Source organism: Podarcis vaucheri, assembly GCF_965113315.1.
Source record: "Podarcis vaucheri genome assembly, chromosome: 13".
In the NCBI taxonomy this organism is placed as follows: Eukaryota; Metazoa; Chordata; class Lepidosauria; order Squamata; family Lacertidae; genus Podarcis; species Podarcis vaucheri.
Window position 1 is genome coordinate 33444919 of NC_138751.1, and position 497687 is coordinate 33942605.

Sequence of the window (497687 nt, forward strand, 5' to 3'; positions counted from 1 at the left end):
TATAAATGACTATCATGGTGTTAGTCAAGCTGATGAATGGAAAAGGGGGGGGACACACGAATAAAGGCGGGGAGGGGAGAGAAAGGGAGGGGTGAGGTGGGAAGACAAATTTCCCGTTGCCATGGCACTCCATGCAGGATTTGGTTGCTTGCATCACTGTCAGACCTATATCCCCTAATGGAACTAAAGTGAGACGAGAGAGAGAGAGAGAGAGAGAGAGAGAGAGAGAGAGAGAGAGAGAGCCAGACACTGTTCCCTTTCCATCTCCCTCCCTCCCTCCTCTCTCTCTCTCTCTCTCTCTCTGGCCTTACCCAGGATTTCTCCATTCCAAGCATTAGCAAGTGAGGCTGTTGCTAGAACCGTGCATGTGTGCGTGTAGATCTGCAGAGATTTAAAAGCCCAGGCATATAATAGTAGCTGAGGAGGGGAAAGGAGAAGGGGGGAGCCAGTGCCAGCAGCTGCTCATATTGTAGTGACGTCTGCTCCATCACCAGCCAGGGAGGACAGAAGCAAAAGAGAGAGCGAGGCACCGAGAGTGGCCAAGAGAGGCGGAAAGAGAGCGGTCAAAGTCCTGCAAATTCTAAGCAGGAGGCAGAGAACTCTCTGGCAGGTGTGCCAATGCCCTTTAGGGATGTCCCTCACTTGGAGATGGGCAGGCTTCCTTCGCTGCTTCTCGTGGTTTTCCTCCCTCCACTTCCTGAGGATCTCTAGAACCCTGCCGGATGCATTGGGACTTCCCAAGAGGGCTTCCCCGTGGCTGAAATGATCCCCGCCGGATGACTGGTGTTTCCCGAGCCCTTTTGCCGAACCATGGAGATCTGCTTGTTGGGGTTTTTGGTTGGGTGTTTCCACCTGGAGCTCCTAGGGGCCGCTGGGATCTTCCAGTATCAACGGGCAGCTCCACCCAAGGCCAGGACTCCAAAAGCAAAGGAATGGATGCCTTCCTCCTCCTCCCCCTCCCCGCTTTCACCTTCTTCTTCAGCTTTGACTTTCACTTGGGTGCCTACCCCCAACTTGGATAAAACAGATCCTGACGGGTCGGAGGCGGCGGCGGCCTTCCTGTACTCTGGAAAGGCGTTGCACCTCTTGCAAGCCAACTGTACCCGGAGATTTGAGGTGAGGGACACAGGGAAGGCCTCTGGCCCTCCCCCAGCTTTGCGTTCCTACTTGCGTGGTGCGACCGAGACCCTGGCCCATGCCACCAATTTCCTCAACATGGTCTTCCAGACCAACGACATCCGGGAGTCCAGCGTGAAGGAAGACATTGAGTGGTACCACGCCTTGGTCCGAAGTGTTATGGATGGAGACCCCCAAGTTTACAGAGCTGTGTTGACCTTCGATGCTCACCCGGTGTCTTCCAAGCCCCAGCTGATGCTCCAGGCCACCAAGGAAAACAATGAGATCTTGCTCCAAGACCTCTCGGCCTCTGCAGAAAGCTTGAGGAATTTGACTTGGGAAAACGAGTGGTACAACTTCTTCCGTTTCCAGAGGGCTCCGTCGCTCTACAAGAGGATTCTCACCAATGACCTCAAGACCCTCGACACTCCCAAATGGAGCCAGGGAGATAGTTATGTGATGGATACCAGCCATATCAAGTGGTCGCCACCTTTCCTGGAATGTGAAGATGGGAAATTCCTGCCCAACTGGATGGTCACTCTCTCCTCTTCCTTCTACGGCCTCAAGCCTGATCTAAATCCAGAATTCAAGTGAGTCGGGGAAGGATGGTGGTGATGAGGGGTGAGGCTGTAGACCAAACTACTTGTGTGACACAGGAGATCCCTGATTTGGTCCCCTAACTTTATAAACAAAGCCAAACTTCAATGCAGCTGTTGGGTGGGGGAAGCAGGGATTGGGTAGACAGCAAGCCTTGGAAGAGTTAACGTGGGGAGAAGTTGTTCGATATCCTTGTTTGGCCAGGCAGGATTGGGGGCTTGCCATTCCCTTTACTAGAAAAGCATGATATTTATTAAGAAAAATCATAACCTATCAGTGGCTTGCAATAATATTGCAAAGGTTTTAAAAAGAAAACACACACGATTTAAGTCTGCCCCAGAAGCTGATCTCAAGTGTAAGGAAACAACAAAAGCAAGGATGAATAAAGACTACTCAAAAGCATGTGTAAAGAGAAGGGACATGCCTTCTCTTTCTTCACAACTGTGTAACCAGTGCTCACCTCTGTATAACTGGGAATATCGGACAGACCAAGGTTTGATGGGTTGTTTTGAAATAAAAGGAGTCCTCTGATCCAGGGGCGCTGAGGCCCAGGCTTTGGTGGGTGGCTCTCAAGGACAAAGAGAAAGCATTTCAATGCTCATTTAGTCTATGATTTCCCACGTCCCAGGACCAAGCCTTGGAGATGCCAGACTCAAATTAAGCTCTCGGATCTCCAGGCTATTATTTTATCCACCTGCCCATTTGTTCAGACACAGCAGAAGCTGGGCCTGAAGTGAGGAGAGAAAGTCCCTCACATATATGCTTGCCACCAGGGATGGGCAAATCCGTCCATTTCTGTTCTTCTCGGTTTCTAATTTCCCCCTCCACATTTCACATCAGTTTTGCTATTTAATTATTGTTTAAGTCTCGTGAAAATTCACCAGCTTTTTTAGTGCAAGCTCCTAATATTCCCATTTTCTGCAAAGCGATTTCCCCTAACATATAATACTCTCTTTTTTTGCTGTTTTCACTAGGATTTGAACTTATCTGCACACTCTACCCTAGCATATGCATTTTGGTAGACATTGCTTGTCTGGAGAACTGCACTGCAAAATTAGTAGAACTGCAAATTCTGTTCTGTTTATTGTTTTGGGAAGTACAAATTAAGCAGGTCAGTCTTGAGATGTGAATGGAATCGAATTTCTCCCCCTCCCCCCTCCCCGACCTGCCGACTATTCCTTCTATCGAGAAACAGTTCCTTATTTAGCAATACTAAATTTAAAGATAGAACAAGGAAGCGTCCCTTGAAACAAGGACACTGGAGGCAAGCCGACCCCTATATTTTCTCCAGGCACTGCTGCATCAGTACAGTCCTTTACAACAGTGCTGTGGTGGGTAAACACCGGGGTCCTTAACATGTAATAGTGCTGGGGGCTCCAGCCTGGATGGAAAGTCCCTTGAGCCAAGGTACAGGGATGCCGTTGCTCAGCAAGGGGCATTGTTCAGAGGCTGCTGCCACCTTCTCTTCCCACATACCCAGAGAAAGACCCAAAAGTTAATAGTCCACAGAAGTTGTTATTAGCCTGGCTTGTCTATGATTTCTGGTTTGGGAGATTGGGATACTCCAGTACATCTAAAGCATCCTTATCCAGTTGCCTAAAAGGGATTCTTGCTCAGAGCAAGTTTTATGATTGTATTATTGCAATATTGTTTTACAAGTCTGATTTGTTCATTCATGTTCAACAACCATGTACTCTGTCCTGGACAGTCCTCACTAATCCTAAAAGAGTGTGTGTGTGTGTGTGTGTGTGTGAGAGAGAGAGAGAGAGAGAGAGAGAGAGAGAGAGAGAGAGAGATGGTGAGAAATGAGCTTAGGTGAGGGAAAGGAACTCTGCACAAGGGTTCAAAATAACCATTTAAAAATATTAGCTCACATGTTATAGGGTTGAACTTAAGATTTCAAAGAGGTTCTGGGGCTGAGAGCCAATACTCTGTTGTTGTTGTTGTTGTTGTTGTTGTTGTTGTTTAGTCGTTTAGTCGTGTCCGACTCTTCGTGACCCCATGGACCAGAGCACGCCAGACACTCCTGTCTTCCAATACTCAGTAGCCCCCCAAAAAAAAATCCCAGGAAAAAAGATGACCAAAGACAAAGAATTTGTTTTCCTCCAGACCAGGAATCAATGTGGTGCTTCCAGGTGTTGCTAGACTACAACTCCCATCATCCCTTACCATTGGCCATGCTGGGCAGAGGTTGATGGGAGTTAAAACAATGTACAAAGGATAACAATTTCACCACTGCTGGGTTATAGGAATATATTTCTCTTTATCTTTAAATGGGGAGGCTGGAGACCTTAAATCTTACATGTCCACAATGACATGGCTAATATCTCAGCATCCGCCTGGTATAAAATCCTGAAAATCCAAGCTATTGCATGTAAAAGGGCCAATTATGAGTCTCTGGCAGAGATGTGGGAGGTTAGATACCTGTCCGTTTCCCACTGTGGGACTGATGGAAGCTCTATGATTAGCCACCTTTTTCGTCCCCGGAAAGACGTAATAAACTTCCTGCTTTTGCTACCTGCTGAGGACGGCAAAAACTGCAGTGGCCAAGCCTACGGTAGGCCAAAACCCATGTCAGCTTGGTGAGAACGCAAATTGTGCCTATAGAAAAGAAGGCAGGGGGTCTAGTGCCCGGTTTTTAAAGGATTTGAGAATTAAGAGGGAGAACAATCTGATGAGAATGGGTTTTGCAAAACCATGGCATCCTACTACAAGGAGTAAAGAGTTAGGTTAAACCTCAGGACGAAATGTGGTCCTTGAGGAAAGCCCCTAGTGAAGTGGTGGGTAGAGGAAGAACCTCCATCCCTCCCACCTCCAGCTAAAAGATTGGAGTTGGTAGCAAAAGATGAGTTTCAGTGGCCATTCTGTGTCCAGTCTTAGCATGCCCCGGATCTCCAGTCCCATAGCAATAACCAGAGCCCCTCTCATCAGTTTGGGATGAAGGGAAGCAGGGCCATCTATAGCATATGCGCCACCGGGATGCAAAGATCCACCCAGCGCCCCCAAATTTTGACACGACGGATCTCGTGACTAACTACTTCCCGCATTCCCGCCTGGGGAAAGGCAAGCACCAGGCAACCTCCACGCATGCCCTGGGCGAAAACTACGTTGCTTGCGGGATGGAGCTGTCGAAAAGCCACATGGAGCGCAGCTCTGTGCATCAGGCTCTGCAGCCTGGACCAGCCCAGCCCGGGGTCGCATGGCAAGGCTCCTTACATTTCTCCTTCCTCTCTGGCTGCCTGTTCAGAGCAGGGGGTTGAGGTTGGTCATTCTGGGGGCGGCGCGGGGCCTTCTCCTCTGGCGTGCCCAGTGCACATGGACAGTGGCAGCAGCACCTCAGTACCTGCTTGGCTGTGTCTGGCAGGTGGGGCATTGCGTGGCGAGTTCCCGCCCCCCACCAGGATAAATAAAGACACGAGACACCATAATTTAAGGTTAATTGGGCGAATTAGGCCACAACTTTATTGAATTCAGGAATGAGAGGCATTGGCTTAGGCATTGGTCCTAACGACTATCCGGCTCCAGCCCATTTGCTGGAGACACGGGGAAGGGTTAACACTATATCGGGGGAGTCTCCCGCCGAGGCACGTCGACTAGGAGCTCCCCCGGGTCACCGCTCTGGGGCGTGCCTTTGGCCCTCACCTCCATAGGCTTCAGACAGGGCCATGTCCCCCGGAGTCCTTTAACGGACCACCCTTCGCTCACTGGGGGGAGGTGATGGCGTTCCTCCCCCCCCCCCCACATCCTCTTAACCCCTTCTTACCAATGCCTACCGCCAATGCCGAGAAGTTGTGACGAGTTGCTACGGGGTAGGCGAAAAACCAAAAGGCTAGAAATTGCCAATTGGGAAAAATTCCTACCATGCCCCTTGCGGCGACAGACCAAAGTCCATAGCAAAGTCAAAGACCTACCTAAAGCCCACTTAAAAAGGAGGGAGGGTGGGAAAAACGTGAGGGCTAGCCAGCGAAAAGAGGGCGAGCCCCCTCTGAGCCGGCCCTAAATAGGACAGGCCCGGCCAGGATTCCCCTGCTCTCGCGGGGGCTGCGACCAGCCCCCGCTCACGTGGGGTGGGCGTGAAGCCCGCGACCCCACCTCCTGGGCAAGCCGGAAGTGGCTTTGCAAAGGTGAAGCGAGGCGAATTGCCGCCGGGCCCCACAGCTGAGCAGCCCAGGGAAGGCGCTGGGGCAGGGAGTGGCCCTATACCGCCTTTTCTGCCAGATCTGGCCAATGCAGATTTGGAGCGATGTCGGAGTCCAGCCGCACAGTCACCAGGGCGCAGTCGGCGGCAGCCTGGCGCCCCCCAGAATTCGGTGCCCGGGTGCCCCACACCCCTTACACTCCCGGGTAAAGATGGCCCTGAAGGGAAGAGTGTAACCTAACCTTCCTCAATGCCCCTGCACAGTAGGGTTTTTGGTAAGAATTCAGTTCCATACACTCAGCGAACCTCTAGCAAATAACACATTCAGGCGACTCCTTCCCCCCCCCCCAGCAAGTACCACTCTGTCTCTTGGAGTACAGGAGAAGGGGCAACAGAGGGGCAAAAGGAGCAGAGAGCTGCCCTCCCACAATGTGGTCCCTTTTCCAAGCAGCGTAGCTAAAGAGAATACCAGGAAATGCATCTCCAAAAAAAAAAAGAATGCATCGATCTGCATAACATTTGCACATGCTGCTTCAAATGTATAGGTGCAAACTTCAAAATAATGACTATAATTTATTGAATTAGAAATATAATTCAATTCATGATAGTGGGGAAGATTGTGGCCAGGTGATCTGAGTGTCTGCTCAGTCCGCTGCCTAGGTGTTGCTCAAAATTGCTAGGTTGGCAGACCATCCTTTTTACCTTTGCTCAAAATTGACGGGCAACGTCAAAGCCCTTCCTGCTTTCCTTTTTCAGATTTCTTAATATTTAAACTGGACTTGGGTGAGACAGCCCTTCAAAAAGAAGAAGACAATTTTCTGCAAAACAGGACACAGCCCCCTCTCTGCAGGCTTACAGTCTAAAATATATTGACACAAAAAAGGGGCAAAGGGGTGAACAGGAAAAGGCGCTGCTCCAATCCCACTGAAGTTGTGAAATTTGGAAACGCTTGAGTCAAATTTGACATGCTGCTGGTTTTCGAAGGTGTGTGAAACTTCCAGAGCTGAACCAATATTTCTTGACCGCACTTGTGCAAGCGTGATGTTTGGAGTGAAGCTTGCAGAGGCATTATCAATAAAACGTGTGCAAAAAGCACGGCATTCATTGTTGTTTTCTCAAGCCCATCCCTCACACATGGAGACAGTTTCTTCAAATCAGGCTGCTTAGTTTTGGGGTGTGTCAAGGGCCTTCTGGCGGTTCCCTCACTGCAAGAAGCAAAGTTACAGAGAACCAGGCAGAGGGCCTTCTTGTTAGTGGCACCCACCCTGTGGAACGCCCTCCCATCAGATGTCAAGGAAATAAAAAACTATCTGACTTATAGAAGATATCTGAAGGCAACTCTCTTTAGGGAAGTTTTTAATGTTTGATCTTTTATCGTGTTTTTAATATTTTGTTGGAAGCCACCCAGAGTGGCTGGGAAACCCTATCAGATGGGCGGGGTATAAATATATTATTATTGTTATTGTTATTGACAATTAGTGGAAATACTTGTTGTTTGGGCCGCTTGAAAGCTATATATATATATGCAAATGTTTCCCATCTGACTGGGTTACCCCAGCCACTCCGGGCGGCTTCCAACAAATGGCAACAACGTTACGATAATGAGCTTCCACAGCAGCACTGACTACAGATGTATAACAGGCTAGTTTTAGGATTTTCCATGGCAAGGGAAAATCCAGATCATGTATAGATCTCCACCCTGTCTCCATCCTTGCTCATTTTACCATCTAGTCCAATGGAAGAGTTCTGGAGGACTCAAATAATGTGCCTGCGATTCTGTGACATTTTAGTTGGCCTAATGAAGGTATTGCCTGAATATTGTCTTCTTATGGACCAATATAATCCTGTGGTAGCAACAACAACAACAACATTTATACCCCACCCATCTGGCTGGGTTTCCCCAGCCACTCTGGGCAGCTCCCAACAGAATATTAAAAACATGATAAAACATCAAATATTAAAAACTTCCCTAAACAGGGCTGCCTTCAGATATCTTCTAAAAGTTGTTAATTTCCTTGACATCTGATGGAAGGGTGTTCCACAGGGCAGTCACCACAACTGAGAAGACCCTCTGCCTGGTTCCCTGTAACCATCACTTCTCGGGCTGAACGATGGGGGTGGAGACGCTTCTTCAGGTACACTGGGCCGAGGCCATTTAGGGCTTTAAAGGTCAGCACCAACACTTTGAATTGTGCTTGGAAACATACCGGGAGTCAATGTAGGACCAGTGTTATATGGCCTTGGCAGCTACTCCCAGTCACCAGTCTAGCTGCCGCATTCTGGATTAGTTGTAGTTTCCGGGTGAAAGGTGGTATACAAATTTAGTAAGTAAATAAGTATGTTTACCTTTACTTTTTTAAAAACGATTTCCCCCTTTCCACCTTGGACTTCTTTTTAAAAAAGTTCTAACCTAAAAGAAACCTCTTCCTGATTTACAATCTTAATTTGTTTGTGGCCGAACGCTGATGAACCATCGGTCCCTCTGTCTCGACCACAGACCTGCTTATGTGTCTGCCTGTCTACTCTTGCCCTTTGAATGAGCAAGCTCTTTCTGCACCATATATAAGTCCTTTTAGGCTCTCCTCCCCCCCACCCCCGTTACACTGTTGAGAAATTGTGTGTGTGTTTCATAGTGTCCTATATCTGATAAGTCCATCCTCCCCCTGTGCGTTGACCAACAGCTGCTAGCCAGTGTAGTAGTACATAAATAATCAACAAACAGGTTGTTCCCCATGCGGTGACCCTGTTTGGCTGCTTCAGATCTGTCTGTTCCAGAGTTCAGGCAAGCGCAAAAGCCTGCGTCCATCTGGAAAAGGGCACACTCTCCAGGCCGTTTGTGAACATGTATGTTGTTCATGCGTCTTAGTTACGTATCCATTTCAGCTCCCAGGAAATTGCATCCCTGACAGTGACTCTTGAGTTTCTGACTTGCAGAATTTAGATGTAGTTAAGGGCATGGAGGGTAGTTAAGGTTAAGGAGGGGCAGGTTTTTCCTTGAAAGTTCCGTTTAAAGGCGAACCAACCTCATTTGCGCTTCCTAAAACAAGATGTGAACTGAATCAGAGTCACCCTTCCAATTTGCACTTCTCTGGTGTCAAGGAGATAAGTATGGTAACTATACAACCTGTAGAAGACACCTGAAGCCAGCCCTGTGTAGGGAAGTTTTTCAATGCTTCATGTTTTATTATGTTTTTGTATATGCTGGAAGCCACCCAGAGTGGCTGGGGCAACTCAGTCAGATGGCAGGGTACAAATAATAAAATTATTCTTCTTCTTCTTTTGCAAAAACAGTTCTCCAGCCAAGTTACCTGTGCAAAAATATTTATTTTAGGCTAAAGTATGCATTAAAAATTGAAGTCGGGGGGGGATTTCTGAAATGTGGCACTTTGTCCTGGATCTTAGGCAACTTTGGATCTTGGGGGGGGGCAACTTTGGGGTCTTCCTAAAGAAAGCTCAACAACTTTTGGGGTGCCCTGGTTTTTACTTTTTGAAATATGGCAACCCTATAGTAGGGAAAACATAACTATTACAGGAAATACCAAAACCTGCATTCCTGTACCCGTGAAAATCTACGAAAGCATATATATATATATATATATATATATATATATATATATATATATATGCAGGTTTTGGTGTCTTCGGGTGTCTTCCCGTGTAAGAGTCGGGGTGTCTGTGCGACGTTTCGACGAGGTCTCACTCGTCATCTTCAGGCTGGTGCTTTCGGCTTCTTGTTACTGGAACAGAGCAGAGTCTGGTGTTTGAGTTCCTATAAATACTGTTGAGGGGTGTGGTGTATAGCCTCCAACGTTCTGGGCAGAGAGGAAGTTCATATATATATATATATATATATATATATATATATATATATATATATATATATATATATATATATATATATATATATATATATATATATATATATATATATATATATGCTTTCGTAGATTTTCACGGGTACAGGAATGCAGGTTTTGGTGTCTTCGGGTGTCTTCCCGTGTAAGAGTCGGGGTGTCTGGGCGACGTTTCGACGAGGTCTCACTCGTCATCTTCAGGCTGGTGCTTTCGGCTTCTTGTTACTGGAACAGAGCAGAATCTGGTGTTTGAGTTCCTATAAATACTGTTGAGGGGTGTGGTGTATAGCCTCCAACGTTCTGGGCAGAGAGGAAGTTCCTAGATTAGTGTGCCTTTTCTTCTTTTGTTCCTTAATTACTTGAGGGATATCTTGAGTGATTTCATGAGTGATATTCTGAATACCACTGGGTGGGTCATTAAGTGTAGATTAGTTGCTAAAGCTTTCGTGTCTTGACCTCTTGAGCTTGTGAAGAGTTTTTCTGAGAAGATGGCTGTGCTGCATTTAGTTGTGCTCTGGCTTGGCTTCGTGTATAGGGGCGAGCTGTGATTTTGTGCCTTGTGCTGGCCAGATCTGTGTAGGGATTGCAGGGGGGTGCAGCATCCGGAGGTGCCACTATAGTTTGGCTACTGGATGGAGTCTGTAATATGTCTGTGGAGAGGGTCTGGGTTTGGGTCTGGTGTGGTTGATTGGTGACGGCGTTCTGTGTGCCTCTGGTTCTGGTGTCGGTTTTTGTGGGGAGGGCTAATTTCCAGATGTCTGGCAGGCGGGACGTGTCGTCACGCTTGTTCATGTTGTGAGGGTGTTTCTCTATCTCGATGGCTTCCATGATTATTCTCTTGTGGTGATGTTCCATGTTAAAGAGCAATTTGGAATCTGCAAAATTAATTTCGTGTCCTGTTTCTTTCATGTGTTGGAAAAGAGAGGAAGTTTTTTCTTCTTTTTTGACGGCATTCTTGTGTTCTGCGATACGTGCATTTATTCGTCTGTTTGTTTGTCCAATGTACGTGGCTGGGCAGACTTTGCAGGGTATTTCATAGACCCCTTGGTTTTCCAGCTGGATTTTGTCTTTTGGGTTTCTGAGGATATTGGCTATTTTTTGGTTGGTGCAGAAGGCTGTTTTGATATTGTGTTTATGGAGGATTTTGCTAATTTTGTCTGTAGTGCCCTTGATATAAGGAAGGAGGGCCATGCCATTGTTTTCTTCTGTGTCTTGGTTTTTGGGGGGTGTTTCTTTTTGGATTAGCTTCGTAACCTTGTTTTTCTGGTATCCATTGGCGATTAACACATTTTAGAGATTCTGTAACTCAGTTGTCAAGTGGTCTTTGTCAGCCAGGCGTTTGGTTCTGGAGATGAGAGTCTTGGCTACGGAGTTTATTTGTGCAGGGTGGTGGTGTGATTGTGCATGTAAGTAGCGGTTGGTGTGTGTTTTTTTCCGGTAGATAGTGTGTCCTAGGGAGCCATCAGGTTTTTTGTAGATTAGGACGTCAAGAAAGGGGAGTTGGTTGTTGTCTTCTATTTCCATAGTGAATTGTATTTTGGGGTGTAGGCTGTTGAGATGTGTGAGGAAGCTGTCTAGTTTTTCTTTCCCGTGTGGCCAAATTACGAAGGTGTCGTCAACATATCTGAGCCAAAGTTTGGGTTTGTGTTCTGACTTGTCTAAAGCATTGGTTTCAAAGTGTTCCATGTATAAATTTGCGATGACCGGTGAGAGGGGTGATCCCATAGGTGCTCCTTCTATCTGTTTGTATCTTTGTCCATTGTGGATGAAGTACGTGTTGGTTAGGCAGTGGTTGGTCAGGTCCAGGATGTATTTGGGGGGATTGTATTTGTTTTGAATGGCTGTCAAGGCTTCATTAATGGGCACTTGAGTGAAGAGAGATACAACATCGAAGCTCACAAGTAGGTCATCGGGATGTAGGTATTGCTTCTTTATTGTTTCTATGAACTGAAATTTAGCGAGATTTTGTAGAGGTGAGCCTATGGAGCTGACTATTGGTCTGAGTGGTGTTCCTTCTTTGTGACTATTCCTATTCCTATTTCTTTGTGACTATTCCTTCTTTGTGACTATTCCTTCTTTGTGACTATTGGTCTGAGTGGTGAAGTGATTGTCAGGGTTGAAGTTTGTTTGTAGTGTCCTCTACCTGGAGAGACGTTATCCCTAGATATATGGGGAGGAAACATAGACTATACTCGATAGGAAAGAAATGATGCTTTGTCCATACTTAGAACAACATCTACAGGGCTGACAGAACACATTTCACTTCCTGAGGGAAAGGTCAAGTTGACACATAGCCCTTCATCACAGAGAAACCATTCAAACTGACCATTGAATCTTACTCCAATAGTGTGGATGGAACAGCAACCTCCACAGCTGGGATTGCCAATATGGCCCCCATGGGCACTATTGCAGACCCTCCAAGTGTCCCTATTTTCCAGGGGCGTCGCTGATTTAGAGAAGCCGTCCCAGTTTCTGATTTGATCCCAGAATGTGCTGCTTTCCCTTAAGATGTCCCTATTTTCGTTGGAGGGTATGGAGTTATTCGACCCCCCAAGCTGTCTGAAAGCAATCCTGTATAGAGAAGTTTTTGTTTTTTTAGATGTTTCATGATGTTTTTTATATATGTTGGAAGCTGCCCTGAGTGCCTGAGGCAACTCATTAAGATGTGTGGGGTATAAATAGTTCATCATCAATCAATTTCTTTATTCGACCGATAGTCAGAGTGGTATAAATAGCAAAATTATCATTTTGGAATGGGATGTCCCTATTATCATTGGAGAAATGTTGGAGGGTATGGTATTGTGCCCCTGAGGTCTTTCTCTGTAGTGTATGAAGCCTCTGAGGCCCACATTCGCTGACCCTTGGCTATGAGTGGGCTTACCACATAGAGCGGAAGCAGGAAGTTGGAATAATGACACTCTTTCCACTTCCTCTCTCAGCTCTATGTGCTTCTCAAGGCTCAAATTAATTCTACTAGAGCCAACGATTACATGGAAAAAATAAAGTGTGTGTACATGTGCACACACACACACTGATCTGACTAAGGGCCCTGAGAAGTGATCAGATGATGTAGTGCCCTTGGCACTTGCTTAAAAATAAAAATATACCCATGGACCTAAAATGGTTTGCAACCCCTGCTCCTCAGCACTTGGGGCGGCAGGCTATGCTGGCTTCAGGCTGTGAAGGGTCTGTATATTTGAATCATCATCATCTTCTTCATCCTCATGTTGTACATAGTTTGGATTAAATCCTTGCTCCCCAATGAAGAATAGCCTTAATCATCTCTTTACTCTCCCACGTTTTATGGCGTGATCAAACATCATTTCCCTGCTGATAGGCACAGGTTGCTCATGAGAGCAGTTATTTGCTCATATCAGCCAGCTGTGGCAGTGTCTGTAGCAACCCAGTGACTCTGCAGAAGACCCAGGTGTTGGGTGGCGCGGTAGTCTAAACCACTGAGCCTCTTGGGCTTGCTGATTGGAAGGTTGGTGGTTTGAATCCCAGCAACGGGGTGAGCTCCTGTTGCTCTGTCCCAGCTCCTGCCAACCAACCTAGCAGTTCGAAAGCACACCAGTGCAAATAGATAAATAGGTACCGCTGCGGCGGGAAGGTAAACGGCATTTCTATGCACTCTGGCTTCAATCACAGTGTCCCGTTGCGCCAGAAGCGGTTTAGTCCTGCTGGCCACATGACCCAGAAAGCTGTCTGTGGACAAATGCCAGCTCCCTCGGCCTGAAAGCGAGATGAGCGCCGTACCCCATAGCCACCTTTGACTGACTTAACCGTCCAGGGGTCCTTTACCTTACCTTTACCTCCTGTCTTCTACATTGCAAGCCTAACCTCTTGTGTTATCTGTTCCAGGGGAGTTCTGAGGATGGATGTTAGAATCCAGAAGATTGACATAAACCAGTGTGCCAGTGGACAGGGATGGTTTGCAAACACCCACCAGTGTGACCTCAACAGCACACAGGTAAGGAAGATCCTTACAGCTCTGCTGCCAATTAATCTCATGTATAACAATATTAGCTAGCATCCTTTTCTTCTGAAGTACCCATCCTCTAGAACTCCCTCCCTAGAAATACCCATAACTCCTGAAACCACCTTCTACGTAACACATACCAGTAAGTGCCTGTGTCGTTGCTGTACGTCACACAGCAGTGCCACAGTCAAGACTCAGACTGTGATTTACAATCTCTGGGATCAGTGGGGTCTGGTGCCCCTTGTGACTGGTGGGGCAGGTGGCAGGGAGCCCCACAGCAGGCGGAACCAGAGCCAAGGACAGGAAGAGCCAGCTAATACCTGCTGCAGGTCAGGAATCACTCAGTTCAAAGGTGGAGTTAAGTCTTTACAGTGGTACCTTAGGTTAAGAACTTAATTCGTTCCGGAGGTCCGTTCTTAACCTGAAACTGTTCTTAACCTGAAGCACCACTTTACCTAATGGGGCCTCCCGCTGCTGCTGTGCCACTGCCACGCGATTTCTGTTCTCATCCTGAAGCAAAGTTCTTAACCCGAGGTACTATTTCTGGGTTAGCGGAGTCTGTAACCTGAAGAGTCTGTAACCTGAAGCGTCTGTAACCCGAGGTACCACTGTATTAACAAAAACACGACCTCCACAGACTTAGCTGAGTGTCAGGCCCAATGAGCAGAGCAACTCATTCCCAGTGGTCTTCTTCAATGAAAATCAGTTGCCGAGATGCCTTCAAGCAATCGGAGACTGTGCCTGTGTGCAGCTAAACTCTCCTCCTCCCTTGTCGTGCCTCTTCTGATTTTGGGAGACAAGTAGGGAGGAAAGCTTGTTGCAGAAGGAGGGGGAGACACCCGTGATTCTGCACCAGCCGGACTCCTCTCTGCCTCTTGGCGTCACACATCCCACTTTCCTGCTTCAGCTTCTGTCTCTGATTCTGAACTTCTCTCTGCCACAAATCCTCCCTGCTCACTAAGCCCTGTTACCTCTTCATCTTCCAATACCCCCTCTTCCCAGCCTGCTCCCTCTTCTCCCTCTGACCACTAATCATTGTCCCACCACCACTCCCTGGACTCTGAACCTTCCCCAGATGGTTCCTCCCACCATTCCTCTGCATCCAACCAGTCCAACCAAACCACCAGCTGGCTGAAGTTCATGGGGCACGGCCCCATTCACCATATTTTTTGCTCCATAAGACGCACCTGACCATAAGACGCGCCTAGTTTTTGGAGGAGGATCTGATGGTGAATTTGGGGTGACCCAATGCAAAAATCCTGAGGAACCATGTGGATCCGTGCTTTGTAACCACATTTTTGCACCATTGCAGCCCCAGGAAACAGTGGGTGCATTATTTTTTTGGTGCAGGCTGTAGCCATGGACATGCTATGTGATCTGATGGTGAATTTGGGGTGACCCAATGTAAAAATCCAGAGGATCCATTAACTTTTACCTCCCCCCTCCCAGGCAGCCTCTGTTAGCTTCCCTTATCTCTCTTTAGATCCCACTGATCAGCTGTTTCCTTTCAACACTCCCTTCCCTCTTGTTTGCCTTAGTGTAGTGTCTTTTCCGTAGCTGGAGCAGTTTTTTGCTCCTCCTTTTCCTCTAATTTCTCTCTTTTGGTTTAGTCTTCCTGTTTCCCCCCTTTGTAAGTTTGCTGTCTTTGCCTCCCCCCTCCCAGGCAGCCTCCTTTATCTCTAGCATCCCTTATCTCCCTCCCCGATCGCTTGCCCATTAGTGGCTTTGTTTCAACACCCACTTCCCTCTTTAAAAAAGGACAATCTGCTTTTCGCCCCTGGGCAATTCGGCTCCAGGGACCACACATTTGCTCCATAAGACGCACAGACATTTCCCCTTACTTTTTAGGAAGAAAAATGTGTGTCTTATGGAGCAAAAAATACGGTATATAAATGGACCAGCCTCCGTTGTCAGAGTTTAGGTATCTGTGTCCCTCCAAATGTTATTGGACTTCAGCTGCTGCCTGGTGTTTTGCTGCCAGAGCTGGAGCACCAAATCTTTACTAGCAAGGAGAACAAAAGCTAGAGGACCTCTCAAAGTTTTGCCGAAGGAGGAATTCTCAAAGGTTTCTTCTTTGGCTAGGACAAAAATCTATCATACGGTACGATATATTGACAGCTAAGTCACCATATGCGACAAACACTCCGCACATTACATCACTTCGTACAAAATGTGTAAACATCAACAACACATAAATCTTTAAAAACCAAAGAAAGGTGAAATAACATTACTTGGGGGCTATATGTGAATTTCTGAAACATAATTTCTTGTCGGCGCTTTCAAACTTTTGTGCAAATGAATAAATTGATGTTAATGTAATATGCTAAATGGTTATTGTTGCTTACCCTTGATTAATTGCGGTACATTTCTTGCCGATTTGTAAAACGTCTTTCAAACATCTTGTCTCGCACACACTTGTTTAATCCTCCTTCCTTTTCAATGCAGCTCCTGCCATTAAAAGTTCATACAAGTGCCTTACAATAATAAAAAAAAACTTACTGATGTTCTAGGCACCATTCAATTGACCATTAAGTATATCATTTCATAGATTTTTGCTGCTGTCAAAATCTCTGCTCAAAGCACATAGGTTGTTTTCTCTTTGAAGAAACCTGCAGATTTCTTCTTCTGTGATATTCCTTGCTGCCACAGGGATAGCCTGGCTGAGTTTTCCCCCGCCCTGCCCCCTTCAATCTGCTATGTTGCCTAGTACCGTTCTCAGCCAGCATCACTCTTCTCCCTCTCTGCCACTGCCTTCCTCCTGCTTCTTTCCAGCATCCCTCCTGTGTCTCATTTCCCCTTTGCTTCCTGCTTCCCTGCATTATCCCCCCTTCTCTCTGCCGACCCATCTGCCTCCTTCAGCTGCTCTGTACCTTCACTGCACAGCAGGGGTTTAATGTGCAAATCTGCATTTAAGCACCTTTTGCCCGAGGAGTGTGTGTTGGTGCCTGCCTGCTGCGATGAACACTGGGCACGAAGCCTACAATGAGCAGGGACAGGATGGTTTGTTGTTCTCGTGGTGGTGGTGGTGGTCTGTGTGTGCTACAAATCGGGAGCCGTGTGACAGGAACCAGCTTGGGAGGTCTCCCAGGCGTGCGGACCAGTTGGTGCAAGGAAGCAGGGGTACCGGGAAAGCTTTGAGGGGGACCAGAGTGGAATCAGCTGCCTGGCAATGTTTGCAGCAGGGTGTAAAATAAGCGCTGCAACCCCAGAGTCATCTGGGACTGGATCTGTCAGGGGTTCTTTACCTTTACCTTTTTATTTCAATATGAATAGGAAAATGAGAGTACCCCTAAACATTTTTTTAGGGGGGGGGGAGCACTGTGTAAGCCCATCACACAAAGGATCACCTGGGCAGCTTACAGCCTTCAGTTCAGCATGGGAGAAATTATTCTTTATTGCCACTAAATTTATCTATCAACACCTCTGTCTCTTGTCTTTGGGCAGTAAAATCACAGAGAGAGAGAGAGAGAGAAAGAGAGAGAGAGAAAGAAAGAGAGAGAGAGAGAGAGAGAGAGAGGCCGAAGTGTCGTATAACTTTGTTCATTTTACCTGTGATTCCTGGCATGATAAATACTGGCATGATTTTTATTATGTCATTAGCAGGGCATGAGGGCAGAGGTCCTCCCCAGTTGTTTGTCCCTGGCACCCCTGGTATTCGGAGGTTCTACTCTGTGAACATGGCTAATTGGGACCTGCAGCAAAATGTTGCAGTGTGAAATGCTCCTGTTCAGGATACTCCATTCCGTCCCTTCACCTGCCAGTATTGTTTTCTTCCCGCCCCCAGCAGTCAGTTTGCATTCTGTGGCCGCCAAACATGCTCAGTCCTCCTAGGACTGTTGTTGTTTTTAGTTTCCTCTCCCTTTCTGGTATTTTTATTTTTTCCAATGGATATATTTTGTACTTCTACAACCCTCAGTATTCCCCTGACTCTACCTATAGCTCCCCTACTGCGTGAGGATAGGACAATTTTATCTGGAGTCCCCTAGAAAAGGAGAGAAGGATTCTAGACTAGGTGTAGGGATCCTATCACATTCCAGAGGTTGAAGAACTAACTCCCATCATCTCTAGTCATAGGCCACGCTTGTTTAGAGCTGATGGGAGTTGTAATTCAGCGACAACTGGGGGACCAAATGTTCCCCAGTGCTGCTTCATGGATTTGTCCATCCCTTTTTCTAAACCACCTGAGCAAGGGACCATCAACAGATCTGGTGGCTATGAATCCCACATCCACACCGCTTCTCAAGTGTGTTGGGCCCCTGGCTTAGATCAGCCTGGCTCTCTTGACAGCACCCCAAAAGCGCCACTTAAGGCAGCCGTTGCGCCTCGTCCAACGGTAGGGCCGGCTTCACCCACAGCACCTGGAATGTACAAAACCCAGACCCTTCTCTTTTGCATCCTTCCACTTCTGATTTAGCAAGGCCTTTTCATTCTTCCTTTCTTAAGAGAGAGAGAGAGAGGAAACACGGTCCAACATTGTTAATTAACAGCTCGCATCTATCTTTGGCTGATTTCCGTTCCATCCTCCTTTTCTCATGCTGGGTAAATACCAGCGACACACGCTGATCATTATGTGTGTGTAATTAAATCATTTCTTTTGAACCATGGGAGCCCTTTAAATATCTTCTTCCTTGGGCGCTTCTGACTCCGCAATCTGTGAGAGCCCAGGCGTTCCTCCCATCTAGCCACTCCGTCCCCGAACGCAGGCTCCCCACCTCTCGTTTCCTCCCCCACCCCACATTTTTCATCTGCTCCCTGGCCTCTTTTGCCCCTTCCCCCATTTCCTTGCGCCTTATGCTTGCTAGCACTACCCTGAATTCCTAGAAGAACAGGCTCCCACAATCTGTTCCTCAGACAAATTAGGACAACATTTTTGGTCAGGGAGCTGAGTGGATGAAATTTCACCCCATCACAGATTCCAAAATGGATCGTGAAGCCTAAGGGGCCCTGACCTGTTTATTGAACGTTCATCCTGATTTTCTGGCACAAAGTTTGCCCAGAGGTTCGATTGTGTCGTCTTTATTTATTCATTAAATTTATATGCTACCCTTCCTCCTGAAGGAGCCCAGGGCAGCAAACATGTCAAGAAACAATTCTTGATTTTTTTAAGAAAGACTAATAAAAACAGTTAAAATGTTGGCTTGTGAGTTGTGCATTTGAAACCATTGATTTTATTGTATTGTTTATTCATCGTTTTAGACTGTACGCCCTTCAGAGTAGATTAAAAAAATATATATGCACAGAGCCATGTATATTTATAGTGCTATGGTGCTATGGACATAAATGTTAATCATAATATTCCAAAGCCAGTTAACATTATAAAAACATTAGAAAGCAGTTGATAGTATCGTCTCAACCAGGGATCCCTGGGTTGCCAAGAACTGTTTCTTTGAGCCATCAAATGCCTCTGTAAAGAGTGTGTGTGCATGTGTATATACAGTGTGTGTACACAGTGTGCGCACTGTGTGTATGTATATACTGTATGTATATACAGTATACATACAGTCATACACATATGTATATATGCACATATATGTACACACACACACTTTGTTTTGAGCATTCACTGTTATTTGCTTGTGCTTTCTATACCCTGAAATGGGCCTGCAACCTGTCAGAATAAGGCAGGTCCTGAGGCCATAACAGAAATATTTCCACCCTGAGCTGAATCTCAGTGTAGAAGCAGGATTGCAGTTGAAGTGGAACTCTGCCCCATTCCTACTTCAAATCCCACCTCAATCCCATCCTCATCATAGGCGCCAACTCCTAGCGGTCAAGGGGTCTTCGGACCCCCCAGTAAAATATTTGAGGGGGCCAGGACCCCCCCCAAGTTAATGGGCATTGCCATTCAAATGCACCATGCCATGTGATTGATTATGCAGGGCTTACTTGCCACCCAATATTTTATCCAAGCTGGCACCCCTGATGCTCATCGGAGCCTTGCATTAGCCGCTCTAACTCTTTGCATCTCTGCTTGAATTGTGCCTTGAAAGGCTACTGAACTTCAGCTTAAGAGGCAACATGAGTCCTCTGAGCATGTGCAGGGTGCCTTCACCATTGAGAAGCCACAGCCCTTTCTTCTTCATCATCAAACCTTTTATTGGCATCACATACAAACATCCAAAACAAATCAATACAGAATTACCACTTCCCCAGTGGCACAAAACATTTGCTAAAAGAGGCAGAGCAATCTATGGTCACATCTCTACGTCTCCAGGGAGATCAGACGTCTGCAGTGTATTTCAACGACAAAAAACCAAATAGAGATAACTTGGTGAGCTCCTGATCATTCCCCAGTAATAGAAAATGTATGACCTCCAACTCTGGTTTCCATTTGGGGATACAGAGTTGATCTAGAAATTGCTGGCGGAGATCAGCATATAGTTTACAATTAAGAACCATATGTGTAAGGGTTTCCACCAGGTGGTCTTCACATGGGCAAGTTCTTTCTCCTTCCATCCTGCCTGAGAACCTTCCCCAAAGGATGTGAGGGCGATCTGGCTGCGACATCTGTCACCCCATTGATCGCCAGGGTTGATTCAGCTGATCTGGCTGGCTAGGCAGGTGTCCCCTCCCTCCCTCACCGCTCCATGTGCGTCCCTCCCGAAGCTGCGCGCTCAACCATCCCAGATAGAAGGAGTGTACCATTCTTTGGTCAAGGGTATACGATAGCTGCACTCCCCTGCTAGAACCTCCAAACAAGCAGCCCTTTCTTGCAAATCTGGAACAGGAGAAGCAGCTCCTGGGTCAAGAGGTGCAATGGTGGCGTGCAGGGAAATTTTTCATAGGGAAACAGTTAGGGCCAGAGGTGCCGGCTTGCGAGTGGGGGTGATGTCATTTGTGTGACATTGTGACGTCCTGACGCCTCACACTGAGCATTGAGGCTCCATCCCTAAGCCGGTCAGAAGCTTCCCAGGCTTTGCGTACTTCCTGCCTACTTCTGAAAACCGGGTGGGCTTTGGGAAGATGGCAGAATGGATCTTGGACCCATCGGAGCTTTGCACCTCCCTCCCTAAGTTGGGCAGAAGTTTCCCGTGCTTTGGGAAGGAGGTACCAAGGGAACAATTAGGGGACCAGCCTAGTCCCCTTAGTCCAATGACTGCTTGCCACAGAGGTGCGACTTTCACTTGGGTTTATGTGCCATGGTGACACATCTTGTTTTAGGCAATCAATAAATGTAAAGGTAAAGGGACCCTTGACCATTCGGTCCAGTCGTGGCCGACTTTGGGGTTGCGGCGCTCATCTCGCTTTATTGGCCGAGGGAGCCGGTGTACAGCTTCCGGGTCATGTGGCCAGCATGACTAAGCCGCTTCTGGCGAACCAGAGCAGCGCACGGAAACACCGTTTACCTTCCCTCCGGAGAGGTACCTATTTATCTACATGCACTTTGATGTGCTTTTGAACTGCTAGGTGGGCAGGAGCTGGGACCGAGCAACGGGAGCTCACCCCGTCGCGGGGATTTGAACCGCCAATGTTCTGATCAGCAAATCCTAGGCTCCATGGTTTAACCCACAGCACCACCCGCATCCCGATTTAGGCAATCAATACGATATGCTTTTCTTTACAGGGTCCACACTTCCAGTACCATTTTGCTTGTTTATTTGGTCTGGGCCTCTTCCGCCCTCCAGCTATATGCAAAACCTGCCTTCTATCACTATAGACGTTCCCATTGCTGCTTGGGTCTTGCGAAAGTGGATTTGTGATTTCCACCATACAGACCAGAAATTCGTGTTGCTTAAACCGACTGCCAGGACACTTTGCTGGAAATGGGAAATATATAGTTTTCAGAGCAGAAAATCATGGATATTTGCAGCATTCCTTCTCCCTTGCCATTGCTGCCTGCCTCAAGTGATGCTGTCTCTCTGCATCACTCAGTGAATTCAACAAGATGTATGCATTGACCAAGTAATTGATCCCTCCCTGCCCCCCGCTGTACATTGCCACACAAGGAAATCAGCACTCAATAGTTCTATAATGCCTTTACTAAATTCATCTTACACTCCTCTTACTGTGATCGCTTTTCTCCTGTGCTGGTCCCGGGGGGTTACCGTGAGGCATGGTCCGAGTCCAGTCCATGGTTGAGGGTGTGGTATGGAGGTTAAGAACTTTGCTTCAGGATGAGAACAGAAATTGCGCAGTGGCGGCGCAGTGGCAGCGGGAGGCCCCATTAGCTAAAGTGGTGCTTCAGGTTAAGAACAGTTTCAGGTTAAGAACGGACCTCCGGAACGAATTAAGTTCTTAACCCGAGGCACCACTGTACAAAACTTCCCAATACGTGCGAAGCTCTGTTTCAACATCAGCCTGTCTCCTTCTTTCCCATGGCTTTATCACGCTCCAATGTCCGAAACTTGATTTAGAAACTAGTGACAGGAAAAGGTCCGTTTGCAAATGCAGGAATTTCACAGAGTCCACGAACACAGAGATGGTTCTGTCTCTCTCTACCTCTCTCTGCACCTTCCTTCTTTCCGCCACGCTGCCCCACTTCCTGAATTAGCATATCTTCTCCTGCTGTGTGGGGTTTAAGGGGTTTCTGGGTCCTTTTGGCGTCAAAAGCCCTAGGAGGCTTGCCCCTGTGGGCGCTCGTTTGTTGGTCACATTTGCCGTGTCCTTTTGGCTGCGTTCTGATTCCCAAGGGATTAGTGTGCGCTTTGCGGCATTAGTGATCCATTTAGGTTTTAGGAAAAGGGGATTTGGCCATTCAGCATTTGGCTATTATTATGCTTAAATGTTTAACCACTGGTGTCCAGAAGAGGTGGGGTGGCATGTCAACACCAGCAGAGTAGCCAAAAGGAGTTGTGGGTGGCGGAAAAAAGGAGTGCCTTGGATGAGGCTCAATTCACTTATCTCTAACTTAATCTGACGAGAGGTTAAGAGGAGGTCTCCTGGATTATAAAGGAGGACAAATCTGGGGCTTTGGGGAAGAGATGTAGTTCAGCGGTAGAAGATCTGCTTTTCAAGACCTTCTACCACAGCTGGTTCAATCCCCAACATCTCCAGGTAGACAAAATTGAGCTAGTCTGTGTTTCCCAAACTTGGGTCTCCAGCTGATTTTGGACTACAACTCCCATCATCCCTAGCTAGCAGGGCCAGGGATGATGGGAAATGTAGTCGGAAAACAGATGGAGACCCAAGTTTGGGAAACACTGAGCTAGATTGAGCAATGGTTTGACTCAGTTTAAAGTAGCTTACCTATGTTCCTCTGTCTTAATATTTTAAGGCTACCCTCGGATAGAGGTATTGCAATGATCACTAGAGAGGAGGGAGAAATTAAATTCCGTTCATATTTGAAGGCAAACCTACCTACTTCACTGATATAATGCACAAACCACAAGCATAGCCTTCTTCCAAATTCACTCTTATGAAATGCAGTTGTCCAGTCAAGTAATGTGTATAAAAATACATATACTATGGTAAAGTGTGCATATGTTAGTGACAGTAACATGTAAAAGTGCATTATATTAGGGGACATTGCTTTGCAAAAAGAAGAAGAAGAAGAAGAAGAAGTCTATATCAGGCAAAAATGCATAGAGATATGTGTACATTGGGATAAATTTGTCGGAAAAGGCTGAAGAATTTTCATGACTTTCCCCCTCTGAAAACTGATGTGGGGAGAGAGAGAGAGAGAGATTAACTCACAATTCTGCATTCCATCTTTCAGTGCATCCCGCAGGAAAACAAGGGTTTCGTTCTTGGAAAATACCTTTGTCAGTGCAAACCAGGTTTCTACAGGGCAAGTAGAACTTTCTCATCCTCTAACAATGGTAGGTAGCAGCACTTATATGGCTTTTCGTGAACGCTTCTTCTTGCAAAACTCTGAATTGTGTTTGGAAATGTACTAGGAGCCAATGTATGTCTGTCAGGACCGCTGTTATATGGTCTTGGCGGCCACTCCTAGTCACCAGTCTGGCTGCCGCATTCCTCTCTCCTCCCAGTGTCTTACGCTGAGAGATCTCCCTTTCCCTGTTTCTCACACAGGCTTCATCAAACTGTACATCCCCTTCATCTGCACTCAATTCTTACCCAAATACAGTAAGATAAAATAATAATAGACATGATAACAGAATGCAGAGAGAGAGAGAAAGATAAGAATAAGAACAGAGTAGGAAGAGAAAGATAGATAGATACAGGTGACTGCCAACTATCTATTTGTCAGTTGTGCCAGCAAGTATTCCTCACAATAGTCCAATCCAGGGCGATATCCATTTATTCCTCACCCTGCTGATGTTTTCTCAATGTTCAGTCCAGGCATCAGATACTCATTACTTTTCCTTCCCGTCCAGGAAGGACGAGAGATTCTCTGCCTCTGTTTTCCGTCCTTATCTCCTAGTTAGACTTTTTTTTCATTTTCTAGATTTCCAATCGCTCTCCCCCCACACCCAAGTATTATAGGAGTCATGGTTGCTTTTCCTCTTGGGAGCCTTCCAAACCACTATTTTTTAACACGCTTCCTTTTGTAATTCATTCTCCCTGCCCGCAGGAAAAAGTGCTTCCCGGTATGGAGCGACGGATTCCGAGAGCTTGCTGGAGTGCCTCCCGTGCCGCGAAGGATGTACGACCTGCACGGATGGCACGCCTTGTCTGATCCAGGAAGATTGGTCCTTGCGGGCTGCCGTCTTGGTATTCCAGGCCTTCTGCATGCTGGCTGTTTTCTTCAGCATGCTGGTCTCCTACCACTTCCGGAAGAGCAAGGTAAGGGTAGGAATGGCCAGTGGGAAGAACTAGCTGGATTTGCACTTAAAGAGGCCCCAGACAGGAATAGGAGAGGGGCCAAAGCATTAGCTGTCGCTGGCTTACTTTGCCATAATATAAAATAATAATAATAATAATAATAATAATAATAATAATAATAATAATAATAATAATAATTATTATTATTATTATTACAGTGGTACCTCTGGTTACGAACTTAATTCATTCAAGAGGTCCGTTCTTAACCTGAAATCATTCTTAAGCTGAGGTACCACTTTAGCTAATGGGGCCTCCCGCTGCTGCCGCACGATTTCTGTTCTCATCATGAAGTAAAGTTCTCAACCCAAAGTACCATATTTTTCGCCCTATAGGACGCACTTTTCCCCCTCCAAAAATGAAGGGGAAATCTGTGTGTGTCCTATAGGGCGAATGCAGGCTTTCCCTGAAGCCTGGAGAGCGAGAGGGGTTGGTGCGCACCGACCCCTCTCGCTCTCCAGGCTTCAGGAGAGCCGCACCGCCAGCCCCACAAGCTCGGGGGACAGCGGGGAGGCGGAGCGCCGTCACCCCGCTATTCCCCGACCTGATCTGGAGGCTGGGGGGGGGAGAGAAGCAAGCTTGCTCCTCCCCATCACCAGCCCCACAAGCTCAGGGGATAGTGGGGAGGCGCAAACCTGGGGGGGAAATAAAATTTTTTTCCTTGATTTCCCCCCCAAAAAGCTAGGTGCGTCCTATGGGCCGGTGCGTCCTATAGGGCGAAAAATACTGCACTACTTCCGGGTTAGCAGTCTGTAACCCGAAGTGTTTGTAACCCGAGGTGTTTGTAGCCCAAGGTACCACTGTAATAATAATAATAATAATAATAATAATAATAATAATAATAATAATAATAATAATAATTTATTTATTTTTTATTTATTTATTAGTTCAGAAAGCAACAGCTGGGCAGAGCTGAATGAGGAACAGCTTGGAGAAGCAGAACAGGGAGAGAGAGAGATAACTGACTCCCCTTTGCTGGAAAATATCCAGCCTCTCTCTCCAAGGGCAAGCAGAGCTGATAAGGTTGCTACGCAGAAGGCTAAGTGGTCGTGAGAGCAGGTTGCAAGAAGTGGGAAGTGATGGAGACAACTTGGGGGGGGGAGTAGGAGGGAAGCTTAAATAGGAGCACCTTCACTCTGAGAATGGATGCATTGTTCTTTTGCTGTGATCAGCAAAAGGGGCTCTTTTTGCTTTGTCCTGCTTATCAACAGTTGGGGGGGGGGAGCCAAGCCCCTGGAGCCTGACACCCAGCCACTTTGGGTGGCTTTCCAACAAACTAAACACAGTAAGACATCAAAAGCAATAAAAACTTCCCTATAAAGGGCTGCCTTCAGATGTCTTCTAAAAGTCAGATAGTTGCTTATTTCTTTGATATCTGATGGGAGGGCGCTCCACAGGGCAGGTGCCACCACCAAAAAGGCCCTCTGCTTTTCCTCACCATCGTCATCCTGCTCAGCATCGTCTTCTAACTTGAACATTTGTGCTGTCTCCAAAGCCACCATCCTTGGTTGCCTTGGGTTGCTCCTCTTATGTTCATCTCTCTTCCCCTAGAGGATTCGAGCTTCGGGAGTCATTCTTCTGGAGATGATACTCTTCGGCTCGCTCCTGCTCTACTTTCCTGTGAGTGTCTGGGTTCAGATACTTAATGGGTTGAGTCTAGGGTGGCTAGGGTGGTGCAGTTGTTATGAGTGCTGGGCTAGGCGATAGGGGAAACCAGGGTTTAAATCCCAACTCGCCCATAAAGCTGATGGGGAGACCTTGGGCCGTTCACTCTGTCCCAGCCTCATATTCGTATAAACGAAATACATAAATAAATTGCCCTCCACAAAAGGAAATGCATCATTGGAAACAGAGGACACATCTTTGCATAACATTTGCACATACTTGTGTATGTTGCATGGTCCTACCCTGTGGACATGCTTCTGGGACGGGCCCTGCATGCAGTTTGACTTCAGAGTCCTCCACCTCGTCCGCTGAAGAAGGGGAATCTGACGAGGCAGGTGAAGAGCTCTGCAGGGCCCTGAAACCCTACCCACTGACCCTTGGAAATTCTCCCACCTCTTGAGATTTCCCTGGGTATCGCCTGCATGTGTTCAAACTGGGTTTTCTCAGTCTTGAGGACCAGAAAGTTGCTGGGGTTTTCTCAACAAACCTGGGTTTCTCAAGCCATGGAGTTCTATGTCCCCCAAGCTGATTTCTGCACTTCATGGAATATATGCATCCCCCGTCCCTTGGTGGCTATTTAGCCATGAAAAGCACAGCCTGCAGGTTGAGAAGTTTTATATTAACGCACAGAAATGGATTCTGGGAGCTAACAGCAAAGGATGGAGACTGTGAAAGCCCTCGGGGTATGTAACTAGCCAATACCAAAGAGAGCAAGCTGAGTCTGAGAGAGACTGAGCATGCCACCCTTATTTTCTTAGCCGGGGAGTGTATTCTTTGTCACTCTTGACCTGGTCCTCCTAACAGGTGAGGCCAGGGAACAATTTCCTCCACTGTTGCCCCTCTCTCCCCGAAGGGCCTCTTCCTGACCCAGTGGGGCCAGTTGTCATGTTCTTAATATTGGGTTTCTGATTTGTTTTTTAACATGATTTTTATTAAGTTTTTCATGTTTCATTACATTTCCATATCAAAAATCCATAACTTAAGACATTGCTTAAATAAAGCATCGACCTCCTTCCCTCCCTCTAACTGACTTCCACACAACTTTACCAATTTCTTCACATTTCTGTATCCACTTTTTTACCTTATGTTCATCTTTTAGCACTCACCTTCTTATATGTAAATCAGCTTCCTGCATTGGAAGATTGGCAGATAAAGATGGTTGAATACATGGAGTTGGCAAAGCTGACAGGGAAGATCTGGAATCGGCGTGATGGACTGTTTCAAAAGGACTGGAGCAAATTTATACTCTATATGAAAGAAAATTGCAAACAGTTGAAAACGTTTGTAGGTTTGAGTTGAAATGTTGGGTAATGGGAAAATAAGAGTTTCTGATTTTTCTAGAGACAGACATGCTGGGAGAGATCTCCCAGGTAAATTTTGGCCCACCAGGAGAGCAGACCAAATGATCCAGTTCAATTCTTGCAACTCTTGCGAGAGAGACAGAACGTGAGACTCTTAACCTCAGGGTGACAGGTTCGATTCCCACATTGGGCAAAAAGATTCCTGCATTGCAGAAGGGGTTGGACTAGATGACGCTTGTGGTCCCTTCCAACTCTACAATTCTATGTTTCCACGAATTTCTGCCTAGAGGAGCCCTATGCAAAAAGCCAGTGTCCTTTCCAATGTATGCATGTAGACCAGTGTTGCTTTGTTAAAAGGGTCCTCCTGATGTATATGCCATCCCTGGAATCTCCTTTCATACAGGTGTTTATCCTCTACTTCAAACCGAGCATCTTCCGCTGCATTGTTCTGCGCTGGGTGCGCATGCTGGGTTTCGCCATTGTCTATGGAACCATCACCCTCAAACTGTACAGGTAGGATTACCTTGAGGGCCACGGGCCACGACTGGTGTTGTGCCTTGATTTTCCAAAAGAGGGGGTTGCTTTGCAATATTCACTCTGATCCCCAGGGGCTTAAGAAAACAAAGAACCATAAAAAATTAGCATTTGGGGCCCAGACCCTTTTAGCCCAGCATATTGACTCTAGTCAGAGAGGTCTGAGTAATTCATATAGCTACACAGTGTGTCTTTCTTGGCCTTTATACCACCTCGGCTTCCCCCAAAAGAATTCTGGGAACTGTGATTTGGCAAGAGTGCTGCAAATTCTGGTATGGCCCTGGCCTCCACATAGAACAGCAATTTCCAAAGTTCCCTGGGAATTACTATTAAACTAGGGTAAGGGTGCATATAGGGACGCGGGTGGCGCTGTGGGTAAAAGCCTCAGCGCCTAGGGCTTGCCGATCGAAAGGTCGGCGGTTCGAATCCCCGCGGTGGGGTGCGCTCCCGCTGCTCGGTCCCAGCGCCTGCCAACCTAGCAGTTCGAAAGCACCCCCGGGTGCAAGTAGATAAATAGGTACCGCTTACCAGCGGGAAGGTAAACGGCGTTCCGTGTGCTGCGCTGGCTCGCCAGATGCAGCTTTGTCACGCTGGCCACGTGACACGGAAGTGTCTCCGGACAGCGCTGGCCCCCGGCCTATAGATGTGAGATGGGCGCACAAACCCCAGAGTCTGTCAAGACTGGCCCCTTCGGGCAGGGGTACCTTTACCTTTACCTTTAAGGGTGCATATAGGTATAAAAGTGGATCAGGGCAAATTGCATTATCTGCTCCTCGTGGCCTGAGTCTGACTTTCTCCTGCCTTTGCAACCCATTTGATGGATATTATATATGGGCCAACAAATTGATTGTAGATTTGGTGGTCTACTTTGCCCTCTCTCCTCATATGGGTTAGCCATCTTTATTTTTATGCCCAAAATGTACATTTACTCAGGTACTCATCTCCACCTTTAAAAAGTGGGTTTTTCTTTTTTTTAAAAAAGGGAAACTTTTTAAAAAGCAGCCTCAGAAAGGAGAGAGGAAATCAATCAATTCCCAGCCTATCAGTGCTGTATTTAACTAGCTTTTGCAACAAACAGGAAGGGTAAGCTCAGCCCAGAAGAAGATTGCATGTCTGACCAAAAGCTGGCAAGTGTGCTGCCGAAGCAAACTCACCGTTAAAAAGTATGTACATCTGGATGCAATCTATGGGTTGTATGTGGTGGCAGCCATACTTAGAGTAGATCCACTGAAAGCATTAGATGGGGAGGAAATGCCCTGGAAAGTGTGGGATGACATCTGCTTTGATGCAGCAGCGTCTAACCCCCCTGCAAACAAACTGGAACAAATGCCCATCAAATAACCAATGTTGTCTGATTTCCCTGTAAATCAGGATGATTCACGCAATAAACAGGTTTGCCTGGAAGCACCCAGTGATCAATGTCGAAGGTGGTTTGGTTCCAACATCGGTCGGCTACGACCACTTCTCCCTTGAGCAACACCCTTTGTGTATATATATATATATCATCGTCACCTTCCTCTTCCTCAGACCACCTCTCCCTTTCTACCCAACAGGGTCTTGAAGGTCTTTCTCTCCCGTACGGCCCAGCGAGTTCCTTACATGTCCAGCGGCCGGGTGCTGAAGATGCTGGCCTTGATTCTGCTTTTGGTGCTTTGGTTCTTAGCAGCCTGGACTGTCGGGATGCTGGAGAACATAGAAAAGAACATCCCGCTGGTGGTCCGCTCCCAGACCACCAGGGGCCTCCAGTTTTACATCTGTGACCACGACCGCTGGGACTACATGATGGTTGTGGGTGAGGAACCCTAATCCGATGGCCTGAATTCATTAGCCTCTGGCTTCTCTGCCACATGCAGGCTCCCCTTGGTCCGGGCCTGCTCTCTTTGGGGAGTCCCATAAGGTCTGCCAAGGTTCACTTCCTCCTGTGACAGTAGACAAAAACCAGGAAGCAAGCTGCCGCGATCATGAATGTTTGGCTTGCTTCTGCCAAGTCCCCTTCAGCATCAACAGCCTGGAATTATACATAACCTGTAGACCGAGCAGCGTTCCAGCCATTATGGGGGTGGGGGTGGTTTCATCTTAGGAGTCTCTTTTCTTTACCTGGTAGAGGTATGCTGTCTCTCTCTAATGGGACGTGGGTGGTGCTGTGGTCTAAACCACCAAGCCTCTTGGGCTTGCCGATCAGAAGGTCGGCGGTTTGAATCCCCACAACGGGGTGAGGCTCCTGTTGCTCTGTCCCAGCTCCTGCCAACCTAGCAGTTCGAAAGCACGCAAGTGCAAGTAGATAAATAGGTACTGCTGTGGTGGGAAGGTAAACGGCATTATCGTGCGCTCTGGTTTCCGTCATGGTATTCCATTGCACCAGAAGCGGTTTAGTCATGCTGGCCAAATGACCCAGATAGCTGTCTGTGGACAAACGCCAGCTCCCTCAGCCTGAAAGTGAGATGAGAGCTGCAACCCCCTAGTCACCTTTGACTGGACTTAACCGTCCAGGGGTCCTTTGCCTTTATTTATTTTTTTGCTGTCTCTCTAACTAGGTTGGCATCCGTCCCTCAATGGATTTTAACATCAGTAATCAATTGCTCATGTATGTGACGGGTGTTTGTGGATCGATTGTGAAAGACAGAGCTGACATCACTTTAAAAATATCTCTCTTCCTCACCCCACCCTCAGTGCTGTCTCTATTGCCCCATATTTAGTTTCTCCTCTCCGTGATCCTAACCCCACTCTTTCCCTGCCCCAGATCCCATTTCCATCTCATTCTAACCCAGTCCCTGCCCACTCCATGCCATCAGCTTCCCCCCAAAAAAACTGGCACCCCCACGACTTCCCAAGAAATCACACATGCACAATAGATGGAATCAATTTCACGTTCGGTTGTCCAGCTGAGCGGATGTGCAGCAGGGCTAGGGAATGCAATGCGCTCCAGATACAGTTGTACTACAACTTCCATCAGCCCCTGTCAGCATGGTCTGTGCCCAGGGATGATGGGAGTTGTAGTCCAACAGCAACTGGAGAGCCACAGGTTCCCCACCTCCGATGCGCAGGCATGTGTGGGGTCACGGACGGTGAGGAAACAACAGAACCGACCCATCCTTAATTTGAGCGGGGCTTGCCCAGGCTGCATTTTAAGAGGCCCCTGAAAGGCTCTGGTGCCTGAATCGCTTATACGCCACATGGTGCACCTTGGGAGTCAGGCACCTCTGGGCATGCACAAAGTGCTCACTGCAGATCAATGAGTCACCGCTGTCTGCAGAGGGGGAAAATAACCATGGGAGGCAGGGGGGGGGCGAGAGGGACAGAAGAGGCAAGCGGCAAAAACCTTACCGCATGGAGAATGGTTCATTTTGCCTCCTCTTCCCTATCTCTCGCTGTGCAGCCGAGATGCTGTTCCTGTTCTGGGGAAGTTTTCTCTGCTATGCCACTCGGGCTGTCCCTTCTGCTTTCCACGAGCCTCGCTACATGGGCATCGCCCTCCACAACGAGCTGATAACTTCTGCTGCCTTTCACGTTGTCAGGTGAGAATCACAGAACTGGAAGGGATGCTGAGCAGATCCACATCATAAATTTAAAGCACATGGGCTTGCCTTCCAAATAATTGTGGGAACTGTAGTTCTCCCCCCCCCCCGAGAGCTACAATTCCCTTAGCAAACTAGAGTTCACAGGATTCTTTGCAGCAGAGGGTTTGCATGTACTTTGAATGAGCACTGAACATGCTTTAAATGCATGGTGTAGAAAACCATCTGCTGCAACCCCCACTGCCTTGCTCAGGCCGGATCTGCAATGCAGGGTGCAAACCCAGATAAAGTGGGCTGTTTAGACCCTGCTGCAGCACCTCCAGTGACAGAGACCCTACCAGTTCCTGAAGCACCTGATTTCTACAGTCAAACTGTTAGGAACTTTCTCAAGTTTCCCCCAAATCTGCTCCCCTGCAGTATCTGGCCTCACTGGTTGTACAAATTGCCATAATAGTGGGACCCAGAGGAGTTCTGTTTTGGGCTTGGCATAGTGTAGGTGCTTTGAGCATGAGCTGAGAGCCGGGAAGTCCCAGGTTCAAAGCTTGCCTCTGCCAGGAGATCGGAAGATGGCCAATGGGCAAGGCAATCTCCTCTTAGCCCCAGCACACGACACCTGCAATTAGATTGATAGTAACCCCAATGCCTCAAGGATGGCCTCTTCCCATGTGAACCAACCCAGACCCAGCGGTCGTCATCAGGAGACGTTCTCCCTGTGCACCTTCTGTGGCACGGCTGGAGGAGGAACAGGGCCTTTTCCCTGGTGGCTCCCCACTCAGGGAATGCTTTCCCCTAGGGTACTTCCTATGGTGCCATCTTTATTTTTCTTTTGGCGCTAGGCAAAAACTTTCCCTTTTATCTGGGCTTTTAGCGCTTAATTTGAAAGGTTTCAAGTACTGTACTCATTGCCTTTTAGTGGGGCAGGATCTAGAAGACCTGCCTGATTTGCAGAGAGAGGTGTGTGTGTGTGTGTGTGTTGTGTGTGTTTAAAAAAAGGTTTCTCTTGGTTGTGTTTGTTGTAACTGGCTAAAGTGTCTGTATTGTGCTTGAGTCACTTTTGTGATGAAAGCAGCTTAACGACGACAGCCTACCTTTCAGGATTGTGGTAAGTACTATGGAAGATACAGTCGTACTTTGGAAGTGGAACGGAATCCATTCCGGAAGTCTGTTCAACTTCCAAAACATTTGGAAACCAAAGCATGGCTTCTGATTGGCTACAGGAAGCTCCTGCAGCCAATCAGAAGCCACGGAAGTCACGTCAGACGTTCAGGTTCCAAAGAACGTTCGCAAACTGGAACACTCACTTCTGGGTTTGCAGTGTTCAGGAGCCAAAACGTTCGACTTGCAAGGCGTTCGGGATCCAGGGTACGACTGCAATACATGCAAAGTGCTGAGCGAAAGTAGAAAGTGCTAAAAGTTTGTCAAGGCTGCCACTAATTTCGGCAGGAGAGGATTCCAAAATTCAACTGAACACTGCTCTGTGTGTGCGTGTGTGTTATAAATGAGCCTGCCATCGTTCTAACAAAGAATGTATCACAGTTTAATTTTCCTATCCACCTTTTCCCTCTAATGCACTGCCACCCCATTTATTTCTGGCTTCAGGTTTTTCATGGTTCCTTCCTTGCACCCTGACTGGACACTTCTGCTGTTTTTTATTCATACGCATGTCACCACCACCATGACGCTTGCACTTCTTTTCATCCCAAAGGTATGAAAACTCCAGAATTCATTACAAAAACTGTGCAGAGGCAGGATACCTCTGAATACTAGCTGTTGGGGACAGACAAGGATGAGTAAGAACATGAGAAGAGCCCTGCAGGATCAGGCCCATGCTCCATCTAAGTCCAGCACCCGCTTCTCACAATGGCCACCAAACAGCCATGAACTTCCTGCCCCGCATGTGAACCTATGTAGCTGGCTGATTAAGGCAACAGAACACTACATTAGAAGGGGCACGATAAAAGTTTATTGTACTGAAAACATACACTTCACTTGGCATTACAAAATAAAACTCTGAACTGGTGATCTCTATGGTCCCAGGCAGAGCCACCTTTTTACTCACCCAGGGCTTTTGGGGACGGACCGACTTGTGTTCCCACTGCCTGGGTCTCTCAGCTTTAATTTTCAAACTGTGCTTTCCTTTCGTTCCAGGGTTTTCAGAAAATAAATTTGTTGCCCTTTTTATTGTTTCACCGAACCATAGAATTGTAGTGTCGGAAGGGACCCTTAGGATCATCTAGCCCAGGCATAGGCAAACTCAGCCATCCAGATGTTTGGGACTACAACTCCCATCATCCCTAGCTAACAGGACCAGTAGTCAGGGATGATGGGATTTGTAGTCCCAAAACATCTGGAGGGCCGAGTTTGCCTATGCCTGATCTAGCCCTAATGCAGGAATATGCAGTTGTCCCAAACAGGGACTGAACCTGCAACCTTGGTATGCCCTGCGGAGGACCTTAAGGTCCACAAATGACAACATTTTGGAGGTCCCCAAGGCGCAAGGTGGTGAGATTGGTCTCAACTAGGGCCATGGTCATTTCAGTACTGGCCCCAACTTGGTGGAACGCTATGTCACAAGAGACTATTGCCCTGCGGGACTTGACATCTTTCCGCAGGGCCTGCAAGACAGAGCTGTTCCGTTTGGCCTTTGGTTTGGACTCAGTCTGACCCTTCCCTTACGTTTTTGATTTATGGGCTACTTTTAAAATGAGGCTGCTTTTTAAATTGCATTTTAACCTGTATTATAAATTGAGGGGGTTTTTTGTCCCCCCCTATTATGTTTCCATTGTAATTTTACTGGTGTTAGCCACCCTGAGCCTGGCTTTGGCAGGGTATAAATAAAATTATTTATTATTATTATTATTGACACCACACTCTTAAGACGACTGAGCTATCCAAGCATACCATGCTGTTTTGACTTGTTTTTTAGGGCACCCAGAGAACACCTGTTATGAGGCAGCTCTGTAAACACAGTGAGTAAATGAGCTGGGGGAGAGCATAGTGCAAATGCAGTCTTAAGATGCAGATGGCCCTAAGTCTAGAAAGAGAGGCATTTTTTCTGTAATCAGTCTCTGAGCTTTTTGGGAAGCGGCAAGCTTGAAATGGGAAGACTGGCAATGTACTGCTGAAGGAGATTCAGCAACCCATGTCTTTCCCCCCACAGTTCCTGCATGCAGGGTCGCCCTTGCGGGAGGAAATTGCTGCCGAGGTGTACGAGGACGAGCTGGACTTGAGGCGATCGGGTTCCTACCTGAACAGCAGCATCACGTCAGCCTGGAGCGAGCACAGCCTCGACCCCGATGACATTCGGGTGGGTGGAACACTCAGGACCTTCTTTTGACGCTAGCTATGCCAGAAACTGTGCAGAGTAAGAGTTGCCTTTTGCAGTCTTTCTCCTGAAGCAAACCAAATCCATACCACACAACCCGAAAGTCCAGGAAAGCTGGGGTGGAGGTCAATATTTCCAGGCGATCTAGCTGCCTTTCTTCTCAACCTAGGGTTTTGGCTGTAGGGAACCAATTGGGAGTGGTGGGGGTGGTGATAAAGCACGGACTTGGTGCATGTGTACAGCAGACAGACTTTTTTGTGCATGTGCACATTTCTGAGCACAATTCAAAGTGTTGGTGCTGACCTTTAAAGCCCTAAACGGCCTCGGCCCAGCATACCTTAAGGAGCCTCTCCACCCCCATAATTCAGGCCGGACACCGAGGTCTGGCGCCGAGGGCCTTTTGGCGGTTCCCTCCCTGCGAGAAGTGAGGTTACATGGAACAAGGCAGAGGGCCTTCTCGGTAGTGGCACCCGCCCTGTGGAACACCCTCCCATCAGATGTCAAGGAAATAATCAACTCTCTGATTTTTAGAAGATATCTGAAGGCAGCCCTGTTTAGGGAAGTTTTTTATGACTGATGTCTTAATGTATTTTTAATATTTTGTTGGAAGCCGCCCAGAATGGCTGGGGAAACCCAGCCAGATGGGAGTGGTATAAATAAATAAATAATTTTAACACCGATAACATCCCATCCGTGCCATCCATCCCTTACCACTCCATTCATGTTCACGTATGAATGGATGTGCATTCATACAAACATTCAGTGCCTGGGAATGGAGCAGGCAAGCCTGAGATGCTTACCTTCCATTCCTTGCTATGGGTCAACCGTACGTGTCGAGGCCACATGAACTGAAAACCTCAGTGTGGTCAGCCCCACCCAGCTAAAGGCTTCTGCCAACCGTGCTTCCTTGCCTCCCTTCCCATGCCACAACTGGCCCCCGGTGGAACGAAATGCCAGCATGGAACGGGGGGGACGGGGGACGGACGAGCCATGACCCTTAATAGTAGCTACTTCCGGTCAGTGCTTTTGGTTTCAAGGTTTCAAGGGGGTACTCAAGAGTACACAGTACTGGGACCTCTTTTGTTGTTGTTAAAAAGTGTGTCGCTTACTGTAGTGACTTCATGGTGAGTCCCGGCACCTATTTTTCTAGAAAAAAAGCACTGCTTCCGGTGATCCTAAGTATAGGGGGCCTGGGACCCTCCAGATGGCATTGGACTCCCAATGCCCATCAGCCACCGCCAGGGATGATGGGAGTCGTAATCCATCAAAACCCAGAGGGCTCGCAGGTTCTGATCAAGGAAAGAAGGCCTTGCATTTATAAAACCCCACGGTGTTGTCGTTGAGCCCCTACGATGACACAACTGTTGCCATTAGGCTTTTGACTGAATAAGGGTTTTCTTTTTGTCTTCCCTCTTCCCCCCCTTTTGTGTCTGTGTCCCCCCGCTTCACCGCAACCGCCACCCCCCTCCCCGCTACACATAACATGTAGGATGAACTGAAAAAGCTTTACACGCAACTTGAGGTTCACAAGACCAAGAAGATGACGGCCAACAACCCTCATCTTCAGAAGAAGAGAAGTTCCAAGCGGGGCCTGGGCCGTTCCCTCATGAGGCGCATCACCGAGATCCCCGAGTCGATGTCCCGGCAGCACAGCAAAGAGGAGAAAGACGGGTCTGTGGGGGGAGAGAGCCGCTCCGGGTCCTACAAGCGCAGGCCCTTGGATTCCGGCAGCTCGAGCATGAAACTGAAAGAGGACTCCTCTTCCAGACACAAGGCAGCCTCCTCGCTGAAGAAGTCCTACAGCACTTACGAGCACGTGAGGGATGCCAAGGAGAACAGCTTACCAGCCAGGCACGACAGTTGCAAAGAAGCTCCTTTGCTAGACTCGCTGATGAGGAAAAAGCTAGCCAAGAAAGCCTCGGAGAGGTCCAACAGCGACTCTCTCGACGACTCGGCCCCTCTGGTCTACAAGTCGGCCAGCGCTCACAACCTGACGGCGGATAAGAAGCCTCTGCATCCCAGGCCTTCCCCTTTGCAGAAATCCCTCAGCGTCGTCACCAGCGCCAAAGAGAAAGCCTTGCTCCTCACCAGCAGGGCCTACTTGGAAGACGGCAGTAAGCTAGCCCAAGACAAAGGGAGCAGAGCAGCTGTGGAAAGTGACTCTGCAATGGAAAGTGACGTCTCCGGGCACACAGAGGTTACTGACGTGGCCTCGGAGGTGGCAGCGAAACAGCTCCAGAGGGACGATACCTCAGAGGGAACTGTGAGCTCCCTCCTGGAAGACGGCAGCTCCAGCAGAGAAGCTGCGACGGCCCCCTCGACGCCCTCGGAAAGCAGATCCCAGAAGCATGTCACATACGCGTCCATCAGGAGCATCAGCGTCAACACCTCCGATTTGCTTGGGAAGAGGCACCCGATCAGCAAGAAGATACCCCCCGAACCACCTGTCAGGCAGCAAAGTTTGGCTCACAGCCTCAAAAGGAAAGACTCTGCTCCTCAGGATGGCCTGGACCAAATGCAACCTTCTTCTGAGCCCTGCCCAGGTGATCTCAAAGATATGTCCATGGGAAACATATGTCCATGGGAAACGGAGGAGCCTCTGGCAAAGGCTGAGACAGAAAGGACCAGGCAGGCCGAAGGAGCCGTGCCACTTTCTTCCCCGGTGGCGCTAAACAGGCTGGCCTCCATGGCTGCAGAAGTCTGCCCTTGGGAAGTCATGGAAGTGCCTGTCCCGAGCAAAAAGGACTCTGAGACAAGCGAGTCAGACAGCCAGAAGAGTTCTCCTGAGAAACAGCCCCAAGCATCCATTTCCAAAAGCTCCATGAAAGGCTTAGGCATGGCCATCAAAGCATTCAACCGGTCGAGGATAAAGACAAGCATAAGGGCAAGGAAGGATGCCGAAGAAAGCCAGAAGAAAAATGAGAAGGATGCCAACGGAAAGAGTGAGAAGCCCAAGTTGGCAGCGACAGCCTCAGTGTCTGCCGGAGGAGGGTCACCAAGGAAACAGGTGATTGCAGAGACCAGGGCAAAGGTAGTCAGCAAGCAAGCAACCATTTGTCCTTGGGATGAGAAAGAGGAGGAGGAAGAGGCCCTTCCGAGCACTAAGAATAGTCCAAGCAAAGCGCTGGAGGTCTGTCCTTGGGAGGTCAGCACAGAAGCAATAGGTTCCCAAGGTGCTGGAGAGATGCACCCTAGCAGGCTGGAAAGAAGCAAGAGCCAACGGGAATCTGTGTGCCCCTGGGAGAGTGTGGAGGAGGATCAAAAGCGAGAGGGCAAAACTGCTACCACTCCCCCTCTAGTGGTTTCCAAGGCAGACAGCAAAAAGGCAGAGGCGTGTCCTTGGGAAGTGGCTGAGATCCCAGCCAGCACAAAAACTGACCAACCGTCCTGGGGAACCAGCAGTGCCTTGACAGAGGACAAGGCAGTAACAGAGGGCAGAGGGAAGCCTTCTGATGGGCCCAAGAAAGGAACATCTTTGAGAGAGGCTCTTCCAAGTGAATCCCAAGAGAAGGCTGATTCCAGAGATATCAAGGAGCCCTCTCTGGGAACAGAGATTGAGAAGAGCCCGGGCCTGTCCAAGGGAGACCGAAAGAAACCTGGGAGCGTTGAGAGGAGGAGGGCACAGGTTAGTCCTTGGGAATCTGAAGAGGTTGACATCAGTGTTAAAACACAGATCTGCCCTTGGGAAATGGAAGAACTTCCCTCAAAGATAAAGACATCTCAGGAGGAAAACGAAGGATCCTCCAAAGAGACAAAGAGCACCACCCTGCTAAGACCAGCAGGAGGGAAAGAAGCCAGCCACCAAGAAGACTCTGTTTGCCCCTGGGAGTCCATGGAATTGCCAGGGGGAAAAGATGCTCAACATGGAGCAACTCTGAGGAAATCTGACAGCGGAGCAGACATCAAAGCGGCAATATGCCCTTGGGAGATGAGCGATGCAGCATCGGAGAAAGTGTGTGGAGTTTCAGGGGAAGGCTCCAAAGGGACTGAAGGCAAAAAGATCAAAGGTCCGTTGTCCAAAAACAGGAAACTGGAGAGAGACAGCAGCTATCAAGGCACTGTTTGCCCTTGGGAGGATGCAGGTGCTGAAGGCTCTTCTACAAAACCTGCCACCCAAACACAAGAACCGCCCAAAGCAGCTTTGAAGGCATCAAGCAGTGGGGAAGGTAAAAAACTGGAGGTCTGCCCTTGGGAAACGGAGGCCGCCGCAGTGTGTCCCTGGGAAGCAGCTGCACCTTCATTAGAAAAAGGACCGAACTGGCCTGAAGGAGAACCTTCCAAGGGCATTATATTGCAAGCACCACATCCCCTTAAAACACCAGAGGACAACGTACAGCGCGGCTCTGTCTGTCCCTGGGAGGACGTGGAATTGGAGGGTACTTTGCTAAAGCCCTGTGCAAAAGCTTTAGACCCAAGTAACATCAGCTCAAAGAAGCCTGACAGCTTCCAGAGCAAAACGGCAGAGGTTGCTCCCTGGGAAGCACAAGAGGCAGAAGCAGGTATTAGAATAGCAAGCACAGTCTCCAAAGAGGAGAAAACAGGACCTAGGGATGCAGCACCAGAGAAGGGAAGCAGCGGGACTAGAGAGCCAGTCTGCCCATGGGAGAGCACAGGTAGGGAAGATTCACTTATCCAACCTAAGCTCAAGAGTCCGGATCTGTCCAAAGGCAGCTTGAAATTGGACCGTGTGGAAAGCCAAAAGGCAGAAATTTGCCCGTGGGAAACTGCAAGCGCCGACGTTGGTGCTAAAGCAGAAATCTGCCCCTGGGAAGTGCCTCCAGCTCAGTCAGAAAGAAGGTCCTCAAAGCAAGATGCCAATGGGGCAGCAAAGGTGGTTGGAGACGCCACGTCTAAACCTCTGGAGAAGGCAAGCAGTCCACGAGAATCTATCTGCCCTTGGGAGACCGTGGACACCGATGACCCGTCAACCAGGCCCAGTGCTAAGAGTCCAGGCCCATCTAAAGCCGTCTCTAAAAAATCCATTAGCGTTGAAAGCCTTAAGGTGGAGGTGTGTCCCTGGGAAAGTCAGGAGGCAGAACCCAGCCATAAGGCAGATGTGTGCCCATGGGAGATGCCTTCAAGTCCGGTAGGCAAGAGGCCATCGCCAGAGGGTGCTGGGGCTCGTGAGAGCCAGAGGGCTGCCCCACTGAACCAAGTAGGTGCTTCTAAAACAACAGAGAAGGTGAGAAGCGCTCGAGAGTCTGCCTGCCCCTGGGACAACGCAGAAGAACCCGGTGAACTCTCTGCTCAACCTGAAGGGTCCAAAATCCCTACCAAGAAATCAGACAGTGTTGAGAGCTTAAAGGCAGAGGTCTGTCCTTGGGAAGTAACTGAAGGAAGTGCAGTGGGGAAGGAGGAGGAGGGTGGGGTCGCCAAAGGGAAAGACGGCAGCAGGAGCCCCTCCCCACGGGTTTTATGGAAGCCAATGGAGGAGCTAAGTAGCTCGCGAGAGGACATCTGTCCATGGGAGAGCATGGAACTTGATGAACCTTCAGGAAGGTCCGGAGGCCAAAGCCCAGCCCTTTCCAAAGCTGGATCAAGGAAATCAGACAGCGCTGAAAGTTTACGGGCCGAGGTTTGTCCATGGGAGACGGAGGAAGAAGAAGCAAGCAGCACGATGGACATCTGCCCATGGTCTGTAGCCACAGCCCCATTTGAAAAAGGGAAGGGAAGGGGGAGTCCACTTGAGATTTCCCAGGGGAAGAAAGGCAAGGCACAAAGAAGTCCAGACTCAAAGAAAGCTGGAGGAGAAACATTTAAGAAGATAGAGAAGTCAAAAAGCCACCAGGAGTATGGTGCCACCCGGGAGAGTATGGACTTTGAGAAGCCACCTGCCAAAAGCACCCGAAGTCTAGATCTGTTGCAGGTCAGGACAGAAGTAACCAGCCCTCAAGAATCCATCTGCCCTTGGGAGAGCGTGGAACTGTCCAGCAGCAGAAGTCCAGACCTGTCCCGAGCTAGCTCAAAGAAATCAAGCAGCGCCGAAAGCTTGAGGGCAGAGGTGTGTCCTTGGGAAGTTGAGGATGAGGAGTCTAGTGGCAAGACTGATATGTTCCCCGTGAAAACGCCGCCAGCGCCAGTCGCCAGAGGGGCATCAATGCAAGATGCAAAGGGAGCCTCAACGGCCAAAGCGCTGACCGCTCCAGGTTTGAAGACAGCTGAGGGAGAAGTTGCCTCTAAGAAGATAGAGAAGACTCAAAGCCATCAAGGGTTTTCTCACCCCCAGAAAACTGGCGACGAATTCTCAGTAAAAGGGAGTAAAAGCCTAGATCTGTCCAAGGTTGGCTCCATGAAATCAGAGAGTGTTGAAAGTCTAAAAGCTGAGGTTTGCCCATGGGAGACCCAGGAATTCGGATCTCCTGCCCAGGTTGAAGTGTGCCCATGGGACCTGGCTGGGGCGCTGTTTGAGAAAGGGACATTGAGTAAGGATGTGGGTGCCGTTTCAAAGGAGGGTATAACAGCAGGTTCAAAAGGCCCCGAAAAACCACCAAAACCTCTGCAGAAAGGGACAAGCGTTCGAGAAAACATCTGTCCATGGGAGAGCACGGACACTGCGGAAGCCTCGATCGCAAGTGCTCCTGCCACCGCCGCCTCCAAGAAGCCCGGCAGCACCGAAAGCAGGAAGACAGAGGTCTGCCCTTGGGAAACAGATCAGCCGGAAGCATCCACTAAAGAGGACGTTTGTCCGTGGGAAGCAGGAACGCTGTTGCCTACTAAGAATGAAAGACATCCGACACACACCGGTGGGACAGAGAAGGCAACGGCCAGCATGAAGAGGTCCCAGAGCAAAGAGGCTGGTCTGGCTGGACACAAGCCTTTGTGTCGCAGTCTTCCGCCCCAAGGTCTAAGCAAAGGTAGCAGCCTACTTGTGGATACACCAGCGAGACGCCAAAGTGACCGCCCTGTGGCTGACGTCTGCCCTTGGGAAGCAGAGGGGGACTCTGTATTGACTGGGGGAGAGACTGCTGAAATCAGCAAAAGCTTCTCTGAGGTGTGTCCCTGGGATGAGCCCAGCCCTGCTGCTGCCACCGCCACTTCAATGAAAAGCAAAGAAGCGAAGGAGTCTGGGGCGGGCGAGGCAGAGGGTCCCCCCAGCAAAGCCAAATCAGACATCTGTCCCTGGGACTGTGACTGAACCCGACGCAGCCGAGGACTCGCTTAGAGAGAAAAATCTTCTTGAGAAAGGACTGCCCGTGCAGCCACAAAATGGCTCAAGTCAGCCGGCTGCCCGGATTTGAAAACAAAAGACTTCTGCCAGCTCTGGTGATGCTGCTGACCACATTTGATAAGGGAAATGAACTATGCTTGGGCATTACCAGGCTGGCAGACTGCTGTTTGTTAGAGAAAAGTTGTACCTTCCTGCCTTCATTTGCAGAAAACCCAAGCTAGCTGCTCAAGTCTGCACGTTCCGTTCTGTGTGTGTAGCGTGTAGAACCCAGCCTTGCCTTGACGTCCCCCCAGGTGTTTCCACACCACCCACTCCTGATGTCTGCAAACAACACCACCTGGATAACATGCTCACATTAAACAAGTAAATTAATAAGAGGGGCTTTGAGCAAGCTTGAACATCAAATCACAAGGGAACTGGGAACTATTCGACAGAGAGACTTGCATAAATTACATAGGTTTCTTTCCTGGGTTTTCTTTTACAACTTTGATCTGAACTAGGTGGCTTAACGGGTTGGGAACAAGAACAAATGTAGTTCATTGTGGCTAATGAACGACTGGGTAATGAATCCCGAAGTGTTACTTATTGTTTCAAGTAATGAGCAGAATTGTTTCTGTCTTCCCTTTGCAAGGGAAAGGGGATAATTCTGCTCAGGATAATCTTCCCGTTTAATTCCAAACCTCATACCTGCTCTTCTCTATTTATCGCAGCAGTGGAGAACCTTTGGCCCTTCAGGTTGCTGTTGGACTACAACTCCCATCATCCCTGATCATTAGCCATGCTGGTTGGGGCTGATGGGAGTTGTAGCCCAGCGACACCTGGAGGGCCATTGGTTCCCAACTGCTGATTTATCAGAATTGGGGCCAGCCCTATCATTGGATAAAATAAGGCAGCTGCCTCACGTTGGGCATCATGAAAGCGCAACAAAAAAGTTTATTCTTTGCTATTATTGCATTTGCCGCAGAAAGAGAAGAGGCATTCATGGTATTTTCTGTCTCAGGTGCCAAAATAACTTGGCTGATCTTGGGTACTATACTATGCACCTTGATTTGGGGTGGGGTCCAACATTTGCTGCTCCAGCTCAGGCAGCAAAGCTTCTGAAGTTGGACCTGCTCCCAGACCCACATAAGGTTAACGGTTTGTTTTTTAATGCCTCCAAAGGTATCTGAATGTTAACTTTTGGTTATCAGTCGCTCTGCAAGTCATCCCCCACGCCCAGATGTTTTCACATATCTTTTGGGAGGACATGTCATGAGCAGTTTTAATAATTGGCTGACACAAAGGAAGCCTTAATGTTTGCCTAAAGTGGGGAATCTCAGAATTTCCCCAGGGATTAAGCCTGGGACTTTCCAGCCCTGCTGGATTGGACAAAAAGCCCATCTACCAGCTCAGCATCCTATTCTCACAGTGACCAACCAGGTGCCTATCTACTGGAAGCCTGGAAACATGCTGCCTTTTCCTGCTCTGGGCCAGGCGAGTCTTTCTGTTTGCCAGCATGAACCGAGTGTGCACAGTGAAGCACACACAAGTCTTCCCTGCAACTGCCTATTGCAGAGGAGTGGCAGCTAAGCTGTAACTTCTACAAAGTTTGTTCATTGTTACTTGGCTACCGAAGGGAGGGGGCTAACCCTTCCATCCTGCCTCTGCTGACCCTTAGTCTTTTGCCCTTTCTTCTTAAATTGTGTGCCAGACTTTCACCTGCTTATCTCCCCCCCCCCCCAATGAAACTCAGGAAGTAGCTTTAGGTTCAGTACTAGGACGAGCTAATCAGCACTATGGCAGTCAGTAGGCTTTCACCTTGTCTTTTGGGGCATGCATGGTGGCATGGACAGAAATGACCCAATCCAAGAGTCACTGCAGGAGAGAAAAAATATCTCGGTGTGGCAACACATACCGCATAAAGCAGCCTCCATATGGTGGTTGTAGCTTGGCAATTGAGCCCTCGATTGATGGACAAAGTATCTCTAGGTTGGACAGGGAAGGAAACCCTGCTAAAAGAGAGACACAGCCAGTCACTGGCCAGTTTTGTTGGAGGCACACTTTTAGAATAAAATAATAATTGCTCAGCCTCAAAGAATATCCTCCATATTTCTTATTGAGTCTCTGGTCTGACTGCCTTAGTTAGAGGCAAGCAAACCCAAAACAGTGACTGACACCGAGATGGAACATGCAACGTCCCTCCAAAAGTGGGTAACTCTGCTGTGTCTCTGCAACTGTGAGTGACGGGATCACTCAACCACACCTGAGAGGCAGCAGAATTACAACAAGGAGACCAAGTGGGAAAGAGGCATGGCCAGAGTAGTGAATCATAGAAACACAATGGGCAGGCGGCCTCCTCTGAGGACGGACACCTTGGGCTCAAAGGAGCCTTTTGTTTATTTCTCATGGCACACTGCTGCCATGCCCTGGGGTCATCCTTTTTGGAACGGCCAACCTGGAGAGCTTGCAGTGGGATTTTCTTTGGAGGTCCCTCTCTATTCCCAGTTCCTTTGCCCTGCAAGGCAAGGCTGCTCTTATCCCCACTCTACAAAGCTTCACTGGGCCTAAGTCCCTCCTTTCTGGTCCAGAGCCAACAGTACATGGAAGCGCACAGCAGGAATGGAGGCATCTCAGCACAACATGGCGGCACTATGGGGATAGCCTATTCAAACTCAGCATCCCAGGAAGCACTGCCTACAGGAGATTCCATCCTAGCTGCCATTGTGCATAAGAAAACATGTCGCCGGGACTGGATTTCTGGTAGAAAAGCCCCCTTATAGTGTAGAAAAGTACAGTGGTACCTTGGGTGACAGATGCTTCAGGTTACAGATGCTTCAGGTTACAGACTCTGCTAACCCGGAAGTTGTTCCTCGGGTTAAGAACTTTGCTTCAGGATGAGAACAGAAATCACGTACCAGCTGCGTGGCAGCAGTGGGAGGCCCCATTAGCTAAAGTGGTACCTCAGGTTAAGCACAGTTTCAGGTTAAGAATGGAACTCGAGAACAAATTAAGTTCTTAACCCGAGGTACCACTGTACAGGAAGTGAATAGGTTATAGGTTCAACTGGCCTGGCTTGACCCATTGGCAACCTAGGGAGGATCAAGGGGTTGAAAGATGGATTCCTGCACACATCTAAAGACAAACCCATTGAACGTGAACGTTCCATTCAGATCTCCTCCTCGCCATAGCTGCTTAAATTAAGAATGGGGAACCTCAGGCCCAGGGACCAGATGTCCTCCAGGCTGCCCCCAGGCCACACCATTAACCCATGCTGCTCCGTGCCCCTCTCAAGTGCTTTTGCCTGGCTGCAGTGTGACCTTGAATTGTGACCATGCTTCTTGCTTGCTTGGATGTAGGATAGACAGACGCGCGTGAGTGTGCAGAAACCTGACTCGTGTGTGGCTGGAATGCAGCCTACTATACAATGGTAAGAGTCACATCCCTTACTCTACCTCCTTTTGCATCCAGCCTCACCTACTTTCACACCACTTGCATGCATGCAACCGCCTCCCCACCCACCCCACCCCCAGCTGCCCATGAAGGGTTTGTGACCCTCCAGCGAAAAAAAGGTTCTCCACTCCTGGCTTCACTTACTGAGAATCAGGAGAAGAATTCAGGGGGAAAGGATCACTTCTCTTTATTCCCCTCTCCTCCCCATGCAAAGAAACTGCAAGCAGCACACACACACACATTTTCTGCTTTACAATAAAGCAGGGATCCGATATTTACTTTATGGGTCCCACTTCCCCCCTGTGAGCTGTGTCTCGTTGCACTTTTAGGAAGTACCGCTAATGTAGTGTGTGAGGTCGCCCCTGTCTGTCTCAGCACTGAATATCAAACGAGGTCATCTAATTCTGTAATAAATGTAAATACATAAATAAAAGACTTATCTCTATATTGATAGGATGTGTGTGGCTGATTCTTTGGATTTATATCGGGGTGGATCTTCTTTTTCTTTTTTGTAACACTGACCTTGTTTTCACAATGCTCTGTGCAGAAGGAATCAGGTGCTTATCGTTACCCCAGCCAATTGTGGCTGTAGTATTTTTTAAGGCACATTTTTTTTAAAACAACAACTTATTTTAGCACTGACTACATGTATAGCCTTGCTTATAAACCCCAATTTAAGAAAACAAGTCTGATATCAAGTCCACATATAAGAGGAAGATCCAGAATGATGCCGTGGGCCCACTCTTTGTGTGTATGTGTCAGGGAAGGGGTTAGCCTTGCCAACACCTCCACTTTGGTAAGGACTGATGATCATTCCAGCTGAAACTGACCAAGCAGCAATCAGGAGAAACTCCCTGCATGTTTCTTGTAGGTAGAACATTCAGAGATAGCGAGAACAGGGGAGTTCTATTCAAGCCATTATAAGAATGCAGCACTGTGTGTTTGGAAAATGCAATGTTCCCAAAACAACAGGGTTTCTTTGTTTGGAACAGGGCTGGATTCCATGCAGCTACTGCACTGTTGGGTAAATGGATAGAGAGGCCCTCAGTTTAAAACCAGCTAACTCTAGGCTTATTCTAAAAACCCAGAGATCAGTTCTGCATGCCTCTGAACATGTGCAGAAGGCTTTCAGCCAGCTTCAACCCATCTAGCATTAGGGAGCACAGCCTTCTAGAACAGAACTGCTGGTTCCAGAAAGCCTTGAGGAATAGTAAATGGGCTGTTTTTCTTTTTAAGAATGAAAACACTCCTTTCAAATCTATTAATTTACTGAACAAGTAATAGGCCATTGCAGGCCAGTTTATGAAGACAAACAGCAGCCGGTCTGATGCGGAAAACAGGAAAGATATACAGCAGCTTCCCGAATGCTCCTACTGCATCTTTGAGCAGCTTGTTGCAAGTTCTCAAGAACAAACCTCTGCCCATAATGCATGTGAAAAGGACTGCAACAGAGGCATGAAACGGAAGAGGCCTCTAAAGGCTGGCAGGGCTCAATTCAGCAGTGAACTCCTTGCCTGGCAATATCGAATTCTGCTCCCTGCAGATCTTCTTTTCGGTATTATTTGTACCACTGAGTCCGTGGAGCTGGTGGCTGTTGGGGAATATCCATTTCCTCATATTCTTGTGAGGGATCCAGTGTTGGTCCTGGAATCATAACAGTCTGTAAAGTGGGGGGGGGGGAGAGGGAGAGAGAGAGAGAGAGAAGGGAGGAAGGACACAAAGGAGCCCATCAATTTTCAAAGGAAGCCGCTCTCCAATAATTACTATACTAGCTATGTGTCCATCAAATTTGATTGGGGGCAGGGAGAGTTCAGGTTTTCCCCCAGCCTCCTTCTACACATCATGGAGGAAGTTGCCTTAAGGCCAAGCTTGGTTTTCCTTGTCTGGTCCTGCTCCTTTTCTTTACACCAGAAGTGGCTTTCAGACACTGAAAGGGAGATAAGAGATGCTTCCCCCTGCCAATCCCAAAGCTGCATTCAGGATGAGCGTGAGAAAAGCAGCAATGTTTAAATCTGCCTCCTCTCCAGGTATGTGCGTGAGAGAGAAATAAATGGGGAGTGCTGATCTACACTGATTGATTCCACATCGCAGACGCTGATTTCAATGGGGAAGGGACTTTGTTTCTCTCCACAGGGTCCCTGCCAGTGATCCCCAGGTCACCCAGTGGCAGGAGCAGGAAGCTGGTCCCCTTCCTTCCCCCCCACCACCAATGTTTATTTCATAAAATTTATATACCGCCTGATTGTAAGGAAAAACAAAACTTCAAAGTGCCCCTATATGCAGCACTTTGTTTTATCCCTTAGAACTGAGCAGCAGAAGAGGCACGTGCTCAGAACCACCCAATGACTAGGGCCTAAACTTGCACATGGTAAATGGAATGAAAGACAGGTTTTGCACCCCTCTCAGCCATGTCCCAAAATGATGCTCAGGACTGTGCAAGCCTCTGTTTGTGTAGGCTCACCGAGTCATCTACACATCTTCCCTGAGTTTTCCTTCTTTGCATGATGCTACATTGAGATGGGGAATCTGGTCTTTTAAGAACATGGCAGAGAGACTATGGGGAGCTTCCTTCTGTAGGTATTGCAGAGTTGCTTACACTTGCCTTCTTTTCCCACGCCTAACCACGATTATTTAAATGGGGAAGCCATGGTTGAAATATACCCAAAGGCTTCCAGAGACAGGATGTAAAACCAAGTCTCACACAAACAACTTCCTCTGTACACTGTGTGTCTCACTCCAATGTATATTCTCAGTACCTCTGCACGCTCTTAGCTAAGAAAAGGGAGGGCACCTCTCTACAACTAAATTGACATTAATTTTACACTTGTGGATTTCATTGCCTGCAAGGTGCCTCAAATGGGGTGAGCGCCGTTGATGGTCTTGTATTTAGGCATTTAAAAGGCCCTGTTTCAAATCTCTGTGTAGCCATAAAGCTCAGCAGGAGGTTTTGGGGAGGTCACTGGCTCATTCAGCCAGAGATAAAAAGCAAAAGTATCTTGCACATAAGGTAACGTGAAGAACGCCAACAACACTGGATGGCTCCCATCACATTTGCATCCATATCCTGGAGATGCCTTTATAAATAGCGTGAAGGGATTAGCAAAATGCTGGGCTTCCTGCTAGTAACACAGTACCTTAATAATCGGGTCCCTTGGAGGAGCCCAAGCTGGAACAATCTTGCCGTGTAATCTCCATGGACTGTAGGGATTGGCCAAATGCCTCTCAAACACAACGTATTCCAGGACGTCCTTTGGTACCTGCTCTCCGCCGTGCATCAGCCTCCCAAACCGGTCATAGATAGCTAGACTCTGGAAGAAGCAAGGTTTCATTAGGAAGCAGTGGCAGACAGAACATGTTTCATTGCATCCAGGGCAAGGGAGATTGGATATACGCACCTGCCGAGTGTGCATTCGAACCGTCACTTGTCCATACAGGTTGGTTTTGCTCACCATATCGGGACATCGCACCTGAACCACCCTAGGAGGCTCCAGAGACTCCAGAAAACTCCACCGGATAGTCTTGTATCTGTTTCCTCGGACCATTTCCTAGCAATTCAACATTTTGCGTTTTTAGCATCAAGGGCGAGCATAGGGTTTCTAGCCTCTCAAACTACGTGATCCAAGTCAACCCCACTTTCAGCAGGCAATGAGCTACAGTCTGGGGCTTCTGAAAGAAACTGGTGTACAGCCCAGTGGAAGGGATCGGCTCCTATGGGGAGCTCCCAAGTGGGGCTTATTGGACACCAAGTTTAACAGGTGCCAAATGCAAACCCTGCTTGCCAAGGATCAACAGGGAGCACATTGTAAGGCTCCCGATTGCTCCTTTTCAGCCATGTCTTCACATGTGCCTATATGAAGTCGGTTGTAAGGCAGGTGGACATGGCTTGGAGGAAACAGCCTCTTGGGCTAAATTAGGACCACGGGCTGGAGTTCCTTCTGCAGTGCTATTGTTTTATTTACAGGGTGTGTTATTTTGTTCTTTTACGTGCAAATCTATGAGCACAGATGCTTCAAAAGCATTTTAAACAAATGCAATAAAATAATAAAAGAGGCACTAACATATCAACATTTCTTCCTAACATTTTTAGGGACTTTTAACCCTTTAGCCAGACATTTGTTTATCTTCTCAGATATTTACCGGGTAACAGCGTTCAGTCACTAAGGAGTGAAGCTTCTCTTTGTTAAAGCTGTAATGGATTAAAAAAAAAAAAAGCATTACCTAAATGCTTATGCAGACCAACTTAATTGAGATACTGTTCTTCCTAAAAATGTTTGGTGTTCTACTACTGTCAGCAACAAAAATAATCCTGAAGCACATTTGTGCATAACCAGGGGTAAATTCTAAACTCTTGAGAACCTCCCAAAACAGTGGCACTCTCAAGAAACTAAACTTCCTGATTTGCCCCGTCTTTAAGCATCATTAACAAATCATACACAGTATCCCATTATTTGGTCACAACTAGTTAAGATGGGACAACTATTTTCCGTTAACCAGACTGTGTTTGCATGAACTACATTAGTCAATGTGGGGCTTCTCCATTGGGATTTAACAGGTTACAGCAAGGGTGAGTGTCGGAGCCAGCCGTTATACAAATGGTGCTTTTTAAGCATAAAATAAAGACACAGAGGCTAGCAATATTTCCATGGACGGGCAGCTCTTGTTCAGACTTCTTCCCCTTCCTCCAGTCCATTTATTACTCTTTGTTCCTCTCCAGCCGCATGGCTGCATTCCAATGTCTCACGTTACCTACATCCGGTCAAGGCTTTAACCCACCCACAAATGATATAGGGTTACACTGCCCAGAGGGGGGGGGACATAACTCCATATGAGGTCATGCATTCCAATACATTGTAAAGCTCAGAGTGCTGGTCAGCCGAGGTCAGGGGGCACCCTGCAATATTACAAGCCTTTACCATGGCTATGACTCCCACAGGTGAGCAGAAAGCAGATAAGAAAAACACCATGAATTGCAGACGCATGAGTGCCTGGTAATTTTAGTATTAAAAAATCTGGTGTGTGGCAAGCTTCTGAGGTTCACTGGACTCTCAATTTTGCTCAATTAAAAGCTTGGAGAAAACTCCTATACCAACCTACATTATTCAATAAACAATATTTAACCTATTTTATATCAACAGTCCTCTGGATCCGAAAAAGGCTGTGAGATATTGTGAAATTGTTGCAAGTCAGGAGTAGAAGGCAGAACCAAGAACCCACAGATATATCCTAAAGCATCTTACTTTGTCAAGTTATTGTGAGCTTCAATAAAGATGTTCTGGGCTTTTTCTGGAAAGGTTTTTGTGCTGAAGTCAGGATCAAAATCTTTGATCTTTCGGATCCTGCCAAGGAAACGACAAGAGAAGTCTGATGGGGAGAAAGCAGCCATAGTTCAAGGAAAACAGTCCTCATAAAGGTTAGCACTGTGCCTTTTCGTGTCTATAGAAACTATGCATACACCACAGAAGTGAGATTAAATCCCAAGACAGCTTCCACATCTAACACACTTTGCCCTCAAGCAACTGTGGAAGGTTGAGAGGTGTTCAGAGAAGCCCCCCTCATGACTTGCCATGATAGTCTATATTTCCGCCCCCCCCCTTAAATTATGCATTTTCAGCAATGTTCTAGAATGGTGGACTGATGCTGCTGGAAAGAAGGGTTTTGTTCACCGCAGCCCTGCCTACTGGAAGGAGTCCAACTGGAACAATCCAAATCAAAGGCATGCTACTACCCTAAGGGAGAACCGCCTTTGCAAATTTTATAAATTGGCGCATTACAAATCGTGGCAAAACACAGAAAAGAGATGCAGAGGGGCTCTTGCACACGAAGCTGATATAGATTCACAGCCAATTCTGTATAAACAAATGGAAAATGAACCTACCCTGATCCTGAGCTCATCATCTGAGGCCCTTCTTCAGATGCCTCCCCCATGAGAGGTCTGGAGGGAACGGGGCCTTTTCTGCAGTGGCTCCCCGTTTGTGGAATGCTCTCTCTAGGGAGGTTCGATTGCCGCCTACATTATACAGCTTTAGGCGCTGGGCAAAAACGTTCCTCTTCAACCAGGTCTTGGGCTGATTAACATCTTATATTTATGAGGGGGAGGGGGGTTGTTAGTTTGTGGTTTTTTCTTCGTTTTTATTTTGTGTTTTATTTTGTATTTTTATGTTGTGAACTGCCCTGAGATCTACCGATGAAGGGCAGTATATAAATTTTAATAATAATAATAATTCCATTTGGTTTTATACATGTTTGTTCAACTCTTTATTCGCTGTTCACCACCTTGTGATAAATTTCTGAAGAGGTGGTATATGAATTTATCAAATAATACAGGTCACTTTGCATCGATTGTAGTACACAGGTGTTTCACGGAATTTCTTGTCACAAGACGTAGTGGTTGCCACTATCTTAAAATACTCTTTAAAGGGTTAGATCAATTTGAGGAGGAAAAGACTGGGGGAAAACCTAACCACTGCAACTACGAATTGAGCCTCCATGTTAAGAGGCAATATATCGCAGATTTCCAGGAACCAAGGAAAAACTACAAAGGACAGCCCTCTCTAGCATACCGTGTTTGTTAACTCACTCAGGCTGCCCGAGTGACCAGCACTGGAGGAGATGAGACTTTCCATCTACTCTGCTAATACTTAGATTCTTTAGTGGATGTTTGTATGCTCACATACCTTAATCATACATTCTGAAGGTTATTTAGGTGTCTGTGCATTCCTAAGAGCCAAAATATGCAGCCCATCATACTTCCTAAGACTGCACCGCTGTAGGAGGGGGCCGCAGCTCATTGGCACAACATTTGCTTTGCATGCAGAAGGTATCAGGTCCAGTTCCTGGCATCTCTATGCAGAGCTGGAAATGTCCATCTGACACTTTGGAGAGTCACTGCCAATCAGTGTGAGCAACACTTAGGTAGATGAACCAAAGTTCTGACTCAAGGATAAGGTAGCTTCCTACGTTACTGCTGCCCCTTGTAAAAATAAAAACCCTTCCCTACAGGCAGCCCGGACACTAAAGGGAAGTGTTTGAACCTAGCCTTCGCACCAGCATTTTCTAAGAAGGCTTAACATTCATAATATGAGATTGCTACCACTGCATTCTCAAGTACTACTGTCTCATGAGGGCTACACAACATGCTTTTTTGGGAGGGGGAATGTACATAAAGTTATTGTTTTGAGCCTTTAGGGTTGGAGTACATTTAAGACACACAAATAAGAAAAAAAATAAGGGTTGCTTTATGGAGATCTGTGACATAAACCACAGGTACTGAAAGAAAAAGGAATACAGAGTCATAGAATGGTGGCCAGAGGTCTTAGACTGACTGGCTGCCAGAGTGAGAGAGAGAGAGAGAGAGAAAGAAAGAGAATGAGAATGGACGTACGCTAGCTGTGAAACTGCAGTCTGCTTGACCTGCTCTGTCCTTTGCTTCAGCCCTTCCTTTGACAAAGACGACACACGGGCATCTCCTTCTGGAGGAATATAAGGATCAAAGATCCCAGCTGTGTAACCAAACAGAAAACAATCAAATATAGCAACAGGTTATTTTTTTAAAAAAACAAACCACCAGCTAACCCCCTGACAAAATGTAAGATTATCTCTTGGGAGAGGCGATTAAGGTACACATTATTGCTAATTATTCTACTGAAATATTGTTGTTCAACCACACGTGCACAATGTTTGACATAGCAATCATAAAATGTTTCCCACGCATGCACAGATATACCCCCCCAATGCTATGGGGTGCTTTAAAAAAAGAAAAGAAAATGATGTTTAAAAAACGTTACATAAATTAAACAAACACATAATGCTGCTAGACAAAAGTATGTCTCTAGGCAGCCTACCAACTCCCACTCAAGGAAAAGTCACACCCTGGACCCTAAAGCCACAATGAAAGCACCTTGCTCATTTTTAAAAGCCGCATACCCACTTTGTGAATGGCTCCTCTACACTGTCAGGGAACTGCCATCGGAGGGACAGGTGGTGGAAGGGCTCACGGAGGTTGGGAGAGACCCAGCAGCTGAAGCAGGAACCAGCAGGGGGAGAGGTGGGTCTCTGAGGGAAAGCGAGCAAGAGGGAGGGCTCAGGGAAACGTCCAGCGAGAACAGTGGGGAGGTTTCTGGACCTCCCATAGGGAGACCCACTCCTCGCCGGAAACTGTCACGCCGCGAGTCCAGAAGACGTGTTTCCGTTAAGGAGCTTTTATGTTGGAAGCGATTCCGAAAGCAACCACTGTCGGAATCTACCAGTGACTAGAGGAGCCATGTCTGAGGGGCTCTGTCACAGACAGGGGTTTGTGGACTTGAACAAACTCTGAGGGACTACGATTTTACGCACAAGCAGCTCATCATCCCTTCACACTAAGGAAGACTCAGACACCATTGAAGGAACATGTGAAAAGAATGAGTGAGATATTTGTTTTGCTTTTGGGCTCAAGATTTCAAAAAGTCCGGAACACAGGTTGAGCGCTATTTTACCACCTTCCCCATAATGAATAATCACAACCACCTACCTGTGCAGGCAATATTCATGGGGCGTATCAACCGCTCATGAGGTACCACCAACCCTGCAGCCCTGGCATGCTTCATCTGCTCTTCCGGAGTTGTGTACTTTGCATTGACAGCAGGGGGAATGAAATGCCGCCTCTTTGTTCTCACTGGGACCACAAGGGAGGATGGAGCCAAGCGGGCAGCATTCAGTAAACATTCAACACCCTGTTGAACGGAAGAACAAGCAAGTCAAATCAACAACCTTGAACCGCACTGCAGATAACCCACCGTTTATCTGCTTCCCAAATCAAGTTGATTTCATCCCAGATATGTACACGTTGGCCGGTATGGTCTCCTATTAGATAAGCATTCGGCACATATCAGCTTGTACATGAATGCACAGAAGGAGGAAGCAGCATGCCCAAGAGATGTGTGACCAGGACGGCGAGGGGTCTGGAAACGATGCTGTATGGGGAAAGATTGAAAGGGCAGGGCATGTTTAGCCTGGAATAGATTAAAGGGAAGACAACATAGTGGTCCTCAAACAGCCAAAGGATTATCAGGTAGAAAGTGGGCAGATTAGAATAATGGGTTGAAGTTGAATGGAAGCAAGTTTTAGCTAGATATTAGAAGACTCCTAATGGTGAAGAGTTGTTGAACAGTGAAACAGACTGCCTCAGGGCTTCTTTTCACTGGAAGCATTTAAACCAAGACTGGACAGGAATGGGCCATAGCTCAGTGGTAGAACATCTGCTCTACAAACACAATGTCCCTGGTTCAATCTCTGGCATTTCCAGGAAAGGTTGGGAACATCCCCTGTCTGAAACCCTGTAGAGCCACCGCCAATAAGTATAGTGGTACCTCGGGTTAAGTACTTAATTCCTTCCGGAGGTCCGTTCTTAACCTGAAACTGTTCTTAATCTGAAGCACCACTTTAGCTAATGGGGCCTCCTGCTGCTGCCGCACCGTCGGAGCACAATTTCTGTTCTCATCCTGAAGCAAAATTCTTAACCCGAGGTAGTATTTCTGGGTTAGCGGAGTCTGTAACCTGAAGCGTATGTAAACTGAAGCGTATGTAACCCGAGGTACCACTGTATAGATAATACTGGGCTATACAGATCAATGGTCTGAATCAGTATAATGCAATTTTCTATGTTCTAAGGTGCTGTATATGTCCTGCATTGAGCAGAAGGTTGAACTAGATAATCTCCAAGGTACATTCCAATTGTATTTCTCTTCTTACCAAAAAAAAAAACCAGGTAGTCTGCCTTCTGGGACTGCACTTTCCATATTCCCAGAATGTTTATACTTCTGTCTCAGGAAAGTTTTTGCTGGCTTGATCATGTACATAGAATGGAAGATGGATCCCCAAGGATGTGCTTTACAAAGAGCTGGCCCCAGGCCTGTTGGCAGATCAACTCTGTTATAAAGATGTCTGCAAATGTAGCATGAAGGCTGGCAACATTAACCCTACTGTGTGGGAATCCCTTCCAGATGACCATGGTGCCTGCAGACAGGCGGTCAGGTTGTGCATCCATAGCAATAGCCAGAGAAGAAATTACCACTGGGAGGAGTGCAGCAAAACTGGATGCCTTCATCTGCCCCAGCTGCAATAAAACATGTCTCTGTCACATCGTTCTCTACAGCCACAGCAGACGCTGTAACTCTCCAATGGTTTGATTTTACCCCTGATGGCATACTTTTCCATTGCCTCGAGACAGAAGGATGTCAACAACATACGTCTGCCTGCCTTCACAAGATCTTCTCCTGCAAAAACACTTCACTTTCCAAAACAATTTAAAGAGGAAAGTACAAACCTACACAACTTCCCACAAAAAGTAGTAGTCGGCATATCACTGGATAAATTATCAATAAATAATTTTTAAAAGAAAAAGAAAAAGGAAGCTGTCTGCAGAGACTAAAAGCAGAATCAGAAGCAAGCACACAAGTCCTCCCCCCTTGTTTCCTGAAATGGTGTCTGTGAGGGATGCCAATAAAAAACTCCCCCCCTAAAAAAACCTCGGAGACATGCACACATTCAAACATAAACAAGTTTGCCTTTCCCACAGGATACAGCACACATATGCAGTAATGCACACCTAAGTAAAAGAACAAAAGCAAAATAGGGGGTGCCTTTTGATGCACCCTCTAACGTTCTTTATTTAACTTTTTTGCAGTTTATTTATCTTCTTTATTTCCTCTCCGTTTTACGTTGTGGGGGTTTAGGGAGGAGAGATCTCTTGCTTCTTATATGTTGGCAAGCCGTAACTACTCGTACGGCTAGGCAAGGCGAGGCACATGCATGCACGAGGAGATACTGAGGCTGACACGCTCCCCCCCCCCGCCCACTCCGTCCATTCCCATCGACCCGCCTCCCCCGTGAAAATACAGTACCTGCCACCCCACGCGCAAAGGAAGCCTCGCCATCCTCCCCGGCACGGAGGCAGCCATCTTGAGACGCGCCCGTTGCATGCCGGGAGGAGGGCGGGGAGGAGGAGAACGAGGGAGCGAAGGGCAGAGGAAGTGGAACGCGGGGAAGTTCCAGCGACGACGTCACGGTCTCGCTCCGCTCCGCCAAAGGCTCTGGTATTCTTTCTTCTATTCGGCGTCAGTCGTCCAAAGGAAGATATTTCGCACGCGGGCGCATGATGAAAGTCCCAGAGACAGGAGACCAGGCGTCGTCATAGCTCAGGGAGGACAACGAGTGAAAAACCAATCGTCAGGCAGGGCTAGATCCGGACTTATTTGGGGTTGCCATGCGTCCGGAATTTCCCGGTCATAGAGGGACACCCCGTTCGGCAGCAGTGTCCGCGGGGGGGGGGGTGGTGTCCGGGAGAATCCGGATGTGTGGCCGTCCTTGTCTGCAGTGCCGTTTTTCCATAAAAATAGTGCAAAACCGGCATTTTGAAGGGGGAAACAACTTGGGGAGGGGGGGAAAGCTCAACAACTTTGGCAAAAAAAAAGTCAACAACTTTGCCAAAGAAAGCAACTTTTCTGTCCGGATATGTTTGAAATATGGCAACACATACCAGCCTCACCTACCTGGGAGTAAGCCCCAGTTAAGTACTGTAAGTCTGGTTTACTCGCATAGACAAGGCTGTTAAGTCACATTTAGAGAAGTCCCATTGCAATCAGCAGGACTGAACGGGATTATTTAAATTGCATCAGTGTAAAACAATGTGACTTAAATAATCAGCATAGCTCCGTTGATTTCAGTGGGACTAAATACAGCTGCAAATAAATCGTTTCAAGTGTGTTGTAAAGTGCATTATACAAATGTGACACTAGATGGCGATGGTGAGCTACGGCAAATTCAATGTGTTTTTCAATATTTTTTTTTAAAAAGCATTTTCAAAACTTTTTTATGTGTGTTTAGATTCCACCTAAGTGTGGCTAGGTCGGGGCTCAACCCAGAAATGTGGATCTTTACCGAACAGGGAAAAGCAAACAAGCACATCTGTTGACCTTGGGAACCTATTTCCTCCGTGCTTCATTTAGGGGGCGCAAGAAAGTAACTGTGTGGGGATGTAAAGTCTCAAAGCATCTGCTTCTTTACATGCGAAGATTAGAAGTAAAGAATATGAGGGGATGTGAGCAGCAGTAGGCCGCCTTCCTGTGTAAGCACTCATAATGGGGAAGCCTATGGTGTTCAAAGAGCAGTTTATAAAATTGACAGAAGGGGGTGTATTATCAGGCAAAGCAGCACTTCACACTAGTCGCTTGATCTGAATTTTTAGTCAATACCCCCTTGAAACTGGTAAAAACAGGATAGTGTAGTTTATGCAATTTAAGAATTTAGCACCATGAACCTCTCAGTTATCATTTGAAAAGAAGTCTATATTCTAAGTCTGAATTGACTTGAAAAGTGTGTGTCCTCTCTGCCTGTTTCAATACTAGAAACTGGGGGAGGACAGGTTTCAGTGTCCTCTGTAGTTCATTGTTGTCCCCCACCTCAGGATTAGCAGAAATAAACTGCAAAACAATACAGGTAATGCAAATTCATTTCATTTGCGTAAGTACATAGGTTAGTGTTGCAGTTACTTTATTTTTCGCTCCATAAGACGCACCAGACCACAAGACGCACCTAGTTTTTGGAGGAGGAAAACAAGAAAAAAATATTCTGAATCTCAGAAGCCAGAACAGCAAGAGGGATCGCTGCGCAGCGAAAGCAACGATCCCTCTTGCTGTTCTGGTTTCTGGGATAGCTGCGCAGCCTGCATTTGATCCATAAGATGCACACACATTTCCCCTTACTTTTTATGAGGGAAAAAGTGAGTATTATAGAGCACAAAATACGGTACTTGGAACACTGGCAAAATCCACATTGCCTTGATATAGATTCATTTTCCTTGCCCAGTGTATTCGCGGTCCTTTCACTTTCTTCAGTTACGGTAATTTCATTAGAAAAGGAAAACCACTAGACCAACACATAGCTTGCACCACACGTTTCTTAGGATATCTGTGGATTTCATCATTAGGTAAATAGGGGAAGTGGAAGTGACACAGCTGCTTGCCCCTGGCCCTGTCTTGAGTTTGCCCTCTGGCAAATCTAGTTGCCAACACCTGAACATTATTTTAATATTTTAAAACTATATGTAGTTACCGTATTTTTCGCCCTATAAGACGCACTTTTTCCCCTCCAAAAATGAAGGGGAAATCTGGGTGCGTCTTATGGGGCGAATGCAGGCTTTCACTGAAGCCTGGAGAGCGAGAGGGGTCCGTGTGCACGGACCCCTCTCGCTCTCCAGGCTTCAGGAAGCTATCCCAAGTCTTGCAAGCCCGGCGGGATGTCCCGCGGGCTCGCAAGGCTTGCGGGCAGCAGCCTGCACCCAAAAGCTGGGGACAGCGGGGAGGCGCAGCGCCACCACCCCGCTATTCCCCGACCTGATCTGGAGGCTGGGGGTGGGAGAAGCAAGCCTGCTTCTCCCCCCCGCCAGCCCCACAAGCTCGGGGGATAGGGGGATGGCGAAGCGCCGCCATCCCGCTATTCCCCGACCCGATCTGGAGGCTGGGGGGGGGAAGCAAGCCTGCTTCTCTCCCCCCCCCCCGCCAGCCCCACAAGCTCGGGGGATATGGGGATGGCGAAGCGTCGCCATCCCGCTATTCCCTGACCTGATCTGGAGGCTGGCGGGGGGAGATGCAAGCCTGCTTCTCCCCCCGCCAGCCCCACAAGCTCGCGGGATAGCGGGCCAAGCTGTCCCTGAAGGCAGAAGAGGGAGACGGAGCACTCCGTCTCCCTCTTCTAGCTTGGGATGGTTGCGCAAAGCCTCTGCAGGGCAGCGCAGTGCGCTGCCCCACAGAGGCTTGGGAGGCTGTCCCTGAAGGCAGAAGAGGGAGACGAAGTGCTCCGTCTCCCTCTTCTAGCTTGGGGATGGCTGTGCAAACCTGGGGGGAAATCAAATTTTTTCCTTTGATTCCCCCCCCCCCAAAAAAAAATAGGTGCATCCTATGGGCCGGTGCGTCCTATAGGGCGAAAAATACGGTACCTGCCCAGCACTACTAGGATAGGCCAGGATATAGGTTTGGACATCGATCCGAATCTTATATGATCTATGGATTCTTTGAATGGTCTTGACCAAAGCTCTCGGTTTCTGTATCTGCAAAATGGGAACAGTATTCGCCTAGCTCAGGGCTTTCCAAAGTGTGTGTCGTGACATGTTAGTGTGTCAGCTGCATTGTGTAGGTTTGTTGCGCAAATACTCCCTGCGCTTCTTCCTTGGGCTGGAAAGGGTTAGTTTAGCCTCCGGTTTGCTAGTAAAACTGAGTTACTATATCGTGAAATGAAAAAAGTGTGTCACCAACATGAAAAGTTTGGAAAGCTGTGACCTAGCTGATTCATCTTTAAACTGTGCTATGGGGAAAACTGACATTTCTCAATGAAATGTCACAGAAATGCTGCTGATTTTCCCAATGCACAGTCATAGAGTGGTGCTGGATGTGTCTTAGGGCACATTCTGTTCTAATGTTGGGTAACCATGAGACCCAAGAGACAAGGGTGTGTGCACCCTAATATACTCCCCAGTCTCTTCTGAAATGCACGGGGTTCCCCAGCCATCAAAGACATAATACATTGGCAGAACACACACCTGATTTTCAAAAATCCCAAGTCCATTCCTTAAAACTAGCACCTCTAGTTAGAACTGGGCAAGATTCCTGTTTGAAACCGCAGAAAGCTACTGCCCACCAGCATAGAAAACAATACTGAGCTGGCGGGACCAATAAGGTAGTTTCCTATAAAATGATTTCCTGAAAGTAAATAACTTTGAAAACCACAGTCTTGCTTCATACACTTGTGAAGTCCTGAAGCATGCTTGCTTGAAAATAAATCCTACTGAAATCAATTGGACTTCCCAGTCATTAGGATTAGGGGTTAGGGATGGGGGAGAAATCCGATTCCGTTTGCATTTAAAGGCAAGCTTTCTGAATCTGCACTTTTTCAAAATACAAGCTTGCTTCAAAATTTGACCACCTCCGAATTTTGCAATGCAATTCTCCAGCCAAGTGACACATGTAAAATGTGCATACCAGAGCAAGGTGTGCATGTAAATGAGTGATAATACAAAATGCATTTTGCTTGGGGGTGGGGGAATAATGTGTGTGTTAGGCAAAACTGTGCATGTTGCACTAACAGGCTTGTGAAATTTGATGAAGATGCTTCCCCCCAAAAAATAATAATAATCACAAACTGATGTGGAAATGTGTGGGACTGAATTTAAGACTGGGGGGAAAAATAGAAACAGAGAGAAACCAAATTTTGCCTATCCCTGTTAGGAGGAAAAGGAGGATGTTGATATGACCAGCTCTGGATGATTGGTAGGTGTAGGCTTGATTTTACACTTGAATGTTGTTGCTGTTAATAAAGGGCTTTGGACGCCCACAGGTCTTGCCACAGTCGGGTTCCAAAGTCCACATTCTCCTGTCATCACATCCTCAGCCATCACGCCCCAGCCCCTCCCCTTTATTGATTAAGTGAGGAATGACAAGGCACGTGAACAGAGAGCGCCTCACATTTCACATGCCTCTCCTCCCAGCTTTTAATAAAACCATTGAGTGTTCCCTGCTCAGCCTGGCCTCCTCCTGAATTGAAGTTTTTGTGTTCGAGGTTTGCTGGCAGTTTTCTGGAGTCAGGGGTATAGCGCGCGAAGAGCGATAGCAGCGCAAACCCGGGATCCTGGGACGTGCAGAACTGATCTTCTGCCTTTGCAAAGCAAGCTTTCTGTTCCAGCAATCTGGCTACGTGTTTGATCCTTGCATGCGGCTCTGCGAATTACAAGGCTGGCCTTAAACTTGGCAGCGACGTTTTATTTATATGCATCCCAAAGGTACCAGACAAATTGCAGTTCATTCATTCATTCCCTCCTATCATGATTAATTCATCTAGCAAGGAAGGACTAGGAGTGAAAAAGAGGCAATAGTAGCCACACCAATAAGGAAGAAAGTGCTCGCTTTCCAAGTGAACATCTCCACCTGCCCTGGGACTTTGGAGCTCAGTCAGCCGTGGGTGCATTTTCTGAGGCATGACTGGTGATGTAGTTCATCACTTTTTCAACTGGGGGTGTAATAACAATAATAATAATAATGATGATGATGATGTAGAGTTTTTAAGGCTTCTGATGAAGTGCAGAACCTCCGAGTGTCCCTATTTTCCAGGGACATCCCTGATTTAGAGAAGCCATCCATTTCTGATTCGATCCCAGAATGTCCTGCTTTCCCTTCTTCTTCTTCTTCTTGTTTAGTCGTTTAGTCGTGTCCGACTCTTTGTGACCCCATGGACCACAGCACGCCAGGCACTCCTGTCTTCCACTGCCTCCCGCAGTTTGGTCAAACTCATGCTGGTAGCTTCAAGAACACTGTCCAACCATCTCGTCCTCTGTCGTCCCCTTCTCCTTGTGCCCTCCATTTTTCCCAACATCAGGGTCTTTTCCAGGGAGTCTTCTCCTCTCATGAGGTGGCCAAAGTATTGGAGCCTCAGCTTCAGGATCTGTCCTTCCAGTGAGCACTCAGGGCTGATTTCCTTAAGAATGGATAGGTTTGATCTTCTTGCAGTCCATGGGACTCTCAAGAGTCTCCTCCAGCACCATAATTCAAAAGTGTAAATTCTTCGGCAATCAGTCTTCTTTATGGTCCAGCTCTCACTTCCATACATCACTACTTTTCCTTCGGACGTCCCTATTTTCATTGGAGAAATGTCAGAAGGTGTGGAGTTATCTGACCCCCGAGCCATCTGAAGTCAATCCTTTGTAGGAAGTCTTTTTAATGTTTTATGTTTTATGATGTTTTCCCTGGTGGAGGATAGTCTGACTTCCTTAAGGCTTGGGACCTCTAAACTATGGTTGTTCATGGACCTTAAGGTCCTCTGCGGGGCATACCAGGAGAGGTGGTCCCGTAGATACGAGGGCCCTAGTTGAAGTAAGGAACTCACTCCTACAAGGGACAGTGATGGCTACCATCTTGGATGTCTTTAAAAGAGGACTGGGTAGATTCATGGAGAATAAGACTATGCATAGCTACTAGTCCTGAGGACTATGCTCTGCCTTTCATGGTTGGAGGCAGTATCCTTCTGAATACCAGTTGCTGGGAATTGCAGGAGGGGAAATTGCTCTTATGCTTGGATCCTGCTTTTTGGGTTTCCCTCACAGGTTGGCCACTGTGAGAACAGGATACCGGCCAAGACAGGCCATCATCCTGCTCTGGTTGGCTCTTCTTACATTCTCAAAGCAATCCAGCAGCTGCTCAGAACCAGAAGCAATTTCCCCCTCAGTTTCATCTGACTCAACAAGGAAGTATGTTGTTTGGAAGCAGAGGTCAGCACAGGGATGGATGGGGGATGTTACACAGGGATTCTTCAGATGCCTCTCCAAGGCCCACTTCTTACTCAGGTGGTAAATCTGTGTCTGGGCTGTGCCACGTCAGACTACAAATGTGAGCTGACATAAAAATAGAATGTGAGCTGACATAATAGCTCCTTCAGTTAACTCCTCCCTCCAATACTGTCATTTTTGCTTAAGCCTCCCACACCTATTGCAATAGTCCAGTGTGGAGGTTACCAAAACATAGATCACCATTGCCAAGTCCTCTCTTTCCAGGAAGGGGTACACAACTGCTGTAGCTGGAATGAGATGCTTCAGCAATCCAGGCCACCTAGGCTTCAAATGATAATGCTGGAGCCAGGAGCACCCTCAAACTATGTGGTTATGCTTTTGTTGCGGCACTCCCCATTCAAGAAGAACTCTTTGGCAACTCTCTTTGCTCTTTTCACTGGCAAGTAAGGACCAGGCTGTTTGGGCAGGCTTGGAACGTTTATCAAGGACTGAGAAGGAAGCTCTGTGAAACCATAATTCTGAATTAACTTGCTACAGGCTATTTAAAACATTTAAACTTGCGGTTCCATTATTGTTTTATGACTTTTAAAATTGGCTATTATCATGGTGAGTATTTGCAGTAGGAAATTGTTCTGCAAAAAGAAAAAAGAAAAGAAAAAAGCAGCAGCAGCAGTAATAATAAAATAGTAATAATAATAATAATAATAATAATAATAATAATAATAGCATCTTCTCTAGAAGACCGTTTCTTCAGTGTCATTAATATATTAACCAGCAGGCCTGTGTGTGGCTTTCTTTAAAATGTACTGGGATTAACTGGACACTACTGAAGAATACAGTGGTGCCTCAGGTTACATACGCTTCAGGTTACAGACTCCGCTAACCCAGAAATATTACCTCGGGTTAAGAACTTTGCTTCAGGATGAGAACAGAAATTGTGCAGTGGCGGTGCAGCGGCAGCAGGAGGCCCCATTAGCTAAAGTGGTGCTTCAGGTTAAGAACAGTTTCAGGTTAAGAACGGACCTCTGGAACGAATTAAGTACTTAACCCGAGGTACCACTGCATTTTGTGGCAATTCCCTGAACAGTCAACAGGTGGATCTATTATTTAATTTCACTGTGGGTTTGTGGTGCTGAATTAGGTAATTGCCCAGGAATAGCAATCATTAAATTAAATTGATTCTGCTCTTGTATTTACCCTACCCCATTCCCCAGCTAAGAATGTTTGGAAACTAGAACCAAAAATAACTGAGGACTAGAAGATTGAGACTGAGGCAAGGACAGGCGTGGTGTGACTCAAGTGTTATCTGCGTCATGTCCTACAAAAGCATACCATCCCGGGCACCTCTTGTTTAGTGGGCATGCCACCTGGCACCTGCTTTTGCTGACTCCAGCAAAAGAGATCCTGTTTCTTTGGCTCCAAGTTGCCGAGCACCCAGCGGTTTCACACTTTGACTCTCTCAATTGCCGAGGACAGAGCTGGAGACCTTCCAGTAGGTTTTTGTAGCTGTTGGAACAGAACTGCTTTTCTGCTGCTACCGAGGGCAGGGTTGACTTGCCCGCTGGACTTCAAATCCCAGCTGGGGATTTATGGCGTTCACAAGTCTTGCGACAGAGACATTTTTCACAGCTGATGAACAGTGGGGGGTGGGAGGAGGAAGTATGAGAGAAGGCGGCTTGGAGCAGGATTCTACATATGATGCGACTAACTTCAGTACTATCCCCCGCAGATTTGTGGTATTGCTGGGCAGGAACAAAGACAAACTACACTTCTGTGCAAGCATTTTGAAGAGGGAGGCCGAGCTCCAAGTTTTATTTAGGGCACAGGCAACAGAGCATCTCAGCATCACTCATTCATGCAAATGTTCACCTAAAACGAAGGAAGTAAAGCATGCCAACTTGGAACCTAGGTGTGCCATATCTGGCTGCCAATTCGGCAAAAACTTGATTTGAGCTTTGCCACTGAATAAACCACAGTTACCATGAGCAAAACATTTTTGCTGCAGACAACAATATGTATATTTCTGGCCTTCAAGCACAAGAGGGAGTACAGGTTGCTTGAACTGGCCAAGAACTAGGCACTGAAACCAGTGAAATGTGTATTGCTAGATGTGTAAGATCACCCTGGAGCAAGATGTGGGTGACCTACAATACTACAACTCCCATCTTTCCCTGATCATTGCCAGGCTAGCCAGGGATGATGGGGATCGGAGACTTACAACATCTGGAAGGCCACAGGTTCTCGCTACGGCAATATGTCAAGCAAAACAAACAATAATATGATGCAAGAGATACAAACAAATCCATTAAACATAAAGTGAAACTTTATAACATGTTAAAAATCAATAAAATGCCTATACAGTGGTACCTCGGGTTAATAACTTAATTCGTTCTGGAGGTCCATTCTTAACCTGAAACTGTTTTTAACCTGAGGTACCACTTTAGCTAATGGGGTCTCCTGCTGCGCTGCGCCACCGCCGCCGCCCAATTTCTGTTCTCATCCTGAAGCAAAGTTCTTAATCCGAGATACTATTTCTGGGTTAGCGGAGTCTGTAACCTGAAGTGTCTGTAACCTGAAGTGTCTGTAACCCGAGGTACCACTGTATGAGATAAGGAGGAGAAGGAGAAACTAACACTGAAAAAGAGCCCATATTGAAACAAAACTTATCACGCAGCAGATAAATTTAAAGCTTGCTTATATTTTTTTAAAATGTATTTTTACAATACTGTTATGAATTGGTGGGGGCAGACTCCCCATAATTCTTGGATTCAGTAAAAGCTTGAAATAATCAAGTTTTGATTAAACTTTGCCAAACACGGCAAAGTCCCTTGCATTTAGTTATGCTAAAGAGCCATTTAGTTATGCTAAAGAGCTCTTCAGAGCCATCTGGATGGGCCATTAGCAGCAACAAAGGTCAGTGTTGGCCCATCAAAGACACCATCAGAGGGCAAGACTGCTGGGCAAGAAGGCATGGGGCCCCTTCTTTGCTGGGTGCTAGTGGGCAGAGGCAAAGACCAAGTTGAGGGTTTCAAGTTTGAATGACAGGCTGGGAGAGGGCCTTGGAGTCTGTTAGCAGCGAGAAGGAAAGGGAGGGGCAAAACTGGGGATAGCAGCCTGGAAGTAAGAGACACAGAAGGTGGCTTTTTGCTGTCCTTAGAATCCAGTGCTGCCCTTAAGAGGTAAGTCAGACCCTTATAGGAAGTGAATGCTCTGCAATCCCTGCATCTAGGTACAGGTTGTATATATGTGTAAATAAAGCCATATCTCATAAAGACACTGCAGTCTCTGTTGTGTCTTCTTGTCCAGAAAAGGGAACACAGACCAAGTAAACACACTTGCAACCCTTGGAATCTCGTACCACCCATTGAGATTGGGATGGCGTGTATCAATGCATTGCTCTCTTTTCCCCCGTTGTATCTTCACAGTGTTAAGGTTTATTAACTTGCTCTTTAAAAATTAAATAAATTAAATAAAAGTTGAGGTTCTGAAGATTAGAGTTCTGTGTCAGGTAGCTGCTGTTTGAAACCAACCTTGGCATCTATCGGGAAGTTAAGGACTACCCACCATCTCTCTCTCTTTAACCTGTGTTTCCTCAATAGTGGCTTGCGAAAGATAGGAAAAATGGAAATATGCAGAGAGGCACAAAGCCAAAAGAACAGTCCTTTGGCAGCGCGGAGCAAAGTGTAGGCTTCAGAATCAAAGAAACAAACATGGTTTCTTCAAGTCTCAACAAACACTGGCCGCATGCAGCTCTGAAATTTTGTGCGTCTCTCTTTGTGTGTGTTTTGGAGTGGATACCTTTTGCCTGGGCATGTTCTGCAGTTCTTACTTTAGGACCTTGTTTCCGTTTGCAGCAAATATACGTTTCCCAGGCTGCTCAATGAGCTGCTCCCCAACTCGAGTGCTCACAAGACTTTTCCTGCTCCCAAACGTATTTCAGCCACACCTTCCTCTGGGGCCTCAGTTTATGCAACTACTGGCAGGATATTGAGCATGGGAAGTTGCACGCACCAAACGACATTTCCTTGGGATGATTCAGTGCACAGCCATTGCCCAACTCTGGCCTGACCCCGATTACATTCGATTTCTCAGGGTGCATGGCATATGAATTTTGCACCATATGGATGTCATTCCAAGGTGCAAACCATCAGAAAAACAACAACACTTCCATTGTGGTCTAGGTGATGGGAACGAAGGCAAAGGCTTGCAAAACTGAAATTAATTAGGAGACAGATCAAAACAAGCTGGTGCGAGGCAGCACCTTGAATTTAGAATCAGGAAGGTTATGTAAACACCAGACATTTGAACCACACAGCTTCCCCCTCCCTCAATAATCATGGGAACTGTAGTTTAACCCACACAGAGCTGCATTTCCTAGCACCCTTAACAAACTACAGTTTCCAGGATTCTTGGGGAGGAGTGATTTGTTTTAAATGTGCTTGCGCTTTCTGAATCTCTCCTCTGCCACTCTCTCCCTCCTCATCTGCAAGATGGTTGAATAATAATGACACACCTTACAGGGTTGTTGGAAAAATTACTACTAGATAATGCACATGAAGTGCTTTGAATACTTGAACGTGCTATAGAATTTATTTATTTCCTTCCAACCTGAATTCTACCCCTGCTGCAGAGCTCCCTCTGCCCTCCCCATAATTTGCTATTATGAATACTATGAGATTTGGAGAATGCAGTAAAGGATGATGTAACCAAAGTATTAAAACACTGACCAAGTTCACATGTCACACTAAGTTAAACTATAAGCCAAACCGCATCTCTTTAAGCTGATTAATTTTGAAGTACTGTATTCGCCTCACAGTGAATTCAACACATGTCTTCTCACAAGCCATTCCAATTTGGTTCAATGGAACAAACTCTCAGGTAACAATGTACAATATAGAATAGCAGCCAGGCAATGCAATCCTATCTATGTTTACTTGGGAAAAAGTGCTTCTGTGTTCAGTGGGCCAAATTCCCATGTGAGTGTGCTTTATGAGTGCTGCCAAATGTCTGAAAGTGACACTTTTAAAGATTCAAAATATGAATTCTGAACTGCTGTCAGATTTTGCATTTTGTGCAAAATTTTGGGTGGTATTTAACTTACCTATTGAAATGAATGGACCTACCTTAGCCATGTTTAATGAGTTTACTGTAAATAAAACTTCATTGACTACCACCCTTCCTTCCCAGTTCTATTCTGGTCCTGAATTTTATATTTATAAATCTGAAATTTATTTTTCCACCGCTAACATTCCCAATGTGACAGATGCAAGTGACTTGGCAGAACATGGCAGGAACAGCCTCATTCTTAGAGTTTTTGCAGTTCACAACAACTCAGTTTTCTGCAGTGCAATGCAAAGCTCAGGCAGCACGACGGATCCCTTGCTCTTCTCAGGCTACGGTCTTTAAACGGACAGACACTTGAGATCTGAATAAGCCATTTGAAACAAACAAACATCCCTTGATTGAGGCAGAACAAGAAGCCAACCTATTCCAGGAATAGATCCATCTATTCCAAATGTGCTTGCACTGTGCCAAACCAAAGCTTACGCCTTCCAACACAGGAGGCCTATAACTTGCTCACAGACTGCGGCCAGAATATGCACGGAGGCTATTTTTTAATGGAAGGTGAAAATATGCCTCTCTAAGCAAATTTGACCTATGCAGTAACATGCAATTGACTCCCCTCCCCCAAGGTGCTAACAACTCTCTTCAGGAACTTCAACTATCAGCCCTTTTCAGCTCCACCCCCCCCCAAGAATGCAGAACATTTCAACAGAATGTTGTATTATGTATGTATTAACAACACACTCTACAACATTTATCTGATAAAAATAGGCTTATCCTATTCCTTAATAATAAAAATGTTTTTATTATTTATCCCCCGCCCATCTTGACTAGGTTGCCCCCCCCCCCCGCTCTCGGCAGCTTCCAACAAATATAAAACCATAATTAAGCATTAAAAAACTTCCCTATACCTATGCCTTCAGATGTCTTCTAAAGGTTGGCTCGGGGGTGGCACAACTCCATACCCCCCAACATTTCTCCGATGAAAATAGGGACGTCCTACCATACCCTTCAACAGTTCTGCGATGAAAATAGTGACGTCCTAAGGAAAAGCGGGACATTCCGGGATCAAATCAGAAACTGGGACTGCTTCTGTAAATCTGCATCTGCCCCTGGAAAATAGGGACACTTGAGGGGTCTGTAAAGACATTTTTATTTATTCCTTCTCATAGAAATAATACAATGACGTAATTAATCTATTTTACAAAGACAAAACAAAACAGAGAAGTGAGGTTACAGGGAACGACAGAGGGCCTTCTCGGTAGTGGCGCCCACCCTGTGGAACACCCTCCCTTCAGATGTGAAGGAAATAAGCAGCTATCCTATCTTTAAAAGACATCTGAAGGCAGCCCTGTTCAGGGAAGTTTTTAATATTTAATGCTATACTGTTTTTAACACTTGAAACCCTTCCCTTTCTTCTGTATGTAGTGTAAAGTGCATTTCAGGGAACCAAGCAAGCAATAGTGGTGAATTTATGGTTACCAGATTTTTTTCAATGAATCCGGGGACCCCCCCCTTTTTTTTTTTTGAAACTGAGTAGCAACAGGGAGTCAGTAGTGGGGATGATGAGGTAAAAGACCCTGGGCCCAAGCACACATGCATATTGTATAAAGGTGCAAAGCCCTTCTTTCGCACCCTGTGAAACATAAACCCGCAGAGTTTTTTAAAAAACTGGGCAACGGCCGCCCACCCACGACTCCCGAGCCTCCCCCGATTAGTCAAAACAAAGGAGGAAGGGGGCAGGAGATCTGTACCACCGGATGTCCCCAGTTCCCCTTTGGCAGTGGCAGCCTCAGCAGCTCGGATCCAGTCTGGTAGTGCAGCTGGCTCTGGCTGGCTTCAGGAGCTGCTTGCTGCCCGCTGCTGTGGTGCCTGACATTTTTCCTCTCCGAAAGTCCCCATATGATGTGTTGCGCACAAGACACATCATATGGGGACTTCCAGAGAGGAAAAATGGTGGGCGCCACAGCAGCGGGCAGCGAGCCGCTTCTGAAGCCAGCCAGAGCCAGCTGCACTACCAGGCTGGCCCCGGGCTGCTGAGGATGCCACTGCCACGTTTCCCAGGAACAGATTTGCACATCTGGGGACATTCCGGGGATGGAATTTGTCCGGGGACAGATTCGCAAATTACCCTAGTAATTTCCACTGGACCTGATGTGGTTGCTAGGTCACAGGGGTGTGGCCAAATTGTTCTTGTTTTAGGCCCTTTCACCTTTGCAAAGATACTGCAGATACTTAAGCATTGCAGTTTTACAAACAGCACCTTACTAAACTGAAAAGTGCCATACTTTATTTCAGAAGGGGTCCTTGCTGTCACATTTGCTTCTCCACTGGGAGAGGAAGTTGTGTGGCCTCCATCTGTTCTGGCTCTCTCCCTATCTTCTTCCTTTGCAAAGAAACAAGCATTTCAGTTTTATCAACGCCTAGTACCGAAGTGTCTTACCTTGGTTTAGAAAGGGGCCACTGCTGTCACTGGATCATTGCTATTCTAGACCATACGCTACTAGATTATTATTTCCTTTCTGCTGTAAGCCATGGCTAGTTGGCACCCTTAGCCATGGCTAGTCGGCATCTGCCAACATGGAAGCTCTGCTTGTATTTAATAAGGTGTCTCTGCAGCTGTAATGTCAACCTAAAATAGAAACTTTTCATCACCAGTCAGCCACATGATAAATGGAATCATGGCTATTCTACCAAAATGGCAAGGAAAAACAACCAACCAGAAGCAACTGGCTCTAGCGTAAACAGATAGTAATCATTGTAACGTTAAGGAAATCCAGTCAAGAGACTAGAATGGTTCCAGGCCCGATTTCACACTGACAAAAATAGAAGCCGATGTTACACTCAGACAAGGAACAAATTAACTATTTTCTGGGGGAACTATTACTGAATTATAATAGAAGCCTAAGATAGGCCTCAAAAGTTACAAAACGTCTTCTGAACTGCCTGAGAGGTTCACAATTCCCTTTCAGATTATTCACACCTAGCCCCTGAGGTACTTGAAGAGATTTATGGTGGGCTCCTGAGTCTACCAAATTAGTAGACCAGTTACAGATCCTCCAGGTGCCCCTATTTTCCAGGGACGTGCCTGATTTAGAGAAGCCATCCGGGTTTCTAAATTGTCCCACTATTCCTTAGGATGTCCCTATTCCCATTACAGAAATGTTGGAGGGTATGGAGCTATCCAACCCCTGAGCAACCTGAAGTCATTCCTCGCTCGCAGGCCAGTGTTTCCCAGTTGTCGGTGTTTATACTACATTTTTTTAGATTTGCCTTGAGACAGTCTTTAAACATCTTTTGTTGACCACCAGCATTACACTTTCCATTTTTAAGTTTGGAATAGAGTAGTTGCTTTGGAAGATGATCATCAGGCATCCGCACATGACCAGTCCAACGAAGCTGATGTTGAAGAATCATTGCTTCAACACTGGTGACCTTTGCTTCTTTCAGTACACTGATATTCGTTTGCCTGTTTTCCCAAGTCATGTGTAAAATTTTTCGGAGACACTGTTGATGGAATATTTGGAGGTTGGGAGTACAATAGTTTTGTAAACAAGCATTTTGGTTTCCCTGTGAATGTCCCAGTCCTCAAACACTCTGCACTTCAATCAGGAGAAAGCCACACTGGCAGAGCTCAGGTGATGCTGGATTTCGGCATCAATGTTAGCCCTTGTGGAAAGATAACTGCTACCGGCACACGGAGGACCGTGACGAGTGCCAGAGCACACGGAAGCACAGTTTACTTTCCCACCACAGCAGTACCCATTTATCTACTTGCACTGGCATGCTTTCAAACTGTTAGGCTGGCAGGAGCTGGGACAGAGCAATGGGAGCTCATCCCGTCACGGGGATTCGAACTGCTGACCTTCTGATCGGCAAGCCCAAGAGGCTCATTGGTTTAGACCACAGTGCCACCCGCATCCCTGTATAATGGGCCCCAGAATTAATGAGACGCAAGGGCAAACCTGTTTACTTCAACTAACATTTCTTAATATATTTTGGACTTATCTTCATTGCTCAGATTTCCAAACGCGCTTTGAGATGCAGCTAGGTAATTGGAGATGAAGTGGAGTTGTTGCTTCTTTGAGGGATGCTGCAGAAAATTTGTTTTACATATTGGGTATCATACGAGCATCCACAGAAGTGATTTCCAATGTCAAACTCTCTGCAGTTGTAGCTGTTGTACTACAAGGCAATAAGCATCAATATTTGCTTCTCATAATTCTACTTTCAAGAAGCAAAATATTTCCTTACTGGCAGTCATTATGGCAGAACACAACTGGAGATGAAGTAGTTTCAAGCAAGGTACGTAGATTTTTCATTTATTGAGGCAAGCTGAAACTGAGGATCTTGTTCAGTTTTCTAACACATGACTCCCTGGTAAACTTGATTCTCTTCACTTGGTTTAAGCACTTCTCCTGATGACCATAGGAGGGGGGAAACTGCACAGCTAGGTAAATTATAGAAAAATATTCTATTTGCAGAAGTATTATAAGTTGTATGAAACATAAGACGTCGTATGATTGGGAACGTTAGCCCCAGCAATGAAATTTAAATATCTATGAAACTGACAATATTCATGAAAGAATCAAAGTTTAAACGGGTAAAAAGGATATTATGTTACATTTTTAGAGTAATTGGAGAATAAGAGATTTAAACTTAAATTGCAACTGAAAATGTAAAGAAACATATGAAATAAGGGTATAATTTGCTGGCAAATTTTATTATCAAGAATGCACTCATATGGGAGATGTGGGGAAGTCCAATGGAAATTTGAAATAAGTTGTCGAAATGGTTCAGATTTTCTGTTTTTTCTTTCTTTTTTTCTTTAGCTCTGTCTTTCTTTTTGTTTTCTCTGTAATTTGGAAAAAATGTAATAAAAATTATTATAAAAAATAAAAAAAAAAATAGAAAAATATTCTGCATGGAGGCAGAGGGGTGGTAGCTACTGGCAACAAAAGCAAGCCTTTCGGATTGAGATTGGCTGAGTTGTACAGAAAGCTAATTGATAGAAAAGTATCCAGGACACCGTCTCTACACTGAAGTTGAGTACGGAAGGATGTGTAGAACAGAAAAGAGTGTGGCTTTGAGATTTTGGGGGAAACTTAAAAATAAATTACTGGGCACTTTACTTGGTACGGCAAAGTCCAGTTGCCCTCATGGACCTGGGTCCACTGGAATCAATAGCGGATCTTCTAAATCTTTGTCTTTCTCAGATCTAGGACATATCTTTAATCCCAAATGCAACCCAGATCCACTGGATTATCATATTTGTAAGTTTGTTTTTCTCTCTTTAGGATGATAGATGGCAGGGGCTCTCTGCAGAGGGCTACTATAACGAACAATGAACCATCACTTAGCATTGCCCCAAAGAGGAAATAAATCACCAGAAAATGAGGACACAGTTTTGTATAAAATGCAAATCAAGAAATAAATGCAAATTGAGAAATAATTACTGTAATTCAAATAGAAATACAGTACATCTCGCCATCATAGGGAAGACTGAGACAAAGTGACTGAGTAGGTACAAGTCTGCTTGCCTGGTGCTGTTCACTGTTGATAGGCAACTCTTCCCTAACTTTCAGCTGGACTTGGGCTAGGCAGAGACTTCAAACAGAGAACGGTCCTCTGTAAAGTAAGACACATGGCCACCCTAAACTTACAACTCCCATCATCCCTGGCTATTGGCAATGCTGACTGGGGCTGATAGGAGCTGTCAATTGAAAAATCATGTTTTTGTGGGGGGAAAGCTCAGGATGTCCTGGTCTTTACTTTTTGAAATATGGCAGTCCTAGACTACGAGCCAATCAGAGTTGAGCTGCGGGCCTGCCGAGCAGGATTCAGTAGTTTGAATCTGTGGAAAGGCTGAGGCCTACTGAATACTCATATATATGAGCTGCAGATAATCTACTGCATTTCCCTAGAAAAGAGAAACACCCATTTATCTCATGAGGAGCTGGTTCATATTACTACACCCATTTTTATCAGCTGTCTTTGAATTACACTTCAGAATCTTTGTTCTCACCCGCCTGCCCCAAATTCTTGTTGCGTTGCCTCAGGACTTGTGCTAAATTAGTATTCTTTTTCTGTCTTTCATGCTCTGTGCTAACTTATATTTAAAACAGCGAGATAGCACTTTGAACTGAAATTAAACCTTCTGAAAAACACAGTTTTCAGAGATAACAGGAACTTAAACCACCCAATTCCCTTCCTGTTCCCTAGATAAAAACCCCTTGCCTTTCCCCAACCCCGATAAAGGAGATAGTATGATATCCCAGAGAGGACATGATCGCTACTTTTTATTTTGCTGGCATTTGAGATTTTAATTAGATTACTGGTTATAACCAGAAGGGAGATATGCAAGTGTTTCTGGTTCAATTACAGGTTTCCAGATTATTCTGTTCATTCAGAGGGAAATGGTAAACATTTAAAAGTGGAATGGAAATGGAATTGACTTCTGCAGGTTTCAAGAAAAGGCAGGGGAGAGGCTCTTTGGGTAACCTAGATTCATATTAAGCCAGGTTTAATGTTCAACGAATTAATACTTAAGGCTGCAATATGATATCTCCATTTACTCAGTAGAGTAAGCCCCATTGAGCTCAGGGCTTCCTTTATTGGCTGCATGCAATCCATACATTTAAAGCCCATTTTGTTGTTGTTTAGTCGTGTCCAACTCTTTGTGACCCCCATGGACCAGAGCACACCAGGCACTTCTGTCTTCCACTGCCTCCAGCAGCTTGGTCAAACTCATGTTCGTAGCTTCAAGAACACTGTCCAACTATAAATATTTATATATATATAAAAAGAACACTGTCCAACCATCTTGTCCTCTGTGATCGCCTTCTCCTTGTGCCCTCAATCTTTCCCAACATCAGGGTCTTTTCCAGGGAGTCTTCTCTTCTCATGAGGTGGCCAAAGTATTGGAGCCTCAACTTCAGGATCTGTCCTTCCAGTGAGCACTCAGGGCTGATTTCCTTAAGAATGGATAGGTTTGATCCTCTTGCAGTCCATGGGACTCCAGCACCATAATTCAAAAGCATCAATTCTTCGGCGATCACCCTTCTTTATGGTCATGGTCCAGCTCTCACTTTCATACATCACTACTGGGAAAACCCATAGCTTTCCCTACAGAATCATGAGAACTGTATTTTACATCTCACAGAGCTACAATAACCAGCATCTACACTTCCAAGAATTCTTTGGGGGAATTCATGCGATTTAAATATATGCCTTAGTAGCAGCATTCTGGCTGCATGATTGTGTGTATAATTCTGTACAGAGCCCATGCACAAGAAAAATCCCATTTCATACTCTGGATTACTTCCATATGTCCCAGTTCAGATACCCGAGGAAGAAAGTCACATGTATTTGGTTTCAGTCACAGAATAACTGATGCCTGTTCTGCATGGGCTACATACGATAAAGAGGATGGAGCAACTCCCCTATGAGGAAAGGTTGAATCACTGGGGACTTTTAATTTAGAGAATAGGTAAGAGGTGACATGACAAAAAAATTCTGCCTACAGAAAAGCTTTTATCCTTTACTCATTACTCTAGAACTTGTGAACATCCTCTGAAACTGAATGTGGAAAGATTCAGGACAGATAACAGAAAGTACTTCTTCATTCAGCACATAGTTAAAACTATGGAACTCACTCCTACACAGGACAATGATAACCACCACTTGGATGGCTGTAAAAGAGGACTTGACAAATTCATAGATAATATTTTCCATAGCTATTAGCCATGATGGCTATGTTCTGCCTCCATAGCTGAAGGCAGTAATGCATTTGAATCTCAGGCGCTAGAAACCACAGAAGGGAAGCGTGCTATTGTACTCCAGTCCTGCTATAAGGTTTACCACAGGCATCTGGTTGGCCGCTGTGAGAACAAGGTGCTGGCTCAATGGGCCTTGGGCCTGATCCAGCATGTGTTTTCTTATGCTCTTACACTCTTGTGCACACACACAGGATGTACACAAGAGTGATGACTTATGGGGATGCAAATTGTCCCTCCCTGCTCATCTGGGTGGTGGGCTGGGTTGAGAGGTTCAAACTTTCCAGATCCCATTCCCAGCACTGTGTCTGCTGTAATCCTCCCTTGTTTTGTTGCTGACAAAATCATTTGGGTTTTTTTTTGGGGGGGGGGCAGAATTTTTTACTTGGGTTAGCCACGCCAGACAAAATAGGACTATGCTGCGAGTCTCCCATTGAAATCAGTAAGGTGTTGACGCTGCAATCCAACGCAGAGACAGGTTTCAATAGTTCACCTAACTCAGCATAAAATACTCATCCGGCTCTTCCAAACATAAAACTGCGCCCACGCAAAATACGTATGAGAGATCTGGGATAAAAAAACCAAAGTCTGCTTTAATACCTAATTATGCTGTCATAACTAAAAAAAACTATAAACCCAACAAGCCAAAGGTTTTCCTTAATTATCATTTTTCCTGATGCTTATTTGTACAGGCGCGTGTAGGCTTTTTTTTTTTTTTTGCAAAACGTTGTTTGTGGGGTGTCTTTTTTCGTTGCCGTTCTTCATTTCTGCAGAGAATTGACGGCTGGAGGGGCGGCGGCCGCCGCGCTAAGCTCTCGGGAGACAGCTGGGAGGAGACGAGCGGAGGCACCACGTGACCCGCGCGTGCCGCATTTCTTCCTCTAGCCTCGGCGGCGGAAGGCGAGGATGCACTCGCGACAAACCGCCGCTCCCTCCCTCCCTCCGAAAAGGAGCATCTTCTCTATCGCAATGCGCGTGCGCGAGCAGCGGCCATGCCCTCCCCGCCCCCTCTCTCTCCCGCTCCCCACCTTTGCTTCGGTTTACTAGTTGACGTATCTACCACGAGACTTGTCCGTCACGCGAGTCCCCTCCCCCTCATCCGCCGTAGAAAGAAAGAAAAAAAGCCAAGTTCTGGTAACAACAGGGAGGAAAAGGCGCGGGCGGATCCCAATGGCCCGTGGTGGACGTCTCCTAGCTCTCTTCATTTCAGGCGCCTCGCGGTTGCCGCCGCCCTTCACTACTACCAGCGCGCAGGCGCTCCGGCGCGTGCGTCACGTCGCGAGCGCCCTCCGCCTCCCCGCTCCCCTCCTCGGCCGGGAGGGGGCACAGGCGCGCGAGGCCAAGGGGAGGAGAGAAAGTTGGAGCGCGCACGCGCAGTGGAGGCAGTCCTATCCACGGCCGTCTAAGGAGGGAGGAGGAGGGTGGCGGCGGAGGCAGCAGCAGCAGCGACAGCAGCACGACGACCCACAGCAGGTCAACTTGGCTCGCTCGCTGGAGGCCCTCGCCCCTTCTCTCTCTCGGTTGGGCCAGGTGCGGCCTGCTCCTCCCCATCCTCCTCCGCCTCCTGGCTTCGGTCTCCGCCTTCTGTCACTGGGGGGTCGCCGCCTCCCCCTCAGTGCGCGCGCGCGCTGGGCCTCCCCCTTCGCCTCAGTAGCAGCAGCAGCAGCAGCAACCTCCGCTGCCGCCGCCTCGTCGTTCTCCTCAGCCACCTTCTCTTGCCGTCTCGCTGCCGCCGCCGCCGCCGCGATGCCGGAGAAGCGGCCCTTCGAGCGGCTCCCGGGCGAGGTGCGCCCCATCAATTACGGGCTCTGCCTCAAGCCTGACCTTATCGACTTCACCTTCGAAGGGAAACTCGAGGCCGCCGTGGAGGTAAACGCGGGGCTGGAAGTGGGCGAGGCGAGGGGAGGGCGCGCGCGCGTGTATGTGTGTAAAGATCTGAGGGTGAACGTGTGGGCTTGGGGTGGGGAAAGGAGTGCGTGTAGGGTTCGGGGCGGGCGATGGTGACTGTGGCTTGGAAGGCCCCGGTGTGTGGGGTAGGGTAGGTGCGCCCGGGGAAGAAGGTGGGGAGTTGGCCCCAAGAGGAGGAATGCGGGCGAATAGCTCCGTGATGGATAGAATTGGGGTAAGCGTCGGGTTTGGGGCTTGGGCAGCAGGGATGGGAAGAAGATGCACGAGTAAAAAGGGGAGAAGGGTTTCTATGAAGTGTAGGGGTGGGGTGGAGTATTTGGGGGGACAGTGGTACCTGTTTGGCTGATTCTGGATCATGTTTCTGGGGGGGGGGCAGCCTCCCGAGGAGGTTAGTGGTTACTGCTCTTCTGAGATTTTGTATTGTGTGCGCGTTGTGTTGTTGTTGTTTTAGGGAGGGGGGAGTTAAGACTTACCTGAGCGAGAAGGTATGCCTGCCTTTGGTGAAAGAGGGAGATCTGTTCTTTGAGTGTGCTGCTGGGAAGTACACTTCCAAATTGGGTGAAACTTGCCTAAAATAAGTGTGTTTCCTGGAATGAAGGGCATGTTCTCTAGGATGGGAGGTGGCCTCTTGGCTTCTTCAAGAAGTTGAGAAGATTTTCTGGTTTTAATGAGGAAGTCTAATTCATAAGGGGTGGATACATTCTTGTAAGATTGAATAGGTTGGGGAATCCTGATGTTAGCAGTTTTTTATCTCTGGTCCTGTAGGTTTGGAGAAGGTTTCTTAGTTAGGATGGGAACAATTACTTGAGGAATTTGTGATTGAGGTTCTTCTTGGATTCATGACATATAGTGTATCTTTGACTATGCAAGGCGATTCAAGTAAGCGGTGTAAAATTTGTAGCAAAATGATCTCAGACGGGCAATATTCAATTATTTTGGATCAGAATTATAAAGGAGCAAACCATGAGTTTGGCATGTCTTCTCTTAGAATTAAGGGCAGGAACTTTCTTTGGAAAGGTGTTTTTTTTAAAGAGTGTTGAGCTTGGGAGACTTTTGCCAATGAATGTCATGTTGAGAATTATATGTGCAGGACATTCCTCTTGGACTCAGGGTAAGAGATGGGGGACTGTTGGTTCATGCTTTTCATGGCTTCCTTAATAGGGAATAATATGAGCAGATGAAGGAGTGCCTTGCTCAGCAGTAGGGCTTTTGTGTGATGTGAAAGGTAGTGGAATGGAGTATGTATCTTTTAGTAGATTGTTTGTATTTGCAGTCTCAAGTTATGTGATAGTCCGCCTATTAGGTGTGGAAGTGAGTAGAGCTTAGGAAAGAGATGCAAGTGGAATTGTTTCCTTATGTCTTGGTACACATTCTTGTGATGCTCTTTCTTTCCCTGTGTCTCTCCTAAGGAATCCTAACAAAACAAAACAAAATCCTTCCAGTAGCACCTTAGAGACCAACTAAGTTTGTTCTTGATATGAGCTTTTGTGTGCATGCACACTTCTTCAGATACACTGAAACAGTTGGTCTCTAAGGTGCTACTGGAAGGATTTTTTTTTTCAACTATGGCAGACCAACACGGCTACCTACCTGTAACTAGAACTAAGGAATCATATTAGTGATCTTTATCCATTGCCTTACATTCCCATAGGGCAAGACTCCTAACAAAGCCTAAAGAAATGTGTGTTTTGTGTTGCTGATATTGTTTTTGTAGTCAGTATTTTTTACTTTTTCCTCAGTATTGTAGTAACACTGCTGTTTTTTCTTAGATTTGGGATTGTTGATTTCAGTCAGCAGAACAGTGGGATGATTCTTGGGTAAAGTTTCTGCACAATGTTAAAATGCAGACGGGATGGAGATTGATAGGCCTGCTTATTTCAGCTACCTATCTGAGAAAATGTCTGTGCAATACACAATCATGACATCAGGTTTCTTTTAACACAGAGGACAGATTTCCTTGAAAACAGGTGTGTGAGAAATGCAGTTTGCTAGATTTCTCTGGGCTCTTTCCTAATCTGGGATCATTCAAATGAATAAGGTACAGTTTAAGATACCAGGAAGAGCCTCAGTTCTTTGTAACACAGCTCTTTGTCATAGAGTTCTAAAACCCTGTCATTAATAATGAATCCTTCATGAGTAAGGCTGGTTAAGTCTCCTGGGGCATAATTCGGTCAAGAGGAGTACTGTATGCTAAACTAGTTCTATTTCTGGCATATTTTAGATTTGGGGAGGATGGCATGATATAAACTGGAGAGAATTTCTGGGACTGGTGAGAACATGAAGAATACTGTTGGTGAATAAAAGTTATTAAGACTGCAATCCTATCCTTACTTATCTGGGACCAGGCCCAATTGAGTTGAATAGGCCTGACTTCTGAGTAGACATGATTAAGATTGCACTACAGATAGGAAGGAAATGTAGATTTTTTTAATTGCTTCTATTTCCTTTAGCTAATACGGCAGTCTCCAAAACTTTGCTAAAATACAAACCTATGTCCTGTAATATTTATTTGCACTTAGTTTCTACTAGCTGGTCTTTAGACTGACATTTAAAATTGGAAAGTTTCAAACATGCTATAATCAATACTGAGAAAATGTATATTTCATATGACTCAGCAATTCCTTAGATTTCAGCATTAATTCAGGCAGATGGATCACCAGGAGCCTGGGACTTTTCCTGGTTCAGGCTAGTACTAAAATACCCCACAATATTTAGTTTTGTTCAGAGTGCTTCAATTCTAAGTCCCGACCAGATAGTTCAGCCATGACATTGAAGCCATGTCTAGAAATCATAGGTGGTGTTGTTCTTGGTGTTTTAAAAAAGGTTTGATGGTTTCCTTTCATTCAGCAAGAGCATATCTGCAAGAGCATTCAAGTGAGCTAGTTTGCAATACAAACTAGTTGTTTCAGCCTTTAAGGGTACATGCAAACCAACTGAATTATTTATAAGGGGAAGTATTTTCAAGACACTATAGATATTAAAAGACAAGTTAAACTCCATTATTCAGAAGGCAGCAGTGTCCAGAAAGAGCCCCAACTGACTGGGATGGAGAAAATTTGTTTTGTCCATAACTGGCTTTGTGTCTCAGCAGGAGCAAATTTCACTTTGAAGTGTTGAGCGAGCGTATTTGGCTACATAAGCAGAGCAGGAAACACTGAAAGGTGACCAGTTGTGTAAATACCATGGAGACAACATGCAGGGAAATGGAATGCAAGTTGTTAAAATGATTCTGATTTTGAAAACAACTCCAGCAGAGAATGGTGTGCATGTTTCCAAGTTAACTGTGGACTGTGGTATGTCTGTTGATGGGGGTTGGGTGGGAGGAAGGGAAGAGAATGAGGCTATAAACGAACCACCAGTTCAGTTAAATAAAAACATGATTTCTCAAGCAAATGTGTTCAATAAGTGTGGTGACACTTGCAAATGTTGGGTGTTAAATTAGGATGGAAAGTAGCCAAGATTGAACAAGGCGTATTAATTATTTCCCCTCCACCTTGCTGCAAAGGTTCCTTGGTCAATTATGCTAGCACCCTGTGACTGGCTTTTGACACTTGTAAAAATCATTTCAAAATGTGCTGTAGTTTGTGGCTGATGATAACACACTTAAAATAAGAGACAATAACATTTCCCCTGTTTCAGCCCTAGCATAGAATTGAGCATGTTTCCAGTAGTTATAAAAGCTAATGTTTCTGAAATGGGCAGTTTGTGGAGAACTAATGTACATGATTTAGCTTAAACTTAGCAAGTTCCATTTCATAGTTTGGGGAAATTCTGGGGAATTTCTGAAATTGCTGTTTTAAAGTATCTTGAGATAATGTTCAGGAATCTGAATGTGTGTGCTTAAGACACTTAAGTTACTTTCTGAAGCATTCCTGACAGTTGTCTTAAGTTAAAATTTATCTTGAAAGCCTTCAGTTGTATAAGAAGGGTCAGAATATGTGCTTAGGTATATGCTAGCAGCTTATAAGGTGGCCCAGTGCCTACAGTATGTCTTGGGGCCTTGATTCAAGTTACAGATTGACCCTGCACTTGCTTGGTGATTTTGAACAAATCCCCAGGAGGAAAATGGGAGTAATATATTTCTGTTGTGGTCAGTGTGTCTAATTTGAATCAACCTCCTATTAGAAGGGAGGTCAGAATGATCTGAAAATAACTTAGAATATCTCTCGATTTTGTATTTTTCAGTGTGTGTAGAAATGAAAAACAAACCTAACTTAATAATGTTGAGTGTCTTGTGAATGATGATTGTGATATGTCCAAATCTACAGGACCTGAAACCAGAAGTAATTTGGGAGAAAGCCAGTATTGCTTTGTGACTGCACAGGTTCATGCTAAGTCCTGGGACAAAATACTTTCTCACTTGAAGGTTAAAGGGAGCCAGTGTGGTATAGTGAACAGTGGGGGTAGTGGACTTTGACTAGAGAGACCTGGCTTCAAATCCTCCACTGAGCCATGAAGCACATTGCATGACCTTAGGCCAGTCACTATCTCACAAGGCTGTCAGGATAAATCCCTGTGCATGTTGCTCTAAACTCCTTGCATAGAGCATGGGATACAAAGGTTAATAATAAAAAAGTAATAAAATGTTGCCACCTGAGTAACTTGGAGTTAGCCAAACGTTGAAGGAAACATTTTCAGCTGTGTCTTGAAAGTGTAATTTCCTCTACTATTTCACAAGGTCAGTGAACAATCATAGAACAACTGAAAACCATAATGTTAACCCACCAATTTAAGCACCAGATTAGCAGAAGGTCAACACACTTATCAGTGAAAGAGACTTGTAATAGGAGTTCAGCTGTTGCAGAGAGTTTCCATTGGTGACAACTTAATGCACTTCAGTTTCCAATGAGATATCCTAAACGGTGCTTGTAACCTCATTTTAGGACACTAAGTGGCCAAGCATATAAGCTTTTTAATTGAACCCTTTGCTTTGGCAGCTCTCTTGTTCATACCAGCTCTAGAGAACAGGAAACTTTGATCATCTGATATTTGATTATTATTGATGCTGTAGCAAGTCACATTATTTCAAAGGCTGGTAAATGAGTTACACTTTATTTTCAGCCTTTCATTTTGGCACTGCTTTGTTTTTCTACTTGGTAAAAAACTTGGCATATTGGGAAGAAAAATCCAATGCTATGATGTGTTTAAGTGTAATAAACTGGCACATAGTATGTTAACACAATCACTAAGTTTATTGGTAGCCACAAAAATACTTCCCTGTCTAGTGACCCATTACAATTGTTGTGTAACATTTTCATTTTTTGTTGAAGAACCATGAAAGCACAATTCTTTGTTGATAAGGCAATTTATTATGGCTACGGTACTGGATATACTTACCTGGAGGGACGTGGGTGGCACTGTGGTCTAAACCACTGAGCCTCTTGGGCTTGCCAGTTGGAAGGTCGGTGGTTTGAATCCCTGTGATGGAGTGAGCACCTGCTGCTCTGTCCCAGCTCCTGCCAACCTAGCAGTTCGAAAGCATGCCAGTTCAAGTAGATAAATAGGTACTGCTGTGATGGGAAGGTAAACAGCATTTCCGTGCACTCTGGCTTCCATCATGGTGTTCTATTGCACCAGAAGCAGTTTAGTCATGCTGGCCACATGACCTGGAAAGCTGTCAGTGGACAAATGCTGGCTCCCTCAGCCTGAAAGCGAGTTGAGCACTGCAACCCCATAGTCACCTTTGACTGGACTTAACCATCCAGGGGTCCTTTACCTTAAAAAAAAAAAAAAACAACCTTTCCTGGAAATAAGTTCAGTGAGATAAATGGAAGCTCTGAATAGATATGTATATTTAATAAATTTGTCCATAAAAATACAGTATTTTCTCATTGCAGCTTAACAACATTTAAACACTGTAAAATTATCTAAAATATAAGCAACATAAAAGGAATCACAACAGCAAAAACATAGGATTGTAATGCAAACAGCAGTATTTATGCTAAGTTTAAAAAGTCTCTGGCTCCATTCTTTCATAAGGCGTCTCTTCTTTTTATCCTGGAAACTAAAATACTCTTATCTTTGAAATTAAAAAAACAACAACTCTTGAGGCACAGTACAGAGGCTGGGTTCCATAAACTCTTACACTGGCTTTCCCCATTGGTGAGCACTCCTGTACTTTCTGTGAAAGCACTGTTTCTGCCAATGACCACCTCTACTTTCATGCACAAAAAAACCTTGGTGGCAGAAAGGAGAAATGATTTCTTTCCCACTGGGCATTTGGGAGATGCAGCAGAAAGGAGATGCTGCTGGCTTTTCCTGCAACATCAGATGGGAAGAAAAAATGTCCCTTTGGAGGGACTTGAGGGAATGATGCATCAATGGTAAGCGCTGGTTTACCACTGTTAAGCAATGATTCAGATAGTAAACTAAGCCATAAACTTAAAACCCCAAAGTGTTTATAACCTCATATCCTTCTCAGTGCTCAGTTGAGAACACCTTGCTGTGCTACCTGCTCTGTATGGGGTTTAGACATCAAAGGATCATGGATACTTTTTTATTAATTTGCAGAATTCCTCCCACAGGGAGTTTGTGGAGGTCCTTGCCTTGAACAGATTTTTGAAGCAGTGTGAAATCTCTTTGTATGGATAAACATTTAGTAGTTTTAAATAAATGTGGGGGTGATTCAGGGAGGGAAGCAGGAGATATGTAACTTCATGGCTAGTTCTGAATGTCCAGTTCAAAACATAGGCAGAGGTCTTTCCCAGCCTTACTGAGTCTTTGGAGAGCTGTTCCCCACAATACTGGGCCAGAAAACTAATTTCGCCTTTGACCTTGAAACTGTATTGCAAGCCTGTATTAGAGCCAAAGCATTTTTATGGTGTGACATATTCTATGAGAATAAGGGTACCAGGTATTAAGGGTGCCTTCCCTTACGTTGGAAGCTGACTTTAACTTTGTGAGCCACTGTAAAATAATGCCCTCCATACTATAATAGGGTAGGTTTCTGCTATGCATATAAGCTGTCAGGAGAATGTCAGATTGTGAATGGCATCTTCTACCTTAAAGGTCAGACAAAGGAAGGGACCTTTTAAATCTCTTCATTTGTAGTGTCTCATTGGTCTTCTGATTTAGCTGAAGGACATGCTGATGTACTTAGTAAACTTTAACCTGCCTGCTGCTTTTTATAGCTTGCTTGTTCAGTATCTGCCAGGTTTGTAGATCATGCTGATTAGGTGTTAATTTTGTGTTTCAGTTCAGTCTGTTTAAGATGCTGAATATCTTCGACTGTGTGCGCGCAATATATTTGTACACTGGTTGGGCAATAGTTGAAGGTCAAAAATTTTAACACAGTAATACGTTTTCACCAGAGGTTCTGAAAATTACAGTAACTAGGGCAATGGCTGGGATCCAAAGATCCACACAACTAGTTCCACACACTTAAAAAGGATGTTTGACGGTTTTCTTGAGCTGTAGCTTCTTATGCCACATAACAAATGATTTTGATAATCTGGGGATTTTTAGAAGTTGTTTGTGTTATAGTATAGGGTGCTTTGCTATTCAAAGAGAAAAAAATATTACTAGATATGCAAAGGTACTTGGGCATACCTAAAGTAGATCTTTGAATACTCACGAATTGCCTTTTGTAGGTAGCAATATTTCAGGCAGGATATCTTGGAATTCCTGGCATTCGTGTCTAGCCTGTTGGTCCATTATTTCTAGATCTAGGCAGATTTGGCCCTCCAACCTCTGAAATTCCTGATGTCAGCAACGCTGTAATTAGTTAAACTCAGCCAAGTGGTTATACAAGTTTAAGAACAACTTTTGCATAGGAATTGACTTTGACAAAGATTGTCAAACTGTCATCTGAATGCTGAATTGCATTCTTTTCCTGCATAGAACAGGAGTCTTGAGCAGAGGAAGCTGTTGCTTTGTTTTCTATTAGCAGATTTACTGCTTGGATACTATAATCCACATTGGATGCAAATCAGTGGGAAAATGTGGTTGCCTAGATAAGGCCTTATAATTACTGTAGCTGCTTTCCTTTGTTCACAGATGTGATCTTACAAAGCTCTTTCTGTTGTTGGGTGGAAATTGGTTTGATTTCATGTATTTTGGAGAATAAATAACTTGGTCACAGTCCAAGATATTGGGAGGGCTAGCTGTCTGGCATGGACTATAAAGTTGTAAGCAGTGGTGAATTCTGATTGAGGGATTAGCTGCTCATCTCACTGCTCACTCTCCTGGCCTCTACATGCTACTTCTTCTCTTAGAACTTTGTCCTCATCCATACTTTAATGAATAAGGGAACAGATCCTCTTTTGAAGAGCATAGTGCATAAGAGAGAATATAAAGAAGGATATATCCTAGGCTAAAGTTATTGTGTGTTTTAAAGTTCAACACACCAATTATCCACACATAGATTGCTGGTATATAAAAGTCTGTCTATCTCTAAAATATACCTAAAATGTTAATAGAACATATTATAATAAAAGATGGTGTAATATAAAATATAATGAAAGGCTAACTATTAAAAGCAAGGATGCAGAACTTGTGGCCCTCCAAAAATAGCTGGATTATAGCTGCCATCATCTTTGACCATTGGCCAAGCTGGGTGGGGCCCCAACAACATTTGGAGGGCCGCAGGTTCCCCATTGCTCTGCTAAAGTTATTCAGATTATAGGAGCAGTACATGGGAAGTGCAACCTTTCTTCTGCTTCACAATCTCTGTGAATTATGATACCATCAACTGTGGTATCCTCTTGGACTAGTGCCATGGGATAGGAATTTGGGGTGCTCTGTTATAGTTGCTCTAGTCCTATCTACATGGCTAAATTCAGGAAGTGACATTGGGAGAGTATTTTTTATCACTGTGGCAGTTGTGCTATGTGTCGTGCCCTCCAGATGTTCATCAACCCCAGTCAGGACGGTCAATTGCAAGGAAGACAGGAGTTGTAAAGAATCTCTGGAGGGCACCACATTGACTACTTTCTATTGAATAACATACAGACTCCACATTCAATCCACTTGACCACAGCTGGCTACTGCTGCTGAAAATATCAACATGAGGTTCTATAATAAGGAACACAGACTTCCCATTTTATGAAAAAATGTTTTCACCTGTGCATGGGGATTCTGTATTGTGCATGCACTGTATTAATGGGAAAACTTTGTTTTGATCTCATTTATCAGCATTTTTTCTAAAACTTGCATTTCTTTTTGTAGAAAACTGATATTCCCTACAGTTGTTCAAGCTATCACATTTTTCCTTAATAGTCATGGCTGTCCTGTCTATGAGGCAGGCACCTCAGGCAGTAGAATCCAAGGGGCACATCCATGGGTGCACCTTTCCCGCTGGAGAAGCAAGAAGTGGTTGCAGTGGGTTCTGATGAGATCTCATGAGAGCCTGCAACATTTCACAGATGCCTCTGGATGCATTGGGCAATCTCGCCAGAACCTTGTAAGCTGCAGCTGCACAACCCTGGTCAGCAAGGCTTCGGTGGAGGTGGCAAGGGGGGAGGCAGGCAGTGCATGGGCAGGGCAGCACCTTCCTATTACACCTCAGCTGGTGAAATTGGACAGGCTGCCCCTGTTAATAGATGTAATAAAGAATGCCATTAGTAGTTCCAGTAATTATTCACTGTATGAGGTGTTGTTGCAGGAAAACTGGAAGTGAATGTTTTTGATGAACATACAGGGTTGTACCCAACATTGGTTATATTCTGAGTATAACTGAAATGAATGGGCATGGCTAACCCAGATCCATAAATTTCAGTGGGTCTGGTCTGAGTAAAACTTAGTTGGATACAATCCATAGTTTCTGTTCTAATTACTTGATTTTTTTTTTTTGAAAAAAATAGTTCACATGTCAGTATTCATGTTTGTACTAGCTGCTTTCCAGAAAACAAATTTTCCAGTTCTGTAAGAGGCTTTCAAATATTAATCACCATTGCATAGCTCTTTCCTTAATGTATCTGCTTCCCTGCAAAGCATTTAATGTCTGCATTTTCTATTTGCCTGCAATATAAAATGTCGCATGTTGAACTGCATTTGGATACTTGCTTTTGTTGCTCTCAAACAAGATTTAATCCTGAGCGTATCATGTAAGTGAAGCCTTATTGAAATCAATTTGACTCCTGCTAGCATGAGTCCATTTTCACAAGCTCGCATTTTCTATAAACTGCTGCCTGTGTGCATAATTTGTTGATGCCTTGTTTCTGGATCTTCATGGGGCTGAACATTTAATTATATGTAACCATTAACTTGGTTTCTGTAAATGTTTTCTGGTGCTTCACACACTCTTGAAAGGCACTGTTCTGTGTGTGCAAGAATATTAACATATCACATTTAAATGACAATGAAGGTACATTCAAAAACAGCCTCTCATGTTGTTCAGGGCCACATATTGGTTGTTCATGTATTATATGTTCTGGAGTGTGTAGGACAGGGGTGGCTAACATTTGGCACTCAAGATGTTGGATTCCCAACTCCCATCGCTCTGACCATTGCCCATGCTGGCTGGATCTGATGGGAAGCCACCTCTGGTGTAGGGTGTTAAAGGTATATCTTTAAAGTTAAATGTGGCACCATTCCCTTTGGGTCAAATAGGGATTAGCTGTTTCTCTTTATTGACATGCTACATAGTTGCCTTGGCTTGATATTTGAGTGGACCTAGTTTGCTAAAGGAGTCTTGTTGGATAGACTGAAAATTTAACTTGCCTGACAAGCATTGGTTGTTGGGGCCTTCATGTGTTGGATCTGTCAGTTAATTCCAGTTGGTTCTCAATGCATAGTAACTATGGAACAGTATGGGGGGGAGCATGAGTGTTGATGGGAATGCTAGTCTTCTGAATTCACTATTGAGATTTGAACAAATTTGTATCATTTGGGCATTCGTGGCTTTTTAATAACAATACTGTGGTGGTATTGTTCTTGTTTGTTACTTTGGTATGCATTTTTGTATTTTTATATTGTAAACCACCCTATAATTCTTGGATGAAGGGTCGTATAGAAATTTAATAAATAATAACAATAACTGTGGTGCATGCAAAACTTGAATAGGGTTAAAATAAACAACCAGTTTCCTGAAAATCAGCTTTTTCTGTAGAGGCACCAGCATGTAGAGAGCTGAAAAATTATTTTGGATTTCTGAGTATCAGTTTAAAACTTCTAGGAACTTATATGACCACAATTTTGGACTTTTCCCAACCCTAGCTGATACAGTGTTGTGGGGTAGCTTAGGCTGCAGATTCCAGTTGACTTTCCAGCCACTGTGCAATCCTTGCTCTCCTTTAGGTATGGTAAACTACTTATCCAGAGGGGATATTCTGTATTGAGCAAGTTGCTCACTGTGAGATTGTAATACTCACTATAAAGTTATAAATATAATGATTGTTCACTATGTTGTAAACAATCACTCCTGTGAAAATGCTGTAGGTGTGAATGGAAGAATAGTGGTTTTGGGTTTTATTTGCATTGAAGCAGCTTTAAAAGTTCACTTCAACAGCTTGCCAAACCTTTTTTTTTTAATGTTACCGTACTCAATGTTAAATGAAACATTAAGTTATAAAGTTGAATGTGTATTTTACAGGTGAAGCAGGCGACTAATCAGATTGTGATGAATTGTGCTGACATCGACATCATTACAGCTTCTTATGCACCGGAGGGAGATGAAGGTAAGAGGGAATTTGCATGTAGCTTCTGTATGTTCAGTCTCCAGATGCAATATTGATCAAATAATGAGTTGTTACAAATAATTAGTTGTACAGCAAGTGTTTCCAGATTGTTTTGACATAGTGACTTTAAAGTAATCTCTCCCTTCTACATTTTGGATGATGTCTAAAATCTGCAGCATGTTAGAAAGGAAAATGTATTCAAGTAAAAAAGAGATAATGACTTGGTTTGTGCATAATACTGAGCTAAAAAATGGCTAAGTATGAATATCCAAATGTGTTGGGTACACTGAATGAAAATTTCACAGCTGCTTTGCTCCTCCCCTGGTTTTGCTGCTGTCACATTACCCAAAGCAAAGCCATGGTTTGACTTAGTGTTATATGTGAACATGGGCTCATAGTTTATCTCACTCTAAACAAACCGCAAGCTGTGTAGTAGCCAAGGTTTGTTCTTGCCTTACCGCTCATGGTTTCTTTGGGGAGATATGTGCAAACCTGGGCTTGTTCAGCAGCAGCTGGGCCTGGGGAAGAGTAAAATGCCTTTAGTTTTCATTTTGTGTACTCATGCATATGGAACCATCATTTGGCTTGGTCTTATGTGTAACCAGGCCATTATAACTTTTTTGCTTTAAAACATCTTCCTCTATCATATTATGCAGCTTGTTAATTCATGCTTAGCCATGGTTTGGCTTAGTGCTACGTGAGAACTGGGGCATTGTGATAAAAATCTTGGGTTTAATAAGATTATGGCTTGTCCCAGTTCTTCAAGAAAGGGAAGACGCTTTATTAAGGAGGCATTGTTGTGGCTGCCAGCACCATCACCTCAGTATTTTCAGCTGCTGCATACTTTGTACCAAGTCTACAAAAATGTGATCTTGAAAAATGGGCATAGTTTACCAGCCATGTATGGTGTTGCACTAGTGATGCAAAACTGGTTTTGGTTGCTGCAGGGGAATTGTTGAGTATCTGACTGTCAAGCACAGACGGTTGGTAGGCTACATTTGTTTGGGATGGTTGTAAGTTTGTAGGCCAGCCTTCGATAAAATGCCTATTTAACATGCCCTAGAGATGACTTTTTGATCAGGATTTAACTTGGGCAATGATCCACCCTCCTCTGGAATGTGTGACTTGGATTACGTGAATGAGTAATCTGAAACTGGTTTGTTTTGTGGATAGCTTTTTGTGGTGCAACTTCTCTTTGTGACACACTGGATTGAACTGCAGTGGTTGTGTGTGGTAGTGACAGCATAAGAACAGAAGAGCCCTGCTGGGTCAGGCCCAAGGCCCATCTAATCCAGCACTGTTTTCACAGTGACTAACCAGAGCCTATGGGTAGCTCATACGCACAGCAGCTCTCCTACTTGTAATGCCCAGAAAGTGGTGGTCAGAGAAGCATTGCCTCTTAACACTGAAAGTACTACATAGCCATCATGACAAAGTGATGAGCTTATCATGCATGGTTATGTCCTCTTTTAAGTCATCCAGGTTGGTTGCTACATTTTACTGCAGTGGATTCCATAACTGTGGTCTGCCTCACAGTAAGGGATTGGAGTAGACAATCAATTCGTCTCCCTCAGTCAGCCAGTCCTATGCCATTTATATATAACTTCAACATACAAAAGGTGATATGGGGGGTAGAAGAGGATTCCTGGTGACCTTTCCACCTGCTGAAACCTCCTTTTCTCTCCCCATTGAGAATTTTATCAAAATTGAATAGGGGCGGGTGGGCAGATTCCTGCCTGTTTAAATCTATGTTAGTACAATTGAGCTGACAGGAACACATCTGGATTTTTTGATTCTCTGCAAAGCTCAAAGCACATGATATCTGGTGAGAGCACATGGATGGGGACTAGAAAGCTCAGTTCAGCAGGGATTTTGCATGTGCGCCAAAAGTATGTTCCTTATGCAGCCGATGGGGAGTGGGGATTTTGACCACCTTTCATCCCTTGCGGATGAGAGAAGAATCTGGCCCACCAGCTGAATTCAGTTCTCCATCACTTGTACACAGAAGCAGGTATATTAACCATGAGGGACAGGGTTGACTGTTGGATGGACTGCATCAGACAGATATTTTTTTAAAAATATATCATTTATTGCTACTATTACTTGTGAATGTATACGCCACTTTTTTGCAAGACTTACACAAAAGTAGCATAGTTTTAAAAACAGTAATGGCACTTTAAAATAGTGGGAGTCATGGGATTGCATGCTCCTTCTCTCCTCAAGTATGATTTCTCTTCCCAGCCTTAAATTAGGGTTACCTTTTAACCAAGAGCTGAGACCAGGATTTGAGGTTTTTCCCATGGTTGAGAGAACCTCATTAGCATCATCTGTGATTACTATTAGTGCTGATGTAACATGGAACCACAATTAAGACTGGCAGTGCAGGGGAATTTTTGTGGGAGGCAAGGGGCCAGAAAGATCTAGTAAGCTATCCTGCAATCCCCTCATAATCTCATAATGGTGGTTAAATTATTGGGATTGTTACATCTGTACTGGAATTATGTGCCTTATCTTTCCACAGTTAGCTGACCAGAAACTTTGCCATTGTAGAACTTCCTGTTCTGGCTTTCTCAGTGTTGTCATGCTCCGGTTCTGAAGGCCCTGCCTTTCAAAGTTTTGAATGGCATGCCAAGCCATATCTGTATTAAAAGCTTTTGCGAAATTCAAAGCATAATTTATCTTTCTTGTGGTTGTGCTGTAAAATAGAGGGTGACTGAAATGTTTAATTTCTAATATTTATATATTTCTGAAGGATTAAGGCAATTTATAAAGATTGCTAAGAAAGATATTCTAAAAACTGCTGATATGTAGTAGAAGTCTTTGCTACTTGTCTAAAAGTGAGCAGTGATTAGGTCAAGTATAACTCAGGGAGTTATTCCACACCTGGTGCCACAATCAAAAAAGGCCTCCTCTCTCACACGCTTCTTCTGCACAAGTGAAGGTGGAGAGGTTTCTGAGAAGATCGGCGGAAGTTCTTGGAGAGTCAGTTCTTAAAATATTTTGGACCCAAGATGTTCAGAACTTGAGCCTCAAAACAAATTTGTAAATAGTGCAGCTAGCTAAGAAGTAGTTTAATATGATCTGATCTTCCATACTGTATTTGGTCAGTACCCTGTAAGTCTCATTCTAAACTAGTCTTATCTTCAAGGGCATTTCCATGTAAAGCATGCTATAGTAGTTAACAAGGAGGTGACCAGAGTGTGAATAGCTGAGGAGAGGTTTGGTTTCTCAAGGAAATGGATGAAGCTCCTCTTTCCTGCCTCCACATGGAAATGCAAGGGTGCATTTGGGCCTAGGAATATTCCCAGCATGCAAGCCTGCAGCTTCAGAAGGGAGTGCAACCCTATGAAGAGCGGGTTGTATGCATACTTGCACTATCATCAGAATTGTTCAGCCTCTGACTTGGGCTTTTGTGAGACCCAGATCAGTCATAAGGAAGCCTGTCTCAGTGGCTAGTTGGATCCAGTCAGTAAAATTGATGTCTGTGGCTTCTTAGGGTGTGGTGATCATGGTATCCTTCATAAGTCAAATCCTTTCAGGTAATGGAGTTCCCTCCTGTGTGGCCCTTTGCTTTACTCCCAGAATTAACATCGCACATCACAGCTTAGTGGAAAACATTTGGTATTGAAACAGTGTAGGCAGTAGGTGATCTATCAGGCATTGGCAATGAGAACAGACATTTCTTACATTTCCTTATCAATTTGATTAATTGATTAGATCTGCTTTTTGCTATTCTATATGCCATAAAGTTTTCATTTTGATCCACAAAAGCAGGTTTCCCCAATGACGCACCAGAAGAAAAGATCCACACAGTTGGATTTTGGATTGCCTATGCGGCAAAATGTTTTGCTTTTCTATTAATACTCTTTTTTGTCTTTGTGATGAGAGCTCACTTGGAGCTCTGAGAGTATCATTTTTTTAAAAAATGCATTTGCTTCTCTGTTGTGGCTTGAGGAGAATACAGTTGATTGGTAAGGGCACGCAGGGTGAAATGGATTATTCTTCTTTGGAGATCTTGAATTAGATTATCTTTCCAGCTCTGTGATGGTATGTGCCAGTGAATAGAATACTGGACCTGAGAGATGAGGTTTCAAACCCTTGCTCTGTAATGGACTTACTGGGTGAGCTTGGGCAGGACTTAAAAAATATCAGATGTCTAAAATGTTGTTCCTAACCTGCGGAAACATTTCATGCTCCTTGTTCTCTATCGGGCTAGTTTTCAGTCTATAGAATGGTGAGAATAACTCCCTTCAGAATGGCTCTAAGGATAAAGCAATTGAGTTTTAACACACAGGAATCATTAAATCTGTAGCTTCAGCCTTTATTACTTCAATTTAATCTAGGTTGTATCTAGTGGGAATCATAAGAGGGATTTACCAGCACTACCATAAAAAATGTGTTTTTGTGTTTGGGTAGATCCGTGGAAGACCTAAAGGAACATGATACATTGCCTTAAAAAAAAACTAGGTTGATTTTTATCTGGTGAATGGAAGCCTTTCAGTCTTGCATGGGCAGCATTATGAAGCACACCAGCAAGTATGTACCTTTATTCTAAGGAAGCTGTGTTTAAAGGGACAAGAAGGTTCAGTGCTGCTTCTCCTTTTCCTCTCACTCAGTTCCTCCTTTCTATTTGTTTTCTTCCTATCCTTGCATTCAGCCAGCCACATCTTCCCTTCCTTTTCCTTTTCTCCAATTTTGCATGTGTCAGCCTCCATTCTAGCCAACTCCTGCTCCCACATGTGCCTGTGTATTTTTGTATGTTGTGAGCTGCTAGCATCCATCAAACCGTAAGGTGTCATCAGACATTTAGTGGTCCCTGGACAATAGTTTGAGAAGTGCTTCCTTACTTGGAGCAACATGTCTTAAGTCAAGTCTAGCACAGTTAAAGGGAATGGAGGCACCTTGCTCAAAGGTGCATTGTGGTCAGCACCTCTGAAGTGCTCTTTGTTTTGCTGAGCCTGGAGTATCTGCTGCACCAACCTACACCTCTGCTTAAGCCAGGAGGCCCAACTGGTTGAGAGTTCCCACCTCTGTTCTGCCAGTTTTGAGGTAGCATGCATGCAGTTTTGGTTCCTTCTGTTTGGGAGGCAGTGTTGATGTTTTCATGAACTACAACTTTCTTATATACGTAATTTGGGGTTCCAGGGATGTGGAAGCATTGATACTGTATCCTGCTTCTGCACATTCTGGGGGTATCTGGCTGTCAGCTGTCAGAAATAAGGTGATGAGGTAGACCGTTGGTTTGACACAATGCATAGGTATGTAGTTTTTAATGCGGATTTGGAGCTGGTAATTATGGAATTTAATATAAAGAGCTAATTAATATATTTTTGTTATAAACCAAAAACCAAGATTCTGTGATATATTAAATATCCTTTATATAAATCCTTAGCCTAAGCTTGAATGTGCCTTGTATAACTTTATGGAATGCCCAGTAAATTCCTTAAAAAAAAACAAACCAACAACAACTGTTCTACAAAATTCCGGCCAATATACTCAATCCTGTAAAGTCACCCCAGGACCCTCTTTGGTGTTAAGATCAGCAGAGGGTGCCCTCTTGGTAGCTCTGCTGCATTCAGCAGCTTGGTGCCCGGGGAGAGAGTATTCTTTGTGGCAACCCCTAAGTTGTGGGACTCCCTCCCCATAGAGGTGTGTCTGGGAACTTTATTACACAGTTTTTGGTGAATGCTGAAGACGGACTTCTTTACTCTGGCATTTGACACCTGAGATACATATTTTCAGCCCACCCTATATTTTGTGATTGCAGTTTTTTGTAAATAAGTTTTTAAAAGTATTTTTAATATTGTACTTTAAATTGCTGTAACCTGCCTACGGACCTTAGTATGGAGGGCAGGTAATAAATTGAATAATAAAAATAATAACTGCATGGCTTGATTGCACTGGAAATGTATTTGTAATATGTTTATTCACATACCTTGACTTTTTTTTTGATAGGATTAAGAAATTTGATTCCATTTGGGATACTGCCAGAGCATAATGGCTTTGAAAGTGGAAGAGAATGAATCTGGCAGAGGACTTGCTGGATAAATGCTCTGTGGCACCTGTTGGAATGAGTCAGAAGCCAATGCCTTTATTTAACTTTACTATGACTAGCTTTTAAATGCCTGGCTGCTCTGCAAAATGAAATATTGTGTATGTTTGCCCCTGATGCAAATGTCGGGCCAAAGGATGACTTTAAAAGCAAAAGTTAGTGCAACTTTTGAGATACACTTCGTTTTGGTAGGTTTGGTTTTGAAAGTAAGTCTGTCATGTCCTAGGTATGATGTCTTAGGCAAGTCATTCATACTCGTGTACACTAAGCTAACATTTTAATATAAGGATAGTAGGGTTCTGCCTCTCAAGGTGATGAACCACCTTGTAAATAAAAAGTGCTGTGTAAATGCTGAATGCAAAGAAAGTGAATCAAATAATGAGCAGATCGCTCTTTTCAGAGATCAGACAGCACACACTGTTAGTAATTAGAGAACAGTATTTTGTTTGCAGTGGGTGTTGGGTGTTCAAACAGTGCTTCTATGTTTTCCTGGCTTGAGACAAGCTGCTTCTGCACAATATGCAGTAGTTCTCAGCTTGTGGTAAGCTAATGCTGCCTGGTGGTGGGTGGAAGGGGGTATTCCATCCAGCACTAAGTTGCTAGAATATTAAACATGAAGAAAACTGCTTTTTCAGGGCAAAGTTTTGAAAAAGGCTAGAACAATCACATATTGAGGATGAGAATTAGTTACAAAAATAGATCTAAGGATGTGGAGGCCATTTCAGCCCTTTAGGACAGGGCTGACGGTTGGTATAAATTAAAAAGAATAAAATGGAACAATCTATATACAGTGGTACCTCGAGGTGCGAATGGGAACAGTTCCGGGGCCCTGTTCGCATCCTGAATAGAACGTAAGATGTGACTGCACGGGTCGCGTTTTGCCGCTTCAGACACGCGTGATGTCATTTTGAACGTCTGCACATGCGCGAGCAGCAAAAACTGGAAGTAGCACACTCCGTTACTTCCAGGTCGCTGTGGAGTGTAACCCGAAAATACTTCTCCTGAAGCATATTTATCCCGAGGTATGAATGACTGTAGTTCAGTTTGCTTATTAGTGGCTGACTTAGCATCTTTAACTTCGCTTTCTGAAGTCTTGGGACCCTTTGCTACATTCTCTTTTAAGATACTGGGACTTCATACATCTTAGCATGCATTCTAGAGCTGTTGTGCTCCAAAATGGCAACTAGACATTCCAACTGTAACCTTGGTTTAAGGAGCCATTTGGTACCTAGTTTATATATATGAGTTTCTAACACTATTCTTATCACTAAGCTTGCATCAGACCCTTTCTGTTCCATGAATAACTATGTAGAAATAAATATGTTTAATGTGTCTGTATTTGCATGTTTTTGCTTCATTTATACAACATAATAGCCAGTTTCCTGAGAGTTTGTTCTGTGATCTTGCCCCATAGTTGCCAAACCAGAGATCAAAAGAGGGATGTGAAGCTAAAAGTGTCTGTGAAAGGGGGACACTGTAAGGGGAATCTAAAGGATTGAGAATTGGAGCTTCATCACTTTTGCAAAGTTTGCCTCTAGCAAAATTAGTTGATTAACGACTTGAGAGAAGTTTTGGTTTTTTCCTCAGAACCTGGAATTTTTGTTGAGGGGTAGTTAGGGATAATGTTATTACTCTCAGACATTAATTTTTTAAAAAAGCACAGTTCCTGTCTGAACTGGTGGGGATTTCAGGATTTCTTTCCCTGTTGCTGGGTAAAGAGGCCTCACAAACTTCTTTCAACCACCAGCACGATTTCTGGTGTTACAGAAGGCATTTAGATGATTGAGCTGTTCTTCCCAGCTTGGGGGAAGGGGAGGGTTAAGAGTTTTTGAAAATTTGTGGTGACATTCCAATGATTCTTAAATGGAGCCCATATAAAAAGTGTAATATTCACGCTTGCCCAGAGAGAATTAATTATAGCACTTAGCAGAAGCTTTTAGTAGTTGTGGACTTGCCAAATCCTAGGGTAATATCTTAGAACACATTGTAAAAGCAAATGGTGTCCTGCAAAAGATCAACTCATCCTCCCTTTCCCTTATTATTATTCTCTCCCCAGAACTGTGGTCTATTATTAACTTGTGTATAAATTACCATTCCCCTCCTCAGGGCAGGAAAAATCACTGGCAAATAAAATCTTGATGCTAGTGCCTTGAGAGTTTGAAGTAGGGTTGTAGTGCTACTGATAGGATAGTGGTCAGTCAGTTTGGGTCAAAGCTTTGTTGCAAAGAGCCAAGCCAGTGCACTTATTCACTGCATTGCTATTGCTTTCTATTACTCACATTCTTAATAGGTGACCAAGGTTTAATGATTCAGATCATTGTTGATGTCTTTGCTGAAGACTGGGGAGGAAGGGAGACAAGAGGAAATATGGGGATGAGGACAATTTTTTGCATTTATAGCAATTTTCTCCATTTTTTAAGACTACTATTAAAAATTTGTCCAAGCTAAAAGGCTCATTTAGCCAGCTGGGGGCACCAAGTAAGCAGTGGGCCAAGTGGAAGAAGATTTGTGGCCTTCATTTGTCTGTTTCCTTCTATTGCTGCTTTTAATGGGTCAGTGGTTGTTCATTGGATTTTAATTAGTTGTGCATATGGGGTTCCTTATCTGGATGCATGTGTGTTCTTGTTGCCAGGAGTGAGTAATTGTATCCTATGGATAGGAAAAGGTGATGTGTTTGTGAGGCAACTTTTCAAAACAGTAACCCAAAACCAAGTCAGACACATGGTTTGCTTTAAGATGGAGTTAGCTTGTTTTCTCCTTCTCTGAAGGGTAGGCCCTGAACCAATGGATTCAAGTTACTAGAAAAGAGATTCTGATGACACATCAGGAAGAACTTTCTGACATTAAGAGCTGATCAACAGTGGAACTGTCTGTCTCAGAAGTTGGTGATTCTCTTTCAGTGGAGGTTTTTAAGCAGAGGTTGCATGGCCATCCGTCACGGATGCTTTAGTTGAGAATCCTGCATTGAAGGAGGTTGGATGAGATGACTCTAAGGGTCTGCTTGTATGCTGCAGGCCCTCAGGACTACCTGATCAGATCGTGACTTATTGGTTTGTTAACCAACATTGCTAGAGTTCTCCAGTTGGGATGTAATGGAGAACTCCTGATTAAGGCAGGCCAGGATTTTTTCAGAGAAGCAGGCACACAGTGAAGGGAGGAATGCACAATTGTAGCCAAACCTCAAATACAGTGAATGTTTCAGTCCTATAAAAGGGAAGGAAGCATCCCAGTATAATCTATTTCCTTCCCAGTATGTGCAATTCTGGCTTGAACACTTGCCTTTGTCCTTCCTTTGGAACATAATTGTGAACAACCTTTGGCCAGGGTCCAAGCTTTTTTTATATTGCAGGACTATAATTTGGAATCATTAATTAATTGACATATCCATCTGGCCACTCTGTAATTTCAGAAATTGCTTTGTAGATGCAGTTATTTTAATCTGTACTACAAGCTCTTTGCAAACAAATTGTGAATATGCATAGTGCTCTGTTGGTTGAAGGCTTATAGTCTTTCATGGTTCGTCATAGCACTTTTATTTGGTTATATAGCCATAGATCATAATAAGTGAAATCTCAGAGCAGTATTCTAAAACAGAAAGGTGCCAAAAAATGACATGTGCAGTATATTTCATGTAATGACACTGCATTCAGAATCAACTAAGACTAAATATGCGAGTAATTGCTATGTTTCATCAGAAAACCACATTTGAATTGTGTTTTTATATTAAATAACTCTCAGTACGAAAAACTGCAGTTGATTTCTACTTCAGTTTTTGTGCCCTGCTCCCCTGCAAGGATGGGGGGGGGGGAGAAACCCCATATGTCTATTTGCCTGGATTCCTAAAATTTTTGTACTGGTATCTATGGATTCAGAATAGTTTTCAGTCCTAATCAGGGATAACTCTTGATGCTGGCTGCAAAGAATTTGGCACATTTCTAGAAGTCATTTGTTGAAGTGATAAGTTTAACTATGTGATAGGAATACTTTCCCATGTAATCTTTACTGCTGCCTTGGATGCTCAGGCTTGTTGTCAGGCTTTTGTGGCTTCGAAATAGTAAGTCAGTTGTCTTCAGTTCACTTGAATGAAGTAATTTCAAAGTGATACAGCCATATGTAATCTGAATGAAGTTAGTAGGAAATGTAAACTAGTGTTAATAGTGAATTGTTCCAGTCTTCATACTTTCTTGATTAAGTCTTCAGTCTTAAGCATATTTTTTGTTGAAGCTGAAAGGATTTACTTCCAGGTAAGCACAATTAGTATTGACCTAGCAAATTACATCTTGGAATATAAATTATTTTTTCTTTTTTGGTTCTAATTCAAAGGTTCTTCCCTTCACTTCACAGTCAAGTTATTTTTCTTTTGACTTCCAGGTGCTGTTTAGTTAATGTTTCATAAAATGCAGTGTCCTCCTTCATTGCCTGTAATAGCTTGCAATTCCTCTTTATAAAGATGAGTTTATATTTTCTTTCTTTTCTTTCTTCTGTTACCCTAATCCTCCCCCCTTTTCTCCTCCTCATTCCATTTCACTTCTTGAAAGTTTGATACTGCAATCTCAGTAAGATGAGAATACCAAGAGAGTGGGGAAATATTTGAAAACTCTAAGTGACAGCATCAATTTTTATACAAACTGCTGCCTGAAATTTTCCCAGCTCAGAGTATCAAAGTAGAGGCAAAAAAAAGAAAAAAAGACTGCTTTCCGTTGAAGGAAGGATGTTGCTTAGTCAGGACCCACTAGTGGGTCATAGCCTGATCCAAGTTGGGTCGCAACAGGAGCACAACCACCATGCAAAAGATTAAGATAATAAAAAATTAAGAAATGGGTCTCCAAATGCCTGTTTGGGTTAAAAGTGGTTCCATGGTCTGAAAAGGTTGAGGATAACATATAAGTGCCACATGTCTCAGAATAAAAGTCCTAGTTCAAGCAAGTGAACATATTACAGGCAACTCCCAATTTATGTGTGTTCTATTTGTGTGCAACTGTGCACATGCATGGTGCTGGGTACCTGGAAGTGGTACTCATAAATGGGGAGCACCTGGTCAACCAAGCCCCGCTGTTCCTCCAGCTCGTGTGAGTACTAAATCCCCTAGTCTGTTATGGGTGTGGCCCTTAACAGTTAGTTTCCCAGTATTTTGCAGCTTCAGTGAACATGGAAAACCCTTATCACAGTATGATAAACTGAAATATTTTTTGTTAGTTGAATACCTCTGGTTTCTGATTATATGACTGAATTGCTAAACAATTAAGGGATAGTACGATACCAAGTCAACACTATGAAGAGTGTTCAGCATTGTGAAACAACCACTACAGAAGCAACATAAGCTTTCAGCGAGTATTCCTTTGGGTTGCATGCTTCTCCATCCTGATCAAAGGCTGCCTGTCAGGAGGATTTAATGGCACTTCTGGTTGGGATAAGTGCACTTTCCAGACCCTGAAATATTCAAGGCAGATGTTCAGCCCCTCCCTTTAGTTCGCTGAGAGCACTGTTGCACCATCCTGTGGCAGCAGTCTTTCTTTCCATATGGAATCTAAAGATAGCAGGGATCAAATTTCACTGAGTTTTTGCCCAGTGATGATTCAAACTGTTTAAACTTCACATTTCCAGTTTGTAGTTTCGTCCTTCAGAATGCTAAATTCTTAACTGTTGCCACACTCCAATGCTGCTTAATTGCTCTTACTTAATTGCTGCTGCTTCCACTTCCTATAAAATGATGCCACCTCTGAAAACACCATGGTCTGATATACTGGTTTGTTCTGTAACCATAGGTTAAAGCAAACTATAGTTCCCTAGGTTCATTTATGTGTGTTTAGAATTTCTTAGTTATAAAGCTAAAATGGAAGTTTTTTTTATTTTCTCCCCAGTGCATGTGTGTGTGTGCGCATATGTGCATAAGTCTGAAAGTCGAACAGGCTCATTTCTGACATAATGCCAAACCATAGCTTAACGTTATGCTTTTAAAGTTTATCCTATTGAGTGTAAAGGGGCTAAATCCGTCTGTTTTTTGGGGGTGAAGTTTGCTGCCTCCTGCTCACAATTAGTTTCAGGCAATGGAAGAGAGAGGTTGGACTTACATGTTATTTTCAATGGAAGGATTGACATTTGTTTACTTTGCTTTCACCCTATTCTGAGGCAACTCTTGTCAGCCATGGGTTAAGCACATGCTTCTCAGTGAGGAGAGATACAGGCATAAGGCCCATCAAGCCTTTCTGACTATCCTCACAGATCTACTTCATTTGAACCTAGGTTTCCTACAGCCAAGCCTGATGTTCCAATCAATCCACAGTCAACACTACTTTCCTTTTTGGCATCTGTTCCCAGCTATTCTGCTTTCCTTTAGAAAATGTTCTCTGCTGTATCACAAACAAGCATGACATCTGAGATTGGTGGGTTGGAGCCATTGAGAATGACATGCTCTCAAGGAAATTGAATACAGTGGTACCTCGGGTTAAGAACTTAAATTGTTCTGGAGGTCCGTTCTTAACCTGAAACTGTGCTTAACCTGAGATACCACTTTTGCTAATGGGGCCTCCTGCTGCTGCCGTGCCGCCACCGCACGGTTTCTGTTCTTATCCTGAAGCAAAGTTCTTAACCCGAGGTACTATTTCTGGGTTAGCGGAGTCTGTAACCTGAAGCGTCTGTAACCTGAGGTACCACTGTACATTGAAGAAAGATGTTAGGTGGTGCCGCATGAACTGAGTGTCAGTCTAGAACACACACCAAAATATTGTCATGTGCAGAAATGGCTCATCTGATGAGTCTTTAAGTAAGAAGTGTACTCTGAAGGTAGAGCTTTATATTGTATTTATTTTTACTTCATTTTAGTAGTTGTGAAAGTTGAAGAAAACACCCATGTTTCAAAATGAAAACTCAAAATGCATAGTTCTATTAAGGCTTTATTTCCATATTGGCGTTCTGTGTGCACATTAATTTCACACTCATTTTAAGACTTGACTTTTTAATGACAAGGATAGCTTTTGTTATCACCTTGCCATGGCAATCTCTGTTTATTGAATTGTAGTACATTGTAGAAGCCAACAGTTGTGATAAATGCTTTTATGCAGCTTATTCCTTTGTCTGTTTTTAGAGATTATATTTACTTGTGAAGTCTCACAGGCAGAGTGAATGCACCTGTATAGCTTCAACACTGCTTGTAGGCCCTTGTCTAGTGGTGGTTTACCTGGAAAAGAGATAGGATGAGCTCTTTTCTTAAATGAGCTTTGTGTATTGAGTATTCATGCATGTTGCAAGAGTTCTTTGGGGAGAATGGAAAGGGAGCTACTTCTGTTTTTTTAAGAACACACACACACAAAAACCACAAAGCAGACTTTGCTCTGGGTAAGCATAGGAAGCTACAAAGTCCAGGTTTTAGAGTATTTTGGCTTTTTAGTTCAATATTGTTTGCTTGTGATTGGCACAGATCGCAGGCAGAGGTCTTTCACGTCACGTGATTCTTTTAACTAAAGATGCTACGGTTTTGACCTGGTACCACCTGGATGTTCAGCCAATGTGCTATTACACTTTTTTCTAGACACTTTTGGCAAAGAACAGTATTATATCTAACAGGTTTCTTTTTTTAGCACAGAAAACTCTGATCAGCAGGGTTTGCAGACGGTTGTAAAAGCTTTTTTTAATATAATGATTTAGGATTATTCATGTTCCATGTATTACCTTGCAAGTCAAGATATGTTAACTTTTCACCATGGGAACACAGTTTCCTTGATTGCAACTGTCTATATCCAATCAAATCCAATGCAATTGCTAGCATACACCCCTATAGCAAAGTCCAAATTGATTTGACTATCCACTTGTACCATAGATAATGCATGTGAAAAATCTGTGTAAATGTTTTTTTAAAAGGCAACTATGGGGTGCGGCGCTCATCTCGCTTCAGGCCAAGTGAGCTGGCGTTTGTCCACAGATAGCTTTCTGGGTCATGTGGCCAGCATGACTAAACCACTTCTGGTGCAACAGAACACCGTGAAGTGCTGTTTAGCTTCCTAACACAACGTTACCTATTTATCTACTTGCACTGGTATGCTTTCGAACTGCTAAGTTGGCAGAAGCTGGGACAGAGCAACGGGAGCTCACCCCATTGTGTGGATTTGAACCCCCAACCTTCCGATCCACAAGCCCAAAAGGCTCAGTGGTTTAGACCACAGCACCACCCACTCCCTAAAAATCTGTGTAGGTGCTTTGCAAGGAGGGGTGTAAGCGATGTCAGACATGGGCAGCTTTCCTTTCCTAATCCAGTGTTAGCCATTTCTGATGACTCAGTTGACCTCAAAAACATTTGAGACACACAGATTACATTTCTAGGTTACCAGAGAGGAGAGATCCATACCAAGATAGCACAAAGGCAGCTATTTAGCAAGATGGCATCTTCCTGGGTTCTGTACAACAATGGGGATGTGTATGTAAAAGACTTTAATTCCTTCATATGCATTTCTGTGGTCCAAGTGGTTAATTAAATCTGTTTTGCCATTGCTACAGGGCTATATGTTACGGATAGGTGCAAGATACGACTATACAATGCTGCTGATGAATAGTGTCTCATTGTGGTTTGCCCATGTGTTACTAAATAGCCGGATGCAAGCAACAGGTTTTTCACATCCAGTCAGAAGCAAGTTTCTACTGCTAATCTGTTTTTGTTTTAACTCCTTTACAATTCTGTTAATAAAGTAATTCCCACATGCTCTTTAAAAAATGCTGTACACATTTTCCCATTTGGATATTAGATAGAAAAAGGGAAGGTGGAATGAGTACATTTTGATGCTAAGTGTTTCCAAAATTGCCTCTAATGTATATGGGACCAAATTATTTCTAGGTCTGTTAAGAAAGGAACAAGAAATGCTTCTTCTTATATCTACCTAGAAATCATGCCCAACTTAAGGGATATTTCTGTATGGATCCTCAATGCTGAAGGGGCAGAGTAGAATTCTTCATAGTAAAACAAATAAATCCGATATGCATGTAGGGATGTTCAGTGAAGAGGAAAAGGCTCTATCCACGCATCCTCAAAGACCCTCTTCAATATTCCTTTACTTGTTCCAGAACTCAGCCTGATCCTTCAGCTAAGCTTTGTGGAACCCCTGTTACTTGTTCATGCTAATAAATAGCTGATTGCATTTTGCAGAAAAGAAAAAAGTCTGCAGTTGGTCCTGATTGTGCAGCTGTTGAAGGCACAAGAACCCCATTTCCCCTAATGCCAACCCTGAACTAAAATTCAGACTGCTGTCCTGGGAATATTTTTTATTAAACAGAAAGAGGCTACTGAGTATACCATGGTACTGTAGGTGAATGCAGTGAATTGTTAACGAGAACCTGAGCCACTTCTAAGCCTCGTTACAAAATTTTCACATTTTGTGTTTGCCATTCAGAAATAGCGTTCTTTAACTCACACTTACTGTGTAGTACAGAGGTCTCAAACTGAACTTCATTTAGGTTGTCTATGAAATAAATTTCTGCTAGGGTGCAATAAAAATTCATATCCCATCTAGCACAGTGTGTTACATTTGATACAACAGGCAGAAAAAGTTATCGGTCTGCCAAGACTCTCAACAGTTTTCAAGTGGTTTTTGAGTGGGGAAAAGTTGGGTAACCACTGGTGCAGTATTTTGTTTACTGGAGACAATATGCTTCAGATTGCCAGTTGCTGAAAACTGCAAGTTGGGAGAGTGCTGTAACGCTCCTGCTTTTAGACTATGTTAGACTTCCTATAGGCATCTGGTTTGCTACTGTGAGAACAGGATGCTGAACTTAGATGGAACTTTGATCTTCAGCAGGGGTGTGAGTGGGGCTGTGTGTGTGTGTGTGACACTATCCTAAAACCAGCACTTGAGGCTTGGATCTTAAGCCTTTCCAAGTGTCCTCACATCACATGAATGGTCATTGCTATTCAGAACTTTTAAGAACACTTTCCTTTCCTTTTTTCAGAAATCCATGCAACAGGATTCAACTACCAAAACGAAGATGAGAAAGTGACTCTCTCTTTTCCCAGCACACTTCAAAAAGGTAAAAGGTTTCTCTACAAATGTTGGTTTAGAAGCTAGATGGCTCAGTAGAGGTCCAAAACATTTTGCACCTCATCCCCAGGGTAGGATTTTCTTCTGTTGGAATATGCTTTTGAAAACTCATCCTTCCCTGTATTTCTCAATATGTTGGTAACTGAACCAAATAGAATCCAGTTTCTTAAAGCTCAAGAAACTTTCCAAAAACCTTTAAAGCACTAGTAACTGGAAACTGCCTCATATTTAGTTGACGACTTTTCATATGAATTTGAATGGGATTGAAGTACAGTTAATCTAGTCTGGATCCAATTTAGTAACTGTCCCTCTGTAGGAGTTTATGTGCACTATTCGTCATGCTGTGCCAATTCATTACAAAGTACAAGTAGATTAAATTCATGTTGAGTGACTCTTCTGACCAGGTTTGGGCTTTGTATAGTAATGTGATATGCTAGTCTTCATGCATATCATGCCTGTCTTTGTAATGTTGGCTTCACGCCACCCACACTTTTGATTGTAGCCACATATATACATCTGTATGTCAGCTGAAGGATAACACTTTGTACAACTGGCAAAGTGGGCTCTGGTCCACAGATGCTGTGTCACAATACATTTTAAACCGTGTGTGCTACCAGATTCCGGCGTGTTTCCTGCTGTTTGCTAACACTCCAGTCCCTCTGGGAATGCTAATACTAGTCCAGCCATCATAGATGCTGCTACACAGAAGCTACTACACAGAATAAGAAAGGAACTGAAATTAAAATAAAGTATGTCAACAAGCACAGAATATGTCAACAAGCACCAAAATTCAATACTGAGCCGAATGAAGAGGGATTTTGTCACAACTTTTGCAAACATTTGCTCATGGTGGCAGAAGTGGAGTGTTGAGAAACTGAGAGCAAATAAAAACTCTCACCTAAAACAAAGAATAAACATTGTTTTCAGTTACCCATAAAGAAACTTTGCTTATGAAAACCAATGAAATACTATGCAGGGCATCAGTTGAAGAAGGAGCAAAAAGGGTTTTCTTGTGTGTGTGTGTGTGTGTTTCTTTGTGGCTCATTAGCTGTTTTCCCTGTGTAAAGGTCAGAGGGGGCAGGGTTTCTGTTGAGGCAGGGGATTAGCTGTGGGAGGAGCTTATCAGAGTTTGCAGGGCAGCGGCGCGCAGATCCATCTTTTAGATTTAGGGGAGCTAGTCTCAAACGTTTGTGGGGGGAGATCTAGGTGTTTTTTTGTGTGGGGGAAGTTATTTGTCCTGTCTTCAAGCTTTTTATGATGGAGGACCTCTGTAGCCAACCCCAACGACACGATCTCAAGATGGAAGGGGAGGGAACAGCTGCAGTCGCCTGCGATTCCTGCGCAATGTTTGCCATCTTGCCAAAGGTTGCAGGCAGCTTTACCTGCAGCAATTGCATGTTGATTGCTCTCTTAAAAGACAAAGTCCAGCAACTGGAGGAACGTGTAGCTACGCTCCAAAGAATTAGAGAGCTGGAGCTCTTCTTGGAAGCAACACCGTCTCCACCAAGGAGGAGACAGGGGACTCCCCTGAGAAGGAGTCTAGTTCACCAACACAGGAGCCAGATATATGGAGAAACGTGACTCAAAGAAGTAGGAGGCCCAGGGTTCACTCTGATTGCTTAGAAATACACAATCGCTTTGAGGTCCTCTCCCCTAGCATGGAAGACGAAGAGCAGACTCCATTTGAGGATCTCTCCCTCATTACAGTTGATCAGGTATATGAAGACGAGCAGCAAAGTCAGTCCTCAGGGAATGTGCAGGGACCTTGGAACGGACAGCTCACGGAAGAACCCCGACCAAACCCAAGAGGAGGCGTGTAGTGGTGATAGGGGATTCCCTACTGAGGGGAACAGAAGCAGTGATCTGTGGGCCTGACAAGATGTCTTGGGAAGTGTGCTGTCTCCCCGGGGCTAAGATCCAAGATGTAACTGAACGACTGCAAGGAATCATAAAACCCACTGACAAATACCCCTTCCTCTTGGTTCATGTGGGAACCAATGACACTGCAAGCAATAGCCTCCAGAAGATCAAAAGAGACTACGAGGCTCTCGGCAGGAAATTGAAGCAACTAAATGCACAAATTGTCATCTCATCTGTCCTCCCAGTTGAACGACGTGGCCCAGGGAGAGAGGGGAAAATAGTGGAAGTGAACAGCTGGCTTCGCAAATGGTGTAAACAGGAACGGTTTGGATTCTTAGATCACGGACTGCAGTTTCTTGAAGATGGACTTCTGGCAAGTGATGGGCTGCACCTCACAACAGTTGGGAGAAATGTTTTTGCCAAAAATCTCAGAAACCTCATCAGGAGGGCTTTAAACTGACTAATGTGGGGGAGGGAGACAGTGCTCCTGAAGGTAGGAGCCTATCAATTAATGAAGATGATCATCCAAATGTCATAGACCAAATGGAGAAAACAGCACGCGGACCTAGTGGTGGGAGGAAAAAATCCTTAAATAAGAGACACGGGGGAATGATTAATGGACTTCAATGTCTGTACACTAATGCGCAAAGCATGGGAAATAAACAAGATGAGCTTGAGCTCTTGGTACAGCAAACTAAATATGACATAATAGGCATCACTGAAACCTGGTGGGATAAGTCCCACGATTGGAATGTAATAATGGGGGGGATACAATCTATTTCAGAGAAACAGACCAGACAAGAAAGGAGGAGGAGTGGCGTTATATGTCAGGGATGTGTATACCTGTGAAGAGATCCAAGATTTAGATCCTCAAAGCCAAAGTGAGAGCATTTGGGTCAAAATTAAGGGAGAGAAGAATAACAGAGACCTCATTGTGGGAGTTTACTATAGATCCCCAAGCCAAACGGAGGACATAGATGATGCCTTCCTGGAACAGATGGCCAAGCATGCAAAAGGAAGGGAGATAGTAGTAATGGGGGACTTCAATTACCCGGATATTTGTTGGACGTCAAACTCAGCCAAGAGCATAAGGTCAAACAGATTCCTCACTGGCCTTGCAGACAACTTCATTGTCCAGAAAGTGGGAGAAGCAACAAGAGGAACAGCCATTTTAGATCTGGTCCTAACCAATGTTGATGACCTGGTTAGTGGGGTAGAAGTGGAAGGATCATTAGGCGCGAGTGATCATGCTCTTCTGAAGTTTACTATACAGCGGAAAGGAGCAGCCAAGCATACTAGGACTCAATTTCTTGACTTTAAGAAAGCCGACTTCATAAAACTTAGGGAAGTGCTGGGTGAGATCCCATGGACAACAATACTAAAAGGAAAGGGAGTTCATGATGGCTGGGAGTTTGTTAAGAGGGAGATACTAAAAGCACAACGTCAGGCAATACCAATGAGACGGAAACATGGAAGGTGCCTAAAGAAGCCAGGGTGGCTATCTAAAGAACTTTTAACTGAATTAAGATTAAAAAAGGATGTGTACAAAAAATGGAAAAGGGGGGAAACCACCAAAGAGGAATTCAAACAAATAGCCAGCACATGTAGACACAAAGTCAGAAAAGCTAAAGCACAGAATGAACTCAGGCTTGCTAGAGAGGTTAAAAGCAACAAAAAAGGCTTTTATGGGTATGTTCGTAGCAAAAGGAAGAACAAAGAAACTGTGGGGTCACAGAAGAGTGACTAGTGGGGTGCCACAGGGTTCTGTCTTGGGCCCGGTCTTATTCAACATCTTTATCAACGACTTGGATGATGGACTCAAGGGCATCCTGATCAAATTTGCAGATGACACCAAACTGGGAGGGGTGGCTAACACCCCAGAGGACAGGATCACACTTCAAAACGACCTTGACAGATTAGAGAACTGGGCAAAAATAAACAAGATGAATTTTAACAGGGAGAAATGTAAAGTATTGCATTTGGGCAAAAAAAATGAGAGGCACAAATACAAGATGGGTGACACCTGGCTTGAGAGCAGTACATGTGAAAAGGATCTAGGAGTCTTGGTTGACCACAAACTTGACATGAGCCAACAGTGTGACGCGGCAGCTAAAAAAGCCAATGCAATTCTGGGCTGCATCAATAGGAGTATAGCATCTAGATCAAGGGAAGTAATAGTGCCACTGTATTCTGCTCTGGTCAGACCTCACCTGGAGTACTGTGTCCAGTTCTGGGCACCACAATTCAAGAAGGACACTGACAAACTGGAACGTGTCCAGAGGAGGGCAACCAAAATGGTCAAAGGCCTGGAAACGATGCCTTATGAGGAACGGCTAAGGGAGCTGGGCATGTTTAGCCTGGAGAAGAGGAGGTTAAGGGGTGATATGATAGCCATGTTCAAATATATAAAAGGATGTCACATAGAGGAGGGAGAAAGGTTGTTTTCTGCTGCTCCGGAGAAGCGGACCCGGAGCAATGGATCCAAACTACAAGAAAGAAGATTCCACCTAAACATTAGGAAGAACTTCCTGACAGTAAGAGCTGTTCGACAGTGGAATTTGCTGCCAAGGAGTGTGGTGGAGTCTCCTACTTTGGAGGTCTTTAAGCAGAGGCTTGACAACCATATGTCAGGAGTGCTCTGATGGTGTTTCCTGCTTGGCAGGGGGTTGGACTCGATGGCCCTTGTGGTCTCTTCCAACTCTATGATTCTATGATTCTATGATTCTATGATATATTGCTAACCCCCAAAACTATGATGACTGCAAGCCTGGTTAGAGATCTTGCAGTGTTGTGTAGCAACAGGTTACAGGTGATCAAGATTCCCCCTTGGAAACTCCCCTTTAATATGTACTGTTACCTACCCTGTTTTGTCACCATTTCATATATTCCCTTCCCCCTCTCCTACTTCATACCATTGCCTTGTGCTTATGTGAGATGATCATGGAAAAAACCTAATGTTTTCTTTGCCTCACCAAGACAGTCTGTTCTGTGGGGCAAGCTAATGTCCATTGTGGTGACTATGACACAGGTTAAGCAATAGTACACATTCTGGAGGGGATAAATCAACATGAGGATACTGTCTTGAGCAGCAGCCTTACTGCAGTCTTTTTCCTTCCCCCCCCCCAGTCTTAACATATAGTTGGTTTCCAAAAAAGCTGTCATTATCACCTTGGTTTATGAAGCTGGCTTGCTTTCACTAAAGCATAATTCTTATTAACCACAGTTTAGTGCTTGGATGATATGCCAAACTGCAGTTTATGTAAAGTGGAAGAAGAGGCTTACAATATCTTCCTTATGGTTGCACTGAGGGAATTGGGGGGGGGGGGCATGGAAGCTCTGGAAAAGCTGGTTTAGCAGAAAGACCGAATGCAGCCACTGGACTCTGGTGAGCACTTCAGCACACTGTTCTGTGCCTTGGGGTTGGGCATGATGAGGTAGAAGTTGATGCTTCTTGAACTATTCAGTTTTATTCATGATATTCTAGAATAATTAAATTTCACTTTGATGGGTACTTTTAATGGGTAGTTGTTGAGCTTCACCTTTCAAAAGTAGGTGATGGTATGAGTTGTGATGAGTGGCAGAATGAATTTGACTGACAGAATTGTTTGGTGTTCATCATCAGCAAAACGTGCTGTGGGAACATTTGCCATGTGCTTCTCTGTTTGGAGCTGGAGGCAGATGAGCTATTTATGCTAGACAGATCAGTTTGTTGATACCCATAAAGTGTTCAGCTGAACTTTGGTTGGTGCTGCTTCGGGCATTTAATGCACAACTGCTGGTCAAGTTAGGCTACAGTCAGCACTGAAACTTTACACACTGCTTTGAAAAATAGTTTAAAAAACAAAGCTCCTAAATGCTCTGCTCTATAAACAAATAATTTTAGGTTGTTCCAGACATTATTTTGCTGTATTCGGCAACTTACAAAGATGGCATTGTCAGTTTTATTCCTACTCTTCCCCCCCCCCCATCCAGAATGCTGGTCAAATTTTACTCATGATATTTAATCAGCAGATATCTAATGGTCTGGTCTGGAATAGCTTCTAAAACTTGAAGCTTCACTTAGGCCTGGAAAAACAACCCCAAATTCTTGTGCTGTTATCAAACATTTTAGGTGCCAGGATAAATGTGCATCTCAGAGTTCTGTGCTCTGTTTTCCTTCTCTGCTTTTAAGTGATACATCATACTCTTTCCTCTGAGTTCAGCTCATCTGTGTGACTTCAGCTTCTTCCCTGCCATCTTATGCCGTGGAATAGCTTAACATGGAACAACAGAGTTCTCCTCTTTATTCACCATGTTGTGTTCTTCCTCTAGGTGTGCTTCTGCAGCAAAACATTTTTTTGAGTTGCCCAGGACTTCTACGACAAACTCTTTTTACTGCTGCTTGGCTATAGTTCCATCCCTGCCTCCTATCTCCAAGTCCAAATTTCTACTTTGCTTAACTAATCTAAGTTAGAAGTCTTCAGGGCTTGGACTCCACATACACTTTGGTTTTGCTGTATTCATATGTAATCATGGTGTTAAGGTTGTGAATCCCTAACCTCCCAGTCCTAGCATCCTTACCACAGCACCCTTGCATTAATCCACGTAATCCTGATCTGAAACAAGAGAGGAGATGCCATTTACACTAGATAAATGGCATCTTAATTGGAATATACTTGAAACATACTGCATCTCAAGGCATTTGGAGAGGGAACAGGTTATTCCAAAGGGACAACAAATAGTCCAAACACCTTTGCCCATTTGAATATTCTGGATGGAGCACATCCACACAGCAAGTATTCATAAACTGTCTTCCTCTTTTTAATCACAGGAATGGGGACGTTAAAAATAGATTTTGTTGGAGAGCTGAATGATAAAATGAAAGGCTTCTATCGAAGTAAATACACCACCCCTTCTGGAGATACTCGCTACGCTGCTGTTACCCAGTTTGAGGTATGGACTCCTATGATTTGTGGTCTACCATTTCCATTAATACTTTCATTGGAAGTAGCATGTCTTGTACGTGTACCTTAGAGTCTTTAACAAGACAATTGTGTACTTTCTTAGCTGTAGCTAATTTGCTGTTGCCTCTTTAGAAAACCACCTGTTTCCATTTCTTGTCAATGAAGCAGAAGGCACACAGTATAAATATCACTTAAGCTGTGATCTAGTAGCTGGTAGAGCCTTAGGTAAGAAACGGTATTTTGGAAAGGGCTAAAATTTACTGATAGTCCTTGTTGTAAACTATGTATCTCTCCCCCCACTCCCCAATATTTAATTTTTTTAACAGAAGCCTTGGAGATGGAAAGAGTTGTCCAAGAGTTAACATTTGGCTATGTGTAAGGGTGAGGGTAAGGGTAAGGGACGTGGGTGGCGCTGTGGGTAAAACCTCAGTGCCTAGGACTTGCTGATCGTAAGGTCGGCAGTTCGAACCCCCACGGCGGGGTGAGCTTCCGTCGTTCGGTCCCAGCTCCTGCCCACCTAGCAGTTCGAAAGCACCCCTAAGTGCAAGTAGATAAATAGGTACCACTTTATAGCGGGAAGGTAAACGGCATTTCTGTGTGCGACGCTGGTGCTGGCTCGCCAGAGCAGCTTCGTCACGCTGGCCACGTGACCCGGAAGTGTCTTCGGATGGCGCCAGCTCCCGGCCTCTTGAGCGAGATGAGCGCGCAACCCTAGAGTCGGACACGCCTGGCCCGAACGGGCAGGGGTACCTTTACCTTTACCTAAGGGTGAGGTAGGAAGTCTACTGGAAAAGCCCCACCTGAAACCTTGCCGGGTTTCTGACCATTTACCAGAAACTGTACAGGTTTTTTTGTAATTGATCCACATCTACTATCCATGTGGAATAAGTGGATAATGCCAAGTAGAATTATTATGCCTCTCCAAATTTTATGCTTCCGGTCTTCTTCAAATTTAATGGCTGTCAGTGTAGTTTTGTGCATGCTTCTTGAATACCTGTATTTCCCCCCTCATTTCCTTGGATCTTTCTTTTCATTTGCCTTCATGTTCCCCGTTGTTGGTCTGCAGTGCATTTCTGTGTTCTGTGTCCAGGTTATCTAAAGACTGTATTCTACTTGGGAAAACGTAGCTTTTTGGATTTAAGGTCTGTTCTTGCATGGTTCTGTCAGAAATTCACCCTCACTTGCTTTGGCTAGTTAATGTTCTTATTTCTTTCAGGCTACAGATGCTCGTAGGGCCTTTCCTTGCTGGGATGAGCCGGCCATCAAGGCAACTTTTGATATCTCATTGGTGGTTCCTAAAGAAAGGGTAGCTTTGTCAAATATGGTAAGTGTTACTTATAATCTTGGTTTACCTGTGTATGGGAAATAGCATTATCTGAATGTTTGACCCAGCAGGGTAATAAATGGGCATTGTAAGGAGGATAAATTTCTAAGTATGTGGTCACTATTAATTGATTATATAAATAAATCAGCACTGTTGCTACAACTGCATGTGACACAAGCTTCACTATGGAGAGACCTACTTTAGTAATGAATTACCATTATGTGTACTTCAACTATACCAAATGTCATTATCCAACTGTACTCCAGGTTTTGTTTTGTTTTGTTCTGTTTAGTTTGTGTTTAATAAAATACATTTTTTGTTTTGTTAAAAAGTCAAGTGTTTAATGAATAAAATGTAGATTGATACTGTAGTTGTGGCAATGCCAGCTAAAAGATCTAAGACAGTGGGTTGTATCGAACACCATTCGGAGTAGACTGTTTGAAATTAATGGACATGGTTAACTTACATACATTAATTTCAGCGGGTCTAATATGAGTATGATAAATTCTTTTTACAACCAGTTAGGGATTCTATTTACAATAAAGCAGTATGAATATGATTTCAAAACAAACAAAATAAACCCAATACTTATAAATAAATAATATAGAAGACATACATTTAGATGTGTGTTAGACTCAGTAGGATACAATGTGAATGTTCAGACTTTAACACCCCAAAATGGTTTATTTTCTTACTAGTTAGCTTATATGGGTGAACTGTTAAGCTATAATTTTCAGAGAATGAGGAAGTAGATAGGAATGACTGTGCATGAAAGACTAGTGGCTAGAAAGACTGCATGAGAGACTGAGGCCTTTTGTGGCTTGTTCATGTAAAGCGAAACCATGGTTGGTCATTGTATATAAATAGGCATGATGGCTACCTCTGGTATTATATCATGGTTTGTTGACTTAACCCTAGTTAAAAACTTGAATGCGTCTTGAAACAAATCTTCAAGCATGCTCCTGAGGAAGAACTTGTTTGGGCTAAATAAACTTTTTTTTTCTTGTGCACCTAGCGGTTCTTTTCTTTTTCCAAGCTAAGCCTGAAAAGCTTGTATGTCCATTTGTTGTCTTGCAGGCAGAGGAGCAGGAAATACTGTCTGTTTCAAACCATTAGCTCACTTCACACGCCATAAATCATGTTTTGCAAGCCTGTTTAATGTGGTTCTGAGCAAACCTAGAATTCTTGGTTTACAGCAACTCTCTAACCAAGGTTGATGTAGAAATAATAGTGAACTATGGTTAACAGCAACCTAGGGGGAAATGGGTGGGGAGGCAAGAGCATGCAGGATAGTAGTAAATAGTACGAGGATCAAGAAATTAAGATGTTGGTGGTTACGGAGGCTGGAAATTGTCTTGATGACCTTTCCTACATCCCAGCTGCATTGGTAATGGGTAAAACAAGAACTGGAGATGTGGACCCTGTGTCCCCCCCCCTTTTTTTTGTAATGAAGAGCAGCTTGGCAGAAAGCAAGGAAATGGATATGATAGAACAAGATTAGGGAAACTGCACAGAAAGGAAAAGAGCAGGTTAATGAGACTCGTTTCACACATCTGTTTGATACTGCAAAATAGCACAGGAAATACCGCCCTGATCTCTCCTGCAATCTCGTGAAATCTGGTGTCGCTTCAAAGCCAATCTAACAAGTCTCTTCCAAACATCTTTCCTTGGAAAGAATGTCACTGATCGGAGGCCCTACCCTGATGATGAAAACCTGGTGGAAGTGAAATTTGCCCGAACTCCTGTGATGTCAACATATCTCGTTGCTTTTGTGGTTGGAGAATATGACTTCGTTGAGACCAGGTCCACTGATGGCGTGTTAGTCCGTGTTTACACTCCAGTTGGCAAAGCAGAACAAGGAAAGTTTGCATTAGAGGTAATGCATGCTTCTATATCTTTCAGTAACTTTGACAGTTGCTTAAGAATAAACATACACCAGTGCCCCCGTTTTTGACTTTGGAAATATTTTAATATTTTATTTATTTTATAATTTTTTATTTGTATTTATATTTAATATTTTAATAACTTTCTTGCTTCAATTGCTTAGCTGCCATTCCTGTGCTAAAATGGAGAAAATCTTTTAAAAAAAGAAACCAACTTAGGTGCATTTGCTTAATGCAGGGAGCTTATTGATAGTGCACATGGTTGTTTGAGTGTAAAAGGTCCCAGGTTTAATCCCTGGCATCTTCAGCTAAGCCTGGAGAGGACCCATGTCTGAAACACTGGAGAGCTGCTGGTGGTCAGTGTAGACAATATACAGTCAAACCTTGGTTTTTGAACGTCTCAGCTGCCGAATGTTTCGGAAGCCGAACTCTGAAAACCCGGAAGTGAATGCTTCCGTTTTTTAACGTGCCTCAGAAGTCGAACGGCTTCTGAGGCATGTTTCTCAATTTTCCTCATTGAACTTGCTGACAGCCCTTTGATCCTCAGTTTCCGAATGTTTTGGAAGTCGAACGGACTCCCAGAACGGATTATGTTCGAAAACCGAGGTTCCACTGTATTAGCCTAGATCAGGCATAGGCAAACTCGGCCCTCCAGATGTTTTGGGACTACAACTCCCATGATGCCTAGCTAACAGGACCAGTGGTCAGGGATGATGGGAATTGTAGTCCCAAAACATCTGGAGGGCCGAGTTTGAGGAAGCCTGGCCTAGATGAATTTCGCATAAGGCCTGACTTGAGCAACTTCTGATGTTCATGCTGTGGCAGGGGGAACTTTGTTTTCCAGGCACTGGTTGGAAGTAGGGCATATATTGTCACCTAAGCTGAACAACTTATAAATGGTTAGCTCCATAATCTTTTAGCGTCACCTAATTATTCAGGCTTCAGAGATTTACAGCTTGTGTGATTGGGTGGAGCTGGGGAAGAGATGAAGTGATAAATTGTGAACTTTCTGTTAAACTTTTTTTCCTTATGGGTTAAACTGTGGATACACATACTACTACAAATTTGATTAGGTATGTCCCTGGGGGCAGATAAAATGGCTTTAAAACCCTTACCCCATCCCCTGGGCAACGATTAAGTCCTCTTTGGTGCAGGGTTTAGATAGTTTTGGAATTTGTTCAGGCCTCTCTTTTTTGCAGATATTCATCAGAACACGCATGTTCCTTGATGTAAACATGTCATGTGTGTAGATTTGGCAAAGGCCAGAGTTGACATAGTTTTAACAACAACTGCAGTTGGCTTAGGAGTAAAAGCTAAAGCACAGTGTCTTAAAGTCAGTTAACAGGTCTTCTTTATTTTGACTTAACACACCATGCTCTCTATCATTTTTCTCCTTTCCCCCCTTAGGTTGCTGCTAAAACGCTGCCTTTTTATAAGGATTACTTCAATGTTCCTTACCCTCTCCCTAAAATTGATCTCATAGCTATTGCAGACTTTGCAGCTGGTAAAGTATTTTGTGTTACCTCTGAGTTTTATTTGAATTGTAAAACATTTTAGGAGATGGTTGTGTGTATCAATATCAATAAACCTTTGTATTTATTTTATAAAGGTGCCATGGAGAACTGGGGCCTTGTTACTTATAGGTATGCTGTTAAATACTGTCTTTCCTCCCTTCCGTGTCCTTTGTTGACTAATTTTTCCACGTTTTATCAGATATAGTGTAGAAAGCTGTAATGATTTGGGCTTGTTTGGTAATTTCCTCAAAATTATTTTCCATTTTGCGCAGTTGAAGTTTCCACAAAAATAGGTATTTGAGCATATCCCTCAGAAAAGTAGAGCTTTATAAAGCCACAATATTCAAGAATATTACATTATTTTAAAAATGCAGCACTTTTCATTTAGATCCTTTGTTTGTATCTTCTTCCACCCTTCTGTGGCCCAATGCAGACACAAGTTACAATCACACATAATGCCAACACAAAGTTTAGCATTCCATACTTACGGGTCATAGGCTCTCCTCTTCTGCACTATCATGGCCACAATGACATTGTAGGCTTTTGCTTCCATTTTCAAGTAGCCAATTTCTATTTCTCTCTGAACACAAACAAACTAAAGTTTACTGAAACAAGCCAACTTCAGGCTGTTGTTGGTGATATGTGTATGCCACAGTAAACCATAGCTAGCACCAACCACAGTTGTCAGTTTAGACACAAGAAAATGCATGTATCTGAAAGCAGAAGCAAAGGCTTCCAATCTTCCGTGATTAAAGAGGGTAGACAGGGAGCACACAAGACCGCGTACTCAAACTGTGGTTTTGTGTTGTGTGTGAGCACTACCAGTCTCATAACCGTGGTTAAGATATCACAAACAAATTGTGAGTTGCATGTTTTCTCCTATACCTCTTCTCGGAAATGAACTTACCCTTCTCCTCAACCACAGTTAACTTCCATTGACATTGATGCTCACTATGTTTGAGGCTAAGCAGGGTTAGCTGATCAGGAGTTGAATTCAGAGTTCTAAGTTGGTTTCAAATGCTGCTTAACCACAATCACCGTCAGTATCAGAACTTCCATATTTAACTTAATTGTGGTCAAGAGCACACCAGTATTTCACCCTGCACCCATTTAGAGAATGGGAGGTTCACTTTATTTTCAAGTTGAGCAGGTAAACTTTTGTAGCTGCAAAGTGGGGGAAAAAATCTGTATTGTTTTTGTCCTTTTGGAGATTCCCATTTTTTAAAGTTATAAGCTCCTTATGCAAAAGTGTCAAACAGCAGGCGTTCAGTGTGCATTTTGTAAGATATACACTATTTTTCTGTGTATAAGACTAGGTTTTCCCCCTAAAAAATAATGTCAAAAATTAGGGTCAAAAATACATGGATACCCCCCCCCCCCATTTTCTTAAATCTGAGTCCCCAGAAATAGGGTCTTATACATGGGGGCATCTTATAGATGGAAAAATACGGTAATTCTCAAATAATTTTGGGGCTGTCTATGCCTTTAACAAATTTTCCAGCAATAAATCTCCAGAACCACATTAGCCCATGCTAGGGCAGCTGACAAAAATTCATTTGAAAGATAAAGCATGGCATGGGGGCATTTCCTTTGTTAGGAATTCTCTAACCAAACTCTCTCTGTCATCCTTAGCTTGTAGGTGCATTGAGCAGGGGAAGGAGGGTTGCAGTTGAAGAAAAACTGTATGGGGGGATGAGTCTCTGCATTATACCCTTAGAAAAGATATTTGTGCAACTTTTAGTTCAACTTGTAGTTCTATAGTAATATACCAAGTTTTCCTTGCTGCCTAGTGCGCTCTCTCCCTCCCTCTCTCTCTCTCTCTCTCTCTCTCTCTCTCACACACACACACACACTCCATCTGATCTATCTTTGTTGCATTCCTAACGCCTTCGCCCTAGATTTATGGCAGTCTTTGGGCCTGTGCATTCTTTTTCTCAACCCATCCTGCTGTTTCCAAATTGTTTCAAGCTGCCAGGCAAACTCCTCGGGTTCGTGGGTGGGCCTTATCTTACAGTGAGAACAGAGGGAGGTTCCTTTATATCAGAACACTAGTGCCATATGTTTCTATGGACTGAACCCCATTCTTCCAGTTTGCCAATTATTTTTGAAATTTTGATCTCCTTCCCTCTTGCATGCAAATCATTGTGACCTTTGGTGGTCTCCAACATCTTTCCACCATTGCTGGAAAGTTTGGGCAAAACCAGTTTGGGCAAAATGGTTAGTGGTAACTGAGCTCACTCTACCGCCACCTTTCTGATCTGGTACAGCTATGGCAAGTGTGCCCTTTAAAATATTTTGATTTAAAATAACTCTAGCCCAGGTCATCAGAAGGCATTTGGTAGGCTATAATAACACAAAGTCTCTGACTTCCTCTCTAGTTGCCATTGTTCCTATATCTCTGACCATTGAATCACAGCAGTTTCCCCCCTATGTAGATACTGTATTTTTTCTTGACCAGCCATCCCTCTAAAAGGCTTTCAGGACAAAAGAAAAAAGAATCATTTGTTCCTTTCCCACCATTTCCCAAACTTTCATTCATAAAAAGCATTTCCCATCTGCCGTTTTTTGAAGTATTTGTAAAAAACAATAAATTTATAAAAAATCTGCTGAGTGACTAAAAATCTACCCCCGTTTAATCAGTCAGTGTTAACTGATTATTTAATTGTAGCAGCCCTAGTTATGATGGCTCTGTGCTAACCAAATGAATGTTCAAATGGAGCAGATGGAACATAGTTTGGCCATTTGCCCAGCCTGTCACTGCTCCCACTGGAAAAAAAGAGGTGTAGACCAGAGACAACTTTGCAAAATTTTGCAAGGAGCATAAGAGAGCTTTTACTTTTTTTGTACACAATCATGTGATCATTGGGTTTGATTTCCTTTCTCTGCCAGTCTCTTCTTGAAAAAGCCCTTTAAAAAATTATTCCCTGGTAGCTAGATTGAAGTGTGACTAGGAGACTTGGAAACATATTGGTGTGGAGTGGTAGTGCCCTTGAGCACAACTCACCTTGTATCCTTTTTCTGTGTGTCAGTTCTAGAGTAAGCTTTTCTATTCACTCTGTGTGCCTCATTTTAAAGAAGTCATGCCTTGTTGATCTGTGGCTTCCTCTTTTGCATCCCTGCGTGCACTGAGCTAAAGAACACAGCAATAATAATAATAATAATAATAATAATAATAATAATAATAATAATAATTAATAAAGCCCACCCTTTTAGTTCAGTCCCTGTTACACAGAGTATCGGAATACTGGCACCTATATCTCTGGCGTTCAACATAGCAACTGCAATCTCATTAATGTGGGGCAAATTTCAAGGCATCAGGAGGTTACTGTGGAGCAGCCATGTTAACGCTTTAGCTAAGAGTGGATAATGGGGTCCTAATAAATAGGTCTGGAGAGTTGCAGAGTTTTAGGAGTTGTAATGACCTGGAAGCCTCTTTCCATGCTTTGGTTATGCCAATTAGTAAAACATCCCAAATCCAAAAATTCATTATATAATAGGTCCTTTTGTAGAGAGTTTTTGTTGGTGAACTCTTGCGGGGTTGAACAAATAGTTGGAAGCTTTGTGATAATTTATGAAATGAACACAACAAACTGACGTGTAACTGAGGAAAGTTATTTGCTGAGCTGCCTTTTTTCAGACCAGTTATTTTTAAATGAGATGCATTTTTGAGGGGTAGGTGGTGCTGGTGCTGTCTTCCCTCCTTTCCCTCTGAGGAAAAGTACTCTTTGCTGCATCCTAGCAGATATGAAATGTTAACCTTGCTGTTTTCACCTATAAGCATGAAGCACTCTTGTTTAGATGAGTTTGATAGCTTGATTGATTTCAAAAAATGTGCTTTTCTCTCTAAGTCACCTTGTTTCAGTCTCTGTTCTTTCTCATACACAGGGAAACTGCACTGCTGATAGATCCCAAAAACTCCTGTTCCTCCTCCCGCCAATGGGTGGCTCTCGTCGTGGGCCACGAGCTTGCTCACCAGTGGTTTGGGAACCTTGTGACTATGGTACAAAAATTGTATTTGACTTTCCCTTGCTCTGGGCTTAGATCAAGGTTACTCAGTTTCCCGCCTATTAACTTGTCCTGAGTGTATCTGCTCATGGTCACAGCAGATGCCTCATGTTTTTGTATGGTACTGCAAGTGTGCATGCCTGCCTATGCAGAGTATTATTAGGAAAAACAGCAGTATTGGGGCATCAGCAGCACCTGGAGATTTTCAGTGGGTTAGATGTGGCCCACAGGTTGCCTCATGAGACACTATAGGGCAGGGGTCTGCAACCTTTAAGACAAAAAGAGCCACTTGGACCTGTTTCCGAAAAAACAACAACAACTGGGAGCCGCAAAAACATTGCAACATTTAAAACAAATATAACACTGCATATATTGTTTCTGGCCTTAATGCTATATATACAGGATCGTGCAGTCAGCTGTCAATCTCAAGAAAAAAGGACAAATTAATAGCTAATTAAAATATTTCATTTACAACCAGGTAACCAGGTTAATGGGACTTTTGCTCCTGAACCTCAGTGCTCAGTGTCTGCACATCAGGGCTGTAAGACGTCACCTTCATTTTCACACAGGCTTGCAAGCTGTCATCTGTGAGGCGTGATCGGTGTTTGTTTTTAATATAGTTCATGTTGGAGAAGACCTGCTCACATACATATGTGGAAGAGACCACAAGGGCCATCGAGTCCAACCCCCTGCCAAGCAGGAAACACCATCAGAGCACTCCTGACATATGGTTGTCAAGCCTCTGCTTAAAGACCTCCAAAAAAGGAGACTCCACCACACTCCTTGGCAGCAATTCACCAAACTTTCACCTGCTTAAGTTTAAAAAGGGGCTTCAAGCAACTAAAAAGGGGCTTCAGGCAACTAATTCCATGTGGAATTCCACGCGACCGCGACTGCATAATCAATGCCACAAAATGCCAAAGAAAATTAACCAGGGCCCCAGTGAACCATAAATCATAATCAGTGCCTGATGTAAATAATAATTAATAATGAGGGCCCAATGTCATCCTCGTCATTATAAAAATAATCCCTCTCTTCGTGCCGCCCAGCCTCCCAAGAAAAAACCCCCACTTTAAACGGTCACAAAGCACAAATTCCCCACGACCGCGACTTGCTATGCCCAATAATCAATGCCTCAAAATGCCATAGAAAATTAATCAGGGCCCCAGTGTACCATAAATCATAATCAGTGCCTGATGTAAATAATAATTAATAATGAGGCATTCGCCATTATGAAAATACCGTATTTTTCACCCCATAGGACGCTCCGTCCCATAGGACGCACCTAGTTTTTTTGGGGGGAAATAAAGGGGAAAAAATTTCCCTTTATTTCCCCCCCAAAAGCAGGTCGGGGAAACCGAACCAGGTCGAGGAACAGCGGGATGGCGGCGCTGCGCCTCCCTGCTGTCCCCCGAGCTTGTGGGGCTGGCCGATGTCTGCCCCGCGCGAGGGGCGCTCTGCATCAAGGCCCCCCCCCCGCGGGGCGGCAGGCTGCTATCCGCAGCGTGGGGAGCCTTGCCGGGAAGTCCGGCAAGGCTCCCCACGCTGCGGATGTCTGCCTGGCGAGGGGGGCGCTCTGCTTTAGGGCGCCCTGTCCGCCGGGCGGCAAGCTGCTCACCTCCGCCCCTCGCCTCCTCCCCTCGCCTCCACCCCTCGCCTCCGCTCCTCGCCTCCTCCCCTCGCCACCGCCCCGGAGCCGCAGCAAAGGCTTTAAAGAGCTGCATGCGGCTCTGGAGCCGCAGGTTGCCGACCCCCGCTATAGGGAGAAACGTTGTGCACTACCATTGAAGATTTTGTCTGCTCTCCTCTAGGATTCACAATGCCCAGCAATGCGAAAGAATGTGCCATAATGCATAATAAAGCATTGAATTAAATAAATAAATAATTAATAATACAGTTAAAACCTCTCACTTGCGTTAACTGCTTAACCCAAATACCATTATGATCCCCCTCACCCATTGCAAGTCTAGGCAGGTCAGAAACTTCTGATTTGTGCAAGTCTGCAAATTCACCAGACTTGGAGATATTTTTCATAATTCTGAAATTAGTATCCATGGGGAGAGGATCTATGAAGGGAACTGATGCTTCTTCTGGCATATGGGGTGATCCACACATTTACAAGCTTATCTTTGCAGCTATAAAGTCTTTTAAACGTGTGGGGAACTGAAATTCTTAGGATGCTGAGTTAGACGACAATTAGGTGTACCTCAGTGGTATTAGTGTAAAATCACTAAATACAGACCTATTTATAAACTTGACATTCAAATCCAATAAGTACTATCCACTTGTGGAAAAGGATTTCTCTCTGTGACGTTTCAGGGTGCTTTTTGAATTTCCATATGTTACAGCAGGAATGGTGAACCTGTGGCCTTCCAGTTTGATTATTATTTATTTCATCTGTTTATATACCACTTAATACTAAATCTCTAAGTGGTTTACAAATATTTATTTATATTGTTTGGACTCCTAACTCCATCAGCGTCATTCACCATGGCCAGGTTGATGAGATTTGTAGTTCAGTATTTGGAGGGATAAAGGTTCTCCATCCCTGCCTTAAGAGCTAGGGGAATAGCTTTCTTTTCCTCCCATCGTCTCCATAATCGGCGCCCACAAGATAACTTTACCTGCAAATGAGAGGGAAGTTTAACCTCTTTTCTTTTCAGTTTAATTTTTTGTATGTCATTCCCCCCACCCCTTCATTACTGGCAGGCCACCTTTCCTCCTTTGTCACATGACCTCTCCGTTGCTACAGTAGAACTTGTTGAAATGGAAAAACATTATTCACAAAACCAGTGGCATATTTTTAGCAGTTGACATGCCACCAGGGCAGTTGGAAACATGGCAGAGGCAGCTTTGTGTGACTAACCAGCTCTTCTATGAAATGAAGGAGGGACTCTGGAGAGAGGGTGACCTTTTCTATAAACCCAGCCAAAACAAAGCATGCAGCAGTATTTACCTGACTCTATGGGCTTTTCAAATCCATTTATCAAATCAAAGTAGCTCTCCTGCCCTTTTTTTTTTAAAAAAAAAGCCCAGCAACTTGTGTGCCAACTTTTCTTTCTCTTTGCATGAGTTCAATACACTATTTTTGCTTGCATGTCTGGCATGGCTTGCTGGTGTTAAGCACAGACACTTTCCACAGAAAGAAATGGTTCCATCACACTTGGTGTGCTAGTGTTAGACTTCAGCCGGCACCACAGTCCTGAGCTAATGAGATTATTTTCACTGAAAAGGGATGAAAAGGCATGAGATGTTGGCCAATAATTCTATTGGTTCTCAATCCCTAAATAAAATTCCTGCATTCTTCTTCCCCATTACGGTGGGGAAGATTCTCAGTTGTACTTGAGAGTGTGGCTGCACTGGTAGATTTTCATGCACCGTGCGCCTAACAATAGTGCACATGGCTCATGCAGTTCATACTTTATCCTGTCTCTGTTTGGAATAGTGTGTGCACCACTTTTGAGATTCAATGTTTGTACCACATTAATCAAGCAGGTATTATTGTAATGTCTATTTTTGATTTTGCAGACAAATGTCTTGCATTGTCTTCTTTTCCATTCTTTCAATTATGCCTCTTAAAAAATAAGTAAATTTATTTTTCTCCACCCCCTAACTGACTCTGTATCCCCAGTTAGCAATAATCATGCATCAGATTAACCTCACGGGCTACAGTGCTGCCACTGTGCAAAGCACGGAAATTTGTCTGGGTTCTATAAACCAGCATTCTGAATTATACATGCATAAAGTTCATCTAGAGACTGGTTTAAGACCATAAGATGGGACAGGGTTTTTTTTAAGATAAGTAGGTATTGCCCTGGTCTGCATGGGAGGCTGCCTGTAAGTCACTTAGAAGCTTCTCTGAGTTTCCTTGAAAGAACAGCAGAATATGTTCAAATATTCTGAGAATTTCAGCTTTAAAAAAAAGAGAAAAAGAAAAAAGCCCATTTCTGGTATCTGTGAACATAGGTTTGAAAGACAACACATTGAACATTGAAGTTGGAGGGTGCTAAAAGGGGTGGTAAGGCAGGATTTTTTAACAGCTGCAAATCACGTGACCAGCAATTATTGCTATGTGGCTCAGTTTGCCTTGCAGGCCTGCATTTGGCTGACTGACTGCCTAGATGAAACTTTCAAAGACCACAAACACGTGTAAAAGGAGAATATTTTCTAGGTGGTGGGAGGGGGGAATTGAAAAGTGTGGTTAGCGTGGATTTCATCATTGTCCTCACTTGCATTAATCCTGGTAATGCTTCTGAGCATTGAAGCCCTAGAACTTTACCTTGAAACCTGATCTACTTGAAGCTGCTGTAGAGTTGGGAATTTCTGTCCGTCCTCCCCACCCCAACATCAAATTCAGATTGAGTTTATGTAGAATTCCGTTAGTTATTTCTTATCCACTGGTGGGGTTCATTCTTACTTGATACATTTCATTCTGCACAGAGAACAGTTACTGTGTTGCAGCTTTCACTTGTATTGTGTTTCCCATTTCTGTTAAAAATCTTAGCCTACTAAACAAAGGCATTCCTTCAGTGGCTGTTGGAGAATGCTCCCAATTGATTTATTCCCCACAATACTGCAGCCATCTCACTCCCCCCCCCCCCCGGGATACTTCTGAGATTTCATCAAGTGTTGTCTTCTTAGTTTTTCAGGTGTGGGGACTAGAAACTTGCTTTTTGCAAATTTGCAACTTGCATTATTTTATAGAATGCCGAATTCTGTGTTTTTTTCTTCTCATACACAGAATTGCACAATATTTGCACCTGTTAGTAAGGAGTTCCACATCTCTAAGAGAATCAGAGGTTTCAGTGATGGAGACCTGAGATCTCAGAGACCAATGGCAACTCCTTGTCCTTTTATCTTGATGCTCTGCTTTTAGTATCAGCAATTTTCTCAATTCTTCGTAGGAATGGTGGACCCATCTATGGCTCAATGAGGGCTTTGCATCCTGGATTGAGTACCTCTGTGTGGACCATTGTTTTCCAGAATACGATATCTGGACACAATTTGTTTCTGCCGATTACACACGAGCTCAGGAGCTGGATGCCTTAGACAACAGTCACCCTATTGAAGTGAGTCCCAACTGCTGCAATCAGTGGAGTTTGCATATGCTTTGCCGCATGCTCTCTCATTGTTAGAAATTCTTCCTCTGATAACGGGCTGGGGGTCTGGAGGAAAGCAACCAAGAATGCTTTATCTTAGAGACTTAATGATTTAGTTGCCTTAACACTGCTTCGTAAATCTGTAACTGGAGATGCAAGTCAAATGTGGTCTCTTCTGATGACTTGTTGCCTTTCTCACCCCAGGTCAATGTGGGCCATCCATCTGAAGTAGATGAAATATTTGATGCAATCTCTTACAGCAAGGGTGCGTCAGTAATTCGAATGCTACATGACTACGTTGGGGACGAGGTAAATCTATAACTTTACTGCCACTGACATCTAGGGTAACTGTGGATGTTCTGTGTTCTTTTATGTAGAAAGGGTTGTGTGGTGAGGAGCTTGGCGGATCAAGCAAAGGTCCATTTAGTCCAGCCTTCTGTTTCCAGCAGCTGCACAACCAGATACCTCTGGGAGTTGAGCAGCAAAACATGAAAGTGGTGGCCTTCTCCTTAGCTTTGTCTTTAGCATCTGACATTCAGATCCTATCTCTGTATATCTCTCTCCTTCCTTGGAGCTTTTTAAGCAGAGGTTGGATGGCCATCTGTCATAGATGCTGTAGCTGAGATTCCTGCATTACAGGGGGTTGGACTAGATGACCCTTGAGGTCCCTTCCAACTCTACAATTCTATGATTCGATGTTGGTTCCATTACTCTATAGTGGCTAATTGTGACCCTTATTTATATTAAATATGGTCCATACACCTGGACGCAACCCAGGATCTTTATTTGCCTTAGCTGAAATTCTTACTCTCAATCACTTTTGGGAAGATTTGGTTGGTTCCCAGAATTGGATTTGGGTCGGTTCCCAAAATTCTCTGGTGTGTAGAATCAACACGTGGGGCACAAGAGCAAGTCACAATTTTACATGTTATGTAAATAGGCACCCTGCATTCACCTGCTGTCCACGCCTCTTGTTTTTTATGGTGTAGTATGTATGATTTGAATTCTAAGTCAATACCAGACTTCATGCTTTTCAAGTTTGTCATTTTTAATCATTAAAATTATATTGAAGCTGCCTAGTTATCACTGTTTTAATCTTCCTTAATTCAGTATTCCAAAAAGCTGCTCACATATGGCTGTTCTAAAATTAACCACTTTAAAATACGTTTGTAAATGCATTTTGCAGTGAAAGAATAATTATTATAGTATAAAATGAAAAGCAGATAAAGTTTTTCAATACTGATTTTAATCAGACTATGCATTTAAGTGCCCAAGTGGACTTTGCAATTTCAAGGTTCCTTATTTTTCAACTAATGTTTAATACGTTTTGAAACGTTTTTTGAATGCTTTTCAACTGGCTTTCAACCATTAATGCATCAGAATGGTTGCAAATAGCACAAAATATCTGTGAGCAGCAGAAAGGTTAAGTTAAAGTGGTTAGGAGTTGCCACAGGATTGGAAGGATCTAAAAATTGGTATTGGGGCTTAATAGCGTAGAGGCTCAAAGCCTATCTAAAAGTCACATTATTTGGTTTCACATGTTCCAGCACTCTTAAATTAAGTAGTGAATTCCTGTTGCAGAAGCTTGTGACTCTGTTCCTCAGCAATATGGCAGTTTTAAGGGACTGCCTGCTACTAGAAGAGTGCAAGGATGGTGCACAAATTTAATCTGGGTTTGCCAAAAAAACCCTGTTAGCTCATGAAAAGGATAAATAGTTTGGTGGAAAACAACACATTACATTCCAGTCCCATCCAGTGATAAGCTAATTTTGAAGTTGTTTATATTAACAAAATAAAAATATTACATTCACAGGACTTCCGGAAAGGAATGCACCTCTACCTTACCAAGTTTCAACATAAGAATGCAGCTACAGGTAATTGGGTGTTGTGTTTGTACTCTTCTCTTTCGTTGTCCCCAGAACATTACATTACACAGAGAAGTTGCACCCCCCAGTGATAATTTTTTTCTGCCTGAAATGCAGGGAAGTTCACCAGCAAAGTGTTTCCTATCAAACTATATCTGTATGAGTGTGTGATCCTTCTCACAATACTTTACTCTGACCATCTGGAAATTTGCAGTAGTACTAGGCTAAATTTACTTTGGGGAAAACCCAGGTCAGATTCTGAATTGGAAACGTGGCTTGTTTATTTCCTGACCCAGATGCAAGCCGATCTTCTATTAATTCCTCTGCTAACTCCCCGCCCCCCAAGATCATACATGAATTAAATGTCTGAAAATCAATAATAAGGCGATGGAATGGGAAGAAGCTCATTTTGCTTTTACTGCTCTTAATATATGTAATACAGTCATATGGTTGGTGCTGTACGGAACAGAGAGCTGAAACTATACCTCTCTGCCAAGGGAGGGATTGCACCCTGTTGATGCTTTTTTGGGTTGCTGTTCCAAGTATTCAGTAGTGTTTCTGGCCATCAATCTGAAGAGCTGCTTTTGACTTGCTCAAGGACTTGACATTATTTAAAGGGAGCTTTGCCTGAACTGCAGAACCTCAAGCCATATCACAAATTGTTGTTTCAAAGTCCCCTCCCATTTCAAAAGGAGATTCCCCTGAAGGACGGAGTCTTCTCCTTCTAACAAGGCAAACCCAAAACTCAATTGGGTGTTGCAAACAAGTTGTGTGGCTCTTTGCATTCCAGCTTCTCTTCAAGCAAAAGGATTTGTGGGGGGAGAGGAGGAAGTTCTGTCAGCAGTTATTTTCCATCAGAATGTAACTGGCAGGTGTATGGCAACTCAAAGCCAGTTCAGATGTTAGCTTTTTTTCCTTTCTTTTTTTGCAAGATTTCAGTAATTTCCCACTTCCTTGGGAAATATATTGGCTACAGCACAGAGAACTGAGGCACATAGCTACATTCTCTTGAAATAAGTGGAATTTAAGTACTTAACTAAACGTTTAAATGTTGTCAGCTTGAACTTGCGCTTTCCCTAACAGATCTGAGTTGTTCCTTTTGTGCATTGACAAGTCATACCCGTACATTGCAGACAGTTTCCGATTTCTCAGGAACTTGCTAGAACACAAGCAGCCTAGCTGCTTGGACAGAATTGGGATTAGGGAAGCCAGCGTGGAACGATGGGAGCAGGCAGGGAAACAGAAATGAAGTCTGGGCACACAAACCGCCTCAGAATGTAAGCTCACAGAAGGGACAAAGAGAAACAAATGAGAAGCCCAAGTGAGATCAGGAAGAAGCATAATCAAAGAATTCCTGGCACAAGCTGTGAAGCAGCCTGGCAGCAGCCTATTTTCTTGCTGACAGACCAGCATCAATTAACACTGAACAGCCAAATAATTCCAGAATGTCACTGGCAGTCAGAAAGACAGGACTGCGAAGAGATTTCTGATGCACTTCAGAACCCATACGAGATGTTCTGGATTTTGTGGGACTCCTGGCAGTTTTTAAGACCCATGTTAACATAATGCATTGATCAGTGCAGGCTTAACTGGTCATAACTCTGCTGTCTGCAGATGCAGAAGTATGCAAATGTATTCCAGTTTCAGTTGGCCTATGGGAATTAACTGCTGCTATGCTGTTTTATTTTCAGTTTACATTTGCTTTTTAATTTAGATTTTATATTGTTTTAATTGTTGTGAAGCTCTTTATGTGACTTCAGTGCGTAGTGATATAGATACATTTTAAATAAAAAAACCCCAAAGCATTAGCCAGATCCATCGTAGTACAGGTGTGTATTCATTTCTAAAAGAAATTTAAAACAAAACCATTAGTTCCTAATTAAGCTCTTGAGAGAAATGAATGATAAGTACAAAACTGAATGGGAGAAGCAAAATCCTTTAATTCCCCAGAGGCTCCTGGAGGACAGTCTTTATTCTGGGATGCTCTTCCTCTGATTGATCAGGCAGGGTCATGTGTCAATGCTATCTTGCGGGGAGGAGTTATCCCATAGTTTCCATACCATCCCTGCCTTCAGCACTGAACAAATTCAGTGAATGGAACACATGTGGGTTGTTGGTTTTTTTTACCTACTTCCTTTTCCTTGCTCGGATGGAATTTTCTTGGTTTTTTCCTGCAATTTAACTGGTCCCCCCCCCATTACTACTTCCTTGGACTGTTTCAGGGTACGTTGATTACTTCCCTCTTTTCAACCCCTTCTTGGATTTCACCTCCCTCTCTCCCACCCCCCTTTAAAGGAAGGGAAACAGGGCAGTGCAATCCATTCCCCTTGGGCAGCTTCTAACTGGGAGAATTCAGAAGCCAGTGAATCTCCAGCCTGCAGGCAATTCTCCTAATAGTTGCTCAGCACGCTGCACAGACTGTGCACCTTTTTATAGGTCCAATCCAGAGCCTTTGTTTTCACTACATGCAAAGTGCTGGCTTCATCAGGACTACAAGAGAGAGCCACTGGATTTGAGCCAGCCTATTTTTCCTGGCTCTGGAGCAGCCAGAAACCATGTGGAGAAGACCCTGAGATCAGCATGCACATGGCATTACATTGCTTAGCAAAGGATATATCAAGGGAATATTCTGTAGGAAGCCAGGAGTGAGGTAATCCTGGAGTCTTCTAAAAGTGGCAAGACATGAAAACTGTCCAGTCTGAAACATAACGCATTGGGAAGCTTAGAGAATAGCACCCCATAGTAGCTTTTGGGAACCCTTTTTGCAATCTGTGTAAAGCACCTGCAGTTTTCATGATATTTGGGTTTCATTTAAGAAATGGAGGCACCAGAAAACAGGCTGGATCAGCACTGCAGTCACTGTAGAACCATAACAAAGGAGAAATGAATGAAACAAATGAAATAAGACAATCATTGTTAGCACCCGTCTGTCTCAGAAGACAATGGAGGAGCGAGCCTGTGGGGGTGAAGTCAAAGTGTTGAGACAATAATGAGTGGAAAGCAAAACATTTTTTCTAAGTGCACATCCCTAGAAAACATGGCCCTAGTAATTTGGGGTGCTGTCATAGCTTAAAACTGTGATACCAAAGACATTTCCATTGCTGTAATGATAACTTTTATTTCTGGGGTATTCTCACTGGCTCCAAGTAGGAGGTTTGAAAGTGGAAACAGCATTGAGTTGAGAGGGTCCTGATGCTGTAGCTGTATGTAGATTGGTGGTTAGGAAGAGTTGGATAAGGGAAGCAAATCCCTCTGTAGTGTTTCACTCCCTTTCCCCCCATTGGTTTCATGGGAGTAACGGCTGCTTGCCTTATCAAAATAACTTATTGGAGCTGTGAACAAATTGTTTGGAAATTACTCTTTGCATTAATTTTTTAAAAAATTATTAACAGCAGTAGAATTGTAGAGAATTGTGTGTTGGTATTAATGAAACTGCAGCTGCTTACTAGTTGGGGGAGCATTTTCATGTGAGGTTTTTTTCCTTCCACAGAGGATCTTTGGGAAAGCCTGGAACAATCGAGTGGTAAACCTATTGCTGCTGTGATGAATACATGGACCAAGCAAATGGGGTTTCCACTTGTTTATGTGGAGGCAGAACAGGTAGGTATATTACTTTCTTACTTTTATAGTGGCTCAGTTGAGACAACATGCAAAATGGTTGCGCTTTCAAACATAGACACAAATCCCAGTTTAGACCTAGTATCTCTGCATTTGTTTTCCATCTGCTCGTCGCTCCCATTTCTCTATTGGAAAGGGCCCTCTGGAACAGCAGCTGTAACTTCTGGCTGTCAGTTCAAATATTATACCAAACCTTAGTTAGCTTGAATAGTATTTTGTGTACACACTAGAAACTGTAGTTTTCTAACTTGATCACAAACTGTGGTGTGTTATTGCAGACATTATGTCATACCGCACTTACGCTTCCTGAACCATGGTTGAGCTTGATGCCTGAATTACGCATTTTCTGTCAAACACAACACATGCATGCATTCACACGTCACCAGCATCTAAGTTGAATAAATGAGTCAAAATTTCAAAAACATTGAATTTACATGTTCTTACTGTGATATTGAAGACTTCATAAAATTTGTGATATTTTAGAGAGGGCAAAGGCAGAAAATGTATTCATAATTAGAATGGTTGACTAAACTGGATAGATTATGCAAATAAAGCAGATTTGCAAGCACATTTTCCTAGCATCACCTGTGGGAGCAACTGAATTGATTAGTTAGTGTAGACATTGGTGGTAATACTGATGGTTATATACTCTGCACTTAAAAATCCAATGATGGGTAAATTGTGCAAATCAAGCTAATACTGTATATTTTTGTGTTCTATTTCTGGAACAAATGAGGAATGAAGATGCAGGGTACTGAAGCCTCACACCTGGATTCAGCTACTCCTTCTCTTGCTTAAGCATTGCTCACATGAACTTTCAGTAGTTAGCTTCATAGCCAGAAAGTCTTAAATTCCTAACACTGAATGCTACATCAGAACTACTGATACAGTTTGGTGCATCTGTTTACATGGATTCATGGATTACCAAAAACCTCAGCTCTAGAATCCCTTGCTGATAACAAAGTTGGCAAATTCCTTCTGAGATGTTCTTTATTTTTTATTTATTAAAATGCTTGCACGCCATAATTTCATTTAAAAATAGCAAAGCGATTTGCAACAATTTGCAAGAAAAACACATAAAAATTAAGCCATTTTCTTCTTTCTTAGATCTAATTTATTTGTAACTTAAAATGAATAAAAAGAAAGATTAAAATAGATCACCAGCTAATTTTTAAAGAAAATATTTTTTATTAAAGAATTTTTTTTTTAATTGTCCACATAAGCCTGGTGGCAAAGAAAAGTTTTCAGCAAACTTTTCAGCAAATAAAGAATACATCTGCTGATTGAGAACATTCCACAGGGCTGGGCCAACGTTACCAAAGGTCAGTTTTGTCCTGATATCAAATGAGCCTCACCAACTTATTAAACAACCAGTGATACTCCTACAGATTATTTTAGTCATTGAAACATTTCTATCCTGCTTGTCAGTCCTAGGATGTCTATAAATAAAACATAAAAACAATAATAATACAAAATCTAGAATGAGGTTGAGAGAGAGCCAGATAAGAAATATTTTTGCTGCTCTCTAGAAAGCAGTTATAATAAGGGAGCCCAGGCAGTACAGCTTTGAAATGGTTTGTTGCTTAATTTGGACTTGCCATTGAAGTCCATTTGGAAGCTGTACACAAATTCTGTTTCTCTGTTTGTGGACAATTCTCCAAATTCTGAAGTCCATTTGGAAGCATGCCCCTAATTCTGTTTCTCCTGTGCCCCACCCCACCCCTGCATCTGATTCCTCTGAGGAAGAATAGCAGATGCTAAAGGTGTGAGATGAATGAGTTGCTTTCCTAGAATGCCCTTGCTCCTCCAGTGCTTTGTGCAGCAGGCTGTTTTTAACAGTGCATTGCTGTGATAACTTTCAAAATCTTAGATAAGGAATTTTTTGTCTGTGTTTGGGTTTTCCCCACCAAAAATAACAAGCTTGTAAATGCAGGAAGGAAACTACCCTAAATTGTTACCTGGAGCTGCAACTAAAAACAAAATGGATGAAGCAGTAGAGTAGAGGGCAGGATTTATGGGAGAGGGTTGAGAAAACATGAGTCGGGTGTGGCAAAAGATGGGAAATGTAAATGGTATAGTAAGCCTCAATTTTCTAAACACTAGAAGAATATCCATATTCATTTTTAATTAATGTGACATTATACAACATTTTCCAAACTACAAGTACTTATGTATTCATTAGACGAAACTCTCTAAAGGGAGCCAGTTTAAGTCCCATGTTGCAAATGCTATTTTGGGGGCAGAAAAAGTGCCTCATAAGGCTCTCCAGTGATTTCATTGTTGGGCTGAGATTTGCAGCAGGAACTTCCTGTGTCATGACTCATGCTCTTAAGGACTGAGACCTAAGCACTATTCCAAGTTTTGGTATGACTTTCCTCTAAAATAATAGTAATTTAACATAAAGTCATAGAGTCATATATAGTACAACATATAGTACAAATTCTCAATTGTGGCAGATTTACTTCATTTGAAAAGAAGGGTGCTATAAGGCACTTAAGTTATTGGTTTGGGAGCACCGTCCCCTAATCCCAAATGAGAAGTGGTTTTGGTTTCTCAACAGGGTGCTCAGATGTGTTTTCTTCCATATCCATCTTTCAGGTGGTTGCCTTCATTTATAAGCCACAACGCTCACTCCTCAAATAATCATTGGGATGGTTTTGGTTAAGCATAGAAACTTCAGTTTTTGTGGTGAAAGTTATTCAGCCATAAAAGTCTACATTTTGGTCCTCTATATCCCTGAAGTCTTATTAGCAGCATTGCATGAGAGGCTTTGAATAGTTATTTAACTGGAGACCCTCATCCAAACGCATTTGATTATGTCCTCTTACATTCAAGGCCTGAGGCCTGATGTAGAATTTAAGTTTGTTAAACTGAAGCATGGATCAGCTTGAGCCAGGGCCACATTTTGCCAGGCAACCAGACTACCTAATCTGTCTTGCTAGAATCTCATTTGTCCTACTTAACCTGTAGCCACTGATAACCCAGTCCTGGTTATGCTATATTATATGTGATACAATACAGTGTCATAAGAAAACATGGCAGCTGTGACTGGGGCACCAGAGATCATTGGGACCAACAGAAAAAAGGTATGTGGGAATGCGAGGGCAACAACAGAGGGGGGTGAGAATTGGGAAAGAAGCAGCAGCTCAGCATGTTGGACATTTGACCAGCCTAATGTGGCCTGTGAATTCAAGGAATGAGGCCCTCATAGCTGGATGGGTTCTGGGCATATGATCTTATTTGAAACCTTTGAATACTATTCTTGCCTCTTGTTCTCTACTCCAGCGAGAAGATGAAAAAGTGTTGAAGCTAGTCCAGAAGAAATTCTGTGCCAGCGGACCATATAGTGGTAAGGCGATGGCTAATAGCAGGAGCCAAGCAGCGCACCATATTGTACGTGACACCAACCATTCTGGGAAACAGCACTTGCACTGTCAGTTTCTGCAGGCAGGTGTCCTTTTTAGGATTTAGATGTTTGAAATAACTTGATCTTTTTTATATATAAAAAAATGAACTACTAAGCCTGAAGTTCTAGTTTTTCATTATTTTCCTTCTTACAGTCTACATGTTTTAACTAGGAAGATTGTAATCTGCCTTTAAATTTTCTTTACAATGTGTACTCAGTGCCTATGTGTACCCAGAACATTTCTGGAAGGCAGTAGAAATGGATTTACATGGTGTTTCCCCCTCCCCCTGCATACGGAACTCTAGTGTAGAATGGATTCAATATTGCAGATACTGCACTCAGCTGCTCCGTTGCCACACATATTTGGCAAATCACATATTTAGCCCTTGTTAGGCATGTAGTTGGTAGGTATCTTAGTGCTTAATTATCACAGAGTTAGAAAGGACAAAAAAAAGCCTTTTGGCATTATCTGTGCCAGACGGCAGAGTCATCAGTGCACATAGCCAAGATTGCAGCTCCACTTCAGGAAGGAGCCTAACCAGTGGACTTCCATATTTTGCTGGACTAAAACTCTCATTATCCCTGACCATTGGCCATGTTGCTGGGACTGATTGGAACTGGAGTCCAGTATCTGGAGGGCCATGGGTTAGCCACCCCTGCTTCAAATAGCACTGGATTACTGATGCAAGCAAGTAAAACTATGTGTTCCAGGAGAAAGCACATAACGAAAAGGCAAACAAGCCACTGGCTCCTCCTAAGTGAGGATGGAGGGATTACTTCCCTGGTGGCAAATGTAACAGTCAGATGCTGGGTTTGAAAGAGACTCATTCAACCTGTCTTCCTGAAGGAACTTAGAGGATATTCTCTTGCTAATTGTGGTAGTCCCCTTCTAGAAGAGAAGTAAGAGAACCCACCTTATTTTACAGAAAAATCCAGTGAAGGAGGCACAACTATATACTCTTAAGCTAAGCTATCTTCACTGTTCCAGAACTTCATACCTCTCACTAGTTCAAAACATTCATTGACTTTCAATATTAGATTTGCTAACATGCAGCTTTTGTAGCCTTATATCTGCAGCTATCTATAACTGCTTCCATTTCTGCTTACCTTTTTATTGTGGAGTGTAATTATGTCCCTGTTCAACCTTTCTTTTTCTAAGCTGAGCAGATTAAGCTCTCATCTTTGTTTCTAGCGATGTACTTCCTTCCTATGACCATTCTATTTGCTGCTCTTGAAAATACAATATTTCTTTCATATTCATTGCCAGACTGAACGTAAGAGTTCATCTAAGCATTCATGAGCAGAATTGAATAGTTTTGTAGAATTTATGCAGGAGCATATATTTTCTAAGCTCTTTGTGCAGTTTTCATTGCTTGAAAACCATGGTGGTTGAATAGCTTTATGAATATTTTTCAAAGGAAAGTAATGAAGAATTGGAATGTTTCACACTTTTCCCAATCCCAGGAGTAGCTTGCTAAATGAACTCAGTGGGATAGCACTGAACTTTCCATGGTTCTGCTTAAGCAGCTGTTTGCTCAGGTTGACAGAGGCAAGAGCAGCCCTGAGAAATTTTCACACATTCTCACACAAACATATAACCATACTGTGTTTCCTCCTCACATTTGTCTCCCTTCTGCGTAGTTACTTTTAATAGCTAAACATTAGAACCATCTGGGATGTGTGAAAAGATAACCATTCAGTTGTAGCATTGATGCATTGGCACCAGCGCACCCTTGCTTTCCAAGTTGGCTCGCTTAAAAGGGTGCAGGCCTCACTTGAACTGGTACCAGACGGTTCTGACTTTTAGCACTGCCTAACCAAAGCCCAATATGGCTAAATGTGTGTGTTTAAAGGAGTAAATCTTCATATAAATAGTTCATGCCTAGCTTTTAATGACACCTCCACCTTCAAAGTGACTGGAAAAAGACAGTCCTTGCCAACAGGCTTATAATTCAAAAGACATAACACTATAAAGGAAAAGGATGAGGAGGGAAGAGGGAAATGAGTAAACTTTGACACCAGTTCCTAGTTTCATAATAGTACTTGTAATGACCCACCGGAATGGGAACAGTTCAGGGAGTGGAGGAGCCAAATGGAGTTAACAGAGTGGACTTTTCCCATCTCTCTCTGCTGCAGCCTGATGAAATGGCTGCTACCAAGTGACAGTTGAGGAAGGGAGCTGGCATGTCAGCAGAGCCCATGGAATGGTCCTCCTTCCTATCTCTCCCTCGGTTACAGTCTGCAGGAAGTCAATCGATCATTTCATTTGAACTGGAGTGCTGAACTTGAGAACTACTGTTCTGAAATATAAGTCGTAGATCTCCAAAGTGCTCTTCAGATTATTATTTTTATTTTTTAAAAAGGAACTTAGATATTTTCCCTTTGCAGAATCATTGCATTGATACTATACAACTGTGCTGACTTGGAGCAGCTGTGAGTTTAATGCTATAAAAGGGGTGTTTCCGTGGGGCTGGGCAGTTTGCCATACCATGCCTTGTTCTGTCAGGCATTCTTCTCTTTTTTCATATAGGGGATGGTAACCCTCTGTGGATGATACCCATCAGCATCTGTACAAGTGAAGACCCAACCCATGCCAAAATGCAAGTGTTGATGGACAAGCCCGAGTTGACGTTGGTTTTGAAAGACGTGAAGCCAGAGCAGTGGGTGAAGGTGAGCAGAAACGGGAGATAGTCTTCTGAATTAACCTGGCAGATTGTCCAAACGTGGTCAGCACTTTGACTGGCCAGCATAGTGGTCTAAGATGCGTATTCTTGCAGCATGTTATGGTCTTGTTACCTTAAAGTTGTGCTGCCTCACAACCCAAACACCAGGACTATGGAAATGTCCTGAGTCATAAATCAGAGATACTATATGAACTAATTTTTAATTGTGGATTTCAGAAGAGAAAAGGTGCTTGCTTATTTATTTATTTGAATGATTTTAAGGCCATTCTATCTAGGTCACTTAGAAAAATTTAACACATATCGCAATTCCATTAAAATATAAAGTGCAAAGTTACTATATTAGAATATAAAAAATGCCAGCTAGCAGTAACAGTTAAAACATCATTTAGCCCAACACAAGCAAAATCATTAAAAAAACCTAATAATTAGCTGTGAAACCAATATTCCAAAAAACTAGCAGGGATCATACCAAAATAATTTTAAAATCCAGTTTTACTTACTTCATAAAATGTATTATGTTGATTGAGAGGGAGTTTTTTGCAGTCAATTTTTTTTCTTTTACAAAGAGGATTACCAAAAAAAGTTGAAACAAGTATGTCTGCAAAACCTTTTTGGTGCCAGGCACGTTACTTGGATGGAGTTCCAGAAGTAGGAGTCCATAATCTTCACTTAAGTTAGATAATGCGAACTTAGGATATATCCATGAATGTCCAAGTTGCTTTGGTTTATAATTTTGGATTGTTAAGGTGTTCCTTCTCTAAGATGTCAGAGGCTGGGAAAGGATTGTTGAGACTCGGTGAATGTTGGCACAGTTAATATACATATGCAGATAGGACAAGGACAGTGGTAATGGAATTGCTGAATGAATGTCACTTGCTATCGAGGCTGATTATTTCTGGCTTTGAAGCTTGCCATTCCAGTCCCTTTGTTTCCAGGTGATTCTCCCCCATCCTGGAGGGCAGCAAACTAAGCATGTTTCAGCATCCTCCAACAGCACCAAGTATGATTATGTGTACATACTATTCAGCGTAGGCACAAGACACAGACTTTCTAATCCCCTCTTACCTCATAGCAATACTGAAATAATGATCTCTCACACCAGAGGTTTTCAAACTTTTTGAGTGCACGGCTCCCTTGACCAACTACATCCTTTCTGCGGCATCTCTGCGGGGCTCAGGAGCCCAGTTATGTCACCCCTTGCTTGCAGAGCTTGCAGCCTCTCACCCTTTTTCAAACACCTTCTCTTGTGGAGTGTTCCATCAGCCCTTTCTTGGGAGTCCTCCAGGCAGCCACTGCTGCTGTCCCTGGTCTCTGAGGCAGAGAGTGAGAGGCGGAGACGTGAGAGGTCATCAGAGGAGGGACGGAATGAAAAGGGACAGAGGCCAGTGTTGCTCGCAGCACCCTAACCATCCTTCAAGGCACCCCAGGGTGCCACAGCACACTGGTTGAAAACCACTGTCTCACACTGATCTGCCTTGTAGGCGTGTTGCAGTCAGAAGAGCCACAATATGCTTTCTACCGGGCAAAGCGCTACAGAAATTAAAATAGCACTATGTTTTGCACAGCAATAACAGCTACCTGCTGGTAGTAGACATAATAAAGGGTTTGCAAAAGGTGACCCGGATATCAATGTGGCTATTAAGTGCTTGTAATAATAATATCACTTTAAACAAGACAAAAATGTGGTCTGCATGAAGGTGTCGCATTGCATCTTGATCTAAGAGAGCCTTCCAACTACAAGCACTTTGTAAAAGGAATCCCCTGAGTGTTGTGGGAAGAGCATCCTCTGCCATTTCTTTCCAAGCCTAATTCAGAGTGCTGGTTTTGACCTATAAAGCCTTGCAGTGTTTGGGATGTCAGTATCTTGGGACAACCTTTTCCTGGACCAAGCAAGGTCGCACACCTTTTGGGGGCAATCCTGTTTTGCACAGTGTTTGAAAGGCTCTTGACAACCAGCTGGTTGGCGGGCAGTTTGAAGTGGCTCAAGCAGGCTTTGGCCAAGCCCCTGCTCTTACCTGCAGGACGGGAGGTTTAAGGTGGGTGGACGTGGCTTGCCCAATTTGGCCTCACAGCCGAAATGGGAAGCCTGGTGGGCCAGGATTATCCTTTGAGTTGGAGGTTCTTCACTCTGGCTATAAAACTTGAGGACTCTCTCTGATGAGAGAAGTGATGCGCAAATCTAATGAAACTAAACACGGTCCTTTCCAGTAAAGAAAAGTAGCCATCTTGCTGATTGTCAGTTTAATAGTACAAGAACTTTAATCTCTTCTCTTTTTGAAACTCTTCTCTGTTAAAGCTCACCTTCTGTTGATGGTAATTCTCATTTATCTTGCTGCACGAAGTACTACCAGTGATATAAAATAATTGCCTGGTTCTGTTCTCCCTGTTTGACTCAAATACAGTCAAGGGTAATTTGGGGACCGTGGATTTGTTTCTCGGTTGTCTTCTGTAAGCTGCTGACTGAATTTCCTCATTCTATATTTTCAGCTGAACCTGGGAACGGTAGGGTTTTACCGTACACAATACAGTTCTGACATGCTGGAGAGTTTGCTCCCAGCTATCCGTGACCTCTCCTTACCCCCTGTGGACAGGTTGGGGCTGCAGAATGATCTTTTTTCTTTGGTAAGTGATTGCCTTCTTCTGTCTTCATTAACCTGATTCCCTCCACACACACACACTTTTCCTGTGGCAGCAGATTGCTTCTGTTGCTGTAGAAATGTCTCCCCAAAGTTAGGTGCTATTTCTGGAGGTACAGCATCTTTGCAGTTAATGAATTTGGCATCTTGTTAGTGAGGTGTGTAAGTTTCACCTCAGCATGATCAAGCAAAGGCCCTGTAGCCCCAGCTGGTTATAATGCTGTTTTCCTGCAAGAGAATGTTTTACTTTAAGCTAATAGCCTGAGCAATATGTTTAAACTTAGATTACCAGTATTCCAAAACATGAATAAATTATGCAAATGAATTATCAAGTGGAAGGTCCTGATTTATGCTTAGTGGTATTCTGCAAGTCAAGTCTTTATTTTAATTTATTTTCTACTTTTTTGAATAGATGACTCCTTTGTAGTATCTTGAGCTGTTTTCGATATTCCCTTCAGTTTCAAAAGCAGTTAGCCAAGTGCTGAGACTGGTTTCATGTTTCTTTGAATCCTGAACGCTATGTTTGTTTTGGCTAATTTTGCATTATTTTTTCTGTCGCTTCTGCGTGTGGGGAGGTGCTATACAGAGCACAGAAGCTCCACTCTGTGATCTTTGGGTCTCTCAGGATCTCACCTGAGCAGTGCCTGGCATTTAGAAGCTGCTTGCTACAGCTACAAGTGCTAGAAATTTACTTTGTAGAAAGAGCTGGTGCTGAATTTTGTGCCTAGTACTAAACTGTGCCCTTATACAAGCAGTTGCAGATATGTGAAATAAGCACAGCCATGTCAGTGCTATAGGTTCCCCACACACCCTGACCTCCTGGTTTCAGAGGGGGGTTTATGTGAGAGGATGTGAAATGGAAGGATTTGCATAACAAATCTGTGGGTGACTTTCCTTGCTGTGTTTTCCCTTGAGAAACAAGGATAGATTGATTCTGGTTAATTTTAACAAAAGTTCCATTGGGTCCTGCATAGAGAATGTAGGTTCTTAAGTAACATGCCTTTTAAATTTGAGAATGGTAAAGAGAATGCAAGAGTGATTTACTTGGGTGGATGTAATGTCTCCCAGTTAAACCAGCGCTTTTTAAACTTATATGGTCATTAAGCCTTTTCCTGCACGTAAATTTATCTGCTGACAAATAGTTTTACAGAGGATTCTGGGGTGTTCACTTAACACAGAGCACTGCTCAGGCCTTTTGAACTTTGCAGTAATCCTAAATGATTTGTGAGTGTGAGCACACTTCTGTGGGCTGAGTTCACTAGCTGCAGACATACACAGATCACTGTGGGTGAGGACCTCTGGCAAGAAGGGTCTCCAGCCAAGCTCACTCACACTGAAGTTTGGAGATAGTAGAAATAGCAAGAACCACCTTCATACAACAGTCCTAATGAGAGAAATACCTTCTTCTTTTAGAAGCTTTTTACATGTCAGAGGACTTGAGAAAGTGGGTTTGGACAGCACAAATAGAGGCGGTTTAGTTAGGAAGCCAGTATTTGTACATGATAATAAATGCATCTTTTTCAGCCGCTAGAGACTTGAAAGCATCATGAAATCAGTAGAAGTGCAACTTTATCGCTAGACTTTAGTGTTAGGGGCACAGTGCACCAAGCTTACCTCTCTACCTTTTCCTATTGTTGCAGAGGATCATTGGCAATGGTGGGCAAGTTGTAGTTTAAAGATGGTTGTTTGCCATTACTGATGTCACTGGGAAATACTTAAGAAGCTTTAGAACCCTAGGCACTCTTGCCTCACAGAGTTAAGCCGTGCCTCTGACACGGGCCAAGCCAATTCCTGACAAATGAGTGAGTGTGTGTGTTACAGAACAGATTGCCCAGCAGCAGGTTATCTGTCACCAAGATCACATTGTGGGCCGGGAGCAGCTGGGGTTTCCATTCAAAAGACCATCCGGTAGGAAGACAAAATGGGCAAGGAAAGCCAGGAGCCAGGGTTGAGGAAGATAGCTCTGCCTAGTCCAGCATCTTATATTCAGTAGTGCTCAGCTAGATGCTGCTTCTTGGCAGGACCCCCTGTGGTATCTTAGGAATCCTATGAGGTAGGTTAGACTGACTGGCCCAAGGTCACCCAGCAAACTTCATGAATCCTGGTCTCCCAGATCTCTCATGAATCTATCTAATCTCTTTTTAATGCCATCTAAGCTAGTGACCAGAATACCATCCGCTGGAGGTAAATTCCATAAACTAATTGTGAGTTGTAAATTCCATAAACTAATTCTGAGTGCTACATTCTTGCATCTGTCCTGAACCTACTTCAGATCCATTTGATTAGGAGACACCAAAGTGCAAAATTATGAGACAGAAGAAAATTCTGTTTCCCTTTTCACATTTGTCTTATAATTTATTAAACCTCTTTCATAGCCCATTTTAGGGGCTTGATTTGATCCCTCTGAAATTATATTGGGCTGGGAACCAGTTATTTATAATTAGAGAATGAAATATCCTGCAAAAGAAAGAAGGCATGGTTAGTCTTCCAGGTTGGTCACATGGCTGGAAACCAACTCTGTATCCCGACTAAAACACACTGATTCCAGTCCCATGCGAAGTAGCGCTGTCCTTTCTCTGCCCCTGCCTCCTGCAAAAGGCGCAGTCAACATCCAGTCTCCAGATACGAGGAAGAAACACAAAAGAGCTTTCTTTGCGGTAAGCCTTAATTCATTTTGGTTTGGGAGATGAGTGTAACTTGTTTCTTTTCCTCTCTCAGGCCCGAGCTGGAATTATTAGCACTGTAGAGGTTCTAAAAGTCATGGAAGCATTTGTGAATGAGCCCAACTATACCGTATGGAGCGACCTGAGCTGTAACCTGGGGATTCTCTCGACTCTCTTGTCCCACACAGACTTCTATGAGGAGATCCAGGCGTTCGTCCGTGATATATTTTCACCCATAGGAGAGAAGCTGGGCTGGGACCCCAGACCTGGCGAGGGTATGGAAGTTTCTCTGCTGTGAGATTTCAGCACTATGAATCTTTGCCCTGCCAATTTTACTGTGTCCAAATAGACTTCCAGAGGCTTACATCAGTGGTGGGGGAACATTTCAGCCTTTCGGCTTATATATGTGCAGCAGGGGGTCCTGATTTGGCTCACAAGGATGTTTCCCCAAAGTCACACCCACCTGTACTACACCTGAAATTGTATATGAAAGCTCCATTGCTGGAGTTTAGGAAGAGGAAGACTAGCAAGCATTGTGTAAAAGCCAGGTCACAAACAAAGTCCTGACTCCAAGCCCTGACTTTTGATGAACTGATAATATCATGTCCTTTTCAGTTCAGATTTTGTGACGCCCCCCCAAAAAAAAACTCCAGTAAGAAATGCTGCTAATCCTTTAAAAATAAACATATTTTCTTGTTTTTTCATCAGGCCATCTAGATGCACTTCTGAGGGGTTTAGTTCTGGGCAAGCTAGGAAAAGCCGGCCATAAGGCAACCGTGGAAGAAGCTCGGCGCCGGTTTAAGGACCACGTGGAAGGGAAGCACATCCTCTCCGCTGATCTGAGAAGTCCTGTAGGTTGCATTAAGACACCCTTTTCTCCTTAAAGGATCTGTATTCTTTCCCCCCTACCCCCTGTCCTCTGCGTCCCTTGCCTGTATACAAATCCTGTCTTTTATACAGTGTTGAGTAACCATGTAAGTTTCCTGCATGGTTGGCCAGTAAGTTTCCTTGAGCAGCTGCTAAATATATCTATGTAGAAGTTTTTAATGGTGCAAGCAGAACATATACTGATTGCATGGGGGCGAGTTCACATGCTTCCAGTGGTTTCTGAAATTCATAGGCAGAGTTTGGAGGGGCAGCAGGGTGAAATCTAAAAGTGAGGATGCTTTAAAACTGAATGGTAGTAAATGTGCTCCTTGAGAAATTGATTTTTAATCCTTTTAAAATCATTCTTTCCAGGTATATGTAACTGTTTTGAAGCACGGTGACAGTACAACCTTAGACACTATGCTAAAGGTGAGTGTGTTCTTTGCATTTCTGTGCATGAAAAATAACAGGGAAGAATCCATCTATAAATGAATGTGATGAGCCCAGGTCGGTAATGCATTCATGATGAAGGGCACAGGTGGTTTGAATATTTGGCATTTTGATAATGTGTGCTTTTTTGTTCTGTCATGTGAACAGTAGTTGCCCTTAATAATGCTCACTTAAATTCAGCAAGAGAGATTTTTAAATGCTCTTGAACCTCTCCCATTGAAATGAATGGGATTTAAAAGCACCATTTAGTCCTATTAACATTAATCCTTCGAAATGGGTAAGATATCAGTACCATAAATTTAATTAAATATAAAGCCTAGAAGATTCACAAAATCCCTGGGAGTGCTGTAATCATGTCTACAAAGTTGACGGAAAGAGCTTGCAAGTCATAACCAAATGGTTATTTTTCTGTTGGCGGTTTTGATTTTCTTGAAAACCATAGAGCAGTGTAGCTTAGACTACCCTGGATTCTGGCCCAACCTATTCCATGGAAATTGTGCTTTCGGCTATAATGGCCTCTGATCACCTATTAATTCCAGTAGCCATCAAAACACTCCATAGCAACTGTTTCCACAGGTGGTTCATGTGCTGGGAGAGCAAATTGCTTTGCAGTGTTCAGAGGAGGATGCAAAAGTTTTTTTAAGAATGGGTTTTTCCTGATACTCTGGCACTGTATGGCACAGCTGTTGAAGTTTGCCATGTTCTGTGTTTCCCCCTATCTTTTCAAGCTTAAACTTCAGTTGCTTCAGCATTTTTTCACAGGAAGATTATTCATCCCTCAGATCATATTGAGTGGCTTTTCTTATACCTTGCAGCCAGCTGTATTTGCTCCTGCAGAAAAGCTCCGATCTAAGTAACATGTTATTCCTATATGAAGGGCCTGACCATGAACACACTTCGAAAAAAGACAAGTAGCTCAGTTAAATATAGGTAGCACTGCAGGTTATTTGGAAATGGCTCTCATTTCACCACCGCATGGAGCTAGGGTGCCTCCTAGTGGCTCTGTTGCCATATCAGATGTGCAGTTATTCGGAAGTGTGGCCTCTGTTTGACCCCCACTAAACTAAGTGGCAAATATTCCTGTGTGGATTACCCGTTGGCCATGCTCCCAGAGGCTGAGCAGGTTTGCCAGCGTACCACATGTCAGGTTTCTAATTTAGCTTCACTGACTTGAGCTTGAAGCAGAGAGGGTGATTGCTTGTGGCAGAGAAAGAGCCTTGTCACTTGCTCTGTTTGATTTCTTTCAGCTCCACAAGCAAGCTGATATGCAGGAAGAGAAGAACCGAATAGAACGTGTACTTGGCGCAATATCTCAGCCGGAGTTAATACAGAAAGTTCTCACTTTTGCACTTTCAGTGAGTAACCAACGAAATGCTCGGTTGTGTGTGTCCCATGCATCGGCAGTTGCTTAAACATGGAATTTACCGGGTGCCTGTTTTCGAGATCCTGAGAATCTTGATTTACATTTTTTTAATTTTATGGCTTCTATCATACACATCAAAATCAATGTACAGTGGTACCTTGGTTCTCAAACTTAATCCATTTCGGAAGTCAATTCCAAAACCAAAGCATTCCAAAACCAAGGCACGCTTTCCCATAGAAAGTAATGCAAAATGGATTAATTGGTTTCAGACTTTTAAAAACAAGCCCTAAAACAGCAATTTAACATTAATTTTACTATCTAACGAGACCATTGATCCATAAAATTAAAGCAATAAACAATGTACCTCAGTCGCACACTCAATCAATCAATCAGTAGCTGAACTGGGTTCCACACCATCCAAAAAAAAAACTACAGAAATGCAAAATAAATAGTAAAAACAGACAGACCTCAGTGTAACACTCAAAACGGAAATGTGGCACTCAAAACAGTGCATGCTTGGCTTCTGAAAAAAGTTTGCAAACCGGAACACTTACTTCTGGGTTTACAGTGTTTGGGTTCCAAGTTGTTTGACTACCAAGGCTTTTCAGAACCATGGTACCACTGTACCACAAATACATATTGTACATTCCTAAATGATTACTGGTATTCTCACAAGACTCAAAATCCTCACGCCACAGCACAAGACTTCATTTTTTAGAAAAGTTAGTTAACGTTGGCTTGGAACATATATGCACAGCTTGATGAGAAAGAAACCAAAGGGAAATTGATCAGCAATTGGTACATCACTTGCCCTGCATATCTTCCATAGCAAGGAGAAGACATAAAATTAATGCAAAATAAGCTGAAAAGGAAGAGACAGAGGGAGGAGCAATGACACAAAGCTGCGAGAGGTGTAAAGAGTTCAAAGCAGGTTCAGAGTGATTGGCCTCCCTGCCCATGTCTTTTTTTCAGAATTGGATCATACATTAGGCGTATGTTAATATCTTCCTCTGGATGTCTGAGAACTAGCAACTTGTTAAACTAAAGAAAATGTGTGTGGTAGTGGTAGGCTTGCACTAGTAGTTTACTGTGGTTTACTGCTGAGTGTTCCATTGTAGGCCGGTTCACGTGTGGCCAATGATACCTTGCAAGATTAATCAGTGGTTGCTGCTGTTTTCTTCTGGGTGCTTGAAAGAGACTTGATTGCCTAGGAGTAGAATCTTCAGTCTAATTGTAGAGAAGTGTGGGATACTTGCAGCTTCACAGGCCTAAATGACTGAGAAATAGCAATAATTGCATCTCCTCTGGAATGGCCATGTGACCATTACATAATTGAAATATTTACTGCGGAAACTGGCTGTGGGAATAGTCCGTTGCTGTTAGAATGCCCCCCTGCTCCACAGCATGGTTGATTAATACACATGGGGCTGCCACCAAAACCAACCATCCCATACCACTCCCCTTCCTTCTGCTTCTAAACATCTAGTTATAGCAGTGAACACAGTGCCACAGTGAGGCCCAAGAGGCCTGGCTAGCAATGCCATCAACGGAGGGTGTGTCCTGGAAGACTTCCCAGAATCCTTTGCAACACAGAGAAGCAGGCAAGTGAGTTAAATGAAGCAAGAATATCTGAATGCTGCTTCCCCAGACTAGTTAAGTAGGCAAGCTGGTGCTTCAGCTGCACCTGATGGCATCTCTTGGATGGTGTGTGGGGAACTTAAATGTGGATTCAAGGCTGCTAGAATTACCTGCAATTTCTTACTCCATTTTACAGGAAGAGGTACGTCCTCAGGACACAGTATCTGTCATTGGTGGAGTGGCCGGAGGCAGCAAGCAGGGCAGGAAAGCTGCCTGGAAGTTTGTCAGAGACAACTGGGAGGAACTCTATAATCGCTACCAAGGAGGGTTCTTAATATCCCGGCTAATAAAGGTGCGCGCACAAAAAGTTTTGACTACAGCAGTCATTGAAAATACGAGGCTTTAAAAAGTTCCCTCCCCTCCTGATTTATTGTGCATTCCTTGTTTTTCAGCTATCGGTGGATGGATTTGCAATTGACAAAATGGCTGCAGAGGTTAAGGTAAGACAGTCTGATCTGCTTCTTGGCTGATGGCATTGCCAGGGCCTGTGCATTTAGAGGCCAATGAAGGGGTGATATGCCTGACCTCATTCCTCTGTGCACACTGTTGGGGCATCCTCATTGTGAGAGGGAGTAGGGGCAAGGACAAATATATGTCAGAGCAAGGTATTCTAGAACTCTCTTTCCTGACTCGGCATTCTCCCGATAAATAAAATCAAGTGTGCAAAGAAGCCAATCGATGTGAATTGATTTTGTCTTATGTAAGGGTTGAATGACCAAACCCCAAAGCAGGTAGTTGAAGGAAATTGCCATGGTTACAGACTTTTGACTTTTTCTAAAAAATCATCAGTTTTAAGCATGTTACACCATAGGGAGAGTTCTTTTCCCCAGGGTTGTGCTGCAAAGGGATTAATTGGCTATCATATCACAATGGGGGTGCACAGAATAGTTGGGGCCTTAAACCACTGTCATTCAAAGTGTTGGGACATTTAAGTTGCCTGTTGCACTGTTCTACTGCCCATAGTGGTGGTCACTGAATTATAGCTGGGTAAAGGTAGGATTTAACTATAGCTGTCTCACAGAAATACATCATCATCATCAACATTTATTATTATTATTTTATTACTCCGCCCATCTGGCTGGGTTTCCCCAGCCACTCTGGGCAGCTCCCAATAGAATATTTAAAACATGATAAAACATCAGACATTAAAAACTTCCCTAAACAGGACAGGGCTGCCTTCAGATGTCTTCTAAAACTCAGATAGTTGTTTATTTCGTTGACATCTGATGGGAGGGCATTCAAATCAGAGAGAGATTTGGAGGCAATGGCATTTGGGGTTATTATACTGATCAAGACCTAGTAAACCTCACTTGGTCTGTGGAAGTGCATATTGAATGTGCTCTACATATTCTTCAGCAGTCTGCAAGGCCCTGATGAACACTGTTCTAACCTTAGCAAAGATTGATTTTGCTAATTAGTTCTCTGTGAAAACTAGCCCCATACCCACATTTCTATGTAGTTTAAATGTCCTGAGATGGATGAATATATGCCAGAATATATTTATTGTTTTGCTGTCGCCTATCCATCACCTTGGGTACTTGAAGGTGGCACTGTGGTCTAAACCACTGAGCCTCTTGGGCTTGCCGATCAGAAGGTTGGCGGTTCGAATCCCTGTGATGGGGTGAACTCCCAGTTCCTGCCAACCTAACAGTTCAAAACAGTTCAAAAGCATGCCAGTGCAAGTAGATAAACAGGCATTTCTGCGGTGGGAAGGTAAACGGCTTTTCCGTGCGCTCTGGTTTCCGTCACGGTGTTCCATTGTGTCAGAAGCGGTTTACTCATGCTGGCCACATGACCCGGAAAGCTGTCTGTGGACAAACGCTGGCTCCCTCGGCCTGAAAGCGAGATGAGTACCGCAACCCAATAGTCGCCTTTGACTGGACTTAACTGTCCAGGGGTCCTTTACTTTTTTACCTACTCGAATAAGCATAAGGACAATTTATTGTTACAAAAAAAAAAACCTATCCATGGCTGCAAACTTAACACCTGCCTTTCTCCCTGGGAGTATAGGATATCTTCTCATTGTGACAACATAGAAAAATCAAGACAATTTTAAGCAGAAACTTGCAAAAGCATTTACTGTTGCCTTAATGGTAAACATGCTCTGTTGGTTGTATCCAGATGCACATGCCCAACTTAGCAGTCCCTGTTCTTGTAGTTAGGTTCTGCCTTTTTTGCCCACCTTGTATTTAAAAAACACACACACACCCTAAACTTTTATTTCCTATGGAACTGAGACCTCTATCCTAAGATTCAAACTTATTAAAATGACATATGTGGAACTCCCAGTGGATGTTGTTTCGTTTTATATAGGCTTTCTTTGAGAGTCACCCAGCTCCATCAGCTGAGCGCACCATCCAGCAGTGCTGTGAAAACATTCTGTTGAACGCTGCATGGCTGAAGCGCGATGCCGAAAATCTCCACCAGTACCTCCTGCAGCGCAAGGCCTCACCGACTGCTGTGTGAGCCCACCCTCACCCACCTCTGACATCCCAACTGCTGTGGCCCAACTGCCTCGGTGCGAGGAGGAGGAGCTGCTACCCGACAGCTGAATCATACGCCAAGGAAATTGGAGTCTTTTCTCAAACCAAGGGGATTGGACAATGAATGTAGTTAACTGGTTCCTGCTCACACTCCAGAACTAAATTCTATTAAAAAAATTATCAACAATTCAGCAAAAACAGAAACACCCTGTAAATATAATGGTAATAAAATAGAGGATAACAAAACTGTGAAACTTCCTTAAGCCTTGTCAGTGGTCAAAATATTTAACACCCCTCCTTTCTTTACACTTACTGATGATTTTTTAACCATCCCTCTCCCATTTTCTAAAAAAAAAAGAAGCAGAAGCAGGGAAACCAGTGGTTTCTAGGCAAGTTGAATTCTGTGGCACGTCGAGGGCAGGAATAGGTTAATGCCTCTGAGCACGCCAGAGAGCACACTACAAGACAGCAAAAACATGTACGTGTTTTGTGGATTGGTTCAATAATGAAAGGCATCTTGGCACACAACCCAGTGGGTAGTGCCGAGTTGGGTGTTTCTGGAGATGTCCTGTAATCTCAGATTATATTTGAAGGTTTGTAAGAGTCCTGCCCTTCCCAATCTCTGGTCTCACTATCTTTTGAGGGAAGGAGAAATCAAATATTCTGTCTCTGCCTGCCCCTCTCTTCTTTTGATTTCATTTGCTGATGTCCTTCTTACAGATTTAAAAAAAAAATACAGAACCCTGTATGAAAACATCTTTTTCAGCCACATGAAAAAAACAAAAAAAAAAACAATTCATGCCACCTTTTTCTCATTCTTTAAATTATATCCTCCCACTGCATGCAAATAAAGATTTAGTACTGTGACTGGATCCTTCTGGGCCGCTGTTATGGCTGGCCCCCTTTATGCATAACACTGTAGTTTGTCTGAAAGACTCACCCTGTTTGAAAACCAAAACACCACCCCTAAATACCTTGTGACTGCAGCTTTCCAACCCCCCCTTTCTTTGGTGACGTTTGGTAATTTGATTCAGAAGCCTTAAAACTTGTACTAGCTGGCATGATGATGAAATTCTAAGTTGTGTGCCATCAGTTGCTTACCAGAGTAGCATGTTCCTGCTAACCAGATTTCAAACCCGACACCACTCCTCCCACAGACGTTTACAGTTCCCTTTTTTAAAAAGCATCTTTTTAAAAAGGAATTCATATTTGGTGTGGCTTTAACTGTTATTTCAGAAGGTCATCAGATACTAGCTGTCAAACTGCTTCCCTGGAAACACATTTTTTGTGCTATTGTTTTAAAAGAAAAACAAAAGGAAAAAATTCAGACAAGTTGGCGTTAATAAAAAGGAAAGTCAATGTGAAACTGAAGTCTTGGTTTTGGTATGTGTGTGGTGGTGGAAAAGCTGGAAACTTTTTTTTTTGTACGTACCTTGGGCTGTCTTGCCGTGACACTGAATCCGTTTTGATGGGCTGTAATATGCAAGGATGAGGGTCTTCCCTATTTATCTTTAATTCTGCTATCACTTCAAATGCTTCAGAGCCAGAGGTCACTCTGCAATGCCACAAAGTCAGGTGGCTGCTTCATATGAGAGATTTTGGGTGTCATTAATGGTAGCATAGGTGGAATAAAGTACATTTAACCTATGGGGCACAAAGTACTGGGACATTCTCTTGCACAAGTCCCATTGAAATAATTCAGCTCTTTGACAGCTCATATTGATGTCAGTAGGGCTGCTGTGGGGGAAATTTCCAATGGTTTGTGCTTCATGTTAATTAGCAAGCGTGTGCTTTTTTGCATTTCATTTTAATGGAGCTTGCACAGGAGAACTGCTTAGTGGAATGTGCTGTTTGCACTTTTTTCTGTTATAATATATGAAACTTAAATAATGACTTACCTCATGGATGTCAGTAAAATCTAAATTCAGCCAGCAAGCCTAGATCCAGCTACATGTATTGGATCATCTGCCTGACTACAAAAAGGCAGGCTTGGGGAAGGAATTGGGAGTGTGCTGGCTGGGTCCTAGAGTCCTCCGCCGCCTCCACAAAGCCTACTAAGTGCTTCTGCTCCTTTGAGAAGGAGGAGGGCAGACTCTAGGACCCTGCCAGAGTCCCCTCTCCTTCCCAAAGCCCTGCACCTCACTTACTGCTAGGGCTCTGGGATGCTTCCAGAGCCCTCTCACTGCCTTCCAAAGGGAGGTAAACCCATTATTGCAGCTGTGTGTGTGTGTGTGTGTGTGTGTGTGTGTGTGTGTGGAATAATTAAATTGAGAGAGGGTTTCTTCCTATCTCCATTTATTTATTTCTTAACACACACACTGCATAAAGCTGTGATTGCATAAATAAAATAAGCATAAGAAGCGGGTTACCTATATTCCATGTGACGATTCTGTTCTGGCTGCCGGTGTGGTTGTTTGTATGAAAGGTGTCTCACAGAAATGCAGGGATCACTAACCTTTGGTTCAGAGGCCTGATCTGGCCCCTCAAGCAAATGCTTTTGACATGCACTACCCGCCTTCCTGATTTTGGTGAAAATCTGCCCAGCCTAGCACCCTGGTTTGGATGTGTTTCTATCCTGTTTACCACCCTGAGATCTTTTGAAGGAGGGCGGTATATAAATCTAATAATTAATAAATTGCCTCCTCCCATCATCAACTCATTTATTTGATGAGTGGGTAGGGGGCATTCAGCCCTCACAAATGATCTGCATGTATCGCCTTTGGAAGGGTGTGGTGTGGGGGTGTGTAAGAGAGAGAGAGAGAGAGGGAGAGAGAATATGTGACTGACATGTGGCCTCAGAGGGTTGGCTAAAGAGAAATGCAGTTCTTGAACCAAGAAACATCACCCGCCCCTGAATTAGAGGTTAGACATATTTCAAAAGCCATAGACTGTTAGGAGTTGAGCATGCACATTCCACTCTAAGGAGGAGATGTCTTTAAATGGGTGTCTGCACTTTAATGTTGAGAGAGGGATGAGAACCACATACCTATTGTGCAACACACTGTCAAGGAACCTTTATTAACACAGTGCTATGTTACAAAAGTTGATGTCTACCTACCTGGCTCTTGTTGCCTTGCAGAACAAAGCAGCAAGGAATTAACCATTGGCATTGACTATTGACCCCACCCCCTAACCACTAAGCATTTGTGCCCGTGTTGCTTTTTACGGGCCTTTTGAAGAGGTTTGTGGGTGGGCTGCCCTAGTTAACACTCTCACACTTAATGCTGCAACTTGATACTGCGTTGTCAAGTCTTGAGGTTGGACACTGTGAGCCAGTTGATTACCTTCTAATCTGTCACCTGGTTCAGCTGCCACCTCCTAAATGGTGTTGAGCCATATACATCCTGTGCCAGCTTTCTTTGAACACACATTCTGAAGTGCTGTTTTGAAAAACATGACATTGTGCTGGATCAAACACTCTTAACCTTGCATGTAACCTTCACTGCCCTTCAGATGCCTGAGCTGGAATTTAGGGCCCAGGAACATACTTGGAACAAAATTAGCAGGTCCTTAATGGTGGGAGGACACCTCAGCCTTCTCCATAACCAGGCTGGATGTGGCACCTTCCAGCCTACTAGTTCAAACAAGCATTCCTACTTCTGTCCAGTCTGTGTTCTCCATAACTTCACATTCTGTGGCGGCCTATGGCTTAGTGATGGTGCTCCCACTATCTTTCTTTCTTCACTAGTGTTCAGCTATTGCCTTCAGCTCAAGCATCTGCCTAGAGCAAACAAAGGGAAGATGAAAGACAGCTGCTTCTTTACAGACTAGGTTAGCATTTGGTTTTTAAGTTTTATGGAACATGTGTCATGTATGATCTAGTTCAGATTCCTGCATTGCAGGGGGTTGGACGATGACCCTCGCAGTCCCTTCTGACTCTACAGGTCTATGATTCTATTAAATACCAGCATGCTCAGGAGCTGCACCTCTGATCAAGATAATTGTTTATGGACCATCAGGCTGGCTAAATTATTTTAGATGAAATTGAGTTCATTGGTTTTTCTTTAGCCCTGGATGTGGATTTCAGTTATTTCTAATGCTTGGGTCTTTAGTTATGGTATCTCAAATTTAAAGGATGCAGAAATCTCATATTGATGAACTCTGAAATGTACCTTGCATTACCCAGCCACCCCACCTGTTTCCAAAATTTCTACTCGCTTTCTCTAAAATTGGCAAGATGGCTTCCCTGAGCTTATGGAACAATGAAACACCGCTTGCTATCTCAGAAACCATCTTGCATGTGTCTACATTTGTGCAAAGTTCTCGCCCAAGGTTCCATTTGGGTAATAGTGTAAGGAAGTGTGGTGGTGCAGTTGAAGCACATGTAGTTTGCGCATAAAATGTTCCAGGCTCAATCCCTGGCATCTCCAGATAGTCTGGGAAATACCCTGCTTAAATAAAGTGTGGCAGTGGGGAAGGGAGAGAGAAATAACCTGGCGACTAAATTACAGTTGTACCTTGGATCTCAAAGCGCCTTGGCTCCCGAACAACCGAAACCCGGAAGTGAGTGTTCTGGTTTTCAAACGATTTTTGGAAGCCAAATGTCCGGAACAGCTTCCGCAGCTTCCGATTGGCTGCAGGACTCTCCTGCAGCCAATCGGAAGCCGCACCTTGGTTTTTTAATGGTTCTGGGAGTTGAGAACCAAGGTACGACTATACAGCCATTTCTCCCTTTGGGGGAAAACGGGGGTAACATAGCTTGCACAGTGGTTTCCAATCACCACTCACCTGGCCAGGGTATCTCGGCTTCAGATGGTGATCTTAACACCCAGGCTGGTGCACAGATGGTCCCTCATGTATCTAGTCCCAAGCAGCATTGGACTTTAAAGGAAGTCACTAGCACTTTGAATTTTGATTGGAATTGGACTTTGAATTTTGAATTTGAATTTTGACTGAAATACGGTTAAGCTCCTGGTGACCAGTCCTAGTTAGGAGCCTTCCACATATATTCTGAACTTGGAAGGGCTGTAGCTTAGTGGCAGAGCATTCCCATGCAGACGATCCCAAGTTGGATCCCGGACATCTGTAGGTAGGTGTGCCAGTATGTGCAGATTATACTGACTTGCATGGAGCAATGGTTTGTTTCGGCAAAAGGCAGCTTCCTATCTTCCTAATTAACCGAAGTTGTCAAGCCTTAAATGGCAGCCCTATAAACAACGGTCTTATCTTGGAAGCAGCCAGAGTGTGGATAATCATGGGTAGACTGTATCCAAGGAGATGTTGCAAGTAGTACACTAAAGACTTAGGCTGAGGTTAATTCAACAAAGAAATATTCCACCGAGCCTATCAGACACCAGCATGTTTTATATGACTGAGCATTTTGTCCAGAGATGGATACGGAAGGTGTTTGTGTGACCACCAGCAGAATTGACACACCTCTTCTGGGAATACCCTTCATTTCCTGGAGAAATGGGAGGCACAGCACACAACTGCTGGGACTTTTCTTCTCCACTCCTTACCTGATATACGCCTAACCACTGCATGACTTGATGAATGAATGACAGGCAAAAAGTGAAAATGCTGCTGTTAAGTGGTTGGGGCAGCATGGCAGGCAGGCAAAGAGAGACAGGTGGACTGTGTTAATGTAAAAGAGTGAAAACTTCAATAAACTATTAATTACCAAAGAAAGAAAAACAGTATTCTAGACACACCCACAACTGAAAAGCAAAAGTGTTGAAATCAAGATAGTTATGGGCCACTTTTTGCTGTCACGCTGGGCTTCTCTGATATCGTCCTGTGCACCAAGATATAGTAAACACCAAACCACTCAGAAATGCTACCCTAAAAACACAATTTGATGGAGTATAGCTGCTTGATGTCCATTGCTACCATAAAGCAGGCTTGATAAGTAATTGTTCCTTGCGTCTTGCCAAATTTGCTTCAAGTTTTATGTCCCTTGACTTCTGATAATCCCTACCATCCTGCTAAACTGCCTCTAGCTCACTCAAACTAAGGAGCAGATTGGGTTTAGGAAAGAACATGTCAACAACTCAGGTTATCTCTGTTTCCCAGAGAGTGACCAGATCTTCAACAGGAGGGCCAAACATCAACAAGAAACTTTCCAAGACCAGACATAAACCATTTGGCTTCCACAGAACTTCAGAGAAGACCATCCCAATTGGACTACTGCTCCTACAAAGCAAATTAGCTGCTGCAAGCCAACCCTCCATTTCTGTGGAAGTAGTCTGACCCACCAACATTACTGAAAGCCACTCCACATTCAGAGACTAATTTTGTCAACTTGGGTAAGGAGACGGTTAGGTAGTGGGGTGGTTTGTACCCACATTGGTGCCCAACACCAAGAAGTATGTGAAATTCATGCTTAACTGGATCTGGATTCTGCTGAGGGAGAAAGAAATATTGGACTCCATGTGGCCAGTGGACAAGGATGATGGGAGCTGTTATCCAATAACATCCCTACCCATTCTAAATCCTAAAGCTTATTTTGGTACTGCCCCAAGATCCCAGGTGAAATAACAGGAAGAAATCAACTCCCTGCCCCCATTCATCTACTCAGGTCTCAGTAACATGAGCCATGTTGACGCATTTATTTATGGTTATTAATAAACTGTAGCAGTTTCCTTATCCACTAATCTGGCACTGAGTGAAACTCCAAATGAGTCCGGGGCAAGTTGGGTTGCTAATGCTGTTGGAAGGATGAAGATGAGGATGAGAAGTGGGCCTTGTTCTGGAATTTCCAAACACACCTGCTAGTTTAACTTTCATCGCTAACTCCCCTTGCCTATGACTACTGTAACAGAAGCACCCTCGCTCCTTCCCAAGGAAGCCGCAGGGAAGTCCCAGAGCCATGCAAATAGATGTTATAAGGGAGTAAATTTTACTAAAGTGACACATCAGCAGCAACTAATAAGTATAGAGTGTGTTATAAAGTGTGTAATAATCATCATACTTGTGACATGAGATCTGGCCATGGTGATGCATGCCTTAGTTATATACTGGTTGGATTTACAGGCACGTCCAACTCTATAGAGATTGCGATCTACTCCCAGTATAATAAAACTGGCAATGATCTACCCAGTGTCATTACCCATATTGTCGAGAGAGACCAGAGTTGTTGAGCTTTTTTGGGGGGAGGGTTTCATTAAATCGCTCAAGCAACAGTCCACAACTTTCCCTTCTTCCCCCACTCTGGGGGAAGTGCAACAATGGGACATAGCGCCAGGGGTGGGGGGTGTCATGATCGCTCAGGAGCAATTGGGCAATCTCTTCTTTAGCTCCTGCGATCGACCTGGAGAACCCTGTCGATCAACCTGTCGATTGCGGTCGACCGGTTGGACATTGCTGGACTACTGTAATACACTCTACATGGGGCTGCCTTTGAAAAATGTTCAGAAGTTTCAGCTGCCCCAGAATGCTGTGATTGTGTAAGGCAGTTCATGTTCCTATATATGCGCTACTACTTTCATGCCGCTCATTTCAACTGGGCTTGTGGCAAATGAACTTTAACATGAAACCATCTGTTAGGATGTGCACACATGTTTCGATCAGTCAGTTTTTACCTATAAGTTGCGCTATGGACTATAACATGCTAAAGACCCAGAGCTAAAATGAATACAGTATCAAAAGTTGTTTTTCCAGATCTTGTACATACATCCCATGAGAAATGTCAAATCTTTCATGTTAGAAACTTATAATTAGCTGATGTATCTGACAATCATTGCATATAGTGTGGGGCAGAGTAACATAAGCAAGGGAAGAGGTTAGAAAACATAGCAATAAATTTATTAAATATATTAGTATACTCAGGCAAACATAAAGCATGTGAAACATCAGCAGCCTGCACTTATTTATGTTTACTCGGAAGGAAATTTCACCTCTCTTGATAGTTCTCACACACACACCCCGCCCAAGTAAGTGTGCACAGGATCACAGCCTTAATTAAGCCTACATCTTTCCCTCAAATCTTTCTTAAGGGAATTTTCGCTTTTTTTAAGCAAACTACTGCGCTCCATTAAACCTAACACCGTCATGACGTACGAGCCATAACTGGCCAATCGGCGCTTGAGGAAAAGCAAGGCGGGCGTCGGCCGGTTGAAAACGAGGGGAGGGGACAGCTTGCTCTTGTTCCTGCGTCTTGGCTGTTGCGTGAGCACGTTGGTTACGCACGAACGTTACGTGCCTGAAGGCGGGCTGGGGCCTGGGAGAGGCCTGACCAGTCCAAGTCAGTCAGTCGAGTCAAGTCAGTGAATAAGGGAGCGAAACAGCTTCCCCTCAGGGAGGCTGCGTGTGAGAGGAGCGTGAGGGCTTTTTTTTTTTTTTTTTGCACGCACGCTCCCACCCACGCACACCCTCGAGCTCTTTTGTTTTCCTCCTCCGGCTGAATTACTTCGCTTCACCTCGCCGCGCGCGCGCTTTTTTCGGTTTTTTATTTTTTTAAAACTCCCCTCTTCCTGTCCGTCCCCCGCCTCCTCCCCCTCGTCCTCTTCCGCCGCCACAAGGAGTTGTGTGTGGGGAGGGGGGGAGGGGAAGTAGTAGAGGAGAGTCGTTTCCGCCGGGGGTGGGGCCACCCCGCCGCAGCTGAGGGAGAGAAGTAAAGAGCGCGAAGGGAGAGAGCGGCCGGCCGAGTGAGCGGGGACAGCGGCAGCAACAGCAGGCGGCGGCGGCGGCGATCACCGACTCCGGTGCTCCCTTTCCCTCTCCCTCCCCCCCTCCGCCTCTCCTCCCCACCAGGCGCTCTCGCCTCACGCCGCCGCCAACATGGAGCTCATTACGATCTTGGAGAAGACGGTCTCGCCAGGTAAAAACGGGGAGAAGGAGGGCTGGGCGGAGGCAGGGGAGGCGGCATCCCGACAGGCCCCTCTCTCCATGGGGATGGGCGGGAGGCCAGGGGAGGAAAAACCAACTGCCTCCCCCCCCCGCCCGCACCACGATATAGAATAATATGTGTGGGGGGTGGGTGCTATTTAAAGGTGGGTGGTCGAGGGGGAGAAAGGGGTGTCAAAGGAATGAATGGTCTCGGAAGGGAAAGGGAAGGCCACGGGGGGAGGGGGAAGCCGAGGATGCCGGGCGGTTGGAAAAGGGGCTCCTGCCTTCTAGTGTGGGCAGCAAAGAGGTATGTTTTTTGGGGGTGGAAAGGACGAGGAAAGAGAATGGGTCGGGGGGAGGTCAGTTAGTTGGATGGGTATTTCCGCCAGCCCCACTGAAGCGGTGGGCCGAGAGTTGGTGGGTGCCCAGGCAGAAAGCTTCCTCTCCGCCCCTATGTTGGTTAGGGGGGGTCCGTTGGGTGGCCTGAGTGGGTGAGGGGAGGGCCGGGGGATACGAGCGGAACGGCCTCTGCGTCAAGGGGGCAGCGATGTGGGGCGGGGGGTCCTGTGCGAGGCGAGCATGGAGGCGCCTCTCGTGGCACGAGGGAGGGAGAAGGGAAGGGTGGGGTGGAAGCAGCCTCTGCGAAAGGCGCCTCGGCATATGGCTGTGGGGCAAGCCGCCTTTTCTGCTCCTTGTGTGCGATGGGCGACGGGTCTCTACCCCCCGGATATGCTCGTTTAGAGGGGGGGAGAGGGAATAAGTCTTATGTGAATTGCGGGGTGGGTCGTGAGAGCGGGTCCCAGGCGGGGTTAGTAGAGGTCTGGGTGTGAGATCAGGATCTCGCAGCCTTTGACACTCGGGCTGAGATGTAGCGCCCGGGGAACTTGCACGCTTACATAAGAAAGCGGTCCATGTGCAGGCCGGCATTGGCCGAGGGTGGTCTTGTCTCTAGCCTGGGGTGCAGGCCCAAAGCGGAGAGGTGGGGTGGCAGCAATAAGCGCCCCCGTGCTCAGAGCCGGCAGACTGGGGAAGTAGTCGCGGCCCAGCACATGTTGGGGGAAGTTGAATGCATCTCTCCTCTCTCTCCCACTCCCCAAATACGCTTAGATTTGGAGGGATGCGATCTCGGGTCTCGAGAAGCGGGGCTCTCGGGTGATGCACACCGGACCCACTCGCTGTGTCGGGGAGGCTATTTCCCCGCTATCCCGCCTTTGGGGAGAGAATGTATCAATTTCTCTGTCTCTCTCCGCCCCCCCCCGGCCCGCCGTGAATGGAACCAAGAAAGTGAATTTCCCAGTCGTTTTGGGGTGCTTCTTGCTGATAGAAACGAAGTTTGACTAGAAGGAGAGAGAGCTCTCGAGGCCCTCAGTATCGGGAGGGGTCTGTTGCTGGACGCCTGGTAGGAATGTGAACATGTGGGCGCTTCTAGATTGGTGTGGGGTGTCAGCGCCTTGATTCAAGCAGTAGAAAGAGGGGCGAGCGGATGGGGGAGATCCTGCTGGGCCGGAATTGGGGGCCGCCACTGACACCCCCTCGTGTATGTCCCCCTCCCCTTCTCCTAATCCCCTGCAGATTGCACCGAGCTTGAGGCAGCTCAGAAGTTCCTGGAACAGGCGGCCATCGAGAACCTGGTAAGAGAAAAACCGGGCTTGGGCTGCCCTTGGGTGGGGTTTGGAAAAGCGAAATCCCTTTCCTGTGTGTGTTTTATTATTATCATTATTATTTTTTTTAAAAAGCCATAGCAGGCCGAACCGCCATAGAGGGGCGCAGCCTAACTGAAGGTTTTTTTCCTCTTTTTTCCCTTTTTTTCTCTCGCTCTCTCTTTTTGGGGGGAGGGAGGGGGAAATGCAGGAGGCAGCCAATGGCAAGACTCCCGGGAGTCGCGCCACCCAATCGTGAGGGCGCGCCGGGCCCGCGGGAGGGAAAAGGAAGGGGAGGGCGATTTGGCTCTGCCGCGCTGCATGCATGGAGGGAAAGGCGGGGGGAGGAGGATGGATAGATGAGGCCTGCGGGGGCCGGCCATGTGGGGAAGCCGGCATGAGTAGCTAGCTAGATGCCGCCGGAGGAGAAGGAGGAGGCCGCCGCTGCATGAAACGGGCCAGTCCGCCTAAGTGCTCGTAGGCGGGCCTATCTTAGGTTTCGTTTTTCCCTACTGGCTCCCCTCCCTAATTTTAGGGCTTGCCATGCTGGGCCTCCGAACCTTCCTGCATTTTCCTTTCCGTTTCCATTCTTTTACAACTCCACCCCATAGCCCTATTCTTAAAACGTCTCCCTTGAATTTACATGCTTTATAAATAATATTTTTCTTCGAGACTCTTTTTTGAAATCTGTTGTTGGTCTGTCTCTTAATGCCATCAGCACATTTTTTTTCAGTTTCTAAAACTTTGTGAAATAGTAATTCGTTTCTGTATGCAAAAGCCTTGCTTTAGAAGGCAGGTAGGGATACATTGTAAAAGGGGACACAGCCAAGTGGGTGTCCTGAATGTAGAAGAGGTGGGGCAACTTAGGTTATGTACTTGAACTGACAGCACATAAAGCAGTGAAGAAAAATTCAGTTCACTGTATATTCTAGAAAGTAGGAGAGGAGAAATGGGTAACTGAAGCCTTTTATTGGATCAATTTAAGATGAGTGTATTGAGTTTAGTGGTTGATCTCCACGCTGAATGGAAATGTGATTGACATTGCCTAGATTATTTGTTTTAATAAAGGCAAATGAGCCTGTGTTTCAGATGATGGACTACTTAGGCATGCATACATATTTAGGAAAGATTGTTCAAAATACATTGAAATCACTAGTAGCATGTCCCAATTAGTTATTAGACAGGATTACTGAGGTGGCGTTGCACGTTAATTGAGAGAACCTTTAAATGGCTCTTCATAACTAACACGTCTTGGGCTCCTGCCTTTAAAATCTGTGGGAATACTCTTGAGGCTTTGGGTTGACTCCAGCAATCTTGGAGGCTTTTAGAGAAGTATTGTTTCTGAATTGCATATTATGTGTTGCATTGGCATTGTTGGGTGAGTGAATAACTTACTAGGCTTCAGATGACAAGGTGTATTCTAATTTCCATGTAGGTGCTTAGCTGAATCCTCCACCCCATCCACCCTGTTTCTATTTAATTTGCAGGGTCATGTTCTGTAGGGTGCTTTGCACTGAAATATTTGATGTTAACACATACTTGCTATTTTTAGAGGTCATGCTGTACTTCTACACTGTAACAGTGAAATAGAAATAAAAGGAGTAAAGACAAAGGGAACATTCGTATGTGTGTTACCTGAGCAGTGTCTTCCCGCCACCCGCGACCAGTAGTGTTTCTGTGAATAGCCTGACAGTTGCTTCTCTTGAAAGTTAAGCAACAGAGGGACTTTGAGATGTTCTTGTATGGTTTCATACACCACCTGTGGATAGACAGACAATGTTCTTCTTGGGGTTAAAGCTCATGAGTTATAAAGAAGCAAGAATGTTCATGTGTAAGGTAATCTGCACCAAAATGTTCCTTTAGTGCTATGCTAATCTACTTCTTGTGCTGCGTAACGAATGCTCTTGGCCCTGAAGATCTTGCATGTTTTAAATTAATGTTAAAGGTAACATTAACTATGTAAGACCCATCTTCCTGCCTCGCCACAATGTTTTGGTTAAGGTGCAGCCCCCTTCCAATCAAAGCATCATATTTAAAAAAATTATCATTCCAAAGTGTATACAAGGTATCCCGTTCTATTCTCACAGTATATTTGAGATACCTGGGGTTGAGGGACTGTGGTTGGCCCAAGACCAACTGGTGAGCTTTATGACTATGTGTAGATTTGAAACTGGGTTTCTCAATTCAGTGTCTAGTGTACTATTTGCTGCACCATACTTGTTCTTACTGTGAGTCCTGCAAAGAGCTGAAAAATATTTGCAGGTCATATGTGCAAAGTGCACAGATTTTAAGTGACCTAGGTCTAGGTGATTAGGAGCCAGCTTTGCCACAAATAGAAATAAGTTAATAATTGAGTGCTACCACAACTTTTAGACATCAGTGACATTCCCCAGGTGTCTCTGAATTGAGCATAGACTTAAAACTTTGTGTGTTAGGGATGGGAAGGACATCTTGTGAGATAAAACACAGGATTTCCAATCAAATAATGCTTTCAGAACTTGTTTTGTCAAGGTACTTTGTAGCTCTGCCCTTACTTGCACTCCCTGAGGTGAAGTCCTGTGTTACACTACTTTAGGATTGTTTTAAGTTTTCTTCCTGGACTGCCATTTACCAGTATAACATTCGCTGCCCCTTGAATTCAGAGTTCCACACTCTGCATAAAATGCAGTGTGATTTTATTTTTTTAGGACAGAATGATAACTGGGTAGAGGAGGATCAGGAGAGAGAGCAGGACTTAGTCAGATTCTACAATACATGGTTAAATGCATCCCAACCTTAATTTACCCCTCTATAGATCAGCTTCATTGCAGAATTGCAACCATCCCTCTTCACCTAAGCTTTCTAAAGTTATCCTTTTCAGCCATATAAACACTTACCCAAGTTGCTTTCTACCTACTCATAGAATCATAGAATCATAGAGTTGGAAGAGACCACAAGGGCCATCGAGTCCAACCCCCTGCCAAGCAGGAAACACCATCAGAGCACTCCTGACATATGGTTGTCAAGCCTCTGCTTAAAGACCTCCAAAGTAGGAGACTCCACCACACTCCTTGGCAGCAAATTCCACTGTCGAACAGCTCTTACTGTCAGGAAGTTCTTCCTAATGTTTAGGTGGAATCTTCTTTCTTGTAGTTTGGATCCATTGCTCCGTGTCCGCTTCTCCGGAGCAGCAGAAAACTCACTTGTCAACTGCTCAGAGTTTTCTCTCATATTGTATATGAGAGAGGTGAATCGCCATAAGCATTTCATAACCCTGTGTAGTCCAAATGGGAGGTGCATGTGTGATGTGTGGACCGCGTGTCTAGACTTGCTTCCTGTACCACCCGTTTTCAGGCTAAGGAAGTTCATACTGGGTGGATTGAAGGGCAGGGTATAAGGCAGAGTTTGGCAATATTTTGTGGCCTGTGGGCATATTTGGAAACAGGAGAAATTATCATAGGCAACAAACACATGCCACAGCTGAAAACACACAACATCATCTATTATATTGGCTACAACAGAATGCTGCTTTTGTGCCTAATTTCACCGGGGGGGGGGTGTTTACCCTGTGTGCACATGTGCAACTGCAGGAACCACATTAGTGACCCTTGATACGTGAAATCGTGTAAGAGCATCTTGAGCTGGTGCAGGATGAGGGAAATTGGTTGAAAGATGGAGAACAGGTTGGGATTCTACAGGAAAGCTTGAGAAAAATTCCAATGTTGCTGTATAGGGACCACCCGTGGATAGAGTATGGGGGTGGAGAGGCTGAGATATGAATAATACCCATGGGGATTTGGATTTGTTTTTCCTTTAAAGAGATACCCTCCAAGCTGCATAACAAGTCACTTTTTGAAAGTGAGGAAACTTCCAAAAGCAGTTAGTAATATGCCATGGGTTTGTATGTAATTTCCATACAAAGAAAGTAAAAAAATTATAATAGGCAGCCCCAACCCCTCAAGCACTCTGAAATACTGACAAGTCTGTGATTCCTAGACACCAGTACCAAGCTTTCAGGTGTCACTATACTAAGATTCCTGGATCTTTGTGACCTGGCTATGCTCCTCCATCAAACTGGCCTGAGGGTGTGCCTTAAGTAAGCATTGCAGTTCGTGCCATTAGATGTTCAACCACCCACCCTGTGCTGTCCCACCGTCTGCACATCCAAACTGGGTAAATAAAACTTGACCAATATCCAAACTCTACAACCTACCTTTTACCATTTGCTGTTTTTCTTTTCATGATTTCTCTTCAGCCATCCATTACTAGTCTGCCAGTGCACTCCAGTGTTGCTGAAAATAAAGGGGGATTTAAATCTGTCAAGTGCTTTTGAGCAAATTGCAGTTTAACACCCATCCTGGTTTGTTGCTAGAATTTTATAGAGCCATCCTAGTTGAATGTTGGCTAAATATTTCCCAGTTCGTTCATCATATTAACACATGAAGGCCTTTTGGTGACAGTTTCCTTATTAGGAGATCATGTTCGAACATGCAGAACAACTCCTGTGTCCTTCGCCAAATTGACTGCTTTAAAAACTACTGCTAGCTACTTCTAGGATTTAGTTTGAAGTCACATTTCTTTTACAGCAGGGCAGTCAGCACTGAGATGTCTGGAAAAGCCCATGAGTCAAAAAGGACACAATTGATAGTAACTTTGTGCACTTGCATAGGGTGGAAATGCTACTGATACTCAGTGTAGCTGCACTGAAGATAGTTAGCATGACTAATATTAGTTTCAGTAGGTCTATCTTGAATAGGACTTGGTTGGATACCACCCATTCATTTGCCTACCGTAAAGATCATGTGCGAAACAACAGTTGATGGATATGATGTACTTACCTTCTTCTTTTGTCGGTATTATTATTAATGCCTTAATTATACTGACTTGAGAGTATAAATTTTGACTCTGTATCATGAGTATTAAGAAGTAATTGTGGATTTGCTTAGTTGCTATCTACTATGCAGACCCAGGGGTGGGGAACTTCCTGCCTAGGTCTGTCAGGCCTCCCCATTTGGTCTGCAAGGCTGTTATGGCCAAGCCACACCCATTTCCTCTAAATCGGTGTGGGGCAGGTAAAGATGTAGCTGGACTGGAAGGTGGAGTGCAGGCACTGCCCATCTGCTGATTGGTAACACCTGCAATACCTGTACGCACAGCTTTGCAGGCTCATCGGAACTTGGAAAGCACAGTGCTTTTGCTTGCATGGTTTAAATTCACATTGCACGGGCAAAAAGAGGTCACCTGATTGCATTGTGACTTCAGGTGATTGGTAGCTTCAGTTCCCCATCCCTGATGTAAACGGCTTATGCCCAACTTCTCCTGCAACCCTGTTAAAATCCTGTTGTACAACCGTGTACGAAATTCTGCATATTTAGGTTGAGTTTTAGAAGTCTAGTCCTACAAGAATCTGCTTAGCAACTCAAGGAGAGGACTGGAATTGGGATGGTTCTGCCATATAGCAGAAGGTAGCAACTTGTTTCAGGTAGTATCATGAAGTGGGATAGACAGCAGTGTCTGAATGTTGCAACAAGCCTTCTTAAAATGTTGGCCCTACTAGGATGGAGTGAAATGAGGATTGTTCCATTTTGGGCTCTGATCGAGGCAGCAGAATATCTTGAGCTGCAATGGTCATATATACTATCTCAGCAATGGTGAAATCAGAAAATAAGTTTCCATGCAATAGAGTATCACACTTGAGAGATGTATTCAAATACTGTATGAGCTTGAGCATGAAATCATTGACTGACTTTCAGTAGGTTGCTGTGTGTCAGTTCTTAATCTGTAAGGTAGGAGTAACCAGAGGTTGCTTGCACTATTCATTTCACAGTTATATAAATCACTACTAAGAAGGACTAAACATGTATGATATTACATATTGAGGTGTGTATGTACTTTCAGCTTGGGAAAGGTAAGATTCTTCCATTATGGTTTTTGACCCTTAAATTCAACTGTAAATGCTGTCACATTCATGCAAAGGTTAGAGTTTAGGCGTAACTACTTCTTCACTCAAGGAAAGGATGCAAGCTAGCTTCAGTTACTGAACTGTATTTACCTCTCTTTTTTTGGCCAGCCCACTTTCCTTGTGGAACTGTCCAGAGTGCTGGCAAACCCAGGGAACAGCCAGGTTGCCAGAGTCGCAGCTGGTTTGCAGATCAAGAACTCTCTGACATCTAAAGACCCTGATGTTAAGGCCCAGCACCAGCAGAGATGGCTTGCAATCGATGCCAATGCTCGTCGAGAAGTCAAGAATTATGTACGTAAAAAATACAGCATTTTTGCTTTTCTTCCCAGTTGTGTTTGTTCAAGCACCCTGTTATTCTGTAGTGAATGCAGATCATGCATTTACATCTGTGTTTTGAGACCTTGCTTCTCAGTTTACTTTTCTCTTGTTTATTTCAAAGTCAAAGAATCTGTTCGGTCTCTGGCGTGTGAGATTGTTTTCTCAGCTTAAAGAGATTTCTTATGGTGACCTCTGGGATCCTATAATAAAATTGAAAGTCCCATGCCCAGAAGATCTGTGTGATCTTGTAATATAACTGAAAGTCCCCTCTGTCCTTGTACCAACAGTATTCCAAGTGTGGTGGCCTCATGTCTTGTTCCTTTCCCATCTCCTTATAGGTTTTGCAGACCTTGGGTACAGAAACCTACAGGCCCAGCTCAGCATCACAGTGCGTTGCTGGCATCGCCTGTGCAGAGATCCCCATGAATCAGTGGCCTGAACTTATTCCGCAGCTGGTAGCCAATGTTACAAATCAGCACAGCACAGAACATATGAAAGAGTCGACATTGGAGGCCATCGGCTACATTTGTCAAGATATTGTAAGTGCCTACTGAGTCTGCTGTGCTAAAAATTGCTGCTCCCCCCCCCTGCACCTGCTCTGCTCCTCTGCTCTCAGTGGCTTAATTTGAATCTGAACTGTGGGCTCATCCCCCAAATCAGTTATGTTGTGTGTCTGCCACTTCATCACACCAAGGTAAAAACTAATCCATAGAACGTGGTATCTGTGTTCTACAATTTCATGAAGGAAAGCTCTTACAGAAAGTGTGTGTAGATGTGAATGTGTGCCAACAGAGGGAAGACTGCTGGGGGGGTTCTCATTTCTTTTTTTTTCTGCTTCACTTCCATCTCCACCATGCCTACTGTTGCACTGGTCCTCTTGCCACAAATTTCTTCTTCTTCCTTTTCCTCTGCTGCGCCACTGCTCTTCAAGGAAAAAATGCTCTGTTCTGGGAACCTAAATGTTTGAGGACTTTCGCTTGTGTTCCCTACAAGATCAGGCATGCTGCTGACCCAGAGTAACTAGATACGTTTGTTATGGAGAAAGAGGCATGCATTTATTCTGTACTTGCATGGAATATCTGTCCCTGTAGGTTAGAACTCGTAAGTGAATTGGGTGCTTAGCTGTTCTGCGAGATACCTCCATGCTGGTTGTGATCCGGCAAAAAATCTCCTCTTGACATTTCTTTCTGTTTTGATTCCTGTTTTTAGGATCCAGAACAGCTTCAGGACAAGTCTAATGAGATATTGACAGCCATTATCCAGGGCATGAGGAAAGAAGAGCCAAGTAATAATGTGAAGCTAGCGGCTACCAATGCACTCCTTAACTCTTTGGAATTCACCAAAGCAAATTTTGACAAAGAGGTAAGTGGTCAGATGTTAGTGCAGTGGAGAGTGAGTGTGACCGAAGAGGGAAATTAATGGTTCATGAGAAATAAATCCATGGTCCGTGATGAGAAACCATGCACCACTCTGAGTTTTGATGCATTCCCATTTCTGCTGAGACTTGGATTTGTGTGTTAGCAGCCTGTTGTGAAAGCATAATCCTATTGCAGTGGTGAAGAGTGAATACTAAATCAACTAAAATTGTAACTCCCAAATAATCCTGTGAATTTTAACGGATATGCTACCGGAGGCACTCTAGGAACTCTGTAAAAGAGTTTGCAGCTTGCAAGCTAGCACCTCCTTCCATGCCCTTGATGGAGATCACCTCAGTACATAGGGAGCAAAGCAGTCTCTTGGGTATGCAGGGCCTGCAATTTGCTTCCTAAGCAGTCTGTGCTCTGAAGCCTAGTTTGTGTGTTCTTCTCCATCTTGGGGTGTGATACTTCCTGTGGATGAATTCCTTGGTCTGAATTTGCTGCGTAACTATTTCCCAGGCATTGCCACTGTATTTCAGGCAAGAGCTATGTTTTAGCATTTTTAGAAAAGTAGTGCTTTTATCAGTCAGTATAGGCAATGTCACCCTCCCTGAGCCTTTGTAAACCATTAAAGCCGTCTCTGGAATGGTGATTGCAGGGGCCAGGTTTTAGGGTTTTTTCTTCTTCTTTTAATTGGCTGAGGCATGGAAGGAAGCTCTCAGGTAGCCTAAATGCAGATCTGTAATCCTTGCCTCTTCAATGTAGAGGCTTTTGTAAAGAATGAGAGAACCTCTCCGAATGGGTGCAAATCATTTATTTCAGTTTTCTACACCCGAGGAATAATTGCTGAAGTAATCTCCCTTACCTTTTGGTATTAAATTTACCAGAAAATGTAAAGATTAAGAATTAAACTACTTAATTAGCCACTTAAAAAATAGAAATAACTGCAGTGTTCTTGGAAGACAATTGGGGTTTTTAAAATCTTGCGGAGTCAGTTGGTACTTAGTAGTCTAACCCTTTTCTATTTTGTGAAAATGAGAAGTCCTGTTTTTAACAAGTCTTAGTTAAAAGAACTTATTTCTAGCCTATTACATTAAAAAAACCCTCGAGTAATTACTGGGAAAAGAAACCAGAGCGACCAGATGTTGGAGCCTACCCTTTCACTTGGGAAGCAGAGTGATGAAACCCTGATTTGCTTTATATCCTGCAGTTTTTTAATCTGGTCCTTGATTTAAATGAACACAAGTCAAAATATATTTGATCACGATACCCTCAGCTTTCTTTTTGTAAAAGCAGATTGCTTATAGGTGACAATAGTGACTGACCTGTTTGTCAAAGCTGTCAGTAGGAGGAGGCACTAATTTATGCCCCAAACAAGAGTTTGAGCCTTTTCTGACCATGCTTCACTGGTGGGTTGCCTGTATATTGAGAACCACAGTTGGCAAGAAAAACTGAAATGGTCAGTGTTTTAGTACACTGTTTTATTTTGGAAACAAAATACTTTATTGCCAGGAAGCTTTGACACTTCAGTCCTAATCATCTGTGTTTCTCTCTTCTCTCCTCCTATTTCCAGTCTGAAAGGCACTTTATTATGCAAGTAGTCTGTGAAGCAACACAGTGTCCGGATACAAGGGTAAGTTAAGTCCTAAACTGTTGTCAATAGTAAGTGATAGTAGTTCTGGTCAGTGTTCAAAACTCCCATTGTTCTAGGTGCATTTTGTGACAGGGAATTTCATTAGCGTGCGCAGTTTCTGAGGTATGGGCGCAGTACCACGCCTAAGATTTCAGATTAAAATTGCGGAGTAGAAGGACAGGAGGACCTTTTTCTGCCTCCCCACTTCCATCTACTCTCTGAAGACTGGAGAAGAGACCCTCTTAAGAATATTAGGGGGAGCGGGCAGGGGTAGGACTAGATCATGTGAAATATGAACATAATATTTTAGCTGCCGTTCATTCTTTTTCAACTTTGTATTCTTGTTATAAAAAAAGCGTGCCTAGACACTCTGTTGTTGCGCCCATAACCTAGGTTTAAGGTGCCATTTAGCTTCTACCTTTCATATCTCAGTTTCTAGCACTGGTCCCGGTATATGGAACTAGTCAGAGCATACTTCTTTCTCCAAAATGAGCATGAGAAATGTCTTTAAATAATCCTGTTTTTAATTGTCCTTTATTCAAGATAATCAATATATGTGGTGCTTTAGAGTTGTGTACACAAAACAAAAGGCATGTATCTGTCCCCAAGGAACTTGCAATCTAAATTGACAGTGGCGCAGACAACCAAAGAATGGGGAAAGGACATCAGGGTAGGCAAAGTATTAATGTGAGCAAACCCTTAAGATAAGTTGCAGTTGGAGATGCGGGCTGAAAGGCTTGGAGAGATTGGAGGAGGGGCTTGATGTGGTCTGAGCAATGGGAGAAACGAATGATATCAGCAGTGGCGTTTTGGGTAGAGGTGGGAGGGTTGATGCAGGCAGGTCAGAGAAAAGGAATGTGCTGTATAGTAAAGGCAGGCGATGGCCAAAGCATGGACCACAGTTTTAGCTGAGGGGACTTCAAGAGGTGACATTTTTGCCATTCATCAGCAAGAAGCAATACGATTTAGCAACATAATTGAACATTGGGGAGAGGAACACAAATGAGTTAAGTATAATACTAGGGCTGCAGAGCCTTGTTTCAGTTGCAAGCAAACATGATCTACACCTGCAGAGGTGATGCTTGCCAGTTGCTATCAAAGGTCTGTCTAGCCCAGCATTCTGTTTCCAGCTGTGACAGCCAGATGCTGCTTAGAAGCTTGTAAGAGGTGGAATAGCAGTGCTCCTTTTTTGGCAATAGCAGGTAATCCAGATCATGCTTCCATTTTCAGCTCTGGCAGCTAATAAGTCATTGGTTCATACCTCTTGTGAATTGCGGTGTTGGGTTTTGCAGTTGGATCACTCCTGAGTATATGTGGCTGCCTCATTACCACGATTGGCTGTCTACTGGGAATGGGTCTGATTGTGAACCTTTGTCTATTCTCGTAACTTCAGTTATGGTGATTGTCCTAACAGACTGCGGATACTGAGGTCATGTGGCCCCATAATTATGCAGGCTGCAACCCTGCTGGTTCCAAGAGGCCACTGGAGGGGATGTGCTGCATTGAGCACTAGCCACAGACTCCTTGCCTTTGGTGAAAGCTTTTTGGTGCTTTGTCTGCAGCATTATTATGAAATATAAGGTGAATACAGCTGATAATTCACCATAGGAACAAAATAAGCTATACAGTGGTGCCTCGCAAGACGAAAATAATTCATTCCGCGAGTCTTTTCGTCTTGCGAAGCACGGTCCGTCGCAACTGCGCCTCTTCAAACGGCTTTTAAAAAAAAGCGCAAAACGTTTTCGTCTTGCGAAGCAAGCCCATAGGGAAATTCGTCTAGCGAAGCAACGCAAAAACGAAAAACCCTTTTGTCTAGCGAGTTTTTCGTCTTGCGAGGCATTCGTCTTGCGGGGCACCACTGTACTTGATCAAGTCATCTTTATACATATCTATAATATTAAGTTTTCAGTTTACAATATTTAAACATCTTCATTTTCACATTATTTTTGCTCATATGAGCTAGTCGACTTCTGCCCCTCCCGTCTCATGGATACTTTAATTTTTATTTTGTCATTTTATTTTATTTTGTACTTCTTCCTGATTACGTTTCATCATTTCTGATTACAATTTTTTAAAGAATATGTAAAAAGGTAGAATCATTACAAGTCTTATTAAGTCAATCCTGCTAGCATTGTTAATTGTTTACTTGATCAAGTCATCTTTAAGGCAGCTTCCAGCAGGTTGCACACATAGGTTATCAAGTGGTTGCTACATGGTAGCATCCTTCCTGCCAAATGGTGAATTCTGCAGCTGGTTGGAAGTCTGGAGGAGGAAATTGGGAGTCATCAATTTCTCCTTGCCACTTGGCAGAATCACTAGCTTACCAAGAGATTCAATGCATCAAATCCTCAACGCGTTAAATTGTTGCTTGGCAAATGATTGTACTTATTTGTCCATAACCAAGTATGATTCACACGGGCATTTTGAAGCGATGCCCTGCGGCAATGTTCTTCCCTGGTGTTGTGACAAAGCAGTCTTGTGGGAAATCGTCCTGGGTTGTGACAAAGTAATCGTGTCTTGAAAAATGATAGAAAACGAGCATTTAAAGAGCTTGGCTGTGTAGGCATTCCATAAGAATGGGTGCTTTAGAGTAAGGCAGGTTGCCTTTCTCCCAAGCCTTTTCAGAATGCTGTGAGAAGAACCCTGGCAAAATGGCAAAGCTTGTGGCATTGCTGCTTTTAATGCACTGCAGTGATGCTATGGTTGACTTCAATGGTTATTTTTCATAGCTAGGAAGGCTCACATCTTTCATTACTATGACACTTATTAAAAATACCATAGGAAGGCTATTTCTCTGGTACAATGTGCAAAATGCTTTACATTCCTCCTTTTGTTCCAGTCTCCTAGTAGTTCCCCCCCCCCCCCATTTAGAATTGGGAAGCAGACCATGAATTGCTGCTTGGTCAACCAATGCAGTATTAACGGCAGATTTTTTTGGGATCCATATTCCACTGCTTTAACTGGTGCAACAATAAGCTTTTTTTGCTTCCACAAAGCATCCATGGAGGTAATGGGTCCTGTCTTTTTATTTGCCTTTAGGTGCGAGTAGCTGCCTTACAGAACTTGGTGAAGATTATGTCCCTCTATTATCAGTACATGGAGACGTATATGGGTCCTGCACTTTTTGCTGTGAGTATTCAAGTCTGGGAATTGAGAACGGAAGTGTAGGTACTTACTGTAGGTGAGTTGCTTTAGTAAAGCACCAACAATGATCTCAAATGCCTTCTCTCTCTCTCCCTCTCCAAAGATCACAATTGAAGCTATGAAAAGTGACATTGATGAGGTAGCTCTACAAGGAATTGAGTTCTGGTCAAATGTCTGTGATGAAGAAATGGACCTTGCTATTGAGGCATCAGAGGTGAGTGATCAGGGGGTGACAGTTCTAACTTTCTGTAGCAGCCTTCGGTCCATGATGAGACACCATGCACCACTCTGACTAAAGTGATGCGACGACCTATAACGCTGAGACCGAACTTTCCTAAGAGCAGGAGGTGCTATTAGCTTTGAAGGAGACAGGGCTTATCTCCTGCTTAAGAGGATATTGCTGGACCCAAAAATAAAGATAACCATTTGTAGTGCAGTGTTATAACTTAAAGTACAAGCAATAAGTGATCTACAAGTGCCCAATTGACACGTGATGGCGCATTGCAGCAACCCGGAAGTGGCCAGCAAGGGGGGCTTATGTTCGCCCCGCCAAAGTGCCCAGGGGTCAAGAATGTTACCCCTGCACAGATTGGTTGCCGCCTGCAAATACAAACAGAACAATACTTGCAGGGGGAGGTTTGGGGGAAGAGGGAGGGGGTAGGCTTTGGTAGTGCCTACTAGGAATATACTGCATGCAAATATTTCAAGGTGCAGATCCAGATGTCTGGGTGTTTGGTATCTTTGTGTCACCTGCTGAAGACTGCTTTTTCGTATGCTGCAAGAATAAATAAGTCCTCTGACCCCTGAGCTTTTTGGAGATGGGGGGCACCTATTCCTTCCAATGTAGATCATACTTTTAGCCACCAAGAGGATACACAAAGTCCTATTACATTGCCCCACTGTCAAGGTCCGTAGCACTGGAATATAAATGAATGTAGTGTGAGCATCTTGAGATTTTTAGTGATTTTCCTGGGATCACGGTAACACGGACAATGACTTCTGGCCAGAATAGGCTCACTTATAGGACATGACCAGATCATACATTTCCTTCCAAACTACAAGCAGCAACCAAGATTTGGTTTTGACTTACCACCTGTTCAGCGAAAACGATAAGCCCATGTCCAGACAACATGACAACCCAGACTCTGGCTTGTTTTGTCTGTGAGGGGGATGTGTAGCAGGTTTTCTTAGTTTTAAACAATGGTTTAATATGATCTGTGAACTGGGCTTAGGTGATCTTCAGAGAGCCCAGGTGGTATTTAAAGTTTCAATTAAGCAAGCCAATTTCGAATGGATGAATGAAACTAAGGGAAATGTGGATTTTGTTTTTAGGCAGCAGAGCAAGGAAAACCACCGGAGCACACCAGCAAATTCTATGCCAAGGGTGCACTTCAGTACCTTGTCCCAATTCTCACGCAGACACTGACCAAACAGGTAAGTGATGGGTATGCCTGCGTCACTGTGCACTGTTAATGTGGTTAAGGGCCTGTGGCAGCAGTTCTTGTAAGTTTGAAGGAACAGTGTTGGAATATATCCTGCTCCCCTGAAAATAGTGTGGTCTTAACAAAATAATGTTCCCCATTCTACAGTGGACTGTCTTTCCCTATGACTTGCTATTGTACAAGGTCTCTGAAATACACATGGCAGTCTTTGGTCTGTGGTGAGATTGCATTCACTCTACTCATCAGCAATGTACCACCCCCTCTACTTGTTGCCATATAGAGGCTCAGAACTCTTGAGTGCTCTCCACTCCATCCAATAGGAGGCAGGCTCTTTGAATAAAGACTCTGCTCAGGGCTGGACCAGGAGGTGTCTTCCGCTTCTCAGAAAGTTTTATTTCTCGCAAACACATAAGCAATACTTCAGTTTTGTTGACCTGAAGCTGTCCCTTAGTATATGCTACTCTTTTATATTAAGCTGTTACATCTGAGTTTTTAATTAAAAACTACAAAATGGGAGATTCAGGAGGATTGTGTATAGGCAGTGGGTCTTTTCGGTTCAAATTAAGCTTCTTTGTAGTATTAAAAATATTACTTGTACTGTATAGAGCAGTTACCACAAGAGTGCTCTGTTTATAAAGTAGCTTTCCAGTTTCTACTGGGAAAGCAGTCAACATTGCTTCATGTGTGTGGTAACCAACATTTTTTTTGCTTTGTGAAATTGACTCAGTATACAGCCGTACCTTGGAAGTCGAACAGAATCTGTTCCAGATGTCTGCTCGACTTCCAAATGTTCGGAAACCCAAGCACGGCTTCTGATTGGATGCAGGAAGTTCCTGCATCCAATCAGGAGCCGCAGAAGCCCCATCAGACATTTGGGTTTCAAAGAACGTTTGGAAACCAGAACACTCACTTTAGGGTTTGTGGCGTTCAGGAGCCAAAACGTCCGAATACCAAGACGTTTGGGAGCCAAGGTACGACTGTAGTTTGCTTTGGCCTGGATTCTCAGTTCTACCAACTCGTTTCAAAAATGTTATGCCTTGCTTATGTAGTCCAACAGAGATTGATTTGGGTGTTGTCCCTTTCACCTTAGGATGAGAATGACGATGATGATGACTGGAACCCCTGCAAAGCTGCTGGGGTCTGCCTCATGCTCCTGGCCACTTGTTGTGAAGATGACATTGTTCCTCATGTTCTGCCCTTCATCAAAGAACACATAAAAAACCCAGACTGGCGATATAGAGATGCTGCAGTCATGGCATTTGGATGCATTTTGGAAGGACCAGAGCCCAACCAGCTCAAACCCCTTGTTATTCAGGTAAGATGTTGCAGTAGTGGGGGGGGGGGCTTGGACTTTGGAGCCACATAGTATTGGCATTGGCTTGTCCACTTGTCCAGTTGTTTAGATTTGACTAGAAAACATCTCACTGCACTCTGTGAAGTAGGATATACATAGGGGCCATATGTGGTCCTTGGTCACCTGTAAAAATGTGGTGTTTGTTTGTTTTTTAAATGAAACAATGATCATACAAATGCATTCTGAAATAACCCATAAAAGACCAAATAATAGCAATATAAACCAAACACATTTGTCACAGGTGGCATAATAAAAAAGAATCAGCATTGCAATTCAATAGACCTTGGCTCTTGTATATGAGACAAACAACAAACAAGACATCAACAAACAGCAAGACAATTTGCTTCAGATTCCCTTTAATTACCAGATGTGCCTTTTTCTACAAAAGTCAAAGGCCCTGAGGAACATGAATAAGCTAAACATTGTGTGCAGTTCTGTGTAGCTCATGAGTCATGTCTGACAGTAGGAAATACTGTATGGACCTCCTTTATTTTTGGTAGAAAAGGTGGTAAAATTTGTTGCTCTGAGACTGTAGAAATGAGGGAATAGTACACTGGTGTGTCACTAGCCAGAGGGACAAGAGCCACAGGGAAATTTTATATCCCTCCCCAAAAAGAATACCATGGCAAGATGAGCTATTGGCCAGAGAAGAACAGCTTGTTCCCCTACCCCTGCAAGATCAGAAAGAATGTCCCTTCGCCAACTATCTAAAAAGTGTTATATAAATATAAAATAAAGAGTATTGACTTCTTAATTATCAATTTCTCTTCCAGGCTATGCCTACCCTAATAGAATTAATGAAGGACCCCAGTGTAGTAGTAAGAGATACAACTGCATGGACTGTGGGTCGGATCTGCGAGCTGCTCCCGGAAGCAGCCATAAACGATATTTACCTCGCTCCACTGTTGCAGTGTCTAATTGAAGGCTTGGGTGCAGAGCCTAGAGTGGCCTCCAATGTATGCTGGGTAAGACAGATCCTTTTTCTGTGGTGAGGCTTCATCAGAAGAAAACGACTAGTATTTGGGAAACAGCAGCTGTGCGGAGTCAAAGTCGTGGGGTTGTGTTGCTTTTATTGGTGCAATATTGGGAAGTGACGTTGTGTTTAGGTTTTGTACAATGCACACCTGGTTCAGCCGGTGGGGCAGGAAACCACTTAGAACTTGTGCTGATTCTAAGTTGTGGTGACAGTACTGTTTTAATTTGATTTTATATAATGGGGATAAGGGAAGCAAAGGAGAGGTGCATGGAGTCAGATTCAAAAGAAAACGATTTTCTGCTAGCGGAACATGCTTTCCTGAAACAGTGTGCTCCTTCTAAGCTGTTGATATCTGCTGTCTTTCAGGCTTTCTCTAGTTTGGCAGAAGCTGCTTATGAAGCTGCTGACGTGGCTGATGATCAGGAGGAGCCTGCAACGTACTGCTTATCCTCATCATTTGAACTAATAGTTCAGAAACTATTAGAGACCACTGACAGGTAATGAAACCTGTAGGCTGTGAGCCGTTGCCCTTCTGTAAAAAGGTAAAGGGACCCCTGACCATTAGGTCCAGTCGTGGCCGACTCTGGGGTTGCGGCGCTCATCTCGCTTTATTGGCCGAGGGAGCCAGCGTACAGCTTCCGGGTCATGTGGCCAGCATGACTAAGCCGCTTCTGGCGAACCAGAGCAGCGCACGGAAATGCCGTTTACCTTCCTGCCAGAGCGGTACCTATTTATCTACTTGCACTTTGACGTGCTTTCAAACTGCTAGGTTGGCAGGAGCAGAGACTTAAGCAACGGGAGCTCACTTCATGGTGGGGATTTGAACCGCCGACCTTCTGATCAGCAAGTCCTAGGCGCTGCGGTTTAACCCACAGCTTCAAACTCCTTAGATATTTCTATTGAGAAGGTAGGCCTAGTAAAACCTGTTTAAGGCAAAATATCAGTAAACTTCAATAGAGGCTGAACCGTATGCATCCACATGAGTGCAGGAAAAGCACAGAATGCAGTTTCCTAAAAAGAAGTTGGCATTCATACACACACACACACACACACATAATAATAATAATAATAATTTATTATTTGTACCCCGCCCATCTGGCTGGGTTTCCCCAGCCACTCTGGGCGGCTTCCACAGAAACCAAAAAACACTAAAATATCATACATTAAAAGCTTCCCTGAATAGGGCCGCCTTAAGATGTCTTCTGAATGTCAGGTCAACATGCATATACATAAAATGCACATTGTTGCAAAGTTATGCACAAAGCCGTGTGCACAGTGTATTCAGAATTTCAGAAGTCAGGGTGACTGAATAAGTTTCTGCGGCTAGAGCAAAATTGGATTGCAAAATCATATAAACTAAAGCAAGTCAAAGCATTTGTTTAGCTGGCTGTGTGCTGTCTCAGACTTGGCAACCTTTCATTGTATGCCAACTTGAGATCTTGTGCATATCTGCCCCTTAATATGGTCTTATAAAATACCTTGTCTTGCCCATTTATGCAATGTACAGCAGCTTTTGCCAACTTTGTGCCCCTCATATGGTTTTGGACTGCCATTCTCAACACACCCTGCAACCTGAAAGTACTTTATGGGCTTTCAGCCTATTTCTGGATTGAGCTATGATCATGCTTTATACTTCAAAAAATAATTGGCTGAGTTGACTGCTTAAATGTTCCTGGCCATGCCCCGCCCCCAGCCACCGGATTGGCTGACTGGTGATGATGTGGCCAGGATCCCCTGGGCAACACGGAACTTTGTCTCCAGGAGGAGAGGGGGTGGCCACGCAGTCCACCGCAACTCCTCCCCACAGGTAAGTGGAGGAGACTTTCTGAAAGAGCTCTGTTGTCGTGGAATTGTAGAAGTGAGGATAAAAGCACTCTGGCCACCCCTGCCAGGCAGTGGTACCTGTGTCAACAGGAAAAGCCCCTTTTTCCTAAAAGACCCTTATGGCAAAGGAAAGATTGACCATGGCCAGACTGCCCAATTAACCACATCTGTTGCCTGCTTGGCTCTTCCCATTGCTTTCAGTTTGATCTGCCTTTAATGGTGTTCCTATCCACATTTCAGTTATGCCGGTAGAGAGGTGGACAAAAGTTAAATCATGCCATGATGGTTAGCATTTAACTTGAATTGTGTTCTCTAGGTGGTTAAAAGCAATATTTTTCTTTCTACTTCAGGCCTGATGGACACCAGAATAATCTAAGGAGTGCTGCTTATGAAGCTCTGATGGAAATAGTGAAAAACAGTGCCAAGGACTGTTACCCTGCTGTTCAGAAGACAACTTTAGTCATTATGGAACGGCTACAGCAAGTGCTCCAAATGGAGGTTAGCTGGATGGCAAAAAAGTGTTGATGTGTGCCCCAACAGATGAGTAGTGCCGAATGGAGTAGTAATATAACTTTGCAGTGATAGTGGAGGTAGTTTTTTGTGTCTTCTTACATGCTTTCTATCATTTCCTGCAAAGTTCACCTATCAATTTTGGGGGAGGGGGCTTAGTATGTACAAAGACTGGAATATAAGAACCACTTGCTCCCTGTATAAGAATCCCACTTGCTAGTGGGATTTCCAAGTGTGCATATTTTGTAAGCTGCCTTGAGAATGCTTTTAACTTTGGAAAGGCAGCATGCAAATAAAATGATCGATTGGTTGATTCAAGTTATTTTGCCCTGATTTAAATGTGTTTATCTTCCTCTAACCACAGTATAGCCATGTAAACATAGGCTTTCACCTAACATAATCATAAGAGACCAGAGTTTGTTCTGGTTATTGAATTATTGATGCACTGTGCTATTCCTAATTATGACATCTGTTTATATGTCTTCTTTTCAGTCCCATATCCAGAGCACGTCTGATAGAATCCAGTTCAATGATCTGCAGTCTTTGCTGTGTGCCACTTTACAGGTAAAAACTTGTTCTTAAATTTATATGCAGCGTGAGGACATACAAAAGTACTTAGCATGAGGGCTAGTGAGGAGAGATCAAGGGACAACAGATACAAGTTGGGATTTTTCACAAGTGTCTCCAGGAATACTTCTGTAACTCAAACGTGAGATATTTTCTTTTCTTTTGAAGTTGTGAATAAGAAGGCTGCCTAGAAATATCTTAACAGGGGGTATGGAACACAGTATGTTTCTTTTTTTTGGGGGGGTGCCCCTTGTCCAAATATCAGCTCATCGCTTAATTGAAAGGGTGTCTTAAGGAAAGGTGGTGAGGCAGTAGAAGATTAATACCGGAAGGCACTGAGGTAGCTGACATGGTGCCCTACAGATGTTTATGGACTACAACTTTCCATCATCCTCACCATTGGCCAGATTGCTGGGGTTGATGGGAATTGGAGTCCAGCAACATCTAGAGGGCACCACAATAGGGGCAGCCTATTAAAGCTAGCGGATTTCCCATCATTCTTTCTGCTGCAGAGTTGTATTTTAAGGTCAGATATAAGCCAGCCAGGACCTACTCCTGGACTAAAATGAATTGCCCAGAGAAACAGTAAAGTACCAGTTTGAAAACTCCGGATACTGGATCTTCTTCTTTACATGCTTTTTCTGTGGTGGCTCCCCATTTGTGGAATGCTCTCCCCAGAGGGCTTACCTGGTTCCATCATTGCATGTCTTTAGGTGCCAAGCAAAAACATCCCACTTAACCCAGGCCTTTATCCATTAAACAATCTACGGCCTTTTAAATGGGATGGGGGAGACTGTTGTTATGAATTTTTCTGCGATTGTTTTATTGTGTTTTATTGTTATGCTATGTAAAATATGTTTTTAATGCTGAACACTGCCTTGAAATCTTCAGATAGAGAGTGGTATATAAATTGAATTTAAGTTTTTTAATATATATTTTTACACATAGATAAACTCCATCTGCAGAGTTCATGGCTGTTCACCTCTGGGTGTGGCGGTGTATATAGAATTGGAGGGGGGGCTGACATCTGGGGAGAAAATCTGATCTGAGAGCCTCTGTCTTAAGGTCTCTTTTTCTCTCCAAAATCCCAGAACGTCCTTCGTAAAGTGCAGCACCAAGATGCTTTGCAGATCTCAGATGTGGTGATGGCATCTCTCTTGAGGATGTTCCAAAGCACAGCAGGGTCAGGAGGTGTCCAAGAAGATGCCCTCATGGCTGTCAGCACCTTGGTAGAAGGTCAGTGCTTTATTCTGTTCAGGGTTGTCTTTGGAGGGAATGATTCTTCAGTATATAAACCACGGTCTGCAGGTGCATGTTTGAGGGCCATGAAGCTCTCAGAATGATGTAATGATCCCAAAACCAATCTCACGTCTGGCATTTCTCGCTATATTTGGGGTAGGAAAGTGGAGGACGGGGGAGCCATGGCCATGGAGGTTGTACCAGGAATCAGTGGTACTTTAATTGGTTGGATAGCTGCCTGGACCATCAAGCTGTTGTAGTCAATAGCCTGGTGTTGTGGAACTTCTTTCCTGCCTATTCCTTTCTCTTTTATCAAGAGAAGGAAGTGTTTGCTTGGAAAAAGTAAACTTCTGGTGAGAATGAGGACAATATGAAAGGATGGATGTGGAGCATGGGATCTCTGTTAAGACAGAATAGGACTTGTAGGGAGGGGGTAAAATGCTTCTTTTCAGGAAGCCATTAAGCAAAACATTCACCTTTTAGTGACTCCTGGGGTGGCGTAGTCAAGTTTGCCTGCTGCTTTAGTATATAGTAATTGCAAAATAGGACTTAGTTTTAGGGCCTCACTTGGCAGCCAGCCAGAGTTTGTGGCTGCTGCCAGTGCTTCCCTTCTGCAGAGGTGGTGGCTGCAGGGTCTCATCTCTGACCATGCTAGACTTCAGAGCTGTTTGGAAGCAAAGTGAGTTTTTGCTACTTTGGAGGACCTCCACTCCACTTTCATCGCAGGTATGAGCCTTCCACCTTTCTTCTGTATCTGAGGAAGCCTGTGTAGCTCATTTGCAGCCATTCTGAGTTTTGGAGGTGCCTTGGAATTCTAGATACAAGGTCAAACACAAGTTTATCACCTTCCACATGCTGCTAAGTTTTCATCAGCCTTTTTTGTCCTCTGTTGGGGGCTACCTTTTATGGCTTCACATATTCCTTATGGAGAGAGGCAGACCTCTATCTTGACTTCTGTTTTGTTTTTCTATTCACATGGCTAACAACAAAATTGCACATAGCAGTTATGACTAAAGAAAAAACAAGACTCGCCATTTAATTTAGTACATAATGTGTATTTCTTAAAGCTCCTTGCCCTATACTAACAATGCTTATAAGGGATGCTCCTATGGAAAATGTAGCTAAAGCTGCAATGCTGTACACAGCCATCTGGGAGTAAGGTCAATTAAATACTGTGAGATTGGCTTCTGAGCAGACATGCATACAATTGCCCTATCACTGTTTGAGGTGTGGAGAGTTTTATTAGACAGTTACCTGTTCAGAAAGCTTTTTCTAGTGGTTATGCCACCCTGATAACCTGAAGAGCAGGATAGCATTTTGATGCACACTGTCAAAGTGAAGTAATGGCTTTAAACTAGTTTGACATTAATAAGGAATTTGTTTCAGAAGAGGTTGGTATCTGTAATGCCCAACTTTTATTCTATCATTGAGTAGCTTTCTGTTGCTTGATTTGTTGCATACTGAAGAGTAGATCCAGTTATGTTAGTTTTCTGGACTTTCCCCCCCTGATGCCTATATATCAAAAGTGAGAAACCTCTGACCTGTAGACAGGATGTGGCCCATGGCATCTTGGCATCCAGCCCCACAACCTGCCATTCTCCAACACCTGCATTAACTAGGTAGAAAAATTTCAATGGAAAAATAAAAGTATTGAGTGGAGCCCTCACCACCACTCCTCCTCTTCCTTCTGACACTTCTAATAACCACATAGTAGATGAGAAATGATTCATCCTAAAGTTTAGACTGCAACAGTTGATCGTCTTTTTGTGTGCCTTTCATAACAAATTTTTTTAAAAGAAAGAGCATTGTTGCTATGGCTGTTCGTTTGTCTTTTGGAGATGGCTGAAAAAGAACAAGAAATAGTGTACGCATAAATAAGAAACCTAGGTGGATTAGATGTGGGTTCTGGGTATAAAACACCAGGGTTTAAATCTCACTTAGCTTGGGGCACTAACACAGCCTTTGGACTAACAGGGATCCCTTTTTCCATGCCCTTATTTTTGTTTGGAAACTAGTTATGTCTTGAAGTCTCCATTGACACTTGTGTTCACACAGCTGGCACCAGAGCAGTTTCCAACTGTGTTTTGGATGTAATGCTCAGCACAGTTGTTTCTGAGATGCAAAGGGATGGTGGAATGACCATGTGCCTAGGCAGAGAAGCACACAAGCCTGTGACGCGCTGACTCCCAGTTTCCTCACCATCTTAGGATTGGGCAGTGTGCTTTCCATCTGCAGCAAGCCTTGGTGTGACCTTGAAATCATCCTTGGTTCTCTTGTCAGAAGAGAGGAGGAGGACTGGGTGGAGGGGAGGTCTTATGGGGCGCTTTTTAGACCTGCAGATTCTAGCTACTGTAGAAGTAGATATGCCATCTATATAAGTATAGATGCAATATCAAAGTAGCCTCAATTCTCTGTAACATTAACAACAATGTGTTATTGACATGTGGATTCAGTATAGCAGAGGTTGGGAGCCTGTGGCTCACAGATGCTGTTGGATTTGGTTCTCATCATTCCCAGCAAACATGGCCAATGGTCAGGGATGATGGGAGCTGTAGTCTAGCAACATGTAGAGGGCAAACATGGAGATTGTGGTCTTCAGGGCCTTCATTTTAGATGCCAAACTTTCTTGTCTCCCCCACCTTCTCTATAGTTTTGGGAGGAGAATTTCTCAAGTACATGGATGCCTTCAAACCTTTCCTGAGCATTGGGTTGAAGAACTACGCCGAATACCAGGTAAGGCTCTGTTCACTCACAGAACGTTTTGGTTTTCTTGGGTTTAGTTGGCCTGCGTGGTGTGAGATTTGGAACACATAAGCTGCCCTAGGAAAGGGGGTGGGGAGCGACCAGCCCAAAGGTCCGATGTTTTCTCATTTGGAAACTTATTTGCCTCTCAGTCTCCCCTGTACCCCATGTCACAATTAGGCTTCAGAAAACCTGCTTACTCCAATAAGAGTATGGTGGGGAGTTAGTTTCATAGAGCAAGAGGGAATGAAATGTGTGGAGCTGAGATGTTTTACTCAGTAGCATCTAGGTAGCATTGTTTGGATCAGCAAGATGTTCAGGCAGTAATTTCAGTTGCATGGAAGAGGTGAACAAACAGTTACTGATCAGAACAATAAACAGATGTTACCTGAACAGGTTGCTTGTTTTAACAATATAATCCTGAGGCTATAGAAACCTGAAAGGCACTTTGTCTCTTTCCCAATTGCTCTTCCTTGCTGATTCCAGTTTCCTTGAAATCCTACTGTCAATTATGTGCAGCTCCTCACCAATGCTCTAGAGGGCCCCAGGGTATAATCTGGTGAAAAGATTCTATGGGCTTCTGTGCGTTTTAAATAGTGCTAAAGCTCAGAAGAGGAATCAACCTCCATAGCAAGCAACAGCTTCTCATCAGGAGCACAGTCCTGCTACATGATATTCGCTTATTAGTCCAAGTCAAAAATTGCATGCCATAGTAGCACACTTACTTTGAAATCAAACCATGGGTTAGCAAAGGTGCAGAATTATTGGTAGTGTGGTGGGCAGGCAAAGACACTTGATTATAGTGCCACAGCAGGTGGATATCCTGTGGCCCTCCAGACAGGGCTAGATGACAAGGCCCTGTATTCCCTAGCCAGAATGGGTACTGGTGAGGGCTGATGGGAGCTGTAGTTCAACAACCTCTGTGTTACTAGGGAAGGCAAAAAGATCCCCCTATTTAGATCTGTAACAATAATATAAAGCCACACACATATCACCATAATCATCAGCTTGTCTGAATCCTACATTTCCATAATACTCTAAATTAAAACTAAAACGGAATATGCCAGGAATACTTTGGATAGTTTTCAGGGACCATATTTAAAGAATGAGCACAGGAAGGGAACCTGATATTGCAGATCACCCTACACCATCCACAGCTACTGGATAGGAGGTGCATTCCTGAGAGCCCCCATAGTGCTGCATGTCCAGATTGAAAGCTTAGACATAAATTGATACAAATATGGTTTAAAATTCAGCATAGGGTACTGCAAGCGGAGATACCTGCTTAGAAGTTGCTGGGCTAGGGAAAAGGGGTGGGATATGGTGAATTGGAAACTGATTTGATTAGAGGGTTTATTTGATAGATGGATGTAGCTCACTAGTAATTCAGTTTGGTGTTGAGAGTTCAGGGAAGGGCATTGCTCCTAGCAAGTATTTGGCACTACAAACTGATTCCCAAGTATTGCTTCTTTCCAGCCAGCAAACCAGCTTGCCTCCTTCCCGCTCCTTGTAACTCTGCATAAAACAGTTAGCAAAAGCTATGACTCTTCCAGGCGCGTCACACTTGAGCCGTTGTCTGCCTTGCTGGCTTTATTTAGCCTTTTTAACAGGGCACGGGTATAATGATCAGCACTAGAGGGGGGTGAAAGTGACTCACGGATTGGGTGGGTGTAATGCCTTTCTCTTCTCTCCACAGGTCTGTTTGGCTGCAGTGGGCCTTGTGGGTGACTTGTGCCGGGCTCTGCAGTCCAACATCCTGCCTTTTTGTGACGAAGTTATGCAGCTGCTTTTAGAAAACTTGGGGGTGAGTGCCTCCTCCTAGTTAGCTGTTTGAACAAGGAGGCTGGCAGAAACGATCTAGAAATGAGGGAAAAAGGCTTCTAAATAGACATCCCTAACATGCTGGAAGACGTAACAGGTGTAAACATTAAGTAGCTATGCTGGCTAGGTTTTGGGGCAAAAGAGACTCTTCTAGGCAAGAAAGCTTTTGTCTTGCACGAGTTTTCTTGGTTGATCTCAGTGTGCCATGGCGTTTTACTCTTCCTCTCTCTTCCCGATGCTTACATACTGTGAGGGTCAAAAGTCACAATTGCAAAAGAAGACTCTAATCCAGCGGTGGATATTTCTACAGTGACTGGGAATATTGTACCTACTTTGCCAAAACTGGAAAGGCCAAGGGCAAGATACATGAATAAAGCTTGTGTAACATCTGGGTCTTTTTATCTTTTCACAAAAGTTAATGCATCTTGATAAATTAAAAATAAATCTACCTCTCCTGCAGCTCAGGATCACAATCCTATGTACTCTTTCTGGGGGGCTTGGTCCCATTGAACCCCAACTTATTTCTGAGTAAACATACAAACAATCTTAACAAGGTTGCTTGGTTAAAACTGGAATAAGCTTTCAGTACTTTCAGGATAGAGTATAATAGAGACGCGAAATGTTTTCCTACTTAATATAATTGTTCAAGGTTTTCATCCATGCCTTGAATAAAATAGCTCCTTGTCCTTACAGAACGAAAATGTGCATCGATCTGTGAAGCCCCAGATTCTCTCGGTGTTTGGTGACATTGTTCTTGCAATTGGAGGGGAATTTAAGAAATACTTAGAAGTTGTACTGAATACCCTACAACAGGCTTCTCAAGCCCAAGTTGATAAGGTAAGGCCTGGAAACCTGGGCTGCTCTGCAGATGTGTTGCACTGTCATAACCACCCCAGACTGATTGCCGCTGTGCTTTTTTGCCTTAGTCTGACTATGACATGGTGGATTACCTGAATGAACTGCGAGAGGGCTGTCTTGAAGCCTACACAGGAATCATCCAAGGGCTGAAAGGAGATCAAGAGAATGTGCATCGTGAGTATTTAAAGTTGGGCGAACAATTTTAACATCTTTAATTTAACCAACTTGCACGTGGCTCCTGTGAAGTATAACGTGGGCGAGAAGACACTCTGTCCAAATCTCTAAATTGCCTTGTTCTTATTTCAAGGGCTCTCAGAGGAGTTGTAGTATATTGTGTTAATTGCCACATCTGTGAGTAGGCTGTTGAATATGTTTTATTGAATTGAAAATCTGGCCAGGAGATCTGAAAGTTGGGCAGAGTCAGCGGATGACCTTTGGGCTAGTTTCTCATCACCTTGTATCTTAAAAGGGCTACGTTCCATTGTTCTTACGAAGCCGTTAGTCTTAAATATTACACAATGAAGGGCTGCAGAAGAGGCAATCCCACCCTGAGATCTGTTGCCTTGGGTCACTCACCTGTGTCTCCTACTTGCTGTGCTCTGGGACCATTGACTGCTGCCTTCTGTGGCTGCAATACAATTACACCTGTGTCGGTTTTCAAGAAGAAAGGCTACTCCATGTTGACCGAAATAGCAGCAAACTTGGATGCTCACCATGTGTGTGCTGGCCACTTAACATGGTGTGTGTGTGTAGTCACTTAAAAGAAATATTGTTCTTGGAGCCAGCAGTCACGAGTGAGGTTGTGTGTGTGTGTGTGTGTGTGTGTGTGTGTGTTGGGGAGGGGAGAGTATTGTGGGTTTCATTTGGACCATAGGTTGTCTGTGGTGGATCTGGGTGCTTAAATAAAAGTTTAAATATCAGCAAGCAGAAAATAGCTGTGCAGCCAACCAATAAAACTAAATGCTGCTTTCTTTTCAGCGGATGTGATGCTGGTGCAGCCCAGAGTAGAATTCATCTTGTCATTCATTGACCATATTGCCACAGATGAAGATCACACTGATGGGGTTGTAGCCTGCGCAACTGGGCTCATAGGGTAAATGCCGACAACTTATTTGTGCTTTGGGAAGTGGGGAATTTGGAAGTACCACACTGAACCTTAGGTGCCCCCTGTGAATCACATTTACCATAAAGGCAAAATGAGGCATTTTAAGCATGGAGCCTCCACCACCAAAATAAACTTTCACAAGCCTTGGCTTACGTTTTACATAGTGCAGCGTTAAGGGACTTTACAGTAAGTATGGGTAGTTTGTAAGCACACCTTTAAATTTGCATTTGATGTGGAATAGGATGACCAGTTCACTGAAGGTGAACTCATTTTGCAAAGACAGTCTTTAGACATCAGCCATCTGAGCCAAACTGGTGGTTGTGGTACCTTGCTAGAGTGATGTTGTCCTTCAATGATATTCTGACTCGTAACTATACTTGAGTTGGCTTAACAATAGTAGAAGAACATAAATAAGCAAAGACTTCTTAAAAAACAACAACACTGAAACCCCAGCAGAAAAGCAGCAATATCTGCAGCAATATCCTTGGTCTCCAAAAGTATTTTCTGTTGAGCTTGGCCATGCTTAAATTGTCATACTTCTACAGGGAGGTTATTTTATAGTTCTGGGTAACTGTAGCAAGGGCCTGTCCATAGCAGTCCATATGTGTGCTCCCCTCCCCCTTTTCTCTGTGGAACAGAAAGTTATAAACTCAAAAATGGCAGCTAACTTGAGATCAAGGCTAGGAGGAGCCTCATTCAGCTTACACATTAATAAAGAGATCTCTATTTGTACCCTTGTTTGTTTCTCGTAGGGATTTGTGCACAGCATTTGGGAAAGATGTCCTCAAGTTGGTAGAAGCTAGGCCCATGATACACGAACTGCTAACTGAAGGAAGGAGATCAAAGACGAACAAAACAAAGACACTTGCTACCTGGGCCACTAAAGAGCTGAGAAAACTGAAGAATCAAGCTTGGTAAAGAAGCTATTTCTGTTCCTCAAAGCAGCTTCACCTACATAGTTTTTGTTAGAGATGCAGGGACTAATGTCGGCCTCAGGACTTTAAGCCTTCAGTAAAGATCAGTTTCTTTCATCTGGTGTTTTTCCACCACTTGCTGAAAAATTCTGTCAGGCTGGAAGCCCATCAGAATGAATTGTGGAAAGTAATCATAATCAATAATGGGACGTGGGTGGCACTGTGGTCTAAACCACTGAGCCTAGGACTTGCCGATCGGAAGGTCAGCGGTTTGAATCCCCATGACGGGGTGAGCTCCCGTTGCTCGGTCCCAGCTCCTGCCAACCTAGCAGTTCGAAAGCACGTCAGAGTGCAAGTAGATAAATAGGTACCACTCCGGCGAGAAGGTAAATGGCGTTTCCGTGCGCTGCTCTGGTTTCGCCAGAAGCGGCTTAGTCATGCTGGCCACATGACCCAGAAAAACTGTCTGCGAACAAACGTCTGCTCCCTCGGCCGGTAAAGTGAGATGAGTGCCGCAACCCCAGAGTCATTCGTGACTGGACTTAACTGTCAGGGGTCCTTTACCTTTACCTTTCTATGGAGTCTCTCAGTCCTGGGCATACAGTGCTGTAGATTGTATAGCTTATTGGAAGTGGAATTGGGTGTGCTATAGTGCAGCTTGTCTCATGCTGCACGTCCTTAGTTTAAACCTCGATATGTGTGAACTTGGGAGCTTTCAAACTGTGTTTTGAAAACCCTAGAAGTCATTAGAAACCTATCAGGGGTTTCTCAATGAGAAGATCAATGAAACTGGAAAGTTGAAAGAGAGCTTTTCTTCCACTACTTAATTTTTTATTAAATTTATGTCCTGCCCTTCTTCCCAAAGGATTCTCCTACTGACTCCCTCCCCACCCACTCCCAGTTTACATGAAGCAGTGGTGAAGACCCTCTTAGGCTGAGCGTGAAGCTTACAAAACATTCCAGAATTTGAGTGGCCTTTTCCCGCTGACAATATCCCTTCTCTTACAGATCTGTTACCATTGGGATGACACCTGAGACCCCCACTGGATAATCTCCAATCTATTGAGAAAACAAACCCAACCCGGAAGTGAGGAGTGTGCACGGATGCTGAGTGTTTGGGAATGAGAGGATGAGTGAGTGAGAGGCTTAAAACACACCACGGTGAAAATCCAGCCACGGCAAACGGCAGCAGCGCTGTTAATGGAGCTAATCACTGACTTGCGTAGCAACGAAACCTTGTCATCGCTTGCCTCCAGGAAGTGGAAAATGATTGGTTTCCATACTTCAATGCGGTCTCTTCTGACAAGAGACAAAGGACTAACTTCTGTGTCTTGTCGCCAGTGAAGAGGGAGATGAATTAGTCTAGAGAGAGAGAGAGGAAAGCTAGCTTCAGGGTCAATTCCGAGTGCTCATATAATAAGGTCTGGCTTTCGTTGCTGGAAAGAGGAGGCGGTGGGAACCCCAGCTCACCTTTCGGGAGGGGAGTTTTTGGCCACTTGTCAGTGCACGAGAGAGCACGAGAGAAACGGGACGGGTGAAGGATTTTCTTTCAAGAGTGAGTGTGTGTGAATGAGGCGATATCTACATTCTCAACTTTTAAGTCATTGCAGTTAATCTTTCCCAAAAAAAATAAGAGAAATACTGAAGAGGTTAGCAGTTGCATTTCATAAAACTAACAAAGTTCAGTCTACTTGAAGCGGCAGAAGAGTAAGAGTTTAAGGGGGGGAGGGGGGGAAGAGAAGTTGCTCCGTAATAGGGCTTCTTTAGAGAAACGCTGGTGGGATGTTCAAAGCTCCCGTCGTGACACTTTTTCACGATCTTGTTTCATTAAAAAGCGCCTTTCCTTCCTTAATTTTGTTCAACTGTGAATGTAGAAACCAAGGGGGCAGGGTGGGGGGAGGCGGGGAGGGTGTCCAGAAAAAAAACAACTCTCACGTATTAGTAGAGAGATTAGGATCCAATTCTCCAAATGGGATGCAAGGCTTTAAAACAAAACAACTATGCTAAAAAAAAAATTGGCAACGACAAAAACCCAAAGGGACACAGCCCCTCTCTTGGCGTGAACAAAGTAGCCCGAACCACACACAACTGTGCCAAAGAGTTTAAAAAAAAGGAAACAAAAGTCCAAATGAGAAAAAGAAACCTTCAGGAAATATTTTGGATTGCAAAAAATGAGGATGAAATTCAAATGTTCAAACAAAGCAAAAAGATAAAAGTACGATTTGGAAACCTCTTGGCCTATTGGTTCTCTTTATTTGATTCTGAATATGGTATTAGTCTTGCTGCACTTCAAAAAGGAAAAATTTATATAAATATATATATACTGACTTGAGCTTACACAGGATGGCACTTGTAAAAGGTTATATTTTTCCACTGCAGTTAAAGATTAATAAAATGGTGTCAAACATTCCCCCAGTACTACTTTTTTTCTATTGGTCTTTCCAGTAAACAGGAGATCCATGTTACTTCATTATTATTATTTTTTACAAAAGAGAGCAGTTCAGATATGGGCAGCTATGTTCTAGGTGTACCAGTTTAAATTCTATAGTTCTATAACATTTAAAACAATTTCTTAAAGGAAGGGGGAGAGGCAGCTGTTCTATAGCTGCTTAGGATTCCTAGACAAAGGTTGAAGGGGGGATAAGACGCACCTGCTTCTAACTATGCAGCTATTGATGCTTAGGGGCTTTTAAAAGATGGGTGCTTTTTAAGCTTGCCTTGTCGGGAAATCTAATGCCTTGCAAGAAGCATTTCTTTTTTAAAAAACAAAAAATACCCTTCCTCATCCACTCCCATCCCTTCTCCGGCTCCACACTTCCCCAGGCTCGTCCTGGGATCCTCTTCAGTTGCCCCTCCTCAATGGAAAGCAAGCATGCCAGTTTCTTGTACAGGGTATCTGACGCGTGCCTTCCAGTGCCAGGTTCAGAATTGCAGCCCCCACTGCTGACTTCTCGAACCAGTGTACAAAAAGAGACCAGGTGATGACTAAGCAGGAAGCTCCAGCATGAGTCTGAAAGATGGGCTTTTGACAAACCTGGGTCCACCTTATCTTAATGCCTTTTTTTCCTTTGGGGGACACCCACGAAACGAAAGCCATTCCTGAATTTGGGGAGATGGGTGTGTGAAGGGGAGATCTGATCATTCCTCAGTGCTACTGAACTCTGTCCAGTGTTGGCTGTTCAGCTGTAGGCTGCAGGTAAATAAAGTACACTGAGTTAGTAGTGGAAACCAAAAAAGCGTGTCTTACTTTTTTTTCTCATTTCCATTCTTTACTCTTCTACATATTCTGTGCAAGCTACTTAAAGCATGCATGCCCCTTTGATTCCTCCTCGCTTTGGGGGAGAGACTATAAAATATTTGGAGGCTTATGTGTGCCTTACAATTAATGGAATGCATCTGAGAGGCTGCGGATTTCAGCTGCTCACCAGCTCTGCCTTAAGTAAAATAGAAATTACTGTGTGACTTTGGGCGTGGAGAAGAGGAAATGCTGTGTAGCTGGAAATGCAGTCAGCGATACAAACTGGCATGTTCATCAAAGTGTTGTTTCCTGACTGCACAGCCAGCCTGGAGGCAACCGCTTCCTATAGATGCAGCTATTTTAGGGGAAATGTGTGTGTGGTTCTGGTTCATATTGGAACAGGTCTTCCTGCCTCATGACTTTCTGAGCTGAACACAGTCCATCAACTATGGATCGTAGCCTGGCAGGTGCTCTGAGGTTGAAGTGAGCTTGTGGACTGCGTCTGATTCATAGGTAGTACAAGTCAGTCTCGAGCTTCTGGGACATTCACGCATATGTTGTTTGCAACACACAACACTTTTTAAAGGGCCTTCAAGGCAAGTCTTGTTTCTGAGTGTCTGCAGAAGACTTCCTTGTGTACAGTATGTCTGCTGCATTAATGTTCAGTGTAGCAACTGGAAATGAAATCCAACCTCTTCTTTTATTCCAAGGATTTGTGTCCTAGTTGCCAGAGCGGTGAGCAATAACTTGTTGAATTCCTCGTAAAAATTAGCATGAAATAACTAACAAGTGTTCCTGGGATGAGTGCTTCGGACTTGCTCACTTAGCAGAATTTAGCTGCAGGTTTGCAGTCTTTTTTTTTTGTGGACTTAGGGATCTTCCTACATAAAAATAAAGAGTTTGTTGCAAGTGTGCTCTCCAATTATTGACAAATTTCCGTGGATTTCTAGTGTGGGAAGGGCCCGTGCAAATTATATTGGAAAAACCTGTGTAAGTTAGAGCAACTCTTCAAGTCTCACAGAACGCAGCCCCCTTTGTTTAAGGTCTTTGCGGTAGCACAGGATCCCTTAGTGATCAACAGGCTCATTCAGGAAGTTTATGCCACATTTTCCATGAATGTGTGTTCATTCTGAGAAAACCTGAGGGCATTGGACCCATCTTTTAACATCTCATTTTCTTGAGGGACAGCCATTTAGTCTGTTGCAGCGATTTTTCGGCACATTTAAAAGTTTCTTCTGGCCTAAGCTTTCCTAGATAAGAGCCAACTTCATCAGATACATGAAAGCGTATCGCCAGTTGGCAAGTAGAGAGATGCCTCAGTGTCTGAATCACTCCTGCCAAGAACACTTTTTTTACTGGCCAGAAGGCCATGAAATGGCCATTGGTAAAAAAATGTTCATACAGCTCTTACTGTTGGAACTCTTTCCCTTGTCTAAATGGAGTAGGCAGTTGCAGAACTTCCTCCCGCCTCTAGCATATTGGATGTCTATTTCTAAGCATGAATTTGTGCACTAGAGCAGGGCATGTGCTGCTTTGATTTGTTGCACCCAAGCTACCCCATGCTCCTGTTTCTAACAAGATGCCTGTGCTAAATGTCTTGTGTGCACTGATGTTCAGATGGTGGGAGTATGTGTGTGGTTACTCAATACATTCGTGCCTTGGCACCCCGACGTTTTGGCTCCCGAACGCCGCAGACCCAGAAGTGAGTGATGCAAACATTCTTTGGAATCCAAATGTCCAGCAAGGCTTCTGATTGGCTGCGCTTCGGTTTCTGAACATTCTGAAAGTCGAACCGACTTCCGGAACGGATTCTGTTCAACTTCCAAGCTACGACTATAGTGAGGGAAAGACACTTTGCATATGCTTGGGTGCTTTCATGTTGCTTATATATATTCTAGGTTTTAGGAATTGGATTTGAGCTGCTTCCACAATTGCAAACCAGAACCGTTGGCACCACTCCCTCTGTGTAACCAGTGTGCTCCAGGACTTGTTCTATTGGCTACAACATTCAAACCTAATTTCAGTAGAAGCAACCCTGTGGTTATCATATGAGCCACACCTGAGTTACGCTGTAGAAAAGAGTGGCCCACAGTCACCCACTGAGCTTGTTCTATTTGACATTTTATACCGTCCCCTCCAAAAGAAGATTTTTTTCCTTCCGACATTGCGTTAGGATAGGGCAAGGTGGTGGGTGACTGGCTGGACTGTAGCTCGGTGGTAGAGCACATGCTCTGCGTGCAAAAGATCCCAGGGTCAGTCTTGGGTAGAATTGTGAAAGATCCTGAAACCATGGAGGCTTACTGCCAGTAAGAGTAGACTGCAAAGGAACCAGGTGGGTCAGTAGCTTAACTTCAGGCACCAGGCCTGTTGGCAGACCAACTCACCACAACAAATCTGCAAGCATGACCCCAAAGCAGTATCAACTCCACAATGAGGGACTCAATTGGAGATGACTGCAGTACCTGGAGACAGGCCCGCGCATCCCAAGCAGGGACCAGTGGCAGGATGATCTACAACCCTGGATATTGTCATTTTAAGAGTTCTGGGAATTGCTAGGAGGCTCCTATTTACCTCAGAGGTACGATTCTCATTCCCTGGGAAGAGGGATTGAATGTGAATATGGGGTCTCCTAGCAACTCTCGGCACCCTTAGCTGACTGCAGTTCCCAGGGTGCTTTGGGGGAAGCCAGTGGCATAATAGGTAAAGGTAAAGGGACCCCTGACCATTAGGTCCAGTCATGACTGACTCTGGGGTTGCGGTGCTCATCTCGCTTTATTGGCCGAGGGAGCCGGCGTACAGCTTCCGGGTCACGTGGCCAGCATGACTAAGCCGCTTCTGGCAAACCAGAGCAGTGCACGGAAACACCGTTTACCTTTCCGCCAGAGTGGTACTTCTCTATCTACTTGCACTTTGATGTGCTTTCGAACTGCTAGGTTGGCAGGAGCTGGGACCGAGCAGCGGGAGCTCACCCCATCGCGGGGATTCGAACTGCCAATGTTCTGATTGGCAAATCCTAGGCTCCATGGTTTAACCCACAGCACCACCCGCGTCCCCAATGGCATAATACTGCTTCATTAAATGTATAGTGCAGACAGATGAGGCCGGAGTTGAGGGTTCGGCAATAGGATTGATACCATTACCTAGCTTGTTAACCAGGGGTCCTCTAGAAAGAGCTGCATTAGGACTTCCAAGTTCAAAACAAAACAAAACAAGGCAAAATAGCATATGACTCACCCAGTATTGTGTCTGTGGAGAGCTGGTGCTGAAAATGGCCACTATGGTTAACCCAGTTATGAGCTCCTGAGGTCTAGTCTACTCAGGCAGCAGAAAGAGACAGTAGCCAGAGTTGTGTACGGTGGTACCTCAGGTTAAGAACTTAATTCGTTCCAGAGGTCTGTTCTTAACCTGAAACTGTTCTTAACCTGAGGTACCACTTTAGCTAATGGGGCCTCCCACTGCCACCGTGCCGCCAGTGTGCGATTTCTGTTCTCATCCCGAGGTAAAGTTCTTAACCTGAGGTACTACTTCTGGGTTAGCGGAGTCTGCAACCTGAAGCGTCTGTAACCTGAGGTACCACTGTATTATCTAAGCTGGCGGGAGAGGATACTCATTTTGAATGCTTGCATTATAAAAAAAATAATCCCTGTAAACAAAAAGTCCCAGGGCATCAGGGAAAGTGGTAATAAACTACCTGTTTCATACTTGCTTATTTTATGTAAATAAGCCCCCCTCCCTCAGGAAAGAGGTAAAGTCTTTTCCACTATACCACATTAAGAACGCAAGATAGTAAAACGATAGGAAGAAGAGAACATTTTAAAATACAGTATTATTTTGACATGAGGTGGGGAAATAATTTTTACCTTGTCAGGCTGCCTCCATGAGCATCAAATGTATTTTTATTTCTAAAAGATGTTTGTACCCTGCCTTTTGGCTCCCAAAGTTCCTCACCTCATCAATTAAAAGCAACATAACCCTGAAGCATTTCCCCCCGAACTGATTTTCTGTCTAGGACTATTCGTTTTCCATTATACACCTTTAGGCGCCAAGCGAAAATGTTCCTCTTCGACCAGGCCTTGGGCTGATTAACATGCTGTGTTTTTTCACATGTGTTTGTGGGAGGCGGGTTTATTGGTTTGCTTTATTCTCGTTTTTAGTATGTATTTTGTTTTTTCATTTTGTATTTATAGGCCTTGAACTATCCAGAGCATTTCAGGCGAGAGGCAGTATACAAATTTTATTATTATTATTATTATTTATTATTATTATTATTATTAGATAATTAAAACTAACATATACAATGCCTTTTAAGCCACAAGGATTCTTCTAGGCACAGAGGGAAGAGCCTTTGACCTTCCTAATGTTGTTGAACTGCAAATCCCATCAGTCCTAGCAAACATGGCTAATAGCCAGGACTGATGGGAGTTGCAATTCAGCAACGTCTGGAGGACAAACTGCGCCATACAACTGACCTAGGCTGAGGAAGTGAGATTTCTGGCTTGCACTTAGGAAGACTATGTGCCAACACACTTGGTTGTTTTGATCCTGGTCCATCTGTCTGTGCCTTAGCCCCCACCCTTTCTTGGGGGCCAGTATTCCTAAAATCAGAAGTTCATAAGCTTATCTGTTAAGCTTCTCACCTGCTGCTGGAGGATAACAATGAATCTAAGGAGCATCTCCACCCCCATCGTTCAGCCCGGACACTGAGATCCAGCTCCGAGGGCCTTCTGGCGGTTCCCTCGCTGCGAGAAGCGAAGTTACAGGGAACCAGGCAGAGGGCCTTCTTGGTAGTGGCACCCACCCTGTGGAACGCCCTCCTATCAGATGTCAAGGAAATAAACAACCACAGTATCTGACTTTTAGAAGACATCTGAAGGCAGTCCTGTTTAGGGAAGTTTTTAATATTTGAAGTTATATTCTGTTTTTAGCCCTCTGTTGGGAGCCGCCCAGAGTGTCTAGTATAAATAAGTAGGATAACTAGTAAAGTAATTATTATTACTACTACTAAAAAAACCTGCAGAGCTAAGTTCCCTATTTTGGGCACCCCAGTAGTTGTGATTGGCCAAGGCTTACCTCTCTCACTGAAACAGTAAACTTGTGTCTGAGCTGTACCACTGCAGAGTGCAGAGGGTAGGGCTTGCGTGCTGGAATGTACCTCCATGCAAAATATTCATTGGATGTAGAAGGTTACCACATCAGGGAGAAGGGCAGGTTATAGCCTGCCTCCCTAATGCGCTAGTTTTTCATTTTCTATATGCAGGGACATTGAAACATGTGATTCTCCTACCTGCAGTCTGAAGTGGTACAACCCAGATACAGCTTTGCCACCGCAGTGAGAACTAGGATGTTCTCCTTATAGCTCCAGATGTCGTGTTTTCCCCGCTTCTGAATCACTTGTCTAGCCCCACACAATAAAACCAGGCAGGCTGGAGAAATGTGCTCTCTCTGTGTGTGTGTGTGTGTGGTTGCTTTGTTCGTTTCATTTCATTTCATTTCTATTTTTTTGCTTCCTTTCCATCAGCTTTAACATCAGAGAGGATCAAGAGCCCTCATTTGTACTTCAAAGTATTCCACAGCAAATTGGTAAAACCTAGAAAAGAAATCCTGAAAAATAATGCCTGTCTCTTCTTCCTTTCCGTTCTCACTTCTATAGAGCTATTTGTCAGCAATAAATTAATAATAATAATAATAATAATAATAATAATAATAATAATAAATTAAACCCTGGCCGCCAAAGGGATTTTCCCACCCCCTCCTTCTGCTTGTTTGTGTTAAAATTGCTAGTTTCCTTGAAAATACAACAGATGCAGAGGTCAATACAAGGTGCCTGACTTTCCTTACCAAAACGCAACGAAACGCTTAACAATCTGGAAAACTGAATTCTACAAATCCAAACTTAATCCTGGGTATACTATTTTTGCAATTGTTAATTCAAAAAGTTGTCTGCTCTAGCTATCCTTAAAATATCTGTCTCCTTTTACACCTCCTCCTCCTCATATTCTTTCTTTTATTTGATGCATCATTCTAGAACGTGGGATGTGAGGCTACACTTCAGAAGCAGGAACCTAAGTCATATGGAATTCTGGGTTGCGGACTATTCTGCTTGTCCTCTCGTTCCAATCGTTTGCCATTCTGGGCAGGCATGGTGAACCTGTTGCCCTTTTCCTGTTGCTGCACTACAACTCCCATCATCCCCGGCGATTGGCCATGCTGGGTGGGGCTGATGGGAGTCAGAGCCCATCAGCATCTGGTAGGGCTACAGGTTTCCCCATCCCTTGATTTGAGGGTTTCATGAGGATGTTTCAGGTTGGTTGCTGCTCCTGTTTCTGCTAGTCCCTATAGCACAAAGGCTTGACATGCTTGCATGAACCATCTCAGGTGATCTGCTGTGCCAGACCTTGGGTTAAGAGCTTGAATAAATATCCTTTTCCGTCAGTGGTATGGCTGGGGCTAGGCTTGAAGGCTCAGAGCCCCAGGCCTTACAACCCGCCCCACCCAGTGTGGTGGTGTGTGGTAGAGCGGCCAGTGTGGTGTAGTGGTTAAGAGCGGTGGACTTGTAATCTGGTGAACCGGGTTCGATTCCCTGCTCCTCCACATGCAGCTGCTGGGTGACCTTGGGCTAGTCACACTTCTCTGAAGTCTCTCAGCCCCACTTACCTCACAGAATGTTTGTTGTGGGGGAGGAAAAGAAAGGAGAATGTTAGCCGCTTTGAGACTCCTTAGGGTAGTGATAAAGCGGGATATCAAATCCAAACTCCTCTTCTTCTTCACCCCCATGACTACCAAGAGATTGGCTAACTATGGTGGCAATACCTGAATCAGCAACTGGGCTGGCATGGAGATATATATATATATATATATATATATATATATATATATATATATATATATATATATATATATATTCATTCTGGGAGTGACTAGCTGGGCATGCACTCAGATGCTCATTTTATTTATTTTACTCAGAAAGTATATTTCCCTTCTCTGCAACACAATGATGCTTATTCCCAAGCGAAGTGTATTTCTCAGCAGGGCAGCAGTAGCAAATTCCGTTTCATTGTCATAGCGCTGATGCTGCCAGGTTTTGAATGAATTTAAATTCCAAAACTGTACATGCTCAAGAGTATTACTCTTTTATTTATTTATTAATCAGGACAGCGAATTGTGGGGCTTTGCTCTTAACGTATGGGCTGTAAAAGCCATGGTATAAATGATGAATTAGTGGGGTGGAGCAGGGAGAAGAGGAATATTCATTTTTGTGCTTCGCAACCGAATTAATACACATGGCTGTCCAAAGGCCATTAAGTCCAGGGTCTAAAAATTATCTAGCTTTCAATACCAAACCCTTAAATAGGCGGTAGAGCATAAGACTCTTACTCTCAGGGTTGTGGTTTCAAGTCTCACATTGGACAAAAGTTTCGTGCATTGCAGGTATTGGAACTAGATGACTCTCAGGGTCTCTTTCAACTCAACCAGCTGCAATGGCTCTGCTCTGCCTCCACATTGTCAGAGGCAGCAATTCTTCTTAATACCAGGGGAGAACGCTCTGGTCTTGCTTGTGGATGTCTCACAGGCATCTTGTTGGCCATTGTGGGAACAAGATGGCGGACTAGATGGGCCATTCCTCTTGTGGTGTTATCTTTCAGAGCTAAAGCCTGACACGTTATCTGGTGCTAAGACATGGCAAGGCTAGCCAGCCAGGCTCTTCTATCAGGCAGACTATGGCACATGCTTCAGACAGCAGATGCTTGGGGTAGGGGGTGATATGAGCCTCTCTGACTATTTCCCTTGAGCAGTCTTGTCCCAGATTGGGTCTCCCTGTCCTGGGCTCCCTAATCTGGTCGTCTGCCTCAGGTGTTATCCCATCAGCAGTACTGAAGTAAGATAAACAAGTTATGAGACACTCAAGGTAAAGGTAAAGGACCCCTGGACAGTTAAGTCCAGTCAAAGGCGACTACGGGGTTGCGGCGCTCATCTCGCTTTCAGGCCGAGGGAGCCAGCACTTGTCCACAGACAGCTTTCCAGGCCGTGTGGCCAACATGACTAAACCGCTTCTGGCACAACAGGATACTGTGACGGAAACCAGAGGGCACGGAAACACCATTTACCTTCCCGCCGCAGCGGTACCTATTTATCTACTTGCACTGGCGTGCTTTTGAACTGCTAGGTTGGCAGGAGCTGGGACAGAGAAACGAGCTCACCCTGTTGCGGAGATTCGAACCGCCAAGCTTCTGATCAGCAAGGTCAAGAGGCTCAGTGGTTTAGACCAAAGCACCACCCACATCCCTTACGAGACACCCCCCCCAAGTAGTTGGCATCTGGACAACTGGGTGTTTTCCATGAGTGTCCATTTGTTAAAGAGTTTTAGCATTGTTTTACATGTGTGTTTTTGTGTTTTTTGCTGTTTTTAATTATTTTATGTGTAAATCGTCTTGGTGGTGGTTTCAAAGGCACATTTGGGTTTTGAGAATGCTGTGTGTGTCACCCACCAAGAGAGAACCATGCACTCACAGACACGCGTCACTTTTCCAGGGGAGCTGGCTAAGAATCAGATCCACTACAGTGGTACCTCAGGTTAAAAACTTAATTCGTTCTGCAGGTCCGTTCTTAACCTGAAACTGTTCTTAACCTGAGGTACTACTTTAGCTAATGGGGCCTCCCGCTGCCGCCGCACCACCGCCACACGATTTCTGTTCTCATCCTGAAGCAAAGTTCTTAACCCCAGGTACTATTTCTGGGTTAGTGGAGTCTGTAACCTGAAGCATCTTTAACCAGAGGTACCACTGTACAACGAATCCCATTGTTGGAAAGAACATAAGAGCTGAAAGAGGAAGCAGGAAAGAGAAAAAAGGGAACCACCCTCACAAAAAGCACTAAAATGGGTGAGTGGGTGGCCTAGACACAAAGTCATGTTGGCATTTCTTGGCCTAAATGAACCTTTGAACCCCATTCAGAGGCCTGGACAGATAACACCGCTTTCAAATTCTGCCTGACCGCAACCAGGACAGGGGAATGCCTGGTCTCATCACAGAAGGAGTTCTTAAGGTGAAATATTGCCGGCCTCATATTCATACCCTCCTTGCCATCCACAGCAGTGGTACCACAGCAGTGGTACTCTCCCTCTGATCATCACAGAAGTATGTGTAATGTCTCTTGTATTTTTCCCATGTAACATTTTTACAAATCAGTTTCATTTGTTGAGACATTAGGAAGAAAAGGGGTGGAGGGGGGAAGATGGGTGGGGTCGGGTGGCGAGGTTTCTATTTTGCTTAATGTATGTAGGGTTTGGTGTCAGCGTTACTCGTGCCGGTTCTCTGCTGTTCACTTGTGTTCTTTTGGTGGTGAGAGAGGTTGGGGCTGGCCTAGGGTGTGGTTGTTTGTGCTCCCTCTGATCATAAAACGCCATGTTGGGACACATTTATGGCTGCCTTGCACAGTTTCAGTTGTGGACTTACACATGTTTAGGTTTATTGTTCTTTGTATTTTGAGCCAAACAGAGGGACGGTCTGTTTTCCAGGGATAGTCCCGGATTTACAGAAGCCATCCCACTTTACGATTTGATCCTGCTTTTCCTCATGACGTCCCTACTTTCATCAGAGAAATGTTGAGGAGAATGTTGGAGGTTATGAAATGGCATTACTACTACTATTATTAATCGTCTGATTTCCTACCCATTGAATTCAGTAAACACCAGAGCACCTATGACAAACTAAAATAGATAGCAGGGTGGGGTTTGTTTTTTTACAAATATGTTTTGTTTCGAATTGTATTGCTTCATCATTTTGGTGTTTGCCACCCTGGGTTCCTTTGAGAAGGGAGGGCAGGATAGAAATTTTATAAACTGTAATAGCCCCAACAGCAGAGGAAAAGTCTAGCAATGTGGAAGTTGCTTGGAACTTTTATTGAAGCAAAGTGACCGTCAATGTGAAGACCTTGGCAGCTGGGCTGAATGATACAGAGGAGAAAAATAAACCTAATTAAGAGGTGCGGAAGTTCAACAGCACACAGGTGGGTGAAACCATGACAGACTTTGAATGTTTTGGCAAGATGCCAGTGTGAAATGAGTGGCACCTGAAGGTGACGGCAAATGACAAGGACACTGGTTACACACACACATATACACACCCTACCCCCTGAGAGATTTTGGATGCATGAAAGATTGAAGAGTTTTAATGTCCGCCACTGGGCCCAAGTTATAAAATGACAAAAGAGTCTTGTGTGCTTTCCACCTTCCAAGTAGTGTGGGAGGTAGATCAAGGGTCTAAAAGTTCCTATATACAGAAAATATTTCATTCTTTTTCCAGATTAAAAGTCACATTTTGTTGTTCAACAGTTCTGTTGCAATTCAACAAACCTAGTGACTTCCTGCTAACCCAACACCAATGTTTATAACCCAAATTACATACAATTGCGTTTTAAAGTTCTGTTGTTTTTCTGTTGCATTTATGTTCTGCTAGTTTCTTACACTTCAAACCCCGCTTTGGTCTTTGCATATGGAAAATAACTTTTTAAATAAGACTATAAAGTATTTCCAGTCCTCCTTAAAGGATTCTAAATTTGTGTCTCTAATCCAGTGTTTCCCAACCGGTGTTCCGCGGCACACTACTGTGCCGTGAGACGCTGGCTGGTGTGCCATGGGAGGGAGGCGGGTGAGTCGGTGAGAGGCGGCGGCGGCGAGGATCCGCGTCGAGCCGGGGGCGGCTCCGCGGTGGTGGTGCCGAGCGGCGGGGCAGCGCGTGCAAAAGGGAGGAGCGCGAGACAGCGGAGGAGGAGGAGGCCGGCATGTCCGGGCAGCAGCAGCAACAACAGCAGCAGCAACTCCCGGCGACGGCTCCTCAAGCCCCGTCGCCGCCCCCTCCTCCGCCCGCTATCGCCGCCACCACCACAACAGCCGCCGCCGCCTCAGTTGCCGCCGTCCCTCAGTCCCTCGCTCTGCTGCCTCCTCCCACCCCCAAAGCTTGGAGGTTCCCCGGCAAGGGGGAGGGAAAAAACTTTCACTTTCGTGCGTCCCTCCCGGCGTGACGCTGCGCGCTGACGTCACGGGGCGGGGCTTTAATGGTGGTGTGCTGCGAGATTTTTTTCATTAAACAGGTGTGCCGTTGCCCAAAAAAGGTTGGGAAACACTGCTCTAATCAGTGCCGTTGGTTTTGCCATCTCTGCATATTCCAAGATTTTCATCAACCATCCTTCAAGGGGGTTCTTTCATCCTTCCATTTCTGTGCATAGAGAATCCTTGCCGCTGTAGTTACATGCGTAAACACAGTTGAGGCTTTATTTGGAATTTCGCTGTCTAATATCCTCAGCAGGAAAGATTCTGGCCTTTAAAAAATTTCATTATACGTGTTTCATGTCCCAAAAGGCCTTGAGCCATTTCATGAGCATTTTACCCAGGATCACATTGACCAGAGTTATATCCTGGATGGTATTCAAACTTTCCACCTTTTTCTTTCAATTTCAATTTAATTTCCCCTTCTTTTCTTATCGTTAAGGGCACCCCAGAAGTACAGAACTGGAAAGTAAATTCGGCATCCTGCCAGTCTCATTGTGCCCCCCCCTTAAAGACAATTTCTAGTCCTTATGAGGGCAATATAAGCTTGTAAGCGTATGAGCTTGCGGTGGAGTGGGCAGAGGTGAGAGGTTGTGAATTGTGCAAGGCCCCTGTAGCCAGGTGTTAAGTTGTGGGTGAACATATCAGACGACACAGCGATTCTTCCAAAGCAGCTCTTTATTTCTAAGCTGGAACAGAACTGAACTGAAGGCCTCAGTCAGCCTGCTTATATAGAGCTCCAGTACCTTGTTACTGTAACAGCTTTCTAAAACTATTCAATCATTGAACATCACTTTCGATCCTTCATTTGCATACAAACTATCCAATCACTGAACGTCACTTTTGATCCTTCATTTGCATTACTATCTACAGTATCCCCCTGCTGGCCCAGGGTGAGAACTTCAGTACATAACACCAGGCATGGATTTGAACCAGGCTAGCTCCATGTCCCTGACACAAGGGGTTTCACAACTGCACAAACAGCGACAAATTTCAGGAGGAAGCCAGGAACAAAAGCTTCGAAGAGTCTTCTGTGAGCCAGACCCCACTTGCAAGTTCACATAAAAAATGAAACCTCCATGTTGTGACCCATAAGGAAAATCCAAACTCTGCAGCTGGGGAACACTTTTATTAAAATCAACAAAACTCGGTATCACAATTGTCCTTGTAAGCTTTTGAAAATTAATAAAATGCAATTCACAAAAAAAACAACAAAATGTTACAAAATAGGGGGCAAGCTTTTGGGTTCTTCAGTTCTCTTCATCAGGCTAGATGCTACACAAAGTGGGGTAGGAGGACGAGGAATCCTTAAAGGGCAAAAATTAGGTTGGATGTTGGAGCTGGGATGGAATCTACAGTCGAAAGGAATTTATTTTCTACCACCCGAACTACTAGTTAACAATACTATCCAATTTGGCTTTTTCTTACCTGATACGCCACATATGAGGAACCTTAGGCCCTGCAGAGGTTGCTGAACTACAACTGCTTTCACCCCGGGCCATTAGCCATGCTGGCTGGGGCTGACGGGAATTGTGGTTCAGCAACATCTGCAGGGCCAAAGGATCCCTGCAAAATGGACCTCTGACTTTGCTAATACGTAGGTAGAGTGCCTTGCTTCTTTTTACTGCTGTTGTCTGCCTAAGTAGGAACCTACACATTCTGCTTTAAGGCATGAGACAAGCCTGGGTAACAGCTGTGCTTTGTCCTTTTTCAAGGTTTGCCATACATCCGAATTTTCCGGACATATCCAGAATACTGTAGTTGGTAGCAGTAGCTGGGCGGAAATTGGGAAAATGTTCAGGAAAATCTGGATGTATGGCAACCCCGTGTCAGCAGTGTCGTTTTTGCTGATTTTCCATAAAAATAGCTCAACAACTTTTCTGTCTGGATTTTCACTGTTTGAAATACGGCAACCCTATTTAAACATGGGGACCAACCACTGTTTTGTTATTCTCAAATCCCAGCAATGACCTGACCTGCAATCTCCTTTTTGAGACTGCTATGACTAAAATAAATGCAGACCTCATAGCTGCAACATTCACACCATTATTATTATTATTATTATTATTATTATTATTATTCCTCTTCCTCCTGCCACCTGCTTTGTCTAACATCCAGCCTGACGAAGAGTGAAGTTGGAAGCTTGCTCACTATTTCATGAGATTTGGCTTGCTCCCAACTATGAATTTTGAAGCACACAATGCTTCCCACATTTCAATATGTTACAGGTTTGGTGTTTTAGCAGTTAAAGTTAGGATTTTGGTGGGAAAGGAATGTAGCAGGTGTTAGTGGTAATAAAAATATCCAAATGCTGTTTCTCTGCCCCGCCTTTCCAGGCATTTGATGTTAATTCATCATGATTGAACATAATGTATATTTTATACGTTGTATGTCACGAAGGCTTCTAGCTTTACAATAAATTACTCACATACTTTAGAAATTCTGTTTAATCTTTGTGGCATCAAATGCCGCATACAGATGATTTTGTGGAAGTCTTCTTTCAGATTTCAATGTGAAGTATATCTATTGCTTCCAAAATAACCTTCCACCTCTGAAATGGATACGACTTGCCCAATAATATTATGTCATGGAACTTTAAAGTGATGATCTTCACCCCTGAACCATATCTGATAATAGGCTATAATTTTTTAACAGCATCCATTAATATTTTCTCTGCCTTCAGTACGTTTTTATTGGACATTGTGTGTGTGTTTTAAAATTATAATGGGAACTGAAGACAAATGTAAATTGTTCATGCATCCAAAATGAGGCATTTTTTTCAGGATTTTAATTGGCTTTTTGGCATTGGGACATTCTTCCTTATCTTAAAGAAAATTTACACCTTCAAACGTTGTTTTTCAAATGTGACTTTGAAGGATGCTTTTACCTCTGCAACTGATGAATTGGAAGTACCGTAAATCCCTTGCTTTCGCCTTTGTTTTCCGCCCCAGCATCTAGAGTTGGGGATACTGGGAAAGGGCTGGGCTATTTGGGGGGGGGTGTTAAAGAGTGAGATGGAACAAAGCCCCTAAGTCACAGCAAGGTCCTCCCGGCAAGGCTGAGCTTCCTCGCCTCTCACTGCAAAAAGTAACCACTGGTTTGAAACCTGAAATTGAATGGTCACCATAGAAAAAAACGACCCCGGCCCCTTGCCTAAACTTGGCTTTGTTTGTTTCGTTTGTGCTGTGCGATCAGTTCGATTCGGAGGATGGGAGAGAAGGCGGAGGAGGATATTGTTATTGCAGGTTCTCTTTAAATTAAAAAAAAAGAGGTACCTCTTTTGCACTGTGACTGTTTCCTGCTTCTGGGGTGTGTGTGTGTGTGCTCGGGAGCAGGAAACAGGAGCTGCAAAACCAAGGGAAGCGAGTGCGAGGCAAGAGGCTATACCAGGCCAGCCAGGAATGAGATTTCAAAACATTTCCTCCTCCTTCCAGAAATGTGATCACCGTTTTCTTTGGGCAACGGGGAGGTGTGGCGGACCATCCTTAGGCCACAGAAGGTGAAGCCACCACGTGGGACGCGTGGCGGTTCTGCCAGCCTGATGATGATGGCACACTTCGTGGCGTGAGCCCTGGGGGAGGGGGAGAGAAAGAGAGAGAGAGAGATCGGCTGGATCTCGAGGAGGGGGAGAGAGAGAGAGCCACCAAAGAGAGGGGAGGAAGCCCCTGAAGAGAGCCTCCCCGCTCCCCCCAGCAAGCACCCACTTCTACAGCTGAGGATGGAGGATCTTTCCCCATCAAGCGGGGAGGTGATGTAAGTCCAACCCTCCCCACACCCTTAACCTCGCCGCCTCCCTGCAAGAATAACCGGGGGAGGGGGGTGTTGGGGGGGAGGGAGGAAGAGGGGGGAGGGCGGGGGGAGGTGGTTGCATAAGGGGCGGAGGGGAGAGCATCCGTGGGGGCAGCCAGGTGGTGGTGCCTCCCCACCAACGCGCTCTCCCACCGCTGCGTCCTCCTGGGGGGAGAGGATGATGATGATGACGAGGCTGTTCCCGGGAGAGAGGGGAGAAGGTCCCCCTCCCCTAACTCTGGGGTGGGGGCATCGCAGGACAGCCCGCTCAGCTGGGGGCTCCGGGGCCTCGGCCCAGCGCCTGGCCGGCGGAGGCGCTTCCTTCCTTAAACAGACGAGATCGCCTTCCTGGAGCCAAGGCTCGCTCCATCCCAGTTATTTGTGCGATGCTTGAACCCCCCCCCCCTCCCGCATCTAACTGTATGGCGAGCTCCCAGCACTCCGTGCCCTAGATCTGCCCCTTTTGATCTCCCCCCACCTCCCTATCTGCTTCGCTTGCATGCTGACCCCTTGCAGCTCTGCTCCCCCCACTCTTAGCTATTCCTCAGATCTGCTGACCAACCGCCCCATCGTCCCCTAGTGCCTGCTCTCCCCTTAACTTAGCATTCTACTTCCCGCCCCCCATCAAGCCCACCCTTTCCCCCTTCTCCTCGTCTAACTGCAGGCCAGGTGCTGCTCTCCCTCAACCCCCGTTTTCCACCGGGAATCATAGATTTGCAAGTTGGAAGGGACCCAGGGGAGGGTTGCATGCTGCCCCCTGGCCCAGTTCCACATTGTCCCCACTCTGGGTTTTCTTCCCAGCTGGTTTACCCCACCTGGCCAAGCCCTGTTCCGGTTGCTTAGTGTCCCCCTGATAAACTGCACCCGCTCCCTTTAATAGGAAGCTGCCTTATACTAAGTCAGTGTTGTCTACACTGACGGGCAGGATTGAACCTGGGACCTTCTGCGTGCAAGGCAGATAGATCCTCTTCCACTGAGCTACAGCCCTTTTCCCTGACACTCCTTACCTTCTATCCTGACTTCATTTGCATTTCCTGCTCCTGGGATCTGTGCTGCACCATATCCTAACTGCATCCTGGCCTCTGTGCCCCCCTTGGCTGCCCTAATCTTCTACCAAGAATTAGGAATTAGGCTCCCACATTCACATTGTATTTGCTGGACAGCTGTTTTCATTTCCTTCGCTGCTCAGCTGTGCATACCGCCCTGGGTCAGGGCCTCCTCCATTCACCTGCCCCTACTTTCCATCCCTGGGTATGTTTTTTCTTCCTCTCTCCCCACCATTCAAATCAAATTGCATTCCCTGTGACTCCCCGCACCCATGCTGTATGCTGGTTACTATCCCGCTGTGTCCCATAAACTGTATTTTGATTCCCTTACCCTAGACTTGCTCCTTTCTTATCTAATTGCTTGCTATTCTCCTTGTCCCAGAGATCTGTAGCACTATATCAGTCCCATTGGACTTCAGGGAGCCTGCTACTCTCCCCCCCCCCACAAAAAATCCATTCAATTGCATGGTGAATTTCCTGTTTGGTTGCTTCCATTTTTTCCCTATCCTGCTGATTCACCCCATTCCCAGGAACTTATTTCAGTTCTTCCATTTTTTAAAAAAATATTGACCCTAAGCATATTCTCTACCTCTGCCTAATCAAATTGTGCAAGGCTGAGTTTGGGGCTCACCCTTTGGAATTTGATTTATGAAGCAATAATAGCAGAGAAGAATGCCTCTGAGTACATGCAGAGTACATATGCCCCACCGGTGAGTAGCCACTGCTTGTCCCTAGGTATTGAGGATGATGGAACTTTGCCCCAGCCAACCATCCTGCTGGGTCTGCGATAAACAGGCCCCTCTGTTGTTTTCCTGTGGTTTTGCATCTGTTCCTTAATCATATGTATTGTTGAGCATTGGTAATATTGCCTTGTAACAGAAAAGGTGGGAGGACTGAGCTGGTGTGCTTGAGGAGTGAGTGTTCTGTCTCTGAATCCTTCATCCCTGTGTTCTCCCATTCCCCGCCACCCCGCTCCCTAAACATCAGACTTCTGCGATCCCTTTCACCCACACCATGGTGCCTTGCAAGGGTTTAATGCCAGTGCCCCAATCTCAAGATGTGACCTTAGTTATATCCTTCCCTGGGTGGGAAGGCAGGATGCAAATTTAACAAATAAAAGGGTGTAGCCTTTAATAAATAGTGGTGCTAAATTATGTTTCCTACTCTGTTGCTCTTAAGCGGTGATCTGACAGGGCACAATCTGCTGGGAATTTCTCCAATGCAGCCACCCCCCATTGAAATGAATGGGATCTACGCAATACAATCCTCTGGATTATCTTTTCAGTGCTGGGTCTGTGCAACATGTAAAGTAATAGATGAGAATGCCTTTGCACATGTGCAGAGGGCTCATGGTAGGCCCTCCATGCATGAGCAGTCAGAGGGAGGCATAAAAAGGTAAAGGGACCCCTGACCATTAGGTCCAGTCGTGACCGACTCTGGGGTTGCGGCGCTCATCTTGCTTTATTGGCCGAGGGAGCCGGCGTACAGCTTCCAGGTCATGTGGCCAGCATGACTAAGCCACTTCTGGCAAACCAGAGCAGCGCATGGAAATGCCATTTACCTTCCCGTCGGAGCGGTACCTATTTATCTACTTGTGCTTTGACGTGCTTTCGAACTGCTAGGTGGGCAGGAGCTGGGACCGAGCAATGGGAGCTCAACCTGTCGCGGGGATTCGAACCGCCGACCTTCTGATCAGCAAGTCCTAGGCTTTGTGGTTTAACCCACAGCGCCACACGCGTCCCTAGAGGGAGGCATAACTGCCTCCTAAACTTTCAACATTTTCATTTTTTCTGTCTTATATTTGAATGAATTCTTAAACATTCATTGCCTGCCCCAGCTGTGGTCTGAGGCAACTAGTGGGATCTCTGGAGCATTTTCACATTGTCCCCAATTATTATTATTTATTATTTATTATTATTATTATTTATTTTATTATTATTATTATTATTATTATTATTATTATTATTATTATTATTAATTATTTATTGAATTTATATACCACCCTATGCCCAGAGGTCTCAGGGCAGTTCACAAAATAAAATCAAAATAGAAAAACTCAAAATACATAATCAAAATAACAACAACCACAACCCAATAACACCCCCCCCCCAAAAAAAAACCCACACCCAACATTTTAAAAGGGCATAGGATGTCAATCAAATCAACCAAAGGCCTGGTTAAAAAGGAACATTTTTGCTTGGTGCCTAAAGGTGTATATAATGAATGCGTCAGGCAAAGTTCCCTGGGGAGAGAATTCCACAGATGAGGAGCCACTGCAGAGAAGGCCCGTTCTCATGTTGCCACCCTCCAGACCTCTCGAGGAGGAGGCACATGAAGAAGGGCCTCAGAAGATGGTCTCAGGGTCTGGGTCGTCTTCTTCAACAATCACTCATAGCTGAGTAGGTTCATATGGAAAGAGCCGGGTCTTGAGGTACTGCGGTCCTGAGCCATTTAAGCATTTATAGGTCAAAACCAGTACTTTGAATTGGGTCCAGAGACTAATTGGTAGCCAGTGCAGTCGGACCAGGATCAGTGTAATATGCTTGAGTTCATCTGGCACATTTTGAAGGGTGAAAAAGTGTTTGCTTTAGTGGTTCTTTCCCATGTTTAAGAGGCAACCTTCTACGGCAGTGCTGTGCTGGATTTTTTAAAAAAAAATTAAGTGCAGTGTTCTTTCCCCTGCACGCATTGTTTTCACCTCGTTGATCATGGTCACATAGGAGAAATGGAGCATTTATGGTTTTAACATGAAATCCTCTTGAACATCTTCCCACTTAGTGGCTACTAGTGGGATCTGCAACAAAAGCTTGTGTCTCTTGTCCTGGGCGCCAGCCAGCCCTGCCCTGCCCTCCTCTGTTCCAGCATGCGAAGCTGTAATAGACTCAAGCAGCCCAGTCCCCCTCTTTCCCTTCCCTTTTCAATGTTCTGTTTTTCCATTTCAAGTCGGCATTCATCATTCCATGGCTCTTCTTGGTTACACAGAGTATTCCCAGTCCTCATTAGGCTCTTTGTTGTGTAGCCTTCTTGAGGGCATTTTTCTTTGGGCTACGCTTGTGGTTCCCCCAAACGCCTTGATAACCTTCCTATTGTTTATCAATGGCCCCATTATGGATCCCTTGCAGTTGGCTGGCATGAGGGGTGGTGGTGAAAGGAATTTGCTATCAGAAAAAAGCGACAGGATGAAGCAGAGCAGAATAGCAGTCCTCTGTGTAGGAAAGTTTTAAGCATCTGAGCTGGTTCATGAAAAGAGGCAGCTGCCTTGCGTGCTTCCAGGCGGTCTCCTCTGGCCTGGCCTGATCTTCAAACCCGACCTTTGGGCTGTGCCATCTGTGCACCGAATCTACAATGGCATACGGAAGAGGAATTCTCGGCAGCTACCCCAACCGTTATAGAACTTCATACGTTATGCAGCAGCAAATGCATATTTGGGATGTCTGTTTGTGGACAGCTCTGGCCAATCCAAGACTCCCTTGGCATGTGTACTTGTGTGTAGTACAAGCACATTTCTTGCATATCTTTTATGTATAGCACCAAGTGCATTTTTTGTGTGCATAACACATGAAGAGAAAGCAAGCATGGACAGGTCTGTGTGGTTTCTTCCTTCACATCGTGCAGGATAAAAAGGTAAGGGGACCCCTGACCATTAGGTCCAGTCGTGACCGACTCTGGGGTTGCGGCGCTCATCTCGCTTTATTGGCCGAGGGAGCCGGCATACAGCTTCTGGGTCATGTGGCCAGCATGACTAAGCCGCTTCTGGCAAAACCAGAGCAGTGCACGGAAATGCCATTTACCTTCCTGCGGGAGCGGTACCTATTTATCTACTTGCACTTTGAGGTGCTTTCGAACTGCTAGGTTGGCAGGAGCAGGGACCGAGCAACGGGAGCTCACCCCATTGCAAGGATTCGAACCGCTGACCTTCTGATCGGCAAGTCCTAGGCTCTGTGGTTTAACCCACAGTGCCACCTGCGTCCATTATCGTGCAGGATACTGACTGCAAAATGTAGCATTCTGAGAAGGTTGTCGTCTTCTTCTTCTTCTTCTTCTTCTTCTTCTTCTTCTTCTTCTTCTTCATCTTTTTCTCTCATTGTGAAAATGTGAAGTTTCTAGATCTTGTGACTGTGTGACTGTCAATAGAAAGAATATGAAGAAAGCTTAGAGAACGTAGTACATAGATAGATATACTGTGCGTATACATACGAATCGGGTGTTGTTCAGTGACCATTACAGCTCTTTCAGTCTGGGAAAAGTAACTGCTCTTGAACCCTGGAAAGCCATGACCCGTCCGGGTAAATAGTACTGAGTTTACATAGTCCGCTGGTCTGACTCTGTATCATACAACTTCCTGGGTTCCTCTGCCCACCCTGATAAGTAGAAGCAGAATAAATTATGAGGAACTGTGCAAATGTAATGCAGACATTCTGTTTCGTGAACTTTTATTCAAGGCTTCAGAATCCAGCTTTCCTTGGTCCAGAATTTTACCCTGCCAGATTCTTGGGTACAGGACATCCTGTCTGGGCCAGGATTAGGGGCTGGTCTACGTGGCCCCATGGAATCCTTCCCAGCTCAGTGATTTTAGGTAACACTGTGTACCAGCTGCTCTTAGAAAACAGTGTCCCTTCTGGCTGTGTTCCTTTCTGATGGGACCAGAGCTTCTTCCTTCCTTCTGCCAGTTACTTGGCTGTGACGAGGAAGATTTTTGCCTAATTGCTTTCAATTCCCTGGCCATCGTTCTTTTTCCATTTCGCGGCTGAAACAGCATTGGGCAGAAGGAGCGGAGCTGATTCTAGGGAGAGAGAGAGAGAGAGAGAACAACGCCAAAAGGTTTCACAGCCTATAGGTGCCGATATGTCACATTCCCAAGGGACGCGGGTGGCGCTGTGGGTAAAACCTCAGCGCCTAGGACTTGCCAATCGTATGGTCGGCGGTTCGAATCCCCGCGGCGGGGTGAGCTCCCGTCGTTCAGTCCCAGCTCCTGCCCACCTAGCAGTTCGAAAGCACCCTTAAGTGCAAGTAGATAAATAGGTACCGCTTTATAGCGGGAAGGTAAACGGCGTTTCCGTGTGCTGTGCTGGTGCTGGCTCGCCAGAGCAGCTTCGTCACACTGGCCACGTGACCCGGAAGTGTCTCTGGACAGTGCTGGCCCCCGGCCTCTTAAGCGAGATGGGCGCACAACCCCAGAGTCGGTCACGACTGGCCCGTACGGGCAGGGGTACCTTTACCTTTACCTTTTTATGTCACATTCCCAGGTCCACTAGAGCACACAGAGCACACAAAGAAAGGTACCTTATAGCAGGTTAGATTATTTGTCTATCTAGCTCAGTTTGCCTACACTGACTGGCAGCAGCTTTCCAAGGTTTCAGGCCTCTGATCCCCCAACCTGCACTCTCCAGATGTTTTACACTACAACTCCCATCAGCCCCAGTTAGCATGGCTACCATGGCTGGGACGGATGGGAGTTGTAGTTGTAGCACCGGATTATGGAAGACTGGCCTACACTGGATGGCCCAGGAGGAAAACAGAAAGAGAGAGAAAGGGACCAAGATAAAATGAAATAAATTAAAATGTTGTGCTGCCACACATACCTATGAAAGTAGAACACGGCCTTATACCACGTCAGACTGCCTATCTATTTAGCCTGGTACAGTGGTACCTCAGGTTAAGTACTTAATTCGTTCCGGAGGTCCGTACTTAACCTGACACTGTTCTTAACCTGAAGCACCACTTTAGCTAATGGGGCCTCCTGCTGCTGCCACACCGTCGGAGCATGATTTCTGTTCTCATCCTGAAGCAAAGTTCTTAACCTGAAGCACTATTTCTGGGTTAGCGGAGTCTGTAACCTGAAGCGTATGTAACCTGAAGCGTATGTAACCTGAGGTATCACTGTGTTTGCCGACTGACAAACTCTGGCAGTGGCTTTCCAGGGTTTCCAGCAAAAGTCTTCTCTATCATCTGCTACCTGATCGTTTTCGCTGGAGGTGTTGGGGATTGAAGTTGGGGCCTTCTGCATGTAAGCAGGTGCTGTTATCCCTGGGAATGGACAGATTAGTCTGTTTCTGGCCCGTGCCTCTGCTGCATGTGTTCACTCATAAATTTGCTTTGTCCCTGATTCTACATTAATGCCTGATTTGTGTGGGTGGGGTGGGGTGGAATAATCCGCACACAAAAAAAATCACATTTTAATATGCGTTTTTAAAACACATTACCCCTTGAAACATGTTTAGAAATGCAGATTTTATCTCAAAATGAGTATTTTTTTTTAAACACTTTTTTTTTTTTAGCTGAGAACTGCATCAAAGCATTTGGAAAAGTGCACAGTGCAGCTCAGAACAGAGCTATTCATTAGTCCAATAGTTGTGGATCTGGTCAGTCTGTATCAGGATTTGCAAACATTAGATTCCTCAAGCACCCCTGAACTGTGGTTCCTTCCTTCCTAATTTAAGACTTTGGAACAGCATCTTGCCTTGCTTTGTTCCTTGTTCTTGTCCCTCCCCCTTTTAATGTTTGGTCTTCCAGGCATGGGTGGCGTTCCTCTTTTATGTTGTTAATGATGCATTTCTATTCTATATATGTGCGTGGGCTTTTATTTAATTGAATGCATTTAAATACTAATTCTTTTGGTAACCACAATTCCAACCCCCCCCTCCCCAAACAGAAAAAGGCACGTTAGAGAATAGGGAAAAAATGGAACGTAGAAGGGAAATAAATTATCTGCAACAAGAAATGGTATATAGGGGAAAACCCTTCAAAAAAACCACACCCCATTCCTCTTTGCTTATCTGAATTTCAGTTTTCTTTGCCTGGGATTAGCTGGGAAATATATCTCCTTATTATCAACTCAGCTTGTTAGGCAGGCGATTGGGCTGGCCGTTGATTTAATTTAGATATGTTTTGCTTAACACTTCTGACAGTTCCTTCACCCACCCATGGGATTTTTCCCATGCCAGCAAGGAGGCCATGTGACATGCAGGGCACTCAGGGAAGCCAATATATCTAAGTCCCATCTTTGCTAGGAAGTTGTTTGACAGCCTTGAGCAAGTCACTTGGACTTAGTTGTCTCTCTCCTCCCCCTGCCGTCACTTTGTAAAATGATCATAATAGCAAATCATCACAAGTTGAATGCACACACCATACATTCAACTTGCTTGGCTTCCCCCAAATAATCCTGGGTAGTGTAGCTTGTTAAGGGTGCTGGGAATTGTAGCTCAGGGGGGTAAACTCGTGTTCCCAGGATCCTTTGGGTGGGGGCTTTGTTCTTTAACTGTATGGTGTGTATGCAGTCATAATGAGCGCAGTGGGCTGATAAACCATCAGCCTTTTAATGGATTAATAACTTTGCTAGTAGGGACAGCTATATATAGGTGCTTTTAGAAATACTGAAAAGAGGTGCAAGAAGTTATTTGCACGCCCCCTTTCGCGATACAAACCCATCCAAGGCAGTTTTCAAGCAATGCAAAAATACATAAAATAAAATAAAAACCCACAGCAAACGAGAGAGAAAGAGATGAATCCTTCCTACAGGGAAGTTAGCGGTAGACTGAATTAATCAAACATAGCACTCATAGCCTTGATTTTTTATGTTGTTCATTCGGAACTCCAAGTAGTTTCCCACTTTTTTAAGCACATGGGTGACATTTCTCTCCATCCCCATGAGACAGAAAGAAGGTGGTCACAAAAACTGATTTTTCAAGAGACCTGGGTGAAGGTCAGATCCCTAGAATTACCATATCTAATGCTCACCTTTTTTTGGTCAAATGACGTTGCAAAAATTAAGGTGCACATTAGATTCAATGGCACATTTACATTCTCCAGCAAACGCTTTTTTTGGGGGGGGGCTTCGAGGTTCTGAAAATTGATGGCACATTAGATTCAAGTAAATACCTGTACAATAATACCTGTACAAGCCTCCAAAAAAACATAGAGCTGAAAGAGGAAGTGGGAAAGAGAGTCACTCTCCCAACTTCCTCCTTTGGCTCTATGTACTTTTCAAGGGAGACGGTTAAAAAAGCAATTGCCCTGATGCCGATTTAGGAAGGCTTAGAGGTTAGGCTTTAGGATAACAACATGGGAGCAAAACGCAGCCATCCTGTGGGTTTTGGAATTGACTTTGGATTTCTCTCTTTTTAAAAAATTCTCCTCCTCGCTCTGTTTCGGATTGCCACTTTTTACCAGCCTTCTGCCTCCACTGCCAGTCCGACATGGAGGAATTTAGCAGGAGAAGCTAAACTTCTAAAGTACAGTCATACCTTGGTTGTCGAACGCCTTGGTACTCGTACGTTTTGGCTCCCGAATGCCGCAAACCCAGGAGGGACTGTTCCTGTTTGCGAACTATTTTTGGAAGCCGACGTCTGAAGGGGCTTCTGCGGCTTCCGATTGGCTGCAGGAGCTTCCTGCAGCCAATCAAAAACCGTGCTTTGGTTTCCAAACGTTTTGGAAGTCAAATGGTCTTCCGGAACGGATTCCGTTCAAGAAGTGAGTGTGGCCACTCAGTAATAAATGGGAAGTTGGCAGCCCAGCCTTCAGTTGCCATGACAGAAGAAGAAGAGTTTGGATTTGATATACCACTTTATCACTACCCAAAGGAGTCTCAAAGCAGCTAACATTCTCCTTTCCCTTCCTTCCCCACAACAAACACTGTGAGGTGAGTGGGGCTGAGAGACTTCAAAGAAGTGTGACTGGCCCAAGGTCACCCAGCAGCTGCATGTGGAGGAGCGGAGACGTGAACCCAGTTCACCAGATTATGAGTCTACCGCTCTTAACCACTACACCACACTGGCTCTCAGGATGACAGGATACGTGACTCCTCCGCCATGTGATTCTGGAGCCGCTAGGCTTTGACCCTGTGCTGCATTTGAGGCCTTCGCTGCTGCCCCTTATTGAGCCCACAGCTCTTTCCTCCTCCTCAGCTTGCCCCACTGCTTCAGCAGTCGGAGCCCAAGAGGGGACACCCATCTGCCTGGCTTCTGGCTCAGAAAGGAGTTGGTTTCATTTATTGGCTGGTGACGGATGAGAACCCCTGCACATCCTCAGAGGCACTTGCTACAGCCAACATTTGTGGACTGAGCCCTGCCCAAGAAATCTGCGTTAAACTCCCTATTTAGCCAGCTCTGACCGCCCCCCACCCTGTGCTGGAGTCCTGAGCTGCTCCCGCTTTCAGTTGTTTCAACACCATACATGGTCCGTCTCACTCCCAAAGCTTCCAGGCAGCAAAAGCTTCCTTGTCAAAATGTCTCCGGAAAGGGAGAGTCTCTTTCAGCTATTTTATTTATTATTATTATTTTTGGACGGGCTGTAGCTCCAGAGTCAAGCACATGAGACAGGCTCCGGGTTCAGTCCCTGGTACCTCCAGGTAGAGACAGCTGGAGACCCCTTCCTGAACCCAGAGAGAGCCATTGCCAGGCAGTGTAGACAATGGCGAGTGTCCTTTCCTCCCTGTGGCCAACCAAGATGGGAAGCCTGCAAGGCGGGGAGCTGAGTGCAACAAGCACTCTTCTCACCTGTGATTCCCAGCCACTATCTTCCAAGAATTTCTCCATTTCTCTTTTTTAAAGCCTTCCAAGTTGATGGTCAACACTGCCTCTTGTGGGTGTGAATTTTGCTTAGCAGTGTGAAGAAGTACAATTTCACTTTCACGTCTTTCACTTTCTCCTTTGTTATCATCACCTTTCTCTCTCAATATTCTATTATTATTTCTCTTAATATTATTTCTTACTCCCACCAGATGTCAAGGAAATAAACAACTATCTGACTTTTAGAAGACATCTGAAGGCAACCCTGTTTAGGGAAGTTTTTTAATGTTTGCTGTTTTATTGTGGTTTTTAATATCCTGTTGGGAGCTGCCCAGTGTGGCTGGGGAGGCCTGGCCAGATGGGCAGGGTTTAAGTAATAAATGATGATGATGATGAACAGTTTGAAGGACACTGTGTGAGATACAGGGAAGGGAAGATCTGCCAGGGTGAGAGGCTGGGATGCTCCCAGGTGAGAGCTGGGAGGGTACATCTTTTTCTGTATGGGACAAAAGTTAAGGTACCCTTGTGAGATAGAATCTTGTATTCTTTTACGTATCTCTTGGCTTCTTTTTTCCTTTCTATTATTCCTCGTGTGGGTTAGCTTGTCTTGTACAGTGGTACCTCGGGTTAAGTACTTAATTCGTTCCGGAGGTCCGTTCTTAACCTGAAACTGTTCTTAACCTGAAGCACCACTTTAGCTAATGGGGCCTCCTGCTGCCACTGTGCCGCCAGAGCACGATTTCTGTTCTCATCCTGAAGCAAAGTTCTTAACCCGAGGTAATATTTCTGGGTTAGCGGAGTCTGTAACCTGAAGCTTATGTAACCTGAAGCGTATGTAACCTGAGGTACCACTGTATTGCATTGTGGAGAAAATTGTGGAGATTTTTTTTTTTAAGTACTCTTTCACAAAATGCATGTGGTGCGATAGCTCAGTTGGTAGAGCATGAGACTGTTAATCTCGGGGACACGGGTTCAAGCCCCATGTTGGGCAAAAAGATTCGTTCATTTCAGGGGGGGTTGGACTAGCACTAGATGATCCTTGTGGTCCCTTCCAAGTCGACATTTCTATGATTCTATGAATGTAGAGCTGCACACAAAGATGCTTCTATTTTGGCCTTTAGTGGTACAAGTCGTCCCAGGTTAAGCCCCCAGTATCTCTTGGTAGCGAAAGACCCCGTTTGAAATCCTTGAGAGCCAACTGTCAGTCATCGTAAATAAACAGTAGCACGGTTAGGTGACCTGTTTTCTATCTTCCTTATCTGCCTGATAGTAAGTACAGAGTCGGTAGCTGGTAACTACTCCAGATTTTGTTTCTCATCAGACGAGGGGGTGTTCTTGTAAACGTGGCGGAAGATTCATTCATTCGTTCATTGCAAAAATGCCCCAGCCTTTTCTGTTTTTTTCCTGCAGCCTCATTTTTCTAACAAATACACCCACACCATCCACCTTAAATGCGCTGTTACGCCGTCCAAGTTGCTGCAACACAATTTGGACTCCCACCTTTTTCCTGCGTTTGGTGCTTTTTCCAAATCTGATACCAGATTTCCCTTTCTTTGCTGTTGAGAGCTTTTTCCTCTTTTTTTAAAAAAAATCCTGTCTGCGTGGTGTTTTGTTTTCCCAGTTTGTGGCTATGACTGTTAAGTTCTGTGTTGTATGAGCTCGCCATCTGTGTGTTGGGTTGATTGATCCACCTTCTCCCTCAGCGTCTGATAGCTGAGAAGTCTCACTCAGTGGTTATGTCACAGATTTCCCTTTTCACTTTAGCAGGGAGGCATTCAAAACAGACGGTGAAGGCGTATGTGTGTGTCTTTCTATAAGGAAGTGTACAGAGGCAGCTGCGTCATGAAATGGGGCAAAATGGCTGCCTTGGGTATCAGGTGTTGGGGTGCTTCTAAAGGAAGGGCGGGGAATCCTTTCCAACCTGAGGGCCACAGTTTCACAGGGGCAAGCTTCTGGGGGCCACATCCCTAAGGTAGGTGGGGCCAGAGGCAAAAAGGGGTGGAGCCATGGGTGTGACCTACCTTTGTGTAGTAGGCTACATTCCAGCCATGAAAAATCCTGAGCTACACACACACACACACACACACACACACACACACACACACACATCTCCATCCAGGAAAGCAAAAACCATTCTTAAAACCCAAGGGCGCTTAGCTCTGTTTCCTCCTTGTTTTGTTTTATTTAATTTACTAGCAGCCATGCACCTGGTGTTGCTTGGGAAATCTAAGCCCCCTTCCACCAAATCAGTGCTGTTTTGAAATCTGTGGTTGAAATCAGTGCATTTTTGAAAGGTTCAGTCTGCCATCTTGATTCAAAATGGCTTCCAATTGTATCCAAAAGCCTGCTCCTTGTTCTGAGGAACCAACATGTGAAATTTGGTTGCGATATCTTGAAAGATGTACAGATGCATAGCAGACAACTGATCAAAATCTATATTATATTATATTATATTATATTATATTATATTATATTATATTATATTATATTATATTATATTATATTATATTATATTATATTATATTATATTATATTATATTATATTATATTATATTATATTATATTATATTATATACAAAGGGGAGGAAAAAGCTTAGAAGAAGGAGCCCTGCTGTGCTGTGTCTCACTCCTGTTTCTTGCCATCTCCCATAGCTGGAGTTTGCCAGGACCTGGCGTTTCCTGCTAGATGCCTGTCTGTCCCTGATTGTGCCATGGACTCCATGTTTGAAGATGACATCAGCATCCTTACCCAAGATGCTTTGGTCCAGGAGGATGACTGGCTGGACAGCCCCAACACCGACCTCTCCAGCGAGATGTGTTCTGCCTCCCACTTTGCTCTCATCACGGCCTACGATGACATCAAGAACCGCCTGACAGGGCTGGAGCGGGAGAATGCTAGCCTCAAGCGGAAACTGAAGATGTATGAGATTAAGGTGAGTGGCAGTTTGTAGATGCCTTTGCTCCTGTTTGGTTTCCTGGTGATCTGTTAATGCTTCGATGGGTCAAACCCAGTAGGTAGCACAAGTGGCTGATATTTTAAGTAAATAAATAAGATTACATTAGCCTTCTCTGCTCCCAGTCCTTTATAATTTTCCAGAGAAGTGCTGCTCTTGTTGCTCAAAATGGGAGAACTAAGGGGGAGCAGGGCCTTTCGGATAGCAGCCCTCAAACTCCAGAATACCCTGCCAAAGGAAGTCTGGTCTTTGCTCAAATTCATGTTTAAATATTTTTTAATGGGCATTTTCTTTGAAATTGATGATCAAGGACTTCGAAGCTGCAATGTACCTGGAAGCAAGTCCCACTGAAGTCTTCTGAGTAGGCATGCAAAGGTTTCCTACTGCTAAAAAAAAGGTGCAACACCTTTATGGCTGGTTTTGATAGTTATTGTACATCACCTACTTGTTTTTACCAGTCTTCTGTTCAAGGCGCCAGTGTGGCACAGTGGTTAGAGTGTTGGATTACAACCAGAGAGATCTGGGTTCAAATCCCCCCCTTGGTCATGAAAATTCCTGAGTTGACCTTGCATCAGTCATACCCTCAGCCAAATTTTATCTCACAGGGTAGTTGTGAAGATGCTTTTTAAAAAGGTGTTGTTGTTTTTAATTTGGTATATTGAGTCATTTATTTTAGTAGTGCTGTTGTTCCTTATGTTTTTACTGTTGATTTTAATGCTGTTGCTGTTTTTATTGTTTAGGTCTGTTGTACATTGTTGGGAGGCGGGGAGGTAATTGCAGAAAGGCAGCATAAAAATTTTAAAACAAATTTAACATTGGAGGGGGTGAAGGCCATTCATGCTGCTTCGAGTTCACTGGAGGAAAGGTGGGATAGGAATAGAATAAATAAATAAAATTAACAGCTCCTGTAATGAGAACCAGTGTGGTGTAGGGGTTAGTATGTCAGGCTTGAAGCTAGGAGACCAGGGTTCAAATCCCCACTCAGCCATGAAGCTGAGTGTGAGAATGAGATAATATTATGTGTGTTTATATATAGATATATATAGAATTAATTGCTGGTTTTATATTTTAAAATTTGCTATTGCGCTTGAGGTTTGGGCTGTGGCCCACGAAATGTTGTGCCACTACTCGTCACCTTGTCTTTAATACTAACCCATGTTATATAAAACTTATACAGTCATACCTTGATTTTCAAACAGCCTCGTTCTCAAACGTTTTTGCTCCCAAACAATCGAAATCCAGAAGTTTTTGAACGTTCTTTTGGAAGCCGAACGTCCGACGGGGCTTCCATGGCTTCCGATTGGCTGCAGGATCTTCCTGCAGCCAATCAGAAACTGCGCTTTGGGTTTCCAATGTTTTGGAAGTTGAATGGACTTCCAGAACAGATTCTGTTCCACTTCCAAAGTATGACTGTACATTACATTAAATGCTTCATATTGCCTTATTATTGTTCCCCACTTTGCCTGCTTTCCCCAGTATTTCTGCAAAGTGCATTTTCTTTTTTTAAGAGAGTAAATGCTTGGTGTTTTTTTCCCTTGTGCTCCTGGCCCGCAGTTCCCACTGATTAGCGAGTTTGGAGAGGAGCACATCTTCCCAGCCTATGACTCCAAGGAGGCTTCTCTTCTGAAAAGCGAGAAAGCCAACCTCCAGCAGCAGCTGAATCAATTCCAGCGCGAGGTGAGCAGGGCTTCCCGACATACTTGGAAAGCAGCTTTTAAAGAGCGAAAGCACTTGACTTGGCCATCTTGGCTCGTGGCTTTTTGTGTTATTGTCTGTAACAGTAAGGCATACGGGACGATCGCCTTGTGGATCGCGGCGCGTTGCTCAAGGACATGTGCCTGCAAATTTAGTTATTAAATTCCTTTTGCCAGCTTGGTACCCCAACGAAATCACAGGCAAGGGCACAGTACTATATTAAGAGCCACAGAAAATACTGAAAGGCATACAGCAGTGACAAAGATGTATTTATAAGACGAGGCAACTTTTTATTTCAAGTGTACGTTTCAGCAAGGTTTACAAAGATCCATAATAGCACAAGAATCATATTAAAGAATGCTCTAAGCAGCTGGCAAATATCATTACACTTGGAAAACGTACATCTCAGCAAGGCTTACAAAAAAAACTATTATTATTATTATTATTATTATTATTATTGATAATGCTCTAAGCAGCTGATGACAGGCTTCTGGATAGCATCCTGTTTGAGAAAATCTTCTCCAGATGATAACACCTGAAGTTCTCACAAATGGGAGGACTTCAGGAATGGCTGTCTCTCCAAAGAAATTACTCTATTCCAATGCAAGGATCCAAAATTTTGGGCAGGGTTTTTTCTTTTTCATTTTTTGTGTTTGCCAGCTTGCTACCCCACTCCTGTTGTGACCAGCTCCCCTCTCCCAAAACACGCAGAGAAGTGAAAAGAGCATAGCAGAGGTTGTGCTACTTGGGAAAGACCCCCGGAGAGGACGAGCCTTAGAGTGTGGTGGGAAGGCAGGGACCTTTCAGTCCTCACAACTGCCTTCTTGGAGCAAGACCTACTGGGAAGAGCTTCTGGGATCACTAGGCCTGTGCTGTTTTGGTTTCTGGAATAAAGAGTTTCCACTGACACCAGATTTTCCTTTGCTTGCTGAGCTACGCTTGATTTCAGCTCCTGACACTGGTGTGCGGAGGGACTGGCTGCCTCCCCACATCAGCGGCCCAGGAAGTCTTCCAACCCCAAAGGAAACATTATCTTAGTGGGGCAGCACTTGCCATGTGGAACTTCCTGCCTGTTGATGTCCCTACCTTCACTGTACTGTTTTGGATGCTTGCTAAAAACTCACTTCTTTTTCAGCAAGCCTGTTCCAACACAGGACTTGTTTTTATTGGGCTCATCTTTGCTTTCAGTGTGGAGAACTGAACTTAAGACTGGGGGAAATGGGGAACTGAAATTGGCAGTTCTCAGCAACCTTCAGGTCCCAGGTAGCTTGGCCACACAGCTCCTAAATGTGCTGCTATTTCTGCAGCTTCACGGAGAAAGAGTTTGCTGGAGTGTGTGTGAACCAGTGCTGAAGTGAGTCGTTCACACTACATATTTCCCTATTTAGGGGGAAGGAGTGGACAAACTTTGCCCAATGCACCTCTTTAATTCCACTGCAGTTTCGTGGCAAAGGGGGGAGAACACACTTTACTGTTCCAACTCCCAGAAGTTCCATAGCACAGAACAGGTCCTAGCAGCAAAGGACAGGCAGGAAGATAGGGTTTCACATGTCTCAAAGCACACCTTCAAACTAGGTGAGGCTGGCCTAGTTTGCACGATCAGGTCCCTGCTTAATAAGCCACAATATGCATGAGCTGCCTACATGGAGATTCTCTGCAGCAGCTTTCCTCCCTCCGCACTTTTGCATGAGAGACTGAGCAAACCAGGACCCAGCTGTTAGCCATAGTTTCCCATTATGTGCAAACTCAGAAACTATGGTTAATGGCTTGCAAACTACAAATTACCTGCCGTTTTGCAGGTGCACAGAATGGGTTAATTTTTGGATCCTGGCTTGTTCAGCCACTTACACGAAGGGCGGAGGAACGTGGCTGAAAAAGGATTGCTTGCAGTTGCACACCGCTCATTCATATTTGATGGACGCTCCTCAAATGACACATGTATCTGGCTCTAAATTCAGTGTGGCTTATTTCCCCTCTGACTCGTGCTTCAGGTGGGCTGCCGGCTTTGTTTTGTTTTCAACTACCTACACAGTTATCAGCTCAGCTGTTGGTTTGGCACCCACCCCCTCCCATCCATAGCCATATAAAAAACTTAAATCTACGCTGAGAAAGGCTGTGTGGCTTTATGATCGACACAAGGGCCAGCCTATCAGCTCTGTGCATTGTAGCCTTGCTCTCAGAAAGTTCGTTTCACGATTGATTCCCAGGGCTGGCAGGCCAGGTCTGTGCAGATCTGATCCGAGCCAGGTTACCCGTGAGCTTAATCTGGGGCAGGAGATGGTAATGAATATCTAAAAAGGCAATGAGCGTGCTGTCGCCTTGTCTCCAGCCTTAGTGATCAGGCAGTTCCAGGATCATATGTTGCTTGCTGCTGCTGCTGCTGAGCCATGATTTCCGCCTTTTTTCTTCCCCTCCACCCCCGCCCACCAGCTGCAGAAAAGCAAGGAGAGGGAAGAACAGCTGGGTGAGATGATCCAAGCCTATGAGAAGCTGTGTGTGGAGAAGACTGACCTTGAGTCGGAGCTGGGGCAGATGGTGGGTTTCATTTAGCATTCTGGCCGGATGCAAGGCATGCTGTAAGCCTCCTTTGCATGTACCTGTTAGCATGACGTGTCTGTAAAATGAGATGGGGCTCATGTTTTGTAGCTGTTCTGGCTTGCAGCACAGCTTTGCTGCTGCTGCTGCTGCTGCACACTTCTGTTTCGAAACAAAGATTTGGAGAATCTGCAAGATGTCCAACCCGGGGAGTTCAGTTTCTGATCAGAAGGAACTTTTTCTCATTTCAGCTGTTCTGGCATCAGGTGGCAGGTTTCTTGGGCAGTAAGAAAGGCTTTTGCTTTCCCTGATTTTATGATAAGTTTTTAATTTGTGTTTTCCCTCTCCCCATAAAACAATCCGCCATGATTCTTAAGAGTGGAGTGGTAGAAGACTGAAAAAATAAAAATGTTGACTTTGGGTCACATTAATCATCCATTTGGACACGCCTCTTATGCTCCACTTACAGTCAGCCAGAGTTTGCTGGGAAGTTCTAGGAGAGGCATGGTCTTTTGACAGGAATGATCATGGAATTTAGGAAGATAAGTTGCCTACCACTAAACCACGGAGCCTATTGGGCTTGCCGATCAGAAGGTCAGCAGTTTGAATCCCTGTGACAGAGTGAGTTCCCGTTGCTCTGTCCCAGCTCCTGCCAACCTAGCAGTTCAAAAGCACACCAGTTCAAGTAGATAAATAGGTACCGCTGTGGTGAGAAGGTAAATGGCGTTTCCATGTGCTTTGGTTTCCGTCACGGTGTCCCGTTGCACCAGAAGCGGTTTAGTCATGCTGGCCACATGACCCGGAAAGCTGTCTGTGGACAAATGCCAGCCCCTTCAACCTGAAAGTGAGAAGAGCGCTGCAACCCCATAGTCGCCTTTGACTGGACTTAACCATCCAGGGTTCCTTTACCTTTTACATACACTGGCAGTGGTGCTGCAGGGTACCAGATCAGGAGTCTCTTTCAGCTCTACTTGGAGAAGCTGGGGATTGAACCTGCGACCTTCTGCATGCAGTTCAGATGCTCTGCCACCGAGCTACAGGCTATGCAGTAGATTTGTCCTGAAAGAAGGCATATACCCTATTTTTCTGTGTATAAGACTAGGTTTTTTCCCTAAAAAATGATGTCTTATACACGGATAGTGCCGAGGGTGGACTGGCGATTGGTTGTTGCCCCCAAAATAGTGGGAGTCTTATACATGGGGGCGTCTTATAGACAGAAAAATACAGTAAGTTTTTGAAACAGATTTTCAGCTTCTGCAAGTAGGTCCTTATGCAGTACTTGAGCTTCTAGCTAGTGTTGCTTCCAAGCACAAAAAACAAACAAACAGCTAATTTCCTTAGCCTCACGGCAATTTGTTATTTGTGAAAGTACTCTAGCAAAGGACGTAACAGTTTCCCTTCCTGGGTCACAATCATCTAACTTCTGGAAGCTCATTAGTAGGTGAGGTAGCCATCCCGGCTTATTTGTCCTATCGTGTATTGATCAAGGCAAACTGCCTCTGGATAAGGAAGTCCAGTCAATGTTTGCCATTCTTGGCTAATACCCAGGAAGGTATTAAAAGAGTTTAAAAGGCTCTCTACAGTACTACAGGTTAAGAAGGCAAAAGGGCAGAATAGGGAGGGGAAATTGAAAATTGAAGCTTGCTTTTAAAAAGTGAGCAAGAAGAATAATAATAGGAAAATGAGGTTTGAGAACTAGAGTCAGGGTAAAACAAAAAGTGAATCTTGTTTAACAGCATAAATAGAGAAGAAAGAGACAGAGGAGGCAAGCAGGTAGAATAGCAAGATAAAAGAATTAGGGTCCCCCGCCCTTTGATCTGATCAGCTAAGCTGTGGGAGAGCCAGTTAGTTGGTTCAGGGTGCCAAAAGGAAGGAGAAGCTGATGGCGATCAAAGCAGAATTGGGTGTGAAGATTTCAGAGCCAGGAGGATGGGAAATTGGCCTCAAAACCGGGAGCTGTCTAATCTTTTTCATCAGTTGGCTTAGTGGCAGCTCATTGTCAAGACTTCTGTGCACCAAAGTTAAAGACACCGCCTTCTTCTTTGTCGTCTTTGTCTTCTTTTTCTCTTTCTCCATTCCGGCCTTGTTCCTCTACAGAGAGCTCTTGTTGAGACACATCTGAATCGTATCCGAAGCTTAGAGCAACAGCTGAGGCAGAGAGATGGCGGCTCGTTCCAGAATCTCAACTCTCAGCTGCAAAATCAAGAAGTCCAGTATCTGTCGCTTCATGGGAGCCACGGTGATTTTTAAAAAATAATAATTCTAGTCTGGCAATTCCCTATTCCTTGTAGTCACCTCTGTGCTCTTCCCAGTTCTGAAATTTGACAGGACATTTGTGTCTTATATTGCATGAATTGGGAGGGAGGGTTGTAAATTTAACTCTGAAGGAAGGCTGATGATGTGGTGTGTCTACTTACTAAAATCATGGACTTGGGATGTCTCGGATTCAGATTTCACCTCAGCCATGAATTGACCAGCATGCTTTAGGCTGAATATTGTTCCTCAGCCGCAACTGCTCATATGCAAAATGGGTAATAAACAGCCATAATTAAGGTTGCGGTGTTTTATTTCCAGGGTAGACTTTTAAATTTCATTTGTCAGAACTGAACCACTCAACTGCAGCTTGTCTCAGAGTTACTAAGGCCTGAGAGTCCTCCCATTGGCATCAGCCACCATAATCAGTGGTCAAGGATGATGGGAGTTGTAGTCCCAATGACATTGTGATGTTGGCTACCCCTGGTTTAATTGACCAGTCAATTTGATTCATCAGTTCAGTAACGTTTAAATTGAATAAACAGGTGCCCCCAAGAAATCAGGCAGCCAGTTAACAATTTGTCAAACATTCAGATAGGAAGCATCATCTTAAAACAGGGGTTCCTTTTCTCCCCTCAGTGTGAATGGAAATGTTCTTGCTATGATTTTGCTCATCTATGACTATCAGGCCGTAGACAAAAGGAGGCCGGCCGCAGTTCAGGGGTCTAGTTCAAGAGAACCAGAGGCAGTTGACATGAATGAAGCCAAGCTAGTGGTCAAGTTCTGGATGGAGGGTAGACCAGGTCCAATGCGTTGCTCACACTGAGGAGCTGACTTGGATGTGGCCTGGTAGGTCTCCATTGACCTCTGCTGATCACAGGGTGCCCTTAACTACAGAGGCCCAAATCTACCTCCAGAATGCTCTTGTTAATTGAGGTTTGCTAGGCCCTGTTGCTTTGATGTTTTTAGGAGGCTAGTAAAATCCTGGTTGTTTAAAAAGGTCTTTGGCTGAATTTATTTTTAAAGTTATTTTAATTTTTTGACTGCTGCCCCCAGGTATTGTGAATTATTATGATGTCTGTGTGGTGACCTTTTTATTTTTTGGTTTGTTAGCTGCCTTGGGTTCCTTTTGTAAGTAGGGCAGGATATAAAATTGTCCAAATAAATGATCAGTACGTTGGCCCCTTACACATTGCGTCATCTAAAAACGGCATAAGTGCACTTTTTTGTCTCATGGTGACTATTTTCACTCCTGTGCAAATTGACGCAGGTTTAATTGATTAATTTATATTCCTTGGCTTAGCTAAGAGTCTTAATAAGAATACAAGGATTCATACTGTAAATAATAGTCATGTACATGCCTACCTGGAAGTAAATCCCATTTAACTTGCTTTTGAGTAGTCATACACAGGATTTTGCTTTCAAAACAATATGCGTTAAGTGTTTTGAACTCTTAAAATGTGCTTTATAAATGAAAAGTGTCAATATTAATAAATATTCAAGAAAGGTAGACTACCATGAATGTGGAAGGGGAATTGTGTGAACCAATGATTGTTTTGCACGCAGTTCCCTTCCTGGATCAAAGTGCTAGGATTGTCCGTTTGTAGGCGTAAATACACACAAGAAAACTAGATTCCCACTGATTAACTATTTCTAATCAGGGATAAGTGGCTGGATGAATTGCAGACTGCACTAGCTAGTCCCAGAATGTCCTGCGGTACATTTCCAGGGGCCTGGAAAAACAGTCAATGCATTTACGCCCAGAGGCAAGAACCTAATTAATCAGGCTGGCATAATCTACTTTGTCGATTCTCTCTCTCTGTGTGTAAATGTGGGATTTATTTGTTTTGAGACACAGGCTTTGTTTCTGCCCAGTAGATGGCACTGTGATTCTTGTTTTCTTCGTACAGTACATGAAATAGCGTCCGTTTTCAAAAGGTTGCAGAATAAACTTTAGCCCCCCCCCCCAGTAGAGCTTTAAAATGAATTTCCCACGGTTGGCCAAGGTTGCAAGGTAGTGGTTTGTGTGTGTGTGTGAGAGAGAGAGAAAAATTAATTTAAAAATTAGCAAAGAAATAAAAACACAGGAAGGAGAAAGAAATGAAGGAGGAGGACGCATCTTCCAGCAGATGCAATAACAATCAGCACATCAACATTTAAGTTGATATAAGCCATTCCAATTCCCAGGAATATTATTATGTATCTATTATTATTATGTATTTTTTATTGCATTTATATTCCACCTTTTTCTCCAAGGAGTTCAAGGTCAAATAATAATAATAAATTTTATTTATACCCCGCCCTCCCCAGCCAAGACCAGGCTCAGGGCGGCTAACACCCGATATAAAAACAAATTGATTTAAATACAACTTAAAAACAAGGTTAAAATACAACATTAAAATACAGCTTCATTTCAATGGAAAACTCAAATCAAAAACTTTTTTGGGGATGAAAACGTCAAGTCTTCACCAAGGCTAACTATCCAGACTGGTCCTACATGGGCCAGAAAAAAGCCAGGGAAGTCCCCAAATAGGAATTCCATCACAGAAGGAGAAAGGGGGGGGGGGAAAGGACATGGTTCTTCACCTCCTCAGCTAATTCTCACAACAACCCTGTGAGGTACCGGTAGGTTAAGCTGAGAAGCAGGGACTAGCTACAGCATTACCCAGTGAGCTTCATGGCCAAGTGCCTGTTTTTAATGGAAGATGTTTTTCAAGAATATGGTGCCACAGAACATTTTAACACGTGTCAAAATTTTTTTTAAAAAATGTTGCTCAAGACTTCCTGCAACTCCAGCTGTGAGGAATTGTCAATGAAATGGCTGCTTGTGGCAGCTTCGTTTGACCACTTCGCAGTAATGTGAAAATATCACTCACCTAAGCTTAGACCTCTTGGCCTTAGAAGGGGAAAAAAAGATTTATAGCCATTGCAGAACAGTTTAAACACCAAATTTGTTTTTTTCCAGGGGACAGTCAAAGCCAGACTCATTTTTCCCAGCATGGCATAGCTTTATTTTTAAAAAAACACAAACAAAATAGTCTGTGCAAGACCACCCCAATCCCAGAATACGCATTTGGAGCAATTTCTTTAAAAGAATGAACAGGCCAGGCGTCCATTATTGAAACGAGCTCATTTTTCCTCATTGTAACAATATTGGGCAAAGATAACACAATGATTTTACCTGTATTTCTTGTTACTAAGATTAATTAGAGACTCTGCGGCTTTCATTAAGGTTTGTTTATTCATTTGCACTATTTGTATGCTGCCCTATAATGTCTCTGAGCGTCCTAAAATAAAGTAAAAAACGGGGGGGGGGGGACAAATTACCGGTAAATACAAAATAAAACATGAACCAGTCAAAAGCTATGTAAATATAACAAAGACAAACCTCACTGCACCCCCTAAAGTTAAAACGCAGATATAATAATAATAATAATAATAATAATAATAATAATTTATTTATACCTTGCCCATCTGGCTGGGTTTCCCCAGTCACTCTGGGCAGCTCCCAATAGAATAATAATACAGTGGTACTTTGGGTTACATACGCTTCAGGTTACATACGCTTCAGGTTACAGCCTCCACCAACCCAGAAATATTACCTTGAGTTAAGAACTTTGCTTCAGGATGAGAACAGAAATCGTACTGCGGTGGTAGCGCTAGGCCCCATTAGCTAAAGTGGTGCTTCAGGTTAAGAACAGTTTCAGGTTAAGAACAGATTTCCAGAACGAATTAAGTTCTTAACCCGAGGTACCATAACAACAACAACAACAACAACAACAACAACAAAGCAACCAAACATCAGACATTAAAAATGTCCCTAATACAGTGCTGCCTTCAGATGTCTTATAAAAGTCTAATAGTTGATTATTTCCTTGACATCTGATGGGAGGGCTTTCCACAGGGTGGGCGCTACTACCAAGAAGGCCCTCTGCCACCCCACAGGGAGGGAACTGCCAGAAGGCCCTCGGAGCTGGACCTCAGTGTCCAGGCTGAACGATGGGGGTGGAGATGCTCCTTTGGGTATTCTGGAGCAATACAGGTGACCTAAGTTCTTTAAAAGCCCCAGCTGAACAGAAAAGTCTCCCCTTGACCCTGGCAAGAGCACAAAGATGGCACTAGGAGGGCCTTCCAGGAACACAGCTCCATAACTGGGGTACCACTCCTAAAAAAAGCAGTCGCCCACTTCTGTTCATTTGATGGGGCCGCTCAGCTGGGCTTCTGAAGAGGCAGGTACGAGAGAGTAGCAGGGTACACACACTATAATAGGGTTTTTACTTATTACTTGCGTTGAGAACTTTCCAAACTGTGGTAGCTTCGCCCTAGAAGCCTGCTCACCCCTTTGCTACACTTTCCCCGTTAACTTATTTCCTCTCGCATCTCCCACCCAACCCTTGTCTGCCTCTCGTATTTCCTAGTGCTGGATTGCTCGATGAACTGGCAGAGCCCCAGGGGCCTCGAACAGGTGGAGGGGCTGGAGGTGCAGAGGCTGGAAGTGGAGCTGGAGGAGACAAGGCAGGAAGTCCAGAATTCGCAGCACCGGGAAGAGCAGCTGAAGGCCGAGTGCGAGAGGCTGCAGGCGGAGGTGAAGCAGCTGCAAGAGACACGGGCTCAGGTAAATTTAAAGCCGGTTGGGAGAATGCGATGCGGTGGAGATATAAAGGGTGCAAATTCTAGAATGGCCTCTGCCAGTGTGGTGTAGTGGTTAAGAGCGGTAGACTCATAATCTGGTGAACCGGGTTCGATTCCCTGCTCCTCCACATGCAGCTGCTGGGTGACCTTGGGCCAGTCAAACTTCTCTGAGGTCTCTCAGCCCCACTCACCTCACAGAGTGTTTGTTGTGGGGCAGGAAGGGAAAGGAGAATATTAGCTGCTTTGAGACTCCTTTGTGTAGCGATAAAGCGGGATATCAAATCCAAACTCCTCTTCTTCCGCGACTCTGGAACTGCTTATTTACATGGGAGACTGTGGCAAACTGAGGAACAAAAATGTATTTTGAAATACATGCAAGGTGTGACCGTAAAGTTCGGCGAACGGTCCCGGAAATCGGACAGCGAGAAATATTCGAACATATAATCGGCATTGGAAACCCACGAAACGGTCACAGTTGTGTACGGAGATGAAGCTGTAACTCGAAAGACAGTGTGCGAGTGGTTTAACCGTTTCCGTGAAGGACGGCAAACCATCGAGGATGACCCTCAGTCTGGCAGACCGTTGACGAGCAGAATGGCGGCAAATGTCGACAGGGTTCGTGAGTTATTGATGCGGAATCGGCGTTTGTCCGTCCAAATGATGGCAGAAGAATTGCATATTCTGCATGAAATCGTTACTGAGTTGTCCCACCCTCCATATTCTCCCGATCTGGCCCCACCGGATTTCTTTCTTTTTCCAAAACTGAAATCTGCACCGAAAGGGCACAGATTTTCCAACATTTCACACGTCCAAGCTGCTGTGACGAGGGAACTGAAAGCAGTACGAAAAGAGGACTTCTCCAGAAGTTTCCAACAGTTCTACGAACGTTGTCAATGGTGTGTTGTATCAGAGGGGGCCTACTTTGAAGGCCTGTGAGGCATGTATGTTCGAATATTTTTCGCTGTCTCATTTTTGTGACCATTCACCGAATTTTCCAGTCACACTTTGTAATTCCTAACAGACAATCTTCGGGAGCATGTATACTACAGGCCTAGGCTTGTGTACAGACCGTACGTTTAAAGCACATTTCCCTCCACTCCTCAGTGACTCCTGGGAACTGAAGTGCGTTAAGGATGCTGGCAATGGTCGCTCTGAGGGATCAACTACAGTTCCTGGGGTTCTTTAGGGAGAAATATGTTTTAAGTGTGTGATCTGTACACAGCTTCCAAACATATTTTGGATGTTTGGGGCTCCTGGAAAATCTCAGAGATGGTGGCTTTGTGAGGGGTGAAATCTCTGTGGGAACTTTTCAAGCCCTCATAGGACCAGAGATTCCATGGTGCTGTGGGAACGTCAAGACCAGATGACTCAGTCCATAGCACTGGTGTGGTTTTGTCGTGGGCTGCGAGACCTGTGACATCGGAAGCTTACCTTAACACCTTTCAGTTAATAGGCAGCTAGCTTGTGATAAAGATCGGTTCACAGCAACATAGTATATGGTGTATATTTTGTACATATTGCTGAGAATGCAGGGTTTGGGTTTCAAGAATGAAAACAGTTGCCCTGACTACAAAACAACAATAACAACAATGATCTATATAGGAATAGAGATAGACTTTCATTTTACAGAGTCCAGAAATACAGATCAGTGACAGTTTTATATTGCCACTCGCACAGATATGTGTGTCAACATGAAAGCAGGATGTTGTTAAATTTAATAAAAATTATTGCTGTTGCTAAAATAATATATGGTTTCTGGATTGATTGCACAGTACTCATTCGAGACAAGTGGACTGGTAAAAGTACAGCTGTTTCCGTTTAGTAGGCTTTGCAGTTTTCTCAAGGTAGCCACAAGCTTACCTTTCTGTGGTGTGCTGTGACAAGAACAAGGCAAATTGTTGAGAAAGGGAGATGAAACCAACACTGTATGTAATATGAGGGGAGTCAGACTGAGTATGGATTCAGAAAGCCCATAGCTTCACCCTGGCCAAGGACAAATTTAGATTTTAAAAATCTGAAGAAGATTACTGACAGTTAAATTATGCAGTAACCTAGGGTTTCCCAAACGGGGGTCTCCGGCCATTTTCGGACTACAATTCCCATCAGCCCTGATCACCAAGCTAAGGATGATAGGAGTTGTAGTCCAAAAACAGCTTTGTGAAACCCTGGGCTACTGAATGATTTAACTGGGCTACTGGCTTGTGTAGTCTGAAAACCCACACTCTGGCTCTGCTTGCTTTTATACACTTCCTATAGTGCAATTATTTAATCGCCATCTAAGTCAGTTTTGTCTTTGCATTATTATTGTGAGATGCTTTTTGGGGCCTTATGATGAACAGGCCAGATTAAGATGACTTTTAACAAATAAAGACACTTTGCTTAATATATTCCAGTTGCAGAACACATCTCCCAGTCAAGGGGCCCCTCTGTTTGGATTATTATTATGGAAGTGTGAGGTTGCGCTTGTTTCTTTCTGCTCTCCCACCCTATTATAACAGGGATTGTCTTAATGTTTCCTAGGACCTTGCAACAAGTCAGTCGGAGAGGGACATGGCATGGGTGAAGAAAGTTGGAGATGACCAGTAAGTGTCAATTCATATCAATGGGTGTTTTAAGTTTGGTGGGGTTGAATTCCTTGGGCCCCCTCCAGACACCTATTCTGTTGCAGCTGTATGCTGCAGCAACACACTCCAGTCACAATAGCAGTGCATTCAATAATACTGAATTTGTTTTGCTTTGCGAGTTGTTCTGTGACGCTTTCCCAATGGAAAGTCAGGTCAGCGAGGCCTTGGGACCTTGGGAGCCAATACCTGACCCGGCTAACCTGCCTTGAACTTGCTCATCAACAGTTAGCACCAGGAAAGCAAACTGAGCAGCCACAAAGCTGGCCATAGTCCTTCCCACTATGGAGAGATGTATTGAATTTCAATTGAAACGGCAGTAATGATTGCCAAATGCGCTTCTATGCGTATAAATTAGCTCATGCAATTTTTACACAAAACTGTGTCATCTTTTTGGCGGTATATTTTGTTTCAGGGATAGTAAGGATAAGTGACCGCCCTACTTGCACCTCGCCACAAGAGCTTTTCAATAAGGAGCCAGCTGTGTCTTAAATATATATATTTCTAATATTGTATATTAGAAATATTGTCTATTGGTCCTCACCCTGCACTTAGCTGTCCCTTGTGGCTTCTAGAGGCTGTCAGCATGTGACAGCAGCCACAGCCCAGGAAACGGCTTTGACTGACTGGCTAAACCAGGTGAGGGTAGCCAATGGGTCTCAAGCCCTTGTTGAGGTGGGGCTTCCACTGCATGCGAAGACAGGCTCCGGCGTATTGAGTGGATGAGATCAATAGTGGGTCCAATGGTCTGGAAGGTGATTTCTGCACTTGCTGTAATGGGAAGTGAGGGGTAGATGGGGCTCATCAAACTGGGAAGGTAGCCCATCTAGGAAGAAGGAAAACTCTAATCCTAAACCTCCCACTGCTTTGTGGGATATATTTGGGAGCAAAAAAGGCTAAGTAAGGCCTACAGAAATCCAGAGTGGAGTCCCTAAGTCGGTTGGATGGCGCCTTGTACGCCTCCTTCCAGCAACTCAGGCAGCCAAGCAGGTGCCAAACATATTGCTCTGCTTTCCTTTGGGGTAGATCAGTGAGGCCAAGAAGGGAGTCTTATTGTCTGGGCAGCCCAGGGGCAGTCACTTTGGTGCTGCTAATGCAGTGGGGTGACTTAACCCCCAGAGGTGCACTCCATTGTCTCTCAAGCCAGATGGATCCCAACAACAAGACGGTATATAAAATCATAAGGATGTCATCATGCTACAGTTCACTTGGCCACAGGCAGGTGGCACTGTGAACTATAGTTTGGCAAGCTGCTGGGCCATCCAGGGGAGGGGGAGAGATCCAAAGAATGGAGGTGTGGACAGGCAAGTGGCCCAGGTGGGACAAGGGATGTATAGCGAGATCCGAGGGTTGTTGTTGTTTTGGCGACGTATAAAGGGAGAGGAAGGGTGTTGGCAAGCAGTGGCGTAACCCCTAGCATGTATATATTTAGAAAGTTTTTATCCTATCTTTCTGCCTGACAGTAAGTCTCCAAGATGGCTGAGAATAAATTAATACATAATATTTTTTTTGTGTATGGCAGTGGTCACAGATGAAGGCTGGTTATTGGGGGGGAGGGCAGCAGGGAGGGAATGAGGATGTAAAATGATGGCTCCCCAGGCCATAGTCTCTGGATTTAATGGTCTAACGGGGGAGGCTCTCTTTATATGGTGATGTGCCTTACTTTTCTTGATGCAAAAGATGGGAAACCATTCCTCCTCTATTGGGGGCCTTCCCTCTGAGGGTCCGGCTCCGAGGGCCTTCTGGCAGTTCCCTCACTGTGAGAAGTGAGGCTACAGGGAACCAGGCAGAGGGCCTTCTCGGCAGTGGCACCCGCCCTGTGGAACTCCCTCCCATCAGATGTCAAGGGAATAAACAACTATCTGACTTTTAGAAGACATCTGAAGGCAACCTTGTTTAGGAAAGTTTTTAATGTTCGATGTTTTATTGTGTTTTTAATATTCTGTTGGGAGCCCCCCAGAGTGGCTGGGGAACCTCAGCCAGATGGGCGGGGTATAAATAATAAATTATTATTATTATTATTATCCCTCTCTCTCTGTTGAATGGGGCACTGGGCGTCACTGGTGAGATTGTGCTGGAGACAGAACACGTGGCAATGTGTGCACAGACTAACACAGGGCAATCCCTCTGGAAATCTGGACAAGTTGCAATATTGTTGGAAATAATGCCCCCCACCCCCTGGTATTAGATCCTCCCTTTTGTGGCTAGAGAACCAAGCAAAATGGAAACCCATATAGAGGGCAGAAGAGCCCGTGTTTTTTAAATTAAGTATACATTTTAGCAGCTCCTATGGCAAACGTTTGGTGGTGGAAGAGGTTTGGGGAGATGTGAGGGTTTTGGCTTTTGCTTTCTTGAAAAAAACAAAAAATCTGGCATTTCGATTTGCATGTTCTTTTTAATTAATTGAGGTTTGAGGGAGGAGGAGGGGGAGAGGGGTTGCAGAAAGGGGGTGTGAAGTGTGAATTAAAAATGTGTCAAAGGGAGCCGATGTGACACCTACCTCCGCTCTTTATTTGTGCTGAGTGAGAAAAGAGGCCTCTGAGCCATAGATCTGTTTGAACTCTGCAAGGAGGCACAGAAGGAGAGAGGGGACCATGGTTCTGAATAAACAGTAAGTGTATTGCTTCCACTGATCACCTCCTCTGTAAAACAAGAACTGCTTAGTCACCGTCCTGACTCAGCTGAAATCCAGCCAAGACTATTGTCTGGTGGCTAAGAATCATTTTTTATTCTCCGCTCTTCCGGTCATTTCCCTTTACTGGGTCTCGCAGCAGCAGGTTGCGGTTCATCTCCCTCCTAAGGTTCCCTTGGTGCCTTAGCATTTGTGACATCCAGCATATTAACAGGAGCATTAATGGGCTGGTAACACTGTTTTTGAGCTTGCTGTTTCAAATTTGTGACTCTGTCCCCCCTCAACATAGCAGCTCAAGAGCATATCCCAGTAGCTTTTACCTCGAACTCTACCCCCGGCAAATCACTAACAAGATGTGCCTTGAGAGAGGAGGTTGGGGGTCCATTTTTTCAGTGCACTTCTTCTCTCTTCCTCTCCTCAGAAAAAGAACCGAGTGTAAAGAGATGTGGCAAGAAAGCTAGAGTGGCAGTTTTGTTTGCTGCAGAGTGGTAATGAGGGTGGCCTTATTATAATGATGTGAGAGGGCAAGGACTCAGAGAGAGAGAGAGAGAGAGAGAGAGAGAGAGAGAGAGAGAGAGAGAGATGATGGGAAGGCCCAGGGCTGGATTTAGGTTTGATGAGGCCCTAACTCCTTGGGTAGGCAAACTAAGGCCCAGGGAATCCGGCCCATGGCCGGTCCGGGAATCAGCATGTTTTTACATGAGTAGAATGTGTCCTTTTATTTAAAATGCATCTCTGGGTTATTTGTGGGGCATAGGAATTTGTTCATTTCCCCCCCCCCATATAGTCCGCCCCCCACAAGGTCTGAGGGACAGTGGACCGGGCCCCTGCTGAAAAAGTTTGCTGACCCCTGCCCCAACCTACTGAAGGTAATGGGGCCCTTTATATGTCCAGCTGTCCTTTGTCAACAACAAATTGTTGCTGTTTTTTGTGTTGAATATATGCTATATGGTAATTTATGGAACTAATAGGTATCTAAAGCCATTTGCCACTGTTGCTGTATGTTTTTTATCTTATATTTTGGAAATGTACATCCAGGTTTTTTTTCCTTTAATTTTTTTTGGGGGGCCCCCAAGAGAGTGGGGCCCTAAGCTATAGCTTGTTTAGCTTATACGTAAATCCGGCACTGGGAAGGCCATAAGAACATAGTGAAAAAGGACCCGAGGGGCAAGGAGGAAGAAGAGGGAGCAAGGGAAAGGGATGGTGTTGGGAAGACACTGGTGCCCTCTGTTCATACTGGCCCTCTTACCTTGCCTGCGTCAAATTCCACATCTAATAAATGTAAGAAGAGTGCATATAATTAGCCGGTTGTTTTGGGTAAATGCTGAAAGTGCTTCACTTGCGCTCTTAGCTCGGTACAGTCGTCTGAGGCGAGGCAGAATTTGCACAGCTGCCTTGGTATCTATGGAATCCACTCCCACAAGAGGTAGTGATGCCCATCACCTTTAGAAGAGGATTAGACAAATTCCTGGGGAATAAGGCTGTGTCAGTGGCTACTTGTCACAATGGCCACGTTCCGCCTCCACATTCAAAGGTGGGATGCCTGTGAATGCCAGTCACCGGGGATTACAAGTGAGGAGAGTGCCGTTGTGCTGGGGTCCTGGCTTGCGGCCTTCCAATAGGTATCTGGTAGGCCACTGTAGGAATAGGATGCTGGACTAGACGGGTCTTTGGCCTGATCCTGCAGCAGCTATTCTTATGTTCTTAATTAGGTTTATTCTGTTTGCGGGGGAGGGCGCCAGGAACAAGGAGCAAAATGAAGCCGAGAGAACAATTTGTCACCCAGTTCGCTGTTGAAAAAAGATTTGTACGGGGGACTTCCAGCACATGGCATGCATGTTTAACAGCCTTGATAAGACCATTGGTGTCTGGCATAACCTCATCTCCCTTGCATTGATCTCTTTTCTCCCTCCCCATCCCCAATTATTTGTTGAACTTCTCCAGTGACTAAAGCATTAATATAACTGATGGGAAATCTTTATTTACAAGATGAAAAAAGTTTGGATCATCCAGCAGCCTCTTCATTCTGCAGTTTCTCCCTACTCTGCAGTATCTTAATTCGTTTTAACTGCTCCAGAATAGGCAGTGAATTCTCAGATGTTTTGGTGCTTTGCTAGAATAATTTTGAGGCAACTACCACAACCTTCTTCAAAAAAGGATGGGGCCTTCTAATTAAACCTGAGGCAGTCTAAAACAGCATAAGAAGTCTTCAACTTTGCCTCACTGCAAACTGCTGTTCTGGTTTTGCAGGATGTCATTTCTTCCATTACAGTGGTACCTCAGGTTACATACGCTTCAGGTTACATACGCTTCAGGTTACAGACTCCACTAACCCAAAATTAGTGCTTCAGGTTAAGAACTTTGCTTCAGGATGAGAACAGAAATCATGCTCCGGCAGTGCAGCAGCAGCAGGAGGCCCCATTAGCTAAAGTGGTGCTTCAGGTTAAGAACAGTTTCAGGTTATGTACAGACCTCCGGAACGAATTAAGTACCTAACCTGAGGTACCACTGTACAGATGCTGTTTCGAAACAGCCCAAATGCTGTTTTGTAAGGCACCTGAATGAAATCTCAGTTCTTTCCAAATTCTTGGTTTAGCTTGTGAAGGAAAACTGGGAGGACACGGCAGGCAGCAAGTGCATACCGATAAATTTGTATACGCCCCATTTCACCATGAACTGTGAAAGATTCTACTTTTCAGGGAAGAGGTGCTTTTGACTGACAAATATCTCAGAGACCTGGCAAGTGCACAGACCAAACAATGCTTGCCCACTTCCCCTTTCCCCTGTGTGTTTATAGAAGAAGCTGAGCAGAACATTTGTTCGAGGTCTTCATTATTTCCCCCTGTTCTTTTATTTGTGCCCCTGGTGAGCACCTGAAACCGCACAGCAGATCAGTTGCAATTAATTTTGTCACAGGAATTTATTGTTGTTGTCGCTTAACGCTTATAAAGCACCTCAAAATTCCCATGCATCATACATGAATGCAAAAGCTGAGCTGGTCCCTGCCTGCACGTTCGCAATCTGGATACAAGATACCAGAGGTGCCAACTTGAATAAAATATTGGGGGGGGGGCTAGGTAGGTCCCACCCCACATAATTGATCGCTTAATGTGCTGCACACACACTATTCAAATGGCAATGCCCATCAACTTTGGTGGGGTCTGGCCCCCTCAAATATTTTATCGAGGGGCCCAAAGGCCCCTCGGCCCCTAGGAGTTGCCTCCTGTGCAAGATACAAAAGGAAAAAGAATGAGGAGGGAAGAGGGAAGTAAGCGCTCGAGTGAGCAGCTGCTCCTTCACTGATTGGTGGAGAAATCCCCAGGGCAGTTTACAAAATTAAATTAAAATTTCAATAGAAAGCATTAAAAACTACAGAATCAAAGCAGCAGGATCTTAAAAGAGCAGTGTAAGAACATGGATCTGAAAACTTTGGGGGGGGGGGGCAAGCTTTATTGAAAAATGTAAAAACATTGACCAAACATAAAGTGTCATCTTCCAAGACATAAATACAAAACAAAACCAAAAACCCATAAAGATAAAAGCAGTTTAGATGGAAAGGCCTGATAAAATAACAGGTCTTTCCCTGCTTCTGAAATGACATGAGTGTAGGTGCTGGATGAGCCTTCCTAAGGAAGGCTTTCTACATTGGGGGCATCAAAAGTGTGAAAGTCCTTTCCCTGGAAACTGCCACATGCCACACGACGGGAGAATTCAGAGCTTCTGATCCCCTGGATCACTGAGAGAACCACAGGATCACTTTTAGCATTCTTAGGACAGCTTTCAGTTTGCGCAGTTTTAAGTTCAGCTCAGTAGCTGATTCCCTAACTTATACAGTGGTACCTCGGGTTAAGAACTTAATTTGTTCTGAAGGTCCGTTCTTAACCTGAAACTGTTCTTAACCTGAAGCACCACTTTAGCTAATGGGGCCTCCTGCTGCCGCCGCGCCACCAGAGCACGATTTCTGCTCTCATCCTGAAACAAAGTTCTTAACCTGAGGTACTATTTCTGGGTTAGCGGAGTCTGTAGCCTGAAGCACCTGTAACCCGAGGTACCACTGTACTGGGAGAATTTGACATCGTTATAGGTATTGTCTCTTCCTCCTTCCCCCCTTTGAACCTGAAAAACCCCCAACAGATCTTCCTGTCATCCTTGGCTTGAGCCTAGTTGCATTTCATGTTTTGTGTCTGGGTTTTCATTTTATTTGTTTGCTTTTATCGATTGCCGGCACATCAGGTTGGGCCTTGTCCAGATCGCTCGCAAGGTGCGAGAGGATCCTTGACAACTGTGTGTGCCGTGCAAACGGAGAGAAGACAATGGCTTCTCATAAAACCAGATCAAATGTGCCACATTGTGGGGGGGGGGCAGGGGGCAGGGCAGAACTCAAGTAGGCAAAGCTGAGCTGTGGACAGATAGAGAATGACACCGTGTGGAGGGGCTAATGTGGAAGTGTTGGAGTGCAGATGGCAGAGAGGAGCTAGAGGGCTCTGTTCCCCTTTGTTTCTGTTTTCACAATAAAGGAAAGAGCAATCCGTTTGGAGATCCATTGACTTAATGGAGATTTGCACAAAGAAGACAGCTGTGGGGTTGTGTGTGTGTGTATGTGTGTGTGTGTGTGTGTGTGTGTGTGCAACTTAGGGGAAATGAGGTCACTTGCTGAATTTTGTATTGCTGTAAGAACTGGATCCATCAATTTGGTACATATAAAAAATGGGAACCCAGTGGTCTATCTAGAGCTGCGTTTGACCGTACAACACTAGCAAGTCCAATAGGAAGAGGGTTGCTTTTGAGGCAGTGGATCAACAGAACATGGCCCCAGAATATGTTTTCCATGCCACGGGGAACAGCCAGGGAATTCCAGTTCTGCCCCTGAGTACCTGCCGCCTGACGAGGTAGACCCACTTTGCCAAATGGTAGGGCCGGGCCTGGGCAACGTCTGCTATCAGTCTCCCTGAAGTTGATGACGCCTTCAGTACTGGAGGGAGGCCGCTAGGGAGGTCCCAATATCGACAAGCCAAATATGCTGTTTTGACCTCTGTGTACTTTATTCTGGCTTCCTATTTATAACTCTGTGTTCCAAATGCCCATTTTCATGCAAACTTTGCTGTCTCTTCCACCTGCCTGCCTCTTGGTTCAGGCACTGCAGCTCCTGAAGCATGCAGCTGCTGCGGTTAACTTTTCTTCGGTTCATCCTATTACAAATGGCCTCCAGGGCACAGTTGTGGTCTTTCCTTTCATTTCCAAATGTGCAAGTCGGGCAGCTGCTTAGTACTTAGTTGCGTTCCTTCCAAAACTTGTCTTTCATCTCCATCCATCCATATAACCATGCCTCCATCCAATTTATACTTCTGACAATTGCATCGTTATTTCAGAGGTTCCCCCCTCTCAACCTGGCATTAACCACAACAACACAAGTAAAGAAAAAAGTAAGGACGGGGTATGTGAGGCTGGAGCGCTGGACTCTTGGTCACATAGATGAGCTCATATTTGCCCATAATTTGACGTGGGCAAATGCACAGGGCATGTCTCCACAGCGTCACGTTATTTAGTTCATGTAGGCATCGTAAGATTGGCAGCAGTGCCAGTCCTTGAGAGGAAGGAGCAACCAGCGCTTGCAGCTTTCTTGTAATTGCCTTTCTTGTAAATGCAGTTCCGTTTTTTGTAAACTCTGCTTTTCCATTGCTTGGCAATACGGAGCGCACAATTTAATTCTAAAAGGTTTTTTTTTTTTCCCCCTTTGGTCTTTTAAACTTCCTGAACTAGTCACTTCTCCCCAAAACCTTAGCCACAGAAAGGCGGAGGGAACTGTAGGTTTTTAATCACGTTCTCATTCGTTCGTTATCTCCCCCCCCCCTTCCTTTCCTTTCATTTCTCTCTGATTTGAAAATGAAAGCTCCAAGTGGAGAGGGACGGTGGGAGGGAGAGGCTTATCCCACATACCTGAAATTCACTCTTGGGTCATGCTAGCTGTGCCAGCTTTTGCCAAAGTGCCCACATAGCTTTTTCACGCACTAGAGTTGTAAGGGTGGGTGGGGGCAAACTGGCCTCCCACCCTGGCACGAGGCGGCTCAGGCTCACAGCAGGAACTCAGCAGGGGCATCTAAGCATAGTCAAAAAAGTGAGTGGCAGTTTGTTTATTCAATTTTTAATCTATAGCATCCCAAGGATTTGGGGTGAGTAGCAGTAGGTTTAAAAAGAGAAAGGGCCTTACAAAAATTTAAGCCAGAACTCTTGCATGATCATATCCAGAAAAGATAAGGGAAAAAAACAATATATCTTATGCCAGAAGATTCTTTGAGCAGCTTTGCCCTTTTCCAGGAAGCCTAAGTGAGTCACAATTCCTCTCTCTTTTGCATCTCTGGGGGGTGGAATCTGATTGTGTTTTTATCATGCGCTTGCTTTGCTTTTAACATTTTTATCGTCAGCTAGCTTGTGAGGACTTACCCTAAAAGGTGCAGCCAAACTAGGAGCAGAGGAAGCTGTCCTGTGCTGAGTCGCACCCATGGGCCCATTTAGCTTAGAAGAAGAAGAAGAAGAAGAAGAAGAAGAAGAAGAAGAAGAAGAAGAAGAAGAATCATAGAATCATAGAGTTGGAAGAGACCACAAGGGCCATCGAGTCCAACCCCCTGCCAAGCAGGAAACACCATCAGAGCACTCCTGACATATGGTTGTCAAGCCTCTGCTTAAAGACCTCCAAAGTAGGAGACTCCACCACACTCCTTGGCAGCAAATTCCACTGTCGAACAGCTCTTACTGTCAGGAAGTTCTTCCTAATGTTTAGGTGGAATCTTCTTTCTTGTAGTTTGGATCCATTGCTCCGTGTCCGCTTCTCCGGAGCAGCAGAAAACAACCTTTCTCCCTCCTCTATGTGACATCCTTTTATATATTTGAACATGGCTATCATATCACCCCTTAACCTCCTCTTCTCCAGGCTAAACATGCCCAGCTCCCTTAGCCGTTCCTCATAAGGCATCGTTTCCAGGCCTTTGACCATTTTGGTTGCCCTCCTCTGGACACGTTCCAGTTTGTCAGTGTCCTTCTTGAACTGTGGTGCCCAGAACTGGACACAGTACTCCAGGTGTGGTCTGACCAGAGCAGAATACAGTGGCACTATTACTTCCCTTGATCTAGATGCTATACTCCTATTGATGCAGCCCAGAATTGCATTGGCTTTTTTAGCTGCCGCGTCACACTGTTGGCTCATGTCAAGTTTGTGGTCAACCAAGACTCCTAGATCCTTTTCACATGTACTGCTCTCAAGCCAGGTGTCACCCATCTTGTATTTGTGCCTCTCATTTTTTTTGCCCAAGTGCAATACTTTACATTTCTCCCTGTTAAAATTCATCTTGTTTATTTTTGCCCAGTTCTCTAATCTGTCAAGGTCGTTTTGAAGTGTGATCCTGTCCTCTGGGGTGTTAGCCACCCCTCCCAGTTTGGTGTCATCTGCAAATTTGATCAGGATGCCCTTGAGTCCATCATCCAAGTCGTTGATAAAGATGTTGAATAAGACCGGGCCCAAGACAGAACCCTGTGGCACCCCACTAGTCACTCTTCTCCAGGATGAAGAGGAACCATTGATGAGCACCCTTTGGGTTCGGTCAGTCAGCCAGTTACAAATCCACTGAGTGGTAGCATAGTCAAGACCGCATTTTACCAGCTTATTTACAAGAATATCATGGGGCACCTTGTCAAATGCCTTGCTGAAATCAAGGTAGGCTACATCCACTGCGTTCCCTTCATGTACCAGGCTTGTAATTCTGTCAAAAAACGAGATCAGGTTAGTCTGACATGACTTATTTTTCAGAAATCCATGCTGACTATTGGTGATCACAGCATTCCTTTCTAGGTGCTCACAGACTGTTTGCTTAATGATCTGCTCCAGAATCTTCCCTGCTATTGATGTCAGACTGACTGGGCGGTAATTATTTGGGTCCTCTCTTTTCCCCTTTTTGAAAATAGGGACAACATTTGCCCTCCTCCAGTCTGCCGGGACTTCGCCTGTTCTCCAGGAATTCTCAAAGATGACTGCCAGTGGTTCTGAGATCACATCTGCCAGTTCTTTTAATACTCTTGGATGCAGTTCATCTGGCCCTGGAGACTTGAATACATCTAAACTAGCCAAATATTCTTGTACTATCTCCTTAGTTATTCTGGGCTGTGTTTCCTTTGCTGAATCATTTGCTCCAAATTCTTCAGGTCGGGCATTGTTTTCTTTATCGGAGAAGACTGAGGCAAAGAAGGCATTGAGGAGTTCAGCCCTTTCTGTGTCCCCTGTTTGCATTTCACCATCTTCTCCTCTGAGTGATCCCATTGTTTCTTTGTTCTTCCTTTTGCTACAAACATACCCATAAAAGCCTTTTTTGTTGCTTTTAACCTCTCTAGCAAGCCTGAGTTCATTTTGTGCTTTAGCTTTTCTGACTTTGTGTCTACACGTGCTGGCTATTTGTTTGAATTCCTCTTTGGTGGTTTCCCCCCTTTTCCATTTTTTGTACACATCCTTTTTTAATCTTAATTCAGTTAAAAGTTCTTTAGATAGCCACCCTGGCTTCTTTAGGCACCTTCCATGTTTCCGTCTCATTGGTATTGCCTGACGTTGTGCTTTTAGTATCTCCCTCTTAACAAACTCCCAGCCATCATGAACTCCCTTTCCTTTTAGTATTGTTGTCCATGGGATCTCACCCAGCACTTCCCTAAGTTTTATGAAGTCGGCTTTCTTAAAGTCAAGAAATTGAGTCCTAGTATGCTTGGCTGCTCCTTTCCGCTGTATAGTAAACTTCAGAAGAGCATGATCACTCGCGCCTAATGATCCTTCCACTTCTACCCCACTAACCAGGTCATCAACATTGGTTAGGACCAGATCTAAAATGGCTGTTCCTCTTGTTGCTTCTCCCACTTTCTGGACAATGAAGTTGTCTGCAAGGCCAGTGAGGAATCTGTTTGACCTTATGCTCTTGGCTGAGTTTGACGTCCAACAAATATCCGGGTAATTGAAGTCCCCCATTACTACTATCTCCCTTCCTTTTGCATGCTTGGCCATCTGTTCCAGGAAGGCATCATCTATGTCCTCCGTTTGGCTTGGGGATCTATAGTAAACTCCCACAATGAGGTCTCTGTTATTCTTCTCTCCCTTAATTTTGACCCAAATGCTCTCACTTTGGCTTTGAGGATCTAAATCTTGGATCTCTTCACAGGTATACACATCCCTGACATATAACGCCACTCCTCCTCCTTTCTTGTCTGGTCTGTTTCTCTGAAATAGATTGTATCCCCCCATTATTACATTCCAATCGTGGGACTTATCCCACCAGGTTTCAGTGATGCCTATTATGTCATATTTAGTTTGCTGTACCAAGAGCTCAAGCTCATCTTGTTTATTTCCCATGCTTTGCGCATTAGTGTACAGACATTGAAGTCCATTACTCATTCCCCCGTGTCTCTTATTTAAGGATTTTTTCCTCCCACCACTAGGTCCGTGTGCTGTTTTCTCCATTTGGTCTATGACATTTGGATGATCATCTTCATTAATTGATAGGCTCCTACCTTCAGGAGCACTGTCTCCCTCCCCCACATTAGTCAGTTTAAAGCCCTCCTGATGAGGTTTCTGAGATTTTTGGCAAAAACATTTCTCCCAACCGTTGTGAGGTGCAGCCCATCACTTGCCAGAAGTCCATCTTCAAGAAACTGCAGTCCGTGATCTAAGAATCCAAACCGTTCCTGTTTACACCATTTGCGAAGCCAGCTGTTCACTTCCACTATTTTCCCCTCTCTCCCTGGGCCACGTCGTTCAACTGGGAGGACAGATGAGATGACAATTTGTGCATTTAGTTGCTTCAATTTCCTGCCGAGAGCCTCGTAGTCTCTTTTGATCTTCTGGAGGCTATTGCTTGCAGTGTCATTGGTTCCCACATGAACCAAGAGGAAGGGGTATTTGTCAGTGGGTTTTATGATTCCTTGCAGTCGTTCAGTTACATCTTGGATCTTAGCCCCGGGGAGACAGCACACTTCCCGAGACATCTTGTCAGGCCCACAGATCACTGCTTCTGTTCCCCTCAGTAGGGAATCCCCTATCACCACTACACGCCTCCTCTTGGGTTTGGTCGGGGTTCTTCCATGAGCTGTCCGTTCCAAGGTCGCCTGCACATTCCCTGAGGACTGACTTTGCTGCTCGTCTTCATATACCTGATCGACTGTAATGAGGGAGAGATCCTCAAATGGAGTCTGCTCTTCGTCTTCCATGCTAGGGGAGAGGACCTCAAAGCGATTGTGTATTTCAAGAAGAAGAAGAGTAGTTTGGATTTGATATCCCGCTTTATCACTACCCTAAGGAGTCTCAAGGGACGCAGGCGGCGCTGTGGGTTAAAACAGAGCCTAAGACTTGCCGATCAGGAGGTCGGTGGTTCGAATCCCCGTGACGGGGTGAGCTCCCGTTGCTCGGTCCCTGCTCCTGCCAACCTAGCAGTTTGAAAGCACTGGCGGGAAGGTAAACAGCGTTTCCGTGCGCTGCTCTGGTTCGCCAGAAGCAGCTTAGTCATGCTGGCCACATGACCCGGAAGCTGTACGCCGGCTCCCTCAGCCAATAAAGCGAGATGAGCGCCGCAACCCTAGAGTCGGCCACGACTGGACCTAATGGTCAGGGGTCCCTTTACCTTTTTAAGGAGTCTCAAAGCAGCTAACAATCTCCTTAGTCTACACTGGCTGGCAGCAGTTCCTCAGGGTTCAGGCAGGGTCCTTTCCCCATCCTACCTGGACATGGCGGGGCCTGAACCATGAACCCTCCAGCATGCAAGGCCGATGTTCTGCCACCAAAAGCTACAGCCCTACCGCTACCGATTGCTAAAAAACAAAAGCAGCAGCGATAGTGATGATGTTGGAAGTGCGAAATAGTGCATTCCTGTGGCTGAAAGGCCAGACAACTTCTTCACCAGCCCCTTGAGCACCGTGGGGCATGATATGCTGGGAAATAGCCCCCACAGGTGCCTCACTGAAATGAATGGGGACTGTGCAAGAGCCACCTGTTAATTTCAGCGGGGCTTTCGCAGGTGAATTTTGCGGTGGTTTGAGACCCCAGGGGGCTAGATCTGCGAGGGCTTTCTCTGAAGGGCACGCAAATTCCCCCCTTCACACATTCCCCGGGAACTATCAGAAAAGGAAACATGACTCATATACGCTTCCTCTACGAGCTTTTGGGTTTCATAGTCCAAAGGGCACTAGGGACCACTGTTGAAGGGCAACCGCTAAAACCCATCATAGTCCTCCTACGTTGGCTATGCATGGGCAATAAACCGAAGGTGGGGAATCTGTGGCCCTCAATCGCACGCTGTTGGGCTAGACATGGATTCCAATAATATCTCGAGGGCCCCAGGTTCTCCATCCCTGCTTTTAAAAGGATGTGTGCTTGCTTTAGGTTGTGGCACCAACTGCAGCGCATCAACATTTTTTTTCCTTACAAAAATACCATATAGCGAGATCGGCACGTGCAAATTTTATGCAGAGCTGTATCCCCCTTTTGTCCTCTGTTTTGGCAATGCGTAAGGAGCCACTCTACCGGCATAGATTATAGATTGGTCTGATTTCAAGCTGAAAAGAGCCTCCTTTGTTTCATAGGAGGACAGAAGAAAATTGTCTTACGGCACCTTTAAAGCCTAGCAGATTTATTGTGGTGCAAACATTCACGACATGCATGAAGTTTTACCCTTCAGTGACTCCAGGATTTCTCAAACTTGGGCCTCCAGCTGTTTTCGGACTACACTCCCCATCATCCCTGACCACTGGTCCTGCTAGCTGAGGATAATGGGAGTTGTAGTCCAAGCAGCTGCTGGGAAACCCTGAGTTTGTATATAGACTATAGAGAGATGGTAAATTCTGGGGCCAAATGTGGACTATAATCCACAGAAGCCTGTAGTGCAATAAATGGATTAGTCTTCAAGGTGCCGGAGGACATTTTTGTGTGTTCTTGCTGTAGCAGACTAAAATGCCTACCCCCTCTGGCTTTCATCTCCTCCCTCCACCCCCCCCTCCATCCATAGAAACACGTTTGAATTTTGCAACCACATTTTGCTGACCTCGCCCTCTTGTGGAAAGCGAGACGCAACAAGGCCACATAAACTGCTGCTGGGCAGTATCTCATCTGCCCTCGCTTCCAGTTGGGGAGGTGGGTGGTGAAGCTTTGACTGAATTCCTGGAGCCCGGCTGCTGAGGTTGGAGGAAAGAATAGGTTCTCGCAAGCTTATTGTTACGATAGAGGCTTCACCGGAACTTCCTTCCAGAGCAGCAGCAGCTCAGCCCCTGGAAGATGTGAAAAATAGGAGTTTGCTCTTGAGAGTGCGTGGGGAGACTTTCCCGTAGCCGCTCACCCACTCTGAACGACCGCAGCCGCCTTCCTCATAATGCCAGCTTGGCAGATGGCAAGGTGCCCAAGACAGAAGGTGAGATGGCTTGTTTATTTAATTTTTCACACTTTACATCCCACCATTCCTTCAGGGAGATCAATGTGTTATACACAGGTCTCGTCCCTCTTTCATTTTATCCACACAACAACCCTGCGAGGGAGACTGCCCACGCCGTTCGCCTCATGGCTGAGTGGGGATTTCAACTCTAGTCTTCCCACCCCACCCCACTGGCACTGAGGCAGTCTGTGCTTGCTTAGGGTGGGGTGAGGGGGCTAAGGAAAGGCCCTCTGCCCATGCTCAGAGGCATTGTTTCATTTCTGCTCCACATGTCCCAGATTTGAGGTCTTGCTTTGGAAAGAAGTACTGAGGAGCCCCTCCCATAACGAGATTACCTGCTCATTTTGGCTACCTTAAATCACCAGTCCTAAATTTTGCCAAAATTCATAATCTGGGCTTTCTTGTGTTGTTGCTGCTCCTCATCTTCCAAATGCACATTAGTCTATTTTTTCGGGTCAAAAGCACCTTCCCTGTCCCCACTCCCGTTAGTTAATACAGTGGTACCTCAGGTTACATACGCTTCAGGTTACATACGCTTCAGGTTACAGACTCTGCTAACCCAGAAATAGTGCTTCAGGTTAAGAACTTTGCTTCAGGATGAGAACAGAAATCATGCTCCGGCGGTGCAGGGGAGGCAGGAGGCCCCATTAGCTAAAGTGGTGCTTCAGGTTAAGAACAGTTTCAGCTTAAGAAGGGACCTCCGGAACGAATTAAGTACTTAACCCAAGGTACCACTGTATGCAGTGTGTGAGCAAGCACCGACAATCTTTAAAATAAAACAAGAAGCAGTGGGAGTATCTGTAGCTGATAGCCTCGTGCATTTTCTTGCATAGTTTTAAATTTTATTTTAAGGGGTGGTATGTTAGTTCTGCCTGGCCATTTCCTCTCCCCACACAGCTCTGCTCTCCTGCCCACTGAGCCACGCCGAGATGGTAGATAATGCTGTGGTTTTGTGCTTTTTCTCATTTGGTTGTGTGGCGGGCCTGTTTACGAGGCTCGCTCTTCGCTCCTTCCACCCGCAGTGGCTATAGATTTAGGCTCTCCCCCCCCCCCCGCTAGCCACATAGAAACCACACACAGAACCCTGTGCTCCATTGTACTGCCGGTGGCTTGAGGAAGGAGCCAAGCAGTGGTGGGAGGGGAGACTATCTTGCTCAGCCTTCATTTGCAAAGAAGGGGGAACGCCTTGAAATATACAGTGCAACACGCTCACCATTTCTTACAGATATAATATATACACGCTCAGTATAAAAGTAGGGGTAAATTCAGTTCAGCTTGTATCTAGAAGGAAGCTTGCTTAATTTGCACTCTTCCATACAATACACAAACACACTGAAACACGTTTGAAATTTTTCACTTCTGTGCAGGGCTTTTTTTTATTCTTCCAGGGGGAATTCACCGCAATTTTGCAGTGTAGTCCTCCAGCCAAATTAATGTGTGCAAAAATGCATATACTGGGGTGAAGCGTGTGTGTGTGTTTGTGTGTGTATATATATATGATTTTCTAATACAGTGCTACCTCGCAAGACGAAAAACGCGCAAGACAAAAGAGTTTTCCGTTTTTTGAGTCGTTCCGCAAGACGAATTTCCCTATGGGCTTGCTTTGCAAGACTTGCGAGTTCTTGCGAGTTTGTTTCCTTTTTCTTAAAGCCCCTAAGCCGTTAATAGCCGCTAAGCCGTTAATAGCCGCTAATAGCCGCTAAGCCGCTAATAGCCGTGCTTCGCAAGAAGAAAAAACCGCAAGACGAAGAGACTCGTGGAACGGTTTAATTTCGTCTTGCGAGGCACCACTGTAGCACATTGTGAGACCTGCATGTATATAAATAATCCACAGCAAATCTACATTATCCATGTTTGCTTACTTAATTTGGCACAGTTATCCAACGTCTGCCAGCAATGAGAAGGGGCAAGGTATTTGGCAGATTAGGATAAACCTACCTAGACTCTTGGTGGAGCCGTATGGTCTATAAACTTGTTTCTGGAAAACAAAAACCCTGAAAAGTAAGATTCTCTCATGCTACTAGATTCTGAGGTTACGTGGTGCATGAGTACGTTGCTTTTGGTGGCTTGTTTTGGTCCTGTTGTTTACATATGTGCTACCTTCTCTTGAGAGTGTGGGCGATTGTTGAGATCAGGTTAATGGAAATAATGTGAAATGCACAAAATAGTGGTTTTTTTAAAAAAGCAAAAACCACTGAAAAAAACCTTCCTCAAAATTGAATGCTTTAACATTATTATTTTTTAAAAAATAAATAAATACTGATGTTTTTAAAGTTTAGAAGGTTTTGATTTACAAAACAAAACAAAACAAAACAAAAAAGGTCCCATCAAGCAGAAACTGGCGAATTTCTCACACTTTGGCACCATTTATTGTATAGATAGTAACCCTCAAAGAGGAATGCATAAACTGGAAATGTTTGTTTATTTATTTTATTTTATTTTATTTTATTTTTTATTTAATTTCTATACCGCCCTATACCCAAAGGTCTCAGGATTGTTCACATAAAATATCAAATACATAAAATGAAAACAAAACCACCAACCAATAACCCCCCCCCCAAAGAACCAGTATTTTTTTTAAAAGGGTATAGGATGTAGATCAAGTCAGGCAAAGGCCTGGTTGAAAAGGAACATTTTTGCCTGGCGCCTAAAGGCAGTGAAGGCAAAAGCGAAGTCACCAGGTGAACTTCCCTGGGGAGAGCATTCCACAGCCGGGAGCCACTGCAGAGAAGGCCCCGTCCTCGTGTTATTTCAAAGACATATATTTAAAATGATTGAAGCAACAATCCTATTCATTGCCTACCAGAAAAGCTGCATTGTGTGTGTGTGTGTGTGTGTGTGTGTGTGTGATTTAATTACTTCATTTAAAACTCCTTAGGATTGCTTTCCTCCCCCCACCCCTCGTTAATTTATCTGTCACTGAGTACAGAATATATCTTCACTGGCATGTTTAACTGTATAGATTTTAATATGGCTGTAAAGATTTAGGGCTCACGTGCCATTGGGTTTCTGCAGGTACTCTGGTGACTGCTGCTTCTACTCACAGAAGAGCCATTGAAATGAAATAACATGACTAACTTGGGTCCAATAATTTCGGTGCGTCTACTCTAAGTAGAACTTAGTTGGAGATTTGACCCTCTGGTGGTGGTTGTGTTTAAATACTTGCTGTTGAACATCACATTTGAATAATAACAATAATAATAACAAGGAGATTTTGAAATGTATCCGTCGGTTAACAAAGTAGCTGAGATTGGCAGAATTTAAAATGTGTGCCCAACTTCATTCACATTTGGAAGTAACCAATTCAACTGAAGAGACTTGGGGGTGCATATTTTTCATATGCATTAAAAAAATGTGTTACCCACCCCACGTCTTTGGCAAGGGACAAGTTATAGTATTTAATATCCCATTAACAAATTTTATACAACCCCCATATTTTTATTAACATATTAAGGTATTTCACCACAGCACTTTGCAAAAATTAAAAAGGGCTTCTAAAATCCCATTGAAACAACAAAATATGGGATTTTTTATATATTGCCAAGACAAAAATTATCATAGAATAGCTTGCAGGTTTTGTGATTCATCCCCCACCCCCAAACAGGAAAATAATGTTTTCAAACTGCTTCTAGTACAAATCATATTTTTTTAAAAAAAATGTGTTGGTGCCAATATGTATAGAATGTGTTGAGTGGTGTAGACTTTGGCCCCTATACCAGCAGATTTTTCACTGGAGGAAGCAAGCTTCCCTTGATCTTCCTGACAATAGTAAAAACACTCATTATTATTATTATTATTATTCATCCTTATTAAATCTAACTTTCTGCAATTTCTCTTTCACTCTTCTCAGGCCCACACACCATTCCCTTTATGAAAATCTCTTGCAAATGGCTTCTTTGGTTTGCTTTAATTTTCTGCAGGGGTGCAAGAAATCACGAGTGTGAAACGCAAAAGCGTCTTCTGCCGTGGCCGCCTATTTTAACACTTTTCTGTATTCCACCTCCCTGCTCCTGTTCTTGCAACTAGCTCTTTGTTAGTTGTAGCATTTGCGTCGCATACATCTGGGAGTTGCGTAACTTCACTCAGTTACCGTAGGTTCATAGAAAAGAGATCTTTGGCTTAGGAGGCTCAAAAGTCATAGGAGGGAACAGTGCCGGATTTACGTATAAGCTAAAGAAGCTATAGCTTAGGGCCCCACTCTCTTGCCCCCCCCCAAAAAAAATTATGAGTCTTTGTAAATTGTGTTTCTAAAGGAACTTTTATTATTGCCAAATGCCAGTGTGTTTGCATTATTAAGTTTGTTGTGAATAAAAAATCATTTTACATTAGAGCTTAATGATTATTTGTATTTCACTATTAATATAATTCTTAATTGTATTTCAGCTCAACATTTACTTTGATAAAATACATATTTTGTTATGTGCAAATGGCTTTCTGTTAGCTCCATAAATGGATATAGCATATATATGGATTTAGCATATATTCAACACAAAAAATAGCGACAATTTGTTGTTGACAGAGGACAGCTGGACATATAAAGGGCCCCATTACCTTCAGTATGTCCAGCTATCCTTTGTCAACAACAAATTGTCGCTGTTTTTTGTTGTTGAATGTATGCTATATGGTAATTTATGGACCTAATAGGTATCTAAAGCCATTTGCACCTGTTGACATGCAACCAGTCCATGCAGAATGTTGTTGTTGTTGTTTAGTCGTGTCCGACTCTTCATGACCCCATGGACCTGAGCATGCCAGGTCTTCCACTGTCTTCCACTGCCTCCCGCAGTTTGGTCAAACTCATGCTGGTAGCTTCAAGAACACTGTCCAACCATCTTGTCCTCTGTCGTCCCCTTCTCCTTGTGCCCTCCATCTTTCCCAACATCAGGGTCTTTTCCAGGGAGTCTTTTCTTCTCATGAGGTGGCCAAAGTATTGGAGCCTCAGCTTCAGGATCTGTCCTTCCAGAGAGCACTCAGGGCTGATTTCCTTCAGAATGGAGAGGTTTGATCTTCTTGCAGTCCATGGGACTCTCAAGAGTCTCCTCCAGCACCATAATTCAAAAGCATCAATTCTTTGGCGATCAGCCTTTTTTATTTTGGAAATATACATCCAATTTTTCCCCCTTTAATTTGTTTTGGGGCCCCAACAGAGTGGGGTCCTAAGCTATAGCTTGTTTAGCTTATACATAAAACCAGCACTGTGTGCAGCCACACATTCCCTAATGCGCTTCCCCCATGCAGTTTCCATGTGCGTTGTTTTGTGAGCTGCACAGAGCTTTTATGAAGAGCTGGTAATAGTCGGAAGGTTAAAGGCACAAGCATAAGCAGGAAGCCCCTGCTTCACCTCGCATTTCACATGCGAACTTGCTGAGTGGCCTTAAGTGAGCTGCTATCTCACATCTTTCCACCGTCTCCTCCTGCCTGTAACATTTAATACGGGGATTAATAATACCAGCCTTCTTAACAGAGCTGTTAGTAAGGTTTGCTGAGAGCAACATCTGTGAAATGGGCTGAGTACTTGGGCATTGGGCAAGCAGCCCCCTCTGTCCCCATGGGCTCTCTGGATCGGGGCTCTGAAATGCAAAAGTTTGTGGTTTTGTCAGTTTCTAGGCGGACTTTAGTTTAACCAAGCTTGTAGCTAAGACCACACACACACACACAGATAAATATAAATCTTCAGGGCTGATTCCTGCTGGTTGCAGGTGGAGCTATGAAACCACAGCTGCATCACTTCCAACCCCTAAATATGCCTCTAGTGTTAAAAGCTTCTCCCCCTGCCCACCCACTGTGACCATGAGGGCTAGAAACATATATATATACAGGCTTCTATCATTTAATAATAATAGCTACTTTTAAAAGGATTAATGTTAGATTAAAAAAAACACCTTTGATTAATGTCTAGCCCCAAAGGAGAAGCAAAGACTCTGTAATAAATTGTTTGATGAAACCATTGCCTCTTATGAAGGAAATGTGTTATATGCAGGGGACTTTAATGGGATTATAACCCCAAAGTTGGACATAAGACATTAAAACTGGAAACACTGAAAGTACTCAAAGCTTCTTTAAGGAGATCCCAAACTTTGCATCTGACCGATGAATGGCTTTTTATAAATACATATCTAATAAAAAAAAATCACATTGTTCAATAGCAGACCAAGCAAAAACACAAGTTTACTTTTTGAAATTCTCCTTTATCTGCTTTATTTAGCTGATGAGCTACTATCAGGATATAGGAATTCAAAGCTTTTCTGATAATGTGCCAAGATGTTTAACTTGGGAAGGAAGAACAGCGTGCTTAATCCTCAGAGTTGGAGGTTAACTATATTCATATTACAAAATTCGAGAATTGTACAGACAACACAGAATAATCTGCAAGAATTTTTTTTCCAACATAATGTCACTAGTGAAATAAGTTGGAAAATAATTTGGAATATGGCAAAAGCTTTTGCACGAGGTTTGTTAATAAATACGTCAAGTTACAATATTTGCAGAAACAGCGCACCACATTAAATAAATAGCTGTTTGAGAAAATAAGAAATTAGGAACAGCAACACAGGGTTGTGATGTCAGATAGTATTTATGCAGAACTTGTGAAATACAGAAATATGTTAGAACTGTGAAATGTTCATGAAGCAGGGAAAAAAGCCTTTAATTTTACTCAAATATTTTGAGAAAGGACGGAAAGCTGATAATCTGTTATCATGTACACTAGTAGAGGAGCAAGTAAAAAAAAAGGCCCTGATTCTACTTGTATTTTTAAAAGAACATAGAATATCTAAAAATACTGAAGAAACAATTAAATTATTTTAAACCTTAAAAAAAAGACTATACCCATCAATACAACCTCAAGAAAAAAATAAAAATAAAAAATCCAACATTTACTAAAGAGGAGAAACTGATTTTGATTGCTGATTTCAGCACTCTGTTAATATATGACACTGTAAGTTCCCTTAAAAATAATAAAACGCCTGATCTGGATGGATTGCCTCCAGAATGTCATAAATTTCTCCAAGATATATTGATAGGACCATTAAATAACTTATTTGAAGAATGTAGAACAATTAAAGGTTTAACAAAGCCTTGGAAAAATACAAAAAGCAACATTGATTCACAAGAAAGGAAATATCCAATGTTACCTTCATCTTGCAGACCAGCGTCCTTGTTAAATCAATATTATAAAAATTCTTGCTACAGCATATACGTGGAGTTTAAATAAAGTTATAACTAGATATATTCATCTGGACAGGTTTTATTACAGGCTGTTTACTATCTGGTAATACAAGAGCGTTGAACTTAATCATTGAAAGTTGTCAGAATAAAATTGAAACAGCTTTGTTTTCACTGATGCTGAAAAAGCATTTGATTGTACAGAATAAGTTTTTATTTATTTACAAGTATAACAAAACTTAACAACAATAATATGGTAGTATAAATTAGATATTAGTAAACCATTTCAGGATTATGTTAAAACTATCTGCAGTCATCCATGTGATGTTTTATGCATAAAGCAATCAGTACTCAAATTATTTTCAGTTAAGCAGAGGAACAAGATAGTGTTGCCCCTTATCAGCCTTACTTTTTGTAATATGTATTGAACCTTTACTGGCCCTGTTCAGATCAGTAGATGATGTGGCTGGGGTTAATGTTGAATCTACAAATCACAAAATCTGAATGCTTCTTGCCAGTGCTCCCCCCCCCCAAATGTTTAGGGGTACTTTCATTATCCTACTCATATTGAAATATAGTGGTACCTCGGGTTACATACTCTTCAGGTTACATACGCTTCAGGTTACAGACTCCGCTAACCCATAAATAGTTCTTCAGGTTAAGAACTTTGCTTCAGGATGAGAACAGAAATCGTGCTCTGGCGGCGCGGCGGCAGCAGGAGGTCCCATTAGCTAAACTGGTGCTTCAGGTTAAGAACAGACCTCTGGGACAAATTAAGTACTTAACCCGAGGTACCACTGTCCTGCCTGTCAGAAAGGCCAAACTTAGGTACATAAAATGTTTAGAGGTATGTGTCCCTCCAGAAAACAGCACTGCTTCTTGCCAGTCCATACAAAATATCCAAACGTGCAGCATTTAATGTCCTGGGGACAGCACATAAATTGTTTTATCCATCACAGTCAGTCGTTCCCAGGGAAGAATATAGTTCAAGCCAAACTGTTCTAGATAGCCATAGCTGCAAGGGTGCTTTGGGGAGTTTAAGACTAGTTTCATTTGTTTATGGAATAAATGGCCACCATACTATATTTTTTTTTATTTAAATCACTTTTAAGTGATGAGTTGTTTTCCCAGTCACCAAACATTTGTGTACCACGAGCCCTCGTAAGACATTCCAGATTTGAGCTGTAGATAACAATAATAGACAATAAATCCTCAGTCTTTGTATCTGCATTTAGACCTTCAAAGAGGGACAATAATCACAACTGGGGTGAGAAATCCATGGGCTCCTGAATTATTGTGGGTGCAGCCAAGCCATCAATCTGAAAATGCCTGTCGTGACAACGCAACCAAAAGCGATAACAAGTCCCTTAGTTTCCATCAGTATTATGATTGGACCATAGGCAGTATATGGACAAGCAAAACTGGCATATAGTACCACCTGTGAACCACTTTTAAGGTACTTTTTCTAATATATGCAGAGATGGATTTTGCCAGGGCCAAGATCCATCATTTTGTCTCATCTATTTCTTGCCCTAAATCTGTTTCCCAAACCCTTTTCAGTCCAGTCAGGGCCCCTGTTTGGTTGCTAACTAATGCCTTATATATAAAAAGAAGGCTTTTGCAGGTATAACAAAAGGATATCATCTTCAAACCCTCAAGCTATGTCATCGTGTCATAGTCTTAGAGGGCATGTAATTTAAACCAATTTCTGAACATGAATGGGGATGGGATTTTACTCGGGAATCAGCACAAACTCTTTTTGTTAACATACAAAAATATCAATACGAACTGCTCTATGAATGGTACATGACTCTACAAAGATTGAGTAAAATTCACATTATCTGTGATAGAAAGTGTTAAGAGATGTGTACATTTGAAAGCAGATATTAGGGTTGTCCTACATCTGGAGGTCCCTGGACATATCAGTCGTCATCAGTGTCTGGGCAGAAATCAGTGCAGTATCTGGGGAAATGGCAGTCCATCTTGGCAATACCATTTTTGCTCAACAACTTTTCTGAACAGATTTTCCACTGTTTGAAATATGGCAACCCTAGCAGATCTGGAACATATTTGGTGGACCTTTCCATTGATTAAAATCTTATGGGGAGAGGTAGTAAAGATATTATTGTATTTAGACCCAGAAATAAAACATAAAGAGTTAATGGGGAATTTAATAGTAACTTTTTGCGTGCTTGTTGCATCATCATCATCATCATTTATTATTTATACCCCGCCCATCTGGCTGGGTTTTCCCAGCCACTCTGGGCAGCTTCCAGCAGAATATTAAAATACAGTGGTGCCCCGCAAGACGAATGCCTCGCAAGACGGAAAACCCGCTAGACGAAAGGGTTTTCCGTTTTTGAGCTGCTTCGCAAGACGATTTTCCCTATGGGCTTGCTTCGCAAGACGAAAACGTCTTGCGAGTGTTACGATTTTTTTCCGCTTCCCCCCCTTTTTCTAAGCCGCTAATCCGCTAAGCCTTTAATAGCCGCTAAGCCTTTAATAGTCGCTAAGCCTTTAATAGCCGCTAAACCGCTAATAGCGCTAATCTGCTAATAGGGTTGCTTCGCAAGACAAAAAAACCGCTAGACGAAGAGACTCGCGGAATGGATTAATTTCGCCTTGCGAGGCACCACTGTACAATGATTTAATGGGAAAAATAGGTCACCACCCACAGTGAAAGAATGTTTAACAAAAATTTGGAAGGTTGCCATTCAAGGTATAAGCTTAAGGACCTGATTAGAGAGAGAAGGCAGACAAGAAAGATGAAATTTTAAAGATAAATGGAAATTCCTTATTGAGTATAAATGTAAGTATGGACAAATATAAAAGCATTTTACTATGCAGAAAAGCTAAGTATAAATATAATTATACTAAGTTAGTTATTGGTATGAGCTTTCATGTGCATGCACACTTCTTCAGATACACCTATTTGAACTTAGTTGGTCTCTAAGGTGCTACTGGAAGGAAGTTTTTTAATTTCGTTTTGACTACGGCAGACCAACTATAATTATACTGTATTTCTTGTTCGTATGTATTTTGCTATATTGTGGATTTTTTAATTTATATGTATATATGGGATCTAGTAAAGTTTGTTTTCTTAAAAAAACCCACACACCCACCAATAAAACAGTTAAAGAATAGTTGCGGGGGGGCGGGACTCCCACAGTCATTGAACAAATGCTTCAGTGCTGCTGCCCCACAAATGTGTAATTTATTTTGGACGCCTATGAACCCACAATTGTGTGAGTGGGAGGTGGCATATAAATAAAAATGTGGAGATCCAGGTTGCGAGAAGGAAGAGTGGTGAGCTTTAAAGCTGGCCATCTTGGTATCTTTAGATGCTCTAAATGTGTATCTTGGATTGTAGCCACAGAGGTGATTCTAGGCGGGACACTTCACCATCTTAGAAGCAGACATACCTTCTCTGGCAATAGGATACATCCTCTGTGAGCACACGCCGTGCTGCTTGTCAGGCTCTGACAGTCGTTCATAACCAGATCTTTCGGGACATTTCATTTCATCTCCTATCACAAGCCCTCAACGAAAGCTTCCAAATGTCAGGGGAAACATCCGCACCCCTCGAAGGGGAATTCGCTGTCCCTCTTCACTCGGGAGAAGAAAGAAAAGAGAACACAATAGAATTTTCTTTTGGCAGAATTGAATAATTCCTCCCCCTGCCCCTTTGAGGAGCCTTGAAGAGACAATTGGCGACAAATCCATGGGAAGGGGATAGCTGTCTGGTACAGTTAAGTGCACCCCATCTCCCATGTCCTGCCCCCCCTTGTCAGAGCCATTCAGTTTAACTCGATGGCTTTCTCTGTGCAAGATGTCCACGTGGTGACGTGCCTTTGGTAACCTCATCAGACAGGTTCTCCATTCTCATAAGCGTACTCAATATGTTATTTCAAGGTGACATAGAAGTTCAGGGCAAGACCTGACTTCTTCTTCTTCTTTTCTAAAGGCTTGATGGTTTTGTCAGGGCGTTGATGGGCAGTGAGTGGGTCATCCCCTAAAGGGAGGAAGTGTTTCCACAACATCTCATGGTTCTAGACAGTATTGTGATCGTAGGGCTGGACTTTTGCAGACTTCTCTTATCTGCCGTACCTGAAGCTATTCTCTGACTGAAGGTCCTCATTTCTGGCTAGACTGAAGTTCAGAATTGGGGACTGAGAATTCTCTGGGAATAACACTGACTGCTCGCAAAGGATATGGCTTTGTCAGTGGTGGCACCCTAATTATGAAATGCCTGGCACCTTTGTTAAGATTCTTTTTTTTTTTGTGCCAGGTGGAAACCTTTCTGTTTGGTTGTCCTTGGCCTTTTAGAATTGTGTTTCTCCAAGGGTTTAAATGCTGCCATGCTGCTAGTGCTGGTTTATAAGCCGGAGATTTACTAGATTGGTTTTTAATGTGTTTAACTGTACTCTATGAATTCTCCGAGGGCTCTGTGGACTGGGTGGGCCAACAAATGCTCTAAATAAAGATGTGTGAAAAGGAACCGGGGGTGAGGGTTGAGGGAGAGAAGTAATGTGTGTTCACATTACTGTTTCGGAGCGCAGTGAAGTTGGGTTTCCCCATGGTGTGTTACACAGCCCTTTCCCCTTTAGCTGTTCACACCAGTATGGCTTCGTTAGTGTCAGATTAATTTCTTCTTCTTGTGCGACCTTTCGCAGGAGCAAATGCTTACGAACAACTAGAGAACCCGTGCAAAATTTGCACAGACCTCTGGTTTGTTTTCCTTGTGTGCACCATTCTTCGGATGCAACCCTGTAGTTTGGATCAAAAGTGTATTTGGGATATCTTGCTAGTGATTACAGAGCATGCATTGAGAATAAAGCTGTGACCATGACCAGGAGTGCTAACTTGGCCCTGTGATTGTGGGTGCCTGGGGCCATGGGTGCCATGCAGCGTGCATGTCCCTGGCACTGAAATTTGTGGGTGCCTGGCTCCTTCATGGGGAATTTTGTGTGTGCTCAAGGGAGTTGGCACCTATGGCTATGACTGATGCTGTGAGCCTACCCTCAGATCATGCCCTGGCAAGCGGGTCAGGGAGTGGGGAATTGGAAACCACCTGAATGCAGTGGCAGCTCTCCTCCATCTCCTTCGAGTGAGCATGACGTTCCCTGCAGCTTCTTCCCGCACTGATCCAGTAGTTTAATAGAGAAAGGAACCAGCTGGGTGGGCCAAGATACCTGGTTCCTTTCCACATAAAGGTTGTAAGCTGATGTTGATGTAGAACAGGGTTTCCCAAACTTGGGTCTCCGGCTGGTTTTGGATTACAGCTCCCATCATCCCTAGCTCTCAGGACCAGTGGTCAGGGATGGTGGGAACTGTAGTCCAAAAACAGCTGGAGACCCAAGTTTGGGAAACCCAGATGTAGGAAGCAACTACATAATGACCTAGTTGCCACAAAGAGCAGCTAAAGTGGTTAAACTTGTTTGTGAACTATACCCCTTTGAACATGTGAAGTTACTTCTACCGAGCTATTGCTCCATTTATTTCATGGGGTGGGGAAATTGTGCCTTCCAAAAGTTGCTGGACTACAACTTCCATCATTCCTGGCTCCAGCTGATAGGAGATGACTCCCAGCATCTGGAGGCCCATAGGTTTCCCAAGCCAGTTTTTAGCTCTATTTTGTCTTCTTCTGGCCGGCAGCCGCTTTCTAAGATCTCCAGGCCAGATGCCTTTCCCTATACTGTTGCCTGAGATCCTTTTACCTGAAGGTGGTGCAGATTAAAATCCAGTGCCTTTTGCATGCAAAGCAGGTGGGAAACCAGTGAGCTATGGCCCCTGAAAAATGTAGGTAAAGAATTACATGGTTGAATGCTCCTCCATTTGAAGGGGGGGGGGAAGGTTAGTGAAATGTCTCATCCTGCCTTCCTGGCACTGAAACAGCCATTCAGGAGCCAGACAAGGAGTGCAGTAAGTGGTGTTGCTACCACTGCCATGGCAACAGCAGCATTGGATCGTGGGGGAGGGGGCATTCATGCACTGGCAGAGGGTGGTCAGCAGCACCAGGCTGAGGGGTCCCGGAAGACTTGGTGCCAGCCCTGACTATGGGCCCAGCTCCTAGTTTAGTGGATCACTGCTAGATTGATTTGTTTTACTGTGGTGTTCAGATCCGGAAGCTTGGCTTGCAGGAGGAAGGTTAGGAAGGGTGGCTATTCTGCATTCGCTTTCTGCCGGTGGTGACCCACTGAAGATCACAACAGATGGCAAAGGTTGCCTCCAAAGCGGTTGTGTAAATCTCGCCCATCTCCCACCCTCCAAAGAAAGTGCCTCTTATTGCAGAGGCTGCCGTTTATATGCCTTCAGGGCTTTCCCCCTCTTTTGTCAGGGTAAACCTGGCCCTTGCCTACACGGAGCTGACCGAGGAGTTGTGTCGCCTGAGGAACCTGAGTTCTCTCCAAAGCCAGATTCTCCGGACGCTTGTGCAAGAGCAGGCCCTCAATGGTGGTGAGTGGGGCGTGGGGGAGGGAAAAGACAGGGGAGGCACTCCACCTGGGGCTACCTTTGAAGGTGACCTGGAAACTACAACTAATCCAGAATGTGGCAGCTAGACTGGTGATTGGGAGTGGCCGCTGAGATCATATAACACTGCTTCTGAAAGACCTGTATTGGCTCCTGGTACATTTCTGAGACCAATTCAAAGTGTTGGTGCTGACCTTTAAAGTCCTAAACGGTTTCAGCCCAGTATACCTGAAGGGGTGTCTCCACTCCCATCATTCTTCCCGGACACTGAGGTCCAGCTTCAAGGGCCTTCTGGCAGTTCCCTCACTGAGAGAAGTGAGGTTGCAGGGAACCAGGCAGAGGGTCTTCTTGGTAGTGGCACCCACCCTGTGGAACACCCTCCCACCAGATGCGAAGGAAATAAACAACTCTCTGACTTTTAGAAAACATCTGAAGGCAGCCCTGTTTAGGGAAGTTTTTAATGTTTGATGTTTTATCGTGTTTTTAATATTCTGTTGGGAGCCGCCCAGAGTGGCTAGGGAAACCCAGCCAGATGGGCAGGGTTTAAATAATAAATTATTATAATATTATTATTATAAGTACTTCTTGGCACAGCGCAGTCAAATGATGGCTATGCTCCACCTCCGCAGGTGAAGGCAGTTGGAACTGGAAACCACGGGAGGGGAGAATGCTCTTATCCTCCTGTTCTGGTTCCTCATTTCCCACAGGCTGGCCCCCTTGAGAACAGATGGACCATTGGCCATGATGCAGCAGCCTCTTCTTATGATCTTAAGTGACCTCTTTCTGGTACAAATCAGATGAATGGTGCTGGAGGTGTTTTGCTGGCTGGTTTTGCAGACAGCTATTTGGGGGAGTGGGGAGTGCATCCTCTACTGCTTCTCAGTTCCGAAGCAGGATCCTTTTCTTGACTTGCTCCTGCTCTGTTCCAGGTCAGCGGCACTCTCCCCATTCGCAGCGCCATTCCCCCGCTCAGCAGCGCCGATCTCCGGGTCCTCAGTGCTCGTCTCCAGCGCAGCAAGGGAGATCATCTTCTGTCCCTCAATGCCAGTCTCCGGGCCTGCAGAGACGGTCGCCAGCGCCGCCCCCTTGCCAGTCCCCCGCGCATCAGCGCCGTTCCCCAGCGCCGCCCCCTTGCCAGTCCCCCGCCTCGCAGCGCCGTTCACCTGCCCCGCTGCCCGCCCAGCCTCCTGCCCCGCAGCGCTGCTCGCCGGGCCCAAATTGCTCCTCCCCCGCCATCACCTCGCAGCACAGGTCGCCGGGTGGCGAGAGGAGCATCGTGGATCTGGCCTACTCCAAACCCTTGAGCCACCACATCAAGGCGAGCTTCCAGGGTCGCCGGAGCTACTCGGAGGTGAGCGATGCGGCTATGTACCAGCAGAACCGCTCCCTCTGGCTGCAGCCGGAAGCTTCCACCTTACCAAAGCACCGTCCCTACGGTGAAGTTTACGCCAGAGACGCCTTCGAGGAGCACTTGCGCTTTGAGAAGCAGTCCTCGGACGAAGACGACTGGGCCCTCCCAAGCCCCCCCAGCCCTGAAGCCGGGGGCATCCGCTGCGCCTCCTTCTGTGCAGGGTTCCCTATCCCCGACACCTCCACACACCGGACTGATGCCTCGTACTCCAGGGCTGAGCATGCCCAGTCCTGGCCTTCAATCAATGTAAGCAGCACCCAGTGAAGTTTGTATTCCATCATTCCAGTTCAAATGCACCATCCGGTCTCATGGAAGATCATCCACACAGATATTCTTATATTGCTTGTTTTATTTATAAATTAAGTTTTGTTTTTGTTTTAAAAAATATTTTCAGGAGTTTTTATAATGACTATTTGAATAGGCAAAAGACTTGAGTCCCCATCAGCACCATACATTTAAAGCAGTATTATATCACTTTTTTAAACAGTCACAGCTCACCACAGAGAATCCTGGGAGCTGTAGTTTGTTAAGGATGCTGAGAGTTGTTTGGAGACCCCTGTTCTCCTCACAGAGCTACTACAGTCCCCAGAGTCCCCTGGGAAGAGGGACTGGTTTTTAAATTGCTCTGGGGGTTAAAATGGTACTCTTCGGCTTTAAGGGGGCTTAATACTGTAAATGGGTGGTGAAATATCACAAATGGATGTTAGCAGCAGTGGTGAGAGTGCTTTAACATACTGCAATTTCCCCAGAAATAATATATCCAGATTAACTGGGAAAATACAACGTATTGTATTTTGATGACAAGAACGTTGTGTGTGAGCACGGCATTAGTTTGTGTGGTTGAGTGTATAGCCACATCACCTCTGTAGCAAGAGGGGTGAGGAGCCATTTTCAGTATTCCATTCTGGACAGCCTTCTGAAGACCACATGACGGGTGGGCGGAGCCACAGGCAGAAGTGGGCGGAGCAACAGATGCAGATTCTGCCATTGTACAGGAGAGTAGTTTCCATTCACATTCCCAGATACCTCTCTACCCTCCATCCAGAGGATGCATTCGAGCCAATCAAAAGCATTTGCCATTGGGTGCAGGGCTAGTGAGGCATGTGGCCTGTGGAGTGGGGGGTTTATGGTTAGGGAGAATTCTGAGGGCCATATAGAGAAACCTGGAGGGCCACATTTGGCTCCTGGACAGAGGTTCCCCTCCCCTACTACAGCACTCCCCTTGTTTTAATATTCCATTTTGTAGGGGGGGGTAGAGTTTGGGGATGTTTCTCCAGCACTTCATCACTTATGAGGAGTGGCAGCAGAGGTCATCCAGTTGCCTGGAAGAATCAAGAGGTTTTGGGTCCTCCTGGAGGAGAAGCCAATGAATCGTTTTCTTCATTAATTGGAATGAGCATGATATGATGCCTAGGTTGTGTGCAAGTCTTCCAGTTTGTTTTATTTTAATTGAAGGGAAGGCGTTGGCTGGAGGCCCATCTGACGTGCACCACCTAATTTTAACAGTGGGTGTGGAGGACAAGTGGTTGCTTCAGGTTAAAGGAAATTATATTACACTGATAATTGCGTTAAGAATTAACAGAAGCAAAACCAACAGCAAATTGGAAAATACCAGAGGGGGAATGCGAAAGAGGCCCTTGTGTTGGAGCATCCTAAGTCTTCTGGAGTAATGAAACATTAAGATATCAAACGTATTTTCATTCTGTATTTTTATTCCCAACTTGTCTTGAGTGCAGGTGCTCTAGTTCTCAAAAGTCATTCATAAATGTAAACTTTTGATCTGAACTCACAGGTAGTTGCTGCTATATAGAAACACACCATTTAAATGAATACGTTGTTTACAATTTTATACCTGCAGTCAATATAGCAAGCAATATATGATGCTACCATATTATTATTATTATTTACTCCCACTGGGCTGTGCAGAGGATTCTAAAAATCACTGTTCAATGAGCTGTACATCCCCTGTGGGAGTTTCCCAGATACATCCCCATGTGCTTTCCCTGCCGCGCTGCACCCCCCGCCTTTTCTGTGACAGAGGCCGATCAGTTTCTGCAACAAAAGAGTTTCCCTCCCACTCTTTGTGACCAGCCAAACCCTTCCACAGAGCCACTGCTGATCAGGCGCATATTAGGAAGGATCCAGCTTTTTATCCTCCAGAACACTTAAGAGATCTACTTTGAACAAGCAATTAATCTTCTTAGATTTGTTTGTTTTAAAATGATGTCTTCTCACATCTACTTCCTTCCCTGACCTGTATCCTTTAGTTGCTGATGGAGACGGTGGACTCTGACATCCGAAGCTGCCCTCTCTGCCAGGTGGCCTTTCCCATCGGTTACCCAGATGACGCTTTGATAAAACACATTGATTCACACCTGGAGAACAGTAAGATCTGAGGCCTGCACACCTGCCACGCCCTTCCTCTTCCGGCTTCCTTAGTGAGACCCGTCCACCTCACTCACCAGGCCCCCCCTCCCACCCACCCAACTTGGATGCTGCATGAAAAATGGTGGTGCAACAGGGGCTCGCTCTAAAATACCTCCAAGTCTCCAGTAGACTGAACCGGAAGAAGAGTTTTGCCTCTCCCTCTCCCTCTTCTCTGCCTTGGTTTCTAAAGTGGGTTTCCTCTTCCTCCTGCTCTTGAAGAGCAGGGCCTGCAATATTTCTCCAATGCTTGAACCAGTCGTGGAGGTTGTGGGGATAGGAGGCGAGAAATGCGCTTGGGCCAGGCTTAGCAGACAGAGCATGCCGCCGCCGCTCTCCATCTGAACGCTCAGAACCGAGGGCTGAGGATGACTCTTTATCTACATGGTTCTGGTTTGGGTGTCTCTGGAAGATCTCAGGGTAGGAGAAATCTCTCGGGGTTGTGTGTGTGTTTTTTGGGGTGGGGCAGGGGAAATGGGCTGAGGAACTCTTGGTCTTGCTGAGGTGACAGCCTGGCACTCAGGTGAAAGAAATCGGAAGGTTTCATTTTTGTGCCCCTCCCGCGAGCAGGAAAGTCCCAAGTGGGTCCAGTCTCCCTGCCTTTTCTGCTACTAAGGAGGACGTTCAGGTCTCACTCCTTGTTGACCATTAATTATCAGACACAGAAAGCCTTGGCCACCAACTGCTGGTTCAAGTGTCTTGGTCTTTTACATTAAAAGCCCACTTTAACGATGCTGCTGAGAAATAGAGCCAACTTCCAGAGGTGTAGCATGGATGTTCTTATGTTATTGCACTGGACATTAAAACACACGGAAGCTTTTTTCTTTCTTTGTCTTTTCCACAAAAGGAGCTGCTCCTCTCCTCCTCCTTGCTGGTCTCTTGTGAGTTGGCACTAGAGGAAATGTGCACTGCTGACTTGAGTCGAGCTCCAGAAAGCATCCCCACGTGACTGTCTGTGTTCTCTTTTGGCGACTGTTCTTCCACCTTTCTCATGAAACAACTTCTCACCTTGCTTTGGGTAGTTAGTTCCAGTATAACAAGAAGTGTACTTGCCACATTCTGCGTCACTGTTCTCCTGCAATGACAGCATGTTGACACTGTTTTTGACAACTGCATAAATGTAAACACCCTTCTCATATTCTAACATCCACTGTTTCTCTCTCTCTCTCTCTCTCTCTCTCTCTCTCTCTCTCTCTCTCTCTGGCCTTACTGAGCATATCTTTCTCTGTACTGATCTAAAACAATTGGCATGTTTTGGTTCTTCTATCGCTTCCAGTCATAAGGTGCCTCCGTATTGTGAGAAGTGTCTCCTTGAACAGCCTGTCCATGCATCAGGCTTTGGTAAGACAAAACAAAACAAAAAGATCTGTATGGGACTTCTTCTCTTGAGGCAACTGTCTTCCTATCACCCCGTTCTTTACTAGCCAATGTATGTGCTGAGATTTATAGCCTGCCTTATCCCAAGGGCTCAGAATGCGCAGTGGCAGACAGGGATGGGTCTTTGTGGCTCACTGTCCAATCCATGTGGGAACTAAGAGGAGAATAGAATTTTTTAAAATGAAATGTGCAATAGAAAGGTTTCATTTTTAAAAAAAAAAAGCTCCTTTATTCCCTCTCCCTTATTCCCAGAAAACTATTAGCAGTCCACCCCAGTTCGTTTTTTCAAAGACTTCAGTCCATCACAAACATACCATTTTCCTCTTCTTCCTCTTCCCCGTCCACACTATGATCTGTCACAATTGGCAATTACTCCTTAGCATTATATCCATCCTTTTATTGAGCTCCTCTTCTAGATGTGGTGGCAACAGACCCATGTCTTCAAAGGTGAGTTGCTGCCAAGCCACTGCCAAGTGTGGGGTGGACAGGTGATTTCAAGTGAGGAGGTAGGTGGGCTGCGGGAGAAGAGGTAAGCCCTTTTTTTGCCCTGTGCTTCCCTTCTGTTCCCCCTCTCCCTGGCCACATGCACCCACACCATTTTGGTTCACATTTGGAGCTGGCCTTCTGACATGGTCAGGCCGCACGCTGAACGAGAACATACCCACCTCCTTTGTCAACACAGTCAGTGTTCTTGGATGCCAGTGCAGCCCTGCACTCCTCACTGTCCTCTGCCCCTCCCACCCCAGGACAGTTATGGGACTCTCTAGGTCAAGCTGCTTGATTGAGGGTTCCCCCAAAAGCTGGAACCAACCTCGCCCCCCTGAGATGCATTTAAAGGGGCGAGGGGAGACAGAACAACTGTTGACTAGCATTCATGGATATCAGTCCTTGTGCGCTTGCAAGCCAAGCTATTGGTCTGATTCCCAGACCATCATTTCCTGCCTGTCCCAAATAGAGGGAAAGCTCAGTTGGCTAGTGTGTGGTGCTGATGATGCCAAGGTTGCAGGTTTGATTCCCGTATGGGACAACTGCGTATTCCTGAATTCCTGATGATCCTCAGGGTCCCTCCCAACTCTGCAATTCTATGATTCTATGAAAGGTGTTTCATTGGAAGCTGAACCCCATGGACAGTCTTCAGACCCTTTGTCCGCCCCCCTTCAGTCTCCTCAAAGTCTCAGGGGCTGAACCCTTCTCTGCTTCCCTCTCGTAAGTAGCAGTGCAGAGGGGCATTTGGGGTGTTCATTACAATGATGCCTGCACAGGAGAACTTCCAGTAAGCCTGGTCTATCAGTCTCCCACTCTGCTGCCCTTTAATGGTGCCCCAAATCAACCTGAGGCAAGTCTCTCGCTGTTCTCATGGTGTGGGCTGCCTCTGCTTCAGCCAGAGCAAGCCCACACTGTGCAATTTAGGGGAGTTTTTAATCATGTTTTATTGTGTTTTTAATATTCTGTTGGGAGCCCCCAGAGTGGCTGTGGAAACCCAGTTAGATGAGTGGGGCATTATTATTATTATTATTATTATTATTATTATTATTAGCCATGCATCTCCCACATACTCTTATAACGAAGGGCTCTTATACCCATCACAGCTTCCACACGGAGACCCCACGTTTTTAATTTTGGGGGGTGAGTTGTTGCTACAAAACGGATCAGTTCAAAGCTCAGGCAGTACTATTGATGCCTCTGCAAATGGTCCCAATTCACAAAGGCTCTGGGTAGCATGGAGAAATGTTGTGGGCCATTGTACTCTCAGGCACAACTCACTCAATGGGGGTCTTTAAAGGGACTTCTGCTTGACAGTCATGTTGTGTGGACCTTCCCTTAACATAGAACCTGAAAATTAGCCACGGAAAAAACCTTCATCCACACAAATCACATTATTTCACAGATTATTTGGGGATTTTCTGAGGAGGAAGAGAGCCACGTTCTGTGGAGCAAGGCTGAAAATGCATCTCTTCCAACTTGTAACCTTTCTTCCATTTCTCTATGTGAAATCTACCTCAGAGTTTATGAGAAGCAGGAATGATAATCAAGCAAAAAAAAAGGGGGGGTGCTGTTGGGTGATGGGAAGGTGTTTTTTTATTATTATTCTTTTCTGTAGCCTGCCATAACCTAAGGGCTCAAATATTACCCAGATATTTTCCTTTGCCCTAAAGCTTCACAATCTTTAAAAAAAACACCCAAAACGGAACCAAAAAACTCAAGCAGCAATGGTAAAAGGGGGCAGCAATGCCCGTGAATATATGAAAGTAATTCGCTACCAAGAACCTTCATGCCTGTTAGCATAGAGTGGTGGCTAAGCTGCTGAACTGCAACCCAGAAGGTCCTTACTTCAAATCTCATCTTTGCCATGGACTCGTTAAGTAGCCTTAGGTAAGGCCAAAGAAAATCCATTCTCATTGTGTCCATGAACACCCCACCCTACTGATCCTCTGAGAAATGCACAGGGAATTGTTTTAGAAGAATATAAACATGAGGCTGACAAAGAGTATTCCTGTTTCTCTATTAGGCACTACTATTATGCACCATGGTTCATTCTGGAAGTCTGTTTGACAATATCTCCCACATAAAAGTTATGTCTTTGGCCCTACAGACCATTGTAAGTGCACAGTTGAGGTGTGGTAGTCACACAGCCACCATCATATACCCCCTAGGGTACCAAAATAAACTCCTGGTTCTGTTTGTACAATTGGTAGCATGAGCTAGAAGTTAGATCTATCAGTGACTTGGCCATGATAGGTAAGCGATACTTCCATTCTCAGAAGTATCACTTCAGAAGTGGTTTACCACGAATACCACGTCCTGGGGGGGACAAACAGTGAGAGAGGACTGTTGGTCCCCATCCCCCCAAAAAGGAAAGTGTCCTGTAAGGGACATTTACAGAAGATTGCCACTTTCTGAGTGGGATTCAACTGCAGACCTGCAAATTCAAGTGAAGCGATGGGGAAATGTGTCGAGAAGTATGGGATAATAGTTGCTTGATGCACTATCATATAACTGCCCTACAAACAGGTCAGAATGAGTGGTCAATAAACAGCTGATGGCTTATAGCCTCCCTGCAATCAAATCAGGAAGAATGCTCAAGAAATGGGTCGTGTGGAAGTGATCCTGGACTAGGGAGGTCTTAGCAGTGCTTAGATTGATCTTTGGGGCAGGTTTTCATCTTAGCATGATGTGTTGACCTTTAAACGTAGTATCATCATCGTGGTCCCTTCCTTGTTCTCACAATGGGCATGGTTAAAGTATGGGTGACTCATTCCACACACTTCACAGTGCATGTTTATGCGAGTGTCCTTCCAGCCTCCTTGTTTGTTTTATGTCTTTTGTTCCATATCAATTTAACGCAGATACCAATTGCTAATACAGATTAGAATCTCCACTCCAAATGCCTTTTGAAAGTGTAGCCCTTCGCTTGCCACTATTTATAATGCTGCTTACAAAACAAATATAAAGTTGGGTAAGTGTGTTAAGGAGTAACTGATTCATGTTAAGTGCTCTTGTGAACAAGCTCCCCAATTGCTGTAGCTTATGACCCCCTCATTTTTCTCCTTAGTATTTTTTTTTTCTTAGAAGAAATGCATTCTTTGTTACGTCACTTGTTAGTCAGAAAATAGACATCTCTGCTCTAGCCCCCATCTCTCCAGCTTGATTGCCTCAAATGTGAAGATGCAAGGAAGGCCGCCTTAGATACTTGGCTGTGGAAAACCCTCGGGAGAGAGATTGGTCTGTCTGTATTGTTCCCATCCCTTTCTTTGGTGTGTGTGTGTGTGTTTTCCTTCTGAAGAGACTATGTGCTCTGTGGTTCAGAATAACTCCAATAAAAGTTGCCAATTGGTGAACATTTTCATTCATGGCTGTGTGTTTCTTGGGTTGGCAGTGGAATGTAGGAAGCTGGCTTACATAAAGCCAAACCTTTAGTCATTCTACCTCAGTTTTGTCTATTGCACCAGTGTTCCTAAGCCTTGGGTCCCTAGATGTTGGACTACAAGTCCTGTCATCCACAGCCAGTCAGGGATAATGAGACTTGTAGTCTGACAATACTAGGATGCAAGGCTGAAGAACACTAACAGCAGGTCTCCAAGGTTTCAGGTTTCCCCCCCCCCATACACACCTTTTTCAGCACACCCAATTCCACCACCTTTCCCCCCACTTTTCCATTTCTCCCCAAACAACTTCTTTTTCCGCAACCCTTTTGTACTTGTACAACCTTCCTGCAAGCTTGGTGATATCCCCATCATTTGTGGGTGCTACTGTTTCAGCTTCATGATGTAGAAAAGAAATCAATGTTTGTGCCAGGTAAATTTCTCTGTGGAGAGCATTCCCCGCCCAGGGTGCCACGATTGACAAGTTCCTGTCTCCCACCTAACTTCAGAAAGGGGGGGGGGGAGCGTTTCAGGTGAAGAATGCAGACTTCTGTGGAAGAAGACAATCCTCTAAGTATTGCTCCGTTATGCTCAGGGATACCTAATACATATCAAATCTGGAGCAGCACTGGCCCAAGACGCTTTGGTGATGGGAAATCCATGCAGCACGCTCTCCCACTCATTAATAGGTGTCACAGTCCTGTGGGAAATTCTCCTGCACAGGTCTTATTGAAATGAGCAATATCTGTGCAAGAGAAAGGCTTCTGGGTTCCTCTTTCTTTCAGTGGGGCTTGTGCACAGGTGGGGATGGGCAAAAAAAACTCAATTTGGCTGGAAAGCACAATTCAGAGTGTGAATTCTGAAGGATGGTTGCGTTTCGGCTAGCGTATTGTTTTGGAACGTGCAAATCAGGCAGGTTCACCCTCAAGTGTTAACAGAATAACATTTCTCCCCCCATCTAATATACACAGGTGACCTTCTCAGTCGTTTTTGCCCACTTGTCTCCCAGTCTGCTGTCCTTAATAGCTCAGCAGGTCCACTCCTTGAGGAAGCCATATCCTCTTGACATGTGACAGTACCACCTTTGCCCTCATGAGTTTGTAACACGTATGTGGGGAGTTCTTTGGCTTCTGATCTCTGAGGTAACCATCTCTGGTAACAAAATGGGGCCCCAGCAATAAGCAGCACTTCTGAGGTTTAGGAAGTTAATAATACATATACCCACAAAACCTCCCTTGTTAGTTTCAAGCACTGTTTCTACAAGTTCAAAAGAAGACTTGAGGTTTTGATGAAAATCAGAAGAATGGCATGGGGAGGGGGTGATTTTTTTTTTTTTAACTTAAACTTATGGCCAACTTGCAGCCAATTCAAGGCCAGCAAAAACAACAACAACAACAACATCTTCACACAATGTATAATTAAATTAGGGACTTCACTAGCACATCGTGCGCTCATGAATGCCGTAACTTCATGACACATCTTTGGGAAGAATTCTCTTCCCCGCCTCTCCCTTATTTTGGTCTTGACCGTTTGGTCTTTAATCACGGTGCTGCCACCTCTGATCTAGAGCAATTGTACAAAGCTGTTGGGAAGATGGGTCACTAGCTTAGACAATGCAAAAAGAAAAGTGAAAGAAACAGCACAATCCCACACATGGTTCTATTCAGAAGTAAGTTCTGCTGTGAACAATGGGCTGTTGTTGGTGGTGGTATCTTGAGAAGGGTGGGAGTGGCTGGAGATGGCATATGACCTGAGGGGACTCTCAGGCCAAATATGTTTGGAGGGCCACATTTGGTTCCTGGGCCTGAGGAATCCACTAGTTATATTAAGCCGGACCATTGGTCCCATCTAGTTCCATACTGGTAACACTGGTTGCGGCTCTCCAGGGTTTCAGGCAGGGGACATTCCCACACCTACGTGGAGATGCTGGGATTGAAACCTGGGACTTTCTGCATGCAAAGCAGGGACTCTTGCAGTGATTTTCCCCTGGTCCATATGCAATGTGGGAGAAAAAAGCAACTGAGCTCAGCGAAAGAGTGGGATATGCATTTCCTTAAACGACCTCATGATTGGATTACTGCAATGTACTCTAAATGCGGCTAACTCTTGGGGATGGTCCAGGAGCTAAAGCGGATGAAGAATATGGCAGCTAGGTTGCTTGTGGGGGCAAACTACCACCAGCATCCTGCTTGCTGGATTTGAACCAACTACTAATCTGCTTCCAGGCCATATTCAAGGTGTTGGTACTGTAAGATATAAGTCCAGTGGTACCTCGGTAACCCAGAAATAGTACCTTGGGTTAAGAACTTTGCTTCAGGATGAGAACATAAATTGTGGGGCAGCAGCGGGAGGCTCCATTAGCTAAAGTGGCACCTCAGGTTAAGAACAGTTTCAGGTTAAGAACGGACCTCCAGAACGGATTAAGTTCTTAACCCGAGGTACCACTGTACTAACATGTAAATCTCTATACAGCTCAGGACCAGTAGGTAGTTGTGGCCTGCAAGAAAGTTTCTCTCGCAAGTTTGAAAGATCTCAGAAGCCCACTCTACAGCAGCTTGGAGCAGGACTTTTATCATGGCTGCCCCTGTTCTGTGGAATAGCATTCCTGACAAGATATACGAGGTGCCTACTATCTGCACTTTCCAGAAACAATTGGAGGCATTTTGTTCTGGATAAACATGGTTGCTCACCGCAAGTGCCCACTTGTTAGGGTCTTAGTATTGTGCCAAATGTATTTGTTGTTTTTCTTTTTAAAATTATCTTACATGTACTTTGTTTTCAGGCTGTGGTTTAGAAGGCGATTAATAAAGCAATTGACGGATAAATAAAGCCCATTGACGGATTAGCGGATTAGCGCTATTAGCGGCTTTTATCGGCTTATCGGCTTATCGGATCAGCTGATAAGCGGCTTAGCGGCTTAGAAAAAGGGGGGGAAAGGGAAAAAAACCCCGCAGGAACTCGCAAGACATTTTCGTCTTGCGAAGCAAGCCCATAGGAGATTCGTTTTGCGAAGCACCTCCAAAACGGAAAACTCTTTTGTCTAGCGAGTTTTCCGTCTTGCGAGGCATTCGTCTTGCGGGGCACCACTGTAAGTCGCTCAAGTCACACGTCTGCATTTGTATCTATTTGCGCAAATCTTGATAACTGGCTGTACACAACAGGACAATTCCTCACAAACATCTGTTTTCGAAATAGCATCTGTTATTTTCATAATGATAAAAACATGCATAAACATTACAGAACTAATGCAGCGTATCGGAGCCAATTAGGTGCATCACATCATCTCATCTACCCTCTGAATTTCCTAGTTCTGCTGAAAGTCTTTGCTTCCCCTTTTAGACTGTCCTATTTCTTATTACCCCACCCCAAATGTGTGTGCGCGCGCACACACACACACACAGAGAGAGAGAGAGAGAGAAAACATTTTGTTCTAAGGTTACCAGCGTGTGAAAACTACCACAGTAAATCTGAAACAAAACTGTCAGAATACTGGGTCATTTTGCAACAGGGCTGCGTAACACCCCCCCAAGGCAGACAAAAAGGCTATACAGTACCCATAATGCCTTCCCAGAGCAAAAGGGTTAAGAATGTAAGAAGAGCCTTGCAGCTGGATCAGGCCAAAGGCCTGTCCAGTCTGGCATCCTTTCCCCCAGCCAGATAGTAATGGAAAGCTAGCAAGAAGGACATTATTTCTGCACCACAGGGGGTTGGACTAGATGATCCTTGGGGTCCCTTCCAACTCTGTGATTCTATGAAGGGCAATAGCATTACAGACTGGGGTCCCTCCAACTTCTACCTGGAGATGCCAATGATTGAACCTTGGACCTTCTGCAGGAAGAACAGTTCTCTACCACGGAGCCCTTGATAACTGTACCTTCCACAAATGTGTCTCTTCCGCCTGTAAATCCATCTAGGCCAGTGGTTCCTAGTTGGGGGTCTGCAGACACCAGGGAGTCCATTTAACCCACCCAAGGAGTCTATGGCACCATCCACATAACAAAAGCTACCATAGAGATATCAAAAGTAGGGAGGTCCATGGCTTGGCTTTGGGGGGGGAAATGGGGTCTGCAGTACTTAGATAACTGAGAACCACTGAACTTGGCTAAAGGCCATCACTAGTTGAGTCTGAGACACAGAGAAGAGGAAAAATTCAAACTGGGGACTCGCTGATTCATAGCGTTTATAGTCTCTTCATCGCTATACTGCACCACCTAGATAAACTTGTGGCTTTTAAAAAACTAATATAATCTGAATTGCAAAACTATCTTGGTCTGATTGTTGCCAGAACTCAACATGAACACCTCCCTTGTTCTCTCATAATGGCAATGGAGCCCACCTGAGAGATGCCAGAACTGAGTTCAGGCTGAAAAAAAAGCCCTAGATACACAAGCTTGTTAAAGCAAATAAACAAATACAAGGGAGTAAGCCCCCACAGACCACTGTAAGACTTATTTCCAAGTAAACGTGAGCAGGAGTTTACAATACTGTATAGAAACACAACACATATTTTAAAAGGGGTGTTTGTGACTCAACGGCATGCCAATATGAAGTATCTTTTGTCTATTTCCAGAAGTTTAAAAAACTTTATACTAGGTATCTGAGGTGGCACTTCAGCAGAATATCACACGCTTTCTCAGTGCTAGGTCGAACATATATTTCTGCTGTATTTTTGGGGGCAGAGGGGGATTTTTGCCTTCTAGGCTTATAGCACCAGGCACTTAACTATTAATAGAAGCTTGATGCTGGTTGTGGTATTTGGATAGTCCCCCAACAGCCAGAATTCACAAGGTGATTTTGAAGGAAGGTGAAGACAGGTGACCCCACCTAGGCCTGAAGTCACCCCCCCAACCAGGCCTCAAAACTGTCCAAAATTCCTTTGTCTTCTAAAAATCCAAAACAGCTTTTCTCACAGGATGCTGTGGCAAGGGCAAACCGTTACTTTTAAAGGCTAATGAATAGGCTCTGTCATTGCCAAGAATACTCAGGCCTGAGAACTGAATCTTATCTCATTCTAGTTGCAACATCTTGGACATGCAAGGCTTCTCACCCCCCTTTCCTGGGAAAGGTGCCAAGAGTCCAAGAGTCCCAAGACAGCTTTCTGTTCATGCTCAGAGGAACTCATGGGCAGGACTCTGGAAGAAGGAGGAGAAAGGGGGAGGGAACTGGAAAGGGGTATATATGCTATGTGCACATGACTGTGAACCCGTGCATGCTTTTTGTGAGTTATCACACTTGCTCCTTCTACCAGTTCATGGATGGTAGAAATAAAGCTTTTTTCTCTGAAACTATTCCTTGAGTGTCTGTTGACTCCCACTTCCCTTTCCCAGGTGCAATATTTTTCCCACCCGAGGGCAAAGCCTCATAAGGCTACAATTTGACTACCTAAAATTCCAGTATAGTGAAAGGAGGCCTCCAAATACTTATGGAAAAAATAACAGTTGGAAGGCACATGTCTGAAATAAGTTGGGTGGGGAGTGTATAAAAACAATTGGCTGGTTTTTAGGCCTCTGCCTGTAGTTAAATTAGCAAGATGGCTTCCCCTACCACCTCACAGGAAGCTTCCGGAAACAGGTGCGGGGCAGCGCTAATGAAGTCTTCTTTAAGAATAAGGCGTCATACACCTGCTTGTGAATCAGATGTGTTAATAGAAATCAACTCGCCTGGGATAATTAGAACTTAATTAGTGGCTGATACTTCGTGCTCGCTGTGGGTGAGGAACATACCACCCTAACCCAGGCAGTGCAGAGGCCTGTTTCATTATTAAGAATGTGGGGAAGGTGTTAATAAGCTCTTCCTTCTTTGGGGTAAAGACGGTGACACCTCCTTCACAAAGACACGGCTGTTCGACTTCTCTTATTGTTGCTAAGCATCGCTGACCCAATTTGACTCAAACGAGAACTACTTCTCAAGGAGGAGTTGAAGGGGTTCAGGGTTATCCGAAGCAAAGCAAATGAATTGAGTGTTGCTGGTAGAACTGGTATCATTGCTGTTGTTGCTGCAGATTCACATTCATTACATGAGGGCTCCATTGGAGTTGGAGATTTGTCCCCCTGATCGTGCTTTCCATTCCAAGGAGGATCTACGTCAACCATCTTGTTGTGATGTTTCATTTCCAGTTTCAAACTTATATCATCATTTTTATTGTCATCGTTTCCTCCAGAGACTAATGGGAACTGTCTTTTGGTGCGCTGTTGAGAATTCTCAGTTTGAAATCCCTTGTCTAACCTCACAGAACTACAACTCCCAACATAGGCGCCAGGTCTAGGGGGCCCTGGGTGACAGGACACCCACAAAAACGTGACTTCTGTTTTCTAGCCATGCTGTTAAATCTGATAGGAGATGTGAAGGGCACCATGTTGGGTATCTAGGGCTGCCATACGTCTGGATTTTTCCTGGAATTGGACAGCATTTTGGCGTCCAGGGAGATTTTTGCAGAATCAACAAAATGTCTGGGAAAATCTGGATGTATGGCAAGGGGGGGGGTTAAATTTTTTTTTAAGGCCCAAACTTTATATTTTGGGGGAGATGTTCCCCAAAAAAGGACAACAACTTTGTTTGAGAAAAGAAAAAGGGAAAACCTCAATATCTGGATTTGCCCAGATTTTCAGTTTGTGGAATATTGTAACCCTAGTATCTCTGCTTTAAATCTTAAACTGAGCCCAGAAGCAGACTGACAGCCAGCGAAGCTCACACAAAACTGGTGTGATATCCTGTTTTATCCTCGCAGAAGCCTTATGAGAGAGTTGAGACAGAGATACTTTGACTAAGATCAGAATTCTTTGTCCCCACAGTTCAAAACCAGTGCTATTCTTTACACCACCTGGGCTTGCTAATGGCAAGGAAAATTAAAGCACCTATGTTTGCTTGCTTGTTTGCCAGGGAACAAGTCTCACTCTGAGAAAACTTACAACGCGTGTGACATACAGCATTGGTTCAGAAAGAGAAAGGGCAGTTCCCAATGATGGAGGCTGAAACACTGGCTAACAAAAGGGATTGCGGAAACATTTGTAGCTCATTCGTGGGGGAAACAGCTAAACTTCACACATTAAATTTCTGGTGTACACACAAGGTGCTTGATCCAGAAAAAGTTAAGCACTTTCACATCCCCTTGAAGTTTGAGCTGTTCAGTCACCATCTTTCAGCACTAATTTACCTCACAGGGTTGCTTTAAGGATCAAATGGAGAGGGGGAAGAAGTGTGTGTGTCACCTTGGAGAAAAGGTGGGATATAAATGCAATAAATAAATATACAGTGGTACCTCTGGTTACGAACTTAATTCGTTCCGGAGGTCCATTCTTAACCTGAAACCGTTCTTCTTTTTTTATATAAAATATTTATTAAAAATATTAAAATATTTATTTAGACAATTTAAACAGTGCAACAAACTTCCCATTTACAGTCCAAAAAGAAAAAAAGAAAAACACAATGAGCCAAAAAAAAGACAAAAAAGGCATACAAAACATACAGAGAAAACAATAAAAAAAACATAAAAGAAAAAATAAAAAAGAAATTGTTTCAGTTTCTAAAATATTATTTCCATAACCCTCTTTCATGACTCCCTCGCATCTCCCTTTCCTGTGTTCCTGTTTATAAAATCATGTTCAGCAATACCTCACCTTCTCTCAAAATTTGTTTTAAATTGTACATTTCAGCTATTATGTCTCCAGTTTTGCCCTTTGTTATCAAATGTTTAAATATTTAGGCTTGACATGATATTATTATTATTTCAAATTTCATCTTTGTTCTTATAATTCAGTTCTTTTCATACTCTTTTCCACTAGATTACTAATGCCACGTTGTCTTTATATCCTGCATCATTCTAGCATTCAAACAATTTACAATACTTTTGCAAATAGTCCTTAAATTTCTTCCAGTCCTCGTCCTAACCTGAAACCGTTCTTAACCTGAGGTACCACTTTAGCTAATGGGGCCTGCTGCCGCTGCACAGTTTCTGTTCTCATCCTGAGGTAAAGTTCTTAACCTGAGTGAGGTACTACTTCTGGGTTAGCGGAGTCTATAACCCAAAGTGTTTGTAACCTGAGGTGTTTGTAACCCGAGGTACCACTGCATAACATTAAAAAGAAAAACAACAACAAAGAGCCCTCTGATTAAAATCAATGAAACTTGAGAGCTCTTAATTGTGGCTCTGTTGTACCTGAGAACTTTTAATGTGTACACCTCATAGAGCCAGCCCTATTATTAGGCAGTGACACAATGACCTCAGGTGGCAGAGGCTGGCAGGGACCTTGCTTTGACTGTAGCCCTTGGTTGGAGAGCTGAGGGGTGTGTGTTGCAGAGCCTGCACACCTGTATCTAGCTTACTGCCTTCAGGTGTGGCGAAGGACACCCTCTCATTGCCAGTGATGAAATAAGTTCCAGCTGCCAAACCAGTCAGCTTTCGTACATGGGATGGCAAGGATGCCATTTTGTCTTTCACTTCAGGCAACAAAATGTCTTGAGCCGCCCCTTATATATATAAAAAACAACTACCGAACACTGAATGCGATGAGCATTTAGAAGTACATAGGCAGGTGTTATAATAACTGAGAGGGAGGTAGGCCACAGCTTCCTGTTGAATGGAGTCTCGGTGGCAAACTCAGTGGGTTGCGATGTGGCCATATAATTTGTGAAGTAGCATTTCTAGTCTCAGCTGGGATATCTGAGATTGGAGGCAGTTAATAGTGTTTAGGAGTGATTTTGTTTCCTATAGTCTACACACACACCTCTGGTTAAATAGCCTGGGCAGTTTTTTGAACAAATGCAAAAAAAAAAACCCTGGCAAAACTGTTTCTCTGGCAGGAAAAATGGGAATGGTGTATATGCCTCAATCCTTCTTTCGAACTATCTTCACGTTGCTTGCGCAGCTGAGTGACTTTCCATGATCACTGAACAACTTCCCCAACCCCCCTGCTCCTCTTCCTTTGACCCAGGAGAAGAGGGAAGGCTTCTAAGCCAGAGATCGCTGCTTTCAGACAGGCTTGGGCCACTGGCACCTTATCAGTGTGACAGTGAGGGTTGCCAACGTCTTTCCCTGACAGAGGCTCCTGTGCTGTATGATTCAGAAGTTCAGCAGCTTCCCAAGTTCAGTTTCCCCCACCCACATTTGCAGTTTTGGTGACTCCAGTGCACCTGTTGTACCCCTTCCTGTTAAAGGCACAGGTGCTTCTCCCAGAAAAGAAGTTGGCAACCCAAAGCACTTACGCATATGCAGAGATGCGTTAAAGGGGAAACAACCCCAACTGGGGTAAGGTATTTAGAACCTGGCTTGGGAGGAATGATATTGAGCGTGGAAGCCAGGGGCTGGGAAGGTTAAGGAGTCCTTCACCCAATCCATCCATTTAAACTCTCAGCCTCTAAAGGCTGCTTTTCATTAGCACCACTGGAGCTTCATTATGTGCATCTGTGTCTGACATGTGGTCTGCCCCTTGGGATGCCTTCATGAGGGTTCCCCATAATCTTTTGGCTGTGTACACATTGCAGTTTGCCATTTCTAAAGCTGCAGGCATCCAACAGTAGCCTCAATAATACCTACCTGTCATTTATTGACGCGGGTGGCGCTGTGGGTAAAACCTCAGTGCCTAGGACTTGCTGATCGTAAGGTCGGCGGTTCGAATCCCCGTGGCGGGGTGAGCTCCCGCCGTTTGGTCCCAGCTCCTGCCCACCTAGCAGTTCGAAAGCACCCCTAAGTGCAAGTAGATAAATAGGTACCACTTTCTAGTGGGAAGGCAAACAGCGTTTCTGTGTGTGGCACTGGTGCTGGCTCACCAGTGCAGCTTCGTCACGCTGGACACGTGACCCGGAAGTGTCTTCGGACGGTGCCGGCTCCCGGCCTCTTAAGTGAGATGAGCACACAACCCTAGAGTCAGTCACGACTGGCCCGTACGGGCAGGGGTACCTTTACCTTTACCTTTTACTCCTCTTTGAATGCGTTTTCGCCTCAAACCAGCTTCCACTTGAAGCTCCCAAACGAACCGTATTTTTCGCTCTATAACACGCACCCGACCATAACACGCACGTAGTTTTTAGAGGAGGAAAATCCGTAGGCATGCCACCCGTAGGCATTCTCTCCATAACACGCACAGACATTTCCCCTTACTTTCTAGGAGGAAAAAAGTGAGTGTTATGGTGCAAAAAATACGGTAAATAGTGGTTAAGGTGGGGTGTGTACATTTGAGACAGTCATTGCACATGTGTAGATGACAGCTTCACTGAATAGGAGTTTGGGGTGTGTTGCGGGCGCAGGGAAGCAAAACTGATAACCCACATTGGGTGAAGGCATGCCCACACTCTCTCTGGTGTGTACAGCAGTGCAAAAATGTGAGTTGACCCTGCTGCATTTTAAGCCGCTATTGTGTACGCGGCCTTATTTGTGGTCCCGCTTCCCACTCCTCTAATTTCCCCCACCTTCTTTGCTCATCTTGATTCTGAAGATCTTTTGTGGCTTGCAGAGCAACAAACCAGCACAAGGCCCTGGCCAGATGGTGTGAAGGAGATAACCGAGCCTTTCAGCCTTGCCAGAAAAACCCAATCTTTACATTTTAAGAAAGAGACAAGAACCCACAGCGAGAAGCACTTTCAGCTTCCTTTGCATGAGGCTGCAAGGAGAGGGCAGCCTTCACCAAGTTGGTGCTCTCTGGGCGTTTTGGACTCCAGTTCCCATCAGCGTCAGCCAGCCCAGGGTTGATGGGAGTTGTAGTCCCAAATATCTGGAGGGCACTGCATCAGTGGAGGCTGGGGACTGGGGTAGAAGGTGGGGCTTCTAGATCAGAAGCTTTTAACACATCAAAAGGCAACGTGTGTGAAAGTACAAGAAGCAACCTTTAGGTCTCGTAGCAGCATTAAGTGTGTGAATAAGATGTCCACCATGGGATGACAACAGTGTATCAGAGGACTCAGCTATACAGCTGCAAATAAAACGTTTTAAGTGTGTTGTAAGGTGCATTATACAAATGTGACACTAGATGGCGATGGTGAGCTATGGCAAATTCAATATATTTTTCAAAACTTTTTTTTAAAAAGCATTTTCACAACATTTTTATATGTGTCTAGATTCCACCAAAATGTCCTTTAAAAATAAGCACACTTAGAGCTCAGTCTGATAACCCGGGTGAGAAACCTCAGGGTGGGGGACTCTGTCTGGGCCACACACCCTCTCTCCAAGCCGTACCCCCTCACCAACCCTCTTCCTCACTCTCCTCAAGTCAGGGGTGCCAACTTGAATAAAATATGGGGGGGCAGGTAAGCCCCACACTGCATAATAGATCACATGATGCCACACACACACACCATTTGAATGGCATTGCCCATCAACTTTGGGTAGGCAACCCAACAAAATATTTTATGGGGGTGGGGGCTAAGGAATCTTGGCCTCTAGGACTTGTCTCCTATGTCTCAAGTGCTTTAGGATTGTGTCCTTGAACTCTGCTAATGTCACTTACTTGCTTGCCTGGGTGGAGGATAAAGAGTTTGGGCAGAAGCTAGCCTATTGTAGAAATGTAAAAATTTGTCCCACCTGCTTCCAAATCTGATAATAAGGCCTCAGGTCTGGGGTTGCCATATTCCCAAAACTGAAAATCTGGACAAAGTTATGAGCTTTTTTTGTGTGTGTGTAAAGCATCAACAAATGTCCTGGCAGCCACATTCTGCACTACCTAAAGGTTCTAGACTGTTGTCAAGGGCAGCCTAATGGAGAAAGCATTGCAGTTGTCCAGCCTTGATGAAATTAAGGCAAGCGTGACTGAACTGGATATCATTCCTCCATGTCAGGAGCAGCATTTTTTATTTTTTATTGTATCTGACGGATATTCAAAGTTCAGTGGGTCTTTTGCTACAAAGCGGTGTTGCAGAGAATTGAAGCGGCTACTCCTCCCGCCGGGTAGGTCCGTCAGGTAAGCCCACCAGCATTGGAGAAGGCCCATGAGAGGCGCTTGACAGAGAGACCCCCCTCACACCTTCAGCTTGTCAAGGACCTGTCAGGCCACAATATATGGCTCTGAGTCTGAGCTGCATTTGGGTCACGAGCTGAGCCAGCCTGCTCTGCGGAGCTGGTTTTTGTAAACACATCGCCGGTTCATGATGAGAAGGCCCTTCTGTTTTCCTAAATCACATGATAATACTTCAAAGCCACCACAGTTATTGCGATTTGACTTGCAATTACTCACTTGCCTGGGCAAGGTTTCCAGCGAGGGCAAAGCGTATGAGTCAAGGAGGAGTATGAGGGAGGCAGTGTGCGGGGAGGGGAAGGAGCCTGCTAACATTTTTTTTTTCGGGGCCTTTCCAAAAGATATTTATTAAAGTTTTTAAAATATAACAATGAAAAATAAATAAATAAAAAGAAACAAAATACAACATAAAAACAGTTAAAAAACAAATAATTTTCCATAACATATCTTCCTTACACTTATTTCCCCAGACCTCCTCATACCTCCCTTCTTTGTATTCCACTTCAATTTGTTAGTTCAGCAAATCCTTACCATTAAGCTTTTACCCATTTATAAACATTTTTTTCGTATCTCCTAAAGCATTACAGCTGGAAACCCCTTAGTTTCTTTCCAACATCCTTCTAACATTCATTAATTTTACAATATTTCTGTAAATAGTCTTTAAATTTCTTCCAGTCTTCTTTTACCAACTCTTCTCCCTGGTCTCGGATTCTGCCAGTCATTTCTGCCAGTTCCATGTAGTCGATCACCTTCATCTGCCATTCTTCCAGAGTGGGTAAATCTTGTGTCTTCCAATACTTTGCAAAAAAAAAAAAAAGAGCCTGCTAACATTTATTTTAAACTCAGAACTAGTGTTATACCTCGAGTTTCCCAAGCAATGGATGTACACTCTGGCTTTAAATGCAGAGCTCAGCCTGCCACTCTCCCTTCTATGCTCTGCTTTCTATGCCTTTAGCAGTCGTCTGCGCTACATGGAAATCCAACTGGTGCTGCTCTTCCCAGCATAGAAAAATAGGGGTGCTGTACTGGTTGGAATTCTTTCTTCTAGGCTACCTTTAAAAGTGCAGCTTCAACCTGTGAAGAAAGTAGCCCTTTCAAAGTGCACAAGTCTATTAGTTAATAAACAAAACAACCCACCAAGAAGCAATCTTTCCTCCGATTCTACCCAAATGCTCATCAGGGCTTAACCTCAGGAAGATATAAGAAGAAGCTGCCAAAAAATATAATAAAAATGCATTTCTCTCACTGCTGCACAAGCTTGGGTTAAAGGCCATGGTTTTCCAGGCAAGCTTGAGCTGCAACACCACTCTTTACAAATTAATCCTTGGGAATTATGCAGAGTACTTACAAAGTTGTAGCTTCAGCAATTGGCTTGTTTTTAACAAGTTTCTAGTCCCTGTGGTGTGGAAATACTTTTGAAGGCATCACTTCAGCAGCATGCCACCCAAAGGGTCCAGCATTTCCAAAAGTTGGGGTCTGTATACCCTGCAGAATCTAACTGACCATCCTTCATGACATCAAAAAGCCCATAGTGAGGTGCTTCACATACCTGTGTAAGTTAGTCCTTCTCTTTTTGTTGTTTATTGAAGACATTTACTATATATGCCACTTAATTATTTGAATTTCTAAGTGGTGTACATAAAAACAGTCCTTTCTCATGCTTTCTAAGAGCATGGGTGGGGATGGAGCCACTAGGTGCATCAGCAGGGAGGACTCCTAATCTCTGGACCCAGCTTCTCACATTCAGGAGAACGCCTGGGAGATGGGCCATTCAGAGAACAAAGGAAAGGTCATGGGCCATTAAGAAAGCAAAGGCTCTATGCCAGATGCCAGAGCCCTGTCCCTCAACTCATAGCTAGTTAGAAGGCAAGGCTAGAGTTTGAAGCAGAGCTGGGAGTTGACTGTGAGGTGACCTAGAGCAGTGGTTCCCAATTAGGGGTCCACGGAACATACCCAGGGGGTCTGCGGCCTCAACCCTTGCCTCCCCCCAACTATTTTTTGTTGTTGTCATTTTTGCATGGTAAAATTACAAATGTTGCGGTCTGTTTTAGCACTATACGGTTTTTCAATATGTTGGCAAAAATCAGTTTTGAAATTACATCACGACACCAGAAATATGCAGCAATGTAAAGGCAGCAAGCTGGAGAAAGGGTCAGAGCACAATGGCTGATTTCTGTTGGAAGCCAAGGCTGCGACTATGGGAAAAACTAGACCCTTTTGGAGTGTTAACACCGTGAACCCCTTCATCATAAGCTCAGGTTATATATGTGTAAATTAACCATTTGTCATAAAGGTATCACAATCTCTGCTGTGCCCCATTTCCAAAAGGAAATACGGACCCTGGGACCCCTGGAATCTCACAGCACTTGGTGATTGGTGTGGTGTGCAACAATATGCCTTTATTTTATTTTATTTTATTTTATTTTATTTTTAATATATATCCCCATCATTTTTCCTTATACTGTAAAATTCATTTAAAGTGGCTTCCAAAAATGACTAGAAAACACAAGTTGAAATTACTCTAAAAGTGACTTAAATTGCAGTGGAAGCAATTCTGATAGTCTCAATTACTCATATCCATTTGGGGCATTAAAACCAAGTGGATAAAACCAGCCATTGTACACCCCAGGAGGCAGGAATTTATCCTACGCTAACAGCTTGGCATTTATTTATTTTTTTAAAGGTCTTAACAGCTCAAAGTCCAAAACTTAAAAATCTGATATGGAATTTCCATGTTCAGAGGAAGTACACATGAGTACCAAGTGCTTGGGACACACAACGGGGCTGTACTGCTTGTTGACTTCCCAAAGGCATCTGGCTGGTAGCTGTTGGGAAGGTGATGCTAAATTTGGTGGGGATGTGGGTGGTGCTGTGGTGTAAACCACTGAGACTCTTGGGCTTGCTGATTGGAAGATCAGTGGTTTGAATCCGTGCGATGGGGTGAGCTCCCGTTTCTCTGTCCTAGCTCCTGCCAACCTAGCAGTTTGAAAGCACGCCAGTGCAAGTAGATAAACAGGTACCACTACAGCAGGAAGGTAAACGGCGTTTCCGTGCGCTCTGGTTTCCATCACAGTGTCCCGTTGCGCCAGAAGTGGTTTAGTCATGCTGGCCACGTGACCCGGAAAGCTGTGTGTGGACAAGTGTTGGCTCCCTCGGCCTGAAAGCGAGATGAGCGCTGCAATCCCATAGTCGCCTTTGACTGGACTTAACCATCCAGGGGTCCTTTACCTTTACCTTTACCTCAACCTTGCTATACTTGGTAGACTTTTGGTCTGATCCACCAGGGCTCTTTTCCTTTGTCCAAGCTACAAAGGTATAAAGCACCCCAGCCCAGTTTACATCCATACAATAAACTTAAAACAAGTTGTCATACCACTTTAAGTAGTCATCCCCCCCCCAAGAAACCTGGGAACTGTAGTTTGTTATGGATGTGGGGAATTGCAGCTCTGTGGGGGATAAACTGCAACTCCCATGATTCTTCACATGGGAAGCTACAACTGTTAAAGTGGCAAAAAAGAGAGAGTACTTTAAGCGTATGGTGCAGTCAGCAAACCTAGGGTAAAACCAAATCAGTAGATCAGGAGAATGAGGCGATGTACACATGGTTTGAGAGAAAGCGCATCAAGCAGCAGTATTTCTCAATGAGTTCCAGGACAGCTCTGTTGCATCATGGGTGACCTTGTGTGAACACGATTCCAAAGCCACTGGTGGGATCGCTATGAGCCAGAGTAAATGATGTACGCTGCCTGAGTTTCATGTACCCTCCCTTTAGTTTACAACTTTCCTGTGTGTTAAAACTGAAAGCCGCCATCTTTTGACTGATCTTTAGCCCAAACCACAATTGAACGCTGAGGTTTCACCTGTCCTTTTGTGAGATCATTTTACAATGTCAAGGCAGGGACAAAAGAAATGTCTCCACAGAAACCACCACTTTTGTACCCCAAACATAATTTGGCCTCTTCTTTTCCCCCCGTCTTTCTCTCTGTGCATAAGAAAATTAAAGTTATGCGGTCAAGTTACCTAATTAACTTTTGATAGGGTTGGAGTGTTGAAAATGGTTTGCAAGGAGTATTTAAAGTACCTTACACTGGGAGGTTTAGACACTTCAGTTTGGGGTCAGTGCTCAGCATTCATATTACTGGTACACTGTGTTCTCTGGCCCATAAAAGCAGAGGATTAAAAGAGGTACATGAGGGGTGGGGAGCCTGTGGCCCTCCAGATGTTGCTGGATTACAGCTCCCATCACAGTCGAATCAGTGCCCATTCAGGCTGGGGCTAATGGGAGTCAAACATCTGGAGGGCCACAAGTTCATCACCTCTGATATGCTAACTCACAAGAAATAAGAAAATTGGAAAGGTGCTGTGCATCATTCCATGAAAACCAGCACGGCTGGCTTGTTAGTCTTAGGCTGTGTGTACACACTCCGGTTTAGTCTCCCACTTCTGGTTTGGGAAGTGGTGTACATATGACACTAGCCACAACCCACATCTGTCCTGTTGTTTCTTACATACCCTCCAACATTTCTTCAATGAAAATAGGGACATCCTAAGGAAAAGCGAGGGACGCAGGTGGCGCTGTGGGTTAAACCACAGAGCCTAGGACTTGCCGATCAGAAGGTCGGCGGTTTGAATCCCCGCAACGGGGTGAGCTCCCGTTGCTTGGTCCCTACTCCTGCCCACCTAGCAGTTCGAAAACACGTCAAAGTGCAAGTAGATAAATAGGTACCGCTCCAGCAGGAAGGTAAACGGCTTGCTCTGGTTCGCCGGAAGCGGCTTAGTCATGCTGGCCACATGACCCGGAAGCTGTACGCCGGCTCCCTTGGCCAATAAAGCGAGATGAGCACCACAACCCCAGAGTCAGCCACTAATGGTCAGGGGTCCCTTTACCCTTTAAGGAAAAGCTGGACATTCCAGGATCAATTCAGAAACCGAGACGGCTTCTTTAAATCTGGGACTGTCCCTGGAAAATAGGGACACCTGTTCTTATGACATACAGCGCTTTGATGTGTGTGTGTCCCCCCCAATCTGCTTCAATCCAAATTGAGGAAAAGAACAACCCAGCTGTGTTTAATGGGTATCTAGCCTTTGTTTCCTTCCAAAAGGTTGGAGGACTGAGATCCGGCTTAACTTTATTCCGTGCTTAACCACAAGAGGGCTGGAGCCAAGAAGAGTTCCTTCTATCCTGAAAAGTGAGAAACTTTATACAGTACCTTTTATGTTATCCAACCAAATAATGCCTGCAAAAGATTGTGCAAAGTTACACAGAATTCCTGATCAGGCAATCTATGCATAAATGTGGGTTGTTTTGTTTTTGCTTTTTTTTTCTTCTTCAGGTGAGACACATTCAGTTTTTGCAGGTAATCCCCCCCCCCAAAAAAAAATTAAATACAGGGCGGGGAGTACCGAGAAACAGCACTTCTCTTAAAAAGAAAGGGCAGAGTTTCTCCTAGGTTCTGGGCAAATTAGCAGCTTGTGTTCATCACCATCACTACTACCGCATCTTGAAAAGTCCTTTCGTAAGACGCACTGACCTCTTTTGTTATGTTCCAGTGCTCAGCTTTGGCATTGCAACTGTGGGAGCCAGAGAGTTTCTAGGTGGAAAGGTAAGCGGGAGAGTGAGCCAGCAAATGAACAAGCAAAATGTCAGAGGTGTTTGACGGGAGACTCAAGAACACCACTTGCCCTCCTGCTGAACCCAGGCCTGGAAGTAATACCCTCGTATCTGTGGCTGCGAAGTGCGAAGCACTTAGTGGAGCACCGCTGGGAACTCTGGCCTGCCCAGCCCAAGTGTGGGCAATCGTGGGCGAGGTTCACAGATGTGTCAGTATCGATTGAGCCCGGCCAACGCCTGCCACGTGGCAGCAGTGGAGGTGAGAAGTGCAAAGAAAAGGAAGAAAGGGGCACAGAGAGAATATGGGAAGCTTTGTGTGCATTTATAAGGGTCTCCTATACCCCTCCCCCAAAGGTAACAGGGCCATCATAACCCCTTGGCCTGTGTTTTCTCTGTTCCTGAAATATCCATGCTTTCCTCTTCTCCCTGCTCCTCCTTTCCTTGCATTTAATCCTAGCACAACAAATCCACTTTAAAACAACCCCCCCCCCCGCAACCTTAGTTTTTGTGCTTAGGAGAGTGAAGGGAAAATGCACTACGACGGGTGAGATGAATGCGGGACAACCTGCAAACATCCTGCAAGCAAATCAGGATGAATCCTCATTGTCGTACAACCTCCCAGGAAACAAGTCAGAACAAAGTTAAATAAGGACTGGGCATCCACACACACACCCCACACACACCCCCACACACCCTAGCATTTGGAAAGGGGGATAAATTCAAGATGGCTAAGATTTTAATGCAAACTGACCCAGCTCATGTTTTCCGAAACAATACACAAACCGGAAGCACAGCCGTCATTAAAAAGTCACACTTCTCTGAAATCTGTGATGCAGCTCCCCAACCAAACAATGTGTACAAAAATGTGTAAATCAGGGGAAACTGTGCATTTAAATATGTATATCAGTGAACTGAACATATAAAGTGCATTATGCCAAGGGAAAATTGCCTGCAAAAATGTGTGAATCAGATAATATTGCATACAAAAATGTGTACATTTAGAGGAACTTCCACTAAAACTGGATGAGTTTTAATGAGGAATTTCAAGGTAATAATCACAAACTGATGCAGAAATCTAGAAGAGACCATACTGGAATATGCTCTGGGGCACAATCAGTGCTTGAATTATTGTGGGATGGGAGTGAGGGGAGATAGAAAGCCCCTTTCTGAAATCTACAACCCCTAACTCACCCAAATTTTAGCCAATTTATGCCCCTACCCAATATTCTAAAAACAATCCCTAAGCATGCCTTCCAACATTTCTCTGATGAAAATAGAGACGCCCAATTCAACAACAACAATTATTTATACCTCACCCGCCTGACTGGGTCACCCCAGCCACGCTGGGAGACTTCCAGCATATATAAAAAAACAGAATGAAACATTAAGCGACTTCCCTATAGAAGGCTTCCTTTAGATGTCTCCTAAAGCTTGTATAGTTACTTATCTCTTTGGCTCAAGGGTCGCATAAATCCATACCCTCCAACATTTCTCCAATGAAAATAGGGACATCCTAAGGAAAAGCGGGACATTCCAGGATCAAATCAGAAACTGGGATGGCTTCTGTAAATCTGCATCTGTCCATGGAAAACAGTCCACTTAGAGGGTCTGCCCAAGGAAGTCACCAGGTAAGGGGACTGGGCCTTCTTTTGCCTCTCCTGCCTTTCAAGGAATGGGGTGAGAGGAGAACCAGGGATAGCAATGCTTCAGGAAAGGGACCACATGCCTGCAAGATATTTGAGGAAGTAACTTACTGAAAGGGCAGCTCAGTCCAAGTCCAGTTTAAAGATCCAGAACCCTAAGAAGGGAGACTTGCTTCAGGAGCCTTGAAGTTGCCCATCTGCAGTGCACACTTTGGCAGCAATCTGAGCCAGTGCAGAGCAGATTGCAGAAGCACAGTCCTCCCCGCTATGGCGAGATGTATTTTAATTTATATTCAATTTATATTGTAGTCATTGTTTCTAAATTTGTACACATAGATGCAAATCTGTGTCCTCTGGTGCATTTCCTCTTCTTTGCCAACACAGATGTGGCCACCCAAATGCCATTACTATTATTACTATGATGTAGTATACAGGTTTTCAAGCAGTGTTCTCAGAAACAACGGTATTTCTCTGAAGCTGAGCCGGAGGTGTTAGTTCCTCAGTGAGAAGTGGCAGCGATGGCAGATAAGTTTCCCTGAAAAACAGGCCTGCTTCAGGTTCGAAGCGGTCTCCAGCAAAAGTTAATTTAGCTTTGCTTAGTTATAAGTTGCTTTTCCACAGTGGAATGTGCCCAAAGCAGCTGGCTTTAAGCTTCAAATAAATACCAAATACAATGTGGTTTTCTATCAAGTAAGCAGTCTATAAACTATAAATTCGGGACTCTGTGGGACAAAGGGTAAAGGTAAAGGGACCCCTGACCATTAGGTCCAGTCGTAACCAACTCTGGGGTTGTGGCGCTCATCTTGCTTTATTGGCCGAGGGAGCCGGTGTACAGCTTCCGGGTCACGTGGCCAGCATGACTAAGCCACTTCTGGCGAACCAGAGCAGCGCACGGAAACGCAGTTTACCTTCCCGCTGGAGCGGTACCTATTTATCTACTTGCACTTTGACGTGCTTTTGAACTGCTAAGTCGTCAGGAGCAGGGACTGAGCAACGGGAGTTCACCCCGTCATGGGGATTCGAACTGCCAACCTTCTGATTGGCAAGTCCTAGGGTCTGTGGTTTAACCCACAGCGCGAAGCCATTATTAAGAGTTTTCGTGATAGTCCCAGAATTTTCAGGGCTGTTGGAGGCTGTGCTCTATGAGACGGTGATAAGACCCAGTGGTGGCAGGTGCCCATTGGCCCTGGAAGAGCAAGGAGGCCAGTGGAGACGGAGACAGGCAGAGCCAGTTAATTCTCGTTTTGTCCCTATCCACCTCCTTGCTGAGTTCTACAAGAACAAAACTGAGATAAAGGAGGAAGACTCTGACACCCAACGGCGGGCTTCCTCAACCTCTGACCTCCAGATGTTTTGAGACTACAATTCCCATCATCCCTGACCACTGGTCCTGCTAGCTAGGGATCATGGGAGTTGTAGGCCAAAAACATCTGGAGGGCTGAGGTTGAGGAAGCCTGCCCAAGGGCATGCACTGTGCTGGTTTAAAATAAGAAGGCAGACAGCTGAAGGAGGTCAGTGGGCCAGTGCCCCATTTGCTCCAATGGACCAGTTTTCATGAATAAGACTAGCTTGCCTACCTTGGGCCACATCTGCCTCCTACATTTAAAGCAGCATCATACCAGTTTAATAGTCAAGGCTTCCCCCAAAGCATCCTGGGAACTGCAGCTTGCTACATCTGCCTCCTACATTTTAAAGCATCATCATATCACTTTAACAGTCATGGCTTCCCCCAGAGCATCCTGGGAACTGTAGTTTGTTAAGGCCTCTGAAAGTTGTTAGGAGACCCCCCATTACCCTCACAGAGCTACAATTCCCAGAGTTCCCTGGGAAGAGGGATTGACTGCTAAACTACCCTGGAGAAGTCACTGCCAGTCTATGTGGATCAAGGGTTGCCACTATGGGGCCCTCCAGATCTTGTTGGACTCCTGATCCCATCAGCCCTGACTAGTGCAGCCAATGGTCAGGGATTATGGGATCTGTAGTGCTACAGCATCTGGGAGCTACCACATTGGCTACTCCTGGTGTGAGCAATAAACTGTACTGAGGTGGACGGGACAGCGCTCTGACTCACGCCGCATCTATAGCACACTTTTAAAGCATGTATCTCAATCCCCCCTTCCAAATAATTATGGGAACCGTAGTTTGCCAAGTGTGTTGGGAATTGTAGTTCTGTGAGGGCTAGACTACAGTTCCCAGAGTTATTTGGAGGGGGGTTGCTTTAAATGCACAGTACGTACACCAGTATAAGTTACCTTCCAACATTTATTAAGGCAATCATTTTTATAATAAATTTAGGAAAGGTCCTCAGTCTGAAAACTATTTCTGTAGTTAATGGAGATGTAAGAGAGCCCTGAGTGCTCCCTGGAAGGACAGATCCTGAAGCTGAGGCTCCAATACTTTGGCCACCTCATGAGAAGAGAAGACTCCCTGGAAAAGACCTTGATGTTGGGAAAGATGGAGGGCACAAGGAGAAGTGGACGACAGAGGATGAGATGGTTGGGCAGTGTTCCCAAAGCTACCAACATGAGTTTGACCAAACTACGGGAGGCAGCGGAAGACAGGAGTGCCTGGCATGCTCTGGTCCATGGGGTCACGAAGAGTCGGACACGACTAAACGACTAAACAACAACAACAAAGAGAGCTCACAAAGGATAATAACCAAGCTCCCGGGAAGATTCTTTTGGCCCCTGTACTCCCATAATCCTCCAGTGACTTGTTTTTCTGCCTGCCTTGCTGAAAGAGGCAAACATCCACAGAACCACATTTCGGTCTTGGCTTCTACTCCGCATCTCTCTCTCTCTCTCTCTCCCCCCCCCACCTTCACAGGCACCCTTGGGAGAGCCTGCGGCTTATGTCATGGGACTCCCAGACCAACGCACCTTGCTGCCTTCGCTTCAGGGAAGCTTCCCTTTTTATAGGAAACCAGATTCAAAGCTCTGCAAAGAAATCGCTCTCGCTCTCTCACAACGCTCCACTCACCTGTTGAGGGAGTCAAAACCGCTTTCCCTCCCTCCCACAGCTTCCTGTCCGCACGCGGGCAGGGATGAGTCAGCCCTGAAATGTGCAGTGCTTAAACCACCCTCTTAACCTGCTGTGTCATGTGAACTGGAAGAAAGGAATAAACTTTTCTTTCGTCTAAAAGGTTGCGCAGGGGGAAAAAGAAACCAGTTTGGGGGACCGGCAGAGGGGCATAAATTCTGCTCATTTTTAACAACATTATGCAAATGTCTGCATGTGTGAGATTTTTGTGGGTTTTTTTATTCTTCATGGAAACAGGTTGCGTTTGAGAGTTTTAAAATACTTTTTAAAAGAAGAAGAAGAGGAAGAAAGAAGAAAAGAAGAAGAAGAAGGTTAATTAGCTGATGAAGCTGGGGAGGTGATGCGCTTACCCTCAGAAGCGTACTTTTACCTTCACAACTGTGGCTTCACTGCGGCATGGGCCGGATGGGGCCAGCCCAACACATTGTGATACCTGAGGCAGAACAGCAAATGGCACCCCCAAGTCCAGGTGCACAATGCCTACCTGAGCAGTTTTGTCACCCAAGGCAAACAATTCCACAAACATCTCTCCTGAGGAGTCAAAATGGAACAACAATAATAACATATTTTGCTGTCTTGCCCCTGTTGTGTCAAAGAGGTCGTTTCTGCTGAAATATGCTCTTCTGCACAGCTGTTAAATGTGCAGGAGCCCTAGCCACTTTTGCATCTGGCTACCCTACCTTTGGCAGGGACGTGGGTGGCGCTGTGGGTTAAACCACAGAGCCTAGAACTTGCCGAAAGCACGTCAAAGTGCAAGTAGATAAATAGGTACTGCTCCGGCGGGAAGGTAAACGGCGTTTCCGTGCGCTGCTCTGGTTTGCCAGAAGCGGCTTAGTCATGCTGGCCACATGACCCGGAAGCTGTACGCCGGCTCCCTCGGCCAATAAAGCGAGATGAGCGCCGTAACCCCAGAGTCGGCCACGACTGGACCTAATGGTCAGGGGTCTCTTTACCTTTACCTTTTTACCCTACCTTCAGCACAGCAAAATTAATGTTCCTTTCATTTTTCATGCTCCTTGACTGTTGCTCCCTCCACATTAATGCCACCAGCTTTTGCTATAAAGGCCAGCTTCACTGCTGAGATTTTATCTCACTGCTTGAGAGTCTCTAAAACTTCAAACTTTTTTGAACTCTGAATTTCTTTGAACTTAGAACTGTTTGGAACTTAGGAGTTCCAATAGGAATGTCTCCTATTTTCTTCAGAGAAATGTTGGAGGGTGTGGAGTTATGCGACTGACCCCCAAGCCAAGGAGATAAGTAGCTATAGATCTTTAGAAGACATCTGAAGGCAGCCCTGTCTAGGGAAGTTTTGTATGTTTATTTTTTTTTAATGTTTTTATATTAGTTAGAAGCTGCCCAGAATGGTTGGGGCAACCCAGTCAGATGGGTGGGGTATAAATAACAAAAGTATTATTATTACTACTACTACTACTACTACTACTACTACTACTACTATCGTATAAGATGTCCCCATTTTCATTGGAGAAATATTGCAGGGTGTGGAGGTACACTGTCTGAAACCAACCTTTTGTGCATGACTTTTAAGGTAATTGTGTTAAAAGTAGCTTTGATTTCTTTTATATACCTATCTACATCAAAACTCCTAAATCCACCACTATTCATAAGTGGAAATGCAAAAAAAGTAACAAACAATTCTGATTGGGGGATAAAAATTTGTATTTTTGCAAGCAAGTCTGAGTAAGAAGAACGAGTTCCTCGGATGTTTTCTTCTTCTTCTTTTGCAATATCTTCTGTGCAAAGTTGCTTCCTCCTGATTTTTGTTTTCTGCCTTTTTGGTTTGAAGTGCCCAGATTTCAATCTCAAACGCTCCGCTACAAAAAAGCCCTGGCACAGCTCTATTTTTGGTCGTCCCTTGGGATTATAAACCTCGGAGCACAAAGTGGGGGAGGAGCTATATGAATCTCTCTCTCTCTCTTTTACAGGATCACAGTTCCTATCCGTCACCCTTCCCATTCTTAATGTGAGAAAATGGAACGTGTTTCTCCTATTATCACCTTCTAGGTGACGATGAGCCTCCAGGGACAGGGGGGTGGAGGCGGAGGCGGAGGAGGAGGAGGGAGGCGCAGCCGAAATCCACTGCGGGAGCTCACCCTCCCTGTCACAATGGATCACATGGTTCATAGTCAACTGTAGCGCTAAAAATCCTTCGAGCGCCACTAGGCCAGAGGGAGACCCGGAGAAAGGCCTGGTTCATCTATCAAAAGAAAGCACTAAATTGGTTCGCTTTGTATGTGAGATGGGGAAGAAGACAGTGCATAGGCTAATGAGATGGGGGGGGGGACATGGAGGGGAGAGAAAACCCTCCACTTAAAAGAGGAGAAACCCAACTAACAAGGAGAAGTGGGGAAGCAAAGCGAGATGCCAACTTCAGGCACAATCCACTGGGAAGTTCTTCTGTGCAAGCCTCATTGAAATGAATGAGCTATGGTACAGTATGTGGGTTGGGTAGCCATCATGTCTGGGTGTGTTGGGCTACAACTCCTATCACCAAACTTCCAACTGTCCCTATTTCCCCGGGACATTCCCAGAATTGCAGAAGCCATCCCGGCCTCTGATTGGATCCCAGAATGTCCTGGGGGTGACCCATTGCTGGGGCTTGCAGTGGTACCGTGCTCTCACATGAGTCAGCCAGCTCCTGCAAGACCGCTGCATCAAAAGACATGTGCCGCAATAGTCATCAGAGTAATGTTGGGGTGTTATCCATCAGATGCAGCCAGCCCTGGTTGGGGCTGACGGGCCCCAAAGGTTGGCAAAGGCTGGGGTAGATGATTGCCTCTTCTGCTTCCCATTAATCACCTGCTGTCAGAGCTGCTGAAAGCTTTCCACTAGAATGGGGAATCTGTAGCCCTCCGAATGTTGCTCAGCTCCCTTCAGCTGCTGACAGAACGTCTCCACCCCCACCGTTCAGCCCGGACACTGAGGTTCAGCCCTGAGGCCCTTCTGGTGGTTCCCTCACTGCGAGAAGTGAGGTTACAGGGAAACAGGCTGTTATGTACTGAGTTGAATAGGATCCAAACTGCAGCAGTCTGATTGGTCCTAGAACAATAGGATCCAAAATGCAGCAGTCTGATTGGTCCTAGAACAATAGGATTCAGAATGCAGCAGTCTGATTGGTCCTAGAACAATGCAGCAGTATGATTGGTTGGCAGGAACCAACCAATCCTGCTCCAGATAGAAGTGAATCCACAACCTGATTGGCTTACAGTAGAATTCCGGAATTAGCCAATCATGTGCAGCCCATTGTGTAAATAATGTATATAAAGCGGATACTGTGAGGGGACTTCCATTCATTCCTCCTCACCACTATGAGCTGAATAAAGAGCATGAAATCACTTTGCGACTCTGAGTATATGTCACAGGCAGAGGGCCTTCTCAGTAGTGGCACCCGCCCTGTGGAATGCTCTCCCATCAGATGTCAAGGAAATAAACAATTATCTGACTTCTAGAAGACATCTGAAGGCAGCCCTGCTTAGAGATGGGCAGGGTATAAATAATAAATTATTATTATTGTACTCCAACAACATCAGGATCCACATCTCTTCTGTGCACAGGCCGATGGATCAGATGACAGATTCCAATGGGGGAGCTATTTACCTGCCTCTCCCGCCTCCATCCTGGACCATGTGTCATTTAAAAAATAAAAATAACTGTGGAAGAAGAAACACATTGAATGTTAATTTCAGGTCTAAAGACTACATAGGGAGCCCTGCAATGAGTTTTACGGCATTCCTGGTCTCTGTCAGATGTGTTGCGTGGGCCTGGGCTGGGCTGTGATGCTGGCCTGGGTAACGGATTCTCACATAAGCCTGCTTAGATTTCTGGGCCCATATACAAACAGCCTCTGATTTTCTGCTGCCATTTTGAATTCAGAGTGTGCATCTGAAAATGGAAGGGAAACCAAGTTTCCTGAGGAACATGGCCTTAGCCACACTGAACCTGTTCCTTTATAGAGCCTTTTAAGGGTTTTATGATTTTCCCTTCCAACCCCCGGTCAAGCGGAGATGGTCGTGTTGGCCTTTTCATTTTCCAAGCAGCCACCGGCGGAGGAGTTTGGAGGCGCTTGTTGCAAAGGCGAAGCAAGTCCTCTTCCCCCGTGCCCTATTGCCAGGGGATTTGTGGCAGTCTTTTCATTCGCCTGGCCCCCAGCCACTGACACCAATGTGAGAAGAGTTCCCTTTCACAGCGCCAAGCTCCCTTGGCCCCCGGTGGCCAACATTTCGCTCCTTCCCCAGAAAACATATCAACGTGCGCCAGAGATCAAAGGCCGGTGACCTAAAATTAACTGCGGAGACAGGCATGGATCTGGCATGTGGGCACGTCTCTTGCGGATCACGGGATGCTGAGGAGGAAGGTGGGGGGTGGAAATGACAGGCCACAGCTTTGGGGGAGCGCTGGGACCCCCTCCCCTCAAATCGTCTGTGTGTATGCGTGTTAATACCCAAGACACAGAGAGCATGGAGAGGCCGCGGGGCAAGTGATCTCACTGTCAGGAGGTGACAGAAATGAACTTCCCATGACATTACTATACATGACTCTTCCCCCCAAGACTCCCCCTTCTCTCTCTCTCTCTGTATAGTATATATATCTCCCCCTTCCTCTGGTATGGACAATGCCTGATCAAACCCAGCCAAGGGGGTAGATCTCAGCTGTCAGAGCTGATCTATGTTGGGGGTAACATTTTCCAAAGCGGTAAGTGGGGTTAAATTTAGGGTCATCGGTATCAAACATCAAAGAGTGTTTGTTTATCAATCCAGCCTCTCCCGCAAGCTCCCCCCTCGCCATGTCAGCTGCTGCCAGCCTCCTTCCACCCCCCGCCAAATCTGAGGTGCTTCTCTGAACGGACTCCTTGGGATTCTTTTGCATGTGCATCTCCTTTTGCTGGTTAAAGGCCTTTGGCACCAGACAGGGGGAGAGAGAGGAGGGTGGGAAAGATGAGGAAAGCAAAGGAAGCAAAGCCAATGGGAAATGGAAATCAGGAACAGCGGGTGGCATGGAAATATCTGTGGCAGCCTCCTTTCCAGCAGGGGGCCTTCCCTCCCTCCCTCCCTCCCTCGGCTTGTGCCCTTTGGCACCCAGAAACACCAGCTGCTGATCTTGTTTTCCTTCACCACAGCCTATATAGAATTAGATTTTTACTTTTTTTAGATATAATCTCGAAAGTTCAGAAGAGAAGAGACAGCACCCTCCAAGAGCCGGAGAGGTAAACAGACTGAACCGAGTTCTGATACCTTTGCCATGGATTTGCTCTATGGCTTTTGGAGCAATTGCCTAACCTAAATTTGCCTACACTAGGGACTCATCCACACTCCCCATTTTCCCGTAATTTCTAGGTGTGGGTCTGAGAGGTTTTGCTTTGCTTTTCCCGGGAAATCCCACTGCTTACCACTGAACCAGAACAGACATCATTCCGTAGAAAAGCCAGTTAACTTTTTTTCCAATTCAGCTGTAACAGGCCCTCAAAGTGTCCCTATTTTCCAGGGACGTTCATTCACAGTGGCAAGAGCAGTTAGGAGGCCCCTATTCCCCTCACAGAGCCAAGATTTCCAGAGCAATTTAACTAGGGTTGCCATATTTCAAAAAGGGGAAATCTGGACACAAAAGTTGTTGGGCTGTTTTTGCAAAATTTTGAGCTATTTTTAAGGAAATAGACTTCTGACATGGGTTGCCATACATCCACTGGCAGAGGAAGGCAGGTGCTGGGTGTGTGTGCGGTGCGCACTGGGTGTCAGCCATGAGGGTGGGTGACATCGCCACACCACCACACCACTCACTGTGCAGGCGGCGCTCCTGGACACTTGCCACGCGGGCAGTGCCCCCGGACGCTTGCTGCGTGGGCAGCGGGCCACTAGTGGTGCAGCTAGTGGTGCCCTCTGACACTCATTGCGTGGGCGGCTAGCAGTGTCCCTCCCAAAGCTCGCCGGGCGAGCCACGCAGGTGGCAGGCGGCTAGGGACACTCACCGTGCAGCCAGCCAGCCCCACCCCCCGCACCACTCCAGGTGCCGTGGCAGGTAGCTCTGCCCCTGCATAGGTCCGGAATTTTCTGGACCATCATTCACTCTCCACACTTGTTGTGTGGAACAACAACCTGCTTGGTTTTTTAGCCAGGGAGGTATCTGGTAGGCACCCCAATCCCAAGTTGCTCAGGGCTTTAAATGTCAACAACGAAACCTTGAACTTGGCTCAGCAGCTAATAGGCAGCCAGCACAGATCTTTCAACCCCACTAAGCCTTCTAGCAGCTGCGTTTTCCACTAGCCGCAGCTTCTGCATCAGGCACAAGGGAATACCCATACGACGCATTGCGAGGTTACTGACGTATGGGCCAGCGGAAGAGCCGCCTTTCCTATTGGGCTTAGTGGTTTGTTGCGCCAGGGTGCTGGCCTCTCAGGGGTGCCCCAGCGAGTGGAGGAGCTGCACGGCTTTGCCGGCGGCCTCCCCTTTCCCTGCGCACCCGCCAGCTGTGCGCAAGAGGAGAGCGATCCCTGCAGAGGCCTGAGAAAAGGTTGACAACTCTGGTAAACGGGGGGGGGGGGGTTGCCAGAGGGATCTTTGCATCACAGCGCCGGATATGCTTAAAATGGCCCTGGCCAGCAGGGCAAAGTCATCCACGTCAAGGAGCATTTTGGATCAGGCACTGTCCAGAAACATCTGGATTTGGTAAAGGCCACTTGGGCCTCTAGTGACAGGGATGGATCTAAGAGCACCCCCAAACCACGCAACTGCTCCTTCAGAGGGAGGGCAACTCATTCAGAGACAGTACACAACCCAGGTCTGCATGCAACATTGAGGTGTCCATGGTCTTTATTTTAACTCCAAGTGGAAGCAATGTAACGTCAGCCCGTAAGTCACAACATATGATCTATCGTGCTTGCTACTCAATTTTATCTTATGAGGAGAATTTCTGGATTATATCACTTCAGTCTGGAGGCAGGGGCTCCCTTGGTAGACTCACCTTCCATGCAAACATCCCTGTACATACATGTAAATTTATCCCCCCCCCCTCCGGCAATAGTATTGCTAAGAAATAGGGTGTTTGCCTCCTTGTCTGTTGTCTGTGAGACCAGGCCTTAACTGAGGGCTTGAAGAAAGGCTATCTTGCAAAGTGTTTGTTTTGTTCTTGTAAGCTAAGCTCTTTGGTGGGGGCGGGGGGGGGGCAGGGTGATCAGCAAAAGAGAAACTGACCAAAATGAAAGGCAAAAGTTGAGAGATGAAACTATACCGCAGGAGGGTAGGAGTTCCATCTTTAAAAAGTGAATTAACACAAACAGATACTGCTCATCTTCCCAAGAAATGAAACAGCTAAAATCAGAAGCTGTTTCTTACCCATTGATTGACTGATTTAGAAAGGGGGGAAAAAGAGGTTCTGGGCTCAGAAAGCTATGAGCTCTAATTTGGAAGTCCTTCTCCCTAGACTAGACACGGAGGGGCTGGTTGTGATTATGTAGTGGTGCAGCAAATGCGCTTTGCACGTGCTCATTGGCACTCTTTCCTCAACCCACTGAGGGGTTGAGGAAAGAGTGCCAAGCTGAGCCTTGGAAATTAAAACTGGTTCCTACCTGGCTGACCCCAAGCCCCGGCTCAAGTGAAACTTTCCTGTCTAGTAACCAAGCAGTTCAATGGGAAAAGAGCAGCGTCGTTTTCCAGCTTTCTGAAAGCCAACACACGGAAACCAGCCTGGTGTATCTCAGCACATTTCACAGCGTACCCTCCCAATCTGAAATACATACTGGATCCAAAACCTCTGGCTAAGGACTTGAGGAGTTGGGCAAAAAAGGACATGTCAATGGAGAGGTGTCAAAATCCCAGGGTTGTGAAATGTGTTTGAGTGCCAGGCAGTCGCTGTCTGATTTGCTCAGTCTCTGTTGGCCATAAATGCCGAGACAAGATCACACGTGGGGCTCGTCGAGAGGATATCAATCGGCAGGCAGGGCATTGGCACAATTGGGGAGCAAGCAGAGCTGTTCAGAAAGGAGATTGATTTCTATAAGAGGGTGGTAAAACACTGCTTAGGGGCGTGGGTGGCGCTGTGGGTTAAACCACAGAGCCTAGGACTTGCTGATCAGAAGGTCAGCGGTTCGAATCCCAGTGACGGGGTGAGCTCCCGTTGCTCGGTCCCTGCTCCTGCCAACCTAAATGGTGTTTCTTTTTTTCTTTTTAAAAAAATGATATTTATTAGAGGTTTATTCTGTGTACATTGCAGCAGCCTTTGGCTATGTGCAATAAAACAGACTGAGACTGAGACTTATTAGAGGTTTAAAAATTACAAAAAGAAGAAAAAATAAAGAAAACAACAAAAAATTTAACAGGACATAAATTACAATACATAAAAAGAAAAACATAGAAAAACAATACAGCAATACAGCAAAAAGAAACAATAACACTAAAACACACATTTAATATTCCATATCTTTACCTTTCATTTACTTGTTTCATCGACCTCCTCACACCTCCCTTTTTTTTGTATTCTAGTTCAATTAATTGGTGTTTCTAAATGGTGTTTCTGTGCGCTGCTCTGGTTCACCAGAAGTGGCTTAGTCATGCTGGCCACATGACCCAGAAGCTGTACGCCGGCTCCCTCGGCCAGTAAAGCAAGATGAGCGCAGCAACCCCAGAGTTGGCCACGACTGGACTTAATGGTCAGGGGTCCCTTTACCTTTAAAACACTGCTTGCGAATGGGGGGGGTGGGCACCGGAAAGAGGACAGTGGTGTTTTCTTGCGCAAGATGCGCCCATGAGAACCACAGCAATATGTGGAGCATAGGGCAGATCCATGCCATGCTTTTAAAGCACATGAAATGCACATCTGAAGCACATTCCTTCCCCAAAGAATTCTGGGAACCAGTGTCACAATCAAGTAAGTTTAGACTCTGAACTTAATGGAATTAGTAGCCAGGGAAAGGAGGGCTTTTTAGATGATGATGTGTTTTGCTTCACTTATTTCAAAATCTGGGTGGAATCTAGACCCATATAAAAAGCGCTGTGAAAATGGTGTTGTTGTTTTTTTTTTTTAAAAAAAAACAGTCTGAAAAATATATTGAATTTTCCATAAGCTCACCACCACCGTCTAGTGTCACATTTGCACAATGCACTTAAAAACGTTATATTTGCAGCTGTCCCGGACCCCTGCTCCAAAGTCTTTCTTGGATGGCGCCACCGGGAGAAGGTGCTGCCTCTTCACTTCACTTTTTGCCTTCTCCCTTTGGACGGTGTTGACCGCATGGACAGAGGGGAGCAGCTCACCCATCTAAGAGTTGATGAATCTGTGAATTGGAAAACATACCATTGGCTCTGTGTACATATTTGTATATAATCACTTTTTTTTTACTCAAAACTTGCTTAATGTGTATATAGAATCCCTCTGTAAAAATGGCCAAGTTCTCTGTCGATGATGATAGTTTTCTCTGTGGTAGTTGCTGTTGTGGCTCCCTAGCTGGGGCTAGGGCTGTTCGGCCCTCCAAATATTAAGCGGCCTTAGCAGCTGCCTGATGACAGCAAACCCTGACATAGGCCATTCATCCACACCGACATTCACCTTCTGATATAATCCACCCTCATTTTTATGCTCTCGAGTTGGGCCAATAGTTGCTGTTTGTTTTTGTTTTTCAGAGTTTTCATTCTTTCTTTAGAAGTACAGTTGTACCTTGGAAGTCAAATGGAATCCATTCTGGTCTATTCAACTTCCAAAATGTTCGATTGGCTGCAGGAAGTTCCTGCAGCTAATCAGAAGCCGTGGAAGCCCCGTCGGATGTTTGGCTTCCAAAAATAGTTTGCAAACCGGAACACTCACTTCCAGGTTTGTGGCGTTCAGGAGCCAAAATGTTTGAGAACTAAGCTGTTCAAAAAACAAGGTACAACTGTATGTGAAAATGGTTAGTCAGACCAATTAAGTTCCTTTGAAAGTGCCGTAAACCTTCTAATGTGCATGCTTTTAAACATTATAGTCTTGCACCTGTAAATTATTATTCAGCTATGTTATCATTCCTATGCTGTAATATTTTTATTAGCAGATGATAGCTACATATACGGTATTTTAATGCAAAGTCACATTCAGATCAATCTAATATTTGAAATTCTGTACAAATTCCAAATTATTATGATTTACTGGTCAAGTGTATGTTATATCTGTGTATTCATGAGTAGATCTACATTCTTTCCTGTGTTTCAACAGCTCAATATGTGTTCGGAGCCATTTAATTCTCTTAATATCGGCACCTGGGCTGGATTTTCTCTTCCTTGACCTGTGAGAATCTCGTGCTCTTAGGAAACAAGTTTGTGGGGACCTGGGGCTCCTGAGAAAGATTAGGTTTGAAAACCCTGCTTAAGTTAGGACTGGCTCTCCCAAGAGATGCAATCTCCGAAATTGTGTTTCCCTATAACCCTTAAACAACTGCACCCACTCAAATGCGGTGGGATTAATACAGCAGCTGGATTTGTCTATTTTTAAACGCAGAACCGTGTTTTGAAGCGGCAGCTGTTCTTGATTTTGTAATCCTACCATGACACACCTAGCGTGGCCCTCATTATATCTGTCATTATAGAACCTCGTGCCATAATAAGCCCTGATGAAGAATGTGGAAGTTGGGGTGAGGGGAGAAGCAAGCAAGCAGCAGGAAAATGTCGGAACGGGACAGTTGTGAGAAGAAGCCTTTGAAACATCCCAAGAAGCAAGCAAAGGAAACAGATGAAGAAGACAAAGCTTTCAAGTGAAAACAGGAGGAGGAGCAAAACTAACTGGATGAGTTGAAGGCAAAAGCTGCTGGCAAAGGCCCACTTATTGGAGGTGGGATTAGGAAATCTGGTAAGAAGGAGCAGATTTGATGAGACTTTGTGACAAGAAAAGCGTTCATTCTCATTGGTTGCTGGGCAGCAGGGTGGATTTCCAAGCTGATGTGGTGGAAAACATTAATTTGAGCCAGTGGCGTAGCGTGGGGGGTGCAGGGGGGCCGGCCGCACCGGGCGCAACATCTGGGGGTTAGGATTAGGGGGCGCAAATCCACGGGTTAGGGGGCGCAAATTACTTGCCTTGCCCCGGGTGCTGACAACCCACGCTACGCCACTGATTTGAGCACCTTTGTGCGTTTTGTTCAAACAAAATAAATAGTGCTCTTTTTTTGTTAAAAAAAGAATGTGGAAGTTCCCAAGAATAGGGAGGGAGATTTAAGATCATGATAAGGGCCTTGTTGTGATCTTCATCAGATATAAAGGGACCGTCCAGACTGGTGTTTTATTGTGGGTGCATTCCACAACATGTTCTTGTCACAATAATAGCGTGTTAGGTAAAGGGACCCCTGACCATTAGGGCCAGCTGCAGACACCTCTGGGGTTGCGGCGCTCATCTTGCTTTATTGGCCGAGGGAGCCAGCGTACAGCTTCCGGGTCATGTGGCCAGCATGACTAAGCCACTTCTGGCGAACCAGAGCAGCGCACGGAAACACTGTTTACCTTCCCGCCAGAGAAACACTGTTTTTCTATTTATCTAATTGTACTTTGACGTGCTTTCGAACTGCTAGGTGGGCAGGAGCTGGGAATGAGCAACGGGAGCTCACCCCGTCGCGGGGATTCGAACCGCTGACCTTCTGATTGGCAAGCCCTAGGCTCTGTGGTTTAACCCACAACACTGGTGGATTTATTCTGCTTCAGTTTCGAGATGCTTCCCCAATGCTACTAACCTGTGCCCAGCTGCCATCTTTCATCCGAACCTACCTCAGAGGCTTGTTGCAAGGATAAAAGTGGTGGAGGGGGACCATTTACATTAATTTAAACATAACTTTCTATTCATTCGTTATTTAGTTGTTTTCTGAAAAGTGTTTGTCAGCTACGTTTTGAGTCTGAAAAGAAAAATGGAAAACATGGTTTTAAATAAATAACTCTCTCTGTGTGTACACACACACACACACACACACACACACACACACACACAAACTTTCTTTCTAAATATAGTCCATGCCTGGCAGGTTGCAGCAGCCAGATGTGTCAATATAAGCTGTTGGTATCTCGATTAGTCTGAACTTTTTCTGACCCTTCTGAGGCTAGAAGGGTTGCTGACAATCAAATGAGTGCAATGCAATCAGGAGGGTTAGATCTCTGTGCTCAATAAATGAATTAAACACACACACACAGCATCCAGATTCAGCCACACATGTAAGGCTGCCTGCAATCCTATGCACACTTCCCTAGAAGCAAATCCTGATCCAAGTGCGTTGACTTTTGAACCACCCTTCATTATCTGATCAGGATTACAGGACGGTTTACAAAAGACTTGTTGGAAGACCATCATTTAACATGCCATTTAAGCAAAACATTAAAAACAAAAAGACAACACAACAAAACTGAAATTTAACACGAAATCAACACGTTTGTAAGCACTGTGGCAGTCAAAAATTGCCCTTGGACCGGAACAATTTTTCCCCAAAGCATGTGTAAACATGTCACGTGACCTCAGATCAGTAATGGAGATGGTATTGGAGTTTGGTACATATGTTGTAGTGGTTTGTAGAAAGAACGAGTCTCGTAAGAGACACTGGGCCGTCTTTAGCATATGAGCTACTGGAGTGCAAAGATCTGCCCAGCACCCCCAAATTTAGTTTAGCTGCCCCCAAATTAACTTTCACTGAGCTTTTTTGGGAGGGGGGAAGCCAAAGTTGTTGACCTCACTCACCTGTAACAACAATGCAGCGGGAAAAACTGCTTTTGTTTCTTGACTCGTCAGGAATATTTTACACTACGGAGTAACAGTGATGGAGGAGGGGGGCAGGGAATTTCATTCCATTGCTTTTCACTGCCGCCAATCGATAGGGACCGGTATACAGCAGGTATACATTTGGCACCCCCCAGAATTCGGCGCCTGGGTGCACTGCCCCCCTTGCAACCCTGGGTAAAGATGGCCCTGGTAAGACAGCTGGTTGAAAGGATAAAGAAAACTGAAGTTTCTTCCTCATAGCCATTCTATGTATCAGTTTTACTTGTGACCAAGGTGGAACCAAAAAGCTAACGATAAGCACATGTTAACTCATTCTGAAGAAGCAAGGAAGGAATCAAAGCCTGAGAGGAAGAGATCTGCTTTTACCAGCGAGGAGTTACTAAAAGAGAAGGACTCAGCCTTTTTGTCTATCACCAACTCATTCTGGTAACTTATTGCAAGTGTTGTCGCTTCACAGAAGCCATCCATCCCTTTGGGGCTCAACTTCTCAGTAGAAGAAGAAGAGAAGAGGAGTTTGGATTTGATATCCCGCTTTATCACTACCCGAAGGAGTCTCAAAGCGGCTAACATTCTCCTTTCCCTTCCTCCCCCACAACAAACACTCTGTGAGGTGAGTGAGGCTGAGAGACTTCAGAGAAGTGTGACTGGCCCAAGGTCAGCAGCTGCATGTGGAGGAGCGGAGACACGAACCCGGTTCACCAGATTACGAGTCTACTGCTCCTAACCACTACACCACACATGCATAGGACTGCAGTTTAAAATGGGAAACACGACCACAATGGGGAGCACAAAGTAGAAAAACCGAATGGACCCTCCTTTTCTACTAATAAACAGAGGATGCAATTCAGTGGGAATTCATACAAGTGTCCTACTCAGATGGAGCAATGATGATTTAATGGGTGCATTTTTAACCCAAGAAGCTCCTCACCACTATTGAAGTAATGCTAGCCTTATGAGTTGGAACAACAAGGAACCCTTTGACACCTCAAAAGCTAACACATTTATTATGGCATTGCATTTTGTGGACTACAATCCACTTCCAGGGAAGCTTATGCCTACTACTAATAATAATACACAATATCCTAAGTGTACCATCCAATTGAAGACTAAATTTCGTGCATCTAGGGTAATGTATTGAATGTGTGTGAGAGTTTTCCTTCTGATACCTCAGTCTTCAATAAATAATTGCACCTGCATTGTGTTGTGTTATATTTTGCATTTTCTTCCTTTTTCAAAGGTGGTTGGGGTCCAGTTGACCACAGAAAAGTGTGTATGCAAGCTCATTCCATACCTTAACGTTAAAAAGCACCATAAATTTACAGACAAACATTGCAAACAGAATGCCAGACTAAATGACTCCTTTTGCTCCACCAGATGTACAAAATGGCTTGATTTGCATAATTTATACAGGTTGCTGAATTCATTTTCTCTTGGTGCAGGATTTGGGTTGTTTAACCATATAATTGTGATTCCTTGTTTTTAGCAGAATCAACGCTCAAAAGCACACTGAATTATTCCTGTAAAGTGAGAGCGGCAATGAGAGACTTGTGATTCTCCCTATGATATTGGACTACAATTCCCATCATCCCTGACCAGTGCTTTTTTTCTTAAAAAAATTTTTTAGGGGTACTCTCATTTTCCTATTCATATTGAAATACTGCCCCTCAACAAGGCCAAACCTACATTCACAAAATGTTTAGGGGTATATGTACCCCTGTGCCCCCCCCCCGAAAAAAGGACTGTTCCTGACCACTAACTATGCTGACTGGGGCTGATGACTGAAGGAGGCCAAGAATACCTGCGGGTTAGAGGTAAGAATGGGGAGAAATCCACTTCAATTCACATCTTAATGTGAACCAAAACACAAAAAAATCCTTCAAAAATCACACCTCAGAATTTTGAATGGGGTTCTCCAATTTTTTAAACAAATGCACAGAAAGACATATATTGGGGAAAATGTCCCGAAAAATACATATAGTAGTGACAAACCTAGATAGCATCTTAAAAAGCAGAGACATCACCTTGCCAACAAAGTTCCGTATAGTTAAAGCTATGGTTTTCCCAGTAGTGATGTATGGAAGTGAGAGCTGGACCATAAAGAAGGCTGATCGCCGAAGAATTGATGCTTTTGAATTATGGTGCTGGAGGAGATTCTTGAGAGTCCCATGGACTGCAAGAAGATCAAATCTATCCATTCTTAAGGAAATCAGCCCTGAGTGCTCACTGGAAGGACAGATCCTGAAGCTGAGGCTCCAATACTTTGGCCACCTCATGAGAAGAGAAGACTCCCTGGAAAAGACCCTGATGTTGGGGAAGATGGAGGGCACAAGGAGAAGGGGACGATAGAGGATGAGATGGTTGGACAGTGTTCTCGAAGCTATGAACATGAGTTTGACCAAACTGCGGGAGGCAGTGGAAGACAGGAGTGCCTGGCGTGCTCTGGTCCATGGGGTCAAGAAGAGTCGGACACGACTAAATGACTAAACAACAACAAAGTGAAAATACAAGAAATGCAATTACATTGGGGGAAGCTGCTAGCAAAAAAATATGTCTATTAGGGGAAATCACATGCAAAGATGTGTGTAATAGGAAGAACCACGCACACAATTTTGTTGTGAGGACTTTATTTTAAAATTTCATTTTTTAAAAAATTGCATCAGAAAAACGGGGGAAGCACAGATTTCTCAGGGTGGCTGTGTTTCGATTGGTGTATCGTTTTAAATATGTGTGAATTAGGCTGAACCAATTTTCTCTCCCACTCCTCACACGACTTATGCCAAAGGTCACACAGCCTGTGTCGCATGGATCTCTCTGCCTCCTTCCCTCCGGGAATCTCACAAACCTGAGTGTCCAGATTTGATAACCCACTTAAGTTGCACCATTTCACCTCTTGTCGTGGGGCCTGGCCAGGTGTTTCTGGTCAGCTGCCGCCATGTGGAACTTAGTTTTTGAGAATTTTGCAAGTGAGAGAAGGGAGAGATGGAAGCCGTTACGAGTGGGAGGGAGAGAAATGTTACTGAACTAGCTGCTGAAATTAAAACTGCTTTTATCTCCTTCCTCCTGACCTATTTCTAACATAGGATTGGACTGGGTTCCCCACCACCACTTGAACATTAGTCATCCCCTTCCCCTCCCCCTCCCGCCTTCTCCCCAAGTTGCCATGTCAGCCCAGCGTCACATCAATTAAAGCACAGGGACCGTCATTTGTCACTTTGAATTTTCTCACACAACACCAAACGCTTATCCATTTCTCTTCCCATCCCCCCCACTCTGCTTCCTCCAGCTGCATAGGACTGAGTTTTTATAGCATTAATGCGTGCCCATCCACTAATTCTTGCTATTAATTAAGAGCCAGATTTATTTCCCCCTCTGCCCATTGTGTGGCCTTGCTCACACGACAAACAGCAAGAAGGAAGTGCTTTTATTTCATTTCATTTATTTATAGCGCACTGTTAAATCGAAGTCGAAGTTATTTATTCATTCATTCATTTAAAGTGCATTGTTAAATTGAGGTAGGTGTTCATAGATAGCCTCAGTCTTAGCAGCTGTATTTTGGCGCCACTTTGGCCCCCTTGCAGCGCATATCTACTCAGATGTGTATCTACTCAGGAGTAAAGCCCATTGGCTTCAACGGGACCGACGACGGTAAGTTCATGTTGATCCCACTTTTGTGTCTCTCACACAGAGAGACACAGGTAGGCGTCTATTTCAGTTTACACCTTTCTTTCAAGGCACTGGTACGTGATTCTCCCATCTCCCCATGTTATGCTCACAACAGCTGTGCAAAGCAGAGAAGGTTGGACTGAGGGAGAATAAATTTCCAACATATATAGTTGATTGCCCAACATTCTAACCACTAAACCACACTGGCTTACCATTGTTTGAACTGAAAGAAGCGATAGAAGGCCACGAGCAGTCAGGGAATGGGCTGGTTGTGTACCTGTCCATAGATGCTCCTGGAATTATAGTGGTACCTCAGGTTAAGAACTTAATTCCTGAAACTGTTCTTAACCTGAGGTGTCACTTCAGCTAATGGGGCCTCCCGCTGCCACTATGTGATTTCAGTTCTCATCCTGAAGCAAAGTTCTTAACCTAAGGTACTATTTCTGGGTTTGCAGAGTCTATAACCTGAAGCGTCTGTAACCTGAAGCGTCTGTAACCCGAAGGACCACTGTAGTGCATTAACATGCTCAGAGGCTTAGTGAGGACAGCAGGCACCCATGTAGCTTCTCATTTTCCCCTGGGCCCAGGAGAAAATGCAAAGCGTGTGACACTAGGCAGCACCTACTATCCAAAATGGCTGTGGGAGCTCTGAATAGCAAGAGCTAGGAATCACAGGTGCGGAGAATGCCCAGCTTCTGCTCACAAGCTTCCTATGGATCTCTGCTGCCTTAGCCACTCTGAGAAAAGGTTTTTGGACTAGATGGGCCTTTGGTCAGATCCAGCGAAGATCTTCTCATGTTCTTAAGCCAGCAGACATTGTGCACAACATCTTCTAGGCCAGGAGCAGCTATAGGAGCTAACTCCTAGGGGCTGAGGGGGCCTCACCCCCCATTAAATATTTGCCCCTTCAAAGTTGATGGGCACTGCCATTCAAATGGTATGTGTGCACCGCATCATGTGATTGATTATGCTGGGTGGGACTTACCTGCCCCCCCCCACAATATTTTATTCAAGTTGGCACCCCTGGGAGCAGCCCAGTGCAACTTTGCGATTTCAGCAGCTGTACCTACACCAGTTCTTCATTGATTTAAGTGCCAGTTCCTGGAAGAGAAGTATACTTGGGAGCTTGTCTTGGAAACTGAAAGGGCACTGGAGGCTAGCATCAGATTTGAATAGATGAGTCTGTTTCTCATTGGTCAGTTTCACTTCCTTTGAACTGAATCCCCTGGCTCCTGGTACTTGTCACTGGGTAGTACAAGGCAAGAGATCATTCTGGCTCCTGTGAGACCAGAGGTAGCTCTCTGATTGAATGGGAAATGGAAGAGCAACTGAGAGCAAAGAGAACCGCTGCCTAAGTACAGGAAAAGCAGAGGCCGCTTTTGATTAATCGAGGCCAAAGCGTGCTTTTCATTTTTAATCATCGTTCTTCTTCTTCTTTAATCCAGTGTTGCTACATCCGTTCATATGGAAAATACAGCCCTCCCAGACTTGGTTGAGCAATTTGCTGTCTCAGGACTGATCCGCCAACTTCCTCGCTGACGTGAAATTCCCCAGCGCCACCAAGCCGCGTTCTGATTCGGGAACGTGGTCCACCAGGTCACCTGGAAACTCTTCGGCACCGTTGCAGATGCAGCTCGCTGCAGCGTTGATGAAGACAAGGGGACAGAAATTACCAAACTGCCACACACACACACACCCCCCACCACTTTTTATCCTTTCCATTTCTGGATGGCAACTCACCGAATGCAGAGTCTATTTATTTCCTTTCCAACCAACCCATCTCTGGGAGAATAGAGTGACTTATATAACTTTCTTTTTAAAAAGGAGAGGAGAGGGGAGGAGAGAGAGAAACCCAGACATGTAAAAAAACAAAAAAACCCCAAACCCTTAAGTTATTGTGGCATTTCTACACTGAAATCTGGCATGCCATCACACCCACAAAGGGCACATGCTGGAAATCTCAGTTTTGGGGTGCTTAAAAGGTAAAGGGACCCCTGACCATTAAGTCCAGTCATGGCCGACTCTGGGGTTGCGGCGCTCATCTCGTTTTATTGGCCGAGGGAGCTGGTGTACAGCTTCCGGGTCACGTGGCCAGCACGACTAAGCCACTTCTGGCGAACCAGAGCAGCGCACGGAAACACAGTTTACCTTCCTGCCAGATTTATTTATCTACTTGCACTTTGACGTGCTTTCCAACTGCTAGGTTGGCAGGAGCAGGGACCGAGCAACGGGAGCTCACCTCGTCTTTGGGGTGCTTAGCCTGGCAATAAATAATCACTCCTAGAGGCCATGCTCCTGAACTTTGATACTCTTTGGGGCTTGAGAAGGATTTGCAACATCAGCCAGATCAGGGCAAGGAAACTTTGTTAAGGGCCACATTTCCTCAGAGGGGGGTATACTTTGTTTTCATCTCTTTCTATTGCTGTATTTTAAATCATTGTGACCCGCCCTGGGACCTTAGGGTGAAGGGTAATGACTCATTCATCATCACCATCATCATCTCCATGAATAGTAGGCCTTAGAGGATGTAGACATTTCTGATTACCTCTGTTCATCACATCTCTGGTCTACTCTTCCTCCATGTAACTGGAGCTACTGCAATATACTAGGTCCATTTCAGTTTATCTCTACCACTTTCTTCTGAGATAGACAAGGCTATCGCTACATACAGACGGAATAGTACTTTTAATGCACATTCAAAACAACTTTTCCTTCTCAAAGAATCATGGGCCCTGGAGTTTACCCCTTACAGAGTGACACTTCCCAGCAAGCCCTAACAAACTACAGTGGCCAGAATCCTTTGAGGGGAGGGGGGAAATGTGCTTTGAATGTGCTTTCAAATGTATAGTGTCTACACAGCCTTAGAAGGAATGACTGACCCAAGCAGATATTTTAAATCAGGGTCTCCCTGAACTAAGTTGGACACTCTATTCACTAATCCCAGGATATGTTTTGAAGACATATGAGGCCACCACTTTTCTGAAGATTACCTGGGTCTTGTCAGTGCCCGGGTGGGTGACTTCCTGGGGACCACGTTGGCTTCCATAATGGAAAAAGGAAGGATGTAAAAAACATAAGAAAATAAATAGATAAAAATAAATCTACTACAACCTGGGGGCCATATGTAGCCTTCCAACTTCTTCCATGCATCCTTCTCCAGGCCTGGGGAGAGAGGTGGGGCAGGAATGAAGACAGCAGGAGGTGTTTGCTTGTGTGTGTTTGTGTGGGTAGATGTACAGTGGTACCTCAGGTTAAGTACTTAATTCATTCCGGAGGTCTGTTCTTAACCTGAAACTGTTCTTAACCTGAAGCACCACTTTAGCTAATGGGGCCTCCTGCTGCTGCCACGCCACCGGAGCACGATTTCTGTTCTCATCCTGAAGCAAAGTTCTTAACCTGAGGTACTATTTCTGGGTTAGTGGAGTCTGTAATCTGAAGCGTCTGTAACCTGAAGCGTATGTAACCCGAGGTACCACTGTATGTATCTTTGTGTGTGTGTGTGAGAGAGAGAGAGAGAGAGACAGACAGACAGACAGACAGACACAGATACAGATACAGAAACAGAGAATGATGGCTGAAGGAGAGAGAGGCACATCACCCATTTTGTTACTTTAGCCCCACCCACTTTTTGCATTGGCCCCACCCACCACTAGTGGCATGTGAACCCTGCCCATTTCCTTCCCATACGAATGCAACCTTCTCTTTAAAAAGGTTCCCTTCCTGCCTCCCTTGCTGGGTCTCCATATCTGCTTTCCTTCAGTTTTTCTGTTCATACTTGGAAGAACGATTCCTGTGCATTCCACACACATGCCGCCGCCACAGAATTTGCTTCTATGGCCTTTCATGACCTCTATAAGCCTGGTTGCCTGTTCGAAACCATTCCCGACTGTCGCCTTGCTAGTTTCCTCTCCTTTCTGTGCCAGTCTTCCTTGCAGGAGCCGCACGACATATGCTCCTGTGTCACTGTGTCCTTGCTGCTTCTGCACAGAGCAAAAGTGACCACAGCGCTCATGTCGTCTCCTACACAGAAGTGACAGCTGAAGGAAATATGTGTGGAGCGAAGCAATGAAATCAACTCAACATTTCTCCATTGGTGCTTGACAGGAGCTCTCCAAGGTACTGATTTCTTCACCAATGCAACCAAATTCCTTCTTAGCCTTCAGCTAAGCCACTCAGCCCAAGCACTCAGGAACACAGGCGTCTAATACACAGTCAGACCCATTAGTCTATCTAGCTCAGTATTGTCTACACGGACTGGCAGAAGCGCTCCAGCATTTCAGGCAAGTTACTCTCCCAGCCCTACCTGAAGATGCCAGGGATTCAAACTGGGATCTTATGCGTGCAAGGCAGATTCTCACCCACTGAGCTATGGCCATTCCATGCTCTTAAAGTAATACTAAAGAGGGTGATTCACGCAAATTCCTCTGGACACTTCAAATGATTTCAGGTCTCCCCTTCCCTCTGCTTTCCAGAAAACTTCCACGAGGCCTCCTCCCAAAAGCCCTTCTTTTCCATGCACAACTTCCTAGTCCCTAAAAACCCACTGCAGCCTTTGCTGTGTTGGCTTGGGCTGACGGGGGTTGTCATCCCAAACAGCTGGAGGGCACCAATTTGGCGAAGGCTGCCCTGCTGAACCTAAGCCTGACTGCAGTCACATTGTTTTCCCCCTGTTAACCCCGGCCTTGGTTTCCTTCCACTTTCTCGGTCATCTCTCTTATTTCCTTTTCTAGATTCTTGTCTCTCTTTGCTTCACCCTCTTCATTCCTCTCTGTGTTCTGGGGTGAAGAAGAGTTTGGATTTGATATCCCACTTTATCACTACCCTAAGGAGTCTCAAGATCGTGAAGCTGAGGCTCCAATACTTTGGCCACCTCATGAGAAGAGAAGACTCCCTGAAAAAGACCCTGATGCTGGGAAAGATGGAGGGCACAAGGAGAAGGGGACGACAGAGGACGAGATGGTTGGAAAGTGTTCTCGAAGCTACAAACATGAGTCTGACCAAACTGCGGGAGGTAGTGGAAGATAGGAGTGCCTGGCGTGCTCTGGTCCATGGGGTCACGAAGAGTCGGACACGACTAAACGACTAAGCAACAACAAAGGAGTCTCAAAGCGGCTAACAATCTCCTTTCCCTTCCTCCACTACAACAAACACTCTGTGAAATGAGTGAGACTGAGAGACTTCAGAGAGAAGTGTGACTAACCCAAGGTCACCCAGCAGCTGCATGTGGAGGAGCGGAGACACGAATCTGGTTCACCAGATTATGAGTCCACCGCTCTTAACCACTATACCACAATGGCTCCCAACTCTTCACCTCATCCCTGTCTCCTGGCTCCCATTCATCTCCTCCTCTGAACCACTCTCTGCCACAGCTTCTTCCTGCTCACTAAACCCTGTTACCTCTTCAGCTTCCAACACCTGCTCCCTCTTCTCTCTCTGACCGCTCATCATCCTACTACCACCCATCTCCAGGCTCTGAGCCAGGGGTGCCAACTTGAATAAAATATTGTGGGGTCCCAGGTAAGCCCTGCCTCACATAACTGACCACATGACACGGTGCGCACGCACACACACACACACTCACTCCCATTTGAATGGCAATGGCCATCAACTTTGTGGGGGGCCCAGCCCCTTCAAATATTTTATTGGGGGGCTCCCACGGCCCCTAGGAGTTGGCTCCTTTGCTCTGAGCCGTCCTCCCTTAGGGGTTCCCCAGCTGGTGCCTCCACCACTCCTCTGCATTCAGCCTGCCCATGACATAAAGGTGTGGCAGCCTATGGCCATGGCCAGCTTTAACAGTGAGGGATGGTTGATTTACTTTATGCTGTGCCTTCCCTTCATTGATTTCAAGGCAATATTCCTGGTTCTACTCCCCTGTTCCCCCAGAAGAACCCTGCAAGGTAGACCAGGCTGTGAGATAGGGACTTGTCCACGGTCCCCAATGAGCTTTGGGGCTGGGCAGGGGGGTCTGAGGCTGGCTCTCCCCAAATCCTAGTCCCCTACTCTCACTGCTAGCCCAGCACACTGGCTTTTTGAATCTTTGACATGGAAGAAGCAAAAAGGGGTCAGGAGTATTCAAGGAAGGGACTTGGAATCCATGATGGGATGGACACTTCCAAAAGATGCTCCTGAAAGTACTGCAACTACCGTAGGATCACAGAAACAGAATGGTAGAATTGGAAGGGACCACAAGCGTCATCTAGCAGGAACCTTTTGCCCAACATGGAGCTCAGACCCAAAACCCTGAGGTTAAGAGTCTCATGCGCTACTGACTGAGCTGTCCCAGCTATATCACCGCCACCCACAATAAAATGGGTGTTGTGGTTATATTTCCTGGACTGGGAATCTAGTGTGGTGTAGTGGTTAAGAGCAGTGGACTCGTAATCTGGGGAACCGGGTTCGATTCCCTGCTCCTCCACATGCAGCTGCTGGGTGACCTTGGGCCAGTCACACTTCTTTGAAGTCTCTCAGCCCCACTCACCTCACAGAGTGTTTGTTGTGGGGGAGGAAGGGAAAGGAGAATGTTAGCCCCTTTGAGACTCCTTCGGGTAGTGATAAAGTGGGATATGAAATCCAAACTCCTACTTCTCCTCCTCCTCTCCTTCTTCTTCTTCATGTAAGCTGAATGCCACAAGAACAGCAAGAGGCACAGTGCAGACAATGTTGACTGGGCAAGTTAGAAGCTGCTGAGAAGTCCAACGTGTGGGAGGGCCTTTGGAGGCAAAGGGGAGACTGTGACCCCCGACCCACCCTGTCCATGGGACTGAGAGGAAACTATGAAGAATGTCAATGCCCTATTGGTGGGTTCTCTTCTATTGAGAACCAGCAGCAGCCTATTGGAGCCCTAGTAGCTTAGGAATATTTGCTAATGAATCTTTCCTTACCTGGTCAACCATTTCCAGTAGAGGGGGCCAGAGATCTGCACTCCAAGGGGTGGGGTGCAAAGGCAGTAAACAGACTTCTTTTGTATCACAACAATCTTTTATTTCACGCAACACCCCTCAAATTTACTCCCTGACTTCATCAATTGACATTGAAAGATTTTTATTCGCTTCTCCAATGGAGCATTGCCTCTGCCTGGGCAATGGTACTTAGTACTATTCTGCCTTCCTGAAAAGGGATAACTTCCTATTTATAATTTCTCCTTCCAACATCCTTCCTTCCTTGATTATATGCAGGGCAAGTTGGGGTCAGGAAGGTAGTGGATCCCTAAATATTACAGCTACTGCTGGGGTTTCGGTTTCCATTCAGGTGGACCTCATTTTTGTTTTTAAGCTTGTGTGGTAATTGATACTCCTCTTCTCTCCTCTTCTCTTCCATCTGAAACTATTGAGTATCACTTGAGAGAAACTATGATCACGTCACAGGAAACCACTAAGGTAGGGTGGTTATTTGTCAGAAGCCTGTGTGTGTGTGGGAAGACATGCTACTGTAGTTACTGCTACTGTTTACATTTTTCTGCAGTTAATAAGTGTATACATGGTGATGTTGTTGTTGTTTAGTCGTTTAGTCGTGTCCGACTCTTCGTGACCCCATGGACCAGAGCACGCCAGGCACTCCTGCCTTCCACTGCCTCCCGCAGTTTGGTCAAACTCATGCTGGTAGCTTCGAGAACACTGTCCAACCATCTCGTCCTCTGTCGTCCCCTTCTCCTTGTGCCCTCAATCTTTCCCAACATCAGGGTCTTTTCCAGGGAGTCTTCTCTTCTCATGAGGTGGCCAAAGTATTGGAGTCTCAGCTTCAGGATCTGTCCTTCCAGTGAGCACTCAGGGCTGATTTCCTTAAGAATGGATAGGTTTGATCTTCTTGCAGTCCATGGGACTCTCAAGAGTCTCCTCCAGCACCATAATTCAAAAGCATCAATTCTTCGGCGATCATCCTTCTTTATGGTCCAGCTCTTACTTCCATACATCGCTACTGGGAAAACCATAGCCTTAACTATACAGAACTTTGTTGGCAAGGTGATGTCTCTGCTTTTTAAGATGCTGTCTAGGTTTGTCATTGCTTTTCTCCCAAGAAGCAGGTGTCTTTTAATAAGTGTATACATGGTGATAGTTATATGTTTTACATACTGCTTCATTTCTCAACAGAAATCTAAATGGGTTTGTATATCCCAAGAAAAAGGAGTCAGTATTAAAATAAAATAAAATAATGCAAGACAAATCCCACATCCAAAACCAAATAAGAATAATTCCACATTTTAAGTAACAGTAATTTAACAATAAACATCTCCAAGCAATGCACAAAAGGAAATAATATACAAAAAGATCAACCTGCAGCCTTGAAATGCAACATAATTTCACACCTGATGCTTCTCACCTCATCACAGGAAGCGCCCCAGTCAATCAGACAAAAGCACATGAAAACAATCTCCCTGAAAGAGCAACAATGCACCTAGGATAAAGCCCACAGAAGTGGCAGAATCCTGCCCATTAAAATCTGATTTGCAAGACTAAAGTAAGGAAAGAGGTGGGGCCTGGAGCAGAATAGAGATGAGCAGAACTATGCAGACCCCAGGGAACAGAATGGCAAAAATTACAAACTCAAGTTTTAGAATTAAGAGGATGATAAAGTCGAGAACACTTGCCTGCATTTTTAATATTGAACTTGTTTGCCTAGGACGTAGCAATTTGGCTTCGTTGGATCGAACTTCATTTTGGGGTGGGGTGCTGCAAGAATAATTTCTTACATTTCTCTGTTCTCACAATTCTCCCTGTAAAACCAGATACAGTGGTACCTCGGGTTAAGTACTTAATTCGTTTCGGAGGTCCGTTCTTAACCTGAAACTGTTCTTAACCTGAAGCACCACTTTAGCTAATGGGGCCTCCGGCTGCCGCCATGCTGCCGGAGCCCGGTTTCTGTTCTTATCCTGAAGCAAAGTTCTTAACCTGAAGCGCTATTTCTGGCTTAGTGGAGTGTGTAACCTGAAGCGTATGTAACCTGAAGCGTATGTAACTTGAAGCGTATGTAACCCAAGGTACCACTCTATCTATCTATCTATCTATCTATCTATCTATCCATCTATTTATCTATAGATCTATCTATCGATTGATCGATCGATCGATCGATCTATGTATCTCCCTGTTCTTAATAGCACCCACAACCTGCCACTTGATGATGCTGTCTTGCTCACTGCCCCCCCCCCAATTGCAGGCATGCATTTGAATCCAAAATAAAAGGGGAAGGCGGTGGCTTGTGTTTTCATCATGTGAAGAGGCCTCTTCGGCCTGCCATCCTTTCCACCTCTCCCTCTAACCTCTTGCATGTATTCTGTACACCACAATTTGTTTCAGAGGGAACCAGATTGTGTCTGAAAACAAGCTTTCCCCCCTTTCTAACCGCTTGTGGGGTTACTCCAAACCCTGTCGGCCCGACTTAGTGTAACTCTGGAAAGCAGAGTCTTTGGGGCGGATGGCCAGAGGGGCTGCTCCTTTCATCAGAAGGATTAAAAGGCGAGGAAATGATGGGTACTGACCGCTAAGGGAGAAGTGGGGAGGGGCGGGGACGGGAACTGGTAAATATAACATGTGTTACAACTTCTTAGAAAGAAAAAGCAAAAAAAGGGGGTCAGTGGTCTTGTCAGATGCTGATCCCTGCCTGCACCTTCTTCTTCGAATGTGGGCATCAGGGAATTTGGGTGGGTGAGGAGGGGGAAGGGGGTGGGTGCATAAAAAGGAGACAGAGATGGAGGGACAGGGTAGAGGATGAGGAAGAGATGGAAAGAGGCAAGATGGAAGGGCAGGAGGAGTACTGGGCTAGGAATGAAGAAGATGGGCAACAGAAGAAAGGGAAAAGATTGGTGGTGTGATGAGGTAAACGTAGACTCTGGGTATCTGAAGCATCCCTTCCCCGAGTTTCAGGTGATACTACTTCAAAATATTGTGGCAATCCTCTGCATTTGGGGGGAGGCCCTCCTTCTCCTCCAATAGCAGGATCCAACAGCAGGGTTGTGAGGCAAAGGGAAAACCAAACAAAGCAGAGTGGTCCAAAATGGCGGGAGTCCGAAGCGCAAGGCCCATCACGGTAGACAACAGGAACAAGAAGAGTCCAAGGCCACCTCCGGCTCACGAATATGGTCACCTGGACCTTGCCCAGACCCAACTGCAATGGGTTAACCCATTCAGATCACACCAATGGCCTCATCTCATCCAACATCCTGTTTCCCCACAGCGGCCAACCAGATGCTTACAGGAAGTTCACCAGTGGGGCCTGAGGGAAATGGCCCTGCCACCTGTAGTTATTCTTCAGGGGCTAATATTCAGAGGCTCTGTGATCCTGGCAGCGCAGTTCCGCCATCATCGATTGCCTCATCCTCCACGAACTTGACTCCATCTTTTTTCTACAGTTGCCTAAGTTGGTGTGCCAATGTCGCTGCATGAATACAGTGGTACCTTGGGTTAAGTACTTAATTCATTCGGGAGGTCCGTTCTTAACCTGAAAGTGTTCTTAACCTGAGGTACCACTTTAGCTAATGGGGCCTCCTGCTGCCACCGGAGCACAATTTCTGTTCTCATCCTGAAGCAAAGTTCTTAAACCAAGGTATTATTTCTGGGTTAGCGGAGTCTATAACCTGAAGCGTATGTAACCCGAGGTACCACTGTACTTCCTTTTGTCTGTCTTGAATCTCCCGCTTGGTTGGGTGGCCCTGGGTTCTTGGTGTTGGAGGGTAAAATAGTCCTTTCCCCAGATGTGGAATAATAATCACATTTCTCCGTTGGAAGCCATACATGCTTCCCAGCCTCCCACTGCCGGCATTCCTCTCCTGCGGTTCCAAGGAAGCTGACATTCCAGTTCCCCTCCTGAGCTGGAAGGACTTGGCAAATTGGTCACACATATTCTTCATACTATAACTCTTGGAACTGGAAGCGTTCCAAGACGGGTGCCTCCCTCAAATCCCTCTCCAATGTTTCCTTGCCAGCCCCCCACACTCTGGCCCCAGGGCTCTCCTATCTTGTTTCCAGCTCTTCTTCCCTCCCTCCCCCCCTCCGCCCCACCTCTCTGCTGCTGGCCCTTGCAATCTCTTGCTTGAAAAACCAGGAGCTGGGAACTTTGGGTGACATTTACTTCAAGGTTCAAATGCCGGCCCTGAAGGCTGTTTCAACCGCCAGGGCTTTGCTCAGGGGCAGCATGTCTCTGAGCATCTGCAGAGTGCCTTCCACCCAGAGTGCCGGATTACTGCACAGCTGTCAGGAGGGCAAGATCACTCTACAGCTGTTTCACAAACTTTACACAATCCGTAAAAGGTACTTGCTGCTTCTGGTTTCATTGGTAAATGTCCCAAGGGAGACTGGGAAACTGAGGGAAAACACTAATACGGCTGATTGTAAAGCTGGGTATTATTTTGATTTTCGAGGCATTTCTGCTGTCCATTCCCCACCACCACCACCACAAACAACCCTACCCTCATTACTGTCTGCAGGACAATTCCGCTATACAGTGGCACATCGGGTTAAGTACTTAATTCGTTCTGGAGGTCCGTTCTTAACCTGAAGCACCACTTTAGCTAATGGGGCCTCCCGCTGCCGCTGCACAGGCAGAGCACAATTTCTGTTCTCATCCTGAAGCAAAGTTCTTAACCCGAGGTAATATTTCTGGGTTAGCGGAGTCTGTAACCTGAAGCGTATGTAACCCGAGGTACCACTGTACATGTAAATAAATCACCGATATGCTGATTTGGGAAAGGCCAGTTATGCCCATAATCAAATTGTGTGTTTTATTCAGGCCAAAACCTGGCAACAGGCTGCTAGTTTAAAGAGCTTTAAAAAGGTGTGAGGGTGGGGAGGAGAGATGAGGAAAAATCATCAGTGGAGGTTAGGTCCATCAACAACTGAGCCACAATAGAGCCTCCACATTCAAAGGCAGTATACCTCTTAGTGGCATATGATGAGGACAAGCCAGAAATAGAGGGACCACCTTGCCCTTGAAGTAGGATTTGACCTTGTCTGTCCTCCCTTCATGTCCAACACTGGAGAAGAGATGTGACTGGAAAGGGATTAACCCTTGGGAATCTTCTCTGTCTGTCTGCCTGCCTGCCTCTCTCTCTCTCTCTCCTCCCCCCAATTTCAAGCTGTTTTTGGATGGCATTAACTGAGCTATGCTAATGGCTTTCCTTCCTGTTCCTCTCTGTTTACACTGGCAAGGATCAGGTTGCGCTCCTGTAACTGGAGCTCACTTCCTTCCAGAAGATTAAGGAGTGCTTGCCTGGTAGCCCTCTCCCTCCAAAGGATGCTGACAAGGAGCTAAAACTAGTGATTAATATCCCAGAACAGGTTCTTAGATCTTCACTTCTCCCTCAGCATGTGGGCCAATATTCATTCAGCTGCGCCCCCCCTTCTCTGAGCCACCACAGTACTGTGTAACAAAACCTTCCCCGCTTGGCTCAACACGGCCTGTTAATTCCTTTAGGAAGCTTCTGCTTTCAAAGCAAGGAGGGCTGGAGAAAGTTTTGAGGCCTGCCTGTCTGCAATGTCAGTCACAGAACGAACTCTTATTTATCCAAAGAAAGCCTTGGGTTTCTGTACAGTTTCACAGCAGTGTATCTCTAGAATTTAAGGATTTAAATTCAGATTTGTCTTAAGCAATGAGGAATAGAAACATGGTGCCCCCCCACACACCATATAAATAAGTAAACACAGAAATTGGAAGGACACCTATTCAGAAGCTGCTGGGTTTTTTCATTACAGAACCATGACTTATTTTCTTTGTGGCACCACAGGAGTTGTGTGTGTTTTCAGATACTCCTCACCTCAAGAGATTCCTCCAGTCTTATACCATAATAGCCACTTTATGCACACTGGCTTCCACAGAGCAAGGAAATGGACTTATATTTTGGATTTTCCAAGCATAGGATTTTGGGAGAGTCCATTTTTAAGGCTCTGGTGGAAGAGAGCAGCATTTAATTTCTAAGGGAGAGTTGATGTGGGATGCTCACACCTTCCTCTCAGCCTTTTGCTTCTACTCCCTAAAGCTCAGTCAGAAGAGCATGAGACTCTTAATCTCAGGGTTCAAGCCCCACATTGGGTGAAAGATTCCTGTATTGCAGGGGGTTAGACTAGATGATCCTTGTGGTCCCTTCCAACTCTACAATTCTGTGTTTCTAAGTGGGGGTGGGTGGGGGTTGGCCCGTGGTTTATTCGCTATTGGTATGGAGACATTCTGTTTATTCTTAGAAGCACTTTCTTCATTCAAAATATAGGTTGCCTTTGCTTACATTTAATGACCACACACACACACACACCCACAGAGAGGACAAAAGTACCTGATTCCCTTACACTGGTTGCTTTCAGACAACCTGTCTATTAAGGATTCTTCCTGATTTGTTTGCAGGAAGGTTAGATAAAGTTGCATCAGGCAGGTGTAAACCCTGCATTTCCCCAGCACAAAACAACAACAACAACAACAACAACAACAACAACAACAACGCCACAATTTGGGGAGGGTGAAGGTTGTTGCACAAGTTCTCCAAATCAACTTCAAAGATGAAACCTACATTTGTCAGGAGGTGATTGAATCCCACCCCCAAATAGCAACTGTCTGGAAGTGTCCGCTTCCTGGAAAGCGTTTCCTCTCCCCCCTTTAGTGTTCCATTTGGGTTTCCCATCTGGGTTATATTTAGGGTGGCCCCTTATGCATTGCCAAAAAAGAGACAACAGAAACGAAAGGGCAGGGGCTATTTGCAAATCATTAGCATGGGTTAATTTATATGCCTATGTAGAAATTATGGTGACAATTTCAACAGAAAAAAACAAGACATCACACCATAGTGGAGAGGACTGTGACCAGGGGTCCTGCTCAATCTGCTGTCCAGGTGGTCACTGAGGAGTGACCACTTCCATCCCCCTGCTTGTCTCCCTTCTGAAGGTGCCCTACCTTTAAAATGGCCTTAGACCAGGCAGCCCTTCCAGTAAAGGACTCCTTCAAATACACGATGGCCCTCGGATAAGTAATGGACCACAGGTAAAGGTAAAGAGACTGCTGACCATTAGGTCCAGTCGTGGCCGACTCTGGAGTTGCGGCCCTCATCTCGCTTTATTGGCTGAAGGAGCCGGCGTACGGCTTCCGGGTCATGTGGCCAGCATGACAAAGCCGCTTCTGGTGAACCAGAGCAGCACACGGAAACGCCATTTACCTTCCCACCGGAGTGGTACCTATTTATCTACTTGCACTTTAACGTGCTTTGAAACTGCTAGGTTGGCAGGAGCAGGGACCGAGCAACAGGAGCTCACCCCGTCGCGGGGATTCAAACCGCCAACCTTCTGATCAGCAAGTCCTAGGCTCTGTGGTTAAACCACATCCCTATGGACCATAAGGAAGGACAAATGATCACGCAAGTTATGCTTACTCCAAAAATAAAATAAAAATAATAGACGCGGGTGGCGCTGTGGCCTAAACCACTGAGCCTCTTGGGCTTGCCGATTGGAAGGTCGGCAGTTTGAATCCCTGCGATGGAGTGAGCTCCCGTTGCTCTGTCCCAGCTCCTGACAATCTAGCAGTTCAAAAGCACACCAGTGCAAGTAGATAAATACTGCTGTGGCGGGAAGGTAAACGGCGTTTCCATGCGCTCTGGTTTCCGTCACAGTGTCCCGTTGCACCAGAAGTGGTTTAGTCATGCTGGCCACATGACCCGGAAAGCTGTCTGTGGACTCCCTCGGCTGGACTGGCTCCCTCTGAAAGCGAGATGAGCGCCGCAATGCCATAGTCGCCTTTTTTTACTCCAAAAATATTGGGTGTGATCTGTACTAACTGAGCATGTCTAGAGACCTTTTGGCACAAGGTAGGCTTATAAATAACAAGTGTAGGCAGGTGAATTGAGAACTGCCGCTCCAATCCAAGCCACAGCAGGTATGCATGCCTCTTCAGTGAACAGAGCTGCGAGTCACCTTCGCCAAAAAGGGATGCCATTTCACCACCACTGCACATCTGCTGAAGCTGAAGGCGGCTGGGCAAAATGGTCATTTGAAAAGAAGCATCTCATAAGCCAGACTGATATTGCACACCCCTATCGCCAAGGCCATGTTACAAACTAGGTTGTGGGACATAGATCATCAGGAACTAATCTCAGCTGTGGAAAAAACATGTCCCCCTCTTTATTTTCGACTCTCTTGGGTGCAGGAAACTAGCCTTAATTATTTGCAATTTTTGTTTAACCCGCAAGAAAGAAGGGCTTTTTCGCTGGCTAGGTTCAATTCTAATCCTTCTAACCTCCTTTGGGGTAGGTTTGCAGGTATGGCAGAAGGTGACAGGATCTGCCCATGCGATGCCCACCTGGTGGAAACTCTAGCTCACATGGCCCTTAAATGTAAAATGTATGATTATTTCCGCCAACAATTTTTAGACCATCTATGTATTCCAACATGGAAACCAAAGACGGTTCTTATTCTACGCTTCTTATTACAGGGGAGAGATCAGGAGCTCATCAAGACAATAGCTAAGTTCCTCTATTTGATTTTTTGTCTCCGAAGTACACTACAGGATCCTGCCCTTGCTGGAGACCCACAGAGATGAAATAGATTGCTCGCCTCTTCTTCCCTTTGGCAAATGACTGTACTGTTGAAATGGCAACCAGATCGCACTGGCTTATTTATTCTGAATGTTTGTAAGTGATGCCAATAAAGGTTTGATACTGATGGTGATGATATTGTACAGTGATGGTTTTGCAAAGAAGATTAAGCAAGCAGCTTAATCACACAGGGAATTTGGAGGTTCGGTGGTTCCCCTGTGGCCTAAGTGCAGGCTTATCCACCTGCTGGTATTTTACAAGTTTATCCAATCTCGACAGAAAACCAGGGTTTGGGTTCTGACAAGTCAACAAAACACAGGTTCTGATCTTGACCTTTCTCTTCTGCAGTGGCTCCCCATTTGTGAATTGCTCTCCCCAGGGACGTTCACCTGGCGCCTTCATGACACACCTTTAGGGGCCAGGCAAAACATTCCTCTTCAACCAGGCCTTGGGCTGATTGACATCCAATGCCTTTTTAAATGTGTTGGGGGGATTATTGGTTTGGTTCTGTTCTTAATTTTATTGTGCATTTTGATTATTTTATATTGTAATTTATACAAATTTAAACAAGAACAAGAACAACAACCTTTACCTCGCTCCACCCTCATCCCCTCAGATTTCTCTGGGCTCCACCTTTCACCACCTGGGTTCTGTCTTCGTTCTACCTGTGCTGGGCCACAAATGGGAGTAGTATTTTTTTAGACATGACTAATGGATGTGGGTGGCGCTGTGGGTTAAACCACAGAGCCTAGGACTTGCTGATCAGAAGGTCGGCGGTTTGAATCCCTGTGGCGGGGTGAGCTCCCATTGCTCGGTCCCTGCTCCTGCCAACCTAGCAGTTCAAAAGCACGTCAAAGTGCAAGTAGATAAATAGGCGGGAAGGTAAACGGCGTTTCCATGTGCTGCTCTGGTTCACCAGAAGCGGCTTAGTCATGCTGGCCACATGACCCGGAAGCTGTACGCCGGCTCCCTCGGCCAATAAAGTGAGATGAGCGCCGCAACCCCAGAGTCGGCCACGACTGGACCTAATGGTCAGGGGTCCCTTTACCTTTACCTTTAATGGGAGTTATATCCTTGGTGCGAGAGAGTGTACACAGGTGGCTTTGATAGCCTTTTCGAGCCCTTCCTGGCCTCCCCTTTCGAAGCGTCTGGGTGAAATTCTGTTTGGCAAGACCTTCCAACTAGCAAGCAGGGAGGCCCCGGAAAACCTCCTGCATCTCCAAGAGTGGTCCTTTCTGATGAGATGCGACAGCTTGCATCGAAGGCAGGAGAACGGCCAATATCTTGGGGGCAAGCATCTTGCAGGAAGTGGCATTCACACACAGACAAACAGACGTACAGTGAAGCTGAGTCAAGATGTCAGGCCTGAAACGTAACAGTTTGTCATTTCCTTAACCTTATAATTAACGGGCGATTCTTCCGAGCGGTGTTGCACGCGCCTCTGTTTTTGTGTGTGCGTGCACTTACTTGCATGTGTGGAGCTGAGACAGAGGGAGGGCTGTGTGTGTGTGTGTGTGTGTGTGTGTGTGTGTGTGTGTACAGAGAGACAGTGTTGTGTCAAATTTGCTTGCAGGAGAACAGCTGCCTCGCTTAGAGATAGATTGCACTGCATTTGCAATGACTCTTTGCAGGCAGAAATGCAAGTCCACCGCAGTGTGGAAAGCAGCTTGAACATGATACTGCCGAGCAGATGGGGGTAGATTGGGGAGGGGGCAGAGGGGTGGGGAGGAAGCAGTTCCTGAAGGTCTACCCACATGCTGTATCACATGCACACAATGCTCACATATGCAAGGAAAACACAAGGAAGCTGGCAAGCTTTCTCTGTTGGCTCCACGTTTAAAAAAAAAATTCCATGAGGCATTTTGGGTCCTTCTTTTCAGGATCAGATTCCTGGAAAATCTGCACAGTGCAAATAGCTCCAATCGAATCAAGTCATTGAACCAAGTCACATAAGAACGTAAACAAAAGCCCTCCTAGGTGGGGACAGCTTGTTTTCTCCTGCTCTGGAGGGTAGGGCACCAACCAATGGCTTCAAATTACAAGAAAGGAGATTCTCATGAAACATCAGCAGGAACTTTCTGACAGTAAGAGCTGTTTGACAGTGGAATGGACTCCTGCAAGAGGTGATAGACTCTCCTTCCTTGGCGGTTTTTAAGCAGAGGTCAGGTGGCCATATGCCATGGATGCTTTAGCTGAGATTCCTGGGGCTTGGACTAGATGGCCCTTGATAATAATAATAATAATAATAATAATAATAATAATAATAATAATTAATTTTATTTATACCTTGCCCTCCCCAGTCAAGACCGGGCTCAGGGCCTAACACCAGATATAAAAACAATTGATTAAAATACAACTTAAAAACAAAATTAAAATACAACATTAAGATGCAGCCTCATTTCAGTAGAAACTCAAATCAAAAAATTTGGGGGATGAAAGGGACCTTGGGGTCTCTTCCAACTCTATGATTCTAAAAGTTTATCCAAGCTGTGTACACTCTGCACATTTAAAGCACATTTCCCCATCTCAAAGAATCCTGGGAACTGTGTTTTGTTAAGTGTGCTGTGATCTGGCACCCTGTTCCCAAGAGTGGCCAATCAGATGCCTTCGGGGAGGCTGGAATCAGGATACTCTCCCTGGCAACTGGTATTCAGAGGCATCTCCTGCCTCCGATAGACCAGAAGAATAGGAAACCCAGCCAGCCCTGCTGCAGGGAGCAGATTGGAGCACGAAAGAACAGGTTCTCAGAGCTCAAGCCACACTCTTGCCCAGCCCCCATTCATCTCAGTAGGGCTTGTGCAGGAGAACTTCCCGGTGGATTGTGCCCTTGAGTTCTGGTGAAACCTTGGCTGAAAGGCATTCCGTAGCCTTGTGGCTAGACTCTAATAATGCACCCACAACGAATTCACCAAACTCAAATCGTCTTTCATGCACCTGCAACTTTCCGGCTGGTCTTAAGCTGCCAGTTGTGTGTGTGTGTGTGTGTGTGTGTGTGTGGGCACACATGTGCAGTGACTCAGCAGCTATTTCAGTGTGGGTATTGAACTGGTTATTTCCCAAGGGGGTTGCCAGCTGTTACAGATGCAGCCTTCGCCAGTGAACGATTTCTGCTCTCATGCATCTGTATGCTTAGAAATGAGAAACATTAGGTGAAGTTTGATGCAAATGCTCCCATGTGGGTAGGCTCCCCGCCCATTTCCACTCCGAGACTCAGGTTAGTCATAGTTTGTTTGGTGTTTTCAAAAATGAAACAAAGGTCTTTATTAAGAATAAGAAGAAAACGCCCACAACTTCCCCCACTTTCCCCAGTTCACTCAGCCTTGCCTCCATATCGCTTGCTATCAATACACAATGTGGTTCAAAGAAGCTCTCAGACCTCTATCTCTTGTTTTACTTGTTTCAGTTATTTGTGGATTAAAACTAATTCTCCAGAGCAGCTTCCATTAAAATAAACGCAACAGTATACCAGAGAAATGCACTACAGTGGTACCTCAGGTTAAGAACTTAATTCGTTCTGGAGGTCTGTTCTTAACCTGAAACTGTTCTTAACCTGAAGCACCACTTTAGCTAATGGGGCCTCCCGCTGCTGCTGCGCCGCCACTGCACGATGTTTGTTCTCATCCTGAAGCAAAGTTCTTAACCCAAGGTACTATTTCTGGGTTAGTGGAGTCTGTAACCTGAAGCATATGTAACCTGAAGCGTATGTAACCCGAGGTTAACACTGCATCTATCTATCATCTATTTATCTATCATCTATCATCTATCTATCTATCTATCTTTCTATCATCTATCATCTATCAATCTATCTATCTTCTATCTATCTATCTTCTATCTATCTATCTTCTATCTATCTATATCTATCTTCTATCTATCTATATCTATCTATCTATCTATCTATCTATCTATCTATCATCTATCATCTATCTATCTATCTATCTATCTATCATCTATCTATCTATCTATCTATCATCTATCTAATCTCTATCATCTATCATCTCTCTCTTTCTTCCTCCCCACAGGAACATTAAAAAAAAATCAAGGGGGGGAAAAGGTACATTTTTTAAAAAATGACAGTGAAGATACAATGGGACACCTCCCAGAGTAAAACTGTTTTCAAATGCCAACAAAAAACTGGAAGGGAAGGGAGTTGGTCAACCTTCTGGGGGCTGAAATTCTGTGTCACGGACTGGCTCAATGAGAAAGAGTGGGGGAAGCCGCCCAACCAAGAGCTCCTCATGGAAGGTGCAGAGGAAGAGGATTTTGAACCTGGCAACTGGTGGGGGGACACTGGCCACACCTCAGAGGAGGGGACAAGCTGGGAAGTGCTAGAAGCAGAGGGCTTGAGGGATAGCGAAGAGGCGGGAGCAGACAGGTATTTTGTCAATAATGAATTAACTCGCTCAGTGTAATTTACTGCTGCCTCGCTCCTGTCCTACTTTTCCCCTTACTCACCTGAACTAAAAAAGCCCCCAAACTTGTCACCTTTCATCACAGAGGCCTGGTATGTCCCAGTGCTATGTGGCCAACATGAGTCAGGGTAGAGTTGGGTGCTTGCTTGTTTCAATGCAGTGGTACCACCGTTTACGAACATAATTCGTTCCAGAAGTCTATTCTTACACCGAAAGCGTTCTTAAACCAAGGCACGCTTCCCCAATGAGTGTGCTAGTCCCGGGGGGAAGGTTACTGTTGTCGTAGTCAAAGTCCAGTCCTGAGTCACTAGCCTGGAAACAGTTCACAAGGAGCAAGGCGAGGTCCGAAGCAGGAAGCCGGGCGGGGACAGGAACACTGGAAGGTCAGGTCTGGGTCCGGGTAGGAGCAGGTACTCAATGACGACGTTGCTTCTGCAACCTGGGACCGGGCTGACTGGCCTTTATCTTCTCTGAGGCCAGGGGCGGTCCCGGCCCCCAGGAGACCCGCCTCTCCTGGCCTTAAGGCGAGCACTCCTCCTGGGAGAAACCAGTTCCCTTCGCCTCTCTGCCCTGAGCCTCTGCAGTTCAGGAGAGGCTGAAGGGTTACTGGGCCCAGGGGGAGACTCACCTGTAGGCACTGAGTCCTCAACCACCTCTGGAGCCAGAATGGATTCACCTGGTGCCTGCTCCTGAGGATCCAGCACAGGTGTAGGCGCCTCAGAATCAAGGCCCTGCCCCAGTTCAGCCAGCCCTGGAGGCGGGGACTCCTGTGCAGGCTGGGATTCCTCCGGTTCATCCTCTGAATCGGATTCCCAGGCCATCACAATGAGGCTTCCTGCCGCCGGTGCCCTTCCACCGGTTGGCTTCCGTTCTTCTTCCAGGGCAAAGTTTGCTAGCCAGAACACCTACTTCCGTTTTTGCAGAGTGTTGCCTGAATCGTTTGATAACAAACGATATATACTGTATACAGTGGTACCTCAGGTTACATACGCTTCAGGTTACAGACTCTGCTAACCCAGAAATAGTACCTTGGGTTAAGAACTTTGCTTCAGGATGAGAACAGAAATCGTGCTCCGGTGGTGCGGCGGCAGCAGGAGGCCCCATTAGCTAAAGTGGTGCTTCAGGTTAAGAACAGTTTCAGGTTAAGAACGGACCTCAGGAACGAATTAAGTACTTAACCCGAGGTACCACTGTATATTTTAAAAGGGTGCAAGTGTTTCATTTAATTATGGTGAAATTAGCCAGGAACTGCAAGCAACTGTGGGGAAATGGGATTAGGACTGAAGGAGCACCTTGGTGGATGAGACCAAAGACCTACTGAGTCCAGCAGCTTATTCCTCAAAGTGGCCAACCAGATGGTTCTGGGAAGCCCAGCATCAAATATTGCCAATTTGTGTGGGAAGGAATGCACTCTTGCTCTAGTCTTCAACCTTCTCAGATGGGACCCACCTTTAAACCAAGCATACACTGGGAAACCCCTTTTTTAAAAACCGCATATTTGAATTGCTGGTAGTTCTGCTATTATGACCCATCTTGAATTAGGCCACAATTTAGCAGTGGGTCCCTCCTTCCCAAAGACCAATGCAAAAGAGTCTGCAAACAGTAGAAGCAAGGCAATCACTCCATATCTCAGTGGTACAACACCCGCTTTGCATTCAAAAGGTTCCAAGTTCAAACCCCAGCATCTCCAGTTAAGGCTGGGCAAAGAAAGACCTGTGGCCAAGACCCTGGGCAGCTGCTGCCAGTCAGTGTAGGCAATATTGAGAAAGGCTGATCTTTAATGAAATGGGGAAAAAAATGTTTAGAGTAACCTTTGTTAAAAAACCAGAAGCCTTTTTATTAGGTATTGTAGGAGCGGAGATTCCAAAAGACCAGAAAAAATTGTTTATGTACGTTACGACGGCCGCCCAAAGATGGCAAACCAAGTTAATGGACAATGCTGAAATGGCGAAACTAACTGGAAAGGTCAGAAATCAAGATGACAATAAATTTTAAAAAGAATGGGAAATGTTTATTATGTATATGCAAAAGTATTGTAATCAGGTTAATACATTGGCAGGATTTTAAGAGCACTTGTCATTTTAGAAATAGTACAGGAAATTTGAAGTAGAAAAAATAATTTGGAGTAGAAATGATATGCAGTTGAAAATGAAACTTAAGGAACCAGGGGAGGAGGGGAGGGAAGTCATGGGATTTGGAGAATCCCATTTTATGGATTTGATACTGTTTTGTGTATATATTTCCTTGTTTGTGTTTGTTGTGGTGGTGTTTGTTGTTGTTTGTTTTTATTGAGAATTTAATCAAAATATTATAAAATTAGAGAGAAAGGCTGACTCAGTAAAAGCAGATTTGTATGTCCTTGAAGAAATTCAAGATGGGCACTCATCATACTAACTTAGGTTGGCTGAAGGCAGGGGGATTTCTTCCGTAAGGATGTTATGCTTTGCTTTCTTCCCTTCCTGGCTTGATGACACAAGGTATTCATTACATTTATTTATATTTTCCTTTGCCGAGGAGAAAGTAAAGCTAGAATGAATTAACACATTCTTACATCGAGGCTGCTTCTCGTTATAACACTTTCCCTTCTCTTCCTAATGAGTTCTCACGAACAAATTCTTCCCAACACAAAGGGCTGGGCTGGGAATTATAGAGGGAACATTATCTTCCGACAATAAATAGAAAGTAAGCGAGACACATCTTTTTGTGAAGCCAACCTCCCTTTGAACAAGCAAACCTCTGTGTTACACAGAACCCTTTTGCAGACTTCAGTGTTGAGAGGAAATGTCCAGACACTCTCTGAGAGAGCCAGCGTGGTAGAGGGAAGGGTTAGAGAACTTGGATCTTCAGAAGATGTTTATGGCCACTGGTCTTGCTGGCTGAAGTTGATAGAAGTTGGAATCTAACAGTGCTTGGAAAATCGCAGATTATCCACTCCCACCCTCAAGCTTTTGTATACAGTGGTACCTCAGGTTACATACGCTTCAGGTTACAGACTCCGCTAACCCAGAAATAGTGCTTCAGGTTAAGAACTTTGCTTCAGGATGAGAACAGAATTTGTACTCCGGTGGCGCGGCAGCAGCAGGAGGCCCCATTAGCTAAAGTGGTTAAGAACAGTTTCAAGTTAAGTATGGACCTCCAGAACGAATTAAGTACTTAACTCGAGGTACCACTGTACTGCCCATGTAACTCTGAAGCCAAAGGCCTTGTAGTATAATGGAAACTCTCCAAGAAATACTGTTTATGCAACACCAGTGTTACCCAAATATTTGGTAGCTGCTGTGGCACACTTTTTACTGAATTAAAAGAATTAACACGTTGCTGTCTCCTCTTTGTAGCTCAGTAGTAGAGCACAGGCTTTGTATGCACAAGACCCCAGGTTCTCTATTTGGCACATATGGCTAGGGCTTGGAAATGCTCTATCTGAAACCACGAGCTGGACAGGTTGACATAAAGGCAGTTTTATATGTTCTTAGTATGTTTTAACTTCCAGGCTGCCTTTCTGTGCTTTTGATTGCTGTGTATGGGGCAGGGGTGGGGGTATGGTTAGACAGAGAAACTGCGTGTGATAAGGTGGGGGTGTAAACATACTGAATAATTTAAGCAAATAAATAAAAACAAGATGAATTTTAACAGGGTGAAATGTAAAGTATTGCACTTGGGCAAAAAAAAAATGAGATGCACAAATACAAGATGGGTGACACCTGGCTTGAGAGCAGTACATGTGAAAAGGATCTAGGAGTCTTGGTTGACCACAAACTTGACATGAGCCAACAGTGTGACGCGGCAGCTAAAAAAGCCAATGCAATTCTGGGCTGCATCAATAGGAGTATAGCATCTAGATCAAGGGAAGTAATAGTGCCACTGTATTCTGCTCTGGTCAGACCTCACCTGGAGTACCATGTCCAGTTCTGGGCACCACAGTTCAAGAAGGACACTGACAAACTGGAACATGTCCAGAGGAGGGCAACCAAAATGGTCAAAGGCCTGGAAACGATGCCTTATGAGGAACGGCTAAGGGAGCTGGGCATGTTTAGCCTGGAGAAGAGGAGGTTAAGGGGTGATATGATAGCCATGTTCAAATATATAAAAGGATGTCACATAGAGGAGGGAGAAAGGTTGTTTTCTGCTGCTCCAGAGAAGCAGACACGGAGCAATGGATCCAAATTACAAGAAAGAAGATTCTGCCTAAACATTAGGAAGAACTTCCTGACAGTAAGAGCTGTTCGACAGTGGAATTTGCTGCCAAGGAGTGTGGTGGAGTCTCCTACTTTGGAGGTCTTTAAGCAGAGGCTTGACAACCATATGTCAGGAGTGCTCTGATGGTGTTTCCTGCTTGGCAGGGGGTTGGACTCGATGGCCCTTGTGGTCTCTTCCAACTCTATGATTCTATGATTCTATGAAAATGAGAGCAAGGCGTACTTTTCAGGCTCATCCAGCTCAGCCCCACTTGTCCCATGGGTCTAAGCAGTTTTTGCTTTGCCCTGCTACTTTCCCCTGGAAACCCCAGGCTTTAGCGCTAAATCAGAGCACACGGCAATTGGCCCTGTATACCTGAAGGAGCATCTTCACCCCCATTGCCCAGCCTGGACACTGAGGTCCAGCTCCGAGGGCCTTCTGGTGGTTCCCTCATTGTGAGAGGTGAGGTTACAGGGAACCAAGCACAGGGCCTTTTCGGTGGTTGCGCCTGCCTGGTGGAATGCCCTCCCGGCAAATGTAACACAGATAAACAGCTATGTTATTTTAAAAAGACATCTGAAGGCAGCCCTGTTCAGCAAAGTTTTTAGTGTTTGGTGTTGCATTGTGATTTTCCTATTTTTTGTTGGGTGCCGCCCAGAGTGGCTGGGGAAAGCCAGTCAGATTGGTGGCATATAATAAATTATTATTATTCTCTGAGGAAAACCCGGTTGCTGTTTGTTCCGATTCAGTGATAAATCATGGATTTGCTGTGGGGGAAATTTGGGGCGGCGGGTGTGAATGAGCCCTTGATCTGTGTAATTGTGAAGAGTAAGGATTCCCACTTTCAAATAAATTTGTTCCCTGTGTTTCTGCGTGAGCCACTGCTAACCCAAGAGTGCCTCTCCAATGAAAAGAGTGATTCATTCAGAGAGGCAAAGGGGTCACACTTGAGGGTCTGCTATTCCAATACCTTTCTTGCCACTGGGAGCAACTGAATGGGAGGCAACACCTGATGGAGAGACGAGGCCAACCAGTGGAGGCTAACCGAATGCCACCAAGGCCAGAGCAGTGACTCATGGAGAGATGCGGTGGGCAGCCTCTTTTTGAGAGAGAGCCCTTTCAGAGTTCCCCCAGATATTTTCTTGCAGTAAACAATTTGGGAGTTACTGTGCCAGCTTCACTTGGGGAGGCTGAGAATGCCACATCTTTTCCCCATGTGTTGCATTGTAGGTCCAAGTAGCCAAAATGACTTAAAACAAAAAAGGACATTTCAGGAATGTCAGGGATTGCAAAAGATCCAGGTTTTTTAAAGTACACGTTGACACTGATTTCAGCTGAGCTCTGTCACCCTCAGTTGCCTGTGGCTCTTGTTAGAAGGAGAGGCCACTGCAGGTTCATCTGAAATGGAAAAGTACCTGCCAGTTTTAGGTATATACTGGAGATGGAGGGGGCTGAGGATCAACTGTATTTAAAAAAAATAAAAATCTATTTGTATTTGCTAATAAGTGGTGTGGTTTTTTAAGGTAGGGGGAAAAACTTTCTGCAAAAGGTTCCTCAAATGGCAGGGTAGGAAACCTGCCACTTTTGGCAGTGATTTATTTTTGGTTTTCCCCCAGCAAGGGTGGCCATGTGTCCTTCTTTACAGAGGACTGTTCTCCATTTGAAGGACTGTCCAAACTAGGATTAAATATACAGAACCCTAAGAAGGGAGAGAAGAGGATTCAGGAGAGTTAAAATGAAGTACACTGCTCGTAGCTAAACTATGGAACTTGCTCCCAGGGGAGGCAGTGATAGCCACAGACTTGGGTGGGCTTTAAAAGAGGATTGGGCAAATTCATTAAGAACTAGGCTAGGCAATCAGTGGCTACATGAGGGCTGTGTTTTGCAGTAATGCAGTAATAGGAATTGCAGGCGGGCAAAGCGCAGTTGTGACAGCAGCCACAAAATTAAAAGATGCCTGCTTCTTGGGAGAAAAGCAATGACAAACCTAGACAGCATCTTAAAAAGCAGAGACAGCACCTTGCCAACAAAGGTCCGTATAGTTAAAGCTATGGTTTTCCCAGTAGTGATGTATGGAAGTGAGAGCTGGACCATAAAGAAGGCTGATTGCCGAAGAATTGATGCTTTTGAATTATGGTGCTGGAGGAGACTCTTGAGAGTCCCATGGACTGCAGGAAGATCAAACCAATCCATTCTGAAGGAATCAGCCCTGAGTGCTCACTGGAAGGACAGATCGTGAAGGTGAGGCTCCAATACTTTGTCCACCTCATGAGAAGAGAAGACTCCCTGGAAAAGACCCTGATGCTGGGAAAGATGGAGGGCACAAGGAGAAGGGGACGACAGAGGACGAGATGGCTGGACAGTGTTCTCGAAGCTATGAACATGACTTTGACCAAACTGCGGGAGGCAGTGGAAGAGAGCAGTGCCTGGTGTCCTGTGGTCCATGGGGTCACGAAGAGTCGGACATGGCTAAACGACTAAACAACAACAACAACCTCTTTGAAGGCTTCCCACAGGCCAATGTGAGAATAGGATGCTCAACTTAATCCTGGAAGCTGCCCATCAACAGTTAGCAAGCTAGACAGCAGACTCAGCTGTCAGATTACCTGGCCTCAGGCACCTTCACTATGGTCCTTCTGTTGAAATTATTTCTTAATTTGCATCTATCTGCATATCGCAGTACACATTATCTTTTTTTTGATGATGCAGGTTTATTCTGCAGCATGGCATCGAAGCATTCATGACGCACTGGTGGTGGAATTATATTGGATCGTCCACACTTCCTTCTGTTTTATTAGCTGCTCTGTGATATTCATTGTTACCACATTATTGTCATCTGGAGGGGCGACTCTTGCCGTGTGGTACAACAAAAGTGGGGAACAAAGCAGCGTTGGAACATTGGAAGTGTACAAAGTTTCAGGATTCTCAGAAAGGAAGTTACAGGACAGGCACTGGTTGCAACTGAAGATGTGTGACCACCCTGAAACATCTGCAGATACAAACAGTGTTGAAACCAGGGTCAAGTATAAGCATTCCAATTTTGTTTGCACCAGGGGCAGACTTGGGTAATAAGACTTTGGTAATGAGGGAGAGTCAAATTTGGCACCCCCTGCTGCAGCAGCTCCTTGGGCCCTGTAGAAAAAGTTCAAAGAGGTCTATGTACTTGGAAGGGACGCGGGTGGCGCTGTGGGTTAAACCACAGAGCCTAGGGCTTGCCAATCAGAAGGCTGGTGGTTCAAATCCCTGCGACGGGGTGAGCTCCCAATGCTTGGTCCCTGCTCCTGCCAACCTAGCAGTTTGAAAGCACGTCAAAGTGCAAGTAGATAAATAGGTACCACTCCAGCGGGAAGGTAGTGGCGTTTCTGTGCGCTGCAGTGGTTCGCCAGAAGCGGCTTAGTCATGCTGGCCACATGACCCAGAAGCTGTATGACGGCTCCCTTGGCCAATAAAGCGAGATGAGCACCGCAACCCCAGAGTCGGCCAACGACTGGACCTAATGGTCAGGGGTCCCTTTATCTTTACCTTTAGCAGTGCTGGAGGGGCAGGCAAGAGGAGGTAGAGGAGAGCCACCTGCCCTCTCCAACCCAGGGCACACAAGCACCCAATACTTAGCTCCCCATCATGCATGGAAATAGCCAGGATTTTTGTTAGGGGAGACCCAAAAACTTGTTGAGCTTTTTTGGGGAGATCACAGGTAAAAATCCCCCCCAAATAGGACGTTACAGGTTGCAGGCATTTGTTAGGAGGCCAGGCTTCTGCTAGGGGGTGCAGAAGCCCCTTGTTGGCTATGCCAATGCCCCTCCCTCACCTATGGAAGCACCTGTGGCTCCCCCAAGCACCACCTACGCTTGGTCCGGAAAAATAAGTGTCCTGGCTGCAGGAGCCCCCTGATAGTGCTAGAGAGGAGGAATCAGCGGCTGGAGTCTTGGGGTGCCCCCTCAATCTGGTGCCCTGTGTAGGGGAAATGCCCTCACCGCCCTAAATCCAGCACTGGTTTGCATCTGCAAATGTTTCAGAGGAGATGGGTAGCCGTGTTGGTCTGCCATAGTCAAAATAAAAAAATTCCTTCCTGTAGCACCTTAAAGACCAACTAAGTTAGCCCCATTAGCGAAAGTGGTACCTCAGGTTAAGAACTGTTTCAGGTTAAGAATGGACCTCCGGAATGAATTAAGTTCTTAACCCGAGGTACCACTGTAGTGGTGGTCTGGAAGCAGCCTTTGTTATTTTTGATGCAATACACTAAAACAGCCATCCCTCCAGTGAAAGTATAAAGGAGTCTGTATTGGGGGCCAACTTCTTGCAGTTGCCAACACAGAGCTATTGTGGTGTAATGGTTAGCAGATTGTCAGGTGAGGACAGGGGAAATCCTTGTTCAACCCCCAACTGAAGCATGAAGGAGGCGACTTTGGGCCAGTCGCTGACTCTTCACTTAACCCATCTCACAGGGTTGTTGTGAAAATAATGGAGATAATGATGTAGTAATTCAATAGTAAAGACCAGTGTTTGAGCTGCACAAAATTACTTTCCAATGGAAGGCAGAACGTTTGTCATACAGAGATGAACAAGAGGGGTACACATAAATGCTACAATGCTAAAATTCAAATATTGCTGTTCCTAGAGGTGGCCAGGCCTTGGTCAATTAAAAAAGATGTTGTGTGGGTGTAAGCCACATTGAAAGCCCAGCCTTGAGTTCTAAAATGCCTGTCCACCAGCAGCTAGCTTGTCACTGGTAGGAGACAACAGTTTAAAGGTGAATTCCTGGCATTTTAAAGACAACAGCAACTTTGTTTCTGGACAATATGATGTGCATCTCTTGCGGCTGAAGTGAATGCTGCTAGAGAAAAGTATAGAATACAATTATTTTAGGCCAGAATCTTGACAGTAGGGTTTGTTCAGCTTTTTGTTTCCTTTCTTTTCTTTTGAGAACCGTAAAATATGCCTTGGGCATGAGATGCAAACTCATTCCACTGTTGCCTCTGGTCAAAAGGTGTTGCAGGTTCTTGCAGTTCTTCCAAAGCTCTCCAAACCTGTCTGAGTTTGGGAGAGTAGCAGGACAGAAGAAATTGAGTTTGTACACAGAAAGGGACCTGTTTCATAACACCACTGGCTCCCTTAGAAAGCATTTTACAGATCTCTGCTTCACAGATCTCTGCTTTCTGTTGTGTTTGCTCCCCTAAAATCCTAGAATGGACAGCTGCTTTATTCTGTTTTATTGTTTCCTATCTCATTTCTGCCCCTTTCTTGGAATCCTTGAAGCTTACAGTGGCAGAGTGGACCTTAGAGGAAGCCGGAAGAGGGTTTTTTGCATACAGGAGGAAGAGACAGAAGGAACCCCTCCAAACAATGAAAGTTGTGAATGGGCTGAGATGGCTGCTAAACTCTGTCTGATGGGACAATACACAACCCCCCTGGAGAGACAACCTGGCCCATCAAACCAGCCCTACTCACATCTTCACAGAGGGGGAGCACATCCCTTGGTTTACATAGCATCAGACAGACCTTCCTGCTGGTGCTCTGGGTGTCTGCAGGGATTTCCTGATCTAACATTAAACACAAAACTGTTATGAAGACTTTGTGAAAACTGCCAGAATAACACCCTCCCAAAGAACCTTTGATTGCTGCGCCAAACACTCTCTGTCTGTCACTCTCCCCCCAGCTGAAATAGTTCTTTTTCATATAGCACCATCAGTTTCCTCAGCATAGTAGTAGTAGTAATAATAATAATAATAATAATAATAATAATAATAATAATAATAATAATAATTTATACCCCACCCATCTGGGTAGGTCTCTCCAGCCACTACTATGGGCTGCTCCCATTAAAATATTAAAAAAAAATACGAGAAAACATCAAACATTAAAAACTTCCCTAAACAGGGCTGCCTTCATATGTCTTCTAAAAGTCAGATACAGTGGTACCTCGGGTTAAGAACTTAATTCGTTCTGGAGGTCCATTCTTAACCTGAAAGTGTTCTTAAACCGAGGTACCACTTTAGCTAATGGGGCCTCCTGCTGCTGCTGCGCCATGTGATTTCTGTTCTCATCCTGAAGCAAAGTTCTTAAGCTGAGGTACTATTTCTGGGTTAGCGGAGTCTGTAACCTGAAGCGTCTGTAACCCAAGGTACCACTGTAGTTCTTTACTGTATTTCTTTGACATCTGATGGGTGGGTGTTCCACAGGGTGGGCACCACTACCAAGAAGGCCCTCTGCCTGGAGTGAAAAAGACAGGGAAGGTTTCAGCTTGTGAATTTTGGCCTGCTGTGCAACTCCATGCTCTATATGTATATCCGTTTCTCTCTCCTGTAGCCTCCCACTCATAAAATTGTAGAGTTGGGAGGGATCCCAAGGGTCATCTAGTCCAACCCCTTGCAATGCAGGAATCTCAGCTACAGCATCCATGACAGATTGCCATCCAGCCACTGCTTAAAAACCTCCAAGGAAGGACAGCCCACAACCTCCACTGTCGGACAGCTCTTACCGTCAGAAAGTTCTTCCTGATTTTTACCTGGAATCTCCTTTCTTGTAACTTGAAGCCATTGGTTCGGATCCTACCCTCCAGAGCAGGAGAAAACAAACTTCCCCCATCTTCCATGTGACAAGGCCTTGAGATATTTGAAGATGGCTATCACATCATATCATATCATATCGGTAGCAGGCAACAAGTTAGGAATTAGTTCTAAATCCGGTGTTCCTATATCCTATTTTAAAAGAACCCAATAAAGTATTTTTCAGCTTTGGGGGTGGCGGGGATGTTATATCATGTTATTTTTCAATTTCCAATTGCGATTCGCTTCCAAAATGTTTCTGTATATTGACATAATCAAAAGATGTGCATGAATCTACATCAGATGAATTCTGTCTCTTGACAGCTATCAGCAGCATTAGGATAAATAGCATTAAAAGTTTTTGTAAGTTAACACTAATTAGTCTTGTTGGAACATTTTAAAAATAACCACGACCATTCCTTCTCTAATATAAGTGAATTAAGATCTGTGTCCTATATATTTTTAAGAGAGGAATGAGAAGAGGATCTTCATAAATTAACAGCAATATTGTTTATAAAGTTACATATAGAATGAGTTGTAATTAATATTCCAGAAATTTGGTTTTGCGTGTAAACAAGACTATTTCACTGTTAGTTGTATAATGATATGCCTTACCTGGAACTAATGGAATCTGGGTGATCTAAACCTTGCGATCTTAGTTAATAACTACCCATGTAAAAGTATATGTTGGTCCACCACCTGCTTTTATTTCCAAATGGAAAAGTCCCCAGAATACGGCAAATTAGTCACCACTTTTTCAATATCAGATACTGATATGATGTGAAGGGCTGTTTTGGGGCTGTTTGAGTTTAAATTTAGCTTTGTCTGGGAAGCTGTATTGTAAAATAAGTGAAGTAACAGTGAAGAAGACAGTGCCTCTGGGTGTATGCAGGGTGCCTTTTTCTTGCCACGGGGTATCCTTCACTAATCCCCAAACATTTTAAGCAGAGATGAAGGGAAGTTTCACTTGGGATCCCAATTTCAGTGCCATGACCGAAACTTGGAACATATGAAGTAATAAAGAACAGCACAATTCTGAGCATGTGCCGAGTAATGCAAGTGGCCACCACTCCAGAATGAAGAAAACTGAGCTTTTTTAATGCAGTGGTACCTCGGGTAACATACGCTTCAGGTTACAGACTCCGCTAACCCAGAAATATTACCTCGGGTTAAGAACTTTACCTCAGGATGAGAACAGAAATCACACGGCGGCGGTGCAGCGGTAGCGGGAGACCCCATTAGCTAAAGTGGTGCGTCAGGTTAAGAACAGTTTCAGGTTAAGAACGGACCTCCAGAATGAATTAAATACTTAGCCTGAGGTACCACTGTATTGTGACATTTGCAAATGTAAAGCTTCAGTTCTGAGTTTATTTCCTGGAGGTTAATTCTGTTGACATCGGAGGATTTCCCTCAGCCCTCCCCAATAAGATTGAATTGATAACGGATTTGAGGAGTTGGTTGTAAGAAATCTCAAATCATATGCCCTAAGTATGATCTGCTTGCTTTAGTCTGAACAAGAACAAAAAAATGAGACAATGTAGTTCTTCAACTCCCCGGCTAGAGTTAGAAATACACATAGACATGGCAAAAATGCCAGTGTTCAGTTATGGAGTGGGAGAATATGAGGAGCAGGGATATGACTTTATCTTTGCAATTTGGCATTGAGGCATATCAAAGTGAAATGCTGGACAATTATGTTTAAGCATCAGAATGTACAGGACAATGTTTAAACTTTGATAATTCCTCCCAACCCCTTAATGCACCCCGGCCCAGTCCCTTAAATTCAGTTCTATAATTGGTAATACTAAAAACCATCAAAGTAGTATTGTGTTGTATTCAGATTGGACTCGTTGAAGTTCATGGCCATGACAAACTTGGGTTCATTGATTTCATTGGGTCTACTCAGAGTTAACTTAATTGGGTGCAACTGAGAATGTTTACAGGCAAATTCAAATTAGGAAGTACCTACAGCCACTTTAATTGTTTACATTCTGCTGAGAGAGAGAGAGAGAAAGAGAAAAAGATCCCCTAAAATGGATTGATTTAAATAGATCTCCTTCATATTAAAGCAGTGAACTCTTTCTAAAGGGGCACTTGTCAATGAATTTTAAGATCAGTATCTCAAATCCAGGTGTCAATATAATCACATTTATGTTCAAATCACTCCTGGTAATGTTGTATGAAGCCTATTCTGCTCTCTCCATCTTAATGAGGCCTATTCTGCTCTCTCCATCTTCTGCTCTACCATCTTAATCAAGATGGTAAATCTTAATTTCCAGACCCATTATTTAAAGCAGAAGTGGGGAGCCTGTGACCCTGCAGATGTTGGTAGACTACAACACCCATGATCCTTACAATTGCTAGCAATGGCTTTAAAGCAAGCCACCATCTCTCAACCTAACCTGCTTCCCAGGGTTGATTGGAGGATAAAGCTGCAGAAAAGAACTTCGTCGGAGGAAATGAGGTTATTATGAAAGTCTTAAATCAAGGCTTACTGGTTAGCTCAGTTGGTTGCAGTGTGGTGCTGATAACGCCACGGTTTTGATCCCTGTATGGGTGCACATTCCTACATTACAGGATTTGGACTAAATGATTCCACAAAGTCCCTTCCAACCCTACGATTCTATTATTCTGTACAGACAGGGAAACCTTTGTTCTTCCAGATGTTGATGGACTCCAGCTTCTAGGCTTTACAAGCACAGACAATGGTCAGGGATGATGAGAGTTGCAGTCCAACAAAATCTGGAGGGCCAAAGATGTACTTTCATTAATTAATAAGCAGTGACTGGGATGTACCAAAAACAAAACCCTCTTAATATTTTATGTTTTATCTTATTACATTTATACTACTCCTTTTGCCCCAAAGGAGCCTAGAGCAGCAACGAGGGTGGTGCGAGGGAGGGGGAGGAAGTGGTCTTGCACGCCTGATCCCTGCATATCGAACAAGAACTGTTCACACAGACGGCTCTCTTCACATGGTCAGGAACCCTGCTTTTCAGGGTTCACACTCAGGTGGAGGCAGCTCCCTGTGCACACAGATATATATGTGAGCCCCCCCCCCCTTTTTTGGAAATCTTATAATCAACCTGCAGATTTGATTGTGCATGCTCAACCTCTGAAGTGGGAACTAGGAGTTCATACAACATCTGAACCTGAAAATAGAATATAAGCATTGCCCTGACCCCACAGAGTTTTACTCAGGTAGTTGGTTTTAATTCATTTTTTAAAATATATTTTTTATTGAGTTTCAGAAGAACCCCCCCCCCAAAAAAAACCCCTATAATAGTTACTTATATTTGAATGGAGGAATATTCCGTCCAAAATAGCACCAACCATATATAAATTTATTATTCTGGGATATAACTAGGCAAAAAAAACAAGAATACAGAACTGGCATGTTGGAAATAATAATAATAATAATAATAATAATAATAATAATAATAATAATAATAATAATAGGGAGATCACTTTGGAAGGACCTGTCTTCTTAATTCATTGGAGCGAAGCTTGCAGCAGTGAAGGGGAAGGAGCAGCGGAGGTGGGCGTGTCTTGGAAACTCCGCTCAGCCAATGGAAGCGAAGCCGACACGAGAGCTCGAACGCTGTTCTTTTAATAGGAGGCAGGTCGAGAGAGCAGTTTTCGGAGGCGGCGAGGATGGGCTGGGCAGAGTAGCAAAGAAGAGAATAAAGTAGAAAGGGGGGGGGAAATAGCCCCCCTCTTGAGATCCTTAGGAAAGAAAAAGTAGAGAAGAAACCCGGAGTTAAGCAGCTGTGATCTTGACCCATCAGCTGCCGCATCCGGATCTTGCGAATATATAAACAACAACCCCAAACTTCTGGCGATGTTTTGCGATGCAGGAGAAAGCACGGCTGCTAAAGAAGGATGAGGAGCGAAATTGAGCAGCCTCGTTCTGCCAAGTAAGGAAACGGACCAGATTGCTGTTGATAAAACGGACTAGGCTGGTCTCGGGTAGGGGACACCACTGGGTGTCCCCTTTCCCAGCCACGATGAGCCTTTGAGGGTTTCGAGCCAACCCTCGGGACTTCCCCCCCCCCTTCCCTACTTACTTACCTACCTTCCTCCTCCTCCTCAGCCCTCCTCCTCCTTTTTTCCTCTGCTGCCAACTCCCTCCCGCTCCCCCCCACCCCACCCCGCCAGCCTTTCTTCAATGGGCGCTTTGGATTCCCTCGCCGGAGGAAGCGCCAACCCGACCGCCGCTGCCCTCACCATGCTGAACGGGGCAGAGAGCCAAAGTTTCGCCAAGGAGCCGCCAGACCTGCAGGGAGCGGCGACCAAAGACCCCGCCGAGCTGAAGATCGGCGTCCCCCAGGAGCGCTTCTACTACCCGGAGCCCCACATGCAAGAAGGCGGCTGCAACTTAGGGCTGACCTACGGCGCACAGATGGTGCAGGGAGGAGGAGGCGGCTTTGGGGTGAGCAGCCCGGCCCCATCGGGCAGGTTTCTAGGGCCGGCCGTGAACAACTGCTCCTCTTACAGACCTCCGCCGCCTCCTCCTCCCCCGGTTCCTGCTCCTTCTCCGGCTGCCCCTGCGGGGAATCCCGGCTTCTCGGTGTCCGCGGCCGAGATCTACCCAAGCGCCGGGGACCTGTATCCCAGCGCTCCCGGGGGAGAAGGCTGCTACTCGACCGCCGTCCAGCACATGTTCCCGCGCGGGCCTCTCTACCAAGTGCCGGGCTACCAAATCTCCGGGAAGATCCAAGTCGTGCTCAACAACTATCCTCTCTGGGCCAAGTTCCACAAGCACCAGACGGAAATGATCATCACGAAACAGGGCAGGTGAGCAGCAACGCGCGATCGGCCCGGAGGGCGCACGAGGTGGCGCGGGGTGGGCTGGTCGGCAGGCGGGAAGCGGGAGGCCGAGATTTCAGTAGAGAGAAAGAGAGAAGGAATGTGTGGATCTGGGGATCGAAGCGGGATCCCAATGGAAGGAGATGTGGGAAGCGCCGAGGGATCCCGCTGCGCGCCAAGAACTTCTGAAGCGCGCCGGGAAGAGGATCTTGGGGAGGTTGGCAAGGGTGGGCCCGGCAGGGAATATTCCCGGGTCAGGCGCGTAATTGGGGCAAACATGTCCGCTGGGAGACCGGCTGTTGGCTTTTGGACTGCGCCGCGGAGGACATAAACAACCCTAAAGTCTTGCCAGGGAGGGAGAGAGAAGCGCCCACGGGCGCGCGGCTGAAGGAGGTACGCTCGAGGAACGCGCATTGTTTTGTTTTTTATTTCTTACTTTTATACTCCAGCCGCATAAGAAGAGTTCTCTGGGGGGCTCGCAGAAGCGCGCGCGCGCACGAAACTACACCATAAAGCAGCAATGGAACAAACCAAAAGCCGGTTAAAACGCAGTTCACCTGTTCCTTAAATTTGCCAGGTTCCCCAAGCATCAGAGCTACAATCCCCAGCACCCTTAATGAACTACAGCTCCCAGGATTATTTGTATGTGATGGGGGGGTGTACCTTAAATGCACCCGCTGACTGTCACAGGCCCCGCTCTGGAATGTCTTATTCCTAACGTGCTAATGGGAAACCCGTGTTTCTTAGTGGTGTGACGGGAAGCCCTCGGTCTTCTCTCCCGCTCACGTTCACATGGCTGAGGGGCAGCATGGAGAATGCGAGGCGTGGGTGTGAAGGCTGTGAAGGGAAAGTGAGCTTCGTCTCTTAATAACATTGGAGTTTGTTGTCCCGCGTAAGAGGTAAGAGCAAAAAAACAACAACAGAAGGCCAAAAGTGTGGCTGGGCTGCTGGGATTGCATTTGCGTCCAAATTTGTGAAGAAGCAGTTGTACCTCAGTGCTGTGACAGGGCTGAGCTAAGATATTTTGCAAGATGGCAGCGCCCCTCGAAACCTACCTGACTGCTAACTGACTCTTTAACACTAGTGAGGATGGGACCGTGTTCTCCTTGCGCCTGAAGAAAGGAGGCTACGTGCTATATTACACATTTCATATCTCCAGGCAACCACTGTGGCTTTTCTCTGCACTTCAGCATCTACTAACTGAGGCATCAGCCTCCCTCTGCCTAATGGTAGAGCCAGCTTTGACTTTAAACGCTGCTACTTAAACTTTGCAATATGATTGGAGAATATGGCTGAGGCACAGCAGTTGTTGGCATAGTGTGTTTTGAAATTATTTTTAAATGGTGTAAAAGGGACCTGAAAAAGGAAGAGTAGGTTCTAGTTCAATGAAAATTTAGTTCTCTGCTGAATCTAGTTCTCCTTTCATGTTTTAGGCCTTTAAACAACAACAATACACAAGCAAAACTTTGTAGATCTTTCCCCATCAGTACCAACAAAACCTCCCCTCTAAAAAATGAATGCAAAAGCTGCATCACTTGGAATATACATTCAGGGTTGAACTTGTGTCTTTGTTTTAAATGACTTTCTTGTGCTTTCTAGTCCTCCAACATCAGGATGCAATTTTTTATTAGATTAACTGGTAGGTTAAACCAAGGTTTAACGAAAGCTCATACCAAGAACTAACTTAGTTGGTCTTTAAGGTGCTACTGGAAGGAATTTTTTTATTTTGACCAAGGTTTTTAAGGTAGTCGATTCCGATAGATAAGTTAAGTCTGAGTTACGGACTTCTCTCCCTTTCAGGTGTTATTTCTCCCTTTTAACAAAAAGTGGAGGCCAATTTCAAGGGTGTGGTTAAGTCTTAAAGGTACATTTGTTGATGTATTTATTTGTAAGGCTGTTTTGGCTCTGGTATGTTACCATAAGGGGGAATTATAATATTAACAATATAGTAACTTGTTTCTTTTTTTAATGTTGAGCTACCCTGCACTTCCTTCAATGTTCTTTTTTTAAAAAAATGAGAGCCTGGTAATATGGACATAAATATAATCAGTTTATGCAATCCTGTGCCTACTCAGAAGTAAGTCCTCATGAGATTCAATTAGATGTGCATAGGATTGTACACACACTTACCTGAGAGTAAGTTCCATTTAATTCTGTGAGGCTTATGTCTGAGTATACATGTACAGACTCACTCTGTAAATGAGCTATAAGGCAGGTGATTAATCGATTGAAAATTCTTTAATGGGTTGACAGCTCTATTTTGATAGGGTTCTCAAAATAGGTTTCTAGTGCCGCTTATGAAAACATGCTAGGCCAGAGATGGTTAGTGCCTGTCTTTTTAGAGGCAACTTAATTTTTCATACAACCTGTACTGGACACATGTGTGCACACTAACAAATTGTACTCCTGAAACTGATACGCTTATGAATGACCAAGCCCCTTTAAAAGTCTTGTCAGGCCAGGACAGCATCCTTTTTCCACTGAGGTCAGGCACAGCATTGTAAATAGAGGCCTATATATACAGTGGTACCTCAGGTTACAGACACTTCCAGAAATAGTACCTCGGGTTAAGAACTTTGCTTCAGGATGAGAACAGAAATCTCACGGCAGCGGGAGGCCCCATTAGCTAAAGTGGTACCTCAGGATAAGAACAGACCTCCAGAAGGAATTAAGTTTTTAACCCGAGGTACCACTGTACATATTACATACAAAATCTAAAGAAGAAATGTAATGTTAGAATATTGAATGTCTGTTTTCTACAGCTTGGAAGGAAAGCTTTTGTTCTGAAAGTGGAAACTTGACTACAAATTTGACAGAGGCATGACGTGGACCCATCTGGACTATAGTCTGCCAGTTACCCATCCCCGGCCTAATCTGAAGAGAAGGAAAAAAGAGACTAGGTTGCCCATTGCTGTGCGCAATTTGTTCAAGTTATTTATTCATTTATTTTTATTTCTCATGATTTATATACCATTTGATGGTAATAAAACCTAAAAATGGTTTAAGAAAAAAACAAAACACTTAGAATTATAAGTCTAAAGCCATTAATAACACCTATTTAAAATATTCAAAAAAGTAAAATCGGTAATGAACTAAAAAACCAGATTGGAACACATGTCTAGATAGGCTCGTCTGCCTGAACAAAAATGCTTTCAGTGGGCACATTGAAGGTGCCTTCCTGATGTTGATGCACAGGGAGTTCCAAAGATTAATTTCTTGCAAATGCAGAACTAGTATTATCTGGCACCTGTAACAGTGCCAGTTCCACAGATTGAAGTGATTAAGTAGGCATATATGAGGTAAAGCAACCTTGCAAGTAAACTGATCCCAAGGTGTTCTTTCTGAGCAGTGGGGGACTTTGGGTTTTCAAAATTACACAGTGCAAAAATTGTGCACCAACTAACCGATCTGTCACCTCTAAGTCACTGTTGTGGTGCCCTCTTGGCTCTGCTCCCAGTGCAGGTGAACCGGTGGCGCCCCCCTAAATCTGCCTCTGTTGTGAGGTTTATAACCTGCCCTTCATCCAAAGAGCTCAGTGTATCTTATGTGGCATGCAGATATTTCAAGCAAGCGTGAAAAGGACAGAGAGGGTTAGTATGTGAGTGGGCAGAGTTGGCCCAGGTCTATAAGTCATCAAATCCTAGTTTGCATCTTTCAGACTTCTGTTTTTTTCACTTGGCATGAAAAATATCATAACGACTCTTATGGTGTTTGTGGGCACTGATTTATCCATGCAAGAGAGCCCTTTTAAAACCTGGATAAATGTGTGCTACTCGCCAGTATGGATCCTAAGAGAGCCCCATCCCCATTTCAGAGCTAGGAAATGCAAAGGGCAAACTGAATGTCATGTGTGAATACACCATCTGGCTTTGCAAGATGCAGACAGAACAGTGGTAAAAATTTAGCTCTCATCAGTTTTTCTGATGGTACAAAGAAGGGGATACAGATATTGTTAATAAAGGAAATTACGGTAGTGTGTTTGTGACAATTTTCTCTGTGCTCACTCTGTTACACACAGAGAGGGCGGGGGAGAAATTAACTTGATTTGTTCTAGAGTTCAAACTTTGCATCTGTTTTCAACAGGGATGGCTGAATCTGTCAATTCTGATTTCTCTGCATTTCTTGTTTCCCCAGTCTTAATTTCAGTTTAGTTTCTGCAACAGTTTGCAACTTATTTTCTTTTTTAAAAAAGTGAGGTGCATTTTCATGCACATTTCTGTGCCTTCTTTCCCCTAAAGTTCACATTTTTTAAAAAAAAATATTTTGAGCAGAAAAGATTTGGAGAAGCAAGCTCTATGAAGGATCGTTGCTTTTCTGTTTGCAAACTGGTTTAGAAAGGGCGTGTTAGGCAGGTTCATGTGGAAATGGGAAACCAAACTAATTTGTCTCCTTGCCCTTGGTTTTCAATGTCTTAATCTATGGATGTAAAAAGGCAATAATAAAGTGCCTTTTTAGAGCACTTTGCTCTAAAAAGTTAATCCATGCTGATTAACTACAGAGGCCACACATTTCAAGGTTTGGAGTGAAGGACTTCTCAGTGTTGATGTGCCCTTTTCCTAGAAATTAAGCAGAATCCCTCTCTCTCTCTCTCTCTCTCTCTCTCTCTCTCTCTCTTTTATAATCTCTCACCTTTCCTCATTTCACCTCCAGGCTGTTCACTGTCAGATCTGTGAATCCTCTTTATTAACCACCATTGTGGCTCCACAACTTCCTCCCCCCCCCCCCCCGCCCAAACCTCCTTTTATTTTCCACTTTCCTCTTTTCAGTATATCTGTGGATATACTGGTAAGGTGATTAGGCATTTTCAACCAAGTTGGAAATCCCCAGGCACCAGCTCTGTAGTGGAGGGAGGGGGGCAGCGCCATACAAACATAATTGCCAGAGTTTCCCCCTGTTGCAACGTGGGGGGGGTTGCAGTTGGGGTGTGTGTGCAGAGAAGAGCTGTTCTTTCCATCCTTCCACTGAGCTGTCCACAGACACCCACTCACACCCCTGTTTGTGGAAGGGATTGCTTTCAGTCAGAGGGAGGGGGGGAATTAGGAAAAAAAGAATTGAAAGGCTGCGAAGGTTCATAGATAGGCAAGGTCCCCAGGCAGTAGATGATATGGGTCACAGCCACAGAGGCTGCGGCAGACACCAAAATCCTTTCCTCCTCTTCCAGCCTACTGAATGTCGGGCCTTTTAAAGCCACACTCCATGCAATAGGATCACATGGAACCTGAGTTTGGTTGAGCAAAGGGCTAACAAGAATCAAGTTTTGAGATGTGGGGCTGACTCACACTTCACATTTTGTACTGGGACGGTGCAAAAGGCATTCACAAACACACAAAGATCGAAGGGCCGGAAAACGTAAAAGTTGAAACGTGTCCCTTTAAAAATAATCAGAAATGCAGGCACTATCCTTTTTGATCTGTTGCTTCCAAAGGTTTTTAAATAACATGGCCCCCCCAAAAAAAACAATTCTCAGAGGTGCTTCCTTGGTAAAAGGTGCATGCTCGTCTTCTGTATCCACCCGAGTGCAAAATGTAAAAACTGTTTTTGTTTTGTTTTTTTCAAAAGATATTTATTAAAGTTTTTTTAAAATATAACAATGAGAAAAAAAAGAAACAAAATACCAAATACAACATAAAAACAGTTAAAAAACAAATAATTTTCCATAACATATCTTCATTACGCTTATTTCCCCAGACCTCCTCATACCTCCCTTCTTTGTATTCCACTTCAATTTGTTAGTTCAGCAAATCCTTACCATTAAGCTTTTACCCATTTATAAACCTTTTTTTTTGTATCTCCTAAAGCATTACAGCTGGAAACCCCTTAGTTTCTATCCAACATCCTTCTAACATTCATTAATTTTACAATATTTCTGTAAATAGTCTTTAAATTTCTTCCAGAAGAAAGAAGAAAACTGTTTTTTTAAATTATTCCTTGTGGTTGTTTCAATAAATATATTGTGCTTTACATACATGTAATCTTTGTTGGAAGCCACCCAGAGTGGCTGGGGAAACCTAGCCAGATGGGTGGGATACAAATAAAAAATTATTATTATTATTATTATTATTATTATTATTATTATTACATACAGCAAAAATAGGTAGGTCCCTGGTCCCAGCGAACTTGCAGTCTTAGGCCTATTGTCACTGAGGTGGTAAATCAGGACAGTATAGAACAAGGTTTCCCAAACTTGGGTCTCCAGCTGTTTTTTGGACTACAACTCCCATCATTTCTAGCTAGCAGGACCAGTGGTGAGGGATGATGGGAACTGTAGTCCAAAAAACAACTGGATACCCAAGTTTGGGAAACCCTGGTATAGAATCATAGAATGGTAGAATTGTAAGTGACGCATTTTCAGGTTCCAGGTGGAGAGCTCACAGGACAAACACACATATAAAGCCAAAATTACTTGCATTTTGAAATCTAGCATATTTGGGAGAAGGTATGACTAGAACTCTTCTCCCTCATAGGCTACATTTGTATGTGAAGTGAACGTTTTGAGGTCAGACCCCACCTTTGAAGTCTGAAGTGGTATAGTCCAGATACAGGTTTACTCTTTCATTGAGGGCAAAGAGACGTGATGTGGGGCATCTGTGACTGAGGCCAAATTCACACCATACGATTCACACCATGCCACTTTAAAGAGGCATGGCTTCCCCCAAATAATTATGGAAGCTATAGTTTGTCAATGGTGCTGAGAGTTGTTAGGAGGACCCCACCCCCCAATTCCTCTCACAGAATTCCAGTTCCCAGAATTCCCTGAGAACACCTATTGATAAAACCACGTTGACACTTGAGATGCATATTTTAATCCCACCTAATTTCTGTGAAGGTAATTTGTTTTAAACTAGTTACAGATAGGTAGCCGTGTTGGTCTGCCATAGTCAAAATAAAAAAATTCCTTCCAGTAGCACCTTAAGGACCAACTAAGTTAGTTCTTGGTATGAGCTTTTGTGTGCATGCACACTTCTTCAGATACCACTTCTTCAGATACCACTTCTTCAGATAGTTTTGTTTTAAACTATTTTTCATACTGTGTTTTAATTGTTGTAGTCCACCCTGGGACGTTAGAATGAAGGGCAGATTAATAATAATAATAATTAGAACAATAACTTCCACTCCTGAAGAGTTTCGTATTATCCCCGAGAGTTGCTGCAACCCCATTTTTATCCGCTCTTTTATTGCATAGTATTTTAGGTTTATAAAATGTATTTTAAAATAGTTATGATTCTAGTTGGCCCTGATATCCCATTGTGATGAAGTAGGGGGTTATAAATATTTTTAAATCAAATGTGCAAACCTTCTTGGAGTCTAATCTCTCCACGATGGACAGAAAGTTTTGGCAGGTACGGCCCGTAAGACATTTTGCTGCCGTAGAAGGGGCTGCCACCGAAAGCCTCCCTGCCCAGTCAAGGTGCAGAGCAGTATCCCCAAGGCCAGTAGATATATTTTGGCACCTGAGGCAGGAAATCACAGAATTACCTCCCCGCCTCCCCACCAGTAAAAATAGAAGAACAAAAAATTGAGTAACTAACAGTTTGCTGGCCTTTCATGACACAGAACATCTGTTGCTTCGGATGCCTGTCTCATTCTGTCTAATGGTAGGCGCTGGGCTTGAGAAGTGTGAAGATGGAGAAAGAAAGAGAAAGAAAGAAAGAAAGTTAAGCACTCCCTCTTTCACCTAATAATTTGGTGAAAATAATTTGGGCTATGTGTGACATTTAAATCACTATCGTATTATTGTCTATTTGCTTGTTTACGTTTCTTATCTGCCTTTCTCAAAACTATGGGCGTGAGGCCAGTTACAAATCATCATTTTACCGTTTTTTAATACAGAAGGCAGGTGATCTTCTGTATTTGTTGAAGGCAGACCCTCCAAGTGTCCCTATTTTCTAGGGACAGTCCCAGATTTACAGAAGCTGTCCTGGTTTCTGGTTTGATCCCCAAATATCCTGCTTTTCCTTAGCACATCCCTATTTTCATCAGAGAAATGTTGGAGCTTATGGTATGGGACGCGGGTGGCGCTGTGAGTAAAACCTCAGTGCCTAGGACTTGCCGATCACATGGCTGACTGTTCGAATCCCCGCGGCGGCGTGAGCTCCCGTCTTTCGGTCCCAGCTCCTGCCCACCTAGCAGTTCGAAAGCACCCTTAAGTGCAAGTAGATAAATAGGTACCGCTTTATAGCGGGAAGGTAAACGGCGTTTCCGTGTGCTGCGCTGGTGCTGGTTCGCCAGAGCAGCTTCGTCACGCTGGCCACGTGACCCGGAAGTGTCTCCGGACAGCGCTGGCCCCCAGCCTCTTAAGTGAGATGGGCGCACAACCCTAGAGTCGGAAACGACTGGCCCATACGGGCAGGGGTACCTTTACCTTACCTTTACCTATGGTAGGAGGTTCCTGTTTTCTATGGGGAGATGCAGAAGAGCATGGAGTTATGCGACCCCTGAGCCTAAGGGGATAAGTAATTATACAACCTTTAGAAGACATATGGAGGAAACCCTGTATAGGGAAGTTTTAAAATGTTTTATTATATTTTTATATGTGTTGAAAGCCATGTAGAGTGGCTGGGGCAACCCAGTCAGATGGGCGGGGGATAAATAATAAATTTTATTATTATTGAATAGGATGTCCCTTTTTTCATCAGGGAAATATTGGAAGGTATATATTCACATCTACTCAGATGTAAGTCTCTCTTAGTTCACTGGGCCTTACTCCCATGAAAGCATGTATAGAATTGCAGTCTTAACCTTGGTTGCCCATTAGCTCTGCCAGCTTCTCTGTTTCTGCAGAAAATGCAAAACGCAGTCTTTCAAATTGATTAAGCAGTTTTAAAAAATACTTAATTTTTCAAAGAGTGTGCATGTGCAGTACAGTAATAACCATTCTGAAACTTTATGGTTTCTTGATTTATGGTTTCCTCAAGCTAATATTATGGGGAAGGAAAGGAAATTTTAAGAAATGAAACGGGCTGGTAAAACGACACCAATTCCATTGTTAAACATTGCTGAGTTATTTCCATTAATGAGTGCCTTCCATGACATCACACCACATCCCTTCTCAAATGACTTGAGTGTCTCCCTCTCTCATATCAGAACTGGCACACCGTTAGAACAATTGCCACATAACACTTGTTCCGCATTTGTGGGAAATGAATCTTTTACTGTGGCAGCACCTGCACTTTGGAACTGCCTGCCGATTGAGATCAGGCAGACACCTTCACTGTACTCTTTTCGGCCCCTGCTAGAACCATTTTTGTATAGAAAATCCTATCCAGATCTGTAGTATGTTGGCCTTTGGTTTTTTAAAAATAATAATTTATTATTTATACCCCGCCCATCTGGCTGGGTTTCCCCAGCAACTCTGGGCGGTTCCAACAGAATATTAAAAACGTGATAAAACATCTTTTGCTGGGCACAAACAAAGAACTGAACTTGCATGACCTTCTGCTCCAGAATCTTGGGTCTCTTTGAAACAAAGCCATTTGCTTAATCACAAACTCATGACACCCACAAACTTATAACATTTCACTTCCTTGCAGCCTAAGGAAAGCTATTTATTGGCAGAACACACTGGGCAGAAACGGGGATGAGGAGGCCTAAGGGTGAAGTCTTGCTCCTGACCATCATAATACTGGACAGATTACTACAAGGTGTTGAGAGGGGTTGTTTTTAACTATTAAGTGAGAAACAGCAGCCATAGTCTAGGCCAGAAGTATTTTCCTTTGGTAACCCCACCATATTGAAAAGCGTGTGTGTTTGTGTGGCAATTCCTGTCCTTTTCAGAAAATCACTGAGCTGCATTGAAAGGGGTCTTGAACTTTAAAAAAAAATAAATTAAATAAACCGCTTAACCCACTAAAATATATATTTTTAAAAATGAATATTAAGTGGAGCCATGCCCATTGTTAAGCAGGGTAGCTAAAGTCATGGTGTCATGTCCTCCATTGTGACCCGCCCCCCTGCTGAGTGACTTGGCTGAGGACTTTTGGAAGAGCAACTATTTGAGGATAGTTAGTTTGAGGAGCTGGAGTTAGTTTGTGAGAAAGCCAAGATGTTTTCCGGTGCAATGAAGAGACTTTCTTCATCTAAAGTGTAAGTCGGATTTCTGATTCTTTCTTCATTCTGCTTCTTTTTCTAGCCCTCAAAATTTAGAAACATAGGGAACCATATTATGGTTAGATTAATTTTTAAAGATTGTCCTCAGGGCCACCTTAGAGACTTTGAGGGAAATGGCTTGCCTCCTCCCTTGTGGGCATCATCACAAGAAGGGCATCTCCCAGTTTGGGAGGGTATTTTGACAAGATGGCTTCCTCAGTGTTGGCCTGTGTTTTTACCTGCTTTTGATCTGAAATATTTTTGAATGTTTAAAATAATTGTTTTTACTCATAATTTCATTACTTTGTTCTTTTTGTCACCGGCATTTGGGGATTCCCCCCCCCCCTTATAGTTGCACAGTATATAATTTTTATGAAATAAACATAACTTTCCCCATTGGCAGCATGGCAGAAAGCAAGACATGACTAAGTGGGAGCAAATCACCAAGCCAATGCCTTTTTTGCTGCTAGCAGTGATGGCCGAACTGGCCCCCCCCAGCTGTTTTTTGACTACAGTTCCCATCATCCCTGACCAGTGGTCCTGGTAGCTAGGGATGATGGGAGTTGTAGTCCAAAAACAGATGGAGGGCCAAGTTTGGCCATCACTGTGCTAAGGTGAACAAGACGCTGCCTTTCTTGATTCCCCATACGGATATTGACTGGGCAAGCAGCTGGCTTTTACCTCAACACTGTTTATCCGACAGCACCATCCCTTGTATCTGAGGGTGGCAAGCTACCAGCTTTCTGCTGCTTTCTAGTCTCCAGCACCTGCCATCTTGGGCAGCCACCTCCCTGCCAAATGGTAGGACCGGAAAAGGTTGAACCTGCATACACACCATACATTGAAAGTACATGACTTTCCCCCCCAACACTGCAGTAGACTTTGACAGAGGTGCAGATAAAAATGTCAGCATTCAGCAGAATTAAGTGGTAAAGCTTTTTCCTGGATGTTACCACGTCTGGCTGCAGTGGTGGTTTGAATGTTCTATTATTAGGACCAAGCCAACAAATAGGTATAGACAACTGAGTCTTTCTCAGGTGCCAAAAAGTCTTGGGCTGGCCCTGCAGAGGAACATCTCACCCATCATCAAAAAAGGATCCTCTTAACAGGTGTGGGGAACCTCCTCCCTCCCCCCCCCCCGGATGTTGCTGAACTACAACTCCCATCACCTTTGGGCATTAGCCATGCTTGCAGAGGCTGATGGGAGTTGAAGTTCAGCAACATCTGGAGGGCGACAGGTTCCCCACACCAATTTTATTAGGCTCAACTCCTGTGCTCCTTTATGTGGAGTGAACCCTGTTTGAACACAATGGCACGTATTTCTGGATAAAGATACAGAGGGTCAGGTTGGATGATGTATCCTCTTCCACCTTTCTGCCCCCCCCCCCGTCTGCTTCCTTTGTGCTCATGCTATTCCCCCCCCCTTCCTAACTCTATTCTTGTTTATCTGCTCCTTCAGCTTATCTTTCTTCCTCTTGTATTTTCTCTCTATGCATTGCTGCAAGATCCACAGTAAAGGTAAAGGGACCCCTGACCATTAGGTCCATTCGTGGCTGACTCTGGGGTTGCGGTGCACATCTCACTTTAATGGCCGAGGGAGCCAGCGTACAGCTTCCGGGTCATGTGGCCAGCATGACTAAGCCGCTTCTGGCGAACCAGAGCAGTACACGGAAATGCCGTTTACCTTCCCGCCAGAGCGGTACCTATTTATCTACTTACACTGGTGTACTTTCGAATTGCTAGGTTGGCAGGAGCTGGGACTGAGCAACGGGAGCTCACCCCGTCGCGGGGATTTGAACCGCTGACCTTCTGATCGGCAAGTCCTAGGCTCTGTGGTTTAACCCACAGCGCCACCCGCATCCCTAGATCCGCAGTAGCTAGCTTTAAAAAAAAGAGAGGGGGAAAAAAGGAGTAGATAAATCAATGGAGAATGGATCTTGCAAGATCTGTTAGCGTGACAGCTGGAGTGAACCTCCATGTCGGCAAGCACTATATCTCTGAGTACACAGCTGCCAGGCAAGGGCTGTTCCCTTCACAGCCTGCTTGTGAGCTTCCCAGAGGCATTTGGCTGTCTACTATTTTGGAACAGGATGCAGGGCTAAAACGAGTTTCTTGTGTGATCCAGCAAGGCAGTTTTGACCTGGTTCTTGGTTCTGTTTCTTTGGCTTTCTTTCTTGCACAAGAACACATCCTCTCTTTTAACCAGGAACACTTTGAATAACAGAACCACGGAGGAGGAAGGGACCTCGAAGATACAGTTGTACCTCGGAAGCCGAATGCCTTGCGAGTCAAACGTTTTGGCTCCCGAACGCCGCAGACCCGGAAGTGAGTGTTCCAGTTTGTGAACGTTCTTTGGAACCCGAACGTCCGATGCGAGTTCCGCAGGTTCTGATTGGCTGCAGGAGCTTCCTGCAGCCAATCGGAAGCGACACCTTGGGTTTCCGAAAGTTTTGGTAGTCGACCAGTCTTCCGGAAGGGATTCTGTTCAACTTCTGAGGAACGACTATAATCTAGTCCGACCTAAATGACTTTTTGTACTCTCCATGGAATCCTATTCTCAAGTGCAAACCCCCCCCCAATATTTATGAATGGCAGACAGTGGGCATAGCGGGCAGTTTTTGCCTGTGAAATGCCACCTTTCCCCTTTATCTCTTACACACTCTCACTCTTACACACACACACACACACACACACCTTTGTTTCTTTCTCACACTGTTTACAAGGCAGCCTCTTGATCTCTCCCCCTTGCTTGCTTCTTTCTCTTTCTCTCTCATCCTTCCTTGTTCTCCTTTCTCTCAAGCCCCAGACACAGAGTGTCACTTTGATGCTGTAACCAAGCCGCTCCTAATGTGTTGAAAGTCTAAATGCATTAAAGCCGCTTCATTTCCTGAACACCCTTCAAGGGTTTGCAATCTGGAGAAAAAGAAACCCCGTCCGCCTTGTGCTCCCGGCGCTTCAGCGACACGCCACCACCATCAGGGAAAGGAAGGGGGAAGGAAAGAGATACCAACACAAGAGAATAATTCTGTTCTGAAACTGTGCTGACATAAAATGGTCCGCAGCCAGTTCTGAAGCAAAACTTCCACGTGCCGCTCCAAACCTTCCCTCTTTTTCTTGGGATCCCAGTGGGAAATCAGGGTTCAAATGCGCACTCAGACATCAAGTTCGCTAGGTGGCCTTGGGCCTAGTCAGTCTCTCAGCCTGTACCACCTCGCAGTGTTTCTGTGAGGATAAAATGGGGGAGGAGAACCGTGCATGCCGTCCTGAGTTCCTTGAGGGAAAGGTGGGATAGAAACATTCAAAAAGGCATTAAAATAAAGCAATGGCTTGAGGAGGTTGGGGAGGAAATCTTCAGTTCCAAGAAGGAACAACTGTGTTGTATCTGGGAAGAGCCACGCAGTATTCATAAGCCATGACTTTCCTCAGAGAATCCTGGCATAGCTCAGTCAGTAGAGCATGAGGCTCTTAATCTCAGGGTCTCTGGGTCATAGGTGCAAGCCCCATGTTGCGCAGAAGATTCTTGCATTGCAGGGGGTTAATTATAATCATCACCATCATCATAGTAATAAATTTATTATTTATACCCTGCCCATCTGGCTGGGTTTCCCCAGCCACTCTGGGCAGCTCCCAAAAGAATATTAAAAACATGATAAAGCATCAAACATTAAAAGCTTCCCTAAACAGGACTGCCTTCAGTTGTTTTCTAAAAGTTAGGTAGTTGTTTATTTCCTTGACATCTGATGGGAGGGCGTTCCACAGGGCAGGCGCCACTACCGAGAAGGCCCTCTGCCTGGGTTGAACTAGATGACCCTTGCGGTTCCCTCCAACTCTACAATTGAGATTCTAAATGTGATTTCCTCCCTCACAGAGCCACAATTCCCATCACCCTTAACAGACTACACTTCTCAGGATTCTTTGAGGGAAGTCCTATGTTTTAAATGCACACTGAATGTGGTTTAAATGTCTGTCCCTCTGTGTTTTTAGTGTCTGATAAGGTTCATGCGGGCGGTGCTGTGGTCTAAACCACAGAGCCTAGGGCTTGCCGATCAGAAGGTCGGTGGTTCGAATCCCCATGACTGGGTGAGCTCCAGTTGTTCGGTCCCAGCTCCTGCCCACCTAGCAGTTCGAAAACATGTCAAAGTTCAAGTAGATAAATTGGTACCACTCTGGCAGGAAGGTAAACGGCGTTTCCATGCACTGCTCTGGTTCGCCAGAAGCAGCTTAGTCATGCTGGCCACATGACCCGGAAGCTGTCTGCTGACAAACGCTGGCTCCCTCGGCCTATAGAGCGAGATGGGCACACAACCCCAGAGTTGTCCACGATTGGACCTAACGGTCAGGGGTACCTTTATCTATGGTTCACCTTTTTAAAAAAACGCTTTTGGTGTTACTCACCAGGTAGGCAAAATATACCTTCCACTGGAATTTCTGTGATCGGCACCGGTATATTTATTGACCAAATTTATTTCAGATTTTTAAGCTTCACCGTGTCCAGTGGCTCACATAGGCTTTTGCTAACAGAGGCAGAAATGGACAAAACGACCAAATTGTAAAATGGGATTTCACCGTTCCCAGATGTGTGAGAAATGGCCTCCTTGAGCAGCTATGAGCAATTGCTGGGGAGAGCAATTGGGGAGAAGCGTGACTGCTTCCCTACCAGATACATTTTTGTATTGGTTTTAGTTTTTGCCATTATTATATCATATAACCGGCTGGGTATTTAGTTTGTAGGTTGTCAAACTGTGTTCTAGACAGGGATGCCATGGGGGGTGGGGTTCAGCATTGCTGGGCTCTCTGTGAGGCCCATGCCACTGTGTGTGTGTGTGTGTGTGTGTGTGTGTGTGTGTGTGGAGTATCCTGACACTGGTGTGCCACCTCCTGGCTGCCATTGCCTACTCACCTCTCTGAGCAGGCAAGCGACAACAACAGAGAGATGGGACAGCAGCCTAGGCATGCCTAGGCCTCCCCACACCGTGTGTGTGTGTGTGACTGTGACTTTGGGCCAAGATGAAAAGGGCAAATGTGGTGAGAAACTGGCACAATGCAATGACAGCATCTCTCGCTCAAGGAGCCGGCAATGGTTTTGCTGAACGCCTGTGCTCCTCCAAATCCTGTTAGGGCTGCATTTCCCTGAAATACAGCTTGTCTAACCACTGCTTCTCTTCTTCAGCGTTGTGTAGGCACAGGGGGAAATGATGGGTGTGTCTTTCTCTGGCCTCAGTTCACACAGGGCAACAACGGTGGCCAAGAGGCCTGGTGCATGGGAAGCAAGAGTGTGTCTTAGAAAATATGCCCCATAATCCTCTTCACAGAAGGTCCACGGCAGACGTTTGTTTGTTTGTTTGTTTGTTTGTTTGTTTAGTTCATAAAATTTACAAACAACAAAGAACAAACAAACCTCAAAACGGTTTACAGAAGATAAAACAGGAAACAGGGGCTCACAACCACGCTTAAAAACACACAAAAGTTGAAATGTAGTGGTACCTCGGGTTAAGTACTTAATTTGTTCCAGAGGTCCGTTCTTAACCTGAAACTGTTCTTAACCTGAAGCACCACTTTAGCTAATGGGGCCTCCTGCTGCCGCCGCGCCACCAGAGCACGATTTCTGTTCTCATCCTGAAGCAAAGTTCTTAACCTGAGGTACTATTTCTGGGTTAGTGGAGTCTGTAACCTGAAGCGTATGTAACCTGAGGTATCACTTTACTAACACAGATTTTAAAATTTCTTAAGCGTTTGGCTAGACTTGTCTGAACAAGATTATGAGCAGGTGCCAAAAAGAGCACAGTTGAAGGCACCTGCTTTATCTCAATAAGCAGGATATAACAACTATTATCATCATCATCATAGATAGATAGATAGATAGATAGATAGATAGATAGATAGATAGATAGATTCTTTATTGTCATTACACAAGTGCAACATTGCACAAAGTGCAACGAAATTGGATGCCATCCCTTAAAAACAACAAAAGCAAGACAACAACAACAACCAAACAAACCACATTCCAGCCACACCCACACCACACCCATCAAACTCCCAGGTCACACTAACGAGTTACAGCATTCAAAAGGGCCACAGCTCTTGGATAGAAACTGTTTTTCAGTCTATTTGTCTTTGACTTGATGTTTCTATATCTTCTGCCAGAAGGCAGTAGTGCAAACAGACAGTGTCCCGGGTGAGATGAATCCTGCAGGATGTTATTTGCTTTCCTAAGACAACGGGAACCGTACAGTTCTTCCAAAGATGGGAGAGGATGACCAATAATCCTTTGGGCTGTGGTTATGACCTTCTGGAGCACCTTCCTCTCCCTAGCTGTACAACTGGAGAACCAAGCACAAATACAGTATGTAAGAATGCTCTCTATGGAGCCTCGGTAGAAGGACACCAGCAGTCTCTCACTCAGATTGTTCTTCTTTAAAAGTCTGAGGAAATAAATTCTCTGCTGGGCCTTCTTCACCAGAGCAGTGGTATGTGCGCTCCAAGTCATGCCCTGATCGATAGCTACTCCCAAAAACCTGAATTCCGCCACCCTCTCCATCATCATCATCATCATCATCATCATCATCATCATTATTCCCCACCTATGTGTCTGAGTTTCTCCAGCCACTCTGGGCAGCTCCCAACAAAATATTAAACACATGCTAAAACATCAAACATTAAAAATCCCTAAGCAGGGCTACCCTAAATTTCCCTAAACAGGGAATCCCACAGTGTAGGTAGGCACTGCCACACCAAACGATTGAATTTTTACAAAGGCGGAACATGCAGCATCTGTAGCAGCACCAGTTCTGCCACATGGGCACGTGTGCGGTAAGAACATCCTTGGCAGGATGAGACTGATGTCAGAGCCTTCTGCAGCCTGGTTATCTTGTCCTCACACCCTGACAAGGCCATCTCCCACCAGCTGCCTTCTGGGTAGGATTTCAGGAGAGATGGGGGGGGGGGAGAGAAAGAGAGAGACTATCCTCTTCCCCTCTCAGGGTTATCTCCCATCAGCTGCCCTGTGGGAAGGATGCCAATGATCTGTTATATTTTGATATTGTGATTTAATTAATGTGTTTTGATGTTACTTGGAATCTGCCTAGGAAGGATTGATATGAAGAAAAAAAGAAAGAGAAAGAAAGAAAGAAAGAGAGAGAGAGAAAGAAAGAAAGAAAAAGAAAACAATAGCTTGCTGTCAATAACAACAATTTAATTTAATTTAATTTATTACTTGCCCTTTGCCCTAAGGTTTCAGGGTAAGGTAAAGGTAAAGGGACCCCTGACCATTAGGTCCAGTCGTGACCGACTTTGGGTTTGCGGCGCTCATCTCGCTTTATTGGCCAAGGGAGCCAGCGTACAGCTTCCGGGTCATGTGGCCAGCATGACTAAGCCACTTCTGGTGAACCAGAGCAGCACACGGAAACGCCGTTTACCTTTCCGCCGGAGCGGTACCTATTTGTCTACTTGCACTTTGACGTGCTTTCGAACTGCTAGGTTGGCAGGAGCTGGGACAGAGCAACAGGCGCTCACCCCGTCCCGGGTATTCGAACCGCCGACCTTCTGATCGGCAAGCCCTAGGCTCTGTGGTTTAACCCACAGCGCCACCCGCGTTCCCAAGGTTTCAGGGTAGGTTGCAACAATATAAAACACTACTTTTAAACAACTTACAAAAGTAGTGTGGGGTCCTAAAAATATACATCTCAGGTGTCAAAGGCCAGGGCAAAAAAGGGGGGGATTCAGTCCCATCTGGAAAAGGCGGGATATAAACAAACAAAAGTGTATTAATATACAGTGGTACCCCGCAAGACGAATGCCTCGCAAGACGGAAAACCCGCAAGACGAAAGGGTTTTCTGTTTTGGAGGCGCTTCGCAAGACGAATTTCCCTATGGGCTTGCTTCGCAAGACGAAAGCCCATAGGGAAATCTCCGGGGACCTGTTTTAAATTGCTGCCGGTCGGGAGCAAAGACTTTTGCCCACAGCCGGCCTTCAGAAGAGGTCCTGGACCTCTTCTGAAGGCCGGCGGGGGGCAAAAGTCTTTGCTCCCCCCCCCTGCCTTCCCGGGACAGCGGAGACTTCTCCGCTGCCCCGGGCGATCTTAAAATGCTGGGGGTCGGCAGCGAACGCTTCGCTCCCGACCCCCAGCATTTTAAAATCTTTGGGCGAGTGTCTGCAAGCCTCACGCGCCCGGCAGGAGGTCCCGCCGGGTGCGCGAGGCTTGGGGCGGCAGCCTGTCACCCGAAGCACAGGGAGCCCTTCGGAGAGCTTCCCTTGCTTTGGGCGAGTGTCTGCAAGCCTCGTGCGCCCGGCAGGAGGTCCCGCCGGGTGCGCGAGGCTTGGGGCGGCAGCCTGTCACCCGAAGCACGGGGAGCCCTTCGGAGAGCTCCCCTTGCTTTGGGCGAGTGTCTGCAAGCCTCGCGCGCCCGGCAGGAGGTCCCGCCGGGTGCGCGAGGCTTGGGGCGGCAGCCTGTCACCCGAAGCACGGGGAGCCCTTTGGAGAGCTCCCCTTGCTTTGGGCGAGTGTCTGCAAGCCTCGCGCGCCCGGCAGGAGGTCCCGCCGGGTGCGCGAGGCTTGGGGCAGCAGTCTGTCACCCGAAGCACGGGGAGCCCTTCGGAGAGCTCCCCTTGCTTTGGGCGAGTGTCTGCAAGCCTCGCGTGCCCGGCAGGAGGTCCCGCCGGGTGCGCGAGGCTTGGGGCGGCAGCCTGTCACCCGAAGCACGGCCGCCCGGAGCTTGCGGGGCGGGAGGTGGGAAGAAGGGCTTTTTTCCCCACCGCCAGCCTTCAGAACAGCCTTCTGAAGGCTGGCAGTGTAAAGAAAAGCCCTTGTCCCCCCTCCCCAGCCTTCAGAAGAGGTCGGGGGACAGACTGTCCCCGGACCTGGTCTGAAGGTGGTTTCCCTAGGAATGCATTAATTGATTTTCAGTGCATTCCTATGGGAAACCGTGCATCGTAAGACGAAAAACTCGCAAGAAGAAAAAACTTGCGGAACGAATTAATTTCGTCTTGCGAGGCACCACTGTACAGTCTACACCTGTATGTTTTTATAGCTGCATTGGACATTAGGTTTTGGTCAAAACAGCTATGGAGGCTCATAACTTTATTCTCCTTTCCTATCCCCCAACAACTGGAAATTTATTCATGAGTCACTAGTCTATGAAAAATACTAGATGTGACATTTGGTCATTGAAACGTATAAGCTCAAATGACATCCAGTAAAACAAACACGAAACAGCAGTAAGAGCCCTAAAATCCAATGAACCCAAACAGTTGCTGATATGAAATAAAACAAAACACACTCTCACTCTCAAAAACTAGTACAGGAACAGAAATTGCATGGTGTCCACACAGGACCAGGATTATTCAGGCAGCATTTCCTGCCTTTGTATCTTGGCTTCCTCATAAATACAAGACATCAGGTGCAGTTTTAATTGAAAATTCCTTCCTTCCTTTCTCCATTAAGGCTGTCTCCTTTTGTACCAGCTCCTCTTCAGGACAAACTTCCAGACAACAGAAGTGATTAACTTTCAGGATGTAGCACATTGTTCCCTTTTATAACAACAGGATTGGGATCGAGGTCTTATTGGCGCTAAAAGATTTATAAACTTTTTGTTGATTTATCCTGAAGTTTTTCCTTAGTATTTGGGTTGCCAGAGACAAAATCATCTGGTCACCTATCTTCTTGTTTTTATTGAGACCTTCTTGTCACTTTCTTGAACCTCATCTGTGAGATCAAAGAGGGAGTGGTTTCTTCTTGACCTTGCCTCTGAATCATTAGGAATATCTTCTTCTTTGGCTATCATTGTTAGCCGAGTAAGATTGTCTTCCATAAACATGGTTTTAACAATGAGTCCGTAAGTGACTGTGGAGGCCAATTTTGGATCCACACGTCCTTCCACAGTGGGGAAATTGGTTTCCGGGCAGGAGTTGATCATGGTGTGGATTTGCCAAGCATGCCTTCCTCTTAGCGTGTTTCTCCCTTTCGTCCTGAGTTCGAGTGTCTTCAAAGCCCATGACACCTTTGGTAAAGGCTGTTCTCCAACTGGAGCGCTTGCAGGCAAGTGTTTCCCAATTGTTTGTGTTTATACTACATTTTTAAAAATTTGCCTTGAGACAGTCTTTAAACCTGTTTTGTTGACCACCAGCAATATGCTTTCAATTTTTAAATTTGGATTAGAGTAGTTGCCTTGGAAGATGATAATCAGGCATCCGCATAACATGACCAATCCAACAAAGTTCATGAGTCCTGTGAGTTGCCATTGGATAAGCTTGGTGCTTGCTTTCCACCCTTTCAGCAATTCGAAAGGCGATTTTCATGTAACAGGGTAGGGAGTAGCAGTGGCGTAGCGTGGGGGGTGCCAGGGGTGCCGGCCGCACCGGGCGCAACATCTGGGGGGGGGCGCGCTCGCTGCCTCCGGAGTCGCCGAAGAGCCTCGGGCGCAGGCTGTAGCTGAGCCGCATGTCTCGCGGAACCGCCGAGCTGTGCGCGCGTCCGGGCTGAAGGCGCCCGGCAGGCAGCGGCTCTCAGCGCTCGCCGCGGAGGACGCGCCAGGCAGCCCCTCTTCACAGCCCCGCCTCCGCCGGTGCTGCTGCAGCTGCTGGGCAGTTGCATTTTCCTCGCCTCTCTGCCCCCCTCCTCTTCCGGGCAAGCGGCGTCGTTTGGGCGGCAGCGCCAGCGGCAACTCGCGGGTTGGGGGGGCGCAAATTACTTGCCTTGCCCCGGGTTAGGGGGCGCAAATTACTTGCGTTGCCCCGGGTGCTGAGAACTCACGCTACGCCACTGGGGAGTAGTTACGTAATATCACATCTGCTAGCGTACATCTATGCAGGAATTGATGAATTGCATCTATGCAGGAATTGATGAATACTCAAAGTGTACTCACAAAACACACACCTGATTTTGGGGAATTAACTGAAAAGTTGAACTCAACTGGGGATGCCCAATGCATTCAGTAATAAAGAAAATGTATCAAAACAGCTTCACCTTGAATCTGAAAAGGCTTTTCCACAAAGGATCCAAGCTTGCAAATAAGATTGTAACACATTGCACAACAAAATACATACCGTATTTTTCGCTGTATAAGACGCACCAGACCATAAGATGCACCTAGTTTTTGGAGGAGGAAAACAAGAAAAAAATATTCTGAATCCCAGAAGCCAGAACAGCAAGAGGGATCACTGTGCAGCGAAAGCAGCGATCCCTCTTTGTTCTGGCTTCTGGGATAGCTGCGCAGCCTGCATTCGCTCCTTGAAGATGCACACACATTTCCCCTTACTTTTTAGGAAGGAAAAAGTGAGTCTTATAGAGCAAAAAATACAGTAGGTGGAGAGGCCCTCAGACATCCTGAATGGAATTAATTTGATATGATGCCACAGGTTGAAAGCCCAGCCGAAAGAGACTTCTCTGTTGATAAAAGTATTTTAACAAGGTATTGTTGTCTTTGCTGAAAGGGGCTTTACTTTACTTGGGCTTCTCAGGAAATGCAAAAAGGTTGCTTAATTTAATTAAGGTGGGATGAGCTTGCCGGCTGAACAAGGGACTCACAATAGGAGATCAGAAACCATGCTGAAGGTGTTGCTTGCATCAGATGTGGTACGTGTTTCTGGAATTAATTAGGCTGGAGTGTTACCTCCTCCTTGTAACTGGGATGTTCCTCAAGCTTACACCAGTGCTGACTCACACAATAGGGACTTCCTCAGGTGACCACAATGCTTCTCTCACTGCCAGAATTAAAGACAAACCATGCACACATTCCCTTGGCTTGTCTTAGCTAAACTAAACCTTTTGGTAACTACTAAGCAAACAGAGTTTTGAGAATTGCCTCTTTTGAGGGTTGTTGTGAAATGGTCAGTTACAAATTCTCATTTAGTAATCTGTTCATTCTTTCCGCTAAGCAATTCTCTCTTGGATGGAACAGCCTTGTAATTTTTTTAAATTGCTGTAGAAATATTGTTCTAGTTTAAATGAGGTAAGTTGTCGCCCATTGTCAGTCACTAATTCCTTGGAAAGGTCTTCTCTGGTAAAGACTGCAGACAAATCAAATTACAGTGGTACCTCGGGTTACATATGCTTCAGGTTACATACGCTCCAGGTTACAGACTCCGCTAACCCAGAAATAGTGCTTCAGGTTAAGAACTTTGCTTCAGGATAAGTACAGAAATCGGGCTCCGGCGGTGCAGCGGCAGCAGGAGGCCCCATTAGCTAAAGTGGTGCTTCAGGTTAAGAATAGTTTCAGGTTAAGAACGGACCTCTGGAACGAATTAAGTACTTAACCTGAGGTACCACTGTACGTTGCTTATACAGTAGTGGTTTGCCAGAGAATGAAACATCTGGACATTTAGAATAATAGTCCCCCACCATGATGATAAACCTCTTATTTTGCAGGCTGGTCAACATCTAAAGGTCTCCTTATGTCTATCTAGAGTTAATTTTCCCCATGGGCTGTTAGGATATTCTGTTGGGCTTGTGGCGAATGTTTTCTGGGATTTTTTACAAGTACAGTATAAGCCATACAGTTCCTGATTACTTCCTCAATTTGTTTGCTCATTCCTGGCCGCCAAAAGCTTTGTGTGATTCATCTGTTAGGGAATCTGATACTTGGGTACCTTCATTAGGCTACATTAATCAACCTTGCTTGCAGAGATGTTGGCAGTACCAAACAATCAGTCCTTTAAAACCAACTTTTTGAGAAGGGACACTTCACATGCTTATGGTCTCTACTGTTGCAAATATTCAGACATCTAATTCATACATGTACACGGACATCCTTTGGTTATATAAGGTGTGAGTTCAGTAAACACTCAGGGCTGCTTTCTGTTCCAGTGCTGTAAGCGTTTCTTAGGTGGAGGAAGCTATTTGTGCATTTATTGACCCTTCATCCTCATCTTCGACTTGGGCTCCTCTGTAGGACAAACTTCTAGACACCTGAACTGATTAACTGGCAGGGTATTGCACCCATCATTCTCCCCTGGTAGCACCTCCCTCTCATGTCCTTTTATCATTGGGGCTGAGCTGCTGGATCATGCTCAGCCCATCACAAAACTTGGTGTATCTTCCCAGGAAATGGGACTCCAGGGGGAACTCCCAACTGAAGCAATCAGAGGTACAAGGCCTCTGAATACAGTCTCTGAATGACATTTTAAAAGTCATGTAAGCTGGTGGCCATCACATCTCATGGCAATGAAATGCAATGAGCTTAATCCGCTCGGAGTCTAAGGGTAAGGTTCTTTTTCTTTCTAATTCCATTGCTTGGTTGCAGAAAAGTCTGGGCAGAACCGCTGCAATGAGGGCAAGGTATCTTGTGCACACAGCACAATACTAATGCAATTTCAAAGACATCCAAATGGATGTTCTATGTTCATGCAAATGGTGTGTGTATAATATGATATACTGTACTAGCCTGCATACAGCCTACGGTCTTACAGATATAATATTCTTACATCCTGACTATGGTGGAGGCTTGGCTCATGGAGACTAGGGAAAGGCTTTCTTTATTGAATAGAGGCTCAGTTGCCCACTCCTTGTATAGTTTTTTTTTTTTGCATTGCAAAACCCTTTCTTTTTAGGCAGGTGTTTAGTATTAACTCATGCATTGCCTTTCTGCCCCCACCTTTTTCTCCATGGTTCTTCCCTTCCATGTTTTTCTTGTGTATTTACCATATTTACCATATTTTTCTGTGTATAATACTGCCCCATGTATAAGACTATTTTTTTGAACCCTAAATTAAGAAATCAGTATTTTAAACACCCAAGATCGCCCAATTTCGTCACCGCTGAGAGGCGGGCAGGCAAGGCAGGGTGGGCGGGTAGGTGAGCAAGTGATAGCTAGCAATAGGGAGTGTAAGAAGGAACTAGAGTCAAGCAAGGCATGAAGATAGTGGAAGCGGAACGAGCAGCTGAAGCTCTGGACCATATTTTCCCATGTATAAGACGACCCCCGTGTATAAGACGACCCCCTCTTTTGCACTAAAAAAACAAAATAAAGAAAAACATCGTCTTAACACACAGAAAAATACAGTAAACCCCACAACAACCATTCGAGGTAAATTTAAGCTGAGAGGCTGTGACTGGCCACTCAATGGCCGAGTGGAGATTTGAATCCTGATCTCCTTGGTCTTATGCCGTACATTCTTAATGACACTGTTTGGTTTAATGGCTAAGTTTTTATCTGATACCTCTATTTTATCCATTGTACTTGTCTCTGTTTCTCTCAGGGGTGGTTTTACAGTAGCTGCAGGGGGCGACATAACAAGGCCATGGAACAGAACGTGAGAGGCCGAGTGGTGCCGAATTCTAGCATTCCACTGCGTGCCACTGAAATTTGAGAGCCCCCCACTGTTTTTATAATCCTTTTTGTTGTTGTTGTTGTTACAGTGGTACCTCAGGTTAAGTACTTAATTCGCTCCAGAGGTCCGTACTTAACCTGAAACTGTTCTTAACCTGAAGCACCACTTTAGCTAATGGGGCCTCCCGCTGCCGCTGCGCCGCTCCGCCGCTCGAGCACGATTTCTGTTCTCATCCTGAAGCAAAATTCTTAACCTGAAGCACTATTTCTGGGTTAGTGGAGTCTGTAACCCGAAGCGTATGTAACCCGAGGTACCACTGTAATTGTATTTTATGGTTGGCTTTGATGCACTTTAGCTGTGCTCAATGGTACCGAAAAGGCAGGATATATACCTGCCATATATATATATATGGCAAATCAGCTGCAAGCTTCTGGCTCGTGATACATTTCCAAGCTGCCCCATGAGCACGGAGCAAGTTGCCAGTTGCGGGCTTGCTGCCCTGTTGCCCTCCTCGAAGCGTCTCCCTCTCCACCCCGCCCTGCCGCCTGCCACTTCTCCGAGACTCAAATTATGTCTCTTCCGCACAAATCTTGGCTGCATCTTTCTCACACCCACGGGGAGTGTTTATATCTGTTAATTTTTTATCCACTGAACCTTTCTTTCTCCAAGGCCCTGTTGGTGCACAGTGCCAGTGCTGTGTCCCTGGGGGGAAGCTGTCAACACGCATGTTCTTTAAGTGGCCTCCTTTGAATGTGGACAAAAAAATTTTCCAAACCTTTGGAGGGAAAGATGAGGAACAGGGCTTCTCCGTGTGGTTTGACTCCTTCACTAACAGGGCTGTGCCAGAGGAGGGAGGAACTTTATTCTTTTTAAAAACAAAGGAAGGGGATACTGGAGCCGACATGATGGAAGCTGTACCACAGGGATGGGGAACTTGTGGTCCCTGCCTCAAGGAGCTTACAAAGCAAATTTCAGAACTGGAGAGGCAGCAGGGGAAGGTGAGGGTAAACAGGAGAAGAATCATCTGTGTTCAGCTCAATTAGGGAGAGGGTGTTTTCACACTGGATGTTCACTGGGGAGGGACGCGGGTGGCGCTGTGGTCTAAACCACTGAGCCTCTTGGGTTTGCTGATTGGAAAGTCTGCGGTTTGAATCCCCGTGACGGGGTGAGCTCCCGTTGCTCTGTCCCAGCTCCTGCCAACCTAGCAGTTCGAAAGCATATCAGTACAAGTAGATAAGTAGGTACCGCTGCAGCAGGAAGGCCAATGGCATTTCCGTGCACTCTGGTTTCCATCAAGGTGTTCGGTTGTACCAGAAGCGGTTTAGTCAAAGCTGTCTGTGGACAAATGCTGGCTCCCTTGGCCTGAAAGCGAGATGACCACCGCAACCCTATGGTCACCTTTGACTGAACGTAACTGTCCAGGGATCCTTTCCTTTTTGCCTTTTCACTGGAGAGGAGCCACACTTCATCCACAACCTTCAAGTGGGGCATCTACAGACTACTGTCAACAAATTGTTGCCCTCCTGTGTTTCTCCATGTTCCTTTAATATTTTTGCAGAAGTTCCAAAAAGAATTATATGAGAAAGAACAAAACCTAGTGCATTCTCCACCACCTTAGAACCGTTCTTCTGTCTTTTTTTAAGGCATAAAGTCATAGCATTGACATGTGCAGTGATGAGAGTCTATATGCATCTATACTCTGGCAAAACTTCTCTAGCAACTCTCCTGTCAAAACCCATTTATTAGCATGATTTTGTCCCCCATTGATCTTTTTAAAATTTGCTGTAAAACGCCTTTATACACAACACACACCTCTCTTAAAAAGCTTGCACAATAGCACTTAAAACTTCAAAAGCATTTTAGCACAAAGTTCAACATTAACTTAGGGGGAGCCTATCGCTGGCACCATTTTTGCATTGTGTTTATTTTCCCCATCTGTTAATTAGTGCTAAAACACATTTTTTTTATTTTGCCTTTAAAAATTAAAGAAATTGTGCACTAGCTCCTAGATAAAAAAAGCGTTATAATGTAGATTTAAAAACTGATCTTAAAAAACTGTGGGGGGGGGAGTTACTTTTAAAAATGGCAGGTGTAGACATTTTGTCCCTTCTTCCCACAGGCTATCTCAGGTCCATTCGTGTGGACAGAACATAGCAAAATGTACCCACCATATTCCCCAAAGTGTTGAAAGCACCTTTCAGTTCCATTTGTATCTTACAGAGGATGTGCAATAACTGGGGAGTTTGATAGCGGATAAAGACTAGGGCAGGCATAGGCAACCTTTGGCCCTCCAGATGTTTTGGCCTACAACTCCCGTGATCCCTAGCTAACAGGACCAGTGGTCAGGGATGATGGGAATTGTAGTCCAAAACATCTGGAGGGCCGAAGGTTGCCTATGCCATGGGCCTATGCATGTGCCCAAGAAGGCACCAGATGTAATCCATGATTAGATACAGGAGCATCCCAGAAGCATCTCTGTTGCCCAGGAAGCCTGGTCCCATTCCTGAACCATGACTTGACTTGACAATTTGGGGGCAATATCACTGTGCACATCTGCAGTAGCAATGGCAGGATGACCTTTTTTTAAAACATCAGCTCTTAGAGAGCATGAGCCGGCACAATGTAGTGGTTAGTATGGCAGACTAGGACAGGATGGGGGGGGGCAGGGGAATCGGGTCACAGGTTCAAATCCCTACTTGGCCTCACAGAAGGCAGTTAAAAAATAAGAAAGTTACAGTGGTACCTTGGTTCTCCAACGCCTTGGTATTCAAACAACTTGGAACCCAAACTCTGCAAACCTGGAAGTAAGTGTTCCGATTTGTGAACTTTTTCGGAAGCCGAACGTGCTCCATTTTGAGTGTTACGCTTCCAATTTGAGTGCCACAAATCCTTTTCGAGTGTTACGCTGAGGTCTGCCTGTTTTTGCTATTTGTTTTGTGGTTTTTTGTTTTTGTGGCTCTTTTTTGTTTTGTTTTTGTGACTGTGTGGAACCCAGTTCAGCTACTGAATGATTGATTGTGTGACTGCTGATTATTGCTTTCATTTTATGGATCAATAGTCTCGTTAGATAGTAAAATTCATGTTAAATTTCAGTTTTAGGGATTGTTTTTAAAAGTCTGGAATGGATTAATCAGTTTTACATTACTTTCTATGGGAAAGCCCGCCTTGGTTTTGGAATGCTTTGGTTTTGGAATGGACTTCCAGAATGGATTAAGTTTGAGAACCAAGGTACCACTGTATTTTCTTCAGAAATATTGTCTTTATTTGTATTGAAATGTATGCAGATTGAATCAAATAATTGTTAAACTTATATGAGGCTGTGTTGCGTAGAGGACAGCACTCTGCCCAAGTCTGCTGCTAGCTGTGTGTGTGTGTGTGTGTGTGTGTGTGTGTGTGTGTGTACTTGCATATGTAAAATCTCTAGAGGTGCAGGTGGGGAGTTGAATGAAGTGTTTGAAGAAATGGTTTTACCCCTTTGTTGATAATACAGTGTTTGATTTGTTGCCGCGAGGTTTGTGCCTTCAGTACTGCCAAACTTCTGAGGTTTTGTGGCATAAAACTCAAGAACAGAAGGTTAGCGTTGAGAGTTAAATTCCAAAACACCACTCTCCTCTTTTTGTTTTATCGTAGACAGGTAGAAAATATTCGCAGGAGGTACGGTTTCAGATTAGGGGGTGTAGGATTAAGAGAGATACTATTTTTGTTTGCATTGCAATGAGAAATTATCTAATTTGCACCTCTTGAACCAACACATGAAGACGGCTCGCTTTTGAAAGGTACATTACTGTGAATTCTCAATACAATTCTCCAACCAAACAATGTGTACAAAAATGCATGCATTAGGCACAGAAAAACTAACACATGCATAAATACATTGGGGAAAACGCTTGCCAAAAATATGTATATTGATGAAAACTGCATATAAAAACAAGAAATTTGATCTAGAATGATAAATGTTCATGAGGATTTTCTTTTTATTAAAAAACCCCTGCATACTCTTGTGGAAATGTGAATAATTGAACTTAAGATTAGCAAAATGAGAAACGCTGAAACGGACACATAAGTCCATTCTAGGGGGCTTGGGAAGACCCAGCAGTGTCCAAACGCCTGGACATAGGGCCAAACCACATGAAGATGATACAGTTCCATAGTTTCCTTGACTATTTAAGTTTTGTAAAAAGCAGTCTTGAAGTGTTTGCACATACAGCTAAAGAAACTAGGTCCCAAATCGGGACCAGAGAGAGAGGTTTTCTAGGTGGCTGCCAATCAACTTCAGAAGTTTCTCATATCAAGAGACTCTCCAAAGGCCTCTCTGTGTGTTGTGCTAAGGCAGTTTTATTCAGACAAAATTTTGCCTCCTTTGAACTTCCTTTCAGCACAAGTGTCACATCTCTCCCCGCCATGAGCAACATTCTGGGGAGTGGGAGATCGCATGCCGCTAGTGGACGGCACCACAGACAGACCACATGGGTGGGACGAGAGCAGACATGGGCAGAAGATTGGATTTGACCCTTCCCATTGGACTCTAGGCCACGTTCACCCTGTCAAACGTCAAACGTTTCTGCGCACATCTACCTGGGGTCCCTGTGCTGCGCAGCTGTGTCAGTGAGCCTTCGTCTAAGATTTCCCACGATGCCCCAGAATGGGGCTCTTGTCAGGGAGATTGTGGGGAATTTAAAATGCAGGGTCACAACCTTTTCTGCTAGGTAACATCAAGGGCCCCACCAACACTGGAAGGAGCCCACCAGAGAGTATGCCTAGGACCTCCTCACACCTTGAAGCTTTTCGGCACATTCCTGTTGGCTAATGGCGCATCTCTCCATCCTTCATTCAGGAAAGTAAGATACACGATTTCAGTTAAAAGTTTTTCCAACCAGGCAAAAGCACTCAAGGAGGTCACAGAGCAGGGACAATGGAAGGTCTGGCCTGAGGGCCCAGGCTGAGAGGCCCAGAAGGCCACATTTAGCACCCGGGCCTGATGGTCTTGTGCCTATAGATTAATAACTAAGCCTTAGTTTATGATTTGGAGGAGGGGTGGAGGCTGGCTAAATCAGTGGATGCATTTTAATAAAAGATTTCCCCCCAACGATGAAATATTGTGATTTTCAGATTTAACCAATGGAATAGCTAGTAACGTGCATCAAAAGTGGGACAAGTGGGCGTATATTGGGCAATGAGCTTCCACAGAAAGGCCTGTGAAATGGATACTTTTAATGCAGATATAATAAACATGTAAATATTCCTGCCTTTGATGTGGTGGGGCAGTGTACATTTAACACTGCATCTGCGCGGATGGGATAGGAAAATGTGACAAAGTACTTTGTTACAGGACACTGGTAAATCTGCTTCATTTGTGGTAGGAGCTTGGTCTAGAGCAGAGGTTTTCGATGTTTTTGAGTCCGCGGCTCCCTTGACCAGTTCTTTCTGCGGCACCCCTGTGGGGCTCAGGAGCCCAGTTATGTCACCCCTCGCCTTCAAAGCTGGCAGCCTCTCACCCTTTTTTGAACACTTTCCCTTGTGGAGGGTTCCCTCAGCCTCCTCTCCCCTCTCCTTGGGAGTCCTCTGGGCAGCCGCTGTTGTCACTGCTGGTCTCTGAGCTGCTCCCCTGCCCCAAAGAGAGGTAACTCCTCACACTGCCCCACAGGGGCCTGGGAAGCACCCCTGGCCAGCCATAAAGGCACAGTTCACCTGGGGAGCTTGTAGCCAGGGCTGCTGCAACAAACAGCCATGCAAGGCTTTGGGAGGCAGAGACTCAAGACGGCATCAGAGGGGGCAAGGAAGGAAAGAGGGACAGAGGCCAATGTTGCCTGCAGCATCCCTTAACTTTATTCAAGGCACCCCAGGGTACCACGGAACCCTGGTTGAAAACCCCTGGTCTAGAGACCACAGTTGTGACTTAGGGCCAGTGTATAACTATGGGCAGTAGGTAGTCTGTTACCCTCAGTTCCTCTGTCTGCAAGATGAGCATGCCAGGAACCAGTTTGGTGGCATTGTTAGGCAAGGTTAAAATACAGAGAACGTGCTCTACAGTAGAAGTGACTAGATGTAACAACACCTGCAAAGTTCTGCATTTGCAACAGGGGCGAAGGTGGGATTGGAGGTACTGGGGTTGAGAAGCTTGTCGGCTCTGAGTGGTTATTGCGGCCCGTATCACGTTCCCCTGGCAACGTTGGCTCAGGAAGTCAGCAGCCCACCACACGCCCTGTTTAGTTCTTTTTGTTGTTTTGCTGTGGTGCGGCGATGAGGAGAGGGGATGGGTTTTGGCTCCCCTTCTGAAAAGTTCAGTCTATAAAACTTGATTTCCCCCCACCCGCTCCCCACCGCAATCCTTGCATGTGTTCCAGCTCCCACCCAACACATGCAGACAGAGGCTTGTACTTGGAAGTAAGAAAGAGATTATGGGACGCAGGTGGCGCTGTGGGTTAAACCACAGAGCCTAGGACTTGCCGATCAGAAGGTCGGCGGTTCGAATCCCCGTGACAGAGTGAGCTCCTGTTGCTCGCTCCCTGCTCCAGCCAACCTAGCAGTTCGAAAGCACATCAAAGTGCAAGTAGATAAATAGGTACCACTCCGGCGGGAAGGTAAACGACGTTTCCGTGTGCTGCTCTGGTTCACCAGAAGCGGCTTAGTCATGCTGGCCACATGACCCGGAAGCTGTACGCCAGCTCCCTCGGCCAATAAAGTGAGATAAGCGCCGCAACCCCAGAGTCAGTCACGACTGGACCTAATGGTCAGGGCTCCCTTTACCTTACTTTAAGAAAGAGATTATAATTCAGGAAAGTAACAATACAGCAGATACAGTGTTCAGGAATTACAATCCAGGAGTAGGGAAGTTGAGAACTGGGCGGAAGGGACAAAGATGTCCTGACAAATTTCCGTATCCCTCCCTCCAACATTCTGTGTTAGCAACTACCTTTTGCTGTTGTTGTTGAATGGTCACTGTTAGTAAGGTAAGTAAGGTGGTTCAGTGTTCCAAGAGTGAATCTTGTGTTTTCATACTCCAAGCTCTTCTCACTTTTTCAATCAATGGTTTTCTCTTTTATGGAAACCATAGTTATGCTGTTTTATCCAAGCCCAGCAAGCTAAGCTTGGCACTTGCCCACCAAACCAGGATTGCAAACCAGTTTTGAACTGCTAGCGGCTGCAAAGCCACATGTTGTAGATCGTAATAATGGATATTAGTTGCTGAGTGTCATTTAGATGGGAGTGTTCTTTGTTTGTGTGGGTATCGTTAGTTTGTATTTGTTTACTACCTGGTTTGTTTTCGCTTTATAAGTTTGATATTCCGTTTCACACTTTGTTTGGGCCAATAAACTGAATTGGGCTGAATCCTGGTTCGGCAGCAAAGTGCATGTCACTGTATGCTGGTTTGGATGCAAATCATGGTTTATGTGAAAGTGGAAGTAACTTTGCCTATGATGCCACTGTAGACTGACTGGATCTCAAGCTGAATTTTTCACAGATCTTGCTAATCTTTCAAACCAGATGTGCCAGGGATGGAATTTGGGGCCTTCAAAGGAAAAGCTTGAGTTTTACCAGTGAGCTGTGGCCCCTGTCGCTTGTATTTCCTTTCTAAAAGAAATGTATTTAAAGATTTCCTTTTATTACTTAAACTATTAAAGTGCCCCTTAAGGACGGATTTTTGACATGTGGACCTTTGCTTCAAAACCATCAAACGTTCTCTTATTTTGCCTTGAACATCCGTCCTTATATACTATTATACATAGCTGTAGAGGGAACTTCCCAAAACTTTGTCCAATAGTTCTTGCTCCATGTGAGTCCCTGAGGGTCAAATCAGACTTGATACTGGATCGGGGTAAGCAATGGGGTGACAGCACAAGTTTAACCCTTCTCCTCTGCTTAAATTCCCCCCACCCCCATGGGAACCTTCCATGGCTAATAGCAGCTATGTTGGGGTAGGGAATTTAAGTCAGGGAAATGGGATGGGGAAAAGGTTAAACAGCCACCTCTCGCCCCCGCAAAGCAAAATTGAGAGCAATTGCAGATGCTTTGAACCAATGGCAGATTTCCCACTTCACATCTCAGTTTGGCTGTTGTCCAACACCTGCGTCCCAACACCTGACTCTTAACTGCTACTAATAGTACCAAACCTATTTCCTGTTGCCTCTCTGAGAGCTGCTCTTTTACATAATTTAGTAAACAAACCAGGAGAGGTCAGTTCAGGTTATGTCTTCAAAAAAACAAAACAAAACATAGATGACAAGCATCTCAGTTTCCTCTTTTTCTAAGCCTTGGCCCCCATTGCTCACCCACCCCTGCCACGGCTGTCGCCAGGTTCGATGGAGTCTTGAGCAAAATGTGCCACCCCCTCAGTCCCAGGATCCCTTTGGACTTACCTGGCGGATGAGTGGCTGCATCAAACTGACATTTTCTGTAGCTCCCTAGAAGGATGCTATGTCCAGGACATTGTAGAAAATTAAGATGCCAGCCAGAGCCAACTGTTCAACAATATTCAGAGGGCCAGGGCAGGGATCAGCAGTGAGGCCTGCTAGGTGCTGAGATCCTGGCAGATGACCACAGATTCCCATCTGGGATTGGAAATCAGATCGACTGCAGCATTCTTTCATTCATTCATTCATTCATTCATTCATTCATTCATTGTTTTATTAGATAGCTTATCTGCCCTTCACCACAAGATACCAAGGGCAGGTTTACAATAATAAAATATCTGTTGATTTTATTTTATTCTGATACCATTTCTATGCTGCTTACATTTTTTTAAAAAATAAATAAAATCACAAAGTGGTTTACAAAACTGAAACACACATTAAACCAATATCCAGTTATAAAATGGTTACAACCATAAACCAAGGGCAATAGCAATTAAAAACAGTCCGATAAATAAAATAATTAAATGTATAAAAACTATACAAACATTTAAACACAATTCTGTGTATAAAAACTTTTTACCAAAAAATAGTTGTGATACAGATGATCCCCAGATTTAACCATTGATAAATTTAATTGCTTAATTGGCCAGGATAATAATTTTAAGAACCTGTTTTACAGCGCAAGCCTATGTATGTCTACTCTGAACTAAGTCCTGTTCAGTTTTAGTGGGACTTGCAACCTAGTAAGAATGTAGGACTGCAGCCTTTTAATCAACTAAAAATAACCAGTGATAAATCTAAGCAACACATCCCCATTTTTTAAAACAAGGGCCAAATTGTTGTATGATCATAAAAGGGACTTAAAAAAGAAAAAGAAAATATTAAGGATGCCCTTTCCTTTTGTCAGTGAGTGGTAGTTTTTGTGTACAACTGAACTGTTAAGTTTGATCACATTGTTTTGAATATCCAAACAAGGCATCTATACCAAGTCCTTTGTAGTTTGCAGATTTAACCAGATTCTTTTCAAAAAGTCAGATGATTGATAAGATAAGCATTCCTTTATTGGTGGATACAGAAGCATGTAACTCTCAGAAGCTTGCGCTAATTCTTACCCTTGCTGTGGTTACATTTAAAACATCCCTGATAGCTCAGTGATGGTTTGGGAAACTTGAGAAGACAACATACATTTCCGTTCTTATGCTGGCAACCTCCTGTTCTTTTTTTATATATGCATCCTTCCTGTCTGATGCAGCTCCTTTGAGGTCCCTCTGAGCTGACCAGACTGAATTGGTTAGTTAGAAAGCTTTGTGCCAGTCCTTTTCTTCTGCTCATTTATTCATTTGTTTAGCAGCAGGAGTATTGATAGAGCTATTACAATACGTACCTACATAATAAAAACAACAACAACAGAACCCTCAAAGTCCAAAAAGGAGGAGGAAATAAAGGTTTCAGATACATCAGCTGTAAGACTAATGATTTATGTTTCTCTTCCCTTCCCTTTTGTCATTTCCATTTTGCAAAAAAAGCTGGAAATTTAGGACACTTCCTATTCTGCTTCTAATTTTCGGGTGGGATTCAGTCACCTTCTGGCAAATTCAGGCCGCACAACCATAGTTGATTGGGAGGTCTTTCACAACTAACCTGCTTTCCCAAATGAATGGACTTTTTTGTGACCGGTAAAGTGAGGTGGGAAATTTCCTGAAAAGCATGAAATAACACTTGCCTTGACCCAACATCATCTAACTTCTCCATAAACAAATCAGAATGAATGCTCATTAAATAGGCAACACCGTCTAATCTCCCTGCAAACAAATCAGGATGAATGCTCAATAAATAGGTCATCTGGAAGCGACCTTACAGGTTTGAAACAGTCTCTAGACAATTACTGATGTATTAAAGTGGAACCTCAGAAGCTGAACACCTTTAAACTCAAACGTTTTGGCTCCCAAGCGATTGAAAACCAGAAGTGATTGTTCCAGTTTCTGAACGTTTTTTGGAAGCCGGACGTCTGGCACAGCTTCCGATTGGCTGCAGGAAGCTCCTGCAGCCAATCAGAAGCTGTGCCTTGGTTCTCAAACCGTTTTGGGAAGTCGAACAGAGTTCTAGAACAGATTAAATTCGAGAACCAAGGTACGACTATACAGGGAAAACACTCTGAGAGCGGGTCATCTTCCCCAGTCAGACTAGTACAGTGGTACCTCTGGTTACGTACTTAATTCGTTCCGGAGGGCTGTTCTTAACCTGAAACTGTTCTTAACCTGAAGCACCACTTTAGCTAATGGGGCCTCCTGCTGCTGCAGCACCGCCGGAGCACGATTTCTGTTCTCATCCTGAAGCAAAGTTCTTAACCCAAGGTACTATTTCTGGGTTAGCGGAGTATGTAACCTGAAGCGTATGTAACCTGAAGTGTATGTAACCCGGGGTACCACTGTACTATGTGATACAACTGTACTATTCTTCTGTCAGGTCACTAGAGGTGGGGTGGGAGATAACATTATTTTTCATTTTATTATTCTATAATGTTTACATTCGGGGGGGACCCAAATATAAACATGACGTGCATTCTTGCAGTTATTGTCAGTTTTGCTTCATAACTATGGAACGATTGGCAAATCAATCTTCATTCTAGTTGGATGTCTCCCAGAAGACCAAGGGAGTTTTGTCTCTTTAACACCAGTTCCACTTTAAATGTGTAACTTAAAACCCAGGAGGTCTATTCATAATGAGCTGTGAGTTCCTGGCTGTAAGATCCTTCCTCTTAGGTGATGAATCCAAACCAGCAGGCTTCGAAGTCATATTCCTAATTAATATTTCTCTTCACTCTTAATTGTTTAGTACGTTTTTCAGAGGCAACAATATTTTTAGTAGGTGGAACAGAGAACATTTATAAATATGATTTGCCATTTTGGAAAGGACAACCGCCCCATCCTGATATTTTCCCCTCTTCCATTCTGTTTGGTATGACCTGGAATGGGGGAAATAGGGTCTCAAAATGTCAGAGATATATTGACCCCCAAAAAACAGGACTTAATCAGTCTCAATAAGAATAGGAGTGTGCCCCTGACCATACAGAGAGTGCTTTTTCTGCTCACTGAATAATCACATGAATAGCCCAGCTCCTATCACTAAATCTCATCAACAAATCACCTCATCACCAAGTAATCAAAACTCTTGAAAACAAAAGAGAAGAACTAGGGTTAGGTCAGGTGTAAGTTTCATATAGTTTTGACCTGTCATATTGTGAAACAAAAGCCTTGTCAAGGAGGTGATATCTAAGTTACAAACCACAGCAGCTGTCTGCTTTCCATTCTCCTCTTTGAAAACACGGCATTTTCCAACCTGTAAATGCACAATCCGTTTATTTTCTATATAACCCTTGATGTGTCCTGAAGGCCTTTTGTCTTGTAAAATCTGACATGGCCAAAACAGTATTTTTAATAACGTTAGTAGTACTAGTGGCAGTGGTAATAAACATGCCTTTATTTGTGCAGTTTTCACCCCACCGTATCCTGGTAAACTAGACCATTGGTATTATTGCAGCTGATTGTCCATCTATGACAACACGTTAATTCTGCCCTAGCCACTTTTCTGTACATTGGGAGGGAGAGGCTGAGAGTTCTGGGCTAAAGCCAAAAGGCTTTGACTAAGCATCCTTACCCTTCGGAGACCATAGGAAGAGCGCACCAGATTTTGAGGACCAACACAGGCTTCTTCCATAAATTCAAGGGCATGCAATATGGAGACAGACATTCTGAACAGAAACAACCCCCTGTTTAGATATACAGTGGTACCTTGGTTTACATACGCTTCAGGTTACAGACTCCGCTAACCCAGAAATAGTGCTTCAGGTTAAGAACTTTGCTTCAGAATGAGAAGAGAAATCACGCTCCGGCGGCGCGACAGCAGCAGGAGGCCCCATTAGCTAAAGTGGTGCTTCAGGTTAAGAACAGTTTCAGGTTAAGTACGGACCTCCGGAACGAATTAAGTACTTAACCCAGAGGTACCACTGTACACCCATGAGTGATCCTCAATGCTCCTTGTCCCTTTTTAATCTGCAAGGGCAAAATGGTCCCTGCCACAAAGCTATAATTTGGACTACGGTTCTACCCTGGAACTTGCTTTAGATGCCAGGGCTTTGCTCCATCAGAAAAAAATACGAGATGCCTCTGAGCAAGTGCAGAATCCTTTTTCCTCTCCGCCGCAGGACCACAAACAACCCACACACCTCTGGAATTAGATAAAAGGGCATCCGGGATGTGACTTCCAAGATTGGCAGAAAACCTGGCATGTGTTGCTCTGGTCCTTGCCTTCAAGCCTAGCTGTTGACAAGGTATTTGTGATCTGGGGATGTGGGTGGCGCTGTGGTCTAAACCACTGAGCCTCTTCTTGGGCTTGTCGATCAGAAGGTCAGCAGTTTGAATCCATGCAATGGGGTGAGCTCCCGTTTCTCTGTCCCAGCTGCTGCCAACCTAGCAGTTCGAAAGCACACCAGTGCAAGTAGATAAATAAGTGCCACCGCGGCAGGAAGGCAAATGGTGTTTCCGTGCGCTCTGGTTTCCGTCACGGTGTTCCGTTGCGCCAGAAGCGGTTTAGTTATGCTGGCCACGTGACCCGGAAAGCTGTCTGTGGACAAACGCTGACTTCCTCAGCCTGAAAGCGAGATGAGCGCCACAACCCCATAGTCTCCTTTGGCTGGACTTAATCGCCCAGGGATCCTTTACCTTTATTTGTGATCCTTAAAATCTTTTTATTAAAACAAATCACTTAAATATTTCTAATTGAAACCTCTTAGACTTTTCTATTTTTTTAACTTTTCTGCTGACTTGCTTGACTGATGAGGGTCCTCCCTCAATGTAATTTTTAGATGTGCAAAATCTCTGACTGATTTCACCTAGCTGGGTTGGACCTCAACATCTCTAATTACAGAACTTCAGAACTCCTACACAATGGGGGTAATCCTGTCACTGGAGTAGGTGGGGACAAGAGGAAAAAACCTGTGGGTTTTTGTTTTGTTTTTGTTTTAAAGGTGCTGGAACTCAAACCTGACCTCGAACCAAAATCTCTGGATTTATTTATTTAAAGTATTTGTTGTTTACCCTGCTCTTTGGCTGGATAAAAGGCTCTCAGAAGGGCTCGTGATAGCTGATATCAAGACAGTCCCTGCCCTCAGGGCTTGCAGTCTAAGAGACATGTCACAAAAGGAACACTGGTTGGAAGGGAAGAGGAAGAAAAGCAAACTTTTCTTTAGGCTTTATTTCCTAATGGCAAAGCAAGCTCCCTGCGTTTTTCTTGATCTCAGTAGCATATTAGTACGTCCCTTTGACTTTTGAATGGGGTTTAATGGGCCAGGCACACAGCGTTTGTGTGTCAGGCTGAGGGAACTGGTCAGAAAATGGTAAACCAGGAACGGCAAGACTTGCTGTTCCTTTCTGCGGCCCAGCAGGACCTTCAATCCTGCCTCCGGGATGGGCTGTTTCCTCTTGGGATTTAAATGTACTGTTTAATAGTATTAAAATATTGACCTAGCCTTCCCTGGGGAGACCATTGAAGAACGGATTACTTCTTTTTGCATAGAGATGCTCCCATATTGGGGGGGGGGGGTCAGGTGTGTGTTTGTGTCTGCAAGGGAAGAGGGAAAGGAGAGTTGGTTGTGCATCAGCTGGCACGAAGGAAGCTTCTGATTCCACGAAATTAGTTTGCTCTTTAGAAGTTTTACCCCTTTTCCATTTCAAACGTGCAACCTTCAGGAGTAGCTGACGTGGATTCTGTGTTTGATTCCCAATGCAAAAATTGATAAAATCCCCATTGTGTTATACGGTGATTGGAAACTATGTAGACTCAGAATTGTAGGGGGAATGTTTATGATCAGTTTTGGGGGTGGTGTGTGTTTTAAAAGGAACTTTCTTTTGGAGACGGAAGTGCTGTAAATAAAAAAATTGTCCAGTTCTTTTGGAGAGAAGAACAGGCAAGCTTCAAATAGCACTGGTTTTTCCATTGGGAATAATAATAATAATAATAATAATAATAATAATAATAATAATAATAATAGCAGGTCCCAACTGATGTCAGTGTGATGGTACTTTTAGAAGATATCTGAAGGCAGCACTGCAAAGGGAAGTTTTTAATGTTTAATGTTTTATTAGGTTTTATATATTCTGTTGGAAGTTGCCCAGAGTGGCTGGGGTAACCCAGTCAGATGGGCGGTGTACAAAAATAAGCACCATATAATCATAATCAGTGCTTGTTCCCTAGGAAAAAAAGGTGCCGGTACTCACCATGAAGTTGCTGCAGTAAGTGCCATACTTTTTAACAACAACAAAAAGATTAAGAAATCAAGAAGAGAGAATTTTAATAAAAAGCAGGGATCATTTATATTTAAAGAATTATTGTAAACAATTTAAAACATTGGCAGAATTAACATAAACACACGCATATTGCGATGTTAACATTTTGAATATAAGTGATTAATTATAATTAGGTGGTGGAGATGCAAAACAAAGAAGAGGCAATTTATGTAACCAGAGAAAGGGGGGGAGTCAATATCCACATTAAATGTATGAAATAATATTTCTTACGTTCTGTAAAATGTGAAAATAAAATTTAGTTTTAAAAAGAAGTGGTGGTACTGTGTACCCTTGAGTACCCCCTGAAAAAACCCCCACTGATAATGATAATGATCACCATCACTTACGTGTGTTGGGGAGGTTAATCCCAATGAACTCAAGGGACTTACTTCTGAATGGACTATTCACTGTTGATTTCTTTTCTTTTCTTTTTTTTGTATCAGAGTTCATTCAAGAGGAAGCACTGCTCCTCTGTGAGGCTTGCTTCCTGCAGACAACCAACAGTGTCCTAACAGTTTTACTTATTCCATTTATGACATATGCCTTTTTTCTTCTGTGGAATAAAATGCCATGAAGGCTCAAAGATGGCCTCCAGCCCAGGGGCACTGAGTGAATTCAGACGTGTTGTTTAAAGTCCGGCCCAGGGGCCTAATCCGGCCCAACAGTCGGTTTCATCCTGCCCCTGCGGCAGTTTTTTTCCTGGTGTAAAATCCTAAAAGAAGGTCAACAACTTAAATCCTAAAAAAAGGTCAACAACTTTGTAGACCCTCATGCATTTTCACATCATCAAATCTGGCCCTCTTTGAAAAAAGTTTGGACACCCCTGACTTAAAGCAAAGTGTCTGTGCATTCATAACATGCCTTGGGATGCGTTTGCCATCATCACAGTGCCCCCCCCCCCAAAAAAAAAACCAGGGCGAGGGAGAATGTCAGCCTGCAATTAAAACTTTGTTTAATTAAGTGTGATGCTTACAGCCCTGGTGGTTTTGGTTTAAAATAGCCATTTGCCTTTATGGTAATTTACCAACTACAGTGGTACCTCTGGTTAAGTATTTAATTCGTTCCGGAGGTCCGTTCTTAACCTGAAACTGTTCTTAACCTGAAGCACCACTTTAGCTAATGGGTCCTCCTGCTGCCACCACGCTGCCAAAGCATGATTTCTGTTCTCATCCTGAAGCAAAGTTCTTAACCCTAGGCACTATTTCTGGGTTAGCGGAGTCTGTAACCTGAAGCGTATGTAACCTGAGGTACCACTGTAAACTGTTGAGTCATGCACTCTCTGCACATGGTCAGGGACACTTCTTTGTTATGGCTACATGCACACCAGGCCTAAACCCTGACTCTGAAAACAGGTTTCCAAGTTGTCCCAGAGCCCTTGTTGAATCAAGCCCATCTGCATATCTGGGATTAGGGAGAAGGGTAGTTCTGGGCAGAGCCAAACCACTTGATTTTATAAATTAGGCACCCATTGAATCTGTACAATAGGGAGCCTTGGAGGAATGCTGATTTTTTTCCTTTCAAGTATTTCTATTTCTCGTGGGTGTTAAATAAAATGTAATAAATGCTGTGTAGCATGTGAGTGCATTTTCTTGAGGCAGTGAGCAAAGTCTGAACTGTCGGGTGAAAGGATATTTTGAACAATGAAGAGTCTTGCAGGATATTGGGGCGCTTCCAAACGACCAGTTTATTGAGTGTTCATTCTGATTGGTTTGCAGGGAGGTTGTGTGATGTTGGGTTAAGCAAATATCCCATACTTTCTGCTGCACGTTCCCCTCACTTTCCTTATTACAAAAAGTCCAGGTTTTGATACTGGTTTGTTGCGCTAGAGCACCAAATTGACTGTTGTTGCAGAACCTGAACCTGCCGGTATGTGAATGAATCCCACTCGCAAAATGGCAATAGTCTGATAGGTCTTTTAAGTCCGCACAAGCAAATGTCAAAAATTTGTATGGGTTTTTAAACAAACACAAATAAAATGACAGTTAAACCCATAGCCAGCAGTGTTTGTTTTTTCCATTGTCTCTAGACATGCACTTACACAGTCAAAATTCAAACATATTACTTAACGTGACCCCTCCACTGAGAATATTGGGCAGCTGATATAAGAAAGTCTTGATTTTGGTCATTAACATAGCTAAAGAAAGGGGCCCACGTTTCTTGAAAGGTGTCTCTATTTGTTGTGCCTTTATTTGCCTTCCTGTGTGTGGTGAGATGCTCAGACATTGCTATATCAAAGATACTATTTTTCCACATGTTCAGAGAAATTGGGGTTGTCTTTAAGGTGTCACAAGATCCTGTGGTTTGTGGTGGATTTGTCGTAGTGGGGAAAATGTCCACTCATCTATGCTGGGGCACCTGATTTTCACAGATCTCCGGGCTACCTAAGCCCTGCATCTCTTTTCCCCCACCCCCAAATCTGCTTCTGTGGTTGTTTAGTCGTGTCCGACTCTTCGTGACCCCATGGACCAGAGCACGCCAGGGACTCCTGTCTTCCACTGCCTCCCGCAGTTTGGTTAAACTCATGCTGGTAACTTCGAAAACACTGTCCAACCATCTCGCCCTCTGTCGTCCCCTTCTCCTTGTGCCCTCCATCTTTCCCACCATCAGGGTCTTTTCCAGGGAGTCTTCTCTTCTCATGAGGTGGCCAAAGTATTGGAGCCTCAGCTTCAGGATCTGTCCTTCCAGGGAGCACTCAGGGCTGATTTCCTTAAGAATGGAGAGGTTTGATCTTTTTGCAGTCCATGGGACTCTCAAGAGTCTCCTGCAGCATCAATTCAAAAGCATCAATTCTTTGGCAATCAGCCTTCTTTATGGTCCAGCTCTCACTTCTACTCCTAAAATGGCCTAACTGAGCCGCTGCTTGTTTGCATAGGAACCAGGGCAAGCTACTCTGTCCACTTACACTCAAGTGTGACTTAGATAATACCATGTTGCAGCACCTCTTCCAGGGAATTTCTCATGAGATAATTCAATGCTAAAGCATTGAGCAGTATCGGGAAATTTGCATCACAGCGAAACTGCTACTCATTTAATTTTGGGGAAGATTGTAGGTGCTGTACTGAATGTGGGGCAAGTCAAGACTGCCCCCACTTCTGTTCATGGTGCCCACCTAGGATGGTCCTACACAGTGGTCTTGACTGCAAGGTGGAGTGGAAAATGCCACTCACCACCTTATTAAAATGGCAAAATCTATTTCTATTTGTGTGTGGGTGAATTGGGGGTGGCTGGAGGGGCTATTAACCTGGCTGTTAATTTTTTCCTTGGCTCATACTCAGTGATCCACATTAAATGTACACATACCAGAAATGGCCTGCCATTTTCTGACTGGTTTGGGGGCTTACAGAGGCGACTGGAAGGTGTTTTGGTTTGGCATTAAGAGATGATTCATGGACATTCCAAACCACCTCTTGTGCCTAAGCACGATGACTGCAAATCTATGACTAAACTTTCCTAATAATTTATGTTTTAGTCATATATGAAGCTTCGTATTTTTAGTATACTGTATATATCTAAGTTTTTTTTTTAAACACCTCTTGCTGTAGCAGGAGGGAAAATCCTCCTCATCATTTATATTTCATCACTCCAGTTCCTCTTCCCCCACCCCACCCCAATTTATCAGCAGCAAAATACATTTTGCATTCTCCTTTCCTTCCATCCCAACCTCACTTATGGATAGTGTTAGATGGCGGGGGGGGGGCAAGGGGGGTGGGACATATTTGAACCGCCAAATAAGAGGCAAAGCACATACTGATATCCGGCAAAATCTGCTAAAAACATTTTTTGTTTCCGGAAGCCCAGCCAGACGTGTAGAAGTTACATGTGTTTTATTTCCTTTTAGCTGCTGTCGATGTCAATATTCTTTTGAATATTTGTAAAGACCAGTTTTTCAACTGGGTTTTTTTCAACTGACAATGTCAATGTTTTATATTCAATTTCAGTGTTTTATAATCAAGCGGCACATGCATTTTATTTAATAACTAAATAGAGGTCAAGATTTGCGTCATATTTGCATATGCTAATGTATAGGTGTAGGTGAAAATTTATAAAGGGCGAGTGTCATTTAAACAGAAATGCACCAAAGTTTGGGAAGGCTGTGGCCAAGTTTCCCTTCCCTTTCTGTCTCTCCCTCCCCCCCCCCATAGATGTTGTTTTTTGTTTCACTGCCCATTTAAAAATAATTAATTTGATACAGTGTTGGTGACTTGGTTCTGTATTCTACGCTTTTATAACTTTATGATGCGTTAATGATTTTATGGTACACTGCCGTGGTATTTTTTAAAACAAAGCTGGAACAGAGCAAGGCACCTTCCACCGTGGGCAGATTTTAGTCACCCAAAAGGGGGGGATTTGCATAAGCCTGAACCAGTTCACTGGCACAAACCATTGCAATGAAGCTCCAGTTCAGTGGGGCTTTTACATAATGTCTGCAATCAGTGTGTTAGGAATGAAAAGTTGGGTTGTATACAAGTAAGTTCCACTCAAGGGTATACCCATTGAAACCAATGGGCCTACGTTAGTCATGTCCATTGACTCCCATGAGTCTAGAACTATCAGCCCAATAAACTTCTAGGGAGGGGCGGACTCTTTAGACGGGGGTTAGGTACACGCCATAAATGTAAAGCACACTAAAAGCACATTGCTCCCCCTCGAAAGAATCATGGGGACTGTAGTTTACTCCCTCGCAGAGCTACAATTCCCTTCACCCTCAGCAAACTACAGTTCCCAGTTGGGGGAAGCCTAGGTGCTTTCAATTGCTGTGTTTGGGGCTCTTCCTTCTTATTAGCTATTATTATTGTTATTATTATTATTATTATTATTATTTACTCTGCCCATCTGACTGGGTTGCCCCAGCCACTCTGGGCGACTTCCAACAGAATATAAAAACACAATGAGACATCAAACATTGAAAGCTATACAGGGCTGCCTTCAAACTCTTTGCGGCTTGGACTGTGTGTGCATCTCTGTATGTTACATGGCAGGGAGTGGGGTGGAATGTCATTTAGAGCTGCCATATATCCGGATTTTCCCAAACGTTACCTGGATTTCAAAGGCGGAACTTTTGGTGGTTTCCTTTTTTTAAAAAAAAACAGCTCAGCAACTTTCAGGGTGTCCTGGTTTTCATTTTTTGAAATAAGGCCACCCTATTATCTTTCGGATTTTCAACCTCAGATATCCAAAGGTTTTAGACGTGCCGTGTGAATAAGTTTCTCACAGCCATCCATGCGTTCTTGGGTGTTTTCCTCCTCCCCTTTTCTGGCCATCCGTCCCAAGTCTTTCTCTCTTTCTGTCCCCTTCTCGCTTTCTCTGAAAATAGAAGCTGCGTCTATTTCTGAACCGGAAGCTTGTGGAGGGGAGGGGAGTGAGGTAGAGGGATTGGGTGGGGGCCGGGGGGGGGCAAGAGGGAAGTGGCGAGGTAGAGAATTTGGTAAAGGTCAGGGGGGGTAAGAAGGAAACAGAGCTGTTTTTGCATCTGTCGCCGTCACTTCAAGCCGCTTAGAACGAAAAGATGGAGCGAGTGTCATTTGGATGTAGCTGTTCTGCTGGGAGTGTGTGTGTGTGTGTGTGTGTGCGCGCGTGTGTGTGTGTGTGTGTGCGGGGAATGTCCTGGAAATATATTGACCGCTGGAAAGTAGATCATAGCACTGAACTATTAGGGCTGGGTGCAGTAATTGATGAAGCCAGTTGGAATACAGAGATTATCTCCTGTGGGAAGAGATAAGGAGTCAAAAGGCTTCTTCCATACAGCATTAGAACCCAGGCTGCCCCCCCCCCTTATTACTACAACAGGCCTCTGTGGGATAAGCATTTAGGCTCCGCTTCCCTGCTTAAGCTTTGAGCCACAAAGACTCCTGGGGGGTTTTATGGCCGCCTCCAGACGATTCCAAGGAAGCAGACGATAAAAAAAATGTATTGCCATTTGCTTAAATTATCACACAGAGATCACTTGCTCACAGGGCTGTTGTGAGGAAAGAAATCATCTTGATGTCCCATACGCACCCTCAAATTATCTGGTGGAACAATGGAATCCAAACAAGGCAACATAGGTTTATGTCCACACCACACATTTAAATCACATTTGTACACTTTAACAGTCCTGGCTTCCCTAGAGAATGGTAGTTTACAGAGCAACAGTTCCCAGCATTCTAAGCAAACTGCAGTTTCCTGGATTCTTTGGGGAAAACTATGCTTTGAATCTAAAGTCAATGTAAACCTTAGTTACCTCCTCAACAACCACCATTCTTCCTCCCAAGGAGTTCTTCCTTTCTGTGTTTGGAAGGTAAGGCCCTCTGCCTCCTCCTGCATAGACTATCAAGCCTAGATAAACAATGGGAGAGGTTATAACAGTGCAATCCCATGCATATCTACTCAGGAGTAAGTCTCACTGAGATGAATGTGGATGGTTTCTTGTTAAGTATGTATGGGATTGCAGTCTAAGTGGTGTAAGGGCTTTCCCACAATTCTTCTTGTCCCGCTGCTTCCATGTGCCCTCCCCAAAAAACCCTGCTCTTTAGTGCTCAATTGCAGCAAACAACAATTCAGGTTTTCTCTGGATTGACGTTTGCTCCGATTTTGCAGTAAAGAGCAGCTTTTCCCTGGGAAACGAGTGGGGCACAGGGAAAACTGTGCCTAGAAAGTGTGGGTGAAGCAGAAAACTCTTCAGGGGGTTGGACTAGAGGACCCTTGGGGGTCCCTTCCAACTCTACAACTCTATGATTTTAGGCGTGAGCCACATGGAAGTGTGGGCAAGCCCAGTCGTCTTGTTCCGAATATCTGAGTTCATGGAATCAAGCCGAACACTTGTAGCTTTTTCTTTCCCCTTCATGTAAATTCATGGGTTGAAGTTCATTGTCTCAAAGTTAGACGTGATGGTAAGCTTTTTAAGACAGGGTTTTCAGACGAATGCAAGAGAGAGAGCTCTAGCAGCGCCAATTCACCCAGCTAGCCAAAGATGAAAGTTTGATCTCTTGTTTATCTCCACCGCATTGAAAATTTGATGTTCAGAAGTACAATATGACTGAGATGCTGAAGATTGCAGTCTTTGGTTTATTATCTCCATTGTGCTCTTTGAGCTTCTGGCTGGTCACAGTCTGGAGGCAGAAGGCTGGGGTTTCACAGACTTATTTTGCTCTGAGGCAGTGCTTATGTGGTTATTCCAGTTTGAATAATTGCGTAGGGACTGCAGTTTGAATTCAGGACAGCGGCTCTTAACAAATGATGTTAATACATTCATTTCGAAAATTTCTTGTGCCTTAACCTCAAAACAACCAACCCAGCAACGTGGGGCTATTTTATTCCTGTTTTACAAATGGTTGTGTTTTTTCTCTCCCCTTCCCTCCGCAACACTGTTTAGGAGGATGTTCCCATTTCTGAGCTTCAACATCTCTGGACTGGACCCTGTCGCCCATTACAGCATCTTTGTGGACATTGTGTTAGTGGATCAACACCATTGGCGATACCAAGGCGGGAAATGGGTGCAGTGCGGCAAAGCAGAAGGAAATATGCCAGGTATGAGGGAGGAATTATCTTCCAGTGCAGAGTTAGACATATTAGCCCATGGGTAGGGAATCTACAAAATCCACAGTTGGGCCATGACTTTTATTAGGACTAACCAAAACGTCACAGAACAGCAGCAAAGTTTTGAATTCCCCAGTGCTTGAAATCTTGCCACAGTTTTTTGACCACTTCCGATTGACAAGTGTTCTTTCAGCTTAGGTCTTCCTATGCTGTTGGACTACAGTTCCCATCATCCCCAGCCAGGTCAGGGGACAGAGGCGATGGGAATTGTAGTCCAACATCATCTGAGGAAAAACATTGCTACAAAACACATTCCCTTTGTTCCCCCTTCGTTCCTTCGTCATGGCTAGTTTCTTTATATATGTTTTCCCATGGTAAACCATTCTCAGAAAGCAGCTCACATCAGGAAAGTTTGTGTAATAAAAAAATTATTTGTAGTCATTTGTTTGTTACACTTATACACTACCTTTATATTCCAAGGATCTCAAGGTGGTGTATATCGTTCTCCTCCCCCCCTCCCCCATTTCAGCCATACAACAACCCTGTGCTGAGAGGCAGTGACTGGCCCGAGGGGCTTCATGGCTGAGTGGGGATTCGAACCCTGCTCTCCCAGGTCCTGGTACAATGCTCTAACCATTATGTCACAGTGGCTCTAAAATATAGTGCCATTTCAAGAAAACCAACCGTTGCAAAACATAACAGCATTTAAATTGTCATTAAAAAATTTAGATTGGCAATTGAAGAGCTCATATTAACAAATACACACTAAGGCTAAACATTTCACTAACAATTTAGCCTAAATGATAGAAATAAAAGAATAATCCACTTTGGTAGCTCAGTTGGCAGAGCATAAGACTCTTCATCTCAGAGTTGTGGGTTCGAGCCCCACGTTGGGCAAAAGATTCCTGCATTGCAGGAGGGTGGAATAGATTACCCGTCATGGTCTCTTTCAACTCTACAATTCTGTGATGACACAAATACCAGCTAAATGTTGCCCCCAACAACAACTGTTAAATTACTCGGGGCCTTATACTGCCAGGCTGCGTGGAAATGAGCCAGACAGAGAAGCAACATGTAGGTCAGGGGTCTGCAACCTGCGGCTCCGGAGCCACATGTGGCTCTTTTACACCTTTGCCGCAGCTCCGGGGCGGATACTAGCGAGGGGAGGAGGCGCATTGTGCGCCCCGGCACTCCCCACTGTGGCGGGCGCTGTACTGGCTGTGACGTCGCATGGGGGCGGTGCGTGCGTTAGTCACGCACCGTCCTGACGTCACCTTCCTGCCCGCTGTCAGATCGTGGCTCCGGAGATATATTTGTTTTAAATGTCGCAATGGTTTTGCGGCTCCCGTTTTTTTTTCTTAAACTGGTCCAAGTGGCTCTTTTTGTCTTAAAGGTTGCAGACCCCTGATCTAGGTTTTGCAGGACTCGAGCAAAGTGAGGGGAAAGCACTCTGCAAATTCTTGTGGGCTTTCTTGCATTTACTTCTACTTCACGTGTGAATCTTGCGCCAAATTCAACGCAATGACTCTCCTCCAAAAAGTTGTATATGAAAGTTCTAACCATGAGAAAATTTGAAGAGTTTTGAATATGGGAAATTATTCTAATCTAGCTGGGTTATTTAAGACCTTTTTCGGCGGGAGTCCAAATTCAACCCTTCGTTCTTGGTGGCAGTTTTTAATTAGACCCTAAATGAATTCGGCAAGGGAAAGTTCTGAAGTCCACCCCCCCTTTTCTCCTACGCATGAATTTGCTGAGCAGTGGGTGGGTGGGGAGACTTTTCTTTTCCCCTAATGTGGATTCCCTTTTATTTAATTGATAATTTATTTACTTCAACTTTTTTAGTCCTCAAGTCCTACATACCCAGGGCAGTTTAGAGCATTCGCAGAGAACTTTTGAACAAAGGCATCACAACAGTTTTAACTTTTTTTTAAAAAAAAAGTTTATTTAAATCTAACCAAATACTTTTGGAAATGAAATCACAGTATATCTTCTTCCTTTTTTAAGTCCAGCAGCTGCTGCCTGTTTGCTCTGCAGCGCCCCCACCTCCCCATTCTCAGGAGCTACAGCCCCATCTGGTGGTCCAGAGAAGAAACTGAATCGCTTCCTTGTTAAAGCACAGTGCTTTGCACAGAACCAACGTTTCGATAACGTTGTGCATTTCCTTTGCCACTACCTAAACCACTAGTCTGCACCCCATGCATTTAGTATTAAGAGCTGAGCATCCAGGGCAGAGGACATGACTTTCCATTTAACTTGAATGCTGGTACCTTTCTTTTTAAAGCTCAAGAATGTAACTACATGCTCTCTCCAGGGAAACTTGCCTGACGTTATACACTCATGTTCTTTGCGTGCCAAGCCAAAGGCCTTCTTTTGTTTTCCCAGAGCTTTTTAAATATTAGCTGAACATTGTTTTAGCCTGCTGTGATGTATTAACTCTGCCATTTTTAATTCAATTTCTTGAGCATTTATTGTTTGAATGGTTTATAATGTTAACAGTCTCTGTACATAAAGGGCAGGATGTAAGTTTAAGAAGAAACACACACACACACACAGAGTGAACAAATAACCAAATGAAATATAATTCACTTTCAGTAAATTTATTTTACAGATCAATCCATGTGAATCATTAAATCCTTTCAAAGTACACACACACAAAATTTCTTTTGCTTTTTACGTTGTACACTCCTTATACCACCTTGGTTTGCTGGGATCAATGCATGCATTTTGCTTTATATGTGAGAGATTCAGCCGCTGACCCCCCTCTAAATTCTATGCAGCGACTTACGTTTAATCTTCCATCTGTCCAACAGCAGGCATTTAAATTTTGCTGTGATTCTTGCCTCTTCCACCTGCAACGGGAATCTGAAATGATAGTCCCGGTTGTGATCTTATCTTGGACAAGGTCATCAATTTGCTTCCTATTGGGCCTGGCTCCATAATGCAGGGGTGGGGGGCATAGATGAAACCCGCAGCAATGACTTTCCCCAGTTGTTGTTGTTGTTGCTGCTACGTGCCCAGTTCCATTGCCTGCACTGCTGCAGCTGCCAGCCTCTCATGATCATAGACTTACCCACCTGCAGTACCATAATTGGTCAGGAACTGAGCAGCCAGCTGGCACCCATCCTATTACGCCAGGTGGGCAAGGTGTCAGCTCAGCCAGGTGTGTGCACCCCAGTGTGCTTAACACCAGGCCTGGCTTCTCTGTGCTATGCTACAAGCTCTGAAACAATTTTCAACACTGCTTATTTATCACGACTTCCAACAAGAAACCCTTGGCATGGTTGTTGGAGCTAAGGAAATGCTCTCAGCAGTCCCACAGTCCAGCAGTTCCTTAGGGCTCTTTGTGTTAGAATTCCTGCTCCATGATTGCAGTCATGGGATTGTTGTCTTTCACATGACGGTATATGTTTTGACTCCACAGAGTGGGAAGTGACGTAGACAGGATGTTTGTGTTACTGTGTTCCGTTAAGTGGGACTCTTGTCCTTTGTCCTTTCTCTTTGCTGTCTGATGCTAGAGAGAGAGGGAGCCATGTTGCAGTGCTCTGTGTGTGTGTGTATGTGTAAATAAAGTAGATTAGCCAAAGTGCTGAGTTGCTGGGGTTCTGTCATGCAAGCTGCGAAGACTCTGCGAATCCCCAAGTGTGTCTGCTAGCATCGGTCGCTGTGATGTTTGGACTGAAGAAAGCTTTTGAAGCTCCCGAACGAAAGACCAGGAGGGAGAGAAAATGCCAATCAGGCATGTGTCTCTGCCAGGGTCCTACTCGAGTGTAGGTCGAGCTCCTGACACTTTGTAGGACAATCCAGCTGGAGTGATTTCAAAGCAGTTTAAATGTTTGTTGTGTAGACCAACACTAGGGCTGTTTGTGCTTTGACCTGGACCTAGGCAATAAGGCTGAGAGATGCTTACTAGAAATGCCCTCTTTCCGGCAGGGAATCGGACGTACATGCACCCAGATTCTCCCAACACCGGAGCCCACTGGATGCGGCAGGAGATCTCCTTCGGGAAGCTGAAGCTCACCAATAACAAAGGAGCGTCCAACAATGTCACACAGGTAATGGTGGCTTCCTAAATCAGTTTTCTCCTCCAAACAAACAAAACCAGGAGAGTTAATGTCATGGAATATACTGACATAACGTTATTCATGGATCTTGTGCCTTGTCCTGTTTGTCCGACAGATGATCGTGCTACAGTCCTTGCACAAGTACCAGCCCCGTCTACATGTCACCGAGGCCAAGGATGGCGAGGTGGACAAAGTACACCCTTCCATCTGTAGCCAGACCTTCACCTTCCCCGAGACTCAGTTCATTGCCGTTACAGCGTACCAGAATGCTGACGTGAGTTTGCAATCTCAGTCGCGACTGCTCACTGTTTGGATAACAGATGGGATAGAAGAGGTCGGGTCGGGTCGGGTCTGGGAAAGAGGGTCATATTGGTCTGTGCAGGGTTTGGGAACTGAGGTATGCATTCACCTGGAATCTGTGAGTGCAGGTTTTTCATATTTCAGCATCAGAACATGCCGAAAGTATTTGAAACTCGAGTGCTTCTGAGCATAAGCGAGAGTGTAGAGGAAGGGGAGCTGTGTTGCTTGCCACAAGTTTATATAATGCACTAGTTAATACATACCTATGATATTTGTGTAGCCATATAAACTTATCACGGTAGGCTTGCAAACTAGGATGAAAATAACTTTCTGCCTGTGGCAAAACATTCCTGGCAAAAAGACATTTTTTCTTAACTGAGGGGTGATGTCCTCAACAACAGAGTAACAACTTGTGTGTTTATTACACATAATCTGATAGCCCGTAAAAGCTCACAGAAGACAGATTCTACCACCTCCGTAGGCAATGATGATGCTGACTGACACCAAATGTTTAACATAGCTTTATAAAGATACTAAAAGCTATGGTGCTTGTGACTTCATAAACAAGAAGAGTTCAAACCATAGTTTAGTGTGATGATAACAAGCCACAGCAAGCCTCACGCTTGTGTGCTGCCCACCAACCCCATTCAAATTTGCCTTTCTCTTTTACTTAACCACAGCTTTGTAGTGTTATCTAAAACAGCTTATTTTAAGTTCAGGTAGGTAGCCGTGTTGGTCTGATGCAGTCGAAATAAATAAATGTTTTATTTATGTTTTGACATTTTGACATTTGCTATCCTGGGCTTCTTTGAGACAGAAGGTGAGATAGAAATTTAATAGGGAATAACTATAAATGATAATAATAATCTGAGCTGGCAAGGTGTGCTTAATGTTGACCATGGTTTGTTAGAAACAAGCCAACTGTAAACCATGGTTAATTTAGCATGACATCCAAAAGTGATTCCTTGGTTGCCAGACGCTCTCTTGTTTAGAGATCTTCAATGGCAGAAAGTTGTGCTTGTGAGCAAAACGGGTTGGGGTACATGGAAGGCACAGACAGGATTATAAATGCATTACTAGATCACTGTTTGCTCTGGTCACTCACATTCCACACTCCCACACCTGACACAGTGGATTTCTGTGCAGCAGCTACAAAACGTGAAGAAATGTGCTTTCATTCATCCCATCATTCACTACATCGGTACCCAAATCCCATCATGATGGGAATTGGTGGCAGGAATAAAGGAGGTAGAGGAATGGAAGCAGATGAAAGGCTATGAAGGAATTTGGGAGTATATGGGGTGCAATGAGGTACATCTGTTTTTCTGGTACTGAACTTCAGAACAATAGCTTTCTTCTTTGTTTTTGCTTAGATCACCCAGCTGAAGATAGACCACAATCCTTTTGCTAAAGGCTTCCGGGACAACTTTGATTCGTAAGTCTCTCTTCTACTTACCCAATGTCAATTTGGCTTGCCTGTTTGAGTACACGTCGGTCCCAGGGGGGAGACTACTGTGGCGATCTCCCGATTTCAATTTTTAAACTCCGCATCAGAATCCTGCAAAAATGCTCACGTTCTCCTACACCCACCCACTTCAACCATTTCAGTTTAGAGCTAGGTTATTTTCCCTTCTAGCACCTGGGGGGAATATTTCATACAGTAGATCAGTTCAGATAGCACACCAAACCACGGCTCTAAAGGAAGCTTTAACTATGGTTTGGCACGATTCCGTAATGACAAACCGTGGCCTGCAAATAAAGACAGCAAGAAAGCCAAGAAGCAGAAGCTGTGGCTTGAAGTGGGTTTTGAAAACGGTGTGCTGTCCCATTTAAGACATTAACTCCCTGTTTCGCCCTGTCCATTTCCTGTCCTCCAGGATGTACACCACGACCGAAGGAGACCGCACAACTCCATCCCCGCCCAGTGCCGCCAGCTGCCAGCAGCTCCTCACCAGCAGCCGCTTCCAGCCCTTCTTGCACGATCAGTACACGCTCCCTCAGAGCCGCTTCTACAACAGGGAGCGGGCCCCTCTGCCCCTGCCGCCCAAGGAGACCCACCACTGGTATTTCGCTTCCCAGCAGCCCCCTTCTGCCCCTCTGGAATACGGCACCTACGAGGGCGACTTCAGAGGGAACAAATTCATGCCGTACGGGATGAAGCCCTTTGCCCTACAGGCGGCGCCGCACCCCTCCTTGCCCTATTACCAGGAGCATCCCTTTGGGCCCCCTTCCACCTGGAGCTCCCCACCTCAGTATCACCACCCCAAGCCCACCCCGGGGGCCTTGAGCTGGTTCCGGCCCATGAGGGACTTGCAGGCGGTGCCCTCCGTCGACGAGAAAGGGAAGGACAGCGAAGGCTGGGCCGAGCCCGGCTCTGTGAAGTCGGCCGATTCCTCGGACTCCGGGCTGTACGAAGCCGAGTGCAAGCGCCGCCGCGTGTCCCCCTACGTCTCCAGCGCCGAGAGCTCCCCGCCCATCCGCAACGGGGAGCTCTATGACAAAGAAGGAGGGGATGGGGGCTATTATGGCTTCTATGGCAACTGAAGTGGGAAGGCGGGATAGAAACCTGTCAGGGAAACACGGGGTGGGGGTGGGGGCCTTCTCACCATCCAGCTCTCCTCCGTTCATATCAGGGGTAACCTGTAAAAAGGAAAATGGACAGTCCCCCTTCTTGGTTTGGGGGAAAGTTTCGCACCTTTATGGGCACTGCCGGAAATAATGACGATGGCATAAATGAAGCTGTATGTAGTTGTATCTCCCCGCCCTCTGCCCCTGTTCAGCCACTTCCAGGTGCTAGTCTGCTGGTGTTAAAACATGCACTCCCCTTTGCGGACAGATGCCCGCATGGTGGCGGCGAGTTCAGATCTTGGGCTTATGTTCAGACCCGAAGAGCTTTCACTCTTTTGTGCAGCAGCTCAGCCTGCGCTTGCCAGGGCAGCTTCCTGTCTCCGCTCCCACCCACGTTTAGTTTTGTGGATGTGTCACTGGGGAGAACGGAAGCAAAATTTCTTGAGAGAATCAAAGCCCAGGGAGAAATTCAGAAATAAAAATCCAACTTTGGGTGGGATGGGTTTTTAAAGCCACATGGTACTTGTCGGGTTAAAGTCAGCCCTGATCCAGCCAAGGAAATCTGCGTACAGAAGCAGGCTTCATTGTACTCCTCACTTGCTGAATTGGGAACCACGGGGAAAAAACCCAGATGTGTGTCTGTATGAGATCGTCCCACTGCGGTGCATTGATTAGAATGGGGTAGGCGTTCCAGTGTATATTTTGAGGGCATATCCCCTCCCGTGCTCCTGCATACCTATTCATACACTGACATCACATGAAACGAGATCCAGATTGAGATGATTACGTTCATACTCTGGTTTCCCCAGCATGCCTATTTGGGATTCCTGGGTGGGGTGCAGCTAGAAATCAGGAAAATTTGCTTGAGAAAAATTCTGCCCTTGAAACTCATTGCAGTTCTGAGACTTCGTTTGCAAAATCAGTATCTTTTGGCCCACTCCAGAGGGGGACTGGGAACCTTGAGCATGAATCAGATGCAATTCAACACAGGCCAGAATGCACATTTGAGTTCTAATCATGCCTGTCCGCACCACATTGCAGTCAATGTAATGAGTATGTGAATGTGCATTTAAAAGGCATTCCCACATCCTCGCTCGGGAGTCGTGTGCAATTATCATTATAGGTGACGGTACGTAGTTTGGGGCAAGAGAACTGCTACCCCTGAGGCAGCAGCCAGCGTTCACTTCAGCCAGAAATCTGGGATGTCACAGCCATGCTCCCTTACAAATGCTCTTGGGCCATTCGTGGGTCGCCATTTCTCAAGTAAACTGTGAATTTCACACATCTGAGATAAATACTCTGTTTTAGGCTCCCTGGGTTTGACAAGAGGGTGATGACTGCCTTCCCATTCTCAGTTCAGCCCTAGAACATGTAAACAAGCCAGAGGTTAAAGCCAGCTCTGGAGTTCTTCATCCCAGGCCCAGCCGATGGTTTGAAAACATGTGATAATGCAAACCACTCATTTTTGCTAACCAGTGCTTTTTTTTCTTGAAAAAGAGCTGCTGGAACTCAACGTGAACACCTCCCTCATCCTCTTATAATAATGGCAATGGCGCCCACCTGAGTTCCGGCAAGTTCCAGCTGGAAAAAAAGCCCCGCTAACTAACCAGTATATTCTCAGATGGGCATCTCCCAGCACTGCCTTTAGGCAGACTTGGAAATGCTGAAACGCCTTCCTCCATCTCTTGGGATTTCAAGAACCAGAATTCAAGGTCCAAGAACATGTGGAAAGATTCCTGGTGGGGGTGGGGAGAGCCCTGCAACATGGACTCTCTTCAAATAGCGTCAGACCTGACATACCTAGGCAATGCAGGAAGAGCTGCCATCCATCAAAAGCAACAACAGAACAGGCCTTAGGTGGGATTTATGCAGCACAAAGATTTGCCTGTCGTTTTCTTTCTCTCCCCCCCCCCCCGCTTCCTACATGCCAGACAACAGCCATGAGCCCTCAATGAAGGCCAGTGCCCCAAATTAGTAAATGGAACCAGCAGGGATGGCAAACTTATGGGCATCCAGATATTGCTTGACTACAAGTCCCACCCTCCCTGACCATTGGCCACAGGGGCTGGGGCTGCTGGGAGTTGGAGTCTGGTAACACCTGAAGGGCCACAGGTTTCCTCATCCCTGGTATAAAGGGACAGGTTTCTCAGGTAGTCCTCTTTTGCCAGATGTGGAGATGCCTACGCAGAGAGATTGGAGGAGAGATGAAGTAGGGGGGAAACAACCTCTCTTGTACAGAGCCATAGGGGGTTATCCGTACAGAAAGCCCCTTGGCTAATTTTTGTAGCATTGTGCCTCACTGTTTAGCTGTGTGTGCCGCAGAGCACACACTTTGATTTGGTGAGATCCCCAAAGCAGAAGGCAAAAAAGTGGGCAAGTCATCTGGGCATCTTCACATGCCTCCCTAGAAATAAAACAAGAGACACCATACATTTCAATGGGGCAGGTCTACAATGAACAGTGGATTGTGTCCAAAATGATCATATTTAAAGCCCTCCGTAATTAGTTTTATGGAAAGCAGGAGGCAAAGACTTAGGTTGTATTTTTATACTTCCACCTCCTTCTCTAAAGAGATTTCCTCTCCCCCTTCCCTCCCTCAAATCTTGGTGGTATTTTATAATCCTGGAAAGACTTGATGGTCATTTGGTGAAGTGAATTTTAATTATGCTAGACAATCAAATGGGACACTCTCTCCCCTTTTAAGCGCTCCCCGTGGCTCGCCAAACCCGGCTGAGTTTCTCGGAGGCGGAGGGGGGAGTTAGGCTCAGCTCTCCTAACTGTTTACACTCTTAAAACAAAAAAAAATATGTAGATGTAAAAGACACAACGGTCTTTGTGGTGTTTTGAGGTTCTCTCTTTTTTTATTTTTCAAGACAACAAAAATTCTTGACATTTGCAAATATTTATTGATAGCAGTGTACAGGCTGCCTGTTGAGTTTTCGTTTTGGCTTAAGAATTTCTTTAAATAAACTGTAAAGCTGTTAGTTCTCTCCACGTGACAAATGCAGCCTGCCATGTCTGTCAAATTTCTTCTGCCTGGATCAGGAAGTAAGGTACCTATTATTTATATTTTAAGACAGTATCTCCATCTGTAGTTCGGAGATAGTATTGGTGTACCTCACTGGGTCATGGTTAGGATGACAAGCATCATTGTTTACTTGTCTACAGGAAAAGAAACTTACGGTAAATTATCTGTGTCAAGTGTCCTTATGCCTCATTCCCCACCGACAGGCTCACGTCCAGACCAAGCCATTGTTGCCTCTGCCCCCAAGTGGATTCACCTCATGGGCCAAAGTCGTGTGCTCCAGTATTCCTTGCAACATAGCAGAGGCTATTGGTCCCCCCTAAAATATATATATATATAATCTTGGGAAGTGTCGTTTGTAAAGGATGCTGAGTGTTGTTGGGAATTGCAGCTCTCTATGAAGGGCAGGGGTGGCGCTGTGGGTAAATCCTCAGTGCCTAGGACTTGCCGATCGTATGGTCGGTGGTTCGAATCCCTGCGGCGGGGTGAGCTCCCGTCATTCGGTCCCAGCTCCTGCCCACCTAGCAGTTCAAAAGCACCAGTAAGTGCAAGTAGATAAATAGGTACCGCTTTATAGCGGGAAGGTAACGGCGTTTCCGTGCGCTGCGCTGGTGCTGGCTCGCCAGAGCAGCTTCGTCACGCTGGCCACGTGACCCGGAAGTGTCTTTGGACAGCGCTGGCTCCCGGCCTCTTAAGCGAGATGAGCACGCTACCCCAGAGTCGGACACGACTGGCCCGTATGGGCAGGGGTACCTTTACCTTTATGAAGGGAATAGGGGTCTTCTTAACAACTCTGCACCCTTAAAGTTCCCAAGATTCTTTGGGGGGAACTTATGACTGCTTAAAGTGGTATACTGCTTTAAAGGTTTGGTGCAGGCATGGCCCTGATTATGATAAATTATAATAATTTATACCCCGCCCATCTGGCCAGGCCTCTCCAGCCACTCTGGGCGGCTCCCAACAGAGTATTAAAAATACGATAAAACATCAAACATTAAAAATTTCCCTGAACAGGGCTGCCTTCAGATGTCTTCTAAAAGTCAGAGTTGTTTATTTCTTTGACAACTGATGGGAGGGCGTTCCATAGGACAGGCGCCACTATCGAGAAGGCCCTCTGCCTGGTTCCCTGTAACTTGGCTTCTCGCAGTGAGGGAACCACCAGAAGGCCCTCAGAGCTGGACCTCCGTGTCCGGGCAGAACGATGGGGGTGGAGACGCTCCTTCAGGTATACAGGGTTGAGGGCGTTTAGGGCTTTAAAGGTCAGCACCAACACTTTGACTTGTGCTCAGAAATGTACTGAGAGCCATTGTAGTTAAGTACTTCCTCTGGCTGCTTGTCACACTCTGCTAATCCAGAAAGTGGTAGACTTTCCTGCACCACGGCAGGGCTGGTGGCTGCAGTTAACACACATCTGTCAAAATCATCTTAAACCGGCGCTGTAGCACAGTATCTTTGGCAGCAATTCACCCTTTTGAACCTTTCCACAACCAAAGATTTATGAAGTGACACCTGGCCGCTACCTGCAATATGGGCCTGATTTTAAAAAATGGCTCCTATTTCACAGTTGCTTTTAGGGGGATAATATGTACTGTGCAATTTGAGCAGTCAAAAAAGGGCATATGAATGGTGGCTTTTTTTAAAAAAACAACTATTCAGTTGGGACGCGGGTGGCTCTGTGGGTTAAACCACAGAGCCTAGGACTTGCCGATCAGAAGGTCGGCGGTTCGAATCCCCGCGACAGGGTGAGTTCCCGTTGCTTAGTCCCTGTACCTGCCAACCTAGCAGTTCGAAAGCATGTCAAAGTGCAAGTAGATAAATAGGTACTGCTCTGGCGGGAAGGTAAACGGCGTTTCCGTGTGCTGCTCTGGTTTGCCAGAAGCAGCTTAGTCATGCTGGCCACATGACCCGGAAGCTGTATGCCGGCTCCCTCGGCCAGTAAAGTGAGATGAACGCCGCAACCCCAGAGTTGTCCACGACTGGACCTAATGGTCAGAGGTCCCTTTACCTTTACCTTTACTATTCAATTACTGATGGTGAGGGACAAGCAGTTGATCACACATGCTTGCCGGCTGAGGAGGATGAACAAAATGGCCGCCACACGCTGGAACTTTTCTGAAATCTTTGTTTTTATTATTGGACACGCCGTGGAGTGTTCAAGCCACAACACAAAGACAGAACAGAGGCCAGTCAACATGGTCGCAGTAGACGGAACGGCGGCTCATCACTGGACCAGCCAGGTGAGGTGAACGAAGAGCAGGCCGACCTGCTTTGTGGGCCAGACAAGACATTAAAGACAACCAGCACACAGAAAGGAGGGGCAGACAACAAGACAGGACACCAATCTGGATCTGTTGGGCAAGAAATCTTCAGGAAGGGGCAGAGAGGGAGGAGCGAATAACAGGGAAGAAATTAAAGCTCCCCCTCCTATGCAGCGATTATCAAAACCCTTTCAGGAAGTATCTCTTAAAATAAAATAGAAGATCAAAGCTGAAAAGTGAGGCTCAGTTTCCAACCATGTGCAAACCCCACCCTTTCCCAGCAAGGAAGGGAACCAAAGTGCTTTGTAGACATTCAGTTAATGATGCCGCCCACTTCAGACCCATGTAAATGGTGAGGCTGGGCCAGTAAACAAGAAAAAAAAGCAGGAAAAGGTTCTTGACCACCTCTGGGTGAGTTGGGCAACACAGTGGTGAACTGCAGTAAAAGAACATAGAGTCTGGACGCTAAAAATATATAAAGCTGTGATGTCGCTAGGCTGCCCTGCATCCAGATTGGGAATTCAGAGAACTGAGGGCTGCTTCACATGTTGCATTTCTCCACTTCGGCAGTAGATGTTCGTTTTAATAGTGCTGGGAAAGCTCAGACAGGTTTTCAGGATATAGGAGCATGGAAAATGGTCCTAGGAGTTCTGCATGATGGTCTCATACTTGTGCCTGAACTTTTTAACTTCATAAAGACATGCAGCATTTTCCAGTTACAGTACTTCCCGAAACAGAGTTTGAAAACTGGGTGGGGGATGAAACCAGGAACACAAACCATAAAATTGGAAACTTAGGTGTGAACGGAGCCATTGGACTGAGCTTGCAACACCTTGTAACCCACCAAGCCAAATTAACCATGTGTACTGCAACCCCTCTGGCGTTCAATAAATCTGGAAATGCAACGATAGTGAGGATTGTCAAACACTCGCTGGTCTGCATTGGCTTGGTGGGCCACAACTTGTGTGGGCCTGCTCTAGACTCAGCCAGAACTTCCTCCTTTCTTCCCTCCCTTCAAAACAGGACCCGAGCCTCAGGATAGTCTATATTCCTCTTGCCACAGCTGAGAAAGAGATCGGCATATGTGTTTTGCTCCCATGATACACACACACCTCTACATTCAATCATAATCGAGGCAGCTTTGAATATCACAAGTTCTGAGAGACCCTGACCTGATGCTGAGGTACAAATTTCTGCAAAGGACTGTGGGAGTGCCAGTGTTTCCCCACTTTTTAAAATTATTGCTTCAAATGCTGAAGGACTGGGGAGGAGGAGAACGGCTTACAATCCTAGCAAATAGGGAGGGAAGGAGATACCAGAGATGGGGTGATGAAGGGAAACAAAACACACATACACACAATGTCCTGATTCAATGCTATAAGCCCCAACAGTGGCCCAGAACTCAGAGGACTTCCTTAAGGCGTGGGGAAAAGTCCTGGAGTCTCTGCCATACCAGGCATCTCTGGCTCAGAGTGACATTAACCCAATTCCTGTCCTACAGCCGCCTTGCGGGGAGAAAGAGAGTTGCCTCAGAGGGCTACCACAGCTTCACATATTATAATCTGCTCCCGGAGCAGGAATTCCTAACCTAGGCCAGGCTTTACCTCAGAACAACCACCGGGAGCGACTTGAAAACAACCAAAAAAACAGGAGGGGAGGGAGGGCGCGACCAGCCACCCCCCAGAAGGAAACTACTAGGTAGTCAGGAGGACCCAAAATGTCCGGTATCCAGGCTTTGCTGTGAAAACAACCACTCCACACTGGAGCACACATTTGCCACTGTTCTCTGAGCAAAAGGCAGGCTTTGAAAATTTAAAGAGCGGTTTCCCATTTTCAAGTTGCTGGGGGGGGGGGGCGTCCAGTCTCGCTGGTCCCGCTGCTTCTGCCCCGGAGCCGATTTGTGATTCGGCGGGTGTTAAAGTGCTTCCTGTCGGCATCCGCGGCAACCCAAGGCTCCACACCAAGGTCTGCCTAGCCAGCAGGCAGCAGTTTTGAGGAGGCGAAATGGATCACGGTCGCCTTCCTCAAGTGTGCGAGGGGGGTAGGGCTGCTTTGGAAGTGCATGGCGCAACACCGAAAGGCGTCCCTCCGCTTCACGAGGTGCTGGTAATCCCAGGATTGCATGCCTTGATCACCTTTGTGCTTATCTAGCAGGGGGTCCTTGCTGTCTGGTCTCCTAACCCCCCGCCCAACCCCCCTGCTTTGGGAGATGGCGGGCAGACACAGCACTCCCGCGGTTGCTAACTGCTACCACAAGACAGCGCTGTCCATATTGCTGAAGCCAGGCTCCGCCCTCAGCTTCCAATAGCTGCTGTTTGTTAACCAGGATTCTTTGCCATTTGCATCCACTTGCCGCCTGCCAGGAAGAAGGAAGAAGAAAAGGAGCCCGTTAGGAGTCAGGGTTAACGGTTTGGTGAGAGGAGATGCATCTGGAGCCACTACCAATTCATGTTTCAAAAGCAGGACATGTTTTGATTCACCCCTAGGAAGCAGGGAACTAGGATGTTGACGGGATGCAACCTATGGTGTGTGTGTGTGTGTGTGTGTAGTCAATATGCTTACAAAAATAAAAAAGAATCATGTCCCAAAAAAGGATGAACCCCGCAACCTGTATATAGATGCAAATCAAGGAAGACTACATGTTTAATTTTAATTTTGCATCCTCTGCTCTGCTTCTTTAAATGGCAAGGAGACTCGAGTTCCACCTCCTCGCAACAGGACACTTTGCTTCACCAACCATGGCTAACTCCTGGTTTGCTAAATAAACCACAGCTTACATAAACCATGGGTTGGCGTTTATGTAAAAACCTGGCCATAGGATCCATGGAGGAAGAAACAACAGGAAGCAAAGGAGGAAATACCTGAAGAAGCGCGCCTGATGAAGAATGTTGTTGTCCTCCATGACCCGACGCCGGTCTCGCTGCAACTGCTCGATTCGCCGCTTCTGCGACTCTGCGGCCTGCACATTTCCCTCTTCTAGGTACCTGGAGAAGTGGGGAGGAGAAGGGCACCAACCCAGTCGTATTCATTTCCTTTTCGTATCAGAAATTTGTGTGTGCACGTCTATGGGGTGTAAATGGCAGCCAGGATATGCAGGAAAGCTTACAATGGCCTTGCATTTTTATTTTTATTTTTAATAATTTTTATTAGTTTTACCATATAAATTATAAAACATACCACAAAACTTCACCACTTTTACAATCTTTTTTTTTGGACTTCCATCAGCGTCTCTGATGATCCACCATTTTAACCACTTTTTATGCATTTCTTAGATTCATATTGCCTTTAATTATCTTAGCTAACCATCCTCCCTCAATCCCTTTTTGCAATAGTTCCAATAATTCCCACAAAACTTCTTGAAAACCTACAAACGTAGTCTGATCATCACAAATACTTTTCATATAACCTGTAAATTTAGTCCAGTCTTCTGTGAATTTCTGGTCCTTGCATTTTATATGTTCGCTCATTTCCCTAATTTTTGTGTATATCAGCTTTAGAATGGATGCTGCAAAAACGGGGATTTCTATGAACGGAAGCTGCCTTGAACACCTTACCAGCAGAAAAGTAGGCTATCTGAAACAAAAGAGGAAAAGACAGTCCCCAATGGCTTTCCTGCCCTCACCTTTGGTCAGGCCTCAGGCGCGTATCTGTGGAGGGAAGGAGACGCTTGAGCTCCGGCGTTAACTCGTTGAGCTCCAAGGCAAACTGAGTGAAACCATAGTTCTTCTCGAAGTCTCGAGGCATGGGGTCTGGAAACAGCAGGGGAGACAAAGGCAGAGGGAGAAAGATTTCAGAAGATCAGGTGCCCACCACCCACTTACTCTGACAGGTTGATCCTACCTAAATCTCTCAAAAGCTGTGGATTGTATTGGTTGCTGGTCATGCAAAGTGGCCTGAGATGAGAGTGGGGACCGGTTGCTGAATTTACATAGGCCTGCCCAAAAGAAGGTCCTCCTTGCCAGAATAAGCACCCTTTCCACTATTGTTTGCTTTGTTGCTTTGTGGCCCAGAGTTAGTTGAACAGAATTTGTTTTTATTTTCTGCCTGTCTCAAAGGTTGTATCCCACGTTCTCAAAGTCATGCACTATCACATAGTTGTGTTTCCAGGCAATAGCTGCCCTGGTCTGTTGCATATTTATGTTCCCACATTCATCCTCAAATGTTCCAGACACGTTAAGCAAGGCAAGCTTTCCTGTTTCCTTAAAATGGGGTATGCTGGTTGCTAGACAAGCAAATAGGTCTGAGATGAGGGAGGGAATTAGGACAACGGCTGCTGATGTCACAAAGGATTCTATGCTTCCCAGAGGAACAGGAAGACTTCTTTCTTGCAGTTCCTTTCTGTTATGGACCAATGCAATAAATGCTATTCATTGATTCCTATGCAGTTCTTATGAGATGAGGGTGTTAAGGAACTGGGAGCTCTCTTACTAGTCTATTACTTTCCTCGCCTCCTCAGATTCTAAGATATCACTCCCACTCAGACGGCAAAAGTGGTTCAGGAAAAGATGGGCAAACAGATTCACAGATGCATGGAAGAATGCTATACACGATAAGGATCCATTTGATGGTGGCTCTTGCACAGTTTCCATTCCCTTCAATAGGACTTCCTCAGGAGAACACCTTAGTGATTTGCGCTCCATGGGTCAGATCAGCTGGCTACCCTTAATGGCCCCCAAATTATGTTGCCAAAGATGTCTGCTTCATGGTAGGGGAGCCTTGGGCTACTTGGACCCTACCCAGCAACAATCCCTTCCACAGCTTCCACACCTTTAGCAGCCATATTTACATGTACTTCCAAGGTTCAACAACAATAGCTAGAAATTTGATAAATTTGATCTCAGGTTTCAAACCAAGACCAAACACCACCCGCATCAGAAATCCAAGTTCCACGAGTTTCCACAAAGAACTGTGGAATTGTTGCATTCACGGAACTGTAGCATTTCAGAACGGACTCATCAACCACTGTGGGGCAAGACCTACAGGAGCACCAGTAACTGCCAGTTTCCCCCATTGCCCCGGTGCAAGCAGTTCCTTACTGGGCCTCCAGATGCACTTGCCGACAGGGGCCACGCCGCGATACAACCCGTCGTGCCACTTCCCGAAGAGCCGGTGGATAACCTTGCCGCTATGGCTGAAAATGGCGCCCTGCACCTCGTTGACCCCGGAACCCCAGTACCGCGCCTGCCAGAGAGGGGAGGGTGCGGTTAGAGCAGGGAGGATGGCTCCACACAATCAGGTGTCAATGCAGGCAGGAACAGGGTGGGATGAAGAGGGCTGGAAGGAGAGATTGAAGGGTGGGAGGGCAGGGAGAAACCTGGGAGTAAAAGGGAGGGAATCAATTTGGGGGTCAGGCATTAGTGTAAGAATTTAAAGGGCTCCAGAGCGGGGAGGGGAATCTCAGGATGGTTAGAGAGAGACAGGCTTGGTTTGCATGCCACTTTAAACCATAGTTAAGCTTAACCATGGTTTAAAGCTGGACCATGCAGCATGCTGGTAAAAAGGTAAAGGGACCCCTGACCCTTAGGTCCACTCGTGGCAGACTCTGGAGTTACGGTGCTCATCTCGCTTTATTGGCCGGGGGAGCCGGCGTACAGCTTCCAGTTCATGTGGGCAGCATGATTAAGCCACTTCTGGCGAACCAGAGCAGTGCACGGAAACACCGTTTACCTTCCCGCTGGAGCGGTACCTGTTTATCTACTTGCACTTTGAGGTGCTTTCGAACTGCTAGGTTGGCAGGAGCAGGGACCGAGCAATGGGAGCTCACCCCATCGCGGGGATTCGAACCACCGACCTTCTGATCGGCAAGTCCTAGGCTCTGTGGTTTAACCCACAGCGCCACCCGTGTCCCATAGCATGCTGGTACATAGATGCAAATTGCGGCCACTTTGCACCTTCCCTGCTTTTGCAGTGCCAAGAGCCAAGCTATGGTTTGGATTAGCATCACTTACAAACCTGGGCTCATGGTTTGTTTCTCTTCGAACAACCAAGGTTTTCTTATTTAGTTTACTGCTCATGGTTTGTTTGGAGGAAAGAAACCAGAAGCCCCAGTTCAAACCTAATGCTAAGCCAAACCATAGGTTAAGTCTCAGCAACGTGGCAACAGAAGGAGTGAAGCAGCTGTTATCTTTGCCATATGCACCATCAAGCTGCCTGTTCATCTTTAAATCATGGTTAAGGTTAACCAAGGTTTAAAGTGCCGCAGAGTGAAGAATCTCCAGTAACAGGCACGGGGGGCGGGGAGAGAAGGGAGAAAGAGACTGAAAGCTCAAAAAAGATGGAGTGAGAACAGGAGTGCAGAATGAAGACACTGAGCAGCAGGGGTGAGGCAGTCCAAGGGGAAGAACCCAGGTACCACAAGATGTTCCAGGAAAGAGGGAGAGGCACCAGAGGGCAGGGCCGTAGCTCTGTGGCAGAACACCTGCCTTGCAATCAGAAGGTCCCATGTTCAATCCTGGGTATCTCCAGGTTTGGCTGAGAAAGACCAGCGCCCCAAATCCCATGAAGTCATTGCCAGTCCAAATGTAGACCAAGATTGTGCTGGGATGGGCAAGTGCTGGGAATGTTCAAATTCAGATGCCAGAGGCTGGGTTCAGAGCCAAGAGGGGCAGGATTTGAAGGGGCAAGCACAGAACAGAAGGAGCAGGGGGGTGAGGGAGGAACGCAGACAAAACAGCCCCGGATCAGAACCTACCTTGCAGAAGGTGATCTTGCAGTGGTAGGTGCTGTCTCTCGTGTTCCGGATCAGCACCTCGCCGTAGTGCTCAATCCAGCGCTGCCCACTCAAGATATTGTGGATGCAGGAAGTCACCTTGTTCCATTCGTAGTGATCCCCAAACCTTGCGTTGAGAGAAAGAAAGAAAGGGGGATCCAGGGTCTGGAGGTGGGTGGACAATCCACCAAGGATCAAAGGGGCAGGTAAGAGGACGGGCGACTCACCTGGGAAGCTGGACGTTCACTGTACCCACGGGGATTATCTCCAAGGATTTGCCCCAGAATTTATTTTTCCACTTCATGTCTAAGCAAAACAAAATATTTGGGGTGGGGGTAGAGAGAGAGAGAGAGAGAGAGAGAGAGAGAGAGAGAGAAATATGAAAAGTGAGGTCACACTAATTATGTCTATGGGAGGTAAGCCAAATTGTGAAGTGGGGTGGTGACTGCAGCACAGATTATGAGCCTACTCTAAAGGCATTATTCTAGGATAGTGTTTCCCAAACTTGGCCCTCCAGCTTTTTTTGAACTACAATTCCCATCATCCCTGACCACTGGTCCTGCTAGCTATGGATGATGGGAGATGTAGTCCGAAAACAGCTGGACAGCCAAGTTTGGGAAACACTGTTCTAAGGAAGATTAGAAAGAAAGAAAGAAAGAAAGAAAGAAAGAAAGAAAGAAAGAAAGAAAGAAAGAATCCAGTGCTATGGCCAATGGTACCTGCAAGTTGACTTTTCTGACAGAGCCCATCCTGGCCTCCTATTGTCAAATGCAAAGAGGTTTTTGCTTGAGTCCAAGTGTGGGGAACCTTCAGCCCTCCAGATCTTCCTGAACTACAACCACCATAATCCCCTAGTAAGCAGGGCCCAAGATATAGTTCAGCAAAATAAGGAGGGTCACAGGTTCCCCACACATGCTTTTGCTTATCGGTGAGGAAGGGACACATGCTCAGAAAACACTCGTTCGTGGTCAAGAGCTGACCCCTCAAATGTTTTAAAATCTGATTTGGGACGGAACTCTGTCGACAACCTGGAACGGTCTTTTTGACCCAAGAAACGAAGCACACACTCCCCCGCCCCCAAAGAGAGCTCCAGGGTGCTATTTTCTTTCCCTCCTGCACACTCTTTCCAAGCATGTATTTGCTTTTACCTTGAAGCCTCACCTTGCCAGAATACGAAGTTGTCAGACTCTGCGTGGCAAGCCGAAACAGGAGGATGGTGGCAGACCTGCAGTTTAGGGCAGAGTGGGCAGAAGGAAGATAATAAGCCATCAGCGTTTCAGGGGTGGACACCTTCAAAAAGTGTGCCATTTCAAAAAAAGGAACTGTTTTTTCTTTCTTTCTGCCCACTTAAACGTCAGAGAAATTGGCAGAAATTCAGGTCATGACTGCACTCTTAAATTGGGGGTTGTGGTTTAACAGGATTTAAAGATTACAAATGTTCTCTGGATTGCACATTAAACATCCAGGTTCAGGGACCGCATTCTGCACAGAGCAACAGATTTAATTTGTGTACCCACACCTGTATACTCTGCATCCAATGTGCTCCCATCATAGGTTTAAGGAGGACTGTACACACGATGGTAGCCTCAATCCATATCTATCCTGGAGTTTCTGAGGAAATTCTGTGTTAGGATGCATTCCGGCCCCCCGCCCCCAAACGAGCGTGGATCTAAATTGAGGAAGAAAGAAAAAACTAACTGTGTTTTAAGCTGGTAATATGTATGCAGCCTTAGGCGGGCCTAAACACTTGGCCTAAGTTACCTCACAGGATTCTTTTGAGGTAAAAACGGGGTGTTCCTTGAAGGAAGTGCCTGGCAAATAAAACTTTTATTGAAAAATCCTGGGCCCAGGACTTCCAGGTTAGCGCCATCGGCAATGGCGGAGTTCCTCTGACCGGGAGGAACCCGCTCCATGAAAATTGGGTCTTGCCGCCGCGGCGAAGGCGGAGACCCTTTAAAAATCCCAGGCGGAGGAAGCCTGGGAATGTGGGATTTGGCTGACACCAGGAGCGCCTCCCCTACTCGCAGGGAAACCTCTTTTCGGGGATCCGAAGCGACGTGGGGTGAGTGGCGCGGTGTTTTGAATTGACTGCTACTTTTACGGAGTGAAGCCGCACAGCCGTTGCCGGAGAGCGCTGACTTTTTCCTGTGGACAATTGGACTCTAAACAAGTACCCATGAGTAAAACAAAAAATTGGATTAAGAAACATTTTAATTTGGCATCGAAGCAGGAAGGTTCTAAACAGGAAGTCTGCCTTCCGCTTTTTGTAAATAGACTGAAGCAAAAATTTGCAAGCTAAAGTCTGGAAAGTCACATATAAAGGACTAAATTCCCTTCAGTTATAACCATCAAAACCCCTTTTGGAAGTAGGAGAAAAGGGGGGAATTTTGATTGTTCAAGCCTGCAGGAGAGAGAGTAAAGAAAGATAAATTTCCACCGTCTCAAACCTGGGAACGGGGTGCCAGAGACAGAAATTCTTGGGGAAGTTCATTGACTGTGAATGGAACTTTTTTTGACAGATAGTTAAAAAAAAGAGAGAAACAAACTGATTCCAATGTTGCCTTTTGCAATCAAAAGATACAAAATATATGAAAAATGAAAGTAATTTTCTTTTGTTGGACCTGCTTACAAAAGATGGATACAAATAGAAATTGTCTCCTCTAGAGGGAGCTTGTTAAATTGTTGCTGGAGTCGATCTGGGGATTTTACAGCTGCAAGATTAGGATCGTGAGACTAGACTCTGGCCTTGAATAAAAATGTGTTTAGAAGAAGTTTTGGTGCTTGCTTTTTGCAAGACAAGCGCTTTGTTGGAGCAGATGCATGAGAAGATGGATTTGATGACTGTTGCAGTCAAAAACTTTGGACAAACGGCGAATACCCATACAGAAACCATCCAGGAACCAACTCAGGAACTTGTTTTGACAGGGCAAGTGCAAGTGCAGAAGATAATGGAGGAGGTTGCTGTTGAACCTCAAGTAACACAAATGGAGAGACCCGAGGCCCTGCAGGAGCATAAGCCGCTGTTCTTGAAGATTGAATCTGGAGTGGGCCAGGGGGGGGTCTGGAGTTGTGGGGGCTTTTAATTTTGGGGGGGTCTTTGAAACATGCTTTTAAATACTTTTTGGACTACAGTGCTGAGTGTGGGGAATGGGACTGTGGGGAATGGGCTGATCTGCTGAGGGGAGATGGAGATATCTTTGGGTCGGAGTCTCCCCGAGTCCTATTCCTCAATGAGAAAGGAAAGAAACTAAGAAAAAGATCAACAGAAGACAAGGTAAAGTGCAGGTATAAACAAGAAGAAGATCTGCAGAAGGGGTATGGAAGAGACTTAAGAGCCCCGGACACAAGAGCACCAGGTTGATGGACTAGATGGAATGGACAGTAAGGACTGACATAACCTGAGACCAGGAAGAAGAGACGATGGATGAAGATTGGAAGAAAGTTTTTTTAAAAAAATATATATATATATTGAGAATTAGTGTAAAACTAATGAGTATTAGGGAAAATGTTGGAATGAAACTATTTGGCTTTAGTAGAAATGATATAAGGAGTTATGTATAAATAAATATTAAGTTTTAAGCTTTAAGGTATTTTATGGTAAGATAAGGTTAAAATAAATTAAGGTAAATTGAATGACAGAATATAGTGAAAGATAGCAAGGATTTGCTGAGTTAATTAATAGGTTAGACCGTTAAGATAAATTACTTAACAAAAATTGAGAAAGATGGAAAGAATTTGCTGGAAAAATTAACTAAACTAGAATACAAAAAGGGAGGTGTGAGGAGGTCGAGGAAACAAGCAAATGAAAGATAAAGATATGGAGTATTGGATGTGTGTTTTTTATTGTTGTATTGTTGTACTGGTTTTTATGTTTTTTATTTTCCTTTTTTATGTATCGAAATGTATGTCTTGTTGAATTTTTTGTTGTTTTCCTTTTTTCTGTAATTTCTAAACCTCTAATAAATATCTTTAAAAAAAGAAAAAGAAAAAAAAGAAAAAGAAAAAAAATCCTGGGCCCAGTGAACTGCTGACGATGGAAACCACAATCTCTTTGCAGGTTTTATTTCAACTCTTGATAGCCCCAAGTGGCTATCAAAGATGCTCACAAAATATCCTCAAAATAAAAGATCACATCCCAGTTTGGTGTCGAGAACAAAAATAACACGGCACCCCATATGGTGCCATGATGATTCCAAGTGGCATTTTCTGCCCTCACCCTTCTTTCTCCTTGGCCTCTGCCTACTAGGCAGCACTGTCCACTGAGGACCTCTGAGGGAAGGGAATGCCGTCAGCCCAAGACGGAGCCCCAAGTCTTCCGTTCTGAGTAAGAGCCGGGAGACAAAGGGTTCGGGTCCACACTTCCACTTGCCCCATGTCTAGAAAGCACGGGTCCAATCTATTTCCCACTTCTCTTGTTCCTTCTAGACATGGGTCTGAGCAGTTTTGCCTTTCCCCCTGCCGCTTTCCCTTGGAAAACACATTCTTCGGTGCTAAATCGGAGCAAACATCCATCTGAAGAAAACTCAATTGACATTTGCTCTGATTCAGTGGGTTTTCCCTGGGGACAAGCAGGAGTGTGGATGAGTCCTTATTTATTTTTGTCCCACCCCTGCCCCTCTCTCAGCACCATTCATCCTCTCCTTCCCTCCTAAGCTAAAAAAGCAAAGTCTTGATCCCTTTCGCTGCTCCGTGAGAAACACTTGCCCAACCCCTCTGGACCTGTAAGCTTGAGGCACCTGCCATATTGCTTGGCGGATGAGTGCTCCCCTCTTTCTCGACTGCCCTGCCTGCCTGCCTGCCCCCCTCCCTCTGCTCTCTCCAGCTCCTTACCTGTTCACTTATGAAACGAAAGCCCTTGTCTGGCCGGATGCACTCATATGTTTCTCCAAGCACGGGGTTGAACGGCTTGCTGCCGGCACGGTAGTACGTTGAGGCATAAGCCGACACAGCGAAGGCAGCCATGCAGATCTATGGGAAGGGAAGGGAGATAAACATTAGGGGCAGAGAAAGGTGGGGGTGGGGGACAACACATAACCAGCTGAGTAAATACTGTGATTGTAAAGGCCAAGGGAAAGGACAACCACTGGGTTAAAGCTGACCAAAAGTCCAGGGGTAGTAGCCTTATTATCAATTTACAATGGGGTAGAAGGTTCGCAGGCTATGAAGGAACTTGCTCACAAATTTATCGACAGCTGCGTGAATTATGATAGCTAGGCAGTGGAAAGCAGAATATAAAATGGAAGAATGGCATAAAGGGGTGTGGGATATAGCTATTAATGACAAATTAACATGTGCCATTAAGGTAAGACGGCAAATATGCAGGAGAAATTATTTCGAGGAGATGTGGAAGGTGTTTGTAGGATTTGTACTGTTACAACGTAAAGGGGTCAAACCATAGCAAGAGGTGTTGAAATTTTGGGAGGTTGGATAGTTACAATGGAACGGTCTCGGTGGTGGGGTGCACATTTTTATTCTTATTTATTTATGATTATTACTTTGTCTAAATAAATAAATAAATTCTTTAAAAATAATAATAATAATCCCCCCTCCCCGCCAAAAGGGAAAGAACGACGATGTTCTGTCAGTCTCATTGCAGACTTTGATTTTCCAAAGGGGGTGGGTTCAATGTCAGGCCAAGTAAGAAGATTCAGGCCAAAGGGATGAAAGAACCTCAGGCCCAGAGGCCAAATGCAGGCCTTCAATCTGGCCCTCAGGAGTCTCCCTGGGCCACACCTGTCGCTGCCCCCGATTTGCGCCTGCCTTGAAGCCTTTTATATTTGGCCTGCCTGGAATGTGACCTCCAATTCTCTTTTTCCCCACCAAGAGCTGGTCCCCCAAGGGATACACACGGATGACCTTCTCGCCTGACCAACACAACCCCTGTTCCAAGATGGCAGCCTGGTTAAGGCAATAAAGAGGGCGAGGCCAAATACCAGTCTTTCACAGGGGTCCAGGTTGCGGCTGGCCGCATCCAGCAGGGCACTGTACTCAAGTTCTTCGCAGAGGCGCTGCAGCGTGTTGAGGGGCTCGTTCAGCTGAACCGGCATGGAGACCTTGGAGAGATCCTTGCCGATGTTGTTGCGGAGGATGTTCCAGACGCTGACGTCGCTGGCATGGACGTGGGAGGCCGGGAGGCAGTTCCGTCGGATGATCCCGGGACCCGGCCCGGGGAGGTACAAAGGGAGAGGCACTGGCAGGCCAAGGCTCATCTCAGAGGTGTCCCCAACACAGGGCATGGCGCCTGGGCCTGTAGGGAAGGACAGAAGCAGTTCCTGTCAGGTCTTAAAAGAGACCCTACGCCTGGCTGTGAAACTGAGAGGCAAGATGGCTGAAGAAACGGATTTAATGTTGTTGCTCTTTGGAGTACGAAACCCGTTTCATCTCCTCAGAGCCAGGAAACACCCTGTTTTGCAAACCTGAATTCCAAAACCCAGTTTTGTCTCTGCAGTGATTCGTGACAAAGAGCTTGCCTCCTCCTTGTCTGACTCATTGCGGTGCTTCCTCCACCTCTTCCTGCGCATTTGAGATTAGGAGCCAGAAATCAGTCTCCTCCAGGCAGGGACTTTTAGATATTCCCTCTCTGTCTAGTTTGCCCATGACGTGGGTGTATGAGGCTTCTGTGTTACAAGAAGCGCAGCCCCAAACTCTGAGCCCCCCCCCCCAGTCTCTGCAAAGAATTTCCGCACAAAGAGCCCTTGTGAACTACATGACCCAAATTTGTATTTGTGTGTGTTTAATTTGAATTCAATTTGAATTCAATTCAATTTGAATTCAGTCTTTCTTTACTGTTGTGTTATTGAACTAGATGTTGCTGCTAAGATAAATAAAAAAATTAAAAATGTTAAACGTCTAGCATTTTGTTTCCAGCAGCGGTCAGTCAGATGCTTCTATGAAGGTCACAGGAAGAATAGGATGCAATACTTTTTCCTTGCTGTGCTGAAGGCCAGCTTCTGATATTCAGAAGTATAGTGGCTCTGAATAGGGAAGCTCCACTAAGTGGATAACAGTTAGGGATAGACAACAAACACACACAAAAATCCTCCAGGGGTTTGTTCTTTTGCTTTTAAAGCCATCTAACCTAGCAGCTAAGGGACGCGGGTGGCGCTGTGGGTTAAACCACAGAGCCTAGGACTTGCTGATCAGAAGGTCGGCGGTTCGAATGCCCGCGACGGGGTGAGCTCCCGTTGCTCGGTCCCTCCTCCTGCCAACCTAGCAGTTAGAAAGCATGTCAAAATGCAAGTAGATAAATAGGTACCGCTCTGGCGGGAAGGTAAACGGCGTTTCCGTGCGCTGCTCTGGTTCGCTTAGTCATGCTGGCCACAGGACCCGGAAGCTGTATGCTGGCTCCCTCGGCCAATAAAGCGAGATGAGCGCCGCAACCCCAGAGTCAGTCACAACTGGACCTAATGGTCAGGGGTCCCTTTACCTTTACTTAACCTAGCAGCTAAGGCCAGACCTTGTGATAGTGTGCAGGAGTGGGAAGCTTGCAGCCCCGACTCGCTTCATGACAGTGGGAAGGAGCATGACAGGGAAGGAGGAAGGCAAGATGGAGACAAATTAGGGTGCTAGGAAGGGAGAGTCAAAATGGGGGGAGCGATGGGGAAAGAAGCGGGGGGGGGAGGAAGCCCCCTCTGCTAGTGATCAGATCAGACCTCAGCAAGAGGGATCTGTGTGCGCTCCCCACCCACCCTTAGCAGCCCACAGGGTGTGGAGGAAGAGAGAAAGCGGTGGCTGAGAAAAAGAAAGCAAGAAATGAGGCTGGGGCAGGGGCAGGGGCAGGGGCAGAAAAGGGGTCCCACCCACTTTCAGCTCTGGGTGACCCAATTCTAGCATCAGACCCACCCTGCTCCCAGTTATCCCCTAGGAATGTTGCTCTCCACAGCCCCACACCTCCTGTGGAAGTGAAATCCAAAAGGTCAATCATTTGTTATGTGAATGGTGCCTATTCCAACTCTTGTACTATTACTATTTTGTATAACTTACTCTGGGAGGTCGGCATATACTTGGGGACGGCAGGTGACATTTATAAAAAGGATGGATTACCTCCAGCTCATTGCTCTTTAGTGCCCTCCAGATGTTGTTCGTCTACAACTCCCATCAGCCCCAACGAGCAAGGACATTTGTTGAGGTAATGGTGGGAGTTGTAGGCCACAGGTCCCCTGCCCCGATTTATCCCCTCCCCTAGTCGCAGCTCTGTTCTGTAGCTCCTCCTCTGCAAGCACACCCACCCTGATCACCTCCTGGAACAAGTACCTTTGAGACAACGCCCTGGTCCTCCTGCCATGTCTGTGGCTTCCTCCAAGATGCTGTTAGTCACCTCGCTGATGCAGGACTCGTCATCTGTGGCCTGGAGGAGCAACAGAGGTTACACAGGCCAAGGGAAGTGGCGGGCTTGCCAGGAAAGAGGAATGACGGGGAAGAGGAGTTGGTGGCTGTGTTGAGTTTAAATGGAATCAGAGGCAGGACAGAAGGCTAGGACTTAGGCAAGGGGCATGGAATCCAAAGCAACTTTTCTTATATAAAAAGGCCCAGCAAAAATCCAACAGGGATGCTTTTGGAAAATGGTGTCAGGGTGGACTGACAGCACAGATTTAGTCAGCGCAATCTCCATTCTCCTTCCCAATCAAGTTTCAAAGCAGGAGTGGTGAGCCTTTGTCCCGCCAGATGTTGTCTCTGTTCAACAGCCATGCTTGATGGGGGCTGATGGGAATTGTAGTTCAGCAACACCTGGAGGAACAAAGGTTCCTCACTTTAAAGGGAGAGGCCACTGGGAAGGCCCTGAGCCTTATGTACTCTTGGCCCTATAGCGAAAATGGGGCAGAGGCAATTTGGCCCTGAAATTCATCCCCAGCAAAATGACTGAACCTGGAAGCCGGGGAAGATATGTGGGAAGCAAAGGCTGCTTCTCCCGTGAAAGTGTAGGGTAGAAGGAGAGACAGAGGACAAAGAAGAGAGAAAGATTTCACAGGATTCTCCAGGTCCACATTGCAGAGACGGTAAGGACTGTGACACAGAACTCTTCGAAGCAATCGAAAGAAGAAGCCACGAGTTGAGGCCTTGGACATCAAAGGAATAGCAAGTTGGAAAAGCCCAGCCATCCCCTCAGATGCCTTCAAGACTCATGGGAAGAGCTGCATGCAAGCAGGGGATTGTGAAATTCAATACCATAGTGCTCCTGAGTCTCTCAATTTGAAGCAGGCACCTAGAGTTGTGTCCGAAAGGGGAAAGGTGGTAGAAAAGCAGCAGCAGGAGGAAGAGAGGCCTAAGAGAACACACTGTAGAACTGGGCTAAGCCTGGATCTTCTAGAAGGAAGAGGGAGTGAGAGAAAGAGACTGAACATAAAAGATCTGGGCAGATGTATATGAGGAGTTGGGGTGGGAATAGGCCACTGGGGGGATTTGGGGGGGACAGCAGCTGCTAGGCGGGGGGGAGTGGCTTTGCTGCTGGCTAATTCACAAAAGGATGAGAGAGAGAGAGAAAAGACGACAGTGAAGAAACAGCAACAAAAATGTAATTCTATTTTTTTAAAAAAAACACAAACCTTACACAGATATGGAGCCTCTGACACAAGATCATACCCTGAAAAGCTGGATTAAAATCTAAATCCAATTTATTTACCATTCCCACTGCTTTTTAAAAAGAAATGCTGCCAAGGCCTATCTTTTAAAAAATGAATCACTCACCAACAGTTGTTTATAAGCATATGAGCTCAGATGTGCAGGAAGTTAATTGGGCAACATTATTGTACATTTTCTTGTGGTTGCTGGTTATTTTTTCTTTCTTTTTTAAAATAATTTTATTAGTTTTCCATTAAAAACAAATCAAATCCAATCATAATCCAAATCAAAGAAAAAAGCACACAAAAAAACCAAATTACAATCTGAATTATTGTGGGAGGCAGCCATTTCCCACAGCAGGAAGCTGGAAGTCCTATTTAAAGGTTGCTGGTTATTTTTTCAGGCATCAACAGGTAGAGACACTGACCTTATTCACACTTACCTTTCCTTCACTTTTTCCAGGTGCAGCCTGCTCTTTAAAGCTCTGTGTCTAAGCATTTTTCATGCTCCAGAGCTTTCCCGGCAAAAACCTGCTCTTTAGCGCTCAACCAGAGCAAACGTCCATCTGCGGAAACCCCGAACTGACGTTTGCTCTGATTGAGCGCTAAAGGGTGGGTTTTCTACTGAAACAACCACTCTCTCCTAACAGCCTGTAAGAACACCTTGCAATTAATCTGCGGCAGGGAAGATTATGTTGGGATCAGCTATAATTTCACCTGTTGATGTGTGTCACCATAAATGATGGGTTTTGACCATTTGCTCTCAATTACCACAATCATTTTGTTTATTTATATGGGGAACCCGTGTACCTCCAGATGGTGGAAGCTGTAGCCCGGGAACAACTAGTGGGCCACAGATTCCTGTTTTAAAGACTCCCCCCCCCCACAAATGGCTACATCCACCAACCTCGTTCTCAGATGAGCTGGCCGACAGGAAAACCTCGCAGGCATCGAAGAACTCCGTGTGCGAGTCGGAGAGAGACACGATGCTGCGATTGGAGAGCTGCTGCTCCTGACCTTTAACCAACAGGGCATCCGGCTAGAGGGCAGAGAAAGAAAAAAAATGTTGCCAAGAGATCCAGTCGAAGGCGACTGTGGGGTTGCAGCGCTCATCTCGCTTTTAGGCCAAGGGAGCCGTCATTTGTCCACAGAGAGCTTTCTGGGTCATGTGGCCAGCATGACTAACCCACTTCTGGCGCAACGGGACACCATTACGGAAACCAGAGCACACAGAAACGCCATTTGCCTTCCCACCACAGTGGAACCTATTTATCTACTTGCTCTGGTGTGCTTTCGAACTGCTAGGTTGGCAGGAGCTGGGACAGAGCAACAGGAGCTCACCCCACCGTAGGGATTCGAACTGCCAACCTTCTGATCGGCAACCCCAAGAGGCTCAGTGGTTTAGACCACAGTGCCACCCGCATCCCTTAACCTGAAAGTAGAGGGCCTCTGGCAATCACTGCCAATAGCTGTGGATGAACCTCACCTTCCATGAATCTCTCTATACTCGTTTTCAAAAATCTAACATCCAACCTAATGGCCAGAGTCACAACCTGTGTAAGTAATGGCTTTTAGTGGTTTGGAGGGGATCAGCCTGCCTTAGGGACTCAGGAGTTTGTTTGGCCTGTTTATTTTGCAGTGGATCAGCCCAATCCATCACTCCTGAACTTGCTTCCAAATTGGACTCCAAAGGCTCATCCGAACACAAATTGCATACAATTTAAATGCAGGCTTTTTTTTCTTTCCGAAAAGTTACATGCAGCACGACGGAACAGATCTATGACCGACCACTAGAGGAACTCAAAACAGGATAGAATATGGCTGCTTAGTTCATCTCTGGGTTTGCCTGGAGCTCTCTGCAATACTCCCGATCAGGTTAAGAGCCTGCAGCAACCTTTGCCAACCAGGTGCCCTCCAGTTGTTTTGGAATAAGACTCCTATCAGCCCCAGCTAGCATGCACACGTTTCTCCGCTGTAAAGAAAAGGAAAGCTTACCTCATCAGGGTTAAATGAGGCAAAGGAGTCCAGGGTTGTGTCCGAGGAGATGGAGAGAGAATGGAAACGGCGTATACATTCCATATTGTCCAGTGTCTGCAGAGAAGCCAGGTGGGGGGAAAGGAGGAATTTAGAGAGGGACGCGGAATGTAGATAAAGAAATTGCCCTGTAGAGCATCATAGACCAGGCAATGCTTAAATTTCTCAAACATGAGGTACCAGCTCTCAAAACCACAAGATACGGAACCCCTCCAAATTGGGGTTTGTTGGTTTTGGGGGTGTATCCTGCAACATGTCATTGATGCAATAATAGTAAATTATTATCTATTATCTACAGGTGGCAACCATTTTAGGTGCGTCCTATTGACGTGCAATCACCAAGGCGTGGGACTTTTTGGACCTGGAAGAAGGCAGAACAGGGGTGGGGCTTATACAGGCTCCGCCGAGGCATTTGGGGGCCGCGAATTTTGTCACATCATTGTCATTTGGAAGGGCACTCTTGCAATATAGCGCAACAAACGCGATGCAAAAATTAAACAAATTAAGTGGCATGTTTGTGGTGCACTATTTGACAGGGCTTTAGCATGCACCGACTGGAAACAAAAGCAGTATGCCTGCCCCAAAACGTTCGCAGGAGCATTGAAAACGGGACCGCTTATACCTGCCCCAATACCATTGTGAGCCCAAATCCATCATCAATGCACAACCAAAAACAGACATCTGTGGAGCCCCATATTCTCTATGACTTGGGCATGTACATAAATCAAAGATGGAAAACTTCTTTTGGTCAAGGTTTGCATTCCTTTAGAAGGGCTGGGGTTTATGTGCTCAAAACCACCTGAAGAAGTGGGGGCACAGCCAGTCAGACTCCCTTTACCTGCCTGAAATTAAGTTCATACTCTTGACTTTATATAGCCCATATTTTTTTGCTCCATAAGACGCACCTAGTTTCTAGAGGGGGAATGCAAGAAAAAAAAATATTTTTAAAGGGAGCGCTGAGAAGAGCCTGGGATGCATACAGGCTCTGCTCAGTGCTCCCTTTCACGAGCCGAATGGAGCGTGTGTGTGGCACTTGCAGGCTTTTCCCCAGGAAGGAGAAAAGCTCCCAAGAGCCGCACACACACTCCACGTGGCTCGTGAAAGGGAGCGCGGCTCTTGGGGGCTTTTCTACGAGGTGGGAGAAGGACAGCCCCTCAGTGACAGGCTGCCCTTCTCCCACCTCGTAGAAAAACCCGCAAGAGCTGCGCGGAGCGTGTGTGCGGCTCTTGGGGGCTTTTCCCGCCTGCCTTCGCTCCATAAGACGCACACACATTTCCCCTTACTTTTTAGGAGGGAAAAAGTGTGTCTTATGGAGCAAAAAATACGGTACTGTACACTAATTGAGCTATTCTGTGCCAATGCTGCAGTATTCTGCATATTTTGGGTTGTTGTTTTTTGGTATAAGCATCTAACATTTTTTAAAATAATTCTATACCAGCAAAGTTTTAAAACCAGCAATTGGCGAGCCTGCCAGAAGACAGAGGGAGGAGCCTTACCCCGGCTGCTGCCATGCCGATGCCACCCCCACGACCACCCTGGGCGGAAGACATAGTGGAGCGTTGCAGATCGAGCGTCCGCTGCAGTTCTTGGAGACGGTCTCGCTCCGCTGTCAGCACGGCCAGCACGCTACTGAGGGAGCCATGAACTGGCAAAGGAGGAAAGCACATTTCAAAGCAGATCCCATCATTCATAAGGAACCAGGCATTTGGCAAGGACTCCGGAATCCTTGGAATGATCAACTTTTGTTTTTAAAGGAAGGAGCTCAAGTTTCTAGCCCTTAAGGCCACCTTGACTAATTTGAAAACAAATGTACATAACACCCAATGAACACTCAAGAAGTGGAGCGAAGTGTGTGAGCAGAATTGGCAAACAAGGAGTGTGTGTGTATATATATATATTTATATAATAATAATAAATTTTATTTATACCCCGCCCTCCCCGGCCAGAGCCGGGCTCAGAACGGCTAACACTAGTAAAATTACAGTAAAAACATAATAGGAAAAGAAAAAAACCAATTTAAAATTCAGGTTAAAATGCAATTTAAAATGCAGCCTCATTTTAAAAGTAGCCCATAGATACACTCCCCTTGTTCTGCAGAAGCTGAACTAGTTATGTAAAACAAGAACATTTCTGCAATTTATGCAGGACACAAAATCCAGCTTTCCTTTGTACAGAATCTGGGTTGCTTCAGTCACAACATTGTGATTTATCGCGGCAAAGAATAGGTTGTGGAAATGGGGGGAATTAACCCCCCCCCCCAAAAAAGTAACAAGCCCATAAAACATTCTTTCCTTCCAATCTCTCTCATGCTCCTGCTCTCTGTCGACCTTCGACATCCCTCTCCACCCACAACAAAAATAACAAATAAATGTAAAGTAGGACTGTCATTCCTGAGCGTTGCAAACAACAATAGCCAACACCTGCCGCAAGCTGACCTTTCTGAGCTAAAATCCAGAAACTTCTCTGCAGCTGGCTGTATTCCGGAGGGACGCTAAAGATGGCTTGGTTCTGACAGGATTCCAAATATCTCGAAAGGTTGGGCACAGAGCCATGCAGGCGCCCCACCTGCAGGTGACAAAACACTTCTGGTTTAGACACCCAAGTAGAGCATTTCCCCAATCGCACCCTCTCCCCTTCCATATTACTTAAAAGCAGTGCTTTTTTTTTCCTGCGGAGATGCAGGGGTACGCATACCCCAAACGTTTTGTAAATCTTTGTACTTTTGTCCATTTACTGTATTTATTTCCCCTGATTTGAACTATAAAATGCTGATTTTCTTGAGTCAAAATTAGAGTATCCCTAAACTTTTTTTTTTAGAAAAAGCACTACTTAAAAGGCTTTTCTCCTCTGTCCCAGAAAAGCATTGCTCTCTCAATAACAGCAAGACCATGCAAAATGCCACCCTCCACTTTCTAAGCTAGGCACACACCCTCTCACCCCCCCCATATAACAGTGATGGCCAAACGTGGCCGTCCAGATGTTTTGGGACTACAACTCCCATCATCCCTAGCTAACAGGACCAGCGGCCAGGGATGATGGGAATTGTAGTCCCAAAACAGCTGGAGGGGCAAGTTTGGCCATCACTGCCATATCAGAACCGTCACCCCCAGTCCCAAGCCAGCTCACCCTGCCTATCGTGTCGTCTTTTGCAAAACTCTGAGTGCACCAGATGCGGGTGGATCTCTTCCCCTTCCTGGGTCTCTCCGTGCCCGCTGAGGTCTGTAAAAAAATCAAGAAAGAGTCTCCTGCCACAGCTACCATCGAAAGTTTATTCAGCGTCAGAGAACTCAAAGCAGGAATTCCTCAATTTGTAAGAGTGGGTACATAACCATGCAAATCCGTTCAAAGCCCATGGTTGGTACGTGACTGAAATGGCAAGAAAGCAACTCCAGAGCCAGTGGCAACTGCACTGTAGGGGGGTTGGGCTAGATGACCTTTGGGATCCCTTACAAATCTATTATTATTATTATTATTATTATTCCGCCCTATACCCGGAGGACTCAGGGCAGTTCACAGAAGAAAATCAAAATATAAAACCACAAAATAAATAATCAAAACAAAAACAACAACCCAACAACCCAAATAACAGAATCTACAATTCTATTATTCCACAGGACGGCTTACAATACAAAAATGCATAATATGGTAACAAACAAAAGCAATTAAAAAATGCACAGTTTAAAAGGCCATAGGTTGTTGAAGTAGCCGAAGGCCTGGGAAAAGTGGAATGTTTTTGCCTGGCGCCTAAAGATATGTAATGAAGGCGCCAGGAGAGCTTCCCTGAGGAGAGGATCCCACAAAGGCCCGTTCTCATGCGGCCCCCCTCTGGACCTCTCCTGGAGGAGGCACACCAAAAGGGGCCTCAGGGGAGGATGATCTGTTGCCATCGCCGCTCTACATACCTGACTATTGGAGATGAGGGGAGCCGATGGAATGCGGTGCAGGGTCTCCAAACTCTGCAGCATCCGGTTGAGCTCTTGAAGTTTTCCCTGACATTCGGAGAGTTCTGAGGAAAAAAGAAACCAATCGTTACGCGTGTGAAAATTTTGCACTCGGAAAGAGCATGCAAGGGCGATGTCTGCAGATTTAACATGGCAGAAACAGGCCAGGAAGTCAGGAGGCGGGACTTCCTTGAGCTTGTTTGGAGGTTTTAGCAGGGGAGCGCAGCTATTGTATACCCTTGACCGAAGAACGGTACACTCCTTCTATCTGGGATGGTCGTCCTCTTCCACTGAGCGCGCAGCTTCGGGAGGGACGCACATGGAGCGGTGAGGGAGGGAGGGAGGGGACACCTGCCTAGCCAGCCAGATCAGCCGAATCAACCCTGGCGATCAATGGGGTGACAGATGTCGCAGCCAGATCGCCCTCACATCCAGGAGGCGGGACTTCCTGTCTGTTGAGTAAATCGGCTCTTTGGTCGGTCAGCATTTGGAAGAGAACAGGGACTATATCATGGCAGCACTGTAGAGCAGGGGTCGGCAAACTACGGCCCGCGGGCCGGATCCGACCGATTTGCCTGCTGACGGTCCGTGGATCGTGTGGATTCTGTTCGTTAATTTTTTTTCTGCACCGCCATTTTTTGGAGGGCGCCATTTCCCCTCTCCCTCTCACACACCACGGCGCCTCCTCCCTCCTCCTCCTGGCTTCTCCCTGCCCTGCGTAGAGGAGGAAGGGGGCTGGGATGAGCTCGCTGAGCGCCATTTTGGGCAGCGCCTCTCCGGAGCCAGCCCACCCTTGCGCCAGCAGCACCACAGGTAGGCAGGGGGAGGGGAGGGGCTGGGGGAGAGAGAAGCCCCCTCCGCCGTGTGTGTGTGTGTGTGTGTGTGTGTGTGTGTGCATGCAGTCCGGCCCACCACAAGGTCTGGGGGACGGTGAACCGGCCCCCTCCCAAAAAAGTTTGCTGACCTCTGCTGTGGAGACATTGGGTGGATGGCTTGCACTTCAAACATAGTTTGGAAGCCAAATTCCCACAAAGAACTACAGCAGGCACAGCCTCTCTGACCCACAGGCTGCCCCTTCATTCTCCTTTGTTCTGGCTTATAACGGCCACTGATTCCCGCCCCCCTCCAACTCCTTAGCCCACTTCTGATCTGCTGACCCTCCCCCGGGAAAAGCCTTCTTACTGGAAAGGTGCTAGAAGGAGAGAGAGATCAATGGAATAGGAAATGCAGCAAATGCAGACGTTCTTGACGGTGCTTCAGAAAGAGTGCTGGCTTAGAAGAGCAGAGGAAAGGTAGCTGGGAATGGTGAAAGGCGGAAGGGCATTTGTTTGAGGCAAGCGGTAAGAAGATCCCATCTCACCTGCTGAGCACCTGTCCAGGCCTTTGCTGTCGCTCAGCCAAGAATTCACCTTGTCTCGGGGGCCGGCCAGGGAAGACAAGGCAGGGGCACTCTCGGACATCAGAATGCGGTGCCGTGAGCTGCAGGCCTGCAGGAAGGAGGCAAGAAGATGTGGGCCGAACGGAAGCTAAGAGCAAAGGATTGTGGGAGGCGCGTCCATTTTGCAGGCCACAGCTGTGAGCTTTTAGCCTCTTGTTCACCAGGAAGCTCTCCCTGGGACCCGGGCACAAAGCTGAACAGCAGAGGCAAAGTCATTTTAGGATTTCAACACCCCTTTTCTCTATAAATCACTAGGTGAAACCAGCTAAGTGCCAATACTATAAAACTCTTTTACAAAGCCACATAAACTGGTGTTGGAGAACTCACAGCTCTTTAGTATACTGGTCATCCTAGGGGTAGGGAACCTATAACCTTTTAGATGTTATTGGACTCTCAATTCCCATAGGCCTCAACCAGTATGGCTAGCTAGTATTGGAAGCTGGAGATGTACAACAACATCTGGAGATGTACAAATTCAGTTATACAAGCAGCCGACGCAACTTAGCAGCTGAACGTTACAAATGTATTTGCTAGATGTACTTAACATTTCCACGGGAACCACCAAAGCTTAACTTTGGCCTATAAAGCAACTCTTTCCTGCCAGAGCTATGTGAGGGCCCCTCCAGACTGGTTTGTGGGGGGGGGGTTTGGCAGGTCTATTCAGCAATATGCCACCGATGCAAAAATAGTACATCCTTCCGGAACGATACAGCGTTATTGCCCTCCAGTGGGCAGCTCTTGCGCTGTAGCACAACAAAAGTGGCACAAAAAAGGACTCCTGTAACATTCTTTTCATTTGAAAAAAGACAGGATTTCAGCAGGAAGTTACGAGACGTGCACCGTTTGGAAATGAAGTGGTGCGTCTGCCCCAAAACTGTTGCAGGTACAAACAGCACTGAAAGCGGGATCTACGTGTAACCCCGCTGATACCATCGTGTGCACAAACCGTCATGAATGTGTAAGAAAGAAGGCATCTGGAGTCCGGGCCCCAAGTCTCTTCTTCCTGCATATGACTAGGGGGAAAGAACCAAAGAGGGACACTGGAGTCCTCTGTCCATTCATCATTCCATGTGCATGTCCCTTCCCATCCATCTTGCGCAACGCAAAAAAGTATTCCCCGCCCCCCACCCTTCCCACCAACTCACCTGTGTAGGATGCGAGGCTCTTCCACCATGGCTACTTGTCAGGTACTGCCTTTGGGAGGCATCCAACTTCTGCACTTGGCGGTGTGAGCAGAGCTTGGCCACCCAGTTATTGAAGAGTTCCTGGGATTTAATCTAGAAGGAATGAACCGTTAGGAGCACAAAGGTGGGCGATGGGAATTAAGATACCTGTCCAAGCAGAGGTTTAACTGATGTCTGAAATCTGAACCCAAGAGCCGATAGGGTCCTGAGCGGAGCTGATACTCAACCTAAACTGTGGAGATTACCGTATTTTTTGCACCATAACACTCACTTTTTTCCTCCTAGAAAGTAAGGGGAAATGTCTGTGCGTGTTGTGGAGGGAATGCCTACGGGCGGCATGCCTACGGATTTTCCTCCTCTAAAAACTACGTGCGTGTTATGGTCGGGTGCATGTTATAGAGCGAAAAATACGGTAATTTATTTCGCAGCCATCGGATTCAAAAGATCTCAAAGAAGAGAGAGCAAGATGCTAGTTCTCCTGCAGATTAAAGCTGCTTCGCTTTCTTTCCAGATCTTTGTATTAGGCTTTTAAATACATAACAATTTTTCAATACAACAAAGCTTTCCTCCCCCTTTTTTTTTATAGGCAAATGCAGATAAAGACCTTGTCGGCATTGTTCCACTCAGACTACAGAATCCACAAAACAATCCGGTTCACAGTCAAAGCATCGTGAAAGTCCGCAGGCGAGGGCTCCAAGCTTGTAGCAAACCGATCTGACGACACCACTGATATATACCATGTTCAGCTTCCTGCATGTTTTAGGAACTGCCAGGAAAACATGCGCTGAAAGCTAAGTCCAGTGAATGGCAAAGGATGTCCACCTAGCTTGGTTTGCCATAGCTGGGGAGAAACCTTTCCCCACACTCTACATGCCCAAAGAATCCTCCTGGCTATGGGCCCTAGTGTTCATGCATTAGCTTGGATTTGAACCCAGAGCAACAATGCAAGGCAAACAAATAGGACAAGCCAGCTCTTTATTACATGATACCTTGACCGAGAGAACTGCAAAGGCAGAACTTTCTAACCCTAGCTGCTACAGTCCAGCAGTTCTCAACCTGTGGGTCCCCAGATGTTGTTGGACTACAACTCCCATCATCCCTGAGCTCTGGCCAACAACATCTGGGGACACACAGGTTGAGAAAGGCTGTACTACACAGTGCCTATCAAACAATTCCCAGGATTATTAGGTACAGTCGTACCTTGGATCCCGAATGCCTTGCGAGTCAAACGGTTTGGCTTCCAAATGCCGCAAACCCAGAAGAGAGTGTTCCGGTTTGCAAACCTTCTTTGGAACCCGAATGTCTTACACAGCTTCCGATTGGCTGCAGGAGCTTCCTGCAGCCAATTGGAAACTACACCTTGGTTTCCGATCATTTTGGAAGTCCAACAGACTTCCGGAATAGATTCCGTTTGACTTCCAAGGTACCAGTGTAAACATTACTGTGCCGCGTACTGTTATCTTGTTTCCCAGTAAACCTTTGTTCATCCAGAACAGGAGGCAAGCAAACTGAAACTTCCTTTCAGGTGTCATTTGCCAGATCAGGACTTTCAGCTTTCCCATCCTCAGGCTAATGCTCCCATTTCCCAGACTGGGGAAATCGAGGCCCAACAACCTCCTCAAGGCTAAATGATGGGTTGGCATTTGACCTTTCCTAGTCGCTCACCCAGTCTTCCTTTTCCAGTTTTCCATCTGATTTCTCTTCAGACCATATAAATCTTTTGTCTTTTTTCCATTTTAGTTCCTTATGCTTTTCTCTCCCATCCTGTCCTGTTACCACAACCACAACCCCGCAACCTGCATGAGGTTCCTCTTTTGCACGCCTTACCTTGAGATGATAGATGTTCTCTTCTGTGTCCAGATCTACGCGCTGCGCCTTCTTGTTGACCGACATGACAGACAGGCGGACGTCAACAGAGCCGTGAAGCTTCCCCTTCAAGACCTGGGAGGGAGGGTGAAATGGTGAAATGAATACTGACCCAGCCCTTTGAGCTCTGCCCTACGGATCTCATTGATCTCTGATGTCCCCCTTTGGCCACTTCTGCTCTTAGATTCCCCATGAGTCCCCACCTCATTGAAACCCAGGCACCCCAGGCTCCCTACCCTGTACTCACATCTTGGCGTGTGGTGGCATATTTCAAAATCCCATCTTCCAAAACAAAATAGCGCTTTGAGAAAGAGAGAAGGGGAGAAAGAAAAGGAAGAAGTCACAAATATCCGTGTGGTCAAAAAACCACCTGAGGCACAACAAAAGTATTCACCCTTTTCACATATATACCCTTTCCACCAGTCTAGAGAACCGTGAGAGAAACAGGAGATTGAGCAGAAGATGCGGCCTACATAGGAATGAATCTTATGGGGTTCGCGTGATTTATTGTGAATGTGGGATGAGTTAGTTTGACACATTGGTTTTCCTACAGCACCGGAAGCTGTGAGGGATCCACTCTGGTCCCGGGTTGATTGAACCTACGTTCCAAAGGCCTGGAAGGGACCACGTTTTAGAACCACAGGAAGTCTGGAATCGCACTAGAACAGGAGTACCAACCACACCCGCGACCAGCAATTCCCAACACACACGGGGCTCTCAAATCTCTCACCTTGTGCCAGCCCTTCAGGGGCCATTTTCGCTTCTTCAACAGGTAGCCCTCCTGCCTCTCTGGCTCCTGAATGACTGCGCTCTGGATCCGCAACTCATCCACCACCTCCCAGCTTTCGGAACCCTAGAATTTTTTTTTTAAAAAACAACATTAGAAAGAAGGGATGGGGTGTTCTCCCAGAGGGAAAACTGGTTGGAGTTTTGCACTGCAGTCCAAAGGCTCGATTAAAGGACATACCCATTGTTTAACCTTTAGGCCCACTGACCTGAAAGCCCCTCCTACCAACCTCTGGGATGCGTGTAGATTGTTTATGCGGTTCCTCCAGGATTGGCTGGCAGCTCCCACCAGCCCAGCCAGTATGGCCAATGGACAGGGATGATGGGTGTTGGGAGATCAACAAAATCTGGAGGGTCTCAGGCTACCCGCTCTTGGCAGAGGGGAGACATCTCACCTGCCGAGCAATGCTGTGCTTGGAAGACACAGTGCTGTTGGAGCGAGAGGGGGGCGGAGCCCTCTTGGGAGAAGATGGGTCCTTCTCATGGCTACCCATTCCTGTGCAGTCCGTCTCTTTGGACAATGCCCTCTCTGGATGCCAAGGAGGGGTCAGAGATGCCGCTGTCGGTCAGAACCTTGCCCCCCTTTCCTGAGCATCACATTCAGAAGGGCAGCTGAGAAGAGAGACCAAAAAACAAGACTCAACGTCCTTATTACAGTTCAGCACAAGGAAAAGCAGAGAGAAGTAGGGATTTCCACAGAGGAATGCTTTAAAAAAGCGAGGAAGACCAACAAAACAACCATCATCTTGGATGAAAAGAAGACAACGAATGATTACAACTGCTCGTTCTTTCGTCTTGGGAAATAAAACATGAGTTTGGATGTTCTTTCATTTCTGTATTTCTATATTTGATTGAATGCAAAATGTGAGCTTTCTCCCCTTCATTTCAATTCACTTTTAATTTGTATACTGCCTTTCTCTATTACTATACACACGGTGGTTTGCAGGAACAAAATATACAACAAAGAACCTTGTAATACGAAAAGTCATAATAAAGCATAGCTTTAAAATGAAATGACTTATATCAAATAAAGTAAGGTAAAGGTAAAGGGACCCCTGACCATTAGGTCCAGTCGTTACTGACTCTGGGGTTGCGGCGCTCATCTCACTTTATTGGCCGAGGGAGTCGGCATACAGCTTCTGGGTCATGTGGCTAGCATGACTAAGCCACTTCTGGCGAACCAGAGCAGCGCACGGAAACGCCGTTTACCTTCCCGTCGGAGCGGTACCTATTTATCTACTTGCACTTTGATGTGTTTTCGAACTGCTAGGTTGGCAGAAACAGGGACTGAGCAACGGGAGCTCACTCCGTCGTGGGGATTCGAACCGGCGACCTTCTGATCGGCAAGTCCTAGGCTCTGTGGTTTAACCCACAGCGTCACCCGCATCCCATCAAATAAAGTAATATTCAATAATCTATTAGAATAGGACGCAATAAAATTAACTCTCAAAAAATCAGCAAGCACTAATTAAACAGAAATTCCGTCTTCCTCCTCCCCCAGTTGCAGGGTTTAGCAAACAAACCCTAGACCAAGACACACTCAGGAAAGGAGAAGGATGGAGGGGAGAAATATATTTTAAAGGAGAGAGGTTATAATCCATTGCTGGGACTGATTTCCTACAGTCCTCCCATTAGCTGGATGCCTTGATGACACCTCCTGTCCATGATGAGCCTGGCTTCCAGAACGTCATCTCTGCAGCTAACCCTTTTATCAATCTCACCTGCTTGTTCTACAAGACTCTTCGAGCGGCTGCAGCTGCTGCTTTGGATAAACTGCTCACCTACACCTATTTTCCATCTCTCCTCCCTTGGCAAACAGGTTCTCCCTTTGCAGTCTGCTCCTAGGCAAGTCTAACTAGATGCAAGCCCCACCGAATTCAATGGGAAACACTTGCAAGAAAAAGAAATGTGTGCCTTACATCGCTCGCTCGGACCAGGTTCTGTGTCAAGGTACTCCTGCGGCCCACTTGTTCTGACGCGTTGGACCCTCCTTGGTTTAGAGGATACTTAAAGCACAGGCTTCCCTCAAAGAATCCTGGGAGCACCCTTAAAAAACTAAAGCTCCCAGGATTATTTGCAGGAAGCCATATGTGGTGTGAATGTGACCAGGGCCGGCTAATGGGGAGCTCTATAGGGAGCCTAAATGTGTATATCTGGGTAGCTGGTTACACTCTGAACAGCAAATCCGTGCCTACAAAAATCAGAGTTTATACACCGATTGTGTTTGCTGGACTGAGATGAGCTGTAAGGGGAAAGTGCCGGGAAACTCACAGTTCAAAACTTACCACTGCTGTGAACTTGACTCATTAAATGGGCTTAATAAACAACTATCTGACTAGAAGACTTCTGAAGGCAGTCCTGTTTAGGGAAGCTTTTAATGTTTAGTGTTTTATCATGTTTTTAATATTCTGTTGAGAGCCACTCAGAGTGGCTGGGGAAACCCAGCCAGGTGGGCGAGATATAAATAATAAATTATTATTATTATTATTATTATTATTATTATTATTATTATTAGTCTCAATCTCCCCTCCACATCCCACCATAATTTGCCAGACTGAGCTCCTTGGGGAGGAAGGTCAGGATAGAAATTTAATAGGCAAATAAATAACCAAATAAAACGAGGTGTTAGGGAAGAAGTTCCCTCCCCTTCCAACCCCCCCACCAAAAGTTATCCTCCCTTGTAGCCGGTCATATTCCTCTCCCCGCCCCCAGCCCTGCCCCCCAGTCTGCAGCCACATAAACACAGCTGCCACTCACCCATTTCTCATTCTGTCTCTATATATACTGTGCCTCGCCCCAAACCTCCAAATTTAGCAACTACTGATAAAAACCAAAAAACGCCCCACTCTCAGCAACAATCTGGATCTGAACACGCTGAGCAGAGTCAATGCAAAACGAAGCCCGTTTGCAAACATGTTGCATTGATTTGCGTAATTGTGTTTGCATGAAGAAAAGAGAGTCTCTCACTTAGCACAAAATCTGAGGTTTCCTCAGTACAAAAAAGAGCAGCTCCTCACAACACTACCTGAAGAGGACTAAAGGCACCCCGATTTACATAATATTTGCATATGCTAATTGCATGCACAGGCACAGGTATAGAATTAAATCTATCCCAAGGTAGTGGAGAAAGCTGACAAGGTGCTCTGTGTGCTGTCCAGGTTCTAACCCAGGGATGGAAAATGTTCTTTGGTCTGAGAGCCACACCCCTCATGGGCAATCTCCTAAAAGCCACATGCCTGCGGTTGGGTGAGGACAGGAGAGCAAATGTAAACGGAACAAGGGATTTAATTTCTACCTTTCTGGGAACTGGCTACAGTCCAGACATGCAAACGTCAGAGGTTGCTACACACCTCCATCCAATCTCTCCATCCTTATTCAAACAAGCCAGAGGCACCTTCACAATTCATGAACACATTCCAGCCAGGCAAAAGGAGAATGGAAGTCTGGGGAGGGGCATGGCTGGGGAAAGGGGGCGTGGCCTGGGCAGAATCCCAAGGGCCAGGTGAAGAGGCCTGAAGGGCCAAATTAAAGGTAAAGGTAAAGGGACCCCTGACCATTAGGTCCAATCGTGACCGACTCTGGGGTTGCGGCGCTCATTTCGCTTTATTGGCCAAGGGAGCTGGCGTACAGCTTCCGGGTCATGTGGCCAGCATGACTAAGCTGCTTCTGGCGAACCAGAGCAGCACACGGAAACACCGTTTACCTTCCCGCCGGAGCAGTACCTATTTATCTACTTGCACTTGACGTGCTTTCGAACTGCTAGGTTGGCAGGAGCAGGGACCGAGCAACGGGAGCTCACCCTGTCGCGGGGATTCGAACCGCCGACCTTCTGATCGGCAAGTCTAGGCTCTGTGGTTTAATACACAGCGCCACACACAAACACACAGAACCTGGGGTTTCCCACCCCTGATGGAAAGGACCCTGGGCTCTGAATTCTTACATTCTCTCTCTGTATACCTGACAGCCCTCTGAATTATTATTATTATTTATTATACTGTATTTGTTAATCGCTTTATCTTGCTCAATGCAGCCCAAAGCGAATGACAACCAATCAAACAAAAATCAGAAAAACCCACATAGATACATGAAAACCAAGTGGCAAGGGAAAATACATTAAAAACATCTCACCTACTTCTAAAAGGCCACAAATAGTGAAGGCCAAAAGGCCTGGTTAGAAAGGCAAGTTTTTGCCCGGCAACTAAAGATATGTAACGATGGTGCCAGGAAAGTCTCCCAGGGAAGAGCATTCCAGAATCGGGGAGCCACCCAAGAAAAGGCCCAGTCTCAAATGTTTGTAATTCTTTTTCGGTTTTAGAATAAAGTTTTAGAAAGAAAAGAAAGAAAAGGCCCAGTCTCGTGTTGCCACCCTCCGGAAATCTCGCAGGGGCGGGGGGGATGAAGAAGGGCCTCAGATGATGATCACAGAGTCTGAGGCGCTCCTTGAGGCATTGCAATCCTGAGCTATTTAAGGTTTTTAATAGGTCAAAACCAGCAGAAACAAATTGGCATCCCATGCAGTCAGGCCAGGATTGGTGTTATATGCTCAAACCGTCTTGCCCCGGTGAGAAACTTGGCTGCCGAATTCTGCACCAGCCGAAGTTTCCGAACAGTCTTCAGAGGCAGACCCAGGTATAACACATTGCAGTAATCTAACCTAGAGGTTACCAGAGCATAGACGACAGAGGTTAGGCTATCCCTGTTCAGATAAGAGACACAGTTGGGCCACTAGCTGGTGCTGAGGGAAGGCAGGACCCCTGGCCCCTTTCACTACATCATAGCTATGACGGAGCAGCCAGAAAGAGTGCGGCAAATTCACCCAGGAAAGTGAGTTCATAGCTTAGAAAGCCCTGATATAGGCCTCCATATTATGGATTTTGTTTCCTTCTCCACTGGTTTCTAGCCGAAGCTCACTCTGTTGAAGTGAAGGGGAACAACTCAGGAGAACAGTAGTGGCTCTTCCCACTCATTTCGACTTGCTCATTTCAGGCTGGAACAGGAGACCTCCCCACTGGATTGAGCCCATGTTTTCATTCTCATATATATATATTATATATATGACATGACTCAGGTTTTTGGAACCTGCGCGAACAACAACCAGAACGGCTACATAAAGAGTGCCAAGGACCTGCATTGGGGAAGCCCTATTCAGGGGACAGCCGCTTTTAAAGGCTTCCAAGCGGCCTGCCATCTGTCAGTTCCAACCACTCACATCGCATCACCTGCCTTGGGTGTTAAAAATAGGTTTCGGCTTAATAAACAGCAGCTTCTTGTTACAGGCCGGCATATAAAAAAAGGTGTGTGGAGTTGCAACTGGATATAGCAGGGTGACATGCCGCAGACGGGGAGAACATAAGGAAGGTCTTATAAGACCCGCGCAAAGACAATTTATTTATTTGTTTCTTCCCAAAAGCTCAAAGTAGATTACCTCCCTACATTTTATCTACACTACCTCCCTGTGATGTAGGGTTAGGGTAAAGTAGCTATGCCCTGTTTGTTCATATAAACCAATGAACCCTGCTTCCTAACTCTGGGGCTTTCGTTTATTTTGTTTGTTTAGGCTCTAGGGTGACAAATTTGGCCTTTCAAGGCTGTAATCTTAACCCTACTTTCCTGGGAGTAAGCCCCATTGGACATAGACGTAGAGCAGCCACGGTTAGGCTTGCGTTGCACATCCTTAAATAGTACTGTATTCTCATGTTTCTTACTATGTTGTTCTCATCTTCTGATTTTCTGGATGTTGCCTTGGTGGTTTCCAGAAAGGAGGCATAAAAGTATTATAAATAGGTACAGCCAGCAGCCACTGACGGATCTAACTCCCAGCAATAGGTCTGGCTCTTTAGAGCAGGGCACCTGTGTCAGTCATGAGCAGCACTTAAATGGCCCAGTTAGACAACATTACAGAGCTTTTAGCAAGCAGGTGACACCAAAATGAAACCAAGGGAGGAACTGAAAAAGCCAGGATATTAATAAAGGATAATGGGGTGGCAACACCTCTTATACTGAGGGCATTTGCAGCAGCTGCAACAATAGCTACAATTAAAATTCCATGGGTAATATTTTACATTTCTTAAATGTTGATTTGCACATGACTTAACTAAAACAAACATGAACTTTTTCCGTAACTACATAAGTGGTTTCCCGAGGTTCCAAAGTAAGGCTGCGTAAACACACTACACCTGCATGTTCTTTCCCTCAAAGAATTCTGGGCACTGAAGTTTACCCCTCACAGGGTTACAAGTCCCAGCAACCCTACAAACTACAGTGCCCAGAATTCTTTGAGGGGAGAAATGTGCTTTGAATGTGCTTTAAGGCTATAATGCACACGTCCAACAGGTAGATCATGATCTACCGGTAGATCACTCGACATCTGTGGTAGATCACAGGTAGATCACTGGCTCCCCCCAAAGAAGCTCAACAACTTTGGCTCCTCTAAAAAAAGCCCTTAACCCAAAAAACCAGGGCCTTCCTTCCTAAAAAAAGCTGAAACTTTGACCTGAACCCCAAAAAGGGGGTAGATCACTGCCAGTTTTTAACTCTGTGAGTAGATCACAGTCTCTTGGGAGTTGGCCACCCCTGGTATAGTGCGTACACAGCCTAAGGCTGGAAGCCTAACCCCCACTTACCTGTGAGTAAGCCTCACTGAATTCAATAGAACTTACTTCTGAGTAAGATTATGCTGTCAATCAGTGCCAGAGGTGGAGATGGAGGAAACACAGCAGGGTTACTTTTTGTTTTCAAGGCCTCAGCTGTTCATCAGCTTAGTTTCCTTCTCTAGACACCAAGGCTGACACCCCCTTTGACCCTAAAACACCACAATGGAGCTGTAAACGGGAACCGGAAGTTTGGTGGTTACCCGCCCCCAATTTCTGATGGTACGCTGTAAACAATGCCCAATGACGTTTTTAGGCTGTAGCAACAAAAGCATAGTTCTCAGTTCTTGGGAAGTTAATAGAATTGCTGGACTTGGTAACTGGCAAGGCTCCATTTAGAATAATAGCACATTCAGTTCTGAGTACCACTGCTCAGGAGTGACATTGGCAACGCTGGAAAGGAGTCAAGAAAAGAGAAAGAGCTACGAAGAAGAGAAGGGGCCTAAATGAAGAAAGTCTGAAGGAACTGGGTGTACCAAGCTTAGAGTTCATTAAGAAGGGATGGTTTGTGTGTGTGTACACACATGCGCAGATAGGAGAGGGGGGACAGAATAGGGAGGGGAGCAGATATAGTGGAATGTCTTGTTTAGAAGGAATTGTTGGCTGGCGAGCTAGGGGCGGGGGCGGGAATACACAGTGACATTTTGTTGTAAGTCGCATCCATTTGGAAGAATTATCAAACTGTAAACTCCAGCAATAGAAGAGGGACCCAAGGAATCTCCTTCCAAAGGTTGGAGACGCATCCTGGAATATTTGAACACTCTAACTAGTGCAGCAAGGAAATAAAAGCTGGTTCACACATGTGCATGTGCATCACCTGATGACTGCAACATCAAGTGATGACTGGTGTGCGGATGTGTGAATGCATCACCACGGATCTTACCCCACAGACAGAAATTTCAGATCATCCAACGACTGCCCAAATGCAATGCTTTTCCGCGGAAATAATTCATAAATTCAGGATCGGGTCCTTGAAAGCAGGCTCGCACAACATTTGATTGCTCTGTAATTCACTGCTGATGTTGAATGAGCCACTCCAGCACGAATAGTTGTGTCAGAGGCAATACAAAAATTTGGTCTGCGAAGGCCCATGCTGTGCCACATGCACACCAGATATTTAAAGCACTATGATGCTACTTTAAACAGTCATGGCTTCCCCCAAATAATTCTGGGTGCTGAAAGTTGTCGGGAGACCCCTATTCTCCCATAGCTACAATTCTCAGAGTTTCCTGGGGAAAGTGATTTGTTAAGCCACTCTGAGAATTGTAGCTCTGTGAGTCTCAGCACCCTTAACGGACTACAGCTCCCAGAATTCTTTGTGGGAAGGCCATGGCTGCCTAAAGTGGTATCATAGTACACTAGACCATGGGTAAGCAAACTAAGGCCCAGGGGTTGGATCCGGCCCAATCGCCTTCTGGACGGTCTGGGAATCAGCGTGTTTTTACATGAGTAGAATGTGTCCTTTTATTTAAAATGCATCTCTGGGTTATTTGTGGGGCCTGCCTGGTATTTTTACATTAGTAGAATGTGTGCTTTTATTTAAAATGCATCTCTGGGTAATTTGTGGGGCATAGGAATTCGTTCTTATTTTCCCTTTCAAAATATAGTCCGGCCCCCCACAAGGTCTGAGGGACAGTGGACCGGCCCCCTGCTGAAAAAGTTTGTTGACCCCTGCACTAGACCTATGGTGTGAATGTGGACCCAAGCCATTGCAGGATGTTGCTATCATCAAGTGAAAACATCAATGTGTACAGTAATCAACATACAGTACACACACACACACAAACCAACCCTTCAGTAACCTCTGGGTACGTTTCTTTCCAGGACTGCATTTCTAGGCTTTTTCTTTTGCGCCCCCTTGCTTTTGTACCAAGCTGTTAGTTTTCCAATTAATTCTTTCCTCCCACTTCCCCTTCACATTTTTCTCTGTGCTGTAGAATAATCCACTATCTATTGATGCTGTGGAGCACAGTTCACTTGACCCTCCCAACTTTCCCCCGACAGTCCCTCAGTTCTCCCAGGGGCCCTTCCCCAAGTCAAAACTTCAAGCACTCCTATACCTTTGCCATGGAGAAAAATCATGCCCATGACTCTCTCGGCCAGACACCACCATTCCCCAGCCTTTGGATTCTTTATTGAGGCATAATAGATGTCAAAATCCATCTACAGTAATCCCTCCTATTTATCTCCCCCTGAAACCAAAATCCCCCTTTCTCCTCCCCACATGTCTTTGAAATGGGGACAAACTTTCTCTGTGGGCCAATCTATCATCCGTCCCTTAAGCCCCACTTCCCCAAATACCTTTACCTTTCCCCCACCCACCCAGACAACCATCACATCCCTTCCAAATCCCACAGTTCCCAGACCTATTACTAATATTATTTATTAGATCTGCATACCGCCCTTCCTCCGCAGCAATCAGGGCGGTTCACAGCATAAAAATACAATACAATACAAAAATACAAGATAAAACCACGCAAAATACATAATAAAAACAAAAAGAACAGCCCTCCCCTCCCAATGCGTTCCCTGGTCCACATTCCCATCAGGCTGTTTCTGTCTATGAAAACAGAACAAAAAACACTCCTATTTCGCTCCCCACTAGGAAATTTCCTGACCTCTTTCTCGGCCGTAGGTCCACAGTCCTCCCCTCTGAAGATGGGGGAAACAAAATTCCTCGGCGTCTCTCTTTCCCTGACTCTTCCACCCCCCTTTACCCTCCAGCTCCACTCAGTCCCAGGAAATCCCGCTTTGCCAGGCTGCAACATTTGCCTTACCAAAAATAGAAAGAGCAGGCTCTCTTTCCACTCCCCATCTGTCCAGTCCACAGGGCAAAGTCCCGAGCAACCCGCCCTGCTTCCTCCTCCTCCTTCCTGCCCTCCCAACTACACACAGTGCAAAGGAGGTGCCTCCCTCCCCTCCCCATGGCAAGAGTGGGATGCAGGAGGTGGGCAGAGAGTGATGGTTTTATTGATCAGCCGCCTACCTGCGCGCAGAGGCGATGCTTGCTATCGCCTCCCGTCTCCCTGGACTCCCCGTTTTCCAATTCCTGCAGCAACGGCTGTTTGTTGCTGCTGCTGCTGCAAACCGGAATCAGGAAGCAGCTGCCAAGCTAAGTCGCAAGCAGCCAGCCCTCTCGCTGGTGGTGCTCTTGAGTTAATCCACCTTTTGCAGCTTGGCTGCGCTTTGGCTCGCCTCTGCCGCCCTGCCTCTTGGAGGACCGGGTGGAAGCCGGCTGGTCTTCTGCCTCCGTGCAGGGTGGTTGCCCCCTCGACTGGAGAAGTTCTCCTTTGGAAATCTGCCCGACTAGGACTGGCCTGGGGGTCTGTTTGCAGCAGCATCAGGGCGGAGCCGCGCCAAGCGGAGTGAGTGATGTGATGGCAGTGAGTTCTGTCGGCTGCAACAAAATGTTGCAGTAGCCCATAGCTGTCAACCTTCCCCTTTTTTTTTTTGCGGGAAATTCCCTTATTCCAGCGCCGTTTCCCGCTGCTATCCCGGATTGTTAGATATCCCGTAGACTGTCCCCGGGACAGGTGGGGTTGCTGATCCCTTATTTTCAAATCTGAAAGTTGACAGGTATGCAATAGTAGCCTATCCTCAGGTCCTAACGGGAGTGCTCTTGTACACGGGGCCAACCACAGAATCAGAACTGTAGAATTGGAAGGGACCCTGGAGAACATCTAGTCCAACCCTCTGCAATGCAGGAATCTCAACCAAAGCATCCATGACAGGTGGCCATCCAAACTCTACTTAAAAACTTCCAATGAAGGAGAGTCCACAACATCCCAAGGGAGTCCATTCCACTGCGGAACAGCTTACAGGTCAGAACCAATTATCCTTTTTCCAGGATACTCCATTGAATGTTTCACCCCCTTCCTTAAATGTTCTTCTTTCCCTAAGCATGCTCAGTACCTACTGAGCTGCCAAGGAGGGGGTGCCCCCCTGAGTTGTTTTAAAAAATCTCTATATTTGTATTTATGCAAAAATTCTCCCGCCGCCGCCAGAAGTTCTCAGTTTCGCCTGGATTGCGTGTGTGCAATTATTCCTGTTAAATACTCTGCAAACTGCTTTCATTTTCAACCCTGGCCATATATATAATCCGAAAATCCCTACTTAAATAATTACCAATGCTTCTGAAAGAGGCTTGGGGGATCAGATCCTATCTGGAGCAAACAGTGCAAGTACAGAGAAGCTGCAAATGGCACCTTAAAGAATGGATTTGTTGTAATGTATGCTTTTGTAATTGCGAGGCCCCGTCGTCAGGTGCATGGAATGATGATCTTCAGTTCACAGAGATATACATCTCTGGGGTGCGGGGGATTAACAGCGAGACCAAATGGCCCTGAAATATATAAAAGGCTTGTGCCTCTTGCAGTTACTCACAGTTTTTAAAATATTTGGTCGTGTTTGTGTGCGACAAAACAGGTTGGGTCACAATAGCTTGTGCCATGTAATATATCTGTCCGCCTTTAAAGTACCACAAAAGGACTGTCGGTTACAACAAAAACAAGCTGTTAAAAAGAAAGAGGAGGCTAATAGTCATTTGTTTATTTTATTCCATCTATGAGTCACTTCCTACGAAGCGTCTCTAAACGATAACCACATCCACCACCATTGAAACAATCACATACATGAGTCTTCCTCAACCTTGGCCCTCCAGATGTTTTTGGCCTACAACTCCCATGATCCCTAGCTAGCAGGACCAGTAATCAAGGATGGTGGGAATTTTGGTCTCAAAACATCTGGAGGGCCAAGGTTGAGGAAGCCTGACAAATATGAAACAATATATTAGGAATCACTGAGAGGGCCCATCACTCAGTAGCAGAGCACACACTTTGCATGCAGAAGGTTGCAGGATCAGTCCCCCAGCATCTGCAGCCACTACTGACTAGATCAGTCTTCCTCAACCTCGGCCCTCCATATGTTTTTGGCCTACAACTCCCATGATCCCTAGCTAGCATGACCAGTGGTCAGGGATGATGGGGATTGTAGTTTCCCTATAAGGCGGCTTCCTAGGCTGTGCTAATTGTTCACATCATCCGGCAAGTTCTCCTGAGGAGGCCTTATTAACGTGATGGGCATCAGTTCATTTCTCCCACTCATGTCAGTAAGGTTTGTGCAAGACAATTGTTTACAAGACCGTGCCCACTGATTTTATATTATACTGTATTTACTTTTTGAGTGCTTATCAGCTGCCTTTCCAAACCATCCTCGGCTCTCCTAGCAACGTCAATCATGGTTTGTGTGCCTAAAAACAATGTACCACATCAGCTGTATACATATCAGCTGGATTTCCCAAGGTGCGGACTAAATCTGCTCTTTGGCCTTGCTCATGCTAGAGTCTGAGACCAGGGGCAGGTTTTGTCCCTAGCCCTACAACTGTGTCTCAAAATTAATCCCGTTTAAGGATGCTCTCCTGGCTTATTTTCCTGATTTGTTGATCAACATTAAGCCAGAGCTGGCAGCTTCAGACATTATGGGGAACTCTGGTCTAGTGCATTCCAGTGTGCAGTGGGAGGGAGTTGCTTATCCATGTCACCATAAACCATGGTTTATGAAGCCTTGGATGTTCCTCCAAAGGTAATCCTTGAAAGCAAAACCAGCCTGAACAGCTTACCTCTGGATTCCGTTTTTTTTGTTATATAGTAGAAGAGGGATGTGGAACCATTGGGCCTCCAATTGATGCTGGACTCAACTTACATAACCAGTATGGCCAATAGTTATGTAGTCCTCCAGATGTTCTGGCCCTTCAGAGGCCCACCATTCCTATACTTGAGTGTGAGAGCACCCGGGAACTGCCTGCGTTTGCCTACATAAATTATGTCTGCAGGATCTGTCCATTTTACCTTTATTTACATTTCCTGACTTTTGTGGTCCAGATTAGCTATCATTGGCTCTTCACTTATTTTGGCTAGGCTAACAGTTTCTGTCACCACTTTTCTACCATACACCAAGGTTTGAAATTCTGAACCCCTCTTGCAGTTTTATATCCCATTACAGCATAATTATGTGCACTCTGATGTGTAGTCTTTGGAATGAAAGTTATGTTTTGGAGGTTAGTATTTGGAAAACCTCTACAGCCAATGATGTATTCGACTCTCATGAAGACTTACGATTCATTTGGTGTAACAAACACATCTGCCTCCCAGTGCCTAATTCTGAAGGATTAATTGTCAGTGCTTAATCTGAGATGAAATAACATCATTTATTTCTATAGCATTTTTATGGTGTTCAACAGAGTTACAATTGTTATCCTGCTTGAGGCTTTGAAAAATAGGAAGATGTTGGTACATTCTCCACTGAGTAATCTCAACCTGCCCAAGCGTATTTTGGATTATGGAGAAATGGTAGTCAGTTCAAAAAGCCTTTCTCTTCAAATCTTTCTCTCTCTCTCTACAGGTGCTCAATTGGCGGGCGGGCGGGAAATGTCACTGAATGCCTTTCCTAAACAAGCTTAGCAGATACAACCAGCCACAACGTAGATGAATCACTCCCCAATGTCTAATTATGCCACAAATCTTAACCTGTTTCAAACTTGCTTTAGCTGTCAAGGCTCCCCATTAAAGGAGCCTGGCAACTACAGAAGTCTCATACCCTTCCTCACAAATTAAGAGTTCCTAGGGCAATGAACTGCTACTTGCTCCATCATGCCTATTGCCTTTTCACTGGTCACTTGGCAGACCACCAGCGGGGAAAGCAATTTTTGTCTTTTCAGGAACAGCTGGTTGTTATCACACAGAATGCATTTATGACTCATGCTGGGACCACAGAGATTCTAGAAACGGCTACGTGTTTTGTCAGGTCATTCAGTGGCAAGTTGGAGGAATGCAATAGGAAAAAAGAGGGTTGGACTTGTTTAACCGTACATTCCTGGTAGGGCACAAAAGGCTCAAATGGAAACAACAGCAAAGATGCACAAAGGCCAGAAACGTCAAAGTCATGGCAACACCCCACATCCCATTCAACAGCCTCCAATTCTGTTTTCACTCAGTGCATTATTTTTTTAAAAAAGCAAGTTCCTACCCTTTACTGCTATGACAATAGGCTTGAAAGGGTGCAGGCAATGCTTTTGTTAAATTTATACAATTCTATGATTCTATAAAATTGTAAGTTGAGCAGTATACCTGAAGGAGCATCTCCACCCCCATCATTCAACCTGGACACTGAGGTCCAGCTCCGAGGGCCTTCTGGCAGTTCCCTCACTGTGAGAAGCGAAGTTACAGGGAACCAGGCAGAGGGCCTTCTCGGTAGTGGCGCCCGCCCTGTGGAACGCCCTCCCATCAGATGTCAAAGGAATAAACAACTCTCTGACATTTAGAAGACATCTGAAGGCAGCCCTCTTTAGGGAAGTTTTTAATGATGGATGTTTAAATGTCTTTTTAATCTTTTGTTGGAAGCTGCCCAGAGTGGCTGGGGAAACCCAGCCAGATGGGTGGGGTAGAAAATAATGATAATAAGAATATAGCAGTCTGGCAGTCAAAAGAGCCCAATCCAAAGTGCTGGTGCCTGCTTTCAAAGCCCCAAACCACTTGAGATCCAAGCACCTGACGGAGCAACTCCTTCCACAACATCCTGCCTATCGACTTAACTAGAGGACTAGTCACCTGCCAACCCCAACCTCCAGTTCCCCGTTTCATCTGAAGTACGACTCATTCTCAAGAATGGGGGTGTATAAACTTTTGGGGATTGAGGGCCGCAATGACCCATGACCAACCATCTGGGAGCCACGTGACCAAATGGGCATGGCCTAAAGTGCCAAATCAGGTGTTAACATTTATTTATTTTTAATGGCATTGGGGAGGGCACCAAAAACGTTTGGCATCACAGTGGGGAAAAATTATTTATTTTTAAGGGAATAAGTTTGGAGGCTACAAAAACCTTTTGGCATCACAGTATCGTATCATAGTACAGTGGTACCTCAGGTTAAGTACTTAATTCATTCCGGAGGTCCGTTCTTAACCTGAAGCACCACTTTAGCTAATGGGGCCTCCTGCTGCCGCCGGAGAACGATTTCTGCTCTCATCCTGAAGCAAAGTTCTTAATCTAAGGTACTATTTCTGGGTTAGCAGAGTCTGTAACCTGAAGTGTATGTAACCCGAGGTACCACTGTATCATATCCTATGGGAGCAGTCAGTATTTTTTAAAAAGGTTTTTTGTGTGTGTTTTTAAAGGCAAATTTTGTGGGGCTCGTGAGAGTCCACAAAACACCCACTGGAGGTGAAATACTGCCTTCAGGGCACAGGTTAGCCATCACTGTTCTAGAGATAGGATCCAGTTGTGGGAGGCTTGCTGGATACTGGTGCCAGCCTGGCAAAAATCCATTTTCCCCCTAGCACTTTAAAATATTGTTATATCATGTGTCTGCTATCTATTTAGTCATAGTTCATGTTCTTTATCTTGTTTTTGCTGTTTCCGTTTTTGTAAACTGCCCTGGATTCTATCCCGGAAAGGCCAGTATTACACAATACATTACATAAATAACATTTCATTATCACCCATTCCCCCTCCCAAAACAATACAACAAGCACATCTTGTAAGCAAGCATTTCTATTAACCATTAAGGGGTATTCTTGCTGGAAGAGCAAGTGGACATTTTCATCCGCTCTGGAGTGCCTCAAAAGCAACTGACTAGAGTTACACCCTATTAATAAAATGTGCATGCATTGAGTTCACAGAACTCCTATTTGGTTTCACAGATTATATTCAGTGCACTGCTTACCTTCATCCCAGTTGTAGCCCAACACAGTAAGACACACACAGCAGGATGCTTAAAAATATTTAATAATATTACAACAGTGAGCATGTGACATAATTTTTTAGGAAGCTGTACCAGAGAGATGAACATTAGGCTGCATTTAACATTTTGCCTCTCTATTTATCAGCCTGCAAAGTCTGTTTTAATTGATAATAAACTTCTATCGGGATGCTTTCACGCTTGCTAAATCAACGAGAGTTGTGAATCACGTACTGCCTCAATATACAGATGGAAATCTGCATTCCAGCATATACCTCGTTCATGATCTGGTCCTCATTCCCAAATCCACTTGATATACAAAATTCAGCCATCCAACTTTGCCCAACCCAGGATACAAACATGCCAACAAACAGAATACAAGTTGTGCCTGAAGCAATGAGCAGAAATGGGAAGAAAGTTCATCAAAGAGCTTCTGACTTGTCCAGAGTCCCTGTCTCCTTTGCTTCAACTGATTCACAGTTCTGCTGTTTGACATACTGGTCCAGCAAGGAAGTCAAGTGAACAGGGCCGCGTTGTAGAAGTGTGCTAGTCTGGGATGTCATGAGAGAGAGGGCACCCACGACCTCCCCTTGGGCAGTCACCATGGACGGCAGTTTGGCATAGTTTGTGAAACCTTGTTTGCTTAGGATGGTGTTGTCAACACAAGCTCCTGGAAGGATGAGAAAATAGGCACCATCAGTAACATTCAGAAGTACTAAAAGTAAAAAAGGGATGACAGATATCAGTCATAATATAGATATGGAAGCTTGGGAACGATTGTGGAACATAGATATAAAATTTACAGCATGTTATAGTTTAAGAGAAAATTACTGTATTTTTCCGTGTATAAGACTAGGTATTTTTCTGTGAAAATCATGATAGAAAAAGGGGGTCGTCTTATACATGGATAGTGCCATAGGGCGGACGTTTGATTGGTTGCTACCACTGCCATCAGTGACTATTGTGCGTGTTATTGGTTGCTGCGTCAGTGGATGGTGTTGATTGGCTGACGCTGCGGCAACAGGGTGGGTGATTGTCAGCTTCTGCCAGTGAGAGGACAGAGGAGAGTTGGATTTTGCAATGCCAGCAGGTGAACTATTTTTAGCAATTCCCCCTAAAAAAAACCTCAACAACTCTCTGTGTCATCTCCCCCCATTTTCTTAAATTTGAGCCCCCAAAATAGGGGGCATCTTATATATGGGGGAGTCTTATAGACGGAAAAGTACAGTATATGAAAATGATATATCGTTTGTATCTAACACCAAGTAAACTGGCAAAAATGTATAAATCTAAATCAAACAAATGTTGGAAATGTAAACAGAAAGAGGTTCTTTTCATCATATGTGGTGGTCTTGTAGTAAGGTTAAAGATTACTGGGAAATGATATATAATGAATTGAAAAGGATGTTCAAAATAACTTTTTGAACTACCTAGATTGTATAGTAATTTATTTACGTATGCTTCTACAGCAGCAAGAATGTTACTTGTCCGAAAGTGTAAAGAAGCAGAAGTCCCAGAAAAGGAAGGATGGATACAAAAACTTACGGAATATGCAGAAATGGCAAAACTTACTGGAAGAATAAGAAATCAAGATAACAAACTTTTTATAAAAGAATGGAAATGGTTCATTGAATATTTACAGATAAATTGTAAACAGATAAAAACAATAGCATGATTATTTTAATAACCTGAAGTTTTATAAGAGTATATATTTACAGTAGATAATTAAATGAGCGAGTTAAATGAACTTGGATATGCAGAAGGTATTAAAAAACAAATTTAAGGAACCGCAGAAAGGGGGGGGGGGAGAAGGAACTCAAATTTCGAAATGTTCAATTGATTGTAAATCTAATGAAATGTAAAAATTTGAAAAGTATAAATAAAAAACTTTTAAAAAGTGATTTGGAAGAGGGTTGCCAAATCAAAACTTTATAGTACTGGTTGTAGATTGAATAGTGTTTTTTTTAAAAGGACAATCATTTTTAAAAGGAGACATAGGGTTGTATCCGAAGACGTCCTACTCAAAGGAGGTGCACTGAAATTCATGGACTAACCTGGAATAATGGTGTGCTGAGTCTCGGTACCCAGGCAGACACAGCTGGGTTAGCACACGGCATTCAAGTTCATGCACCCGAGTCTCAGTTTTTACCCACCTCTTCTTTCCAAAGAACTTTGCGTGTTTCCCAAGTGGTCTCACATCCAGGCAATTTGCAGGGCCAGGTTCCCTTAGCATTCTATGGTCTCTCCCTGTAGCTCTATGTTCACCGGTTTCCTCTGTTATCAAGAGCCTTTCCTTCATTGCTGCCTGACTCACCCCTCTGCCATCCACGCTTGTTGTTGCTGGCACCCCCCAGTTGATTTCTATCCCCAACTCCTATCTTGTTAGCTGAATACAGATGATATACTCTCTTCCGAACTTAAAAATGGAAAGCGTAATGCTGGTGGTCAACAGAAGAGGTTTAAAGACTCTCTCAAGGCAAATCTAAAAAAAAATGTAGTATAAACTCAGACAACTGGGAAACACTGGCCTGTGAGCGCTCCAATTGGAGAACTGCCTTTACCAAAGGTGTCATGGACTTTGAAGGTGCTTGAACTCAGGACGAAAGGGCGAAATGTGCTAAGAGGAAGGCACGCTTGACAAACCCTCAACGGGATCAAGTCCTGCCTGGAAACCTATGTCCCCACTGTGGAAGGATGTGTGGATCTAGAATTGGCCTCCACAATCACTTACACACTCACTATTAAAACTGTGTTCATGGAAGACAATCTTACTCGGCTACGAGCAATTGCCAAAGATAAGCCTTTTGAATAGGGACTGCGCCACAACTGCCTTTTGTATTCACTTTGATGCTTAAAACTATTTAATAATATTACAAAAGTCAGCATGTGACGTAATCTTTTAGGAAGTTATAGTACAGAGATGAGCATTAGGCTGCATTTGCCTCTCTATTTACCAGCCTGTGAAGTCTGTTTTAATTGATAATAAAATTCCATTGGGATGCTTCGATGCTTGCTAAATCAACAAGAGTTGTGAATCAAGTACTGCCTCAATATCCAGATGGAAATCTGCATTCCAGCATACCTCAACTCATGACCTGGTTGTCATTTCTGAATCCATTTGATAACACAGAATTTAGCTATCCATCTTTCAACATTTACCTAGGAGATTGATCTGTGGCACACCCCTCAGGACTCGCAGCATTTCCTGTGCCCTCGTTTCCGGACTCATCAGTAGGAGGTTGCGCCCCACAAAGAGAGGGAGGAGATTCTTATATTTGGATTCCGAAAGAAAGGGTATCATGACCTGGAAAGGTGAAGCAAAGAACCAAATAAACATGGGGACAATACCTGCTGAACCGGGGCAGGACTCCGGTTTTGATTTACAAGTCAAGAAATAAGAGTTAAGTGAATACAGATAATATAAGTAGTATAATGAGTATTATTGGAAGTTATATATTTTAATTTGTCATGTAAGTGTAATATATTGCATTTGTTTATGCTTGTTATTTCTATCTTTTCTTATTTCGTTGTTTTTATTCATTTGTATTGTTTTCTGTATTATATGTTATGTATTTCAAGTATATTTGTCTATGAAAATTAATAAAGATTTTCTTTTTAAAAAAAGAGTCAAGTGATGCTGTAACTACAAGCTCTCTTATTGTGTTGGAACTTGTAAAGGACCATGAAGGGTCTCTGGGTTGCGGTCTGGCACCACTAGCTATAAGGCAACCTTCAGTTGAAGGAAAGGCTGAATCTAGTTAGGGGGATATGGGGCAGAAAATACAGGAGACTGAGAGAAGTAGTTGGGCTAGTATACTGTAGGACTGGACTGAGCCAGCGGACTTATCAAACTCTAATGGCTATTTGATAAATTGCTGCTAGACATTGGGCAAGGGACGAGAAGCCCCTCTAGGGAATTTTGCCAGCCAAATCAAAATTTCCCCTTCACTCAAAATTCCTTGGATGTTGTTGTTTCTGAGCAGACGTCTCCAAAAGGGTCTCAAAATTTCACATGACAAAGCTTGCTGGAAATTGGTGCTTTCTAATGAAATGCCTAAGCAACAGCAGTTTCTGTTTATTTGCTGCCCAGATACAAAGTCCGTCAAGGTATCAATGAATACAGGCACCTCATGCAGCATTTTATATATCCAATACAGCAAATTTGCATGTCAAAGCTTAGCTCTGATTAAGTTTTGCTTTCACAGGATACGGAAAATTGCTTGGGGAAAAATGAGGCAACATGCTCTAAGGCACGTTGCCCTCTCTATTCCTAAAAAAGAACTGTTTGCATGTAACTGTACCTCATTGGGGAAGTATTTGACATGGATGTTGTACTTCCGCAGTCGATACCCCATGAGTACCATGTCATTTGCAGGAACTTGGTTGTACTGGCAGATAGCGATCATTTTACTCTCGTGGAATGCTTGTTCAACATCTCGACGCAACAGCTTCAGGTAGCCATTTTCCTGGGGAAGGCGAGAAATTTTGTTTGCTGCCATTAGATTTGGAAAGAGTGAAGAAGAAGAAGAAGAAGAAGAAGAAGAAGAAGAAGAAGAGTTTGGATTTGATATCCCGCTTTATCACTACCCGAAGGAGTCTCAAAGCGGCTAACAATCTCCTTTCCCTTCCTCCCCCACAACAAACACTCTGTGAGGTGTGTGGGGCTGAGAGACTTCAGAGAAGTGTGACTAGCCCAAGGTCACCCAGCAGCTGCATGTGGAGGAGCAGGGAATTGAACCCAGTTCACCAGATTACGAGTCCACCACTCTTAAGCACTACACCACACTGAAAAGCCACAAAGATGTAAATCCTGTGCTGCGAAAGGCAGGCAGAGTGCAGAGGTTTTGAGTTATCTCTGAAGGTAACATAAAGGTTCTGTTCAGTTGCAAATTGAACAGCAATACCAAGCAGTATACATGCCTGTTCAGAAATCAAATGAATTAGATTAAACTTGATTTAAATCAGTGGTTTAAATTGACATTGTGTTCCCGATGATTTAAGCAACTGATTTAGATCTACTTATCCTGCCCAGGGAGCAGGGCATTTCCATGCTCTGTGCATACCTAGTGAAGCATTAAAACCAAATGAAATGTTTTCATTGAAGCCTGAACTCCGTTAGAAAGTTTTCGTGCTATGAAGGTTTATCCCTGTGACTTCAAAGAATCACAGAGTTGGAAGGGACCCTGAGGGTCATCTAGTCCAACCCCCTGCAATGCAGGCATATGAAGCTGCCCCAGATGGGGATCGAACCTGCAACCTTGGCGTTATCAGCACTACACTCTTAACCAACTGAGCTATATCCAGGCTACACAGGCAACATGTGCAAAACCTGCTATAGTGATTATCACTCATTACTATTTATTTACTTCTGTACTGCAAACTCTTATAAAATATATACTTGTGAGTTACAGAAACCAAATTTAGAGTGATGAGCAGCCTTCCCTGTATCACATAGCAATGAGGAAAGTTTCAGTAATTGTTTGTCATAGGAGAGTGAATTCCATTAGGTAATAAGACACCTTTGCATTACTCTAAGCAGTTCCTTCAATTCAAGCCCTTAAAGAGGATTCTCTGCAAGTGAGTCCTTTTTCAAGGACTTCATTTTCCAGAACAACAATTCAATGACCTGCTTTGTGTACCTCCAATCCTTCACTTGGGGCAAACAGTTAAGAGCCAAAGTGACAAGGCTTGCCAATGATTCTGCCCACCAAGTCATCTTTCACAAGGGAGGAAAGGACTGAGGAGGAGGACTTGGCAGATCAGAGCATTTCTGTCTTCTAAGTTTCCAGGCATCGGCCACACAATGTCAATCCTATCTTCATTGTCACAAGAGCTGAAAATTTGTTTTAAAGAATATGAAAGCTGAGATTCTCAAGTCTGCACCCCGTAGCATAGCACCAAAGGCAATGGAAAGAAGGCAGTTGTTACAGCACTTCTGATAAACCATCAGCCTCCAATTCTGGTCAATCTCCTGCAGAAAACAGCTCTTTAGTTAGTGCAGTAGATACCAGTAATGCTTCTTGACATGGCGACAACATATTTATCTAAAATTTCTGTACTACATCTCTATTCCATAGGGCTCTGGTAGGTATAAAACCATGAAGGGGAAAAAACAGTTCGAATACATGCAAAAGATGCAAAAAAATAGTTTTAAAAGAAAAAACTACGCAACAAATTTTAATCTAACGAAACTAAACAACGTAGAGGAAAGATAGATGCTTAAGACCTAGATGCTAGTTAGAGACGCTCTATCGGGCAAGAACTTCTATAGGAAGAACTTCACTACATAGAAGGTTGTGGATCTACGAGCATGGCAATAATCAGAGTTTTCTCTGGTGACTTAAATATCATGGTGGAACATGACTGAAGATGCAGTTCCTGAATCAAGTTCTTTGGGGGCTTTTAGGTTAAAAGGAGCACACTGGAATTGGACTCAAAAGGTGTGTGTGTGTGTGTGTGTGTACACACACACACACACACACACACACACACTCGTACCTTGGATCCCAAACACCTTGCGAGTCGAAAGTTTTGGCTCCCAAACGCCACAAACCTGGAAATGAGTGTTCAGTTTGCAAACATTCTTTGGAACACAAACTTTTGACATGACTTCCATGGCTTCCAATTGGCTGCAGAAGCTTCCTGCAGCCAATTGGAAGCCGCACCTTGGTTTCCAAATGTTTGTCGAATGGACTTCTGGAACGGATTCTGTTCGACCTCTGAGGTACCACTGTGTGTGTTTGTGTATTTGTGTGTGTGTGTGCGCAGAGCTATATTGTTGAAAAACCTCAAAGCAGTTTACAGATAAAGCAATAAAATTATCACCAAAAGTTTACAACCGTAATTTAAAACATACAGAACATTAAAACCACGGCAAAGTAGACTAAAACAAATAAAACTGCCTAAAACTTTCTAAACGTCAGAGTAATAATGTCTTCAGCAGGCACTGAAAGGAATACAGGGAAGATTCAGGAAAAGAGCAGAACATCAAACATCATTTGCATTCAGAGTTCATAACAGCCCTGCTGCAATTGGCAAAAACACGGATAAAGAAGGGCAGAGAGCCTTCTCTATGATTTTGAGGGCTCTGCACCATAGAGTTTAGACAGTAACAATCAGCGCAGAAGGGTGTGTTGTGTTGTTACCTCTTCAACTTGTTTCACTTGGGGTTTGATGCACCTCTCTGGGATCAAGGGCTTTGGTGGGATGTATTTTGTCACCTCCATCAGCTTCTGACGCACAAAATGCATAGGTCTCCAATGGCGAGTGACGGCTTTGGAGCCATGGCGAATAAGCTGAAGGGTGGGCAGCCAGTCTGGAGCAATGGAAAAGCAGAACAATCAGAAAGGCTAGGCCCCCCAAGACACAACCCCCAAATGTAGGACATTCTGCGGCCTCTCATACTGTGTAATCCCATCCTTTCCAACCATAAAAAACTGAGCTAAGGGGAAGCATAGAATCCTAGTGTTCACTTCCTCAGGTGTTGCCACTCCACATACTAATCCACACATTCCAAGCTAGTGCTCCAGAAACAGGCAGCAACATTAATAGACACTTACAGAGTAGAAAGCTTTGTGACTCATGCAAGCCAGCTAAATTACAGATTACAGCAGAAGGCGGAAAAATTAAAGGCACAAAGAAGCATCCAAATGCTGTTCTACATATTTATAGTGTGCCTATAGTTAAAGTATTGCATGCAGCTCTGGTAACTCAGCATCAGAGATGAGCTGAAACAGGTTCAAAAGCACAATTTTGAATGTGTCTGCACACAGGAATTCTTAGCACAGCTTGAGTGGGGGGTTTACCAAATGTTAATGGCCTGGAGGGATAACAGTACAGTCTATTCCTAAGGTACCGTACTTTTCCGTATATAAGATGCCCCCATGTATAAGACGACATCTATACAGTGGTACCTTGGGACGCGAATGGGATCCATTCCGGAGCCCCGTTCGCATCCTGAAGCGAACGTAACCCATGTCTGCGCGTGTCATGTTTCGGCGCTTCTGCGCATGCGTGTGACATCATTTTGACGGTCTGCGCATGCGCACGGGGTGAAACCCGGAAGTAACGTGATCCATTACTTCCAGGTCGCCGCGGAGCGCAACCCGAATTTGCCTAACCCGAAGCGTATTCATCCCAAGGTATGACTACTGTATTAGAAAATAGGGGGGACTGAGCTTTTGGTGGGGGGGTTATTTGGGGTGGAATGCCAAAATTCACTCACCTGCCAGAACACAACACAACACACAACTGCTTGCGTTTCAGAAACCACCTATCAGCTGCCCGATCACCGCCATTAGCCCTCTCGATTGCCGCTGCAGTAGGCAACAGACAGCTGCCCTTGTCGCAGCAAGTGGGAGTATGATTGGTGGCCGCTGGTGGCAATCAGGCAGCTGATAGGTGGTTTCTGAGATGCGAACGGTTGTGTGCTGCGTTCTGGCGGGTGAGCGATTTTTGGCATTCCTCCCCAACAATCAAGTAGCCAATGCCGAAAATCGCTCAACCGCCGGAATGAAGCCCGAGCCCGAGATTTTAAGTGGCAATTGGCCCGTCGTCCCCACCCCAGCACTACCCGTATATAAGACGACCCTAAATTTTGAACCTCATTTTTCAGTCAAAAAAGCTCGTCTTATACATGGAAAAATACGGTAAATGTAAATTCTGAGTATATAATTTATAGCAAGGAACAAAGTGGTAAGGAACATTATTTTTGCTGTTATGGCATCAGAGGCACAAAGAATTTAGGACTGCCTCCCATTCATATTTTTTATAGACAGTTTGCATTTTGGGTGCCTCAGTAGGAAACCCAATACGGTCAGATTTTCTCCAGATTGTTACCATAGTCAACAAACATTCCAATGGCCAATAATACATTTCACAAGAATGACAAATGACAGATGATGCATTTTAAAAGACCGAACTAAATTTATTTTCTGCCAAAGATTCCTGCATTGCAGGGAGTTGGACTAGAGGACTCCATAATTCTATGATAGCGCAATCTGCATGCCCACCAACTTCACTTCCCCTTCAGTGCCAGACTGGGTAATTTCCCTTGCCACAACAAATTCGATCACGCATTTGTGGAAAGGCCAGGCTGGGTTGGGGTCGAAACCCGAATTTATGGGAACTTTGAGCCTAGCTCTCCCCACAAGAGTCCTTCGAGCGCTGCACGGGTTTAAAGAATCGATGCAGCTGCCTTTAGTTCTGCAACACCTTATTAGCCTTGAAATGAATGACTGGACAAGCCACAGTGTCTGTCCAATTAAGAAAAAAAAGACCACCCCAGAAATGCCACATGCTGGATCTCGGATGGTGGGGTGGGAAGAAAATTATTAAGATTCTGGATTTCAACAGGGCGAGATTTGGGCACTGAATCCCCACGAGGCTGAAGGGGAGAAAATGCAACGCGTGAAAGGGGCAGTTATTAGCAACCAGTAACTGCAGGAGAACCAAACTTCTCCAACATCGATCTTGCCCTTACCGGTTTTGCAAAACCTTTTGCACCAGCGAGTAACAGCAGCCATCTTGAGGGGTGTGCGGCGAACAGAAGCCGAGCATTATGGGATGGGAAGCATAGCTCCTCCTTGGGTGTGCGGTGGGGAGCTTTAAAGGAGAAGGAACCTGTTTTCCCCCCTTATGAAGTCTGACAAATAAACAGAAACCTCCTGGCTATTAGCAACGGGTTGCGCGCTCTCCTTCTGCTCCACAATGGTTTCATAGAAGCTAAAGGCGGATGTTTTTGTTTCCCAGCAGCCCTCGCTTGTTGTTGCTAAGGGAAAACTTCACGACCTCCTCCATCAACCCCACTAAATGCGCCAAGCTGTTGCTTCTAAACAAAAATAAAATCTCACCGAGACCCCCGCCCCGTCTCTCGCTACAGCTGAGACCCTTCCTCAAGACCCCCCACTCCAGGTGTGCTTAAGGCGTCCTTCGGAGTGGGGTGCCCCCTCTCCTCAAGATGCAACTCGGAAGACCCTCTTCTCAAGCCTTTGAGGCTTTGCAAAGGATGCCCCGCAAGCCGCCTAACATCCCTCAGGAGAAACATACCCCAATGCATGCACTTTCCTTGCTAGGCAGAATCCTGCTGCAAGCTCTTGCCCGAAAGGGCACTGCGCCACCCCCCAAAAAAATCACCCTCCTCTCTCCCCTCCCGCAGTTGCCGCACGGCCACTTTCAAGGGAAGACCACGGAAGCCTTCCACGCCTTCCTAAAGGGAATCCCACAACACCCTCTCTGCCTGTTGCTGAGGAGATCCCGCGACTTCCCACCCGTTGCTAGGCAACCTCCAAGCTGCTGCTCCTGCTGCCAAGGCCGTTTCTCCCCTACCCGCTCCCAGGGCTTGTTGCCAGGACGACCTTCACACTAGTTCCGAACGGTTGCTATGGAGATTTCCAAACTGTAGCTGCTTCAGGTTCCCTTCCTCTCCGCCTCACAGCACCACAAATTCCCAGGGTGCCTCACACTCAGCATAGATAGGCCTGTTGCATTGCTGGGAGTGGTGTGGTCAAGGTATCCCGGCTGGTGACCCTTTCCATCAATGATGTCAGGAGGTGAGTAATAGTGCCTGAAGGTGCCTTAACCCCTAAGTGGGGCTGGTTCTCTGTGTGTTATATGTACAGGTACATTTTGTTCTTTAGTCGTTTAGTCGTGTCTGGCTCTTTGTGACCCCATGGACCAGAGCACGCCAGTCACTCCTGTCTTCCACTGCCTCCCGCAGTTTGGTCAAACTCATGCTGGTAGCTTCGAGAACACTGTCCAACCATCTCATCCTCTGTCGTCCCCTTCTCCTTGTGCCCTCCATCTTTCCCAACATCAGAGTCTTTTCCAGGGAGTCTTCTCTTCTCATGAGGTGGCCAAAGTATTGGAGCCTCAGCTTCAGGATCTGTCCTTCCAGGGAGCACTCAGGGCTGATTTCCTTAAGAATGGAAAGGTTTGATCTTCTTGCAGTCCATGGGACTCTCAAGAGTCTCCTCCAGCACCATAATTCAAAAGCTTCAATTCTTTGGCAATCAGTCTTCTTTATGGTCCAGCTCTCACTTCCATACATCACTAATGGGAAAAACTATATGGACCTTTGTTGGCAAGGTGATGTCTCTGCTTTTTAAGATGCTGTCTAGCTTTGTCATCGCTTTTCTCCCAAGAAGCAGGCGTCTTTTAATTTTATGGCTGCTGTCACCACCTGCAGTGATCATAGAGCCCAAGAAAGTAAAATCTCTCACTGCCTTCATTTCTTCCCCTTCTATTTGCCAGGAGGTGATGGGACCAGTGGCCATGATCTTGGTTTTTTTGATGTTGAGCTTCACACCATATTTTGCTCTCTCCTCTTTCACCCTCATTTAGAGGTTTTTTAATTCCTCCTTACTTTCAACCATCAAAGTTGTGTCATCTGCATAACTGATGTTGTTGATATTTCTTCCGGCAGTCTTCATTCTGGCTTAGGATTCATCCAGTCCAGCCTTTCACATGATGAATTCTACATAGACACCCACAACTATATCTGTGTAGGATTGGCTTTTGGGGAGGAGGAGAAATTCAGCTGGTGGAAAACTTCCTTTGTCAACATTATGGGCACTCCAGCTACTCTCCTGTGCCAATTGCTCTTAATAATTTGTTAGATCTTATTTGCTTTCCATTATAAATATGAAACAAGTTTGCATGTAAGAGCTAATGCACAAAACTAGTTGAACTTGAAAATTAGAATCCTTTTGATTGATTGTGCATTGTATTATAGGGCTATTATTATTATTATTATTAATTTCTATCCCACATTATATTTTTAAGGGGAAAAACCTCAAAGCAGTTTACAACTTACATTAAAATGTCAAATAAAACAATCCACAGTACAGAAGAAAGTCAAATATAAAGCATACATTTGAAGCAATGCAATTACTGTAATGGGAAACAAAAATGTTGTTTTGAAGATTTCAAAAGAAAACATTACAAAGGCGGTCAAGTGAAAAATGCACATTTAACACAGCAAAGCTAACAAATAAATTAATAATAACATTTCAAAAGAAAACATTACTAAAGAAATTAAAATATAAAATGCACATTTAAAATGGCATAATTAACAAGAGACTAAGAATTTCCCAGGCATAGAATGTATCTGCTGCTGTTGCTGCCAATCTTCCAAATCATGGTTCATGATTGGCAGTGGCTGTGGAAGTTCAGTCCTTTTTGAGACAGTGGAAACATTTGGAATTTTAAGAAAGCGTCATGGGCGCCAGTCACAATATGGCTGCCATGGGAGCATGGGATAGCACAAAATGGCTGAGACAGGACTACAGAATGGTGGAGACATGTCAGCCTACACCAACCACTGCTGCATTTGCTCAGAGAACAGGTCTTGCAACGTTCCTCTGTTCAGAGGAGAAAGGAAGATGGTTGTTCAGTCTTGCCAACCAATGGAGGGGTGTGCTGATGTCAGTTTTTCTGGTTCTTTTTTAAAATGAGAATATGCAGGCATAACTAATCAATATTAAGTGTCGGAATATACAAATATGCACTCAGTCTCTTCCTTAAAACCATATAAATGTAGTCAGAGCCTTGATGGATCACATCAAAGTCCACTTACGTAAGCTTCCTTAGCAGAAGCCCAGCAACCAGCAGGTGTCAGGTGATCCACCAAAAAAAGGACTAGTCCCAACACTGAACTGCAAATTATGTTCTGCCCATCCCTGCATAGCGTTGCCATGTGTCCTCTTTTTCCAGGACACGTCCTCTTTTCATGGGTAGAGTCGTCATAGCGAGCCATATTTAAATGTAGAAGTCGGCAGATGTGTTCTCTTTTTTGCTCTTCAAAATAGGGCAACCCTACAGCATCATGAAGTCAATGAATAGGAATCGATTTGAGCCTTTAGAAGACAGGCTTGTTTTTTTATTACTACCCTTGGTCTAATACGGCACTTCAAGTGAATTGTTAGCTAAACATCACCTGGCTTTGTGATCTAAAGGGAATTCCAGTGGTTTTGCTTTCAGATAACTCACAGAAGTTATCTCCCCATAGGAGGAGTGAGTATGACGAAATCCCTCATTGCTCAGAGGAACCTGAACATTCCAGTGGAGAAAGAGTCCCCAGAGACTATGTAAGTATCTTATGCATTGAGCTTTCATTCAGATGGTGATAATATTCAGGGCTGGAAGGAAAGGAGATGAGGGGCTGATTTCTGATAAACTTCTCTTCCTTTTAGATCCCAAGCCTTGGCTTCTCTTCATACCCTCAGGCTAGACAGAGAGAGAATTAGCTGCATCACAAATCTGCAAGGTTTAGAGCAGGTCCACAGCCTCTACCTGCAACAGGTAAAATATATCACCACACTGTTCACTGCCATGGTACAACAACATTCTCTTGGAAAGAGAGAGCCCTGTCAAAGCCTGGTCAGTTAGGGGAGAAGCATCCCAGGAGAAAGGTATCCGCCCAAGTTCAAGGACATTGTGAAAAAGTTTGGTTGTGTGTTGAAGCAGTACTGAACCCAGAACACAGGCAGAAAAAATTGCTTGTGTGTGCATTCCTGGGCTCCATTATTCAGAGGTTCTGAAGCTGATTAATGTTAATTTCATTTTAGAACCAAATAGAGAAAATTGAGAACTTGAGCTGCTTTCCAAACTTGACGTAAGTAAAATTACTTGTTTTCCCAACATTATACAGTGGAACCTCAGAAGCCAAACGCCTGTTAACTTAAACGTTTTGGCTCCTGAACAATCGAAAACCAAAAGTGATTGTTTTTGAATGATTTTCAGAAGCCCAACGTCTGGTTCAGCTTCCACATTCAACGCACATTTAAAGCACTTGGCTTCTCCAAAATGTGCATTAAATGTTCTTTAAGTGTATGACATGGACCTGCCCAGACAGGTAAGAGGTATTATTCACACCATAAAGAGAATATAGGCTAAAGGCCTTCTCTCTGGTGTGCTGGATTTTGTTGTGGAGGGGTTATTTTTATGCTTCCATCATCAGGAGCAAAGGTACAGGGAGTTTTAATTGTGAGGAGCAGAAGTGCATTGCTAATTTTAAACCAATGCAGGGAATAAAGGAGAGTGAAGGGAAAAGAGGCTGGCTGCATCTGGCTTTGAGAGTTGCATCACAACTCTTTCCTGCTGTCCAGTGAGAAGTAAATGACGGCTTCAGTGTGCAGTTCCCCTTCTCTAGAAGGCAGAGTCATCTTTGGTCTCCTGGATCTCACCACCTCCTCCTATTGTGTTCTCACGCAACTGCAGTTTTCTGACACTAGCCGGGAACCGCATTAGCCAAGTGGAGAACCTCCAGAGTCTCCTGAAGCTGCAGTTTCTGGATCTCTCACAGAACCGCATTGAAACACTGGACACAGGTACAGCTTTTCCTACACTCGGCTTCACCACCTGCAGTACTCTCTTGTGGACTATCAAGTCTCCTGGGATCCATTGTGGAAAACAACTCACCCATCGGTCTACTCTGATGGGTATTAAGACTAAATCAAACAGGCCGGCTGCTTATCCAGCCAATTTGACTAATAAAACACTGGGCTAGGAGTACTCGGTGCATAAGTATCAAAACAAAACAAAACCCCTCTTGAAATCCAGAACCTGCCAACTCAAATTCTCTTGTGCAGGTGAATTTCCCACTGAGTTGACAAATCAGATCTGTTTGCCACCCTTATTTTAGCCTCAGAAGCTAGTACAGTGGTACTTTGGTTCTCAAACTTAATCCATTCCGGAAGTCCACTCGACTCTCAGAACGTTCAGAAACCAAGGCGTGGCTTCCAATTGGCTGCAGGTGCTTCCTGAGCTCAAGCGGAAGCCGCGTTAGATGTTTGGCTTCTGAAAAGTGTTCAAAACCCAAAATACTTACTTCTGGGTTTTTGGCGTTCGGGAGCAGATTTGTTCGTCAACTAAGCCGTTCGAGGACCAAGGTTTGACTGTACCAGAAAGGCAGCTGCCCCATGTAAAAAAAGGAGCTCATCCCCCATTTTTTGCTTCATGTGCTAAACTTGAATAATCCTGTATCCAGTTTGCATTTATTCCCATCAGCTTCCCCGATTCTGCCTAACTTTCTGTACAGATGAGCTGCCCCGGAGCCTCGTGATCCTTGACCTGACAGGAAACGAATGCACTAAGGAGAACAGCTACAGGTAAAGCCAAGAATCGATCCCCGCTCCTGCATAATATCCCACCCAATAGCTTTAGGCATGTGCATCATGCCCATGTAGAACCCACAGGTGAGGGATGAAGAATGCAACCCCCCCCATCCGGTTCCCTGTGTTGGCATACCAGCCCCATCTCTGGGACCTGCCAGCCTGTTGCCTGGGCATCCTGCAGGAATGGAGGTTTCCATGCACAGTACCATAGGAAAAAGTCAAGGGAAGGATCAGATTGGATGGGAGATGTGGGAAGTGGTGGCAGGGCTTTCGAAGAAACAACAGCATGGCTTCTAGCAGCTATTGGGGGGGGCGGGGAGGCCTCTGTGTCCGATTCTTCATTCAAGTGCCAAAGAAACGGATGCATCCAGGAAGCTTGCCTCTTCTTTAGCAACTGTTCCCACCTCACTAGGGGGCTGCCATGGGCTTTGAAGATGGGAGTTGTTTTGTTTGACGCCCAGCTTGAGAACTCTTGCTTCCTTCTGGCCCTCCCAAGGGAGCGCGTGTTGGCAGCTCTGCCCCATCTGAAAGAACTGGATACGCAGGCTGTTCCCAATCAGAAAGACACTGAAGAGGAGGAGGAGGGCAGTTCAGAAGACAGCGACGAGGATTGGTCTGATCTCGCTATACCTCTGAGCGTAGGAAAAGGTACCCCCAAAGTTTCCAGGCCAGGTTTTAGGTGTTAGGAACATTGGGGACCCAGGACCTTCTTTGCGTGGTTCCTCTTCCACGTGAGGTCTGGAGGGTGGCAACACGAGAACGGGCCTTTTCTTAGTTGGAAATAACTTGCAGATAACTAATTGGCTTAGGATTTTATACAAGTTAAGTGATGAATCAATTTGTATAATTTCAAAATGAAATGACTGTAAGATGTTAAAGCTAAAGGTAAATTTTATAAGAACTGTGATTTGGAAAACCGTTAAATGGATATGCATGGAAATTCAACCAAGGGAAAGCGAGGAAGTCACTTAACAATGTTAATAAGTATAAGTTTTAAGAAGATTATGATTTGTGTTTGTCTTTGTGAAAATTAATTTTAAAAAATGGGGAGGGGGAGAGAATGGGCGTTTTCTGCAGTGGCTCCCCGTTTGTGGAATGCTCTCCCCAGGGAAGCTTGCTTGGCACATTCATTACCGAACTTTAGGTACCAGGCGAAAATGTTCCTCTTTTCCCAGGCCTTTGGCTGTTTAATATTCTACAGCCTTTTAAATGTGTTTGTGGGAGGGGAGGGGGGGCTATTGTTTTGTTGGTTTCAACAAAATAAATGTTTTTATCTGGTGAATAAATAAAATGTTTTCATCTTGTGAACCGCCCTGAGATTTTTGGCGGACTGTATATAAATCTAATAAATAAGATGCTATGTGTAAGTTTATAAAGCAGTTTATTAACAGTCGTTACATTTATACACAATATTTCACTTCTCTCTGTTATGGAGCTCTACGTAGCATTTCCAGAGGGTCTTCCCATTTATGGACTGACCAGACCCAGCACTCCATAGCTTCAGCAGAGCAGCTGCCTCATGTCCCTGGGATAATTAAGTGCAGAACATTTGAGTGACTCTCCAACTTCCTGCCTGAGCTGGTTCCAAGGCCAAAAGGGCTGTCGTTCCAGTGATGCACACTAGTCAAAAACTTGTGGGGTTCCACTAGTCATCCCCACATAAAGGAACACTCTGTGCCCATTCCTAGAGGCAGCAGCTGCTGACACAGAGCTCCCTGCTCCTAAAGAGCAATTGTCTTCAGGATGATGCAGACTCCATGTCATTGCAAATAATTTATATTATTTTGGCCAAGAGTGCACACACTGTTGCCCTTAAAAAAAAATCCCCTGGGAAGTCATAGATTCCCGCTGCACATTTGCTGAGAATGGACAGCAGGAAAAGGAATTGGTGGGGAGGCATTTATCTAGTGCCAGACACAGCGGGCCTGCTTTTTTACTTATATCCTCTTCATTTGGCAGACTTCTTTGCCGACCTCCGTGAGGAGTTAAGAGCCCACTCAGCCCAGCGGAGGGAGGAGGAAGCGAGGGAATACGAAGACCGCTTGGAGGAGCTGAGGCAGATGCAGAATCTGAGAGAACTGGTGTTCAACACAACTGAAAGGCCGCCCTGGCCATTTGGTGTACCGGAAATAATATCCGCAGCCCCAGAGGGGAGCGTGCTCCAAAGTGAATATCACCACCACCCTCCTTCCAACCTTTCGAAAACGGCAAACCCAACACCCAAAAAGGAGTCAAGAGCCTCAAAGGGGAAGGCTGTCGGCTCAAGTCCAACTCAGCTGAAAGCTTCAAAGGGAGAGGGGTCTGGTGTAACGAAAACCACAAGTAAAGGTGTAAAGAAATGATTAGTGCATCGTTTTGCTTTTCGTTTATAATTTCTACTTTATTCTGTCACACAAATACAATACTTCCTTGAATCTAATCAGCAGATGGGTCGTTATCCATCTTTTAAGTGTGGAGGGGCATGGCAAGGAGACAGAAAACTGACAAAGGCCCTCTGCTGAAACCTTTAGGCAGTACTTCCTCTAAGTGAAGGGTGCAAGCGGCGAAGCCAGCTGCAGGGTTACTCAGGCCAGTGGGGTTTGCTCCTTCCCAAGGACACGCAGAAAGGCTTTTTTGTGCCTGTTGAAATTCTGACCTACTTGATGAAAACCGGCTTACCTGTGAAAACTATTCCTGGGAAGTATAGAGTTATGAGGCAGCTCAGAATTCCTTGTTAGGAGTTTGGAGCTGCCTAAAACTTGGCGAGGAAACAAAATAACGATGCAGGTCTGAAACCTTGCATTTGCCTTTTAAAGGCAATTTGCGTCATCTCCCCAGAGTGCAGGTTCAGATTAATCATAGATTTGCACCATCAAACCTCTTGAAAGGTTTGGGACGGGATATTTGTTTAGAAGGCAGCTCCATCCCAAATCATCTCAGCAACTGAGAACAGTGGTAAGGCTGAGGATACAGAGCTTGAAAAATAAATAAATCAGGATTGCAGCATCCATAACAGAAGAGAGGAATATACATCTCACAGGTTATTCTGTACTGCTGTGTCTACAATAATACACCGGTAGCATTTGCTGGAATCTCGGTCGTTTTAGGAAAAAAAATGTTTGGGATATCTCAGACAGATGTTAAAATTCGGAGGACTGTTTCTCTGTTTTTAGAAGGAAAAAAAAACAGCCCTTCTCCCAGATTATTTGTCTCGGTCCCTCCAGACCAAAAACGCAGTGACAAAACTAAATGGAGACCCATCTATCTTGCAGACTGAGATCTATCTAGTATGTCCCCAACAGCTCAGGCCAAACAGTTCCAAATGTCTTATCTCGCTCTACTTCATTGCTTCTGACAGTAGCCAGTTGGAGGTTCCAGAAGTGCACTAAAGTGCTACCCACTTCCCTTGTTCGTCTGTAGCCCTTAAGACGCAGAGGCTGCTCCACATTTCAGAACCACCAGCCTTCACGAACTTTTCAAAGCCACAACCATGCCCGTGGTCTTCACTCTTGCAGCAACAATGAATTCTGAAGGCTGCCTATGCCAACTCCACAATTTTAAGGTTTTGTTTTTTAAAAGGTGCAGCATTGTCATATCATATCATTCAAGTAGGGTTTTGTTTCACACATGGAACTCTCAGTGGTCACAGGAATGAACCTCAATCTCTCTGCCCTGATAGGGATCTTACTGTTTATATAACTTGATTTCTGTGACCACACAGTCATAGAAGAGGTCAGCCAGCTCCTGGGGTTTCAGAGTGAAGGAGCCCGCCAGCAGGTTCTTCATGGCCTCCAGGGCTTGCCGCTGAAATTTCCGCATAATCTCTTGGAGTCTCTGGCGCTCATGCTGGGGAGGGGGGGGGGAGAGAAAGAACGGGGCATTAATTATGGGGACCTTAGGGTGTTGCCATAACTCATTTGTCACCCATCCCTGGCATGGTGGATGCCGCCCCTCAATACCCATGGTTGATGTCATCTGGGGGGGGGGGAGGCGGACTTGGAAGCCAATTCGCTCACCCACAAGGTTTCATGAAAAGCTGGGGTAATGCATTTAGGGCTACAACTGGGTGGGACCACATCCCAAGTCAGGGCTGTTTAAACCCTACCTGGGTGGTAAAGAGAAGGGAAGACAAAGAGCAACAAGAAATGGAGAAGTGATTAGAGGCGTTCTGTAGAATGGACTTTATGCTCTGAAAATGGAGATGATGTACAGTCGTACCTCGGAAGTCAAACGGAATCCGTTCCGGAAGTCCATTCGACTTCCAAAGCATTCAGAATCCAAAGAGTGGCTTCCGATTGGCCTGCAGGAAGCTCCTGCAGCCAATCGGAAGCAACGGAAGCCCCGTCAGACATTCAGGTTCCAAAGAACGTTTGCAAACCGGAACAGTCACTTCTAGGTTTGTGGCGTTTGGGAGCCAAAACGTCCGAGTACCAAGGCGTTTGGGATCCAAGGTACGACTGTTATGTACTTTTGTAACCCAAAAATCTTTTTTTTAAAAAATGAGAAAGGAAGTGATTAGAGACAAAGGCGGACAGAAAGAGAGAGCTAGAAATAAGGCAGCCAAAGAGCAGAGTTCAGAAAGTGGGACCAAGTCAGTTTGGGAAATATCAGGTGACAAGGAGCTGGGCTAGAGGAAAGAGTTCAGAATGAGAACGTAGGGGAAAAGGCAAGAGATTAGTGGAGTTGTAGTCCGACAGCATCCGGAGGCGGTACAAGTCTCCCAGCCCCGATCTACAGTAACTGCAAGTGGTTCTTCAGGGCTTCACCTCATTGCGGTCCATGGTGTCCAGGACGAACTGGTGTTCCCTGTAGAGATTGTGCCGTCGGTCTACCCGTCTCTGAAACCTGGGTGTCTCCCTGACGGGGTCTTTGTCGCCAAAGGTCGGCGATTGCACTTGGTGAAAGAAAGTGACGTTGGGAACGAAGATGAAGGGTTTGAAGATCGACCTGCCGAGCAGGAAAGAGGAGAGGATTTGGACAATGTACCCGACACTCTTAATCAAACGGTTCCCCTAAAACACAGAGGGAACATATGAACATGACAACATGATTTAAAATAAATAAATAAAAACAATTAAAACAAAAATGCAATGTGTTGCTTTTCTGAAGCACAAAAGTGGTGACCACCAACGTGGACAAATTTTAAAATACGGTTAGTCAATGTCATGCAGGATTAGGTTGCCAGTGGCTACTAGTCAGGACGGCTGCATGCAAACCTCCAAGTTTTAGAGGCAGCATGGTTGCTGATTCACAGTTGCTGGGAGCACCTGATGCCGAGGGTTATCGCACTCATGTCCCGAGAAGAGTCTGCACTGATTTACTGCCATTTTACTTAATTTGAGATGTAAAGATTTTTGAATACAGTCGTACCTCAGAAGTCAAACAGAATCCGTTCCCAAAGTCCGTTCGACTTCTGAAACGTTCGGCTTCTAAAGCGCAGTTTCTGAATAGCTGCAGGAAGCTCCTGCAGCCAATCGGAAGCCATGGAAGCCCCATCGGATGTTCAGCTCCCAAAAGAATGTTCGAAAACTGGAAAATACTTCCAGTTTTCAATCGTTTGGGAGCCAGAACGTTCAACTCCCAAGGTGTTCGGGAGCCAAGGTACAACTGTACTCCTTTTATTCATCGTTTAATTTCAGTATCACCTGTCCTATACCTTTGTTAGGGGGCAAAAAAACAGCTTTCTGGGGAAAAAACATATTTCGGAAAGTCCTGCAGAAAAGGGAACTTATTAAATGAAGCATAAAATACTGACAGGATGAACTTTCACACAACCATATCATTATAAGTATTTCAAGGCTGGTGGGAGAAAAAAATGTTTTACAAGAAAGGTAATTTCAGATTATGTCATACTTATCCCGTTCCATAGATTATGTATTGGTTGGAGACTGGTCTTCAGTAACTGTAAAAGGCGCATTTATTTTGTTCACATAAAACTCTTTCCCATTCCAATAAATTGCTGGGGAATAAGGAACTCACCTGAAATAACAAATGCACTTCCAATAGCTGTTTGGGTTGGCCAGCAGGGCTCTTCTTAACTTGGGAGGTGCACTCACCAATTTTAAGGAATCAGGAGCTTTCGGCTTACCTGGAAGGGTCTGGCGTGGCCGTGAAGAAGTGGATGCAAGGCAGGTGGGGATCCTGCGGCAGGACGGACACCATGCTTCCCGTGGTGCAGAAACCTTCCGAATCGACGCAGATCCCGCTGGCCTTGTCACTCAAGATGGTCATAATGGTCTCTGCAGTGATCTGCCCTACACATCAGTAAAGAGGAAGATGGGAAACTGTAACGATACCAGAAGAAGAGGGAGGGCAAACTAGTCAAGGTGTCAGAATTCACAAATACCCGAAGGAGGCTTGCTCTACTACAGAGCCAAGGCAAGGGGACAGATTTGGGGAACCGTCAAGTGTGGTGAAGTGGGAGGCAGGCGGACCAACTGGGGAAGTCTCCCGCATGAGCCCTGTTGGAAAATGGTCACCCATTTGGATTTTTCTGAATCGGGCGCCAAAATGTCCTGGGCCGGGCCTTATTACTTATGTAAGAGTCACTTCCTCTTGACTAATTTCTGCCCCACCCAAACTGACATGCAGAAGGACTAGGTGAGGTTCCTGAGTGTTAAGGGCAAAGGGAAGCATTCTGCATGTGCTCATAAGCACTCTCTCTGCGTCAGATGATCGGTGGGTCCCCCTACGCCCAAATGCAATGCCTAACCACCGCACCAAACAGAATGGGCAGAAACGCGAGAGCCAGGAGTCTCAAGGTAACCAATCTCGCAATCGGGTGTCAGCATTAGAGAGAGATCTACCCATTACTACCGCATAGATCTTCTGGCCTACATCTAAAATCACATCTTTAAATAGATCTGTTACGTAGCATTTGATTTGCAGCCCCATAATGTAAAGTTCTCTGGGTTTCCTTGAGTGATGCTTGCTAGGCAACCAGGAAAATGTTGGCATTTCCAGCTGCCACCCCAGTGGGGTCACATGACCAGCTGGGCTGAGCTTTTGACTATCTGAACCAACATTAAGCGGCTCTATGGGACACACTTCCCTCCACAAAACAAAGCCAATAATAATAATAAAAGCTTTCTGGGAGATGAGAAATAATGAAATGAAATAAATGCTTAAAATAACCTTTGTTAAGAAACCAGAAGCCTTTTTATTAGGAATTACAGGTACTGATATACCAAAGGAGCAGAAAAGACTCTTCATGTATGGAACAACAACCGCTCGGATGTTATTGGCCCAGAGTTGGAAAGAAGACAAAGTCCCTACCAGAGACGAGTGGCAAACCAAGCTGATGGACTATGCCAAAATGGCAAAACTGACTGGAAAACCCAGAAACTAAGAGGACAAAAACTTTATAAAAGAATGGGAAAAAATTAAGTTATTTAGGAGACCACTGTAAGCAGATGGAAACCTTAGCATGATTTCGATTGCACTTGTAGCGTAACAATTACCATGGAATGACAAAAAAAAAAAGGCATCCCCAACCTTCGGCCCTCCAGACATTTTGGGCTACAATTCCCATCATCCCTGACCACTAGTCCTGTTAGCTAGGGATCATGGGAGTTGTAGGCGAAAAACATCTGGAGGGCCGAAGGTTGAAGAATATATAGTATTAAATGTTTAAAATTGGGCCCCATGGAGGGGGTGGGAGTTCCGAAATTCAGAGGAAACTCTGTATATGGATATATACAGTGGTACCGCGGGTTAAGAACTTAATTCGTTCTGGAGGTCCGTTCTTAACCTGAAACTGTTCTTAACCTGAGGTACCACTTTAGCCAATGGAGCCTCCCGTTGCCGCGCGATTTCTGTTCTCATCCTGAAGCAAAGTTCTTAACCTGAGGTACGATTTCTGGGTTAGCGGAGTCTGTAACCTGAAGCATCTGTAACCCGAGGTACCACTGTATTTGGATTCTTTTATATAACTTTGCATTTGTAAAATCAAATAAAAATCATTTCAAAACAAAACAAAAAATAAGCTTCCGAAACCCTACACCTCTATGTATTTTGGATACACACCTGAATGTTGGTGCAGCAGCTGCAGGCCAGCACAATAGCGAGCTTTGGCCGCCTCCATGCGCACAGGCTGGTGGGTGAGAGAAAACACCTCCAGGAAGCTGAACGCCCCTTGGCCACTCCACCATCCCTGCTCCCGGGCATGTTGCCTGAGGCCCGCATGCTCAGAGGTAATGTCGGTACCAATGCTCAGCTGGTTGGAAATGTTCCGGGCACCTTCTGCAGGGTGGGGGGAGAGACAAGGAGATCCTGCTCAACCAGTGGGAAGTTTGAAAAGGCTTAGCCGATCTGGAATACAATTCCATAATAGATCTCAACAGCCCGAGGTTTTTATTTATTTATTACATTTATATATTTCCTTTTTCCTTGAAGGAGATCCGAGGTCCTAGTCTAACGTTCTAATAATTATTATTATTTATTATTTATAACCCGCCCATCTGGCTGGGTTTCCCCAGCCACTCTGGGCAGCTCCCAACAGAATATTAAAAACACAATAAAACATCAAACATTAAAAACTTCCCTAAACAGGACTGCCTTCAGATGTCTTCTAAAAGTCAGATAGTTGTTTATTTCCTTTACATCGGATGGGAGGGCGTTCCACAGAGCGGGTGCCACTACTGAGAAGGCCCTCTGCCTGGTTCCCTGTAACTTCACTTTTCTCACAGTGAGGGAACCGCCAGAAGGCCCTCGGAGCTGGACCTCCATGTCTGGGCTGAACAATGGGGGTGGAGACGCCCCTTCTAACCACATGCAGGGTTCCAAACTGAACTTTTCTCAGAGCAGAATCTGAACCAGGAATCTCTGCAAACCAAGCAAACAAAAGCCCAGACCGTTCGCAAAAGAGCAACGCCAGATAGTTCTGTGTATCCGTTAAAATCCAAGGTGTCTTATCATCTCTTTCTGCAATGTACTCACCTCGAATCCTCTGAGCCGCCCAAAACCGCCCAGCTGTTTCTACAACCCAGGCTTCAGTGCGATCCGCAAGGAGGAAGGTGTTGTGGTAAATGAAGGGGGTCGGCTCCTCCTTGCAACTGCCCCCTTGGCCGTAACGTTCCAGGAGGGCTGTTATAACCTGGACTGCTTCCTGGGCACTGCTGCTCCGCTCCAAACCGAGCCTGAAATACATTATTTAGCCATTACTGCCTCTGCAAACCTGGCTGTGAACTAATTTACTCAGGGATGGATGGCTCTCTAGTCACTGTTGACTCCGTTTCCCATGAGTCCCAGCCAACATAGTCACTGGTCAGGGATGATGGGAGTTGTAGTCCAGCAACAGCTCAAAACCCTCAGATTAACCATCTCTGCCCTAATTGATGCACCGAACTGATTACAGTATTCTTTAAAAAGCAATATATTTTCTCAATATAGATTTTTTTTTTAAGAGGCTTTTAGGCGAACCAGGGATTTTTAAGTAAGATCATTTGCAAACCGTGACTGATCGCTATTAAAAAGTCAGACAGTGTTTGACACTCTTTCATTCAACCAGTCGGGAATTTTGCAGTAACTCAACAGAACTAAAAAGGCTTCAGAAATAAACAAGCTCCCAATATCTGCCGATACTGTGGGAGACATTGTGATTCTTATTTAGTCTGGGGGGAAAGAACACATGATAGCCACCTTCAAATATTTGATGGGCTGTCATATAGATGATGAAGCAATTTGTTTTCTGCAGTTCGACAAGACAGACCCTGAACCAATGGCTTAAATCGCAAGAAAAAGCTTTCTGATTAAACATTAGGGAGAACTTCCCGATGATTCTGACTGTTTAATCGTGTAACAGACTGCCTTGGAATGTGGACTCTCCTTCGCTGGCGGTTTTCAAACCTACCAGGGATGCTGTTTTCCTGGATCAATGGAGGGCTGAAGGAGGTGAACCATAGAGTTCACAAGGCACTATTATGAACAACTATAGTGCTGTAACTCTTCTTAGCTCACCAATTCTCAGAACAATTGTTGAGAGGGTGTTCACTGTCATTCCCATTATACAGATGCAAGAACTGAGGCCAGACCATCTTTGTCCAGATGCAATGACAGTATCTCAGCCTCCATGTGGGCCAGCAGCATGGGCGTAGCCAAGGGGAGGGAGGGGGGCAGATGCCCCCCCTAAATCAATAAAAATCAATACAAATCTGAAGTTCTGACCTCCTAATGAAAGCTTGCCCCCTAACAAAAATCCTGGCTACGGCCATGCGATTACAGAGGAGCAGAGAATACAACTTGGGCACAAGCTGATGATTCACAGCCACCCAACATGATGCCTCTTACCTGACCAGATCCATGCCCAGCAAGGCTTCTTCCTCTGCCACGGGCTCCTTGGTCCACACCCCTTCATTGCCAATGCAGACCCCATGCTCGTTGGCCCCCATCTCGGCTCCCCAGAGCCAGGCTGGTCGGCTGAGAATGACCGCATGGGTCTTCTCAACCTGGTCCACTTCAATATATGTGCACTGGGAAGAAAGGCAGTCATTGAAACAAAAGTCTACGCTGGCGCTTTCATTATTTTTGTTGTCTTGCTCACAAAAAAAGAGTACTATGCTTCCCTGTTTGATGCGATGTTTCTCAAGCCATTCCTAATTCATCTTTGCATAGGGTAAAGATATCCCCTCTCCATCAGCACCCTACTGAAATGAATCTGACACTAATGAAGCTGTGCTGATTTCCTGCTGTTTTGCAGTGAGCTAATCCATGGTTTGGGTTAGCACGCTGCCCAAACCTGAGCTTATGGTTTGTCTCCTGCACAGACCATGAAATGCAAACAAGAAGCAGCCTTGGCTGCAGTTCATGGTTTGTCTGGAGCAAGACAAACCATAAACCCAGGTTCAGACGGCATGTTAGGCCAAACCACAGGCTACCGCACAGCAAAGCAGTAGAAGCAAAGTCACCATGGACTCCATAGGTTCATGCTAAACCGGCAGTTCTCAACAAGTATGGCAAGCCACACTGACGTGCCAAGAGATAACAACAAGTGTGGTGGGAAGATTCAAGGACAATCGAGCATTTAAACATTTCAGTGTAGTATAAAGCAATTGTTTTTATTTGGAGAATATGGATAATTTTTCAAAAGAAGAACAAAAAGCATCAGGTCATACTGATGACAATCCTAGTTGCGATCTTTTCATTTTCTAATTATCAACGAAATTTTGGTGTGGCAGGAGCAAAATACTTATTGTGTAAGTGTGGCCCAGAGAAAAAAGTTTGAGGACCAGTGTGCTAAACCAGAGTTTGATAAAGCATAATAAAAAAATTCCTTCCAGTAGCACCTTAAAGACCAATGAAGTTAGTTCTTGGTATGAGCTTTCGTGTGCATGCACACTTCTTCAGATACACTACATGCACATGAAAGCTCATACCAAGAACTAACTTAGTTGGTCTTTAAGGTGCTACTGGAAGGAATTTTTTTATTTTGACTATGGCAGACCAACACGGCTACCTATCTGTAACTGATAAAGCATAGTTTGGCTTAGCACTACCTGCAAACCTGGTCACAGTTTGGAAAGTGTTCTGTTCATGGAGAATGTATACGCCAGTAATTGGGGGTGGTTTGTGTGCCCTGATTTAGGATGGACCGCAGCAATAGATACGTTGGAGATGTGACTTCTCATTACTTTCTAGAACATAGCCCTCTCCCACAAATGAAGCTCCATGCTCCCATACTGCCTGCTGGATTTTAGCTCACCTGGACCTTTGCCCCCTTGGCATGGCTTCTGGCTGGGAAATAGACTACCTCTTGGACTTCATCCCTCGGCCGGTCAGAATTCTTGCCAAATATGACCTCTCTGGCCGCAGAGGCCGGGGGAAGAGAGACGAAGCAGTCGCAGGAGGAGGGTCCACAGGGACAAGGGTCAGCCATTCTATCTACAGGCAAGACCACAAGACAACAGCTGGAGATTGTAGCTTCCACTCCTGCTAAGTGTTGTATGAGATTCTCTCTGCTTTCTGACCTGGCGGGAAAGTCTCTCCCACTTTATTTGAAGCTACTGTGCAATGCAGTGCTAAGCATGCCTACTCAAAACAAAGCCCTGTTGAATTCAGTGCGACCTAGCAAGTGCGGTTAGGATCGTAGCCTTATCAGCTCAAGGTATGCAAAGATAGCCATCACAAACAGGGACAGCAAGCTCCTTTAAATGCTTATATGCCACTCCTACAAACACTTGTATGAAAAGAGGTGCTGGAACTCACCACAAATGCCTCTACTGTTCTCTTATAATGGCAAGCCACCCACCTGAAATGCACCGGAACTCAGTTCCAGCGAGTTCCGGCTGAAAAAAAGCCCTGGCCGCCCCTGCTTCCTAATGTTCTCCCTCCCCCAACCCATTTGCAGGGCCCAAACTTTTCACAGGCCTATTTTGGGGGCAATATTTAAAGCCCAGCTCCCTCTCCAGTGTGTGCTATGCATGGCAGAGAACCTTGCACCCTGTAACCTTTTCATGGCATGCACAATAAGAGGGCATGTGCCACGGTGCAGTTTCTAATGTTTGATGTTTTATTATGCTTCTATCTATGTTGGAAGCCTCCCAGAGTGGCTGGGGCAACCCAGCCAGATGGGTGGGGTGCAAATAATAAAATTTATTATTATTATTATCATGCACTCGCCGACTCACCCACGTCTATCCTAGCAGGCCTTGCGGGGTGGGGTCCCTGCTCAAGGATACTTTACAAAGATCGCCCTATCTCCCCCAACCCCTGTAGCAGCCAGGGCTTGGCGGTGACTATTGCACTTTTTCCTAACTCTCGCAGGCCCTTCGCAATATATCCCTTTTTGAAACGGCTCATTCGCTCCTCCTCCTCCTCTTCCTCCAGCTACAATCGAGCCGATTCACCATGCTGGTCTGTTTACTATTTGCGATTACGCTTGCAGGTGTTCCCCCTTCTGCTTTGCCCAGGGCCTGCTGAGTTATATTCTAGCCCTTGATAAAATATTATATCCCTCGATAAAATCCCTTTCTCGCGCGTGCACTCCCTCCCACCAGCCCCCAATCCCCCACGGCTCTTACAGGCTTCCGATGCAGGAGGCAGGAGCTCCGACTAGCCTTCCCCCACCGCTTCTTCCGGATCTGTCGCGCTCAGGGAGGAGACGAGTCCGCCGTCTGCAGCGAACCGGGGTCAAACTTTGCAAAGCTGAAGACGGCATCCGAGAACCGGCGGCGCTAGGGCCGGCTTATGTTTGGAGCTGCCTGGATGATTTATTAAGAAAACGTGTGTGGGGCTTGGAGGAGTGTGTGTGATGCTGTCGTTGCCCCAGAAGGACACTAGAGGGCGCCCTTCGATCACGTACCGAGCCCAGGACGTGAAACGCAGGTTTCTCTTAAGAGTGGACAAAGCGAAATACTGTAGTAAAAAAAAAAAGTTACTCAAGTGTCTGCAGACGCAAACCTGGCCCAACTTAAGGTGTTTGGGGGCCCCGAGGTGGAAAGTCCAAATAGCTCGTTTGGAAAGTCCAAATACAGGAAGTCGGCCTTGCTATCATTTTTATTTTATTTAAACACCCCCCCCCCAAATTCTTCGCTCGCAGAGATAAATAAAAACAACAAAATCTTTTCCCTCAGGATTGCAGTCTAGAAGGTTAGGGCACGAAAGAAAAAAGGCCTTCTCACGAGGCAGGAAATTCTCCCAATGAACCCCCATTGTTGTTTTATTCAATGTGTCTACCATTCTTCATCGGAAGAGCCCAGGGCTGTTCACAACAGGAGAACACAAAATGAGAATGCAAAATACATAATAAAACAAAACAAAAAAACCCAAAAGCACACACACCCTCCCACAAAAACAGCTTGATTGTAAATTCATTTCAAGATCAAATCCATATTATTTTGATCCGTTGTCGCGGGGCCCCTAAAAGGCTACTGCCTACTCTGCCTATGTATTTGGTAATCCGGTGCTGAACCCATTGTGGTCTTGCACACCGAAGATGCCCAGCTTCCAGAAGGATAGGGCTCCTGGGCCTTTAATCGTTGTGTGCAAGAGGGAGTTTCAGCAGGTGTAGCTTGCCATCCCTGGAGCCAGGCCAGGAAGGCATCTGACAGCTGCTCATGCAAGCGACATCTGCTGAAATTCCCCTGCTGGGAGGCCCTCTTTTCCACAACTACTAAATATACAGGAGGCCGGCCTTACTATCATTTTATTTTATTTAAATATCCCCCCTCCCCAATTCTTCGCTTGCAGAGATAAATAAAAACAACACCATCTCTTCCCTCAGGCTTACAGTCTAGAAGGTTAGGGCACAAAAGACAAAAGGGATGGGGAGGGTAGAGGAAAACAAGCAAACAGAAACCACATCCTTTACGTTACAAGGTACATAATATGACCAGCTTGGATGAAAACAGGCTGCTCACAGTTGAGAAACAGGCCTTGGTGAGGCCCTGAGAAATTGCCTGGCAATCCAGCTTTCGTAGCTCTGACTATAATGCAGCCAGAAGTTGTTGATCTTGGAGGTCGGGGGTCTCAACCTTCTGGAAATTGGAGTCTGCCCGCTTCAGATACCATCGGTCAAGTGTTTACAGTTCCCTCTTGTCTTCTACTGCTTTCCTATCTTTAGCCTCTGTCCGCCCTCTTGTGCTTTCCCATTCATTTTGATGGGGCAGAATTTCCCAGCGGATTGTGTTCCATGTCTGGCAAGCCCACACGCTTCATGGAGGGTTGGCACTACCATTAGGCAGAGGGAGGTGGCTGCCTCAGCCAGCAGAGGGTGGGGTACGGTGGCATGAGTTTTTGTGTTTGCCACATGGCTTGTCTGCTGTCATGAAGTGTGCCAGCCCGTCGCCAGTCTTGGAGTTTGGTCAACTTCTGGAATGGAAGGGGGGTGCCATCTTGAGATAAACAACTACCTGACATTCAGAAGACATCTTAAGGCAGCCCTGTTCAGGGAAGTTTTTAATGTGTGTTATCCTGGTGTATTTTTGGTTTTTGTGGAAGCCACCCAGAGTGGCTGGGGAAACCCAGCCAGATGGGCAGGGTACAAATAATAAATTATTATTATTGTTATGAGCACCAGACAGGAAAATATCTCGGTCCAAACTCTGCCTCAGGCCCCTTCAGGTTTCTTGCTGTTTTTAGGTGGGATTCAATCACATACCAACAATTTTTTTGGACCACAGAATTAAAGTTGCTGGCTCTTTGTGATAAGGAGAGTGATGAACTGGAAAGCGTGTGGGATCACAATTGCTTGACACCATGTCGTATACACAACACAAACAAATAAGACTGCGGCTTCCAGGTGGAAAAATCAAAATTAGAAACAGAACTGTTAGAACCTAAAACTAAGATTTTGTCAAAGATGTATAACTTGCTGTTGAAATGGAATACTCAGGATGAAACGGTGAAATCTGCTATGATTAAATGGGCACAAGATGTTGGACATAACATTATGTTTGCTGACTGGGAACAGTTGTGGACCACAGGTATGAAATTTACGGCATGTAATGCCCTAAGAGAGAATATTATGAAAATGATATACAGGTGGTACATGACACCAGTCAAGCTTGCAAAAATCTATCACTTGCCCGATAATAAATGTTGGAAATGTAAAGAGACTGAAGGTACATTCTTTCACCTTTGGTGGACGTGCCCAAGGATTAAGGTTTTCTGGGAGATGATATATAATGAAATGAAAAAGGTATTTAAATATACCTTCTTGAAGAAACCAGAGGCCTTTCTCCTGGGCATGGTCGGCCAATTGGTGCCAAGGAAGGATAGAACTTTCTGTATGTATGCCACAACAGCAGCAAGAATACTTATCGCAAAGTATTGGAAAACACAAGAACTGCCCACCTTGGAAGAATAGCAGATGAAGGTGATGGACTATATGGAACTGGCAGAAATGACTGGCAGAATCCGAGACCAGGGAGAAGAGTCGATGGAAGAAGGCTGGAAAAAGTTTAAAGACTATCTACAGAAATATTGTAAAATTAATGAATGTTAGAATGATGTTGGATAGAAATTAAGTGGTTTATAGCTTAATGTTATAAGGGAATATGAGAAAATGGACTATCAATACGTAAAAACCCAATGTTATAATATTTTAAGATTGAAGATTAGGATAAACAAAGAGGGGAGGGATTTGCTGAACTAACAAACTGAACTGGAATACAGAAAAGGGAGGTGTGAGGAGGTCCGGGAAATAAGCAAATGAAAGATAAGTTATTGAAAGACTGAATTGTTTTTAACTATTTTTACTTTGTATTTTTCTTTTTTCTTTTTTATTTTTTTGTAATACTTTGAAAACTCTAATAAATATCTTTAAAAAAAAACAAATAAGACTGGACACTCAGTTAATAGCCAGCACCATCTAAGCTCCCCACAAACTTTGTGCAAAATATCAGGATGAATGCTGAATAAACAGGTCATTTTAGTTCATGACATGCTTCTCTAAACTCTCACTTGAGGCTTGCCTCTCCTTTCTAATCTGTCCTTGACCCTCCCAAATCTCCTCTGCTCCATCCCTAGGACTCTTCAACAGGGCAGCAACAAGACCTTTTGATGCTCAAGGTGCAAAATCCAAGGGTGCCTGCAGATGACCTGTTTATTCCATGTTTATTCCTGATTTTCTTGCACAGAGCTTATGCAGTGGTTAGACTAGGTCCAGTCCTTATTCAGCATTTGTTCTGGTTTGTTTACAGGGCAGTTCTACAACAAAGTGTATTCATCCTGATTTGCCTTTGTGGTATTTATGCACTTTCCCATTCATTTTTAATTCATCCCAAAATATTCAGTGGATTTCCTTGTAACTTTTCTAACCCGCCCCCTCCCCCAAGTCTGTGGCTGTTATTTAATGTTTTGTTATGTTTTTTCAAAGCATTACAAGGAACAACAACAGAAACATGCCGTCAGTAACAGCAACTCACAGAGAGAGCAATTTTATCAAGCAGTCTTACCAGCTTTCATACAAATGGGGATTACTGAGTATGCAATTCTCAAATTAATACTACCATTAAAATCATTTTTATAAAAGTCACACTAAAAGACTAAAAAAGTCAGTGACATTCTGCAATTACTTTTTTTAAAAAGCAGAATGTTGGGGATGGGGTTATCTGAAAAATGGAGGTGTTTGGAAAGACTGGAAATGTAGCATTTTAAAATCAATTAAAAAATTTGCGTGAAGCACTGTTTCATTTAAGTACTACTGCATAAATATTTTATTTTTTAAAAAAAATAGGCAAAGGGGGCAATTAAAAGACAGTTTTTAAAAATGTTATTGTCAAGAAAGGCAGTAGTGAGGTTGTGCCAAACTACATGCGTGGCAATAGGCCTACCGACTCAAAACATCTTTGCACACCTGAAAACTATGCCTTTTTTAAAAAGATGGAAGAGAAGCGCTACAGCAATCTACAATTGGGGAGACTGAACTACTGTTCTGTTCTTTAAAAAGAATATGGATTTAAGGTAAAGGGACCCCTGACCATTAGGTCCAGTCGTGGCTGACTCTGGGGTTGTGGTGCTCATCTCACTTTATTGGCCGAGGGAGCCGGTATACAGCTAAGCCGCTTCTGGCAAACCAGAGCAGCGCACGGAAACCCGTTTACCTTCCTGCCGGAGTGGTACCTATTTATCTACTTGCACTTTGACGTGCTTTTGAACTGCTAGGTTGGCAGGTGCAGGGAGCGAGCAACGGGAGCTCACCCCATCGCGGGGATTCAAACCGCTGAACTTCTAATCGGCAAGTCCTAGGCTCTGTGGTTTAACCCACAGCGCCACCCGCGTCCCTAATAATATGGATTTACTGCAGCCTTAAAGAAAAAAGTTGCAAGAAGCCCAGGTAAAACCTAGGAAGAAGATGATTTGACAGATGTCTTGTAAAAACCATTAAGAGTGCAAGTACTCAGGGATGATAACCAGGTCTTTGGTTCCAAGGCCTGCCTTGCTGCTGGGCATCTTAAGTCCCATGTTTATTCTTCACACACTCTCTGAGCACTGCTAGGTGGGTGCAAATGATTCTCCCATTTTGGGTACACACCCATTTCCCAATTGGCCTGTGACTGTGACATCCTCCTTTAGATCCGGCTCCAATTTTTGCACCCACTTAAATCAAGCCTGAGCAAGTTCTTTGGAGTAAGCGAAAGTGTCCACTTGATTTAAAAACAAACAATCAACAACAACAAAAAGAGGACAAGGGTGGAGAAAGTAAGATACAGATAACAAGATACACTCCCTTACAGAGTTGGAGTTGCTGGTCCGGTGGCCTCCTCCGATTTGTACCCCAGGCATTATTTATATGGATGTTACACCCTGTTGCGTCACCCATAGGTTTTCCTCCTCTGCAACCGGTTGGTTCAGGCTGGATCTCAATTCAGTCTGAGCTTTCTGAGCTATGCCCCAGAGACTCCACCTTCTCCTGCTCCAGGAGTTGGAACCTCACCCTTCAAGAAAGTTCTGCCCTTCATGTTGAATTCCAAAGTGATGTGTGATACTTTGGAAAGGCCTTTTTACATACCCTCCGACATTTCTCTGGTGACAATAGGGACGTCCTATTTCATAATGATCGTTTGCTATTTATACCCTACACATCTGACTGGGTTGCCCCAGTTACTCTGGGCAGCTTCCAACATAGATAAAAACATAATAAAACATTAAACTTTAAAAAACAACAACCCTTCCTTACACAGGATTGCCTTCAGACAGCTCAGGGGGGCAGATAACTCCATACCCTCCAACATTTCTCCAACGAAAATAGGGACATACGAAGGAAAAGTGGGACATACTGGGATCAAATCAGAAACCATGACAGGTTCTCTAAATCAGGGATGTCCCTGGAAAATAGGGACACATGGAGGGTCTGCTTTATCTCTCTATCCAGATCTTGTATTAAGATTAAGAGGGGTTTTCTCGGGAAAAGCGGTGGGGCAAAAAATAAACACCTCTTGGACCCGTGACCATGGCAGCTGTAGTTTGTTAAATGGTACTGAGAGTTGTTAGGAGACTCCTATTTCTCCCACCCACCCCAGCCACAGAGTTATAATTTTCAGAGTTGCATAGGAAGAGGGATTGACTACAAACAGGTGTAGCTGAGTCTTCATTTGGCATCATTTAGCTGAAATTTGTGGGGAATCAAGCTTGTAGATTTTATTAAGGGCCACTCTACCTTTCACTCCATAATTTAAGCACTGTATGGATCAATTATTTTATTTTAAAAAGCGCACATTTTCAACGTAGTCAAGCTTTACGCACATTAAAGTTTGCAAATTTGCATCGTTTATTCTGGAGGAGAACGATTTGATTTGGGAGTGGGTGTTTCGAAGAATTTTGGGTGGGGATGGGAGATCCTTTTCATTTCAATTTTAGAGTCTTTTTTTAAAACACTCTCTCTCCCCCGCCCTGTACCCCTTTTCCCACCACGGAGGTGACAGAAAACCTGAGATGAAAAATGCAGGCCGACCGTAGCTTCTGGATCGGTCGGAAGTGCTTTGGTCCTGTCCGACCGGCTGTTCAAGGGAGTAACTCCCATCCCTCCCCGCTCATGTTTTGAAATAATAAGCTGAGGTGAGGTGGGGGGAGGGAGGGAGGGAGAAGAGAATATCTTCCACAAATATATTGGGTAATGGAGATTCTATCTCCAGGTGCTCTTCAAACAGTGCGTGTGACACATTGCTCGGAAAGGGACTGGGAGTGGATAATTCCCAAGGGAGGTTAGCAACAAGTCTCCCCATGTGGTAATGTTATGCCTGAAATGTGGTACAAAGCGGCTTTTAATGGGCAGATCCACACTAGACATTTAAAGGATATTCAGCACACATTTAAAGCCCATGACTTCCCCCAAAGGATCCTGGGACCTTAACAGACCCCCACCCCCCACCCCAAGTGCCGCTATTTTCCAGAGACAGTCCCGGATTTACAGAAGCTGTCCGTCCCAGTTTCTGATTTGACCCCAGAAGGTCCTGCTGTTCTACCCAATGTTTATGCCATCCTTCTTCCAAGGAGTTCAGGCCAGGCTTAACTACCTCTTGCTTAACCCTCACCACAGCACTGAGAAGCACATTATTAGACAATGGCCTGAGATCACCCAACAAAATGAGTGGGGATGTGAACTCAAAAGTCTCTCCAAAGCCTAATTCCACTACCAATTAACCCATAAGAGGCTGCTGCCTGACAAATAACCAGTTCAAAATATCATGGGGGGGGGGGGGAAGGAGAACTAGAAGTTGAAACAGCATGGACCAAATCACACAGTTTTCAAATTTAGGGTTGCATTCAACTAAGTAGGTAAAAAGGTAAAGGACGCCAGGACGGTTAAGCCCAGACAAAGGCGACTATGGGTTTGCGGCGCTCATCTTGCTTACAGGCCGAGGGAGCCGGCGTTTGTCCACAGACAGCATTCCGAGTCATGTGGCCAGCAGAACTAAACGGCTTCTGGTGCAACAGGACACCATGATGGAAACCAGAGCGCAAAGAAAAGCCGTTTACCTTCCTGCCGCAGCAGTACCTATTTATCTACAGTGGTACCTCGGGTTACATACGCTTCAGGTTACAGACTCCACTAACCCAGAAATAGTGCTTCAGGTTAAGAACTTTGCTTCAGGATGAGAACAGAAATTGTGCTTTGGCAGCGCAGCGGCAGCAGGAGGCCCCATTAGCTAACATGGTTCTTCAGGTTAAGAACAGTTTCAGGTTAAGAACGGATCTCCGGAACGAATTAAGTACTTAACCTGAGGTACCACTGTTCTTGCATTGGCATGCTTTTGAAGTGCTAGGTTGGCAGGAGCTGGGACACAGCAATGGGAGCTCACCCTGTCACAGGGATCCGAACCGCCCACCTTCTGATCGGCAAGCCCAAGAGGCTTATAAGTAGACCCACTGAAATGAATGGAGCAAAGTTAGTCACATTCATTGACCGCAGTGGGTCTATTCTGAGCAGGACCTTAGTTTGGTCTTCAAGGCAGTCACTGGGGTCAAGGATCAGAACTAGCAGCATCATGGGCCGCAGGAGGGGAGAGGGCTGTTGAGGTTGAGGCCTGCTTGCAAGCTTCCCACAGAGGTCTGGCTGGCCCTTGTGAGAACAGGGTGCCAAACGAGACGCTCCATCGCCCTGATCTACTGGTGAAGCCCAACAAGGCTGGCAGTTCTGAGCTATAGCCAAGAAATCCTTGCAAGCGTGATCAAGTTAATTTCTTTTGAGAAGATTGATTTTGGAAAATTGTTAAAATGCTATATAATGAAATTCAACCAGGGGGATTTGAGGAAGTCACTTAACAATGATCTTAAGATTGGTTTAATTACAATTAGGATGTTTGTTTGTTTGTTTGTTTGTTTGTTTGTTTGTCTTAAAATTTTTGTGGAAAATTAATAAAAAAAATTGAAAAAGAAAGAAAATAAATCCTTGCAAGAGACAGGAACACCATTCAGGGTTATCTTTTCATTTTTGTTCTTGTTTTTATTATGTATTTTGTGCTTTTATCTTGTATTTTTATGCTGTGAACCGCCCTGGGCTCTACAAATGAAGAGTGGTATACAAAGAAGAAGAAGAAGAAGAAGAAGAAGAAGAAGAAGAAGAAGAAGAAGAAGAAGAAGAAGAAGAAGAATTTATAAGCACCCCCCACAAAAAAAGACAACCACACAAACATTTAAAAAAAAAACTTCTGTGAAGGAAGCAGGATTCCTAGGGCCACCCCCCCAACACCATTTCAAGATTAATAGAGGGTCAAGGTCAACCCCAGAACTCTTCTTGCTAGACCCCAAGCACCATCCACCATCAGTCTCCAGGGCCAGGGGGTGGGAGTCTGAGCTAGATTCAGTTTTCCCAGCGCTGATTCTCCTTCCAGCTATGAAAGAGTTTTCTTCTGTATCAATTAAATTAAAAAAAAGTTTTTGATTCAGAGCATCCCATACATCAGAAGCTCTGCCTTGTCATGCGCTGCCATGGTGGTATGAAACCAGACCAGTTCCACATGGCTGAGCGATTCCCTCCCTCCTGTCAACATGGATGATAAATCACGTAAAAGGTGGCCACGGGAAAATGGCCGGGAGCTGTTCTGCCATGTCTGCTCTTGCAAAGGGATGCGAGGCAGCAGATCTTGGAGTGGCCCGTAGCTCCCGAGATCCTCAAAGCAATAAGAAGGCAGGCAAACAAGCAGCCGAGTGACGCAGAAACAATCCTTCCATTTCCCCACTGAATCCAGATGAGAACATTTCTTCTCATGTGCAGAATGCTCTCTGTTTACCCCACCCCACCCACTGAACAACAGCTCTGCTGGATCTGTCCAAAAGCCCATCTAGTCCAGCATCCTCTGCCCAAAGGATAGCTCAGTTGGTAGAGCATGAGACTCTTAATCACACGGTTGTGGGTTCGAACCCCACGTTGGGCAAAATATTCCTGAATTGCAGGGGGTTGGACTAGATGACCCTCATGGTCCCTTCCGACTCTACAATTCTATGATGGTCAACCAGATGGCCGTGGGAATCCCACAATGACAGCAATAAACAACAGCCGCCATTGTCTCCTAGTAACTGATATTCCAATGCATGGTGCCTCTAAAACCAGGAGATGGATATAATATTCTCTATGACAGCCTTCCCCGGCCTGATGCCTTCCTGACTACAACTCCCATCATCCTTTGACCACTGGCCAGGATGGCTGGGGCTCATGGGAGTTGGAGTCAAAGCACATCTGGAAAGCACCAGGTTGGAGGAGGCTGCTATAAATTTGACCAAACCCTACTTTAAAGCCGTATAAGCTAGAGGCCGCTATCGCCATTTGTGGCAGCACTTCCATAAATTAGTTATGCACTATATTAGGAGTAAACTGGTACTGGTCACTAGACACCTGAGACTTAGTGTCATGGGACATGTGTTAGGGCCGAAGAATCTGTGGCCCTTCCAATGTGGTTGGACTCCAGCTCCCAACAGCCCCAGCCAGCATGACAGATGATTGAGGGATGGTGGGAATTGTCACCCAACAATATCTGGGCGACAATCAGTTCCTGGCATATGTCTTCTGCAACCTTATCAGGGATGGGTGAACCTGTTTCTCCCCCCCCCCCCCAGTTTCTGATTTTTCCAATATTTTATTCACATCAATTTGCTTTTCTTTTTTATAAACAGTGGTGCCTCAGGTTAAGAACTTAATTCGTTCTGGAGGTCCGTTCTTAACCTGAAACTGTTCTTTAGCTAATGAGGCCTCCCATTGCCACCGCACGATTTCTGTTCTCATCCTGAAGCAAAGTTCTTAACCTGAGGTACTATTTCTGGGTTAGCGGAGTCTGTAACCTGAAGCATCTGTAACCTGAGGTACCACTGTATACAAAAAAGTAGACATGGGGGGGGGGACTGCCAGCTTTTTAGTGCAAATTTCTCCTGAGGCACACATTTTTGTATGCACATTTCCCAGATATAATATATTTTGTATGCTATTTTTATGAATATATGCATTTTCCTGCACACTTTATCCTATAGTGTACATTTTTGTACACATTGCTCAGCTGAAGAATAGCACAGCAAAATTCGTAGTAGTGCAAATACAAAGGATGGCTGTATTTCAGATTGTGTATTGTTTGTAAATTGAAAATTTGATAATTTGTCTCCAAATCTGAACTAAATTTTATTCCTCCCCCCCCCCCGGCTCCCTAATCCTGGCTTCCCTTTTTAATTCACCAAGCACTGCTTCCCTTCTCTCAAGTGCCTAATACCTTGTGGGTTGCCTTTTAATGCAGCGTGTTGTAAAAGCACTGTATGTCTTCATTGTGGTTTCTTTAACATTGTTATTAGCAAATTAGGATAAAAATCAAGCAAGGTTTTGTAAGAACCAAAGTTTCCAAGCAGAGCTCCTTGCATGTACTCTACTCTTGTGCAAGGAAATTAACTTATGTTTGTTAATAATGTCAGCAAGCAGCAATGGTTTCAGCAGTTTACAACGCATGCACTGGGTTTCAAGGTTTCTACACCTTTTTGGTTTTATATGTTATATTTTAAAGGTAAAGGTAAAGGGACCCCCGACCATTAGGTCCAGTCATGGCCAACTCTGGGGTTGCAGCGCTCATCTCGCTTTATTGGCCGAGGGAGCCGGCGTACAGCTTCCGGGTCATGAGGCCAGCATGACTAAGCCGCTTCTGGTGAACCAGAGCAGCGCACGGAAACGCCGTTTACCTTCCCGTATTTATCTACTTGAACTTTTATGTGCTTTTGAACTGCTAGGTTGACAGGAGCAGGGACCGAGCAACGGGAGCTCACCCCATCACAGGGATTCGAACCACTGACCTTCTGATCGGCAAGCCCTAGGCCCTGATTTAACCACAGCGCCACCTGTGTCCCTATGTTATATTTTAGAGATATATTACTTTGGAGATTGTTTCAGGGTAGCAATAAGTGGTGATGGTTTTAGGTATCAAAGCTTTAGGGACTTGGTGAGCTGTTATCCATCGTTGTTTGAGCCCTGTGATTTCCATCTAAAGGACTGATAAAAATGCAGGTGTGTTAGGTACTCTTTTCCACAGAGTAACCCTAGACAGACTATTCACACTGGGTATTAGGAAAGTAACACTACCAATTCAGAGGGCGTAATATTGAGCTTAGCTTGCTTGCCTCCCAGTACCTCTTTTTAGGCATGAAACATTTGCCTTGGAAAAGGCTAAACTCACCACTGCCTGTTCCCCCTTTGCCCACATACTCTCAGTTTGCTGCCCTTCTGCTGAAGCAGACAGACAGAAGTAGGGTAGAAAACACACTCTTTTATTAGGGTACAAAATGCAGAACCCCACAAGTCTTCACCCCAATTTACTTCACAGCTAGACAAATCCTAGTGCATATTCCCCAGTGTGTAAGAAACCGTACTGGAAGAGGAATGAAGGGAATGGGAGCAGGGTGCTGAAGGAGAAGAGAGAAATCAAACAGAAGGGCAGATCACGTGTTGCATTTTACCATTACCAGGAACAATAGTACACCCAGGTGAAAGTAAGCCAACATTTCACATCTTTCAATCCCAGCATCAGGCAACCATCCATACTGAAATCAGTCATTTTTCATTATTATTATTATTATTATTATTATTATTATTATTATTACTATTATTATTATTATTATTAAGGCTGCGGAACTTTACTTTTGCTGCACCAGATAACAAACCAACGAACTCCATCAAGACAGAGAGGTCCTGGCTTCCTGTAGTTATTTGGGGGTAATTCTCCCAAATAAATCCATCTCTGTATGTCGCAGTATTCATAGCAAAACACACATGCGCACACACAGTAAGGATATTGCAAGTCCAAAGTTTTAAAAATGGGGTATTTGCGTTTCAAGGCTGCAATTCTAGGCACCTACCCAAAAATAAGCCTCACTGAGCATAGTGGGACTTACTGTGTGTGTCACTGTGCGCACGCACGCACGCACGCACGCACACACGCACACACGTGCCTGCCAGGAATGCCTTTTCTGCTTTTAGCTTTCCAAAAGCAAGCACGTTACCCCACTGCGCACAAGGCAAGTTAGCAAGCCCCCTTCTCTCTCTGGTTCCTAAATTTCTGATTTCTCCCCCAATTAGCTGCATGCTTGCCATGGTAGGTTACCTCTTGGGGAATTATCTGTATTTTCCAAGTGTCTAGTTGAAAGAGCCAATAACCACTTTTTGGTGATTTGAACTTGTGGCCCAAACCTGAAAAAGATACGTTTTTTGAAACTCAGATATAACATTTGGTTTCCCAAATAGCAAAAATATTATAACGACAAGGTTTGCTAGTTTTCCCTTCATGGAAAATACAGATATGCTGATGATTTGGGAGTGTGAGTGTGAGTGATTTGTTAAGCAACACTAGTAATGTATTCCAATATTTGCGTAGGACGGGGCCAAAATTTCCATTCCAATGCTCATATTTTGAATTTGCTGCATACGGAAACTTCCATCACCCAAACAGGAACCTGCATTTAGAAATATATGCGAAGTATTGAACTGGTATGAAACTCCATTTAAATTCTACATGTATTTGCTACTGAGAGGAGGAAGATCAACTACCCCAAGTCATATTGTTGCCTGAGACAAAGCCACCACAACCCAGCATTCTGTACCCATTAATGAATAGGAGGCACCATCTACCAAAAAGTTCTCCTGCACAAACCTAATTTAAATGAATGAGATACGCCACTAAAGGTCAGTTCTGACTGTATTTTCTCTCTGCTAGCCTTAATGTCACCCAGAATCTACCAACTGCGCTAGCTTCATGACAGGAACACCTCTCACTCTGGTTTTCAGCTCCCTTGCTCTAAGATGCAAAACTACAACACACTCCCACCCAGACTGCATCAGAATATATATATTTTTTGCCTTGTTTAAATTAATACTCTATCAGCCTACATAATGTGAAAATAATTAAGGTTGTTAAGCTAAGGATGGATTAATGTGGGGAGGGGGGAGATGTCCACTGCCCCTCTACTCTTCACCTGAGTTACAAGCTACAGAGATGTTTGGTAGGGACTAGGTGTCTAAAAAGGCCTTTAAAAGTATGGAATATTTCATGGATGGTCTCCAGCACTCCAAACTTATTCCTAAAAACACAATGTATTTCACTTCCAACTTTTCCTCTCGGTCTTTAAGCAGCACATCCCACTCCACTCCCTGAGGAGCAGCTACGAACCCCTAGAAAGTCCCATTTTAAAAAGTACTCCCCACCATGAATTCCAAGTCCATTATTAAACTCACAGAAACCAGCCAAAAGGCTCCTGATTTACTGGGGATATCCCATTAACGAGCAAAGAAGCAGTTCTATGCAGTTCTAACACGTATCCAAACACACATTTGCCAAGGGAGATTTATTAATATTACATTTTTCTGCTGCACTCCTCTTCCTGGTTCAGTCAAGTCAAGACATACAAGAGGCCTGGGACAGGTGAGGGAGGATTTGGTGGTTGCTATAGCAACCGTCCCAGAGCTGTACATCCTGAGATTTTACAGCTTTTGATATATATTTTTTAAAGGCAATCGCTAGCTCTCATTAAAAAGACATCCTCTAATTATGACTTAATGGCACAGCTTGATTACCTGCTGTTACATACCTCTCTCTCCTCTGCCTCCCCACAAACACATGCCTCCTGCCTCCTGGCCAAGTCAAGAAAGAAACAAAAGATGGGCTGGAACAGGTCAGGGAGGGGATCGTTGTTACCAAAGCAACGGCTGTAGTTCTGCTAACCCGGAGACTTTTAGGCCATGTACACACCATTTAGTTAAAGCACACAACTCTCCACCCCAAAGAATCCTGGGAACTGTAGCTTATCCCTCAAAAAGCTGCAACGCCCCCCCCCCCAGCACCCAATGTTCTTTGCGGGGTGAGGCAGGGCGCAGTCATGCGTTTTCAATATTCGGTGTGTGCCCAGCCTTTATTTTCATTTGGAACAACAACTAACCCTCAATAATATTTCCAGACGTAAAAACAGAATATTCTGGTTTTGTCATAATAGTGCCATAGCCTTTTTTTCTGCATCCCTATAGCTGCTCTACTTTAGCACACTTGGGGATGGGGGGAAGAGAACGAGGTCCTACAAAACAGTTTGTTCCACTACTGATCCCATAACGTAGCAGGTCATATGGGTGCTTCTAAGCTGACCAGCCCTCTAGTAACTTGCCCATTCGACTCAGAGTGTGGCAAAAGGCATTAGACCAAATTTGGGGCATTCTGGCCCACCTAAGGCAGGGGTCTGCAAACTTTTTCAGCAGGCAGCCGGTCCACTGTCCCTCAGACCTTGGGGTGGGCCGGACTATAATTTGTAAGAAATATATGAACGAATTCCTATGCCCCACAAATAACTCAGAGGTGTATTTTAAATAAAAGGGCACATTCTACTCATGTAAAAACATGCTGATTCCCAGACTGTATGCGGGCCAGATTGAGAAGGCGATTGGGCCGGATCTGGCCCCTGGGCCTTAGTTTGCCTACCCACGACCTAGCACTCTCATCCAGACTTCCTTTTGTGCCGTGTTTGTTTGTTTCTTGTCCCTGCGTTTCCCCCGTTGATAAATAATTGCTACACACATCTCAAACCAATCAACTCTAATATGTACCGTATATAGCCCCACTTCACAGTCTAGGTGAAGGGAGATTTCAGGATTTTTTCTAACAAAGCCCTTCATTCTCTTCAGTCAATAAAGGGGTTTTCAGATCTCCCCCAGCATCTTCATTTTGCCCCCCACCCCCAGCTACAATTTCTCACCGAGTCATGGTGGAAGGGGAGAGTGATGGGTGCTGTGGCTGCCTACAAAACCAGTTACTCAATAGCCTTTGGAAATGAGCCATTCTATATGTTGCCTTTTGGGATCATAAAGGTAGGAAACCACCAAGGAGTCTCAAGTTGTCTTGGAAACTTCTAACTGATGGGCAAAATTGAGATAGATAGCTCAATTATTGTAAGCACAATGATTCCAGAACAACTGTTGTTTATTTTGGTGGGAATGACTTCCTAGCAGGGATTGCCGTCTGAATTTGTTAATCTTTCTGTTTTCCCCAACTTTTTAAATTGAAACAAGTTTCCAGTCCTCATGGCTGTGAAGAAAAATGTGAAAACTTCATGGGAATGTTTCTACTAAAGGAAATTGACCAGCAAAAAAGCAGAGTGAGATTTATTGCTTTCTTTTGCAGATCTTTAGTACCTCTCCTGGCAGGGGGTTCGGGGAAAGGGTACTAGGCCAGCTCCTGAAAAATATTTTATTGTAGAATTTCCAGACCTCTGCTCTTCCCACAAACTGTGGGAAATGACGTGAGAGGGTAAGCTTCCCAGAGTCACAAGATTTATAGATGACTTGGCTGATTTTTGTTTGTTTGTCAAATGGAAAAAGCAAAGGAAACAGAACTTTGTAAATTTTAAAGTGTCAGGCTTCAAGTCTCTCAGTCCAGCAAGCAAAAGCAGCTGGCGGCTTCTTTGTCTCTCTTCTCACTGGCCAAATCCAGAATAAAAAAGCAGGAGGTGGTGAAAGACAGAAAACCCTAATATGGGTGATGGGTTGGCCGGTGTGGAGTTCTTCTTGGGGGATAGAAAGGGCTTCACTTGTGCCAAGGCTGAGCCCTGGAATCTACTTTCAGCACCAGGGCCCAAAATGAGGAATGCCAGTTATAAGAAAAACGCCTCTGAGCATGCACAAAGTGCTTTTCCTTTCACCACCAAGTAACCACATACTGACCTCACACATTTAGGATTAAGAAACAGGATTTGTGAGGCATACAGGATGGATTTGCCTTTTAAAAAAACAACGAAGTCCTAGCATAAGGAACTGAAGGATGTGAGGAAATTTAACCCAGCTGTCTGTTTGTGTCCAATAAAGCCAGGGAGGGCAACTTGAATGCCCTTGGCTGTAACCACATACTATGCCAAGGCAATAGCAGCAGCTCAGTAATCTGGGCTAGAAGCAGGGGCGGATCTGCTATGAAACTATTTAAGCTTACACTTCAGGGTCCCTAAACCTGGAGGGACTCCGGAAGCGACTGAGGGTCTCGAGCAGTCAGCAAAAGTCAGCAAAAGTTGGCAACAGGACCACCAGTACCTCCAGCTATGAACAGAAACCTGAGTTTTGAGGTTTCAAGACTCCAGGCTGAGATCTATAACCCTTTCACCCTGCTTGTTTCATATTTACTTCCCTCCCTAAAAATCCCTTCCTTTTAATTTCATTACACATCAGCTAGCGGGGAAATCCAGTTCTTGTTATTATTTGCTCAAGGGCTTCACCGATCTCGGGCTAGGGTGGGGTAGGAAAGTAATTGCAATAATCCTTAATACAAAACACAAGCCGTTTCATTTTTAAAATAGGGTTTTCGGATGGGGGAGGGTGGAGACAGCAAGAAAAGAACCTGCTTCCTCGGCCACCAAACACTCGGCTCCATACATTCAGATCTGCTTCCTCCACCAGAGGAGAGACAGCTGGGAAAGTTCAGTAGGTAGGGAATGAGACGCTTAATCTCAGGGTTGTGACTTTGAGCCCCATGTTCTCAGGGCCGTGAATTTGAGCCCCATGTTGGGCAAAAGATTCTGGCATTGCAGGAGATTGGACTAGGTTGTGTTCCCTTCCAGCTCTGATTAACACCCTAAAAATACCGTGGGGAGAAATTGAGAGGGGATTTTCCTGACAAGCGATGACAGTTCTGTATTTTTTTTTAAATGTTAAGATTTCACTTAAAATCACAGGCAACAGCAGCCGGAATGCACAACACAGGCTCGCGAGAGAAGTGTAAATCCAATCAAATCGAAATGTATAAGGCCCGGGTAGCAAAGGAGACAGGTGTACAACACACCCTCTTCTCTGCCCCACACAATTGGGCCATCTCTTTGGAATCCTGGCTCGGCCTGCTTCTCTGGCTTCTGGGAACTGCTCCCGCCTCCCCCTGCCTGAGCTTTCCCCCGAGGCGAAGAGAGTGGCGGGCGAGAGAGAGAGAGAGAAGTGGGTGTGGGAAAGCAGCAGGTGTCTTCGGCATTTGGCAATCGCTCAATGGACAGCGTGTTGCACGAAACGCACACAGCAGATCCAGCCACGAGCCAGCTGCTTTGTGGGATCTCCTCCTTCGCGCCCAGAAGGGAAATGTCGGCCTACTAATTTGGGGCTGGCTAAGTTGCCTTCTCCTGCTCAGGTACGCCGACGCCACCCGCGTTCACATTTAATCCTCAGCTTTTCCAAAAGGTTTGGCCTACCGAGCTTATCCACGTCGCTAAGTTTGTCGAGATTTACTTGCACACACACACGTACCTCGTCTTGGACAATTTGGGTCATGGCTGTTTTCTGGGGCCCGAGGCTATTTTGACACCACACTTTTAGCCTTGTGCCGTTCTCCTACAGCGAAAGCAGTTCCTCAGCAAAGGTCACAAGAAATAGGAAAAGGAGAGAAAGGGAGTCTGCACATGGGGACTGGCTACTGTTGTTAGCCAGCGGTGACTCTATATGCTGCTGTTTCCATGTGGATTGCGAGCGTCCAGTGCGCTAGTTCAGTTTCGAAGGCATGCTGGAAACCCATGGGCAGGAGAGTGACTGCATGAGCATCGCCAAAAGAACAAAAAAGAGGACAAGAAAGGGTGCAGATTTGCATAAAAATGACTCATGCTCCTTTATATGTAAACACACAAATTTAAAAATGACAGCTATAACTTACCGTATTTTTCGCTCCATAAGACGCACCTAGTTTTTAGAGGGGGAATGCAAGGGGGCGAAAATTATTTAAAGGGAGCGTTGAGCAGAGCCTGTATGCATCCCAGGCTCTGCTCAGCGCTCCCTTTCATGAGCTGCGTGGAATGTGTGTGCGGCGCTTGCAGGCTTTCCCCCAAGGAAGGAGAGGGGCAGCCCATCACTAAGGGGTTGCCCTTCTCCCTCCTCGGGGAAAAGCCCCCAAGAGCCACACACATGCTCCACGCGGCTCTTTAAAGGGAGTGCGGCTTTTGCTGGCTTTTGTGGGAGGTGGGGGAAGGGACAGAGCGCGGTTAAGCCAGAAGCTAGAACAGCAAGTTCTCGCAGTTCTGGCTTCTGGGATAGCTGCGCAGCCTGCATTTGCTCCATAAGACGCACACAGATTTTACTTTTAGGAGGGAAAAGGTACATCTTATAGAGCGAAAAATACGGTGAATAGAAATATAATACTTCTCACCATAGTGGAGGATCCTGTGATTACATGCCTTGTGTGTGTGCCTGGAAGGGACCACAAGGATAATTAGTCCCACACCCTGCAGCATGGGACTATTTTGCCCAACATGGGGCTCGAACCCACAACCCTGAGATTAAGAGTCTCATGCTCTACTGACTGAGCTATTCCTCTTTTCTTAGGGTTCTTTTCTTTAAACTGTACTTGGAATGGACAGCCCTTCAAGGAGAGGACTTTCCCCTATAAAACAGGACATTCGGCCACCCTTGTGGGCAGGAAAGCACCAAGAACTAGACTTAATAATACCTGCCCAGGAAGACTCCCTGAGTGAGTGCTTGAGGGCCCTGCTCTTGCCACCTACCATCTGGCTTGGGGCGGGGCCTGGGGCCTCACAAGGACTGCGTGCTGCTTGCGGCCTGCTGCCCAGGAGGACTCCCTGAGTGAGTGCTTGAGGGCCCTGCTCTTGCCACTTACCATCTGGCTTGGGGCGGGGCCTGGGGCCTCACAAGGACTGCGTGCTGCTTGCAGCCTGCTGCCCAGGAAGACTCCCTGAGTGAGTGCTTGAGGGCCCTGCTCTTGCCACTTACCATCTGGCTTGGGGCGGGGCCTGGGGCCTCACAAGGACTGTGTGCTGCTTGCTGCCTGCTGCCCAGGAAGACTCCCTGAGTGAGTGCTTGAGGGCCCTGCTCTTGCCACTTACCATCTGGCTTGGGGCAGGGCCTGGGGCCTCACAAGGACTGTGTGCTGCTTGCTGCCTGCTGCCCAGGAGGACTCCCTGAGTGAGTGCTTGAGGGCCCTGCTCTTGCCACTTACCATCTGGCTTGGGGCAGGGCCTGGGGCCTCATAAGGACTGTGTGCTGCTTGCAGCCTGCTGCCCAGGAAGACTCCCTGAGTGAGTGCTTGAGGGCCCTGCTCTTGCCACTTACCATCTGGCTTGGGGTGGGGCCTGGGGCCTCACAAGGACTGTGTGCTGCTTGCTGCCTGCTGCCCAGGAAGACTCCCTGAGTGAGTGCTTGAGGGCCCTGCTCTTGCCACTTACCATCTGGCTTGGGGCAGGGCCTGGGGCCTCACAAGGACTGTGTGCTGCTTGCTGCCTGCTGCCCAGGAGGACTCCCTGAGTGAGTGCTTGAGGGCCCTGCTCTTGCCACTTACCATCTGGCTTGGGGCAGGGCCTGGGGCCTCATAAGGACTGTGTGCTGCTTGCTGCCTGCTGCCCAGGAGGACTCCCTGAGTGAGTGCTTGAGGGCCCTGCTCTTGCCACCTACCATCTGGCTTGGGGCGGGGCCTGGGGCCTCACAAGGACTGCGTGCTGCTTGCGGCCTGCTGCCCAGGAGGACTCCCCTGAGTGAGTGCTTGAGGGCCCTGCTCTTGCCACCTACCATCTGGCTTGGGGCGGGGCCTGGGGCCTCACAAGGACTGTGTGCTGCTTGCTGCCTGCTGCCCAGGAGGACTCCCTGAGTGAGTGCTTGAGGGCCCTGCTCTTGCCACCTACCATCTGGCTTGGGGCGGGGCCTTTGGCCTCATAAGGACTGTGTGCTGCTTGCAGCCTGCTGCCCAGGAAGACTCCCTGAGTGAGTGCTTGAGGGCCCTGCTCTTGCCACTTACCATCTGGCTTGGGGCAGGGCCTGGGGCCTCATAAGGACTGTGTGCTGCTTGCGGCCTGCTGCCCAGGAAGACTCCCTGAGTGAGTGCTTGAGGGCCCTGCTCTTGCCACTTACCATCTGGCCTGGGGCGGGGCCTGGGGCCTCATAAGGACTGTGTGCTGCTTGCGGCCTGCTGCCCAGGAAGGCTCCCTGAGTGAGTGCTTGAGGGCCCTGCTCCTCCCTGCCACTTACCACCTGGCCCAGGGCGGGGCCTGACAGGCCTCACTAGGACAGTTGTTACTGCCGGAGAGGCACAGAGTGTTTTTAAAATGTTTTATAAAAATTTTTTTTCTGGATTTTTTGTATGTGGGGGGTGGGGGTGGGATTGATGTTTGGTTGGGCTTGGGGAATTATTATTTTTTTATTTTGATGTTTTTGTAATTTTTATATTTTTTGTTTGTATTGTTGTATTGGTTTTGTTTGTTTGTTTAAGGTGTTATTTTGTTTTTAGGGGGAGGGGTCAGGGCTGCCGGGGAGTGGGCCCCAGCCCACAAAATGGCTGGGGCATGTTCCACAGGGGGGGATGCACTGGGACAACCGATCTCAGTGATCACGGGTAGGAGGAGGAGTTACGCTAAGACCAGACCATGTCATTACAGAGGAGGCAGGTTTAGTCGTTGTCTGAGGACTATCCCTGCCTCCGGGTCTGGTCCTGTCCGGACGGATACTAGAATCAGCAAGGGATACCCACATAGCCTGAAGGTGCTGCTGTGCAATGCCAGGTCAATGATTCAGAAGACCACTGCCATCCATGACTTGATCATGGATGGAGGATTTGACCTGGCATGTGTAACAGAGACTTGGTTGGATGAAGCAGATGGGCCTGTTCTTGCCGCTGCTTGTCCACCAGGTTTCTCTTACGCACAGCAACCCAGGTCATGTGGGCGGGGAGGGGGGGTTGCAGTGATTTTTAGGAAGTCATTAGTTTGCACCAGGCGTCCTATTGGGAAGACCCAGTTTTCTGAGTGCATGTTCTGGAAGTTGGGCAATAGGGGCAGTACAGGATTCCTTTTGGTGTACCGACCTCCCCGCTGCGCCAAGGATTCCCTGCCCGAGCTGCTTCAGGTCGTGGCGGATGTTCTCCTGGAGACACCTAGCTTGGTCGTCCTAGGGGATTTTAACATCCATGCCGACACGACCTTACAAGGGGCCGCTCGGGACTTCGTGGAAAGCATGGCCTCCATGGGGCTGTCCCTGAATAAGTCTGGCCCAACCCATAGCCGTGGACATGCCTTGGACCTGGTGTTTACCTCTATGGATGTTGGTGATCTGACACTAAGTAAAAGCGAAACGAAAGAAGTGCCATGGTCAGATCACTTCCTGGTGCAACTGGACTTCTCTGCGACCCATCCCCTCTGCAGGGAGGTGGGACCAATTCGGATGGTCCGCCCCCGCCACTTAATGGATCCAAATGGTTTCCAGAGAGTGGTAGGGGATGCTTTATCCCATGTTGATGGCCTTTCAGCTGATTCCCTGGTGGCCCGCTGGAATGTGGAGTTAACCAGGGCTATTGACTGTTTGGCTCCGAAGCGCCCTCTCCGATTGCATGGAGCCCGGACAGCCCCGTGGTTTTCCACGGATCTGAGGGCAATGAAACAATCGTTGAGACGGCTAGAGCGCCGGTGGCGGAGAACTCATTCCGAATCTGACCGGACACAGGTTAGAGCTCAACGTCGAGCCTACCAAGTGGCGATAGCGACGGCGAAGAAGAATTTCTTCACCGCCTCTATTGCATCTGCAGAAAACAGCAGCAGGAGACTTTTTCAGGTGGTTCACAATTTAGCGGAACCACCTGCAACATCGGGGCCCAGTACGGGCCACATGTTCTCCTGCAATGATTTTGCAAAGTTTTTTGCAGATAAAACCGCTCAGATTCGGGAAGAAGTAGACTCCACCGTGGGAGCAGGGCCGGGGCGGGAGAGTGCAAGAGTTCTGTCTGGTCAAGTTGAGTGGGATCAATTCCAATCTGTTGCCTCCGAGGATGTGGACAGGCTGCTTGGACGAGTGAAACCAACCACCTGTCTCCTGGATCCTTGCCCATCCTGGCTAATAAAAGCAAGCCGGGAAGGGCTGGGCGATGGGCTTCGTGGGGTGGTGAATGCTTCCCTCCGTGAGGGGGCCTTCCCAGACCCGCTGAAAGAGGCGGTTATTAAACCGCTTCTTAAAAAACCATCTCTAGATGCGGCCACGATGGCCAACTATCGCCCAGTCTCAAATCTTCCATTCCTGGGCAAGGTGATTGAGCGAGCGGTTGCCGAACAACTCCAGGCACGCCTGGAAGAAGCGGACCATTTGGATCCCTTCCAGTCGGGATTCAGGCCTCATCATGGGACTGAAACTGCCTTGGTCGCACTGGTTGATGATCTCCGGCGGGCTAGGGACAAAGGTGAGAGCTGTTTCCTAGTTCTGCTGGATCTCTCAGCGGCGTTCGATACCATCGACCATAGCATCCTTCTGGACCGTCTTGAGGGGCTGGGAGCTGGGGGCACTGTTATACAGTGGTTCCGCTCCTTCCTCCTGGGCCGTGTTCAGAAAGTGGTGGTGGGGGATGAGTGTTCAGACCCCTGGGCTCTCACTTGTGGGGTGCCTCAGGGTTCTGTCCTCTCCCCCATGCTTTTCAACATCTACATGCGGCCGCTGGGAGAGATCATCAGGAGGTTTGGGCTGGGTGTTCATCAGTATGCGGATGATACCCAGCTCTACCTCTCTTTTAAATCAGAACCAGTGAAGGCGGTGAAGGTCCTGTGTGAGTGTCTGGAGGCGGTTGGAGGATGGATGGCGGCTAACAGATTGAGGTTGAATCCTGACAAGACAGAAGTACTGTTCTTGGGGGACAGAAGGCGGGCAGGTGTGGAGGATTCCCTGGTCCTGAATGGGGTAACTGTGCCCCTGAAGGACCAGGTGCGCAGCCTGGGAGTCATTTTGGACTCACAGCTGTCCATGGAGGCACAGGTCAAATCTGTGTCCAGGGCAGCTGTTTACCAGCTCCATCTGGTACGTAGGCTGAGACCCTATCTGCCTGCGGACTGTCTCGCGAGAGTGGTGCATGCTCT

The 497687-nt window shown here is 45.1% G+C and overlaps 10 protein-coding genes and 2 long non-coding RNA genes across 25 annotated transcripts; 6 read left to right on the forward strand and 6 right to left on the reverse strand.

Moving 5' to 3' along the window:
- The first annotated feature begins 234 nt into the window (after window positions 1–234).
- On the forward strand, window positions 235–45794 carry GPR179 (G protein-coupled receptor 179). Its single transcript, XM_082197156.1, has 11 exons — window positions 235–1706; window positions 13567–13675; window positions 23340–23442; window positions 24159–24370; window positions 25958–26026; window positions 27776–27885; window positions 29460–29698; window positions 31283–31421; window positions 33021–33126; window positions 34582–34728; window positions 36236–45794. Exons 1-11 carry the CDS (start codon window positions 811–813, stop codon window positions 41879–41881), a joined length of 7776 nt encoding a protein of 2591 aa, XP_082053282.1. The 5' UTR covers window positions 235–810; the 3' UTR covers window positions 41882–45794.
- Window positions 45795–46593: 799 nt separating this feature from the next.
- Window positions 46594–56354, reverse strand: MRPL45 (mitochondrial ribosomal protein L45). The gene is made up of 8 exons (XM_082197382.1): window positions 56224–56354; window positions 53853–54054; window positions 52725–52842; window positions 50581–50679; window positions 49481–49529; window positions 48739–48888; window positions 48478–48651; window positions 46594–47003 (listed from the first exon to the last, which is right to left on the reverse strand). The coding sequence occupies exons 1-8, from the start codon at window positions 56299–56301 to the stop codon at window positions 46902–46904; spliced, it is 972 nt and encodes a 323-aa protein (XP_082053508.1). The 5' UTR covers window positions 56302–56354; the 3' UTR covers window positions 46594–46901.
- Window positions 56355–64433: 8079 nt separating this feature from the next.
- On the reverse strand, window positions 64434–319872 carry LOC309517882. The gene is made up of 3 exons (XR_014213324.1): window positions 319824–319872; window positions 212411–212510; window positions 64434–65116 (listed from the first exon to the last, which is right to left on the reverse strand). It is a non-coding gene; the product is annotated as an uncharacterized lncRNA (long non-coding RNA).
- Window positions 65133–76429, reverse strand: LOC309517862. Of its 2 annotated transcripts, none has more exons than XR_014213295.1 (3): window positions 72848–74491; window positions 70004–70101; window positions 65133–66863 (listed from the first exon to the last, which is right to left on the reverse strand). It is a non-coding gene; the product is annotated as an uncharacterized lncRNA (long non-coding RNA). The 2 variants fall into 2 exon arrangements; XR_014213296.1 differs by lacking the exon at window positions 72848–74491 and adding an exon at window positions 76091–76429 and having other exon boundaries at window positions 65192–66863.
- On the forward strand, window positions 76646–150754 carry NPEPPS (aminopeptidase puromycin sensitive). 2 transcript variants are annotated; one of them, XM_082197177.1, is made up of 23 exons: window positions 76646–77359; window positions 88929–89013; window positions 104999–105076; window positions 111758–111879; window positions 113107–113214; window positions 114890–115090; window positions 116505–116601; window positions 116707–116740; window positions 120497–120611; window positions 125521–125685; window positions 125920–126024; window positions 127529–127589; window positions 131071–131180; window positions 134484–134547; window positions 137135–137274; window positions 139776–139910; window positions 142643–142862; window positions 143296–143438; window positions 143827–143883; window positions 145152–145259; window positions 147042–147244; window positions 147298–147345; window positions 149219–150754. In XM_082197177.1, exons 1-23 carry the CDS (start codon window positions 76661–76663, stop codon window positions 149289–149291), a joined length of 3171 nt encoding a protein of 1056 aa, XP_082053303.1. In that variant the 5' UTR covers window positions 76646–76660; the 3' UTR covers window positions 149292–150754. The 2 variants fall into 2 exon arrangements, with proteins under 2 accessions (XP_082053303.1, XP_082053302.1); XM_082197176.1 differs by having other exon boundaries at window positions 147042–147197.
- Window positions 157535–189950, forward strand: KPNB1 (karyopherin subunit beta 1; the record flags this gene model as incomplete). Of its 2 annotated transcripts, XM_082196280.1 has the most annotated exons (22): window positions 157851–158146; window positions 159727–159785; window positions 165844–166026; window positions 166392–166592; window positions 167263–167415; window positions 168985–169044; window positions 172084–172173; window positions 172292–172402; window positions 173521–173622; window positions 174721–174945; window positions 175758–175949; window positions 176327–176457; window positions 178135–178282; window positions 178787–178858; window positions 179953–180097; window positions 182751–182833; window positions 184539–184646; window positions 185357–185500; window positions 185590–185695; window positions 186500–186614; window positions 187379–187540; window positions 188549–189950. In XM_082196280.1, coding segments are annotated over exons 1-22 (2631 nt in total). In that variant the 5' UTR covers window positions 157851–158106. The 2 variants fall into 2 exon arrangements, with proteins under 2 accessions (XP_082052405.1, XP_082052406.1); XM_082196279.1 differs by lacking the exon at window positions 188549–189950 and having other exon boundaries at window positions 157535–158146; window positions 187379–187544.
- On the forward strand, window positions 205086–270622 carry TBKBP1 (TBK1 binding protein 1). 3 transcript variants are annotated; one of them, XR_014213256.1, is made up of 11 exons: window positions 205086–205575; window positions 218816–219096; window positions 220672–220794; window positions 223243–223347; window positions 225445–225586; window positions 230019–230215; window positions 232753–232814; window positions 261430–261548; window positions 262493–263220; window positions 265242–265818; window positions 266246–270622. XR_014213256.1 is itself a non-coding variant. In XM_082197280.1 (10 exons), exons 2-10 carry the CDS (start codon window positions 218875–218877, stop codon window positions 265368–265370), a joined length of 1827 nt encoding a protein of 608 aa, XP_082053406.1. In that variant the 5' UTR covers window positions 205086–205575; window positions 218816–218874; the 3' UTR covers window positions 265371–270622. The 3 variants fall into 3 exon arrangements, 2 of the variants coding, with proteins under 2 accessions (XP_082053406.1, XP_082053407.1); XM_082197280.1 differs by having other exon boundaries at window positions 265242–270622; XM_082197281.1 differs by lacking the exon at window positions 205086–205575 and adding an exon at window positions 217436–217454 and having other exon boundaries at window positions 265242–270622.
- Window positions 319873–343385: 23513 nt separating the features above from the next.
- On the forward strand, window positions 343386–401346 carry TBX21 (T-box transcription factor 21). The gene is made up of 6 exons (XM_082197284.1): window positions 343386–344679; window positions 391087–391241; window positions 395181–395302; window positions 395427–395585; window positions 396985–397046; window positions 397489–401346. Exons 1-6 carry the CDS (start codon window positions 344051–344053, stop codon window positions 398153–398155), a joined length of 1794 nt encoding a protein of 597 aa, XP_082053410.1. The 5' UTR covers window positions 343386–344050; the 3' UTR covers window positions 398156–401346.
- A 1966-nt stretch (window positions 401347–403312) lies between these two features.
- On the reverse strand, window positions 403313–441132 carry OSBPL7 (oxysterol binding protein like 7). 4 transcript variants are annotated; one of them, XM_082197194.1, is made up of 23 exons: window positions 440614–441092; window positions 431373–431589; window positions 430922–431044; window positions 430439–430492; window positions 430153–430266; window positions 428287–428418; window positions 427064–427190; window positions 425665–425768; window positions 424889–424981; window positions 424198–424327; window positions 423259–423407; window positions 421724–421819; window positions 420636–420767; window positions 418425–418518; window positions 416105–416418; window positions 415002–415139; window positions 411333–411396; window positions 410399–410477; window positions 410154–410298; window positions 408499–408643; window positions 407085–407211; window positions 406324–406446; window positions 403313–405818 (listed from the first exon to the last, which is right to left on the reverse strand). In XM_082197194.1, exons 2-23 carry the CDS (start codon window positions 431469–431471, stop codon window positions 405710–405712), a joined length of 2691 nt encoding a protein of 896 aa, XP_082053320.1. In that variant the 5' UTR covers window positions 431472–431589; window positions 440614–441092; the 3' UTR covers window positions 403313–405709. The 4 variants fall into 4 exon arrangements, 3 of the variants coding, with proteins under 3 accessions (XP_082053320.1, XP_082053322.1, XP_082053321.1); XM_082197196.1 differs by lacking the exon at window positions 440614–441092 and adding an exon at window positions 440405–440496; XM_082197195.1 differs by lacking the exon at window positions 440614–441092 and adding an exon at window positions 440246–440387.
- Window positions 441133–446390: 5258 nt separating this feature from the next.
- On the reverse strand, window positions 446391–455995 carry MRPL10 (mitochondrial ribosomal protein L10). The gene is made up of 5 exons (XM_082197396.1): window positions 455843–455995; window positions 453507–453676; window positions 450663–450827; window positions 449521–449665; window positions 446391–447031 (listed from the first exon to the last, which is right to left on the reverse strand). Exons 1-5 carry the CDS (start codon window positions 455883–455885, stop codon window positions 446784–446786), a joined length of 771 nt encoding a protein of 256 aa, XP_082053522.1. The 5' UTR covers window positions 455886–455995; the 3' UTR covers window positions 446391–446783.
- A 318-nt stretch (window positions 455996–456313) lies between these two features.
- Window positions 456314–463893, forward strand: LRRC46 (leucine rich repeat containing 46). Of its 3 annotated transcripts, none has more exons than XM_082197379.1 (8): window positions 456314–456911; window positions 459368–459446; window positions 459552–459660; window positions 459927–459973; window positions 460579–460688; window positions 461348–461468; window positions 461971–462122; window positions 463434–463893. In XM_082197379.1, exons 1-8 carry the CDS (start codon window positions 456899–456901, stop codon window positions 463814–463816), a joined length of 1014 nt encoding a protein of 337 aa, XP_082053505.1. In that variant the 5' UTR covers window positions 456314–456898; the 3' UTR covers window positions 463817–463893. The 3 variants fall into 3 exon arrangements, with proteins under 3 accessions (XP_082053505.1, XP_082053507.1, XP_082053506.1); XM_082197381.1 differs by having other exon boundaries at window positions 456635–456911; window positions 461399–461468; XM_082197380.1 differs by lacking the exon at window positions 456314–456911 and adding an exon at window positions 457793–457936 and having other exon boundaries at window positions 459366–459446.
- A 973-nt stretch (window positions 463894–464866) lies between these two features.
- Window positions 464867–488484, reverse strand: SCRN2 (secernin 2). 4 transcript variants are annotated; one of them, XM_082197318.1, is made up of 8 exons: window positions 488439–488484; window positions 473152–473330; window positions 471741–471922; window positions 470391–470590; window positions 469479–469694; window positions 467542–467707; window positions 466220–466400; window positions 464867–465299 (listed from the first exon to the last, which is right to left on the reverse strand). In XM_082197318.1, exons 1-8 carry the CDS (start codon window positions 488467–488469, stop codon window positions 465138–465140), a joined length of 1317 nt encoding a protein of 438 aa, XP_082053444.1. In that variant the 5' UTR covers window positions 488470–488484; the 3' UTR covers window positions 464867–465137. The 4 variants fall into 4 exon arrangements, with proteins under 4 accessions (XP_082053444.1, XP_082053443.1, XP_082053445.1 ...); XM_082197317.1 differs by lacking the exon at window positions 488439–488484 and adding an exon at window positions 474470–474623 and having other exon boundaries at window positions 473152–473326; XM_082197319.1 differs by lacking the exon at window positions 488439–488484 and adding an exon at window positions 474470–474609.
- Window positions 488485–497687: the final 9203 nt, after the last annotated feature.

Coding starts and splice junctions, on each gene's coding strand:
- GPR179 (XM_082197156.1), top strand. CDS start 811: ATGGAGATCTGCTTGTTGGGGTTTTTGGTTGGGTGTTTCCACCTGGAG. Junction 13,676..23,339: donor GTGACCTCAACAGCACACAG/GTAAGGAAGATC, acceptor TCCATCTTTCAG/TGCATCCCGCAGGAAAACAA. Junction 29,699..31,282: donor GGACTACATGATGGTTGTGG/GTGAGGAACCCT, acceptor CTCGCTGTGCAG/CCGAGATGCTGTTCCTGTTC.
- MRPL45 (XM_082197382.1), bottom strand. CDS start 56,301: ATGCAACGGGCGCGTCTCAAGATGGCTGCCTCCGTGCCGGGGAGGATG. Junction 49,530..50,580: donor GCTCACAATAACTTGACAAA/GTAAGATGCTTT, acceptor AATCCATTACAG/CTTTAACAAAGAGAAGCTTC. Junction 48,889..49,480: donor TGACTGAACGCTGTTACCCG/GTAAATATCTGA, acceptor TTGAATTGCTAG/GAAATGGTCCGAGGAAACAG.
- NPEPPS (XM_082197176.1), top strand. CDS start 76,661: ATGGCCCGTGGTGGACGTCTCCTAGCTCTCTTCATTTCAGGCGCCTCG. Junction 120,612..125,520: donor TTGGGAACCTTGTGACTATG/GTACAAAAATTG, acceptor AATTCTTCGTAG/GAATGGTGGACCCATCTATG. Junction 142,863..143,295: donor GGACCCCAGACCTGGCGAGG/GTATGGAAGTTT, acceptor TTTTTTCATCAG/GCCATCTAGATGCACTTCTG.
- TBKBP1 (XM_082197280.1), top strand. CDS start 218,875: ATGGACTCCATGTTTGAAGATGACATCAGCATCCTTACCCAAGATGCT. Junction 219,097..220,671: donor TGAAGATGTATGAGATTAAG/GTGAGTGGCAGT, acceptor CCTGGCCCGCAG/TTCCCACTGATTAGCGAGTT. Junction 261,549..262,492: donor AGAGCAGGCCCTCAATGGTG/GTGAGTGGGGCG, acceptor GCTCTGTTCCAG/GTCAGCGGCACTCTCCCCAT.
- TBX21 (XM_082197284.1), top strand. CDS start 344,051: ATGGGCGCTTTGGATTCCCTCGCCGGAGGAAGCGCCAACCCGACCGCC. Junction 391,242..395,180: donor AGCAGAAGGAAATATGCCAG/GTATGAGGGAGG, acceptor TCTTTCCGGCAG/GGAATCGGACGTACATGCAC. Junction 397,047..397,488: donor TTCCGGGACAACTTTGATTC/GTAAGTCTCTCT, acceptor CCTGTCCTCCAG/GATGTACACCACGACCGAAG.
- OSBPL7 (XM_082197194.1), bottom strand. CDS start 431,471: ATGGGTAGCCATGAGAAGGACCCATCTTCTCCCAAGAGGGCTCCGCCC. Junction 431,045..431,372: donor AGCACAGCATTGCTCGGCAG/GTGAGATGTCTC, acceptor AAAAAATTCTAG/GGTTCCGAAAGCTGGGAGGT. Junction 430,267..430,438: donor ATGCCACCACACGCCAAGAT/GTGAGTACAGGG, acceptor CCTCCCTCCCAG/GTCTTGAAGGGGAAGCTTCA.
- MRPL10 (XM_082197396.1), bottom strand. CDS start 455,885: ATGGCTGCTGTTACTCGCTGGTGCAAAAGGTTTTGCAAAACCG. Junction 450,828..453,506: donor AAGTGAAACAAGTTGAAGAG/GTAACAACACAA, acceptor CGCCTTCCCCAG/GAAAATGGCTACCTGAAGCT. Junction 447,032..449,520: donor GCCACAGATCAATCTCCTAG/GTAAATGTTGAA, acceptor TCATCCTTCCAG/GAGCTTGTGTTGACAACACC.
- LRRC46 (XM_082197379.1), top strand. Junction 459,661..459,926: donor ACAGCCTCTACCTGCAACAG/GTAAAATATATC, acceptor ATTTCATTTTAG/AACCAAATAGAGAAAATTGA. Junction 460,689..461,347: donor CATTGAAACACTGGACACAG/GTACAGCTTTTC, acceptor TCCTGTATCCAG/TTTGCATTTATTCCCATCAG.
- SCRN2 (XM_082197317.1), bottom strand. CDS start 474,606: ATGCCGTCTTCAGCTTTGCAAAGTTTGACCCCGGTTCGCTGCAGACGG. Junction 471,923..473,151: donor CCAAGGGGGCAAAGGTCCAG/GTGAGCTAAAAT, acceptor CTTTCTTCCCAG/TGCACATATATTGAAGTGGA. Junction 470,591..471,740: donor CTGGGCATGGATCTGGTCAG/GTAAGAGGCATC, acceptor AATGTATTTCAG/GCTCGGTTTGGAGCGGAGCA.